General features: G+C 39.3%; 1 protein-coding gene and 2 pseudogenes across 4 annotated transcripts; 1 reads left to right on the plus strand and 2 right to left on the minus strand.

Moving 5' to 3' along the window:
• Positions 1–146,186: 146,186 nt before the first annotated feature.
• On the minus strand, positions 146,187–406,374 carry LOC149205368 (uncharacterized). Of its 4 annotated transcripts, none has more exons than XM_089393456.1 (10): positions 406,082–406,374; positions 289,127–289,212; positions 250,798–250,929; positions 250,571–250,644; positions 250,346–250,451; positions 250,148–250,216; positions 181,972–182,036; positions 181,759–181,857; positions 179,742–179,841; positions 146,187–146,491 (listed from the first exon to the last, which is right to left on the minus strand). In XM_089393456.1, the coding sequence occupies exons 1-10, from the start codon at positions 406,269–406,271 to the stop codon at positions 146,429–146,431; spliced, it is 984 nt and encodes a 327-aa protein (XP_089249582.1). In that variant the 5' UTR covers positions 406,272–406,374; the 3' UTR covers positions 146,187–146,428. The 4 variants fall into 4 exon arrangements, with proteins under 4 accessions (XP_089249582.1, XP_089249581.1, XP_089249580.1 ...); XM_089393455.1 differs by having other exon boundaries at positions 179,742–179,838; positions 289,127–289,230; positions 406,082–406,373; XM_089393454.1 differs by having other exon boundaries at positions 289,127–289,230; positions 406,082–406,373.
• On the plus strand, positions 347,396–380,231 carry LOC149205369 (putative methyltransferase PMT17; annotated as a pseudogene).
• A 65,423-nt stretch (positions 406,375–471,797) lies between the features above and the next one.
• Positions 471,798–472,702, minus strand: LOC149205370 (3-phosphoinositide-dependent protein kinase 2 pseudogene; annotated as a pseudogene).
• Positions 472,703–576,716: the final 104,014 nt, after the last annotated feature.

The raw sequence follows: 576,716 nt of genomic DNA on the forward strand, positions 1-576,716 counted from the left end.
TAAAGAGCACCTTCATAATTATATGTTAGCCATTAATCTTAATAAGGTTTATGAAGAAGATGTTGTTGTTAGATTATTCCCATACACTCTTACAGGATCAGCAAGGTATTGGTACTTTTCATTACCAACAAAATCTATTACTAGTTGGGATATTTTTGAAGAATTATTTTTGACCAAATTTGGTGATGATCGCTCAACCGCATCTCTTGTCAATGACATTTCCAATTTAAAAAGGAATCCAGGGGAAAAGATAAAAGATTTCAATTCCAGATTTAACAAATTGTTAAATAAAATCCCAGCTACTTCTAGACCTAGTGTCAATGTACAAATTGAATGGTATATTTCATCTCTTCCTTCTAACATAGCATTTTTTGTAGATAGAGCTAATAAAAATACCTTGGTAGAAAACATGAAAGAAGTTGTGTCTGTAGAGAAGGGGATAAACACACTAGAAAATAAAAAGGATTAGGAAGATAGAAAATTAAAAATAGTTACATTTAAGGATGAAGCTAAAAAGAAAGCACCTAAAGATCCCTTTGATCTTGAAGGCTTACAACAAGTCCTTGAAACTTTGTCCAACGAGATGGTAGAGATCAAAAAACAAATAGATGAATCTTCTTCCAAAAAACATTTTAAACCATTTAGAATAAATCAACCACCTAATCCACAACCTCCAAACACGATCTCTACTGTATAAATTGATGATGAAGATGAGGAGGAAGCAACATTTTCAAATGATGAATCCCAAGATGAACAAATAGCTAAGTTAAATGGAATGTTGGATTTTATTCTTCCTATTTCTGATAATGAAAATGAATATGAAGCATTACCTATTAGCACAAGAAGTAAAGGTCCAGTTGATCCTATACAACCAATTCAAAAACAGAAACCTTCAGCTTCCACTGCTAAAGATAAAGTTGTTGTTAAAAACTCCACTTCCACTTCCCCCCAAGTAATTCAGTCTTCATCCAATTCTCCATCTTTACCCAGAACCTTAGTAGTTTTGAATACTATTGAGTACAATATAGTTGAGGATATGAAGAAAATAAAAGCAAACATTTCCCTTCATGAACTCACTAAACTCAAACAACAACGGAAATTTTTACTTAAAGAATTGAATGCGGTCCCTACTTCTCCTCTTCCTGTTGTTGTGGTATCCAAAGATTCTAACGAAATGGGTAAATCTCTTGGTCATTCATTATTCGATTCCTATGATGCCATTATGATAGGTCGAAATTCTAACTCACATACCCCTCCTTTTATTTTGACTTTTGAAATATTTAATAAAAATGTACATAATTGCTCGGTAGATTCAGGGGCTTCTTCGAATATCATGTCGTATTCAGTTTGTTTAAAATTGAACATGTCACCCCAGAAAACTACAGTTCACATTGTGCAACTCGATAGGAAAAAAGTCAAAGTCATAGGAGAAATGAATTCAGTTCTTATTAGATTATCTTCAAATCCTAAAGTTTGTCAAATAATTGATATACTTGTTGTTGATATCCCATATTTCTATGGTTTAATTCTTAGTAGAGATTGGTCAGAAAAACTACACAATTATTTTTCCACTAATTAGACTCACTTATAGCTCCCATTTAATGGAAAACCAAATCAAATAAGAATCAACCGAGAAAAACACATGAAAAATTTAGTAACAGATTTCGAAGGTGAAAATGAGGCAGTAGCATTTAATAACAACATTCTTGGAAACTAATCTACTGAATCATTTTTTGAGAATTTTAAAGCACAAACGTCACCATTTCTGAGTAATTCTGTAACTTCTCAAATTGAAAATTTTTCACAAACAAACTTTTCCAGATATGTAAATATGCTAGAAAAACCATTAGTTAATTCTTTATTCTGGACATTGTATTTTGATGGGTCGAAATAAAGTGATGGTGCAAGAGCAGGTTGCATATTGATTAATCCTCAAGGTGGAAAGATGATGTTGACTTCCAGATTGGAATTCGAATGCACAAATAATATTGCAAAATATGAAGCATTGGTCCAAGGTATGTATAAAACAATTAGCCTTGATGTTAAATACCTTCAAGTTTATGGAGACTCAGAAATTGTAGTTAAATAAGTAAGAAACATGATGCATTGTATCTATACACACTTGGAGCATTATCAGTCTTTGGTTCAGTCTCTCACTTCACATTTTTTCGCGTTTAACATTTCTGCTATTCCTAGGATTCAGAATTCTAGCGCTGACCTTCTTGCTAACGTTGCATCAAAATTGATCCCATCCGAAGATTAAAGTCCCAATAGATTTTTTGTATAATTAATATTTGCGCCATCCATTCCTAATAATATCAACAATTGGCAGGTATTCAATGATGAAGAAGAAATTTTAAGCTTCTTAACTTCTAAAAAATCATACGATTACCAAATAATTGATGAAGATGAACACGACAATCAATTAAAATAGAAAATCGAGGATAATCCAATACCCAAATCTGTAGTAAAACTTGAAGATCTCTATGAATTAAAATACAAATTTAAAAGAGTCACTAATTCAAAACTACAAAGTTCAACTTTGAGATTTGAATTAATAAACATTTGGACAGATCTTAAACCTCAAAACATCAATTTAGGACTTGGTCTCTCGTCTGGAGAAAGATTATCCTTCATTCATTTGTTAAAAAAATATAACGATGTATTTACTTGGAGTTACGAAGATCTCAAAACATTTGACACTTCCATCATTCAACATACAATTCCGATGACATCTAATGATAAACTTGTCCAACAAAAATTGAGGAAAATACATCTGAACTTAGAAAATCAAATCAAAACAGAATTGAATAAACTCCTTAAGGATAAAATTATTTTTCTTGTTAGGTATTCAAGATGGGTTTCCAACTTGGTACCTGTTAGGAAGTGTTACACAGTAATTTGTCACTGTCTTCGCTCTAGTCTTCCTACTGTGTCATGTGTCCAAGTCATACATGCTCAAGTTAGGCAAATGCTCTCTAATGTTGCCAAATGACCCACTTTTCCAAAGGTTTCTGCATCATCGCGTCTGTTTGCCAAATAAACGCGCTGATGAGCGCTCCAAAACAGTCCATAAGCGCTGCCATCGCGGAAGTACACGGGATTCCTGCGATGGTCAAATTTCATGTGCCAGCGCAACTGTCTCCTGTATTTTCCCGCGATTACATGACTAGCTACATTATTCAATAGCGATGTCAGCGCGGCAATCCAGTTATGTGCCCGCGATGATCCAGATTGAGCGAATTTGTTCCAACAGTCGGCCTTCTAGATGACTCCGGACCTGGTTGTTGGTCTTGTTTATGTCGCCCTCCTTTCTCTAGCATGGTTGTTCCATCATTTGTGCTACCTTCCTTGGAGATAAGCTCATCCTCCCACCATTCATGGAGACTCCTTCTCCTATTTAAACTTTCACCACTGCTATGAGCTGCTAGTTTTGGAATTCTTAGTCTTTGGAGTGTTGTTAATAATATTGTGAGTTTGCTAGATAGCTGGTGTGAGTGCGACAAGTGTGGATTTGTTGATAGCTTGAGGAAGGTTGTGAAGTGCCTTTGATCTTGTGTAAAACTTGTGAGTGAGAGAGACTTGTGTATTGGGAGATCCATCTTCATAGAGTGAATGCTTGAAGAACATGTTGGCTGGATCCCTCTGAGAAGGCTTGTGACGTCAAGACCTTGGTTGTAAGCTTACTCTATTTCATAATTAATGCAATCAATGATGTTTTCCTATGTCTTGTATGTGATGTACTAGATAGCTCATGACTTCTTGACTTTATGAGTAAATATATCATTGTTGTTCCGGTTACATGCTTTGTTGTATTTCCTTTGCATTGTTTCAGGTTGATTACTCATTAGGAGAAGGAAGCGGAAGCTGGACCAGCGTAACGGAACTCCATCGACCATCGATTGAGGTGGGCCTCCAAATTGAACTATTTAAGGAAAATTGTTGTTGATTTTTCCTTGTTTGTGACTAGACCCACTCTAGGGCTAGAGGGGTTACCTCTGTCCGCAGAGGGAACACTTTCCTACATCACAAATTGGCAACTCCATTGGGGAGTTGGCCTTTGTTCTTTTCTTGTTTACTCTTGCCTTGCTTTTTTTTTTTACTCTCTTTTGGAGTTTGGGAACTAGTTATCTATTTTCTGAGTTTCCTGGCCTGATCTGGGAAATGCCCTTTTTTGCTTAAAGATTGATTGTATTTTATTTGGGAGTTTTTGGCTCGCCTGTTGCTATTTTGAACATCATCGTGTTTTTTAATTTAACAGTCGCGTTGTCATCGCGTCACCCTTTTTGTAATATCCTGTCCATCGCGTTATTACACCTAAAAGTCGCAACGGTTCTGTAAATCGGGCCATCGTGGAAAAGTTGTGTACTTCCGCACTGACGTCACTTTGTTGCTGTGTATTGTTCTTTATCAGCGCTTTATTGACAGTGTATTGCCTGCGCTGATTGTTGTAGAATTGAATTTTTTCAATTCTGCCTCCTGAATCTGTCAGTCTTGCTAGTACCTTACTGTTCTCACTTGTTTGATGACTTGTTTTTCACTGTTTAGAGGTTGAAGCACTCTCTTGTGAGTTTTGTTGAACGAATCTTGTCTTTTTCTTGCTTTGTGACCTAGTTTTATTGTTTCAAGTTCTTTGAATCAGTTTTGCTTGGTTGCTTGTTTGTAAAGAGTCGTTTGCTGCTTGTTGTTGGTTTGATTGAGCCTTCCCCTTTGCTTACTTTTGGTTGATTTTTTAGTGATTGTTATTGGACCAATATCGGCATTGATTCGATTTCTCTTCACTACCCGGACATAGATTACAATTGTTTGGATCAACCGTTTTTCCACATTTTTTTGTTGCTTATTGGTTTCTTTAGATTAGAGGCATCAAATCAAAAATATTGCATTTCATTTGGCATGCGTGAAAGTGAATTTGTATTTCAAGTTGCATATTGAAAAGCGAATGATTAGATCTCATTAGTAGTATCCGTGCACTTTAAGAATTGATGTCTGCTTGCATTGAGTTTGTTGCCTTGGTTTTCTTGTTTTGGGAATGATCTCTCTACCCTCCCATAGGTAGGTGTCCATCAAAGAAAAAGGATATTTCATTCATTTTAGCTGCATCCTAGGTTTTGTTATATACATAAGGTAAGGCCTAAAAACTGAAACATAATCCAAGATCAACTTTAAAATGAACTGAATAAATCTAACAATGCATTGGAACATAACGCACATATTTAGAGGTCTAGGCTAGAGATGTGCTCCAGCGTCGTTAAACCTAGTCACTTTTGTTTCCACTCAAGGTTGGGTGATTCCTCCTTTTGTGACTCAATAGTGGTCTAGCACGGATTTGTGCTCCCACGTACCGTCAAGTATATGTGGAGACCCCACTAGGTTATCATCCTTTATCCATAGGAAGTCGTGTCTGCCGCCTTACAAGCCGTAACGCACCGAACACAGCATTCGGGAAGATTGACTGTCGTACGGAAAGTCCTTGGGTTTCATATGACTGCCAAGGTGTATATGCAGTTTTACGAATTTGTCTGGTAAACCTTTTTGCCTAGTTCTCCAGAGTAGTCACTTTCATTCCTTTTTGAACTCCTTAAAAGAAAAGGTCCATCTGAGCACTTGTCACTTCATGCTCATTAAATATTCAAAGGCGACTAGAGTCATCTTTCGTCCTTTTCTTGACTCTTTAAAGATGAAAAGGTCAAGTTTTTTTCCTGTGTCTTAAAATTTATTCGGCCACAATTCACATTTACCCGATTAGATCTTGTTTGCATTAGCTTGAGTAGGGTCCTTTCTTGTTAGTTTACCTAGGATCTTTTGAAGTTGTCATCGTGGCGGAATCACCGGTCCCATCTCTCGTTCCAAGTGACCAAGGGTCTCCTTCTTCTGTTGCTCCCGAGGTATCAGTTTTGAGTGATACTCTCCATGTTATTCCGAGTATCCAACCGATTAACTCTCGCGCTCCAGAGGACGAGACTTACGAAATTCACTGGAACCCTGTTTGGGAGCCTTCTGAAGAAGATATCCCTCCTACTCCCCCTGGTGTTTCGGTCCCAATGTCTTATTCGGATATGGAAGACACATCCCCCGTCACAAGTGAAGAGTTCGTTGTGACGAGCGGTGAAATTCCCACCTCAATGGAAACTCCACCCTTTCGTATCACCCCTCTTGGTGTTACGTTGCCTTTATGCTATAAGGTGTTAAGGGATGTTATGTCTTCTAGGACTCCCTCTATGAGTTCTATGTGGTCACACACCATCACTCCGACCTCAAAGTCCTTTATTCCTCAGATTCACAATGTGCTTGTCACTTCCATCCCGACTATTCCAACTGTTTGTGTGGCTTCTTCAACCCCCGTTGTTGGTGTTGTTACTGCATCCTCAGTTGTGACCGCTGCTACTAGACCTTCTTCAAGCCCATCGACATCCGTACTCGGAGTTGTTGACCCTACACTAGGTGCCCCACCTTCTTCTGGTTCTATCCCAGCAGGGGGGGCATATGATGAATATTTGCATGCTCTTCAGAATGTGGACCCTCAAAATCCGTTTCATTATTATGATTCTAGAGGAGCTCATATCTATTACTGCAGACCTCTACCACCTGAGCCTGCGATCGAGGTCACGGTACCGTTATCCGTTGCTTGGACCCCCACTCGTTATAGCGATGGCCAAGTATCGCCTACACATCTTCAAGGACCACCTAATTAAGGCCAACCGTCTTACATGCAAACCTCTCAAGGGCAGCAGTATTACGAGCAGTCTTATCCAGGGCAACCTGGAGGCCCACAAGGACAACCCTTTCAGGGACAACCTTCGACCACTGGTGGTTTGTCTTTTACCTATTTTGCGCAACCTTCTGGTAATCCAGGACAACCTTACATGCAACAAGGTCAACCTGGTGTCCAGCAAGGTTATCCTTCTGGGAAAGTTGGTCAACCTTACATTCAGCAAGGCCAACCCACTGTCCAGTATGGTCAAGCATTTGGGCAGGTCGGTCAGCCTCAAATCCAATTAGGTCAACCAACTATCCAGTCCGCTCAGCCATCTGGTTTGTCAGGACAACCCTCAATTGTGCAAGGAAAACCCAACACCCAGCAAGCTCAACCTTCTGGGTAGATGGGCCACTCTGAATCTCAACTGGGTCAACCTTCTGGCCAGACGGCTCAGCCTCAGTTCTCTCAAGGACATCCTTCTAGGCCTGCTCAACCGGGCACTCAAATGATTGTTGCTTCTCAAGCTCAACCCGGTTTTCAGCCCCAAGCTGGGCCCCAGACCCAATCCAGTCTTCAAATGCAGGTTGGATCTCAATCCCAACTGGCCTATCAAATGTAGCCTACCTCTTAGGCTCAGTTTGGAGCCCAACCGCCTTATGGTTTCCAGTAATCCCAAGGGAAAACTCAATTTGCCCCGTATCAAAATTATCAACAACTGCAGGTGAGTCCTTATCAAAGTTACCAGCAACCTTATGTTGCTCCTGCAGGCCAAGTTGGTAATCAATGGAATGCTAGGGGGAAAATCCAAGGCAGCCATCCTACGGACAAAATCCCTATGGACAAAACCCTCCGGGGCCAAATCCGTCTGGACAAAATCAATGGGGGCAACTGCCAGCTGGCTGGAACTCTGGTACCACTCCCTATCCGCAGCCCCAAATGTCCTTTAACCCTCAATTACCCTTTTTAGCGACATTGGAATTACCAGATGTGTCCAAACTGACCAATGATCCCATTCTTCATAATCCGTATTGGCCACCAGTTCCAACTAAGATTCCTGGTGATTGTCCCAAATTCGATGGTAAAGCTGGAGAAGATCCCCAAGCTCACGTCATGACTTATCATCTATGGTGTTCATCGAATTCGTGGCTTGATGATTCAATCCGGATCTGCCTTTTTCAAAGGACTCTCACTGGCTCTGCTGCTAAATGGTATATTGAGTTATCTCACGGATCTTTTCAGGATTTTAACTTGTTGGCTATGGCATTTTTAACTCATTTTCAGTTTCCGATTCGATATGAAACAGGCACACACCTCCTGACATCCTTAAAACAGACAACGGCTACGCATATCTCTGATCATATCCATGAATGGAGACAGCGTCGTTGTTTGATTAAGTTTTGGATTCCCAATCAGCTTCTTACTGACTGGTTCACGACTTCATTCGTTGGTCTGATAGCACGGGACATTGCTATGGGGGCATGTGTAACTGAAGAGAAGGCTATTGCACGCGCTCAGTACCTTGACTTGGTTTACTCCCAGTCTAGTATGTTATATGATTATTTGCTTGATGCCCCGAGACCAGGAACTTCCAAATCCCCGCCAACACCATCTGTTGACGATATCATTGGTTCTGTTAATCTGCCCTCAAAGAAAACTTCCGCGAACCCTGGGAAGCAAAATTCGAATGCTCCGAATGAAAATACTTCTTAGGTTGTATCCAATTTTGGTAATACTTCCAAGGTTAACGCCGTCCAGTCCACCATGGCGGACAAAGCCCCGAAAGGAAAGAAGAAAGGAAAAGGAAAGAATAAAGCGGATCAACCTAAGCAGGATCCCCCTAAACCTCCACCCGAGGAAGGCGCCAAACGCAAACCCAAGTACCCTTTTCTTATCTGTGACGAGGATCACTATACCAAAGACTGCCCAAGGTGGTATGAAGTTAGTCGTTTGTTGAAAGGTGCTCCTGGGACTCCTGCTATGCTCAAAGAACCTTTTCCCTCACAGCAAACGCAAATGGTGGCTGATCCATCTCAACCCTCTTCTTCCTTTGGTTCTCAAGTATTTATGGCTGGGATGATTCCCGTCCACATCAGTACTCGGGCAAAAGAGTATCCGTCGCCTGCCAGGAAAGAGCCTGAGGTCCCCTCTAGCACTCTTCCGTCCAATTCTGGTCCACTCCATATCGAGAGACCTAGCATTGAGATGCCCGTCCGACCCCCTCCGAAAGGTGTACTCTAGAAATCTTCTTACAACCCTACTGCTCATGCTGCCTAGCACTACAACATTGTTGAGGACTTAGCCTAGGCTCCATCAGCTATGTCCGCTTTAGAAGTACTCCAAAGCTGCCCCTCTCAAAGGAAGTCCTTGCTATCGACCATCGGTGGCATAGACCCGGCTGACTCGGATCTGACTACTTTTGACTTGGAAAGCCATACCCTCACCAAATTGCCTTCCTCATACAGGTCATTATCAATTCCAAAACAATTCACCGTACAATCATTGATGAAGGTGCTTCAACTTGCATCATGTCTGTTGCCTGTTGGAAGGCTATTGGTTCCCCGACGTTGAGCCAGTCTCCTACGACCTTGGAAGCCTTTGATGGGAGAGAGTTTCTCCATTATGGTATACTCCAACGTTTTCCCATCACTTTGGAAGGGAAGACGGTCAAAGTGGAAGTTGAAGTTGTTGATGCTAATCTTACCTACAACCTCCTTCTGGGACGTAGCTGGACATACGCCATGCGAGCCGCGGCTTCATCTTTATTTCGTGTCATTCGTTTCCCTCATCAGGGGAAGATTGTCACCGTAGACCAGCTGTCCTTCTTCGCCTCCTCTTCCAAAGGCAACATGCCTTTTTTGGAGCATACCTCTACCCCATATGAGAGTGTGGGAGCTGGACTTTTTAAAGATCCTGCCCTGATGTGTGTGTTTTCACTCCCACCTCCTCACGTCGCTCCTATAAATATGTTTTACGTTCGCTCTGATCCATGGGTTTCCCCCCCCCCCCAATCAGGTAGAATCTTGGGGCGATGAGATGTTACTGAGTCCTACCGAGATCAACTACGTCGAAATTGTTTCCGCATCGGCTCCCCCTTCTGAACCTGCTCCTTCGAGCAGGGCTCCTGACTCATACACTCATTCCCCTTGGCTTGGAGATGACGCTTCTTCAGACCCTTTAAAGGAAATATTTCCTTCTGATGAAGCTATTATCGAGATCATGTCTCTCGAGGAACCTCCTTGGTCTGATCATCACCATCGTTCCTCGTTTCTCCCTGCCCACCGGGAAATGCTTACCTGTCTCGAGCGGTTTTCTCCTTGTCTCCCATCCCAACCCCTTCAGACACCCATTCAAGTTTATCAAGTGTCTTCTAAAGGAAATATGGGAAACATCACGCAGACCCAGCCCATCGACATCTTTGTGAAACCAGGGATTTTCGAGCATATTCATGTCAGAGTCACTTGCACTCTAGAGGAAATTCAGCTTTATACTGATCTTTTTTGCGACTTTCATGATGTCTTTGCTTGGTCCTACGAAGAAATTCCCGGCATTGATCCTAGCATAGTGGTGCATGAGATACCTACGTATCTGGGTGCTAAGCCTGTTCGCCAACATCTACGCCCCGTGCACCCCCGAAAGGCTGCAGCCATTAAAGCAGAAGTTGAAAAGCTTCTTAAAGCTAGTTTTATTTACCCCATCCCACTCACAGATTGGGTCTCCAATATCATCCCTGTGAATAGAAACAGGGTACCATTCGAGTCTGTGCTGATTACCGTGACATTAACCGAGCCTATCCCAAAGATAACTTCCCCACACCCTTCATTGATCAGCTCATTGATGAGTGTGCTGGGAACGAAATGTAATCATTTATGGACGGCTTTTCTGGGTATAACCAGATCAATATTGCGCCTGTGGATCAGCACAAGACTGCCTTTATCTGTTCATGGGGCACTTTCGCCTATAAAAAGCTACCTTTTGATTTGAAGAACACCGGTGCTACCTTTCAATGTGCAATGTCCTATGCATTCCATGACATTCATTACATTGTACAACCATACCTGGATGATCTACCAGCTCATTCAGCAAAACACCAGGACCATCCTGCTCATCTTCGCGAAATCTTTCTCCGTTGTCGACACTACCGCATCAGGCTTAATCCTCATAAGTGTGTCTTCTGCGTTGAGTCAGGCAGACTGCTCGGGTTTATCGTCTCCCGAGAGGGCATCTGTTTGGATCCCCTTAAAGTCGAGGCTATTCTGAATCTTCCTCCCCTTGCCTCTTTGCAGCAATTGCAGAGCTTGTAGGGAAAAGAAAATTTTCTAAGACGATTCATTCCGAACTATGTCGAAGTGGCTAAAGGTTTCACGCGGTTACTAAAGCGAGATACCCCGTTTCATTGGGATGCCACTGCTTAAGAGTCCTTCGAGCATCTCAAGGGCCTCCTTGTTTCCACTCCATTGTTGCGTCCTCCGAATTATCATCGTGACTATACTCTGTATTTGGCTGTTGCCGATACCACTATTGGCATGGTTCTCATTCAAGATGACGATGATGACACTGAGCATGTCATATATTATCTCAACGACAATATTCTAGATATAGAAACTCGATACACTTACGTCGAGAAGTTGGCATTGGCCGCCGTTTGTGCCGTCTAATGTTTCTGCCATTATATCTTGTTGCGTACTACGACCGTGGTTTCTGATTGCAACTCAATTACGTACATTCTGTCACGTCAGTTGCTGGGGGGCAAGTGCTCGAAGTGGATCGTCATCCTCCAAGAGTTCGACTTGGAATTCACCACCGCCAAGTCTAAGAAATCCCTTGTCTTTGCTAAGTTACTTTGCTCTTTGCCATCTCCTACCGCGCCCTCTCGGTCAGAGGACCATATCCCGGATGAAACTCTGTTCCTAATTAGCACCCTTGATCCCCGGTACAGGGATATTATTGTATATCTGCAGACGTCCTCTTTTCATCCCGATGTGTATAAGTATGCTCGGCGACGAATTTGTCATCAGTCTTAGCCCTATCGTATCATTGGGGACACCCTGTACTGTCTCGGCGCTGACTCCATTCTCCGTCGATGCCTAACTTTCGAGGAAGCTGAGTAAGTTTTGAATGACAGCCATTCTGGCGCCTGTGGTGGTCACATGTCCAGATATGCTACTGCTCAAAAGATCCTCCACGCCGGTTATTTATGGCCCTCCATATTTAAGGATTTCATTCTTGTTGTCCACTCCTATCACGAGTGCCAGATATACCAGCGGAAGATGTGTGCACCTCCCGCTCCATTGCACCCTATTGTTACCGTCAGCCCTTTTGCAAAATGGGGCATTGATTATACAACTTGTAACCCTCGCTCGACTAGGGGGCATGGGTATATTATCGTTTCCGTCGATTACTTCACAAAATGGGCCGAGGTGATGCCCACATTTAGCTGAAGACAGTCACACAACGGCGCAATTTTTGTTCAACCATGTTATCTCATGGTTCAGAGTCCCTCAGGCCATCGTCACTGATCACGGGAAGCATTTCCATAATCACATGATGACCGAGCTAACAACCCAACTAGGCTTACGGCATGATAGTTTGACTCCATACTATCCTCAGTCCAATGGCCAAGTTGAAGCCGTCAACAAGGTTCTGGTTACAATGCTTCAACGTACCGTTGGCATGCATAAGTCTAACTGGCACTTGATGTTGTTCTCCACCTTGTGGGCCTACTAAACTTCTGTGAAGGATGCCACCGGTTTCACTCCATTTCAATTAGTTTGCGGACTGGAGGCTACCCTTCCCATCGAGTGCGAGATCCCTTCTTTGAAGTTGGCCGTTGAATTACTTCCCAACACTACTTCGGTAGAAGAACGCCTTCTTTACCTAGAACGGCTGGACGAGACCCATCGGCTAGCCTCTCTAGCTATCGAAGCACAGAAGAAGAGAGTGAAAACTCACTTTAATCGTATTGTCCATCCTCGTTCTTTTTTTGAGGGAGATTTAGTCCTGCTTTACGATCAAGCGAATGATAAGCTGGGGCAGGCACATTCAAGCCCATGTGGCTTGGGCCTTATATTGTAAAGAGAGTTTTGTAGAAAGGGGCCTACGAGCTAATTGATTATGAAGGGAATCCTCTCGATAAGCCCCGAAACGGGTTGTACTTGAAAAATTACTATGCGTGAATTCCATGCACTTTGGTTTGTACATACATGTGTTTTAGCAGGTGTGTTGTGTGTGTGTTTTCATGTTTTTGGCTTGGTGTGAAGGCGTAATTTCCGCTTATTGTGTCTTTTGCTTCTTGTGCAAATGTCAGGTGCACCTTACGTTGGTTTCGCTGATGGTGCCTACCACAACACCCGCAACTTGTCCTCTGTGGCGTGGGTGATCTACGATCCTCACGGTGAGTTGATAGATCTTCAAGGTGTGTGTTTAGGTTGTACCACAAACAATGTTGCTGAATATAGTGTTGTGATTGAGTTACTGGCCAAGGCGATTAATCTCGGTATTCGTACATTGGTTGTGAACCTGGACTCTCAACTTGTCGTCCACCAGCTCAATGGGCGATATTCCGTCAGAGACCATTGCATTTTAAGGTTGTATTTACGTGTTAAATTGTTAGAGAGGAATTTTGATTTCATTACATATCAGCATATTCCACGACGATTGAACACGTTAACTGATGCATTGGCTAATCATGTATTAGACAGACATTTGCGTAACATGTAATCAAAACATCATACAAGAAAGCATATAAAGCACAATAATAGACCATAGGAATATGTATATATATATATATATATATATATATATATATATATATATATATATATATAGATATATATATATATATCGTGTGGCACACCAAGGCGCTCAAAAATAAGTGTACATGTCCAAATAGAGTCTGTGTTCTCTGTACATCTGAGACACGTCTCTCAAAAATCACTAGCAGGAAATAAAAACCTTGTTGTCTATTGTGGTGGGTTGTGATCTCTATAGTACATCGCCACTCATGCCACCCGCCTCAACAGGCGATGCATCCTGGGTTCCACTCCCACTGTGTGGATCTGGGACACTCTGGGGACCTCCTCGTTCCCTGTATAATCTGGAATCCCTGCTAGTAGGTCCTCAAGGTTCTGGATCACTGTCTCCATCGTATCATCCTCCAGAGGAGCCAGGGCTAGTGCTGCAATGCCCTGCGCATCCCTCTGCGCCTCTGGAGCCAGTCCAAGGGGTCTCACTAGTCCTACATCTGCATACCATAGCATTCGTCATTAGAACATGTACATGAAAAAATAAAAAACATCATAAAAATAAAAATCAAAAATGTGATCAAGTGTCTTACCACCATCGTCCCACTACTCTCCAGCAGGCAGCTGCATGTCAGGATCTTCGCGGAAGTCCATGCCGGCATATGGCCAATCCTCCACGAAGATCGTCTATCGCTCTAACCACTCTTGGAAAAATGTCCCCCACGCCACTGGTCATCCACCACCTCCTCGTGGCATGACGTGAGCCCATCGCGTGGCCCTCATCTCACGTGGCCTGGGTAAGTCCAAATCCATGTCTTGCAACTGTAGTGCTGGCACCCTCTCCAACATGAGCGGGACTAAAATGGATCCATAACCAAACTTCTTCACCTCTCCTCGACGGCAGTTGGTGAGTTTCCTCTTTATGTTTGCCGTCACCGTCTCTGCCCAGTTAAACATGGTGGGATTGAGACACTCGAGAGCCAGCCGAAGCTGAGTCTTCGAAGCCTCATGTTGGGCTAGGGAGCCTGCTGCCCGTGTCACCATGAAAAGCATAGCACGAAGGACTACATCGTCCATTGTTGGGATTGCCACCTTCCCACTCCTTGTCTTGCATGCCCGTGGGCACACTTGAGCCATCAGAGTATCTAAGGAATCACCCTCGGGTTGCTGCCCCTCCAGAATGGGCCTCTCACCTCGATGGGACAGCCCGATCAAAAAATATATGTCTATATAGTCAAACTCGATATCCCAGCCTGGGATGATAAATTTCCCATCTGTGTGATTCTAGGCCCTGATCAGTAGCTCCAGCAAGTCAGGTTGTGACCGCAGGTGTGGAGTTAGGAAGAATTTGAGCAATTTGCATGCCTGTAGTGCATTTCGGCATCCCACATCGATGAAAGCTTCTATATCGTTGTTATCATGTGCGAGTTCTTGCCAGACGAATGCCATTACACCCTGCAGGATGAGGAAAATTTGGATTAAGCACTTCTTTTAGAAATTTCGACACGGAATTTGCATAAAATCATAAGTTCGTGGCGTCATCGCATCTGCTTTAAAAATAGACGCAACGACGTGAGGTAGCTAGTTCAAGTTTTTTGCGATCATCGCGGAAGTACATCACTTTTCCTCGATGATCAGAGCACACCTAGTGTAAAAAAAATTCGACCATCGCGAACCCGATAGGGTAAACCTGCGATGACCGAGCGGCAGAACGCAGTTTGAAAACCCGCCTAAACTAACGCTTGGAACCTTCAAAACACATGAAAAAAGCATCAAATTGAAGCGCAGGGCAATGTGTGTCTACCTAGAATGAGTTTCGGGACGAATGATGCACGGACGGGGCCGAATTTTTCTCGCCAACTTCAGTGCTCCAAGTTGCTCCACGGTGAATTGAACAGTGCTATGGTAAAAATGAATGGGTTAATTCCTTTTTTAGTGATTTTTGCAAATTTAAAAGTTACATTTTATAAATGTGGGTTTTTTCTCATATTTTTACCATGTGCAGAGTCAAAATATGCTTTTTAAACTATGTTTTTATGAATATTGTTCATTTTATCTCGAGCGGGTTTACGTGTGACATGTTTTTTGTGCAGAGCTTCAGGGAGCGGAATTACGACAGTTTCATATACACTTGATCCCGGACAGTCGTTTTTAAGCTCTTTTCTGACTTGAAACATGAAAAGATGGTCGAGTTTTCCTCTTGACTCGTTAAACAAAATTAAAGAGGTGGTCGCCTTTAAGCTCTTTTTTCGACCGTTTAAACACAAAAAGATCGTCGGGCTTTTATCGTTTCAGGCTCGTTATTAGTTGTGAAACAACGTGTTTCTGACCGTTTTTTTACTTTTTCGGGTCGAAGTTACTACTTATGAAAAGTACTCCTCGATCGTAATGGTCGGGCGGTCCTTTCGAGTATTGTTTTATACTTTTTCAGTCTCGAGAGACACAACTCTACGAAAAAGGACCCCCCTAGAGTTTTCTTTCTGTGTCTTTTTCAAACTCTCTAAACATGAAAAAGACTCCAAGTTTTACCTATGTCAGACTCGTTAAACCCTGACGACATTGGACTTGTCACCATGACGAGACTCGAACTTCTCCTTCCTAGGGCTCGTTAAAATATTACTAGGTTGGATTCAACAACAGGTTTATCATTGATTCTTTATGGCAGCTAGTCACTCTTGAACATCGACACTTTTGCTTCTTTTCGGGTTGGGACATCCATACGTCATCATTTGGCCTTCCGCAGTTTGGGTTATCATTCTAGCCTCATTCCATTCAATTCATGTCGTCTCCTTCGAGCCTCTGATCCCTTAGTGCCTGAATGCTGCCACCCCCCTCCGGAGTCGTGTCGTCGACATGTTCAAGAATATAATCCTTCTGCTGTTTACACCCTCGCCTTTTCCTCTAATTCTCTGTTTCACCATCTGCCACTTGTTCCTTATCTCATGTCGTTGATGGGGGAAACATTATGGCCCTCCTGCGATGAGTCGTCTCTTGTCGACATCAGCTCATTATCCAGGAGATTGATCTAGAGATCCCCTTCGGTACCTTAGAGCTTGCATGCCTCAATGACAAGTTCTTCGCACCTGACGGTCGACTTTCATCATTGGTCGTCGATTGGGTGATTCCACGAGTGTTCGACTTCAACTCCTTTTTCACACTTCGTGGATTGTGCTGGACAGTACCTTGAGAGCCATTGGCATTATTGGTGGTTTCTTTCGTTCTTGTTAACAGTTTTCATCATTGACCGGTAATCAAGCAATGTTCTATCATGCTCGACCTCAGCACATCTATTCGCATGTTGGAATTTGAATTATCAGAGATATCAGTTGTACTTGCGTGCAGGTTCTTCCAGATGATGTTCCAGTTCAGTCAGTTCGTAAAGCATTTCACCCCTCCCTCTCTCTCGGGCTTCATACTTTAGGGGGCATCTGGTACACAGTAATTTTTCACTGTCTTCGCTCCAGTCTTCCTACTATGTCATGTGTCCAAGTCATACATGCTCAAGTTAGGCAAATGCTCTCTGATGTTGCCAAATGACCCACTTTTCCAAAGGTTTCTGCATCATCGCGTTTGTTTGCCAAAAAAATGCGCTGATGAGCGCTCCAAAACAGTCCAGAAGCGCTGCCATCGCAGAAGTACACGTGATTCCCGCAATGGTCAAATTTCATGTGCCAGCGCAACTATCTCCTGTATTTTCCCGTGATGACATGACTAGCTATGTTATTCAATAGCGATGTCAGCGCGACAGACCAGTTATGTGCCCACGATGATCCAGATTGGGCGAATTTGTTCCAATCGTCGGCCTTCCAAATGACTCCAGACCTGGTTGTTGGTCTTGTTTATGTCGCCCTCCTTTCTCTAGCATGGTTATTCCGTCATTTGTGCTACCTTCCTTGGATATAAGCTCATCCTCCCACCATTCATGGAGACTCCTTCTCCTATTTAAACTCTCACCATTGCTATGAGCTACTAGTTTTGGAATTCTTAGTCTTTGGAGTGTTGCTAATAGTATTGTGAGTTTTCTAGATAGCTGGTGTGAGTGTGACAAGTGTGGATTTGTTGATAGCTTGAGGAAGGTTGTGAAGTGCCTTTGATCTTATGTAAAACTTGTGAGTGAGAGAGACTTGTGTATTGGGAGATCCATCTTCATAGAGTGAATGCTTGAAGAACATGTTGGCTGGATCCCTCTGAGAAGACTTCTGACATCAAGACCTTGGTTTTAAGCTTACTCTATTTCATAATTAATGCAATCAATGATGTTTTCCTATGCCTTGTATGTGATTTACTAGATAGCTCATGACTTCTTGACTTTATGAGTAAATAGATCATTGTTGTTCCGGTTAGGTGCTTTGTTGTATTTTCTTTGCATCGTTTCAGGTTGATTACTCATTAGGAGAAGGAAGCGGAAGCTGGACCAATGCAATGGAACTCCATCGACCACCGGTTGAGGTAGGCCTCCAACTTGAACTATTTAAGGAAAATTGTTGTTGATTTGTCCTTGTTTGTGACTAGACCCACTCTAGGGCTAGAGGGGTTGCCTCTGTCCACAGAGGGGACACTTTCCTGCATCACAGGAAGAAAAATGGTGATATCTACATTTGTATAGATTTTACGAATCTTAATAAAGTCAGTCAAAAGGATAATTTCCCGCTACCCACTATGGAACAAATTTTACGGTCAGTTGTTGGTTCCCAACTTATGTCTTTCATTGATGGTTTCTAAGGATACAATCAAATCATCGTCCACCCAGATGATAGGCTAAAGGCTACTTTCAGAACCAAATGGGGAACTTATGCTTACCAAAAAATGCCATTCAGTTTAATAAACGCAGGGGCCACTTTCCAACGAGCCATGGATATAGCATTTAAAGGTTTGTTAAATAAAACGGTTTTTGTTTATCTGGATGACATTATTGTTTATTCAAAGAACATAAATAGTCATTTGCAAGACTTAAAACAAATTTTTGAACATTGTAGAAAATATGGTATTTCATTAAACCCAAAAAAGTCTTTTTTCGCTCTTAGTGAAGGGAAACTTTTAGGATTCATTGTGTCAAAAAATGGAATTTAATTGACCTTGATAGAATAAAAGAAATTTCTCCACCATATACCAAAAAAAGCATGCAATCATTTTTTGGACATATCAATTTTGTCAAAAGGTTTGTCCTTGATTTCTCACAAATTATATTTCCATTACCGTAAATGATTAAGAAAGACGCGGTTTTTAAATGGGGCCATCATGAAAAGAAATAATTTGATTTAATCAAACAGGAAATTATCAATGCCCCTTCTTTAAATACTCTGAATTTCTCTGATCATTTCATCTTATATACCTTTGCTTCTTCAACATCTTATGTTGTTGTTTTGACACAAATTAATAATGATGGAAGCACCCATCTCTTTTTTCAGTTCAAATTTTTAGGGTGCTGAATTGAATTATTCAGAAGTAGAAAAATAGGCATTTGATGTCTATAAATCTGTAAATCATTTTAGACTTTTTATTTTAAAAACACACATCAAAGTAATAGTCCCATTCCCAGTAGTGAGACAATTACTAATGCAGAAAGAAATAGGAGAAAATAGAGAAAATTGGGTAACAGCTCTGCAGGAATACGATATTGAAATAAAACTAGCCAAAATTGTTAGAGGGCAAAGTTTCTACAAGATGCTTACATGAGAATCCAACATACCAGCCAAAGGGGACATAGGTAACAATGAACACATTTGAGAGGTAAATGTAATTGATGTTGAGTCCCAATACGTTGATTTAATTTTTTATCTGAAAAATGGATATGCTCCTCCTAAACTCAATTATAAAAGAAAAAGAGCTTTATGATTAAAAGCAAGTCATTATGAGATTATTGATAATGTGTTATTTGGGAGAAAGTATGATTCCATATTGTTAATATGACTTGAAAAGTATGAGGCACAAACAGTTTTTCAGGAACTTCACAATGGACCAACAAGTGGACACCTTGGAGAAGATACTGATGCACACAAAATCTTACACGTTGGATACTACTAGCCTACTCTCTTCAAAGATACTCATGCCTACGTAAGAAAATGCAAAACATGCCAAATTGCTTCTGGAAGACAACAGAAACCAACCTTGCCTTTGTATCCAGTCAACGTCAGGGACTGGATATCATAGGTGAGATCATTCCTCACTCTTCTAAACAGCATAGATATATTCTAACTTTTCTATATTACTTCACTAAGTGGGTGGAATAAATTCCGCTAAAGGTATTCAATTTTGAATATGTTATTAAATTTATTTATCAATTTATCATTATAAGATTTGGTTTTCCTTCTGCACTTATATTTGATAATGCATCTTATTTTTTGGGTACCAGTGTGATTGAATTTGCAATTAGGAGAGGTTTTAAACTCAAATATTTTGCTAATTACTATCCCTAGGGAAACGGTTTGGCAGAATCCAATAATAAAAATCTCCTTAGGATAATCAAAAGAACTTGTTGTACTACAAAACAACCCCCCCATTTATAAAGAACAATAGCTAAGGTTAGGGTTATAAATGGGGACCCTTTTAAATTTTTAGGCTTAGGATAATAATACCTAACTCTAAGAAAATACCTAGAAAAACCTTGCAAAACGAACTAAGGATGAAATCCACATCGCAAATCACAAATCACACTTTTCCGCATGACTATGTTAAAACACCTTCGGAAAATTGTGATATGCAATTAAGTCTCCCACTGCGATAACATCAACTTGTCATTTTGCAATCACATTTCGCACTTCGCACAGTTTGCAAGAAACTTAACCATGCCATTAGAACAACCGTTAGCGATTTGTGAAATGCGATATTGCGATATCCACAATAGCATTTTGCTTGATGCATCTGGTAATGCTATACTGTATCCCTTTAAATACCGCGATGCGCGATTAAGAGCGGTAAAACGTGTGGAATAATTACGTTTTAAATACCAAAACAAACGAGTTGACAAGTTAATAAATATTTAGCGTCCCAAGGAAGGATAATCATTTTCCAGGTTATGGGTAGTTATAATCGAGTATCTCATTAAACCTTTCTCATGATCCAAAGTCATTTCAGAGAAGCTTTCAGTCTTAATTACCAGATATCGTCTGTGCTGATATATCTTGTCTATTTCAGGCAAGCAACAAAAGACATGTCACTAAGAAAGGTGATGCAGAAACAAAGAAAACAGACCATTGTTGAATCTGAGCTTACAGATATGGCTCCTATCTTCGTTGATACAGTATGTGATGCTGCCGGAGGCGCAATAGCTTGAGAAGTGATTTACAACAGGTTGGAGGATGAGCATCCTAAAATCATTGTTGCGAGAGCAACAGCTGACTCAACAAGGCCTTCAGAGCTTCAATGCAGAGATGCTTCATGTTCTTTCCATCATAGGATAGGAGCAAGAGATAAAATCCTCCCCTATACAGATATGATCAGGTGGGTGATTGAAAACCTTATCATTGAAGATAGGTAGTTCAAGAATTCAAGGATGGAGATCATAGGGTCATCGGAGCAGAGGACTTGAAGAAGATGTACCACATACCTGACCCGTAGGATATCTATGATAGCACATTTATGGCTAACTTCGCAAAGAAGAACCTAGATTCCTTCAAGCTAATTCAGGGTTGGAGAGTGTTGGACAACAAATTCAAATATGAAAAATCGGGTATGTATGCTATAGCCTCTTTGGAAAACCCCTACAACTATGCAGCAACCATGTTATGTAGATTGTATGGGCTACCCAATAATACTAAGTTTTCAATAGAATCGATTCCTCTGATTGATGGCTGTGTTAATTCCCATATCATGAATTGGCCTTCCATCCTATCTGACAACCTAGCCACCACCATTACCAAATATTGACAGAAGAAAGCCTCCTTTTTAGATAACCTCCCTCCCTTCTATTTTAGTGCCTACATTATGGATGCTATCTGTTTTTGCATGACATTTCCAACCATGGGTTGGAAATGGACCTTATAAGATCCTTACCCAATCCATCTCAGTCATAAACAAATATGGGAATTGCATTGCATACCTCACTTCTATAAGATATTCCATGTTGTTATGTTGCCCCTACATCAAATAATTTTCAATAAGAAAGCCCCTAGGTTTCCATAAGAAGTCGCAACAAACATGCTTACTGTCGGCAAGTATTTCATTGAAGAGTGGTTCACCTACATTAGGGTTTTTAGTAGCACATTTGATCCATACGTCCTTCCTTTATATGTTTTTGATAAGTTATTAGCAAGAGAGATTGCCTACCAGACTGTGGGAAGGGGCCTGACTAAAATTCTCAAATATGGCAAGAAGTCATTATGGCCCACTTTCCCTGTCAAATGTGGTTCTTTTGCTTTAGCCAATTTTTTTCATACTACTAAGGAATCAACACATATGGAAGCCCTCAGGCTTCATACATTGCTTAAGAGGTAATTTGATCCAAAAAAAGTGGCATACAATGTCATTATTGGACTAAAGCTGAAGCCATACAATCATGAAGACAATTATTTTGAGGATTTGTTACAGTCGGTCGTATCCTTCGAACAAGCGTTTGAATGGGAAAAGTCGAATCTAAAACCTAAAGATTTTCAAAGATTTCAGGAATGTAGAGATGAGAGGGTCCAGGTGATCCCAATGCATCTATTAAAGCCCGAGGATAAGTCTACACCAAGTGTCACTGTTGATATTGGAGGTCCTAGCTCTCAAGTAGACTCTCAGGTAAACAATAAGAAGACACTATAAACAGGGAAACCCCAAGAGGTAAAAAAAAAAACTGATTCCAACAGGAAGTCAGCTGAGAAACAAGTGATAAGAACCTCGACTATAGAGATCAGTTCAAAGGCCAAAGGCAGTAGTTTGGAGCAGGGGTGGGATCAACTTAATCAAAAATTGCAAGGCACTCCCAAAGCCTAAAATACCCAAGAAACATAGGAATGTAAAACTCCTATGCATATTCTTAAGGATACAAAGCCCAATTCTATCGGTGAACAGTCCACACCTATGGAGGAACAAGCGACAACGTCCCAGCATACTGAAATTATCCCTGCTCTGACCACATCAGAAATCATTATGAAAATAATGGAAATACCTCCACTTGATGTGTTATATAGCCCTCTCCATAAGGTTGTAGTTAGAAGGTAGAGAAAAAGGAGAAGGGTAGATACACCCGAATTCCCACCTAGAAACGAGCCGATGGACGTTGTTTGGAAGGACATTCCTTTCAATTCGACCGAGAATTTGACCAGATTATCACAGTTCACGGGAGCATACGCATTGGCCACTATGGATAAGGCTATTGAGGTCTCTAATTTACTAAGGGAGAAAGAGGAGAGAATTGTACAACTTGAACAAGAGCTCGAGGCAAAGAAACCAAGCGCAAACAGGCAGGTGGCTGAGCAACTCGCACAATTGTAGCAAGATGTGGAGGTCCTGAAAATAAGCCATGAAGCCGATATATCAGTCAAAAATATGCAACTTGAGGAAATGAAGCAATCCATGGAAAGATACAAGAATGTTCCCACTACTGAGGAGTTCATTAAAGAGGCCCTAGAATTAAATTCCCTTTTGGTGAAACAGCAGGAGTATTTCTACCAGAAAATGTCATACATTACTCCCTATCTGACTACTAGTGACTAGCTAATAGATAAGGCAACTGACCAGAGAACAAAGTTTAATGATTTAAACACCAGAATATTTGAGTTCATTGAATGGCAGGAAACAGAAGATGGAAGGAAAGCCAATCTACCTGAGATTGAGGAAACTCATAAAGACATTCTCTTCACATATTGGGATCCCATAATCAAACAAGCCAAGCTAGTAGTCGCAAGGGTATTCGGAGTATCAAAGAATATCATCAAAGCAGTGAATCGCATCATGTTCACCACCAATCTCATTAAACAAGGCAATACGAAAGAAATGCCTGATTTAACTGCTCTGTATAAAGGTTGGAAAGAAAAGGCGGGGATTCAAAGAGAGACAATTACAAAATTGACCACGACCAGCTGGGAGTCGTATTACCAGTATCTTGTTAAGCCACATAGCCAGATTATGACTCACAACTGTTCCCTTCATACAACTCAAAGGATGTTGCCACCACTCACCGATGCGATCTTCACGAGATAGCTCAAGACTCATTTTGGGGAACCTCCTCAAATTCAACCAATGACCGATAGTTGTGATTTAAAGGACAAGCTGGAAGACATCAAGACATCCTCTTAGTTCTATTTATTTAGCCTTTGTTTATTTTTGGAGTTAGTTACCTAGTTAGGAGGAAGGTTGTTTGAAACCTCCTCAGATTTTGTATAATTTATTTTTGCACATTTAGTTAGAATAGTATTTATACCCTTCTCATGCATTTATAGAAGGGTCCATAATTTTATCAAAAAAAATTGCAAAGAATGCACTATTGTAAGTTTGTGAATGCTTTGGTGAAATTATGGAACATGATCATTTCTTTTAGATATCAGACTACTTTCCTTTGTTGATGCACTTTTGTATACTTGGGAGACAATTTGATTTGAAGAAAGAAGTTGGTATATGTCATTTGTCAAATGAGCAGGACTTCACACATATGGTACTATTATCATGTATGATTGATTCTATCTACATTTAATTAGTGGCAAAACTTTACTTTCATGAATTATATGTGAGATTTATTGTTTCCGTTAAGTGTTAATTGCACTTTTGTATAATGCCTAGCAAAAGTTGTGATTTTCATATATAACTCATCATATATGCAACATATTTTATAAATTCCTTTGACTAACTATTTAGTCAAAGGAATTATATTTTACGTTATCATCTCTATTTAGTTGTGTTCAATCTTTATTATCACATGTTAAACAAATATCTTTGTAGATCGCATACCACACAGGAATACCCGGGTTTATATTAGAATAAGTTAGTTAGAGAAATTTCATTATAGAATAGGTCACTTAGATTATCATTATTCTATTGCAAAGCACTCATGAACCACCCACTCTCATCTTAACCATTATCCCCAGTCGGAGCCACCACTTTAAATGGAAAAGGAGTTGTCTTAAGGTTTGGACCAAGTGGTTATCCCCCATGTTTCGGCAGCAGAATTCTGAGGCTGCAACATTTTGGCGCTAGAAGGAGGGAATTCAACTGTGAATGGCATATAAACCTAAAGATCATTCGAAAAGAATTCATAAGAGTCAAAACCCCTCCACCATTTCTACACCTTCTGAAACTCGTTCAGAATCTCCTGATCGGAAGTCTGAAGTTGTAGAAACATCTCCCTCATCTCCTGAAGTAGTAAGACAACCACCCTCTCTAGATTACACTCCCGAGTCTCCCGAAGTTCATTATTTGATACAGAAATTGGAACAGATATCCATTTCTGCAGAGAAACCAGAGAGACCCGAAGTGTCTGAAGAAAGTGTTACCTCCTTATTACAACAAACTGGTGTATTGACTAGACTGCAAAGTGAAATAATTGGCGTTACCCCTTTCGAGTTCCCCATTCTTCCACGACATAGGAAAGGCACTTCCTCAACATCTAAATTAGATACCAGCGAGATCACATCACCTTTCCATCCATTTACTTCCCCATCCACTTTTATTCAATCCACGACTTCTCAAATATCCACTTCTCCAATTAGTACTACAATTAACAGTACTAATCTAGTAGTAAGTTCTTCACCATCTATACCTACTTCTGGACCGACCTTCCCATTTTCTTAGTTCCCAACTCAAGTTATGGCCAATCAACCTTGGACAAATCTTGGTGCTGTCCTAGTTGCAAATCCAAATGCACTCCCAACAAACCCAGAAAAATGGCTACCTAAGTATAATCCTGACAATGCTCTCCTGGTCGAAGAACATCTAAATAATTTTATGTTAGCCATGAATCTCAATGGGGTTGCACATGAAGATGTTGTAATCAGACTGTTTCCTTATACTTTCCAAGGATCTGTTGGGTCTTGGTATTTTTCCCTCCCAGCAGGTTCAATTAGAGACTGGGATACTTTTCAAGAAGTATTTCTTGCAAAATTTGGTGATTATAGGACCATAGTATCCTTGATTAATGATCTTTCTAATTTGAAAGCTAACCCAGATGAAAAGATCAAAGATTTCAACTCCAGATTTAACAAATTTCTAAACAAAATCCCAGCTACCTCTAAACCTACTGTAGATGTACAAATAGAATGGTATATATCATATCTTCCTTCTAATATTGCAATTTTTGTAGATATAGCCAATAAGGCTACCCTTGTAGAAAACATGAAAGAAGCCTTGTCTGTAGAAAGAAGAATCATAGATTTGGAAAAGAGATCACAAATAGACGAAAGGAAGACCAAAAAAGTAACATTTAAGGATGACTCTAAGAAGAAAGCTTCAAAGAACCCTTTCGATCTTGAAGGCCTTCTGAAAGTCTTAAAAACAATTTCTAAAAAAATGGTAGAAATTAAAAAACAGGTTGCAGAATCCTCTGCTCCCAAGAAACCTTTTCGATCATTCAAAAAGAACCCTTATTCTGCATCACAACCCCCAAACACCATTTCAAATGTTGAATCTGACCAAGAAGCAGAAGAATATTCTCCAAATGAAGAGGAAGTTGAAACGGAAGAAGAAATTGAACTAAACGGGATGTGGGATTTTATCCTCCCAACTGAGGAAATGGCACAAGCAATGCCAGTTACTACAAGAAGTAAAATTTCTCCTTACATGACTATCACAAATCAGAAGCAAAAATTTGCTACTCCTGCAAAGGAGAAAATAGTAGCTAAGAAATCTAAGACTAGCCAAACTGATCCTATCCCTCTAGATTCCCCAAATGCCTCAAAAACATTAGTAATCTCATATACAGTCGAATACAATATAGTGGAAGACATGAAAAAGACTAGAGCTGCCTACAATATGGGAAAACCCCCCTCATCCTCAAACAAACTAGATCCTTCAGATCTAGTTCTGATTGGTGATAGGTCTATTTCTCATGTTCCTCCATTTCTTCTTGCTTATGAAATTTTCAACAGGAACATTCACAATTGCCTTGTTGATTCAGGAGCCTCCTCAAATATAACGCCAAGAGTTATGTGTACCAAATTGAACATTACACCTTAAAAATCTGCAGTGCACATAGTTCAGTTAGATAGGACAAAAGTCGAGGTGCTTGGAGAAATAGCATCAGTTTCAACTAGGCTTTCCTATAATCCAAAAGTTTCACAAATAATTGATATTTTGGTGGCCGATATCCCTAAACTTTATGGTTTAATTCTCAATATGGATTGGTCTTAAAAGTTGCACGGTTAATTCGCAACTGATTGGTCTCACATGTGGTTGCCACACAACGGTAAACCAAACCAAATGAGGGTAGACTGAGAGAAATTCATGAAATATACAGTCACCAAACTCGAGAGAAGCAATGAACCTGTTTCCTTCACTAATAATATCATTGGAAATTACTTAGCCAATTCCTCTTTAGGATCCTTTAATGCTCAGAGGTCTCCCTTTTTAGATAACGCTATAGTTTCTCAAATCAAAAAAATTTCACAAACAAATCCTTCCAAATGTCTAAATTTAGTAGATAAAGTTTCTAATAACTCTCTGTTCCAGATTCTCCATTTTGATAGTTCTAAATTAGAAGACGGTGCAAGTGCAAGATGCATTTTGATCAATCCGCAAGGAGAGAAAACCATGTTGGCCTGCAGACTTGAATTCTAGTGCACTAATAATATCATTGAATATGAAGCACTAATCCAAGGACTGTATAAAGCCATCGGTCTTAATGTCAAATACCTGCAAGTCTATGGTGATTCGGAAATAATTGTGAAACAGGTGAGAAATACAATCCATTGTGTCTCTAGGCACCTTAAACACTATCAATATTTAGCTCAAAAATTAACTTCTCATTTTTCTGCTTTCAACATATCTTCAGTCCCTAGACTATAAAACACAAGTGTTGACTTACTTGCTAATGTGGCATCCAGGCTTATACCCTCAGAAGACTTTAGTCCAAATAGATTTTCAATAGAGTAAATATTTAGGCCATCTATTCCCAACAATGTAACAAATTGGAGAGTATTCAACAACGATGCGGATATAGTTAATTTCCTTACATCAGAGGGATCGTATGAAGAACATATCATAAATGAACATGAGAATGATCTAGAAATCAAGCATAATCATGATAAAAACCCAATCCCAAAGTCTGTGGTTAAGATGGAAGATCTTTATGATTTAAAGGATAGATTCAAGAAAATTGCTAACTCCAAAACTCAAAGTTCTACTCTGAGATTTGTAGTAATAAACCTGGGGTCAAATGAAAAACCTCAAAATGTCAACCTAGGTCTTGGCCTATCTTCTGAAGAAAGAATCTCATTCATTAGGTTATTGAAAACATATAAAGGCGTCGTTGATTGGGATTATGCAGATCTCAAGACTTATAATGCCTCTATAATTCAACATACCATACCCATGACTTCGAATGAAAACCCAGTTTAACAAAAGCTTCACAAAATTCACCCAAACCTTGAAAGTCAAATCAAATTTGAATTGAATAAGCTTCTGAAGGCCAAAATAATCTTCCTTGTTAGACATTCTAAGTGGGTATCGAATATGGTACCAGTAAGGAAAAAGAACGGTGATATTAGGATTTGTATTGATTTTAGAAACCTGAATAAAGCTTGCCAAAAAGATAATTTTCCCTTGCCTACTATGCAATAGATATTGCATTCAGTGGCAGGTTCCAAATTAATGTCCTTTCTAGATGGATTCTCAGAATATAATCAAATTCTTGTCCATCCAGATGACAGGTTAAAAACAACATTCAGGACTAAGTGGGGAACATATTCCTATCAGAAGATGCCTTTCAGACTCATTAATGTTGGTGCCACATTTCAACGTGGTATGGACATTGCCTTCAGAGGTATAATTAATAAATCGATTGTTATTTACTTAGACGGTATCATAGTCTATTCTAAGGATAGGAACAATCATTTGAGTGACCTGAAGCACATTTTTGAAAGATGCAAGAAGTATGGCATTTCCTTAAATCCAAAAAAATCCTATTTTGTTTTACCAGAAAGCAAACTCCTTGGGTTTATAGTATCCAAGAAAGGAATTTACATTGATCCTGATAGAATCCAAGAGATTGAAAAGATTCCCCTCCCACACAACAAAAAAAACATGCAATCATTCCTGGGCCAAATAAATTTGTAAAAAGATTTGTCCCAAATTTTTCACAAATTGTCCTACCCCTTCAAGCAATGATAAGAAAAATGTAGTTTTCAGATGGAACAAGGATGAGAGAGAGTCATTTGAGCTGATTAAAAAAGACATTATTAATTCTTCCTCATTGACAACCCCTGATTTTCTCAAACCTTTTGTATTATATAATTTTTCATCTGATACATCATATGTAGCGGTTTTGACACATCTAAATGATAAAAATGTCAAGGCACCCATCTCATTTTTCAGTTCTAACTTGAAAGGCACTGAATTAAATTATTCAGTTGTAGAGAAACAAGCATTTGTTGTTTTTAAAACTTTGAAACATTTCAGACCTTTTCTTCTTAAACCCATATAAAGATATTTGTACCCTACCCTGCAGTAAGACAACTATTGATCCAAAGAAAAGTAGGGGAGAATAGAGCTAATTGGGTAACTGCACTCCAAGAATATGATGTAGAAATCCAACCAGCTAAAATTGTCAAGGGCCAAGGTTTTTGAAGGATGTTAACAGGAGCTTCCCAGTTACCACCAGAAGAAGATCAAGGTAATGAAGTGCAAATATCAAAGGTAAGCCTCAATGATACGCAATCACAATATGCTGATTTGAAATTTTATCTAAAAACGGATATGCTCCTATGCATCTTAATTATAAAACAAAGAGAGCTTTAAGATTGAAATCAAATCAGTATGAGCTAGTCAATGATGTATTTTTTAGGAAAAATTATGATTCAGTATTGCTAAGATTCCTAGAGAAACTTGAAGCTGAAAAGGTCATGCAAGAATTACATGATGGACCAGCTAGAGGACATTTTGGAGGAAATACCACTGCTCACAAAATCTTACATGCAGGATATTATTGGCCAATGGTATTTAAAGATGCACATGAATATGCAAGGAAGTGCAAAACTTGTCAAACCACAGCTGGAAGAGAAAGAAAGCCAACATTCCCTTTACAACCAGTTAACATCCAACAACCATTCGAACAATGGGGATTAGACATAATTGGTGAGATTGTTCCTAACTCTTCCAAATAGCATAGGTACATCCTTACAGCTATTGATTACTTTACTAAGTGGGTAGAAGTTGTCCCATTAAAGATAGCTAATACAGAAAACATCACAGACTTCATTGATCAATACATAATTACCAGGTTTGGCTTACCCTCAGCTTTAATGTTTGACAATGCATCTTACTTTTCTGGAAATACAATGGTAGAATTTTCTCTTAAGCGAGGTTTCAAGTTGAAATATTCAGCTAATTATTATCCTCAAGGTAATGGATTAGCAGAATCAAAAAACAAAAACCTCATCAGAATTATCAAAAGGACTATTGATCAAAATCACAGGAATTGGCACAAAGCATTAACATTTGCTCTATGGGCAGACATGATTACTCAGAAAGCCTCTATTGGTTCTTCTCCTTTCGCTTTAGTTTATGGAAAAGAAGTTGTTCTTCCCACAAACGTAGCAATCCCATCTCTTGCCCTAGTACAATTCATCGATGAAAACCCTTCATCTTCTCTCCAGGCTAGACAATTTCAAATTCTCAAGCTTGAAGAAGAAAGAGAAAAGGCTAAAGCAACCCACTTCCATCATCAACAATTAATCAAAGCTTATTTTGACACAACTTCTGCCAGTCAAAAAACTCTTGAAGTAAGTGACTTGGTTCTGAAATGGGACAAATAACATGAGGAAAAGGGTAGACATACCAAATTCCAAAGACTATGGCTTGGCCCTTTTCAGATCATTGAAAAAGTTGGACAATCAACATTTATTTTACAAGACTTGTCAAATAAAAAGGATTCTTTGCCTGTTAATGGGAAAATTTTGAAAAAATACTTCTCCTAGGAGATAACCTCTTCCAATTTTGTAACATATTGCTTTCTAGGAAAATAATGGTTAACTAGTATTTATTTTTGGCTTTTCAAAATAAAATCTTTGATAACATTTCTGTTTTTCACTTTTATAAGTAAGAGTTAAAAGGAATAATTAACACATTTGAGTACTAAAGTAAACTTGATTTCTTTGGAAAAACTTGATCTTGCTTAAAACATTTATTTTACGAACAAACTCTTATCTTCATAGAATATGAAGGTTTTGTTATCAGTCAAGAAAAGAATCTTTAACCTAGTAAGGACTTTCTGCAGATCAGTATCTTAAAAAACTCTATCATTATCACCCAAAACTCTCAAAAGAGCCAATGATCCACCCCATCTATTAAAATTTTCCTTTTTCAAAGTGTAATTCTAAAATATATAAACTTAAAGATAAAAAGTCTCATTACAAGCTTGTTTACCATGCTCATAGGGAAGTGATTAAAACTGATATTACCAATGTTGCATATCAAACAAAGTAATAGCTAATGAAATCCTCGGTCAGAAGATGAGGGTTCTCATCAAGAGCCAGCTTGTTCAGCTTAGTTACAACCAGTGAATGGAATTGTCATTAGTAGGTTACCATGCCTAGACAATGTCTTTTAAGAAACCAAAAAAGAAAAAGATTACATTAAAAAGGGAAAAAAGGGACAAAGTCCAAGTGAGATTTGATCCAAGTGAATATCATTTTGAAATTTGAAAATTCATACAGATGGGATAATGAATCATTGTTGGTTAAAAGGTAACCCTGTCGAGGCTATGAGCACTTTCTGGCAATCGAGGCTTTATGTGTGATAAATGAGTAAACACCAAAAAAAAACTAATCTGCAGAAGACACCTGCCATATTACTTTAAACCTTATTATTGGTTGATGCGAACATTTATACTTCTATCATTACAAGGGTAAATTAATTAAGTAAATAAGCTGAGCAAGTAATGATGATTCTAGAGAAATGTTGTTTACCTTATAACTCATGTAATCATTATTCTTATAACTCTAATTATTTTGAAAGTTTTCTTAGAAATTTCATAAAACTACTCAGAGATAATTGGTTCTCCCAAGTGAATTGCCAATTGTTGTACTACGAAACAACCCCCCCATTTATAAAGAACAATAGCTAAGGTTAGGGCTATAAATGGGGACCCTTTTAAATTTTTAGGCTTAGGATAATAATACCTAACTCTAAGAAAATACCTAGAAAAACCTTGCAAAACAAACTAAGGATGAAATCCACATCGCAAATTGCAAATTGCACTTTTCCGCATGACTATGTTAAAATACCTTTGTAAAATTGCAATATGTGATTAAGTCTCTTGCTGCGATAACATCACCTTGTCATTTCGCACTTCACATAGTTCACAGGAAACTTAACCATGCCATTAGAATGACCGTTAGTGATTTGCGAAATGCGATATTGCGATATCCGCAATCGCATTTTTCTTGATGCATCTGATAGCACTATACTGTATCCCCTTAAAGACCGCGATGCACGATTTAGAGTAGTAAAATGTGTGGAATAATTATGCTTTAAATACAAAACAAACGAGTTGACAGGTTAATAAATATTTAGCAGCCCAAGGAAGGATAATCATTTTCCAGGTTATGGGTAGTTATAATCGAGTATCTCATTAAACCTTTCTCACGATCCAAAGTCATTTCAGATAAGCTTTCCGTCGTAATTACCAGATATTGCCTGTGCTAATATATCTTGTCTATTTTAGGCAAGTGACAAAAGACATGTCACTAAGAAAGGTGATGCAGAAACAGAGCAAACAGGCCATTGTTGAATCTGAGCTTACAGATATGGCTCCTATCTTCGTCGATACAACTTTTGATGTTGCCGAAGGCGCAACAGCTTGGGAAGTGATTTACAATAGGCTGGAGGACGAGCATCCTAAAATCACTGTTACGAGAGCAACAACTAACTCAACAAGGCCTTCAGAACTTCAATGCAAAGATGCTTCATGTTCTTTCCTTCATAGGATAGGAGCAAGAGCTAAAATCCTCCCCTATATAGATATGATCAGGTGGGTGATCGAAAACCTTATCATTGAAGATAGGCAGTTCAAGAATTCAAGGATGGAGCTCATAGGGTCGTTCAAAGCAGAGGACTTGAAGAAGATGTACCACATACCTAACCCGCAGGATATCTACGACAACACATTTGTGGCTAACTTTGAAAAGAAGAACCCAGACCCCTTCAAGCTAATTCAGGGTTGGAGAGTGTTGGACAACAAATTCAAATATGAAAATCGGGTATGTATGTTATAGTCTCTTTAACAAACCCTTATAACTATGCAGCAGCCATGTTATGTAGATTGTATGGGCTACCCAATAATACTAAGTTTTCAATAGAATGGATTCCTCTGATTGATGCCTGTGTTAATTCCCATATCATGAATTGGCCTTCCATCCTATCTGACAACCTAGCCACCACCATTACCGAATATCGACAGAAGAAAGCCTCCTTTTCAGATAACCTCCCTCCCTTCTATTTTAGTGCCTACATTATGGATGTTATCTATTTTTGCACGACATTTCCAACCATGGGTTGGAAATGGACCTTACAAGATCCTTACCCAATCCATCTCAGTCATAAACAAATATGGGAATCACATTACATACCTCACTTCTATAAGATATTCCATGTTGTTGTGTTGCCCCTACATCAAATAATTTTCAATAAGAAAGCCCCTAGGTTTTCCCAAGAAGCCACAACAGACCTGCTTACTGTCAGCAAGTATTTCATTGAAGAGTGGTTCACCTACATTAGGGTTTTTGGTAGCACAGCTAATCCACACGTCCTTCCTTTATATGTTTCTGATAAGTTATTAGCAAGAGATATTTCCTACCAGACTGTGGGAAGGGGCCTGACTAAAGTTCTCAAAGATGACAAGAAGTCATTATGGCCCACTTTCCCTGTCAAATGCGGTTCTTTTGCTTTAGCCAATTTTGTTCATGCTACTAAGGAATCAACACATATGGAAGCCCTCAGGGTTCATACATTGCCTAAGAGGCAATTTGATCCAAAACAAATTGGCATATAATGTCACTACTGGACTAAAGCTCAAGCCATACAATCATGAAGACAATTATTTTGAGGATTTGTTACAATCAGATGTATCCTTCGAATAAGCGTTCGAATGGGAAAAGGTGAATCTAAAACCTAAAGATTTTCAAATATTTCAGGAATGCAAAGATGAGAGGCTCCAGGTGATCCCAATGCATCTATTAAAGCTCGAGGATAAGTCTACACCAAGTGTCACTATTGATAGTGGAGGTCTTAGCTCTCAAGTAGACTCTTAGGTAAACAATGAGAAGACACCAGACACAGGGAAACCCCAAGACACAGACAACACAGTTGAGTCCAACAAGAAGTCAGTTGAGAAACAAGTGATAAGCACCCTGACTACAGAGATCGATTCAAATGCCAAAGGTGGCAGTTTGGAGCAGGAGTGGGATCAGTTTAATCAGAAATTGCAAGGCACTCCCAAAGCCTAAAATACCCAAGAAATAGAGGAATGTAAAACTCCTTTGCATATTCATAAGGATACAGAGCCCAAGTTTATCGGTGAACAATCCACACCTATGGAGGAACAAGCGACAACTTCCTAGCATACTGAAATTATCGCTGCTCTACCCACATCAAAAATTGTTCTGAAAGTAACGGAAATACCTCCACTTGATGTGTTCTGTAGCCCTCTCCACAAGGCTATAGTTAGAAGGCATAGAAAAAGGAGAAGGGTAGATACACCCGAATTCCCACCTAGAAAAGAGTCGATGGATGGTTTGGAAGGACATTCCTGTCAATCCAACCGAGAATTTGACCAGATTATCACAGTTCACAGGAGCATACGCATCGACCACTATGGAAAATGCTACTGAGGTCTCTACTTTACTAAGGGAGAAAGAAGAGAGAATTGTGTAGCTCGAACAAGAGCTTGAGGCAGAGAAAGCAAGCACAAAAAGGCAGTTGGCTAAGAAACTCGCACAATTATAGCAAGACATAGAGTTCTTGAAAATAAGCCATGAAGCTGATATATCAGCCAAAAATATGCAACTCCAAGAAATGAAACAATCCATGGAAAGATACAAGGATGTTCCCACTACTGAGGAGTTCATTAAAGAGGCCCTAGAATTAAATTCCCTTCTGGTGAAACAATAGGAGTATTTCTGCCAGAAGATGTCATACATTACTCCCTTTCTGACTACTAGCGACCAGCTGACAGATAAGGAAATCGACCAAAGAACATATTTTAATGATTTAAACACCAGAATCTCTGAGTTCATCAAATGGCAGGAAACAAAATATGGAAGGAAAGGAAATCTACTCGAGATTGAGGAAACTCGTAAAGACATTCTCTTCACAGATTGGGATGCTAGAATCAAACAAGTCGAGCTAGCAGTCGCAAGGGTAGCCGAAGTATCAAAGAATATCATCAAAGTAGTGAATCACATCTTGTTCGCCACCAATCTCATTAAAGAAGGCAATACGAAAGAAATTCCCAATTTAACTGCTCTGTATAAAGGCTGGCAAGAAAATGCGGGGAGTCAAAGAGAGGTAATTACAAAATTGACCACGACTAATTGGGAGTCATATTGGAAATGTCTTATTAAGCCACATAGCTATATTATGACTCTCAACTATTCCCTTCATATGACTCAAAGGATGCTGCCACTGCTCACCGATGTGATCTTCATGGGACAGCTCAGGACTCATTTTGGGGAACCTCCTCAAATTCAACCGATGACCAATATTTGCGATTTAAAGGACAAGCTAGCAGATAGCAAGACATCCTCTTAGTTCTGTTTATTTATCCTTTGTTTAGTTTTGGAGTTAGTTACCTAGTTAGGAGGAAGGTTGTTTGAAACCTCCTCAAATTTTGTATAATCTATTTTTGCACATTTAGTTATAATAGTATTTATACCCTTCTCATGCATTTAGAGAAGGGTCCATAATTTTATCAAAAACATTTGCAAAGAATGCACTATTGTAAGTTTGTGAATGCTTTGGTGAAATTATGGAACATGATCATTTCTTTTAGATATCAGGCTATTTTCCTTTGTTGATGCACTTTTGTATTCTTTGGAGATTATTTGATTTGAAGAAAGAAGTTGGTCTATTTCATTTGTCAAATGAACAGGATTTCACACATATGGTACTATTATCGTGTATGCTTGATTTTGTTTACATTTAATTAGTGGCAAAACTTTACTTTCATGAATTATATGTGAGATTTATTGTTTCCGTTAAGCACTAATTTCACTTTTGTATGATGCCTAGCTGAAGTTGTGATTTTAATATCTAACTCATCATATATGCGATATATTTTATAAATTCCTTTGACTAACTATTTAGTCAAAGGAATTATCTTTTACGTTATCATCTCTGTTTAGTTGTGTTCAATCTTTATTATCACATATTAAACAGATATCTTTGTAGATCGCATACCACACAGGAATACCCAGGTTTATATTAGAATAAGTTAGTTAGAGGAATTTAATTATAGAATAGGTCACTTAGATTATCATTATTCTATTGCAAAGCACTCATGAACCACCCACTCTCATCTTAAAACCCACACTGGGAAACTGGTCCCATTATCCCCAGTCGGAGCCACCACTTTAAATGGAAGAGTTGTCTTAAGGTCCTTCATTAGCCCTAGTTCAATTTATTGAAGAAACACCTTCTTCTTCATTGCAATTAAGAAATTCACAAATCCTAAAACTAGAAGAAGAAAGGGAAAAGTCCAAACTCACACACACCAAAATAGATGGTGAAAGATTATTTTTATGCAAGTTTAGTCACACAAATATCCTTCCAAGTTGGAGATCTAGTTCTCAAGTGGGACAAAGCACATGAAGAAAAAGGGAAACATACCAAATTTCAGAAATTATGGCTTGGTCCATTTCAGATTGTTGAACAAATAAGCCCATCTACATTTATACTGCAAAATTTATCAAGAAAGAGAGATTCTCTTCCTGTAAATGGGCTCATCTTACAGAAATTATTTTCTTAATTTATTTTAAAAATAAATATAAAAAAATAAAATAGTAAAATCTGTAAAAAAATCACTTCCATTGTACATCTCGCTGCAATTTATTTTTCCTTTTACATATTTTTTTAATAAAATGTTAAGTAGTACTTTATTGACTTTTCAAACATCTCTTGAAGTTATTCTTATTTTTTCATTTTGAAGGTAGGAATGTTTAAGAAGTGGTTTCCAAAATTGAAAATTAGATAAACATTATAGAACTCTGAAAATCTTTTCCACTAAGCTGTAAAATCTTTAAAAACCCTCAAAAAATTATATCATTTTACTCTAATTTTAGTCAAAAAAGGTTATCCTTAAAAAGTAAAGACCATCTTATGGCTAAAACAATTTCAACTTGGATTTGTCACCCAAAACTCTTAAGGAGGTAACGATCCTCCCCATCCATTAAAAATGAAAATTTTAGAGTGTAATTATAAAATCTAAAAAATCTAAAAAAAATAAGAGGTCTCATCACGAGCCTGCTTACCATGTTCATAGGGAACCAATTAAACTGACATTACCACACTGAACACCAAATCACGGTAATGGCTTACGAATTTTAATTGTAAAACAAGGGGTCTCATCATGAGCCAACTTGTTCAGTTTGATTGTTACCGGTGAATGGCATTGTCATTATCCGGCCACCAAACCAGGACAATGGATTTTTAGCATAAAAAAATAAAAGAAAAGAAAATTAAAATTTACCTATAATTATTGCACTATTGATGGGATAGTAGATTGTTGTTGGTTAAAAGGAAACCTCGTCGGGGCTATGAACGCTTACTGGTAGCAGTGGCTCTACCTGTGATGAATGAGTACATTATAAGCTAAGTCGTAAAAGGCCCCCTACTTTATTTTCACAACTAATTAATGACTTATACAAGTAAATAGGATTTTTTCATTCACAAAATGTTTTTAAAAGAAATTGCAATTTAATGAGTTTTATAGCCAGAGTAATTTTATTTATCTAGATATTTCAAAAAATAGTTTTCACTTCTTAAATTATTTTTACTGAATTTTTGGAAAATTTCATTATTATCAGATATAACTGGTTCTTCCTGTGAATCACCGATTGTTGTACTATTCAACAACCTCCATTTTAATGTATTGTAAATTTCCTATGAAATTTATTATATTAAAATTGGGACCCTTTAGTTTTAGAAAATCGACAAAAAAATTTGTTAATAAAGAACTATAGCCAAAGTTTAATACTTATGCTTTTTAATTAAAACCCAACTATTAAACCTTGATTATCCAAAAACCCAAATTTTAATAACCCCCAAGACCAAAAATATACTTAGGCTTCAAAAAACCTTAAGTATTAAAAATATGGGTTATTTAATCAAAAAATAAAATGATCGGAGTTTTTAATTCCCAAAGGTTTTATCTTCATAAACTCCAACTCTCCGTCATACCCCGCATCGCATATCCCATAATAAACAAAATTTTAAAGGTAAATACCCCTCCGCTCATTCCCTTTACGGTTGCGATATGATAACGAACTCGACAGTGGAGTTAATGTAGTTCATAAAAACCCGCGTCTATAACTATCACAAGATCTAAAGGCTTAAGGTCAAACCCCACTACACATCGCCGATTTCAATGGCGATATAAGCCTCGAACCCAGTGGGATTATACATCGTAATTCATTAAAATATTGCGTTCGTGGCTATCGCAGTTTCCAAAAGTCCTACCTCCTACCTCCTGCCTTAACCGAATTGTGATTGCGATTAAGCCCAGACCCGTGAAGAGTATTCACTACAATTCATTAAAATATCGCGTCCGCACAATCACAAAGTTCCAAAGAGTCAAGCCTTATTCCAAGTGTGATTTTGATATGAGCTTTCATGCTGATTGCGATATGACATCATCAATGATGTCAGATCCACGTCATCCTCAATGTTAGTAGCCACATCATAGCCACGTCACTCGCCATGTCATCTTCCATATCACCCTCCATGTCACATCATGACATCATTCGTGACATCACAACCATGTCACCCTTCCCATCGCAAATTGCAAGTCTTTCAGGACTTAAAACATATGTCATGTGTACCCCCACTCGCCAATTTCAATATAACCAAAGCCAAACTTATCTACTAAAATGAATGGCCTAGATCTATCTGCGCAGATCAACAACAGATAATGATTTCGGACTCCCTAAGCTCAATTTTAAGTTTCTCACGGGGGGGTCTGAAAAGTGGTTTTCCCATATAAGCCCTATCTCTACATGTCACTCCTTCATTCTATTGGACTCCCCCCTTCACAAACCACTTACCACTTCCAACCCCCTCCGAAAAAACCACTAAGCCTCCCATCTGTTTTGTGATCTGCAATAAGACCCAATACGCCACATCGCCTGCCACATGGATCTGCCACGTCATAGTGATGTCACCATCATGACATCATTCACAATGACACTGCCACATCACTGCAAGACTTCACAATCACAAGTTTTAAAGGGACGCGGTTATAACAAGCCATCCACCTTTTCGATGTTTTGATTGTGGTATGTTTTAAGAAAGCCCCCTTTGGATTTTATTTGAAGTACTCCCGATCTCCAACCGATTGTGATTATTTTGAGTCTAGCCCAGTCTAAAATCAATTTGCAATAAGACTATAAAAGTCCAACTTGTCTTACCACATAACTCACTCCACATTCTCTCCATGATGGTTGTGTTCAGAATTTATTAAAACTCTACGTTTTTCTAATTTCCTGCAAAAGTCATTTGTTTCAAATAAAACTCACTTATCAGTCTCATTAATTTTTACTTATCAATTCTTGTTTTCATGTTCAGGTACATGACAGAAGAAGACAGTTGTGCTGATAAGCGGTAGTTCAATTCAATCAGATAGACAAGCTTCCAGATAATCTGATGGAACAAACAAAGCTAATGAAGACAACAAATCACTTTAAGAACATTGCTTCCAAAAAATTGTTTTTCTTTAAGCATATTGAAGGAATCTGTTTAAATTCCCTCAACACTCTGCACAATAGATTCAGTTGTTTTTTGCTATTTAAGCTTACTTGTTGTATGAATTAAAGGTCCTGAATTTTATGAAAAATGGCTTACGAATGCTCGCACTATTGTACTTTCATATTTTTTCTCAATAGAATGACTGGAACATTGTTTAGGAATCATCTTTTTAGGAAGGAATAAACTGCTTCTATTTCTTTTATGAGTTGAGAAACGTGCATCTAGTATTTCTATTTTTGTGCCTTTATTTTGTTCATAAATAAATAATGAAATTATCTTTTCAGATTTCTTATTACATGGTATTTCTACTCTTCTCTGCAATTCATGAATTCTTGAAGGCACTATTGTATAAAGGATTTAGAGTTGTAGGTTAGAGGAGAAAACTCAAATCTGAAGGATTATTGAGGATTTTTCTTTTGCACTCTGAATTATGTTTTGATGGGCAGAGTTCGTACTATTACAGCTCTAGTTTTAAAATTAGAAATTCAAGCATTGTAAAAGGCTATTGGAGACCAGAGCCAGAGAAATGCATTTAATAAATTGGTATTTTTAATATTATTGTTTTAAATACTAGTTTCATTTTATAATGGCAGGAATGTGTCATTTTATTCATATTTGTGCACTATTGTTAGTATGAGTAATTTGTCTCAATCATATGTTATTATTTATCTCTGCTCTTATGTGTTGAATTATGATTTATGAGTAACTATTTACTCATAAATCTATATTTAAAACCTATTTAACAAATAATGATATGCTATGAACTATTTCCTCATATTCTTATTTAATTATTCGAATTATTGATTTAACAATCAATATCATTTTTTTGAACTACTTCCTAAATGTTATTGGTTGATTATTTCAATTAAAATGTCTTTGAACAGAATATGTTTTGGTATTCATAATGTCAGTTAATTGAACTATTTCGTTAGCTTGATATTCATTATAAGCCAAACATATTTAAATCCCAAATCATTTAAATATCTTGCTCTCGGTTGGGTTAGATCTATATCTGCCTAATTGAGATAGGATTAGGATTTAGTTCCTTTTTCTTGCATTTTAGAATTAGTTTGCATTTAGATTAATTCTACATTTCTAGAAGTCCTCTTTTGAGGAAAAACTTTAGATTGGTTTGGTTGTTCCATAAAAACAACTTAAGGATCATTCTTCTTGCCTGATCAGCTCGAAGAATTGATCTGATGGCCCTAGTTATTAGCAATTAGAGATATATTTAAAGTTGATAACGGTTGGTATAAGGTAATTGGACCTAATTGAACCAGTTGGAGCCACTATCCCAGACAGAAAAGGAGTTATTTAAGGTCCATACTGGGTGGTTATCCCCAATGTTATCGTAGCGATTTGCAAGGCCTCAATAGGCTCCAAGACTAATAACTCAATCCAAGCCGTTATAGGGCTTCCAGATCATTTTTCGAACCAAGGCTCTGGGAATTAATAACTCAAGCCAAGCTAAAGGAAACATGAGAAACAACCAAAAAAATAAATAAATAAACCCACAACACCATGGCCATCCAGGAAATGGTAAGGCTAGGTAAATCCACTATCAATCCACGCAATCCTTCATGCCATTATAGATCATAACCAAGAAACCACATGCATGTTCCATGCATGCCAAAACTAGCAAGGAAATCATACATGCAACTTGATACCTGCAAAGAAATATAGTTGTAGTTGTTGATCCTGATATCCTCTTATGCTTTCTAACTCTTCATTTGCCTTCTTGCTCCAAAATTCCAAGAATTCCACACTTTGCAAGAGTGCTCCAAGAAATCTCTAAAGTGTCCAAGAGTATGAGAGAGGGAGAATAGAGAGAAGGCTCCAAAACTGAAATGACAAAATTCTTAGCAAAAAAACTTGCCAACTGATCCTCATAAGCCTTTTTTATCAATGAGGCCTCTACTTTCTTCATTTTCCATTATTTTCCTTAAATTTCCTCCTCGCATGCAACCTGTGACCTTTCACCTTCCTTTTCTCCTAATTTCCTTTATTTTCATAAATGTAATGCCAATAAATGCCTCATTCCTTTCCAAATTCTTTTCCATTGCATTTGTCAATTTCCTTAGCCATAATAAATCGAATGAACACTCACTAGGATGTTTTTCCCAACATTCAGCTAGAATATGTGTCCCATGACTGTGATCTTGTAATTTTTTACATGGATTTTTAAACAGGGCTATTACAGAACCTTCTCCCTTCGGGGAACACCGTCCTTGGTGTTCAATGACACCTATAACCAGCAAGACTGCTAAAAACAAAACATACTACCCATGGAGCTTTATAACATAGCTCATTGCAGTATTTACAATGACCATCTGCTAAAACATGACAAACATATCATTTACTAGAGCTTTATAACACATCTCATTACGGTATTTACAATAATAACCACATATACACATTTTCTTAACCCAACAAATAATCATACTATCTATGGAGTTGTATAACATAGCTCGTTATAGTATTTACAGTAATACACACATATACACATGCACATTTTCTCAACCAACAAATAAAAGGACACGATGCTTGCATCCACAACAAGGGAATCAAGAGGCACACACCTCCACCCTTAAAGTAATACCAAGATTCACCTCCTTCCCAAGAATTCCAGAATCCACTACAAGGTCAAATCTGCATCCAATGCCCAGCATTATAATCCTGCACCACTTGTCCTCTCAGTGAACGGTTATCGACTCATTGTTCCAATGCACACTCCCAATGTGTATTTGATTCCATCTCACAATGGTAATGACAAAACCACATATATCCCTGACTTTCCCTTCTCTGCTACACAGTCCCTTGGGAAATCCAGTCACCCCCTTCCATGTGGTCAGACACCTTCCAAGTTCCACTGGCACCCCTCGAAAAGGTTTCCTCACATGTCTGAAACCAAGGGATATCCCTGCCTCAAACCATCCAACCAATCATAGCGTGCTCATGGAAATCAATGGATACTATTGGGTACTAGTGTTCCACGATGGCCCTGCTCTTGAAGTGCTTTACCATCATATCGCTGCATGTTCCAATTCCTTTCACTGACGCTGTTAATTCTTGTAGTAAGTTTCAACCATCCAACCAGGCATGTTCATGCATTCCTATACCAAGAACATAATTTCCATTAGATTTAAAGAAAATCGAAATAAATTCACATCATAACTCATTGGTAGCTCATCAATAAGGTACACTTGCAATTTTGTTCGCTTCCTATCACAACAAGTCAATCTATCATCTTTGACCAAATCATCATGTATAAACATATCACTTCAAGTTGGCTCAAAACACAACCATCATAGATCAAAATCATAAATCACATGCAACCATCATAAAGCAGAATCGTAGATCACATCTCATCATCATAGATCATAATCATAAATCATATGCATAATAAAATTGAAATAAAATAATAATGCTTATCCTTTCATTAATCCTTAACTTCTACCTTTATCCTTATTTCGTACACACACCAAATCGGTTTCCACACCCGGCAAACACCCAGTTCCTTCTCTCCGACCATGTACACATACACATAGTGTGCATCACACACATACAACCACACACGACATACAACACCATGAAATACATGCACCTACGCCTGACATACCGCACATACACCTACACCCGATGTACAACACAACACAAATACGTACATAGAGTATAACACAATGAATACATATGTCACGATACCATGACTACATAATGCACATTCATAGTACTTCATGTTTGCAACACATCATGTACGACATGCACATAATACCACATGTACACCAGTACCATATGTACAACATGTGCACAGTACCACTTATACACAACACCACCTGCACGATGTGTTCACAACATCACATGTATAAAGCACCACCTCCACAATGTGTACACAACGCCACATGTACACCCCACCACCTGTACAACGTGTACACAATGCCACATGTACATAGTACCACTTGCATGATGTGTACATGTCACCACATGTACACAACGCCACATGCATGACATGTACACAACACCACTTGCACACAACGCCACTTGTACAACATGTACATAGCACCACATGCACACAACACCACTTGTACAATCATGCACACAATGTCATATGTACATAGCAACACATGCACGCAGCACCACATGTACATAACACTGCATATCCAACATGCACATAGCATCATATGTACACAACACTGCATATCCAACATGTTCACAACGCTATATGCACACAACGCCGCATATCCATCATGCACATAGTACAATATGTACACAAAACTGCATTCAACATGTACATAGCACCATCTATACCCAACACTACATATCCAACATGTACATAGCACCATTTATACCCAACACTGCATATGCAATATTCACACAACACTATATGTACTACCCTGTACATAACAATGAATAAATAACATGTACACACACTATATATATACACAACACCACATGCACACATCATCATAGATGCAACATGTACAACATATACAACATATGCACAAGAGTAGCATTGCACATCCAAAACCAGGTTGTCTCTACCAAGCAACCTTGCTTACAGTGTCTCTCTGCCATCCATGTTTATCTTAGCATGTCGCAAAGCACATTGTTTTCATTCCACTGATGTATCGCTCAGAGTTACCTGTCATAACATAAAAATAGGCATAATAAAATCATACAACATCAATTCATATCCACATGATATTGACCTCCTATATTTGTCACTCCTACTCTCCCCACTTGATTCCCCATAAGACCAAGAACCCTGTAATGCCACTCACCTACATAAGCAATCATTCCTCCACAAGAATGATCCCAAATAGCCTTGCCAGACAATGACATAGACACAAAGACACCTTAGATACATATACATATACATAAACAATAGCATAAAAAAATCATGATCCAATTAGACAACAACATACATACATATATAAACATCAAAAAAATCATGATCTCAACATAATTACCAAATATCATAAGGTCAAGGTTATGAGAACTCCCTTTATCCACACACAACATTGAGAAAAATCGTTCTCAACATATTCCAGGCATTTGATGCCTTAGATCCATTTACTTCACATTTCATGTTACCTTTCTCATGACTATACTACCATTGTCCATTTACACCAATGGATCGAACCACTCCAACCGATTATCATATAGGCTTACCTTCAACTTCACTTACTCATGCACCGAGTTTCATTCAGGTCTTACATCACCTGCTAGACTTCATTCAGTGCTTCCTAAACTCACTAAATTTCCTCTTTCCCAACCAATTCCCTAGGCCCTCAAGACATCAAAGGCAAGAAAAAATGTAAACAAGAAGAAAAACATGAAAACCAATAACAATATGACACCGCGAACAAAGTGGTATGGCCATACACTAGACATAAAAAATATGAAAATCAAGCACAAACAAAGAAAAAATAATCGAAATCACAAGACTCTCAACAAACACCATGACTCAATCCCCATGGTTCCCAGTGCTTCCAAAGAAAAGCTCAACCCGAGCCTTCTTCAATATTTCATGGAAGTCTCTTTTGCCATGCAATCCCCTGCATCATATTGCCATAAACACATAACTGTTAGTGCATAAATAAAAATAACAATACACCAGTTACCTTACCTTGTTGTGCCAAGCATGTTTCTTACAACTGAACACATCCACGCCATCTCTCAAGGGAATCCAATCCTTTGATGAATCTAACCATAACTAAAACCAATTGTTATACCTGTCAAATACATATTTATGACTATGGAACATATCCACATAATCTCAGACAAAATCAAGGTTAAGAAGACTTCTTGTATGCAAAGAACTCATTCATTTGGACTTAGGGTTTCCAAACATAGCCAAAGGAATTTTCACCCAATTCCTTTCTTTTACCTTTTCCTCACTACAATTGAATCTTACTATGCATTTCCATGTCACCCAATTGTTAGTTATATAAACACATCAACTATTACCTTGTCAAGCTAATACCAAGCATGTTTCCCTGCAACTTCTCACACATGTCAGTCACATGTTCCAAATATCAAGACATCATGTATATTAATTTGAAAATATCCTTTACCAATTATAACAACCATGTCATACTTCAACAATCAACTCACATACATCAGTCATGATACATAATGTTACAACTATCACCTACTTACACTCAAGTACATATTAGTTGTCTCAACACATATGTATTAGTACAACCATCTTAAAACAAGATCATTTCAACAAGGAACCTTATAGACACATACTCATATCATTCAAGCAATCAAACATTCATACAACAGATAGACAACATAATAGACACCAAATAAACGACATAAGAAAACCCATACCTTATTGTATCTCAGGGGAGGATATCTTGTCTGCACAATCAATCTATATTAGCACGAGATAAATTCACAACATATCAAATCAAACATAAATAAGGTCATGATATCCATAATAGTAACTAGCTAACATGTTTACATCATAAACTCAAACAATTTTCATTCATGCATAACAATCACATATGTATGATCAGTCTAGATTAATACAAAAAAATTTCACAAATAAGTCGGCTCATACCTGAATGTCATAACCCTAACCATCTTCATAGACCAATCCAAGTTAGCATGATACGTGCAACATCAATATATTGAATGTAATGAACATAATCATCATTCATATGACCATAATGCATACAACAATAGGTTATTATCATTCATGACTATATGACACATGTGCATATGACTACACTAATCAATTAGCATATATCATATGTAACCATAACATCAATAGAATGAAAGTATACCCATAACCATAATGCATAAAGAAATCCTTAATCTACATATTTGCATGCCCAACATACAAACTTGTATGGCGACTTGCTCTTGCCTCGAGCTCCAATGTTGCAACTTCACTTTGATGATCTGCATCTCCTACTCTATCTCAACTAACACAATAGGAACATAACATAACAGCTACATCACGATGACATAACTACATCCAATGACTTGAGAATTCATATCTAACCTATTATGCATGCATAATCATAACCATAACAATGAATGCACAACAACATATAGTCAATGACATGCATAAAAAATGCATATAAACCATACACTCATGGTGACACATTCCACAACAAGACCATAAACATTCACATGGCAACACCACTGCAACCATGATCAATAGCATGCAAATGCAACAAGCACATGGACTACAAGCGTAAGGAACACATATGCAATCGACATGAACGGATGAACAACACCCCTCCCATCCAGTTCGACAAGTCAACCATGCTCTAATACCACTCTGTAGCAACCTCCTCCCACATCTACCCAAGTAACTGACCAATCAGGGTAAACATGTGGCGAGAAGTTACCATGATATGATTCAGCCTTCTAAGTCACTTTAAGGAAGTGGAACCATTGGAAACACGCCATATAGACCTTCCACAACAACAACAATACCCTCATGAACCATCCCAACCTCTCAGGTAACCAACCCCTAAGTCCCACTGAGTTTTTAGACTAATTAACCCTTGGACGCTCCCATGATATGGGCATGCCAACATCCAAAAGGCTCTGGATGCTCCCATAACATGGTATGCCAGCATCTAGGGACTATTTTTCTTAGTTTTGTTCCAACATCCCCGAGATTTGAGCCACTTTTCAGGCCCAGAGCCCAAGTCACTGCCCATAATTCAATGATACCTTCATAATAGAAATATAACAGTGGAATTATGATACAAATGCAATTTCTTAAACAAATCCTTGACTGGACCCCTACTAGCCATGACAACCATTTTGTCAAACATATCACAAAAATGTAATCTACAAGTGTAAACAACAGATCTAAGCATAGGGGTATTGTACTCATCTAAGAATCACTAAGAAGCATTGATGCCTCAACACATTAGTTGCAGTTTCATCCATTAGGCCATAGATACATTGTTTATTCATATACAATTAAAAACATGACGAGAGCCATACATAGCCACTATCATAATACATATTCATAACCATCATAATAACAACAGAAATACCAAGGAAACAACAACCATATAATCCACATATAAACCAGTATAATACTCATGAGATGACAAGGATAAATAATCTCATATTAATGATGCAAAATCCAACCTGGTATGTGACTACCACATTTCACCCGGCTGTAGACATGGTTGAGCCAAATCTCTCTTCAACCAGTCACCCCCATGCCATATTCCAAGCATGAATGTAGGATCTCATAAAACACATCAATCAAAACCATCTAGGGCTTCCAAAGGCCAAACCACCTCAACCCATCAAATAGTGGTTGCACCTCACGATTGTACATCACAAAACCATCACCAGATTGGTCTCTACCCAAGCTATCTAGGGCTCTGGATCACTTGTTCCAACCCAACTTCCAAGACTAGTAACTCAACCCATGGTTGTTTTCGCGCTCCAGAGCATTTGTCTAACTAAGGCTCTAGGACTAGTAACTCAACCCATAATTTTTCTAGGCTTCCAAAGTGTTTTTCCAACCAGGGCTTCCAGTACTAGTAACTCAACCCACCAAGGGCTTACAGAGCGTTTGTCCATACAAGGCTTCTAGGACTATTAACTCAACCCAAGATGTTACAGGGCTTCCATAGTGTTTGTCCAACCAAGGATCCAAGACTAATAACTCAACCCAAGCCCTTACAGGGCTTCCAGAGCATTTGTCTAACCAAGGCTCCAGGGACTAATAACTCAACCCAAGCTAAAGGAAACATGAGAACCAACTAGAAAAATAAAGAAATAAACCCACAACACCATGAATATCCAAGAAATGGCAAGGCTATGAAAATCCACTATCAATCCAAGAAATTCTCCATGCCAATGACAGATCATAACCAAGAAACCACACGCATGCCAAAAATAGCAACGAAATCATACATGCAACTCGATACCGGCAAATAAATCTAGTTGTAGTTGTTGATCCCGATGTTCTCTTGTGCGTTCTGGCTCTTCCTTTTCCTTCTTGCTCCAAAACTCCAAGTATGCCACAGTCTCCAAGAGTGTTGCAAGAAAATTCTAAGTGTCCAAGAGTATGAGAGAGAGAATAAAGAGAGGGCTCCAAAACTGAACTGACAAAATTCTTAGCAAAGAAAATTGCCAATTGGTCCTCATAAGCCTTTTTACCAATGAGGCCTCTACTTTCTTCATTTTCCATTATTTTCCTTCAATTTCCTCCTCACATGCAACCTGTGACCTTTGATATTCCTTTTCTCCTAATTTCCTTTATTTTCATAAATAAAATTCCAATAAATTCCTCATGCATTTCCAAATCCTTTTCCATCGCATTTGCCAATTTCCTTAGCCATAATAAATCGAATTAACACCCACTAGGATGTTTTTCCCAACATTTAGCTTGGAATATGTGTCCCATGACCATGATCTTGTATTTTTTTACATGGATTTTTAACTAGGGTGTTACATTTATGGATTGGCAAAAAAGGATTGATCTCCTTCTTGCAAAGAATGATGTCTTAGGTATTGTGAAAGGCAAGGTCACTAAAACTGAAAAGGATGAAGAAAAACTAAAATTTGAGAAAGATAATATTACAAGAAGAAGGATCATTATAGATTCCGCTAGAGAAAATTTCATTCCATATATTGCAAATCTTGACTCTTCAAATAAAATGTATGATGCGCTAATTGGATTATACACTATCAACAATATTGGTCAAGAAATAAGTTTGAAGAATGAGCTTTGTGATGTTAGAATAGAAATAAATGATACAATAGCCTCATATTTCATGAGGATTTATCAATTGAGATATCAAATCCAAGCACTTGATGAAATCATTCATCAAAAGGAATTAGAGACTTTAGCACCTAATGGTTTACCTGAATCATGGGACTCATTTGCAGCAGGAATATGCGCTAGAAAAGAAACTACAAAGTTTGATGAACTATGGATTGCATGTACTCAAGAAGAATCAAGGCTTGTGTTAAGAGGGAAGGTTCAAATATTCGAAGAAGGTGACTCTCAAGCATATGCAACACGTTTTATGAAGGGTGGAGGAAAAAAGAATTTTGGTTTTCAAAGAAGAAATGAAGGAAGAAGACCTGCTCCTCAAGGAAAGAGAGATATGTCGAAAGTTCAATGCTATCAATGTCACAAATTTGGTCAATATAGATACAATTTTCCAGAAACACTGAATGATTGAAAGAGAAAGGGAAAGTAGCATAGTGCCACCGCAACCGATCTGGAAGAACTTCCTAAGAGACCCAAGAATGAAGAATTCAGTGACAATGATTTCTTTTACTTTTCTACTCTTATAGGTTCTATTACAGATAGTGGTGATTTATGGCTAGTGGATAGTGGTGCCTCAAAGTACATGACGAGAGATCGTTCCAACCTCACAAGCTTAATGAAAAGAAGATTATCTCAAAATGTATAACATGGAGACAACAACAACTATGCAGTTAACGGCATTGGGAAGGCTTCTATTAAGCTGTAATAAAGTGAAAATGTTCATCTAAGCAACATATTATATGTACCAGGTTTGAAAAAGAATTTGGTTTATATTTCATGTTTGGAATATAAGGGAGATAGAGTAGCATTTGTTGATGGCAAAGTTCTTGTATGGCCAAAGGGCTCTAGTATAGATTATGCTAGAGTAATTGGAATTCATGAAGGAAGGTTATATAGACTCTTGAAACAACCTGCTCAAGCATTTGTACATAATGATATTAATCCATGTGAGCTTTGGCATAGAAGATACACTCACCTTCACTATAGAGCTTTGCCTACTTTAAAACAAATTCTTTTAGGTGTTCCAAAATCACGGGTAAGGCATGAAGAAGTTTGTAAAGTCTGGGAACTTGGAAAGAATGTTAAGGAGCCTTTTCCACGAAATGAAAGTAGATCTAAGGAAATTTTGGACCTAGTCCATTCTAATTTATGTGGTCCAATTATTTGTGTGGATCGTATTATTATTCGAAGTAAGAGGAAGTTGGCCTCTAAATTTGATATGAAGGATCTTGGTTTGATTTATTATTGTTTGGGGCTAGAAGTGTTGTAGAATCTTGATGAAATATTTCTTGTTCAAGGAAAATATATCATCAAGATCCTATGGAAGTTGGAATGGACTATAAGTCGATGTCGACACCCATGGTGACAAATCTGAGAAAGTTGAGAGACTCCAATTCTGATTTGGTAGATCCATCCATGTACCAAAAGATTATTGGCTCACTGATGGATTTGGTTAAAACCAGGTCATACATTTTCTTTGCAGTGAACATGTTGAGCCAATTCTAGGTGGAACCAAGACATGATCACTAGATAGCAGTAAATAACATATTGAGATATTTTCATGGTATGATTTACTTTGGTTTGAGATATGTATCAAATGACAACATGAAACTATAGGGATATATAGATGCAGATTGGGCGAGGAGTGTTGAAGAAAAAAGAGTACCTCTGGAGGTTTTTTCAATTTGGGCTTTGATATGATTTCATGGATGAGTGGGAAGCATAATTTTTTCGCACTTAGTATTTATGAGGTAGAATATATTGCAACTAGCTTGGAAAGTTGTGAAGTAGTATAGCTTCGGAAGTTACTCATGGGACTGTTTGATCATGCGCTTGAATCGATAATGATATAGTATGATCATCAAAGCTATATGAAGCTAACATAGAATCTGGTTTTCCATGACAGGTCGAATCACATCAAGATCAAGTACCACTTCATCTGTGACATGGTACAAAAGGGAGTAATGAAGCTCTAGTATGTCTCCACTGGTGAGCAGATTGTTGATATTCTTATCAAGCCTTTATCCCGAGAGAAGTTTGTATACTTTAGAGACAAGCTTGGAGTTGTGGAGAATGCCTCTCTCATTGAGAGAGAGTGTTGATGAGATAACATCATGGATTGGCATTCTCCTTGTGTCAAGTAATATGATCCGCATTAGGGAGATTATCCGCAAAAGGACATTCAGCACCACGTGGCTCTTTCAGGGAAAGCAAGAGACCAAAGAGGTATTATAGATATGAAACTTTAATGACTAATATTATTAATGTTGAACCTTCCACTTATGAAGAAGAAACTAACTAGCAAGTTTGGAAGGATGCAAAGTTAGAATAATATCAATTAACTATGAACAATTATGTATAGGAAATTGTGCCTAGACTTAAAGGCAAACCAATGGTGTCGATAAAATGGGTATACAAGATCAAGCATGCAGTGGATGGCAATATTGAAAAATACAAGGCGAGATTTGTGGCTAGAGGATTCTCCCAAAAAGAGGGAGAAGACTGTGATGAGACTTTTTCTCTGATTACCAAGTACATTACCATAAGATCTATTATTAATGATTGCTTATTCCATGGGTTGGAACTTACATCAAATGGATGTAAATACTATATTTCACTACAACAAAACCAGCGATTAGCGTCCCTTTTTACTTCTTTTTTTGCATCTAGAGCCCATTTTTGGTGCTATTTGCATCCATTTATCAAATATGGTGCAAAACTTGACACAAAATTTGCATCAAGTTTTGCACCAAATCTTACACCAAGTTTAGCACCAGGTATTGCAATAGGTTTTGCACCACATTTTGCACCAAATTTTATGCCAAGTTTTATGTCATCCTTTGCACCAGGTTTTGTTCCAGGTTTTGCATCAATTTTGGCATCTATTTTTGTTTGACATACTTTTGCATCCTCATTTGCATCCACTTTTTGCACCTACACTTGCATCAACTTTTGCATCGACTTTTGCATCCTTTTTTGCATCCTTTTTTAAATAATTTTTTGCATCCATTTTTTCATCCATTTGTGCATCACTTTTGCGCCACGTTTTACATCGAGTTTTGTGTCTAGTTTTGCATAAAAATTTTCATCTACTTTTGTTGCATCCACTTTTCCATCTTGTTTGGCATCCATATTTACATCCTCTTTTGCATCTATTATTGTACCCACTATTGCATCTAATATTTTTGTGCCACAATTGGCGCCTAGTTTGGCACCTCCTTTTGCACCCACTTTTGATTATAATTTTGCATCCACGTTTGCATCCTCATTTGCATCTATGTTTTCATCAACTACTAAATCTATTTTTGCATCCCTTTTTGTATCCAATTTTGGACCAGGATTTGCATCGGGTTTTGTGTCTCGTTTTGCATCTACTTTTGCATCGACTTCTATTGCATCCACTGTTACACCCATTTTAAATTTCACTTTTTGCATCCCTTTTTACATCTTCATTTGCATCATACTTTGATTCTTTTTTTTCATCTATCATTACATCCACTTTTGTTATGCCATAATTTGCACCATGTTTTGCACTCACTATTGTATCCACGTTTGCTTCCAATTTTTCATCCATGTTCACATCCTCTTTTGCATCAAATATTGCATCTATTTTTGCATCCACTTTTGTGTCAGGTTTATGCATTGGGTTTTGCATCTCGTTTTTATCTACTTTTGCATCTACTTCCATTGTATCCATTTTTTTCATCCAATTTTGTTTTGCCTGTTGTATCAATGTTTGCTTCCACTTTTACATCCATTTTTGCATCTTATTTTGCATATTTTTTGTCTATTGTTACATCCACTTTTGTTGCACCATATCTTGCGCCTACCATTGCAACCACATTTGCTTCCACGTTTGCATCCACATTTGCATCCTCTTTTGTGTTCAAGTTTAGATCAGATATTGTGTATGTTTTTGCATCCCCTATTGTATCCACTTTTGTTTCATCCATTTTTGCATCTACTTTTGTGTCCGTTGTTGCATCCACATTTGTTTCACCACAGTTTGTGCCAAGTTTTACACCTACCATTGGACCCATGTTTGCTTCCACTTTTGCCTTCATGTTTGCATCCAAGTTTGCATTGACAACTGCATCTACTTTTGCATCCACTTTTGTGTTAGGTTTTTCATGTTGTTGTGCATCTACTTATGTTGTATCCACTTTTCATCCAATTTTACTTCTATTGTTGCCCCCATTTCTATGTTCGCTTTTGCATCCCTTTTCCAACACTCATCATATTTTCTGCATTGATGATATTCCTTATGGCATTGACAATTATGAACAATTGATGACAATGCCAATAATATTGACAATGATGAAAATGAAGATGATGGCGATGACATGAATTGTGATTATGATGATAAAGACGATAGTGGTTACAATGACATTAATGATGATGATGGCAATGATTATGATGATGACGACGCTAATGACCTTGGCGAATCTTCCCAATTTTAGATGTTGTCATTGTCATAATCATAAGCATTATCTTTGGTGTCATCATCATCATTTTCATCTAGGTCATCATCAAAAACAATAATGGCATGAATGATGATGATGATTACAACAATGTTGATAGAAATTACATTAATGATGATGATGGGGATGATAAAAATGACAATGACGATGATAATGGTGGTGATGATGATGATCATCGATCATCTCTCAAAAATAGAGTTGTTATTTCTCTTACGTATATCAATGTGTCCTAAACAACCCTTTTCTAGCACTGATCACATTTTTTGGGTTGATGATATTTCTTACAACGTCTATAATTATAAACAATTGCAAACAATGTCCATAATGATGATGATGGAGCTGATGATGATGGCATGAATGGTGATTATGATGATAATGTAATGATGGCAATAACGATGACAAGGATGATGGTGATGATGATGACAATGATTATGATAATGAGAATGAACAATTACTAGTTTCACTACCATCTTCTGGATACATATTACTATCATACTTTTTAAATTTTCTCTCTCTTGAGGTATCTTACTATAATGGTGTTGTCAACACTAGAAAGATATCTTGTTGTAATGGTGGTTCTAATGTTAGCACTAGCAAAGTTTTTGTTAAATTTTGGTTAAAAAAAATCGATTTATGCAATTATTTTGACAATCTATGTAAAAAAGTAAATAACATCCAATTATTTTCACTGTAGTCCCATTGATTATCATGAATTCACCAGTCTGAAGACCATCTTCTACATACATATTATTATTAAACTTTTTGCATTATATCCCTCTTATATCTTGTTGTAATGGCAGTATTAGCACTAAAAAAATATCTTGTTGTAATGGTGATGTTAGTATTAGCACTAAAAAAATCACTAAATTTTGGTAAAAAAAAGTTTATCATTTATTTATTTTTAATTTGGGAAATTTTTGTTTTTATTATTTTTGTTTTTAATTCTATTTTTATGCAGTAATATTTTTTTTGGTTGAATTTTGGTAGTAACTAGTTTTTGGTCGAATCATATGTATAAACCATGTTCTTTATGCTACAAGTCTAATTGTTGGGACAAAATTGCTCTTTCAAATAAGTTGCAAAAGCTATTTTACATCCATTGTTGCACCCATGTTTACACCCACTTTTACATCCCTTTCTGCATCCTATTTTTCATCTTCATTTGCTTCTTTTTTTGCATCTATCATTACATCTACTTTTGTTGTGACAAAATTTGTTCCATGTTTTGCACATACTGTTGTACCCACGTTTGCTTCCAATTTTGCATCCATCTTCACATCCTCTTTTGCATAAAATATTTCATCTATTTTTGCATCCACTTTTGTGTTGGGTTTTGCATCTCATTTTGTATCTTCTTTTGCATGTACTTCCATTTCATCCATATTTTGCATCCAATTTTGTTTCTCTTGTTGCACCCGTGTTTGCATCCACTTTTACATCCCTTATAGCATCTTGTCTTGCATCTAAGTTTGCATATTTTTTTGTGTCTATTATTACATCCACCTTTTTTGTGCTATTATTTGTGCCATATCTTATGCCTATCATTGCAACCCACATTTTCTTCCACTATTGCATCCATATTTGCATCCTCTTTTGTGTCCAAGTTTGCATCAAATATTGTTTATGTTTTGCATCCCATTTCGAATTTACTTTTACATCCACTTTTGATTTGTCTAGTTTTGCAACTAATTTTGTGTTCACTATTGCACCCATGTTCGGCCCATGTTTACATCCCTTTTTTCATCCAAGTTTTCCTCCTTTTTTCATTCAAGTTTGTGTCCCTTTTTTTTCACATTCATTGGAGTATCCACATTTGTTTCACCACAATTCATGCTAAGTTTTATGCCTACTATTGTGCCCATGTTTTCTTCCACTTTTTCATCCATGTTTGAGTCCTATTTTGTGTTCAAGTTTGTATGAACTATTGCATCTACTTTTTCATCCACTTTTGTTCAATTTTTCTGTCTTGTTCTGCATCTACTTATGTTTTGTCCACTCTTCATCCAAATTTACGTCTATTTTTACCCCCATTTTTTTGTTTACTTTTGCATCCATTTTCCAACACACATCATATCTTTTGCATTGATTATATTTCTTATGACATTGAAAATTATGAACAACTGATGACAATGTCAATAATTATAACGATGATGATAATGAAGATGATGACGATGACATGAATTGTGATTGTTATGATAATGACAATGATGATAAAGACGATGGGAGTTACAATGACAATGATGATGATGCTAATGACCTTGGCCATTCCTCCCAATTTTTAAATGTTATCATGGTAAAAATCATAATAATTATCTTTGGCGTCATCTTCCAAGTCATCATCATCTGATCATCATTATCATTATTTTCATCTTGGTCCTAATCAAGAACAATAATGGCATGAATGATGATTATGATGTTCATGATGAAGATGACAAAAATTATGATAAAACTTATATTAGTTATGATGATGGGGATGATGACAATTATAATGACGATGATAATGGTAGTGATGTTGATGATCATCAATCATTTCTAAAAAATAAAGTGGTTATTTTTCTTTCATATATCATGTGTCCTAAGGTTGGTGATGTTTCTTATGATACCTATAATTATGAACAATTGACGACAATATACAAAATCATGATGATGATGATGATCATGAAGAAGACATGAATGGTGATTATGATGATAATGAAATGATGACAATAATGATCACATTGATGGTGGTGATGATGGAAATAATGAAGATGATGACCCTCCCTCTAAACTAGCGAGGTACTCATAATGAGACAAAAAAGTACTCTCAAGTTGAAATATTCATATAAGAAGGGATCTAGATTGATAAGCATCAATGATGATTTACATCATCATAGCCAAAATTTTCAAAATAGTAAGGCCTTGACTAACAAGTTTATCTCTCCATTAGATCAGAGCACAATGTTGGGAGGCATAAATTTGGACACCACTGCCTTTCAAGGCACTTACCCCACCAAGATGTTTACCAGGTATGTCCTCACATGATCATTTCCTAATCCACTATCATAATATTTGACACCAGAAAATGTCAATCCTCATGACTATTCTTATCTTGGATTAATGTACTTGACTTATGGCGATTAGTCCTAGTCAATGTCCAAATTCTCAAAGAATATTGGTCCCAGATGTTTATCCAATCCACCATTATCCCTACTAGTGCCTTTACTAGGCTTACGATTGTTAATCCTAGCCATAGTACATGACACATGGATAACATGGTGTCTACCCTCACTCCCTCTCAACCAGGGAGGAAACATCCACAAGCATAAGATTTTCTCAAGAATACCCATCATTTTCGTAGAGAATAACATCATTAATTTGTTTTCATCACATGATGACTTTATGATTAAGCATTCATAGATTTGTGGCAGAATATTTCCCCTTTTGTATTTGTGATGAAATACAATAAAAAAGTGAAAGCCAAAATCATTAAACATACACTATATTGATTTATCTAAGTCTAAACTCTAAGGTTGAAGTGAAAATTCATGTAAATCTTATATCTATGAGTTGTGCCAAACTTATGAAAACCTTATTCCCTAAGTCCTATATATAAGAAAATGAAAAAGAAAGAAAAATAAGGGCCAATAAGTGGTAACTCATGTATTCACTCCCTCTTTGGAAAATATATGAATATATACACTCCTAGTCACACTTGATCACATGTATGTGATGGTTAAATCATGAATTCTTCTTTTCTCCTTGCATTTTCACTTCATCATTTAAGCACCTAATTGAGGATCTAAGGAATGTTTGTTTCCTAAGGCTTTCATGTCTACTCTTGGTTTACTTATGTCACACTACTGTCAATTTATGTGACAGAGTGAAATACATAAGTTTGTGGAGTTATTATAGAGGTGTATTGAGTTCGTAACCACACACACATGTATTACATCTCATTGATCCACATGTGTGGGTTGGAGACTCATTTCTTGACAACTTTAATGGAGACTACTTTGTGGCTTTAATGGTATAGCTTACAAAATATCTTGTTAAACATTTCGATTCATTCTTTCTTTTCCTCGAGACACTTATAATATTGAAGTCACTCCCAACAATCCATGGAGATGGGGAGTATAAATTACTTGTGCTAGAAATAGAATTGAGAAATAGAGGTTTTCCATTTGCGATATTGGAGTCATAGACATTGGATACATGGTAGTAGTCCTCAATGTCAATTAACTAAAATTGTATTGTCATAATGCGAAAAGAGGTAAACATATTGGTAACCTTGATGTCTTAATCATTTCAAATAATAACCATTCCACCCAAGTATCTCTAAGCATCAATCACTACTACTTGGAAATTCCTCCCCCATTTTCTAATTATATGAGGTTGAACCTCACTTAATATTTTTGCTTCTTATATCAACATTATTTATGGGTGCTTTGCATACCATTTTTCTTTTAGGAGTTTGTTTTCGCTTACTATTGACGCCCCTCATGTTCCAAGACTATTTTCATCAAAAATTTACATAGAAAGAAAGTATAAAGTGACTAAAAAGAAACACGTCTCAAGATTTAAGTGCTTGGACAATTCCACTTCATGACTCCTATATTTCCTTAACCTGGGACCAAATGGTGAACTTGATGGCCTTAAGGGAAATTGATCAATGAAAATCTAAAAAAGAGGTGATTTTTGACTTTATCACATACAATTTAATATACTAAAAAATATATCCATAACAATTTCATCAATCAATGAATCATTAAAAAAAATATCCAAAACAATTTCATCAAGCAAAGAATCATTGCATTATAAAATACAATCTATAAACATTTTGGGAAAGTTTTGCTAAAACATGCTTAAAAATCAGCATATTTAATATTAATATTTAACAATAATATGGACAATAACACATTTTGATAAATTAAATAACATATTATCAAGCCTAAAAAATGTCACTAACTGAAAACTACAAAGCATGCAACTAATGGAAGTGACCACTCAAGGCCACCACAAGACAATTAATCTATTAAGACCAAGATTAATGGGGACAAAGATCTATAAAGGACAAAGGAAAACCTATTTTAACTTTATTGTTTTATTAGCCTGGTTCAAGATGAACATTTCAAGATATCATGAAGAACATAATTAGTTTTATTGCATTAAGAAAACCCAAGCACATTCTATAACTTAGCAAGAAAGAGATGTATAACACCCATCTCAGCAACACGACACATGACATTAAGTTACTTTACTATATATAATTTAAACTCCTATCATAAAATCACAAATTTAGCATGAATGGAATGTTTAAAATCCATTTTTATAAAAACAAAATATAATTTTTCTTATAGAAAAATATACCAAAAACTAAATATGTTTTTCTAGAAAAAAAAAATACTAAAACTAAATATATATTTAAAAAAAAACTAAAACATAAGCAAACTAGAATTTGAATTTGACATTCTTGGTCACTTTCGGAAACATATGGTGGAATGTAATCTCTTTATCCTCATCTTTAGCTTTTTCCTAAAAAATAAAAGCATACAAAAGTGGGAAAGAGCCATAAAGCATGGGGAAGCTTTTTCCTAAGCACAAAAGCATCTAAAAAGTGGAAAATTACTTTTTTATATGAGGAAACATTAATCACCCAAAAGATTTTTCCCAAATTGAACTAATGAGGAATTTTGGAAATCTTCATAGCCTCCACTTTCCTATATATTAGAGGCTTGGCCATTGAAAAAATGATGGGAATTTTGTATTGTCACGCTCTTGAGATCTGTCTTGAGAGGGAGAGTTTTGGAGCTATGAGTTGGGGGAGGTGATGTTGCAACTATATCTGATTGTTGTAACTTTCCTCCAACTCCTTTATTCATATAGATCAGTTGTTCTTCCTTCCATATGTTTCTATTCATTCTTTACTTCTTCTATTTAACTAATGTATGCATGGGTTTTTGGTTTATATTTATTTATTCAATAATATTTATATGTTTTTTATAGTTTTGATTATTAAGATATTATGTTGTGAAGGTTGCTTTATTCTCTCTCTTATGTGTAGGACCAAGCTTTGGAGCTAGCTAGGAGCGCTTCTTGGCTATACAAAAAACTCCAAGAAGACCTGCATGCGAGGACTCACAAGAATTCATTCTCTTTTTCTTAATCTATACTCTACATCTTGATATACTAAGAATCCTAAGCCTTAGAACAACCTTTCTCTTAATTGGTTTGTCCTAGGTTTCTGAGATAAACTGAGAGGGTTTTGTTTTCATCTAACCATGCATTAAATCCTACAGCAAAATGATATTTAGAAAATTTAATATATTTCACTATGTAAATTAACTTAGTAAAATGAACCCATAGAGGTGGTCATAAATGGAAATAAAAGTAAAACTCTAAACAAGAAGCCAAAAGTGGATTTAACCATGGATGAAAAATTGGGAGTAGAATTGGATGTTAAACTAGCCATCAAAACAATATGCAAACAATGACACAAAAAGGTTTTTAAAGTAAAATTAAAAAAGGGTGCAACACTAGACACAAAGAAGGGAACAAAATAGGGCATATGAAAGGATACCGAATTGGGTGCAAACAAGGATGCAAAAATGGACACCAAAATGAGGATGCAAAGAATGGTGTAAAATTAGGATGCAAAAAGGATGTAAGAAAAGACACAAAACAAGATACAAAATGGGACTAAAAAATGGTGAAACCAAGGATGTCAAAGATGATGCATAACTAGATGAAAATTCCAACTAAAATCTAGGTGCAAAATGAGATGCAAATGTGGACACAAAATGTGGCGGAAAAAAGGATGCAAATTTGAAAGCCAAAAAGGATGAAAAACTAGATACCAAAAAGGATGAAAAACTAGATACCAAAAAGGATGCAAATTTGGACATACAAAATGGTGCAAAATTGGACACAAAAGAAGAAAAAATGGTGCAAAAATGGGCATAAAAATGGCTCAATTTTGGATGCAAATTAAGATGCAACATTGGATGTAAAATGATGCAACAAATCATTCAAAACTTGGTGCAAAAACAAATGCAAAAGTAGACGAAAAAATGGCTCAAAAGTGAACGTAACAATAGACACAAAATGGGATGCAAAGGTGGATGCAATATATGGTTCAACATAGGATGCAAATTTAGATGCTCAAAAGGATGAAAAATTGGATGCAAGAAATGGTGTTAAAAATGATGCTAAATTGGATGCAACAAATGATGCAAAATTAAATGCAAAATATGGTGCAAAATAGGATGCAAAAAAGGGAGATAAATAAAATGCAAAAGTGGATGCAAAAAATGGTGCAAAAATGCATGCGAAATTTGGCACTAAATCAGATTCAACATATGGTGCAAAATTGGATGGAAAAGATGGTGTAAAAAAAGGCACAAAAATTGGCACAAAAATAGATGTAAAAATAAGTACAAAACTAGAAGAAAAAGATGGCATAAGACCAGATGCAAAAATTGGCACAAATTGGATGTAAAAAAAGGCGCTAAATAAGATGTCAAAGATGGTGTAAAAATCGATGCAAATTATGACACAAAAATAGAAGCAAAGAATTCCACAAAAGAGGAAGCAAAAAATGATGCAAAAATAGATGCAAAAAAAGGCACAAAACTAGAAGCAAAACCTGTTGTAAAACCAAATGAAAATCTTGGTGCAAAATATGATGCAGAAAATGATGGAAAATTTGGCGTAAAAAAGATGCAAAATTTGGTGCAAAAAATGACGCTTTAAAAATTATACAATAGAGCCAGATTTAGCGCCAGGTTGCTCATCCCAATTGAGAAAAAAATGCACTAGAATCTGGTGCTAAATCTGGTGCAAATTGCCTGTTTTTTTGTAGTGTTTCTTAATGGTGTGATTGAGGAAGAAGTGTACATAGAGAAACCTCAAGGTTTTGAGGTCCGTGGTACAGAGTCTCACATTTGTAGGTTGAAGAAAGTCATGTATGGACTTAAGCAACCACCGAGAGCCTAATATACATGAATTGACAGTTATCTAACAAGACATGGTTTCTCCAAAATTGATGTTGATCCAAACTTATACTTCAAGGTCGAAAAGAATGAACCTGTGATTTTGTTATTTTACATTGATGACTTGGTTTTGATAAGTTTGGATCGTATTATTATTCGAAGTAAGAGGAAGTTGGCCTCTAAATTTGATATGAAGGATCTTGGTTTGATTTATTATTGTTTGGGGCTAGAAGTGTGGTAGAATCTTGATGAAATATTTCTTGTTCAAGGAAAATATATCATCAAGATCCTATGGAAGTTGGAATGGACTATAAGTCGATGTCGACACCCATGGTGACAAATCTGAGAAAGTTGAGAGACTCCAATTCTGATTTGGTAGATCCATCCATGTACCAAAAGATTATTGGCTCACTGATGGATTTGGTTAAAACCAGGTCATACATTTTCTTTGCAGTGAACATGTTGAGCCAATTCTAGGTGGAACCAAGACATGATCACTAGATAGCAGTAAATAACATATTGAGATATTTTCATGGTATGATTTACTTTGGTTTGAGATATGTATCAAATGACGACATGCAACTATAGGGATATATAGATGCAGATTGGGTGAGGAGTGTTGAAGAAAAAAGAGTACCTCTGGAGGTTTTTTCAATTTGGGCTTTGATATGATTTCATGGATGAGTGGGAAGCATAATTTTTTCGCACTTAGTATTTATGAGGTAGAATATATTGCAACTAGCTTGGAAAGTTATGAAGTAGTATAGCTTCAGAAGTTACTCATGGGACTGTTTGATCATGTGCTTGAATCGATAATGATATAGTATGATAATCAAAGCTATATGAAGCTAACATAGAATCTGGTTTTCCATGACAGGTCGAATCACATCAAGATCAAGTACCACTTCATCTGTGACATGGTACAAAAGGGAGTAATGAAGCTCTAGTATGTCTCCACTGGTGAGCAGATTGTTGATATCCTTATCAAGCCTTTATCCCGAGAGAAGTTTTTATACTTTAGAGACAAGCTTGGAGTTGTGGAGAATGCCTCTCTCATTGAGAGAGAGTGTTGATGAGATAACATCATGGATTGGCATTCTCCTTGTGTCAAGTAATATGATCCGCATTAGGGAGATTATCCCATTTTCAGGTACATTGACCCAAATCAGGGAGAATGGTCTGGTAAAGGACTAACATTCTTCCTGTGTCATGTATGACTTGAATTAAGAAGAATGGTCCTAGAGCATCATTTTCATTTAGCATCATGTTGTGGATCGTTCTGTTAGATTTTATCCTTTGGTGATTCACCATGTGTCATTGACTCGGATGATGGTGAACCAAGACTAGTTTGGATGTGATGTGTTAGGTACCAACCCAAATTATGACGATTAGTTGTATGCTAAATGATATCCCATGTGTCTGAAGTACTAACTTGAATTAGGGTGAGGACACACCATAGGTTTGAATTACTAACCTGAATGATGGGATTGGTTGATGCAATTCATTTACCATGTGTATCAAGTATTGACTAGAATTATGGTGAGGATATACCATAGGTTTGAAGTGTTGACCCAAATTAAGGTAAATGATTGATGGTATTGGATTACCATGCGTCACCATTGTGACCCGATTATGATCATGATTTTCTATAACCTTTTCTTAGATAAATTTCTTCATAATGGAGAACATCTGTCTAGTTATTATGAATGCCTCCCTAACTAAGCAGAAATATTGAATTTTGTAGCTATGGTTGGTCTTCATGATTTATATTTTATCCCTTGTAATGTAAAAAGAATTATTGTAAGACATGTTCTTCATGTTGAATTTAAAACAGGAAATTTTGAATTTTGAATTTTTAGCTTTAAAATAGTCAAGTCAACCCTTCCTCAAGTTAAGTCATCCCTATTGGAATTGTAACTAGTTTTGGTCTTATTAATTGTTATTGTGCTCATTTCAATATATATCTTATGTAACAAATAAAAGAAGAAAAACAAATTATTATTTTAATGCATGGGTTTCATGTTCATTATTGATGGTCTTCTAGCTAAAAGAATGTTCTTCGTGCTTCTAGGGTTTGTTAGGTCATAGGATTTATTGTCAAGAATCAACATAGTCAACATCATGATTATAAGACCATTCTAGGAAAAATATATCTTGAAAAATAATTTATTTTGAGTATAGAAGGTCTTGGAAACCTCAAAAGCACAAGTCGGCCCTAGCAAAGACAAGTTGGCATAGAGAGGGGTTATTCGACCTCTTGGGAAGGCTATATATAGAGACATCTTTGACCTCATTTGGAAATTAATCATCTCAAGTTTGATCTGAAATAAGAAGGACAAAAAGCAAAAGCGAAGGACAAGAAATTAAGTAGTAAACCCTAACGAGGAAAATAAGTCAAGTTTTTGGTCATTTTCTCTCACACATGCGAGCTTCTAAAATAACCGCACGGGCTGAAATTTCTAAGGTAACTACCGATCGGAAATTATGTTCCAGGTGCAGTCCTGGAAGGGTTTCTCTCTGGTTGACTTGATTTGAATTTGACCTAATCGGAATGTCTCTTTGCAGGGTTGACTTGGTGCGAGAGGAGGAAATGGTCTGGGGTTTTTGGGTCTTAATTGTCTCACTTGAAGCAGATCCTATAAGAAGAGAAGATATTTTTCAGGTTTTCCCCTTGGAGGGTTTTTTCCCTGGCTTGGAGCCTAATTTATGTGTCCACTATATTTACTGTTTTTATTCTTGATAATTGTTTGATGAATAAGATCTAATAAAGAAACATAAGAAGATAAATAAAGTTCTCAAGCAATTATTAAGGTTAAGGAAAATCTAAATTAATAGCTGCCACATTGAATTTCCCAACATGGTATCAAAGCTAAGGTGAACAAGAGAAGGCAGTTGAGAAGATCATCTTATGGACACAAGAAGGATTTGCTTGTCAAGGGGAATCATTTGAAAAATGACACAAGCAAAAAAAATAAGACCTATTGATCTAGAAGAAGGGTTACTACATCAAGCCTTTGTTGAAAAGGACTAAATCAAGATTTCAATAAAGGAGGGCCTAAAGAGGAAAGGTTTCAAGAAGGTTGTTGATCTCTCTTGGAAGGAGATCTATTTGAAGGCATCTCTAAAGGAAGCATCAAAGTAATCTATTGTCATTGCGACAACGACCCTCCAAAACTTTTGCCTATGTCAATTTTGGATCCTACATCAACTTTCGTGTCAAGCCCCTTTATGTCGTCATGTTGTTTGATTGATTATTTGTGTGTTTTCTCCTAGTGTCGCATCCTCCTAAGTCAATGTTTCCTAAGCATCGCCACTTAACCATTAGAAGTAACTGAGTTATTTAGTCCATGGTTGGGTGAACCCATCACTTATCTTGAATTAGAAACTTTTCTTCTCGCCATGCACACACTCAAAAGCACAAAAAAAAAACAAAACAAACAAAAACAAACAAAAAAACAAAACAAAACAAAAACAAAAGCGAGAAAATCACTCAAAAAAGCAAAAGCGCACTCCAAGTTGGTGAATACATGCATTCAACCTTGGAAAACTCCTTCAAGTTGAAGAAGTGTTTCCTCCTTGAGTGCACCCCTTCATTATGAGCAAGTGTGCCCGCCTTGAGTGAACTCCATGTCGAAGACATGCACTCTTCCTGGGCACATGCATGAGCCATCTTGTTGCATGTGGGTGCACTCCAAGAAAATAGGATCCCACTTAACTTCTCTTAACTAACCCTTTCACACGACAACAAGTGGCGATCATGAATGAATCAGTTTTGCATGTAAGCTTCTTTAAATAAACCCAGTTAATCATTATTTTTCATAATCATTCTCATCTGAGTTAAGCACACAACTGGAGATCAAGAAGCTCTTCATCAACCCGCTTCACAAGTAAGTTTTTCATGTAAAATATTTTCATTGACTTTCATGATTTCGCTGTCATTCTTGTTGTTGTTTCTTGGTTTTTCAATTCGATTGTTGGCATTTTTTCTCAATCTTAATACTACAAGTTTTAATCTATTGTCGCATGAAAAAACTTTTCACATTTTTTAACCATCCATATTCCACCAAGAGTGCGACAACTTCTATATAAGCTTTCAAATCCTTCTCCTCATTCTTATCATGAAATCTTGTTGTTAAACTTGTTTATGAACTTCCAACAGGTAGAGCGCACTTCTGGACCTTGAAGCTCAATCAACATTGAAAACTACACCCAGAACAACAAAGTTTTCCTCTTCAGCACACTTCTTCACCATAAAGAAATATGCCCTCCCTTGAGCGCATGAGCACACCACAAAGACTCAAAGCATCTTCCTTCATCCCTTCAGAGTGTGTCTTCCTTTCCTTTGAGTGCATGAGCAGATTGTGAAGGCCTGAAGGCTGGTCAACCCATTCCTCCGACCCTTCGGAGTGTGAGGGTGCACCTTGTTTCTCTCCTTGAGAGCATGAGTGCATTTCAAAGGCATGAAGTCCCAAAAACTCACCCCTTCGACCCTTCGGAGTGTGCCAGGGCACCCTTGATATTTTTCTCCACTTTCTTGAGCGCACTGCAAAGCCATAAACGACCCCTTACAGTCCTTCATGCTTTGGAAGTGCGCCCTCCTAGTCTCCATGCCTATTTTCTCATGCATGCAAGTTATTTTGTTTTGTCGTACATAGATTTTCATGTCCAGTTACATGTGATAGCTCTTTCTACATGATTTACAAGTATTTTTGCATAAGTAGGCCATTTTAAGCTAATCTTTTCATTATGAGTGTGTTAACACAAACAGGTGTTAGTGCTACAAGTATTGTCACCCTATCTTCATCTATTAGAGCCATGTCGCCTCGTAAAGTGGCCTCCAAAGAACTCTCAGAAGCAAGCATTGAGGAACTTGTTGAAGTTACAAAGCCAAACATTCCCATATATGTAGACACATAGTGCTTCATTGATAAAACTACTGAGGTCACATGGGGAAAGATCAAGGAAACATTCATGCAAGACAATCTTTCTGAGAACTTAGAATATGTGCACGCATTAATTAATATCAAGAAGTTCAGGATGCATAGGATCACATGCAGATTTCTGGTCATGCCATTTGCAAAGGTGATTGAGTGGATCATTACACATATGGATGACTCTCACCTTGCACTTCATAGTAAGAGTGGCAGTCAACTCGTCGCCTATTACAGTGAAGACATGCAAACATATTACAAGATTCCCAGACTCATAGAATATGCAAATCATAACTTTTACATGAGATGGGGTGACCTCGACTCAAGTGACACTATCAAATCGTGGTTTTGAGAGCCTACCAATTTTTTTCCATCGCCCATCCCCAGTCTATCCAACAAATATTCTCAGAGATGTACCATTATTTGATAGCCATGTGTTGTTAATTACATGGGCACGAAAACATTGAGGTGTTTGAGGAGAATTGGATATATATGCTCAACATGGTGGAAACCCGCAGAAGAATGTTCAATTTGGCAGATATATTGTCATTTGAGTTGCAGCTCCATGTGGGGCAAGAAAAAGCATCTTTAAGGGTGAACTAGGCACCAGAATTTTACATGTATGCATTTCCTTATATGGAATCTATGCACAGTATGCGTTCCCGGGAATGAAATTGAACTAGACCCCTGAGGAGAATTTCATGGTTTACTTCCACTGTAAAGTGTTATCAGAATCAAGCTTCAAAGGTGTGTATGATAAATTAGTTGAACACTTCTTTGCAGTTATCTTTCAAATGATATTCGAGATCGATCCTCCTTACATGACCGATCAGGTAAAGGATTGACTATGAGATATCGCAGGCTGGTTTGCAACTCCCAAGGGTAGATACATCAGATGTTTTGGTTGTCATATAACCCCTCATCACATGCCGCGAGATGTGACTAATAAGGTGGTAATGCAAGAAGTAGAAAATCATTTGGACAAGGGATTGTTACGAATTCTTCATAGGAGGAAGAATGCCCCTTGGCCCACATTCTCGTTGAGGATCATATTATATGAGTTGAAGAGTCACAAAGCAATAACAGCAAAGATACAAGAGCTAGACCGCTTTCACTTCGCAACCAAAGACTTCCATGGATATGACCCCAAGAGAGTGTGCAGGCAACATTTTGAAAGGATTGGTCATAATATGGGGTACTCATCGATGTCCACAATAGAAGATGAGAAGATAAAGAACTGATACAACGCAAACATGAAGGCACATCCAAGGATGGAAACCAGTTCACCTCAAGATCCACCATCTCAAGACTTGTAGGTGTAGGAAGAAAACGACATAACCCCTCAAGTAAGGAAAGTATCTCCTAAGAAAAGGATTAGGTACGACTCGACAACCAAAAGAAGCAAGAAATTAAAGTTGATCCTTTAAACACGGGATCTATTCAAGCATAGCATGAGAGGAGAGAAGCAAAAGAAGAAGAGGAGAAGAGAAAGCAGTATGAGTTTCTCCAAAAGCAACAAGAATAATAAGAATAGAGGAGAAGAATAGAGGAAGAATAACATAGGTAGTCCCAAGAGGAAGAAGCAGCACAGGGACTGGAAGAAGAACAACTAACTCAGGAGATTGAGGAAGAAGAGTTGGAGGAAGAAGATACATCCAACCCATGGATTATGCACCAGACACTCCAGAGGAATCTCCCCTTATAATTTGACAACTTCCATTTAGGGAAATGGTAATTACACCTCCACCAGCTGAAACAGTCATGGATATATGTAGTGTAACATTTGATCGACTTAAGAAGAGGATCATGCAGCAGAGGCATAGATACTTCCCCGATGATCCTCAAAATCCAATCTCAGTTTCTACCGAGAAGGTGATAACCTCCAACACTAGAAGGAATCCTAGAGCTAGTATTTTTAGAAAATCAGAAAGACAAAAAGATTTTCCTTATATAGATAATTACTTCTGACTTTGCTATCTTTGTGTTCTTCTTTTATCTTTTATTTCATCAAGAAATTACCAAAAAAATAGCACAAATATCATAGACACCAGATATAGGCGGACATCCATGGAAAAACCCCTATCTAAGGGAAAACCTAGTCAACAACTCTTCCTTAATAACTTCATGAGCTAATCCAAGACTCTTGACCTAGACACAAATGTCCTCCACACCAAGTCAACCTTTTCTGCACATGATAACCCTTTCAACAATAACTTTGACCTAGTAGAAACAACTTGTAGCAACAACAGGACTTCGATCAAGCAACAAGTTAGCCTAGCAACAACTTCGACCCAACAGTTAGCCAAGCAACAACTTCAACCCAGTAGTTAGCGTTTGATCCAAAAACTGCACTTTGACCCTCTAGTAGTAGACCAAAAAATCCACATGTGTGAGAGAGAGATGACTCAAAAACTTCGATCTGTTAATTTTTTTCATAGGGCTACATTGCCATTTTCTTTGATAATTGCATTTCTTCATTAATGCATTAAGTTCACCCCATATCATCATTACATTATTCATATCTACATCATTATTCATCAGCATATGCAATTATATAGAAAGAACAACATCATCATCATCAATGCAGCAAAACATAAAGGAACAATAGAAGAAAAACATGCACACATAGAGACACCAGGATTGGTCTGAGACCAGGGAAAAACCCACTATGGGGAAAACCCTTGCAAATATTCTTCTTCTTAGATCGTCATCAAATGATTCAGAAAAAGAGAGTACAATGATCCATAACTTTATCTATGCAACAAAACAACTATGATATCCATGAAACAGATCTAATCATGCTTATAATCAAAACCCTCATTCTGATGGTTGTAATGTGTTGTCACTGATTGTAGTCAACTGTTGGATACTGTTGAACACTACTGTCACTGAGAGGAATCTTTGGAATACAAAAATATCATCTTTGAGTCCCAGACATAGGGAGGAGGAGCTGTGCATCCGTCCATAGCAGTCCTAGACACTCTCTATAGAATTGGAAGATTGCGTCCAGAACAAATATGGACGCTCCTCAGTGATATGGATGAGAGTACCCGGGATCAAACATACCTAGATCTGCCTCAAACCCTGGATGCTCTCATAAGGCTTCTGTGTGAGCATCTATGGCAGCCCAAGCGCTCTCAGGACCATACTGTGTGTGTGTTCGAGGACCGAACTGAGCAGCAGAAACCCTAGCCTCCCGGACACTCCCATAAACACTTTGTGCCAGCGTCTAGGGATTTCTATACGATGTCTAGACCATTGTGTGCCAATGTTTAGGGACTAAAATGCCTAGTTTTTGCCAGCGGCCTGGAATAACAAAACCCTATATCAGTGTGAGCTTCACCCCTGAGATTTCAAACCCTTGCGCGAACTTTCCTCTAACAAACTTGTTCGAACCAAGATAATAAGAGAAGAGAAGATGGCTTGATCATTGTGTCCAAATGAGATTGAGGTCTATTATATTTATAGGATTCCATGAGGGTCCACTTCGGGTTGAGGCCGACCTGTCCAATTTAACACGTGCTTAGGGCCAACCTAACCCAATATACATGAGTGAATAAATAAATTCAAAAATAAACATTTGCTTGTCCAAATAAGGTGATATTTAGGTTGATTTTGATCCTCTCGAAAAGAGGAATCTAATGAAATCATCATCTTAGTCATCTCAGTTGTCCAAGGTGGAATTTGACTGCAGTTGCAAAAATTAACACTCCCTCTCAACTAAGGATAATTCCACCTGCCAATATACGTCCATTGATCAATCTATTATTCTTGTGTCTTCAAGTGTCATCACATATGATTCCTGATCATATCTGTCATGTAGTCATCATGCCATGACCACCTCAAGTATCTCATCATCACAAATCATAAATGTACACCTACCTATCTCTTGATTGTTCCTATTCGTATGTTAAACATTCTCGAATCTAGAAGAATAAGAATTTGTTACCAGAGGGGAGCTTAAGCTACCAACCTCTATCCATCAAGCTGCTACTTGGAGTCTCTTCCAATGGGATACTACCCAGAATATCATCATCAATCGTCATCAGAGAGCATATCATCAAGTAGCCATCTCAACCTGGAACCAGATCAGGGAACACATCTCAACCCAAAATTTCATAGGGTTATCTCAACCCATCCTATTGTCTACTAATCTTCCCATCGATGGCGTTGAATAGTCATGTGGTAAAACACCTACATCATAATCAACATGGGTTGTACACCCCAATTATACTCTCAACTCATTGGACAAATGGGGAGCGGTATTCCCAACAAGCCCAGCTTGTGGGTATGATTCCAACCAGGGTATACTCTGGAAAGACCAAAATTGGGAGCAACATTCTCTGACCCTATGAAGATATGGGAGAAGTATCTTCAACCCTATGGGTAATAGATAGGGGTCATACCCTATTTTCTAGATTTCCCTCAACCCCAGGAACCCTCTATCTCAATTCCTCGCACTAGGATCTTAGACAAGGAGGAAGAGTTGGATCAATGTCCTCGATCAGCGCTACTCTCATCATACTCAAATCAGGTATTAGCTTATCTCAATAGAAATTGTTTCCTGTTCCTACAAGACATCAAATAAAATATCATGTCATAATATAAATAATCATATAAATCACAAAAGGATTCCATAATCCTCCTCCCTCTCAAGGAGGTTCCAACCACAAGCCTGAGCTTGTTTTGAATATCTGCATTGTCTCAATATATGAGAGTATCTCAATCCCAACTAAAAATATGGGACTTTCTTCCAATCAGATCTCACTCTATGTCATCAAAATTTATCCATGTCATATCCAAATCATGCTCAGACAACTCTCTAAGGAGCTTCTTCATCCTACCTCACAACTAGCCATGCTAGCAACACCGTACTCATCCTCAATCATACTATGGACCTCTCATCCAAGATATCATGGAAGATATCATACTAAAGAAACATCCAAATGTGCTTAACAATAATCTTTATCAACAATAGTACATCCATGCAGTCACATATCATAGGAGAAATATCTCAGCCTCAAAAATAGAATATCTCATGTAGATATTTCGAAGGATGCTCGGTGGCAAATCTATGTTAATGAAGCAGCTCACTCATGAATTTATTCAGGTTCTATGCACATAATATATATATATATATATGTATGTATGTATGTATGTATGTATGTATGTATGTATGTATGTATGTATGTATGTATGTATGTATATATATATATATATATATATATAGATATATATATATATATATATATATATATATATACATATGGATGTTCAAAATGGAACGTGAATGCTTCAATCAATAGTCGGATGTCATCTCATGTTCAACAACATCTTTCAACTTCTAATCGAAGTAAAGGATTTTCATTTTCATTATTTAAAAACATTTTTCAATAGCTTTTCAATATAGAATTTTTTTTCCAAAATCCATAAATCGATCCATCATGCCATGATACATAATTACGAGCTTTAGAAGCTATATCCCTTTGATTTAGATCATCAGAGGCTCATCATGAGTCAATGGTATACCATCAGGATATAAAACCAAAACCATAATCAAAATCAAAGCCATACCTTGGAACTCATCATCCTGACTTCATCAGATAACTATCAAATATAGACATATATGGATCAGGGAACTTTCTTCATGCAATGCTCTAAGCATAATGCCTTGCTAAGCCATCATAATCATCCTTACATAGATTAATGTTGTACCATCACATCAGCAAAGTCATGTCATCAAAGTTTAGAACCCAGATCATAAACATTATCAAAGTGATTATTATCACAGTATCAATACTTTCAACTGGGTGATAGGGAGAGCTCATATCAAGTCGTGACTCCATTTATTAGTATGCCAACAATATATCATCAACCATGCATTATCAATGTGAACTTTATCAATTCATTCTCATAATAATAATACAAGTCATTTTTGTAACAAGGTGCAAATGCATACTCCACAGATGAGCCATGCAAGTTCCATGTTCATGTTGAATCACATCTATCAATACCTCAACCATTGTGCTAGGAATAAGGAGGCTAATTTCTGAATACCCACATAAGTCATTATGCCCACATAGCATTGACATCAGGGCAAATCAACAATCATTAGATCAAATCATTAGACATCAGGTCAAGTCCAAATTTTCTATTGTAGAGAGATCTATAGTCAAATAATATCTCAATCATCAATTCAAAGTTATTTTCAAGCATCATGACAAAACATTGTTCATCTATATCAATCAGCCAAATCATGCCAACCTCTTGTAGCACAAACATAGTGACATATCTATATGTATGTCTTGGTCACCTACAAACACAAGTTCAATCTGCATGTTCATGTTATGGAAAACATTCAAGCTTTTCCTACTTCTATATCTTGTTATTTGCAACATATATGTGGAACTGACATCTTCCAGGTGACCATTCGATTTCATGCACAATACTTCATTTTTATGTGATCATTTTTATGGGATCCGCAATTCAATAACTTCATAAATCATATTATAGTGTAAGAATATGTTAGATACACCTTAATTCAGATTTCAAACAGCTTCAAAAAGCTTCATGTGATGGTCAACTATATTCAAACCCCTAGACACTCCCTTCAGGTTAGCATGGAAACATCTTTATTTTCCTGGACACTACCTGGGCCTTTGCATGCGTGCGTCCAGGGATGAGATTTCCTAGTTCAATCCCTCCATCTAGAGCATGAACCCTAAGTTATGTACAAGCTTCAAATATGAGACTTTGTTGCAGATCAATTATGTCAGATGCACATAAATGATACTTCAACAGTAAAAAAATGAAAATAGTAATAAGAGTAAGAATATTGAGAAGAGATTCTCCCTCTAATTGGGAATCTATGTCATCAACCTGTCTCTATTAGATTCAAGCAAAAATAGATCTGTTAGATCATAGATATATATATATATATATATATATATATATATATATATATATATATATATCATGGGTATCAATCGCATGACATCAATCTTTCATCAAAGGTTGGACTCAAAGAAACGGATAGATGCAACATCATATCTCAAAGATTATGAACACAATAACATTTTCAATCAAGTCACTTCATCAAGTTAGGACATTCAGTTTTACCATATACCATCAAGACATGACACGGGCAGTAAGAGATCTAGAATATCAATCTCATAGTTTTACCTCTATCCTCAAGGTTACCATGCTTATCATGATCAATGAGATCAAGTTAGGTCATTCAATAAAGCTGTACCAAAACAACAAGAGTTTCAATCTCTCTTTCCATGTTATTTCATCATGCTTATCATGAGAATTACTAGTAGTATCATGTATGAGAGTCAATGAGCTATCTATATGAAATCCATCAAGACAAGTATCGAGAGTATCATTTACTAAAGTCAAGGTGCTAGCCTTCTTTATAGGATCAAGATTTCCAATGGATGGATGTTAGCCAATCATCAAGTGTATCAATGTATCAACATTAGATAACCTCATAGAATTTAAGAAGATAAAAATTTTCAACACCAAGTGCATCATTTCATCACAGGAAACATAGATCCAAGTCACTTTCATATGCATGTATGAGCCATCAAAGAAAGAGAAATTATCATCATATCTTAGGGATTATTGAGCCATCCAATGTTACAACTGAAATACAACATACCATGCATACCTTGTGGTATTCAAATACCTGTGCACCTTTTCATCAAGTACCTCTTTCCATAACTAGGTTTTCTTTCTTGCATCTCAAATGATCCTCAGGAAGGATCTATTCATCACATCTCATCAAGGTGGTTAGAAATATCCATATACTCAAATACATATGCAAGAAGTATAAGCAATAAACATAATCATCAAATCCATAGGTCTAAAAAAAAGTAAGAGACATCATAAGACAAGAAATACTTATCTTCAATGAGAGTTGATTCTCTCCCTCTTGAACCAATCTTCACATTGACCAAATAGGTTCCATATCTCATATTGTTTCCACAAACCATGGTTTTCTCTCCAACCCTAACCTCGTAGAATCCATCAAACCCTAATAATCAAGTTGCCTAAGGTTTTCTGAAAACCCTAGAATTATTTTAGGTATCAACCATCCTCTTCTTGCTTCCATCAAAGGAGTCATCGGGGTGATCTCCATGACTTTTCTTCAGCCCAACTCTGATACCAGGTTAATTTTTTTCAAAGGGCTACATTTTTATTTGCTTTGATAATTGCATTTCTTCATTATTACGTTAAGTTCACCCCATATCTTCATTACATTATTTAGATCTACATTAGTATTATTCATCAAATTCAATTATATAGAAATAACAACAACATCATCACCAATGCAACATAACATAAAGGAACAATAGAAGAAAATCATCCACACATAGAGACACTAGGATTGGTCCGAGATTAGGGAAAAACCCATTATGGGGAAAACCGTTGCAAATATTATTCTTTTTAGATTTTCATCAAATGATTCAGCAAAAGAGATTCCAATGATCGATAACTTTATATATGTAACAAAACAACAATGATATCCATGAAACAGATCTAATCATGATTATAATCAAAACCCTCATTCTGATGGTTGTAATGTGTTGCCACTGACTATAGTCAACTGTTGGATATTGTTGAACATTGTTATCACTAATCAGAATCTTCATAATACAAAAATATCATCTTTGAGTCTTGAACACGGGGAGGAGGAGCTTTGCAAGCATTTATAGAAGTCTTGGACTCTCTCTGCAAAATTGGAAGATTGCGTCCAGAATAGATCTGGATGCTCCCAGGTGAACTGGATGAGGGCGTCTGGTGTCAAACATACCTGGATCTGCCTCAAACCCTAGATTCTCTCATAATGATTCTGTGCAAGCGTCTATGGTAGCCCGGACACTCTTAGGACCATATTGTGCATGTGAACGGGGACCAAATTGAGCAGCGAAAACCTAGCCCCCCGGACGCTCCCATAAATACTTTTTGCCAATGTCTAGGTCTTTCTAGACATCATCTAGACCACTATGTGCCAACGTCTAGGGAATAAAATGCCCAGCTCTGTGCCAACGTCCAAGGAATAAAATTCCTAGTTCTATGCCAGTGTCCAAGAATCAGAAAACCCTAGATCTGTGTTAGCTTCACCCCTGAGATTTCAGACCCTTGTGCGAACTTTCCTCCGACAAACCTGTGCAAACCAAGAAAATAAGAGAAGAGAATATGGATTGATCAATGTGTCAAAATGAGCTTGAGGTCTCTTCTATTTATAGGCTTTCATGAAGTTCCACTTGGGGTTGAGGCCGACCTATCCAATTTAACATGTGCTTAGGGTCGACCTAACCCAATATACATGAGTGAATAAATAAATTCAAAAATCAACTTTTGCTTGTCCAAATAAGGTGATATTTAGGTCAATTTTGGTCCTCTCGAAAAGAGGAATCTAATGCAATCATCATATCGATCATTTGATTTGTCCAAGTTGGAATTGGACCGCAGTTTCAAAAATTAACACTCCCTCTTAACTAGGGATAATTCCACCTGCCAATATTTGTCCATCAATCAGTATGCCATTCTTGTGCCTCCAAGTGTCATCACGTATCATTCTTTATCATCTCTATCATGTAGTAATCATGCCATGACCACCTCAAGTATCTCATCATCACAAATAATAAATGTACACTTCCTTATCTCTTGATTTTTCCTACTCATATGTTGAACATTCTTGAATCTAGAAGAAGAAGAATTTGTTATCAGTGTTGGAAATACTAATAGGGTGGGTGAATTAGTATTTATTTTCAATTGTTATTTTTTCTAATCAAAGCATTTATATTCAGAACACAAGATGAACAACAACAATAAATGATTTTATTGATATAATATTTGTAATAAAATAGATATAATATATATATATAGATATATATATATATATATATATATATATATAGATATAGATATATATATATATATATATATATATATATATATATATATATATATATATATATATATATATATATATATATATATATATATATATATATGATTCCAATCTGTTTCCAAGCACCAACTTGGACTTTTGTGAGGCTCCAACCTCCAAAGCACCAACTCTGTTTTGTCAAGGCACCAACCTTGGACTTAGGAGCACCAACTCCCAGGACACCAATCCTTCCAATTCTGAGGCACCAACCTCAAGGGCTCCAACCCTCTACTGTCAAGGCACCAACCTTGGATATAGGAGCACCAACTCCAAAGACACAAATCCTTCCAACTTCTGAGGTACCAACCTCAAGGGCTCCAACCCTTTGCTATCAAGGCATGTTTTGATAGTAATGTTCTGCTCCCAAAACTCTTCTTTACTGAATTCTATCTATTTACAGCTTCACTATAGTCTCCATGCTACAGCATCAATGGCAACCAGTCTTCATATGAAGAAGTCTTTACAACTCTTCATATTGTCCACACAGAGTCTGCAAAAGTTATCTCATGATGATATCAAATAGCCATCATAATCTCTGATAATGTCTCCACACAGCTTTAGTGAGTCTACTATTAGCTGCACTAAGCTCTGATTAATTCATCACAGGTCTGAGTCTTTCACAGGGTAACATGATCAACAGGGTTGCTCGTCCTTCGACTGCCTCCTGTCCGGCTGGACCTTTGTCTTCCTTTTGTCCTGTTGGACCTTCGGCCTCTTTCTATCTTGTTGGACCGTCAGCTTCCTTCTTTTTTTTTAGTTCACCAACAACAACTGCATAAAGACAATTCTCTGTTTTCTTATCTTGATACACCTAACCTTTGGCTTCCCTTTCACTCGCTTGAGCTTCGGCTTCCTCAACGCTCACTCGACCTTCTAGCTTCCCTCCTCCGGTCACTTTAGCTTCCTTTGCGCTCGCTCGACCATCTATGCTCGCTTGGCACTTCAGCGTCGTGATCCATGGCTTCCTTTGTCTATCGAGTGTTCCAATACTCACAGGGCACGTTCAGGAGGAAGAGAGGCTGGAATACAAAGAAATGTTGCTTATTAAAAAATATCAGAGAGATCCTTTTTCCTTTAATAATATTCATACGTTAGGCTTCATTATTTATGGAGGATTTCATTGGAGAGACTGTACCAACAGGGAGGTCCCACATGCCACTTCACAATCGTAATCGTAATCGGAGGTTTGACATCCCTTAGAGACTAGCAATACAGCGGATGCGATATTACATTTAGTCATGTTAAATGGTGCATTTGGGTCCGTAATATATATCGCAATTGGCAGTCCGACGGTGTCAATTCTTTTGAATATTACGATTCAACGAATGTGATATTTCAATAGGTCGTATTATAATGTTGTAGCGGGTCCGCATACATATCGCAATCGGTGGTTCGGGGGTGACAGCCTTTTATAACTTGCGCTATGAGAGTTCCGATAGGCGGATGCGATATAACAATAGGGCAATTTATAATGGTGCAGCGGGTCCGCATATATATCGCATTTATATATTATATATTCTTTGCTCTTTGCTATAACCTGTTCGGGTCTGTGTATTATCATAATCGGCACTTTCAATGTGGCAAGGCTTTAAAGAGTCTTGCGATATGGAGGATGTGATAATATATTAAATCATATTGCAATGGTGTATTTGGGTCCGCATACATAATGCTATCGCAGTTTTAATGTGACAAGGCTTTAAACGTTGTGATACATAACTCCCAATATGGTGGACGTGATATACCATTAGAGCGCGATATAATAGGACCATCAGGTCCGCAACTGTATATCATAGTTGGGGGTTTCAATGTGGTACTTAATAGAACCTACCGATGTGATTTCTCCGATATATATATAACATTTCCACTCTATAACATTGGTTATATAGAATTTAACCACATGAAATCCTTATATTTGCGCTATTTCTATTATAATGTTTATATAATATAATACACAATAATCATGTGTAACTTACCTTTTCCACCTTTTTACAGCCTTTGCACATTTTCCGATGTTTTCCTTTTTTGAATCAATCCTCCACCGTAGATCTTACCATCCCATCCGATGGTTGATATTACACTCGACCAACAAAGTTGCTCGGTGATCCTGCACCGTAGATCAAAACCGCATTTGATCCAACGCTTGACAATGATATCGGGTGAGCTACATGCATGAGGATTACCCGCCCGATAAAGCGGTTTCCTCTCTCCTTCGACGTGCGACGTGTCAATTTCTTAATGGAATCGGGTGACTCCCTCCTATTACCACTTACCGCTTATTCTCAACCCGATAAACCATTTCCGCTTATAAACCTGCCTTTCTCTTTGACTAACGCCCGAGCTATTTAGCGCCTGATGACCATAGATATTCTACCATCGACGACTCCTCCGACTACACCATTGCAATAGGTTTTCCTTTGGCTTTGCAATGTCTTTCAATGAACTTCTCTGATACCTTCATACCTTGATGGCTTCTGATATCTTTTCCGATATGCCTCTCTTGCTCTGATATTCTGCAATACTCCTCTGATGTGTTAACTCCTCTGATACTCTGCAATACTCTTAAGCATAAGCGATAGCTTTGATATGCCTCCTTTGTTAACTCCTTCATTAACAGACTCTTACTCATGGCTTAGCTTTCCTGATGGCCTTTCTCCTTGGCTTCTTGCTCCTATTTCTTCATGGATCTACTCTGCTTCTCCTTGGCTTCATATCATCATTTAGTATCCTAGAATATTTCCATATTGACATACTCATGTTGCTTCATGGATCTGCTCTACTTGGCTTCACATCATTGTTTACTGTCTAGAATATTTCCATATTGACATCAATGACAACCTAGATTAACAATCTCCCCCTTTGTTATTGACGACAATATTCTTCTTCTCTTCCCCTTTGACATCAATGGAAAAGGAGTGCACAAGGACTCCCCTGTCGAACTGCTACTCTTCTTCATGAATAGTAGATCTTCATGGGTCTGTTACTCCCCCTGTCATAGTGCTCTTCTTTTTACTCAAGATAGAAGGATTGCTGCAACTAGCACATTATCCCATCTTCATGTCTTAGAACTACTTTATCATGGCTTCAACAATGCTTAGAGATTCTTCACTTCAATGCTTCTACAATAATGATCAAGAATCACAGGCTCCCCCTGATTGTATGCATCATCTCTTTTGGCAGAGTCTTCCCATCAAATGCTAAGATTGTCGAACATCAGGTCAACAACATGTGTTGTTGGCTGGAGAGTTCAAGGGACTTTCGGATTGTATTTGCTTCCTTCTCCATACTTGTGTAACTTTCTTCTTTTGCATGGTTCTAGCTTGTGTAAGAGCCCAAGTTAAGTTACAATCACGTGCCATATGACCAATGTTATGACACTTGAAGCATTCTACATTGTTCATGAATAAGAATTCATGATTTCTTCTTGAAAAAATGTTCCTTGGAGATTGTTGGGGACCATAATATCTATCTTTATGATATGGTTGGGGACCATAACATCTATCTTTATGATATGCTTTACAATCTTTTGCCATGTGACCAAAGTTTGTACAAGAATAACAATAACCAAGAAATAAACTTTGGTACCTGGGAGATGGAGATTTCCTTGATGTACTTCTGAAGTCTTTCTGTCTTGAGATCCTTTGATGATAACCATTGCTTCTAGCATCCTTGACATTATCTACATTTCTTCTTGGAGTAGGATTTCTTCCATTGTTGCCTTGATTTTTCTCCTTGCCTTTGCTAGAACTGGAAGATTCACCATTTCTTTCTGGCTTATTCACATCCCTTTTGTTTGAAGCATTATCATTCTTGTTGAGGATTCTCCTGCATACCTGAGGCCTGATTTATCAAATGGACATGTTTGATGGTTGAGCATGTCATCCAAGGCTTGAGAGCTCTTCAAGGTTTTGTTCATACCTTCAACCTTTTTCTTGAGGAAGACAATCTCTTCTTCCAATCTTTCACACACATTATTCTTCTTAGCAAGTTGTTTCCTAGTTTCTTCCTTAATATGAGCAGCTTCATTTGCTTCTATTTTAAGGGAGATGATATCCGACTTCATTTTGAAGATTTCTTTATTTTCTTTTGCTTGACTACTCTCCATTTCTTCCTTGATCCTTGTAGCTTTACATGTTTCAGCCTTGAGAAATTTGATGTTAGATTTTAATTTGAAAATTTCTTCATCCTTTGCTTTTAGTTGACATATCATGGTGTTTCTCTCCTTTTCTACTTCATCAACCTGTTCTTCTATGATTGCCAATGCTTCCATTGTCTTCTCAACTCCTTGTGCTAACTTTCTTGCTTCTTATAGTTGACTTGACAAGTTATCTTCCAGTTTCTTTGCTTTATCCAATTGATTTGTCATGGATATGACTTCTTCATGATGTTTTCTTTTGTTTTGATGAAATTCCTTTCTAAGCTTGGCAAGCTCTTCATCCCTTTCTTGTACTTGAAGCTTGACAAGGTCAACGTTCTTCCTTGTTTGGTCTTGGTCACCAGCTAGTGCTTTCTTCTTAATTTCCTCGTTTTCCTTTTCCAAATTGATAATCTCTTCCATGGCAGCCATAAGTTGAGCGAGGAGACCTTCTACAAAATCTTTTTCATTCTCTTCATCTTCTAGATCATCTTTAGCCTTGATATCCTCATTCTCATTTTCAGCTTCTGTGATGGGTTCTAGATTTCCTTCTTGATATCCATCATCTTCTTGACTGATGGTCATGGTCAATGCTCCTTTTGAGTGAATTTCAAGAAGTTTGTCCCATATACCCTTTTCTGACGAAAATTTTCCTAAATTGTTCTTTATAGAAATAGGTAGCCCATTCAAGATTGCCTTCATTGCTTTTGCATTGTACTCCTTGGATTATCCATTCATCATGCTATCAACAATTACTAATTTCCAAATTTCAATGCCTTGAGTGTTTAATAAATTCCTCATTCTTTCTTCCCATATATTAAAGTTTCCATTGAACCATGGAGCCTTCTCAAATTGATTTTCTTCTATTTCAGTGGTTGAGGGTGACACACCTTCAGGAGGATTGGAGACTTTCTTCCTTGGCTTCGCCATTTGTGTTCTAAAGATCAACCTTCAAGTTGTTAGGCTCTGATTGAAGGTACTAGCTCTGATACCAATTGTTGGAAATACTGAGAGGGGGGTGAATCAGTATTTCTTTTCAATTGTTATTTTTTCCAGTCAAAACATTTATATTCAGAACACAAGATGAACAACAAGAACAAATGCTTTTATTAATATAATCTTTGCAATAAAATAGATACAATATATATATATATATATATATATATATATATATATATATATATATATATATATATATATATATATATGGTTCCAATCTGTTGCCAAGCACCAACTTGGACTTTTGTGAGGCTCCAACCTCCAAAGCACCAACTTTGTTTTTTCAAGGCACCAACCTTGGACTTAGGAGCACCAACTCCCAGGACACCAATCCTTCCAGTTCTGAGGCACCAACCTCAAGGGCTCCAACCCTCTACTGTCAAGGCACCAACCTTGGATATAGGAGCACCAAATCTAAGGACACCAATCCTTCCAACTTCTGAGGCACCAACCCCAAGGGCTCTAACCCTCTGCTATCAAGGCATGTTTTGATAGTAATGTTCTGCTCCCAAAACTCTTCTTTAATTAATTCTATCTATTTATAGCTTCATTGTAGTCTCCATGCTACAGCATCAATGGCAACCTGTCTTCATATGAAAAAGTCTTTACAACTCTTCATATTGTCCACACAGAGTCTGCAAAAGTTATCTCATGATGATATCAAATAGCCATCATAATCTCTGATAATGTCTCTACACAGCTTTAGTGAGTCTACTATTAGCTACATTAAGCTCTGATTAATTCATCATAGGTCTGAGTCTTTCACAGGGTAACACAATCAACAGGGTTGCTTGTTCTTCGACTACCTCCTGTCCAACTGGACCTTCGTCTTCCTTCTGTCCTACTGGACCTTCGGCCTCTTTCTATCCTGCTAGATTGTCGACTTCCTTCTTTTTTCAATTTGCCAACAACAACTACATAAAGATAATTCTCTATTTTCTTATCTTGATACGCCTGACCTTTGGCTTCCCTTTCGCTCACTTGAGCTTTGGCTTCCTCAACGCTCGCTCGACCTTCTGGCTTCCCTCCTCCAGTCGCTTTAGCTTCCTCTGCGCTCGCTCGACCATCTATGCTCGCTTGACACTTCGGCTTCCCGATCCATGGCTTCCTCTATCTATTCGAGTGTTCCAATACTCACAGGACACGTTCAGGAGGAAGAGAGGCTGAAATACAAAGAAATGTTGCTTATTAAAAAATATCAGAGAGGTCCTTTTTCCTTTAATAATATTCATACATTAGACTTCATTATTTATGGAGGATTTCATTAGAGAGACTGTACCAACAAGGAGGTCCCACATGCCACGTCACAATCGCAATGGCAATTGGCAGTTTGACATCCCTTAGAGACTAGCGATACATCAGATGCGATATTACATTTAGTCATGTTAAATGGTGCATTCGGGTCTGTAATATATATCGCAATTGGCAGTCCGGTGGTGTCAATTCTTTTGAACATTGCGATTCAATGGATGCGATATTTCAATAGGTCGTATTATAATGTTGCAGTGGGTCCGCATACATATCGCAATCAGTGGTTCGAGGGTGACAGCCCTTTATAACTTGCACTATGAGAGTTTCGATAGGTAGATGTGATATAACAATAGGGAAGTTTATAATGGTGCAGTGGGTCCGCATATATATCGCATTTATATATTATATACTCTCCTGCTCTTTGCTATAACTTGTTCGGGTCCGTGTATTATAGCAATTGGCACTTTCAATGTGGCAAGGATTTATAAGAGTCTTGTGATATGGTGGATGTGATAATATATTAAATCATATTGCAATGGTGTAGTCAGGTCCGCATACATATTACTATTGCATTTTTAACATGACAAGGCTTTAAACGGTGCGTTACATAACTCCCGATATGGCAGACGTGATATACCATTAGGGCGCGATATAATAGGACCATCGGGTCCGCAACTGTATATCGCAGTCGGGGGTTTCAATGTGGTACTTAATAGAACCCGCCAATGTGATTTCTCTTATATATATATAACCTTTCCACTCTATAACATTTGTTATATAGAATTTAACCACATGAAATCCTTATATCCGCATTATTTCTATTATAATGTTTATATAATAGAAATACGCAATAATCATGCGTAACATACATTTTCCGCCTTTTTACAGCCTTTGCACATTTTCCGACATTTGCCATTTTTGGATCAATCCTCCACCATAGATCTTGTCATCCCATCCGACGGTTGATATTACACCCAACCAACAAAGCTGCTCAGTCATCCTGCACTGTAGATCAAAACCGCATTTGATCCAACGCTCAACAACGATATCGGGTGAGCTACATGCACGAGGATTACCTGCCTGATAAAGTGATTTCCTCTCTCCTCCGACGTGAAACATGTCAATTTCTTAATGGAATCAAGTGACTCCCTCCTATTACCACTTACTGCTTATTCTCAATTTGATGAATCATTTTCGCTTATAAACCCACCTTTCTCTTTGACTAACACCCAAGGTATTTAGTGCCCGATGACCATATATCTTCTACCATCAATGGTTGTGACGGCTCCTCTAATTTCCTCATCTACTAATACTTAAATTAATCTCTATAGTTCATTTCTTTGACTTTACGCTATGCAACTTAATCCTGGCCACTCATTACAAACAATCTCATCTGTTGATCTCCAAGATCCAACAGTTCCTGTGTGTTCAATCTTCATCTTTAAAGACCCATTATGATTCCTCTGTCTCTTCTTCTCCTCTCTGTTCTTCTTGGGCATATAATACATATGATACTCCCGATATGGCTCCTCTTGCTCCAGTAGGTCTTCCTTTGGCTTTGTAATGTCTTTCAATGAACTTCTCTGATACCTTCATACCTTGATGGCTTCTGATATCTTTTATGATATGCCTCTCTTGCTCTGATATTCTACAATACTCCTCTGATGTGTTAACTCCTCTGATACTCTACAATACTCTTAAGCATAAGCAATAGCTTTGATATGTCTCCTTTGTTAACTCCTCCGTTAACTGACTCTTACTCATGGCTTAGCTTTCCTGATGGCGTTGCTCCTTGGCTTCTTGCTCCTGTTTCTTCATGGCTCTACTCTACTTCCCGTTGGCTTCATATCATCATTTAGTATCCTAGAATATTGTCATATTGACATACTCTTGTTGCTTCAGGATCTGCTCTACTTTGCTTCAGATCATTGTTTACTGTCCAGAATATTTCCATATTGACATCAATGACAACCTAGATTAACAATCGGAGGGGAGCTTAAGCTACCACCCTTTATCCATTAGGCTTCTACCTGGAATCTCTAGTAGCATGCTACTACCTAAAATATCATCATCAATCGTCATGAGAGAGCATATGATCAAGGAGCACATCTCAACCTGGAACCACATTGGGGAACACATCTCGACCCAAATTCTCATGGGGGCAGCATAGATACTTCCCAAAGGATCCTCAAAATCCAGTCTCAGTTTCGAACAAGAAGGTGATAACCTCCAACACCAGAAGGAATCCCATAGTTATTATTGTTAGAAAATTAGAAAGGAAGAAATATTTTCCTTATATAGATAATTACTTGTGACTTTATTATCTTTATGTTCTTTTTTTATCTTTTAGTTCATCAAGAAATTACCAAAAAAATAGCACAAAGATCACAGATGCCAGAAATAAGCGAACATCCTGGGAAAACCCCTATCTAGGGGAAAACCCAATAAACAACTCTTCGTTAATAACTTCACGAGATAATCCAAGACTCTTGAGCTAGACACAGACTTCCTCCACACCAAGTCAGCATTTTCTTCCTTTTGTAGATGATAACCCTTTCAACAATAACTTTGACTTAGTAGCAGCAACTTGTAGCAGAAATAGAACTTATATTCTGCAAAACGTTAGCCCAGTAACAACTTCGACCCAACAGTTATCCCAGCAATAACTTCGACCTAGTAGTTAGCCTTTGTTCTATTAGCAGCACTTCGACCCTCCAGTAGTAGACCAAAAAATCCATAAGTGTGAGAGAGAGATGACTCAAAAACTTTGATCTTGATCTTTCCAACACTTCTCCTTCTCTTCTTGGAATTTCACACTTTTTCTACCTCTTTCTCTTGGATATCAAACTTGTGAGGTAGATATGTCCAAATGAATTCGAACCGCTTCAATATATAACCTTTTGGTGAGTTTGAATTACCCTGTTTGAGGCTGACTTGATATCCTTGAGGCCAACTTGGTGTGGAGGTCATAAATACTTTATTTGACTCAATAATAAATATTTATACATGATTCAAAAGCCCAAGAATGGTATCTTTAAATGGACAATGGCTCTTAAAATAAATCCTAGAATTCCTCAATGGGGACTTTGACCTAAAACATGATGATGATAATAATAATAATAATAATAATTGTTTCTTTTTCATTCTTTTGATAAATACATTTCATTGAGACTCAAAGACAATTTATGAAGATCGAACCTAGTTACATTCTTCAACGCTCCCTCTTCACTAGGGAGGTATTCACAAGTACATGGAAGATATCAAAAACACATGAACAATGAATAATTTAGGAACTTACAGTGCCATGGACTAGATTCCTAACCGGGGAAATCTATCCAGGTGGGACTAATATGGAATAAATCTTTCAACCTCTCTAGGTACCATTAGGATTAGTTACTAACCATCAACCCGGGTAACTGGATACATAATGCAAGGTCAGAGCTCTATGACCAATACCACCCTCCCTACTACTTCGGGATCTATACATCAACACATATGTCATCTAGGTGTCCTCCCAGGAATTTTACACACTCAATTCCTCAATAGATATCTCTAACCTCAAGAATGATTTTCAAAAACTTTGAGAGATTTACTTGAACAGTCGCAACCCCAATCAGTACCAACCTTTCAAATACTCATGAGTAAACACAAACCTTTGGGTCTTCTGACTTCTTGATGCTACCTCAAAATTCATCATAGTAAGGCTTCGAAGCTTCTCAAACAAATCTAGACAAATTTTTCCTCAATCATTTAGCTTCCTTTCCTACTTCTCATGCAACAACTTACAACATGTTTTCCTTATTTCACTAGCACCTCAATATCCATTCAACAATTTCTTCAATGTATCCATCATGACTAGAATATTCCCTCCATCTCAACTCGAGAGATATACTCTTTTCTTTATCCAGGCTCCCTCTTAACTTAGGAAGATCAACTTATTTTTTATGATATCGACGAGGTTTTTTTGGCTTCCATCCTTTTTTATCATCATCATTTATACAAATTCCTTTATCATGCTTTATCAACCAAATCAACTTTACTTATGAATATCTTCAGCACATTGAAAATTATGTACCTGCACAACTTAGATAACAAGTACAACCAAATTCATATATAAAATCATGCACTTAACTATATCATACTCGTACAATAATGGATGCATTAGACTTTAGACATAAAATAACAAAACTTAGTTATGTTCATAATCAACAAGATACACATACTTTTATAATTCAACTTCTTAGATCACATTAATAACTCAATCAAGATATCAGTCTCATTATATCTAGGGTCTCAATATTTCTTCTAGGGATATGACATACCCTACTACAATATATTGCAAACCATAGAAGCAATTCAAACAAGTATAGTTCTATAATGCATCCAACAACTTTAGAATTCATATGTTATACTTCTACTAGGACTCAATACAAACTCTAGATTTCATAAATGAGACACTAAGCCTTAGATGACAACAGTAAAAAACAATCACAACACAATCTAAGGTTTCAACAATATGATCAACTTATATTGGGGCTTGTAGTGAACCCCAGATTTTATCATAAAGGAAACACTATCACCATATCCTAGAATATCAAAGTTTGACTAGGGCTTAGATATAAACCCTAGAATTTACACACTATCAACATTTAGGTTAGCACATATCTCTAGGATTTTAAATCATGCACAAGCATATCATATCCATTAGGTAAACCCAAGACACACATATTTAAAGTCAGACATATAACGATCTTGATCAAGCTAGGGTTTTGATCATATAGACAAACAAGCATACACCTAGGGTTTCATTCCTAGGAGCTTACTCTTGATACATAAGGGTTTTACTCATGAACCTTGATTTAAAAAAAGCTCAAGTTCTATGAACACATTACCATCCAACCCTAAAGGACTAGGGTTTCTATAATAATACTAAACCTCCAAACATGACATCACCATCAAAACCCCAAATATCAAAAGAATAGTGTTTTTTATATTTTATCAGTAACCCTAAGTAGACTAAGCTTTTTCACATTAGCATGCCCTTAGGTTAGGGTTTTATAGAGAACCTTTTAGGGTTCAACAAACACAATGATTGTAATGAGGGTAGATTCAATCTAATGATTAATTTCCCAAACAAGAATCTTTATGATTCACGAGTCCTAGACATAACACTTGTTAGTAACGTACAACATAATTATTAGAGTTAATGAATATACCTTTATCATGAAGAGAAACAAAACTTATAGTCTAAGATATACCTTTGAGTTTATACAAACCTTATAGGGCATCAATTCCAATAGAACTTATATGCTTTGTCTTGTGAGGTCTTCTTCATAGCCCTTTGAGCATATCAACAAGCTTTTCCTAAACAAGGAAACAATAAAAGAAATGTGATTAGCATTTAGTGAAAACACATCTAGATAAGAAAAGGAAAACCAAATATACATGGATTAATATACTTGTCTTTAGAAAATGGTGAGGGATCCCTCTTAATCCAATCTCGAGGGATACCTAAAAATTTAACAAAACAATTCAACAATGTTTTTCCAAAGAATGTTAAACTTATAAGTTCTAGAAATCAAAATACAAAACAAATCAAAAACTTGGAGTAGAAAGACTTAGTAGTATAAGTCATTTATTTCTGATTCTTCAGTCTTGTGCTTATTTGGAGATCCTTCTTCAACAACATTTGCATGATGTCTATTTGTTTTTCTATTTCTCGGATTTTAAGGACAATCACTTTTGTAGTGACCCATCTTGTGACAGTTGTAGCATTCGATTTTAGATATGTCTATCTTCCTTCCAGGACCTTTAGTCCTTTTGAATGATTCTTTTTTCTTGTGATGAGTAGAGTAGAAATTTGAAACTTTCTCTTCTTCATTTTCTTTGTTTCTTACTAGAGAAATCTTGACTGCAAGCATTCCATAGTTCTTCAAATGTAGGAGTCTCCTTCTAGATGTTGAGACCCGATGAGAAGGCACTCCATGATGTTGGTAAACCTAGAAGTGTATTTATTACAGGTTCCTTCTTCTATACTATCTCATCAATTTCCTATAGTTCATCTCTTAATTTGGCTATTCTCACAAAGAAGGATGCCACATTGTCTTCCTTTGTCATCTTTATAGTTCTTAGTTCATTTTTAAGGCTTGCTATTTGACCAAGATTCTTGAGAGTGAATCATTTTGATAATGCCTCATGCATCTCTTGAGTAGAGTCTATGTTGGATATATAGGGGATGAGATTATCTTTTATTCCATCAACCATTAGTGTCATGGCCAATATGTATGTTTCCCTAAATTTTTCCTTTTCTGCATCATTTGACTCATTTGTAGGCTTCTTCACCTTTCCCTTGACTAGATTCAAAAATTTATTCTTCTCGAGGATGATGCATATCCTCTTCTTCCATGCCCTGTAGTTAGATGCACCTTCTAGCGTGTTTTCTCCCTTCATTGAGTTAGACATTGTCCTTGAAGATGATAGACTTTGACTTCTTATATGTTCCTTTTGATGACCCTTATTCAAAGCTTCTTAGAACTCCTTATTCTCCTTTCAATAGATCTTTGAGCTACCTCTTTCCCTTTTTCACATTAGCTCTAATACCATGTTAGAAAATCAGAAAGGTAGAAATATTTTCCGTATATAGATAATTATTTGCGACTTTCTTATCTTTATGTTCTTTTATCTTTTAGTTCATCAAGCAATTACCAAAACAATAGCACAAATATCATAGACACCAAATATAGGCGGATAGCGAGGAAAAAACCCCTAACTAGGGGGAAACCCAGTCAAAAACTCTTCCTTAATAAATTCACAAGATAATCCAAGACTCTTGACCTAGACACAAACTTCCTCCATACCAAGAAAGCCTTTTCTTCATTCTGTAAATGATAACCCTTTCAACAATAACATCAACCTAGTAGCAGCAATAGAACCTTAATCCAAAAACAAGTTAGCCCATAAACAACTTCGACCTAGCAATTATCCCAACAAAAACTTTGACCCAACAACTAGCCTAGCAACAACTTCAACCCAGTAGTTAGCTTTTGATCCAGCATCAACACTTCAACCCTCCAATAGTAGACCAAAAAATCCACACGTATGAGAGAGATATGACTCAAAAACTTCGATCTTGATATTTCTAGCACTTCTACTTCTTGAAATTTCTCACTTTTTCTGCCTCTTTCTCTCGAATATCAAACTCGTGAAAAATATGTTTCCAAATGAATTCAAACTGCTTCAATATATAAGCTTTTGGTGAGGTCGAATTACCCATTTTGAGGCCAACTTGATCTCCTTGATGTCGACTTGGTTTGGAGGTGAAAAATACTTTATTTGACTCAATAATAAATATTTTTACATGATTCAAAAGCCTAAGAAGGGTCTCTTTAAATGGACAATGACTCTCAGAATAAATCCTATAAGTCCTCAATGGGGACTTTGACCTAAAACATGATGACCCAAGCATGAAATTGATGCTTTAATAAGTCATAATAATAATAATAATAATTTATTTTTCATTCTTTTGATAAACATATTTCGTTGTGACTCAAATACAATTTATGAATATTGAACCTAGTTACATTCTTCAACGATTATGGTAACAAATGTTGTGTTTGCTAAAGTGGCACAGGATAATTTTGAGTACTTGTTGAATGAGAATGCCTAGTTGAGAAGAGAACATGTTGCGATGAAGAAACAAGAGGAACATCATGCAGCGGAGAATCAATGGTTGTCATCACAAGGCTTCAGCATCGCGGAATGGAAATTGGCCATGCAGGAAGAATTGGGGCCAATGGAGGACACCATGGCACAATTATATGATTATATGACTCTTCTACAGCAAGTGGTGGCTCCTCTTGTTGGCATATAGAAGAAGGCACAGGAAGTGGCAAAACTCTTGAAGCTAGAAAATAGATTATTCGATCATATCCAGGAGTGGATTTCCAAGTATCCATATGCTTCACAACATTTCGAGAAGAAAGATAGGATCATTGCAGAGATGGATAGAGTTCAGTTGAGACTCCACCACTAGAACTACATGTTTCTTCAAGAACAGTTGATTAGTACTATAAATGTATATAATAGACTGCACAATGGTTTTGAGTCTCTGACACAAAATCATGGGATTCCTTTGATAGGTACACTTGAAGCAATCAGAGGCAGGTAGATCATCATCCTTGAGATCAGACAATACATTGAGTAGATCAATTAGGAAACAGAACGGGTAGGCTTGGAGGTAACCAAAGACACTATTCTGCAATATGCCATTGCACCAGTTAAAGCTCACATGAAACTTTCATGGTTGTGGAATAATGTATAGACAAACTGCAATAACATATTGACTGAGGCACTGGAAGTAAAGACGTCCTACATTGGGGACTTTCCAAATCAGGTTAAAGCCATCTCCATGGAGTTCAGAGCTTGGCACACTTATATTACAAATGAGCTCCTTGAGGAAGCAAATGACTTATCAATTTGAAGAGTCTTTGTCTCATTATCAATTTTGTCTTATATACTCATCATCTCATTTGTAATTTATCTTATGTAATAAATGATATGCAATGAAGTCCAAGGGACACATGTGGAATGTGAATAGCCACACATTGGAATGTAATGAATCATGTATAGAATATGAACAGTAATAGAAGTCAAGAGTCGTGAGGAAGCTCAAAGGTCATTGTTACTTGTTATAAATATCTCCTCATAACTCAAACACAGGGGCTTGGATCCTAGAGGTTTTGCCTTGGCTTCTCTTGTAATACATAGGAGATAGATCATTCTTTGGAGAAGCAAGTTGTGGCTTCGTGTTCCACTATTGGATATAATGTTTCATCTATGTAACAATGTACTTGGGATCTTGCACTCTTAATTAGAATCTCAATGATTCGACACTTCTTCGTACATGTATCGTAGATATAGTTGAACTATTTTGGTTATGTTTATTGTATATGTTTCTTTAACTACATACAAAGCTAATGAACTAATATGTTGCTTAGCTATGGCTATTTGTAGTGTCCCTTCTTGGTTAGTTAGTTTTGGTAACACCTGGAGGGTGATTTTGATGGAGTGTATAAATATTATATATGTCATACTTATGTATATGCTTGTACACTATAGACTTGGTTTGGGTCACATGGTTTTTGCATGCTTATGATAATATCTATGGTTGTGTATTTCGGTTAAGTACATATTATCGATGTTTCTCTTTTGGCATCTTATTTTGACTTTGGTGCATGACATGAATGATGGTCTATGATTGTGACTCGTGAACAAAAGCTACTATGTCGAGTAGTTAACAGACCATAATCTTGTTGATGATCTATGAATTACATTATTATGTATGCTTAACCATGTCTTTAGCAGGAATTGGAAGGGACCTTAGTTACTTGTCGAGAAGGATGCTCAGATAATAAATGATCATGGAGTTCCTCTATACATTTATTCTCAATGCTCAGATAATAAATGATCATGGAGGTCATGTATACATTTATGCTCAGGTAACAAATGACCGTGGAGGTCATGTATACATTTATGCTCAGATAATAAATGACAGTGGAGGTCATGTATACAATTGGTTAAAATGTGATTGAATTAATTCATTATGAATTTTAGTTGTTGTGTTTAATAAACAAGGTTATGATGCATGCAGGTATGGGGAAACAAGACCTTGCCAACAGATCATCATATGCATATGAGATCACAACCACTGCCTTGAGGAAAAGCATGGAGATTCAAAGAAGCATAGATGAGAATCCATGGAAAAGATTAGGGTGTGAAGTCCTAACTTTCTTAAATATCAAGGCGTGGAGTATTGGATCTTTGCAATAAATCAAGGCATGGAGTCTTGATTCTACTACGACGCAGAGTCCTAGATACAAGGCAAGGGCATTGAGTCCTAACAAGTCGAGACAGGTGCACAATAGGGGTGTGGAATCCCTATTCTCAGACTGAAAATAAACACCACCACTTAAGGGATTACATCGACCAGGTGAATTAATCTAAGTTACGCTTTCACTTGAATTAATTCCAATTTACCCTCTTTAGAGGGTCATTTGAATAAAAAATATTTTAGACTATTAATTACCTATATTTGAAAACTCAATAATAATAAAATTTCTAGAAAAGACACATGGGGGGATGAATATTAGATAGTTAAAGTAATTATATAATTAAGAAAAAAATGAGAGGTTGCCACCTCAGGGAGGGTGGTGAATAATATGAATTATAATAAATTAAAAATAAGTTAATTTTCGCATGAAGGTGGTGAGGTGTCACTCCACTCAATGCTTATAAATATTGAAATCTTTCCCCATGGAGGGGGATACAGGGAAGAGTAGAGAGATGTTGCCGAAATGACTAATAAATTCCTAAATTAAAAATCCCAATAAATTTGCCTGGTTAATGGAAATTGAGTGGTGTGAGAGGAATATAAGATAACTTCTTGAGTTTTCCCAATGTCTCTCACTATTGTTGAATTTGGTACTATTTGGGAGCTCATAAGGCTCGGGGTTTCTAGGGAAAAATGTTTCCCTTTGATATGGTTGGGTGGTAAAACTGACTGGTCTATTGGAGTTAGCAAGCGGAACTGATGAACAAAGACGATCAAGTAAATATTTGGCTTTAAGTAACCTTTATTGGATGATAATCATTGTTTTTGTTCTAACTAATGGGTGAATAGTGGCTACAATAAGTAATTCTTTCATTTAAATGGGTTGTGAGCCGACAACATGGTAGTGTTAATTGTAGTCCCTATGTCTTCTATCCATTACAAGTGTAGTGTTCTTATTTTCACTTAGTAGCTCTCTGCTTTACTATACATTTTTGCTTATGAAAGCATATATTGAAGATGAGTTATTATTTTGTTAATTTTTGTTGAGAAAGAAAGAAGGATTACGATTTAAGATTGTAGTTTACCGGTCCGAGTAAAAAAAAAGGTAGGAGAAAAAAACAAACCATGTCATGTAAATTATAATTGGAAGAGATTGTGTTCATCCTCCTTCGGTTAGTTGGTTTCCTTAAAGGTTATATGTTTATCTTTTATCTAATAATAGTGTTCCACACAAGTCTTATTTCATAGTTTAGAAGTCATTATTTTGAAGGCACCATGCACATTGTTTCTGCTTGTTTTATTTGAAATACAACACTTATTCTTTTTGTAGAAAAGAAGGTATTCTTAATGCTTATTCATTTTATAGAAAAGAAAAACATATATCTCTGCTTAATTTTTTTTTTTACCAATATCAATGTGCTAATTTAGAGCGTTGTATCATTAAATGCAATGGTGGATATTGTTTTTAGTTTGATGGGTGTATATATTGGTGTGTTACATTTACCTTGGTTAATGTGTGATATACCTACCAGTTTGCGAGATAAATTAGTTCGGTAAACTTTGTAAGTTTTACTAGAAAACATAAATTAGTGTGGTAATCTTTGTAACTTTCACTAGAAAATGTTATGAGATAAATTAGTGTCGTAATCATAACTTTTACTATAAAAATTTTATGATTCCTCCCTTTGCAATATATAGTTTGAAGTTTTCATTATTGCCAAAAGTATTGGTTTCTGAAAGAGGTTAACCTTGGTAATATTTTATAGTATTGGTAATATTTTATAACCTTGGTAATATTTATATGCATTCTTGGCAAATGATACTTTATGATTTATCCATTTGCATTGTGTAGTTTAAAGTTTTATTTTTGTCAAAAATATTAGACTGCCATAATTTTTGAAAGAAGATAAGCTTTGTAATATTTTATAATGTTTACTATTAAATGTTTTATACACTGGGATCTTTGGTTATTTTACCAATAGTTGATTTTGGAATGGGTTTTAAATCATTTATTATTATTTTAATGTTTCACTTTACATTACACCAAATCTTAGTACGTGAGCTTCCACACAAAGTAATTTTGTTTGGACAATGTGAAAGAAAACGTGTTTTGTAATTTTGTTGTTTTGTTTGTTTTGACTCTAGTTGAAAAAATACTTTGAGTCTTTCTATAAGTTAGCGAGATATACTTTGATTTTGTTTCATGCAACATGCAATTGTAATAATAAGAATCTTTAGTTCAAATAGTATAGATTTTGGTAATTATGACCAATCACTTATGGACACCATACTCAGGTATCCTTCCCTGACAGGGATGTGGATGTTATTCGAATATTATATTGGATTTATTTTACTAAGATTGAGATTCAATGACATCCTCTTTTGTTTCATGCTTTTAAAGTAATATAAATATTACCATATTATTAAGTAATTGAAATTGTGGGAAATTTTATGGGAGATTGAAAATACGTTTGTTTTGATAATTGTATTTGTGATTATAAATTTGAAAATATAACTAGGGGAGGGAGCTCTGCAACTTGAGCTAGGGTTGAAGTTGGCGGTAGGGTTTTGACTTTGGGTACCATGGCGGGACATGTAGGGGGGAGTGTTGCTCCCTCCTACAGTCAGGTAGTTACAGATAGAAGTAAGGACGCGGGAAAGCAACATTTTAAAAAACCTCTGGAGAAGGTATCAGAGGCAAGAAGCAAAGGAACATTGGGAAGAAATGGACTTCAGGAACATGAAGGGGATCAGCCGAAAACAAATAAGGAGAAGGAGAATGGAGGTAGCAGTGGAAAACATAATTCCATAAGGATAACTGGGGTCTGCAAACCCAAGTCGAGCATTATTCCCCGAGTCATATTGAGCGATCCAACGCTTCAAGCGCATAGGGATCATATGACGGAACATGCAATCATATGCAAATTTATGGGGTTATGGCCAATGGAGAGGGCATTACACGTCTGGATAAGGAGCCATTGGAAGCCAAAGGGGGAAATACACCTACATTTGGGTTCTAAGGGTTTCTTCACAGTGGTGTTCACGAGCCTAGATGATAAAGATAGAGTATTTGAGGGAGGACCATATTTCTACGTTGTTGCAAGACTCTATATGCGGCCATGGATGATGAACTTTGTCCCGGAACGTGAAACATTCACATCGGTATTGGTATGGATTAGACTATACTCCCTTCCTCTGGATTATTGGCTACCAGAATCTCTGAAAACAATAGGCAACAAGCTGGGGCATTTTCTAAAGATCTCAGAGGCGACTCTGAAAGGAAAATATACCTCCTTCGCCCGAATATGTGTGGAAATGGACTTATCTGGAGCCCTTCCGAAAGCGATAATTTTAGAAGTTTATGATGAAGAATGGGTGCAGACTGTGGACTATGAGCACATCCCATTTAGGTGCCGCAAATGCCATGAACATGGGCATTTATTCAGAGACTACACAGCAAACAATATGGAAGGAAACGCGAAAAGTGTTGAGGATAAAAATCACAAGGGTTTCACCAAGGTTGGGAGCAAAGGGAAAGGTAGTAAACATCCACAAAATAATATGAATGAGGATAGACATTCAAGACACAATCATTTCAAGATCCTAGAGGAAGAAGAGGGGAACAAGGAAACAGTCCAGGATATGGAGAACATAATCAATGAGAAGGAAAAGGAAGCTGACATGGAGGATATCACAGTGAACAACCAGCAAAAGGACGATCTACCAAGCTGTATGGAGATAAGTAGGGACCATGAGATGACTCCAAGTGAAGCGGGAATGGAGGACCATGAACTACAAGAGATTCTAGATAGGGAAAATCTAGATCTAGAAAAATTTCTGGAACAAGGGACGATCACAGGAGTGGACTCCCTACCAAAAGAGGATTATGATAGGGTGCAACAACTCTTTCTATGGAGATCACAATAGAAGGGAACTGGAGTCAAAAGAAATCATGAAAGCCAGGAGCACAGTGGGGTCAAAATGATGGAGAATGTACAGGCACGATCTCCAAAGAACTCAAGTAAGAAAAGAGGAATAAAAAGATAGAACGAGCTGCTGAACGAATGTGGAAAACAACTTATTAACTTAGGTAAGATGAAAGATCTTACCAGTTATTCCTTTACTAACCTTTCTTAATGAAGCTCACAACCTGTGATATTAGAGGCATAGGAAATAGAAGGAAACAAAGGAATCTAAATAATAGAATTAAAGAAGAAAAACCAGATATGGTTTTTATTCAGGAGACAAAATGTTCGATGGATAAGATTAGAGAAATTCATAATAAGTGGATAATCAAGTATGAGTATCTAGAGGTTAAAGCAAGAAACTCGGAGGGGGGATTCTCACGCTATGGGATCCACAGAAATTTGGAATCCTGGATGCTTTACTATCTTTCTTTGGTATGTCAACCTGTAGGTGATAAGGAAATATACATGATCACAAATGTTTATGGACCTTAAAAGCTAGTAGACAAACTCAAGCTTCTCATCTCCCTTGAGGATCTAAGAGCAAGACACCCCAATATGCCCTAGATCGTTGCAGGAGATTTCAATATGATAAGATCTCTCTCAGAGAAAAAAGGTGGTATTAGATAGCTAGGAAGAGACTCCATGGCCTTCCAGAACTTCATAATGAACATGGGGCTAGTGGACACTGAAACAATAAATGGAACCTTCACCTGGAACAACAAGAGGGGAGGGGTTTCTCAAGTTGCCTTCAAACTTGATAGATTTATTATTTCAGAGGACCTCCTTCTCACAGGCCCTGCCATGATAGCTTCTATTCTGCCCTTTAGAGGATCGGATCATTGGCCTGTACAGCTAGAAGCAACCTTTATGGGCACACCAAGAAACAGACCTTTCAGGTTTGAAAATGTCTCTCTCTCACCCTAAATTCACCAGTAATATTGACAAATGGTGGAGAGAGGATTTTAACATTCAAGGCACTAGAATGTTCATGCTCCAACAGAAACTCAAACACATCAAATCCAAACTTAAAGATTGGAACAAAAAGGAATTTGGTGATATCTTCAAAGCCAAAAGAGAAGCTGAGCAGAAGCTCCAGGAGATCAATCAGATCAGCATCACAGATGGCTTTACCGAGGAGTGGCAAAAGCTAACTGACTCTTTGCAGGAAGAATGGGAAGAGCGATGCTTGCAAGAGGAAATTTTCTGGAGACAGAAATCAAGGATACAGTGGATTAGAGAGGGAGAAAGGAATACAAAATTCTTTCATAAATCCACCATGGCTCACAGGGCACACAACAGAATCACAAAGCTCAAATATTCTCAAGGGATAGAGCTTGTCTCTCACAACGATATGGAATCGGTCCTTGTACAACACTTCCTCAGTATAGCAGAGGAACCTCTGGAGGATAGATCCAGGTTCATTAACCAATTCACTCAGTATATCCCTCAGCTGGTCACCAGAGAGGACAACCACAATCTTAACAGGCCAGTGTCGGAAGAGGAGGTTAATGGAGTGATTAATGAAATGCAAAATGGAAAAGCCCCAGGCCTGGATGGGTTCAATGTAGACTTCTTCAAAGCTTGCTAGGAAACAGTCAAACAAGATATCCTTGAGGTTGTGGAAGACTCAAGAAAATCCAAAAAGGTTCTGAAGGCTCTTAATGCTTCCTTCATAGCTTTGATCCCAAAACAGGAAAATTCCATGACTCTGGATGGTTTCAGACCCATAGCCTTATGTAATGTGGTGTACAAAATTATTTCCAAAGTGATAGCCAATAGACTCAAGCCCCTTCTACCATCTCTCATCTCGGAGGAGCAAACGGGCTATGTGGAAGGAAGACAAATCCTCAACAACATCATCCAAGCTCATGAGGTGGTACACTCTCTCAAAAGAAACAAACAAGCTAGTATGATCATTCAGTTGGACCTAGCGAAAGCCTATGACAAGCTAAGTTGGTCTTATATAAGAGCAGTTCTAAGAGCCTATGGCTTCGACCAAAATTGGATAAGATGGGTTATGGCACTTGTCACCACGACCAGTTTTTCCATACTGCTTAATGGAGCTCCATCAAGAACCTTCACACCCTCTAGAGGTCTCAGATAGGGAGATCCGCTCTCACCTTTCCTCTTCATTCTCATGATGGAAGGGCTAGGCAAAGCGATCAAAATGGAAAATGCTGAAGGACGAATCCAGGGTATCAAACTCACCTTAGATGGAGCGGCAAACACTCATCAACAATTTGTGGATGACACTATGCTGCAGGGCATACCCACAGTCAGGGAAGCCAAAGAGATCAAACGCATCTTAAATGAATTTTCTATGGCAACAGGCATAGAGGTAAGCCTCAACAAATCAAAAGTTTTTTTCTTTAACACTAACATTGCTATTCAAAGAAATATTACCAGAATTCTTGGGTTTCAAAGGGAACAGCTACCTTCCAAGTATCTAGGCATACCCCTTACTGATAAACCTCTAAGCAAGAAAGTGTGGGAGCCAATAATAAACAAACTTCAGGACAAGGTCAGAAAATGGACATGCAGGTCACTAAATTTGGCAGGGCGCCTTGTGCTCACATAGGCAGTCTTGCAGGCAATTCCCATTTTCATGTTCTCAGCTCTTCCTGCTCCTAAAGGTATTAAGTAACAGATCAGGAGCATACAAAGGGATTTTTTGTGGGGTAGAGGAGAAGAGAAAAATAAGTGGGCTTTAGTTGCATGGGATAAGATATGCAAGCCCAAAATCCATGGTGGCTTGGGGCTGCATGACCCTATAACCCTCAGTAGAGTTTCGGGAGCCAAACTTTGGTGGAGATGGATTAAGGAGTCGACAGCTCCCTAGGCTAAGCTTTGGAAACAAAAATATGCCAAGTGTTGGCAGGAGAAGGATCACATTAGAATGTTAGGGAAAATCAGGGGCTCCCATATTTGGAACCTTGCCTGGGAAAATAAAAGTATTGTTCAACAACATAGCTTCTGGGAAATTCGAGCAGGGAACCTAACACGATTTTGGGAGGATAACTGGCAACAGGAACCCAACCTATATAAGGATGAATTAGCAGCTCTCAAAAGCGACACAGATAACAAAGGTCTTCTTATGGTCAAAGACTTCTGGGACCAGGAAAGGAATAATGGAAAATGGAGGAATTGGAAGGATCTAGGACACAGTGATGAGAGTCCTCTGAAGCCCGGGCAAAAGCTCTCACTCAAGATCTAGAGCATAAAAGGATTCTAGTATCCTCCTTACCTGACCAATTAAGATGGGGAAAGAACATCGAAGGTAACTTTAACCTCAAAGAAGCTAAACAGGAAGTAACAGATTTAACTATCTGAATCTTGATCAAGTCTGGAAGAAACTATGGCAGAGCCCCCACTGGATGAAAATAAAGTTATTCATCTGGCTAGTGCATCAAAGGAAAATCTTAACTTGGGAGAATCTCCTAAAAAAGGCTTTATTGGCCCTTCCAAATGTTACCTCTATGGCTCACAAGAGGAGACGATGGATCACCTTCTCAACCTCTGTCCCTTCACATCCAACGTGTGGGACTGGGTAGCCTCAATATTTAGACATTCAGATAGGGATAGTCTTAGCATATCCAATACTTTGAAGAATTGGAGGAACAACTTCTCAGGGAATGAAATTATTAATAAAGCCTAGATTTCAGTTCCATGCTTTGTTATCTGGAATGTTTGGAAAGAGCGCAACAATCGGATCTTCAAAAACAAAGAAAGAAAGCCACAACACATAATTGACCAAATTTTAAGGAAACTCAAAGATACAGTACGAAGCTTGTTGAGGACACTTCCTAAGGATCCTCCTCTGCCCCAAGAGGCAAGTATCATACTTCATTTGGGTCTCTAGTCCATAAGCCCACAGGGCATAATCAAGGGAGTAAGTCAAATAAATGCAGATAGTGACATTTGGCAGCCTCTTCCTTATGGTTTCCTAAAGGTTAATATAGATGGAGCATCTAAGGGCAATCCAGGGTTAGTTGGCTTTGGGGGCGCTATAAGAGATGAACAGGGTCAAATAAAGAATATCTTCCATGGCCACTTGGGTAAGGCCACTAATAACATGGCGGAGCTCATGGCACTGGAGCAACGCTTAGAAATCCTGTTGGATTCAAATTCGCTTAATGTTATCATTGAAGCAGACTCGGAATTGATCATTAGAGCGGACAAGAAAATTTGTAATGGCACTTCTCCAAATAAAGTATCGAAGCATTGGAGGCTTTTGCAGGTCTTTCACCATATCCACTCCCATCTGCAAACCTTAAAAACTGTTAGCTTTGTCCATGTGAAAAGAAAAGCTAACATGTTAGCGGACCGTTTGGCGAATGAAGGAGTCACCAATATGGATAGGGATTCTCGGTATGCTTGGGATTTGTTACCACCAGGAAAACTGTTGGAGGATTGTCTCTGTCAGGCGGACAAAGATATGGAGCTATGGTTTCACAAGAAGGATCGAAGTGGTTCAAGAGGCAGGCGAGAGGACAGGGAACACTAAACTGTTTGCCCTTTTTGGGTATTGGCCACAATCCAAAGCTTAGTATTCCATCGGATGTGTGGCAAGAGGATCGACTCTGGAAGTACCACAGGTTTGGTCATCCATTAACCAAAATTTTATGTGGAAATTTTGATGGTGTTTGGGGTTTGGCTGAGAATCTGGGAGGAAGGCACAAGAATCGTTCGATGTTCTTGATTAAAGGCTATCACTTGGTGAAAGAGTGCGCAAGCTATTCCACGAGGCGATCGATTCTAAAACCACAAGTGGTTTATCGGGCAGGGTCCAAGTGGTATCTGGTTTTTCTAAGGAAGGCCCCGATTCCACTCTTCGTGTGACATGTAGCAGCGAGAGGTGAGAGAATACCGCTTTCATCAGGTGGTTATCTCTCGCACTACTTGTCCACCTGATATCTGCATAGACCGTTGGATCCTCGTCGGGTGATCAACGGTGTAGGTTTGATCGTGCATGTTGTTTGGCGTTTCGGACCCGAAAGAGTTTAGAGAGTTGGCCTAAAGTTTTCGTCGGGTCTGTAAGACAGGTTTATATGTGGGTTTGTAGTGGGCCCGTATTCAGAGCGTATACGTTGATCCTGGTAGGTCGGATCATACGGTCTGCAGCTCTACAAGCTTACTGTTGTTTCTAGCTGGTCTTTGGTGGCAGTCTTGTGGACCCTCAGTAGGTCACTTGTGGCATTTTTGTGGGCCCCGGTTTTGTGGACCCGTCTTCCAAGGCGTTCAGGGTTTCTTTTGGTGCTCAACAGTATGACCAAAGGGTCTACTTCTTGGTTTTGTCCAGAGTGTCTAGAGGTAAATCACCAGTTTTCTTGTTCCGGCTTCTCATGTTTTTGAGTGCATGGTTCGGAACTTTGCTTGCCCAGCTGCCTGTTGAACTCTCATAGAGCTGGTGCGGTTTCTTGTAAATTATTTATTATTGGCTAGATTAATAGAAGGTCCTACTCTTAATTGATCAAAAAAAAAAGTAATTGAAATTGTATGTGATTTATTAAGTATTGGAAATTATATCTTGCTTTTTAAACATTATGTTAGATTTTTCCTTTTTATATATATATATATATATATATATATATATATATATATATATATATATATATATATATATATATATATATATATTCCCTTGTAATATTTTTCATGTAAAGCTATGGTATTGATGAAAGATTCTTAGAGTACATAAAGAGATTAATTTTAGTTGTTTGGGGTAAATATGAAAACTAATTTGGAAGTAAGATAAATGGATTTGAAATTAGAAAGATTATTCAAGTTATAATACTCTAACAATTTCCATCACAACTAAAAATCTTGAACAATGATGTTAGTAAGTAATTTATTGAGAAGAGGAAATGGAAATGAATCCCCATGCCATGATCATTTAATGGTTTCATAATGGTATCAAATATTTCTAAAATGGCAGAATTTTATATTTAAAATATAGGGTATTTAAAAGATTCTTCAAATGAGTGGATCAAATGTTAATATCTAAGCTTTATGTTACATGGAATGAATGTTTTTGGATATGATGAGTTCTTCATTTTTGGAAGACTTATAATTTATCTAAGGATTAATGTTTTTAGTTTTCATGTATTATGGAAGGCCAAAAGCATGATACAAAGTCTATATAGAGTATTGTTAACATATAGACATAATATGAATCTATTTTCAATGTTTGTATGAAACATGGATGGATTTTATGTGTGAAGTCATATTTTATGATTTAAAATTAACATTTAATAGTATAGTTGGATTTGAGACAATTTAATTATATCTTCAAACATTTCTTAAAAGTTTATATGATTTAATTGAAAACTTACATATATATATATATATATATATATATATATATATATATATATATATATAGATATATATCTGGTGCACTTATGAATATATATATACAAATTAATTGTAAAAGAGAAAAAAAATCAACTATTTTGGGTAACTTAAGTTACATATATAGTTAGCACTCGAGGGATCTTACACTATTATTGAATGGGCTTTGTTATGCTTTAATGTTTGTTTTTATTATGTGGACTAATCTGCAGGTGCCCAACAAGCCTTTCTCTTTCTTCCTAGGTCCCCCTTTAGGATAGTACTATTACTTTTTAAACTGGTGGCTCGTTTTCCCTACCAATTTTGGAAGTCTCCCGCATACACCTTACATTGGGTGTCTCACAAAGCTCGCATTCTTGCTACCCTAAAGAGGTGTTGTGTTCTCTTATGTTTGACCGTGCCTAAGGAATATCTTTAAAACCTTTCCAACATTTGTCAGACTGTATGATTGGATGGGACTCCTACACCAAATGGTGTGAGGTCTAACTGGGATTTCACATCGGGGAGATCCCCTTACAATGTTGGTCGCATCCAACACTGTCAACATTTTTGGCACTAGAAGGAGGGTCATATGATAAGCTGAGCCTGTGAAGTCTGTTTTAATCTCTTTCCTTTAATGGCTTCATCCTAGATCATAATCTCTAGGTGTTTTTCTGAAGTTTTAGATCTTTCAATCCCTGCAATTTTTTTACATAACTTGTCACATTTTAAATTCAATGGAAGGGGTATAGTAACCATCTTTGATTACGTAACTGAGTTTGTTAAATTATGTTTTTCAAATGGTGTTTACTCTGAAGAAATCCTCACGTGGTTGTTTACCCTCACATTGGATGGTCGTGCAAGGCAATGGTGCTATTATGTACCCACTGCTTCTATTTCATATTTTAAGTATTTGGTTAGCGAGCTTCATTGCGTCTTTGAAAAATATGAGTATCAAGATGTTATTGATGAAAAATACCAACTTAGAATGGAATTTAATGAATTCCTTGAACATTTTGTTGATCGATTCCTTCATCTTTGTTATTAGTTTCCAGATGAGGATGTGGAATGGCAATTCTTGGATGAGAATTTGTGTTTCTTAGTCAAGATGTCAAGGAAATATTTTGAGTCAGATTCTTCATGTCCTCTTGATCAAAAAGAATTTTAGCATCTTGAGGAAGAATCAGACCTACCTTTTGTTCCATGTTCTCCTCCTTTTGATGCTTCATGTTTCGAACCTCAATTGATCACTAAACCAAAAGATCAATTCACTGATGAAGAATTGATTTTCATCTCACATTTTTCCCCTGATGGTGATTCATTTGACCTTATCAATCAACCATTTTCCAATCTTGATATTCCACTAATCGACCTTTCACCCATTGATCAAATTGAACCCTTGGATGATCATGACCCTGATGATTTCCTTTGCTCTGAATTATACGGTGATGATTTTTCAAGTAATATGGATGAATATTTGTTCTTACATGAAGATTTGGATTTGCAATAATTTCAAATGGAGTCTAATGCGATTATCAAATATTTTCTTTCAAGTATATCTCCTTTTGATAAGGAAAATGACATACTTATCATTGAATATTTTTGTAGTAACCTTGAAAATATATATTGTGTTGAATCTCATTATTTAAACAATGAATCTTGTTTTGATAAGCAGCTGACCATGTTTTCTCAAAATTCAAAGTTGAGTCAGGTGAGTAGGACACTCAGCCTATGCTGATGGTTATGTCAGGCTTCTGTCACCATGACGGTATTTGTGATTTCGGTCAATTCATGTTTCTTTTACACGATTTCATCATTAATGTCACCACATGGGATGTTGAATCTCTCCTGAGGGATGCTTATTTTCTTCACATAAAATTCTTCAAACCCTAGGGGAGGAAATTTAGTTTGACTATTGAACTTCCACTGCTACATCCCATCTTAAGAAAATCTCTAATCTATAATGTAGAAACAGAGAAGAATCTTAATGAACCTTCTACATCATCCATCAAAGAATCTCATGCACACAACAACATGGTATGTGGTCAACCTGACAACATTTCTTATGAAATGGATCTGCCTTTGTTCATTATTTCCTATCTATTTTTACCTAAATGTTGTTTCTATGATCCTATTGCGGACTCATTAGAATATTATTTTTAGTTTGGACCCATGTCTCGTGGCCTTCACTTGCATGCACTTTGTCAAGTATTGTATGGTCACAAGCCTGGTAGTTTTTGTTGTTGTGGAGTTTTTCATTTGGTAGATCAATTGAGTGTAATACACCATTATGGTTGCACTTCCTATTTTCATTGGTCAGTGCAAATGCTTGTACGACTTCTCTTATTCACTGCACTGCTTTTTGTTTTGGTTCTACATGATCACATCTTTTGGTCCAAAGGTCGGGAGAAACTTCTATGGTTGCATTAGAAATTCCACTTTACATGACTCGACCTTGTATTGTTTAGGTTAGGATAGGATAGGTTGCATGTAGTTAGATGCACTACATTCTCGTTCTCTATTTTATCTTTCACGTTTGGTTTCTTTTGATTTTATTTGTCTTTGAATAAAGTGGGTTTTAAGCTTCGAGAAGATGATGTGTCTGATATTTTGTGAATGGAAAGTTGTAGCACCATACAACCTTTGGCTTATCTATTACCCTCTTCTTTTTTTTGGTTTACATCACTTTCGATTCAATGATTTTCCGATGGAAAATACGATCCTTTAGCTAGAAAGCTATACACAAACCATGATGCCTGTATATTTTTAGGATTCTCTTTCTTATGCACGGTCCTATTTATGAATAATGTGTTCTTTCTTATCTATCTGTGTAGCTTAAAATAAGGGGAAAACTTTTAGCTAACAAAGCATCATGGGTCTAAAACTTGTCTCTGAAGGAGGAACCTCCTCTGCTCTTAATAAGTCAGGATCTCTCTTCTGCCCGTTGAAAAATAATAACTTCCTATGCATAGTCCTATGAAAAGACAAGAAAAATATAAAGGGTGAAAGAAGAGAAACACTTCATGTGCAAGGAGGTGAAGGAAACGACTTCATCGGGGTACTATCTAGGCTCGCTGACAGCAAAGTAACATTTGGGTTCTTGAAGCGACTCTATCGGGTACTGTCTAGGCCCGATGGCAACAAAGCAACGCCAAACATGTAAAACTCATACTTTGATTGTTTTTGATTTTCCATGTTATATTACCCTTACTTACATCGACAATAAAATGATATGGCTTGTTATATGTTGTGTTACGTTGAGTAATGGAACAAGGAAGACTATATCTCTAACCGAGTAAGAATGGGGAGCTGAGTTAACCCATTGACTGAATCAATACTTCCTGGAGAAATGAGACTTCTCGCTTAAATGAAACAATTTCAAGAAAAATTGGGTTCTCCAAGTATGTCGCCAAGTGTTGTCGTTGCAACAATGACCCTCCAAATATTTTTCCTATGTCAATTTTGGAGCCTACATCAACTTTCATTTCAAGCCCTCTTGTGTTGTCATGTTGTTTGATTTTCTATTTGTGTGTTTCCTCCTAGTGTCGCATCCTCCTAAGTCAATGTTTCCTAAGCGTTGTCACTTAACCATTAGAAGTGCTTGAGCTAGGTAGTCCTCGCTTGGGTGAACTCATCACTTATCTTGACTTAGAAACTTTCCTTCTCGCCGTGCACACACTCAAAAGCACAGAAAAAGAAAACAAAAGTAAAAAATTCACTCAGAAAAGAAAAAGTGCACTCCAAGTTAGTGAAGACATGTGCTCAACTTGAGCGCACTTCGGGCTGAAGAAGTGTGTCCTACTTGAGCGCACTCCATGTTGAGAAAGTGCGCCCACCTTGAGTGCACTCCTTCACATTGAAGACATACAATCTTTCTGGGCACATGCATGAGCCATCTTGTTGCTTGGGAGCGCACTCCTAGAAAATAGGAGCCCACTTAACTTCTCTTAACTAACCCTTTCACGCGATGACAAGTGGTGATCATGCACGAATAATTTTTTCATGTAAACTTGTTTAAATCAACCTAGTTAATAATTCTTTTGCATAATCATGCTCATCTGAGTTAAGCGCATAGCTAGATATCAAGAAGCTCTTCATAAACCCGCTTCACAAGTAAATTTTTCATGTCAAATATTTTCATCGACTTTCATGATTTCACTATCGTTCTTTCTTTTCTTGATGTCGTTTCTTGGTTTTTCATTTTGATTGTTGGCATTTATGTTCAATTTTCATGTTGCAAGTGTTAATCTACGGTCTTCACATTCTTCAACTGTCCATATTCCACCAAGAGTGTTATAACTTCTATATAAGCTTGCAGATCCTTATTCTCCTCATTTTGATCATGAAATCTTTTTTTTAACTTGTTTCTGAGCTACCAACAAGTAGAGTGCACTTCTGGACCTTGAAGCTTGATCAGCCTTGAAAATTGTGCCAAGAACAACCAAGTTTTCCACTTGAGTGCACTTCTTCACCACAAAGAGTTGCGCCCTCCCTTGAGCGCATGAGCGCACCACGAAGACTCAAATCATCTTCCTTCGTCCCTTTGGAGTGCGACCTCTTTCTCTCCTTGAGCACATGAGCACATTGTGAAGGCATGAAGGCCCAACAACTCACCCCTTCGACCCTCTGGAGTACGTCAGTGTGCCCTTGATAGTTTTCTCCACTTTCTTGAGAGCATGAGAGCACTACAAAGCCATGAATGACCCCTTACACTCCTTCGTGCTTTGGAAGTGCGCCCTCCTAGTTTGCATGCCTATTTTCTCATGCATTCAAGTTATTTTGTGTTGTCGTTCATAGATTTTCATGTCTAGTTAGATGTGATATCTCTTTGTACATGATTTACAAGTATTGTTGCATAAGTAGGTCGTTTTAAGCTAATATTTTCACTATGAGTGTGTTTCCTCAAATAGGTGTTCATGTTACAAGCATTGTCACCATGTCTTCATTTGTTGGAGCCATGCTACCTTGTAAAGTGGACTCCGAAGAACTATCAGAAGCAAGCACTGGGGAACCTGTTGAAGTTACAAAGCCATGCATCCCCATATATGCAGACACATAGTGCTTCATCAATAAAAATACTAAGATCACATGGGGCAAGATCAAGGACACATTCATGCATAACAAGTTTGTCGAGAACTTAGAAGATGTGCACGCATACATTAATATCAATAAGTTCGGGATGCTTAGGATCACATGTAGATTCCCAATCATGCCATGTGCGGAGGTGATTGAGTGGATCATTACACATATGGATGACTCTCAACTTATGCTTCACAATAAGAGTGGTGGCCAGCTCGCCACCTATTATGGTGAAGACATGCAGACATATTACAAGATGCTTAGGCCCAAAGAATATGCAAATGATAATTTTTCCATGAGATGGGTTGACCTCAATACAAGTGACTTCATGAAATCATGGTGTCAAGAGCCTTCTAAGCTTCACCATCACTTATCTGCAATCTATCTGACACAGATTCTCAGAGATGTATATCATTATTTGATAACCATGTGTTGTCGGTTGCATGGGCACAAGAATGTCGAGGTGTTTGAGGAGAATTGGATATATATGTTCAACATGGTGGTAACCCATGACATAATTTTAAATTAGGCAGGTATATTTTCATTTGAGTTGCAGCGTCATGTGGGGCAGGAAAAAGAATCTTTGAGGGCGAACTAGGCACCATAATTCTACATGTTTACATTTCTCTTAGATGGAATCTGTGCATAGTATGTGTTCCCGGGAATGAACTGGAACTGGACCCTTAAGGAGAAGTTCTCGATTTACTTCCACTGCAGAGTATTATCAAAACAAAGCTTCAAAGGTGTATATGACAAATTAGTTGAGCACTTCTTTGAAGTTATCTTTCATGTGATATTCGAGACCAATCCTCCTTGCATGACCGATGAGGTGAAGGAGCCACTTTGAGATATCGCGGACTAGTTTGCAACTCCCAAGGGTACATACATAAAAAATAAAAATAAAAAAAAATAAATAAAAAATAAATAAAAAATTGGTTGTTGAATCCCTCATCTCATGCCACGATAGGTGACCAATAAGGTGGCCATGAAAGAAGTAGCAAATCAGCGAGACAAGGGATTGTCAGGAATTCTTCATAAGAGGAAGAAATCTCATTGGCCCACATTCCTGTTGAGGATCGGATGATATGAGTTGAAGAGCCACAAAACAAAAACAATAGAGATACAGGAGTTGGACCGCTTGCACTACTCCACCAAAGAATTCCATGGATATGACCCCAGGAGAATTTACAGGAAAAATTGTGAAGGGATCAGTCACAATACATGGTACTCATCGGTGTCCACAATAGAAGATGAGAAGATAAAGAACCGGTACAACGCAAACACGAGGGCACATCCAGGGATGGAAACCAGTTCACCCCAAGATCCACCAGCTCAAGCCTTGTAGGTGTAGGAGGCAGGAAAGATAACCCCTCAAGCAAGGAAAATAGCTCCTAAGAAAAGGATCAGGTACGACTCAACAAGCAAAAGAAGCAAGAAATGGAAGGCCAATCCTTTACACACACAAGTTATTCAAGCAGCGCAATAAAGGAGAGAAGCAGAAGAAGAAGAGGAGAAGAGGAAGTAGGATGAGCTGCTCCAAAAGCAAGAAGAAGAAGAATATTAGAGAGGAATAAAGGAAGAACAACAGAGGCAGTCCCAGGAGGAAGAAGTAGCACAAAGACTCGAAGAAGAAGAGATGACTCAGGAGATTGAAGAAGAAGAGTTGGAGGAATAAGATACCATCCAACCCATGGATGATGAACCAGGCACTCCAGAGGAACCTCCCCTTATAGGTGGTCATCTTCCATTCAGGGAAATGGGAATCACACCTCCACCAGCCGACAAAGTCATGGATATATGCAGTGTAACATTTGATCAGCTTAAGAAGAGGATCGTACAACAGAGGCATAGATACTTACCTAAGGATCCTCAAAATCCAGCCTCAGTTTCTACCGAGAAGGTGATAACCTCCAACACCAGAACTTAATCCAAGATCTATTATGGTAGAAAATGTTGTGTTTGTTACAGTGGCATAGGATAATTATGAGTACTTGCTGAATGAGAATGCCAAGATGAGAAGAGAACTTGTTATAGTGAAACAACAAGCAGAACTGTATCTTGTGGCGAAGAATCAACAATTGTCATCACAAGGCTTCATCACTACCGAATGGAAGATAGCCATGCAGGAATAATTGGGGCCAATGGAGGACACCATGGCATGATTATATGACGATATGATTCTTCTACAACACGTAGTGTCTCCTCTTGTTGGCATATAGCAGAAGGCACGTGAAGTGGTGAAACTCCTGAAGCTAGAAAAAAGAGCAATCAATCATCTCCAGGAGTGGGTTGCCAAGTATCTAGATGCTCCGCAACATTTGGAGAATAAAGACAGGATCGATGCAGATATGGATAGAGTTCAGTTGAGACTCCACCACCAGAACTACATACGCCTTAGAGAACAGTCGATTAGTATTATTGTTGTATATAATTGATTGCAAAATGGTTTTGAGTCTCTAACACATAAGAATGGGATGCCTTCGATAGGTACACTTGAAGAAATCATAGGCAGGGAGATCATCTTCCCAAAGATCAGGAAATACATTGAGCAGATCAAGCAGGCAATGGAACAGGAAGGCTTGGAGGTAACCAAAGACATTATTATGCAATACGCCAATGCACCAGTCAAAGCTCATATGAAACTTTCATGGTTGTGGAATAATGTATAGTCAAACTCCAAGAACATATTGACTGAGGCACTAAAGGTAAAGATGTGCTGCATTAGTGAGTTTCTAGTTAGGGTCAAAGCCATCTCCACAAAGTTCATAGCTTGGCACACTTACATTACAACTGAGCTCCATGAGGAAGCAAATGACGTATCAATTTCAAGAGTCTTTGTCCCATTATCAATTTTGTCTTATATAGTCATCGTCTAGTTTGTAATTTGTCTTATGTAATAAATGATATGTAATGAAGTCCAAGGGACACATGTGGAATGTGAATAGCCATGTTACTACTCAAACTAGCAGGGGTCCTAGGAGGGGATCCTAAAAGGGAAATTGCTAGATCACGGGCAACAATTGAGCGATAGCACATTGTCACCTCAGCTAAGGCTCCCTGGTCTTTACGAAATTTCATTGATGGTAGGAGACTCGTTATAAATGGAATCACTATATGAATGAGTCAATGAAAAGACGAGGAGTGATTCCTAAGGCCTATTCACGAGAGAGACTCAATTGTATGGTGTGTTTGCGTGGGAAGCAAAGTATAAAGCTCCTAGGAAGGGCCAAGGGGATTTCAAGGACTAGGTTTTGAGAATAAGACTTGTAAGGAAGATACCTAGTCCTAGAAATTCTTGTGAAGGCTTGGTTTCCAATTGATCTTTGTAAAATTAACTTCAATAGGTTGTGGGATCACAGGGGACCAAGTGGACCAAAAATTAGGTCAAGTAAGTGGAATTGGTCACTCAATGAGGCACTTAACCTAATTATGGAAGAGAAGTGTATCAATGGGAAAATATTCTTGGAATAGAATGCAATGATCCAAATGAGGTCACTAGCCAAGGGAAACCTAGGGCAAGAAATAGTGTTTGAGCTAGGGCTTGGTATATCTAAAGATCCCACCATCAGATTTGTTTCAAATTTGGACGGACTCTAGAGAAAAATTCAACACAGTCGTGGACCAAAAATAGAAGTGTTTGGATGGCTATATTGTGAGATAATTGATGCCCTAGGTGACCTATGTAGGCTAGGCCTAGGAAAGAGGAATGTGAGAAGAATCATTGTTGAAAATGACCACCAATGGAGGATTGGTGCCTTGTCCTTTGGGACAGATGGAGTCAAGGAGAATTTGTAATTTGGAATAGATTCACTTGTTTAGGGAGGCCTTAAAAACAACTTCGCATGGAATTAGGGCATGATAGAAGCAGCTTGAAGGTATTTACACTTTGATTTGAAATATTTGATGACTTATCAAGATACATTTTGACACAAATTATCTCTAGGAACATTCACTCATTCATACATGGCCCATGACATGATGCAACACTATAAAAGATCAAATTCCCACAATTTTTCATAAGAAAAGTAGTAAATTTCAGCCCATTATAGCGAAAATCCCATCAACGTGCATGTGACAAAAGTAACTAACAAAAATAGCATTAAAAGAGCACTTACATGTAAGAAAGAGTATATCAAATCATTAAGATATGCCAATAGAGAAGGCCCAAGACAAAATGAAAGATATTCAAACATCAAAATTCATCCATTCATCAAACTCGTTCTCCAAGAAGGATAGTCAAATTCTCATAAGAGGATATAACCCAATGCAAGTGATGATGATCAAAATGATTCATCGCAATTGTATTTATACACTTCCTAATGAATTTGATTTAGCTAATTAGGCCTAATTTAGCGCCTCAAATAAAATAATGTGCATAATAGCAAAACTTTTGGTAACAAGCCCACTAAATAGCTCAATAATGTAAAGATAAGCCTCTCAAGAGGGTCGAATGATCAAAAAACTGAGTCGTTGGGACTTTGAGGAGTCTTGATGAAGTCCAAGGGTGCCATAATGAAGAAATGGACTCCAAACATAGCGGAAAAGGGGTTGGCCCCTTGTTATCCAATCAAGAACCTATGGTGCTCCTAAGTGGGTGTGGGGGCACAAGGACATCCTCAGGGATCTCCAAATGGATCAAATATGCATGTATACCATCTATAAGGGTTGGAGTAGTGATATAATCCCTCCTTCTACAGCAGGAAGTATCCTAGAACATCTGCCAAGTGTATGGTGCAACTATGGAGCTGATTGGGCATGGTGGACCAGGTGCACCATCCTCATTCAAAAGGTGGAACACGACCAATCAATGAATTTTGTTAGGGATCCATGAAGTAATATATGTTATGGTGGAGGTCCATGGCTATCAACATTCACCCTACGAGTGCCAATATGGCCCTCTGGAGGGCTAGGACCTCGTATAGGGAGGCCAAGCCCTAAATGAAGACCCACCTGCAATCCTACATAAGATCCAATGCATCCCTTTAACCTCTAATACAATAAACCATTAGAATAATCAAGTAATAATGCTTACAAATCATGGGATCAATGGGGCACTTCATGGTGGCATTCCCTTCCATAGTGGGCTTTGGCATGTACAAGAGTCTCCAAGCTCGATAAGTGGTTAACCAAGGACCCTATTAGGATGTTTCAACCTATAAAGGGGGTATCATGTCCATAATACATCCTTTAAGAGGTAGGTTGAAAGTGATATAATAGTGGAATGGAGTGGGGGGTCAGGGGAATCATCCAAATCACGTGTCAAGGTGCATGGGTAGCTATAATAAGGGAAGCCCACACCTTGGTATATGAGTGTAGGAGGGATCAAATCGTGGTACATGAGTTACCCCAACCTTTGCTTTTCGACCCTTATTCGTATGCCTTTTGCCTTTTAGTGATTTTTGTTCATAACTGCTCAAGGCTCCAAAGGATGGAGAGCATGATGTGTGACATATAATAGTGGATACCCCCTTGAGGTGGGGCAATTCATTAGCCACCAAGGGTTGGGACAATAATGGGTTCTTTAATGATGGAGGGGGCTCATCTAAGGCCCATAGGAACCAAGGTGATGACTATCAATAAGGGGTGCAGCTCATGTTTTACTTTTTCCCATGTGCTAAATTTGTATGTACCGACCATCTTTTGCATTTTGTGGTAAATTTCATGTTGAGAGTGGGAAAATTATGCTTTTTTTCTTTTATTTTTAACTGCATCAACCTCCAGGGCATAGTTCCAAGCCCGACCCAAGGTGTGGACAAGGGGAAGGGGGGGCTAACCCTACATGGACCCAGTGGACACATGTGGACCCAGATGGTAAAATAGATGAATGGGGCTAAAATGAGTGGAAGGGGAGTGATGTAGGTGGTATCGCGAAGCGAGGCCACACAACCAAAATCGAGATTTCCCATGTAGTTCCAACCCTAAATCCAGTGGTCAGTAAATGAGATCCCACTCTTTCCGTCAAATCCCCCATGAATCCATTCCCAATAGTGCCCATGACAAGTAAGGAAAATTATTCAACTATACCAATGAAAAGCCATACCTTTGGGGTTGGGAGGCCCACCTTCAAACATACATTCATGACAACTGATTGAGGGATCACATGTCTAGTTCAGGTGACAGAGAAAATGGCACATAGAGTTATTTGGGGGATGTAAGGGGTTGCTGGTTGTTGGCTGAGGACCATCTAAGAGAAAAAAAAAAAAAAATTCCTATATGCACTAAGCACACGTGGTGGGTAACAACTAGCTCCAACTGGGACATGGCCTCTCAGAAAGGTGCATTAGAGGAAATTTCATCCTAAAAGTGGCCTCCTAAGGAAAAATAATAAAATAATAGTTAAAATAATAAAATAAGAGTTATGGATTTTGGAGGGAAAATAGGAAAACTAGTTTTTTTTTTACTTGTATTTTTGGCTTGTCTCCTTATAGGCTTACTCAAATTTCAAGTGTATACACTCATTGGATGCGGAAATAAATTCCACATCCAATGAGTACCCATTATGCATACTTCTGAGAAGACCTACATTAATAAAAATTGAAGATACATTAAAAATTGAAGACCCATTTTTTTAATGTATCTTCAATTTTTATCAATGTGGGTCTTCTCAAAAGTATTTATAATGATTACTCGTTGGATGTGGAATTTAATTCACCGTCCAACGAGTATCTACACTTGAAATTTGAGTAAGCCTATAAGGAGGAAAGCCAAAAATACAATTAAAAAAAGTAGTTTATCTTCTTTTCCCTCCAAAATATTTACATGTACCTCTTTTTAAATTTAAAGGCTTTTGATTGGTTTACATATTATGACATGGAAATTACGTGAAAATTTCATGGGAATTTTTAGGCTAAAATTTTCTCTAATGCACAAAGCTACTAGAACGGGAGGTCATGAGAACACCAGCAATCTCTTAGTATTATAGACCTATTACCTAGACATATCAAATACCAAGCACACGAGGCAACATGTTTTTGTGGTGTCTTATGATCACCCATGCTTAATATTAGGCCATTCAAATCAACAAGAATGTAAAATCATTTTCCATGCAAATTTAATCTAAATGCAACTAGTTTCTCATGATAATATCATATGATGTTAGTTCTAATGAGAAAATCAGTATGCAATACATCCTATCCTAACATGCATATCACATTATGCAAGTGCTAAGTATAATCATATATCCAACGCAACCAATGTGTCAATTGATCAATACAAGGATACATGCTTTTCTGCTTATGTTTGCAATGGATCCAAAAACATAAATGGGAACAATAATATGAGGGGTTACGAGGGCGGTAGGTGGGAAAAAAAGAGACCCATATACCATAGAAAGGAACCCTGGAAGAAGAGAAAGACACCAACCGAGAGGATTGAATTTGATCGTCTAACCAGGAGATTTAAATGTCAACGATAAAGTATATGAATCTTTTATAAAGAACCATCTCGAGCCTATCATCCTCCAGGTAAGAAGGAGTGATTGACTCACATACATTTAGATGATATTATTTTTGTCATTAGGAAAACAAGTGGGATCATCATCATATTTGGGGAAAAACCATGATTTTTGGCTTTTCATAGGGGAAATTGGTTCTTCTTCAAAACTAGCGGAATGAACTTCATCACAAACATCCATTTCTAGGATAGGGACATAACAAGGGGAGGAATGCTCAAACATAAAGAAAAACCCTTTGCCAATGGTATGGCTAAAGGAAGCATTTTCCTCAATCTCTTTTACATTAGGATCATCAGAATTACCCACAATTTTGGAAGACTCTTCTTTGATTGGATCATCTTTGAACATAAAGAAAAGACCCTTCCAATCACTAGGAGGGGCTTCATAAGGGCTAACATTTTCATTCATAATGGGTGGAGCATTTTCTTCTTCCTTAGGCTCATTTTTTGGGTTTGGGATAGCATGGGGTCTTCATTTTTACAATAATACATAATTCCCCAATCAACAACCCAAAAATCACTCATAGATTCTTAATTCATTTGATGATCATGATTTCCCTCATAATCCTCTTGTTCTTCATTATATATTTGATGTTGTCTAAGCTGCAATTCATTTTCTTCTTTGTTAGGTAGGGAGGACTTTTCCTCCCTCATTCTGTCTCGAAGAATGCTATCTAAGGTCTTTACTACATGATTTTGATAGAATATATTCACATTGTTATGGAGCCTTTCTAATTGCTCACAATAGTGGGATAAAATACCTTTGGAGCTATATGAAGCCATCAATTTCTTGCCAGACTCTTCATATTCCATCATCCTATCTTGCAACACCTGAAGGCTTTCAAGATCCAAATCTTCTTCATCATCCTTGGAGGACATGCCTTTCGATTCATGGGTCTTTTTCTTAGCACAATCCTCAATGTATGCATCAATCACTTGATCTTAATGATTGGAGAATGATCAGGATACTCATCCTCGAGCATAAAACCATATTCAATAACTTCCTCCTCTCGAAGGGTCGCGTCCAACATTTGGCATATGTCTTCATGAGATTGGAAACTCGGCACTTCATGCAACAAGAAGTGCACAACCAACATTGAAAGAGAAGGAATGATTTTAGGTTCAAATGACTCAATCCAATCGGTATTGGGGGAAATGGATAGGACTAACAATTCCATTTGGTCACAAGGTTGATTTATATTTTGCTTTGAAAGATACCTCATGAACCTTACCACATGATTGGATGTCGAATGTGGATACCCATCGAACATTTGCATATTCTTCATGGATTCCAATGAGGGATATCTCAGGATCCCTGTCATATCTATGGCGGGAATATATGTGGTAAACATGTTGTTGGGTCCTTAATGACCTGGGAGTTTCCAGGGTGAATGAAATTTCCTTGACAAGTGCTTGCTTCACCTTACAAGCATTGACCTTAGAGATCAGTGAAGAACTAGGGCTTCGTTCTTCCAATGAAGCCACCAAGAATGATATCAATTTTCGTATGGAGAATAAGATACACATCTCATGTCCCTAGCAACAACACCAAAACGTTACCGCTCAAACTAGCAGGGGTCCTAGGAGGGGATCCTAAAAGTGCAGTTGTTAGGTCAAGGGAAAAAATGGAACGATAGCCCACTGTCACCTCAGCTAAGGCTCCCTGCTCTTTACATATCTGCATTGATGGGAGGAGACCAGATATAAATGGAATCACTATATGAATGAGTCAATGAAAGGATGAGGAGTGATTCCTAAGGCCTATAAGAGAAACTCAATTGTGTGGTTTGCTTGCTTTGGAAGCAAGGTATAAGGCTCCCTATGAAGGGCCAAGGGGATTTCAAGAGCCATTGTTTGAGGATAAGACTTGTAAGGAAGATACTTAGTCATAGAAATCCTTGTGAAAACTTGGTTTCCAAGTGGTCTTCGTGAAATTAACTTCAATAGGTTGTGGAACCACATAGGACCAAGTGGACCTAAAATTATGTCAACTGGAATTAGTCACTCAAGGAGGGGCTTGACCTAATTGTGGAAGAGAAGTGGATAAATGTGAAAACCTTCTTGGAATAGAATGCAATGATCCAAATGAGATCACTAGCCAAGGGAAACCTAGGGCAAGAAATGGTCCTTGAGTTAGGGCTTTCTATATCTTGAGATCCCACCATCGAACTTGCTTCAAATTTGGAGGCCCTCTAAAGCAAACTTCAGCGCAGTTGTGGACCAAAAATCGAAGTGCTTGGATGGATAGATTATGAGATAATTGATTCCCTAGATGACCTATGTATGCTAGGCCTAGAAAAAGAGGAAGGTGAGAAGAATAAGCATTGAAAATGATCACAAACGGAGGATTCATGCCTTGTCCTTTGCGAGAGATGGATTCAAGGAGAATTTGTATTTTGTAATAGATTCACTTGGTCAAGGAGGTCTTGAAAACAACTTCGCATGGCATTAGGGCGTGAGAGAAGCAACTTCAAGGTCTTTACACTTCGATTTGCAATATTTGATGGCTTATCAAGATGAATTTTGACACCAATTATCTCTAAGAACATTCACTCATTCATAGATGGCCCGTGACATGATGCAACACTATAAAAGATCAAATTCCCACAAATTTGCAGAAGAAAAGCAGTCAATTTCAACCCATTATAGCAAAAATCCTAGCAACATACATGTCACAAAATTAAATAACAAGAGTAACATTAAAAGTGCACTTACATGTAAGAAAGAGTATATCCAATCATCAAGATATGCCAATATAGAAGCTCCAATAGAAAACGAAGGATATCCAAACATCAAAATTCATCCATTCATCGAAACTCGTCCTCCAAGAAGGATAGTGAAATTCTCACAAGGGAAGATAACCCAATCCAAGTGATGATGATGAAAAGATTCATCACAGTTGTATTTATACACTTCCTAATAAATTTGATTTAGCTAATTAGGCATAATTTAGCCCCTCCAATAAAATAATGTGCATAAAAACAAAACTTTTGGTGACAAGCCCAACAAATAGCTCAATAATGTAAAGATAAGCCTCTCAAGAGGGTCGAATGATCAACAAAGTGAGTCATTGAGCATTTAAGGAGGCCTGATGAAGTCCAAGGGGTGCCATAATGAAGAAATGGACTCCAAATATAGCGGATAAGGGGTTGGCCCCTTGTTATCCAATTAAGAACCTGTGGTGCTCCCGTGTGGGGGCACAAGGGCATCCTCATGGGTCTCCAAATGGATCAAATATGCCTATAGACCATCTGTAAGGGCTAGAGTAATGACATAAGCCCTCCTTTTGTAGCGGGAGCCATCTTGGAACATCTGCCAAGTATATGGTGCAACCGTGGAGGTGGTTGGGCATGGTGAACCAGGTGCATCATCCTCATCCAAAAGGTGGAACACGAGCAATTAATGAACGTTGTTAGGGATCCATGAAGTAATATATACTATGGTGGAGGCCCATGGCTCTCAACGCTCATCGTACAAGTGCCAATGTGGCCCTTTGGAGGGCTAAGACCTTGTATAGGGAGACCAAGCCTTAAATGAGGACCCAGCTGGAATCCTGCATAATATCCAATGCATCCCCATGCCCTCCAATAAAACAAATCATTATAATAATCAATTAATAATGCTTATAAATAATGGTATCAATGGGGCACTTCATGGTGGCATGACCTTGCATAGTGGTCTTTGGCATGTACAAATGTCTCCAAGCTTAATAACAGGTTAACCAAGGACCCGTTTAGGTGGTTTCAACCTTTAAAGGGGGTGGCATGTCCATAATACATCCTTTAAGAGGTAGGTGGTAAGTGATATGATAATGGAATGGAGTGGGTGATTAGGGGAATCATCCATACCACATGTGAAGGTGCATGGGTAGCTATAATAATGGAAGCCCACACCTGGGTATATGAGTGTAGGAAGGAGAAAATTGTGGTACATGAGTTACCCTGGCCTTTTTTTTCCACCCTTCTTCATATGCCTTTTTCCTTTTATTTATTTTTCTTCATGACTGCTCAAGGCTCCAAGGGATGGATATCATGATGTGTAATATATAGCAGTGGATACCCCCTTGAGGTGGGGAAGTTCATTGCCCACTAGGTGTTGGGACAATCATGGGTCCCTTAATGATGGAGGGGAGTCATCTAGGGCCCATAGGAACCAAGGTGATGGCTATGAATAAGGGGTAGAGCTCATGTTTGGCTTTTCCCATGTGCAAATTTATATGTCCCAACCATCTTTGCATTTTGTGGTATATTTCCTATTGAAAGTAGCCAAATTATGTTTTTTTTCTTTTACTTTTAGCTGCATCAACATCTGGGGCATCGTTCCAAGCCCAGCCCAAGGTGTGGACAAGGGGAGGAGGAGGCTAATTCTACGTGGACCCATTAGACACATGTGAACCCGGATGGGAAAATAGATTAATGGGGCTAAAATGAGTGGAAGGGGAGTGATGTAGGTGGTATCGATAAGTGGGGCCACACAACCAAAATCGAGATTTCACATGTAGTTCTAACCCTAAAGCCAATGGTTATTAAAGGAGATCCCACGAGACTAGGATACAAGGGTAACCACAAAATTGGGTAGTGGAGACAAGAATACAAGTCTAACTCACTCTTTCTTTTGAATTCCCCCACCAATCCATGCCCAAATGTGCCCATGACAAGTAAGAAAAATTACTCAACTATACCAATGAAAATCCATACCTTCGGGGTCGAGAGGCCCACCTTCAAACATACATTCATGACAAGTGGTCGAGGGACCACGTGGCTGGCTCAGGTGGCGAAGAAAATGGTACATTGAGCTATCTGGGGGATGCAAGGAGCTACTAGCTTCTAGCTGAGGAACATCTAGGAGAAAATATTTTTCCTATATGCACTCAATGAGTCGACACTTCTTCATACATGTGTCGTAGAGATAGTTGGACTATTCTGGTTATGTTTATGGTATATGTTGCTTTAATTACATACTAAGCTAATGAACTAATTGGTTGCTTAGCTATGGCTATTATTGAATGCTTTGTTATGCTTTAACGATTATTATTTATTATGTGGACTAATCTATAGGTATCCAACAAGCCTTTATCTTTTTTTTGGGGTCCCCCTTTAGGATAGTACCATAACTTTTCTAACCGGTGGATCATTTTCCCTATTAGTTGTGGAAGTCTCCCTCGTACATCTTACATTGGGTGTCTCACAAAGCTCACTTTCTTTGTGCCCCAATGAGGTGTTGTGTTCTCTTGTGTTTGATCGTGACCAAAGAATATCTTTAAAACCTTTCCAATGTTGGTCGGGTCATTTGACTAGATGGGACTCCTCCACCAAACGATGTGGGACTCCTACCCTTACAATGCTGGCAGCATCTAGCACCGTCAATACAATCTTGGTATCAATCATCACCCCTTGAATTTGTTAGGACATCATTGAAATATCTTTGAAGATCTTGAAAGCATCAAGATAGTTGGAGACATCATCAAAGAAGGAAAGACTCTTGGTGGACAAGTATCGTATTACTCTATGTCTAAATATAGAGCTCATATAGGTTGCTTCTACAAGGAAGAAATAAGCTCATGGGATAAGCAAATTTCCTAGCATGGAAGAAAATGATTGATCTTGGCACTTATAGAGCATGAAGTAATGGAATATGTTCCTTGCAAAATTATTGAACCTAGAAAAGACAATACTCAAGAACTAGCAAAATATAAGAAGGGGGAAGTAAGGGTACAAAGGATCATTGTTGAGTCCATTAAGGATCAACGTGTTCCATTTGTTGCTAATTTGAAGACTTCTAAGGCTATGTATGACAAGCTAGTGAATTTATACTCTATAAGTGCATCAGGGTAAAAGGTCTTTGAGAAATAAACTATACAAAATGAAGAAATTAAAGGATGAGGACATTGCATCCTTTCTAATAAAGATGAGATTAGTTGCAAGGACTTTGGGAGACAATTCTAATTCTGAAATGAAATTTTGTGTATTTAATGCATTGCCACCAGAATGGAGTAGTTTTTCGACAAGCATCTACTCTAAGAAAGAGTCAACTCCTTTTGATGAGTTGAGGGCTCAATGCGTTTTGGAAGAAACCAGGATCAAGGCAAACGATGACATTTAATCACATGAACAATCTCAAGCCTTCACTGCTAGAATAGAGAAGCTAAAGAAGGGAAAGTTTTGAAAATCCAGGAAAAGCCTGGTATGTCCAAAGTTCAATGCTTTAGATGCAATGAATATGGACACTATAAAATGGATTGTCTAAACAAGAAAAACAACAAAATAAAGCAAAGAAGCAAAGTTCACATAGCCGAAGAAATGGGAGAACCTAAGAAGAAGCCAGAGAAAGAAGATGTCAAATATTTTTACTATTAAGGAAGGCATCCTCTCTATCGGGTTTTTTGTCAAGCTAGTATTTCTTTTAGGATATAATGCATTGGTGTTTACTTTAGAAGTGTTTTTATTTATGGTATCATAGATAAAAGCATATGATAGTAGCTCTGAGTTGTTTTATACTAATCATCTAGTCTTTCAAAAATTGAGAAGACTGGACCATTTTTGCATATTATTCATCGAAGTATTATCTAACATAATGTTAGAGGTAGTCATTTTGTTGAAGTGGATCATCATGATCCTATTAGAACCATCATCTTGGAAGGTTATTCAAAAAAGCATTATGACAAGGTTAGTAGACATTCCATATAGTATGGAAGCAATACTCTTAAAGGGTGGAGGAATGTAATTGGTCAAGTTGCAAGCTCATTGTAGGACATATAGCTAGATGATTTAATAAGAGTAGAGGAATGAATATTGAAAGTAAATCTTGTCTAAGATTCATATGTACAAGATCTTGGACTATGCTTAGTATGATTATGTGATCTTTAAAAAGAAGAATTTGACTTACTCAAGGATGAATAAAAAATTAAGACTTTCTCTAGATTATGTGGAATAATGATTAACATCCAGTGTAATCTCCATAAGGAAGTTCTAACTTGGTAATCAAGTTCGATCCATGGCGACTCTAATGCATGAAGGAAGATCTGAGTGGAGATGGACCACAAGGATGTTGATGCTTGGATAAGAAGGTCATCATGGTGATGTAAGTCTAATTTTAATTGTTATTGGTTATCTAGTTAACATATTGTTTTGCTACTAGGCATAATATTGCAGGAATATATGAAGGGTGTTGAGACAAGATCAACATATGATACCTGGAAATTATGAAGTCAAGAAGTCTCCATCTTGGGATTGATAGGTAGCAATGCGAGAAGATAACTTGAAGGGAAAGTTCGTACAACAAGGAGATCACTTTCATGAGGAAGCTATGATCAACTTGAGGTTTGAAAAAGGCTCAATATAATTCCTTCATTGATGATGACAAGATGAAAGTGATGTGCAAGATTGAAGAATTGGATCCTGTCACAAAATTGAGGAAGAAGATGGCTCCATGATACCAAGGAAGGAAGGAAGCTTGATACAATGAGATGCGAAGGAAAGAGGGATACATGCATCTATTAGTTGATACTCTTATGAAGACAAGCTATAAGGTTTGTGGTGTTGACTTCCCAAATTGAAAGGAAGTCTAGAATATCCTCTGGACTTGAGAGGGAGTAAAAGGGTCTCCTTAAAAAGGAGCAAGGATCTATTCTTTAATTAAAAGGAGAATAGGGATATCTTCTCTAGTTGAGAGGGAGTGAGCTTGGACATCACTTTTTCATTCTCTTCTTCGTGTTTCATGTACTTGACTAGGACTAACAGTCCCAAGTCTAAGTGAAGGCCTTGGAGAGAGAATGGTGGAGGATTGGATAAGCATATGTGGTTTCCTTGAGGATCTTAAAATTATGCAACTGCGGTAAAATTCCACTTTGGACAGCTCATATGATGAAGATAATAATTGAAATAGATTCCTCTTTTCGAGAGGACCAAAATCGACCTAAAGATTACCTCATTTAGACTACAAAATGTTGGTTTTTGAATTTATTTTATCCACTCATGTATATTGGAATAGGTCGGCCCTAAGCACATGTACAATTGGACAGGTCGGCCTCAACATCAAGTGGACCCTCATGGAATCCTATAAATAGAAGATACCTCAAGCTCATTTGGACGTATTTGATCAAGCCATGTTCCCTTCTCTTCTATTGTCTTGGTTCGCACAAGTCTGACAGAAAAAGTTTGCACAAGGGTCCAAAATTATAGGGTTTAATCTCGCACGGATCTAGGATTTTTATATCCTGGATGCACGCATGTAATTGAGTATTTTCGACCCCAGACGCATGCACAGTGGTCAAGGGTGCGTCTGGGAAGTCTCAGACGCTCGCAAATAAACCTGAAGGGGGCATCTGGGGTTTCTGGAACAGAGCGGGCAATTTGGTCCCCATACGCATGCACAAAGTGGTCAAGGGTGTGTCTGGGAAGTCTCAAATGCTTGCACATAAGCCTGAAGGGAGCGTCTAGGGTTTCTGGAGCAAATTGGGCAGTTTGATCTCCAGACGCACGCATACAGTTCACCAGGGAGTGTCCAGGACTGCCTTAGTCGCTTGCACAACTCTTCCTCTGTGTGTCCGAGACTAAAAGATGAAATTTCAATATTTCGAAGACTCCGCTTAGTGACAGCAATGTTCAGCAGTTGACTACAGACAGTGACAGTACATTACAGTCCTCAGAATCAGGGTTTTGAGTATCAACATGATTAGGTTCATTTCATGGATGTCATAGTTGTTTTACTGGTTAGTTGCATAGACGAAGATTTGGATCATTATACTCTCTTTTGCTAAATCATTTGATGACAATCTAAGAAGAATAATTTGCAAGTGCTTTCCCCATATTGGGTTTTTCCCTAGCCTCGGACCAATCCTGGTGTCTCTATGTGTGCATGCTTTTCTTCTATTGTTCCTTTATGTTTCGCTGCATTGATGATAATGATGTTGTTCTTTCTATATAGTTGCATATGTTGATGAATAATGATGTAAATCTAAATAATGTAATGATGATATGGGGTGAACTTAATGTGTTAATGAAGAAATGCAATTATCTAAGCAAAGAACAATATAGCCCTACGAAAAATTAACATGGAATCAGAGTTGGGTTGAAGAAAAGTAGTGGAGATCACCTTGATGATGACACCTTTGATTGAAGCAAGAAGAATTCTAGGGTTTAAAGAACACCTTAGGCAACTTGGTTATTAGTGTTAGCGTTTGAGATAAACACTGGTTTATGGAAAAATATGAGATATGAAACCTAGTATGGTCAATGTGAAGATACTCAAGAACTTGTGAAAGATTTGATGAAGCCCTAGATGGGATAATCCCTAGTAGGCATGGTTGGTTGATTGAAGGCAACATTGGTATGTGGACAATGGACATTAATGGCTCTTGAAGGTTGGTTCAAGAGGGAGAGGATCACCTCTCATTGAAGATAAGTATCTCTTGACTTATTATGCTTCTTACTTTTGTTTAGACTTATGGATCTGATTGTTATGTTTATTGTTTATACTTCCTGCATATGTATTTGAGTATATGGATGTTTCTAACCTCCTTGATGAGATATGATGAGTGGATCCTTCTTGAGGACCATTTGAAATGCAGGAAGGATGGCTAGAACTGGAAAAGGTAAAGAGGCACTATATGAACAAGTGACACAAGTTTCCTATGTCTAATGAGAAGGTGCACATGTATTTGAACACTATAAGGTATTGTTTCAATGTTATGTTTGAACTATTAAGCCCTAAGGTATGATGAGAATGTCTCTTTCTTTAATGGCTCATACATGCATATGAAAGTGATGAAATGGTGCACCTGATGTTGAACATTTTGATCTTATTGAAGTCTATGAGGCTACCTAATGCTGATACATTGATATACTTGATATTTGGCTAACATTTATCTGTTGGATATCTCAATCCTATAAAGAAGGCTAGCACCTTGACTCTAGTAGATGATACTCTTGATACTTGTCATGCGTAAGTCATGATAGATTTCACATAGAAGGATAGCTCATTAACTCTTATACATGATGCTATTGATAATGCTTGTGATAAGAATTATGAAAGCGTGTGGAAAGAGAGATTGACACTCTTGTTGTTTTGGTAAAAGCTTTATTGAATGACCTTAATTGATCCTATGGATAATGAAAAGCATGATGATAGAGGTATAACTATGAGATTGATATTCTAAAGGCTCATACTACATGTGATCATGTCTTGATGACATATGGTAAAACTGAATGCCCTAACTTGATAGAAAGTGTTATTGTGTTCATAATCTTCAAGATATGATGTTACATCTGTCTGTTGATTTGAGTCTAACCCTTGATGAAGATTGATGTCATGATGTTGATGACCATGAATGGATATATATTTGATTTTATGATCTAATAGATCTATTTTTGCATGACATTAGTATAGACAGGATGATGACATGAATGAAGAGGAATGAAGTGGATTCCATTCAGAGGGAGAATCTCTCCTCTAGATGATTACTCATATTACTATTTTCATTATATATTTTGTACTATTGAAGTATGATTGGTATGCATTTGACATTTTGAACTGCAACAAAGTTCTGATCTGAGATAAGATGAGTTTTCTCTGACTCAAAGCCTCAGTCACATGGAAGAAAGGTTATAGGTGTGACTATAGCCTCCCAGTGGCACAAATACAAGCTCAAGGGTGCGACCAAGGCCTTGAGATAAGTTTTGGGCTGATTTGACCACAGTCGCTCGAATAATATCTTGAAGAGTGCAACTGTGGGTCCCAATCGCATAGAGGAACGCCTATGTGTGTGTTTGTGCCTGCAAAACACAGAAAAATGAAGTCTTGTGCATGAAATCAAATGTTCACCTGAAGGATGTCAGTACTACAGTTATGTAGCAGACAACAGAAATATCTGAGAGCAGGAAAAGTTTGAATGTTTTCTATAATATGAATATGTAGACTAAACTTGCGTTTGCAGGTGACCGGGATATAGATATGTCATTATGTTTATAGTTTGTGTTACAAGAGTTTGATTAAATTTGTTTGACTGATATAGATGAGCAATTTTTGGAGTTCTGACATGATGCTTAACAATGACTTAGAACTTGGACTTGATGATTAAGATATTTTTGGACTACAAATATCTCTATGATAACAAATTTGGTTTTGATTTGATGATTAATTATTTGACTTGAACATTGATGATTCTCCTTATATGAGCATAATGACTTCCAATGACTTATATAGGTATTCAAAAATGGTTTGGTATTGGCCTCCTTGTTCCTTGCACAATTGACAGTTATGATTCAGTATGAAGATGGAACTTGCATATCTAGTGACAGAAATGACTTGTATTATGATTATGAGAATGACTTGATGAAGTTTGGATTGGTATTGCATGATAGATGAAAAATTTGTTGGCATGATAATAAATGAAGTCAAGACCTTATATGAGCTCTACGTATCACTTGGTTGAAATAATTGATATTGTAGTTTTGATCTGGCTTCTAAACTTTGAGGAGCTGACCTTGTTGATGTGATGGTACAACATTGATTTATGTACGTTTGACTATGTTGGCTTAGTAAGGAATTATGTCTGCAAAGATAATTGCATGCAGCAAGCTCCCCAATGCAGATATGTCCATATTTGACAGTTATTTGATGAAGTCAAGATCATGAATTCCAAGCTATCGCTTTGATTTTGATTATGGTTTTGGTTTTATATACTGATGGTCTACTCTTGATAGATGATGATACTCTAATGATCTAAGTAAGGGAGATGGCTTCTTAAGCTAGAAATGATGTATCATGGCATGATGAATTGATTTATGGAATTTGGGAAAGAAATTATATATTGCAAAGCTATTGAAAAATGTTTTTGAATAATGGAAATGAAAATCCTTGGACACTTTGATTTGAAGTTCAATATGTTGTTGGACTTGACATGGCATACAAAAGTTGATTGAAGCATTGATGTTCCATTTTTGAACACCCGTCCATATATATGATGTTCATAGCCCCTGAATGAGTTCATGATTGAGCTGCTTCATTCACATTGAGTTTCCACCGAGCATCCTTTGAGATATCCGCATAAGATGATCAATTCTTGATCTAAGATATTTTTTTTATGAAGTGTGACTGCATGGATGTATTTTTGACATTTTATATTATTGTTGATGAACACATTTGGATATTGCTTTAGTATGAGATCCGACATGATATCTTGGATGAGAGGTCCATAGCACGACCGATATTGAGTATGATGTTGCTAACATGGCTAGCTGCGAGGCAGAATGTAGAAGCTCCTTATAAATCCATTTGATCAGGAACTGAATATGACATGGACACATTGTGATGACAGAGAATCCCATATATATAGTTTGGACTGAGATACTTTCATATATTGAGTCAGTGCAACTGTCAGAGACAAGCTTAGGCTTGTGATTGACACCTCCTTGAGAGGAAGGATGATTATGGTATCCTTTTGTGATTTATATGATTATTTATGATATAACATAATATTTGATTTGATGTCATGTATGAATAGGAAAAAACTGTTATTGAGACAAGCAGATAACAGTAGTGTTGATTGAGGACACTAAGCCAACTCTTCCTCCCTGTTTGAGCAACTAGGGAGAGGAATTGAGATAGAGGACTCATGGGGTTGAGGGAACTCTAGAAAATATGGTATGATCCATATATGTTACCCATATGGTTGAAGATGCTTCTCCCCTATCTTCATAGGGTCAGAGAATTTTGCTCCCATGTCTGGTCTTTGTAGAGTATACCCTAGTTGGAATCATACCCACAAGCAGGGCTTGTTGGAAATACCGCTCCCCATTTGGCCAACGAGTTGAGAGTGTACTTGGAGTGTACAACCCAAGTCGATTATGATGCAAGTGTTCTACCACATGACTATGCAGGGTCATCGATGGGAAGATCAATAGGCAATAGGATGGGTTGAGATAACTCTATGTGGTTCCAGGTTGAGATTGATCTCCCCGATGTGATCCCAAGGTTGAGATGTGTTCCCCCATGTGTTTAGATATCCTATTGCTCAACATGGGGTGAGAGTGTCCTGTAGGACCTTCCCCACTGTCATGGACACGAGGTGAGAGTGTCCAATAGGACCTTCCTCATTGTCATTGGTTTGTAGGTGGAGACGTGCTTCCTAATGATATGCTCTCGGATGATAATTGATGATGAGATTCCTAGTATCCCACTGACAAATTTTTTGGACCATCGTCCGATGACAACTTCTTCTTTTAGATTCGAGAATGTTCAGCATATGAGTATAAACAATCAAGAGATAAAAATGAATAAGCAAGGGATAGGTTGAGATGTACATTTATGTTTTGTGATGATGAGATACTTGAGATGGTCATGGCACGATGACTACATGTCAGAGATGATCAATGACGATACGTGATGACACTAGAATGGCATATTGATCGATGAATAGATATCGACAGGTGGAATTATCCCAAGTTGAGAGGGAGGGTTAAATTTATGCAACTGTGGTCAAATTCCACTTTGGAAATCTCATATGATGAACATAATAATTGCAACAAATTCCTCTTTTCGAGAGGACTAAAATCGACCTAAATATCACCACATTTGAACAAGCAAAAGTTGGTTTTTGAATTTATTTTATCCACTCATGTATATTGGAATAGGTCGGCCCTAAGCACATGTACAATTGGACAGGTTGGCCTCAACATTAAGTGGACCCTCATGGAAGCCTATAAATAGAAGAGACCTCAAGCTCATTTGGACACATTTGATCAAGCCATCTTCTCTTCTCTTCTATTGTCTTGGTTTGAACTACAGGGTTGAAGCTCGCACGGATCTAGGGTTTTTGTTTCTCGGACGCATGCACATAACTAAGCATTTTCGACCCCAGACGCATGCACAGAGTGGTCAAGGGTGTGTTTGGGAAGTCTCATATGCTCGCACATAAGCCTAAAGGGAGTGGTTGGGTTTTTGGAGCAGATCCGAAATTTTGGTCCCTAAACGCACGCACAGAGTGGTAAAGGGTGCGTCTGGGAAGTCTCAGACGCTCAAACCTAAGCCTGAAGGGAGCATCTAGGGTTTCTGGAGCAGATCGGGTAGTTTGGTCCCTAGACACACTCATACAGTTCACCAGGGAGCGTCTAAGACTACCATAGTCGCTCGCACAACTCCTCCTCTGTGCATCCGGGACTAAAAAATGAAATTTTAGTATTATGAAGACTCTGCTCAGTGACAGCAGTGTTCAACAATTGACTACAGACAGTGACAGTACATTACACTCCTCAAAATCAGGGTTTGAGTATCATCATGATTAGGTTCATTTCATGGTGTCATAGTTGTTTTACTAGTTAGTTGCATATACGAAGATTTGGATCATTGTACTCTTTTTTGATGACGATCTAAGAAGAATTTTCAAGGGTTTTCCCCATAGTGGGTTTTTCCCTAGCCTCGGACCAATTATGGTGTCTCTATGTGTGCATTATTTACTTCTATTATTCCTTTATGTTTCGTTGCATTGATGATAATGATGTTGTTTTTTCTAAATAGTTTCATATGTTGATGAATAATGATAAAATTCTGAATAATGTAATGATGATATTGGGTGAGATTAATGTGTTAATGAATAAATGCAATTATCTAAGCAAAGAACAATATAGCCCTACGAAAAATTAACAGAGGGTAAAGCATCTAAGAAATGAAAGGGACAAACGCTCTTTGAGGCAGGTGTCCAAGATAAGAGTAGTCAAAGAGGACTAATATTCTTTGAGGATTTAGGTTTGGAAATCCATGATAAGGATACATTAGGGGAATTTTGAGGTCTAAAATGGGTCTCCTAAGAAAAATTCACAACCAAAATAAACTTTATAAGAACCAATAGGATTCAAGATGGTGATGTCAACCATGGGGGATGATTCACCATTTTTGGAGTAAAAAAGTACAAAGATTAAGAAATAATAAAACTACTTTTTCAACTCATATTTTCAACTTATCTACCTAAGTTTTTACTCAAATTTTGAGTGGCAGTACTCGTTGGATGAAAATTTTAATTCTTCATCCAAGGAGTGCCCATATTGCATACTTTCGATGGACCCTACTATACGAAAATGAGAAATACATGAAAAAAGGTGACCATCGAAAGTATGCAACATGGGTATTCCTTGGATGAGGAATCAAATTTTGTATCCAATGAGTGTTTCCGCTCGAAATTTGAGTACACCCATAGGGAGATAAGTTGAAAATACAATTTGAAAAAATTGTTGTCTTTTTCCCCTCTAAAATTTGATGATTTAATCTAATCTTATTTTATTATTTCCACTATTATTTTATAATTTCCTTAGGAGGCCCATTTTAGACCTCAAAATTCCCTTAATGGTCCTAAAAGAACATACCTTGTGAAAATATGGATGGGGTATGTGCCTAAAATACAATATCACATGTAAAGCTTCCCAACATAATTCTCTTGAATGAAGATGAGCTTATCTAGTTAGGCCTCAAAGACAGTGTTGATCATAATGTTGATGCTTACAGTTGGCTTATCAATCTAACTCTTTTCATGAGAACTCTTCAGTCTGAGAATGTTGTTGTTCCAATTATATAATTATGAATACCTCCCTAGTTAAGAGGGAGTGTTGGAAATGTAACTAATTTTGGTCTTCATAATTGTTATTATACTCATTTCAATATGTATCTTATGTAACAAACAAAAGAAGAAAAAGAAAAAGTTATCATTTTAAAGAATGGGTTTCATGCTTATTATTGATGGTCTTCTAGGTAAAAGCATGTTCTTCGTGCTTCTAGGGATTTTTAGATCATAGGATTTATTGTCATGAGTCAAGAGATTCAACATCATGATTATAAGACCCTTCAGGGGAAAATGCATCTTGAAAAATAATTTATTTTGAGTTTAGAAGGTCCTCGAAACCTCAAAAGCATAAGTCGGCCCTGGAAGAGACAAGTCGACCTAAAGAGGGGCTATTCGACCTCTTAGAAAGGCTATATATAGAGACATCTTCAAACTCATTTGGAACTTCATCATCTCAAGTTCGATTTGCAATAAGGAGGACGAAAAGGAAGAGCGAAGGACAAGAAATCAAGGAGTAAACCCTAGCAAGGAAAATAAGTCAATTTTTTGGGCATTTTCTCTCACACGTGCAAGTTTCTAGAGTAGCTACAGGGGCCGGAATTTCTGAAGTAACTGCAGGTCCAAAATTCTATTATAGGGGGGGTTAATATTTTGTTGCAGGTGCAGTTCTAGAAGGGTTTGTTTATGATCGACTTGATTTGACTTTGACCTAATCGGAAATTCTCTTTGGAGGGCTGACTTGGTGTTAGAGGAGGACTTGGTCTAGGGTTTTTTGGTCTTAATTGTCTCATTTGAAGCAGACACTATAAAAAGAGAAGAGATTTTCTAGGTTTTCCCTTTAGAGAGGTTTTGCCCTGGATTGTAGCCTAATTTATGTGTCCACTATCTTTATTATTTTTGTTCTTGATAATTGTTTGATGAAGAAGGTATAATAAGGAAACATAAGAAGATAAATAAAGTTCACATGCAATTATTAAGGTTAATGACAATTTGAATTAATGACAACCACATTGAATTTTCCAACCGGTCCCAATGAAGAGACACCCATTCGTGAAGGCATAACACTAATGGAATTCAACCTCCTTCACAAAGGTACCATTCAACCTCACACAAGAAAGAAGATTTTGGGAATCCAAGTGAAGGACAAGCAGGATGAAGATCCCTCTCTCTCTTTAGCTCGTGTTTCTTTCTCTAGGCCTCGCACATGTGAATTTTGGGTAGTAATTTCTAGGCAAACAGAGTTGCAAGGCCGAAATTGCAAGGTCGAATTGCAGGTTGAGTTGCAAGGCCGAAGTTGCAGGTTCGAGTTACAAGGCCACGTTGCAAGGCAATTTAATAGCTTGACTTGAGGGTTGTGGACCCAATTTGACCATAAGCTTTATTGGTCAGTTTGACCTCATAATTGACTAGCTACATTAGATGTATCTCTTGTTGAACTAAAAAATTTCTCTAAAAAGAAAGTTGTTGGGTTTTCCCGAGGTAATCTCGTGTTCTCTTTGTAAATTGTGATCTCTACTATCTTTATGGTATTTGCTTGAATTTTTGAAGTGTAATTGCTTAATCATAAACTGGAATTGTTAAAAGAAGATATATATCATTGGAAGTAGTTACTAGTATCTCAGAAATATTGTGCTTGTATCTATTGCACTTGAAAATTAAACACAAAAATTTACCTTCCATCCCTACAATTCTTCCAAATCTCAACAGGCCAACCCCTCTCCTCTATGCGGAAATAAATTATTATGCTAGAGGGAAAAAGGAAGAAAGATAAGAAGAAATTCACCTCTCACCAGCTATTAGTCAAATGGCAGTTCAATAAACATGAGTTTAGTGATAAATACTTTGAAATAGGTGAATTGGTGCTAAAGTGAGACAAAGCCAATGAAGCCAAAGATAAATACTCAAAATTTCAAAACCTATGGCTTGGTCCCTACCATAGAGCTTAGCAAATTGGGGCTAGCACATATCCATTACAAAGCCTGGAAGATGAACTAGCCCTCAAAAGATATTTCACCTCATTGCTTCAAATAAATAGCCTTGTACCATAAAACTTTTGCCTTTTCATTCTTGTCGTTATCCATTGTTGTATTTTTAGTTCTTTCTTTTAGGTTCTACACTTGTTTTCTTTTTCTTTTGAATTATTTGTTAATGTTGAGATTTCCAAATTTAGCTATTACAGAAATTGATCTTCCCATATTTGTTCAATGATGAAAGTGAGGTGGGTATCTTCATACAATATTTGAGGTCAAAAGATATACATAGTTCCTTATATGTAAGATTTAAGAACAATTGTTTGTATTATCTATGAAGGTGAAGTCTCAAGAAGGGATTATTGAATGAGAGTGTATGACATTTCTAACTAAAAGAAGGCCAATAAGTGACATGTGCTATCTTAAGGACTTGGTGAAACTTCAAAACATAGGCATATGCTAACCATTTCAATAACATATATCATCCTTAGGGTTGCAACATATGATCCACTTACTATTATTTCGAAGAAAAAAAATAGTGAGAAAGGAGAAATACATGTTATTAATCAGAAAATATAGATATCTTCATTGGGGCTATGGATGCTTGCTAGTAGCGAAACAAGGTCTATGATGTCAGGGTAACTCCATCAAGGCTATATATGCTTGTTGGCAACATGGAAACGCTAAAAAGGTCATTAATATAGCTAAAGGTTACAAATAAATACCACCTTATCTAGAGTAAGTTTCTATGAGGTCTATCTTTGGTGATATTAGTTCTATGTAAAATGATTCCAAGGTTGGATAGTTGCAGCATACCCCATGCTAAGGTAGTTAGTTACTTTGAGTAATACATATTTGGACTGATGAATAAATCATGAGCTTGGATCCCACACCAAGATACTTCACCTAAAATAAAGATAAGTATTTTCAAGATACAATCAAAGATGTTGGTTTTATCAAGTGAACCGCCATTTGTTGAGTAATCAAGACATCATATTTTTCAAATTCTAGGGTGCCACCATCTTTTGTCAAATTTTTAACATCGCCGTACTTCTTTTCTCTAGGAAGCATATTCTTTTCTTTTAGTAGTTTTTTGGGATTCACTTATGTTTCTTGGATTTTGAACTTCAAAAATCTTAGAAAACCCAAGAGGATCACACCTCGCTTGAGAAAAAGAAAAAGGAAAAAAACCAAAAACAATCAAGGAAGAAAATTCCAAAACTTAAAGAACTGATGAAGTTAATGACCAAATCCATAAAGATTCCATTGAAGGCAAATGAAGCCATCAACATTTGGCAAAATATTTTGGATGAAATAATCAAAACCCCAAAGATTCCACTAATCACCAAAGAAGCTATGAGCGTTTGGGGAAACCCTTTAGGTGCTACAATGAAAAACTTCAAGGATTCTATCAATTTTCAATGAACATTCTACCAAAGTGCTGACAGGACATCCTAGCCATCCATGCTATAAAAAAAGATTAAACCTCATCCATCAATGCCACCACATAGACTTTCTTACATCATATTTCTATATAGTCTACATCATCAACCACAAAAATTTTCTCATCATTTTTTGCAAATGGAATTATCTACATCATCGTTTTTTACACTTGATTTCGTCATCTATTTGTCCAAAATATTTTCAATCCCAAGCTTTCTATTAAACATCAATGGTTGGCAATCGATGAAATTGTCCATTTTTTTCATAACTCAACCCACAAAATTGACTAAAGTTTGATGAACTGTATAAATTGTCCCAAGCCTTCACAAGAATATTACCCAAAGTATATTGTGATGCATTCACCCAAACGTGCCAAAAAAGTGAAAACGCCTACCTTTCCCCCAAACACTAATGGGCATATTAAAGTGCACCAAAGAAATATTTTCAAAATGGTTAAGGCAAAGTTCCATTTACTCCCTGATATTAGGTCAACCATTAATGGAAAATAGATGTGTGAGTTTACATGTAAGCTGCACAAAATCACAAAGAGGATTGTTATGATCAAGATTTGATAACAGTCTGCTTCCATATGTCTCCCTCTCATCTTAAATTCACACCCAAATGACAAAGTAATCCACATTGTTAGACATTTGAATGACAATTTGTTAATTTTAGGTATGCTCTATGCTTAGAGCAATTTATTTCAATTTTCATAGTTAGCTCAATATATTTTCCAGATTAGCAATCACATCAGCATTAAAGTAAACTACAGATAGAACATAAACATAAATCACAGAAGACAAGCCAAGACAAAAGAACACAAGATGTGGCGCTAACCAGGGACAAACCCCAATGTGGGGAAACCATTGATCAATTCTTCTTATATGTTCTTCAATATTTCAACAGAGAGAGAGATAGTACGTTTACAACAGAAGTAAACACTTTGACTTATCTAGATAAGAGCATAGATCATCTCTAAAAAGATGATACATGAGATCAGTTGAAGACATGCTGCTTCAACTAATTCTCCAAGGTGACTCCTTCACCTATCGTTGTGCTACATTTCATCATCATGCTACACCTCACCGCGTTGCACCATGTTGCACGCATCATCACTATGTTGCATCTCATCACGCTTCATTAATCATAACTGTACCCATCATTGTACTGCATTATCTGCCATTGCTGCACCATGTTGCCATCTTGACCTATGTGTTGGTTGCACCTTGCTTGCTTGTTGCCCCTAGCATGCTTGTTGTCCTTAGCATGCTTGTTGTTGCATGCTAGTTGTCCCTTGCATGCTAGCTATAACATTGCATGCTTGGTGTATTTGCTGCTAAGTACCATACAACTGTCCCAATGTTAGTTAGTTGTCCCTTGCATGCTGCTTCAGTTGTTCTGGCAGTGCTAGCAGTTCCGGCTGTTCCCGGCAATTCCGGTAGTTCCGGCTGTTCTTGGCAGTTCCGGCAGTCCCGGCAGTTCCGGCGGTCCCAGCAGTTCCGGCTTTTCCGACTTTTCCGGCAATTTCAGCTTTTCCGGCAGTTTCGGCATTTCCGACTTTCCTGGCTTTTCCAGCTTTTCTGGCAGTTCCGGCTTTTCCGGCAGTTCCGGCTTTTCCGGCAGTTCCGGCTTTTCCGGCTTTTCCGACAGTTCCGACTTTTTCAGCTTTTCCGGCAGTTCCGGCTTTTCCGGTAGTTCTGACTTTTTGGCAATTCTGGCTTTCTGCACTCTGAATCAGGGCAACGTTATTCCTTAGGATCTCTCCTCCTACTAAAACCCAAAGACAAGTAGAGAGAGGAAGAGATTCCAAGTGTGTTGAAATGACTTGAAGGCCACCTCTATTTATAATAAACATTGAGCACAAGTGGGGTTTATTTGGTTGTTGGCCGACCTTGATGAATTATCTTATAACACAAATAAATTCATAACTCCATGAATGCTTATTGGAATTGGATGATCTTTAGATCAATCCTACACCTCTCGATGAGAGGCATCCAAGAAAAATATCAACTGCCATAAATAAGATGACCCACCTGGAGTTTTGCCCTAGTTGCCAATTTTAACACTCCCTCTCAACTAGGGAGAACTCCATCCGTTGATCCATATGTCCGATTGTACTATCTCTGCCATCAATGCCCTGCACTGCTCTGCTCTGCTCTGATCTGCTGAGCTCTGCTCTGCTAAACCATGAAGAATAAGAATTGATCGAGAATGTCTCATACCATTCTCTACTGACACGAAGTCAGTTTCATCTGAAGAGAGTGTGTCACATCACTCTTACTGACCGAAGTCAGTGTTATTGATCCCAGATCAATATCACAAGAGATGTCTCAAACCACTCATACTGATCCCAGATCAATGGAGGTCATCCTAGCATAGGGAGTACGATAGATACAGCGATGCATCCATCGATAGTACTACTATGGTCCCTATCCTCATTTCCCTGCTCATTGATCAGATGAGAGGTACTTCCCATGAGTCCTAGACTGCATGGGTAGGATGCCTCAACAGGAGAACTAATCATCCTGTCCACAGGAGAACGAATCATCTTGTTAGTGGATGCCACGTAGAACTAATCATCCTGGCCCACAGGAGAACTAATCATCCTGTTCCACAGTCGCCATGGAGAATAAATCATCCTGGCCCACAGGAGAACTCATCATCCTGTTCCACAGTTTCCACGGAGAACAAATCATCCTGGCCCACAGGGGAACTAATCATCCTGTTCCACAGTTGCCACGGGAGAACTAGTCATCCCGGCCCACAGGAGAACTAAGCATCCAGTTCCACAGTTGCCACAAGAGAAATAATTATCCCGGCCCACAGGAGAACTAATCATCATGTTCCATAGTTGCCACGGGAGAACTAATCATCCTGGTCCATGGAAGAACTAATCATCCTGTTCATAGCGCACCACCAGGGGAGGGTGAGTCGCCCTGTGGTTGTATGTTTCTCCAATGAGTACCCCAAGCCCCCCAGAGCTCCCAGAGCTCAATGCATGCAACATGCAGGACCCTTATAAGAAGGTCTCTCAATGACTCCAAGTCGTTCGAGAAAGTCACAGATTTGACCTTTCCTCGGGGCTTTGACAAAATGTCTACGACCTGTACATCAGTCTCAATGTGATGGAGCCTCCTCGCTCATCGACTTACCATATCGCAGATAAAGCAGTATCTGATGTCTATCTGCTGGAGCAATCATCAAATACGGGATTCCTCAATAATCGAATCCCCCCTTTAGTTGTCACAAAGAATCACAGTGGTATTGATCATGTGTACAAATAGCTCACTTAAGAGCTTCTGCAACCATGCAGCTTCACACGAGATCATACTCGTAGCTATGTATTCAGTCTCGGCGGTGCTTATAGCAACCAACTTCTGCTTCCTGCGCATCCATGATATCGAAGCAAAATCTAAAGAGAACCAGCACTGAGAAGTGCTCTAGTGATCCTCCACATTGTTTGCCTAGTCAACATTCGAATAATCATGTAGTTTCATATTTCCGACAATGTATCTCAATCCATGAGAGATTGTGCCCCAAAGATATCTCAGAAAATTCTTGGCACCAATCCAGTGAGGCTCAACCAAATATGAGCTCACCATGCTAACTGCAAAACATATGTCCGAACGGAAGTTCACCAAGAACATCAACGCGAATGAGTTTATGAAACTCAGAGGCATTTCCCAAATCTAGTCCGACATCACTACCATATAACTTCTTAAAGTTAAGATCCTCGAGGTAGTCAAGGGCTTGCAGTTTACCATTCCACATCTAGAATCCAACTCCCTCTTACTTCTGCAAGTGAGAGGGTCTACACCTGTTTGAAATAGGTTGTCCTCAAAAGGCGCTGGTATGAGAGGTCTATCATCCACAACCTTCAAAAAATGGTTTGGATCAGCTTCACTCTTAGTGAATCTTAGCTTCATCTTACAGCGATCAATACTCTCATACTACGTCTGGGGAATTTTTCTTCAACCCATAGAGGGCTTTCTTCCACCTGCATATGTGAGATTCCTGATCATGAATCTCAAACCCCTCGGGTTGTTCCAAACCTCTGGACCTGCTACATGAGGGGAATGGTCCCCTTGTAAGATTTTCCTTAGGTACATCTCAGACATGTACTTTCATGCTCTTTTTGAATTTAGGAATCCCTATCACCATCTAACTCACATCGGGTAGGGCCCACGTAGGTAGACCTCCAGTGTTATAGATGCGACATGTCAATTGACATGATCCCCAATGGACCATCCTGCAACTTGATACGAACCGTAAACCCATGAGAAAAAGTATCTTTGAAAATTCTATTTTTTAACACGTACCTTTCCATCGATGAGTGCCACCCTGTAACCTTTGACTTCCATTGCCGAAATGGACACTAGGTTCTTCTTGCGATCAGGTACATAAAAGAGATTCTATAAATGAATCGAGTTACCCTCATTCAATTGAGGGGTAACATTCCCTACATCCTTTCCAAGATAAGTGGCATCGGCTCCAAGTATAATGCCACGATTGTTTCCATCTCTACCAAATTAGAGAGTGCACCCTTCTATCCGATGAAGTGCCTTGAAGCACTACAATCAATAAGCCAGATTCCCAAAGAATCTAAAGGAGAGGGCCAATATAAGATAACGCTTCTTTATCTTGTCAAAAACAACATTTGATTCTTCATACCTAGGGTTCCTTGCTTTCTTTGAAGAGTTGGCCATTTCCTTGATGACCTGCATTACCTATCATTCCTTTGATCATTGAAGATGTCCCTGGAATGATTGTTATCTTCATCAAGAGATGTGTCTCTGCCATTCAAACACTCCTTCGCATAATGGTCGAACTTATTGCAACCAAGGCATCTGCCTTCCCTTCCACCCTTAGATCTGGACTTCCAATGAAGTGATCTTTAGGTAGGCCATCAGAAACTTCTGTTGTGTCATTCTGATAATATTCTCTGCTTCGACTTCACCCTCAGTGAATTTGAAGAGGGATGAGGAATCCACTGATCCTTTTGTCCTTTCCCAACTGTCTTCGGTGATTTCTCTTTCACTCTTGCTTGGGCATTGTCTTCACCTCAGCGTTGATACCATGTTAACTTTAGGTATGTTCTATGCTTAGAGCAATTTATTTCAATTTTCACAGTTAGCTCAATACCTTTTCTAGATTAGCAATCACATCAGCATTAAAGTAAACTGCAGATAGAACATAAACATAAATCACAGAAGACAAGCCAAGACAAGAGGACACAAGATGTGGCACTAGCCAGGGACAAACCCCAATGTGGGGAAACCATTGATCAATTCTTCTTATATGTTCTTCAATAGTTCAACAGAGAGAGAGATAGTACATTTACAACAGAAGTCAACACTTTGACTTATCTAGATAAGAGCATAGATCATCTCTAAGAAGATGATACATGAGATTAGTTGAAGACATGCTGCTTCAACTAATTCTCCAAGGCGACTCCTTCACCTATCATTGTGCTGCATTTCATCATCATGCTACACCTCACCGCGTTGCACCACGCTGCACCCATCATCACTATGCTACGTCTCATCAAGCTTCATTATTCATAACTGTACCCATCAATGTATGCATTATGTGCCATTGCTGCACCATGTTGCCATCCTGACCTATGTGTTGGTTGCACCTTGCTTGCTTGTTGTCCCTTGCTTGCTTGTTGTCCCTAGCATGCTTGTTGTTGCATGCTAGTTGTCCCTTGCATGCTAGATGTAACATTGCATGCTTGGTGTATTTGCTGCTAAGTACCATACAATTGTCCCAATGTTAGTTAGTTGTCCCTTGCATGTTGCTCTCCTTTGGAGACAAATGCTCCGGCTCTTTCGGCATTTCCCGGCAATTTTGGCAGTTCCGATTATTCCCGGCAGTTCCAGTAGTCCGGGCAGTTCCAGTTTTCTGGCTTTTCCAACAATTCTGGCTTTTCCGACATTTCTGGCTTTTTCGGCTTTTTCTAGCAGTTCCGGCTTCTTGCCCTCTAGATCAAGGCAATGTTATTCCTTAGGATCTCTCATCCTACTAAAATCCAAAGACAAGTAGAGAGAGGAAGAGACCCCAAGTGTGTTGAAATGACTTGAAGGCCACCTCTATTTATACTAAAACGTTGAGCACAAGTGGGGTTTATTTGTTTGCTCGCCGACCTTGACGAATTGTCATATAACGCAAATAAATTCATAACTCCATGAATACTTATCAGAATCGGATGATATTTAGATCAATCCTACACCTCTCGATGAGAGGGATCCAAGAAAAATATCAGCTGCCATAAATAAGATGACCCACATGGAGTTTTGCTCTAGTTGCCAATTTTAACACAATTTTACTCCCTTGCATGTAAAAGTGTTATGCAATTAGGGTATCCACTGTACCAGATGAATTGCATCTTGCTTTCTCATTCTATTTCCGACAAGCATCCTTAATCTCAACCGTAGTAACATCAAATAAACTCATTTTTTGGTAAAATTCACAATTTCCACATTTTCTTTGGTTAAATTACATTCTTACTAGCAGCTACCACTTAATTATCTTAAAATTCAATGGTTGTGGGTAAATTGCCTCCTAGGAAAACTCAACTCCAAATATTTCCAAAGAAATAGATAATGACGGACAACAAACTAATGGAAACATCTAGCCTAGTGTAAGTATAGAAGGAAGAATCACAATGAATAAAGGGTCCTGAAACAATCATTTTGCTACCCTTGAGAAAGTTATCTACGCAAATACCTCTATATGGAGATATCAATCCCAACACTAGTAAACCAGTACAAATACCAAGGTGAAATGAATTTTCACCAAGTTCAAGAATTAAGAATAACTTGAGTTAACACCTCATAGTGACCCTGACCCCAAGTGGTAGACAACCACATTTTTTGGTTCATCAAAAATTCTAGATTACACTTGGCCACAATGAAAGTATCGAAGTTTCCCTACATCAAGGTGATAAAGAGGATTATTAAACACACTACTTGTGAAAATTATGTGGTCTTAATTAAAAGGGAGAATGCATTGTGAATTTCCTTCCATATGAGAGGACTAGCTATTATAAATTCCATGATGCTAAGGAGTTGTCGAAAAAAGAGTCTTTGGTTGCCTTCTGCTAGAAATATGATAGTAGAAAAATTTTGGCCAAGTGGTGGAAGGAAGACAAAAGATTCTTCAACAAGTCTAGTGGATGATACACTGCAACAAACTTAAGAGAGCTCTACATGTACCTCATAATTCTATTGTGTATATCATATGGAGAAAAAGATTGTTCCCGGTTCTTAGAAACATTGATACCATTGGTCTGCACTATAGCCATGCAAGGAAAGATGTTCAATTGGGGACCAAGCAACTCAGCATTAGGAGTAAACAAGAACATACCATTGAACAAGGTGCAATGTCTACTTTTCACATGGCTTCCTACTTATGTGATATACAAAGAATGCTTTTATTGGAATGTCGCTGAGCGGGAAGGTCTCAGACCTCCCATGTCCATGTTTTCTTCAACTTCTTGTGGGAAAACCAATCTAAGAGATCATATTCTTTACTTTGTTTTTCATTATAGTGCCTTTATATAATCTTATTTTTAGACAAGAATTCCCTAGGTTAAACAAGCACAGAAAATTCTTGGACAAATACATAATACTTATCTTGAGCAACCAACCCACCCTGCCTCTTACCTAACTACATCACGAGTAGATTGGTGATTGGTGAGATATGTTGTCAAATCATTATTCAAGGGTTCAACAACACATTGACAAAAGACAAAAAATGATATTAATGCCACGTAACTTTCACATCATATATTATTTTGTCAAGGACATCAAACAAGCCAAACATGAAGGAAAACTACATTTAGAGTATAGATTCATAAACGAGAGGTTTGGGAGGCATGATCCCAAAGGGTTAGTTCCCAAACATGTTGAACATGTGTCACTTAATTGGCCTTACTCCCATCAAAAATGGCATGAAGATATTTTCCCAAAAAATGTGCAAGACTAGCAAGAGGTTGCAATAAGGAAAGCCAACGCAAACGTTATTGTTCTTGGGTCTTATCACTAATGATCAAATTGAACTAATAAACTAGGGGACTACTTCTAGCAAGGATAAAGAAGTTATACACATAGGGGAAGCATGCCTAAGAAAATAAGCTAAACAAAAGGCTATTCAAGATACATTGGATGAGATCCTTTAGGAGCTAGAGTTACGACACAAGGAAACGAAAGAATTAAGGAAGAAGAAAGAGGAAGAGATTGCTTAGGAACTACCCAACAAGCAAAGGCTAGAAGCAACAACACAACAGAGAAAAAGGGAGGTGCTAGAGTGAAGAAGTAAGGAGAATGAAGTAAAGATTAAGCAAGATTTAGAGGGCGAGATAAAGCTAGCAAAGGTGTTTGTTAGCAACAAAATAAGGCATCGGAAAAGAAAACTCAGAAAGAACAATTAAAAAAGTTGAAAAGACAAGAAGAAGAAAAAGGTTAGAACAAGAAATGTCTCAAATATATGCCAAGCCCATCAATATGCAAGATGTTATTGACCTAACTCAAGAAGAAGACACAATAAATAACAACACTCTTAAAGAAAATGAAAGCCCCAGTGACTATGACATTTTGGCTCAAGGATCAATTGAGGCCAAGGTTCTAGTGGGGACTGCAAAAGATACTACAAAGAAAAACTCTGATCCAAAAGGGGATAACGTAAAACCCATTGATGAAAAGGTAGAGGATGTTACTCAAGCCCCTACTAATGATATCATCAAATTGTAAGACACTCAGGAGGTCCATGGCCTCAAAACACTCAAAAAGCAACACAAGATCAAAAGAATGTAGAAGAGAAGGCCTCCACATGAGAACAAGTTTCCACTTAGGAATAAACCTCTCAAGAAACTTGAGAAACTAATAAAACTCAAGAGACAGTGATAGAACATGTTCACACTCCTAGTAATTTGTAGAATGTCTTGTCTTGGGGAGAACAATCGATTCACTAATCAGTTGATGAGGTTGCAGATTTGGAATATATTGGTTATGACCAAAAAAGATAAATAATCATTTGATGAACAAAGAGGAAACGAAAGATAGTGGCATGCTTTACACATCATAAGAGATCATATTCAAATGCAAAGAAGGCCCATATGAATGAATTAGTATCAATTGATATTTCCTTATCTCATGCCTCATTAGATAAAAGTAAAGGAAGAGGAGAAGGAATTAGAAAACATAAGAAAGCAATTAGCATCACTCCAACATCAAGTCCAGTACTATAAGGGAGTTGGAGGCACTAACAATTTTGTTGGAGATTTGTTGGAAGGGCACCACAAGTGCCAAGAACTTCAAGACACATTTTTGTTGCAAATAGTGGATTTCCAAGAAGAAATCCTCTAGCTACTTGAGGCACTCAAAGAGGTACTCTAATGGAAAGAGAAGGGTGCAAGAGTTTTGAGCCATACTAAATTTATCAAAGAAATCCACCATGGCATCAATATCTTAACAAATGACAACTTGAACAAGATTCAAGTAGCCACACAATACTAGGTAGACCTTGTTGAAGAACCAACAATGCAAATGGATGAAGAATGGTCTATTTGTCACAAGACATGGGAGAAAGTCAACAAAGCGATGGTTGAACTCCACTTTCATGTGTTTCGGACATTTGATGACTTTTGACTAGTTGAGGAGGTAGCAGTGGGATTCAATAACATTATCTACAATTGCCAAGAAGACATCAACCAAATAAATTCGATTGAACTAGAATACATCTAGAAATTCATGGTCAATGAAATCAAAGTGGCTAATAGACCAGAGCAATGGATGCCAAAGATAATAATAAAAAAATTACAATCATGCTACAAATAGAGTAAAGAGAACTTGAGTGTATTGATGGATCAACACAAGCTCCCCTACAATCAAAAGTGTGAGGACCTATTCATTCAATGGGTTACCTTGGATTGTAGACAAGTGAAGCCAGAAACACACAAATCACCCAAATCATCTTGACTCAAACAATTGTTAGCATTTTCTTAGTTTTTGTATGTATGCTAAATATACTATTTTTAATTAATGTAATGATAATAACTACTAGTCATTCTCTAAGAAAGGGCTTTGGATGATACATAAAATTTCTAAAATGTAACTAGAGAATCACTTCAAACGTTAATTCAAAAGCTCTACAAGAGCTAAGAGTTTGTTGAATCTCTCTGTGGATTGGATGTTGTTATGGATTATTCTATGCACAAGTTAATATGTTTGACACTTTTAGTTAAAAAAAAATATATGAGACCTATATTATCCTTCCATTGCATGAATGAATTATTTCAAAATTTCTCTAAATATTTATGATTTAATGGATGGTATATCACCATTTTTTTTTGTATATCAGGCATGATTCTTTCATTTCAGTGTTAGATGTTAATGTGATTCATCAAGTTAGTTTACTTCTAACTAAACTATTTCTAAGATTCATTTACCATTATTTCAATTAAATTTCATTTATTATATGTAGTTGTAGTGGGTTATCCTAGAATACAGTATTCTATTAGAGTAGATTGTTCTCTCTCCTTTTTGTATGTAAATAAACAAAATCTAGGAAAATAACTAAACCGCCCAAAAAAAATCATGAATCCCATTGTATAGGTTGTCAAATCTTAACTCATAGGATTATTCCAAACCAAACAAGGAAGAGTCTAATTGGACTTCTTCTTTGGGTTTGATCCTTGTGTTTTTGGAACCCAATCCCTTCAAAAAAAAACATTAAATGTAATTAATAATGCAATTAGGAATGAATACTTTTGTGGTTCCTCCATAAATGTGCACACGATGTCAATCATGAATTTATACTTCAGTTTAAAACTATAAATATCACAATATTAAAATCACTAATATTAATGTGGTTATTAATATTAGGGTCATGTTTCAAACATTTTCGTGGAAGAAATGGGAATTATTTAAGCATGGATGGGGGAGATAAATACTCAATCTTCCCCCCCATTGCCTGCGGATTAAAAAAAATAAAATATTTGCCAAAAAAATGTCAAAATTGTTCAAAATTTCGTAGTCAAGATCATAATTTCATAGCATTTCATGATTTTATTTCATAAGTGTTGATAATATGGTGATATTTGAAAATATCGCGATATTTTCGGCGAAACAATATATCGGCAAGTAAATATCACGATATTTTCCATTTTGAAACTATTGCAATATTTTCAAAATATCGCGTATTTTCAAAATATCGCACCATATTTTCAAAATATCGCACCATATTTTGAAAATATTGGCTAAATATCATCATATTTTGAAAATATCAATTATGTTTAAAAATCTGGAAAAAAAATAATTTTTTATGTTTGACGATATTTTCTGATATTTTGCCGATATTTTTGCTGATATTGCCAATAAGATGTTTTCAAGGCCCTCGCCGATATTTTGCCGATACCTATATGTTCAACACTGCTTCATATTAAAACCTAGTATAAGTATTAAAGACCTTAATAAGTGTTTTAATTTTTGATAAAAAGTAAATTGGAAATCATGCTTCTAGACATTATATAGAATCCGTTACATTGATTTGCAGTAAAAAATTTAGCAAAGCCAGCCCTCCAATTTATCCATTGTAACAGTCCCTTGAAAAACAAAACTTACTCAACTTTTGTTAACATGAGCATGAAACATTTGTAAGATTTTCAGATTGTTTGTTTTGCAATATTCCTTTTGAGCTTCAATTGCTCTAAGTGAAAATATCGTATGCATTAACTTCTAATGCCAAAGTTATTATCAGATATTTTATTCTATTATTTAATTCAAAAACTTCATATATACCGAATAAGATCCACTGCAAACTTGCCTTTCCTTGTGGTTCTTATTTCTCCCACCTGCATCAACAAATAAGAATACACTTCACAGGTCGTAAATTACGTGGTATAAATTTGTGTAAAGAAGTTGGATTTCATTTATGTAACAAATACAACCAATGTTGGACTTCCTGGAGGATAACTTTACCTACAAAACTATTGATATACTCCAAAACGTGAGCCAGAACTTTAATCGAGAAAAAAACATGTATATGGCTATTTATAACTTCCAACTTTGGATTTGAATTTTCAATTACAGCTCCTGGCCAATATGAATTACACAATAAACCTAGCTACTGTGCTCAAGGAAAAGCATTAACTGTGGCCGTTCATGGCATTCGATTTTCAACTCATTGTGAAACAAACAGGCAGCAAACCTAGCTATACTAACTTAACTCTAATTTTTCCAAGAGAAAGCATTCATCAATGGTAAATAAAGCATGCATGAAGTAATCATTATGTCCAGATTCTTATATTAAGGTATCAAATTTGCAATGCAAAAAAAGATCTCAAGGCCTTTATATCGAGTTAGTTCTTGTAGACTCTTCATGAGATTGGGACCTGGTAGTTCTTGGAGATACTAATCACATAAGATCATTTTCAACGAGGTCATTTTAATTTGTGATTATATAGATATAAAAATCATACATGTTAGACATGTTACCACAAAATCTAGCACCTTAGTGCAAAGCATCAGTAGTTTCCTAGATCAAGAGCAACAATGGAATCAACCACCATTGTCACATTAGTAACTATTCCCATTTTGTTCTGTGGATGGATATTATCCCTAAAAGAGAGATTTCCTTGACAGATTTCGAATATTAAGTAACCCAAAAAATTTCAAGCTAAATACCTTCCAAGGATTCTACTAAATAGACACCCCATAATAATATTCAATAAGATAGAACCCTGAGTGAGATGAGGTAGTGAGTTCAAAGAACCTATGGCTAAATTGAGAGGGTTATTTTGGTTTTGGAGATGCTCGAATAGATTCCAACCATATGCTATGATGTTATAACTTAAGGCTTAGAATAAAAACAATTTACAGCATGCAAAATCTATGACTTAGACAATAAGGTAGGGCCTTGGGGAGATGACGTAGCGAGTTCAAAGAACCTATGGCTAAGTCTAAAGGGCTGTTTTAGTCCTGCAGATGCTCAAATAGATTCCAAACACATGCTACCTTAAATTTAATTATTGCTATTATAAATTAGGGTTTAGAATAAGGACAATTTACAGCAAGTAAAATTTATGACATCAATAGCAAAAAAGCCTATAATTAATGATAAACAATAAATAATCAAAGGCTATTTAATGAGAAAACAAAGGAAAACATTACAAATAAATTTTCAATGGCAAAATGCACAAAATCAATGTTAAACCCTAGATGTCCGCCCTAAATGGGTGGCTGAAAAATGCATTCAAAAAGAAATATTTCTTTTTTAAATTTAGGAGATGCAAATCCTAACCCTAAGACTCTGATGTGTAAGGTATTTTATGCTATTTAATAAAGATTTTGTTGTAAGCTAACCCTATTTTACTCTATAAAACATTAAAAGAAGAAATATTTTATTTCTAAAAGATTGACACACAAAATACTGTTGTCTTTATCAATCTTGGTTATATGGAATCAAAAAGAGCAAGGTCAAGGGTGGAAGACCTTGATTAGAGCAAGTGAGAAAGAGAAATGTGAAAATTCCTTGAACTACAACAACGGGATATTATTCTCCTAACTTTAACAGTTTATTTGTCTTCTATAATAATTATTACGACAAATAGCGAATAATTCACACTGTAATTCTTCACAATAAAATTACACTATGGAAATAATATACAGAACTAAGAAATAGATGCACACACACAAAATAATGACACCATTATTTTTGGACAATTGTCCTTGGAAAAACTCTGAAGGGAAATCCGGTGCAACAGATGAGGATTTTATTATTATGTAGCAAATATAGAGAATTACAACTGGATGCCCAACTGGCAATCCTCCGGCAATTTATCTCCACTGAAAAGCACTAGGAAAATTATTTTCCCTCACAGCGACTCGATTTGGCCCTCTTGTTGAAAAGTGTAACTAGGTTCAATCTTCATAATGACATGTGTAATTATGATTTTATGTAATTGATGTAAAGAAGAAAAAATAAAAGACAAAAATTTGTAATACTTGAATCATGGGTTTCATGATCAAGAATTTTATTTTAGTCAAGGTTCCCATTGTGAGCCTTTAGGATGAGTCATCAGGTCATAAAAGTCTATTCAATCAATGTCATGTATGGAAGACCCTTTTTGGGCATTTTACATATGTAAATGAGTCATTAAGAAACCGTCCAAGACCAAGCTCAAGCACCTTCTTCAAGTCGGCCTAAAGATATCTCTAGAAAGGCATGTCGGCCTTGGCTCTAAGAGATGTCGGCTTAATTGATGGGCAGATCACTATAAATAAGGCAATTTGGCTTTCATTTGGATAACAAATTTTCAATCAAGGCAATCTGAGTGAGAAAAGGTGTGAAGATCACAAAAGGAGAAGTCTTATCATCAAGCGAATACATAGCAAGATAACCGCGTTCATTTGGATCTGTTTTAGGGCTAAACTCTTCTACATGTTGAGAAATTTAGGGCATTCAATAAATAACAATTTCTCTTCTTGATAATTGCTTGTGATTCTCTTTTCTTCTTAATCTTATAATCAATTCTTCATTAGCTTATTAATGTGTTCTTTCATCAAGACAATTACCAATATGCAATAACAAAAGAGACAAGTGACACAGTATATAGGCTTCTCCAGCCAAGGCCAAAACCTCTCACCTCTTGAGAGGAAAACCCAATCAAAATTCTTCTTCTAGATCTTCAATTGATAAGTACCAAGACCATTACATAGACCCTTGACTCTAGTATCCTTCCAAGAACCTTGTCACCAACCTTGATACTCTGCCTCTTCCTTCGTTCTGCCTTTCTCACACTGCTTTCCTCAGCTTCTTCTAGAGAAACTTGGTCTCTATCCTTCTTACTGCTTCTCCTCGGCTTCCCTAGAGAATCTCAGTCTCTAGGTATTTACTTCGACCTCCCAGAAGGGTCTTTCTCTAGCTTCCCTAACTTCGCACTTCCTAGAAGATTTTGCTGCCCAGACTTCGCACTGCCCCAAAAGATTCTGCTGCCCAAAAGAAATTTCGTTGTCCCAAAAGATTCTGCTGCCCAGAAGAAACTTCGTTGTCCCAGAAGAAACCCTTCTTGTCTTCGTATAGCCCAAAAGAAACTTCGCTTTTCTTTCTTTCGTACTCCTCTTTCAGCTCCTTCTTCGCTCTTCCTTTTTACCCTATCTTCGCACTTCTTCTTATCTCAAGTAAGTCGAGTTTCTTGTCTTCAAATGGAGGATGAGTTAGGCTATATATACACCTCCTTCGTTGCCCTTTAGGCCGACTTGATAGCTGGAGTTAGGCCAACTTGATCTAGCAGCTTCCTTATCGTTTGTAGGCCAACTTGAAGAGGTTTGGTGACAAGTTCTTGGAGGATACTTTACATAGATAATATTGACCTTTTACAAAGTGTAACATGACTTCATTTACATGACAATGACTCTTACATTTTATGACTAGATGACAAATAAATCCTAAAGACTCTCAATTGGAGTCTTGACTCAAAAACAAAAACCCTTGCTCATGAAACCCATGAAGCAAGTCAATAAAATAATTTCATTTTTCTTTATTTACATCTTATTTCATAAAATCATATTTACATGTCATTATGAAGACCGAACCTAGTTACAATTTTCAACACTACACATGCGAGATTACAGGTTACCTACTGCAGGAAGGACCGAGATACCACAGTCATAGTGAGAGGGCAGTTTTGGGAGAGAAACAAAGTGATTCTCAAGCCAAGTTGAAGGAGAGAAGGTCTCCCTCTAGAGCAAATGGAATCAAGGTGTTTCTCTCTCATATACCTCAACTAGGGTTTCTGAAATAGGGTCGAGAATTGCAATGTTGAACCAAGGAACTGAAATAAAAAGGATAGCCGAGAAAGATGAAGCAGTTAACAGTTTAACTATCATTGACTCAAGGAAGAGGAGGAAACTTTCTGTCTTGGTCTTGGAGTGGCAAATAGGTCAAGGGTCTTGGTCTTGGTATTCGTCATTTGAAGTCTCTATAAGAAGAAGAATTTGTTTGGGTTTTCCTCTCAAGTTGGAGAGGTTTTGGCCTTGGCTAGGCACCTACATTCTATGTCTCTTGTCTCTTTATTGTTTATGCATTGGTAGTTGTTTGATGAAAAAGAACATAATAATAACCTAAGTAAAGAGAAGATCCTAATCTTAAGAAGTAAAAAGCATTCAGAAGTTGTTATCAAAAGAAGAGAAATCACCTAATCTTGATGCCCTAGATTTCTCAACATGATTTCAGAGCTATGGTATCAAATTCAAGGAAGGGCATCTTATCAAGGAACACTCAAGGATCAAATCTGGAGAAAGACATCAAAGCAAATCTAAGATCATCTTGGAGTCAAGATCTACAAAGAAGTATCAAAACCCTAGAATGAAGAAGGGATCCTCAAGTCATAAAAAGGACCACAAAGACCCTACGAAAGATCAAGGATGTTGTCATCATCTTCAGAAGTTCTAAGGCAATTTCCTCTCATTGAAGCAAGGACCTTACCATTGTAGAAGATCACATCCAAGAAGCATCAAGAAGTCATCATTGATCATCATCAACAAGGATGTCACCATCAAAGGATCTAAAGTGATCTCCCTCTTTGTAGGGTCAAGAATCATTCTTGAAGAGAATTATCTTCATCAAGGAGAAGCTCTCTATTAACTATATCATCATCAAAATTAAAGGAGGCAACAAGTGGAACAAGCATATTCACAAGTAAGTATATTTATGTCTAAATCTATCAAAATGTCTTTTTGCAAGGAAAGCAACAAATTGGTTGGGGCTTCAAACTATCTTGCATGGAAGAAGAGGCCCCATCTAAATCTCATTGAAAATGAGGTGATGGATCATGTAAAAGGCTCTATCACCAAACAAGCGAAAGAAGATGCTCAAGCACTTGCAAAGTTTATGAAAGGGGAAGTGAGGGCTCAAACAATTCTCATAGAATCCATCAAGGATCCCCTCATTCCATATGTATCTAAACTCGACACCTCAAAAGAAATATATGACAAATTGGTAGAGTTGTTTTCTATAAGCACTACAGGAGAAGTTATTTCTCTAAGGCAAGAACTCTACAAGCTAAGGATATTAAAAGAAGAAGGGATAGCCTCATACTTTGTGAGGATATCTGAAATAAGGGATCAACTTCAAGATCTGGGAGAAATGATGCATAACAAGGAGATGACCATTGTAGTACAAAATGCACTACCAAAGGAATGGGGTAACTTTACTTCAAGCATTTATGGGAAGAAAGAAGCTACTCCATTTCAAGATCTATGGTCTTTATGAAAAATCGAAGAAACTGGACAAAAGGCAAAAACTGATGTGGATCCAGTGAGCAAAATCAAGCATATGCTACTATTGCAAAGAGAAGAGGAAAGACTAAGAAATTTGGTCCTCAAAAAAAGAAGACCCGGGCTAAGGTTCAATCATATGGATGTCAGAGTATGGGCATTACAAAAGAGACTGTCCTAAGCTCAAGAAGGATAATAACAAAAGAGGTAGAGAAGAAGCCCATATCACCGAAGAAGTGGAGGAAGTTGAAAAGAAGTCCAAGAAATAGGAAGTAAGAGATCCCTACTATGATTGAGATAGTCTTCCTCACCTAGTTCATTTCAAGTTCCTGTTTTCAAATTTTTATGTTGTAAGATATGGCTATCATGATTCACTAAGGAAGATGATAGGATGCATCATGGCATCATAGAAGCATTAAAGCAAGAGCTTGTGACATCATCATAGAGAAGCATGAAAGATGGCTGAAATAGAAGTATATGGAAATCACCTATGGAAGGGTAGAGCTCTTGGTAATCTCATTAGGAGCATAAGTGGCGCTTATGGGAAAAGGAAGAAAAAAGTCTAGCACAAAGCTCATCATAAATCAGTCAAAAGGAAACATCTGCTAGACGAGGATACTCAAGATCCTCTATTGGAATCTTCATCGAAAGGTTCACCAATCAAAAGAAAGCAAGGGTTTCATCAAGAATTCCATCTTGAGGGAATTCATGTGATAATGATATGATGACAAAGGAGGTGAGGCAAATCAAGGGATTGAAATTCTTTCAATCAAGGAAGTTGTTGAAGTCTAAACTGACCTAAAGGAAAAATGAGGTATGTATGCTTATATTCAATATTGTAGAGCCATGTCATATGGTTGCAGGTAACATGGATAAATGCTCTATCTCGAGAGCATGATCAAAAGAAAGGATCTCCTCCTTTGAAAGGATGCAAGAAGGCATGGGTCACACATTGTCTAGATGAAATCAACATAATATGTCCTCATATGAAATATGAGGTGGTTGAAAAAATTGGAGGAACTATGACTAAAAGTTCCTAGAAGGAAATGTGTGAAGAAAGAAAGGAAGAGATCATGAAATATGCAACTATGGAAAAGGAAATCAACATCCGAGGACTGAGATATTTGACTAGGATATCTCCATGAAAGATATGAAGACTTTGATGAAGTCTGAAAAAGAAAGAGACCCTTGACAGTATATATCTTTTGGAGATGTGTCAATGTGTATGCAGGATGTTGATGCGAACTAGAAGATGTCATGATGAAAGACCATCACAAAGGTAATTTTGATTTAATGTTCATTCCTTATTTTTGAATGATATCTGGATGGGCTTATGCAGGGCTGCCAAGGGAAGAGCTATGGATATCTTCCACCACTGATGTCCATGTAGTAGGATGAAAGATCCTTAAGAAAACATGGCATGAAGGCCAGATATGAACTGATGGATCATCTTTCGATGAAAGGAATGATGACATGACTGACTCATGGATGAAAGTGATGGATGGTCTGTGCCCTACGAAGAAGTCCCAAAACATGAAGACTCCTGAATAAAGAAAAGAAGTTCATGACATCGTGAGGAGGAGTTCTTCAAGCAGTTGGTTGTCCCATCATCTCCACCTAAAGAGTTGTTGTAGGTCCCTAATTAAGAGGGAGCCTGGAAACAAGTTTCTAACTTGGTAGAAACTTGGAAGCAAATTCCTAAGCCAAGAGGGAGCTTAGGTACATTCCTTCATTGGAATAGGTATATCCTCCCTAATTAAGAGGGAGAGATAGACACATCATTCTTGTCTTCACTTGGGAAGACAGAATGGAGGATTGGGTAAACATCTGGCATCTGATGCTCTTTAAGGATGAGTTAGGGAATCCAAGATAAGAGTAATCGTAGAGGACTGATATTCTTTGAGGACTAAGAATCCAAGATAAGAATAGTTCTAATGAAACATACTCTAAGAGAACCCGGGTGGGGTATGTTCCGAGCAAGACAATGATGAGGGTACATACATCATTGGTCTGGCCAGCATTGTGCTCTGATCTTGATGAGAGATAGAGTTGTTAGTCAAGGCCTTGCTATATGACAATGCTGGTTGATATGATGTTATACAGATGGGTTACCAATTCGACTCTTCTTATGAGAATTCTTCAGATTGAGAATGTCCAAGTACCTTGTATGGATTATGAATACCTCCCTAGTTAAGAGGGAGTGTTGAAAAGTGTAACTAGGTTCGGTCTTCATAATGACATGTGTAATTATGATTTTATGTAATTGGTGTAAAGAAGAAAAAATAAAAAATAAAAATTGTAATACTTGAATCATGGGTTTCATGATCAAGAATTTTATTTTAGTTAAGTCTCCCATTGTGAGCCTTTAGGATGAGTCATTAGATCATTAAAGTCTATTGAGTCAATGTCATGTATGGAAGACCCTTATTCGGCATGTTACATATGTAAATGAGTGATTAAGAAACCCTCCAAGACCAAGCTCAAGCACCCTCTTCAAGTCGGCCTAAAGATATCTCTAGAAAGGCATGTCAACCTTGGCTCTAAGAGATGTCGGCTTAATCGATGGGAAGATCACTATAAATAAGGCAGTTCAGCTTTCATTTGGATAACACATTTTCAGTCAAGGAAATATGAGTGAGAAAAGGTGTGAAGATCACAAAAGCAGAAGTCTTATCATCAAGCGAAGGAGGAAGACAACCGAGTTCATTTGGATATTGTTAAAATTGGCAACTAGGGCCAAACTCCATGTGGGTCATCTTATTAATGGAAGCTGATATTTTTCTTGGATCCCTCTCATCGAGAGGTGTAGGAATGATCTAAATATCATCCGATTCCGATAAATATTAATGGAGAAATGAATTTATTTGTGTTATGGGACAATTCGTCAAGGTCGGCCAGCAACCAAATAAACCCCACTTGTGCTCAACGTTTTAGTATAAATAGAGGTGGCCTTCAAGTCATTTCAACACACTTGGGATCTCTTCCTCTCTACTTGTTTTAGTAAGAGGAGAGATCCTAAGGGATAATGCTGCCCTAATCCAGAGGGCAGAAGCCAGAACTGTTGGGAATTGTTGGGAAAGCTGATGCAAAGGGCAAAAGTCGGAACTACCAGGAACTACCGAGAACAATCGAAATTGCCGGGAATTGTCGGAACTGTCGGAACTGCCGGGAACAACAAGAATTGCTGGGAACTATCGGAACTGCAAGAACTGCCGGAACTACCAGGAAAGCTGACGCAGAGGAGGGAAGTCGGAACTACCGAGAACAACCGGAATTGCCGGGAACTGTCGGAACTGCTGAAACTGCCAGGAAAGCTGACGCAGAGGGCAGACACCAGAACTGCTAGGAATAGCCGAAGCTGTCGGGAACTGCCGAGAAAGCTGACGTAGAGGGCAGAAGCCGGAATTGCTGGAACAGCTGGGAAAGCTGACACAAAGGGCAGAAGCCGGAACTGCTGGAACAGACGGGAAAGCTGACACAGAGGGCAGAAGCCGGAACTGCTAGAAGTGAATGGAACAGCCGGGAAAGCTGACACAGAGGATAGAAGTCGAAACTGCTGGGAACTGCCGAAAACTGTCATAATTGCCGGGAACAGCCAGAACTGCCGGAACTGCCGGGAACTGCCGGAACAGCCAGAGCATCTATCTCCGAAGGAGAGCAGCATGCAAGGGACAACTAACTAACATTGGGACAGTTGTATGGTACTTAGCAGCAAATACACCAAGCATGCTATGTTACAACTAGCATGCAAGGGATAGCTAGCATGCAACAGCAGGCATGCTAAGGACAACAAGCAAGCAAGGGACAACAAGCAAGCAAGGTGCAGCCAACACATAGGTCAGTATGGCAACATGGTGCAGAAATGGCACATAATGCAATATAGTGATGGGTACAGTCATGATTAATGAAGAGCGATGAGATGCAACATAGTGATGATGGGTGCAGCATGGTGCAGCGCGATGAGGTGCAACATGATGACGAAATGCAGCACAACGATAGGTGGAGTCACCTTGGAGAATCAGTTGAAGCAGCATGTCTTCAACTGATCTCATGTATCATCTTCTTAGAGATGATCTATGCTCTTATCTAGATAAGTCAAAGTGCTAACTTCTGTTGTAAACGTACTATCTCTCTCTCTCTGTGCTGAACTATTGAAGAACATATAAGAAGAATTGATCAAGGGTTTCCACACATTGCGGTTTGTCCTTGGCTAGCGCCACATCTTGTGTCCTCTTGTCTTGGCTTGTCTTCTACGATTTATGTTTATGTTCTATCTGCAGTTTACTTTAATGCTGATGTGATTGCTAATTTGGAAAAGCTATTGAGCTAACTGTGAAAATTGAAATAAATTGCTCTAAGCATAGAACATACCTAAAATTAACATGGTATCAGAGCTAAGGTCAAGGCAATGCCCAAGCAAGAGTGAAAGAGCAATCACCGAAGACAATTGGGAAAGGAAAAAAGGATCAATGGATTCCTCATCCCTCTTCAAATTCACCAAGGGTGAAGTTGAAGCAGAGAATATTATTAGAATGGCACAGCAGAAGTTCCTGATGGCCTACCTAAAGATCACTTCAATGGGAAATCTGGATATAAGGATGGAAGGAAAGGCAGATGCCTTGCTTGTAATAAGTTTGGCCACTATGCGAAGGAGTTTCTAAGGTAGGGACACATCACTTGATGATGATAACAATCATTCCAGCGACATCTTCAATGATCAGAGGAATGACAGGTAATGCAGGTCATCAAGGAAATGGCCGACTCTTCAGAGAAAGCAAGGAACCCCAGGTATGAAGAATCAAATGTTATTTCTGATAAGATAAAGAAGCGTTATCTTGTATTGCCCTCTCCTTCAGATTCTTTGGGAATCTAGCTTATTGATCGTAGTGCTTCAAGGCACCTCATCAAATAGAAGGGTGCTCTCTCGAATTTGGTAGAGATGGAAACAACTGTGGGATTATACTTGGAGTCGATGCCACCTATCCCGGAAAGGGTGTAGGGAATGTTACCCCTCAATTGAATGAGGGTAACTCTATTCATTTACAAGAATCTCTTTTATGTACCTAATCGCAAGAAGAACCTAGTGTCCATCTCGGAAATGGAAGTCAAAGATTTTAGGGTGGCATTCATCGATGGAAAGGTACGTGTTAAAAAATAGAATTTTCAAAGATGCTTTTTCTCATGGGTTCAAGGTTGGCAATTTGTATCAAGTTGCAGGATGGTCCATTGGGGATCATGTCAATTGACATATCACATCTATAACACTGGAGGTCTACCTATGGGGCCCTACCCGATGTGAGTCAGATGGTGATAGGGATGCCTGAATTCAAGAAGAGCATGAAGGTACATGTCTGAGATGTACTAAAGGAAAATCTTATAAGGGGACCATTCCCCTCATGCAGCAGGTCCACAGGTTTGGAACAACCCGAGGAGTTTGAGATTCATGATCGAGAATCTCATGTATACAGGTGGAATAAATCCCTCTATGGCTTGAAGCAAAACACCCCGAGCATAGTATGAGAGGATTGATAGCTGTCTAATGAAGTTGAGATTCACTAGGAGTGAAACCGATCCAAACCATTACCCGAAGGTTGTGGATGATAGACCTCTCATACCGGCACCTTATGAGGACGACCTATTTCTGACAGGTGCAGACCCTCTCATTTGTAGAAATAAGATGGATTTGGATTCTGAATGTGGAATGATAAACTGCAAGCCTGTGACTACCTCAAGGATCTTAACTTTCAGAAGTTATATGGTAGTGATATCCAACCAGATTTGGGAAATGCCTCTGAGTTTCATAAACTCATTCGTGTTGATGTTCTTGGTGAACTTCCGTCCAGACATATGTTTTGCAATTAGCATGGTGAGCTCATATTTGGTTGAGCCTCACTGGATTGGTGCCAAGAATCTTCTGAGATATCTTCAGGGCACAATCTCTCATGGATTGAGATACACTGCCAGAAATATGAAACTACATGATTATTTGAATGCTGACTGGGCAGGCAGTGTGGAGGATCACTAGAGCACTTCTCAATGCTGGTTCTCTTTGGATTCTGCTTCGATATCATGGATGAGAAGGAAGTAGAAGTCGGTTGCTATAAGCATCGTCGAGACTGAATACATAGCTACGAGTATGATCTCATGTGAAGCTACATGGTTGCAAAAGCTCTTAAGTGAGTTGTTTGTACACATGATGAATACCACTGTGATTCTCTGTGACAACCAGACGGGGGATTCGATTATTGAGGAATCCCGTATTCGATGATTGCTCCAGCAAATAGACATCAGATACTGCCTTATCTGGGATATGGTAAGTCGCTGAGCGAGGAGGCTTCATTGAATTGAGACTGATGTACAAGTACAGACATTTTGTCAAAGCTCCGAGGAAAGGTCAAATTTGTGACTTTCCCAAACGACTTGGAGTCGTTGAGAGACCTTCTTATAAGGGTCCTGCATGTTGCATGCATTGAGTTCTGGGAGCTCTGGGGGGCTTTGGGTACTTACTGGAGCAACATATGACCACAGGGCGACTCACCCTCCCCTGGTGGTGCGCTATGTACAGGATGACAGGTTCAACCTTCTCCTGTGATACCCCGTGGCGACTGTGGAACAGGATGATTAGTTCTCCCATGGTAATTGTGGAATAGGATGATTAGTTCTCTTGTGGGGCGGGATGATTAGTCTCCCGTGGCAACTGTGAATCGGGAGGATTAGTTCTCTTGTGGGCCGGGATGATTAGTTCTCTTGTGGCGACTGTGGAGCAGGATGATTCGTTCTCCTGTGGACAGAATGATTAGTTCTCCTGTTGAGGCATCCTACCCATGTAGTGTGGGACTCATGGGAAGTACCTCTCATCTGATCAATGAACAGGGAAATGGGGTTAGGGACCATAGTAGTACTATCGGTGGACGCATCGATATATCTACCGTACTCCCTATGTTAGGATGACCTCCATTGATCTAGGATCAATGAAATTGATCTGGGATCAGTATGAGTGGTTTGAGACACTCTCTTGTGATATTGATCTTGGGATCAATAAAACTGACTTCGGGCCAGTAAGAGTGATGTGACACACTCTCTTCAGATGAAATTGACTTCAGGTCAATAGAGAATGGTATGAGACATTCTCGATCAATTCTTCTTCTTCATGGTTTAGCAAAGCAGAGCAGTGCAGGGCACTGATGGCATAGATAGTATAGTCGGACATATGGATTAGCGGATGGAGTTCTCCCTAGTTGAGAGGGAGTGTTAAAATTGGCAACTAGGGCCAAAATCCATGTGGGTCATCTTATTAACGGAAGCTGATATTTTTTTTGGATCCCTCTCATCGAGAGGTGTAGGATTGATCTAAAGATCATCCGATTCCGATAAGTATTAATGGAGATATGAATTTATTTGTGTTATGGGACAATTCGTCATGGTCGGCCAGCAACCAAATAAACCCCACTTGTGCTCAACGTTTCAGTATAAATAGAGGTGGCTTTCAAGTCATTTCAACACACTTGGGATCTCTTCCTCTCTACTTGTTTTAGTAAGAGGAGAGATCCTAAGGGATAACACTGCCCTAATCCAGAGGGCAGAAGCCGGAACTGCCGGGAATTATCGGGAAAGCTGACGCAGAGGGCAGAAGTCGGAACTGCCTGGAACTGCTGGGAACAACCGGAACTGTCGGGAACTGTCGAAACTGTCAGAACTGTCGGGAACAACCGGAATTGCCAGGAACTTTCCGAACTGCCAGGAACAACCGGAATTGTCGGGAACTTTCGGAACTGCCGGGAACAACCAGAATTGCCGAGAACTGTCGGAACTGTTGGAACTACAGGGAAAGTTGACGCAAAGGGCAGAAGCCGGAACTGCTGGGAACAACCAGAATTACCAGGAACTATCAGAACTGTCGGAACTGCTGAGAAAGCTGACACAGAGGGCAGAAGCCGGAACTGCCGAGAACTGTCGGAACAGTCGGGAAAGCTGACGTAGAGGGCAGAAGCCAAAATAGCAGGAACTACCGGGAACTGTCGAAACAGCCGGGAAAGCTGAGATAGAAGGCAGAACCTGAAACTGCCGGGAACTGCTGGAACAGCCGGGAAAGCTGACGCAGAGGGCAGAAGCCGGAACTGCTGGGAATTGCCGGAACTGCCAGGAGCTGTCGAAACTACCGGAACTGCCAAGTACAGCCAGAGCATCTGTCTCCGAAGGAGAGCAGCATGCAAGGGACAACTAACTAACATTGGGACAGTTATATGGTACTTAGCAGCAAATGCACCAAGCATGCTATGTTACAGCTAGCATGCAAGGGACAACTAGCATGCAACAGCAAGCATGCTAAGGACAACAAGCATGCTAGGAACAACAAGCAAGCAAGGTGCAGCCAACACATGGCTCAGTATGGCAACATGGTGCAGCAATGGCACATAATGCAATACAGTGATGGGTACAGTCATGATTAATGAAGCGTGATGAGATGCAGCATAGTGATGATGGGTGCAGCATGGTGCAGCGCAGTGAGGTGTAGCATGGTGCAGCGCAGTGAGGTGCAGCACAACGATAGGTGAAGGAGTCACCTTGGAGAATCAATTGAAGCAGCATGTCTTCAACTGATCTCATGTATCATCTTCTTAGAGATGATCTATGCTCTCATCTAGATAAGTCAAAGTGTTGACTTTTGTTGTAAACGTACAATCTCTCTCTCTCTCCGTTGAACTATTGAAAAACATATAAGAAGAATTGATCAAGGGTTTCCCCACATTGGGGTTTGTCCCTGGCTAGCACCACATCTTGTGTCCTCTTGTCTTGGCTTATCTTCTGCGATTTATGTTTATGTTCTATCTACAGTTTACTTTAAAGCTGATGTGATTGCTAATCTGGAAAAGATATTGAGCTAACTGTGAAAACTGAAATAAATTGCTCTAAGCATAGAACATACCTAAAATTAACAGATATGTTTTAGGGCTAAACTCTTCCACACGTGCGAGATTACAGGTTGTCTACTGCAGGAAGGACCGAGATACCACAGTCATAGTGAAAGGGCATTTTTGGGAGAGAAACAAGTTGATTCTGAAGCCGAGTTGAAGGAGAGAAGGTCTCCATCTAGAACGAAGGGAATCAAGGAGTTTCTCTCTCACATATACCTTAGCTAGGGTTTCTGAAATAGGGTCGAGAATTGTAGTGCTGAACCAAGGAACTGAAATCAAAAGGATAGTCGAGAAAGAGGAAGCAATTAGCAGTTTGACTATCGTTGACTCAAGGAAGAGGAGGAAACTTTGCGTCTTGGTCTTGGAGTGGTATATAGGTCAAGGGTCTTGGTCTTGGTATTCGTCATTTGAAGTCTCTATAAGAAGAAGAATTTATTTGGGTTTTCCTCTCAAGTTGGAGAGGTTTTGGCCTTGGCTGATCGCCTACATTTTGTGTCTCTTGTCTCTTTATTGTTCATGCATTGGTAGTTGTTTGATGAAGAAGAACATAATAATAATGTAAGTAAAGAGAAGATCTTAATCTTAAGAAGTAAAAAGCATTCACAAGTTGTTATCAAAATAAGAGAAATCACCTAATCTTGATGCCCTAGATTTCTCAATACCTCTCTGACAACCTCACACTTCCCAGCTAATTTGCATTGTTGGACTGGAAATGCACATTGCCTGCTCAAATTAATTTGTTCTGCCTCCAAAACATCTCCAGATGAGTCATCCTGCTATAGTGGCTTGAATTCACAAGTGGTAATCCACAAATAGTGATGAATTCATCACTGCCCTATGCAAATCCTCCAATATACGACACCCAATAAGGGTGAAACTAGAGTTATCAGAGTTTGATAGAAATGAAAAGCAAAGTGTGGCTTGGTTTAACAAAGCCGAAGAATACTTCGAAATACATCACAGTGAAAACAATGACAAAAAAATTTCAAGCACAACTTGCAGTTTGAGAACAAGGCATACAATTGGTACATGTGGTGAAAGAAATCATCCTATTCTAGAATATATTCAAAAATTATTTCTTGAAGAGATTCCAAGTTATCTTAGGAAACTCCTTTTTGCAAAGCTTACTAGACTATGACAAAAAGGTGATGTATACAAATACAAGCATGAATGAGAAGCATCAACAACATAAGTACTTGAGTTCTCGAGAGACCAATTAATCCAATCTTTTGTACACAAAATAAAGCCACAAATACAGAATTAGATACAAATGCATAATACTACAACCATGGAAAAGGTTAGGCTCAAGGAAAAAGTTGCAAAAATTAAATTAGGTAGGAATAAGTCATCCCAAAAATTCAACAAAGTTTATTCAAGATGATAGCCTCACCAAAACACTAACATTTGAAATTCAACATATATTTTACTACATCTAAGAGGAAGAAATACAGTTTGGGAGCAAGTTCCCTAAAGACCACCTAATCCAATCTTATCTACATAGACTAAAGCCACACAGAAATAATGAGATACAAATGCATAATATTACAACCATGGAAAAGGCCCTGTTCAATGAAAAAGTTGCATAAGTTAAATTAAATAGATCGTCCAAAAAATTCAACAAAGTTTATTCGAGATGATAGCTTCACAAAAACAAAGACATTGAAAATTCAAAATATATTTCATTACATCTAAGAGCAGAGAATAAATACTATTTGGAAGCCCAATGATGAAGGGAGGGAAAATTTGGATATTGTAGAGATAGGTGATCATCAAGGGACAGATGCAACAATAAAAAGTTATGTATGTGTGAAGCTAAAAGAGAATCGAACACCTCCATTAGTGACTCCAATAGAGAGGGAAAAAATGAGGAAAGCAACTACAAAAGAAGTGGTAATAATTAGGCTCCAGGTGACATATATCTAAACAATCCCTTGTATCATTGAAAAATTATGGATGGGAAGCTAGAGCTTGTCCTTAAAGAAGACATGTTAGAATCTGACAAGGATGAAAAATCGCCAAAGGTGTCATTACCAACAATTACATGTGTTGGCTATAAATGTTAGTCACAATCCCAATTTATTATAAATTGAACTTATCATACATGAAACACATTTAGTAGTTAAAATAAAATCATAGATATATCATCTAACTCGTAGTTAGAATTTACTAAATCATAAGAGAATGCATCTCAATCAATAACAACATAGTTTACAACAGGGAAACCAAAAACCCCTTCAACGCCACATAGATCATTATTTTGATCATATCAAATAGACATAATGACTTTAAATCCATCTTATAGTTTAGTTAAACAAAAAGCGTACCATCCACAACAACAATAACAACTCTCTCTCTCTCTCTCTCTCTCTCTCTCTCTCTCTCTCTTTGCACGCACATGAGTGTATCAATGTTGATGACATTGGCATCAGGATAAAATCAACAAGGGTTCAGAGAAGCAAAAAATCACAAAAATTGGGAAAATATTGGTAAAATCACAACAAACATTAACAAAAAAAATACAAAAGTATTGATCTTTTTTCAATTTTTTTAACATCTAAAGCAACAAGAACATCAAATAAATGCATTGCCTTCTAAATATGAAAACAAAACTAATATATAAGATGTCTAGTGCTACATCACACATCAACCCCAAATCATGTCCCAAATCGTGAGTCCTGAGTCAAACTCAAAATATCAAAAAAAATTAATATATGTATCTCATCATCATGAAACATCTATAATGAAATCCGATACATAAACTAGTGATTTCCTCTACCCCTTTTATGGGAAAAGGTAATGGATTTTCCTCTAGAGGAAGAAGGCCCTGGGGCTGACATTGGACTTTGATGTCCTCTAGAAGAAGTAGGAGGTAGATTCTGACATCCTCTACTGGTGCCAATGCAACTACTAAGTCCAACTCACTCTATCAAAGTCCCTAAAGGTGGTGATGTCACCTCCTCCTCCTCTACCTATCTCTCCCCTGCTACCTCCTCTGATGCCTCCTCCTCTATCTCTCTCTCTCTTGCCACCTCCTCTTGTACCACCTCATTTAACCAATAATGTATTGATTCCATGATAGGCCTCTTGATCTCCACCTTGCATACAACAGTGGTGTCAATCTCATCCAATGATATGGCATGTACATCAGGTGTTTTCTAAAGTTGCCTCACCCTTGATCAGAGATTGTAGTAGACATAGACCATATCATTTCAGGTGTTGGGACTCCAACCTATATGAGGGTCATAAATTATAAGTTAATAATTACAATACATATTATAATTAGTGGGTGACGGGGTAGAAAAGATAAATTATAATTTATAATGAATTCAAAATTTAATTTCAATTTTTTTAAGCTATTATACTTCTTCATGTGTATGATATCAAATACGATCCAGTGGCACTCACATCTAGAAGAGCTACATGTTTGGTTGAGGACTGAAATGGCAAGCTTTTGGATATTGGGTACTTTTGCACCATAGCTTTTCCACCAAGCATCTATAACAAATAAGAGAACAAAAATTGAAAGTTGAAACAAAATATGAAGAGTATGAAATTTGAAACAAAAGATTACCTAGCATTTTGTTCTTCCTATCCTTGATAGCCATGTCAAAGCCAAATGTTCCAGCTACCATCCTATATATCTCCATTTCTTTAGAAATCTACACATGCTCTTGCAAAAATGGCACCATCCTATGAACGCAAGTGAGGAATCCATCTATCACTTCACCATCAAATCGAAAAGCAAAAGCATAAGAAAATGTGGAGTTGAGGTAGATCCCTACAGCATGAATGGTGCAATGGAGCGTATTGTGCCATTGCTCATCAAGCACTCTCCATATTAGTAGTCATTTCTGAAACCCATTCCCTTTATCCTCATAATAGGTACAAATGGCTTCTTTGTCCCTATCCATGGCCTCATTGAAATAGTCCATTATGGATTGTCTCCATCAACCAACCAAGGAACATTTTGTTGTTGGGAGTCGGGACGATAGCTGCCAACTTACAAAGGTGTGTGTATTGGCCAATAATGCAAGATGTAGCTTGGTATTTTAGATGATACATACTTTGTTGTACCAACAAGCCCAGTAATAAAAAGCAAGGTTTATATCATCTGTTACTTGTACCCACTGAACCCTAGGAAAGCATTTTCATGGATTTTGTAGGTGGTTTTACAATAATTGTGAAGGGACATAACTATTTTCTTATGGTAGTTGCTAGGTTCAGTAAGATGCACATTCTTATGCCTTGAAGAAAGACCATCAAAGGACAAAAAGTAGCAAGCATGTTCTTTGAACAATTCTAGGTGCACTTTGGGACACCAAGGAATGTCATCTCAAATAGGGATACCAAATTTCTCATGACTTTGGGATTACACTTTAAAAAAATATGAAAAAGAAGTTAAAAGAGATCTATAGAATTCCATCTAGAAATAAATGTGGAGATAAAAGTTTCCAACAAGATATTGATTCAAACTCATAAGGGATTACAAATAGAAGCATCCAAAGACCTAGGATGGAAGTTTCATCTATTTCAACAATCTTATAGCAGCGCAGTCCATAGACCCATCAATAAGTCCATTTTCAAAACTTGCTTTGAGTGTTTTCCACCTTTTCCCTTGGATGTTGTATATGGAAAGGAAGGAGAGAGGCGACATGTCAAAGAAGAAGCTTTGGAAGTGGAGGACTTTGTTGAAAAGATTAGGAAGATCCATTTGCAAGTACAAGATACATTGAAGAAATCACAGGAAAAGTAAAATACCTAACATGATCAACACAAAACCAAGATATCATTCAAGTGGGAGACAAAGTTTGGTTACAACTAAACAAGGAGAGACTATATGATCCTGGTAAAAAGATCAAAGTTCTGTAATTGGTCCTTTTCAACTATTGGAAAAGGTGGGTGATAAGGGCTACAGACTCTACTTCCATATATGTGCATTTACTTAGTAGCGAATATCGAGAAATTGAAACTTTATGAGCCTTCCCCATTGGCTCAAAAAACTAAGGAGCAAGTCCTACCTTCCATAGATGACTTAGCACCAAAAGTTTAGGCAGAGTTGGCAGAAGATACAATTTCGCAGAGGAAGAGTCCAAAACTACAAGATAAGGGCAGCATGACCTCTAGCAAATAAGAATGAAAGGACAACTACCACGAAAATAAAAATGGTACCCTAGAGAGAAGGTAGAGGATGCATTTCCTCACCTGATTCAATAAGAGCATTTGGGGACTAAAAGCCTACTTAAATGGGGAGATATGATCTGGAATGAATCATTATATAATTTGTCGTTCTATCTCGACAGTTTCTAGGTGGAAAAAATGGAGGAATTAGCTTGCAAAGAAAAATTTAGTGTTAGGTCCCAGTTTGGAGATTTGTGTTCTAGAACCTTCAAGAGCCATTTTGAGGAATCAAATGACACTTTTTTGGGGTCAAAACTCTACAAGCGAATCTTCAAACCCTTCATCATTGTTATACACAATGAGAGTTTTCCAATACTGTAAAAATCGCCTCAATTAGAGCTAGTATATGGAAGTTATCCCTCCTACAAGTTGACCTACCTTGTTGACCACCATGATACCAACTTCCAAGTGGACGCCATGTCAACCACCATAACTCACATGTGAGGCTAGCCACGTGGAATTTCAAGAAGATTCTAAAAGGTTTGAAACCTTATCACTAATTGAGTGTTGAGGATGCAAAAACCCTAACCCTAGATGGCTATCAGGGTATGTTAAATAATGGACCACTAAGAAGAGGGGGTGAGTTTCCATTCATTAGTATTGTAATTGTTTCATAGTTGAGAAAAGCACCTAGGAGTAGGATTTGAGAGCATAATAGAGGAGGAAGTGGATTCTATAGTAGCCATTCAGGCCACAGTGTCATGGGAAACTCCATAGTGAGTGCCCTTTTCTTTGTATTTAAATCTCATAACTGAAGAAAAGAGCAAAGCATAAGCCTCATGTTCTAGCTAGGTTTTCTCTCATTTTGGGTTTCTCGAGATACAACTTGTATTCATTTATGTGGATGATGTGTTTATTTGCTTGTTCTTTCGTTTTCAAAATTTAATTTATTTTCTTAAATTTGAGCAATAAAAAACTTCAAAAAATTACAAAATCTAATGTCATGAACCGTTCCAGTGGAATATCCATGACAATTTAGAAATTACTTTTCAAGAATGTTACAATTATTGATATAAGTCTAACAAAATGACACATTTATTATTCTTCTTGTATTTTCCCTTCTCAATCAACCAATAAAATGTTGGAAAAGTACTTCAAAGCTTTCTTTGGGGAAAGAAAAGGAGGGAAAAAGGGATACTTCTATGATCTTGGGATATTTGTACATTACCAAGCGATCAAGGGGGATCGAAGTTCTTTGGAATTTTTTATTTCGTCATAAAATTCAACACCCTCAACACATTTAGTGTATTAGATGCCACATTCAATTGTGATATAAATGACAACACTAAAGCCTTTACACTTCAATTTTAGCTCTACCTTGAAGAGTTTGGAATGTTTAATAGACAATATCAAGCTTTCTCACATGGAAATCTAAGTGGCCACAAGATGCATGGGATCTTGCATCAACACATACTTGGCCATTTCAATGTTCATGAGGTCAGCTTGGTCTCTTGACTATGTTATCAGGTAAAAGAATGGCCAAAGAAGGTTTGTTCTATCAGAAGGATTTGTAGAATAGAGTGCATCACCAATGGCACACTTGGTAGGATGTAAGATTCACCCTTGGTGAATATTATAATTCCCCACCAAATTTATGAGTTATATATGAGTTTTCAGTGAGTAATTTCATCAAACAGTTTAAGGACACATGGTTGGGCAATACTCAGCAACACAAATGCTAAATGACAGACCTCTTTAGCAGCACCCAGGAGATAATATTTGCTACAATCACACCCTTACTTCTTTTGTGAGCAAACTCAATCTCAGGAAGAGTGATACCAATTAATTCAACAATAGAACTAAGCATAAACATCCTTTTTGTAACTGGATATAACAATACACCATGACTGAAAGGTACAGAGGAACCTGTTGTGAATGTATGCAAAGTGACCGCTAGATATTAGTACAATTTCTGAGTGCATACAGCAGCTCCAGGGTGAGGTAATTGTTGAAAAGTGTAACTAGGTTCGGTCTTCATAATGACATGTGTAATTGTGATTTTATGTATTTAATGTAAAGAAGAAAAATAAAATTATTATTGTAATGTTTGTCTCATGGGTTTCATGAGCAAGGAATTTTATTTTTAGTTATGGCTCCCATTGTGAGCCCTTAGGATTGGTCATAAAGTCAAATTGAGTAAATGTCATGTATGATGGACCCTTCTTGGGCATGTTGCAAATATATGTGAGTCATTGAAAGAGTCAAAGAGACCCTCCAAGACCAAGCTCAAGCATCTCCATCAAGTCAGCCTTAAATGAAATAATGATGCCACTCCAAATGACATGTCGGCCTAGAAAACTAGCAAGTCAGCTTATTTCTCATGGGAAAACCACTATAAATAGGCAATTCGGCCTCCATTAGAAGATAAGCAATTCGGCCTCCATTTGAAGATAAGAAATTCGGTCAAGCAATCTGAAGTAGGGAAAGGTGCGAAGATCACAAGAAGAGCCTCCATCCAAGCGTTGAAGAAAGAACAAGAAGCCGAGTCATTCTTTGGATCTGTTTTAGGGCTAATCTATCCACGTGCGAGATTGTGGGACTGTCTACTACAGGAAAAAGGACCGAGGCATTTCAGTCATCTTGGGTAACTGAATTGGGAGAAGGTCAAGTCAAAAGGGAAGTCGAGTCAAGCAAGAAGGAGTCTCTATCCTAAGCGAAGGAGTCAAGGGCACTATTTAGAAAGTAACACTTTCCAAGTGTTGCAACTAGGGTTTCTAAATTAGGGCCGAAAAGTTGCAGGTCTGAAGCAGAGAAAATGAAGTCAAGATTTGAAGGGTAGCCGAGGCAGAAGGAAGAAGCAGGCAGTTGACTATTAAGAAATAGAGATCAAAATAAGAAGCTTGGTGTCTTCGTCTTGGAGAGGTCAAATAGGTCAAGGGTCTTGGTCTTGGTATTCATCAATTGAAGTCTCTATAAGAAGAAGAATTCATTTGGGTTTTCCTCTCAAGTGGGAGAGGTTTTGGCCCTGGTTGATCGCCTATATTTTGTGTCTCTTGTCTCTTTATTTTTTATGCTTTGGTAGTTTTTTGATGAAGAAGAACACTATAATAATCTAACTAAAGAGAAGATCCTAATCTATTGAAGTAAAAATCATTCACAAGCAGTTATCATTAATAGAGAAATCACCTAATCTTGATGTCCTAGATTTCTCAACATGGTATCAAAGGTAAGGTGACAAAGTCAAGGAAGGGCATCTTATCAAGGGACACTCAAGAATCAAATCTCGAGGAAGGCATCAAAGTGAATCTAAAAGATCATCTTGAAGTCAAGATCTAGAAAAGAAGTATCAAAACCCTAGATCAAAGAAGAAGTCCACACCAACAAAATGTCTTGGAATCTTCAAGTCATCTCAAGAGACCTCAAAGACCCTACTCAAGTTGAAGAACTTATACATCAAGTTTCTTACTAGAGAAGCAAGATCAAGGAGATTGTCATCATCTCCAGAAATTCTAAGGCAATCTATCTTCATCAAGGAGATCTATCTTCATCAAGGAGAAGTTCTCTATCATCTATATTATCATCAAATTCAAGGAGGCAACAAGTGGAAGAAACATCTTCACAAGTATATTTATGTTTGAATCTGTCAAAATGTCTTTTTGCAAGGAAAGCAACAAATTGGTTGGGGCTTCAAACTATCTTGCATGGAAGAAGAGGACAGATCTGAATCTCATTGAAAATGAGGTTATGGATCATGTCAAAGGATCTATCACCAAACCAGCAAAAAAAGATGCTCAAGCACTTTCAAAGTTTATGAAAGGGGAAGTGAGGGCTCAAAGAATTCTCATAGAATCCATCAAGGATCCCCTCATTCCATATGTATCTAAACTCGACACCTCAAAAGAAACATATGAAAAAATAGTAGAGTTGTTTTCTGTAAGCACTAGAGGAGAAGTTATCTCTCGAAGGCAAGAACTCTACAAGCTAAGGATATCAAAAGAAGAAGGGATAACCTCATACTTTACCAGGATATCCAAAATAAGCGTTCAACTTCAAGATCTGGGAGAAATAATGTTTGACATGGAGATGACCACTGTAGTACTAAATGCACAACCAGAGGAATGGGATAATTTTACTTCAAGCATTTATGGGAAGAAAGAAGCTACTCCATTCCAAGATCTATGGTCATTATGCAAGATTGAAGAAACCAGGTTGAAGGCTAAAACTAATGTGGGATCAAGTGATCAAAATCAAGCATATGCTGCTATGACAAGGAGAAGAGGAAAATTTGGGAAATTTGGTCCTTAGAAAAAGAAAAGGAACATGGCTAAGATTCAATGTTATGGATGTCAAGAATATGGGCATTACAAAAGAGATTGTCCCAAGCTCAAGAAGGACAATAACAAAAGAGGTAGAGAAGAAGCCCATATCACCGAAGAAGTGGAGGAAGCTGAAAAGAAGAAGTCCAAGAAAGAGGAAGTAAGAGATCTCTACTATGATTGAGATAGTCTTCCTCACCTAGTTCTTTTCAAGTTCTTATTTTCAAGTTTTTATGTTGTAAGATATGGCTATCATGATTCACTAAGGAAGATAATAGGATGCATCATGGCATCATAGAAGCATTAGAAGCAAGAGCTTGTGACATCATCATAGAGAAGCATGAAAGATAGTTGAAGTCTATGGCAGTCACCCATGGAAAGATATAACTCTTGGAAACCTCATTAGTAACATAAGTGGTACTTATGGGAAAAGAAAGAAAAAGTCATCTAGTACAAAGATCATCATACATCAGTCAAAAGGAAACATTTTCTAGATGAGGATACTCAAGATCCTCTATTGGAATCTTCATCAAAAGATTCACCAATCAAAAGGGAAGCAAGGGTTTCATCAAAGAATTCCAACTTGTGGAATTCATGGGATGATGGTATAATGACAAAAGAAGTAAAGAAGATCAAGGGATTAAAGTTATTTCAATCAAGGAAGCTACTGAAGGAAGTCTAGATGACCTAAAGGAAAATGAGGTATGTATGCTTGTATTCAATATTGTAGAGTCATGTCATATGGTCGTAGATAACATGGATAAATGCTCTACTTCGAGAGCATTATCAAAAGGAAAGGATCTCCTCCATTGAAAAGATGCAGGAAGGCATGGGTCACACATTGACTAGATGAAATCAACATAATATGTCCTCATATATATGAGGTGGTTGACAAAATTGGAGGAACTATGACTGGAAGTTCCTAGAAGGAAATGTGTGAAGAAAGAAAGAAAGAGATCATGAAATATGCAACTATGGAAAAGGCAATCAACATACTAGGACTGAGAGATTTGACTAGGATATCTCCAAGAAAGATATGAAGGCTTTGATGAAGTCTGAAAAAGAAAGATACCCTTGACAGTATATATCTTTTGGAGATGTGTCAATATGTATGCAATATGCTGATGCGAACTAGAAGATGTCATGATGAAAGACCATCACAAAGGTAATTTTGATTTAATGTTCATTCCTTTATTTTTTAATGATATATGGATGGGCTTATGCAAGACTGCCAAGGGAAGATCTATGGATATCTTCCACCCCTGATGACCATGTAGTAGGATGAAAGATCCTTAAGGAAACATGGCATGAAGAAGGCAGCATGGCATGAAGGAAGGCTAGATAGGAACTAATGGATCACTTTCCAATGAAAGGAATAATGACATGACTGACTCATGGATGAAAGTGATGGATGGTTTGTGCCCTACAAAGAAGTCCCAAAACATGAAGACTCCTGAATAAAGAAAAGAAGTTCATGACATCATGAGGAGGATTTCTTCAAGCAGTTGGTTGTCCCATCATATCCACCTTAGGAGCTTCTATAGGTCCCTAGCTAAGAGGGAGCCTGAAAAACAAGTTTCAAACTTGGTAGAAATTTGGAAACAAATTCCTAAGCCAAGAGGGAATTTGGGTACATACCTTCCGTAGGAAAGAGTACATTCCTTTATTGGAATATGTATATCCTCCCTAATTAAGAGGAAGAGATAGACACATTATTCTTGTCTTCACTTGGGAAGACAAAATGGAGTATTGGGTGAACATCTGGCATCTGATACTCTTTGAGGATGAGTTAGGGCATCCAAGATAAGAGCATTCGTAGAGGACCAATATTCTTTGAGGACGCCAAGATAAGAATAGTCCTGGTGGAACACACTCTGAGAACCCGAGTGGAGTATATTCCAAGAGAAACAATGAGGAGTGTGTCTATACATCATTGGTCTCGCTAGCATTGTGTTGAAGAATGGAGGGAAATGGTGTTTATTAATATTCTTCACACTTGATATGCAATTTGTGAAGCACTTTGACAATTTATCTTCTTCTTATTAGTGTGTGTGTTTCATCAAACTGCTACCAAAACAAAATAAAAAGAACATAAAGTTTGGCTCTCTACCAGGATCAAAAACTCTCCACTCTTGAGAGGAAAACCCTTAGTAAGTTTTATCTTATTGAAGCTTCTTATTTGAAAAACTGCCAAACCCTAGACCCTTGACTAGGATTTCCTCCAAGCCTAAGTCAAATCCTTCCTCTTTCTGCACTATAACTTCTGGCACATGGACCTCTTTCTTCCAGCACTTTGCTCCTCAACACTTCGTCCTTCTTCTGCTGCTTGTCTAAGTTAGACTCTCTTCTTCTTAGGAGAAACCCTAGAAAATTAGGGCTTCTTTACTTCGCTTTAGAGAGAACCTTCTTCGCTTTCCTTAGGAGACCTTGTAGACCTAGTTACACATCCGAATGAGGCTTCTAAATGTGTTGCCTTCAACTGCTGTCAAATCTGCAAAAAGTACACTGCTGAAATCTTCGCATGTGTGGACAGAAACCCTAAAACAGTCCCCTTATCTTCATTGTCTTTTCCTTGATCCTTCGCTTGAGAGAGTGGTCTTGTAGGCTTGGTTTGAACCCTAAACAATGAGATATGGTGAGCTGTTAGTGACTACTGTCATAACCATAGGCAACCTTCCTTATCCTCGCACGTGTGGCTGTAGCTGCCCTAGAAATGGTCTCCTTAACTTCAGTTGTATACCCTTCTTCCTCGCTATCCTTGGAGACCCTATAAACTTCCCTTTAACTTCCTTTCTCAGCTTATCTCCTCGCTGATTTCAGAGCTTGAATGAATGCGTTGTATGAGGAGTGGACAGCCTCTATAAATAGAGGTATGTCCCTCCTTTTCAAGCCAACTTGACTGTTTCATCACAATTCATTTTTTATTCATTATTTGGCTACTTGGAGACTTCGTTGAAGCTAGGAGAGGATTTGACTTGACTTGGAGGTGTTCCCATGACCTTGTACATTGACATACATGATGTAACATGCCCTCAAAGGGTCTCATCATAATTACATTTTGACTTTGACTCTCTAGAAGCACTTTAAAATGTGCTTGACCTATTTTCAATGAGCAAGAAACTCATTGACAAATAATATAAAAATAATTTTCTCTTTTCTTGAATAAATACAAATATCAAATTACATTTATGAAGACCTAGCCTAGTTACATCTTCTTCAACACATTCTGCTCTGATCTTGTGGACAGATAGAGCTATTAGTCAATGCCTTGCTATGTGACAATGTTAGTTGATATGATGCAAAAACATTGGTTACAAATCCAACTCTTCTTATGAGAATTCTTCAAATTGAGAATGACCAACTACCAATATGAATACCTCCCTATTAAGAGGGAGCGTTGAAAAGTGTAACTAGGTTCGGTCTTCATAATGACATGTGTAATTATTATTTTATGTATTTAATGTAAAGAAGAAAACTAAAATTATTATTGTAATGCTTGTCTCTTGGGTTTCATGAGCAAGGAATTTTATTTTTAGTTATGGCTCCCATTGTGAGCCCTTAGGATTGGTCATAAAGTCAAATTGAGTCAATGTCATGTATGAAGGACCCTTCTTGGGCATGTTACAAATATATGTGAGTCATTGAAAGAGTCAAAGAGACCCTCCAAGACCAAGCTCAAGCATCTCCATCAAGTCAGCCTTAAATGAAATAATGATGCCACTCCAAATGACATGTCGGCCTAGAAAACTAGCAAGTTGGCTTATTTCTCATGGGAAAACCACTATAAATAGGCAACTCGGCCTCCATTTGAAGATAAGCAATTCGGTGAAGCAATCTGAAGTAGGGAAAGGTGTGAAGATCACAAGAAGAGCCTCCATCCAAGCATTGAAGAAAGAACAAGAAGCCGAGTTATTCTTTGAATCTGTTTTGGGGCTAATCTCTCCACGTGCGAGATTGCAGGACTGTCTACTACAGGAAAAAGGACCGAGGCATTTCAGTCATCTTGGGTAACTGAATTGGGAGAAAATTAAGTCAAAAGGGAGGTCGAGTCAAGCAAAAAGGAGTTTATATCCTAAGCAAAGGAGTCAAGGGCACTATTTAGAAAGTAACACTTTCCAGGCAGTTGACTATTAAGAAATAGAGATCAAAATAAGAAGCTTGGTGTCTTGGTCTTAGAGAGGTCAAATAGGTCTTGGTATTCATCAATTCAAGTCTCTATAAGAAGAAGAATTTGTTTGGGTTTTCCTCTCAAGTGGGAGAGGTTTTGGCCCTGGCTGATTGCCTATATTCTGTGTCTCTTATCTCTTTATTGTTTATGCTTTGGTAGTTGTTTGATGAAGAAGAACAATATAATAATCTAACTAAAGAGAAGATCCTAATCTATTGAAGTAAAAAGCATTCACAAGTAGTTATCATTAATAGAGAAATCACCCAACCTTGATGCCCTAGATTTCTCAATAGTAATGAGTCAGAAAACAACCCGGAAAGGTAGCTCGAACCCAACCTCTTTAACAGTCCAACAAACTAGCAACATATGTGCCACGACCTTCATGAATCTAGGCAGAACTTGGACTATTGAAGATTGATATAATAATGACTAATCTCAGTGCTCTTCTCAGTGGATGTTCAGCCAACAAACAAGGAGGAATTCAACCCACTTGAATGATAATATTTAGCCAGCAAGACTGCCCACACAAAGCACTGGGAACTAGAGAAATTCAATCCCTTTCTACAATTATAACTCGGCCTCATAAGACACAATAAACTTAACAACTGTATATTCAACTTCTGACCAGGAAATTGCATCCCACAAACACAACAAGCTCTACCTACATGAAGTACCCAACTCATCCAGTTAGAAGAAGAGGAACTCGTGTGAATATTTCACTATTGAAATTCTATTGCAGCAACTGGAATTAATTCTTCTAAATGTAAATTAATTTAACAGTTTATTGTTGCCACAACAACAAATCAATCACACTGCAATCTTCACAAATAAAAATACTACGGAAGATAAACTGGAAACTGAGAAAATATCGGCACACACACAACAATATAACACCGTTGTTTTTGGACAAATGTCCCCGGAAAAACCCAATGCGGAAAAATTGGTGTAGCAGCGGAGGGTTTTTATTATTAAGCTGTAGTGAGAAAATTTTAAGTATAATAAATGTTGCCAAACTAGAGAATATATCCAAGAGAAATACTGACAAAATTTTACTAAGGGATTTTACCCTCTCTCTGAGCAATCCCGACACTGTCTGACCTCTGAAAAGCTAGTTGTCCAAGTGGTATGTGCAGGCTCTGCGTCACCCTAATGCTACCAGCCACATGCACTGCCCGAAACAACTACCAATCTAGTCGTCCTGCCTGCTGCTGACTGGAAAAATACTTCTCCGACCCTCTGGAAAATATTCCCAACCTCTGAAACTGAAAATGTCTTCCTCTTCATCCAAATCGAGATGCTCACTTGAGGCTCTGCTTTGCCTCTACGCAGCCTCCTAGAGAAAATTTTCAGCCTCATCTTTTTGACTCTCTAGAACTGGAAAACTTCCTCCGGACTCACTGTCTCTGCCCCTCTATCTCTGCATCCCCTCTCTAGCTCGAACTCTTCTGACAAAATGTTGTTGCTCACTGGAAAGTCAAACTGCCCAAGGAAATTGATCTCAAGTATGTTCCTCCATCTACCCATCGACTTCGTATAATCTCATTGTGGGACTCCAATAGCCAAGATTAAAACTTAATCAACGGCTAAGATTATTTCTTAGTTGATCCGTGAGAAATATCACCTTCCTCAATTAATTACTATTAATTAATCATTTTCCCTAAGTTAGACTTAGGAAAAATTTAATTATTGATTAATTAGCTTAATTAAGGCATCTCTAGGTGGATTTTTCTTAAACCTTTTCTGGGTTATCGAGTTCAAGTGTTTCTTAGCCTCCCTAAAAATTGTCGAGACTAGAACACCATCTAATGCTACAAAAACTAACAACTTGGTCCAAATAGAGATACCACTCTGCCCTCTTTGGGTGACTGATTTGACGCTTTCCAGCAGCTTTTGAAGGATAGACTCAACCCTATGGCCAACAAAATTCGAACCCTCTTTTATTGATTTGAACATTGTTATTTGATGAACTTGGCCCCAAAACTAAGCTTGGATGGGTATTCTCAGCCTACATAGATTTCAACAAAATCCAATATTAGAAGATAAAATCAATTGATAAAATTGTTACCTCCATTATATTTTGTAAATCTTCTTCTTTAGTGAAGCACAATAGCGAAACTTGAGTGATCTCACTCCCTAAAATTGCTAGGATGTATGGTTTCAACATTGAAACTAGCAACCAGACTTAGATTTTCCAAAACCCTAGACTCTTCTCCAAGAGCTCTCCAAAAATCCTTTTTCGCAAATGGCAAAAATGCTAAATGAGAGACCCCCTCATTTCCCTTTTTATAACTCATTTGCCATTTTTACCACTATTTTACCTTTTTCCTCCAACTAAATAATAGAAGAACTTTTCCCTTCTTTATTTAATAAAGTGATTTTTATTAACTAATTAAAGTCACTTTTAACCCTTAATTTGCCCCTTTTCATCATATTGCCTTGTCCCAATTCCAACAAGCTATTACACTAAGGTATTCCTCCAAGTAATCAACCCCAAATAGCACCTTAAGTGTAAATAATTAAAAGATGCATGATAATAACCCCATTTTATGGGAATCATCAGAATGCAACAGAACCAAGTGCAAACCATGCGAAATTGATCTTGATGATGAAATATGGCAAGTGATCCCACTCGAACCCCATAAAACTCCTCCAAACTCTTCGGGCCCGCCAATGATGTAATCCTACTTCTAATGATCTAGTTGACACAAGATCTAGAGATCTCCCCTAACCATATTACAAGGAAATCCAAAAATTGGGGCCATTACATGGGATCTTTCCTTTCTCGAAAAAATTGTGGGATGTTAACCAGGATCAAAATTTGAATCATTCGAACAAATCTCTTTATGAGGACTTTTAAAATTTCCTTGAACCTAACAAGCTAGCTATTTAATTCCTAACATATTACAAATCTACTAAATAAAAGCACAATTGGGATCTTTACATAAACACTCAGTAGAAGCAAAATGATAACCAATCTCAAACATACATTACATACAAATATTCTTCCCAATCAGTTCTTCTTCATTAATCTAATATCAAAACCTACTTTGGCTCCCTTCTCAGGAAAAAGGCCCTCTAAGGAATTTAAAAATACTGCATACCTTGGATCTGATCCAGCTAGTCAAAGCCTAGATCAATCCCTCTGTTGGGTTGTGTCATATTCTTTCCACGACTAGCCTCAGTAGTGAAGCCAGGGGGTTAAAGGGGAGGTGGCCAGCTCCCCTTCGTTGCTTCGGGCGCAGCAGGGGGGTCACAGGGGGGGGCAGCAGCCCCCCTAGTCGAGGGGTTTGAGGGGAGCAATAGCCCCCCTCTACGGGGTCCGGGGCAATGCCCTGGGAAAAATTCCATGGACCCTATATTAGGTGGCCAGACCTACCTATGGTTTTGTGCATGGATCCAGGGGAAATCTCTGTGTATATTTGTTTTATGAGTTATGCTCTCGCCATTGTTTATTTTCTGTTTTTAGAATTCGTATGCAGGTAATTTTTGTACAATGTTAAAACCTACACCCTCAATCTACTTGGTTGATCTGGATCTCCCTTGCTACACCCTTGCACCTTCCTTGGACCTGACACACTTGGATAAAACTCCTCCTCCACCCAATCACTGAGATCTCTCAAGTCTTGTGCTTACTCACTGTTGTGTGTGTTTTCTTCTCTCCTTATCCTTGCTTTTATAATTTCTCATTGGGTTAAATCCCTAACCCTAATATTCAAAGTGATGGATGGCTAATATTATTTCCTAAGACACTTGAGATCAAGGGTTGAGATTAAAACAAATTCACTAAATTAAATAATTTAGTTTTCTTTAGTTTTCTTAGCTCAATGGCCAACATAATTAATTATGTATTTTTCCTAAGTTAGACTTAGCCTAAATCACAAAAGCAACTTATTCAAAAACTGAGCAAGTATCCTAAAGAAAATTTGGACGACTTTTGACGCCTAGACACTTAGCCTTGTACAAAAGAACCCATGCAAGCTACAAACGTCAACGAGGACATATTTAGAATGATTCCTAAAACTTGTGTTTTTAAAATGCAACTTCAAGGGTTGTCTTTTCTATGGGGATTGGAGGTGGATAAGCGGAAAACCCTTCTGCATCTATTGGAAAGGGACCTTTATGGTTGTACATGTCATACTTTTGATGTTGTCTCACACTTGAACAAAAGGTGGGGGTTGAAGGATCTAGAAGCACATTGGTTGAGTAGGTGTTGATCTATTTCAAAATCTATTTCTTCTTTCAAGCACAAAATATGGGCATGGTTGGTGCTCCACCAAGGTTTGGCTGTCAAGACCAAGCTTCATAAATTTGGTGTTACAACTATAACATGCATACTTTAGGGCAAGGATGAAATGATTAAGCATGTATTTGGAGATGCCCATTTTCCAAGACTTTTTGGGTATAGTTTTAGGTTGAACTTGATTTTTTTTATGGCTCCATTTCTGTGGTAAGGTTCACACATGGGAGATACTTGGCTGATTAGGGACAACTGCAAATCCTTATGGAACACAACTTGGTTGTTCGCTATTGGCTTAAATGAAACACCAATGTTTTCCAACTTATCATTAGGAACCATCCCCACTTAGCCTAGGGGAATTGAAGCTTTTTAAGCAGGAATTGACTTTCTTGTTAAAGTCAACCTTAGTTTTTTCATAAAGATGTTGACTTTGTTCTTATTAAGGCACAAACTCATATGCTATATTTTGGCTTTTTAGGAAGGGATTTTGCCCCTAAACCTATTGTTATATTATTATAACTCTTTTTGTTCCAGGACATAATATATACAGACCCAAGGGATAGCTCGAGTGGTTCCACCATTTCCACTAAACTCAAGGAGATCATGGGATGCAATCCCACCAAGTCTCATGAGGTTACCAACGAGTATTTCAACTACAGATTAACATCATCCTCCATCTAGAAAATCAGGGAAGAGGGGAGTCCATGGCACACTAGCAAGGTACCAACTTCCTCGCTTGAAATGCTTAACAAGTGGGCATGTGAAGGGAACTTATTTCTCTAAAAAAGAATATATAAATATATATACATTCTTCAAAAGAATTCCCTTCTAGTTTAATTCATAACCAACATATATCATTACATCAATGACAAGATGTCGATATCATAGGTGTCTTTGAGAACCTTTGAATGGTCAATGGTCATGTTACTAACAGCATTTTATCATGATAAAAGATTGAAAATGAATGTTGTTCTCAATGTACTTGTATGCAAATGTATGACACTTAAAGCACCAAACAAGAGGGGAACAGGGTATAAACATTTACATCAGTAAAAAAAACTAAATCCATACCTGTACCCTTCCTTTTCCTTTGATAGAGATTATGTCTCCAGCCTTCAGCAAAGTTCCATTCTTTGTTACTTCACTCCAATTGACTCGAACATCCCCACTACTACAACAAGAGAATAAAAAAATTATTTTAAACAGCTAATCAGTAAAAAGAAATTCCATAATAACCATGCTTCCTGCTTTACTACTCTGACACTTCATCCTATAATAGCCCCTGGCTTGGGCTATCCAAGAGGTGTTTGATCTTCCCTAAACCCAGGAAACCAATCTCAGCCCCTGCCACAGTTTGAGTAGAGTTTATATTGACTGGGTTGGAGCTTCCATTTCCCTGCATGAGCACTATGCTTTTGTAATTGAACCGGTTCTTTGAGTGGTCTGGGACCCCCCAATGGTGGACCTTCACCAGTTTCCTAAAGGGTTTTTCTTGTCTTATCTAATTTTCAGGAATTTAAAAACATCCTTAAAGAACAAACTGTTTCAGTCTGGTTTGAAACATAGAACAAGGTTAGGATCTGCTAGAGATCACAAACAAATAACATGCAAAGTTATAGGATTAACGGCATACATATATGGCCGCATGAGCTCTTATGGATATATATGGATGTAATTGTATATTTTCATATGGCATGGAGAAACTCTATGAAAGAAAGTTGTGTGGACACTAGGATTTGTTAGAGTAGGAATTTCAAGTTGCTTCCAAAACACGCTAGGGACTAGTAAAGCTGAAATGATCCTAAATAGGATTGCCTAATAATACAAGACCAGAAACATTTAACAGTGACAAGTCAACTCTGAAAGCAGACTAATATTTGTTAAAAGTTAAAACTGATGGCTTACATCAAGCGACATGTCATTGGGTCTATAGAAATCTACCATTTACTGTTTTGAGTTCTAATTCACACATCATCTCAATGAAGAGAAGCTAAACGGAAGAAAGTTTGAATGTTACAATTCCATTCATCTGTAATTTTATTGAACAAACTAATGCGCTCTGCTGTGTTATCAATTTTAAGCACTGATCATAAAGGATAACCAGCCCTAGTCCATGTAGAGAATGGTGATTTTGTGAACATCTTAACAAAGAACAAATGAGATTTAACAGCAAAATTATATAACAAGAGAATCTAGAGACAACAAAATAGAGTGATAAATTATCCCAAGCAAGAAGCATTTATTGAGTCAAATTCACAGAAAATGATTGTTTACAACTTTTGTGACATTCAAGCTTAGAAATACACAAAGGAAAAGCAACATTGTCAAGTTATAGAGAGGCTCTAAAGGGATGACAACTATAGCAAGGTTCAACTGAATGCTAGAAATTTTCCCAAGTGGGCCAGCCTAGATATCTGACCTAGTTTGCTCCTACTTACAAATTGGAAGTTAAATATAAAAATGAGAATAAATCAGTAAATATTTATTGTGCATTTAAAACCATTTATTTATGATCGATTGCTAAAAATTTAGTTCCAAAAGAAAAGGAAAAAAAATGTCTTATATAGTATTTTCCAAGATGCTACAAAATCATTAAAAAGTCCCATTAGACTCATTGAATTTATGGTAAAATCTACCTACAGTGCTGGATGTCACATGTACTAGTAACAAAATAGACTCTACTGGTCAAAAAGTTTCTCTACTAATTGTATTCCTCATTTAATATAATAAAAAAACTAAACATCCAAAGCTTAAACTAAGTCACTCCTTTAATTTTGATATCATAGATGTATGATATCGTGAGCCCAAATCCTCTAGAATCCAATAAAACATTTCACAAATTGGAGGAAATGCTCATGCCATATAAACAAATGGATCAAAATAATGATATATTTCCTGTCTATATGTCAATCTAGATGGATACATGTTTGTTAGAGATACATTTTGTGAAGGAAATTCTCACACCATATTTAAATTGAAGGAAACTCTCACATTTTTTAAATAATTGACGCTGTTTAACCTTTCTCACATAAATGGTATGGTTTTGTATAATATCCTTGCTCCCCAAAAGGTGTGCAATGGTAGGTACCTGATCAAGTTAACAAGCTTGGAACGAGACATTTGAAAACCTGCACTAGCTATGGCATCAACTCTTAAGGATGCTTCAACGGACTTAAGTACCTTTGTCCTACATCAAAAGTCCAATTGATTGTAAGTTCTCTTTTCCATATCTATATTTTTGATAGATTAAATTAATTGAATACGTTGTACTTTCTATGAAACATAACATAACAATTATGACCTTGGTGGTTGAAATTCCAAGGCAAGTAATGGTATAGGTGAACAAGATACGGGAACATTGCAAACCTGCATATCATATATAGATAAGCATAAGGAAATCAAAATACATATAAAAGGCATGACCTATTTCATGTTTTAACATATACATATGTATGCCTCTGCACATATAGGCACTGATAAGAACATCCCATATTTGACATCTATTGTGCATTTTCAGGATTAACTGCACTTACTACTATTTGTTACCTTTTTTATGTCTTAGCCCTTGCTTTTACAGTTTACTCAAAGCATAATTTGTTCAAAAGAGTAATAAAAGGCCTAATCATAAAAAAAGGAATAATAAGCAAGCTCAGAGGGTTAACTCAACCAGATGTTGCTAATGTTGCTGGGCATTTGGCTAGTTCCATACTGACAGGGACCTGGTTCAAACTTCAAATTCACCTTGGCCAGGGCCACTACTCTACACTGACAGGCTTACTAGGGATGTCATCCATCAATGTGAGGAAGCACTGTTTGGGTTTTCCAGCAAGGTTTTCCTTGGAACTAAAAAGATCAATAACTAAAAAGTCATCCAGTAACAATGACTTGCACTGGAAAAGCTCTAAGTCAGTGTGAACTAATTCAAAGTTGAAACTTGAAATGCATTCCAATGTCCAACATGAATTTGAAACAAGCTTTCAATACCAATTACAGAAGCTGACCATACATCTAGAAAGTACTTTCAATCCCACCTACAGGACCTGACCATACACCTACCATTCTTCCCTGTAAATGCAAAAGATTTTTAAATGCACAGATATAAGAGTAAGACCAAGCAAGAAAGCATATAAAAAGTTGCATGACATGATAAATTGTTAAAACATGAAGAGTGCCAAGCAGGGAAGATTTTAAGAATCCATAGTTCTGTTAAAATGTAGAAACCTTGGCAAATATTACTAATCTTTGAAATGCCAACTATAAAATATCTGGCAATAATTTTGTAAAAGTATTCATCTTTTAAGGATTTTATTTAGTTTCTAGAAAAAAAATTGTCAGATTTTTAGAGCAAAATAATTTTATCCTATATAATTTTGACAAATTATTTTTAGAAAAATTGAAAATTGGCAAATATTTGTTTTTGAGAACACACAGGAAATTGGCCTTAGCCCATAAATTTTTCCCTAGTCCCACGTTGGCAACAAAACAGAATAAAATTCCAAAAACTTCAACAAGCAACTTGTTCTTTATGAGAGTATTTACTTTACAGATTTTTGTTCTCCAACCCTCTTACATTTCAATCACCAACAGTTTCAGAAAGTTCATTTGCCAGATGAAAAAACCATAATAGAACCTATTTACAGCTTTCTTATTCATCATAGCATACGTAACAAAATATCAAGAAAATTGTACATTACATTGTACTTGGATTGAAAGAGTGCTGAGGATTACTGGAATCAAACGCCTTGGGAAGAAACTCAGGTGAATGTGTCATCCAGTTGTTGAAGTGAATGTGGTATGGACGTCCATGAATGCATGTACACAAGCAAATATATACATTGAAATTTGGGCTGATAGCACTCCAAGATAAAACTTGTGTATAGTGTCTAATTAACTAGAATGACAGGATCAATGCCTAGGTATGGTGTGATTTCCAAAGCCCATTTAGAGGAGAGGCTCAAATAATCGCTTGATAGCTTCAAAAGCAAGATAAGGGCTCTCTAAGAAAGACTTATGAGGAGGAGGCCTAGACCTAGGAGGAAAGGGATACTCAATGCAAGGGATATACATAGATCAAGGCTTCCTAAGGGGATAAGAGGACCTCTCTTAGGGTTTTGTGAGATAGTGATCATACAAAGAATGGGACCACAAGAGAGAGACCTAGGGGATCCAAGCAAGGCCTAGGGTTTGTAAAATCAAAGGGGAATAAGATACCCTAGGTCAAGCAAGGATAACTTAGGTCAAGGAATGATTAACTCCCAACGAGTTTTAAAGAGTAATTGACCTATGGAAAGCCGCTAACCAAAGAGGGAAGCCCACAAGTCCATGGTAAATCCGTCTGATGGCAAGTGTCATGTGAAATAATGGTGGAACAGAGTGGGGTAGCAGGAAGGCTCCAAGCCACATGCCATGGTACAAGGGTAGGTATAATGAGGGAAGCCCACACATGGGTGTATACATGTAAGAGGGAGCAATCATAGTACATGAGTTACCCTGGCTTTTGTCTTTCCACCCTTCTTCATATGCCTTTTGCCTTTTATTGATTTTTATTTCTTTTAACTGCTCGGAGCTCCAGGTAATGAGAGCATGATGCGTATGATAAAGCAATGAATTCCCCCTTTAAAGTTGGGCAATTCATCGCCCACCAGGGGTTGTAACAATCATGGGTTCCTTAATGATGCAGAGGGCACACATAGGGGCCCTAGGAACTAGGGTGATGGCCATAATGATAACGGGTAGAGCTCATGTTTGGCTTTTGGCCACGCGCTAAATTTTTATGTCCCGGCCACATGCCATGGTACAAGGGTAGGTATAATGAGGGAAGCCCACACATGGGTGTATACATGTAAGAGGGAGCAATCATAGTACATGAGTTACCTTGGCTTTTGTCTTTCCACCCTTCTTCATATGCCTTTTGCCTTTTATTGATTTTATTTCTTTTAACTGCTCAGAGCTCCAGGGAATGAGAGCATGATGCGTATGATAAAGCAATGAATTCCCCCTTTAAAGTTGGGCAATTCATCGCCCACCAGGGGTTGGAACAATTATGGGTTCCTTAATGATGCAGGGGGCACACATAGGGGCCCTATGAACTAGGGTGATGGCCATAATGATAAGAGTTAGAGCTCATGTTTGGCTTTTGCCCACGCGCTAAATTTTTATGTCTCGGCCATCTTTTGCATTTTATTATAATAGCCCATCTCACATCACAGGCAGCATATGAATATTAGCATGCATATGATAGCTACATATGCATGCATCGCATGCACTGCGCTAGTATACATTTTAACTTATCATAAAAATTGCCAAGTAAAGAATAAATGAATTAATTATTGAAAGTTCTAAGTGAATACCTAACTCACAAAAATATTAAATATATAGAGTCAAGTACTTAATGTATATACTATATACCACCATCATAATATATATAAATATACAAAATAAAGGGGAAAGACAGCGTAATATACAAAATAAAAAGGGAATATAATATAAATGGTGCAAAAATAAATTGAACATAATTCATATTATACAAAATAGCAAGGGCAATACAATATATAATATACAAAGGAATTATAATATAAATTAATTGTTATATAAACTAAAAGAAGAAATTATAATATACAAACTATGAAACCGGATTCGCTAGAAATCCCTTGTGTGTCTGAATCCCACGAATCGGACACGATTCGTTGGGGATTCGAATCCCAGAATGGGACATGTCGTGTCCTAACGGGACACGTACGAATCCCGTACGTGTCCCGTTAGGACACAACGTGTCCCGATTTTGGGATTCGAATCCCAAAAAAGTGAAACCACGGGCATAAAAAGGTGTTGTTCTTTCAGTCATTTACCATTTCTCTCTTTCAATTTTGCATACATTGAGTTGTGGACAAGGAGTTAAGGGTTTGGAGCAAGGAGCTAAGGGTGTGGAGCGTTCGGCAAGGAGATTCAAGCACCAAGTAAGTGCATTTCATCTCTATTTTTTTGCATTTCTATTACAGCAGTTTGTATATGAATTTTTTTTACAAATTTGTGCATGTTTTGTTTATTTTTTTACAGTATTCATGGCTCAATCAAAGGCAGCAGTTAGGGGAAAAAGGAAGGGGAAGAATGTCTCCATTGGAGATGCCCCTCCTCCCCCAATATCATCAGAGTCTGCTGCAAGTAATGTTGAGGGAAGAGGAGGACCTAAAGACAACATTGAGAAATATCCCTTGTGGAAATATGTCACAAGAGAGGATGGGACAAGCACCAAGGGGAAGGGAGGAGGCAATGTGCAATGGAGATGCAACTTTTGCCACATTCCTTTCAAAAGCACATATTACTGTGTGAAAGCCCATTTGTTGGCTTTACCAGGTTGTGGAATTGGAGCGTGCAAAGTTGTTCCTTTACAAAAGAGGAAAGAAATGGAAAAGGAGTTCATTGTTGGTATGGAAAATGTGGCTGCAAAATCAAGAAAAACCAAGAATAAAGACCCCCTTCCATTTTTTAGGAAAGGCACCACGAAATTTCCATTTGAGAGTTTTATTGGGGGACAAGTAGCAAAAAAAAGAGTAATTACACTTGGTCCAATGGACAAGATTTTTCAAAAAGAGAAACAGAAAGAGCTTGATCTCACCATTGCCTTCTTTTTCTATCAAAACTTCATATCATTTAATGTTGCATGCTCACCTCTATTTATTGAGATGTGTCGAGCTCTAACTCATGGGTCTCCATCATGGTATTTGCCTCTTGGTTTAGAGAAGCTTAGAACCACATTGTTGACGAAGGCAAAAAAAGAAGTGCAAAAAATGCTTGAGCCTATTAAAGCATCATGGCCAACATCTGGGGTTAGCATTGTTTCTGATGGATGGACAGATCTAGCACGACACCCAATCATCAACTTCATGGTGTCTTCCTTGAATGGTCCAGTTTTCTTGAAATCAGTGTATACACTTGGAGAATACAAGAATACACAATTTATGGATGAGTTATTTATTAAAGTCATTGAAGACGTAGGTGTTGATTCTTATGTGCAAATCATTACAGATAATGCACCTGTTTGCAAGGTTGTTGGCATGATTGTGGAAGCTAAATATCCACAAGTGTTTTGGACACCTTGCATTGTCCATTCATTGAACTTAACACTGAAATCCATTGCTTCTGATGTGCTTTAAGTTGGTAACATTATTGAGGATGCACGACATATCCGTAACTTTGTGCAAAATCATACAAATGCCCTCACTATCTACAAGGAATACAACAATCTATCATTGTTGAAGATTGTTGATACATGGTTTGCCTCTTCATTCATGGTTGAAGAGGTTGAGGGAGGTCAAGACCGCTCTTGGGGCCATGGTTATTTCTGAGTATTGGTATTATTGGAGAAATAAAGATCAAGTAGCCTCTAAAAGAGTGAAGGACACAGTGCTAGATGATGCTTGGTGGGAGAGGGTAGATCTAATTATTCAGATCATGGACCCTATCATTTCTTTGCTTCGATTTGCAGATACAGACAAACCCATCCTAGGAGAGGTTTATGAGGGATGGGATTCCATGATTGAGTTTGTGAGGAGCATTATTCTACAGAGTGAGTGCCCTGAGTATGAGACATCACCAGAGGCCTTCTGTGGTACTATACAGGATATTCTTGTCAGCAGAAGCGACAAGAATTGCACACCTTTACATTGTTTGGCTCACTCATTAAACCCAAAATACTACAGCCATGAGTGGTTGAATGGTGGACCTTCCCGCAGATTCCCTCCTCACATGGATGGTGAAATCTCACAGGGGAGGAAAGATGCATTCAGGCGGGGTTTCCAGGATAGAGCATCCCTTGATGAGGTGGAGGATGCCTTTGCAAAGTTTTCCACTGGCACTGGTCGATTTGCAGGATATGATGTGATTAGAGACAGGGGGGCTAAGAAGCCCTATTCTTGGTGGGAAAATCATGGGGCAACAAGCCCTCCTCTTCAGCAGTTAGCCATGAGGCTCCTCTCTCAGGTGACTTCATCCTCTTGTTGCGAGAGGAATTGGAGCAGATATGGGAATTTGTATAGTGTGAAGAAGAGCATGCTTGAGCAGTCCAGGGCAGAGACAATGGTGTATGTGCACACCAACCTTCGTCTTATTTACAGGCAGAGGGAAGAGTGGTTGAGGGGAAAGAAAAAGATGTGGGATGTCTTTCCTGATGGTATGGGTTTGGACAGTAGTGTTGAGTTGGCATTGGCCAACATGGATCTCAATGATCCAGTGCTAGAGCCTTTTAGATTTGATGATGGTGATATTTTCGAGGGGTCATTCTTCACACTAGCAGATTCAGAGGCGACTATGGATACAGGGGAGGAGGAGGATTTAGAGGAGAGAAATGGCGACCATGATGATGAGGATATTGATGCTGATTCTGATGATGACTACGAGGATTGTTGACTCATGAGTCATGGGCTACCTATTTCCTTGAGGCTTGTATACCTGTAGTTGTTTTATATTTTCTATTTCTATTTGCCATTGTGGCATTGCCATTGCACTACCTATGTAACACATTTTGATTTGATGACTTAATGAGAAAACTATAGTTGTCAGTGTCTTTATCTTACTATCTTGTAACTGTAAGTTGTCTTTCATTTATGAATCATGATTTATCATTTTATGTGACATGTATTTGAATTTTGTATGTACTATGCATGCTAATTGCTATAATGTTACTAACTTACTTTGTAAACAGTAAAACTAACATCTAGATGATCTATGTTTGAAATCAATGAATTTGTATCATTAATGAGAATTTGTGTAAGAAATATCTAATTTTTAATATATATATATCTATATATATATATCTATATATATATATATATATATATATATATAGCAAAGTTGCACGAAACGGGGAAACGGGTACGAGTTTCCGAAATGGGAAGCGATACGAAACGCGACCTCCCCAAATTTTGGAAACGAGGAAATGCGAATATATATATATGTGTGTGTGTGTGTGTGTTTGTGTGTGCAATCATAAAGCATAAATGATACATTATAATTTATTACACTTAAACATTAAGATTTAATTTACATCACATTTACTCATGAATGATCACATAATGAAAATAAAAATATCGGAATATCCAAAAGCAACCTTTATTATATATCCAAATCTCAAAATCAGCCTTTATTTATATTAATATATGAGGCTGCAAGTACAATAAAGACTATAAGGCTGCAAGAGAGAGATCCAAATCAGGGTTTTCTGCATCCACATCCCATTCTTTAGAAAGACCACTATTGTATTAGGAGTCTCCTCCTACATAGTCGAACGACCTTAGTGCTCTTGATTAAATACACGTTTCATACCCTAGTACCCTACATGATCTTGATTATTTGGAGTTTCCCCTGCATAGAGGGCTTGGTTCTCTTGATTAAATACAAGTTCCATACCCTAGTACATGATAAAATCCAATGGAAACATTGCAATCCCTCCAATCCTGAAATCCTGAAAAACAAATAAGTCTGTTGGATTTTGAGTGAGATCTAAAATTCTACTTTCTCCATATGAAATCCAATGAGGGCGAAACCACTCTCAAACATCCTGAGTCATTTCATGGTAATGTTAAAAATTTAAGTAGAAGGATGAAAATGAAAAATAAAGGAGAATATCACTTTTACTTTAAGAATTTAACATTACCATGAACTGCATATCCCTCAAACTCCTTGATGAACTGCATATCAACACTAGGGAAAAACTTCACTTTTATAACTTTAGACACGCATCTAGAAGCAACAAGAAGTCACTAACATACCCTAAAAGTAAATTAAAAAAAAAATTGAACAAAAAAAAAAACACAAGTTAATGAGGAAACGTGGGTCGTTCGGCCCTGAAATGCGTTTCCGGCCGTACTAGCCACGTTTCCGTTTCGGGAAACGTGGCAGTATGGCCGGAAACGCGTTTCACGGCCGTACCAAACGCGTTTCCACGTTTCGTACCCGTTTCCGTACAGAAACGGACCTCTATACCACGTTTCCTGCAACATAGATATATAGTAAACTAATATATAATGAATCCTACGTTCCTGTTCCGGGGGGTCAACATGTTTGAATCCGACTCTCGAATCCCCATATCCTACGAATCTCGAATCCCCGTGTCAGGTGACTTAGTATACAAACTATACAAACTTAAAAGAATCCATAATATATATATATATATATATGATGCAATCAAAAGAGATCATAATATAAAATCACAAGGAGTTATAACGAAGGCAATGAATACAATAAGATGTATATTTTCTATTAAAAGGGGTTTGTTGTCAACCATTAACGCAGGTGGTGGTTCCCTGCACAAACTTCCGCTAAATCTTATCACCTTATCCCTTCGCTGGAGGAACCTCGGACAATGGGTCACCGTTTGGAGGCAAAACAAGATTCTGTATGAGGGGGAAAGGATGAATACGGGGGGGCAAACATGGGAAGGAAAGTTGTTAAATCTGAGGAATGAGCCTGAGTTTTGAGAAATTTGTAAAATTAAGCCTATGTTCTTGGAGTTTTGGGCACGAAGGCCAAAAGACTTTGATATCGAAGTCCTCTGGATCTGGGAACCAGATAGGTTGATCTTAGATAGGCTGGGAAGAAACGGTCGATTTGGTAGTTGGAGCGGGAGCAACAACATACCAGAAACACCTTCAAATAGATATCCAGGTATTTTCTGCATTTAAATTGTTAAATTCTGGTTAAATTAAATGTCCGAGTAAATTGCAAAGTCTAGGTATATTTTTTTTGGAATTGTCTAATTTAAATGTAATTTAGGGCATTAAATTTATGGTACATTTCCTGTTGTAAGTGGTCAAATTATGCTTTTAACTTTCCTTTTAGTTGCATAAACCTCTGGGGCATCGTTCCACACCCAACCCAAAGTCTAGACAAGGGCATGGGGGAGGCTAACTCATTGTGGACCCAATGGACAAATGTGTACCTGGTTGGGAAAAGCGTGAAAAGGGGTTATAATGAGCGGAGGAGAGTGATGTATATGGTGTCGGGAAGCGAGACCACGCAACCAAAATCGAGACTTCCAATGTATTGCCACTCCTAAAGCTAGTAGCAAATAGAGGAGATCCCATGGGACTAGGATACAACATTAATCACCGAGTTGGGACAAGGGAACAAGAGTATAGACAAAGCCCATTCTTTCTACTAAATCCCCCCAATAATCCATGTCCAAATGTGTCCAAGATAAGCAAGCACAAACACCCAATTGCATAATGAAAATCCATACCCTCAGGGTTGGAAGGCCCACCTTCTAACATACGATCATAATAGATGGACGAGGGCACATAATGGTTGGCTCAGGTGGCGGAGAATGGTGGCACATCGAGCTATCTAGTGGTTGTAAGGGATTGATGATTGTTGGCTGAAGTCAAATCTAGGAGAAAAGCTCTCTTATGGGTGTCACCCACTGGTGATGGGTAACAAGACCAGTGGCCATAGGCTAGCCCTACCTCCATTAGTGAAAACTCATGATGTTTTCCATGTTTCTTTGCTTAAAAGATATGTACAAGATGCTAATCATGTCATTGATTGGTCTGTGCTACAGGTGGAATCAGAGGGAGAATTCCAGCCAGAATCACTTTGCATTCTAGACAGGAGGAGCTTCATGCTCCAGAATCGAGCAATAGAGCAAGTTAAAGTGTAATAGAAGCACTTTGGGCCCGAAGAAGCAACTTGGGAAATGGGTGACTCACTAAGGGCAGCATATCCTTCTTTCTTTGTTGGTTGAAGCAAATGTATATAATTGTAAATACTATAGAGATTTGTGTTTATAAAGCTCCATAAACAGTATGTGTGTGTTTGCTTTAAAGCATGTTTTGGCATTGCATATTGAATAAGAACACCAATAACGGTGTTCCCCCAAGGGGGGAGGGTTTTTTACAACCCCAAATTAACATATATTAAGTATGTAAACATTATGATTAAAAGGATAAATGGGCTGAATAATGGGACACAGATTCTAGAGGGATGGGGTGATTATTTGCTGGAAATAATATTAATGTACATAAAATTCAAATTAGGAATTTGAAAAGTCAAGAAGAGGAAAATCAAATTGTTGGAAAAGACAGGAACAACAAGAGAAAAAGGAAAAGAAAAAAGAAAAAAAGAAGAGAGAAGAACATAGAGGCAGCGACACAAGGGGACAGAAATTTGAATACCATGAGAGACTGAACAGCAGAAAGGTATGAAGTTTTTGTTTGGAAAAGGAGCTAGAAGAAATCACCAGGTGAGGAAATGATTGCCTCTTGAGTCCTCGATGGCCTGGAGGGTGGAGATGGTATTTCTCAAGATATCCCAAAGGACTGGAGTGGAAGAATTGATCCTAGAAAATTCTTGGAGGAATTTTGGATGTTTCCCTGTTGTATGTTGAATTTACTGTGGGTTTTGGAATCCTTGCATTGGGTGGAACCACAGTGTTGTGTTTTGAAGGGTGGAGATGTTAATTTTAGTTAACAATGGTATGTTCTATGCTTAGCACGATTTACTTCAATGTTCCTTAGCAGCGCAATAACAATTTCCAATTTCCAATAGCAATCATAATAATCACATTGATAGTAAAAGCAAATAGGACAAGAAACAAAATGAAAAAGACAAGACAAGACAAGAGGACACCAGATTTAGTGGACGCCAGGGAAAAACCCTAATGTGGGGAAAACCCTTTGATCGAATCTTCTTATTATTATATCAAATGTTCAACAGAGAGAGAGTACAAAAGTCAAATTGACTTGCCCAATTCAAAGTCAAAACAACCCTATTAATTTCTGCAATCAATTGCATTCAAACTTTAGCTCAAACCAGAGAGTCAATGTTGTTCAAAACATAAATAAATTATCCTTTAAACAGCTTGGTCAAAGGATAGAAAATTGTTGTAATTTTCTGCGCTCAAACTGCAATCAACCCTAAAGACAGCGTTGATCAAACTGCCCAAATTCCCTCAATTCTGTGCCCAAAAATGTGGCTTGCCCAAATAGATAATCACCCAAAAGATCGAAGTCAAATTCTCCTTGGAATGTCAAAGTCAACATTGGTCAAACTGCAAAATTTCCAGTGATTTTCAACCTTGTAATTCAATCTGAAATTTTATCCTCCTTGATCCACACATGTGAGAGAGAAGAGTGCCCAATGTTGTATGAACCAATGAGAGGAGAGAGAATGTGTGAGTGATGAAGATGCCAAATGAGGCGGACGGACACTTGTATTTATACAAGTCGATGAGGGTGAAGAGTCATGTCTATTGGAATTCATGAGCCTACATGATGATGTGGCCGACCTGAACAAATTGTACATGAGTGGGCATAAATTCAAAATCATACTTCTGCTTGTCCAAAATGAGATGATCTTTATATCAATCTTAGTCCTCTCGAAAAGAGGAAGCTAATGCAATCACCATCTCCATCAAAAGAGTTGTCCCTGTTGAACACTGGAGTGGCACCTGATGATTATATGAAAGACTTCATGCCCAAGGATGATCCAGAGGACACTTGTACCATCAGATATCATTAGTCAACAGAGTTTTTTAAACCCTACTTCTATTTTCTCATCATCTTTCTTGTACCTAGATTCCACACCCTGCGGGGAATTGTAATAAGTGATACTAGTAATGATGATTTTTGAGTCTATAACAAACTTAGCATGTTGGGACTCGATCAGCGAATCAGTACACCTTGGAGTGTTTTTTTAATTCGGTTAATTATCCCTTCTTTTTTAGAGGCGGATAATTTTTTGGGTTTTTTCACTCACTTTTTACCCCAAAGCCAGTGTGACGATTTGAAGGTTGAGCCCCTAACACATCTTACTGTCTAGAGTCGATATATATTACCATACTAGATCACACAAAAAATGTCGTGGAATTTGGTTAGGTCTAGGTAGTCATTTTTTAAATTTTTAGATTTTCCGCACTACGGAAATTGCAATAAAAATTGCATTGTAATGTAATAAGTGGTGTCTAGAGAAGTTGTATGGAGTATGAGTAATGCAATTTGCACTTCTCACCCTCAACTTTTTACAATGACACACTTTGAGAGGTTAAAAATGTGTTTTGAACCCTCAAAACTCACTTTTCCTAAGTTTAGTAAGAAATCTGGCAATTAATTAAACCAAAAATTAAATAAATGGAGAAAAATAAATATCCACACATGCTAAATGTTGTGGAAATGAGGTCAAAAATTATGGGCGAGTTAAAGTGAAGCCCCAAGGTGATGTGGCCTCCTAAAATCAAGGAAATGACATGCGCTCAAATAAATTGAATTTCTGGCATTAAATGAGAAAGTTGCTTACTTGGAAATTCGAATTTGTGAAGTTAATGCACATTTGGGAGGATTTGGGAGAATATTTGGTGGAGATTTTTGTGGGAAATTGTCCCCACATGGGTTACCACCCATATACACTTGTCATTCCATCATAAAATTCGAATTTGGCACATAAGGGAAAAAAAATGATATCCACTTGCCAAAATTCGATTTTTACACTTGGCATTGGAGCTCCATTCAACAAATTCGAATTTCTCTTTGGGATTGTCACCTCATGCCACTTGTTTAATCACTTCTACATTGGGATTGGCTCCCATAGTTCTATATAATAGAGCCTTGAGCTCTCATTTGGATCATATTGTTACTAGCTATCATGCTTGTGGAAGCGTTGGTGCCCTGTACACTTTCAAAAATATCAATAAAGACTTTGGGGTTTCATTCATGAGGTGTTCCTCCTTTGGGAGAGATGAATTGTTGATCATTGGTATAATTCATTTTACTCATTCTTTGATCTATTTTGTTTCCATATGCTCTTGTAGATTTGTTAATATAGAGTTATCTTGCATTGACATTTGATTTAGAAATCTGCTCTAGGTATAGAATGCTCTAGTTGGTTTTAAATAAATCTCTAGAGTTTCTTATCATTGTTTATTGCTAAATCTATATGAAACTAATTCTTGATTGAAGTTTTGTAGAGGGAACATCTTGTTGGGATCACAGAATCAAGTGTGAGAGGAAGTCTTTGGAGAGACCAACCCACTCTTGATACATTCTTAAATGAGCTCTCATTTGTTCTTTGAGCCTTCATAGTCTTATCTTACAAAGTGGTTTTGCAGGGGTCTTGGCACATAGCTTGTACACAAGCCGAGCACTTCTAAATTTAAACCTATTTTAAAAAAACATTATGCTTCATTCCTTTCATTTGATATCTAAGAAATTGAAGATGGCTAAGCAAAGACAAGAGATTACTCTCACTCTTTAGCTTAGCCTTTTGAAAATTATAATTGTACTTATACATTTTATCTTGTTGATTTTTTCACTAATACTTAACTTATTTTGCAGTCATTGTTTGGATTAATTGATAACTCTTGTGTGATGAATCTTGAAAAGCAACCTCCCACAACATCTAACAAGTGTTTGCAAGACTTTTGGCAAGTGTTTGCAAGACCTTTGGCAAATGTTGGGCGTTCGATTTCCAAGGATGTCGTGAGCCCTTTTGAGGCTTATTTTGGCCAAGTCGGGTTCACTAGAGGGCTGCCTATTTTCCTCTCTAAGCCGTGGCCATTTGGAGGAAACTCACACCTTGTTTCCCTTGCATAAGTTTTGTGAGATCTTGTCATTACTTCCTCAAGAAAGGAGGTTTAGTGTCCAAGTTTCAAGCAATTATTGTGAGGACTCTCCTTGAAGTTTAGTTGAGGACTTTGAAGGGCCCTCTTCTCATTGTAACATTAATAAAAGATTTAATTTGCTTGTAGGAGCTTGGGATTTCTCCCATGGTATCCTATCTGCCCATTTAGAGGGAGATTTCTCTTGGGTGGATTGACATTTAGATGGTTTAAACTTTCATACTTCATTCACTTACATGCATGCTTTAATTGGGAATTAACACAACCTCACTATCACATTTCATTTTTAAGTTAAAGTTTGTTACAATTTCATTTGAGCTTTGCATTTCCTATCTCATTGTTGCTTGGAACTACAAGCTTACACTTACTTTCGGCAATTCATCCTTTACATGCAAGCATTTTATATTCTTAACAAACTTTGATTCATTATCATTTACCTTGGTAAATTGTTTCATGAGCACTTGAATACATGCTTCATTTTTATGCTACATTGTTATCTTGAATATTGGAGAAATTTATTGTATTGTCTATTTGAAACAAATTTTACTTTCAAACAAATTACTTGTATCAATTTAATTCATTGATGGGACAATGCAACACTTGTAAGTTGATTTTATTCCTCCAATTGAGATTATAATTGCAACTTATGTTGAACACTATTTCATTTTCAAGCATTGCAAATCAACCTCTCTTTTGTGGAAAACACTTACATGCATTTCATCTAGGCATTTTAGTATAGGAAGGCCTCAAGCCTCATTAAAATTTTACCTTCAACGTAAGTTGGTTGAAGTAGACATCTTAGGGACCCTCTACTCCTCTATTGACTCCTCACTGTGAGATCCATAACTTTGGGCGAAGGTGAGGTCTGAGGATTGAAGAGTTAAATTGTCATATTGTTGTAGAGATAATTAATAAAATTAACCAAGAGCACTTTCCATTACATTTACTTTACTTGTCTCTTGATGGTTTGAGTTTTCATATGCAAAGTCTATTCCAAAAGCAAGTATTGTAATCCTTTCAAACAAGTGTTTTCTTTTCATGCTTCAAGTCTAATTGCATATTGATGTCTTGGTTTAGCACTCTTTTTCTTTTACATTTCCAAGTTAATTACTAATTTTTGGGTTTGGCAAGATATGTTTCACATGTTATGATTTATAGAGAGTATTATCTCAAAAACATATAACAATTTTTGTTTACATTTTAGGGTTACTTTGTTTTCTCTTTTGAGAGCATTGCATTTTACTTTGAGCAAATATATCTTTAAATTGTTGAGCAAATTCCTTATAAGGCATTGGTTTTATGGTTTTTGTCATATTAATGATTCACATTGTTATTTCAAGTTGCTCACTTCATATTTGCTCATAAATCCTTAAAAGTAATCCATTTTCACTATAACACTTTCCTAGAAACTCACATCTTTTAACTTAATTTTTCATTAGTGACCACCCCACTTAGCTAAGCTAGGAGATAGCTCAAACGGAGAGAGTCGGGATTAGTGTGACAGCGCCTTCTCTGAGTTCCCTGCCACCAACCATACCTTGTGGGGTTGAAGGTTTTTCTCACTAACTTGTAGGTAGGTGTAGGTAGCAGGGTCAACATCTTTGGCATTGTTGTCGAGGACAAGTCTTCTTCTACCCAAGAAATACGACTAACTTTTGGTTTTTGCATGTTGGATTTTAGAGTTAGATTCATGTTCAAGTGGCGACTCCACTTATTTCATTTTCCTCAAGGATTTCTACTTGAAGCTTGTTTCTTGTAGATTTCTTGCTAATCTTAGACAGGAGCCTCTCTCTAGTATCCATTTGCTCTTTTCAGGGTCAAGTGAGCATGACATCATGAATGATTTGTTTGCCCCTTGTGATTTTACTAACTTTTCAAGCTATTTCAATTTCATTCCGAATGAAGCCATTAAGGCTATTGAAGAGTTGCCTAGTTTTCTAGGTAACAATGTCATCAGTACTGAAACTCACCTTAGGAATTTCCACCTTTATGTGAGAAAATGGTGCCATGATATTAACCATGAGGACGTTAAAATGAGACTTTTCATCTTTTCATTAGATGGTGATGCTATGGATTGGTTCATAGACTTACCTTCTAACAATTTCGATTCTCTAGAATCAATCATTGATGCCTTTGAAGAAAAATATGGAGATGAAAGAAAGATCAAAGCGAAAGCTGATGAGAATGATAAGGATCTCATCAAGGAGTTGACTCGAATGATTAAGGATATGCAACTCAACCAAGCTCAACTCATTAAGACCATGGAGGTAAATCATGCACAAGCAATAAAGGCCATGGAAGTCAATCATTTTAATCAAATGGCCACTCTTCAAAATAGGTTGCTCGCCATGGAAGAAAAACAAGTGCAATTAATCAACACCATGGAAACAAATCATGCCAAGGAAATAAGTGTTATGAAGGCTAATCAGATCACTTTTCAGAATAGGCTGGAGGAAATGGAAAGGTTACAAGTACAAAAATTTCAGCTTAGGTCAGATGACGAATGGGAAAAGAACAAAGAAACAAATCATAAACCTCCTGATCCACTGAAGCAATCTTCATCTCATTATGAGGAGGTCATTTATTCCATTGAAAAATGGCTAATTGATGGAGACTTGGATAGCAAGGAAACCAAGGGGAATCACGTTTATACTTATGAGATTGATCCATCACCCATGTCAGAGCATAAGCGGAATGGACAAAGGCAGGTCAAAGAAGTCTTGGATACTTCAAATTTTCCATCTGAGCATCTTCAAGATTGGGTAGAAAGGTCTATTTTGATCACATCAACATCAACATCACAATCTGTTAAGAAGAAAAGAAAAAAGCAGAAAGGATTTGGTAAATCTGATGACCATGTACAACACAGTGTTGGGACAGATCAAAGTCCTAAGCTATTCAGAATTGGACAGGGCACATCAGAAAAACCACCCATGGATCTGCGTGAAAGTAAGCAGGTTCTCAGCACGAACTTCATTGAGGACATCTGATGCCATGGGACATCTTTTTGTATCATATTTCTAACCTTATCCCTTGTCATTTTTTTTAATTAGTTTTATTTCAGGAATAAATTGTCATTAGCAATCACATCAGCATAAAGTAAACTGCAGATAGAACATAAATATAAATCACAAAATACAAGCCAAGACAAGAGGACACAAGATGTGGCACTAGCCAAGGAAAAACCCCAATGTGGGGAAACCCTTGATCAATTCTTCTTTTATGTTCTTCAAAGTTCAGCAGAGAAAGTGAGAGAGATAGTACATTTACAATAGAAGTCAATCACTTTGACTTTTGATATCGGCATGAGATTAGTTGAAGACATATTGCTTCAACTGATTCTCTAAGGTGACTCGTTCACCTATCATAGTGCTGCATCTTGTCTATTTGCTGCACATTACCATGTGACACCTTGCTGTACTATCACATGTGTTGAACCTTGATGACTGAGTTGCTTTCATCTTCATGCTGCTCATCATGCTGCATCTTCCATGGTCTTATTCATCATCAAGCTGCCCATGCTCATGATCTCCTTCATCATTATGCTGCCCATGCTCATATCATCATGCATCATCATGCTACCCATGCTCATATCATCATGTTGCTTATTATGCTGCCCATGATCTCATACATCATGCTGCCTTCCTTCGGAGACAGATGCTCCGACTATTTCGGTAGTTCCCGATAGTTCCGGCTTTTCCGGCAGTTTCGGCTTTTCCAGCAGTTCTAACAGTTTTGGCATTTCCAACTTTTCCAGCTTTTCCAGCTTTTCTGGCTTTTTCGGTATTTCCGACTTTTCTGGCGTTTCCAGCTTTTCAGGCAGTTCCGGCTTTTCCGGCTTTTCCGGTATTTCCGGCTTTTCCAGCGTTTCCGACTTTTCCGACAGTTGCGAATTTTCCGGCTTTTCCGACAGTTCCGGCTTTTCCGGCTTTTCCGACAGTTTTAGCTTTTCTGGCTTTTTCGGCTATTCCAACAGTTCCGGTTTTTCCGGCTTTTCTGGCTTTTCCTTAAGATCTCTCCTCCTACTAAAACCCAAAGACAAGTAGAGAGAGGAAGAGATCCAAGTGTGTGTAGAAATGACTTGAAGTCCTCTTCTATTTATACTAAAACATAGAGGTTGAATAGACATGACTGTTGGGATTTTGAGCCTACATAAGTTGTTGGCCGACTTACCAATTTGTCCATAACATAAATAAATTCATAACTTCATAAATACTTATTGAAATCGGATGATCTTTAGATCAATCCTACACCTCTCAATGAGAGGGATCCAATAAAAATATCAGCTGCCATAAATAATATGACCCACATGGAGTTTGGCCCTAGTTGCCAATTTTAACACTCCCTCTCAACTAGGGAGAACTCCATCCGCTAATCCATATGTCCAACTGTACTATCTCTGCTATCAGTGTCGGGCGCTGCTCTACTCAGCACTGCTCTGCTAGCTTTGCTGGCTCTGCTCAGCCCTACTCAGCTCTACTGGCTCTACTCTGCTCTGCTTAGCTCTACTCAGCTCTACTGGCTCTGCTCTACTCAACTTAGCTCTGCTGAACCATGAAGAAGAAGAATTGATCGAGAATGTGTCATACCATTCTCCACTGACCCGAAGTCAGTCTCAGAGTGTGTACCACTGGTCCCAGACCAGTCCTCAACCGACCCGAAGTCAATGTCATAGTAGGTACAACTCCTACCACTGGTCCCAGACCAATACTCTACTAACTCAAAGTCAGTCTCAGAGTATGTACCACTGGTCCAACACCAATCATCAACCGACCCGAAGTCAGTGTCATAGTGGGTACAACTCCTACCACTGGTCCCAGACCAGTACTCTACTGACTCGAAGTCAGTCTCAGAGTATGTACCACTGGTCCCAGACCAATCCTCAACCGACCCGAAGTCAGTGTCATAGTGGGTACAACTCCTACCACTGGTCCCAGACCAGTATCATTGATCCCAAATCAATGAAGGTCATCCTAGCATAGGGAGTACGGTAGATACAGCGATGCATCCATCGGTACTACTATGGTCCCTATTCTCATTTCCCTGCTCATTGATCAGATGAGAGGTACTTCCCATAAGTCCCAAACTGCATGGGTAGGATGCCTCGACAGGAGAACTTAATCAATCTTGTCCCCATAGGAGAACTAATCATCCTACTACACAATCGCCATGGAGAACACATCATCCAGGCCTCACAGAAGAACTAATCATCCTGCTACACAATCGCCATGGAGAACACATCATCTAGGCCTCACAAGAGAACTAATCGTCCTGCTACACAATCGTCATGGAGAACACATCATCCAGACCTCACAGGAGAACTAATCATCCAGACCTCACAGGAGAACTAATCATCCTGCTACACAATCGTCATGGAGAACACATCATCCAGACCTCACAGGAGAATTAATCATCCTGCTACACAATCGTCATGGAGAACACATCATCCAGACCTCACAGGAGAATTAATCATCCTGCTACACAGGAGAGTGAATCATCCTGTCCCACAAGAGAGCGAATCATCTTGTCCCACAAGAGAGCGAATCATCTTGTCCACAGGAGAGCAAATCATCCTATCCCAGTGCGCACCACCAGGGGAGGGTGAGTCACCCTATGGTTGTATATTGCTCCAGTAAGAACCACAAGCCCCCAGAGCTCCCAGAGCTCAATGTTTACAACATGCAGGACCCTTGTACAAGGGTCTCTTGACGATTCCAAGTCGTTCGGGAAAATCACAAATTTGATCTTTCCCCCGGGGCTTGGACAAAGTGTAGCGACCTGTACATCATCTCATAGCGATGGAGCTTCCTTGCTCATAGGCTTACCATATCCCAGATAAGGTAGTATCTGATGTTTATCTGGTGGAGCAATTGTCGAATACGGGATTCCTCAATAATCGAATCACACCTCTGGTTGTCACAGAGAATCATAGTGGTACAAACAGCTCACTTGAAGAGCTTCCCCAACCAGACAGCTTCATACGAGATCATACTCATAGATATGTATCCGGTCTCAATGGTGCTTATAATAACCGACTTCTGCTTCCTGCTCATCCATGATATCAAAGCAGAATCCAAAGAGAAACAGCACTAAGAAGTGCTCTAGTGATCCTCCACACTGCCTGCCAATCAGCATTCGAATAATCATGCAATTTCATATTTCTAGCAGTGTATCTCAATCCATGAGAGATTGTGCCCCAAAGACATCTCAGAAGATTCTTGGCACCAATCCAGTGAGGTTCAACCAAGTATGAGCTCACCATGCTAACTGCAAAACATATGTCCGGACAGAAGTTCACCGAGAACATCAACGCGAAAGAGTTTATGAGACTCAGAGGCATTTCCCAAATCTGGTCCGACATCACTACCATATAACTTCTGAAAGTTAATATCCTCGAGGTAGTCACAGGCTTGCAGTTCACCATTCCACATCTGGAATCCAACTCCCTCTTACTTCTGCAAATGAGAGGGTCTGCACCTGTTAGAAGTAGGTCGTCCTCATAAGGTGCTGGTATGAGAGGTCTATCATCCACAACCTTCAAATGGTTTGGATCCGTTTCACTCCTAGTGAATCTCAGCTTTATTAGACAGCTATCGATCCTCTCATACTATGCCCGAGGTGTTTTGCTTCAAGCCATAGAGGGTTTTTTTCGACCTACATATGCGAGATTCCTGATTATCAATCTCAGACCCCTTGGGTTGTTCCAAACCTGTGGACCTGCTACATGAGGGGAATGGTCCCCTTGTAAGATTTTCCTTCAGTACATCGCAGACATGTACGTTCATGCTCCTTTTGAATTCAGGTATCCCTGTCAGCATCTGACTCACAGACCTTCGGTGCTACGTGACAATGGACATGGTCCCTAGTGGACTTCCTGCAATTTGATACAACCCTAAACTCAAAAACATCTTTGAAAATTCTATTTCCAAACACGTACCTTTCCATCGATGAGTACCACCCTGAAACCTTTGACTTCCATTTCCGAGATGGACACCATGTTCTTCTTGCGATCAGGTACATAAAAGTGATTCGGGGTTCCTTGCTTTCTTTGAAGAGTCGACCATTTCCTTGATGACCTGCATTACCTTCGAACACTCCTTCACATAATGGCCGAACTTATTGCAACCAAGGCATCCGCCTTTCCTTCCACCCTTAGATCCGAACTTCCCAATGAAGTGATCTTTAGATGGGCCATCAAAAACTTCCGCTATGCCATTCTAATAATATGTTCTGCTTCGACTTCACCCTTTGTGAACTTAGAAGAGAGATGTGGAACCCATTGATCCTTTTGTCTTGTCCCTATTGTCTTTGGTGATTGCTCTTTCACTCTTGCTTGGGCATTGTCTTCACCTCAGCTCTGATTCCATGTTAATTTTAGGTATGTTCTATGCTAGAGAAATTTATTTCAATTTCTTTTCCACATTAACAATCACATCAGCATAAAGTAAACTACAGATAGAACATAAATATAAATCACAGAAGACAAGACAAGACAAGAGGACACAAGATGTGGCGCTAGCCAGGGACAAACCCCAATGTGGGGAAACCCTTGATCAATTCTTCTTTTATGTTCTTCAAAGTTCAACAGAGAAAGTGAGAGAGATAGTACATTTACAATAGAAGTCAATCACTTTGACTTTTGATATCGACATGAGATCATTTAGAGACATATTGCTTCAACTGATTCTCTAAGGTGACTCGTTCACCTATCATAGTGTTGCATCTCATCTATTTACTGCACATTACCGTGTGACACCTTGTTGTACTATCACATGTGTTGAACCTTGATCACTGAGTTGCTCTCATCTTCAAGCTGCTCATCATGCTGCATCTTCCATGGTCTTGTTCATCATCAAGTTGCCCATGCTCATGATCTCATTCATCATTATGCTGCCCATGCTCATATCATCATGCATCATTATGCTACCCATGCTCATATCATCATGTTGCTTATTATGCTGCCCATGATCTCATACATCATGCTGCCTTCCTTCGGAGATAGATGCTCCAGCTGTTTCGGCAGTTCCCGGTAGTTCCGCCTTTTCCGGCTTTTCCGGCAATTCCCGCTTTTCCGACAGTTCTGGCTTTTCCAGCTTTTCCAGTATTTCCGGCTTTTCCGGCATTTCCGACTTTTCCGACAGTTCTGGCTTTTCCAGCAGTTCCGGCTTTTCTGATAGTTCCGGCTTTTCCGGCTTTTCCGTCTTTTCTAGCTTTTTTGGCAATACCAGCTTTTCTGGCTTTTCTGGCTATTCCAGCAGTTCCGGCTTTTCTAGCAATTCCAGCTTTTCCGGCTTTTCCTTAGGATCTCTCCTCCTACTAAAACCCAAAGACATGTAGAGAGAGGAAGAGATCCAAGTGTGTGTAAAAATGACTTGAAGTCCTCTTATATTTATACCATTGTTGTTAAAATCGCGATTTTATCGTTTTAGCGCGATTTTTTCCCAAAAACGAAAATATCGAGAGTAGTACTGGCGTTTTTTTCGAAAAAATCGCGATTTCTTCCCTATTTATTGTTGGATGTTGGGGCAACGCGGTTTTATAAGCCAAAAAACGATTTTTTTTCATTTCATTTGCATCGCTGAACGCGCGGAGGGCAGTGGAGTGTTGGAGAGGCTTGGAGCTAAATCAACTGCGTGGAGAAGAAAATCAAAGAGTGTGCTAAGGAGGAGACCAATTATCTCCATAAAAACGGTATGGGCACCAATTTTTTTTTTGTTTTCATTGTTTTGAAACTTTGTTTTTGTTTTTTTCATTGTTTTTGGTTGGGTTTGGAATGGGGTTTTTGACATTTGTCCAATGTAATTTTTTTTTAGTTTTTTTGGTTGGGTTTGGAATGGGGTTTTTGACATTTTTCCAATGTATTGTTTTTTTAGTTTTTTTGGTTGGGTTTGGAATGGGGTTTCTTAAAATGTATGTAATTTTTTTTTAGTTTTTGTACAATGTAAAAATTAAAATACTAAATTGTAAGTTTGTAACTTGTAAATACTAAATTGTAATCCTTATTTTCCCATAGGTTCACAACTTCACCGAAACACCATTCAAGTTTTCAACTTCAAAATTCAAAAACAAACATGCCAAGGAAATTGGACCCTTTCTGGGAATTTGGTGAACCTGATGCTCCGAATGATAGACTAAACTTGACTTGCAAGTTGTGTGGGTTCCATATGTCCGGAGGGTGTACAGATTGAAGTATCACCTTGCAAAAAAACCTGGATTTGATGTAGGGCCTTGCACAAAAACAAATCCTGAACTCATTCGAAGAGCCATGAAAGCATTGGAAGTTTTAGACCATAATAGAGAGGCCAAAGAAGAAGTGAAGAGGCAACTAAAAAAGTCAGTTGAAGCAAGTGGCACTAGTTCTACTGCAGCATCAACCAATCCGGTAGCTGCCACATCATTTTTTGTTCCTCGAACCACACCTGGTTCACAGCCATCTATCAGTTCAATGCTAAAAAGAACAAGCTAACAAGTTGCTGGCAAAATTTCTCCTTTGGAGTGATATTCCTTTCAGCATTGTAAGGAATAATCCATTTTTCCAACCTGCTATTGATGCTATTGCAACTGTTGGCCCAGGGTACAAAATCCCTTCTTATCATGATTTCAGAGGCCGGATTCTTCAAAATGAAAAGCTTGACTGCACCCAAAGATTGGAGGATTTTAGGGCATCATGGGCACAAACAGGATGCACTATTATGTCAGATGGTTGGACTGACCAAAAGGGGAGAACCCCTATAAACTTCTTGGTTAGTTGTCCCAAAGGGATTATGTTTATCAAATCTGTTGATGCATCTGCACAAATTAAAGATGCAAGAACTTTATGTGATTTGCTAGATGTGTTTATTTTGGAGGTGGGTGCGGAAAATGTTGTCCAAGTCATAACAGACAATGTTGCAAATTATGTTGCTGCTAGCAGGATGCTTATGGACAGGCATCCTACTTAATTTTGGACACCTTGTACTGCACATTGTATTGATTTGATGTTGGAGGACATAGGGAAAATTCCCTTTGTCAAAGATATTGTTGAGTCATTCAAAAGCATTACAAAATTTATATATAACCATACATCTGTGCTTAGCTTGATGAGAAGATTCACCAACAACAAAGAGTTAGTGTGCCCCGCCATTACACGATTTGCCACCAATGTCATATCTCTTCAATCCCTCTTGAATTATATGTGGGATGTGAAGAGAATGTTTCTTTCAGAGGAGTGGTGTGCTTTGCCAATGAGCCACAAACCAGAGGGAGAGGCCGTATGCAGACTAGTTTCATACCAGGAAACTTCTGGGCGAAAGTGCAGGAGGTGTGCGCCGTCATTGAACCTTTAGTAAAGGTTCTTAGGTTAGTTGATGGTGAGAAGCCCGCAATGGGCTATTTGTATGAGGTCATGGACAGGGCCAAAGAATCCATTCGGGCCTACTATGATGATAACAGAGATGATGGGTTTCAGAGACAACTCCTCCTATGGGGAGTGATTGATGAGCGATGGAACAACACACTCCATCGTCCCATTCATGCTGCTGGGCTTTTCCTGAACCCCACATTTTCTTACGCATGTGGGTTTGTATTCGACGCTGAGGTCATAGATGGATTCTTATCCTGTGTCCAGAAGATGGTGCGATCTCCAGTAGAACGTATAGAGATCTCTAAAGAAATTGAGACATATAGGATGGCAGGTGGCACATTTGGCTTTGAGATGGTTGTCACTGATAGGACGATTAAAATGCCAGGTATTTTTTAGTTTGTAACTTTGTTTCAAATTTCATTCTCTTCAAATTCCATTTTTTTCTTATGTTTATTTAAAATTTTATTTGTAATTTTGTTGTAGATGCATGGTGGAGAATGTATGGTGGCAGGGTACCCCTTCTGCAAAAGCTTGCCATTCGCATCCTCAGCCAAACATGTAGCTCCTCAGGATGTGAGCGCAACTGGAGTGTATTTGAAAAAATACACAACAAGAAGCGCAACAGGTTAACACTTAAACATTTAAAATATTGCAAATTTCCAAATAAATTTTTGAATTCATTAAACAATATTTTCTTTATAATTATTAATTATTATTTCATGATCTTTGTACAGGTTGGAGTCCCAGCGACTTAATGACATGGTCTACGTCTACTACAATCTTCGATTGTGGGTGAGGCAACTTGAGAGGACACCTGATGTGGAGGCCATCTCATTGGATAGGATTGACACCACTGCTGCATGGAGGGTTGAGGCCGAGAGGCCTCTCATGGAGTCTGTTGATGATTGGTTAGTGCAGGATGTAATGGAGGGGATGGAGGAGCAGGAGCAGGAGGAGAAGGAGTTGACACCACCTGCCCGGGCTACCCCTGCCACCAGTAGAGGACGTGGTCTATCTCCTATAGCTCATACTTCTAGTTCTTCAGCTTCTAGAGCACAGCAGACTCCACTGCCAACTCCACCAGCACCAGCATCTACATCTAGAGGGAAAGGGAACGCTGTGGCATTTTCTCGCAAGAGGAGCAGAGGAAATCAATAGTATTAGACTTTAGTTATTTTCTTCATTTTATTGTATATGACATTATGACTCATGAGATACATTATTATATTTTTTGTTGATATTTTGAGGCTGAGTTGAGACTCAGGAGTCGGGACGTACTATTCAGGACATGATTCACTGTTATGTGTGATTTTAGCACTAGAAAAGATATTAAACATCTTATATATTAGTTCTTTTATCATATTTATGTGTCAATGTATTTATTTTATGTTGTAGATAGTTTAGATATTAAAAAAATTGAAAAAAAAAATGAATATTTTTGTACCAAACGATTTTTTCCAATTTTTTCCCGATAATTACCATTTTTTTCGATTTTTTCCTCGCGTCGATATTATCCTAATAACGATTAATGTAACATTGATTTATACTAAAACATAGAGGTTGAATAAATGTGACTGTTGGGCTTCTGAGCCTACATAAGTCGCTAGCCGACTTAACAATTTGTCCATAACATAAATAGATTCATAACTTCATAAATACTTATCAGAATCGAATGATCTTTAGATCAATCCTACACCTCTCAATGAGAGGGATCCAATAAAAATATCAACTGCCATAAATAATATGACCCACATGGAGTTTGGCCCTAGCTGCCGATTTTAACATCCATGGATGCAGATTCCAGGTTCTTGCACACTATCACGTTGTATCTAGCATGCATCCCCATATGGAGCCAAATGTTGACCAATGGAGTAGCACCTGATGATTATATGAAAGACTCCATGCCCAAGGATGATCCAGAGGACACTTGTACCATCAGATATCATTAGTCAACAGAGTTTTTTAAACTCTACTTCTATTTTCTCATCATCATTCTTATACCCAGATTCCACACCCTGCGGGAAATTGTAATAAGTGATACTAGTAATGATGAGTTTTGAGTCTATAACAGGACTAGGATGTTGGGACTCGATCAGCAAATGAGTACACCTTGAAATGTTTTTTTATCTAGTTCATTATCCCTTCTTTTTTAGAGGCGAATAATTTTCTGGGTTTTTTCACTCACTTTTTACCCCAAAGCCGGGGTGACGGTTTGAAGGTTGAGCCCCGTTGACCACTGTGTGTCAACGACCCATAGCAGTACACCCCATTTTTTCGCAAAAGAGATAGCGCCTGATCAATGTGTTTGTGCCGTACAACTATCATCATCAATTTCACTTCCAAGATATTATGTAAACCATTTTTGCATGTGTAATGTAAATAATCTCAGCTGATCCATGTCGTGTATGTAATTGCCTAGGTAAACCTACTTTTCTAGTGTCGATCTACAATCCGGAAGATTTTTTGTCTCACCGATCCATTCTTGGATGGTCGGCAGAGGTTTCCTTCAGTCTTATCCCAAAGCCGGAATGGATTTTGTCGCTGGGATCTTAGGCGAGGCCTAGTGTTCTACATCGAGTCTATGTAAAAGTGATTTGGGAATAATCCTAACTATTTGGTTATGTTATTTTATTACAAATTGCTTGGTCTGCTGGATTATATTTGTGTCGCGGAAATGGATAGTCTGTGAGGGTCTATTACAGATCGGTTTTCCCCCTTGTGATGTAAAAAATATGAAAATCATGATGTAAAGTGTCTTGAGGGTTGGAAAAATAATTTATCTCTTCATAGGTTAATTAATTAAATTTTCTGGTCAAAAATTAATTAAAATCCTAAGCCAAAAATTTAATCAATTCTAGGTCTTAAGTAAATTTAAATTCTCCAAAGGCAAAATTCATCGATTATTAAAAATTAAATTTTAAGAGGTCCAGGGACTAAGGTAAATTAGTTATTTTGATAAATTTTAAGCCTTTGATCCCTGAGATTAAATCAAAGTCAAAATTTTGAGGAAATTAATTCAAAAATTTAATTTTTGAATTAATTAAAATGCATTTAATTGAAAATTTTGAATTTCCTCAAGAATTTAAAATTTCGATAGATGAGATTAAAAAAAATTTGATCCTCATCAACGGTCGAGCTTGTTTTGACGAGGATCACTCGAACTACCATAGGAGGATTTATCTTTAAATAGGAGGTCATTTATCAGTTGATCTATCTGACCTTTGAGTCATGTGTTAAGCGAAAAGCTCTTGTGCAATCTTTTTCTGAATAAGAAAGAAAGACTTTGGGGTTAATTTTCGTCAGTGTTACTCTTCATGAAAACACTGTAAGATGTGTCGATTTCATGCGTAAATTTTTTTAGCCATTGATGATAGCTTCTGAAGAGTGATTTGAGTACAGGTATCTTGCTCAATCGTTGGGTTTTAAGTGATAATTTAAATTTTGAATGTAATAGCGGGTATCTCCATTTATTTGAATTTTATTGTTATTTTATCGCTCTATTTTGATGGTTGAATTGAGTTTTGCAGGAAAGTCTTGATTTTTAGATCCTCGGTCATTAGGGAAAGTTTTCAATTGGACCAGTCAACTCCTAATCGGTGTTTTCTGAAGAGCCAAGCTTAATTTGATCCCGGGCTTATCATAAGATTTTTATTGGTGATGCATGAAGGGTTTTGAGCTAAGCACCTCCTTTAAAATTTAAAAATTTATTTTTTTATGTGCGAAATTGATGAATCTGGTTGTTGAGAGCCTTAGATTATCAGATCTGGAAGCGGAGTTGGACTCATACTCCTCAGATCTGATAGATCTACCATTCTTGTACATATATTTGTAAATTATTTTTGGTTTTCTGACTTGGGTTTCTGGGATTTTATTTATTTTTTTGTATATCTGGGTTCTGGGTGTTTTTGTTTTCAGGTACAGGTTGCAGATCTGAAGGTGAAGTTTGATTTGAAGCCAGATCTAGGCCCTGGAGGGTAAAATCTGACCTCAAAATCATTTTTGCAGGAATATCATCCAGCCTTTTGCAGTCCAAGAGTTTGAAATTTTTTAAATCTGGAAAAAAATTTAAGGGTTTCATTGATAAATCTACAGCAGAAGTATAACATCTCAATTAGAAATTTCTAGGAAATTTTTAAGGGTTTTATTGGGCTACCGTTTTATTTTCTGTCTGCTGCATTTTTCCCCTCCAGACATTTTCGAAAAATTTTCTTTTACTATCTGTATTTTGGGGTTTCTCTGAAAATTTTCGGATTTCTTTATCCTTTGTCCAAGCCCTCCTCTCTGCTACCTTTCCCGCTGCTCTCTGCCTTATTTTCTCTAACCAGCCGCAGTTCCCATAGCTCCTTTTGACTTTCTCTCCATCGCTGCTGTCCTAATCTCCCTTTTCTCTGCAATTTCCTCACCAAATCATCAGCTCCTCCTTTATCATCTGGCCGCAGCTCTCACTTATCACAAATGCTACTACTTCCCTACAAACAGAGTTGCAAACCCTCTCCTCTATTCGCTACTCCAAATCCACCATCCCAGCAACAAATCCGCGAACCCTGCTTCTTGCACTCCATGTGATCTGTTGCTCCCTCCTAGCCCACAGCTACAGCTCCCGTAATCCCTTTGCGGCTGCCTTATCTGACTCTCTAAAAGACGAATCCCACTCTGGTTGTCGCAATAGATCAACGTGGTATCCAGCACGTGCTCAAAACTCACTGAAGAGCTTCCTTAACCAAATAGCTTCACAACAGGCCATACTAGTCGCAATGTATTCGGCCTCACCGGTGCTTAGAGTAACAGATTTCTATTTCTTGATCATCCAAGAAATCGAAGCAGACCCCAATGAGAAGCAACATCCAGATGTGCTCTTTCTATCCACCACATTGCCAACCTATTCAGCATCAGAATATCCATGTAGCTTCAAATTCTCGACAGTGTATCTCAGCCCATAGTTGATCGTGCCATGGAGATATCTCAAGAGATTCTTAGCAACAATCCAATATATGTGATGAGGCTCAACCATAAATTGACTCGAAATATATATAGCAAAGCATATGTCCGGACGGGAGTTTACCAAGAACATCAGGCCCCCCACAAGTTGTCGATACTCGTAAGGGTTTGCCACACCGAGCCCAGCAACACTTCCACATAGCTTCTTGAAGTTGAGTTCCATCAGAGTAGACACAAACTTGCAATCCACCATGTAATATCCCTAAATAAACTCGGTGTAAAACTACACAGTTGAGTAAATAGTAATTATTTTAAAGATTACGAATTAGTTTAAAAAACTAATTCTTGTTGTTGATAAAAGTAATTGAGGAGAATATTTTGGCTAATGTGCGTGGAGCCCATTGGTCCTCTACGCGGTAATAACTAATTCTTGATATTGGAAACCAGATGAGAACGTATGGTTCCAGGTTCTTCTCCTCACGGTTATTAGCCATGATGATTGTTACACCTTCATTCTTTCAACGGAAGACAAGTGTGTTCTTATGGTAACCACCGATGATTAGTTAGGAAGATTCGTTGTCCTCACTTCTGATCTTTTGCCATCATTCTCATACTTTCGGGATCGCTCTGAAATAAAGGGGATCAATATACAGTCACCGGGATGATATTGGAGCTTTTGATGGGTGGCGAGGTCGAAACCATATTTATCGCTGATAAAAGAGGCGCGACTTAATAGCAGTTGAATAGCAGAGGGTAGTTATGTGATATTAGATTTTAATGGCATTTTCAAGATGAGATGGGGCAACTGAGGTTGTAACCTTATCGGTCCGAGACCGGAATAGCGTGGGGAAACCTTCTGAATTCGTAGCAGAGTTCTAGAATACAAATCAGAACGTGTATGTATCGCAGAATCCTTAGCAGAGGTGGATCGCTGCACATGGTGTAAGTGAATATTTATTTCTCTGCGTATTATGTGTTTAAATCCATTTGAATATTCGTTGGTTGCGGTGGAAGTTTGAATGGCATAACAAGGGCCATAAAGAAAAACTGTTATATTTGTGCAACTTATTAACCATAACGAATATAGCTGTATAACGTCGGTGCAGAAGGTTGAGCCATTACGGCTATATATATATATGCACCGACAGAAACATACAGGCAGCGGCGTTATTAGATCAGGTATATATATATTGGATGCGCATTAACGGTTCGTTCTTTGTATATTTAATTACCAAGGATAACCGATGTTATGCCGGTGTTAAGTCATAACCGTGACAGTTAATTATATATATACATATATGCCTGCGGTTTCATATGGGGTGGGGAATTATTGAATGTAGCGAATACATTTCGGATACCTGTGGATGTTTATTAAATTGACCGTAAGTCCATTAAAATGAAGAGCGTTGGGAGTAAATTCAAGCATGGTTGCTTTCTTTGTCATGAGATCACAATGGATGTGAAGAGATCAACGCCCAGATCTAAAGATAAGTAACTGCATTCTTATAGAGAGAATTTTAGTACATGCATTAGAAGAATGATTGATTTTATATGTTCTCTTTGTAAGAGAATAGGTTAATGCATGTGGTAATGTATATGGTAAAAGATTGAATAATTTATCTCTTTTCTTGGTTAAAGAAGTACTTAATGAGCCATGCTTGTATCATTAAAAGACTATGTCCACTGCATATACTAAAGAAGGGATATTAGGATAAGCTAATGGCTCAAAGAACAGTCATCGTGTTAGGGAGATGTGTTCTTTGTATGTTAGCAAAACTATGATAAATCTTGACCATTGTGTTATATGTTTTAGAAAGAAACATGGACTTGTAAACTAATGGTTAGAACTCTTAAAGAGAGTTATGCATTAGTAAACATTGTGGAGGTCAAACAGTATTATTTGGGTATATATATATATGCTAGTTAGCTAGTATGTTATGCGTGCTCATGCATATGAGTAGATGTTAAAAGATCTCTTTAGATGTTGATTATTGTTTGAATAATAATGTAACTAATCTTGTTGCCAAGATTGTTAATGACTGCATTGACAGGGAACGATGGCAGATGGTGCCAAGGAAAGTGATGTTTAACATTATGGCAGGAAAAAGGATTATTCGTCCATGCAGATGAAGTCAAGCTGCAGTATTGTCCATTGCTAGAACAATTGTGCCACAAGGAGTGTTGCATGTGGCGGTATGTAAATAAAAGATTACATGTAAATTGTATTAGCTTTTTAGCTAGTTGTGTGACAGCTTAACGATAATTCATTGTAAAAATTTTAATAACAATGGTTAAGGGATGGAATCCCTTATAAGCCATTGAGTGAGGGGTGAAAACCCTCACGAGCGTTTAATAATAAGATTAAACGTTTGCTGGTTTTCACCCTACGGGGTTTCCAGGGTATATCAGTGTTCCATGGTGTGATTGATGTGATTGCCTTTTGTGTCAGTTGGTTGACGTTGAATCCTTGTTGTTGATGGCTCTTTATTTGATGGCATGATTATAATGTTCAAGCATGAGATTAATTAATATGGTTGTGGAAATCATGAAACAGATTAACTAATATGGTTATGGAAATCATGAAATAGATGCAAGGATTCATGAGATAGATTATATTATTACACTACCACAGTGGTGGTTAAGGGTTATGTAACCTACCATCTGTTATTGCAATTTACTTGATGCATTAATGAACTCTATGTCTAATGGTTAACGATGATTGTGGAGTTATGAATTTGATAAATTACTAGTGGGTAATTTGTATGTGATGTTAAAAATAAATTCTAATTTCCTACTTTTACCTGCGAGGTTACCGGGGTATGTGACAAGTGGTATCAGAGCTAAAGGTTGCAGTACTGGCGCCTTTGGGAATTGGTAAGCGGAAAGGATATTGAGGTACGCCATCAGTAGGCATTAACTCAGGTACGAGTTTAATCATTCACATATTCATTTATGTAGTACACTACTTTTGGCATGATAGGTGTGATTCATGTTTATAACTGTTTTAAGTAGTAAATAATAAGTTGTTGCATAACTACGTTCATAACGTTAAATTTCTGATGAGGATAAAAGACAATGAAACTTTTGTCACACCTAAGAACAATATTGAGTACTCATTACATTCATGAACAATAGTGAACACTCGTTGAGGGAAGTGACAATCAACTACCAAGTTTGATTTGCAAATATGGCAATAACAATGATGCATTTAATGAACAAAATTGAAGTTACAATGAACAAAACTTAATGAGCCAATGCATGAATATAAATTAGGGGAACATCCTTGAATAGGATGAAAAATTGTTTTAAAAAGGACATTAGAAGAACCCCTTTAGATATTGAAAACATGCAATGAGTCAAGCAACGAGACTTGATTGTCATAACTAACTTTTGATTCAGTCTTGTCATGGATGCATGAAGACGATTGGTAGTTGAGATTGGTTAGTGTTGTATGACTAACCCATAGAACTTATATGCATTAATTGAATTGGACTAAGATTGCTACAATTCGTAAACAAGTGAAGTTGATTGATGTCACATGCATGGAATGTGTGTATGAAGATTTTTACTCTCTCTGTGCTATAGTCCAGTTGTTCATGAGAAGAGTTCTTAATTTTATTCACCATGAGAATGCATGATGAATAGTATATGCTTATGTCTTAATAGATTTAATGATGATTACCCTCTAATTAATTGAAATCCATTAGCATGGTATGTGCTTATGTTAATCATTACTTGTTGGGAGATAAAAACCATTGGAGCCTCGATTTAATGATGGTTGAATTTATCTCTACTATGGGAATGATGGATTTCTTATGCATTTTGCATTCCAGTGTGAAGTTAATTGTAGAGGCATGTGCAGTGAGTAACATTTCTAGGACCCATTCATGGTATAATTACATGTGATAATTATACATAAATAGACTATCTGTGTTAATACAGTTGTCAGTAAACTCTAACTACCTTCCCCAACTATAGATGCTTCCAAAGGAAATGGAAGCAAGAAGAAGGAAGAAGACCGTGCTGTAGGGACAGACGGAGATAGGAAAAAGAAATCGCTAAGTCTGGTGGTGACCAGATAGCGCAAGCTTTGAGTGTCAGAATCTTGCAAAAGACGCTAAGTCGGGGATTGACTAGATAGCGCTCGATGTGCATATGAGTATTCCTTTGACCATGCTTAAGGAGTTGGAAAATGTGTGTTGATGTTAATGATTTTCGTAATGTCTCCTTGAACTCATTATTCTGAAATGGTCACATAGTAGAGTTATGATAGTTGTTGCATCTAGCATCAAGTGGTAACTCTGGTGCATGTGTGACACTTAGGAGATTATGCTTCTAAATGCATAAGTAGAGTAATTGCTCCTGGTAAGGGTGGGTTAATTTGTTAGTTATGCATGTTGATCCAAGGATAAGATAAGTATCTTGCTCACTTTCTTGAAGAACACATATGAATGTTTTATATGATTTCTTAGTAGAGAAAGTATTTGAATGCATGCAGTAAAAGAATGGTTCTTTTATAGATTTTCTTAGTAAAGAAAATGCGTTAATGCATGCAATTCAAGATTGATTATTTTGTATGTTTTCTTGGTAAAGAAAATAGGTAGTTCCTATTAGGAAGACTCCGCGTGAGTCTTGTGTGTGAAAAGCTTGTCTCTTGTCTACAAAATCCTTGCTAAATATAGCCAAAGTATCTTCTTGAGAAAAGAGGATGAGGTACATAAATGTCCTGAGGACATAGCATGGAAGGTGGCCAAGTTTTCTTGAATTAAAATATGTACCTTTATTTGATAAAAGCTTCTTGGAAAATATATACATATATATATATATATATATATGCTAATTGCATTATGATTCTAGTTAGTTTCTAAGTTCTAGTGAAACGATTATGCATTACATGCATGATAAAGATAGCTAAAGATGTGCTTCTAGGCACATAGATATTCACATCTATCTTTCTTGAAGAAAGAGTGTATTATATATATACTTAAATATAGTCTCATTCTAGAAGAGTGTGCATACTTCATGTATGAAGATGAAGGATTCTATGAGAGTTTTCTTGAAAATAAAAATAGAGGTTCTTCCCTTAAAGACACATTAGAATAGTGTTCATACAAGAACCAAAACCCTTATTTGTTTCATGAAAAGAACTATGTGCATTGAAGTAAAGTAATTGTGTTAGGAGAACACATGTTGCATATTGGTAGCTATTGTGACTTTGGAATTATAAGTCTGTGTGTACTTAAAGAAAGTGGTCATGTTAGCTTCCTTGAAAAATAATAATCTCTTGGAGAGATTGTCTTGTTGGATGAGCTGTGTTGATTGCTTGATTTTGATGCATAAACGATAAGTAAACCTTGTTTTTGCATCTTGATTTTTATGCCTAAAGATAGATATCTTTAATCATTTCTTGAAAGGGAATCTTGAGAAACCCTCACATCGGAAGATAGAGGAATGAGGATTAAAATGACTTCCTTTAAGGAAGAGGTATGTGGTTTGTTGTATGAAATGATGGTAGTCTTCTAGTGAAGGGAATAAGTGTTGCATACATTAAAGAAGGGCTTATATGATAAGCAATGGTATGCACAAGGATTAGTCATTGTGACATAAGAGTTATGTTCTTGTATGTTAGAGAAATTATGTTTAATTACACTAACGATGCATGACTAAAGCCAGCCATAGTAAACGTAAGATAATACTCCAGTAATGATGATTTGGATTAAGACAACAGACTATGGCAAAAATTGGAAATGCTGAGAGTATTAACTCAACTGTTGTTGACATTTATACATTAATGAGTATTTGCATATGCTTTTATACATGACAATATTGTATGCATGAACATTCTTGGAAATGGAATACGTGGTAACTGATGCATATTTATAACTAACGTTGCTGATGGGATTAAGTAGTGGTAGCTTAATGGCAACAAGAAAACTCATCACGTAAATTGCTGCAATGAGAATTGCAATCATAAATGAGAAAGAATGATGTTATATGATATGCATGAATTATGTTATTTGGGAAATTTGCATGCATACAACATGTATGATATTACAATCATAAATGAGAAAGAATGATGTTATATGATATGCATGAATTATGTTATTTGGAAAATTTGCATGCATACAACGTGTATGATGGATATGTTTTCCATCAATCTTGATGTTGTGGACCCATGTTGGGGGGTTAAATGTAAATGCATGGTATACATGCATGTTTGTTGTGCTAATGATAATGTTCATATGGTTCATTGTGTAAATTACTTTGAGAAAGAGTAATAAAAGAGAAATTTAACATGCCAGACAGTTGCGGATAGTTGGGTTGATGACAGTTACCTGCCCGGAGGGGTTGATGGTACTTGTTTGCCCGGATTGTGAAAGGCTTGAATGCCTTGGGTTGATGACAGTTACCTACCCGGAGGGGTTGATGGTACTTGTCTGCCCGGATTGTAAAAGGCTTGAATGCCTTGGGTTGATGGCAGTTACCTGCCCGGAGGGGTTGATGGTACTTGTCTGCCCAGATTTACTCTCCCTGGAATTCTTGAGCTGGTTGGCCAGTGGAATTCCATGTTAGACCTGGTAAGGTCTCTATCAAAGAAACTGTCTGGATGTGAAAATGACTCGGTCTGGTTGTGGAAACTAGTTCCCATGGGTTGGGAATTCTTTAGCTTATTATGGTACTCATAGCTAAAGAAATTAATGAATCAACTATATGATATGTTAAAGATGAATTCTATATATATAGTTGTGTGAAATGTGTTATGCACATTTAACAGGAAATGAATTTAATGTTCAATAAGGAGTTATTGGAAATTTTAATTCCTTATCATTTTATTAATCTTGTGAAAGTCTTAGTAGGGGCTAAGACCATTTTCAAATGATGCAGTGATTGACTGTTTTGATGATTAGAGAGCTAGGTGCTCTTTTGGTACATCTAGAAGCACCTTGCGGATGTCTTTAGTGAGAATTCGTTCAGTGTGCACGTGAGCAGTGATTTATCATTTGATGATGAGTGTTAGTGCTCTTTAAGTATTTGTAAAAGCATTGTGATTTAGAAATCATCTAGCATTGCACAATTGATTGATAGTCAAAAGTATTTCATTTGACTCAAAATATAGTGACTAATGTGATTGAATTTATTAGTCATATATTACAGGAATTACTTACCATGGAGGGTTGAAGGATTGTCCAACCACTATTAAAAGGCTTACATGAAAGTATTCATGATTTCCAAGAATAGCTGGTAAGTAATGGTAAGTTGACATAGAGAATTGTTTATTATGAATGAAAAGGGGCCAAGTGGTGGTGATTAGAAGTTGCATATTTTTGCAATTACGAACGCTTATGACTATTGATGCTTATAACTAATGATATTTCTTATGACTATATCATTACTATTTTGTTTGTTGTCATTTCCTGGAATGACAACTTTGATTATAAAGAAGAAGGATCACATTTTGTGTGGTTTAGATGATTATACCATGGAAGACGAACACCGAGGACGGTGTTCCTGTTAAGGGGGGGAGTATGTAATATCCCTAAATAAACTCGGTGTAAAACTACACAGTTGAGTAAATAGTAATTATTTTAAAGATTACGAATTAGTTTAAAAAACTAATTCTTGTTGTTGATAAAAGTAATTGAGGAGAATATTTTGGCTAATGTGCGTGGAGCCCATTGGTCCTCTACGCGGTAATAACTAATTCTTGATATTGGAAACCAGATGAGAACGTATGGTTCCAGGTTCTTCTCCTCACGGTTATTAGCCATGATGACTGTTACACCTTCATTCTTTCAACGGAAGACAAGTGTGTTCTTATGGTAACCACCGATGATTAGTTAGGAAGATTCGTTGTCCTCACTTCTGATCTTTTACCATCATTCTCATACTTTCGGGATCGCTCTGAAATAAAGGGGATCAATATACAGTCACCGGGATGATATTGGAGCTTTTGATGGGTGGCGAGGTCGAAACCATATTTATCGCTGATAAAAGAGGCGCAACTTAATAGCAGTTGAATAGCAGAGGGTAGTTATGTGATATTAGATTTTAATGGCATTTTCAAGATGAGATGGGGCAACTGAGGTTGTAACCTTATCGGTCCGAGACCGGAATAGCGTGGGGAAACCTTCTGAATTGGTAGCAGAGTTCTAGAATACAAATCAGAACGTGTATGTATCGCAGAATCCTTAGCAGAGGTGGATCGCTGCACATGGTGTAAGTGAATATTTATTTCTCTGTGTATTATGTGTTTAAATCCATTTGAATATTCGTTGGTTGCGGTGGAAGTTTGAATGGCATAACAAGGGCCATAAAGAAAAACTGTTATATTTGTGCAACTTATTAACCATAACGAATATAGCTGTATAACGTCGGTGCAGAAGGTTGAGCCATTACGGCTATATATATATATACACCGACAGAAACATACAGGCAGCGGCGTTATTAGATTAGGTATATATATATTGGATGCGCATTAACGGTTCGTTCTTTGTATATTTAATTACCAAGGATAACCGATGTTATGCCGGTGTTAAGTCATAACCGTGACAGTTAATTATATATATACATATACGCCTGCGGTTTCATATGGGGTGGGGAATTATTGAATGTAGCCAATACATTTCGGATACCTGTGGCTGTTTATTAAATTGACCGTAAGTCCATTAAAATGAAAAGCGCTGGGAGTAAATTCAAGCATGGTTGCTTTCTTTGTCATGAGATCACAATGGATGTGAAGAGATCAACGCCCAGATCTAAAGATAAGTAACTGCATTCTTATAGAGAGAATTTTAGTACATGCATTAGAAGAATGATTGATTTTATATGTTCTCTTTGTAAGAGAATAGGTTAATGCATGTGGTAATGTATATGGTAAAAGATTGAATAATTTATCTCTTTTCTTGGTTAAAGAAGTACTTAATGAGCCATGCTTGTATCATTAAAAGACTATGTCCACTGCATATACTAAAGAAGGGATATTAGGATAAGCTAATGGCTCAAAGAACAATCATCGTGTTAGGGAGATGTGTTCTTTGTATGTTAGCAAAACTATGATAAATCTTGACCATTGTGTTATATGTTTTAGAAAGAAACATGGACTTGTAAACTAATGGTTAGAACTCTTAAAGAGAGTTATGCATTAGTAAACATTGTGGAGGTCAAACAGTATTATTTGGGTATATATATATATATGCTAGTTAGCTAGTATGTTATGCGTGCTCATGCATATGAGTAGATGTTAAAAGATCTCTTTAGATGTTGATTATTGTTTGAATAATAATGTAACTAATCTTGTTGCCAAGATTGTTAATGACTGCATTGACAGGAAACGATGGCAGATGGTGCCAAGGAAAGTGATGTTTAACATTATGGCAGGAAAAAGGATTATTCGTCCATGCAGATGAAGTCAAGCTGCAGTATTGTCCATTGCTAGAACAATTGTGCCACAAGGAGTGTTGCATGTGGCGGTATGTAAATAAAAGATTACATGTAAATTGTATTAGTTTTTTAGCTAGTTGTGTGACAGCTTAACGATAATTCATTGTAAAGATTTTAATAACAATGGTTAAGGGATGGAATCCCTTATAAGCCATTGAGTGAGGGGTGAAAACCCTCACGAGCGTTTAATAATAAGATTAAACGTTTGCTGGTTTTCACCCTACGGGGTTTCCAGGGTATATCAGTGTTCCATGGTGTGATTGATGTGATTGCCTTTTGTGTCAGTTGGTTGACGTTGAATCCTTGTTGTTGATGGCTCTTTATTTGATGGCATGATTATAATGTTCAAGCATGAGATTAATTAATATGGTTGTGGTAATCATGAAACAGATTAACTAATATGGTTATGGAAATCATGAAATAGATGCAAGGATTCATGAGATAGATTATATTATTACACTACCACAGTGGTGGTTAAGGGTTATGTAACCTACCGTCTGTTATTGCAATTTACTTGATGCATTAATGAACTCTATGTCTAATGGTTAACGATGATTGTGGAGTTATGAATTTGATAAATTACTAGTGGGTAATTTGTATGTGATGTTAAAAATAAATTCTAATTTCCTACTCTTACCTGCGAGGTTACCGGGGTATGTGACACACCATCTCACATCTCTCTAGCAGCTTCACAATGTATTTTCCTTGAGAAAAGAAAATCTCGCCTAACTTTTGTCAGACCTCTAGGCCTAGGAAGTAGTGCATTAAACCTAGGTCCTTCATCTCGAATTCGGAAGCCAACTCCCTCTTACATTGATAAATGAGAGGGTCTACACTTGTCAGAAAGAGATCATCTACATAAAGGACCAGAATGAGAGGCATGTCATTTTCAACCTTAAAATATAGGTTCCTTGTAAATCCCAGCTTCATAAGATAGTTATCATTCCTCTCATACCAAGCGCTGGGGGCTTGCTTCAACCCATAGAGGGATTTCTTCAACCTGCACACGTGTGTCCTTCGATCTTGTACTTCAAACCCCTGAGGTTGTTCCAAGTAGACTTCCTCCTTAAGCGAGCCATGCAAGAAAGCAGTCTTAACATCCATTTGGTGTAGGCTCCATCCTTGAGAGGCAACAAGAGAAATAATTGAACGAATAGTGGTATATCGGGCAACTGGTGCAAATATCTCATCATAGTCCACTCCTTCCTTTTGAGAGAAGCCTCAAGCAACGAACCTAGCCTTGTATTTTTCAGCACTCCCATCAGCTCCATGTTTGATTTTGTAAAGCCATTTAGAAGTGACCACAGACTTGTCCTTGGGTCTAGGAACCACATCCCAAACATCATTCTTCATGATTGATTTGTACTCCTCATTCATCGCATCCTTCCATACTTGGTGTTTCACGACTTCTTCGAACGTACATGGCTCAGATTGAACAATAGTACTCATAGCAGCAAGGTACCCTTGATACCTGTTTGGCTTCTTACTTTCACGAAATGTCCCTCTTGGAGCAATATGCTTTTCAGCATCTTCGAGAGTGTCTTTGAGCCACAAAGGTCTTTTTCTTGAGGTAGAGGGATCACCAAGAGGTGGATCAATGGGATCCATCGGGCCTTCAACATCGGGCATAGGCTCATCGGACAAAGGTTCATCCTGCTTTTTTGTAGCATCATCATTCTCTTTTCCTGGAATGGGGAGATCTCTGGCTTTCCCAAGGGCAGTGTCTTCATCAAATGTAACATCATGGCTTACTTCCACATCTCGTTGACCAGGCACATAGATTCTATATGCCTTTGAATTTTCACTATAGCCCACAAATGTTCCTTTCTTCCCGCATGCTCCCAACTTGTTTCTCTTCTCTTTAGGCACATGAAAATACACGGGACAACCAAATATTCTAAAATGAGAAACATCAGGTTTCTTACCAGTGAAAACTTCTTCGGGTGTCTTAAAATCTTGTGGACACCTATTTTGAACATACACAGCAGTATTGGTAGCTTCTCCCCATAAGAACTTTGGTAGACCTAGATCATGGAGCATGGCACGGGTGGCTTCCATGATCATTCGATTCTTCCTTTCAGCAACTCCATTTTTCTCAGGAGTGTATGCAACGGTTGTCTCCCTCTTAATGCCAACCTCTCTGCAAAAGTCATTGAATTCATTTGATTCATATTCAGTTCCATTGTCGGTCCTCAATATTTTGATCTTCTTCCCTGTTTGATTCTCCACCAAGGCTTTGAAAGAACGGAACCATTTGAACACTTCATCCTTCTTCTTCAAGAAATAGATCCATGTTTTGCGAGAGAAGTCATCCACAAAAATAGCATAATATAAGTATCCTCCCAATGATGTTACAAGCAACATACCAGATAGGTCAGAATGGACCAATTGAAGAATATCAGAAGTTTGACTTTCACTTGAAGGGAATGGTCCCCTTGTAAGTTTCCCAGCTGCACAACCCTAAAAAATTCCTTCATGATTCATGTTGAATTCGGGCATACCTGTGACCATCTTCCTTACCCTAGGTAAGGCTTTGTAATGAAGGTGGGAAAATCTCTAATGCCATAATTCGGATTGAAGAGAAGTATCGCAAGACATGGCTCCCAAAGGACTTCCTCCAACTTGATAAAGACCATCAACCCTAAATCCAAGTGTAAATGCATCTTTAGGGTTTCTTTGCCAAATACGTACCTTTCCATCAATGAATGCTACCTTGAAGCCTTTATCTTCCATCGCAGAAATAGATACCAGGTTCTTCTTCAAATCGGGCACATACAATACTTCTTGTAGATGAATGGGTTGACCTTGATTCAAGTGAAGAGTGACATTAACTATGCCTTTTATGGGATAGGTGGCATTATCTCCAAGTATGATTTCCAAATTAGTCTTATTTTCAATCAAATTTGAGAAGGCCTCTTTATACCTAGTGAAGTGCCTTGAGGCTCCACTATCAATCAACCAATGATCCAATGTATCCGAAGGAGAGGCAATAGATAAAGCAGAAATAAGATAAAATTTGTTTTGTTTTTCTACAACACTACTTTCCTCATACCTGGAATTTCTTGATCTTTTGGGAGGTCGACCATTTCCATATCGAGCAACGAGAGCATTCCTCTTTCCTTTATTGTTGAACTTCTTGTTCATTTGATTGCCATTGCCTTTGTAATTGTTCTGGTTGTTGATGTCATCATCCCTTGGAGTATCCTTCTTGTGAGGACATTCTCCAACATAGTGGCCAAACCTGTTGCAATTGTAGCATCTTCTGTTTCTTCCTTCTTTGAATCCCTACTTAAATCCTTGACCTTGTTTCCTTGGACCAACATCGTTCTTCCTCTTAGCATGAGTGGAGAAAGCAGTAGGATTATTTCCATTTGAAGGCTTATCCCTCTCCATCATCCTTGTCTCTCCTTGAGTGCATCTAGCCAATAATTCATCGAAACCAGGGATCTTGTCATTGTTGAGGATGGTGGTGTTAAACACCCCATGCTCTTGTAAGACCTCCAAATGCAATGAGAGTGAGCTCCCTGTTAGAAACAACTTCTCCAATAGATAGAAGGTCATTTTTTATTTGTGTGATCCTCATGAAGTAGGATTGGATAGACTCCCCTTTGTCCATTTTGATGTCCTTCAACTTGTTCTTGAGAAACAGGATTTGATTTGCATTGTTCATTTCGAACATCCCAACCAGCTTGTCATACATCTCCTTAGATGTTTCCAAATCAGAAATATAAGCAACCAAATGCTTTTGAATGGTCTGTGATAATTTTCTTAGCTTTGACCTCGCCTTTCTTGTACTTTGTTTTTGCAGTTGCAGGTGCATTTGAAGGAGGCTCCACCATTCTTCCCTTTACATAGTCCATTGCATCATGCTCTTCCAAAGTCAAGTCCAAAGTCATCTTCCATGCATGGTAGACAGATTTGTCCTTGAGCTTATCCTCAGATTTGAAGTAGGATGTAGAAGCCATTGAAGCTAAACCAACATTCTTGTCTAACAACTTTCCTTAGTGATTGCTTTTCTCACTCTTGCTTGGGCTTTGTCTTCCCCTGGACTCTGATACCATGTTAATTTTAGTTAACAATGGTATGTCCTATGCTTAGCACAATTTACTTCAATGTTCCTTAGCAGCCCAATAACAATTTTCAATAGGAATCACAATAATCACATTGACAGTAAAAGCAGAAGGACATGAAACAAAATGCAGAAGACAAGCCAAGACAAGAGGACACCAGATTTGGCGAATGCCAGGGAAAACCCCAACGTGGGGAAAACCCTTTGATAAAATCTTATTATTATATCAAATGTTCAGCAAAGAGAGAGTACAAAAGTCAAATTGACTTTCCCAATTCAAAGTCAAAACAACCCTGTAAATTTCTGCAGTGAAACTTCAGCGCTAACCAGAAAGTCAACGTTGGTCAAAACAGCAATAAATTATCGTTAAAACAGCTCGGTCTTTCCAATCAAACTTGGCCTAATCAGAAGGTCAAAGTCAGCCCAAAATAGTCAAGTCAAAGGAGAGAAAGCTATTGTAATTTTTTGCGGTCAAACTGCAATCAATCTTGAAGTCAGCACTAGTCAAACTGCCCAAATTCCCTCGATTTCTATGCCCAGAAATGTGGCCCACCCAAACAGATAATCACCCAAAAGATCAAAGTCAAATTCTCCTTGAAAGGTCAAAGTCAACACTAGTCAAACTGCAGAATTTCTTGTGATTTTCGACCCTGTAATTCAGTCTGAAATTTCATCCTCCATGATTCACACATGTGAAAGAGAAGAGTGCCCAATGTTGTACGAACCAACGAGAGGAGAGAGTGTGTGAGTGATGAAGATTCCAAATGAGGTGGAGGGACACTTGTATTTATACAAGTTGATGAGGGTGAAGAGTCATGTATATCGGGCTTCATGAGCCTACATGATGATGTGGCCGACCTGAACAAATTGTACATGAGTGCGCATAAATTCAAAATCATACTTCTTCTTGTCCAAATGAGATGATCTTTATATCAATCTTGGTCTTCTCGAAAAGAGGAATCTAATGCAATCATCATCTCCATCAAAAGAGTTGTCCCAAGGTGGAATTTGGCCCTAGTTACCAATTTTAACAAGAGACCGCTAGTCTCTAGAATTCCTATGTGTTTTATTAGTTTTAATTCCGCTGGTGGGTGGAGGTGGTTGAATCTCTAGAGTCCTTGTTTCAGCGGATGGATGTGTTTTAATCCCTAAAGCAAAAGATCCTTCAACCTCTGGAATTCGGCTCAGAGGTGGTAGCTACAAGTGATACTTGGTTGTAGTTGTCTATGGTTGGGTGGAGAGTCATTGTCCCTGACTCAGTTGTCCATTAGTTTTGAGATAAGTATCTCTCATGTTCTCAAGAAAACAAGAATGAATATATATATATATATATATATATATATATATATATATATATATATTGTGGCAGCTACAAGTGATACTTGGTTGTAGTTGTCTATGGTTGGGTGGAGAGTCATAGTCCCAGACTCAGTTGTCCATTAGTTTTGAGATATCTCTCATGTTCTCAAGAAAACAAGAATATATATGTGTGTGTGTGTGTGTGTGTGTGTGTGTGTTTTCATTGCTGATTTGAAAATTATGTTTATTGATGGCATTATTCATGACTTATTTAACTTTATGAATTGACCAATGTGTTGTTGTTATTGTGTAAAAGGTTTTGGAATAACATGCGGCAGAATTGATTTAATCCTTCCAGTAACTAGCATGTAATCTTCTTTATTACAGTGATATGAATTTGTTTAAATTACAAGATTGTGCATGTTTAATGTGGAATTTCAAGCTACATGAAGATGTGAAATGCATAAAATGCATGGTTTACACTAACATTTTGGATGTAGGGGTTACCTCACTATGATGATGTGGGTTGCATTGGTAAAAAGGAGTTCCCAATAGTATTACTGGATAGTGTGGAAAGATTTGAAATCTCGTGTTTGTTGCATGCTTAAATTGTTGTGTATGCAATGGCAGATTTGTTGCATGTTAATGGATACATTCTTGAATGAAGTGAGGGAGGCCTTACTTCCATCCCTTGTAGTCTCTGAGACTTGATCATTTATTTGCTCTATTGACAAGGCAGTTGAGCCAAGAAAATCAATGTTCTGCTAAGTGAGTGAGTTGTTACAACTCTTTGTATTTTTGGAAGAAAGGCACTTGAAAATGTTGTTAAATTGATATCATGCATATGATAGATTGTTTCTTAAGTTTAGCCTTAAATTCCTTATGAATTTATTTGCCTTTAAGTTTTGGAAGTAGTGCTAGAAAGGTTGGAAAAGTTTGGAAAGTTCCAGCTCTGTTTAAGTGTTTGAAATTGCAAATCTAAATTGCAGGTCAGCCAAGTCAAAGGTTGAGAGTTTGGCTTGAAAGTTCCGACCTCTATCGGGCTTCGTCGCCGGACCTCCAGCAGGTCGACCTAGCTCTCCGCGCCTGCAGGTCGGGAGGTCAGGAGGTCACAAGGGTTGAGATAGTCGGGGGTCAGGCCGCCCCTACCTTTTGCATTTCATCGTCGGGTGAAACCGGGCCGACCCCGACCTAGGTCAGGGGTCGGGGTTCAGGCCCAACCTTTTGTTAACTAATGCGTTGTCAATGGGGAGGCCAACCCTGACCTCCTCAAGGTTCGTGCCTGCCATGTGGGTGCAGCAAGTGCCACATGGGTGACATGATGACGTGGCGAGGTGTAATTGGCCAATCTTTAGAGGGAGATAACTTTTGATCTATAAGTCAAATTTAGGCGAAACACAATGATGTTGTTTATTTGAAGTTCTGGAAAAGTCGAAAATTTTAGCTCTCATTCCCATTACTATACGTTGAGGGTTGGCTCAGCAGAGTAACCACCTTCTTCTAACTCTGGTTGGGTTTGGGGTTAGGAGAGGTGTGTTTACATTAATCAACATGTGTGAGTAAGAGAGAGAGAGAGAGAGAATTTTTGACATCATCATCATGAGGGTTAAGATAATCCTAAAAGTCATGTCTCTAAGCAAAAGGTCATGCCTCCCCATCCAATAGGCATGAAGTAGCCCTCAAGAATCCTCCAAATGATGATATAAGCCCCCAAATGTGTGAGAGAAGCTTCCACATGTGAAGCGCTAGGCCTAGGAGTGACTTCATCTCTCCAATGCCTAAAGTTCAGCATCCTAAATGTGCGATAGGCCCTCCAAAGGACTATGCTAGCATCTCCAAGGTCAAACATCATCAAGCAAAACCCAATGCCCAAGGTGAGGTGCATGATGTCATAAGTGTAAATGTTGCATCATCGGGGATGTGATGAATGTTCTAAGGAATTTACACAGCGTCTTGGGTCCAGGGGAGTGAAGGAGGTGAATGGATCATCAATATGACATCAACATGGTCTGCGTCACCCTATAAGCCCTTTGATTTAAGCTGAGTGTATCTAAAGCAATCTCCTAAAACTTATATACCTGGACCAAAAGTCCCTAAATTCTTCTAGCAAATGTCAACGTCATTAATACAAGGGTCCATAGAAATATATGAAATCGACCATACGTAATGCCTAAGACAAGAATAAGTACTTCACTTTAGGTCTAAACCTCTTATCTCACACTAGCTTACAATATTATATAATTTGCTATGTTTTTATGATGAGTCATCATATACTTCAATAGGGTGTTGCCATCCCAAGGGGAGTAACAATTCCTAGGCCGACCCATCAATCAGTAGGCGCAAGTAATCAATGACATGTCGTGGGATCTACTTCGGAGGATGCCATTGTCTTGTATCGGGCTATGAAACTCACAACATCCTTGATCATTATGATGTGACGAGGGAGCAATCATAGGGGCTTGAGTTACCCCTTTCCTCAGCTTATTTTACCACCCCTCATGTGCACCTTTTTCATTGTTAATCTACATATATATCTTGGATTACAAGCTTTCATTGATTCATGATAATCATGATTGACCCCTTAAAGATGAAGCAATTCTTTGTTCATCGGGGTTAGGATACTCTAAGATCCTTTCATTTAGATATATCATGATTTAGCTAGGAACAAGGTAAGGACTAATGAGGGGAGTAGAGCTTAGGCTAGGCTTTTGCCCATGCACATTCTTTAATCCCTACCACATTTTTGCATTTTAATATTTGGCTCGTGATTTTTCTTTTCTTTCAACTGCATCGACGTCTCAGGGCAAGGTTGTCAATCCCCTATGCAGAAGATGAGGAAATCAAGGAACCAATACAAGTAATAAATAAAAATCAACCGAAAGATGGGATGTGGATACATGGGGAAAATGCAAGGTGTTAAGTATGGATTACCATGGATGAGGCCTTTAAAATGGATGACAGCATGCTATTTTAGGGCTCCAAATGCTCCATCAATGCAAAGGAAAGCCTACAAAGGTCTCCAAGCATCATGATCAACCTCAATTTGAGGGAAGGTCCTCAAATCAAGCCTCAAAGCATCTCCATGTGTCCAAAATCCAGCCATGGATGCCCTACGTCATCTCCGTGGGTACCAAGTAGATAATGTGATGCTCTCTCTCTCCAACGTTGGGGATCCATCAGGTGCAACAAACCCTCCTCTATCATCCTAGGGGTGACCATCCTCATTTGGGCTCTAGATTAAAGCATGCCCATCAAGTAGTGTCAAGGCTAGCCTGGGGACACATTGGATCCACTGGCACATCATCAAGAATCCTCCATGCAAAGCAAGAGAAGCCAAAGGTTTTAGCATCTGAGGGTGCTCTAGGGTATCCATCAACTGCTCAAGTCATCAAAGTGCCCAACACTTTACTATAAAGGGGCAACATTGCATCTACTAGATCAACATGCTCTATGAGAATATAATGTGGTCTGGGCATCATGTGGAATAGGGTTTCGTCAAGGCCTCTACTACTCTAGACCACCTGGCCAAACCATCTCAAACTCAAGTGAAAGCAACCATTCATTAGAGATTAAGATCATAAAATGCATCTAAGTGGACCGTACTTAAAGTGTTAAGGGCATATTCATACTTCAAATCGGGATCACCTTCAAATACCTAACTAGATCAAGTCTTGTAAAAGTGTTCCCTACCTCTGTAGGGGTGGCTAAGCAGTCAACCCTATTAGGCTCTTCCAACACCCAAGGGGAGATGGCATTTCCAAGGTCAACCCTTCAATCCATAGGTGTTAATCGAAATAGGTGGCAATGGAGGGAAAGGGACTTCATGGCCAAGTGTTATGGTCAGGGGACCAGCTAATTAGAGCCCGCATCCTGAGTGTGGAGATGTAATGGAGGGAGGAATCGTGAAGGCATGAGTTACCCCTCTTGGTTTGCTTTTTCCACCCCTCTAGTGTGTCTTTTACTTCTTTTTGATAATGCCTTTTATTTTGGTGCATAGCTCAAGGATCAAATCTTGCTATTTATAATATAGCATTTGTTTTCCCCCTTAAGATGAGACGGTTTCTTACTCATCATGTTTGGGACATGGAAGGGTTCCTTTAATTGAGATGGAGCATCAAGTGCTCAGGAACCGGGTGACGGCTAATGAGGGAAGTAGAGCTCATGCCATGCTTTTTCGCACGCGCTAACTTTTGTCCTAACCATCTTTTGCATTTTAGCTTTTGTTTTTCTTTCATTGTGGCCATCTTATGTTTTTCATTCTTTTAGCTACACCAACGTCTAGGGAAATGTTTTCCAGCTTGACTCGATGATGTGGATAAGAGAGTGCCAAATCCCAATGAACCAATGACAGTTAACCCAAATAATGGAGATGATATGAAAGGAGATAATGTGACATGGAAAATGTTACGTATGGAAAAGGAGAATGGATACGCTACTTTAATCCAAGTTTTCCAAGTTGTGCCCCTCTTATAACCCTAAGCCCTTAGGGGAGGTCCCACTGAATTAGGGCTAAAGATTAACCCCCCCGGTTTGAGAGAACAAGTTTACAGTCAAGATCAGACAAACATCCAGATCACTCCTTTATCCATACTAAATGCCCAAAACATTAATTAAAAGCACTCAATTGCAAAATGATCAAAGGAATTGTTGAGTGGTGGCCCACCTTCATCCAAGAGGAATGTTAAATGGTGAGAGGTATATGATTGGTGCAGATGGCAGAGGAAACTAGCATCATCAATGAGCAAATGTGCAGGGTTCCTAGCTGGTTGGCAATCCAAGATAGGAGAAAAAGTTCTCCTATAGGGTTACCCATTTTGGTGAGTAACATATAGCTACAACTCAGGGACATGTGCTCACCGTAGAGGGCATGATTCATAGGCTCGAACAAGGACTTCATGAGAACCTCAACAATCTTTAGGCTCGCAGACCTGTTACCCGCACACTCAAATCAACTTGTTTAGAAGCATGTGCACAGGATGTTGATTGTCACCCTTGTTTTTGTAAGATATAATAAAATTTGTATAGAAAAGAAAAAACTAACTAAATGTTATCTAATCTAAGAGGCAACACAATAGCATGATAAATGCAACAAGTATGATGCTCATACAAGATGCAACACAATAGCAGGATAAATGCAACAAGTAGGATGCTCACACAAATGCAATGCAACTATTTATCTATAATACATCAAGTCCCATTGAACAAAAGTAAGGTGATTCCCTCCTCCCAATGAAGGCAAGAGTTCACAATCAATCTTAGCAATGTAAAAGTACCCAACTCGCACTTTGCCATGGATACCATCAACAAGGACTAGATCACCTACTTAAAACTCTTTGTCTTGCCTTTGAACCCATTGCTTCTTTTTATTTTAAAACACTGACCTCTTAGTTTTGTTCACCTGTGTGCTCTCAACTTGGCAAACATTTCCCGAAGGTTCAACTTCTTTAAGCTTTTCATCTCCTTTTGGCTCAAAATGTTTTTGCTTGATATGCAAGTCTTTTGGAGGTATGCTACCTTTGAATTTTCCAACAAGCTTGGGGAATGGAGAAGGTTCCATAACTTCCACATGCTCATGCATATGTGGTTCCCTATAAAGGATGAATGGTGCTCCATCAACCGTGGGTATAGTGGCATATGACAAGTCCGCTTGTAAGTGTCCCCCAATTGAGGCACACCACTTCCTAGACAAGAGCATCCCCCAAGCATCTAGCACATCTATGACTACAATATCCATCAACACATAAATGTCCTTATTAGTAGCCACAGATGCCTTGACATCCAAAATAAGATCATAGACAAGTATAGACTTTGAGTCAAACCCACACACATTCTTATAAGGCCTAGTGATTTCCATCTCCAATTGGTTCATGACTCTTAAAGGCATTACATTAGCAGAGGCACCGAAGTCAAGCATACAATTGTGTAAAATTAGATTGTTTATCACTAGAGACAATAAAAAGGGTGCATGCCCTCCATTTCTTTTATCATTCTACATGTTTTGAAGCATAATCAAAGGGTGCTCAAGCTCTTTCTCAAGGTTGAAAGCCTTCTTAACTTGCCCTCTTTAGGGCTCAAGTTTGGCCAACTCCAAAAGAGGCACCTGCACATTCATTTTAGCTAACACATTTCCTAAGTCAACACCCAAAGACACACTAGGATTCTAGGTAGCATGCTTGGGGACATTCTTAGGCAGTGGAGGTGGCCTATCCTTCTTTTGCAGGGTAGTGCTAGAACTAGTGCTTCCTTGGTTTTGGTCAATATTCCTTCTTGAATAATGTAATCCCTTAAACCTTCCTCCTTCAATAACCATTACTGGCTCATCTTGATCACTCTTCTTCATTATCTTCTTCATGTTGTTGTTGGAAGAAGGATTCTCCTAGCAAGATGTTAAAAGGAACATTGTCATGTACAATTTTAGATGCTTTGGGCTTCCTCCTCTTCCACTGGATTATCAAGACACTCCTCAAGGGAATGGAACTCATTGCAACTTTGACACCAAGGGTTCCCTTCTTGGTCGACCATGTTGATTGGAGCAAAATTGATTTGAAAAAAAATTGTGAAACATTTCCACTAGCAAGGGATTATTCTTGAGGGGTCTCTCTTTATTGAATTGTGGCTTAGTAGGAAAACTTTGATGAACTCCCTTTTACCTTTCCAACATTGACAACTTGTTCATCATGGCCATCTACCCTTACCTCACCTTGGAATACGTGACTGCCTCATGAGACTCACAAAAAGATGGGTCCTGGATCAGTTGGTTAGAAAGACTATGATCTGTTGAAAGTTCTGGATTAGGCTACAACTTTTGTAATTTTTTCATTTCTTTCAACCTCCTCTGCATGGAACTCATTTCCTTGGCATGTCTTACTATTAATTTTGCTTGATTGATTTTTGTCTTCACGAATCTGTCTTGAAGAGTGAAATGCTTAGCTTCCAAGGCTTTCATTTCCTGTGTGTGATTGTGCTCCATGGTCTTTATCTTCTCAAAGTAGTTAACCTCCATGGCACTAATTACCTGTAATTGTCTTTCTTCCATTGTTCTTATTTGTTGTGCGTGATCATCCTTCATGGTCTCTATCGTGTTCTGAAAATTGATCCTTTGATTATACTGAGTAACCTCTGTAGCCTGTAACCTATTCTCCATGGAACTCATTTCTCTGGTGTGATCTACTATTAATCTTGCTTGACTAGATTGCATGTCTTTGATCATTTGAGTTAATTCCTTAACAAGATGCTTATCATGATCTTCTATAGGCAAGCAATGTGATTCTTCAATAACATTGTTAATTTGGCCACTTGTCCCTACAATGCCACTACCCAAGATTCCTCTTGCAATAGCACAAGTAGATTCATCATGAAAACTTTCACAAGGACTGCAATATGGCCAAGATTGATCATTATTATTATGCAGCTCATTCTCTTGAGATTCCTCCATATTAATTAGGCGATTATGCATGACAGTGACTTGATTTTTATGCTCAACTTGCATACTTTTAATGATTTGAGCTAATTCTTTAACATGATCACTTTCCTTTTCTTTAGTTTCTTCCTCTTTAAAATCTGGAATCCCAAACTTCCCAGATGCTTTCTTGTCCTTTTCTAATTCCTTAGCTAAAGTCTGAGCAGCCCTTACATTAGTGGGTTTCCCGCGCATCAACTCATAAGAAGTGTCAGTGTCAAATGCATCAATGTAATGGTCTAACAAAAGCTTGTCAGGAGGTTTGTAATCTTGAGATAAATCTCTTACAATGCCATTGAACCTCCTATTAAATTCTTTAACAGTCTCATCTTCATTCTTTTTCATACTATAAATGGTGCGAAGTAAATCCTTTTCATTCTTCTTATCTCCATATTCATTAATAAAGGCATTGATTATAGCTTGTAGAGAATCAAAAGAATCATTAGGAAAATCATGAAACCAATCCATAGCATTATCTTCCAAGGAAAAGACAAAGAGTCGCATCTCAATGTCTTCATGATTATGGTTAGCATTACTGCACCACTTAGCCACACAAAGATTAAATTTCTTGAGATGGTCATTAGCATTAATTGCACCATTGCCTTGAAAAGAAGGCAAATTATCAATGGCTTTCTCTGGAATATCATGGGGATAACCCTGAATGTTAGTAAAACTACAAGGAGCAAGCAAGTCATTCATGATGACTTGCTCACTTGAGAGCAAATGGATATCAATGAGAGGTCCATGTTCAAGATAAGCAAGAAGTCTACAAGAAGAGGGCTTCTAGCAGAAATTCTTGCAGAAAATGGAAGAAGTGGAGTCGCCACTTGAACATGAATCTAACTCTAAAATCCAAAATGCAGAAAACCAAAAGTTAGTCAAAAAGAAGCAAACGGATATCAGGGAGGGCTTCCTGTATTAGAAAGATTAAATGCTCTCTAGAATGTAATTTGTTTAACCGAGCTCTTAAATCCTTTTCAGGATCGGGAGCGGGGTTAACCAAACTACTAGGATTTCTTCTAGAGTAAGCTCTTGTGAATGAATGAATAAGTGGAGTCGCCACCCAAACAGGAAACCAACTAATATGTCCAGGTGCTAAAGGTGCAGATAAAGAAGATGCAAAGATGAAGAGATCCCAACGGTGCCAAGAACGTTGTGGAGTTGTCGACTAAATGAAACGATCAAAGATAAATGATGAAGATGAAAGATTGAAAGAATGATTGAAGCACCAGAAACAAGAAAGTCCTCGGCAACGGCTCCAAAAAATGTTGTCGCTCAGATTGTACATGCACAGTGCGACAATGACTCAAGGCGGGGGTTGTCACTCTGATCCCCGCCCACTCCGTTCTAGTTGTCTCCCAACAACAGGCTATGGGGGGTAGTCCCTATGGAAGATAGAAATGAAAGACAAGTTGGCAACCAACGAGTCTAGGAGACACGATTGAATGGCCTAGCCACTTGGTTGATTTAGCAAGCTTTTAGAGATTAGATTTAATTATCAATGAGACCAATGCCTTATGGAGTCAACTTACTTGCTTTATATCAATTAAGGACCAAATGACTGGATGAACAACCGTTGCTTGAATGCTTAACTAACCTATATGCTATGCAAATCCTAAGACTTAGGTGAAATGCAAGAATCTTGGTTACTTTTAATTATATGCCTGTTCTAGATGGTTCCTTCCTCTTAACTATTTTGGAACTAGTCTCTAGAGTAGGTTGTGGGATAGAAGCCAACAGGAAGCAAGCAGAGGCTTGATTAACGATACATCCCCTTGTGTTCTAACCACCCGATGCCTCTGGCGCTGCAGAGATTGTGGCTCTAACAACTGCAAGGTCACCGTGTTAACCACTAAAGAGGTGCTAGGCTCCTCAAGCTAGGTGAGAAAGGTTGTCCTAAATGTCTATCAACCAAGCTTATGCTTGGAGGTAAATTATTAGATGCAAGAATATTCCTAGAATGATATAAAAGGATTATGAGTGAGTCTTGAGTTAAGATTGTTTATGTGATTCAAGTACTTGATGTTGATTATCTTATAACAAGAGTACTTAACAATATATTGAAAGACAATCTTAAACAAGACCAAGTGCTCAATGATACAAGTGCCAACAACCAACAAGAGATCTTCTTACAATAATTCCACAAAGATATTGACCAACAAGTGATAACAATGATAGCAATTTAGGAAACTTAGAGAACTTATCTAATTAGCCAATGATTTCCAATACAAGATGCCAATGACTAAAATTTAGCCCAAATCACTTCAACCATGAATGATTATGAATTGTAAAATTTCCTTACCCAATTTTAGAGACTTATATGTGATTTATTATCGCTGCAACCTTGTATTCAGAGGTCTGCAATTTTATATCAGCAGTCAAGAAGTGATGCAAGATGCCAAAGATAAGCTAGAAAATCAATGCATTTAAATTTCAATGATATTCGCTTGATTATAGCACTGTTTAGAGTCTAGACACTATAGATCAGATTTATTATGCTCAGATCAGACCTCAAAATGATGTATATCAGATCTGTAATAAGTTAATAACTCAAAAAATCAGTGATTCAGTCCTTAATAAACTAATAAGGTGCCTAAATATTAATGTCAAATAAGCTCCAATGATTAGCTAATCAATTTGAGTGATTTTTAGATGATCTTTAGTCAATTTTTATGATTCTTATTTAGTTTATATGACTACATAAATGGCTGTAGAAAACATATCAGATCTGGAAATTGCCCATCAGTCCTCAAAAAATAACTTATATGCAATCAATTTAACCACGAGATTAATGTTCAATGACTTAGGTGACTTGTTAACGAATTTAGGATTATTTTATGTGTTTATTCCCTGAATACACCGCAGTAACAATCACATCAGACCTGAAACTTTCTAATTAGACCTTGAAAATTATATGACAACCAACATAAAACAATAAAATTGATAGATCAAACCCTCGTAATTTATTCTTGATGCCTTGTATGAGTTATTAGCTTAATGTGTGGATTATTTAGACTTGTATTATGATGATTATGCGACTGTTATATCACTATACCAGATCTGATATAAATTATGCAGTCAATTAAAATGGGAGATGAAGGCAATAGAAACAAACCCCAAGGCCTAATGGTCGATGCCAAGTTTGGAGATGTCAGAGAAATCGTCTGCACTCGCAAAATGTTAACTCAAAACCCAATGATCATAACTTTATGACTGCTGCAAGTGTTTTTAGGTGGCTGTAGCAAACATATCAGATCTAAAAATTACCCAACAGTCCACAAAAAAATCACTTCTATGCTCTCAATTTCAACTTTAGGTTAATTATAAATGCCTTAAGTGATTTATTGATGAACTTAGGCTTATAAAAAGTGTGTTTAGGCCTTTAATTATACTGTTGTCATAAATTACTTCATAATTCAATTTTAAGATAGAGGTGAAGTAAGAAGGTTAGAGAGCAAACCAAGAGGTTTTGGGGCCTTATAGATGGCTAGGAAGACTTCCAACGAAGGTGACCCGCTGAAAACACAATGTTAACCCCAAAATCGTTGCAAAACAAATTGTTAGAGATAAAATGCCAATCCATTGAAGAAACCCTTGTTTGCAATGGGATCTAGCGCTTGTAGGGCTTATGGTCTTCTTAATGCTTGCAAAATTGGTTTCAAACGCTAGCCTTTTAGGTTGGGTAAGAGCTAGGGCTTTCAAAAAATGGGTTTATTCCCCAATTTGAAAATAAGCAACCTGCAAAAATGGGTTCAAAAACCCTAGACGTCTAGGGTTTTTAAGCATTGGAAACCTCAAAACTTTACTCCTTTCTTTGATCCCTTGAGAGATTTCAACTGTACAAATAAAAAGAAATTTTCCCAAAAATACCCAATATATACAAAAACAAAATAAAAACCCCAAGAAATTATATATAAGAAAAAATAAAACACAAAGGTTAGTGATATTATTTGCATAATAGAAAATAAAAGATGAAAGGTTATTATATATAGATACAAATTAGAGAAACTATTTTCAAATTTTGAATGTGGAATAAAAACTTTACAACTAAAATTTGAATTTCAAATTAAAAGTTAAATCTAATTAAAAAATTAAAGCTTAAATCAAATAAATATTTACAATGTTGAAATCTAAAAATTATTTACAAAATAAAATAAATCTAAAGAATATTTACAAGTATGCTAAAAACCCAAAAACATAAAATTTAAAATAAAACCCCAAACCCAAATCGCTGCAAAACAAGGGTTAGAAAAAATTATTTACAAAAGTTATTCTACAAAAATAATTTACAAGTTATATACAAATATACAATGCTTGGAAATAAATAGTTTTGTAAATGATGAATAATGACCATAGATAATATGTGTTTCGAAAGTTATGGTATTGCCCACAGCCTTAGCGAAGTAAGAAAACCAAATAAAATTCTCAAAGCCCAAACAAGGTCAGCTCTCCTCCAAAGTCTGTGAACTTGGAGCCCAAGGGTCGGGGAACCTGCAAACTCTATATATTTTCTTCAAGAAAACTTGTTAGACATATGGCGAATCAGATCACCTAAGATAGACCCAAAATCTACCAATAGAATGTTCTTATCACCATCTAATGAATAAACAAACTTTAAAATTTTAGGCATAATATAGGAAAGCACAAAACCAGAGTTACAAAATTACATAGACTAGAGTTAGAGCTTTCATCATGACTTGAGAAGCAAAATGGCCTCTAATTTATAGATAAATCCTCCAAGTGGAAAATAATGGCTAGTTGGTTTGATCCCCGTCAAAATAATCTCGACCGTTGATAAATATTTGATCATCTTTTAATCTCTACCATCAAAAATAATTATTTTTGAAGAATTTTTCGAATTTCTCATAAAACCCATTTTTTATTAGTCCAAAAATAATTATTTTGAACTAATTCCCACAAAATTTCACTTTGACTTAACCACCAAGGTCCAAGGGTCCATTTTTTCTTGAAATTTCCAATGTTCCCTTGGTGGGGGACCTCCAAAAATTAACTTCTTTTAGACCCACGAATTTTTCCACTTGGAAAAATTAATTTCTCTAACATTTTAATTTTGACTCTAAATTAATTAATTTTCTGGCTTAGAATTTTAATTTATTTTTGCCAGAAAAATTAATTAATTGACACTTGAGGGGATTAATAATTTTTTCACCCTCTAATATTTTAGCCATGGTGTCTAAGTATGAAGGACCATGCACTAAAATATTTTTTACATAAGATTTTACATAATTCAACTCTCAAAGGGGGAATACCCGTTCACTATAGACCCTCAAAATACATACCCAATTATGCGACACGATATGATCTAGTAGACCAAGTGACTCGTAATAAATAATTTAGCTAATTAGCTTAAATTATTCCCGAACCACTTTTTCAGAAGACTCGACTAAAACACTAGGATTCACCTAAGACTTCAACAATAAATTCCACCCTAGCTTTGGGGTGAGGCTGGAGGTAAAAACTTTGTTGATCATCCGTGTTTAGAAACACAAATGAATCAGTTAGACGAAAAACCTCCTAGGATGAAATTCATCACAAAAATAATAGGCTTACCTAGGTTGTTACATACATACACAGTCTTACTAGCATCATTTACATTAAAAAAATTGCAAAATGGGTTTACAATGACTTAAAATGTTGATGGTTGATGATCTTGATCCTTTGAAAACTTTAATACATCTGCTTCCTTGGAACTTTGACAAAATGTGTGCAACAAGGACTACCCCCCATAGCTTGTTGTAGGGAGACAACTAGAATGGAGAGGGTGGGGATCAGAGTGACAACCCCTTCCCTAAGTCGTTGTCACATTTACCTATACAATTTGGGCGACAACATTTTTGGCGTCATTGTCAAGGACTAATCTTTTGGTCCTTGGTGTTCATGACATCTTTTAATTTCATCTTCACCCTTTCCCTTAGTCTGACATCATCACAGCATTTTTGGCCCTGATTCTTGACTAACTTTTCGGTTTTTTGCCTTTTGGATTTTAGAGTTAGATTCATGTTCAAGTGGTGACTCCACTTCTTTCATTTTTTGCAAGAATTTCTACTAGAAGCTCGCTTCTTGTAGACTTCTTGTTTTTCTTGAACAAGGATCTCTCTTTAACATCCATTAGCCTTTGAGCAAGTCATCATGAATGACTCGTTTGCGCGATGTCATTTTACTAACATTCAAGGCTATCCTCATGATATTCCAGAGAAGGCCATTGATAATTTGCCTTCTTTTCAAGGTAATAATGCAATTACTGCTAATGATCATCTCAAGAAATTTAATATTTGTGGCTAAGTGGTGCAACACTGCTAACTATAATCATGAAGACATCAAGATGCGTCTCTTTGTCCTCTCTCTGGAACATGATGCTATGGATTGGTTTCAGGATTTTCCAGATAAGTATTTTGATTCTCTGCAAGTTATAATAAATGCCTTTAGGAATGAATATGAAAATCAAAAGAACCAAAATGATTTACTTCACGCTATTTACGATTTGGAGAAAAGAGAGAATGAAACTGTTAAAGAACTTAATAAGAGGTTTAATGATATTGTGTGAGATTTATCTCAAGATTACAAGCCTTCTGACAAATCTTTGTCACTCCATTACATTGATAAATTTGGCACTGACACTTCTTATGAGATGAGGCATGAGAACCCGCTAATGTAAGGGTTGCTCAGACTTTAGCAAAGGAATTAGAAAAAGAGGGGAAAGTGTCTTTGAAGTCTGAGATTCCGGATTTTAAAGAGGAAGAGATTAAAGAAAATGAAAGTGATCATGTTAAAGAACTAACTCAACTCGTTAAGAACATGCAAGTTGATCATAGGAATCAAATCACAGCTCTTCGAAATCAGCTAAATGATCTAGAAAAGTTTCAGGAGAATGAGTTGCATCAATCTTTGTGTACCTTTTGAAAATTTTCATGATGAATCCACTTGTAAGGTTGCAAGAAAAATAGTGGAAAGGCAGGGACAAGTGATCAAATTAATATTGTTGATAAGAAACACTTGTCTATAGAAGACCATCTTAATGATGAGAAAGAAAATGATAGACACCTTATCAAGGAATTAACTCAAATGATTAAGGATAGGCAATTCAATCAAGCATATTTAATGAAAACTATGGAGCTCAATCAGGCAAGTCATGCTAAGGAAATGAATGCCATGGAAAATAGGTTAATGGCCATGGAGGTTACTCATTATAATAAGATGATCACCTTTCAGAACATGATAGATACCATAGAATCAAATCATGGAAGAGAAATCATTGTTATGAAGGTTGAGCATTCTAACCAGATGACTTCTATTCAGTATAGGCTTGGACAAAATGGAAAGATCACAGGTGCAGGAATTTCAAGATAGACCAGATAATGAACATAAAAGGAAGATAGAACTTACGGCAAATCATAAGCCTCCCAGTTTGTTGAAGAAAACTTCATCTTATTATGATGAGGTCATTGATTCCAGTGAGAAATGGCTAAACGAAGATAACCTGGGCAGAAAAGAAGCTGGCAAGAATCAGATTGATACTTGTAAGATTGATCCATCATCTTTGACAGAGTAGGTTCGTGAAAAAGAGCATGTCACAGAAGTCTTGGATGCTCCAACTTTTCCATATGAGCATTTTCTAGATCAAGTAGAAAGTTGTATACCGATTGCGTCATCATCAACATCACAACCTGCCAGAAACAAAAGTAAAAAACAGAAAGAAAAAAGAAGAAATTTGATGCATATGATGGTCGGGAACAACATGATCTTCTGATAAGTCAAAGTCCTAACATCTTCAGAATCCAGCACATCACATCAGAGAAGCAACCTATGGATCTGCCTAAGAGTCGGCAGATGCTTAGCATGCACTTTATTGAAGACATCTGATGCCATAAGGCATCTTTGTATAGTATCTCTAACCCTACTCTCTTAGATAGGATTTCATTTATGTCATTAGTTAGTTTTCATTTCATGCATTTATATTTTACGTTTTATGTTTCATTGTTAGAATAAGATTTCTATTCCAATAGATGATCTATATATTTAATGATGTATACATGATGATTTTGATTTTAAGCAGATATCTATTTGATGTTACTTTATTGTCCTGGATACAGGATTTTGCATTCTCACATTCCTTCAAGCGAAGCAATGTGTCCCCAAGTAGAGCCAGTTGTTGACCACACTTTGTCAGCAGACAAATTATTTCAAGGATCAATGTCATCATTCAACTTCTAGTTTTATCATTGTAAACCCAATTTCTACAAATTATTGTAAATGATGCTAGTATGACTATTGAGTCATGTAATTTCACCTAGGTAAGCCTATGATTTTTGTCGAAGGATTTCATCCTAAGAAGTTTTTTAACCTCCCCGAATTATGTGTGTTTGTAAACACAGATAATCGGCAGAGCTTTTCTTCCAGTTATAACCTCAAAGCTAGGGTGGAATTTGTTGACAAAGTCTTAGGTGAGTCCTAGTGTTTATTGAGTCTATGTAAAAGTTTGTTTAGGAATATTTTAATGCATGGTTACTCAGTTAGACACCATAGCTAAATTATTTTATTATACACACACTTGGTCTCATACTAGATCGTATTGTAGTATTGAGGGGGTTTTTGCAGTGCATTATATTAAATATCATTTTTTGGGATTCAAATGTGTTAAGTCATTCATCTATGACCATTTCCATATTGTTTCACAGAATTGGGTAGTGTCTTGAGGGTCTATGTCTAAATGTGTATTTCCCCTTCTAAGGGTTGAATTAAATTGTAATATCTTGATGTAAAAATATTTTAGTGCATGGTTACTCATAGTTAAACACCATGGCTACAATATTTGAGGGTGGAAAAAATAATTAATCCCCTATAAAGTCAATTAATTAATTTTTCTAGCAAAATTAAATAAGAGTCCTATGCCAAAAAATTAATTAATTTTGAGTCGAAAATAATTAGAGATGAATTAAATTCTCTCCAAATGGAAAATAATCAAAAATTCGTGGGTCAAAAAGAAATCAATTTTGAAAGGTCCTCCACTAAGGGAAAAATGGATATTTTAAGAAAATTTGACCCCTTGGACCTTGGTGGTTAAGTCAAAGTCAAATTTTTGAGGAAATTAATCTGAAATATTAATTTTTGGATTACTAAAAAATGATTTTTAAGAGAAATTCAAACTTTTCCACAAAAATAAAAGTTCAACGGGGGATATTAAAAAAAGATCAAGATATTTTCGAAGGATGAGATTATTTTGACGAGGATCAAGCAAACTAGCCGTTATTTCCACTTGGAGGGGTTTATTTCTCTCTCATTATCTATATAAGGAAGCTATTGAGCTCCTATTTCTCATCTTATGATGATCTTTAGATAAAGTAATTTTGTAATGCATCACTAAGCTTTGCTCTATTGAAATCATTTTTCGCATAATAGAAAGACTTTGGGGTTTCAGTTCATGGTGTTCTTCTATCTGTTGATTTGTGGTATGTGCTCGTATTTTATTCTTTCATGCTCTATATCGTGCTAAAATTCATAATTGTTATTTTAGTGGTCGGTGATAAAAACATTCTATTGGTACGGTTATATTTACCTTACATGATCTGATTCACCCCATGATCTAACAATTATTTTCAAGATTAAATAGAGATCTACAGGTACACTAGCCCTTGGACTCCAAGTTCACAGACTATGGGGAAGGATCGACCTTGTTTGAGCTCTGGGATTTCATTTTGACGAATGATTTTGTAGGAGGGTTTTGGCCAGTAATTTTTCGAAATTATTCATCCATATTATCTACTCTAAAATCTCAAAATTTTATTTATTTTGTGCTATAAAGATTTAATCAGCTAAGAAGAGGCAGATATTTAAATTTTGTAAATATAGTGAATATTTGTAAATAAATCTAACCCTTGTTTTATTTTGAAGTTTGTAAATAACTATTGGGGTTTTGGGATTTATTTCAATTTTTGTATATATTGGGCTCTGGGGTTTTCTTATTTTCATTTGTGCAAGTGATAGCTCAAGGGTTTGAAGCAGCAATTATTTTATGGGTTGTTCATCCAAGCAAGGAAGGTTGATCTAGGCCCTTGAGGGTAAGATCTAGCTTCCCTAGCTTCCAAAAACTCAACGTGCAAATAAAGAGGCAAGTTGTCCAGCCCTTTTGAGCCTTTCTAAAGTAGTTTTGCAATAGAATTTTTGGGTTTTGGGGAGGGGGCGAGTACAATTTTTGCCTCCTAGCCTTATTCACCTAGCAGTAGCCCCTTTTTGGGCTTATTCCCCAAGCGGTAGCTATTTTGGGCCACGGCCACAAGCTCTAAGGTCCTTTCCCATCTAGTCGCAGCTCATTTAGGGCTTGCGACAAGCCTTAGAGGTCTCACTTAGCCACAAGCCTAGTTAGGCTAGCAGCAGCCCTTATAGGGCTTTTTCTCCCTCATCGTAGGCCTTAGAGGCCATTTTGCCATGGTCGCAAGCCTAGTTGAGCAATTCCCTTCCATCATTGGGAATTTTTGGCATTATTGTGGGACTTTGGCATCAAAATTTGACATTTTCTTGTGATTGTAGAGCTATGGTAAGGCTTTACATTGTGTTTCAAACAAACAGTTTGTTTTGCAGGTGTTTCAAGTGATTTTGGAGTTAACATTTGTGGTTGCAGGTTGATAGATTCATTGAAAGAGTCCTAGAAGCCCAACTAGTCACCAACAAAGGCCATAAGGCCTAGTGGTTTGCCTCCTCAACCTTTCCTCTCTCATCACTGTTTCATTACAACCTTAAGACATATCATAATAGTGGCATAAAAAAAAATTAACAGTCATCTTATCTCATTGGAAAATGTAACAACCCATCTCAAATCCCGAACAACATAGCAATATTAGCATGCATGTGAGGCATGCATATGATAGCTACATATGCATGCATCATATACGTTGCACTAGTATAAATATATATATATATATACATCGACGATATATCGACTATTCATGGAGAATGTCTAAAATATAAGATAAATGAATTAATTATCAAAGGTGTAACTAAATACCTAATTCTCGTAAACAGAAGAAATATATCCACTCACTAAGAAATATAGTTGAGTTTATTCATATGGTTACATATATATAACCCAAACGGTGTACTAATAAAACTAAACCCATAAAACCTTATGATTAGACTTGATATTTTATAATACATAAAATAATATGAATATTTAAATCATCATGGTTTTATACTATTTAAATTAAAGTACCATCTGCCTTAAATAAAAGTGACACCATCCGATGTGTGAAGATCTGATTCTATTGAAGGCAAATATCTTGACAAAGCGGTCACCGCCTAACAAAATCTTATCCTTTCATAAAGGCGGTGAGCTGGTGCGTAGAGAGGGAGGAACCTCTGCTATAAAAACGGGGGGGTGCTTAATGTTTGAAAGAGGAGGTGGTATGGACTGTGAGGGGAAAAACTGAACCGAGGGCTGTTGAATGGAGAAGGAGAGTGCTGTTGAAGGAAGAAGGAGAGGAATTTATCCATACTGTTTATAATTCGGAACTAGAGCCTTACTTGTTTTGAAGTCTCTGGGCACGGGGGAACGGTATGCTTCGGTTGAGAGGCATACTGGATTGAGTATCCAGGTATACTCGGTTCGGCTGGGTGGTTTGGTCATTCGGTAACGAGAGAAGTTCTGCAGCATCCTCATCGCAACAGCCGTAGCAGATCAGGTAAGTACTCCATCAAATCAATTAAATACAGTTTCACAGTTTCAATAATCTTTACAGTTTCGGTAAGGACTCTTTAACTTCTTTAACTTAGGACAGTCATTACAGAAAATCATTTGCATTTTTGGGCATTCACTCTTAGCATCCCTTGCATCTTTGGTTGCGGTCTTTGTTGATTTGGGGTAGCATCGGATGTGCTCTAGACACGAAATTTGGTGGAAAGGTTAGGGCACATGAGATCTCCAACACCCAGAAAGGGTTTGGGCAGATTCTAAACAGTTAGGGAGATATTTAAATAATTAATATTTTTAATGAAGTCCCTAAGTCTAAACTTATGGAAATTAAAATATTAATGTGAATTAATATTAAGTTGTGTTAGAATGGTCCAAAAGACATGGATCAAGCCAGATCTAATCTTCACCGTCGATTAGGGACTTAATCTCGGCAATTGATATGTCAACGAAAAAAGTATAAGAGAAGGCTTGAGGGTCACTTGGAGAACACACCAGAGTGATCAGTCATTCTATTCTCTAGAGCGGGGTTTGCTAAGAGAGATAGAATTAGTGATCAGTTGCAGCGAGGGGCAATGAGTACGAGGCAGAGAGGTAGGGACAGTGCCGAGAGACCAACGCAAAAGCAGAGAGAGGCAGACGCAGAGCTAGAGGGAGCCACGCAGAGGCAGCAGAGACTGTGCAAAGCCAGAAGGGCCTGCGTCATCCACGCAGAGGTTGTAGGAGTGACGCAGAGAGCCAGAGAGGCTGCGCAGAGCCTCAGTAGGCTGACGCAGAGGGTTTCAGGTTGACACAGAGGCCAACAGGGCTGACACTGAGCTTCAAATTGTGCTGGAGAGGGATTTCGTGGAGCAGGCTTTCCGAATACCTATTTCCGAAGAGAGGTATTGCTGCCAGATTTTTTATCTCTGTCGGGTTAGCCAGTTTGGCACCCAGTGTACTCAAAAAAGAACTGCTTAATAATAAAACCCTCAAATAGTTGCACCGGTTTTCCCGCATTGGGTTTTTCCGAGGACATTAGTCCAAAAATAACGGTGTCATTTGTGTGCTTGTTTCTGTTTCCTTCAGTTGATGATCTATAATGTGTTGAGCATGCACTTGTATTTATTTTCAGTATTTACATGGTAAATAACTTGTTAATTAACAGAACAAGTAGGTAGGAATAAATCAGTAAAGTGCATGAAGGGTTTCTAACGTGTCAGACTTAGAAATTCGAACGGTCTTGTTGTTGGCAAAGTAATTTAATTGGGTTGCCTCTCTTACTGCTGTAGATTTCTTTGTTGCCTCATATCATTCCTACATTTCATTGTTAGTTCTTGCATCCATCTATTGCACTCTTGTATTCATAAGTAGTTCACTGTTAGCAATCTCATCTATTAACAAGTTATATGTGCACACATTAACGCTCTAAAAGATAATTGGTATACTTGGACTAAATTGGCATTTCTTACATAAGATAAGCTTGCTTCTCTCATAAGTTTTCTCTTGCTCTTTTAATGTCATTAACATCAACTAAAGAGTAACATTTTTTGCATGTCATTGGTTATCAAATTAGTGAATGTTATGCTCTCTTCCTTTCATTGACATTGAAAAGCATTAGTACATTGTGTTGTCTAAAGGATTGCTAGCATTTTGTGACATTGGTTTTAAAGGAATACTTTTACTTGTCATTGTTGAAGAAAGTGTAACTAGGTTTGGTATTTATAATGACACATGATGTAAATTTGTATCTAGCAAATTATTTTGTAAAATTTGAGTCATGGGTTTCATGCTCAAAATTGTTTTAGTAGCTCCCATTGTGAGCTCTAGGCTAGGTGATAGGATTGTGTCATTATTGTAATTGTTACACTTGTAAATAATATGTCAAAATGAGAAGTTGTGTCTCCAAGATCAAGGGCAATAACCATGTAAAATTCCTCCTCCAAAAGCAAGGCAAAAGAGCCATTAATTTGGCACAAAGAAGGCTTACACATGCATTGATAGAAGACGGCTTCAAGGCAGATTTCAAGTCGGCTTAGGGACAGTCATCAAGTCGGCCTAATGAGGCATCACAAGAAGACTATAAAAGGACCCCTCTCACCTCATTCAAGGACATCAATTCGGTCACTCTCTCATACTCAAGAACTCGGTCAAAATCAGAGATAAAGGTGCGAGGAAAAGGTCAAGACAAGGAGCCGCAGGTCAGCGAGAAAAAGGAGTCTGTTCTGCCATCCGAAATAGCAAGAAGTCTGTCCACATGTGCGGCAACAGATTGAGACTAGGGCATCATCTTGTGTGCTCGTTTTGGCAAGGAAAGGGTTCGTTTTTGGGACAGTTTGAAGGGCAGAAATAAGTGGAAGTATCCTACTAGAAGAGCGAAGGTTTAGGAGGGCTAGAAGAGCCCTAAACCTCTCCCACATGTGAACTTGAATTGCAGACCTGTTCTTCTCTGATTTAGGGCTGCTAGGACAGTCATCCACAAGGTCTCCAAAAGGTTCGTTCTAAGGTCAAGGGTAAGGATCTTGATACACAAGACTAATCCTTAAGGCAAGCGAAGATATAGGAGGGCTAGGAGAGCCACTCCTTGACATCTAGTGAAGTCATTCACAGTGAAATTGCAGACTTACAGGGCTGACTGAAATTGCAAGAGGAAGATCAAGTTGTTGGGTAAAAACTTGATTTGTAATCACCCTTGAAACAAGTACAATTTGAGGAAAGGTACAAGGAAGGTAGAAGCTGCTCCTAGCTCATCTAGAAGCTGATCCAGTTCACTGTACAGCAGTTAGAGGACAGTAGCAGTAAGAGGACAACAGCAGTCAAAGGTACTTGCCTTGATCTTGGAGACACATCAGTCAAAGGGTCTTTGTCTAGGTCTTGGAAATTTTGTCAAGTGAAGATTCTATAGGAATATTCTCCGTGGGTTTTCAATTTTTCCTCTCAAGGTCTTGGAGAGGTTTTTCCCTGGCTGCTGCCTATATCTTGTGTTATTGTTCTTTTGTTTATTGTTCATGGTCGCTGGTTGATGAAGTTAATGAACACACTCATAAAGAAGAAATTGTTTGTATAAATAAAAAGTTAAAAATGACTTCACAAGTAGTTACCTAGATCGAGAAATCATTAACATATCAAAGCCCAAGATTTCTCAACAGTCATTGCTATCATGTCCTAAAGAAAATTGGTTATTGGAGAAGTGGTTACATTCCTTTTCATCAATATAGTGGAATAAGCGTTCTTGAGAATAAGTGCACTAACATATTGTTTTGCAAGTGAGCATCACATCTAAGAATCATAATCTTGCAATATTGAAGTTAACTCACTCTTAAAGCACTTGATTGATCTCCATATTGTGATAAGAGTAATCTTGAAGTCATCTAACTAATCTCAAGAATTGCTAATTGTGTTGATATCTTTTTGAAGGATTGGTATTGTGTAATTGGCCCATTAACATTGTTAAGAGGAACACTGAACTTGTGCACTTTATATTTATTGTCATTTGAGAAGTAATTGTCCATTGTGAGATTGTTAACCTTGAATTGCTTTACACTCTTTACTTGTCATTGGATAATCTAATTCAAGAGTTCATTAAGCACTGCTTTTGGTGAAGATTGTCTTTGCAATTGTTAAGTACTTTCCTTTATTGCTCTAAATTGAATATTGTCTCAAAGTACTTGCAACATTTTAACAATATCAACTAAAGCTAATCGCTCATATCTGCATTGCATTTTAGGACTAGTAGTGCATTGTTAAAATTTACCTCCAAGCATAAGCTTGGTTGAAAGACAATAGGACCACCTTTCTCACCCAGCTTGCAAAGTTTAGACCCTCACTTGTGGTTAACACGGTGACCTTGCAGTCGTCAGAGCCACAGTCTCTGTAGCGCCAGAGGCATTCGGGTGGTTAGAACTCCAAGGGAGGTATCATTAATATAGTCATTGCTATCTTCCCCTGGGTTTCTCTCCACAACCTACACTTGAGACTAACTTCAAAACAGTTGAGAGAAAGGACTCACTTAGATAGGCATCTAATCTAAAATTAACCAAGAGTTTGCATTTCACTTAGTTCTAGGTGTCACATCTCATATAGGATAGTGTGCATCCTAAGCAGCAACTGTTCATCCAGTAACTTGGTAACTAATTTATATTATGCAAGTGATTTGACTCCATAAGGCACTAGTCTCTCAAATAATCTAATTAAATCGTGCTAATAATTAAACTTGTTAATCATCATTAACCAAGTTTCTAGGCCATTCAGTTGTGTCTCCCGAACTTGTCGATTCCCGACAAGTCTTTCATCCTCACATTTCATAGGGACTACCCCCCATAGCCTGTTGTAGGGAGACAACTAGAACGAAGAGGGCAGGGATCAAAGTGACAGCCCCTACCCTGAGTTGTTGTCGCATTTACCTGTACAATTTGGGCGACAACAGGGCCCACTGGACTACGATGAAAGATTAACGTGAAGGAACAAGATGACAGTCAAAACCCATCTTCCTTCCAGGTTATCCCATAATCCATCCAAATGCCCAAAATACAAACAAGCATAAGCACCCGACTGCAAAATGAATAAACTACCTTTTCATTGGAATCCCACCTTCCAACGTACGCTCTTTCCAATTGGGGGAGGAAACATATGACTGATGCAAGTGGTGGAGAAATGAATGGTACATCGTCATCAGCTACTAGTGGCTGTCAAGGACTGCTGGCTGCGGGCTGGAAGAGATGATGGGAGAAAAAATTCTCCTATGGGGTCACCCACTTTTGGTGGGTAACACACCCATCCAGATCCTGAGGCTTTTGCTTGCTCTTCCTCCTCTGCATCTATTTCTACTTCTATTGTGACTATGGATTATGCCATTGTTACATTGTACTGATGGATATAGTCATTTAATTTTACTTTTAGTGTTTCTAACATGTATTTTCTTTCCTTGCTCTTTTAGTTTTTAAATTTCTAGCTTTAGGAGTCGCTTTTGCACTTCCACTGATCAACAATGCTAATGTCCTTTCGTGTCCCATTGACCTACTTTTTTGATCATCTGTAGGCATTAATAAAGTTATCTTATCATATGTACACCAACTTCAAATGGTAATTTTCTCAATGAAATTGCAGAACCTGCAAAAGAAATGTACAATCCTCATGCAACCTCTTTAATTGGAACATCTAACATTGTAAGAGATGCTTAACAATGACTATTGTTTTCCAATCTCCTGCCTATGGTATCAAAATAACTCATGGCTTGCATGATTCAACCTTTTGCACCTGTATATTGTGGAAGAAGGTAATCAAAACAAATGCCTCAACTTGTCAAGACACATATTAAATTACAAGAACAAGTCAGAAATAAAAAATATAAACAAGATGGAAATAGTTTTTGGCATGGCAGTTGTTGCAGAGACCAAAAAGATGAAATGAAATTTATATTTATGTCCACTAAAGACCAAACAGATAAATGGGACAAGAGATCACATCAGTCATGAGAAGCCCATAGAAAAACAGGAGGGGGTCCTGATGCTGCCGCACCCCCTGCCCCCCGAGATGAGAAATAAAATAACTTTAGGGAAATGAAAAACTAGTAACCAACAACAGTAAATGAACAACAAATGAGAACTTACTGTTTCGTCTTTACAGAAATTCGATAAGAAAAACTACCTGTGTGAGTGATGACACTAGGTAATCGACAAGCTCTGGAACAACTATGATTTGAGCCCCTTTCTCACCCTGTACTGACAAGGAACCTCAACCTATAAAGTTAGTCACTTTATGTGAAAAGTAGGTGCTGACTGAAGTCTGCCCGATAAATATCACTCAAAATGCTTCTTGTACCGACTTGCCCACTAGGTTGCATACCTGCAAGAGAATATCACCAATTTTTTCCCTTCTAATGCCTGTAGCCAGAACAGCTCCAAGAAAATCACCATGTAATGCAGGATCAAAAGTAAAGTTTCCTGAGATGCTGAGTAGATAAATATTTTAACTTGTTGAACAAAGCTGACATATAATTGCTCACATTAACAATTAGTTCAAATTACTTCATTCAGGTAGCTCATTTCAGATGAATCAAACACATAAAACCTTAATGCAGCAACTGCATCTGAAGCAGAAGAGAGAACATCAGGATGTCCAATTGATAGGCGACAGCGTTCAGCCTGTCCAGCCAGTAAAATAAGTTTTAAGCAAATATGATGTGAATTGCATGTCAAGTATCTGACTACCTGACAGAAAATTATTAAAAAAAAAAAATTATAAAATGATAAATTGCAGCCAGATCCAGAATAGTCTAACTCCATCTAATGCCTTACCTGTGGATAGCCACCTTGAACCAAGGTCTCCACATCTGATAGCTTCTTTATTGCCAATAGCGCATCCTCTAGAACAGGAGGCGTTAAAAAATCTGAATGGAAGATTTCCCGTCCAGTGGCTGCTTTTTGTGCCTAGCAAGATGCGAATGCCAATACAGATCAAGAGCAAATGATAATATATATTAAGAGTTTCTAAGCTCCTCTACAGCTAAAAAAATTGTCTTAGTGACATTGACTCCATTGTTGCTCTGCACTACAGAGGAATTTGACACTATAATAGAGTTGTTTCCTTGTATGTTCTTTGGAATATCAGACGTGGGGCTGCTTTTAAGTGGTTTCTTGTTATCTATCTCTTCACTTAGAGAACATATTTCAGTGAATTGGCTGTACAGTTCCAGGCTGGAAGCACTATCATTGGAATTTAGAAGAGATGCTCAAAGATGTGATCCTGGAGCTCAATCTGACCTGTGAACCCTCATATCCCATTTGGATGAGGATTGAACCAGTTTGAAGACCCCGGCCCTGCAAGTTGCAAGGATTTTGGTTTTGGTTGGTGCTTTGATACATAGTCGTTTATGGATTATCACCTCGGTAGCATCATCATTACATGTGTTAGAGGCCTGCATGTTTGATCATGATGGCTCAACTTCACCTTATTCATCAGTAAGTGGTTTTACTCCTCACATAGCATGAGGAATGTCCCTATTTGAAGGACCTGCTCAAGCAGGCTGTGTTTGGAAGACTTTTGGCTTTGGAGCCAAGGTGTTGGCTTAGTCTGAGTCACCTAGTTCATGTTTGTGTTCGAGTTCAGCAACCATGAGCCTCGAAAAAATTCAGCAGTGCAAAACTATGTGATAAAATTAGGAATTAAATTCAGTATAAGTTTGAGAAACTATAAAATTCAAATTTTTAAAATATATAAAATAAAATTCCATGCCCTCACTAACACTATATTATAAAAATGAAACTTGCATGCCAACATTAAACATATATTTTGAAAAGACATCTTATTAAAAAATTAGGGGTTTAGGTTAGGTTTTATGAATGAGGGATTTCACTTTTTTCCTTTTAAAATTTGATTTCAAATAAATTTGATAAAGTTCAAATAAATTTGGCTTGAAGTTGACTCAAGTTTGGTTTCAAGTTCAGTCAAAATTTGACTTTAAGTTCAGCAAATTTTGAATTTCAATCTCGAAATATGTTGAATGTCATGGCTGTTGCCTCAAAATCTAGTAGGTCTTTTCAGAGGTCTCACAAGACGAGAACCAAACCAAGATACAACAATAGGGTGGAGGCCACTGTCACCTCAACACTCCACCTCCTGCTTTTTAGGGGAATTTCACCACACAAGAGGCTTCCTAGTATAAGTCACCTAAAGGTGTTGAAGAATGTAACTAAGTTCGATCTTCGTAATTTGTACCATTATGTATTTTATGTTAAAAGCAAAAGAAAAGAAAAGAAAAAAAATATTATTATTATTTTTCCAAACAAACATGTTCTTCATGCTTCTAGGTTTTTGAGTCAAAGAGTCAAAGTCCTATTTGGACCTATTGTAAAAGAAAAAGAGAAAGAATGTCCAAATATGTAATTTTGGGTCAAAAACCCCTCCAGGTGCCAAATCGGCCTACATATCAAGTCGGCATTGCCCCAAATGGATGTCTATTCGCACCCCTCTGAACTATATATATAGAGGGAAGATGGAGCTCATTTGGACACACACACACTTGGATGATTTTGGTCTGAAATATCGCAGAAAGGATAGAGATGATGAGGAGGGCCAAAGTATGAGAGATATCTTGTTGCTAATCTCTTGTTGATGGATTTGCTGGAAAGAAGGAAGGTTTGGCTTGGCATCTAGAAGTGGAAGTTTTATGTGGTCATTGATCTTGGATGTTATGAATAAAATATATATAAATAATGATGATAATTGTATAATGATTAGTAAATTAGTAATTAGTACTAAAGAGGCATGTCTACATGGTACATGACCTTCCATGAAGAGGCACCTGCCTAGGGTATATAATCAGGCCCTCACTCTCATTTGTATGATTCTCATTCATACATTTTAATATATATTATTGTCTCTTCAATGGAGATCTTCATATTCCAAGTCTTCTGGAGTATTTAACTTAAGTACGAACTTTGTTCGTTCCATTTGGTATCAGAGTTGTTCAATCCTCTGGCCGCTCAACCGCTGCAAAGAGTTGTGTTCTTCGATCCAAGTCTTTAACAGTCAGATTCGTCAACATTGTTGTTGTTGAAGCGTTTTGCTACAAGAATTTGGAGTTTCTCCATATCGCCATTTAGGCCTTTGGCCATTTCAAAAAAAAAAAAGAAAAAGAGAATTTAATAAATAAATAAATAAAATATATATATATATATATATATATATATTTAATATATATATATATTAAAAAAAAATTATATATATATATATATATATATATATTAAAAAAATATATATATCAAATATTTAAAAAAAATAAAAAATAAAATGAGGCAAAAAAAGAAAGTCTAAAAACGTTTATAAAAATATATATATATAATAAAATAAAGGAAAAAAAATATTTAAAAAAAAAGTATATATATATACACACACATTAGAAAGAAAAGAAAAAGAGTATATATTTTTACAAAAAAATAGAAAAGGGAAAAAAAAGGAACATAGTCGCTGGGTAGCACAACTTCCCTCTCTGTCGTTGATGCCCAATAGCACCGTCACCTGACCATCCGCCTGGAGCTGCCTGTCGAACGCCACTCAAAACGTTTATAAATATATATATATAATAAAATAAAGGAAAAAATATTAAAAAAAAGTATATATATATATAGAAATATACACACACACATTAGAAAGAAAAGAAAAAAAGTATATATTTTTACAAAAAAATAGAAAAGGGAAAAAAAGGAACATAGTCGTCAGGTCGCACAACTTCCCTCTCTGTCGTTAACGCCCAATAGCACCGTCGCCTGACCATCCGCCTGGCAGCTACCATATCTGTCAAACGCCACTCAACCCTGTATGACGATAGCTCGTAGATCTCAGCACTAACGTCGTCACTGTCGTCCCAACCGCAACGGCCTCCTCTGCTTGCCAATTTTGCCATCAACCGCAGCATTCACCAGCCACCGCTCCCACAACAACAGCCACGTCCCACTTGCAACATTATCCAAACAACCAACCACCACTGCGACAACACGTTGACTCTTCCACGCCAACCCCGCCTTATTCGCTGAGTTCGGGTAACCATAGCGTCCAAACGCTGCCGCTCTACCTCCCCCATCTTCCAGTTGTGTTCCATCATGCACACTCAGCCCCTGCATTTCTTGTCGCCCACCCTGCTCCATTGCAGTCGTTCAACAGCAGGCCGCACACATAGTGACAAGCCGCAGTCATTTGTTCGTCGTCTTTCAGCCTTCCAGCCGCCATTACTTTTGCCTTGAGCCTTTCGTTGTTGCTGCCAGCAATCCAAAACGACATCGTGCATTTGCCATCATGTTTACACATTTTGTCGTTGTCTCTCCTCTGTTCATGCAACAGATATTGACCGCCTATTCAAATCATTCCATGAGAAGAAAAGGGTCGTGACTCTTTTTGTGACCTTTTATGCTACTAAAAAGGTCAAAAGTATATATATATATATATAAAGGGACAAAAAAATAAAAATAAAAGGGGCCTTTTTTGAAATATGAGGAAAGGTTCCACTAAAAGAGATAAGAGTATTGAGCTTATTTATAAAGGCTTTGAGTAATTTAATATTAGGAAATAAAAGGGCAAGTATTATTAAAAATAAAAGGTGAAAAGTAAATTGAAGCTTTTTAAAGGAGAAGGAATTATTACAAATTTATTATTAAAGTTTTGAAGGGTTATTATTAGGGTGACTAAAAATTCATGTGGCCAAATATTCACTAAAAGACAAAAGTGAAGAAAAAACAAAAAGATGGTGTCCACAAGAAGCAGTGGTTTTTTTTCAAAATGTTTGTTTTGTTCAGAGGGATATTCTAATTGTCAAGAGTCATTCCAAAATCAAAATGTGGTTTGCAGAAAATGTTACAAAACTTTTACCTTAGTCGAATCTCTAAGTGATGCACAAAAACAATCAATCGCAAGAAATATAGAACAATTAATGGCAATATTTAAGCGACAACATGAAAATTTTAATAAGAAAACAAAGAAAATGGAATCCAAATTGCGAGTGGAACATTCATCATCACTCCTACAAAACGATGTAATCCAGTGTACCGAGAAAGTGCAGTTGGAAGATCAAGAGAAAGACAAAATAACCAAACTTCGGCAAAACAAGAAAGCATTACAACAAGAATATGAAGATCTTGTGGATATGCATTACAAAGAAGTAATGGAAAAGGACGAAGAAATTTCTCGCCTCAAGGACCATGTTGAAAAATTAATTGCACAAGTCAAGAAGACTAAGGTCACAAAGAAGGAACTCAAGAAGCACCTATCCGAACAAGAAAAGGAAAATTTACGTTTAAAGAACCTTAATAAAAATTTATTAGAACAAATCAAAAGTTTAAAAGATGAAGAGAAGGATATTAAGGCTAAAGTCAACAATTCAGAAAATGAAGAACTTTCACGTCTAAGGAATCATAATCAAAACCTTCTTATGCAAATAAAGAAGCTTAAAAGTGACAAAAAGTCGCTAAAAGACAAGTTAGAAGAAATTATCACAGAAGAAGTGTCTAAGTCGTCAGTCCAAGTGGAAGAAAGAGGAATAAATATCGATCCAATCAATATCACAGCTCAAGAAGAAGACAAGCCAGTTGAAGAAAAGACACTTAGATGTTGCAATCCAGACGATGAACATCCCAAGTGAAGGTTTTGTAACTAACTCAACAACACCATCACCTGAAGTAAATCATAATATTACCACATACATGATAAAGGGAAATCAAACCACAAGAACTCCCTATCGACATCTGAATCACAAGAGTAGACAACTCAATCAAATTGCATATCTGTATCACTTAGATCAAAAACAACAAACTTTTGTTCCGAAAACAAGTCGGCCTTAAATGAAATAATGGAACTACTCCAAACGACATGTTGACTCACCCACAACTCAAGTCGGCTTATTTGATGGACAAAACACTATAAATAGGCAGCTCAACTCTCATTTGAAAAAAGAAGAATTTGGTCAAGCAAGTCTATAATAAGGAGCGCGAAAAACACTTGGAAAGTTGCCTCATGACCAACAAAGAGAAGGGAAGGAAGAGCAAAGTCTTGGTATTACTTTGGATCTGTTTTAGGGCTATTTCTTGTCACACATGCGAAGAAGAGAGGCATCATCTGCTGCAGGAAAGGCCGAAAGTATTACTGTCTGCTGCAAGGAAGGGCAGAGGTTGGTAAGTTCACTCTAGAAGCTGAGTCAAGAAGAAGACATTGCAACCATCAAGCCGAAGTGTAGAAGGAAGTCTCCCCATTCAAGCGAAGTGGTAACAAGGTGTTGCAACTAGGGTTTCTGAAATAAGGCCGAGAATTGCAGTGCTAAAGCAGGGAACCGAAACACTTCAAGATAGTCGTAAAGGAGGAAGAAACAAGGAGTTTGACTATCGTTGACTCAAGGAAGAAGAGGAAGCTTTGTGTCTTGGTCTTAGAGAGGCAAATTGGTCAAGGGTTTTGGTCTTGGTATTTGTCAATTGAAGTCTCTATAAGAAGAAGAATTCGTCTGGGTTTTCCTCTCAAGTGGGAGAGGTTTTGGCCCTGGTTGATTGCCTACATTCTGTGTGTCTTGTCTCGTTATTGTTTATGCATTGGTAACTGTTTGATGAAGAAGAACACAATAATAATCTAAGTAAAGAAAATATCCTAATCTAAGAAGTAAAAAGCATTCACAAACAATTATCTCTAGAAGATAAATCTCCTATTTGCTATGCCCTAGATTTCTCAACATCCCCTTGGAGGGTTTTTGTCTTGGCTTGGAGCCTATATCTTGTGTTCTTTTGTTTTTGTGATCTTCGTATTCATGTTATGGTGATTGTTTGATGAAAGAATCAGAATAAAATTAATAAGAAGCCATCTAAATTCACAGACAATTACTATTGAAAAGGGAAATCTAAATTAATCTGCAAAGCCTCCCAATTTCTAACAAAAGGATATTCTAAATCAATAGCTCAAAGGTGATAGTTGCAATAGGCTCAGATGGGGTACTAAGACTCAGAACAAGGCTCAATTCTATGTAAATAGGAAAACCATACCCTTAAAGTACTTATAAAGGAGAGTTTATAGCCTAGGGTTTGAATGATATGATGCAAAAATAGCACAATTTGGCATATAAGACAAAGAAAAGGTTTGCTAGAAAGATATGATCAACAAAAGGGAGCAGCAACCTTCAATTAGCCCTAAGTTGAAGCTTCAATGCAAAATTAGGTTTATCCAGCCTAGAATTACCTAGGGTTTGCGACATTAGCCCTAAGGAGGCTATACGAACCATGCAAAATGCAAGACTTAGGTGAGATAAGGTCCAACAAGCAGTAACAACCTCAAAATAGCCCAACACTTCAACCCTAGTTGAATTTGTCCTCAATCCCTAGCCCTACCAGCTTGCCTTAAAGGGCCAAATTAGGTGAGGAGAGAGAAAAAAATAAAGTTTTTGTAGTTTTGACCACCTATGTGGGTGTTGTTGACCCCTACTGGTCAACTGCCCATGCAGTACACCTCCTTTCTGTTGGCAGAGAGGGATAGCTCCTGAGCGACATGTCCGTGCCGGCGTACAGTCATCGACAGCTTGATCATTTTTGTTGTAAACCCAGTCTGCATGTATAAGTTGTAAATAATCTAAGCAGATCAGAGTCAAGTATGTAAAGTTGCCTAGGTGGACCTAACTTTCTAATGATGATCTGCGTCCCGGGAGGTTTTTCGTCTCACCGATCCACGATCGGCAGAGTTTTCCTTCAAACCTGACCCCAAAGCCGGGATGGATTTCGTCATCAGAACTTTAGGAGAGTCTTATGTGTTAATCTGCTAGATTATAGTTGTGTCGCAGAACTGGGTGTTCTATGAGGGTATGTGTTAAGTGGGTTCATCCCTTAAGATGTAATTTTGTAAAAGTCATGATGTAATATGTCCTGAGGGTCGAGAAATGTTTTAAATCCCCTCATGAGTCCTAAGTCCTAGGTCTTAGGTGATGTTTCCGAAGGCTTAGTTCAGTGATCCATTTTAAAATGAAATAAAAAAATTAAAAAATGAAGCAAAAAACCTAACTAATAAAATAATAATATTTTAAGTTAATAAATCGACGGATGAGATCAAGAGATGTCTTGATCCTCATCAACGGTCGAGATCGTTTCTACATGGATCACTTGAACTAGCCGTTAGGATCATTTCCTTTATATAGGGTCTTAGGGGGTCATTTCAAGGCATTCGATCTGTGAGTCAAAGACTGAAGAAGCTCTCTTGTAAATTTGTTTCTGGTTAATAAAGAAGACTTTGGGGTCCATATCTTGCTGGTGTTACTCTCTTGAAATGCTGTGAGATTGTTTTAATTTCCTGCATATGTTATTTTCAGTTGTTAATAATAGCTTTTGTAGAGTATTGTGGGTACAGGTATCTTGCTCACTTGCTAGGGTTTGGGTGCTGTTAGGGTTTCTGAAGTAATGGCAGGTATCTCCATTACTTCTTGAGATCTAGCAGCATTCTTGCCCTCTTTACTGATGGTTGTTTCTGAGCTGTGCAGAAAAACCCTTGCTGAAGAAGTTTTGGTGGGCGTTAGGGGAAGTTCTCGGCTGAACCAGCCAACTCCCACAAGCATTTTCTGCTGAGCCCAGTGGATTTGATCCTGGGTCTATCATTCGGTTTTATTTTTCTGATCTGCATGAGAGAATTTCTGAAGTTTTTTCACAGTGACAATCTGAAATTTCTTTTCTTTAAAGTATTCCTGTGCTTACTGCTGAAATCTGGCTGTTAAGGGGCCAAATCTGTACATTAATTTTCTGATCTAGGGTTTCATTTTTTTTGCTTAGGTCAGGTTTATTTAGGGTTTTGATTTTATGATTTTTGGGTGATTTCAGGTGGCAGAAGCAAACACATGTCAAATAATGATCTGAGGGCCACGCAGCAGAGTATTTACCGCCATTGAATCCAGCGACAGTGAAAGGCACGAGATAGGAGCTCTACTCAGATCACAGCATTTGCAAATCGTTAGAAAAGGGGCGTGTTTTGGAGCAGCCTCTCACGTGATCCTATCAGGCTTAAATCGATTTTCTAACTGCTGCCGTTTCCAACCTGCGTCAAGTTATGACCTGCAAACACCAAATAAAATTCAATCTTGGGTTTTGATATATGATTCGGTAACTGGAGGTTTCAAAACGGTGGCTCAACGCATGAAAACGTCAAACTAGCAAACGCAGGATTGCTCAGGGTTTCGATTGTGTTCTAATGACTGCGTTTTCAATTGCGGGCCAAACAATTTATCAAACTGAACCAAAGCAAAGACGTGCTATCAAAATCGATCTGCTAAGCCATTAACACGTCGTCATTTGAGGATCTTTCCGGCCTGCGAGGAATCGTATGTCGTTGCTATTCAGCTGCGGTTGTGGTTGACATTCGAATGGTTTCGGCCTCACCTCAGATGCATACGCAGAGAAATAATAACCCCCAACCTCCGTCTGCGTTTCAAGCAAATATCCACGCGGATTTTTCACGGGTTCTGGCGTGAGCTCAGTTGCATTTCGATTCAGGTAACGTTTCATCATTTTCGAATAGCTGCGTTTGGGGTTTATTGTGATATGTATAGACTCGCCGCAGGTAAAATCGATTCACCACACAGGTAATTTTTACTGTTTTGGTTTATGTTTGGATTAATACGTAGGTTTTTTTTTTTTTTAAATCAAATTTTGATCCGTAGATTTAACGTATGCATTTTTTGTTTTAAGTTTTAGTTTTAGCTTTAGGATATACATAGATTTTTAGTTAGGTTTTACATAGTTTCTTTTTATAGTTTTTTATGTTAGTTTTTATTTAGTTTTGTTTTAATTAAAATGTTAGCGTTAGTTTTATGCTATAGTTAGTTTTTTTAGATTTTGATTTATGTTTTGTTATAAAAAATATAAAAAAATAAAAATGTTTTCGTTAGATTTTTTTTTTAAATTTAATTAAATTTTTTGTTTAGTTTAGTTTTAAAATTTTCCTTAGTTTAGATTTTTTGTTTTAATTAAAAATCATTTAAAAAAAATATATATATTTTTTTAGTTTTATTTTTAATGGTTAGAATTTAGTTTTAGATTTTTTCCTTTTTGATATTAAAAAATAAAAAATAAAAATTTAAAATTTAAAAAAAATTTAAAAAATAAAAATTTTGTGGGAAATTATTTTTGCAAGTCTCAGGAGCTTTCGCGTTATATGTTTTATGCTGAGATGCTAAAATTTTCAAGTCGAGATGCGAAGTTGATATCTGGTTAATGGTTCATGACTCTTGTGGTGGTTTTAAAGCATTCATCTTTTCTAAATTTTCAGTTGCTGGATATCGTTCTAAGAGCATTGTAATTTAACTGATATCTGCTGATGACAAATGATTGTTGTTCGCGGTTTATGTTTCTATAATCATCTGACAAGTAATCGTTTTAATATCAATCTCTTAAGGCACTGGTCTGCTCAATTAATCAAATCATTTTAGTGCTTATCTTATTTGTGTCTCATGTCTCCCAACCAACTGGTCGACAGTTGGTCTCATCATCTCACAGGGTCTACCCCCCTTAGCCGCGGGAGACAGGCTTAAACGGAGGGATCGGGGATCAGAGTGACAGCCCCCGGTCTGAGCGTTGTCGTGTCAATCTGCGCAACATTTTTTGGCGCCGTTGCCGGGGACACTTTTTCTCGGTGTTTCAACGACTTTTCATGCATCTTCTCATCTTCTCATCTCTCATTTGAGCTGGCAGATTCAATATTTTGCATCTTTTCATCACGTATCAGCAGTACCTCTTGGGTTTGTTTCCTGTTTGGGTGGCGACTCCATTTTTCTTATTTTTTCCAGACAAGAAGCCTACCGCATATCTGTTTGTTGATTGCTTCTCGGATCTTAGAATCAGACTTGTTGTTCAAGTGGCGACTCCACTTCTTTCATCTTTTGATTTTCTTGAGCAAAGATCTAGTTCTATCATCCCTTATTGTTCATCATGGATTATTCATTTAAACCATGTCGTTTTACTCACCGTCTCCATGATTTTCCGGAGGAGGCCCTTCCTGAATTGCCTATTTTTTCAGATGGTGATCCAATCGCTGCTAAAAGGCATATTGACTTGTTTATTCGCTTCATGATCATATATTGCAGACCCCCTCAGTTTCATCATGGTGATATCAAAATGCGTCTATTTGTCCTTTCTTTAGAAGATGATGCTTTGAATTGGTTTAACAATTTTCCTAAGGATTCTTTCTCTTCTTTGGCTGATATTATCAATGCTTTTGAAGATAGATATGGTTATCCAAACAGCTTGCCTTCTTCCTCCAAAATTGTGCAACAGAATGTAAGTAACTTGATAGGAGGTCCAGCTGAAAGATCCCAGGACGATTCTTCATGTCAAAATGTGTCATCCACCGAAAATATTGCAGATCAAGTTCATGATAGTGAAAAACCAGGGACAAATAACAGTGAAAGGGAAGAACAAAAGCAAATTATACAAGATCTAATGATGCTGGTAAGAAACATGGAAAGCAATCAAACTAGTCTTATCAATGATGTTAAAACTTTAGGCACCCACCTGGAAAAACGTAATAGGGAGTTGGAGGTTACACAAAATCAGCATGCTAAGGAAATTGAGGCCATGAAAATTAAATATGAAACAGAAATTAGAAGCATGCAAAGCAAGATGTCAGTCTTAGAGGAGAATATGGTGACCATGAAAGCTGATCATGATAGGGAAATTGACTCTATGACATTCAATCATAACAATCAGTTGGCTGACATGCAAGCGAATCATAAAGAAGAAATAAATTTCATGCAACATTGCTTGATGGACATAGAGGAAAAGAATGATAAAGTAATAAAACACATGCAAGAACACCATGCCATGCAAATCAGTGCTATAAGGGATGAATGCTCTAGTCAGATGGATGCCATTAGAATACAAGTTCAAAAGATTCAACAATGGTCAGATGATAAAAGAAACCAGGAGCCTTCTCATTTGCCGCAGCAAGTTCCATCTTACTATGAGGAGGTCATTAGGTGGATAACTGAAGGTGATCCAGATAAGCTTAAAAACGATAAAAATCAGATGCAAGACACAAAAAGACTTAGCATGCATATCTTACACACTTCATCTGATAGTTTCGAAACAAAAAGTTCCAGGTCATCAGTAATTCGACCTGCCAGAAAGAAAAAGCGCAAGAGGAAGAAAATGAGAAGAAGATTTGACGCATCAGACGGCCGTGAGCTGCTTGATTTTCGGATAGGAAAGAGTCCTACCATATGCAAAATGGGACATGGCACATCCGACAAGCAGCCGACAGATTTGCTTGAAAGCAGGCAAATGCTCAGTATGCACTATATTGAAAACATCTGATGCCGTAGGGCATCCTTTGTATCGTATTTCTAACCCTACTCCTTGTTTTTTCCGCATTTTCGTTTCTGTTTTAGATAGTTAATAAATGAAGAGCTTTTTGTGCTTAACATGGACGCTACTTATTTTTGTGTTGTATGGATGCAGATTCTGGATTCTCACATTCCTGCAAGCAGCAACGTGTCCCCAAGTAGAGCCAGATGTTGACCCCTACTGGTCAACTGCCCATGCAGTACACCTCCTTTCTGTTGGCAGAGAGGGATAGCTCCTGAGCGACATGTCCGTGCCAGCCTACAGTCATCGACAGCTTGATCATTTTTGTTGTAAACCCAGTCTGCATGTATAAGTTGTAAATAATCTAAGCAGATCAGAGTCAAGTATGTAAAGTTGCCTAGGTGGACCTAACTTTCTAATGATGATCTGCGTCCCGGGAGGTTTTTCATCTCACCGATCCACGATCGGCAGAGTTTTCCTTCAAACCTGACCCCAAAGCCGGGATGGATTTCGTCATCAGAACTTTAGGAGAGTCTTATGTGTTAATCTGCTAGATTATAGTTGTGTCGCAGAACTGGGTGTTCTATGAGGGTCTGTGTTAAGTGGGTTCATCCCTTAAGATGTAATTTTGTAAAAGTCATGATGTAATATGTCCTGAGGGTCGAGAAATGTTTTAAATCCCCTCATGAGTCCTAAGTCTTAGGTCTTAGGTGATGTTTCCGAAGGCTTAGTTCAGTGATCCATTTTAAAATGAAATAAAAAAATTAAAAAATGAAGCAAAAAACCTAACTAATAAAATAATAATATTTTAAGTTAATAAATCGACGGATGAGATCAAGAGATGTCTTGATCCTCATCAACGGTCGAGATCGTTTCTACATGGATCACTTGAACTAGCCGTTAGGATCATTTCCTTTATATAGGGTCTTAGGGGGTCATTTCAAGGCATTCGATCTGTGAGTCAAAGACTGAAGAAGCTCTCTTGTAAATTTGTTTCTGGTTAATAAAGAAGACTTTGGGGTCCATATCTTGCTGGTGTTACTCTCTTGAAATGCTGTGAGATTGTTTTAATTTTCTGCATATGTTATTTTCAGCTGTTAATAATAGCTTTTGTAGAGTATTGTGGGTACAGGTATCTTGCTCACTTGCTAGGGTTTGGGTGCTGTTAGGGTTTCTGAAGTAATGGCAGGTATCTCCATTACTTCCTGAGATCTAGCAGCATTCTTGCCCTCTTTACTGATGGTTGTTTTTGAGCTGTGCAGAAAAACCCTTGCTGAAGAAGTTTTGGTGGGCGTTAGGGGAAGTTCTCGGCTGAACCAGCCAACTCCCACAAGCATTTTCTGCTGAGCCCAGTGGATTTGATCCTGGGTCTATCATTCGGTTTTATTTTTCTGATCTGCATGAGAGAATTTCTGAAGTTTTTTCACAGTGACAATCTGAAATTTCTTTTCTTTAAAGTATTCCTGTGCTTACTGCTGAAATCTGGCTGTTAAGGGGCCAAATCTGTACATTAATTTTCTGATCTAGGGTTTCATTTTTTTTGCTTAGGTCAGGTTTATTTAGGGTTTTGATTTTATGATTTTTGGGTGATTTCAGGTGGCAGAAGCAAACACATGTCAAATAATGATCTGAGGGCCACGCAGCAGAGTATTTACCGCCATTGAATCCAGCGACAGTGAAAGGCACGAGATAGGAGCTCTACTCAGATCACAGCATTTGCAAATCGTTAGAAAAGGGGCGTATTTTGGAGCAGCCTCTCACGTGATCCTATCAGGCTTAAATCGATTTTCTAACTGCTGCCGTTTCCAACCTGCGTCAAGTTATGACCTGCAAACACCAAATAAAATTCAATCTTGGGTTTTGATATATGATTCGGTAACTGGAGGTTTCATAACGGTGGCTCAACGCATGAAAACGTCAAACTAGCAAACGCCGGATTGCTCAGGGTTTCGATTGTGTTTTAATGACTGCGTTTTCAATTGCGGGCCAAACAATTTATCAAACTGAACCAAAGCAAAGACGTGCTATCAAAATCGATCTGCTAAGCCATTAACACGTCGTCATTTGAGGATCTTTCCGGCCTGCGAGGAATTGTATGTCGTTGCTATTCAGCCGCGGTTGTGGTTGACATTCGAATGGTTTCGGCCTCACCTCAGATGCATACGCAGAGAAATAATAACCCCCAACCTCCGTCTGCGTTTCAAGCAAATATCCACGCGGATTTTTCACGGGTTCTGGCATGAGCTCAGTTGCATTTCGATTCAGGTAACGTTTCATCATTTTCGAATAGCTGCGTTTGGGGTTTATTGTGATATGTATAGACTCGCCGCAGGGAAAATCGATTCACCGCACAGGTAATTTTTACTGTTTTGGTTTATGTTTGGATTAATACGTAGGTTTTTTTTTTTTTAAATCAAATTTTGATCCGTAGATTTAACGTATGCATTTTTTGTTTTAAGTTTTAGTTTTAGCTTTAGGATATACATAGATTTTTAGTTAGGTTTTACATAGTTTCTTTTTATAGTTTTTTATGTTAGTTTTTATTTAGTTTTGTTTTAATTAAAATGTTAGCGTTAGTTTTATGCTATAGTTAGTTTTTTTTAGATTTTGATTTATGTTTTGTTATAAAAAATATAAAAAATAAAAATGTTTTCGTTAGATTTTTTTTAAAATTTTAATTAAATTTTTTGTTTAGTTTAGTTTTAAAATTTTCCTTAGTTTAGATTTTTTGTTTTAATTAAAAATCATTTAAAAAAAATATATATATTTTTTTAGTTTTATTTTTAATGGTTAGAATTTAGTTTTAGATTTTTTCCTTTTTGATATTAAAAAAAAAAAAAAAAAAATTTAAAATTTAAAAAAAATTTAAAAAATAAAAATTTTGTGGGAAATTATTTTTGCAAGTCTCAGGAGCTTTCGCGTTATATGTTTTATGCTGAGATGCTAAAATTTTCAAGTCGAGATGCGAAGTTGATATCTGGTTAATGGTTCATGACTCTTGTGGTGGTTTTAAAGCATTCATCTTTTCTAAATTTTCAGTTGCTGGATATCGTTCTAAGAGCATTGTAATTTAACTGATATCTGCTGATGACAAATGATTGTTGTTCGCGGTTTATGTTTCTATAATCATCTGACAAGTAATCGTTTTAATATCAATCTCTTAAGGCACTGGTCTGCTCAATTAATCAAATCATTTTAGTGCTTATCTTATTTGTGTCTCATGTCTCCCAACCAACTGGTCGACAGTTGGTCTCATCATCTCACAGGGTCTACCCCCCTTAGCCGCGGGAGACAGGCTTAAACGGAGGGATCGGGGATCAGAGTGACAGCCCCCGGTCTGAGCGTTGTCGTGTCAATCTGCGCGACAACAGGTGTCAATGCCCTCTAACTACTTGGGTGATGGAGTTTAAGAAAAAATTGCTATGGAAATATAAAACCCTAGAAGGGAGTAAGGGGGAAAACCCTAGCTTTTCACTTTAAAACCCTAGCTATCATTCAATACAAGGGTAAAAATAATGGCAAATCTCTCTAGGAGGTTCTCAACGGATGTTCAAGATTCTTAATTATGTTAGGGTGGACCTAGTAAACTTGACTCAATCAAGTTACCCGTGGTTTTGGGCTCCAGGGTTATGGGCATCCATGGTTTTTCCCATGGTATTCATCTCTGATGTTGCCTATTTAAAGGCTGGATAAATCAATGTTAAATCGTCTCAGTGGCCGTTGGGAACAAAACAACAGTGTCTTTAGACATCACCACTTCTCTCGAAGCTCTGTGATCCTAACAAATTAAAGCATGCAATATTTTTACCAAATATTTCATATAAAGATAAGCATTTAGGCATGGAATATAGCAATCATAGCAAGATACATTACATACAATATCCATAAAAGATATTCAATAAGAAAAGTACTCACAAGATATCAATGAACAATGCTTCTTTATCCAAAAATGACACCTCCACAACAAGGACTATTCTCCAATAACAAAAATCCACAAAGATCACATCTCCACAAGAGTAGCAAGGTACAAGAGCTAGGTCGAAACTCTAGAAGAGACCGAAATAATCCACACGTGATGATGCTTATGAGAAATGCAGTAATTCTCTATAAGTATGAGGTCTATCACTCCATTTAACCTCCAAAAGCCACTAAACAAGTTTGATAATGAGTAAGCATAAACTAAACCTTGGGTTACAAGCCAACCCACTAGCTTAAACAAGAAATAATGCCAAAATAGACCCACGCGTGTGAGTCGTAAGCCTCTAATATGGTGATGTCATGCCCTTTTTGGGCTCCAAATGCTGAGTCATGGTGAAAGGAAGGTTGGAAAGGTCTCCGACCATCATAATCACCCTTCCTTTGAGGAGCAATCCTCAAATCATACCTCAAAGCAACTCCAAAGGTCTATCACTCCATGTAACCTCCAAAAGCCCCTAAACAAGTTTGATAATGAGTAAACATAAAGTAAACCTTGGGTTACAAGCCAACCCACTAGCTCAAACATGAAATAATGCCAAAATAGACCCACACATGTGAGTCGTAAGCCTCTAATATGATGACATCATGCCCTTTTTGGGCTCCAAATGCTAAGTCATAGTGAAAGGAAGGTTGAAAGTGTCTCCAAGCATCATGATCACCCTTCATTTGAGGAGAAATCCTCAAATCATACCTCAAAGTTGTTGAAGAATCAAGGGCAATTATGTATAGTAGGATTCTTCTAGACTTTATAACAATTTGAGAAGCACTTTTACAGTTTATCTTTGTTAGCTTGATCTTCTTCTCTTATTATTAGTGTGTGTTTACTTCATCAAACTGCTACCAAAACATTAGAATAAGTACACAAGATGTTGGCTCGAAGCCAAGGAAAAACCTCTCCTCTTGAGAGTAAAACCCTTGAACATCTTCTTATAGATATTTAGATGATGAATACCAGGACCCTTAACAAAATAGATTCAAAGTTACCTTCAAGATGTTTGTCACTATCTTTGGCACTAATTGGTCTATGATTCATTGTCTTGACATCACTGTACTCCTTCTCCTTATGTTTTCATTGTCCTGTCACTGTCTTCGACATCTTCCCTTCTTGACTTGCCATAGTTCTTTGATTCCTCGTCAGTTATACCAGAGATAAGTTATGCCACCAGTTAACGTTGCATTGAGCACTTGTTACTGTGTGAGTATATGCACAATCCTTTTATTAATCCTAGGATATATACATTACAGTGGATGATTTTCGCACTTCTGAAGGATGTCACCAAGGATCCCTTTCAATATATATATATATATATATATATATATATATATATATCCGAGTATGATTGAGAGGTTTATGAGATATCCTTACAGGCTTCCGGGAAACATACCGAGCTTCACATATAGACTGTGAGAGATATACCGAGGTCCGAGACATTGAGATATATACCAAGACTCTGAGAGAAATACCGAGACACTGAGAGATACACTGAGACTCTGCCTTCGAGATATGTCAGAGCTTTAATTACAAACCTTGAGAGATATATATTGAGCTTCTGAGAGATATATCGAGACTCTGTCCTTCGAGATATGTCCACTGTGTATTTGATGACTGTAATGTGTGTTCCTAAGACTTGTTCTTCATTGATTCTATGTTACCCTTATATGTATATAGGTCAACGATAATGCCTCAAGCCGACAAGAGACCCTTTGAATCTAAGTCGACATGTCAAGGAGATATATTGTAGTTTGTAGAGCAAATTTGCATGAAGATATTGACACTTACCTTGGAGCATACCCTTTGATCTTTGACCTTATGACTTTCATAATATTTATGATGAAACATAAAAATCCTAAAGACATCAACAAGAAGTCTTTGAACTATGGTAAACACACCTTGCTCATGAACCCATGATGCAAGGAATAACAATTTTATTCATAAAATTATCGTTACGAGTCATGATGAAAACCGAACCTAGTTACTTTTCCTTCAACGCTCCCTCTTAACTAGGGAGGTATTCATTAAATGGTACATGGCTATTCAACACTAAAGAGATGTCATAAAAAGAGTCGGACTAGTAATCCATCTGTATAGCATCATTATAACCAACATTGTCACATAGCAAGGCCTTGACTAACAGCTCTATCTCTCAATAGATCAAAGCACAATGTTTGCGAGACCAATGATGATAGACACCTACATCATTGTCTCTCAAGGTACATACCCACCCGGGTGTTCACTAAATATGACCTTCTAGGACTATTCTTATCTTGGGTTCCCAGCCCTCAAATAATATCGGGGTCCTCTTGCCTACTCTTGTCTCGGATGCCCTACACATCCTCAAAGAGTATCGGGTGCCAAATGATTACCCAATCCTCCCATTCTTTCTTCCTAAGTGAAGACAAGAATGCTGTGTCTATCTCTTCCTCTTAATTGAGGAAGACATGCCCAAGTTTCCTCTGACAAGGAACTCGTCCAAGCTCCTTTGTAATTGGGAACTTGTTATAAATCCCTCTTAGCTAGGGACTTGTCCATTCATCAACAACTTCTTCTTTGTGGGTCCTTTAGTTGCTTGATCTCCTTCCTTCCTTTGGTGTCATAAAGTTTTTGTTTGAACTTCTTCTTGGTAGGGCACTGGCCATCGATCACTTTCCTTCTTGGGTTCCCATGTCATTGCTCCTTCGTGGAAAGTGGCCTTATTAATGTAGGTCAAGTACTTTTGTCATTTGGCTACTCCTTTGTTATTTGTCTATGCTTTAGAAAACTTATCACGTAGATGCTTAGTTGTACTTGCTTGTTCCCATTCTTCGATTTAGTAGCCCTTCATGACTTTTATCCTGACATTGCTCCAATATTAAATAGTTCTTTTGTTGGATGGCTTCTCCATCATGACATCTTTGTACGATTGAATCAGTTATCTGCACCTTAATATCTCCAAGGCCTCCATAGGTGTCAAGGGTCCTTTAATCTTTTTCTTCCTTTGTAAGAGTTGTCATGCCTTCTTTCGGGAGATGTCTTTAATGGATCTTATCAGATAGTGATTCTTTATGACCATGGTGTTCTTCACATGCTCGATCTCTTTCTTCATTTGCTTCTTCTTGAATGGTTTAGATAACAACCTTATACTTCCTCATGAGAGCACCTTCTTCTTTACCTGCTTCTTGGACTAGTCAGCATTTCTTCTTTAACTTGCTTCGTAGTCAGCAATTTTATACTCCTTAAGAGAGTATTTCTTCTTCACTTGCTTCTTGGACTAGTCAACCTTGTACTCCTTATGGGAGCAGTTCTTTATGTTGACCTTTATTGTAGTACATGCCTTCGAGCAAGTCATTGGTGAAAGAGATTCCTTTTTATACTTGATCATGCTATAGAACTGTTCCCATGACCCAATAATATATATGAATTTAACATTTGATGCATACATACCTCATCTTGATTCTGCTTTGATCATCTTGGCTTCATTTGGTGGTCCTTCTTGATTGATGTAGCCTTTCTTGCTTCATCTATTCTTGCCTGCATATCATCCTTCCTTGTATTCCATGAATGGAATTCTTGTTGATACATCTGCTCTTATTTATGAACCTTCTTTTGAAGATTCTTGTCATAGGATCTTGAAGATCCTCATCCTGCAAATGTTTCTTCCTTTTGATGATGGAGGCCTTCTAGGATTTACAATCATGATCAATTATTCTTTTATCATGGATGAGGTCCTATAATAGGTATGCTCCTTCTACATGAATATTTTGAGCTATATGTACACCATGCTCCTATATTCTAGAAGATATTTCTAACCATGCATTTTGTTCTATTTCTACATGCTCCTTCCATCCTATCTAGTGACATGAATTTTCTTATAATGTTCATGATTCCTCTACTAGCTTTCCTAATGTCTACCTTCATGAACTCAAAAGAGACCTTATTCAATGACTTCATTCATCTATGAGGACCATAACTATCATCCTTATTTCATGCAAGGATCTTGTCATAAGCATTATGACTATCCTCTAAGAGTCTAACATTTCCATTCCCTTGCAAACCGAAGTCATTAAATCAAAAATTGATTAAACATGAGAGATACTTACTTGGCATGTGAAGAGGAGATCTTCACCTTGATGCTTGCTTGGGCTGCCCATCATGAACCACTAGTATCCTTTTACCAAAACTTCTTTGGAGACCTAGCATTATGACTTTTGTGATCGTGACATCACCGAAACTGCTTTATGATCTTGAGATCATCTTGACTCTTAATCATCTTCAAGGTACTTTTGACTCCTTTTATGCTAGAGATATTGCTATCTCACAAGTGGACTTTATCACACTCAATGTTCCCAGGAGTGTATGAGCATCATTCAAACTATGATTGTGATATTGAGAGATTCATATTCTGATCCGAGCACCATGCTATTGAGATCATGTTCAAATCTGAGATTGTGACAAGTATATCAATATGACACTGTAACGAGACAATGATGTCTACTATACGAGTTGTGTAGAGAAGCACAGTGTTTGTGAGCCCGAACTTGTCACCGAATGACTACTGCTCCATTGCTATAGCTTCACTCAAAGCTTCCTCATATTGATGTATGTATATAGCCATGGATGTTGTACTGAGATTCTGCCTTCGTTGTGACTCAGTTTACTCAATTACTCGAGTGTCAAGACAGAGAGTATTAGAGGATCACTGAGATCCTTATCATCATAATTATGCTGAGACGATATGATCCTTTACGTATGTTGAGACCATGAGTGCTTCAGCATGATCCATTTATGTGAGACTGTAATTATAGTTATATCGAAACAGGGATTAGTGTATATGTGAAGACACTGTGTGTGTCACTGTTAAGTTTTCGATTTACATATACCGAAATCAAGACTGTATGTCGAGATTCGAATATCATGCCGAGATTGTATCATAATGACTGTGACCGTGATGTCGAGTATATTCTCTTCTTCACCGAGAGTATTATGATTGTATGCTGAGATATCATGTTGGGCTAAACGAGATTGATAGAGGAGTTTGAATATACCATTAAACTTCATCACCGAGATTTTGTACCTGTCTGTACCATTTGAATATTCATAGTGATCCGACTTTTGAGCACGAGTATTGGGACTTCACTTTCACTGAGATTGATCTTGACTTGTCTTGCTGTTGTATACTGCTTGTGTCTCTTCCTTCGTTAACGGTTAAATTGCAACCATAGCTCTGATACCATGTTGAAGAATCAAGGGCAATTATGTATAGTAGGATTCTTCTAGACTTTATAACAATTTGTGAAGCACTTTTACAATTTATCTTTGTTAGCTTGATCTTCTTCTCTTATTATTAGTGTGTGTGTTTACTTCATCAAACTGCTAACAAAACATTAGAATAAGTACACAAGATGTGGGCTCCAAACCAGGGCAAAACCTCTCCTCTTGAGAGTAAAAGCCTTGAATCTCTTCTTATAGATATTTAGATGATGAAAACCAGGAACCTTAACAAAATAGATTCAAAGTTACCTTCAAGATTTTTGTCACTATCTTCTGCATTGTTTGATCTATGATTCACTGTCTTGACATCACTGTACTCCTTCTCCTTATGTTTTCATTGTCTTGTCACTGTCTTCGACATCTTCTCTTCTTGACTTGCCATGGTTCTTTGATTCCTCGTCGATTATACCAGAGATAAGTTATGCCACCAGTTAACGTTGCATTGAGCACTTGTTACTGTGTGAGTATATGCACAGTCCTTTTATTAGTCCTGAGATATATACATTACAGTGGATGATTTTCGCACTTCTGAAGGATGTCACCGAGGATCCCTTTCAAGCTTTCGAGATATATATATATATATGTATATCTGAGTATGATTGAAAGGTTTCCGAGATATCCTTACAGGCTTACAGGAAACATACCGAGCTTCACATATAGACTGTGAGAGATATACTGAGACTTTGAGATATATACCAAGACTCTGAGAGAAGTACGGAGACTCTGAGAGATACACCGAGACTCTGCCTTCAAGATATGTCTGAGCTTTAATTACAGACCTTGAGAGATATATATTGAGCTTCTGAGAGATATACCGAGACTTTGTCCTTCAAGATATGTCCACTGTGTATTTTATGGCTATAATATGTGTTCTGAAGACTTGTTCTTCATTGATTCTACATTACCCTTATATGTATATTGGTCAACGATAATGCCTCAAGCCGACAGGCAACCCTTTGAATCTAAGCCAACATGTCAAGGAGATATATTGCAGTTTGTAGAGCGAATTTGCATGATGATAGTGACACTTATCTTGGAGTGTACCCTTTGATCTTTGACCTTATGACTTTCATAATATTTATGATGAAACATAAAAATCCTAAAGACATCAAGAAGAAGTCTTTGACCTATGGTAAACACATCTTGCTCATGAAACCCATGATGCAAGGAATAACAATTTTCTTCATAAAATTATCATTACAAGTCATAATGAAAACGGAACCTAGTTACTTTTCCTTCAACAAAAGCAACTCCAAAGGTCCAAAATCAAGATAGGGTTCCCCGACATCATCTCCATGGGTCTTCAATTGTTAATGTAGTGCCTTCTTTCTCCAATGTTAGGGATACTTCAGGCACAATAAGCCCTCCTCAATCATCCTATGGAAGACCATCCTCATCTAGGCTCTGAATCATGGCTTTCCCATCAAGTAGTGTCAAGGCCAGACTGGGGGCATGTTGGGTCCAGTGGTGCAATCATCAAGAATCCTCTGTGCTAGGCAAAAGAAGATCAATGTCTTAGGTCCTAGAGATACTCTGGGATGTATATCAGTTATTCAAGTCACCATACTTCCCAACGCTCTACTAGAAGTGGGCAACGTTGCATCTGCTAAGTCATCAATCTCTTTGTAGGGTCTAGGCACATGTGGGGTACGTGCTCTCAAGGCCTATATTGTTGTGGGCCACCTAGCAATACCAACTTAAACTCAAGTGAAAGCAACCATTCATTAGAGACTAAGATCAGAAAAGCATCTAAGTGGAACAGTCTCTTAAGGACATACTAATACTTCAAGCTAGGATCACCTTCCAATACCTAACTAGATCAAGTCCCATAAAGGTGTTCCCTACCTTGGTAGGGGTGGCCAATAGTCAATCCTATTAGGTGCTTCCAGCCCCCAAGTGGAGGTGGCATTTCCAAAGTCAACCCTTCAATCAATAGGTGTTAGTGTAAGTGGTTCGCAATAGAGGGGAAAGGCTTCATGGCTAAGTGCCATGGTTAGGAGACTAGCTAATGGGAATCCACATCTTGAGTGTACAGATGCAATGGAGGGAGCAATCGTGGATGCATGAGTTACCCTGCTTGACATGTTTTTTGCACCCCTCTAGTGTGCCTCTTACGATGCATAGCTCAAGGATCAAAGCTTGCTCTTTATGATATGCATTTAATTTACCCCTTAAGAAGAGGTGGTTTATTGCTCATCAGGGTTGAGACCTGCAAGGGTTCCTTTTAATAGGGAGGAGCATCAAGTGTTCAAGAAACAGGTGATGGCTAATGAGGAAGGTAGAGCTCACGTTATGCTTTTGCCCACGTGCTAACTTATGTCCCAACCATCTTCTACATTTTGACTTTCCTTTTCTTTCATTGTGGCCATATTATGCTTTTCCATTCTTTTAGATACATCAACTTCTAGGAAAATGTTTTTTGTCCCTACTCAACGATGTGGATAAGATAGTGCCAAATAGCAATGAACGAATGACAAGTTAGACCCCTACTCAACGATGTGGATAAGATAGTGCCAAATAGCAATGAACGAATGACAAGTTAGACCCGAAGAATGGAGATGGTATCAAGGGCTTATAATGTGACATGAAAGTGTTAAGTATGGTGAAGGGAAAATGAACACACTATTTCAATCCAGGTCTTCCAAGTACTGCCCCTCCTATAACCCTAAGTCCTTAAGGGAGGCCCCACTGGACTAGGGCCTAAGTTTAACCCCCTTGTAAGGTGAGAGAACAAATTTACAGTCAAGATCGATCAATTATCTAGATCACCCCTTTATCCATATTAAATGCCCAAAACATTAAGTAAAAGCACCCAACTGCAAAATGATCAAAGTATCTGTTGAGTGGCAACCCACCTTCATCCAAGAGGCATGCCAAATGACGAGATGGGTAATCACTAGTGCAGATTTGTTAATTTTTCTTAGGGTAGTATTGCTCCTTGTTTTATAGAATTGCATTAAAAAACTTTTCACCATTTACATTGCATTCACGCCATATCATCATAACAGCAGTGGCAATTATGTAGAAAGAACAGTAACATCAACCATGCAGCGGAATAATAGAAAGAACATCAGAAGAAAAGCATGCACAAATAGAGACACCGTGATTTGCTCGGAGACCAGGGAAAAACCCCACAAGAGGGAAAACCCTTTCAAATTCTTCTTCTTATTAGATTGTCATAAAGAGGATACGCTGCCCTAGAGGATGCCCTAGATCCTAACGCTATCATGGAGGAGAATTTAACACAGTAAAGGAAGCCTACATAACACGGCAAGGAGAGATCTAATTGCTAGTCTAAAAGAGAGCCCTACGCTGCCCTATACACAGCTCTATTGGAGAGCCCTACGTTGCCCTATACACAGCTCTATGGAGATCCCTACGCTGCCCTATACGTGGCTCTATGGAGAGCCCTACGCTGCCCAATACACAGCCTTATGGAGAAGCTCTATGCTGCCCTATCCGAAATAAAGGAAGACTATTCAAGCATGCCCTAGTGACAGCCATGGAGGAAGGAAGGTCTAAAAGCAGCTTGTATAACATGGAGAAGAGTGCTGAAGGGTATACGTTGAAGTCTGTCCAGCAAGGCAGCATATGTTAGGACTGTGTTCATAATAATACAGTCACTTGGATGGAGAAAACAGTGATGATACATTGAAGCAGCATGATGTTGCAAGCAGCAGATATATTGTAGCAGCATGTTGATGAATGTTGCAGCATGATGGGTACAGCGATGAAGTGTATCATAGCATAATGAGGGGCAGCACAATGGTGAGGTACAGCAGTATGATATAGCAAGTTCATAGTGTTGCTAGTATAACACATTGGGACAGCAGCATGATACTTAGTGCAGCAAGTACAGCTAGCATGCAAGGGACAGCAAGCATGCTAGGGACAACAAGCATGCTCGGGACAACAAGCAAGCAAGGGACAGCAAGCTAGCTAGGTGCAGCAAACACATAGGTCAGTATGGCAACATGGTGCAACAATGGCAAATAATGCAGTACAGTGATGTGTACCGTCATGATTGATGAAGCATTGTGATGATGGGTGCAGCATGGTGCAACATGGTGAGGCGTAGCGTGATGACGAGATGCAGCACGATGATAGGTGAAGGAGTCACTTTGGAGAATCAGTTGACGCAGCATGTCTTCAACTGATCTCATGTATCATCTTCTTAGAGATGATCTATGCTCTCATCTAGAAAAGTCGAAGTGTTGACTTCTGTTGTAAATGTAGTATCTCTCAGTGTTGATAATATCGCCGAGATATTGGCGATATTCGGAAATATCGCGATATTTTCGGTGAGCCGATATATCGCCGACAAAATATCGTGATATTTTCGACTTTTAAAAATATCGCGCGATTTCTAAAATATCGCCGATATTTCGGAAAATATTGCGCGACGATCGAAAATATCGCCTGGTGACTGTAAATTTTTTTGCATGGCCTATAAAAATCTGATTTTGGTTTTTTTTCATATCATTTTCATTTCTGGTTGCTGGAGAAGGAAGGGGAGAGCTATGTGGTTGCTGCCAAGGAGGGTTTGAGCGTTCTAGGCCCGAGTATTGATATGCTATTCATGGTAATGTTAAATTCTTAAAGTAAAAGTGATATTCTCCTTAATCTTCATTTTCATCCTTTTACTTAAATTTTTAACATTACCATGAAATGACTCAGGATGTTTGAGTCGTTCCGGCCTCATTGGATTTCATATGGAGAAAGTAGAATTTTATATTTCATTCAAAATGCATCAGACTTATCAATTTTTTAGGATTTCAGGATTGGGAGATTGTAATGTTTCCAGGTGACACCACCTGCCCGGGCTGCCCCTGCCACCAGTAGAGGGCGTGGCCTACCTCCTATAGCTCCTACTTCTAGTTCTTCAGCTTCTAGAGCATAGCAAACTCCACTGCCAACTCCACCAGCACCAGCATCTACATCTAGAGGGAAAGGGAAAGCTGTGGCATTTTCTCGCAAGAGGGGCAGAGGATATCAATAGGATTAGACTTTAGTTATTTTCTTATGTGCTTGTAAGTTGTACATGAACAATGAACATTGAATATTCAAGAATCAAGACCAAGCATATCACATTCTAATTTCTAAATAGTAAATTTTGATTCTATTTATTTTTTTAAAGTGAACTATGAACTTTGAGAAGTAATTATATTTTAATTTGATTAGATAAGCTGCAACCTGCAACACTGCGGGAGCATCAGCATCAACACCATCTGCTATAGATATAGGAGAGCATAGCCCCATACCTAGCACTCATTATTTGACATTAGGTGCAGAGGCAGGGTCAGGGCCTCCTACTACTAGGGGTAGGCCTGGCAAACAGCCCATCATGTTTTCCCGTAAAAGGGGAAGAGGGCAGTGATTTCAGATAGATAGCTGCTAGTTTTATTTGTTATGCTACATATAACTCATAATGATGAGATACTTTTATATATGTGATGTTATTTTGTATTCGTTCTCCACATTTGAGTCCTTGAATGGACAATTATCAGGGATCAGCAGGCTTTGGTATCGCCTTTGATGTATCATTTCTATTTGACATCATATATATCAGTGTTTTCTTCATATTTATGTGCCAATGTGTTTATTTCATGTTGTTATTGCTTTATATGTTTAAAAATCTTTAAAAAATGAATATATTATGCATTTTTTATGCTTGCCGATATTTGCCGATATTTTCTCCGATATTGCCGATAAGATATTTTTTGGACCCTCGCTGATATTTTCCCGATACCGATATTATCAACACTGGTATCTCTCTCTCTCTCTCCGCTGAACTATTGAAGAACATATAAGAAGAATTGATCAAGGATTTCCCCACATTAGGGTTTGTCCCTGGCTAGCGCCACATCTTGTGTCCTCTTGTCTTGGCTTGTCTTCTGCGATTTATGTTTATGTTCTCTCTATAGTTTATTTAATGCTGATGTGATTGCTAATCTGGAAAAGATATTGAGCTAACTATGAAAATTGAAATAAATTGCTCTAAGCATAGAACACACCTAAACTTAACATGGTATCAGAGTTGAGGTGAAGACAAAGCCCAAGCAAGAGTGAAAGAGCAATCATCGAAGACAGTTGGAAAAGGATCAGTGGATTCCTTATCCCTCTTCAAATTCACCAAGGGTGAAATCGAAACAGAGAATATTATCAGAATTAGCGGAACGGAAGCTTCTGATGGCCTACCTAAAGATCACTTCATTGGGAAGTTCGACTCTAAGGGTGGAAGGAAAGACAGATGCATTGGTTGCAATAAGTTCGGCCATTATGCGAAGAAGTGTCCGAATGGCAGGGACACATCACTTGATGATGATAACAATCATTCCAGGGACATCTTCAATGATCAGAGGAATGACAGGTAACGCAGGTCATCAAGGAAACGGCCGACTCTTCAGAGAAAGCAAGGAGCCCCAGGTATGAAGAATCAAATGTTGTTTCTGATAAGATAAAGAAGCGTTATCTTGTATTGGCCCTCTCCTTCAGATTCTTCAGGAGCGTTATCTTGTATTGGCCCTTTCCTTCAGATTCTTCGGGAATCTGGCTTATTGATTGTAGTGCTTCAAGGCACCTCATCAGATACAAGGGTGCTCTCTCGAATTTGGTAGAGATGGTAACAATCGTGGGATTACTTGGAGTTGATGCCACCTATCCTGGAAAGGGTGTCGGGAATGTTACCCCTCAATTGAATGTGGGTAACTCGATTCATTTACAAGAATCTCTTTTATGTACCTGATCGCAAGAAGAACCTGGTGTCCATTTCGGCAATGGAAGTCAAAAGGTTTCAAGGTGGCATTCATCGATGGAAAGGTACGTGTTTGGAAATAGAATTTTCAAAGATGCTTTTATCTTTGAGTTCAGGGTTGGCAGGAAGTCCATTGGGGACCATGTCAGTTGACACATAGCACCAGAGGTCTGTAAGTCAAATGATGACAGGGATGCCTGAATTCAAAAGGAGCATGAAGGTACATGTCTGAGATGTACCGAAGGGAAAATCTTACAAGGGGACCATTCCCCTCATGTAGCAGGTCCACAGGTTTGGAACAACCCGAGGGGTTTGAGATTCATGATCGGGAATCTCATGTGTGTCGGTGGAAGAAAGCCCTCTATGGCTTGAAGCAGATCACCCCGGGTTTGATATGAGAGGATTGATAGCTGTCAGATGAAGTTGAGATTCACTAAGAGTGAAGTCGATCTAAACCACTGTTTGAAGTTTGTGGATGATAGACCTATCATACCGGCACCTTCTGAGGATGACCTATTTCACACAGATGCAGACCCTCTCACTCGCAGAAGTAAGAGGGAGTTGGATTCCAGATGTGGAATGGTAAATTGCAAGCCCGTGACTACCTCGAGGATCTTAACTTTCAGAAGTTATATGGTGATGATGCCGAACCAAATTTGGGAAATGCCTCTGAGTTTCATAAACTCATTTGCATTGATGTTCTTGGTGAACTTCCGTCCGGACATGTGTTTTGCAATTAGCATGGTGAGCTCATATTTGGTTGAGCCTCACTGGTTTGGTACTAAGAATCTTCTGAGATATCTTCGGGGCACAATCTCTCATGGATTGAGATACACTGTCGGAAATATGAAGCTGCATGATTATTCGAATGTTGACTGGCAGGCAGTGTGGAGGATCACTAGAGCACTTCTCAGTGCCAGCTCTCTTTGGGTTCTGCTTCAATATCATGGTTGAGCAAGAAGCAGAAGTCGATTGCTATAAGCACCGCCAAGACCGAATACATAGCTACGAGTATGATCTCGTATGAAGTTGCCTGGTTGTGGAAGCTCTTCAATGAGTTGTTTGTACATATGATGAATACCATCACGATCCTCTGTGACAACCAGGGGGGATTCGATTGTTGAGGAATCCCGTATTCGATGATTGCTATAGCAGATACACATCAGATACTACCTTATCTGGGATATAGTAAGTCGATGAGCGAGGAGGCTCCATCACATTGAGACTGATGTACAGGTCGCAGACATTTTGTCACAGCCCTGGGGAAAGGTCAAATCTGTGACTTTCCCAAACGACTTGGAGTGGTTGAGAAACCTTCTTATAAGGGTCCTACATGTTGCATGCATTGAGCTCTGGGAGCTCTAGGGGGCTTGGGGTACTTACTAGAGCGACATACAACCACATGGCGACTCACCCTCCCCTAGTGGTGCGCTATGTACAGGGTGAAAGGTTGAACCTGTTGATTTGGGGTAGCATCAGATGTGCTCTAGCCACGAAATTTGGTGGAGAGGTTGGGGCACATGAGATCTCGAATACCCAGAAAGCGTTTCGGCATATTCTAAACAGATCAGGAGATATTAAAATAATTAATATTTTTAATGGAGTCACTAAGTCTAAACTTAGGGAGAATAAAATATTAATGTGTATTAATATGAATCTGTGTTAGAATGGTCCAAAAGACATGGATCAAGCCAGATCTAATCTTAGCCATTGATTAGGGACTTAATCTCGGTCGTTGAGATGTCAACAGGAAAAATATAAGAGGAGGCTTGAGGGTCACTTGGAGAACACACCAGAGTGATCAGTCATTCTATTCTCTAGAGCGAGGTTTGCTAAGAGAGATAGAATTAGTGAACGAAGAGCAGCTGAGGGGGCATTGAGTACAGAGAGACAGAGAGGCAGAGATAGTGGCAGGAGAGCAGCAGAGCAGCCAGAGAAAGTGACGCAGGAGCACCCAGTGCTCACGCAGGGCCACGCATAGGTAGCTAAGTGTTGCGCAAAGCACCAGAGAGGACAGCGTAGCTAACGCAAAGGATCAGAGAGCTGATGCAGGGCCTCCTAGGGCTGACGCAGGCCAAGATAGGCTGACGCATGGCCAACGCTGGGCTAGGAGAGGCTGAAGCAGTCCAGATTTGGCAGACGCTGGGGTTTCTGGGATAGATTGGCGCTGAGTAACTGCCGGAAGGATTATCCGGGGTTTCAACCAGTAGATTTGTCAGAAACTAAGAGGTATTACTACCAAGGAAATTCTCTGTTGGATACGCCAGTTTCGGCACCCAGATTGTTCTTTGATATTGCTTAATAAGAAAACCCTCAAATAGCTACATCAGTTTTCTCACATTGGGTTTTTCTGACGACATTAGTCCAAAAATAATGGTGTCATATGGTGTGTTTGTTTTTGTTTCTTTTAGTTACTGATCTATAGTATGTTGAGCATGCACTTGTATTTATTTTCAGTATTTACATTGTAAATAACTTGTTAAGGAAAATAACAAGTAGGTAGGAATAAATCAGATAAAGTGCATGGTGGGTTTCTAACCAAGTAAACTTAGAAACTTCAACATGGTATTAGAGCGTGATTGCAGATCACCGGAGGACTAAAAGACATCAGCTGAGTGGAGCAATAGTAGCAAAAAACAGTTGTCCCGAGGTGACAGAAGCTGTTTCTAGCAGCGCAGAAACCAAGGAATGTGACGCAGAGCCAGCCAGGGCTAGGCAGAGGAAGCTGGGAGCTGAGCAGAGCCTCAGAGAGGCCAGCGTTGCTGACGCAAAGGGCCAAAGGGCTAACGCTGGGCATCCCAGGGCTAACGCAGACCCATCCGGGGTGATGCAGGGCCAACGTGAGGCATAGAGGGGCTGACGCAGTTCGCAGAGAGGCAATTGCTAGGGTCTATAAGGTTGCAAGAATATTGCAAAGTGAAGTTGGTGAGGTACTGTAGTCAGAACAGTACCTGACAGAGCAGGGCCAGAGGAGTTGTTACCGAGGGTTTCTAGCCGAGGAACCCGGATTGGTAGTGCAGTTGCACAAGACGATCAGAGTAGGGGGCATCTCAACAAGCGGCAGAAGGATTTCCAGGAGGAAAATCAAGACTCAGAGGGAGTCCAGAGGAGAACTTCCAGACGGGAAGTAGAGACACAGAGGAGTCGAATAGAGAACTTCCAGGAGGGAAGTAGAGGAGCATCATGGCACTACACCGAGTAAGAGACCAAGATAGACTGGACAAAGCATCGAACTTCGCAGTCTAGAAGGCTAGAATCTTATCTGTGATTGACAGGAATCGTGTCAAGAACTTCGCCTTGAAGGTAATAGCTGTCCCAGTCGACCCCAGTGATAATGACAGGTACGAGGAAGCGATGGCGAGGGCCAAGTGCATTATCCTTGACGAGGTCAAGGATCATGTGGTACCACATATAGCCGAGAAGGAAACGACATTTGAGATGTGGGAGGCTCTCAAGAAGCTGTACCAGCATACTTCTGTGTAGAGAAGAATGATGCTTGAGAATCATTTGAGGTCATATCAGATGAAGAAGGGACAATTGATTGACACCTTCCTTGGAGGACTGAATGAAATCTGAGACCAGTTGACTGTTATAGGAGCGACACTGTATCAGGAGCTAATGATGAGGACAGCCCTGAATGCTGTCTCAGAAGACTGGGAAGTATTTGTCTAGCGTATACTGGGCAGAGGGACACTTCCACCTTGGGACGAGATGTGGGCAACTCTTCACCAGGAAGAGATCAGACGGCAGTCGAAGATAGGTAGCAGCAGCAAGGGGATCAAAGTCAAGCAGGAGGAGGAAGACGTGGACCTAGCATCTGAGGGAAAGCAAGAGAAGCGAAAGAAGAAAGATCTCTCCAGAATCAAGTGCTTCCACTGTGGGGAGCTAGGTCATTATGCGACCCAGTGTCCAAGGAAGAAAAGTAAGGGAGAGTCTTCCAAGATTAAGGCAGCACTAGCACGGGCAGAGAAGGAACTGGAGACAGACGATCACTGTACCATGAGTGCACACGCACCACTTGAGTGGAAGTGGGGAGACATCGAGTTGTAGTTAGGAGGACTACAGGCGATGAGGGGCAGGATCCTCGAGGTACCCAGCCTCTTGGATTAGACCTTGCTACGGGAGCCCCGTCGAGGAGTAGCAAGACTGGCTGAGTCGGGTAGAGACGGATGCGGATGGAGCGGCAAAGAGAGCTACAGTGCAGAAGTCCCAAGACAGTGCGAGGCTAGCAGGCTGCAACAGTGCGAGAGGCACAGAAGTGTTGCACTAGTGCAGGATGGCACAGAGAGGTGTGCAACGGTGTAAGATGCAGGGAGTTGTTGCAGCAGCGTAGAGGTCAGAGAGGGAGCACTTGTCAGCGGCAGAGGGAGCTTCAGCATCAGTGGGTGTCTCTAGCCCAACAGGGAGGTCAGATTGGGAGATCAGTTACTTACTTCTCAGTAACTGAGTTGCAGTGCAGCAGTGGGCAGCACGATGCAGCATGATGAGAGGAGGTGTAGTGCGGATGCAATGTTGGGAGAAAGGACCAGCAGCAGCACAGATGCAGAGAGCGCTGTCATACAGATGCAGCAGTCACAGTGGCAGAACCATGGGTAGCAGTATAGGAGGTAGCAGTGCAGAGGATGTTGGGCAACAAGGCCTAGCATCAGCACAGGTACCGATGTCAGATGATCAGAGTAATACTCGGTGAGGAGTATTGCTAAAGCATAGTCCTCGCTAAGAGGGAGTGTTGATTTGGGGTAGCATCGGATGTGCTCTAGCCACGAAATTTCGTGTAGAGGTTGGGGCACATGAGATCTCCAATACCCAGAAAGGGTTTGGGCATATTCTAAACAGATCAAGAGATATTAAAATTATTAATATTTTTAATGGAGTCCCTAAGTCTAAACTTAGGGAAAATAAAATATTAATGTGTATTAATATGAATCTGTGTTAGAATGGTCCAAAAGACATGGATCAAGCCAGATCTAATCTTAGTTATTGATTAGGGACTTAATCTCGACCGTTGAGATGTCAATAGGAAAAGTATAAGAGGAGGCTTGAGGGTCACTTGGAGAACACACCAGAGTGATCAGTCATTCTATTCTCTAGAGCGAGGTTTGCTAAGAGAGATAGAATTAGTGATCGGAGAGCAGCTGAGAGGCATTAGGTACAGAGATACAGAGAGGCAAAGATAGTGCCGAGAGAGCAACAGAGCAGCCAAAGAGAGTGACGCAAGAGCACCCAGTGCTCATGCAGGGCCACGCAGAGGTAGCTAAGTGTTGCGCAGAGCACCAGAGAGGCTAGCGTAGCTGACGCAGAGGGTCAGCAAGCTGGCGCAGGGCCTCCTGGGGTTGACGCGGGCCAAGATAGGCTGACGTAGGGCCAGCGTTGGGCTAGGAGAGGCTGACGCAGTCTAGATTGGGCAGACGCTAGGGTTTCTGGGGCAGATTGGTGCTGAGTAATTGCCGGAAGGATTATCCGAGGTTTTAGCCAGTAGATTTGTCAGAAACTGAGAGGTATTACTGCCAAGGAAATTCTCTGTTGGGTAGGCCAGTTCTGGCACCCAGATTGTACTCTGATATTTCTTAATAAGAAAACCCTCAGATCGCTGCACCAGTTTTCCCACATTGGGTTTTTCCGGGGACATTAGTCCAAAAATAATGGCGTCATATGGTGTGTTTGTTCTTGTTTCTTTTAGTCATTGATCTGTAATATGTTGAGCATGCACTGGTGTTTATTTTCAGTGTTTACATTGTAAATAACTTGTTAAGGAAAATAACAAGTAGGTAGGAATAAATCAAATAAAGTGCATGAAGGGTTTCTAACTAAGTAAACTTAGAAACTTCAACACAACCTTCCCCTGTGATACCCCATGACAACTTTGGGATAGGATGATTAGTTCTCATGTGGGCCAAGATGATTAGTTCTCCTGTGGCGACTGTTGGACAGGATGATTCGTTCTCCTGTGGGACGGGATGATTAGTTCTGCTGTCAAGGCATCCTACCCATGCAGTCTGGGACTCATGGGAAGTAGCTCTCATCTGATCAATGAGCAGGGAAATGGGGTTAGGGACCGTAGTAGTGCTAACGATGGAAGCATCGTTGTATCTACCGTACTCCCTATGCTAGGATGACCTCCATTGATCTGGGATCAGTATGAGTGGTTTGAGACACTCTCTTGTGATATTGATCTAGGATCAATAAAACTGACTTCGGGTCAGTAAGAGTGATCTAACACACTCTTCAGATGAAACTAACTTCGGGTCAATAGTGAATGGTATGAGACATTCTCGATCAATTCTTCTTCTTCATGGTTCAGCAGTGCAGGGCACTGATGGCAGAGATAGTACAGTCGGACATATGGATCAGGGGATAGAGTTCTCCCTAGTTGAGAGGGAGTGTTAAAATTGGCAACTAGGGCCAAACTCCATGTGGGTCATCTTATTAATGGTCGTTGATATTTTTGTTAGATCTCTCTCATCGAGAGGTGTAGGATTGATTTAAAGATCATCCGATTTCGATAAGTATTCATGGAGGTATGAATTTATTTGTGTTATGGGGCAATTCATCAAGGTCGACCAGCAACCAAATAAACCCCACTTGTGCTCAACATTTTAGTATAAATAGAGGTGCCTTGAAAGTCATTTGTACACACATCCTCTTGGTGATCTCTTCCTCTCCACTTGTCTTTGGGTTTTGGTGGGAGGAGAGATCTAAAGAGGATACGTTGCCCTAGAGGATGCCCTAGATCCTAACGCTATCATGGAGGAGATTTTAACGCAGTAAAGGAAGCCTACATAACGCAGCAAGGAGAGATCTAATTGTTGGTCTAAAAGAGAGCCCTACGCTGCCCTATACACAGCTCTATTGGAGAGCCCTACGTTGCCCTATACACAGCTCTATTGGAGAGCCCTATGCTGCCCTATACACAACTCTATGGAGAGCCCTACACTGCCCTATACGCAGCTCTATGGAGAGCCCTACGCTGCCCTATACACAGCCCTATGGAGAAGCTCTATGCTGCCCTAACCGCAGTCCTCCAGGTGATATAAAGGAAGACTATTCAAGCATGCCCCAGTCACAGCCATGGAGGAAGGAAGGTCTGAAAGCGGCTTGTATGACATGGAGAAGAGTGTTGAAGGGTATACATTGAAGTCTGTCCAGCAAGGCAGCATATGTTAGGACTGTGTTGATAATAGTACAGTCACTTGGATGGAGAAAACAGTGATGATACATTGAAGCAGCATGATGTTGCAAGCAGCAGATATATTGCAGCAGCATGTTGATGAATGTTGCAGCATAATGAGGGGCAACACAATGGTGAGGTACAACAATATGATATAGCAAGTTCATAGTGCTGCTAGTATAACACATTGGGACAGCAGCATGATACTTAGTGCAGCAAGTACAGCTAGCATGCAAGGGACAGCAAGCATGCTAGGGACAACAAGCATGCTCGAGACAACAAGCAAGCAAGGGACAGCAAGCTAGCTAGGTGCAGCAAACACATAGGTCAGTATGGCAACATGGTGCAGCAATGGCACATGATGCAGTACAGTGATGGGTACCATCATGATTGATGAAGCATGATGAGATGCAGCATTGTGATGATGGGTGCAGCATGGTGCAACACGGTGAGGCGCAGCATGAAGACGAGATGCAGCACAATGATAGGTGGAGTCACCTTGGAGAATCAGTTGAAGCAGCGTGTCTTCAACTGATCTCATGTATCGTCTTCTTAGAGATGATCTATGCTCTCATCTAGATAAGTCAAAGTGTTGACTTCAGTTGTAAATGTACTATCTCTCTCTGCTGAACTATTGAAGAACATATAAGAAGAATTGATCAAGGGTTTCCCCACATTGGGGTTTGTCCCTGGCTAGCGCCACATCTTGTGTCCTCTTGTCTTGGCTTGTCTTCTGTGATTTATGTTTATGTTCTATCTGCAGTATACTTTAATGCTGATGTGATTGCTAATCTGGAAAAGGTATTGAGCTAACTATGAAAATTGAAATAAATTGCTCCAAGCATAGAACATACATAAACTTAACAATATTCTACACCCTTTGGAACTCTTTTCTATGGCACTTACCTTAGGATGTGCACTAGTGTAATTGAAGGGTTGAGATATGCTTTGGAGGAGTGCCTTATCCTAGAAACCTCCAATATTCACATTAGTCAACCATATTAAAGTGGATATTTGCTTGAGAGCTCCACTCTAGAGTGCTTGCCTTGGGATTTGTTATGGTGTGTTGGAGATAGTTGGATACTTTCTTAGGGAGTGCTCCACTTGTGCATTGTAATAAACATAAATATATAAATAAATATCAATAAATAATAATAATAAATAATGACAAGAAGTGAATATGCCACAAAGTGGCTAGTTCATGCCAAATATAAACACTAAAAAGGTAAATAATATTTCAATTAAGTATAGTAATTGAGAAAGTAGATAAGAAATCACAGAAATATTAAAAGAATTTATGGAATTCATCAAATCAATAAATAATTGTCCTCATAAAAATATGAAATAAAAGTATATAAGATTGGTCACATCAAAATCAATGCATCACATAAAAAGTGACAACCACTTTTTTTTGTCTTTTAGGAAACAAAAGTCAACAATAATAAGTCAAAGTTACCACAACAATTTTAGAAAAATTCCATATTAAATGTCTTTAAATTTATTTTCTTACCTCCCCTTTGATTCTTCTCAATTTGCTATTGAGAGTATAATAACCCTTGACTCTTGCTCGCCCAGTCACCCACTCACAGAGTAGACCTTTTCCTCACAATTTGCGACCACCTACTCCAACTCGTAGTTTGCAACCTCTAGCTCCAACTTGAAATTAACTCCATGAACCCTCGGTTATTGCTCAAACCGTCACTCACCCGTGCATCTGCTCCAGCAACTGTTAGTTTTTGTAGCATCGGATGGTGTTTTGGTCACAATACTTTGTAGAGAGGCTAAAACACATGAGTTTTCCAAAACCCATAAATCGTTTCTGGAAATTCCACCTAGGGATGGCTTAATTAAATTAATTGACCATAATTAAAAAAATTCTTAAGTCTAACTTACGAAAAATGGTTAATTAATAGTAATTAACTGAGAGAGGTGAGAATTCTCTAGAAACTCACACAGATCGACTTGGAGATGATCTCAACCATCGATTAAGTTTTAATTGTAGTCATTGGAGTCCCAACTGGAGATTATAAGAAGAGGTCGATTGGTAGATGGAGAACGCACTAGTGTAAATACCCAGTTGCCTAGGCAATTTGAATTTCTAGTAGCAGGAGTGATTCAGCAGTGGAGATCAAGCCAATGGGCGAGTAACAGGTGGCAAAGGGGCAGCATAGCAATATTCCGAACAAGTTTCCAATTCCAGAGAGTCAGAAAGAGGAGGCCGAAATTTATCTCCGGGAGGTTGCACAGGGGTTGCACAGAGCATCACAATAGGCAGTTCAATTTGACTGAAGGGAAGGTCATTTTCAGTTCCAGAGGCCGGGAGGATTTTCTAGAGTGCCGGAGAGACATTTTCCCAATCAGCGGTAGGTAGGATGGCTTGATTAGCATCAGTTCTACGCTGAACGTGAGAGGCTCTGCGCAGGGCCTGCGGGGTTTGGGCGGCTTGCTTTTCAGAGGTAGTCAGATGTCGAGATTGCTTGGAGAGAGGGTAAAATCCCTCAGTATATTTTTGCCAATATTTCTCTCAGATAGAATCGTCAGTTTGGCGACAGTTTATTGTACTCATAAATTCTGGTCCAAGAACGTCTTTGCGAAAAAAAATTGGCGAAGAAAAGCTAGGAAGCGGATTTTTTTTTGCGGGAGTGCACTCCCAAACAGTTGTGAATCGGGAGTGGGAACCAGGGGGAAGCACGGGGGGGAGCGCTCCACCGCAGCACTGAACAAGGCCAAAAATAATGATGTTGCCTCCAGTTAGTGTGGATCTTTCATATCAGATTATCCCCTTATAGTGTATCTGTCAAGGATAGACAGAGACCTCACAAGGCAAGATAACAAGTGGTTGTCCCCACTTGCCCGCTCGAAGTTGTCGAGGCTCACATGACTGACATTTGTCTTTTGGTCTGCATGCCAGCAGCCATATTATGTACCAAGATTCCCAGATGAGCAAATGTTGGTAATTTGTTCCTAGAACCTGATTATTACTAGATACTTGATGTAAAAACTATAAATAAAGCCCAAGCCTCCTCATATGGAGCATTCAAAAGTGAATTCTTGAGAGTCCACGTCTAGGATGAAATTTTAGAGTTGAGTACAACGCAGCACACATTTGGTGTCATGCCATTGGTGATCATAATGTCTGCAAATATTCATCAGCGTTAGAGTCAATTGTCTTCTAAGCACCCTTTTGTCTGTGCTCTATCTTTCTAGTCTTCGAATTCTATATCAATGATTGTGCATGGAATATTGTGACCATTCCAATTCTGATTAAATGACTAACGTAGTCCAATCCCCAATTTGTTACTTGCTGGTTGCAACAGCTCTTAGAATGAGTGTTCTGTAATTATATTTTCCTATCAATAAAATCATTTTTCCATCTTGTTGAGCTTTATCTTAGATCTATAAAAAAAATCAAAGTATCTTCGACCTAGATCATTTTATCTTGCTAATATTCAAGGCATGGCCAATCCGAGCAGAAGTTCCTTCTAGTTCTACAGTGCAGATGTGAAGCCATGAATCCATTGAAGACAATTGGAGATGTTTGACGTCTACCTTTTCAGGTGCCCCATAAAGAATTTTCCTTGGCTTTGGCTTTTCCTGGCTGTATGATAATTTGCAATGGAAGTAATTTAAAATCAAAAATCAAAACCTGGATATCTGGCAATATAGTCAGGAATACCTGTACAAGAACCAATTTGACAAGAGGTTCAACACTGCCTTTGCTTAGTCCTTTAAGGTGATCTTCTTTATCATACTTTAAAGCAGCTGTCGCATCACAAAACCCTGTCAATTTATTATATGTCAACCACCATATCAGGCATTTGTTAATGAACAAGTGACATAATATACACGATTCCAAATGAAAGCCCCTTGTTCTAATGTGGTTTATTTTTCAGGTGTTTTGGATATTAGATATGCAAAATATTTATGAATTCCACATATCATTAGGGGATATTTGAGGTCTAAGATGAGCCTCATAAGGAAACTAATAAAATAATAGTTAAAATAATAAAATAAAAGTTGTGAATTTTAAAAGGGAGAAGAAAATTATGATTTGAAATCATATTTTTGACTTAACTCTTTATAGGTTACTCAAGCGTAGGCAGTGAATGGATGTGGAGTTAAATTTTGCATCCAATGAGTACTCACTATGCATATTTTTGATAGACCCACACTGAGGGCCTATCAAAACTATGCATAGTGGGTACTCATTGGATGCAATTCTGCATCCAACTACCACCTACACTTGAAATTTGACTAAATCTATAAATAGAAAGGTCAAAAATATGATTTATAAAGGTAGTTTTCTTCCTTCCCCTCCAAAGATATTTAACCTTATGGTTGACATCATCATCTTGAATACTGTTGATTATTTTAAAGTTGATTATTGATAACAAGTTTTTTTCTTTTGAGGGCCAATTTTGACCTCGGAATTCCCTAATGATTTGCAGTTGACAATTCAGTGTTGCCATTGAGAGAATAGAATTTTGTTAAAGATCATCTGCTGTTAAAACTAGTGAACTTATCAAAGGTTGTTTGCTATGTATGAAACGGGTCTTCTATGTTTATTACAGAGAATCATAGAATCTCCAAAACATCTAAAGATGCAAGTTCCAGCTAAACAAACCATTTCCACAAAGAAAAATATGATTTGGGTACTCAGTCATTGCCAACTTTGAGACTCATATCACAAGCACAGAAGTACAAGAAATAAACCTGTGAGTTTGAACATTCATTGTTGATTGGTTTTACTAAAGTTTGAAACAGAACATGAAGGAAAAGGAGGCTTAACAATAATGAATAGGAATAAATGACACATAAGCTAATTCACATGACACAGGCATACGAGATATGCATATTGGATACGCAGTATGTAGACCTCCCAAAACAGGATATGCAGGATACATAAAAAACTATATAATTTGAAAAAAATAGAATGAAATATAGACACACATAAGTAACCTTTTTGAACATTTAGAAAATAGTACTACATCAAATGGTGAAATGTCGAATGATTTATTGGCTTAAACACATCTTTATAACAAATTTGAAACCATAAATATTTGTTTTGGTGCATTGTTTTAACTTTTAACACTCTGAAACCCTAAAATTTTGTTTCAAGGCATTGCTTAGCCCCCTACATGTTGAGCGCATGGGTACATGTAAGTTTTGCAAGTCCAACACCATGGGATATGTGTCTTGCACAAGACACATATCCCATGCATGTCAAACATGTGGGGCCCACATACTATGTGTATCCACATGTCAAATGTGGATACAAGATACATTTGAATATTGAACAGGATAGTAGCACCGTATGATTAAGGTCTAATAACAAAGTGGTTGATGCTCATTAAACAATGCTAAACTCGTTTGACAGATTTGTGCCCTCTGGGAGATCATTCAGAAAGAAAATCCAGCCTCCATAAAGAAGGAATGAAATTCAAAGACACCAAAGAACTAGATTCAATAATCAATTTAATAAACAATATACTAGCAAATAAGTCAAAGTTTACATGAAGTTTTGGTGAGTGTTGGAATCATTAGTGTAATTTGTATATATGGTTGGGGCTCATGTATCATTATTACTTGCAACAATCAATCTATTGAACAATATACAAACAAACAAGTCTTACAAGAAGTTTTGGTGAGTGTTGGAATTATTAATGTAATTTGTACATGAAGCCATGGCTCATGTATCATTAAAACTTGTAATGATGGGTAAGGACATATTCTTTTTTCTTTTATTGTATTACTAGGTATGGTTAAGGGTGAGCTAGTCAAACTAGATATGTAGGTTTAATTGTTAGTTTATGTAGCTCAAACAAGTGTTCTAGTCTCAGATTGTGTCTATGAGGCTAAGGAACACAGTGGATTAATTTTCTCCAATACCCAGAAAAAGTTTCTAAGGAAAATTACCTTAATTAGAATTAATTAGCCAGTTTATTAATTTTCCTAAGTCTAACTTAGGGAAATGGATTAATTAATCGGGATTAATTGAGGTAAATCGATTTCCCTCTAGTGACTTCTAGAAAAATCATTTGATAGGATCAAGATGATCTTAGCCATCGATTGAGATTAGATTGTGGTTGTTGATTGCTCAACGAGAGATTATAAGAGGAAATCTATGGGCACTTAGAGAACAACCAGATAGATCAGAGACACAGATTTGTAGTGATAGCAAGGGCGCAATGGTAGCATGAGGGCACTAGAAGATGTAGAAATTTTGAATAATATAACACTTATTCACAGAGATTATCCTGATTATACACTATTTGCGGAATGCATGCATAATACATAACCTCCTCTACGTTGATCATCAATTTGTGGAATTAAAACAATCGCATGCGCACATTGAAACATCAATCACACATATCAACACAATATGTAATGGGGAAAGCATACAACTGAAAACCCCCAACTATCTGTATATTATAATGATAGAGAACATATAACAATACATAGTACAATACTCCTCACAAGTACTTAGTACTATCTCCACCTGCTACACACAAACTAGCTCAGATCTGAACAAGTCACGGGTTCAAATCTCCTCCACTGTTTGCCTGCCTCTACTACGCAATCCAAGTTGAGAATAGATCAGATCCAAGTTCGAATTCCCTTTGCTTGTACTGCGCAATCCTCATTGGCAATCTCAATCAATGATTGTGCAAATCTCATGCACAGCTATAGTCACAACTGATAGTAGTCTCACCCTTTCACCCACCTCTAACACTTGTCTCCACCGAACTGTCCATGCACTGAGTTAACTGATGTATTCTTTAGTTGATTTATGAGTTAATAATTAGTGAACTAATTAATAATTAATTCACATCACTCATCACTAGTGTATTTGGCAGTTAGACTAAATACAACTAGTTCAACTAAGTCAAACTGAACACAACTCCATCAACTCCTCAATCAACTCCACCAAACTCAATCACTTGAGTTCTAACTGAAGTCCATCATGCAATAGCTCAACTAACCCATAGGAAAAGCGTATTTTCTTCTGGCAGTTGCATGTGCCACATCCGTAGCTCGAACGGAAGTGCTTTAGAGGATAAGATAATGTTTATAGTCCAAATATTATTAAGAGCTAATAATATTCGACTGTTCTATTTTTACACTGGCAGTCTAAAAATAGACTCCACCCATATGTCTAAACATAAAGGTCCATCTATTTTTACCAACATGACCAATCATCCATAAATAGCATCCTGCAACTCATAGACCATGATCCATATGTCTAAAAATAGACATGGTCTAAAAATAGACTTTGCGCCAAAAATAGCCAGCGGGCCCACTTAGTGAAGGCGACTTCTTTTCACTAAGCTCCATCATCTTGTTGCATTTTCAACACTCCCTCTCAACAAGATATGGATTATCTGCAACCCCTATCTTGCCTCTGTGGTATTCGAATTTGCTCCTAGTGAGCGCCTTCGTCAAGATATCAGCATCCTGATCCTCCGTGGGAATGTATAAAAGTAACATGATTCTCCGCTGCACACAATCTCTGATATGATGGTACCGAATGTCGATGTGCTTGGATCTATCATGAAATACTGGATTAGCCAAGAGTTTAATCAACTCTGGGTATCACAATAAATCACAGTAGGCTCCAAGTGTAACCCGAACAACCCGACCAGGATCTTCCTCATCCATATAGCCTCGCATGCAGCCAAACTTGCTGCCATATACTCGGCCTCTGTTGAACTGAGTGCCACGGATCTCTGCTTCCTGTTGTACCAAGAAACTGTTGTCGACCCGATACTGAAGATCCCTCCAGATGTGCTCTTTCTATCCGTTGGGCTCCCTGCCCAATCTACATCCGTGAAGCCACATAGCTTCACCTCATCCTCCTGTCTGTACCACAATCCATATCCCGATGTGCCTCTGAGATAACGCAATACATGCTTGCCTGCCTTCCATAAGAGCTTGGTTGGCTTAACCATAGCTTGTGAAAGCTGGTTAACAGCATAGCATATATCGGGTCGTGTATTGACCAGATACATAAGCGACCCCACCAACTGTCGATAAACAGTGGCATCCACTACCTCCGCTGAAGTAGCATCCTCCTTCCTCCAACCTCCAGGAAGAGGAGTATCAACAGGCTTGCAGCCATGCATGTTGAACTTCTCCAGTATCTCCCGGGCATACTTACCCTGAGAAACAAATAGTTCATCACTGCGCTGCCAAATTTCCAATCCCAGGAAATAATGAAGGAGGCCCAAGTCCTTCATCTCAAACTCTCTAGCAAGATCCTCCTTGCATGAAAGTATCAACAGCTCATCTCCCGTCAAAATCAAATCATCTACATAAAGTACAACGATCAGCAACTTACCCTCCACCACAATCTGGTATAGGTTAGCATCCACCTCACTCTTGGAGAATCCAAGTCCGGTGAAATAATTGTCTATCCGTGTGTACCAAGCACGAGATGCTAGTTTCAACCCATACAGCGCTCTCTTGAGCCTGCACACATGCGACTCGCTGCTGAAGATCTCGGAACCTTCGGGCTGCTCTATGTACACCTCCTCCTCAATGACTCCGTTGAAGAACGCAGTCTTCACATCCATCTAATGAATGTGCCACCCCATCTGCGCTGAGAGAGCAAGAATCGTCCGTATGGAAGAATACCTTGCGACAGGTGCAAAGGTCTCCTCATAATCTATCCCCTCTATCTGTGAGAAGCCTCGGGCAACAAATCTTGCCTTGTACTTCTCCACACTCCCGTCAGCTGCCTGCTTCACTTTGTAGATCCATCTCGAACCCATCACTGATTTCCCCTCCAGTCTTGGGACAATCTCCCATGCACTGTTTCTGACAATCCAATCATACCCTTCCACCATGGCATCTACCCATGCGGGATCCTCCACAGCTTCCTCAAAAGAGGATGGCTCAGTCACGACACATTTGCTCACAAGAGCCATGTATCCAGTGTACCGATCAGGTGACTGTCTCTGTCTGTGCTGTGCTGTAGGTGGTCCTACAACCTTCTTTGCATCTTGAGCCAGTCACTCAGCTTCTGTAGTGCACTTTCGCCCTCTGATGGTTGGTGCTGCATGAGTGGTCTCTTCCACTCCATGAACTTCATCTTGTCGCTGATCCACGTCCTGAAGCTCATCCTTATGAACTAATAGCTCCTCATCTGCATGGAAGTGTGGCTCCCTCTCAAGCGAACACTTCATGGCTTTCTCCTCCTGAAATTTGATATCCCGTCGCACAACAGTCTTGTGACTGTCTGGCAAATACACACGATAGTTGTGGGGCGGATCAGTGTACCCCACAAATATCCCAACCTCTGCGGTCAGCTCCAGTTGCTTCCTGGCATCCTTCGTCACATGCATGTAAACAGGAGAACCAAAAATCCTCAAATGGGAAATATCAGGCCTCTTACCAGAATAAGCCTCCTCGGGTGTACTCATGCCAAGTATCTTGTGAGGACAACGGTTCTGCAAATATACTACAGTATTGCATGCCTCCGCCCACAAGTGAAGGGGTAGGCCCTGATCATGCAACATCGCCCGTGCAGCACCCACGATCATTCTGTTCTTCCACTCAGCGACCCCATTCTGCTGTGGGTTATGGGGAGCTATGAGCTCTCTTCGAATCCCTTCTGCGCTGCATAAGTCCTTGAACTCGCCAGAGATGAATTCACCACCATTGTCGCTCCTAAGAGCCTTCACCTTCTTCCCCAATTCCTTCTCGACCAGTGCTTTGAACTCACAGAACTTTGAGTATGTCTCACTCTTCTTCTGCATGAAGAATATCCAGCACTTTCGAGAGAAATCATCAACAAAGGTCACATAGTACTTGTGCTTTGCTGTCAAAGCTACTGAGAAAAGTCCACACGTCTGTGTGAATTCTCTCAAGGATCGTCGTGGCGCGACTATCCTTCTCGTGAAAGGTGGCTTTCACAAATTTTCCCAAAGTACACCCCTTGCACTGATCTGACTGCGCAAGAGTGCCTTTAGGAAGCCCAGTAGAAATCTGCTACAGTATCTTCAAGGCTCCATGGTGAAGGTGGCCCAATCTCCGGTGCCACAGCTCGCCATCATCCCGACTCACCAATCCTTCTACCTTGCATGCCATTGCTGCGCAGCCATCTACATGCAATTGATAAAGGTTCTTGACTCGAACCCCTATCTTCCGGGTTTCTCCAGTTGTCTTACTGTGCAGGAAAGCCTTTCCCTCGCTGAAGACAACATCATATCCCTTGTCTTCTAACATCGCCACAGAGATAAGATTCTTCTTCAATCCTGGAACATGCATCACTTCCTTCAATACGAAGGGTTTACCAGACTCCCTCTCAAAGGAAATGGTACCGATATCGGTCGCACTGTATCTACCATCATCGCCCATCTCAATGTGCACTCCAAGATCTTTCTCATCCAGATCAGAAAACAAATCTTGATCTCCTGTCATGTGAAAAGACGCACCACTGTCCAAGAACCATACCGATCCCATCACACTTGATACCAAGCATGCAATCAGCAAAAAATCCAGCTCAAATTGCGAGGCTAAGGCCTCTCCTGCTGCAGATCCAGCAGCTTGCTTATTTTTCTTCTTCTGCAGACAATTTGTGGCATAATGTCCGTGCTGGTGACAGTGAAAGCACTTCACCTTGGACATGTCTTGCTTCTTGCCTTTCGCACCGGAATGAGAAGCTTTCTTGTTCTTCCCCTTCTTTGCTTTGGCAGCCAAAGCACAATTTTCTTCATCAGATGCCTTTGATGAAGATCCATCCCTGGTATTCCGCCTGATCTCCTCTTGCACAAGATCAGACCAAAGTCTCTCCCATCCTGGCAATTTCTCCCGACCATTGACAGAGTCCTGATAGGAATGCCAACTCTTCGGAAGACCAAGGAGAGCCAAGCTCACCAAGTCCTCATCATCGACAGTCACCCCCACACTTCCCAGCTGATCCCGGCATTGGGTGAACTTCGTGAGATACTTGGGCATACTGTCTCCTTTCTCACACTTAATGTTTCTGAGTTTATCCTTGAACGACAACTTCCTCTAGTCGCTCTTGCTTTGGAATAAATCTGTCAACGCTTTCCACATCAAGTATGGAGAAGCCTTTCCATGCAGGTTGGATACAATGTGATCCTTCACGCCCTCCAACAGAATCCTTCGACACTTTGTTGTCTTCTTTTGCCAAGCATCAACATGAGCAGCATCAGTAGGCTTTGAGACCTCAGCATCTATGAGCTCCTTCAACCCATTGTCATCTAACACCACCTCCATCATGTCTTTCCATGCAATATAATTCGAGCTGCCTTCAAGGGCATACTCCAATCACAATCCGTTGAAAGACATTTCAACTTCGACACCAAGAAAACACTGCTGCAAATTCGAATTCCACCAGCTCAAAACTCAACCGCTTCTGATCTAAAATTCGTGAGAACAAAGTATTTCTCGTACAGAGATTGACTGTATGGGCATTTACCGGATATCTCACCTTCCAAAAGAAGGATGAATCCAGAGGCTACCTAGCCCGATTACAGACTCTGCCTGAAGAAATAAAATGTAATCACTTTCTAAATAATAGATCTGATGATCAACTTCGCTCCGATACCATGTAGAAATTTTGAATAATATAACACTTATTCACAGAGATTATCCTGATTATACACTATTTGCAGAATGCATGCATAATACATAACCTCCTCTACGTTGATCATCAATTTGCGGAATTAAAACAATCGCATGCGCAAATTGAAACATCAATCACACATATCAACACAGTATGTAATGGGGAAAGCATACAGCTGAAAACCCCCAATTATCTGTATATTATAATGATAGAGAACTTGTAACAATACATAGTACAATACTCCTCACAGGTACTCAGTACTATCTCCACCTGCTACACACAAACTAGCTCAGACCTGAACAAGTCACGGGTTCAAATCTCCTCCACTGTTTGCCTGCCTCTACTACGCGATCCAAGTTGAGAATAGATCATATCCAAGTTCGAATTCCCTTTGCTTGTACTGCGCAATCCTCATTGGCAATCTCAATCAATGATTGTGCAAATCTCATGCACAGCTATAGTCACAACTGATAGTAGCTCACCCTTTCACCCACCTCTAACACTTGTCTCCACTGAACTGTCCATGCACTGAGTTAACTGATGTATTCTTTAGTTGATTTATGAGTTAATAATTAGTGAATTAATTAATAATTAATTCACATCACTCATCACTAGTGTATTTGGCAGTTAGACTAAATACAACTAGTTCAACTAAGTCAAACTGAACACAACTCCATCAACTCCTCAATCAACTCCACCAAACTCAATCACTTGAGTTCTAACTGAAGTCCATCATGCAATAGCTCAACTAACCCATAGGAAAAGCGTATTTTCTTCTGGCAGTTGCATGTGCCACATCCGTAGCTCGAACTGAAGTGCTGCAAGAGGATAAGATAATGTTTATAGTCCAAATATTATTAAGAGCTAATAATATTCCACTGTTCTATTTTTACACTGGCAGTCTAAAACTAGACTCCGCCCATATGTCTAAAAATAGAGGTCCATCTATTTTTACCAACATGACCAATCATCCATAAATAGCATCCTGCAACTCATAGACCATGATCCATATGTCTAAAAATAGACTTTGCGCCAAAAATAGCCTGCAGGCCCACTTAGTGAAGGCGACTTCTTTTCACTAAGCTCCATCATCTTGTTGCATTTTCAACAAAAGATATCAGCAGTGATTGAATACAGGGTTGTCGAAGGAAATTACTCACAGTGATTTCCAGAGTTTATAGGAGATTGGTTTTATCTGCAAAGAGGCCAAGTTTCCCAGTGGTGCGAGTTGCTTCAAAGAGGTTGAGTTGTCGGAGCAAATGTGAAAATTCGATGACCATGATTCCTATTGCAGCAACTAATAATGTTTCTTCTATTTGTTAAATTAATCAATCAATATTATTTGCAGTTTCCTACGGCAAATATCGAAACATACACATTGTGTTGTCGCATAGAATGTCTAGGCAGCGCGACAATGCTCAGAGTAAGGGTTGTCACTCTAATCCTTACTCACTCCGTTTAGACTCCCTTCTAGACAAGTCAAGGGGGGTAGTCCCTTAGGTAATTAGATAAGGATAGCCTGTGAAACACAGGCTCTAGGAGATTTTAATGATGAACAACTTGATGAATCTAAAGCGAGTCTCGGTCAATTGAGATAGATAGATTAGAATAAGACACGATCACAAGATAAAAACGACTATAGACCAGTGTGACGAACATTGACAATCAAGTATGATCAATATAAATGCCCAAAACTTTAACATGCAAGAGATTCCAGATTTCAAATGATTTTCTCTAGGAATTCAAATCTAGAACATTCAACTTTCTCCTATAGCCAATACGATTTTAAACATTTATCGCACTTGACAATAGAGAAATATCAAAAACGCATTTAATCACCAAATAACACTAAGGAACTTCAAGTTTAAATTTTAATTATTCCTTAGGCAATAACTTTAATGATAACTGAAGAATAAATCAAAGGGTCAATGAATCGAAGTTTTAATGGGCCATAGGCCACATTAAAAATTTATAATGTTTAAGCGCAATTCCTTTAATTTAATTTAGTTTATTTCGTTTTTTGAATTTTTATGATTTTAGAAATTTTTAAATGTTTTTTTAGATTTTTTTTAAAGATTTTTATATTTTTTTAATTTTGATAAAAAAATCAAAATAAAAAAAGCAAATGGAAAATAAAAGGAAAACCCAAAAATCAAAATCAGAGACAAAGCAAAAAGAAATAAATCAAAAAACGTAAATAAAACAAAGTCACAAATAAATATCAAAAGATTAAAACAAAAATTAAATCAAAGGCCAAAAGACAAAAAGGGAATTGAACTATGCCAAATAATCGATCGAAAATGTAACCTGACCCACATACATGACAAATGAAACTAAAATTGAAATGTGTTGAGTTTTGTTGTGCGTATTGTGTGCAGGTCCGACGGCGGAAAGGAAAACTCGATGGCAGACAACAAGGAGGGCGAGAAGGGTTTGCAGCCGCGGGGAGAGGAGAAAAGGTCAACGGAAAGAGAGACATGAGGAGCATAGAGCTGTGATGGAGCCGTGGAAGAAGACTGCAAGTTGCAGTTTGAATAGATAGTGGACAGCGATTTAAGCCAGCGTTTTGCAGGTTAAGGCAGCTCTTGGAGGTGTAGCAGAGATGGACAGCGACGGGAGCAGCGTAGGCAGCTACAGGGCAGCGGGATGAAGGGAAGAAGCTATGCAGATGGGAGGAAGGGTTTGCTTGCAGGTATGCGGAAGCGGGAATGGAAGTTTGCGGAAAGGTATGAGGGGCTGCATGTTTATCGATGAAGGGAAATCAAGTTTAGAAGGATGTTGCGAGTTAGGGAGCCACGGGGAGTATGGCTGAGGAATGGCAACGATTTTTGCAAGGTTTGAAGTCGTGGACAAAGCAAGGTATGGCAACGTGAATGCATGGAGGATCCGAGGATATACGATGGAGCAATGAGAGTGAATGCTACAGAGAGGAATAGGCCAATGGACTGAGGAATAATGCAGATCTGGTATATGGCAGCAAGGGCTTAAAAAAAATTTCGAAATTGCACAGCGAACCCAAAAACTCAGGCAACAAACTAATCAGCGAAAATGGTGGCCCAGAACCTCTTTAAATCCACCAGAACTTCTTTAATAATTTTCCAAAAATCTTAATTTAAAATTTTGAATCAACTTGCTTCAGATTTAACGCTGAAACACTCACGAAATTTCCAAATCTGAATTTAAATTTAAACCCCTGGACTGCAAAATGTCTGAATAATATCCCTGGAAAATGATTTTAATGAACCCCAGAGATTCAGATCTTACCCTCCAGGGCCTAGATCTGGACTCTATGTAGATTTCTTCCTTAGATCTGTAGCTGCAAGACAACAATAAAACACCCAAACGATATATACAAAAACCCAGAAAAACCCAAGTCAGAAAACCAAAAATAATTACAGATCTATGTACATGAATGACAAATCTATCAGATCTAGGGAGTGTGAGTCCCACTCTACTCCCAGATCTGATAATCTGAGGCTCTCAACAGCCAGATCTATCAATTTGGCACAGAAAAAATTTAAATTTTTTGAATTTTAAAGGAGGTGCTAAGCTCAAAAGCCTTCATGCAGCACCCATAAAAAATATCTTATGATAAGCCCAGAATCAAATTAATCTAGGCCCTTCAGAAAACACGGATCGAAAGTTCGCTGGTCCAACTGAAAACTTCCCTGAACGCCCGATGATCTAAAAATCAAGATTTTCCTGCAAAACTCAATCAAGCCATCAAAATAGAGTGAGAAAATGATAATAAAATTCAGATAAATAGAGATACCTACTATTATATTCAAAATTTAAATTATCGTTTAAACCCCAGCGACTGAGCAAGATACCTGTAATCAAATCACTCTTCAGAAGCTATTATCAATGGCCAAAAAAATTTACACGTGAAAAACGACACATCTTACAGTATTTCCACGAAGAATAACACCAGCGAAGATTAACCCCAAAGTCTTTCTTTATGATCCGAATGAAAATTTACACGAGAGCTTTTCGCTTAGCACACGACTCAATGGCTTAGGATTTTAATTAATTTGGCCAAAAAAATTAATTAATTAACCTATGAGGGGATAAATTATTTTTCCAACCCTCAAGACACTTTACATCATGATTTTTACATTTTTTACATCTCAAGGGGAAAACCCATTTGCAAAAGACCCTCACAGACTACCCAATTCTGCAACACAAATATAATCCAGCAGACCAAGCAATTTGTAATAAAATAACCTAACCAAATAGTTAGGATTATTCCCAAATCACTTTTACATAGACTCGATCTAGAACACTAGAACTCCCCTAAAATCCCAGTGACAAAATCCATTCTGGCTTTGGGGTAAGGCTGAAGGAAAACTCTGCCGACCATTCGAGAATGGATCGGTGAGACAAAAAACCTCCCGGAATGTAGATCGTCACCAGAAAAGTAGGTTTACCTAGGTAATTACATACACGACACGGATCTGCTGAGATTATTTACATTATACACATGCAGAATGGGTTTACATTATAAGATGATGATCAAGCTGATGATGATAGCTGGACAGCACGAACACATCAATCAGGCATTATCCCTTTTGCGAAAAAAGGGGGTGTACTGCTATGGGTCATTGACACGTAGTGGTCAACATCTGGCTCTACTTGGCGACACGTTGTTGCACTGGAAGAATGTGAGAATCTAGAATCTGCATCCACGCAACACACAATATAACATAAGTAGCGTCCATCCAAAAAATCATCATATAACGTTAAGCACAGGAAAGATATAACCTCTTCATTTATTAACTACAAAATGAAATATTGAAATAACAGGGCATAAGGTTAGAAATACAATACAAAGATGTCCCGTCACAACAGATGCGTTCAATATAGTGCATACTGAGCATTTGCCTGCTTTCAGGCAAACCTGTCAGTTGTTTCTCAGATGTGCCATGTTCAATCCTGCACACAGTAGGATTTTTTCCTATTTGAAAATCAAGCTGCTCGCGGCCATCTAATGCGTTAAATCGCTTTCTCATTCTCTTTCTCTTGTGTTTTCTCTTTGTGGCAGGCTGTATCAAAGATGAAGTGGAACATTCTGCTTCACAACTCTCGGATGAAGTATGTAGGGTATGCATGACATGTCTTTCTTCATTTTGCATCTGATTCTTATCAATTGTTGTTTTATCTGAGTCACCTTCAATTAGCCACTTTTCAATGGAACAAATGATCTCCTCATAATAAGATGGAGCTTGCTGCAGCAGATAGGGAAGCTTATGATCTATTGACGTTTCCTTGTTTCTTTCATCCTTTGATCGATGTTGAAGTTTCTGTACCTGTATGGTTATGGCATCCATCTGGGTAGAGTGTTCATCCTTCATAGCACTGACTTCTTTGGCGTGGTTTTCCTCCATGGTCAATAACTTATTCTAAAGACATGTCTGACTAGCTTCCATATTTTTTATTACTTTGTCATTTTTTAATTAGTCACCGGAGAATCCACAGTAAGAACTTTTTTCTGCCAACGTTTCGAATCCCAACCGGGATCCATCATCAGGACAACTAGAATGCTTGATAGAAGAAGAGCAGATTTTAGGGTTTAAATAGAAAGGAGGGAAGGTCGGCTCTCATTTTTGAGAAGTCGGCTGCCTCTGATTTAATTAATTAATTAATTATTATTATTATTATTTTTATTTATTTATTTATTTTTATTTTTTTTTATTTTTTTTTTAATAATTGAAATGGTTATTATTACTTTAATCCTTATTAATATAATAATTAGTAATAAGTAATATTAATTAATATATATTATTAATGAAATGATTATAATTATTTTTATTATCAATTATTATTATTAAAACAATAATTAGTAATTAGAACTATTAATTATCAAAATTAATGATTATTATTATTTTAATTATTGTTATTAATATAATAATTAGTAGTTAGTAATATTAATTATAATATATATTAATACTAAAATTAACTGAAATGATTATAATTATTTAATTATTATTAATATAATTATTCGTAATAAATATAATGATTATTATTATTATTTATTTATTTATTTATTTTTTATTTTTTAATCTAATAATAATAAAGAGAAATAATTATTAATAGAAATATTATGTTATTAATAATAATTATTAATTCATTTAATAAAAATAATAATAAGAATTAATAATATTAAATAATGCTTAAATAAAAATTATTAATCCTGGCATATAGAAATTAGAATTTGATATTTAATATTTATTATAATATATTATTTATTTTATTTTTATTTTTTATTTATATTATTTTTTAGTACAATGATAATTATATTCTTAATTAGAATAATTATAAAATTAAAAATGGTTAAATTTTATAATTATTTTGAAAGAATAAATATTTAATGTTAATTATTATTATATTAAAATAGATAAAATTAATAAGGGTGATTAAATTAAAAACTTAATTAATTAATATTGTAAATGTTTAATTGAGAGTTATTATTATTATTATTATAATACTGTTATTGGGTTAATTTTTCTGATTAGGGGAAACCAGCTTCCACTAATCTCCATACCATTGTCTCTGTTGAGATTATGCGGGTGTTTGATAATTTCAAGAGCTTCTCTGATCTTTCGCTTATGGTGTTGCTCTTCCTTAGCGATAATGGAGGCATTTTCCAAGAGGACATGGTGCTTAGTTTTTGATGAATGTTCTACGAGGGCGGAAGAACGAGACCTTTCATTTTTAATATCAGCTCCATGTTCCTTGAGCCTGGTCTGTAGGGAGCGCCTTGTTTCACCAATGTAGCTTTTCCCACATGAGCAATCAATTTTATAGACCCCTTTAAGTTGTTGTTTATCAATATTATCCTTAACTGATCTCATACTTTGCCTAATTGTTCCAGGGGCTGAGAATTGCGTGCTTATGTTATTCCTTCTTAGGACTTTCGCAATCTTATCTGTAACTCCATGAATGTAAGGGAGAAAAACCCTACCACCCTCAGGTTGATCTCGGGTTTTAGGTTCATGAGATAACATCCTTTTCTCGGCTTTCTGAATTGCTCTTTTAATCTCATTTTCTTTGTAGCCTAAACCTTTAAAGGTTGAGACTAAATGCTTCTTTTCTTCCTCCAGATGATCAGCGTCAGAAATTCGAAGGGCCCTGATGGCAAGAGTGTTTAGAACACCAAGTTTCTGGGCTGGATGATGGTGGGAGTCAGCGTGGAGGTAGTTCTCTGTATGGGTAGACTTTCTGAAGACTTTGTGCCCTATGGAGCCATCATCTTTTCTCATGATGAGGATGTCTAAAAAAGGGATGCTCATGTTTTCTTCAAGTTCCATAGTGAATTTTATTTCTGGGGAGATGGAATTTAGGTGAATAAAGAACTTGTCAAGCTCTGCTTTACCATGAGTCCATTTTATATTAGTATCATCGACGAATCTCTTCCACCATGCTGGTTTCAAAGGGTAAGAATCTAGGGCCTTCTTTTCAAAATATTCCATGTATAGGTTGGCCACGATCGGTGAAAGGGGGGATCCCATTGCCACACCGGATGTTTGCTCATAATATGTTCCTTGGAAGGTGAACACTGTTGATCGCAAGCAGATTTCGGCCAATCTTGCAGTCCCTGGATCAGTAACCTCTTTTATAACTTGAATGGCTTCTTCAAGAGGAATCTTGGTGAATAGGGACACTACGTCAAAGCTAACAAGGAGGTCCTCACGCTCTAGTTTCTCATTCTTAATGAGATTCACAAAGTCATGGGAGTCCTTGATGAAAGAATCAGTGTTTCCGACAAGGGGCCTGAGGATTCTTGCAACGTATTTAGCGAGCTCATAGGTTGGGGAACCAATTGTATTGACAATTGGTCTGAGAGGGACTCCTTCTTTATGGATCTTGGGTAGCCCATAAATCCTAGGGATGCATTCACTAGAGGGAATTAATCTCTTTTGTCATTATCTGCTTTTATGGGCATCAAGCAATGTTGCATAGAGTTTATCTTTTTCTCATGATTTGCTTGTATGATAGCTAACTGATTATTATAATCGAATCTCGTGATGGTCATTTCTTTGTCCATAGTTGACAATCTGTTCTAAATCGAACTTATTTCTTCTTGATAACTTGTTTCCATGGCAGTCACGTGATTTGAATGATTAAATTCCATGATCGTCATATTTTCCTCTAGGGCTAATAACTTGCTTTGCATAGAATTAATTTCCCTGTTATGATTAGCTTTCATGGTTTCCATTTCCTTAGCGTGCTAACTCTACATGTCGGTCCTCATATCCTCCATATTCTGAGCACACTTTTCTACTACAGTGGTTACGTGATCGGAGTGTTTAATTTTCATGATTTCCATCTCCTCATCACGTTTTTCCAGTTGAGTGTACAAAGTTCTCATATCCTTGACATAATCAGTTATAAATTTTTTTATTAAGCCCCATATTTTTTACCAGTTGTGTTTGACTAAACTGCATGTCTATAACCAATTGCTTTAGTTCTATAAGATGCTTATCATTCTCCCTTTCATTGTCGACACTGATTTGATAACTTGTTCCTGCTTTTCCACTATGATGGATTCGTCCTACAACGGTACAAGTGGATGGCACATTCTGATATGGAGAATTGTCTTGAAATCTTTCATTAACAGTTGGATCCTTTACAAGATCACTCTCATTCTAATGCATAATTTTAGGGGCACAAGGCAAGCTACCTCGATTACCATATCTATCTGTAAAAGCATTGATGATGTCTTGTAAAGAAGCGAAAGAATCTTCAGGACAATTATTAAACCAATTCAAAGCATCACCCTCTAAAGAAAAGGCAAATAGACGCATTTTGACATCTTCATGTTTATATTGGGGAGAACTACAATATTTGATGAGTAAACCTGCATAGATGGTTTCTAACAGCGACTAAATCATCACTCGAGAACAAAGGCAATTTATGAATGGCCTCTTCCGACATATCATGGAGAAAATCAGTAAAATGACACGGGGTAAACAAATCATCCATGATGACTTGCTTGAAGGGATAAGGAGGGACCAAATGGATGCTAGAGAGAGACCCCTGCTCAAGAAAATCAAGAGATCCACAAGAAGTGAGTTTCTAGTAGAAATTCTTGTAAGAAATGAAAGAAGTGGAATTGCCACTTGAACATGAATCTAGCTCTAAGATCCAAAAGGCAAAAACAACTGGATATAAGGGAGGGCTTCTTGTCTGAGAAATAATAAATGAAAGAAGTGGAGTAGCCACCCAAACAGGAAACGAACTGAAATGTCCAAGTGCTAAAAGTGTAGATGAAACGATTAATGAGATGACCAAAGATAAGGCGATGAAAAGATCAAATGACGCCAGGAAATGTTGTGTCGCTGAATAAAATGAATGATAGAAAGATGAAAGATGAATGATGTAAAGCCAAGGCCCAATAAATCGGTCCCCAGTGGCAACGCCAAGAAGTGTTGGCTTTGTCGGCTTGAATGAGAGACGAGAAATGAGAAGAATGATGAGGAAATGTCGTAGAGCCAAGGCCCAATAAATCGGTCCCCGGCAACAGCGCTAAAAAATGTTGTCGCACAAAATGTCTAAGCAACGCAACAACGCTCAGAATAAGGGTTGTCACTCTAATCCTTACTCACTCCGTTTAGACTCTCTCCTAGACAAGTCAAGGGGGGTAGTCCCTTAGGTAAATGGATGAGGATAACCTGTGAAACACAGGCTCTAGGAGATTTTAATGATGAACAACTTGATGAATCTAAAGCGAGTCTCGGTCAATTGAGATAGATAGATTAGAATAAGACACAATCACAAGATAAAAACGACTACAGACCAGTGCCTTTAATTTGAATTAACCGTAGATTAAGCAAGAAAACAAGTTTTCAGAGCAATTTTTGAATGTGTGACTAACATTGACAATCAGGTATGATCAATATAAACGCCCAAAACTTTAACATGCAAGAGATTCCAAATTTAAAATGATTTTTGCTAGGAATTCGGATCTAGAACATTCAACTTTCTCCTATAGCGAATATGATTTAGCACATTTATCGCAATTGACAATAGAGAAATATCAAAAACGCATTTAATCACCAAATAACACTAAGGAACTTCAAATTTGAATTTTAATTATTCCTTAGGAAATAACTTTAATGATAACTGATGAATAAATCAAAGGGTCAATGAATCGAAATTTTAATGGGCCATAGGCCACATTAAAAATTTAATGTTTAAGCGCAATTCCTTTAATTTACTTTAGTTTATTTCATTTTTAGAATTTTATGATTTTAGAGATTTTTAAATGTTTTTTTTAATTTTTATATTTTCTGAATTTTGATTTAAAAAAATCAAAAAAAAAAAAAAGCAAATGGAAAATAAAAGGGAAACCCAAAATCGAAATTAGAGACAAAGTAAAAATAAATAAATAAAAGAAATAAATCAAAAAACGTAAATAAAACAAAGTCACAAATAAATATCAAAAGATTAAAACAAAATTTAAATGAAAGACCAAAAGACAAAAAGGGAATCGAACTATGCTAAATAATCAATCGAAAATGTAACCTAACCCGCATACATGACAAATGAAACTCAAATTGAAATGCGTTGAGTTTTGTTGTGCGTATTGTGTGCAGGTCCGACGGCAGAAAGGAAAACTCAATAGGCAGACAAAGGAGGGCGAGAAGGGGAGGGCAAGAAGGGTTCGCAGCTACAACGAGAGGAGAACAGGTCAACGGAAAGAGAGACGTGAGGAGCATAAAGCTGCAATGGAGCTGTGGAAGAAGACTGCAGGTTGCAGTTTGGATAGATAATGGACAGCGATTTAAGCTAGCGTTTTGCAGGTTAAGGCAGCTCTTGGAGGTGTAGCAGAGATGGACAACGACGAGAGCAGCGTAGGCAGCTACAGGGCAGCAGGACGTAGGGAAGAAGCTACGAAGACGGGAGGAAGGGTTTGCTTGCAAGTATGCGGAAGCAGGAATGGAAGTCTGCGGAAAGGGAAATCGAGTTTAGAAGGATACTACGGGTTAGGGAGCCACGGGGAAATATGGCTGAGGAATGGCAGCGATTTTTGCAGGGTTTTAAGTAGTGGACAAAGCGAGGTATGGCAGCGTGAATGCGTGGAGGTTCCGAGGATATACGACGAAGCAATGAGAGAGGGAAGGCTGCAGAGAGGAATAGGCCAGCGGACTGAGGAATAACGCAGATCTGATATACGGCAGCAAGGGCTAAAAAAAAATTCAAAATTGCACAGTGAACCCAAAAACCCAAGCAGCGAACCAATCAGCGAAAATGGTGGCCCAGAACCTCTTTAAATCCACCAGAACTTCTTTAAGAATTTTCCAGAAATCTTAATTTAAAATTTTGAATCAACTTGCTTTAGATTTAACCCTGAAACCCTCACGAAATTTCCAGATCTGAATTTAAATTTAAACCCTTGGACTGCAAAATGTCTGAATAATATCCCTAAAAAACGATTTTAATGAACCCCAGAGATCCAGATCTTACCCTCTAGGGCCTAGATCTGGACTCTATGCAAATTTCTTCCTCAGATCTGTAGCTGCAAGACAACAATAAAACACCCCAACGATATATACAAAAACCCAGAAAATCCCAAGTCAGAAAACCAAAAATAATTACAGATCTATGTACATGAATGACAGATTTATCAGATCTAGGGAGTGTGAGTCCCACTCTGCTCCCAGATCTGATAATCTAAGGCTCTCAACAACTAGATCTATCGATTTGGCACACAAAAAAAATTGAATTTTAAAGGAAGTGCTGAGCTCAAAACCCTTCATGCATCACCCATAAAAAAAAATTACATATGATAAGCTCGGGATCAAATTAAGCTAGGCTCTTCAAAAAACATGGATCGGGAGTTGGCTAGTCCAACTAAAAACTTTCCCGAATGCTCGATGATCTAAAAATCAAGATTTTCCTCCGAAACTCAATCTAGCCATCAAAATAGAGTGAGAAAATGATAATAAAATTCAGATAAATAGAGATACCTACTATTACATTCAAAATTTAAATTATCACTTAAACCCCAGCGATTGAGCAAGATACCTGTACTCAAATCACTCTTCAGAAGCTATTATCAATGGCTAAAAAAATTTACACATGAAAAACGACACATCTTACAGTATTTCCACGAAGAGTAACACCAGCGAAGATTAACCCCAAAGTCTTTCTTTATTATCCGAATAAAAATTTACACGAGCTTTTCGCTTAGCACACGACTCAAAGGTCGGATGAATTGACTGACAAATGACTTCCTATTTAAAGATAAATCCTCCAACGGCTAGTTCGAGTGATCCTTGTCAAAGCAATCTCGACCGTTGATGAGGATCAAAATTTCTTTTAATCTCATCCGTTGAAATTTTAAATTCTTGAGGAAATTCGAATTTTTCAATTAAATGCATTTTTATTAATTCAAAAATTACATTTTTGAATTAATTTCCTCAAAATTTTGACTTTAACTTAACCCTAGGGACCAAAGGCTTAAAATTTAGCAAAATAATTAATTTACCTTAGTCCCGGGTCCTTTCAAATTTTGATTTTTAAAGACCAACGAATTTTGCCTTCAAAGAATTTAAAACCTAGGACCTAGAATTAATTAAATTTCAGGCTTAGGATTTTAATTAATTTCGGCCGGAAAATTTAATTAATTAACCTATGAGGAGATAAATTATTTTTCCAACCCTCAAGATACTTTACATCAAGATTTTTACATTTTTTACATCTCAAGGGGGAAAACTGATTTGCAAAAGACCCTCACAGACTACTCAATTCTGCGACACAAATTTAATCCAGCAGACCAAGCAATTTGTAAGAAAATAACCTAACCAAATAGTTAGGATTATTCCCAAATCACTTTTACATAGACTCGATCTAGAACACTAGGACTCCCCTAAGATCCCAGTGACAAAATCCATTCCGACTTTGGGGTAAGGCTGAAGGAAAACTCTGCCGACCATCCGAGAATGGATTGGTAAGACAAAAAAACCTTCCGGGATGTAGATCGTCACCAGAAAAGTGTGTTGACACGTAGTGGTCAACACAATGCAGCCTTCACAAAATATATACTGCGAAAGAAATAAAAACACTGGAAGAATAGATGCACACACACAATAAACACCATTATTTTTGGACCAATGTCCCCGGAAAAAACCAACTTGGGAAAATCGGTGCAGCAACTGAGGATTTATTATTATGCAGTAGTAAATCTGAGTACAAATCTATGGAAGATTAAATCTAGCTTTCCGTACAGAGAAAATGACTGACAGAAGTCTAGTGAGAAAAATCTCACTTCCACCGATGATCCAACACTGACCTTAGCTCAAGATGAGCTACCCCTTACTGCCTCTACGCTACCTCTGCGTCAGCCTACACAGATTTGTGTCAGCCTGCTGGGTCTAGCGTCTCTCTCTTTATTGATCAGCTACTGCTCTGGAAACTCGATCTTCTGGCCTCCAGGCTCCCACTCCAGCTCCTGCCTTTGAATCTTGACTTCTCCTCAACAAATACGGATCTCCCTCTGAAGCTCTGTGTTGCCTCTCTGCATTGTGTCAGTCTCTCTGTGGAGTACACTCTCTCTCTGTTATGCACTCACTCTCTCTCTGCTATGCACTCACAGGACTAGAAAAACTTCCTTCCGGCCTTACTATTCCCGCCCCTCTCTTACTACTTCGAAACTACTGAATCACCTCCGACAACACACAGCTACTACTATGGAGTTTGATTTCCCAGCAATATCAAATTCCTTGCTCCTCAAGTGTGTTCTCCAACCCCCATCGAATTTCTTCTTATAATCTCTCATTGAGGCTTCAACAGCCAAGATTAAAACATAATTGATGGTTAAGATTAACTAGAAATCGATCCATGTCTTCTAGAAGATTCTCACCGTGACTTATTTAATACCCTTTAATTAACCAGATTTCCTAAGTTTAGACTTAGGAACCACTAAAAAAAAGTTAATAATTTTAATTAAGTCGTCTCTAGGTGGAATTTCCGTAGACGATTTCTAGGTTTTGGAGAATACATGTATTCTAGCCTCTTCACAAAATTTCGTGGCTAAAACACATTCAATGCTACAAAAATCAACACTCTCTCTTAGCGAGGAATGTGTTCTAGTGCTGCAACCAACTGAAGCAACAACTCTTTGTACCACCTCCTGTTACGCTATTGACATCTGGCTGTTGCTGCCCATAAACTACTGCATAACTCTGATAAACACTACATCTGTGCTGCTGCTGGCCCTACTCAACTGTTGCCAACACTGCATCTGCACTGCAACTCCTCCATTTGTTGTTGCTGCAACTGCAACAACTGCAACGGAAAAGCATCCAAAATATTCAACCAACTATGGTCAATATGATGCATCTGTCACCTAAGTCCTGACTGCTACTAGACTCTCTGTTGTCACTGAAGCCTCTACGTTGTTGCTGACTCTGCTTTGTGCCAACTGCACTGCGGCCAACTCGGCATTGCGCTGCCCAGTATCTGATCTACTGCTAGCTACTGCATCTGTCACTCTAGCACCTGACTGCACCAACTACCACTGATCCATCCTGCTACTGCATGTTTTGGGCTCCCATAGCCAAGTATTGATTCATGAGGTGGACCTCCTCAAGAATCCTTCCCATCCTGTAGCTCTCTGGGGCTACAAAACCAAATCACCCCTGCTCACTCCTAGAGGTATCTCGGTGATCATGGAAAACACTTCCTCCAATTTGGAAGACAGCCTGTCGATCTTTGCGGATGCAGCCTGCTGATCTTGCTTCTCCTCCTCGTCCTTCTTCCTGAGATGACATTGAGTGTTGTAGTGGCCAAGCTCACCACATCTGAAGCATTTCACTTCGGAAATGTCCTTCTTCCTCCTAAGCTGCTCCTGTTGCCCCTTTAATGCGAGGACCACATCTTCCTCTTCCTTTACTTGCTTTGACCCATTGTTGTTGGTGTTGCCAGTGATGGTGGTCTTCACCAAATCTCGCCTTATCTCTTCCTAATGCAGATCAGCCCACATTCGATCCCAGTCTGGCAACTTTTCTCTGCCCAGAATACTCTGGACGAAGACTTGCCACTCTTCGAAAACGTTGTTGAGGGCAAACCGCACCAACTCTGTAGGCTGAGGCGCTGACCCTACTGCAGACAGTTGATCTCGGATATCCTGAAGTCTAGTAAGGAAGGGGTCTATACGCTCCCCTTTCTGCATCCTCGTGCATCTCAGCTTCTCCTCAAGATACATCTTTCGTTGCTCGAAAGATCCTTCATACAACATAGCAAGTGCCTCCCACATTTATCGGGCAATATCTTTGCCAGCTATGTGAGATACCATGTGATCTCAAACCCCATCGAGGATCAGCCTCTTTGCTTTCGCCATCTCCTTCCTGTACTTCTTAAGCGGATCTGCATCTGCGGATATAGCTACCACACTATTGATGTAAGTCTTGCGATCATGTTCATCTAGAAGGCAGGAAATTCTAGCCTTCTAGATCACATAATTGCAGGCTCCCTCCAACCGATTTTGATCTCACAACCCTATTGATACCATCTCTCTAAAATTGTCGAACTCCTCCTATTCTACTCTGCGCAGCTGTTGCCCAACTATTCGCACTCCCTTCTGGAGTGAGAAACTCTACACACAACTATTGTTGCTCTACTAAGAAAGATCGAACTTTTGTGCTAGAAGTCCCCTGAGGAAAGAATTCTCTCGGTGTGTGCTCTTTCTTACACCTGACGCTATTTGCACTAGCAAACTGCTGCAAAATCTGCATCCCAACTAAAGATCTGCTCTGCAAGGAAAATATTGTTGCTCCCTTCCACCTCTGGTAAGCTTTGATCTGGAAAATCTAATTATCTGTCAACTCACTCAGAGAAATGGATCTTTCCTCAAAACTTGACCCTCTTGGCCCAAGGACCGCGCTGCCTCTGGGGTTACGAATTGTTGCCTACGTGGAAATTCGAACATCCTTCTCTGCTTCTGCCACTAAGCTCTCCGGGTTACGATCTGTGCTCTGATACCATGTGAAAATTCGGTGACCCCGAATCCTACTGCAGCAACTGATAATGTTTCTTCTATTTGTTAAATTAATCAAACAAATTATTTGCAGTTTCCTACGACAAATATCAAAACATATACATCACAGCCATCACAAAATAAATACTGCGAAAGAAATAAAAACACTAGAAGAATAGATGCACACACACAATAAACACCGTTATTTTTGGACCAATGTCCTTGGAAAAACCCAACTTGGGAAAACTGATGAAGTAGCTGAGGGTTTTATTATTATGCAGCAGTAAATCTGAGTACAAATCTATGGAAGCCTAAATCTAGCTTTCCATACAGAGAAAATGACTGACAGAAGTCTAGTGAGAAAAATCTCACTTCCACCAGTGATCTGACACTAACCTTAGCTCAAGATGAGTTGCCTCTACATCAGCCTACTGGGATCAACGTCTCTCTCACTTTGTTGATCAGTTGCTGCTCTCGAAACTCTATCTTTTGGCCTCCGAGCTCCCACTCAGGCTCCTACCTCTGAATCTCGGCTTCTCCTCAGCAAATATGGATCTCCCTCTAAAGCTTTGTGTTGCCTCTCTACACTGCGCCAACCTCTCTGTGGAGTACGCTGTCTCTCTGCTATGCATTCACTAAACTGGAAAAACTTCCTTCCGACCCTACTATCCCTGCCCCTCTCTCACTGCTTCGAAACTACTGAATCACCTCTAGCAACACACAACTACTACTCTGGAGTTCGATTTCCCAACAATATTGAATTCCTTGCTCCTCAAGTGTGTTCTCCAACCCCCATCGAATTTCTTCTTATAATCTCTTGTTGAGGCTTCAACGGCCAAGATTAAAACATAATCGATGGCTAAGATTAACTAGAAATCGATCCATGTCTTCTTCTAGAAGATTCTCACCATGACTTAATTAATACCCTTTAATTAACCAGATTTCCTAAGTTTAGACTTAGGAACCATTAAAAAAAAGTTAATTATTTTAATTAAGTCGTCTCTAGGTGGAATTTCCATAAACAATTTCTAGGTTTTGGAGAATACATGTATTCCACCTTCTCCACAAAATTTTGTGGCTAGAACACATCCGATGCTGCAAAAATCAACAGCAAAGAGATATTTGTTGGAGTGAATAATTTGCACAAGAGAAGCCGAGTTTGCCAGAAGAAGTTGAATTCCAGTGGAGGCCCAAATTATTTTCCAGCAATGTGAGTTTTCCATAGAGGGTTGAGTTGTCAAGGCCGCATGTGTGGTTCGATTCAGTGAGCCAGAGGGAGGCCGAATTGAATCAGGTGGTTTGAGTTGCCTCCAAAAAGCCAAATCAACTTGCAGAAGTGACACATAATTTTTTTGAGGTTTGTTAATTTACGACAAACGGTTGTAATTTTTCAATTACAGGATTTTGCTGAAGAATAATAAAAATACCAGTGTTGTAATATCGTTCTCGTCAGAATATCAGCGAGGGTCCTGAAAACATAGTTTCGGCAATACCAACAAAAATATCGGCAAAATATAGGAAAATATCAGCAAACCTAAAAAATCATTTTTTTCAGATTTTTAAACATATAAAGCAATAATGGTATTTAACTGAGATTTTCAAAATATTGCGATATTTTCAAATCTGAAAATATCACGATATTTACCTGCCGAAATATCGTTTGCCTGAAAATCATGCGATATTTAAGATATTTCATGAAATATCGTCGATATTATCAACACTGAAAAATACTCATCTGCAGAACTGGTTTTCCCCACACTGGGATTTTTCCATGGACATTTGTCTAAAAATATTAGTGTTCATTATTTGTGTGTGTGTGTGCAATATTTTCAAAGTTCCTGTGGTTCATTTATTTTCAGTGAAGTTGCAGTAGCGTTTTATTCAATATTTGTCGCAAAGAAATTGCAAAAGACAAATAATCAATTGTTGAAGTGTAGTGAAGAAGGTCTTCTTCTTGACTTGTGCCTTAGTCAAGAAAGACCACAAACAGTGTTCCTTTAGCATGCATGAGTTCCTAAGAAATAGGAAGAGCTAATGGTGACAATTTGACTCATGCGCAGAATTGGAGAGGTAGTTGAGTCGATCTCCAAGTGCAAGTTCAAGTTTGGAAGTAGACGAGTTAGTGAGCTTCAGTTTCTAATTGAGGTAGGACAAGTTAGAAGAGTCAGTTTGACTCAGTTAACAAATCAGTCACAAGTTCGAGTTCTACATTTAAACTTGCCAGTTATACCTGAGTCGAAAATCTTAAAAGGAGGACGAAGGCACCTTTGTAATTCATTCTTGTATGCACGAGGTTGTGTGTGTGAGCACATCTTGTTGAGACTGTGTACTTTGGAGCAACCAATACACTATGATAGAGAGACTTTTGCTACCAGATTTGCACTAGGATTTAGGAGGCTTTATCCTAAATAATAGGGGCCAAGACTGCACTAGGAAATAGATCTCCTGCTCAAGGGAAAAGGTTCAAGCAGACCAAAAGCAAATAGGAGCAAATGCTGATAGGTTGCAGGGTGTGTCCAACTAGTAAAGCAAAGAACAAGTGTGTTCTCAAGGTCTCACTATTTGCCTTGTAAAAATCTGATTGCTCAGAACTCTATCAATAAAATTATATAGCAAAAATAGGGTTTTCCTAGTTGGGTTTCCTTAGAAAATCATAGTCTCTCTTGTGTGACTGTGTTTTTATCTCTGTGATTATTCTGCTGCTTATATGTGTTGAGAAATTATGTGTCTTGGTGAAAAGAATTTTTGGTTTCAGTTTGTAGTTGCCATTATTTTGAGATTGTTCATTCAAGCAGTTGCAAAACTTCATGGAAATTCAACATGGTATCAGAGGACGGATTCATATAAAGACCAACACATTCACAAGAGCATTCGTATAAAGACCAGCACATTCACAATGAACTAACGAAGGACGTTCCTAAATGTGTTTATGATTCTACTCTATCTGGTAATTGTTATTCAATTAGATAATATCTTGTTGATGAATTGACTATTCTAAGTTCTCCTTTGTCTTCTTACTTTCGCTTGCTTCCATAAATGTTCTTTTATACTGGCATACAATTAAAAGTCCTTTAAAAAAACTTACCTAAAAACTCTATAATTGACAATATTATATATTGAAAGGAAAAGACCAAATTGTGCATTTCATGTGAAACCAATGATTATGAGTTCTAGTCTACTACAAGTAGATCATCTAGTGGAGTTGCCATATGTTGACACATATACCCCTATGATTTTTTAAGACTTGCAAAGCATTGCAAAGTGCTATTATTGTGTGAAAAAATAAGAACTTAAGTACGTGGTGTCCCATAGAAAAAAAATCAACTAAGGGATGACAACTATTTTCATGGTATGTGATGACTTGATAGCTTCATTTGGGTATTACATGTGTTATTTTCTGCTCATGATGAAAATTAGTCTTATAAGCATCAATGTGAATAAAACAACAAAGTACACAAATATGATTACAATGCTTTAACCAAGATTATATTAGATCTCTTCTACAACGCATATATATTTTATATGTATTTGTAACAAACTTAATTAAGACATTATATTTGATCATGATATACCCACATCATATACAAAGAGGAGGTTTATCCTTTGCATGCTATAATGATCCTAAATAGGAATACAAGTGATAACAAGCAAATAATTTGTGCAACAATTTATAAAAACGAAATACACATTAAGCATCCACAGAAAAACTGTAAATAGGGAACTGTTGAGCCATTTTATTAAGTTTCTGAAGGCAAAATACAATAGATAACAAGATGGTGCACTTGGGCTTGTCTCAATGGACAAGCATGACCAAACCCAGGTGGGAAAATGGCTGAGCTGAAGGTTGCCCAACTGCTGCACCAATCTGCACTGCGCTGCCCAGAAAACTGCCTCTCTGCTGAAGTTCAAATGGCTGGAAAGTGCACTTATACTTCCCAGAAAATTATGTGCGTTTAACCCCGGACTCCTTGGCCTAAACCCAGAAAAACCGAGAAGGGATTTTGGTTGGTTTAGACTTCTGAAATTCGACCCCATTAGAGCCCCATCTCAACTTCAGCGGCAAAACTCGTCCTGTTGGAAACTGCATGTCAGTCCTCCTGAAAATACCCCCAAAGTGTTGGATTCACCCTTATTATCCAATCCCTGGCTTCTTGGATGAGCTCTTGGCCAAAATCACCTGCTCCCAAGCTCCACGAAAAACTGTTGAGTGGCCTCTGCGTTGTCCCTCAGCCCAGCAATTCGAACTGCTGGAATGCTGGCTCAGCTGGCTGTAAAACCCAGCAAGAATGTTGGTCTATTGCTGCTACCTCAGCTCTCTAACTCCCCGGCAAACAATTTGATCTCTGTTGGCCTCTATCTCCCTCTGCGTATTCTCTGGCTACCCAGAAATACGCACTCCCTGCTCTGCGCTGGTTAATGGTGCTATGTCACTGCCCCGGAACTCCTGAAATCCTTGTGGAACTGCCTCCCTAGGGCGGGCATGGATGGTCCCCCGAAGTAGAGGTTGAATCTCTCGCTTGAGAGACTCGTGGCTAAACAGCCAATTGACTTAGCTAAACAACAGAGTGAACAGTAGACTAGTTTGTTTGCAAATGTCAAAGATGAAACCTAAATGAGAGTTACTCCCTCCTTATAACTCCTTGGTCCTCCTTAACCTCATGTGGGCCCCTCCATCCACCCATTCAACTTTCCCTCCAAGCTATTCTAATGGGCTAATTTGAACTCCCATGTGGGTGGCCCCCACATTCCACTAGCAGCCAAATAAAGTTGATTTTCCTCCTAAGTCCCTAAGTCGAAAGTGTGGGGTCCTCTTCCTTAGTCAAAACTGTGCAAAATTGTGTAGCAGCACCCTGTTACAAATGTGTTTGAGAAGGGACATGATAGTCCTCCCCTCCCAAATGTTGTTTGCCCTCAAGCAACCTCAAAGCTGGGTGCTCCAATATGTGCTCACCCTCCCAGGTGGCATCCTCATCCAATAAGTTCTTCCAACGCACCAAGAACTCCCTAATGGTCCTGCTCCTCAGTTTCCTTTCCCTGCTCTCCAAAATGGCCTCCGGTTCCAACACCAAGTGGCCCTCATCATCTAGTGGGGGTAGATCAGTTGTTGTTGTCACCTGTTGTCCCAACACCCTTTTAAGGCATGAGACATGAAAAACGTTGTGGATCCTGCTCCCCTGAGGCAGCTCTAGCTCATAGGCCACCTCCCCAACTCGTCTAATCACCTGGTAGGACCCATAGAAGCGTGGTTGTAGCTTCTCGGCCCCTTTCTGTTTCAACGTGGGCTACCTGTAAGGCTACAGCCGGAGGTATACCAAGTGTCGGTCTACGTATACTTTCTGTTGATTTTGGGCTGTCACCAGATTATCCTTGAGAGCCTTGAGGATATCTTGGCTCTCTTGGACCCAGTCTTTGGCCTTTAGGGCTCGGCTATCTCCAAAAACAATATCAGCAAAAGCCAATGCATCATATGCATATAAAGCACGGAAAGGACTCATACTGATGGACATGTGGTGCGTGGTGTTGTAGCAGTACTCGCCCAGAAGCAACCATCGAATCCAAGTCCTCTGTTAACCGGTCACGTAGTTCCTCAGGTACCCCTCCAGCCACTGATTAACTCTCTCAGTCTAGCCATCTGTCTGAGGGTGATAGTTGGGCTAGGAATGAGCTCAGTCCCAACCAGTATGAAGAGCTCCTGCCAAAAGCCTCCCATGAATTTGTTGTCCCTGTCACTCACTATGTTCTTGGGGAGCCGATGCAATCTAAAAATCTCCCGGAAGAACAGTTCTGCAACCTGTGCAACTGTGTACCTAGTGGGGATGGCGAAAAAGTGGGCAAATTTGGTCAACCTGTCGACCACTACATAGATGCAGTCCTTCCCCTGCATTGTGAGCAGCCCTGCGATGAAATCCATCGAAATACTTCACATTTCCCCTAAGGGATGGGAAGTGGTTGTAGCAATCTTGCGAGGTGAGTCAGTTCCCCCTTGTTACTCTGACAAGCCTCACACTCCCATACGTGCTGCAACACGTCCCCCTTAAGGCCCTTCCACATGAATCTCTCCCTGACAGCCATATAAGTCTTCCGGAACCCCTGGTGCCCAGATAGTGGTGAATCATGTATTGCTTGGAGCACCCTCCCTCAACTGCGAATTGGGGACTAAGAAAATGCGCCCCGTGTAATAGATGACCTCATCCATCACTCCGTAATGCTCATCTGCATGGGTACCCTCCAATACCTCGCATGCCCTCCTATCTTTGGAGTAATCCACCAACAACTAAGCCTTTCAATCATGGCAGATGCTCAACAACTGGTCTTCGAGCTAGAGCATCAACCACCACATTGTGCTTTCCCCACACATACTCTATATCGAAGTCATAGGCCTGCACCTTGCTGACCCATCTCTGCTGCCTGCCATTGAGGTCCTACTGCGGCACTGCCCCATGAAATGTCGAAGACTGTTGTGATCAGCCTTCACTCGAAACTTGTTGATTTGGGGTAGCATCGGATGTGCTCTAGCCATGAAAATTAGTGGAGAGGCTAAAGCACATGAGATCTCCAAGACCCATAAATGGTTTGGACAGATTGTACCCAGTTTGGGAGATATTAAAATAATTAATATTTTTAATGGCGTTCCTAAGTCCAAAATTAGGAAAAATAAAATATTAATGGGCATTAATATAAAATTGGGTTAGAAAGTTCCAAAAGTCATGGATCAAGCCAAATCTAATCTTAGTCGTTGATTAGAGATATAATCTCGGCCGTTGAAGGACCAACAAGAAAAGTATAAGAAGAGGCTTGACGGTCAGTTGGAAAATATACCAGAGTGATCAGTGATTCATTTTGCTAAAGCGGGGTTGCCAAGCAAAGTTGAATCAGTGATCAGCAACGAGGGGCAGTGAGTACTGGGTAAAGAGGCAGAGACAGTATTGAGAGACCAGCGCAGAAGCAGGGAGAGCGAGAGCAGCAACTAGTTCAGGTCACGCAGAGCCCAGCAAAGACAGCGGAGAGGCCAAAGGGACTGTGTCATCCACGCAAAGGCTGCTGGAGTGACACAAAGGGTCCCAGAGGCTGCTCAGTGCCTCAAGAGGGCTAACACAGAGGGTCTTGGGGCTAACGCAAGTCAGTAGGAGGCTGACGCAGAGGCCAGAAGGGCCAGCGCTGAGCTTCAGTTGTGCCAAAGAGGGTTTCGTGGGACAGGTTTTCTGAATACTTGTTTCCGAATATAGAGGTATTGTTGCCGTGTATTTTTCTTTGTCGGATGAGCCGGTTAGGCACCCAGTGGTACTCAAGTAAATATTGCATAATAATAAACCCTCTAAATAGTTGCACCGGTTTTCCCACATTGGGTTTTTCCGGGGACATTTGTACAAAAATAACGGTGCCACTTGTGTGCTTGTTTTCTTTCAATTGATGATCTGCAGATGTTGTGATTGTATTGTGTTTATTTCGATATTTAAATGTTTTAAATAACTTGTTCAGAATTTACAAGTAGAAGAAATAAACCTGCAAAATACAGATTAATTTTCTAATGGATAGACTTAGAAAATTCAACATGGTATCAGAGAGTGGTTGAAGATCACATGAGAGCTGAAGGCATCAACTGAGCAGAGCATTTGTAGCAGAATCAGTTGTCCCGAGTGACAGTAGCTGATCCTTGCAAAAGCGACAGAGGAAGGGTTGACGCAGAGGGACTGCGTCATCAATCTGGGCCAGAGAGAGGCCAGCGCAGAGGCTAAGGAGGGTAGAGAGAGGCTCACGCAGAGCCACGCAGAGGCCAAGAGGGCTGACGCAGTTGGCTGAGGGAGTTGTTTTGCCGGTGCCGGGATTGCACAGAGCCAAGAGGCTCAATCCTTCAGTTGCTGGGGCAAAGGAAGTTGTGGGCAGTTTGCGGGAGCGAAGCTAGTGGGGTACTGTGGTTAGAACAATACCTAACAGGGCAAGACCAAGGTAGAGGAAGTTGTTGCCGAGGCGGATTTCTAGCCAAGGAATCTGGATCAATGTTGCAGTTGCACAGACGATTGGAGAGGGGAAACTTGACAGTTGGCAGAAGGATTTCCAGGAGGGAAATCGGGACTCAAAGGGAGTCCAGAAGAGAACTTCCAGACGGGAAGTAGAGAGACTCAGCAGGAGTCGAACCGAGAACTTCCAGATGGGAAGTAGAGAGACTCAGCAGGAGTCGAACCGAGAACTTCCAGGCGGGAAGTAGAGAGACTCGAAGGAGTCGACAGAAGAGCAGCGAGATGGTCGTGAATGGGCTGAGAGATCAGGACAGGCTGGACGGAGCGTCCAACTTTGTGGTCTGGAAGGCCAGGATCTTGTCCATTCTAGACAAACATCATATCAAGGGCTTCGCCTTGAGAGTGATGGCTATCCCAGTTGACCCGGTAGCTAATGAAAGGTACGAGGAGGCAATGGCTAAGGCAAAGTGTATCATCCTTGATGGGGTCAAGGATCATGTGGTCCCACATATTGCCGAGAAGGAAACGGCAAAGGAGATGTGGGACACTTTGAAGACATTGTACCAACATACTTCCATGCAGAGGAAGATGCTCCTGGAGAATCAACTAAGGTCATACCAAATGCAGAAGGGAGAGCAGATAAATGTCTTCCTCGGTCGGTTGAAGGAGATCCGTGACCAACTGACTTCCATAGGGGCCACGCTAGATCAAGAGTTGATGGTAAGGACCGCACTTAACGCAGTCTCCAAGGATTGGGAGAAATTTGTCCAGAGCATACTGGGCAGGGCAAGTCTTCTGGATTAGGAAGAACTGTGGGCGGCTCTTCATCAAGAAGAGATCAGTCGGCTGACCAGGACGGGAGTAGTAGCAAAGGGGTCAGGATCAAGAAGGAAGAGGAAGAGGATGCGGCTCTAGCATCTGCAGGAAAGCAGGAGAAGAGGAAGAAGAAGGACCTCTCCAAGGTCAAGTGCTTCCATTGTGGGGAACTGGGTCACTATGTGAACCAGTGTCCGAGGAAGAAGAGTAAGGGAGAGGCTTCTAACTCGAAGGCAACGCCAGCGAAGGCAGAGAAAGAAGTCGAGGAGGATGATGATTGTGCCATGAGTGCTCATGTGCCACTTGAGAAGAAGTGGGGAGACATCGAGCTGTAGTCAGGAGGACTACAGGCGATGAGGGCAGGATCCTTGAGGTACCCAACCTCTTGGATTATACCTTGCTACGGGAGCCTCGAAGAATAGCAGGACTGGCAGATGTAGGCTAGCAGGCTGCAACAGTGCGAGAGGGGTGCAGGATGGCACAGAGAGGTTTGTAACAGTGTGAGATGCAGGGAGTTGTTGCAGCAACGCAGAGGTCAGTAGAGGGAGCACTTGTTAGCGACAAAGGGAGCTTCAGCATTGGGAGTATTTCTAGCCTAACAGAGATGTCATAAGTTGGGTGGATCAATTACTTACTTCTCATTAACTGAGTTGCAGTGCAGTAGCATGATGCAGCGTGATGAGGGGATTTGCAGTACAGATACAATGTTGGGAGGATGGACCAGCAGCAGCACAGATGCAAAGGGAGCTGTCGTACGGATGCAGCAGTGGCAGTGGCAGAGCCATGGGCAGCAGTACAAGATGCAGCAGTGCAGAGGATGTTGGGCGGGGAGGCCTAGCATCAGCACAGGTACTAGTGTCGGATAATTAGGGTGATGCTCAGTGTGGAGTATTACTAGAGCACAGTCCTCGCTAAGAGGGAGTGTTGATTTGGGATAGCATCGAATGTGCTCTAGCCATGAAAATTGGTGGAGAGGCTAAAGCACATGAGATCTCCAAGACCCAGAAATGGTTTGGACAAATTGTACCTGGTTTGGGAGATATTAAAATAATTAATATTTTTAATGGAATTCCTAAGTCTAAACTTAGGAAAAATAAAATATTAATGGGTATTAATATAAAACTGGGTTAGAAGGTTCCAAAAGTCATGGATCAAGCCAAATCTAATCTTAGCCGTTGATTAGAGATTTAATCTCGGTCGTTGAAGGACCAACGAGAAAAGTATAAGAAGAGGCTTGAGGGTCAGTTGGAAAATACACCAAAGTGATCAGTCATTCATTTGTCAGAGTGGGGTTACTAACCAAAGTTGAATCGGTGATCAGCAGCGAGGGGCATTGAGTACTAGGCAGAGAGGCAGAGATAGCACTGAGAGACCAGCGCAGAAGCAGGGAGAGCGAGAGCAGCAACCAGTTCAGGCCATGCAGAGCCCAGCAGAGACAGCGCAGAGGCCAGAGGGATTGCGTCATCCACGCAGACGCTGCTGGAGTGACGCAGAGGGTCCCAGAGGTTGTGCAGTGCCTCAGAGGACTAACACAGAGGGTCCTGGGGCTGACGCAGGTCAGCAAGACGCTGACGCAGAGGCCAAAAGGGCCAACGATGAGCTTCAGTTGTGCCAGAGAGGGTTTCGTGAGACAAGATTTTTTAATACCTGTTTCCGAATATAGAGGTATTGTTGTCGTGTATTTTTCCCTATCGGGTGACCCAGTTAGGCACCCATTTGTACTCAAGGAAATACTGCATAATAATAAACCCTCTGAATAGCTGCACCGGTTTTCCTGCATTGGGTTTTTCCAGGGACATTTGTCCAAAAATAACAGTGTCACTTGTGTGCTTGTTTTCTTTCAGTTGATGATCTGTAGATGCTGTGATTGTATTGTGTTTATTTCGGTATTTAAATTTTAAATGTTTTAAATAACTTGTTCAAAATTTACAAGTAGAAGAAATAAACCAACATAATACAAATTAATTTTCTAACGGATAGACTCAAAAAATTCAACAATACTGACGGAACTTGGCCAATGCATGCTTAATGGCCAACATCTCCTTGTCATATATGGAATATGACAGCTCATGCGGTAGGAGCTTCCGACTCTCGAAAGCAATGGGATGCCCCTCCTGTGACAATACTGCTCCAACTCCTACCCTGGATGCATCACACTCCACCGTGAATCACTGGGAAAAGTCCGGAAGTGCCAAGACCGGGCAACTGCCCATCACCTCCTTGAGGCAGTCGAAGGCAACTTGTGCCCCATCAGTCCATGCGAAAGCCCCTCTCTTGGTCAAGTCGGTCAAGGGCGCTGCCATCTGTGAGAACCCTTTGACAAACTTGTCGTAGTAGGTGTAAATGCCTAAGAAGCCCCTCAGCGTAGTCACATCTCGGGGCACTGGCCAATCCTTGATGGCCCTAATCTTCTCCTCATGGACCTTCATCCCATCAGCACCAACAATATGCCCTAGGTAGAGCATCTTTGTCAACCCAAACTAGCACTTGGAGAGCTTAGCATAAAATTGTTGCTCCTCCAGAATGCGCAGTACCTCCTCCAAGTGTTGGAGGTGCTCCTCCCATGTCTAGTTGTAAATCAAAATGTCATCAAAGAAAACTAGCACGAACCTCCTCAACTGTCCCCGGAAGACATGGTTCATGCATGACTGGAAGGTGGTCGAAGCGTTGGTCAGCGCAAATAACATGACCAACAACTCAAACTGCCCATAGTGGCACCGGAAAGCTATCTTAGGGATATCCTGATCCCTCACCCTAATCTAGTGGTACCCTGAACGCAAATCAATCTTAGAGAAGTACTTGGCTCCTCTAAGCTCATCCATCAGCTCATCTATGAGGGGAATAGGGTATTGATTCTTCAGTGTCTTCCGGTTGAGGGCCCGATAGTCAATGCACATCCGAAGGGTTCCATCCTTCTTCTTCACCAGTACCACTGAAGAGGCCAAGGGACTGGAACTTGGCCTGATATGGCCCAATGCTAGCAGCTCCTGGATGGCCTTCTCTATTTTGACCTTATAGGCCTTGGGGTGCCTATAAGGGGTGGTGATCACTGTCTGCACACCTGACTCCAACTCAATAGTGTGCTCAAATCCCCTGTATGGTGGTTTCCCTGGTGGAATGTCCCCAAATACCACTGCATATCTGTCCACTAATGCCTATATGTCTACTAGTGGTGGCTGAGTCTGTCCCCCAGCCTTTGAGATCCTCAGCTCGACTGCCCATGCAATATCCCCATGTCGTAGGTATGCCTCTATCCTGTGGGTCAAAACCGTCTGAGGTGGAGAAGACTGCATGCCCCTCAAAACTACCAGTTTGCCATCCGGCCCAATGAACTCCATCTCTAGCTTCCTCCAATCTGTCGTGACTCGCCCAAGGTAATACAGCCACTGGACACCCATCACCACGTTGGTGTCTAGCACATCGACCACAAAGAAATGGTCTATCATCAAGTAGTTCCCCATAACTACTATCAAGGAAGGCACATATCTCGTGCACTGTGGTACGGTCCAGTGTTTTACAAGCCGGCCGTTTCGAATCCGACTCGGCCGTTTCGAACCGGTTCATTACCTGCAGGAGTGACTCGGCCAAGTAACCGGCCCGGTGGACCGAGTCACACATGACTTGGCCGAGTCATCCAATGACTCGGCCGAGTCATGTGTGACTCGGTCAACCCGGCCGGGTCTGATATGACTCGGCCGAGTCACAAGGGGACGGCTACAGGGTCTTGGTCTAGGAATTTTTAGCTTTGTTCCAGGGTATAATCAGGTTCCATTGCTCCTATACCTCACTGTTTCGCTGTGTTTCCTTGCTGAAGTGTTCTTCCAAGTGAAATTTTCCTTTTGTATTCACTGAGTACTCATATTTTAAGACTCTTCTGATCATACTTTTGTCATTTACTAGCAATAACTAAATTTTCTGGGTTTGATATGAGATGTATGAGTCTGTTTGAGAAATCTATTCATATATGTGGAACATTTTATAAACTGTCCTGAGAACAGAATTCATAAAAATCACCTACAGCCTACAGGACATTGTCTTCTAATTGTTTGCTTAAATCTCCCAAAGGAAGCATACCAGAGATATTCTACTTGGGAATCTTACAGTGGTATTCAGAAGCCTTCCTTTAAATCACTGTGTTATATATCTGAAGCATTTTGATGGTTGCTCCTTTGGTTCTAAGGGAATTTTTGGGCTACGTGTATAGGTCTATTTGCTATTACAGGACCACATTCAAATACAGTCTATGAGGCCGATTTTATATGTAGTCTTTGGGATGGAAATTCTCCCCATATGCATCGCCATACCTCAGATCAGCTGCTTCAGGAAAGGCTGCAACTCTGCACTTGTATAGATAAAGGAGCCAAATAGCCTATCTTGGATCCAGATCAGCCCTGTGCAGTGTGGAGTCTGGACCAGAGAAGGGCAGTTTCTTATATGCCTGGGTTAGCCGCAGTGGAATGGAGGTGTTTTAGGTTGGAATCTGGATGAGTGAGACAATAACAAATAGTATGCAGCCCTAAACAGACTGTGGGTATCTTCTGTTGACAATGTGCTGAGCCACTTTCATGTCTAAGGTTGGACTTTCAATGTCACAGAGATGCTCGCACATGAAATTGTGATCAATATACTTCAAAATTCAAATAATGCTCAGAGAAGGAGGCTTCAATTTTTAAGAAGCTCGAACCAAACTAAAAGACTTAGGTCTTCAATAGTATTAACTTATTAAGCCTTTCAAACTCAAAGGAACTTGGACAGGCCTACACACTTAATTTAACTGGTATTGTAGCATAATACTGTCTCGGCCTCAATTATTTTTCTATGATACCTTCCACCACAGAGGCATGTGAGCTCCTTACACAATTAAGACTCAGAAGTAAGCAAGGGATTAAAGTGTTATTGTCACAGTCATGTTTTTGAGATTCAAAATTGGAGTTTAGGCTTGCAATTCCTATGCCAACTGTGTTAGGAGAGTATTAATGTAGAGTGAATCCCATCAATGGATATGCTGTCATAGCATGATAGCTGCAGATATCACATAGATAGGAATGGGACATCACATAGATAGGATATCACATAGATAGGAATGGTTTTCTTTAAAATTATGTTTAAAATCTTTAAAATTATGTTTTTTTATAAAAAAAATAAATATTTAATGTATTTTTTACAACGACCGAGTCATTGAAATCGAGCCGGCCGAGTCATTACCGTTTCGGAGTCGGAGTCGGAGTCTTAAAACATTGGTACGGTCACCTAGTACTAGGACTGAAAAGCCCTCGAACTCAGCTGTGGTGAGGCCCCTCCTCAAGACCAACTAGGCATCTATGAAATTGTGGGTAGCCCCACTGTCAACTAGAATTGACACCCTCTACCCCTGTATAGTGACACTGATCCTCAGTGTCAAAAATTTGGGAATCCTGCATAAGGAAGCAAGGACTCCCCAGGATGGGGCAAGAGATGCCCCACCCTATGGAGGTGGTGGTGGTGGCCCTCTGTCTGTCGGACTCTCGCCATCTGCCCCACCACAATCCTACTCCACCTCGTCCTCCTGGTCACTGTCAGAGAAAACCTCAATGTAGTGTGCTCTACTGGTAGTGCACCGATGGCCTGGTGCCCAGGGTTCCCTGCATGTGAAGCACAACTTCCTCCTCCGGAGGTCCTTTCGTGTCTCCTCATCTAACTGCCCCCTCCCCTGTGTGGTCCTCTGAGGTGGAGGTCTAGCCTCATGCCCCTTTGTGGGAAAGGGGTCCGTACAGGAAAAGGTGCTCTAGTCTTGGCGATGACCCCCTGTATGGTGCACAAGACTGCTTCCTACAGCGTGGAGGGTTTGCGTGACTTCACCAGTCCACACAGGGGCTCAAGCAATCCCTCAATGAAGGTATACACTCTCCTTGCCTTGAATAGATCCGGGACAGTCACTGACACCGGCAGAAAATTTGAGATGTACTGCTCCAGGTTCCTTGTTTGGCGCAGTTGGGTTAGCTCTCTGAAATCAGCCTCTAAATCTCTCTGATCAAAACGCTCCACCACCCTCCTGGTGAAGTCCTCATAAGAAGCCACGTGAACATGCCCTAGGGTTGTCAAGCCATGAAACCACCAATCATGGGCTTTCCCCTCCATGTGCAGTGTGGCCATCTTAATGGCTTCCTGCTCTGTCATCTAGTTGAGTTGGAAGTAGGAGTCCATCTTCTCAACCCAAGCCCTGGATGTGCACTTGGCCATGCCATCGAAAGTAGGGAAATACATCCTCCCTATGGTCCTCTGTAGCTCATAGTTCTAGGTCCCTTGTTCTCCATACCCCTTGTTCTTCTCACTCTGCTTGAGCTTGCAGTAATCTCTAAAGGAGAGGGCTTCTTTAAAGTCTTCATCCATATACTGGCACTCTCTGAAGTAATCTCCCATCTGAGGGGGGTCTTTCTCCCTTGCAGGCTCGATTTGTGCTACTGGCACGAAAGAACGTAGTGTAGCACAAGTTGGCACGCTGGCTAAAGGGCGTTGCGCTGCTAGTGAGGGATGATCGAATGGCTAAGAGGCCCCAGAAGTTTCCCCAAACAGAAACCCTCTAGGAGTGGTCCTCTCTTTGTTCTGCGACTTGATCTCTTCCAGCATAACTTTCTAACGCTTCGCTAAGTCATTCAGGGCCCTCAGGAGGCTATTGAAAGCCATCTCTTCCCTTCTCTTGGGCTCTACCATTTCCTCCTCTTTTGTTATTGCTTTCCCTATGTCCTCCATATCTGGAGTAATCTCCAACTCCCTTTCTCTACTCATGTACCTCTGTCTTCGGTAGGTGATGTTTTGTTGGTCCCCTTCTCTCATAGGAAACAAACCCTACAGCTAAACCAAGAACTAGGCTCTGATACTACTGTAATGATCCTAAATAGGAATACAAGTGATAACAAGCAAATAATCTATGCAGCAATTTGCTAAAATTGGCAACTAGGGCCAAACTCAATGTATCTTATTCATGGCTGATAATATTTTTCCTAGATTCCTCTCGTCGAGAGGTGTAGGATTGATCTAAAGATCATCCGATTCCGATAAGTATTTATGGAGATATGAATTTATTTTGATTATGGAATAACTATCAAGCCGACCAGCAACTCATGTAGGCTCAGAAGCCCAACGGACGCATCTATTCATCATCAACATTTGTATATAAATACAAGAGGTCTTTTCCTCATTTGGACACACTGATCATCACATCTCTCCCTCTCTTTGGTCCACGGCGAAAACTTGCACTGGTGCACGGCAAAATCTTGCACTGGTGCGCGGAGAAATCTTGCACTGGTGCACGGTGAACGACTCACCGGTGGAAACTTGACAAGTTCAATCTAGAGTCTACTGCCCTAGTTTAACGCTGATCTGGGGTTTGTCGCTGCTGATATAAATCAGATCTTTGTACTATTTCTCTCTGCTGAATTATTGAAGATAAAGGAAGATTTGATCAAAGGGTTTCCCCATATTGGGGCTTGTCCCTGGCTAGCCGCCACATCTTGTGTCTCTTGTCTTAGCTTGTTTTCTGTCGATCATTTAATGTTTTATCTGCACTTTACTTAATGTACATGTGATTGCTAATCTGTGGATAATAATAAGAAAGAGGTAAACTACTCTAAGCATAGAACATACCATAATTTAACATGGTATCAGAGCTGAGGTGAAGACAAAGCCCGAGCAAGAGCAAGAGCAATCACCGAAGAGAAGATTGGCAGGCTATCCAAAAAGAATTCATGGGGTCCTCAACACACTTCCCTGCTGAAGACAAGCTCCGTGAGAAGTCTGACTACCACGGATGGAAGATGTCTCTCGATCTAACATTAGAAGAACAGGAAGTGTTGGACCATGTGAAAGGCGGAATTGCTGAGCCTCCATCAAATGTTGCTAGGAACAAATGGACCTAAGGGTGGAAGAAAAGGATGATGTTACATTTGCGATAAAGCAGGTCACTGTGCAAGGGAGTGCCTTGATAGAAGGGACTCACACCGAAACGATGATTAAAATCCCTCTCATGGCAATCAAAGGAATGGAAAATCTAATAGCAAAGGAAAAAGGAGTGCTGGAAATCGAGGAAGAGGACAACCATTCAAGAAGGCTAGAAATTCCAAGTATGAATCCAACATTGTTCAAAATAAGTAGGATGAATATTCTCTACCAGCTGCTCTATCTACCTCTACTCCTTCGGACTCAATGGGAATTTGGCTCATTGATAGTGGTGCCTCAAGGCACTTCATTGGTTACAAGGAAGTTCTCCACAATCTAGAGAAAGAAACTAACCTGGAAATTGTCCTTGGAGATACTATGAAATATCTCGTGAAAGGTGTAGCAAATGTCTCTCTTAAATTGAATCAAGGTAATACGATCCACTTACAGGATGTATTATAAGTACCTGACCTCAAAATGAACCTAGTGTCCATCTCGGCAATGGAAGACAAAGGTTACAAGGTGACCTTAAGCGATAGCAAAGTACGTATATGAAAAAATAATGTTAAAAATGCCTTCATTCTTGGGTTTTGAGTTGATTCATTATATCAGGTCGGTGGAAGTCCACTAGGTGTCATGTCTTCTGACACATCTCTTCAGTCCGAACTTTAGCATCGGAGGTTTGCCCACCTTTATTATAAAGCTCTACCCGATGTAAGACAGATGGTAACAGGGATGCCCGAATTCTAAGTAGAGAAAGAAGGTGTATGTCCAGGATGTGCCGGAGGAAAGCTAAAAAGGGGACCATTCCCCTCAAGCCAAAGCAAGACCTCCGATATATTACAACTGGTTCACTCAGACATATCTGGTATGATGCCTGTGAACTCCTTGGGAGGATATTTATATTACCTTACTTTTACAGATGACTATTCTCGAAAGACTTGGATATATTTCTTGAAAAAGAAGGGTGAAGTGTTCTCTTGGTTTCGACACTTCAAAGCCTTGATTGAGAATCAAACCAAAAAGAAGATCAAGATCTTAAGGACTGATAATGGAACTAAATATGAATCTAACGAGTTTCATGACTTTTGTAAAGAGGCTAGCATCAAGAGGGAGACTACTACACCATATACTCCTCAACAGAATGGTGTGGCGGAAAGGAAGAACCGTACGATTGTAGAAGCTAACCGTGCCAAGCTCCATGATCAAAGACTTCCAAAGTTTCTTTGGGCCGGAGCTGCAAGCATCGCCGTATATGTACAAAATTGATGCCCTCATCAAGCAATGGGTTCCAAGACTCCTGAAGAAATGTTCACCGGTAAGAAACCTGACATATCTCATTTTAGAATTTTTGGAAGCCCTGTTATTTTCATGTGCCGAAAGAGAAAAGGAATAAATTGAGTGCATCTGGAAAGAAAGGAATCTTCGTGGGCTATGGTGAAAATACTAGGGGCCACAGAATCTATGTAGCCGATCAAAGGGAAGTCGTGATTAGTCATGATGTCACCTTTGACGAAGATATGGCTCTCAGTGAGGTGAACAATCTTCCTACAGTGAGGAGTTGTCAAGAAGCTGACACCAAGGAACCGAAAGAAAAAGAGTATGACGAGATATTTGCACCTGTTACCAGATAGACCACCATCCGCTCGATCATAGCCCTTGTGGCTTTCACAAGGACGGAACCTACATCAGATGGATGTCAAGACCGCGTTCTTGCATGGTTCAATCAAAGAAGAGGTCTATGTGAAGCAACCCAAAGGATTTGAGATTTATGATCAAAAATCTCATGTATGCAGGTTGAAGAAGCCTCTCTATGGGCTGAAGCAAGCACCCCGAGCATGGTATGAGAGGATCGACAGCTACTTGATGAAGCTGGGATTCACTAGGAGCGAAGCCGACCCTAACCTCTACTTTAAGGTTGAAGATGACAAACCTCTCATACTGGTGTTGTATGTGGATGACCTCTTCCTAACAGCTGCAGAACCTCTCATTCAGAAATGTAAGAGGGAGTTGGCTTCTGAATTTGAAATGAAGGACCTAAGACTGATGCACTATTTCCTAGGACTTGAAGTCTAGCAGAAGCCAAGGGAAATTTTCTTATCTCAAGGAAAATATGTGGTGAAGATATTGGAAAGATTCGGTATGGTGGACTGCAAGCCTGTTACTACCCCAATGGAGCTTGACTTCAAGAAGTTAAGCGGTAGTGCTGCTGGACTTGTTTTACGAAATGCTACCGAGTATCAGCAACTCGTCGGAGCATTAATGTTCTTAGTGAACTCCCATCCAGATATATGCTTTACAGTCAACACATTAAGTCAACATATGGTTGAACCTCATCACATACATTGGATTGGTGCCAAGAATCTGTTAAGATATCTCCGTGGCATAATTACATATGGGCTAAGATACACTACCGAAGATGTGAGAGACAGTGAGACTACTTGGATACACAGATTATGATTGGGTAGGCAGTGTGATGGATCGTAAGAGCACTTCTCGGTGTTGTTTCTCCTTGGGATCTGCTTCGATATCCTGGATGAGCAGGAAGCAGAAGTCGATGGCTTTGAGCACCACCGAGACAGAGTATATTGTTGCTAGCATGGCCTCCTGTGAGGCAATCTGGTTGCGAAAGCTCTTCAGTGAGTTGTTTGGATTTACACTGGATACCACCGTGATCCTATGTGACAACCAGAGTGGGATTCGTTTGTCAGAGAATCCCATATTTCATGATCGCTCCAAGCATATCGATATCAGGTACCACTATATTCGAGATATGGTGCAGAGAGGAGCAATAAGGCTCCAACATATCGGTACAGATGAACAAGTCGCCGACATTCTGACAAAGCCCCTAGGGAAAGTCAAATTCCTGACTTTCCGAGAACAACTTGGTGTTGTTCAAAGACCCTCTGATGAGGGTCCTGTATGATGCATTGAGCTCTGGGAGCTCCGGGGGGTGCAGGGTACTTCTTGGAGCGACATATGACCACAGGGTGATTCACCATCCCCTGGTGGTATACATGTACACCCCGTGGCGACTATGTAGCAGGATGATTGGTTCTCCTGTGAGGTCTGGATGATGTTACCCATGACGACTATATAGCAGGATGATTGGTTCCCCTGTGAGGTCTGGATGATGTGTTCTCCATGACGACTATGTAGTAGGATGATTAGTTCTCCTGTGAGGCCTAGATGATGTGTTCTCCATGGCGTTTATGTAGCAGGATGATTAGTTCTCCTGTGAGGATAGGATTGATTATGTTCTCCTATCAAGGCATCCTACCCATGCAGTCTGGGAGTCATGGAAAGTACCTCTCATCTGATCAATGAGTAGGGAAATGAGGATAGGGACCATAGTAGTACTGATGGACGCATCGATGTATCTACCGTACCCCCTATGCTAGGATGACCTTCATTGATCTAGGATCAATTACACTAGTCTGGGACTAGTGGTAGTTGTACCCACTATGATGCTGACTTCGGGTCAGTTGACACTGGTCTGGGACCAGTGGTACACACTCTGAGACTGACTTTGAGTCAGTGAAGGATGGTATGATACATCCTCGTTCATTGATCTGGGATCAATGATACTGGTCTCGGACCAGTGGTAAGAGTTGTACCCAATATGACGCTGACTTCGGGTCGGTTGAGACTAGTCTAGGACCAGTGGTACACACTCTGAGACTGACTTTGAGTCAGTGGAGGATGATACTGGTCTGGGACTAGTAATAGGAGTTGTACCCACTATGAAGCTGACTTCGAGTCAGTTGAGACTGGTCTGGGACCAGTGGTACACACTCTGAGATTGACTTTGAGTCAGTGTGATACATCCTCGATCATTTCTTCCTCTTCATAATTCGGACAAAGCAGAGCAGAGCAGAGCAGGGGTCAAGCTGTACAGGGCAGTGCATTTGATGGATGAATAGTAGCGACTGACAAACATATTGGAGATGGAGTTCTCCCTAGTTGAGAGGGAGTGTTAAAATTGGCAACTAGGGCCAAACTCCATGTGGGTCATCTTATTCATGGTTAATAATATTTTTCCTAGATTCCTCTCATTGAGAGGTGTAGGATTGATCTAAAAATCATCCGATTCCGATAAGTATTTATGGAGATATGAATTTATTTTGATTATGGAATAATTATCAAGCTGACCAGCAACTCATGTAGGCTCAGAAGCCCAACAGATACATCTATTCATCATCAACATTTGTATAAAAATACAGGGGTTCTTTTCCTCATTTGGACACACTGATCATCACATCTCTCTCTTTGGTGCGCAGTGAAAACTTGCACTGGTGTACGGCAAAATCTTGCACTGGTGCGCGGTGAATGACTCACCGGTGGAAACTTGACAAGTTCGATCTAGGGTCTACTGCCCTAGTTTAGGGCTGATCTAGGGTTCGTTGCTGCTGATATAAATCAGATCTTTGTACTATTTCTCTCTGCTGAATTATTGAAGATAAAGGAAGATTTGATCAAAGGGTTTCCCCATATTGGGGTTTGTCCCTGGCTAGCCGCCACATCTTGTGTCTCGTCTTGGCTTGTTTTCTGTCGATGTTTGATGTTCTATCTACACTTTACTTAATGTACATGTGATTGCTAATCTGTGGATAATAATAAGAAAAAGAAGTAAACTGCTCTAAGCATAGAACATACCATAATTTAACACAATTTATAAAAACGAAATACACATTAAGCATCCACAGAAAAGTTGTAAATAGGGAATTGTTGAGCCATTTTATTAAGTTTTAGAAGGCAAAATACAATAGATAACAAGATGGTGCACTTGGGCTTGTCTCAAAGGACAAGCATGACCAAACCCGGGTGGGAAAATGGCTGAGCTGAAGGCCACCCAACTACTGCACCAATCTGCACTGCACTGCCCATAAAACTGCCTCTCTGCCAATGTTTTACGACTCCGACTCCGACTCCGACTCGGCCAAGGATCGACTCCGACTCCGACTCCGACTCGATAATGACTCGGCCGGATCGATTTCAATGACTCGGTCGTTGTAAAAAATACATTAAATATTTATTTTTTTTATAAAAAAACATTATTTTAAATATTTTAAACATAATTTTAAAGATTTTCATTCATGTTTCCAAACACACAGCATTATAATATAGATGGAAGACAACATATGATCAAAGTAGGCTCATGAACCAATCCATTATATCAAAATGGTACCCAATGGCAATACATAGTCAACTGTCATACATGATCAAAGACTCAAAACAAAATACAAATAACCAAGGAGGCTAGAAATGGCCTCTACAACAAAAGTAAATTGTGATGGTGACCAGACTCCAATACTAGTACTACTGGCTAGTAGCTACTGCCAGAGGAGCCAAGATCATCTCGAGTCTCGACCAATCTCTGGATCATCATCATCAGAGTCAGAGTCGACAGACAAGGGGCCCCATGGCTCCTCCTCATCATCATCGTCTCCAACTGCAACTGTAGAAGTGGTGCCAGTACCACTAGCAGGCTGTGCAACAGATGCAAGCTGAGATAGAGTAGATATGCGGCTGCGCTTCTGTCGTGGCTGAGCAGAGGAAGCACCTACAACTGGAGTCCTACTCCTTGCTGGCTGTGAGACTGAGGCTGGTGGATTGGGATCTGCATTCAACTGAACAGGCTGAAGTGGATGTTCCAGTTCAAGTTCATCAAGATCCTCATCAGGATCAAACTCTGGTTGACGACTCTCCACTACCCAATCTGATGTTGGATCAATGTCTTCCAACACAATGGGATCTGAATCAGGTCCTTTGTTCAGCAATTGGTTCCGTCTGAGCCGAAGGTTGTATTGGACAAAAACTAGATCATTCAACCGTTTTTGCTCCAAACGGTTTCTCTTCTTTGTGTGAATCCTCTCAAAGACAGACCAATTGCGCTCACACCCAGATGCACTGCAAGTTTGACTCAAAATACGAATTGCAAACTTTTGCAATTGAGGGCACTGGCCACCAAAGGCCTCCCACCATTGTGCTGCAAAAAACATAGGAGTGTAATGAATTATGAGTTAGATGAAGGCTGAAGCTCAACAAAATTACAAATTATATCTAACTTTCAAATTATAAATGATTTAACAAACTTTAGTCTTTAATAAAAAAAGTAAAACTGTAAAACCATTAAGAAATTGAAAATTGAAATTTTTGTTTACCTGGCTCATCTGCTTCTCTTGCAATCTTTGCTAGGTTCTTCCCAAAGGTACCTGTTGCATTGCTGAAGGATGTGACCTGTTGATGTATCTCCAGCTGATCAGACTCCGATGGGATCATGCGTTCAATGCAATCAACCAGTCCATCTCTGACCTCCCCCCTCAAAGCTCCTGACTCCTTAGCTTTATAATGATACCGTGGGTTCAAAAAATACCCAGCTGCATGTATAGGGCGATGGAGTTGATTGTTCCATCTTTCATCAATGATTGCCCAAATGGGCCCATACTTTGCCACTCTATCCTTGTATACCGTCTTTATTTGCTCCTTTGCTTGATCCATAGCCTCATAAATGAAGCCCATAGCCAACCTTTCCCCATCCACCAACCGCAACACCTTAACTAGTGGCTCAGCAAGCTTCACAATCTTTGCTGCCTTTCTCCAAAAAGTTTCATCATGGACTTTCCTTTTCAATTCTTTGCCTTCTGGTTTGTTAGACCAATTGCTTTGATTCCATTCATCACTGGAAAACATCTTTTGCAAGTTTCTATGTTGGGAAAGCATAGATTGCAATGTCAAAAAATGTGTAGCAAATCTAGTGATGGCAGGCCTAATAATATCCTTGCCTCCAGTGTGTTTCCTCATGAGACTCAAAACCAGTGTATGATTGTAGATAAATTTTGTTATGCTTTTGGCATTATCTACAGTGTTTCTGACCCAATCTAATTTTCCAATATCCTCAAGCATGAGGTCTATGCAATGTGCAGCGCATGGGATCCAAAAGATGGTCTTGTGTTTTTCCTCTAACAGTTTACCAGCAAGAACATAGTTAGAGGCATTGTCTGTGATGATTTGAACAACATTAGCCACCCCCACATCCTCAATAACCTCATCCAATAGCTGAAACAACAAGTGGCCATCTTTTACCTTATCAGATGCATCAACTGATTTTAAAAACATGGTTCCCTGTGGGCAGAAGACAAGAAAGTTTATGATGGTACGGTTTCTTTGATCAGTCCATCCATCTGACATGATGGTACACCCTGTTCTTGCCCATGAGTCCCTGAACTCTTGCAAATACTCATTAATGGATTGAATTTCTTTCTGCAAACGAAACCCCCTTAGCTCTTGCATAGTAGGGCCTTTGAAGCCTTTTCCAGCAGCATGTATGGCATCAAACATAGGCTCATAATATGGTGAACGAGCAGCATTAAAGGGGATATCAGCATCATACCACCATCTAGCTATGTAGTTACAAGCAGTCTCCCTCAATTCTTTCTTCCAATGGTCATCTAAAGTGGGCTGAATTTGACCTTTACTAACTTCAGGACCATGTGCATCTGATGGAGAGGAGGGAGTGAAATAACTTTTAATAGTCACATCACCCTTCATTCTACCCTTTCCCTTATCTTGAACAGAACCAAAAGAGGGAGGAACATAACGGAAAGGGTTGGATGCCTCAGTTTGAGGGATAGAGGAAGAACCTTCAAAATCATAGTGGGGGTTGGTAGCCATCATTCTTTGTATCTCCCTCTTCCTCCCAATTTCAACCTGTATCTCTTTTTGCCTAGCCTTATCTTCTTTAAATTTCTCAAAGCTGGCCAACAAATTCTTTCTAATCTCATCAATTTCATCAGAGGTACATGCGGTAATTTGGCCTCTAATCCCTGCCAAGTGTTGTTTCAGCCTATTAATCCCCCCAGGACCTTCCTTAATTTTCCTATGGCAAAACTTGCAATGCATCTGATTATCAACCATTTCAACATATGCCCAAGCAGGATCTTTTGCTCTAGGTGCCATTTTTTGACTAGGAAAACAATCTGAAAATGAAAAAAAAAATAAAAATTGATTCAATGTTCATTTATTTGACAAAAAACACTCTCTAAGCTTTCTTGATATGCACCTAAGATTTACTAAGCAAAAACAGATTTATAGAGGTGGAAAAAAATACCTCCAGGCACAAACTGCCTCCTCAAGCTTGCTCCAAGATCAGCTCCTCAATGCTGCTCCAAATGGCTGCCCAAGAAGCTCCTCACTCCAGCTACAATGCTCCTCCAAGACTCCTCACTGCTGCTCCAAAACAAGCTCAAGAACTGCTCACTAACTCTCAAAGAAGACTCTCACTCAAATGCATAAGACTGCTGTGAGTGAATGAGAGCATTTGGGTGTCTTAAATAGGGTTTGGGAGGGGGAAATGGACCCCAAAAGCATTAAACAAATTACTATTACCCTTTGGAATCCATCAACTGCATTTAACTTTCTCAAAAATTACAAAAAAAGTGAATTTTTTTCAACTTTTACGCTGCCCAGCCGTAGACACATTGACTCGGCCGAGTCATAACGGACCCGGCCGGGTTGACCGAGTCACATATGACTCGGCCGAGTCATAACGGACCCGGCCAGGTTGACCGAGTCACATATGACTCGGCCGAGTCATATGTGACTTGGTCAACCGAGCCGGGTAGCTGGCCGGGTCAATGTTCAGGGTAATGACTCGGTTCGACTCGGCCGAGTCGGAGTCGAAACGGGCGGGTTGTAAAACAGTGCTCTCTGCTGAAGTTCGAATGGCTGGAAAGTGCACTTATACTTGTTGAAGAAAGTGTAACTAGGTTCGGTCTTCATAATGACACATTCCAATGTAAATGATGTAAATTGTATCTAGCAAAATATTTTTGTAAATTTGAGTCATGGGTTTCATGCTCAAAATTTGTTTTAGTAGCTACCACTGAGAGCTCTAGGCTAGGTGATAGGTTTGTGTCATTAATGTAAAAAATTACACTTGTAAATTATATAGTTTGTGTCTCCAAGATCAAGGGCAGAACCATGTGGAATGTCTCATCCAAGTTGTTGTGTGTGGAGCATGATTGTTCAAAGGTCTTTGTTTCAGCCGAATGTATACCCCAGGAAGTCTTGTACACCCCTCCACGCGGGGGGGGTGCGGGGGGGACTTGTCCCCCCCACGGGCGTTCGGGGGGGTCGATCCCCCCGGCTAGGGGGTCCGAAGGCCAGCGGTCCCCCGGCGGGGGCTCGGGGGCAGCGCCCCCGAAGCTAAAAACAAATGTAAAATTGCCTTGTAAAAGTATAGTAATTTCTAGTCAATCTGGGCCATTCATTAGACGGATGATCTGACGGTAGAACTTATGTTTAGTTTAGGGTTTTTTGCCCTAGAAGGCAACCCCTCTCTTTGTATGAGAGTATTGTATTTGAGGCTGTGATATAGATGTGTATTCGGTGAGCGAGAAATAGTGAGGTGGGACTGTGAGAGAAAACAGAGGATATTACAGCGGATTTGTTGTAGGTTGTGTCTCTTCATTTTGCTGGATAATAGAAATGAAGGACTGGCTGTTCGGGGTGGACGTAGCCCAAACTGGGTGAACCACGTATATCTGTGTCTCTCTTGTTTTGTGTGTTTTCTGTGTTTATATTTCTGCAATATTTTATGTGTTCCATTGCTTCGTAATATATAATTTTCTAACAACTGGTATCAGAGCCGAAGGTCTATTTGGCTGATAAACTCGCAGGAAAGAAGGGTTCCTGGTTCGAGTGGGAGCAATGGCGGAAGATGGTAAGTTTAGGGTCGAGAAATTTAACGGCCAAAACTTCTCGCTGTGGAAGATGCAGATGGAAGATTATCTGTATCAGAAAGATCTATACCTACCATTGGGCGGAAAAACAAAGATGCCGACGGGTATGAAAGACGAAGAATGGAACCTTCTCGATAGAAAGGCACTCGGAACAATACGGTTGTGCCTTGCTGCGTCAGTCGCCTTCAACATTTCGAAGGAAACCACGACAGAGGGTTTGATGCAGACGTTGTCGAAACTATATGAAAAACCCTCGGCCTCAAACAAGGTATTTCTTATGAAACGGTTATTTAATATGAATATGTCGGAAGGTGGATCTGTTGCAAACCATTTAAATGATTTTAATACAGTTACAAGTCAGTTAAGTTCTGTAGGGGTAAATTTTGATGATGAAGTTAGAGCTCTGTTATTCTTGTGCTCATTACCAGAAAGTTGGAATGGTTTGGTAATGGCCATTAGTAACTCTGTTTCTGGATCTAGTACTTTAACGTTTGATGATGTTGTCGGTGCTATCCTTAGCGAGGAAATGCAACGGAAAAGCTCCGGTGAAACATCGGGAAATGCTTTGAGTGCAGAGTCTAGAGGAAGAAAAATGGAAAGAGGAAAGAGCTCAAGATATCGTAGTAAATCAAGGAAAGGCAGATCCAAGTCCAGATCGGGGATAGTGTGCTGGAAATGTGGAAAGAAAGGACACCTAAATAAAGACTGTAGATCTCGGAAGGGAAAAGAAGGAGATGCACAGCAAGAAAACAATCATGAAGAAAATGTGACAGGTGAGGTGTTACAAGATGCTTTGATTCTTTCTTTCGAAAATATTACTGATTCCTGCGTGGTAGATCCAGGGGCTTCATTCCATGCCACACCTGATAAGAAATACTTTCATGACTATGTTCAAGGAGATTTTGGACAAGTTCGTCTGGGTGATGATAAACCCTGTAAAATCGTTGGAATGGGTAAGGTTCTTGTAAAACAGCAGAATGGAAACCAATGGCTATTAAAGGAGGTAAGGCATGTTCTAGATCTAAAGAAAAATCTGATTTCAACAGGGCAGTTAGGCGGTGAAGGTTGTGTGACAACTTTCACAGATAAAGCTTGGAAGGTCACCAAAGGAGCCCTGGTAATAGCAAAAGGCGAAAAGGTTGGTACATTGTATTTATGCAATGGTAATTCTAACTCTGTTAATGCTTTAACTTCCAAAGGAGCAGATGCAGCATTATGGCATCATAGGCTCGGACACATGAGTGAAAAGGGGATGAAGATTCTTCACTCAAGGAATTTGTTGTCGGGTTTGAAGAATGTTGATTTGGACTTCTGTGAGAATTGCATTTATGGAAAACAGAAGAGAGTCAGATTTCTCAGAGTTGGGAAAGAAAAGAAGAATGAAAAATTAGAGCTTGTGCATACAGATGTATGGGGACCTGCTCAGATATCATCTCTCGGTGGCTCTCGTTATTATGTTACTTTTATTGATGATGCAACTAGAAAAACTTGGATTTATTGTATTAAGAATAAATCTGATGTATTTGATACTTTCAAGAAATGGAAAGCTTTGGTTGAGATTGAGACAGGAAAGAAATTGAAGTGTCTTAGATCAGACAATGGAGGTGAATACTGCAGCAAAGAGTTTGATAGGTATTGTTCAGAGCATGGAATTCGCAGAGAGAAGACAGTTCCAAGAACACCACAAGAAAATGGTGTGTCAGAAAGGATGAACATAACAATCATGGAGCGTGCAAGGTGCATGAGATTGCATGCAGGATTGCCTTTACAGTTTTGGGCAGATGCTGTAGATACTGCTGTTTATCTAATAAACAGAGGGCCTTCAAGTTCCTTGGATGGTGGTGTTCCAGAGGAAGCATGGACAGGTAAAAAGGTAAACTACTCTTTTTTAAAGCCTTTTGGTTGTGAGGCCTTTGTCCATATTGATAAAGAAAATAGAACAAAGCTTAAGGCAAAGTCAAAGAAATGTACCTTTATTGGATATGGTGTTAATGATTTTGGTTATCGCTTATATGATTACGAAAATCACAAAATCATTAGGAGCAGAGATGTAATATTCAATGAAAAGGTCTTGTATAAAAATCAGTTGCAGGAAAAGAAACAGGAAAAAGAAAACAAGGAATACGCAGTTCTTGATGAAATCAGTGAAAAGGTAAAGGTGCCTGAAAATAATAATAATCAACAACAGCAACCACCACAACAGCAACAGGCACCCCAAACACCTGAAAGTGGTGTTAGAAGATCTACCAAGATAAGTAGACCCCCTGAACGATACTCTCCTTCATTATATTATTTATTGTTGACTGATTCCAGTGAACCCGAATGTTAAGAAGAAGCAATGCAGGTTGAAAGCAAGAAGAAGTGGGAGGTAGCCATGGAAGAAGAGATGGACTCCTTAATGCATAACCAAACTTGGGATTTAGTCAGGTTGCCTGTAGGAAAAACTACATTGAAGAATAAATGGGTTTACAGGCTGAAGGAAGAAGATGGAGGAAAACAGAGGTATAAAGCTAGACTTGTAGTGAAGGGGTTTGCACAGAAGAAAGGTATTGATTTTGATGAAATATTTTCTCCTGTTGTTAAAATGACTTCAATCAGAACTATTTTAAGTCTTGTAGCAGCTGAAGATTTGCATCTTGAGCAGTTAGATGTAAAGACAGCCTTTCTCCATGGGGATTTGGAGGAAGAGATATATATGCAGCAGCCACAAGGATATAAGGTGAAAGGGAAGGAGAAACTAGTGTGCAGGTTGAAGAAGAGCTTGTATGGCTTAAAACAGGCTCCAAGGCAGTGGTATCTAAAATTTGACAAGTTTATGTCTGAACAAGGTTATACTAGATGTCACTCTGATCATTGTGTTTATTTGAAAAAACAAAATGATGGCAGCTATATTATATTGTTATTGTATGTAGATGACATGCTTGTTGCAGGATCTAACATGCAGGAAATAAATGTGCTCAAAAGAAAATTGGCAAATTCATTTGCAATGAAGGATTTGGGAGCTGCAAAACAAATCCTTGGTATGAGAATAACTAGAAACAGGAAAAATCGTAAATTAACATTGTCTCAGAATGAGTACATACAAAAGGTGTTGAAAAGATTTAACATGCACAATGCAAAACCAGTTAGTACACCTTTTGCTAGCCATTTCAAACTTAGCAAGAAAATGTGCCCAAAGACCCAAGAAGACATGGATTATATGTCTAAAGTTCCATATGCATCAGCAGTTGGAAGCTTAATGTATGCAATGGTCTGCACAAGGCCTGATATTGCACATGCAGTGGGAGTTGTAAGCAGGTACATGAACAGTCCAGGAAAGGAACATTGGATGGCAGTGAAATGGATTCTCAGATATTTGAAAGGTACCACAAATAAAGCATTATGCTTTGGTGGTTCAAACATCTCCCTACAAGGATATGTTGATGCAGATATGGCAGGTGACAGAGATAACAGGAGGAGCACTACAGGATATGTATTTATTGTTGGAGGAACAGCTGTCAATTGGGTTTCAAAAATCCAAAGTGTTGTTGCACTTTCAACAACAGAAGCAGAGTATGTTGCTGCTACAGAGGCTAGTAAAGAAATGATTTGGTTACAAAGGTTTATGGGTGAATTGGGTAAGGAGCATGATATGGGCACGTTATACAGTGATAGTCAAAGTGCCATTCATCTTGCAAAGAACTCAGCATTTCATTTCAGGACTAAACACATACAGCTCAAGTACCATTTCATACGATCAGTGTTGGAAGATGGAGAGTTGAAGCTAGAAAAGATACACACTAGCAAGAATCCTGCAGATATGCTAACAAAAGTTGTAACCAGGGAGAAACTGAGAACATGCTCAGTTTCAATTGGTCTTCAAGGATGACGATGAGGATGAAAAACAGCCAGGTCCAAAGAGGAGTCTTTGTCCAGCAAATGAAGCAGCAGTGGAGTTGCTACAATCATTCTCCAAGTGGGAGATTGTTGTGTGTGGAGCATGATTGTTCAAAGGTCTTTGTTTCAGCCGGATGTATACCCCAGGAAGTCTTGTACACCCCTCCACGCGGGGGGGTGCGGGGGGGACTTGTCCCCCTCGCGGGGGTCCGAGGGGGGCGATCCCCCCCGGCTGGGGGGTCTGGGGGCCAGCGGTCCCCTGGCGGGGGTTCGGGGGCAGCGCCCCCGAAGCTAAAAACAAATGTAAAATTGCCTTATAAAAGTATAGTAATTTCTAGTCAATCTGGGCCGTTCATTAGGCGGATGATCTGATGGTAGAACTTATGTTTAGTTTAGGGTTTTTTGCCCTATAAGGCAACCCCTCTCTTTGTATGAGGGTATTGTATTTGAGGCTGTGATATAGATGTGTATTCGGTGAGCGAGAAATAGTGAGGTGAGACTGTGAGAGAAAACAGAGGATATTACAGCGGATTTGTTGTAGGTTGTGTCTCTTCATTTTGCTAGATAATAGAAAGGAAGGACTGGCTGTTCGGGGTGGACGTAGCCCAAACTGGGTGAACCACGTATATCTGTGTCTCTCTTGTTTTGTGTGTTTTCTGTGTTTTCTGTGTTTATATTTCTGCAATATTTTATGTGTTCCATTGCTCCGTAATATATAATTTTCTAACACAAGTTCAAGTACAAATGGCTAGTAAAAGCCTCCTCCAAACGAAGATAAAAAGGCATTGCAATTTTGGCAAAAATTTATTATATTCATGTCAACTAAATCAATTATGTAAGTTAGCCTAAAGACAAGTCATGTCGGCCAAATGAGCAGCCTTGAGAGGACTATAAATAAGGGCCTCTCCTCCCTCATTCGAACACACTCATCACATCAATTCGGTCTCTCTCCTATGCGAAGAATTCTCTCTAAGGGTGCGAAGAAAGGGTCAAGTCAAGGAGCCGTTGGTCAACAAAAAGGAAGTATATTCTTCCATCTATAACCGCAGGAAATTTGTCCACACATGCGAGGCTAGGGCATCATCTTATATGCCCTCATTAGCAAGGAAAGATTTCGATCTTGGGGCTATTGGAAGGGCAGATTTACTTGAAGAGAAGACACAAGGAGAGAGAAGGTTTAGGAAGGCTAGAAGAGCCCTAAACCTCTCACACGTGCGAAAGAACAGGTCACAATTAGGGTTGCATTACAGTTCTAGATCATCTTCATGAAAAGGATTGATTTGAGGCCTAAAGAGTTCAGTTATTTATCTAGAAGGAAGCTCCAAGTATAGCGAGGCAAGGAAGAGGCTACAAGAACAAGTAGCTCTCTCACACGTGTTGATTTGGGGTAGCATCGGATGTGCTCTAGCCATAAAAATTGGTGGAGAGGCTAAAGGACATGAGATCTCCAAGACCCAGAAATGGTTTGGACAGATTGTACCCGGTTTGGGAGATATTAAAATAATTAATATTTTTAATGGAGTTCCTAAGTCTAAACTTAGGAAAATAATGGGTATTAATATAAAACTAGGTTAGAAGGTTCCAAAAGTCATGGATCAAGCCAAATCTAATCTTAGCCATTCATTATAGATGTAATCTCGGTCGTTGAAGGACCAACAGGAAAAGTATAAGAGGAGGCTTGAGGGTCAGTTGGAGAACACACCAAAGTGATCAGTCATTCATTTTGCTAGAGCGGGGTTGCTAAGCAAAATTGAATCAGTGATCACCAGCCAGGGGCAGTGAGTACGAGGCAGAGAGGCAGGGAGAATACTGGGAGACCAGCACAGAAGCAGAGAGAGCGAGAGCAGTAGTCAATCCAGGCTACACAGAGCTTAGCACAGGCAGCGCAGAGCCCAGAGAGACTACGTCATCCACGCAGAGGGTAGAGGGAGTGATGCAAAAGCTCCCAGAGGCTACGTACTGCCTCAGAGGGCTGACAAAGAAGGTCCTGGGGCTGACGCAAGTTAGCAAGAGGCTGACGCAGAGGCCAGAAGGGCCAGCGCTGAGCTTCAATTGTGCCAGAGAGGGATCGTGGGACAGGTTTTCTGAATATAGAGGTATTGTTGCCGTGTATTTCTCTCTATCGAGTGAGCCGGTTAGGCACCCAGTTGTACTCAGATAGACTGCATAATAATAAAACCCTCATAATAGTTCCACCGGTTTTCCCGAATTGGGTTTTTTCGAGGACATTCGTCCAAAAAAAAATGGTGTCACTTGTGTGCTTGTTTTCTTTCAATTGATGATCTGTAGATGTTGTGACTGTATTGTGTTTATTTCGGTATTTAAATGTATTAAATAACTTGTTCGAATTTAAACAAGTAGAAGAAATAAACCAGCAGAATACAGATTAATTTTCTAACGGATAGACTTAGAAAATTCAACATGGTATCAGAGCGTGGTTGCAGATCACAGGAAAACTAAAGGCATCAGCCGAGCAGAGCATTTGCAGCAGATTCAGTTGTCCCGAGTGACAGAGTTGATCCTTGCAGAAGGCGACAGAGGAAGGAGTGACGCAGAGGGACTGCGTCATCAGTCTGGGCTAAAGAGAGGCCAGCGCAGAGGCTGAGGGAGGCAAAATCAGGCTCACGCAGAACCACGCATAGGCCAGGAGGGCTGACACCGTTGGCTGAGGGAGTTGATTTGCCGATACCGGAATTGCGCAAAGCCAAGTGGATCAATCCTTCAGTTGTTGGGGCATAGGAGGTTGTGGGTAGTTTTCGGAGCGAAGCTGGTAGGGTATTGTGGTCAGAACAATACCTAACAGGGCAAGACCAAGGTGGAAGGAGTTGTTGCCGAAGCAGATTTCTAGCCAAGGAATCTGGATCAGTGTTGTAGTTGCACGGACAATCAGAGGGGCAACTTGAGGTTGGTAGAAGGATTTCCAGGAGGGAAATCAGGACTCAGAGGGAGTCCAGAAGCGAACTTCCAGACCGGAAGTAGAGAAACTCGGAGGAGTCGAACTGAGAACTTCCAGACGAGAAGTAAAGAGACTCAGCAGGAGTCAAACCGAGAACTTCCAAGCGAGAAGTAGAGAGACTCGGAGGAGTCGACGGAAGAGCAACGAGATGGTCATGAATGGGCTGAGAGATCAGGACACGCTGGACGGAGCATCCAACTTTGTCGTCTGGAAGGCCATGATTTTGTCCATTCTAGACAGACATCGTATCAAGGGCTTCACCTTGAGAGTGATGGCTATCCCAGTTGACCCGATAGCTAATGAAAGGTATGAGGAGGCAATGGCTAAGGCAAAGTGCATCATCCTTGATGGGGTCAAGGATCATGTGGTACCACATATTGCCGAGAAGGAAACGGCAGAGGAGATATGGGACACTTTGAAGATATTGTACCAGCATACTTCCGTGCATAGGAAGATGCTCCTGGAGAATCTGCTAAGATCAGACTAGATGCAGAAGGGAGAGCAAATAGATGTCTTCCTCGGTCAGTTGAAGGAGATCCATGACCAACTGACTTCCGTAGGGGCAGGAGTTGATGGTAAGGACCTCACTTAACGCAGTCTCCGAGGATTGGGAGACATTTTTCCAGAGCATACTGGGCAGGACGAGTCTTCCGAATTGGGAAGAACTGTGGGCGACTCTTCGTTAAGAAGAGATCAGACGGCTAACCAAGGTGGGGAGTAGCGGCAAAGGGGTCAGGATCAAGAAGGAAGAGGAAGAGGATGCAACTCTAGCATCTGCAAGAAAGCAGGAGAAGAGGAAGAAGAAGGACCTCTCCAAGGTCAAGTGCTTCCATTGTGGGGAACTGGGTCATTTTTCGAACCAGTGTCTGAGGAAGAAGAGTAAGGGAGAGATTTCTGACTCGAAGGCAACGCCAGCAAAGGCGAAGAAAGAAGTCGAGGAGGATGATGATTGTGCCATGAGTGCTCATGTGCCACTTGAGAAGAAGTGGGGAGACATTGAGCTGTAGTCAAGAGGACTACAGGCGATGAGGGGCAGGATCCTCGAGGTACCCAAACTCTTGGATTACACCTTGCTACGGGAGCCCCGAAGAGGAGTAGCAGGACTAGCGAATGTCGTTAGAGACAGATGCGGATGAAGCGACAGAGAGTGCTACAATGCAAGAGTCCTCGGGGCAGCGCGAAGCTAGCAGGCTGCAACAGTGCGAGAGGCACGGGAATGTTGCACCAGTACAGGATGGCACAGAGGTATGCAACGATGCGAGATGTAGGGAGTTGTTGCAGAAGCGTAGAGGTTAGTAGAGAGAGCACTTGTTAGCAGCAGAAGGAACTTCGGCATCGGGAGTGTTTCTAGCCTGACAAGGATGTCAAAAGTTGGGTGGATCAGTTACTTACTTCTCAATAACTAAGTTGCAGTGCAGTAGCACAATGCAGCATGATGATAGGGGATGTAGTGCAAATGTAATGCTGGGAAGATGGACCAACCGCAGCACGGATGCAGAGGGAGCTGCCATACGGATGCAGCAGTGGCAGTGGCAAGGCCATGGGCAGCAGTACAGGGTGCAGCAGTGCAGAGGATGTTGGGCAGGGAGGCCTAGCATCAACGCAGGTATCGATGTCGGATAATCAAGGTGATGCTCAGTGTGGAGTATTACTAAAGCACAGTCCTGGCTAAAAGGGAGTGTTGATTTGGGGTAGCATCGGATGTGCTCTAGCCATGAAAATTGTTGGAGAGGCTAAAGCACATGAGATCTCCAAGACCCAGAAATGGTTTGGACAGATTGTACCCAGTTTGGGAGATATTAAAATAATTAATATTTTTAATGGAGTTCCCAAGTCTAAACTTAGGAAAAATAAAAATATTAATGGGTATTAATATAAAACTAGGTTAGAAGGTTCCAAAAGTCATGGATCAAGCCAAATCTAATCTTAGCCGTTGATTAGAGATGTAATCTCGACCGTTGAAGGACCAACAGTAAAAGTATAAGAGAAGGCTTGAGGGTCCGTTGGAGAACACACCAGAGTGATCAGTCATTCATTTTGCTAGAGCGAGGTTGCTAAGCAAAGCTGAATCAGTGACCACCAGTGAGGGGCAGTGATTATGACACAGAGAGGCAGGGACAATACTAGGAGACCAGCACAAAAGCAGAGAGAGCGAGAGCAGCAGTCACTCCAAGCTACGCAGAGCCTAGCAAAGGCAGCGCAGAGCCCAGAGAGACTATGTCATCCATGCAGAGGGTAGAGGGAGTGATGCAGAGGCTCCCAGAGGCTGCGCAATGCCTCAGAGGGCTGACGCAGGCCAACAAGAGGCTGACACAGAGGCCAGAAGGGCCAGCGTTGAGTTTTAGTTGTGCCAGAGAGGGTTTCGTGGGACAAGTTTTCTGAATACATGTTTCCACGTATAGAGGTATTGTTGCCGTGTATTTTTCTCTGTCGGGTGATCTGGTTAGCCACCCAATTGTACTCAGATATGCTACATAGTAATAAAACCCTCAGAATAGTTGCACTGGTTTTCACGCATTGGGTTTTTCCGGGGACATTCGTCCAAAAATAATGGTGTCACTTGTGTGCTTGTTTTCTTCCAGTTGATGATCTATAGATGTTGTGATTGTATTGTGTTTATTTCGGTATTTAAATGTATTAAATAACTTGTTCAAATTTAAACAAATAGAAGAAATAAACCAGCAGAATACAGATTAATTTTCTAACATATAGACTTAGAAAATTCAACAACATGTGCGAAAACAGTGACATCTTCAGGTCTGTTGCTAGGGTTGTTGAACAGTTCAAGTCAAGGAAGTAGATCATCTTGTCTAAAGACAAGCTTTGAGGACAACAGCTTGACAAGTGAACTATTTTGGATGAGTGAGGCTTCGAGGAAGAAAGAAGGGAGAGGGAAGTTGATCCTTCCATCTATAGTTGCAGATCTGATCTATGGTACAACAGGTCAGAGGATAGCAGTAGCAGAAGGTACTAGCCTTGATCTTGGAGACACATTGGTCAAAGGGTCTTTGTCTAGGTCTTGGAAATTTTGTCAAGTGAAGATTTTATAGGAAGAATTACCGTGGGTTTTCCTCTCAGGTTGGAGAGGTTTTGCCCTCGATGCTGCCTATATCTTTTGTTATTGTTCTTTTGTTTATTAAGCATGATAGTTGATTGATGTAGTTAATAAAGACATACATATGAAAAGATCTTGTTTGAATAAGTAAAAGGATAAAAAATACTTCACAAGCAGTTATCTAAGATCGAGAAATCATTCAAATATCAAAGCCCATAGATTTCTCAAAATGGTATTAGAGTGATGGTAGTACATCAAGGAAGGGCTGATAAAGAACATTAAAGAAGAGGCAAGGCAGTTGAAGTTGAAGCCAAAGCTAGATTCAAATCCACATTCTGAAACTCCAAGATCTATCAAAGAGAAGACAAGATCTACTATTTAGGTAGATCTATAAGAGGAAGGTAACAAGTATCCTCTCACTTCCATTGAAGAGCAAATCCTCAAGGATAAAATATCAGGTTCCCTCACATTCAAGGATAGACAAGCTTCCTCAAGCTCATACAAGGTAGCCATCCAAAGTCAAGCTTCAAGGATCGTCACATCAAGTAAGTATCTTATTTATTTGAGCAAAACGAATCTTGAAAAGGATGTCTTCTTGCAAGGAAAGCAATAAGTTAGTTGGAGTTGCCAACTTCCTTGCTTGGAAGAAGAGAACTGACATCAATTTGAAAGAACAACAAGTTATTGATCATTTACAAAATAAAATTGTTGTTCCTACTGATAGTCAAGAATTGGCTAAGTACAACAAGAACGAAATAAGAGCTCAAAAGATTATCATAGAATCTATCAAGGACTCTTTAATTCCTTATGTAGCCAATCTTGAAATAGCCAAGGAAATCTATGACAAATTGATAGACCTATTCTCCGTCAGCACTGCAGGAGAAGGGATCTCTTTAATTTATGAGTTATACAAGATAACAATCAATAAAAAAGAAGGTATAGCTCCATACTTCATAAGGGTTTCTAAAATAAGAGGTCAGTTACAGGATCGAGGAGAAATCATGTCTGATCAAGAGATGACTACTATAGTGTTGAATGCACTACCTGAGGACTAGGGAAACTTTACAGCCAGCATATGGGCTAAAATGGAGGCATCCTCACTCAATGATTTGTGGGCGATATGCAAAGTGGAAGAAGCTAGATTAAAGGCCAAGGAAGATATTGCAATTGGATCAAAGGAGCAAGCATTTGCTGCCAAGTTCAAGAGAAAAGGGAATTCGGGAAGTTTGAGAGATCTGGTCACTAGCAACACCCCAAGAAAGACATGTCGAAGATTCAATGCTTTGAATGTCATGAATATGGACACTACTGAAGATATTGTCCCAAGCGAAAGAATAATATCAAGAGGAAACATGAAACAGCTCATGTCGCCCAGGAAATACAAGACAATGAAAAGAAGCCAAAGAAGGAGGAGCCACAGGATCTTTACTATGATTAAAAGATCACCTCATGTTTTCTTTCATAGGTCTTAGTTGCATAGCAGATTGCATAGAATTTTGTGACATGTTGTGATTCATGAACATTCTTGTGTGTTGTTTAAGTAACTTTTTAAAGGATGTACTGATTATGTATTCCGTACCATCCATGGATGAACAATTGATGTATGAGGATATGTTGAATCCTCTGGAAATACTGTTAATGGTTATGATTAAAGTATGTTGTATTTCTTTATGTAAGGATTCTAGGAAGGAATAAAATTGCTATGTGTAGGAAACCCTAAGCTTAGAACACTTTGGTTCTCCGAATCTTTGGAGAGTTTTTATAGGCAAATATCTCTGTGAAGAATCTAGATTCATATAAATCAGAATGGTGGTGCTAAGAGAACCTTTAAGAATCAAGTCAACTCCGTTGCAGGTCAAAGATCCCTGTTAAGTTTAGGTATGTTCTATGCTAGAGCAATTTATTTAAATTTTCACAGTTAGCAATCACATCAACATTACAATAAACTGCAGATAGAACATAGATATAAAATCGCAGAAGACAAGCCAAGACAAGAGGACACAAGATGTGGCGCAAGCCAGGGACAAACCCCACAATGTGTGGGGAAACCCTTTGATCAAATCTTCTTTTATCTTCAAAGTTCAGCAGAGAAAGAGAGAGAGAGAGAGAGAGATAATACATTTACAACAGAAGTCAACACTTTGACTTATCCGGATCTGAGCATAGATCATTTCCTATTATGATGAGATCAGTTGAAGACATATTGCTTCAACTGATTCTCTAAGGTGACTCCTTCACCTATCATAGAGTTATATTTCGTCCATTAACTGCCGCTTACCGTGCAGCACCATGTTGTACCATCACAGTGTTGGACCTTGATGACTGAGCTGCTCTCATCATCATGCTGCCCATTATGTTGCATCTTAATCGCTACTGTAATACCATAATCTTCATCACGGTTGCAACATATTCCTGCTACACCATAGAGGCCTTTACCATAGTATCACTAGGATCACTTGCTGCACTGAGTTCCTCTGAGACTATGAGATCACATCTATGTATGATCATTACAGTCATGATCAAGACTATGATCATAATCACTCTTCTGAGACTGCCTCATGCTGTGATGATATAGTCTCCTTCTATGTGTCAGAGGATCTCTTCATCAAACCCTTGTTTCATTATCAGGTCATGGCAAGACTGTAATATATATGTATGGAAGAGACAACGTATAACATTATCTTCATCGAGCTGATAGAGTAAATCTATCATTGTTGTCCAATGACTATTCAGAGTCTGCTACAGGAGTGCCATTTAATGTCAAGACTAATCCTTGTTATACCGAGATTGTCCAGACTTCATGCTACCTTATCTCTCTGCTATATTAACTGAGATTATGCCGAGCGGCGAGAATATACCTTTATCTGAGATCTTTGTTGTGTCCTTATTTATGCTGAGGCTACAGAGATGCGTGGGCTTTATCATGACATATGAGATCTGGTCTGTCCGCATGAACAGGTCTCCTTTGCCTGCGTGAACAGATCTTCCTTTGCTGCGTGAACAGGTCTTCCTTATGTTATCACTGCAGCTCTTTTATTTACTGCGGCTGCATTTATATGAGACTGCGTGAACCCAGCGTTAACATCCACACGTTGACAACGTTTATCATTGACAACGTATCACCTGCGTTTACCATGACTGCGTATGACCTGCGTTCACCATGACTGCGTATCACCTGCGTTCACCATGACTGCGTATGACACGTAAGTCTCCAGCGTTGACTGCGTATATATTTCTGAGTGCCCAGCGTGTATATATATAATGCCCACCGTAAAACCATGACTGCGTTTAACACGTAAGTCTCCAGCGTTGACTGCGTATATATTTCTGAGTGCCCAGCATGTATATATATAATACCCACCGTATATATATAATGCCCAAACCATGACTGCGTTTAACACGTAAGTCTCCAGCGTTGACTGCGTATATATTTCTGAGTGCCCAGCGTGTATATATATAATTCCCACCGTATATATATAATGCCCAAACCATGACTGCGTTTAACACGCTTTGATCCTTACCTTGCTGTGGCTTCATAACTGCAAATAGATCAATAACTTTAGGGCTTGAACTTTGTGTATAGAAGCTCCTTGACTGGACAGCGTATTGTGTTTAGGGCTTGAGCTCTGCGTATAGAACCTTCTTGTCTTGACAGTGTTGAGACTTCCTCAATTAGCTGCGTTTTATGTGTCTCCATGATCTGCATGATAGGTTTTCATGACTGCATTGGTAGGGCATCATCTTAGGGCCAATGTGTGTTTCTCTTGGTGTCTCACTCCTTCTCCAAAAACCCGAGATGTGGAGAGGAGGAGATCACTCAAGAATTGTGTCTCAATGACATCAAATCCTCTTATATTTATACTAATGTGTAGATGATGAATAGACATGATGTTTGGGCTTCTAGAGCCTACATAAGAGTTGGTCGGCTTGATAATAATTATATAGACAAAATAAATTCATATCTCCATAAATACTTATTGGAATCAGATGATCTTTGGATCAATCCTACACCTCTCAACGAGAGGGATCCAATAAAAATATCAGCTGCCATAAATAAGCCGACCTACATGGAGTTTGGCCCTAGTTGCCAATTTAACACTCCCTCTCAACTAGGGGGAACTCCATTCGTTGATCCATAAGTCCGACTGTTCTATCTCTGCCATTAGTGCCTTGCACTACTCTGCCTAGCTCTGTTGGCTTTGCTCTGCTCTGCTGGCTCGGCTCTGCTCTGCTCAGCGCTGCTGGCTCTGCTAGCTCTGCTCTGCTCAGCTCTGCTGGCTCGGCTTTGCTAAGCTCAGCACTGCTGGCTCTGCTCAGCACTGCTGGCTCTGCTCTGCTCAGCTCTACTGGCTCTGCTCTGCTCAGCTCAGCTCTGCTAGCTTTGCTCTGCTGGCTCTGCTCTGCTCAGCTCTACTGGCTCTGCTCTGCTCAGCTCAGCTCTGCTAGCTTTGCTCTGCTGGCTCTGCTCTGCTCTGCTCATCTCCGCTGAACTATGAAGAAGAATTGATCGAGAATGAGTCATATCATTCTCCACTGACCTGAAGTCAGTCTCAGAGTGCATACCACTAGTCCCAGACCAGTCTCAACTGACCCGAAGTCAGCTTCATAGTAAGTACCACTCCTACCATTGGTCCCAGACCAGTATCGCAGTCTCAGAGAGTGTACCACTGGTCCCAGACCAGTCTCAACCGACCCGAAGTCAGCGTCATAGTATGTACCACTCTCACTGGTCCCAGACCAGTATTGCACTGACACGAAGTCAGTCTCGGAGTATGTACCACTGGTCCCAGACCAGTCTCAGCCGACCCGAAGTCAGCGTCATAGCATGTACAACTCCTACCACTGGTCCCAGATCAATGGAGGACATCCTAGCGTAGGGAGTACAGTAGATACAACGATGCATCCATCGGTACTACTATGGTCCCTAACTTCATTTCCCTACTCATTGATCAGATGAGAGGTACTTCCCATGAGTCCCAGACTGCATGGGTAGGATGCCTCAACAGGAGAACTTAATCAATCCTGTCCTCACAGGAGAACACATCAATCCTGCTACAATCGCCATGGAGAACACATCAATCCAGGCTGCCATGGAGAACACACCAATCCAGGCCTCACAGGAGAACACATCAATCCTGCTACAATCGCCATGGAGAACACATCAATCCAGACCTCACAGGAGAACACATCAATCCTGCTACAATCGCCATGGAGAACACATCAATCCAGGCCTCACAGGAGAACTAATCATCCTACTACACAAGAGAGCGAATCATCTTGTCCCACAAGAGAGCGAATCATCTTGTTCCAACGCGGACCACCAGGGGAGGGTGAGTCACCCTATGGTCGTATGTTGCTCCAGTAGAACTGCAAGCCCCCTAGAGCTCCCAGAGCTCAATGTATGCAACATGCATGACCCTTTTACAAAGGTCTCTCGATGACTCCAAGTCGTTCGGGAAAATCACAAATTTGATCTTTCCTCGGGGCTCTGTCCTGTACATCATCTCAGTTCGATGGAGCCTCCTTGATCATCGACTTACCATATCCCAGATAAGGCAGTAATTGATGTCTATCTGCTGGAGCAATTGTCAAATACGAGATTCCTCAATAATCGAATCCCATCTCTGGTTGTCACAGAGATTCACAGTGGTATTCATCATGTGTACAAACAGCTCACTGAAGAGCTTCAGCAACCAGACTACCTCACAGAAGTCCATACTATCAGCAATGTACTCTGCCTTGGTGGTGCTCAGAGTCACCGACTTCTGCTTCTTGCTCATCCAGGATATCGAGGCAAATTGCAAAAAGAAACAGCACTGAGAAGTGCTCTAGTGATCCTCCATACTGCCTGCCCACTCATCATTCGAATAATCATGTGGTTTCATATTTCCGGCAGTGTATCTCAATTCATGAGAGATTGTGCCCTGAAGATATCTTAGAAGATTCTTGGCACCAATCTAGTGAGGCTCAACCAAATATGAGCTCACCATGCTAACTGCAACAAATATGTCCGGACGGAGGTTCTCCAAGAACATCAACGCAAATGAGTTTATGAAACTCAGAGGCATTTCCCAAATCAGGTCCGACATCACTACCATATAACTTCTTGTTAAGATCCTCGAGGTAGTCACAGGCTCCACATTCAGAATCCAACTCCCTCTGTCTCCTATAAATGAGAGGGTCTGCACCTGTCAAACATAGGTGCCGGTACGAGAGGTTTATCATCCACAACCTTTGAGTAATGGTTTGGATCGGTTCACTCCTAGTGAATCTCAGCTGCATTAGACAGCTATCAATCCTCTCATACTATGCCCGAGGTGTTTTGCTTCAAGCCATAAAGGGCTTTCTTTCACCTGTATACATGAGATTCCTGATCATGAGTCTCAAACTCCTTGGGTTGTTCCAAGCCTGTGGACCTGCTGTAAGAGGGGAATGGTCCCCTTATAATATTTTCCTTCGGTACATTTCAGACATGTACCTTCATGCTTCTTTTTGAATTCAGGCATCCTAGTCACCATCTGACTCACATACCTCTGGAGTTGAGTCAATGGACATGGTCCCCAGTGGACTTCCTGCAACTTGATACAACCCTGAACTCAAAAACATCTTTAAAAGATCTATTTTCAAACACGTACCTTTCCATCGATAAGTGCCACCCTGTAACCTTTGACTTCCATTTCCGAGATAGACACCAGGTTCGATCAGGTACATAAAAGAGATTTTGGGGTTCCTTGCTTTCGTGGAAGAGTCGACCATTTCCTGGATGACCAACATCTCTGCTATTCGCATAAGGGCCGAACTCATAACCAAGAAATCTACCTTTCCTTCCACCCTTAGATCCGAACTTCCCAATGAAGTGATCTTTAGAGGTTCTGTTGTGCCATTCTGATAATATGCTTTGCTTCGACTTCACCCTAAGTGAATTGTGAAGAACCCATTGATCTTTTTGTCTTGTCCCAACTGTCTTTGGTGATTGCTCTTTCACTCTTGCTTGGGCATTGTCTTCACCTCAGCTCTGATACCATGTTAAGTTTAGGTATGTTCTATGCTAGAGCAATTTATTTAAATTTTCACAGTTAGCAATCACATCAACATTACAATAAACTGCAGATAGAACATAAATATAAAATCGCAGAAGACAAGCCAAGACAAGAGGACACAAGATGTGGCGCAAGCCAGGGACAAACCCCACAATGTGTGGGGAAACCCTTTGATCAAATCTTCTTTTATCTTCAAAGTTCAGCAGAGAAAGAGAGAGAGAGAGAGAGATAATACATTTACAACAGAAGTCAACACTTTGACTTATCCGGATCTGAGCATAGATCATTTCCTATTATGATGAGATCAGTTGAAGACATATTGCTTCAACTGATTCTCTAAGGTGACTCCTTCACCTATCATAGAGTTATATTTCGTCCATTAACTGCCGCTTACCATGCAGCACCATGCTGTACCATCACAGTGCTGGACCTTGATGACTGAGCTGCTCTCATCATCATGCTGCCCATTATGTTGCATCTTAATCGCTACTGTAATACCATAATCTTCATCACGGTTGCAACATATTCCTGCTACACCATAGAGGCCTTTACCGTAGTATCACTAGGATCACTTGCTGCACTGAGTTCCTCTGAGACTATGAGATCACATCTATGTATGATCATTACAGTCATGATCAAGACTATGATCATAATCACTCTTCTGAGACTGCCTCATGATGTGATGATATAGTCTCCTTCTATGTGTCAGAGGATCTCTTCATCAAACCCCTGTTTCATTATCAGGTCATGGCAAGACTGTAATATATATGTATGGAAGAGACAGCGTATAACATTATCTTCATCGAGCTGATAGAGTAAATCTATCATTGTTGTTCAATGACTATTCAGAGTCTGCTACAGGAGTGCCATTTAATGTCAAGACTAATCCTTGTTATACCGAGATTGTCCAGACTTCATGCTACCTTATCTCTCTGCTATATTAATTGAGATTATGCCGAGCGGCGAGAATATACCTTTATCTGAGATCTTTGTTGTGTCCTTATTTATGCTGAGGCTACAGAGATGCGTGGGCTTTATCATGACATATGAGATCTGGTCTGTCCGCATGAACAGGTCTCCTTTGCCTGCGTGAACAGATCTTCCTTTGCTGCGTGAACAGGTCTTCCTTATGTTATCACTGCAGCTCTTTTATTTACTGCGGCTGCATTTATATGAGACTGCATGAACCCAGCGTTAACATCCACACGTTGACAATGTTTATCATTGACAACGTATCACTTGCGTTCACCATGACTGCGTATCACCTGCGTTCACCATGACTGCGTATGACACGTAAGTCTCCAGCGTTGACTGCGTATATATTTCTGAGTGCCCAGCGTGTATATATATAATGCCCACCGTAAAACCATGACTGCGTTTAACACGTAAGTCTCCAGCGTTGACTGCGTATATATTTCTGAGTGCCCAGCGTGTATATATATAATACCCACCGTATATATATAATGCCCAAACCATGACTGCGTTTAACACGTAAGTCTCCAGCGTTGACTGCGTATATATTTCTGAGTGCCCAGCGTGTATATATATAATGCCCACCGTATATATATAATGCCCAAACCATGACTGCGTTTAACACGCTTTGATCCTTACCTTGCTGTGGCTTCATAACTGCGAATAGATCAATAACTTTAGGGCTTGAACTCTGTGTATAGAAGCTCCTTGACTGGACAGCGTACTGTGTTTAGGGCTTGAGCTCTGCGTATAGAACCTTCTTGTCTGGACAGTGTTGAGACTTCCTCAATTAGCTGTGTTTTATGTGTCTCCATGATCTGCGTGATAGGTTTTCATGACTGCATTGGTAGGGCATCATCTTAGGGCCAATGCGTGTTTCTCTTGGTGTCTCACTCCTTCTCCAAAAACCCGAGACGTGGAGAGGAGGAGATCACTCAAGAATTGTGTCTCAATGACATCAAATCCTCTTATATTTATACTAATGTGTAGATGATGAATAGACATGACGTTTGGGCTTCTAGAGCCTACATAAGAGCTGGTCGGCTTGATAATAATTATATAAACAAAATAAATTCATATCTCCATAAATACTTATCGGAATCGGATGATCTTTGGATCAATCCTACACCTCTCGACGAGAGGGATCCAATAAAAATATCAGCTGCCATAAATAAGCCGACCCACATGGAGTTTGGCCCTAGTTGCCAATTTAACAATCCCTCAGGAAGTTTGCTGCAAGAATCATGGTATGATTCAAGACAAATGAGGTATGTATACTTGTGTTTAATATTATAATGTCATGTCATATGGTTACAGGTAAGATGGATCAAGCATGATCAAGAGAAAAAGGATCTCCTCCTCTGAAAGGATGCAGGAAGGCTTAAGTCACACTAGATGAAATCAACATAATATGTCCTCATATCGAGTATGAGCTAGCTAACTACAATTAAGAAACTCTGATTGAAAGCTCCTGGGAATGGAAGGTGTGAGGAGGGAAGAAATCGTGAAATATGCAACCATGATGAAGGCAATCAACATCCAGAGGATCAGGAAAATTTGACTAGGAAATCCCCCGAAAAGATATGAAGACTCTGATGGAAGTCTGAAAAGACGAAGACCCTTGACAATAGATATCTTTGGGAGATGAGTCAACATGTATGCAAGGTGTTGATACCTACAAGAAGATGTCACTGGAAAAGGCCATCACCAAAAAGGTAATATGTGATTTGTTTTTCGGTTTCTAACCTCTTGGAGAAAGTCTGGGTATGTGTGCAGGTCCAAGGTAAGGAGAGTTGTGAAGGATGTCACAACTATGTACCTTGTGATCTAGAGCAATCACTGTTGAAGAAAAAGTGAAGATAGATGGCCCTACGAAGGAAGACCCAGATCTAAAGCCAAGGAGGATACTTTCCGGGAAAGAAGGAATGACATGATGGAGGAAAGTGATGGATGGATGAACCCTACATATGAAGAAATTGATGACATTGAGGTCTTGGATCATCAGTCAACTAGAATACCCTATAAAGTACTAATGATAGAGTACCTATTTAAGAGGGAGCTCTAGAAGGTTCCTATGAGTAAAGGAACATGAGTAAGTTTCTAAGTAAAGAGAAACTTGGAACTCATCTTTGGTTAAGTGGGAGAGTTACACACGATATTCTTGTCTTCAGTTTGGAAGAAAGAATGGAGGATTGTGTAATCATCTGGCATCCGACACTCTTTGAGGATGTGGTAGGGCATCCAAGACAAGAGTGGGCAAGAGGACCGATATTCTTGAGGGCTGGGAACCCAAGATGAGAATAGTAGGGCATACTAGGACTATCCCCTACTAGGACTATGAGAGACAATGATGATGTGTGTCTGTCAGTGATTGGTCTCGCCAACATTCTGCTCTGCTCTAAGTGAGAGATAGCGCTGTTAGTCAAGGCCTTGCTATATGAAAACCATGTTGGTTGAAATGATGTTATAACAGATGGATTGCAAATCCGATCTTCTTATGAGAATTCTTCTGTGAACTTGAAAAATTGTCCAAGTACCATGTATGTATGAATACCTCCCTAGTTAAGAGGGAGTGTTGAAGAAAGTGTAACTAGGTTTGGTCTTCATAATTACACATTCCAATGTAAATGATGTAAATTGTATCTAGTAAAATATTTTTGTAATTTTGAGTCATGGGTTTCATGCTCAAAGTTTGTTTTAGTAGCTCCCACTTAGAGCTCTAGGCTAGGTGATAGGTTTGTGTCATTGATGTAAACAATTACACTTGTAAATTATATAGTTTGTGTCTCCAAGATCAAGGGCAGAACCATGTGGAATGTCTCCTCCAAGTCCAAGTACAAATGGCTAGTAAAAGTCTCCTCCAAATGAAGATAAAAAGGCATTGTAATTTTGGAAAAAATATATTATATTCATGTCGGCTAAATCAATTATGTAATTCGGCCTAAAGACAAGTCATGTCGACCTAATGAGCAGCCTTGAGAGGACTATAAATAAGGGCCTCTCCTCCCTCATTCGAACACACTCTCATCACATCAATTTGGTCTCTCTCCTATGCGAAGAATTCTGTCTAAGGGTGCGAAGAAAGGGTCAAGTCAAGGAGCCGCAGGTCAACAAGAAGGAAGTCTATTCTACCATCTATAACCGTAGAAAATCTGTCCACACGTGTGAGGCTAGGGCATCCCCTTATATGCTCTCATTAGCAAGGAAAGAGTTCGATCTTGGGGCTATTTGAAGGGCAGATTTACTTGAAGAGAAGACACAAGAAGAGAGAACGTTTAGGAGGGCTAGAAGAGCCCTAAACCTCTCACACGTGCGAAATAACAGGTCACAATTAGGGCTGCATTACAGTCCTAGGTCATCTTCATGAAAGGGATTGATTTGAGGCCTAAAGAGTTCAGTGGTTTATCTAGAAGGAAGCTCTAAGTATAGCGAGGCAAGGAGGAGGCTACAAGAACAAGTAGCTCTCTCACACGTGCGAAAACAATGGCACCTTCAGGTCTACTGCTAAGATTGCTGAACAATTCAAGTCAAGGAAGCAGATCATCTTGTCTAAAGACAAGCTTTGAGGACAACAGCTTGACAAATGAACTATTTTGGACAAGTGAGGCTTGGAGGAAGAAAGAAGGGAGCAGAATGTTGATCCTTCCATCTATAGTTGCAGATCTGATCTATGGTACAGCAAGTCAGAGGACAGCAGTAGCAGAAGGTACTAGCCTTGATCTTGAAGACACATTGGTCAAAGGGTCTTTGTCTAGGTCTTGGAAATTTTGTCAAGTGAAGATTCTATAAGAAGAATTACCATGGGTTTTACTCTCAAGTTGGAGAGATTTTGCCCTCGCTGCTGCCTATATCTTGTGTTATTGTTCTTTTGTTTATTATGCATGATAGCTGGTTGATGAAGTTAATAAACACACACATATGAAAAGATGTTGTTTGAATAAGTGAAAGGATAAAAATACTTCACAAGCAGTTATCTAAGATCAAGAAATCATTCAAATATCAAAGCCCATATAGATTTCTCAACAATACTGCCTAGAAATTTATGTGCTTTTAACCCCGGACTCCTTGGCCTAAACCCAAAAAAACCCAGAAGGGATTTTGGTTGGTTTAGACTTCTGAAATTTGACCCCCTTGGAGCCCCACTTCAGCTTTAGCTGCAAAACTCATCCTGCTGGAAACTGCCTGTCAATCCTCCCGAAAATACCCCCAAAGTGCTAGGTTGTGCTGGGTTCACCCTTGCTATCCAATCCTTGGCTTCCCGGATGAGCTCTTGGCCAAAATCACTTGCTCCCAAGCTCCACGAAAAACTGTTGAGTGGCCTCTGCATTGTCCCTCAGCCCAGCAATTCGAACTGCTGGAATGTTGGCTCAGCTGGCTGTAAAACCCAGTAAGAATGTTGGTCTATTGTTGCTACCTCAACTCTCTAGCTCCCCGGCAAACAATATGATCTCTCTGTTGGCCTCTATCTCCCTCTGCGTATTCTCTGGCTGCCCAGAAATACGCACTCCTTGTTCTGCGTTGGTTAATGGTGCTATGTCACTGCCCTGGAACTCCTGAAATCCTTATGGAACTGTCTCCCTAGGGCGGGCACGGATGTTCCCCCAAAGTAGAGGTTGAATCTCCCGCTTGAGAGACTCGTGGCTAAACAGTCGGTTGACTCAGCTAAACAGCAGAGTGAACAGTTGAGTAGTTTGTTTGCAAATGTCAAAGATGAAACCAAAATGAGAGTTGCTCCCTCCTTATAACTCCTTGGGCCTCCTTAGCCTCATGTGGGCCCCTCCATCCACCCATTCGACTTTCCCTCCAAGCTATTCGAATGGGCTAATTCGAACTCCCATGTGGGTGGCCCCCACATTCCACTAGCAGCCAAATAAAGTCGATTTGCCTCCTAAGTCCCTAAGTCGAAAGTGTGGGGTCCTCTTCCTTAGTCAAAACTGTGCAAAATTGTGTAGCAACACCCTATTACAAATGTGTTTGAGAAGGGACATGACACATGCTAAACAAATATGAATGCATATACAGATATTTTGCAAGTATTGATGAAAGGCTTTATTAAGTGACCATGAGAAAACAAAGTTTAATGTATAAGTTATTCATTAGGAGGTTAACATTGTGCTCACATCTATGGTTGATGGTTCATATTGCAAATGTTAACAAGGGTGGTAATACATATTGAAGTTTTTAAACATAAGGTGTATGTTCTGCCCACCACCCTATACACAAATATTTCATTGAATAGAAATGACATGTTATGCTTCCGAGGTGATACTAGGGAGATATGGGATATGGTTGATACAAGTTTGATGGGTGAAATCAACAATAATGTGATCTGATTGGCCACTATGCATGCCTGTGCATTAATGTTTGATGGAAAGTGGCCTTGCTGCATCGGCTTTGCAACTAACTTGCATTGAAGTTGGTTACGTGCCTTATGAATCAAACTCCATAGTTCATTCTCCATTCCTTGGCTTTGGTAGTCACACTATGCTTTGGATGAAATTGGAGTTCATTGCTCAATTGTTCACTCAGGAGGTATAAAGCTTGGCTCATCCAACCTGACAAAGGCTAGTACTAAATGTGGTTTACTATAGTTGCTTTTCTATTGATAAATGCTAAAGATGGAGATAGACAAAATATGTATTCTAAGTTGGTTTTCACCCTCTCTCTATTTTTCAATGAATTTGGTGATGAATGAGTTTTGGATTGTTGTGTTTAGTTGTTGTTATTGTAAAAATGTTGCACAACATTCAATTGATCCCTCATACTTGTGTTTTTTGAAAAAACTCTTTCCCTTATAGGCTCACTCTGTTTTCAGTGGTTGAATTATTTTGCATGGAAATAAGTTGATATAACTCATATTAACACTGGGTTGGAGTTTTTACTATGTAAAAACTAGTAAATGATAGTTAAAAATGGTGTTTATAAATGTTGTACAATGCGTTTTATTGGTTAATGACTATGCTATGTATTTAAGTCATGGTTGGAAAATGTTTATGTTAATAAGTTCAAAGAATTATGAGACAAGTGTTTCGGCGTAAATCACATGAAAGAGCATTTGTCGACGTGTTTCAAACCAACCAGTGTGGTTCATCGTCAGGACAAGTTGAAGAATCAGATCAAGCTCTGCATATTAAATAGCCAGAGCAGAACATCCAACGGCTAAATTTCTTGACCAGGAAACGGCTAGATTTGACCGGGAAACGGTTAGTTGGACCAGATTAAGGGCAGGGCCTTTATTTTAATAAAGTTAATTCAATTGATTATTAAAATTGATAGTTAGTTATATTCTTATTAAAATAAAAGTTAAAGGGACTATTTTATAAACTTATAATTATAAATATATAAATAAATTATAAAATAAATATAAATTAATAGTTAGTTAGTTGTTAATTCTAACTATTAATTTATATTTATTTTATAATTTAGTTATATATTTATAATCATAAGTTTATAAAATAGTCCCTTTAACTTTTATTTTGATAAGAATATAACTAACTATCAATTTTAATAATCAATAGAATTAACTTTATTAGAATAAAGGCCCTGCCCTTAATCCAGTCCAACTAACTGTTTCCCTGTCAAATCTAGCCGTTAGTCAATATTAATGTTTTAAAACTCCGAAACGGTAATGACTCGGCCAGCTCGATTTCAATGACTCGGTCGTTGTAAAAAATACATTAAATATTTTTTTTAATAAAAAAACATAATTTTAAAGATGTCCATTCATGTTTCCAAACACACAGCATTATAATATAGATGGAAGACAACATATGATCAAAGTAGGCTCATGAACCAATCCATTATATCAAAATGGCACCCAGTGCACTGTCCAATGGCAATACATACTCATAGTCAACTGTCATACATGATCAAAGACTCAAAACGAAAAACACAACCAAGGAGGCTAGAAATGGCCTCTACAACAAAAGTAAACTGTGACCAGACTCCAATACTAGTACTACTAGCTAGTAGCTACTGCCAGAGGAGCCAAGATCATGTCGATCAATCTCTAGATTGTCATCAGAGTCAGACAGGGGGCCCCATGGCTCATCCTCATCATCATCATCTCCAACTGCAACTGTAGAAGTGGTACCACTAGCAGGTTGTGCAACTGCAGCAAATGCAAGCTGAGATAGAGTAGATATGCGGCTACGCTTCTGTCGTGGCTGAGCAGAGGAAGCACCTACAATTGGAGTCCTTGTTGGCTGTGAGACTGAGGCTGGTGGATCGAGATCTGCATTCAACTGAACAGCATGTTCAAGTTCAACTGATGTCTCGATATCTAAATCTAAATCAAGATCCTCATCAGGATCAAACTCTGGTAGACGACTCTCCACTACCCAATCTGATGTTGGATCAATGTCTTCCAACACAATGGGATCTGAATCAGGTCTTTTGTTCAGCAATTGGTTTCTTCTGAGCCGGAGGTTGTATTGGACATAAACTAAATCATTTAACCATTTTTTATCCAAACGGTTTCTCCTCTTTGTGTGAATCCTCTCAAAGACAGACCAATTGCGCTCACACCCAGTTGCAAGTTTGACTCAAAATACGAATTGCAAACCTTTGCAATTCAGGACAATGGCCACCAAAGGCCTCCCACCATTGTGCTACAAAAAACATAGGAGTGTAATGAGTTAGCTCAACAAAATTACAAATTATATCTAACTTTCAAATTATAAACGATTTAACAAACTTTAAAAAAAAAGTAAAACTATTAAGAATTTGAAAATTGAAATTTTTGTTTACCTGGCTCATCTGCTTCTCTTGCAATCTTTGCTAGGTTCTTCCCAAAGGTACCCGAGGCATTGGTGAAGGTTGTGACCTGTCGGTGTATCTCCAGCTGATCAGACTCCAATGGGATCATGCGATCAATGCAATCAATCAGTCCATCTCTGACCTCCCCCCTCAAAGCTCCTGACTCCTTAGCTTTATAATGATACCGTGGGTTCAAAAAATACCCAGCTACATGTATAGGGCGATGGAGTTGATTGTTCCATCTTTCATCAATGATTGCCCAAATGGGCCCATACTTTGCCACTCTATCCTTGTATACCGTCTTTATTTGCTCCTTTGCTTGATCCATAGCCTCATAAATGAAGCCCATAGCCAACCTTTCCCCATCCACCAACCGCAACACCTTAACTAGTGGCTCAGCAAGCTTCACAATCTCTGCTGCCTTTCTCCAAAAAGTTTCTTCATAGACTTTCTTTTTCAATTCTTTGCCTTCCGGTTTGTTAGACCAATTGCTTTGATTCCATTCATCACTGGAAAACATCTTTTGAAAGTTTCTATGTTGGGAAAGCATAGATTGCAATGTCAAAAAATGAGTAGCAAATCTAGTGATGGCAGGCCTAATAATATCCTTGCCCCCAGTGTGTTTCCTCATGAGACTCAAAATCAATGTACGATTGTAGATCAATTTGGTTATGCTTTTGGCATGATCTATAGTGTTTTTGACCCAATCTATTTTTCCAGTATCTTCAAGCATGAGGTCTATGCAATGTGCAGCACATGGGGTCCAAAAGATGGTCTTGCATTTTTCCTCTAACAGATTACCAGCAAGAACATAGTTAGAGGCATTATCTGTGATGACTTGAACAACATTAACCACCCCCACCTCCTCAACAACCTGATCCAATAGCTGAAACAACAAGTGGCCATCTTTTACCTTATCAGATGCATCAACTGATTTTAAAAACATGGTTCCCCGTGGGCAGAAGACAAGAAAGTTTATGATGGTACGATTTCTTTGATCAGTCCATCCATCTGACATGATGGTACATCCTGTTCTTGCCCATGAGTCCTTGAACTCTTTCAAATACTCATTAGGATTGAATTTCTTTCTGCAAACGATACCCCCTTAGCTCATGCATAGTAGGGCCTTTGAAGCCTTTTCCAGCAGCATGTATCGCATCAAACATAGGCTCATAATATGGCGAATGAGCAACATTAAAGGGGATATCGGCATCATACCACCATCTAGCTATGTACTCACAACTTACAAGCAGTCTCCCTCAATTCTTTCTTCCAATGGTCATCTAAAGTGGGCTGCATTTGACTTTTACTAACTTGAGGACCATGTGCATCTGATGGAGAGGAGGGAGTGAAATAACTTTTGATAGTCACATCACCCTTCTTCATTCTACCCTTTCCCTTATCTTGAACAGAACCAAAAGAGGGAGGAACATATCGGAAAGGGTTGGATGTATCAGTTTGAGGGATAGAGGAAGAACCCTCAAAATCATAATTAGGGTTGGTAGCCATCATTTTTTGTATCTCCCTCTTCCTCCCAATTTCAGCCTGTATGTCTCTTTGCCTAGCCTTATCTTCTTTGAATTTCTCAGAGCTGGCCAACAATTGCTTCCTAATCTCCCCAATTTTTGGTGAGGTACATGTAGTAATTTGGCCTCTAATCCCTGCCAAGTGTTGTTTCAGCCTATTAATGCCCCCAGGACCTTCCTTAATTTTCCTATGGCAAAATTTGCATTGCATTTGACTATCAACCATTTCAACATATGCCCAAGCAGGATCTCTCGCTCTAGGTGCCATTTTTTGACTAGGAAATGAAAGCAAACAATCTGAAAATGAAAAAAAAAAAAACATTGATTCAATGTTCATTTCTTTGACAAAAAACACTCTCTAGGCTTTCTAGATATGCACCTAAAATTTAATAAGCAAAAACAGATTTATAGAGGTGAAAAAAATACCTCCAGGCACAAACTGCCTCCTCAAGCTTGCTCCAAGAATCAGCTCCTCAATGCTGCTCCAAATGACTACCCAAGAAGCTCCTCACTCCAGCTACAATGCTTGCCCAAGACTCCTCACTGCTGCTCCAAATGACTACCCAAGAAGCTCCTCACTCCAGCTACAATGCTTGCCCAAGACTCCTCACTACTGCTCCAAAAACAAGCTCAAGAATTGCTCACTAACTCTCAAAGAAGTTCTCACTCAAATGCATGAGATGGTTGTGAGAGAATGAGAGCATTTGAGTGTGTTAAATAGGGTTTGGGAGGGGGAATGGACCCCAAATAACATTTAACTCATTCATAAAACACATTGGAGTCCAAACCAATCAGCAAACACCTTAAAATTTCATTAAAAAAATGTTAAATCGTTGTTTTGATGGGTTTACGGGCCGTTGTTTGTGACTCGGCCGAGTCAATACGGAAAAGGCCGAGTTGGCCGAGTCATGGGTTCATGGCTGACTCCGCCAACTAAACCGTTTCTTCAACCGAGTCATAAATTTGGGCAATGAAATGGATCAACTCGGCCGTTTCCGTTTCGAATCCGCCGAATTTTAAAACTATGGTCAATATAGTCGTTTCCTGGTCAAGAAATTTAGCCGTTGGATGTTCTGCTTTGGCTATTTAATATGCAAAGCTTGATCTGATTCTTCAACTTGTCCTGACGATGAACCACACTAGTTGGTTTGAAACGCATTGACAAATGCTCTTTCATGTGATTTACGCAGAAACACTTGTCTCATAATACAAGTTCAAAGAACTCAAACGTTAAATTTCTTGGGTTTAAACCAACTACAGTGCCAAGGTTTTAATTGAAACTCTATGATTCACACAAAGTATTTGCAGTAATGCATATTCGACTTCACAGTAAAAAAAAAAAAAAATATAAGTAAAATCCTAACCATCTTTACATGAAGTGAAGACGTGGTAAATCATTTCACCCAAAAATTTAAATATGGTTTTAAAAAAAAGAACAAATGTATCCTAGCATTCACGAAGGTTAGCATGGTGTTTTGAGTTGTTTGATTTAGATAAAAACGCTAACTCCGTAACTAAAAAGAGTTATAGACTATAGTTTGAAAAGTTGTCCTAAAGACAATAAGAAACTCAAGTTATTTGTGTGTGTGATGTATATATATTCTCATAAATCTTGTAACTGATAAAAGTTGAGAGTTAAGGATTTTGATATACTATAGGCTGCCTTGTGAAGAAATATACAGGTTTAGACCATAAATTGGGCATTCAATTTAATTGTTTCCTTTTTCAGATGATTTCATGCCTACAGTAGAAGCAACTTTCTTTTTGCCAATTTGCATTTACCTCATTCACTTTTTCACTTTTCATATATAGTATGTACGCATCATATTAAATTTTAATAATCATTTCCCAAATTAACGTTATGCCTCATACATATATTTCACTTTTCATGATAAAAGTTACATATATAAGCAGAGATAATAATTCATTATAGAATACATACATGAGAACGTGGAGACTTATTTGTGAAGGCAATAGGAAGGGATGAATGTATTTTTCTATTGATGATGTTGAGTGGAGAAACAAGGAGTTTTGTAGTTGGCTAGATTGATTCATAATGATTTACTTTCTTCATGTTATTTATATCTTATTCCTTTTAATGCTTGAGTATTTATATTGTGATCTGGGCCATGTTTAATGTATTTACAGAATTAGCAATGTGTTTACTACATTTAGTATGATACTTTCTATTATTAATTCTTTGTATGGATGTTTATGTGAGTTTCTTCAGTGGGAATAATAGAGGAAACAAAAGGGGAAGAGGTAAAAGGACAAATGTTATTTGGCAGGGTGGATGAAACAAAAGAATTAGATTTTCTATACATTTTGATGCAAATTCTGTGAGTTCAATCATATTTTGCAAATTGTTTAGATTAACCTTGATGGCCAATTTGTCTTGCCTCATCCACTAGCCCAGACCGATAATTTTCTATAGCCTCACCCTAGCATTGTTGATATTCCTAAGTCTCCTCGACATCCTACTACTGATGAATGGAACATCAATCCTGTGCAACCTCCCTTCGGTGTTATACATTGGCATTCTATGCCTGCAAACATTCTAGTTATGTCTGCTCTTGATTACATAATTCCTTATAACACCTCTTTTGCTCATTCTCTTGCCAGATAATCCATTCCCATCTTCCATGAAGGCAAAGAGAAAATACTTCTAAACAAGCCCAGCTCTGATTCTTCTGAGTCTACCTCTGCTCAATGGAAGTCACATTTAGTCAAGGTTGAGGAAGAAGGCAAACGAGAGGTTCCATTTTGAGATATGCATCCAGAGATCATGTGAACCTTGTGTTATTATTAAAATTGGCAACTAGGGCCAAACTCCATGTGGGCCATCTTAATTATGGCAGCTGATATTTTTCTTGGATCCCTCTCATCAAGAGGTGTAGGATTGATCTAAAGATCATCCGATTCCGATAAGTATTCATGGAGTTATGAATTTATTTGTGTTATGGGACAATTCGTCAAGGTCGGCCAGCAACCAAATAACCCCCACATGTGCTCAATGTTTTAGTATAAAAGTAGATGACTTGAGAGTCATTTTCCACACACTTCTCTCTTGATTTCTCCCCACTTGTCTTGGGTTTTAGTGTGAGAGAAATCTAGGAGGAAGAAGTCGTAGACGTTGGAGGAAAGGAGGCTGCCCTCTATGGAGGAGGCCTTAACAAGCCCTAGCCACAGTTCTAAAGCAACCCTAATGCTGTCCTAAATTTGCCCTAACCGCAAGTCTGCCCAGCCCTAACAGCAAGTTTGTTCAAGCCCTAGACGCGGGTTTATTGAAGTGTCTTGGGTGCAAGAAGGGCAACGTATGATGCTACAAGAAGAGGCCAAGGCAGCAAGGGAGTTAAGGTCTGGTTCAAGGCTAACCGAGCTGCTGTTAGAGAACCGAGGAGCTGAGCTTGTAGGCCGAGTTGAAGAAGGGTGAACGCAGGACTGTTTGGGGCAGCGAAAAGGTAAGGGAAGTCTGTTTTGAGTGGGTTGTAGGTGACAGCGTGGGACCACTTCAAAACAGGGACAGCGTGAAGAGGTTTTGGGTCATATTTGTGCCCAGAACAACAGCATGTATGTGGAGGACTCTTCCTTAGTAGGGCCGCAGAGATTAAGAGCCATTTTGGTGGATAGTTAAGGGCTGTTGCAGCATGACCAGATGCGCTAACCAATCACAGTATAAACATCAGTGAAAGCATACAATGGGGACAGCAGTTATGGCATGGCACAATTGATGGGACAGCAACAATACAATTGGGACAGCAGTTGTGTCATGGCACAATTGGATAGCAGCTGTGATGGGACAGCAGCAATAGCCAATTGGGACAGCAGTACGGTAAGCAAGATGCATGGGCAGCATGTTACAATGACAGCATGATAGCAGCAATGTTACAATGATGGCATGGGACAACAATGTAACAATGGGACAGCAGCAAAGGCATGCTTACAATGAAACAGCAGTATGGTAAGTTGGGTGCAGTAAGCACATGGTGGCAAGCATGGTGCAGCAAGCACATGGGACAGTATGGCAAACATGGTGCAGCAATGGCACATGATGGTACATGATATAGTACAGTGATGGGTACAGTAATGATTGATGAAGCATGATGAGATGCAGCATAGTGATGATGGGTGCAGCATGATGCAGCACGGTGAGGTGCAGCATGATGACGAGGTGTAGCACAATGATAGGTGAAAGAGTCACCTTGGAGAATCAGTTGACGCAGCATGTCTTCAACTAAGTTCAGTTATCTCATGTATCATCTTCTTAGAGATGATCTATGATCTTATTTGAATAAGTCAAAGTGTTGACTTCTGTTGTAAATGTATTATCTCTCTCTCTCTGCTGAACTATTGAAGAACATATAAGAAGAATTGATCAAGGGTTTCCCACATTGGGGTTTGTCTCTGGCTAGCGCCACATCTTGTGTCCTCTGTCTTGGCTTGTCTCCTGTGATCTATGTTTATGTTCTATCTGCAATTTACTTTAAATGTTGATGTGATTGCTAATCTGGAAAAGATATTGAGCTAACTATGAAAATTGAAATAAATTGCTCTAAGCATAGAACATACCTAAAATTAACATGGTATCAAAGTTGAGGTGAATACAAAGCCCAAGCAAGAGTGAAAGAGCAATCACCAAAGACAGTTGGGAAAGGACAAAAAGCTCACTGGGTTCCTCATCCCTCTTCAAATTCACCAAAGGTGAAGTCGAAGCAGAGAATATTATCAGAATGGCGCAGCAGAAGCTTCTGATGGCCTACAGATTACTTCAATAAGAAGTCTGGATCTAAGGGTGTAAGGAAAGACAGATGCCTTACTTACAATAAGTTTGGCCATTATGCGAAGCAGTGTCCAAATAGCAGGGACACATCACTTGATGAAGATGACAATCATTCCAGGGACATCTTCAATGATCGAAGGAATGACAAGTAATGAAAGTCATCAAGGAAATAGTCGACTCTTCAAAGAAAGCAAGGAACCCCAGTTATGAAGAATCAAATATTGTTTCTGATAAGATGAAGAAGCGTTATCTTGTATTAGCCCTCTCCATTAGACTCTTTGGGAATCTGGCTTATTGATTGTAGTGCTTCAAGGCACTTCATCGGATAGAAGGGTGCTCTCTCTAATTTGGTAGAGATGGAAACAATCGTGGGATTATACTTGGAGTTGATGCCACCTATCCCGGAAAGGGTGTAGGGAATGTTACCCCTCAATTGAATGAGGGTAACTCGATTCATTTACAAGAATCTCTTTATGTACCTGATCGCAAGAAGAACTTGGTGTCCATTTCGGCAATGGAAGTCAAAGGTTTCAAGGTGGCATTCATCGATGGAAAGGTACATGTTTGAAAGTAGAATTTTCAAAGATGCTTTTACTCATGGGTTCAGGGTTGGCAATTTGTATCAAGTTGTAGGAAGTCCATTGGGGACCATGTCAGTTGACACATCTCATCTATAGCACCGAAGATCTACTTTATGGGGCCCTACCCGATGTGAGTCAGATGGTGACAGGGATGCCTGAATTCAAAAAGAGCATGAAGGTACATGTCTGAGATGTACCAAAGGAAAATCTTACAAGGGGACCATTCCCCTCATGTAGCAAGTTCACAGGTTTGGAACAACCTGAGGGGTTTGAGAATCATGATCAGGAATCTCATGTATGCAGGTGGAAGAAAACCCTCTATGGCTTGAAGCAAAACACCCCAGGCATAGTATGAGAGGATTGATAGTTATCTGATGAAGCTGAGATTCACTAGGAGTGAAGCCGATCCAAACCATTGCTTGAAGGTTGTGGATAATAGACCTCTCATACCGGCACCTTCTGAGGACGACCTCTTTCTGACAAGTGCAGACCCTTTCAGTTACCAAAGTAAGAGGGAGTTGGATTCCGGATTTAGAATGATGAACTGCAAGCCCGTGACTACCTCGATGGAGCTTAATTTTCAGAAGTTATGTGGTATCGATACTGGACCTGATTTGGGAAATGCCTCTGAGTTTCACAAACTCATACTAACATTGATGTTCTTGGTGAACTACCGTCTGGATATATGTTTTTCAGTTAGCATGGTGAGCTCATAAATGGTTGAGCCTCACTAGATTGGTGCCAAGAATCTTCTCAGATATCTCCGGGGCATAATCTCTCATGGATTGAGATACACTGCCGGAAATACGACGCTGCATGATTATTCGAACGCTGACTGGGCAGACAATGTGGAGGATCTCAAGAGTACTTCTAAGTGTTGATTCTCTTTGCGTTCTACCTGATATCCGGGATGAGCAGGAAGCGGAAGACGGTTGCTTTGAGCACCACTGAGACCGAATACATAGCTACGAGTATGACCTCGTGTGAAGTTGCCTGGTTGCGGAAGCTCTTCAGTGAGTTGTTTGTACACATGATGGATACCACCGTAATCTTCTGTGTCAACCAAGGGGGATTCGATTGTTGAGGAATCTCGTATTCTATGATTGCTCCAGCATATAGACATCAAATACTACCTTATCTAGGATATGGTACATCGACGAGCAAGGAGGCTCCATCGCATTGAAACTGATGTACAGGTCGCAGACATTCTGTTGAAGCCCCGGGGAGAGGTCAAATTTGTGACTTTCCTGAACGACTTGGAGTCATTGAGAGACCCTCTTATGAGGGTCCTGCATGATGCATGCACTGGGAGCTTCGGGGGGCTTGGGGTACTTCTTGGAGCAACAAACAACCATAGGGCGACTCACCCTCCCCTGATGGTGCGTTGTGTACAAGGTGAATGGCTCAGCCTTCCCCTGTGATACCCCGTGGCGACTTAGGGACAGGATGAGTGGTTCTCCTGTCGAGGCATCCTACCCAAGCAGTCTAGGACTCATGGGAAGTACCTCTCATCTGGCCAATGAGCAGGGAAATGGGGTTAGGGACCTTCGTAGTACTATCAATGCACGCATCGTTGTATCTACCATACTCCCTATGCTAGGATGACCTCCATTGATCTGGAATCAATGAAACTGATATGGGATCAGTATGAGTGGTTTGAGACACTCTCTTTTGATATTGATTTGAGATCGACTGGAACTGACTTCGGGTCAGTAAGAGTGATATGACTCACTCTCTTGGAACTAATCTGGGATCAGTAAGAGTGGTATGACACACTCTCTTAATATGGAACTGACTTCGGGTCAATAGAGAATGGTATGAGACATTCTCGATCAATTCTTCTTCTTCATGGTTCAGCATAGCAAAGCAGAGCAGTGCAGGGCACTGATGGAAGAGATAGTACAGTCTGGCAGATGGATCAGCGGATGGAGTTCTCCCTAGTTGAGAGGAAGTGTTAAAATTGGCAACTAGGGCCAAACTCCATGTGGGCCATCTTATTTATGGCAGATGATATTTTTCTTGGATCCCTCTCATCGAGAGGTGTAGGATTGATCTAAATATCATCCGATTCCGATAAGTATTCATGGAGTTATGAATTTATTTGTGTTATGGAACAATTCGTCAAGGTTGGCCAGCAACCAAATAACCTCCACACGTGCTCAACGTTTTAGTATAAAAGGAGATGACTTGAGAGTCATTTTACACACACTTCTCTCTTGATTTCTCTCCACTTGTCTTGGGTTTTAGTGTGAGAGAAATCTAGGAGGAAGAAGCCCTAGACGTTGGAGGAAAGGAGGTTGCCCTAGCCACAACAAAGAAGACAGGCCAGCGAAGCTATGGAAGGGATCTACGTTGACCTAAAGGAGCTCATGGAAGAAGTTTAACGCAGCTATGGAGGAGGCCTTAACAAGCCCTAGCCGCAGTTCTAAAGCAGCCCTAACGCTGTCCTAAATTTGCCCTAACCGCAGGTCTGTTGAAGCCATAGACGCGGGTCTATTGAAGTGTCTTGGGTGCAAGAAAGGGCAGCGTATGATGCTACAAGAAGAGGCCAAGGCAGCGAGGGAGTTAAGGTCTGGTTCAAGGCTAACCGAGCTGCTGTTAGAGGACCAAGGAGCTGAGCTTGGAGGCCGAGTTGAAGAAGGGTGAACGCAGGACTGTTTGGGGCAGCGAAAAGGTAAGGGAAGTCTGTTTTGAGTGGGTTGTAGGTGACAGCGTGGGACCACTTCAAAACAGGGACAGCGTGAAGAGGTTTTGGGTCAGATTTGTGCCCAGAACAGCAGCACGTATGTGGAGGACTCTTCCTTAGTAGGGCCGCAGAGATTAAGAGCCGTTTTGGTGGATGGTTAAGGGCTGTTGCAGCATGACCAGATGCCCTAACCAGTCACAGTATAAACAGCAGTGAAAGCATACAATTGGGACAGCAGTTATGGCATGGCACAATTGATGGGACAGCAGCTGTGTCATGGCACAATTGGATAGCAGTTGTGATGGGACAGCAGCAATAGCCAATTGGGACAGCAGTATGGTAAGCAAGATGCATGGGCAGCATGTTACAATGACAGCATGATAGCAGCAATGTTACAATGATGGCATGGGACAGCAATGTAACAATGGGACAGCAGCAAAGGCATGCTTACAATGAAACAGCAGTATGGTAAGCCAGGTGCAGTAAGCACATGGTGGCAAGCATGGTGCAGCAAGCACATGGGACAATATGGCAAACATGGTGCAGCAATGGCACATGATGGTACATGATGCAGTATAGCGATGGGTACAGTAATGATTGATGAAGCATGATGAGATGCAGCATAGTGATGATGGGTGCAGCATGGTGCAGCATGGTGAGGTGCAACATGATGACAAGGTGCAGCACAATGATAGGTGAAGGAGTCACCTTGGAGAATCAGTTGAAGCAGCATGTCTTTAACTGAGTTCAGTTATCTCATGTATCATCTTCTTAGAGATGATCTATGCTCTTATTTGGATAAGTCAAAGATTTGACTTCTGTTGTAAATGTACTATCTCTCCCTCTCTGCTGAACTATTGAAGAACATATAAGAAGAATCGATCAAGGGTTTCCCCACATTGGGGTTTGTCCCTGGCTAGCGCCACATCTTGTGTCCTCTTGTCTTGGCTTGTCTTTTGTGATCTATGTTTATGTTCTATCTGCAATTTACTTTAAATGCTGATGTGATTGCTAATCTGGAAAAGATATTGAGCTAACTATGAAAATTGAAATAAATTGCTCTAAGCATAGAACATACCTAAAATTAACAGTTATGTTGTTATCTTTTTTACATTTGGCACATTACATTTTGACACAATGGGGCAAATGTGATATAATTTTGATGAATTGGATATCATACATGATGATCTTTTATTCGGGAGGCATAAGTAGCATGTAATTACGCCAATAAGCATTCTTATGGTGAGGTTCTTCATATGGACACTGTACAGATTCGTCGTCCGCCACTGTGCAGATTCAAATGACGTCATGCGGGTCGAATTCCTCCTGGGTTTGGCGTGTTTAGCAAGATTGAGGTACTGCATTTGCCCTTTAATTTGCTCCACGGTATGATTCCTGCGTTCCTTAGGAATTTGACGAATCTAGTAAGATTGAATTTGAAGAAAAACCTGTTTGCTCATGGTGAGATACCGGAGGGATTGGGTAAATCAGGGAGGCTATGGGTATTGGTTTTAATGGCATGCAATCTGGTTGGGAAAATTCTGTCAACGCTTGGTAATTTATCTGAGATGGGCTATATGGATCTTGGCAGTAACCGGCTCGCAGGAATATTCCTGAAATTTTGATGGCTCTGCCGAAAATGTGGCAATTATTGCTCACGTGTAACAAACTTTCTGGACAAATTCCGTCCAATGTTGGAAAGCTTAAGAGCATGCAGATTCTGGATCTGTCACAGAATTTGCTCAGTGGTAGAATTCCAAAGAGGATTGGGAATTTGAATTATTTGAAGAAATTGTTGCTCTTTAGAAATCAGCTTTCTGGACCCATTCCTCTGTAGTTTGACTGGCTTTGATATCTGAACTTGCAGATTTTTAAAAATAAGCCCACTGGACTGTTGTTGTGGAATCTTGGATTGAATTCGAAGCTCATCAGGGTAGATGTTTCATTCAACAAATTATGGGAACCTATACCACAGAATCTCTGCAAGGGTGGAATGCATGCAGCTTTGTGTGTTTCGTCCAATAATTTGAGTGGAACCCTTCACCTGTCTTCAGCCTCTTGCATGATATTAGTGGCACTGGGTATTGATGAGAACCGGTTGAGCAGGAAAGTGCCTCTAGGCTTGTGGAGTTCTCCAAATCTACAACTGTTGCCTTTATCTTTGGTCAGTTTACAACCTGAGTTTTTTTTAAAGGTTATGGTACGCCATGTTTTTATGTGTAGCTTACTTATGACCAGGCTTTGATCGTTTTTGCTCACGACAGAGGCCTTTAGCCATGCCGTGAATAGAACTACAGGTAGAACCCTCTTAATAGGGTTCTCACTTGTTCAAGGGTTTTACCTTGTTAATTTTTCTTCCAGAATTTTCCATGGATACTTTTTCACAGGTATACCAGGACACCCTGTCATGGCCTCTGCACCTTTGTTTGCACTTTGTTCTAGACATTGCAAGTCCCCTGACCCTTTTCGGCTCTTTCACTTACAGGTTGGACGTCTCTTGCACTCTCTAATCTGCTTGTGTAGATGAAGGCGGAATACCAGTCTTGGTAGAGATAATAAAGATTGGATCTCAGAGGGATAGAGAATTTGCCACAACACTTTTGCATCTCTATGAAGATAGTTATCTGTTTTGGACACTGGTTTCGCAAGAGGAGACTATACCACACCTTGTGGCATTGTCGCAGTCAGGCACTTCTTGAGCAAAACATAACGTACGATATTCTTCATATCATGCCTCAAATTGTATGTTTTGGTGTTGAATTTTGCTTTCTTCATTTCTAAAAAAATTTAATTGCCAATAGCAGAGATTATGCCTGGTTTGCGAATGTTCCCCACAAGGAGCTCACAATAGAGAAGGTTGTGCAGAACTAGATCCAAGTTGAAGATGGCAAGTTCCAGTTTCCAGTTGCTCACAATAGAGAAGGATGTGCAGAACTGGATCCAAGTTGAAGATGGCAAGTTCCAGTTTCCAGGAGGGGGAACCATGTTCACTCGTGGTGCAGATGCTTATATTGATGATATTAATAAGTTGATTCCTCTGACAGATGGATCTGTCAGGACTGCCATTGATATAGGGTGTGGAGTGAGTATTTTACTTGTTCTTTTTCTTTCAGTTCATTGTTATCTGCATTGCACCTTGTGATTTTTTTCTCTTCTTCTGATATCTAGCTAATCTATGTTCTGCCATCTAGACAATCGTCACTTATTGATTGTGTCAACCAAAGACCTGTAAGTCTACATTGGAAATTCTCTAGCTTAGGATCATGGTTGAGAAACATGGCCTAAAAGGTCTGAGTTGTTCTCAAATACACTTACAGATATCTTCTGAGTTGTTCTGATTTATGTCTATATTATAAACCAATAGATATGCTTGAAATGGAAAGACTAGCAGCCATTTTCTTCATCTGAAAATGTTGAATACTATGCCCAAAGGGCCTATTTAGCTATATACTTTACATGTGAATTCCTTCATTGATAGAATGTGAATCTCTCTGCCACTTGATATCATGAAAAAGAGGATGTAAGAGTGTGCCTCTACTTGCATTATCATCAATGAAGGATTTATAGCCAATAAGAGTGTACCTCTACTTGGATTATCATCTATGTTGAATTTATAGCCAGATGTGTTTTGTTCTTATATATATTTTCAACTAAGCATCTATTATTCTATGTGCTAATATGCTTCTATTATCCCAACTTCCCTTTAGTTGCCTACAACTTCTACTATAGTGATTCTAAGAAGAGAGAGGTGAAAGTTGTATTCGTATCTCTCATGTTTAGGGTCATTTTGTCCCGGAGGTTCTAAAGTATATCTCACAATGTCATGATTTCTACTTTAGTTAACATTGAGCATCCTTGAAGACCCCTCTGTAAGGAGGATGCATTGATCAGAAAGTAGGCCTTGGTGATCTATCAAATAATCCTCATTTAAAGAAACCCTCTCATGGATGTATCAAGATTCAAAGCTCTTGCTAGATCACTAATTGTCTAGATGAAAATGATCATGTTTGAGTTAAGATTGCCCTGTAGTTAATCACTTGCATTAGGCAAACAAATCGTAAGTGACCACACTGATCCTCTGAAACAACTGCAGGTTGATAGTCGGGGAGCTTATCTGCTAAAGAGGAATATCTTAAGTTTTAACCATGTCCTTTGCACCAAGGGACACACATGAAGCACAAGTGCATTTTTCTCTCGAACAAGGCGTTCTAGCAATGATGGGGATCATGTCGTCTGAAACGATTCCATATCCAGCAAGAGCCTTTGACATGGCTCATTGTTCTCGATGTCTTATTCCATGGAAAGATTTTGGTAATTGCTCAACATAGCAAATCCTCCTATAAGAGCTACTTTAATCCTACGCAAAGTTCATGATGCCTAGTTCCATATTTATATCCTTGTGTGGATGCATTTGAACATTTTTATTACTTATGGCTGCAATTGTTCAGTAGAATATTTGATCAGGTAGCCTTCATGCCCAGGATTTTAATTTTAGTAGATTGGGAATGAGATCTCCGTGAACCTTGAGTAGTTTTGCCACACTGTTTGACATTTCAAAAGCGTTCTTTTCAATATGTTTTTGATCGAATCCACGCTTTCTGTTGCCAGATGGCATCTATTTGATTGAAGTGACAGGGTATTGAGGCCTGGTGGTTACTAGATTTTATCTGGCCCCCCAATAAATTGGAAAAAATATCATATAGAGGATGGGAAAGAACTCCTGAAGACATAAAACATGAGCAAGATGCTATTGAAGATGTTGGAAAATGTTTGTGTTGGAAGAAGGTTGTTGAAAAGGGTGGTCTTGCTATATGGCGAAAACCCATGAATCACATTGAATGTGTGGAGAACATAAATATTTACAAGGTTCCTCATATTTGTAAAAATGATAACCCTGATTATGCTTGGTATGTACTAACACCCATTTCTATCATTTATGCTCGCTTGATTTTGGTCCTGAAAACTTGGTAATGTATTCATCATGGCATGATAGTTTCCAGTTTGGAACCATTGTAATATTTTGGGATTGAAAAATCACGGTATCCTCCATGGAAATTCTAGGAATGAAATGTGTGAGAATGTGTTTTGTTATTTGACTTTTGTTATTTTTGTTACTAAGTGCACTACCTGACTGTTTGATTTTTGTGTCTGAAATTTTGAATGAAAGGTATAGAAAGATGGAAACCTGCATAACAACACTTACAGAGGTTGATGATATGAATGCAATTGCAGGAGAAGCCTTAGAAATGTGGCTGAAGAGTGCAACAGTTGTTCCCAAATAAGTAGTGTTGGAATTACTACTAAAAAATTCAATGAAGATTCTCAACTATGGAATGGCAGGGTAGGAAACTACAAGAGGCTTATAGGACAACTAGGCCAAGGAAGATACTGGAATATCATGGACATGAATGCTAGTTTAAGAGGCTTTGTTGTTGCCTTGGTCAATGATCCTGTGTGGGTCATGAACGTTGTGCCATTAGTTTCCAAACATAACACTCTTCGAGTCAGCTTTGAGCGAGGATTAATTGGAAGTTATCAAGACTGGTAAGCCATATTTTGGTGCACATTTCTGTTGCAGAGATTTCATCTAGGGACAGTGACTCGCTTTGATATAATCTTTTGTTTGCTGAGTTCTCACATACCCTGCGATCAGAACATTGTAGTCTTTCAAATATGTTTAAAGTTACTTGATTGTCTCTTTTTCTTCTTTTAGTTTTTACCAAGGAAAACCTCTTCAGGATCTCCTTTTTCCCTGGAATTTCAGGATCTCCCTTGTCCCTAGAATTTGCTGATGGAGAGTGGCTCAACTACTAGCCACAAGAGTGACTGGTAACCCTGAGGGACTCAACTGGATTTGAACCTGTAACTTGTGGTCTCCCTGTCGGCAACATGCCTTGCGCAGATGAACCGTCTGCACTAACCATTGGGGCTAGCTACTTGATTGTGTCAATTTGCAACTATTGTTAACTGAAATATTGGAGTTCAATGTCATTGTACTTGCACTGAAGATTATGATTTTCATATTTGGGTTTTGAGCTAGTGAGAAACATAGATATCTCCATGGCTTGGGGAATGCTATATGCAGGGACATGCTCCACATTGATCCCTCTATGAGCAGGCAAACCTTAAAAGTAAAATTAGTTTATCTGTCTATGCCGTGAAGAGAGGGCAGTCGCACCCTGATTAGGTGTCAGATTTGGAAGGTTGGCACTCATTATCAGAATCCAGTCTTTGAAATTTGAAACAACTTTGTTGTCCAGACAAATGGACTTTATGAAGTTTTACTGTGACAGCACAATTACTGTTAATGTAGAAAAATATAATGTATTCATAGTAATTAACTCTAGAACTCTCTAGCGTCTTTGGTGTTCAACATATAACAGCAAGCTCCTCAATGCTAATATTTGGGGAATCTCATTGATTGAGGACAACTCCAACTTGAAATTACTGAATTTCACATAGGAGGCCAAACTGCCTTCGATCTGCTTGGAGATGCATGCAAATTGAAACTATAAGAACCTCTTAGTAAGTTTATATTCTTCAGTTTATTTGGTTTTGCTTATTTTCCGAGGGTTTGAAAATGGCCTCAGCAGGTTTGAGAGATCAAGACAAATTGGATGGAGCCTCAAATTTTGGCGTCTAGAAAGCCAAAATTTCTCTGTTGTTGGAAGAGAATGGTCTCAAGGACTATGTGACCAATGTGATAGCCATTCCTATAGATCCACAATAGCTTTCAACATACCAGAAGGAAGATGCCAAAACACGGAGGATAATCCTTGATGGAGTCAAGGACCATATAGTTCCACATATTGTTGAGTTGGATACAGCAAAGAAGATGTGGGACGCTATTTTGAAATTATTCCAGGATGCGACCACTAACAGGAAGCTACTTCTCAGAGAAAAGTTGAGGAATACGAAGATGCAGAAGGGAGAAGATGTTACCAATTACCTCACCAGACTTAGATTGGTAAAGGACAAGTTAGCTACAATGGGAGACAAACCAGATGATGACGAGATGGTGTGTATAGCCTTGAATGGCTTTACGAAGCAGTGGGATGTATTTGTCCAAGTGATCAATGGACGAGAACAGTTGCCAGGTTGGGATCGATTATGGAGTGATTTCACCCAAGAGGAGTTGAGACTCAGTCTTGTCAGTGGCAACAGCAATAGAACTCAAAAGAGTGAGGAGCAGCAAGAGAATGTGGCCCTAGTCAACAAATAAAAAGTGAAGAAGATTCCCGCAGAGACCAAACCCAAAGGGTGAGAAGAAGAAGAAGGACTTTTCCAAGGTCAAAGGCTATGACTATCACAAGTTCGACCACCATCTCAGCAATTGCCCGCAATAGAAGAAGAACGAGAAGAAGGGCAAGAAGCAAACAACAGCTTCAGCGAGTGCAGATGAGCTCTCTAGCAAGTTGAATCATGAATTCACATTAATCGCTTACCTATCTAGCTCAACTTCACAGGGTGTCTGGTATATAGATAGTGGGGTGTCATTTCATATAAGAGGAGTTAGAGAGTACTTCTCCAGCTATAAGGAAGAGGGCATCAGATTTCAGATCCAGATGGAGAATAAGTCCAAGTGCAACCTAGTTGCACGAGGGTTGTTCTATTTCAAAGGGAGAATGGCAAGCCAATTCTGATTCATCATGTGTTGCATGTGCCAAGCTTGGGGATGACCTTTATCTTCGTATCTATCCTTCAGGATAAATGGTACAATGTTCCCTTTAGAGTGACGCGGGTGCTATTGAAGCACAAGGATTGGAAATGTCCTATAGCGATTGGAGTTAGGAGTGGTCGGTTGTACAGGTTGCAGATGGACACTCCTAAGGCCCTAGTTAGCAGCAGCAATCCGAGAGATCAGAGAGAGCTATGGCGTAGGAGGATGGGCCATATACATCATGAAGCAATTAGATTGCTTTGTGAGACATCGACAAGTGTTCCAAACGTGAGCATGGAGCATGATGATGTTTGTAGAGGATGTGTGTTGGGGAAGTTTGAGAAAGAAGCTTTTCCAAGGAGTGACACAAGATCACCAGGGATACTAGACTGAGTGCATTCAGATATATGTGGGCCAATTCCTATGAAGTCTCTCAAGGGATATGAGTACTTCGCTACTTTTATAGATGATTTCTCCAAGGAAACCCGAATATACTTCCCAAAGACCAAGGATGAGGTCTTTAGTTGCTTCCACGAGTTCAAGGCTCTAGTGGAGAATGCGACAAGCAAGAAGATCAAGGTTCTTCGGCCAAATAATGGAGGTGAGTACACCAGTAAGGAGTTCCAGGAGTTTTGTACCAGGGCAGGAATCAAGAGAGAGTGGACGGTTCCTTACAACCCACAGCAAAATGGGGTTGTTGAGAGGAAGAATCGCTCTATTTTGGAGGCAATGAGAGTGAGGCTAAATAACCAGGATCTGCCATGCTATTTATGAGTAGAGGCATGCAGTACAACAATTTACATATAGAACAGGGTCCCACATAGAACACTAAGCAAGATGATGCCAAAGGAGGCATTCACAGGGAAGAGGCTAGATGTTAGTCACTTCAGAATATTAGGCAACCTAGCGAATTGTCATATTCCAAGAGACACACATTCGAAGCTAGATCAGACTGCAAAGAGGGGATACTTCGTTGGGTACAACGAAACCTTTGAGGCATATCGGATATTCATTCTAGGGGTCAGGAGGATTATAGTCAAACAAGATGTCAAGTTCCTAGAGGACAAGGCATACAAGAGGTCTAGAGATTTGCCAGCAATTGATGATCAGAGTGAGCGGCCAGCAGAAGCTCCTAGAGTTAAGAAGCAGGATCAGAGGAAGCAGAGTACGAGTATAGTGACTAGTACGAGCACTAGCTCAGGTGTAAGTGTTCCTAAAAGTTCGTTGAGTAGGGACCAACAAATGCAGTAGATCAGGGAGATGCATCAAGAGGATATAGAGGTGGATATTTCTAACTCCATTGTTGGCAAGAGAAATAGTGAGGTTCAGAGACACTAAGGGATGCTCAGGAGTTTGTGGGGACTCCTAGGACGGGCAAGGGAGAGTAGAGACAAACAGAGAGATACACTTGCTACATGGCATTAGTCAGTTTGCTAGTTGATAGCGAGCCTTCCAGCTATCAGGAGGCCGCACAGCAACAGGTGTGGTAGGATGCGATGGTTGAGGAGTATACTATGAAAATTTCTGAATCTAACACATCAGAAACCCCTACTGCAATGTCTGCTTTACTATCTCTTACTTGTTCTTTAATTTAACAAGTTATTTAAATGCATAAATATCGAAGTAAACGCAAATGCAACCTTCACAGATATACAAATCATGCACTAAAGTAAACAGAAACAATAACAGAAGGGACACCGTTATTTTTGGACAATCGTCCCCGAAAAAACCCAATTCGGGAAAATCGGTGCAGCATATATGAGGGTTTTATTATTAAGTAGATTTCTAAATACTAGGGTGCCAAAAAAGGCTCACCCTTCAAAGAATATCCTTGGCAGTAGTACCTCTATCCGGAGACAGATATTCCGGAAAATTAGCAACCAGATGAACAATCCCACAGTGGCTCTGGTTGTTCCTTGTGCTGGATAGCGAAAGCTGCTCCAAGCACTCCTCTAGAACTGCGTCACCCTTCCTCGGCTCTACGTCAGCTGATCAGCTCCCAGTCTGCCCCACAGATACTCCCAGCGCTGCCTTTGAAGCCCTCTTCGGCTTCTGTGTCAGCCTCTACGGCTTTTGTGTCAGCCTCTACAGCTTCTGCGTCAGCCTCTACAGCCCTCTACATCCTCTATGCTAGCCTCCCTAGCCTCTGCGTCAACCCTCCTAGGCTTTATGCTACCTATTCCGGCACTTTACTGCCTCTCTGATATGTATTCTTCAGCCTTGGATCGAAATCCCTTGTTGAACTGCCCCTCACTGCAACTGATTTCTAACTTGGTTTCCTCAGCAAACCCAGCCCCAAAAAATCGAATTCTTGATCTCTCTTGGTGTATCTCCAACTGACCCTCAAGCCTGCTCTTATACTTTTCTTGTTGACGAATCAACGGCCGAGATTAAGTCCCTAATCAATGGCTAAGATTAGAATTGGCTTGATCCTCATCACTTAGAACTTTCTCGCCCATTTTATATTAATACACATTAATATTTTTATTTTCCTAAGTTTAAACTTAAAGACCCATTAAAAATATTAATTATTTTAATATCTCTTCATCTGGGTGGAATTTCTCCAAACTATTTATGGGTCTTGGAGATCTCATGTGCCTTAGCCTCTCCACCAAATTTCATGGCTACAGCACATCCGATGCTACCAAAAATCAGCATATACCTCGATCATGGAGAATGATGTGTGGGAGGTTGTACCAAGATCGACATACAGGGCAGTGGTTGGATGACATTGGATCTTCTATTTCAAGCATGATGCAAATAGCAGCATCGAAAAATACAAGGCAAGGTTCATGGCCAAGGGGTTTTCTCAGAAGGACGGAATAGATTACGAGGAGACATTCGCTCCTACGACCAAGTATTCTTCTATCAGGGACGTAATCTCATTAGCAACACAAATGGGATGGTAGATTCATCAGATGGATGTCAAGACAACGTTCCTAATTGGTGAGTTGAAAGAGGAAGTATACATTGAACAACAGGAGGGCTTTGTCGCACACAGTAGAGAAACCCACGTGTGCAAATTGAAGAGAGCTTTGTACAGGCTCAAGCAAGCTCCTAGGGCGTGGTATGAGCACATTAACATGTACTTGCAAGGCATGGGCTTCATGAAGAGTGAGGCGAACGCGAACTTCTACTACTTGGTGGTGGGGGGTGAGGTTCTCATTCTTGTCTTGAATGTGGATGACTTATTTCTAACAAGTTCACTGCGGCTCATAGAGGAGTGAAAATGGGATCTTGCAGCTAAGTTTGAGACAAAAGACTTGGGTCTTATGCATTGTTTTCTAGGCATGAAGGTGTGACAGACAGATAAGGAGATTTTCCTTGGGCAAGGGAAATATTGCATCAAGATCTTGAGGAGATTCAAGAGGGAGGACTGCACAGCCATGTCTACACCCATGATCACAAATTGGAGGAAGACAAACCCATCCAAGGAAAAAGATGTAGACCCACCTTGTACAGGCAGTTGGTAGGCTCTCTCATGTATTTGGTCAACACCAGGCCAGATATCCTATGTAGTAAACTCTCTCAGTCAGTTCATGGTGGAACCAAAGAGCATGATTGCACAACAACTAAACAGGTGTTGAGATATTTGTACGGCACTATTGAGTATGGGATCGGGTATGCTCGAGGTGATGGTGTCAGGTTGGTTAGATATATTGATGCAGATTGGGTAGGTAACACAGTGGATCGAAAAAGCACTTCAAGGTGTTGCTTCAGCATTGGATTAGGAGTTGTTTCTTGGTACAACAAGAAGCAGAGATCCGTGGCACTGAGTTCTACAGAGGCAAAGTACATAGCAACGAGCATGGCTACGTGCGAGGCTATACGGCTTCAAAAGTTGCTAGTAGCCTTAATTGGTCAAAGGGTTGAGATGACAATGATACACTGCGACAATCAGAGTTTAATATAGTCGTTTAATATAGTCGTTACTTAATAATATTTGTTTTTAATATATTAATAATTAACATCATAATTTAAATATTATTGTTCAAATATAGTCGTTACTTGAAATTATGGTCCCTACATTGCTCTCTATTTAAGCCTTTACCATGGTCTGCCTCTTCATCTGGTCCTGATGATGAACCACACTGGTTGGTTCGAAACACGTCGGCCAAAAATTTCTCTTATGTGATTTCTATCGAAAGACTTTTCTTAATTCATTATGGATCACAGAAGCCTGAATTTAGAAATTTCATTAGGTTGTCAGAGAATCAGGTGTTTCACGACAGGTCCAAGCATATAGACATCAGATACCACTTCATTAGAGATTGTGTGCAAGGCAGGATTGTTCAGCTACAGTATATACCCACAAATGAGGAGTTAGCAGATATACTAGCAAAGGCAATGGGGAAGGCGAGATTCATTTTCTCTAGAGACGAGATGAATGTTATGCAAAACACCTTCCTTGCTAAGGGGAATATTAATTATGTATCTCGGACAGGTGTTCTAGTCTCAGATTGTGTCTATGAGGCTAAGGAACACAATGGATTAATTTTCTCCAATGCCCAGAAAAAGTTTATAAGGAAATTACCTTAATTAGAATTAATTAGTCAGTTTACTAATTTTCCTTAAGTCTAACTTAGGGAAATGGCTTAATTAATCGAGATTAATTGAGGTAAATCGATTTTCCTCTAGTGACTTCTAGAAAAGTCATTTGATGGGGTCAAGATGATCTTAGCCATTGATTGAGATTAGATCATGGTCATTGATTGCTCAACGAAAGATTATAAGAGGAAATAGATGGGCACTTGGAGAACACATAAGATAGATCAGAGACATGGATTTGCAGTGATAGCAAGGGCGCGGTGATAGCGTGAGGGCACCAGCAGATCAAGATTAGCAATGATTGAAGACGGGATCATTGGAGGAAATTCTTCATAGCGATTTCAAGAGTTTGTAGGAGATTGATTTTATGTCAAATCGACTTGCAGAATTGACAGAAATAATTTTCCGAAGGTTTGTTAATTTACGGCAACTAGTTGTAATTTTTCAATCACAGAATTTTGCTGAAGAATAATAAAAATACTCATCTGCAGAACTAGTTTTCTCCACACTAGGGTTTTTCCAGGGACATTTATCTAAAAATATTGGTGTTCATTATTTGTGTGTGTGCAATATTTTTCTCAGTTACTGTGGTTTATTTATTTTCTGTGAAGATGTAGTAGAGTTTCATTCAGTGTTTGGCGCAAAGAAATCGCAGAAGACAAATAATCAATTGATAGGAGAATAATAACATGTGAACTGCAACAGTATTAATATTTCACATTGATAAAACACATCCTTATGCGATGGCACGGAGAGCAGCTGAGGATCGCGCGCAGCCCTAGCTGCTACTGCAGCTCCTAGCGCAAAGCAACATTCGTTGCGCCTCAGTGGCCCTTGCTGCTGAGGTCAGAACAGCAAGAAGAGGAAGGCGAGATCGCAGCTGCAACATTCGGCAGGCAGCTACTGCCCCAGATCGTATTGGCCCTCAGTGGCCTTCTGTTGCTGAGGTTTGAGCAATATGGATCCAACGGAAGATGAAGATCATCATCACACAGATCACCAGCAAGAATCAGAAGTAACAGAAAAAGCTTTTGCTTCCCTCATCTCTGCAATGGGTCCAACAAAGAACAGACCATCAGTTTCAAAGTTTGTTAAAAGAATGGAAGAAATACCAGAAATATCTCTCCCTCCAGCACTCCCAAGAAAAGCAGCACTCTCCCTGGCAGAACGAGGATTAGTAGGGCAGTTTACTGGGTTGTGGCCATCACCCAAGACTGTGCAAAAGTGGGTAGAAAGAAACTAGGTTGCATCAATATCTGGGAAGATCTCAATCAGATTCTGTGGTAGAGGTTACTACACCTTCCACTTCGAAACCAAAGAGGACCGCGATCTGATATTCAGGAACGGTCCATATTTTATGGATACAAGGGGACTGTATCTGAACAGATGGACACCGGACTTTGATCCAGAAATGGATGTCCCAAATGTTGTTCCAGTATGGGTAAGATTGCCGCATCTTCCCCTCCACTGTTGGGGAGATGATTCAGTTAAAGCTATAGGAAACGCAGTCGGGAAATACATAGATAGATGTGAGCCTAAAGAAAACATGCATGCATGCGCCCGAATCTGTGTGGAAGTGGATCTAGGTAAAGGTCTCCCAGAAGCTATCAAAATAAAGTGGATCAGTGGATGCACATACAACAACTGGACTATGAGCAAATCCCCTTCAAATGCAAGGTATGTCATGAATACAGTCATTTTGCAAATAGATGTACAAAAAATAAAGAAAATGAAAGTGAAAAGATTGAGGATCCGGAAAATAAATGGGAACAGGTCAAACGAAAGAAGATAGCCAACAAACAACCAGTCCAGCACTCCTCTCAGCCCACACAATCTGCTGAAGCTCACTCCCTCTCGCCAAAAGTAAACTTAGCTAGCCATAACCCCTTTGATCCACTGCTCCCATCAGATCCCCCATCCCCTGGAGCCAAATCTAGATCTAGATCTAGATCTAGAACCCCGCGCTCCCCAATCCCCCAGCGGTCCCCCCTCTCCCCCAGAGATTCAATTCACCTCTCTCCCCCTCCCTCAGTAGACAGGATATTAACCAGAAAACAAGCTAAAGAAGCATTCCCAAATGCAGAAAACCAAAAAAAAGTTGGAAGAAAGACAAATAAAGAAATAAGGGATGAAGCAGCAGCAAAAGAAATGGCCCTAGGAACACAACAACCCATGGATACTTATCTAGGGAAAAGTACAGGAAATATGGAGAAAAGCCAGCATAAGGGGAAAGGAGCCATGCACCACCCAACAAGTAAATAATGATAATAGTCTCTTGGAACTGCAGAGGAATGGGCACACCTTTTAAGGAAAATGCAACAAGAGACATTTTGACAAAAGAGAACCCAGATATCCTTATGATCCAGGAGACAAAAGTAAACAACCAAGAATTGGAAAATCTTAAAAAAAAGTTCAAGCAATATGAAGGGGAAGCAATCCAGGCAACTAGAGCATCAGGAGGCATATGCACAATCTGGAAAAAAGGAAGGTGGGAATTAATGGGGAAAAAACAGGGCAGCACTGGATTTTAACGGATCTTAGGAGGATCAACACAAAAGAGAAATACAAGGTGATAAATATATATGCCCCCAACCACTATAAGGAGAAAGAACAGTGTTGGGCAACAATTAAGGAAGTATTACAAGAAACACAAGCTGGAAAAATAATTTTAGGAGGAGATTTAAATCTGGTTAGAAGCATAGAGGAAAAGTTTGGAGGAAACTATCAAGCGGATCCATCCAGGAACTCTTTAGAAGAAATAATGGAACAGTATAGCCTTTTGGATATTCCTCCAAATAATGGAAAATATACCTGGAATAACAAGAGAGTGGGTAAAAGTAACATAAAAGAAAGATTGGACAGAATTCTGATCCAAGAAAACATAGCAGCAATGTACAGCTCTATCAAATCCAAAATCATTCACACCACAGCTTCTGATCATAAGCCGATTGTAATAGCAATGGGCAAAATGGAAAACCAAGGCCCACTTCTGATCATAAGCCAATTGTAATAGCAATGGGCAAAATGGAAAACCAAGGCCCACTCCCATTCAGGTACAGCTCAATCTGGGACAGCAGCACAGAAATCAGCGAATTAGTTAAAGCAGCATGGGCACCAAGAATATCAGGCTCACCACAGTACATATGGGAGACAAAATTAAAAAATGTAAGAACCAAGCTAAAGGAATGGGCAAGGTTAAATGAAATTTGAAAAAAAAAAAAAAAAGAGCTACAACAGAAAATGGACAGCATGCAGGCTGAAAAAGAATGTAAAGAAGAAAGCAAGCAAGACTACCTAAAAGAGAAAGAAATATTTTGGGAGATATATAGGGAAAACAGGAAAGAGGAGGAAGAGGCAACACTGAAATCTAGAAGCCTCTGGCTCAAGGCAGGGGACAAGAATACGTCTTTTTTTCACAACAGTATGAAAATCAGAAGAGCTAGAAACCAAATAGAAAAAATACAAGTGGAAAATCAAGAAATCAAAGGAGCAGAAGAAATAAAAAAAAGCAACCCACAAGCACTTCAAAAACTTATTGTCAGCAACGGAGGAAACAGCGGAATATGAAGAAATTTTGCAGCATACAAAGAAGAAAATCAAAAAAGAACAAAACAAAGACATGTGCAAGGACCTCACAGAAGAAGAAATTGTGGAGGCCATTTGGAGCCTGCATCCGGACAAAGCGCCCAGGCCAAACGGATTCACAATAGCCTTCTACAGAAATCATTGGCATACAATCAGAAAGGATTTCTTAAGAATGGCAAAGAATGTTTTAAAAAAAAAATGGGAAGCCACACAAGATCTTCCTATCTTGCTTTGGTTCCAAAGGAAGCAAACCCCTCCACCTTCAATAGGTTCCGGCCCATTTCTCTGTGCAATTCCTCCTACAAGATAATAACAAAAATAGTGGCAAATAGAATAAAGAAAGTGCTGCACTTAATTATCTCAGAAAACCAAGGAGGGTTTGTCCCAAACAGACAAATCATTGACAATGTCATAATAGTTCAGGAAGTTGTCCACTCCAGTATCTTAAAGCAAGAAAAAGGTATGATAATCAAAATAGATATGGCAAACACTTTCGATAGAACCAACCACCCATATCTAATGGTTGTACTTCAGAAACTGGGCTTCTCAAAAGAAATAATAGAAGTGATACAAGAATGCATATCCACTCCCTGGATCGCCCCCCTCATCAATGGAAGACCCAGTGAATTTTTTCAAAGCACAAGAGGCCTCAGGCAAGGCTGCCCTCTATCACCATTTCTCTATATAATAATGGCAGAAACTCTTAGTAGAGCATTGGAAACTCAGAGGAAAGAAAGAACTATCACAGGACTGAGAATAGCAAAAGGAATAAAAACCATAAATCATTCCTTGTTTGCAGATGATACATTGTTGATGGGAGGAGCATCAACAATAATAGCAAGAAGATTCAAAAAAATAATGGATGCATTTCTACAGGTGTCAGGTGGACTTTTGAATAATACAAAATGCAGGATCTATGGGTGGAACATTCCACCGAGAACTATGCAAAGAATTTCCCAAATCATGGAAATCCCAGCACAGGAAAATTGGAATCACTTCCTCTATCTGGGATTACCAATATCAAAAGAGAGCATGAAGGCAGAAATATGGACAAAACAAATTGGGAAAATGCAAGACAGGATAAAGAATTGGGGAATGATGTGGTTAAATATGGCTGGAAGGGTGATATTAATTAAGGCTCTCCTTGCTGCATTACCAATATATCAATATGCTCTAATCATGGCACCAGCAAGTGCCCACAAGCAGATGGAATTAATTCTAAGAAGTTTTCTCTGGCAGGGTGGGAAGCAGGAAAAAAAAAGTTCAGTTTGGTGAGGTGGGAACAAGTAGTGCTACCATATGAACAAGGAGGCTTGTCCATTCGGTTGCCTGGGCTCATGAATGCAACCCTGGGAATGAAAATTGTTTGGAGACTCATAACAGGTAACGAGAGCTGGTGGAAAAAAGCCCTCATAAATAAATATCTGAATGGTTCCAAGGAGAAACTGCTGAATGGAAACATCCCAATAAGACAAAGCACCCAAGTATGGAAGCTAGTCAAAAGAGTCATTCCAATAATGAGAAGTCACATTTCCAAAACTCCAGGGAATGGACAAAAAATATCGATTTGGGAAGACAGAATCATGGGAAAAGACCCATTACAGGATCACCCGGAAATGGATGGCATTCAAGAGTGGATGAGAGGGAAAGGCTTTAATACCTTACATTCAATCTCCCTGTGGAATCAGAAGGAATGGAAGGAATGGAAAAGGCCAGCAATCCCAGCAAACATGGAAGGACAATGGAACAAAATCAAGCAGCATCTAAAGGGGGCAACACCAATTCATCGTGATGAGGAAGACAATTACCTTTGGGACCCAAGTAATGGGCAATATACAGTCAAAACTGGATATAAAATTCTCCAAGATCAAACCAATCAGCAAGATTGGGAACCATGGAAAATAGCATGGAAATCTGAAAGTTTGCCTAAGATAAAAAATTTCATTTGGACGCTATTAAAAGGAAAGATCCTGACTGGCAAAAACCTTAAAAAAAGAGGATTCCAAGGGCCATCAAGATGCCCATTATGCCAGCAGGCAGAAGAAACCATTCAACACTTATTTCAAGACTGTAAATTCTCAAGAGAATGCTAGGAGCAGCTCTTGAGCCCGCTGGAAGTAAATATAGACTATGGTAAACCATTGCCGAAATTTCTCAAAATTCTAGAGAAAGCCTACCCATATGCAACAAAGAAGAAAGTCACAATTATAAGAATCTGGAAATGCATTCCAACAGTCCTATGCTGGCAAATTTGGCTGACTCGGAACAAGTGCATCTTTAAAAACCAAAATCCTAGAATTGGAAAAACATTATCAAAAACATGGGGATTAACTTCAGAAATATTCAATGAAAAAGGAACTGCTCCAACGGATTATAGTATCCTTCAACAAGAAGAAAGAGAATGGCTCAGCAAAGCCATAATAGACAACAATGGTAAAAAGGGACAGAGAAAAGAAAGCTCAGGGAAAAACTGGAAACTGAGAATGACTGAAGAAGAAATTGAAAGTTGGAAAAGACTACAAAATAGATATTGTTTGCAATTTGATGGAGCCTCCAAGAATAATCCTGGAAAGGCAGGAGCAGGTGGGATAATTTTTTATCCAAGTGGGAAAAAAATTGTCACATATGAATGGGGATTGGGACAAATTTCAAATAATAAGGCCGAAGCTTATAGCTTGTTCATGGGGACAAAAATAATTAAAAAAAGAGGAATCCAAAATCCAGTAATCCTAGGAGATTCAGCCATCATAATTGAGGCAATGATCCGAACCAAAAGTCCAAGCAACGAGTTTATGAGTAGAATTATCAAAAGAATAAGAAGGAATTTAGAAGACTCTGGTAGTGTAACTTTCAAACATATACTGAGGCTTCACAATCAGCAGGCGGATCTCCATGCAAATCAAGCAGTGGAGATGAATGAAGGAAGAGTCCGGGAGAACAATGAAGAATACCATCACTCTGTGCCATAAGATCAAAATGAATTTGAAAAGATTAAAGTACTGGGAAAAAGGGACAAAGCAAGATAAATCATGGAGAAAATAAAATAAAATAAAAAATAAAAAAACACAGAAAATCAAAAAACACACAGCCCAAAGAAATCTCAGAAAATCATGGATAGGCAGAGGAAAAAGCAAGGAAAAAAGGATATGCAAATGATCATTGTCAGAAAATGCAATCTAAGTCACAAGGTTCATGAGCAAGCAAAGCACAGCTCAGAAGAAAATCGAGCCAGAGAAGGAAAAAGCACGCAAGTGACAGCTCTCAAGTTCAACGCATGGGGGGATCGTTTCAACTATAAGTTTGGAGGCAAGCCTGCAGCGCATAAGCATCACAGTTCTAAAAGAGAGCGGATAGGAGAGCGAATTGCAATCTGCTGTGAAGTTATTATTTGCCTGAGGCCAGTGACTGGCCCTCGACTCTCCATAGCGCTTCCAGCCCAGCACTCTCGAAGCTCAGTCACTCTTTGGTCAGCAAGAGCAGCTGCTCTCTGCGCAATTCATATCCCCTTCCTCACGCAGGCTTCCACGTGGTCTATATGGCGCGCTCAGCTACCATTCCTCCCTCTAACCTGCTTAACTCCGCCCTCTGTACCTCGTCCACCTGCAATCGCACATCAACTAGCAGCCTTTTTATCTCCCAGCCCTCTGTTTTTGTTTGACAAGCCTCTGCCCATAATTTCGTGGCTCATCCGCTCCTTGCTCCTCTTTGATCAGCCTTTGCCTTCCCTCATCCAGCTCTCATCGCAGAGTTTCAATATCCGCTGCATTTTACCTTCCCCTCTCCATAATCACAGGCCCTCTTTCATATTATCTACCTCAGCGGCAATATCCACAGCTGCACAAAAAGTTCAAAACAGAGGCCATCAAATCAGAGCAACGAAGGATCAAGGGAGCGCAGGCAACTACAGCAAAGCAAGGGGAAACAACAGTCAGATGGAGTTTAACCCCATTAAGAAGGCAACCAGGAACGACTCATGCCCAGCATGCAAAGGAAACAAGGTCATGATACATTGGCTGCAGCAGTCTCTCAAAGATCTAAGAAGTGAAATGAGAATGGAGTATAGCTTTCAGAAGCAAAATATGGCAGCGCAACAACATGAGATAAAGGATTTGAAAACCAAGTGCAAGCATCTGGAGGAAGCAGTAGAATACTACAAGAGCAACACTATGAACAGTGAAGGAGAAAACTCAGTCAACAACAACAACATGACTGAAGCAGCCCAAGAATACTCAGTCAACAAGCCATAAACCCAATGAGAATTTATGTTATGTAAATTTGTTTTCTTAGTAGGTCAATACATCCAGCAGTATCCTAGAATAGTTAAAAGAATCTATGAAGTTTGGAAATTAAGCACAGGAGAAGGGACTGCGCTCTCGTCTCATTGCTTAGTCTACTATCACAATATAGCTGAATGTAATAGGAGCTTGCTCTACACCCTTTTTTGGTAATATATCATCTAACCGATCTTGTTAAAAAAAATAAAAAATAAATAAAAATAAAAATAAAAAAAATTCACATTGATAACCTATTGGAGTGTGCACGCTTTGTCCTATGTGCCCATAACGCCCCCTTCAAAGGGTTTGCTCACTTATTGCAGAGACACCTCACTTGAGTTGTGCATAAATACACAACTCAAACTCTCATTTGTATCATCTCCTCTTGGGATATTTTGTGTTAATTTGGCAGCTCAAGGACAAATACCCTCATTTGGATATCCTTCCTCATCAAAAAAGGCTCCTCCTAGCCCTTGGAAGAATTTAATTTGGTCAAGGAAAAATATATTTTTTGATGTGAAAACCCACAAGTGCACAAAAGTACAGGTTGGCTTTAAAGACAAATTGGGTCTCCTCAAACACCTATAAATACAGAGCATTAGCACCTCATTTGGACACACATCTCACACATTCATTTCTTCTTCTCTTGGAGGTTCATACATCTAAAAAATTGCAGGTCTCTTTCACACGTGCGAGGAGGAGAGAGGAGATTTTGATTGGGCCAAAAATCTGTCTTTGACCAGCACTTTGACCAGCGTTGACTTTTTTAGATTGGGCATAGTTTGACTTGGCATTTTGGACTGTTTTTGGAGGCCGAATTCTTTGGCACAAAGATCAAAGTTTTCTAGGCAGTTTGACTGGAGTTGACCATAGGTTTGACTGCAGACTTTGACCACATACTTTCTCTCTCCGTTGACCGAGTTTGACCGTGGATTTTGGGATTGTTTTGACTGATCTTTGACCAGCTTGGAAGGCCGCATAGACTGGAAGTTTGACCAAGCCTTCTAGAGGACTATTGACCATTGACTTGTGACTGGTTAGGGCATCTTCGACTGCTGTTGACTTTGACCAGATTTGACTTTTGGGCTCATCTCTTGGATTTTTGGATATTGGTTGTTGGAAAGTCAAAGTTGTTGACCTTTGACTCTTGATTGGTGAATTGGATCATTGTATTCTCTTTGCTGAACATTTTATGACAATCTAATAAGAAGAAGAATTTGAAAGGGTTTTCCCCCTTGTGGGATTTTTCCCTGGTCTTTGACCAAATTTGGTGTCTCTTGTTATTGCTCTTGATTGTCTTCTACTGTTCATTGCATTTACTATTCTATCTACAATTGCTATTGATCATTAGAAGATTAAATTGTTTTGAAAGATTGCTAATTGAAGAATAGAATTGGGCTAAAGATTGTAACAGCATAGAAGAGTGGAAAATTAAAATTTTGGATCTCTCTTACAAAGTGTTTTAACTTTTATGCCAAAGGGTGCCTATGTTTTTAACATTTAGTATTCTCTTGTGCTTGGCATTTCTTTCTTCTATGTGTACTTGTATATTTCTTGTGTAGCACACATGTACTTGGGCATTGTTATCACGTGAAAAGGTCCAGTTCCAAGGTAACTAGAAATACTACGCTGTCACCAGATATTACACTTCAGGTTAGTGCTTGCTAACAATAGGGGTTGTCCCTAAATAATTTTGGGAATCAAATTATGATGCAATAAACAGTCAATAACCCTCCAATCAATCATATAGCTCACTGCCCTAAACAAGTTTGTGCACGAAACTGAAAAAACAGTGAGTAAACGATTTAAAGACTGTAAAAATGCATCGAAAATAATGCAATATCTATCGACAATTGAAAGGACTAAATTTAATATAATTATTCTATGAAAAATATGCCAATAAGCAATCAAACGGCTGTAAACTCTGTTTAGATGCAGAAAATGGCATAGTAACTAATACAGAAAATTAATATGGTGCTGGGCATGCAACCCAATGCATTTATATGACAAAACACACTTATGTAAGTGCCAAAAAAAAATTACAGCGGAAAATTTATGGCTGCTTAATGAATATTTTTTATAATTTTTATGAATGTTTATGCACAGAACCAAGAACATAAAGTTTTTCTCTGTTTATGCAACCAAATGAAATTAAAAGAAGCTAATCTTTCAGTAATTTATGTAAAACAGAATGAAAATGACCTAGATGCCTACTTGAATATACCCGGAATGCATGTTATTCAATGTTTGATGTAAAAGTTCGTTGTCGATGAAAAACTAAGAGCATAAAATCCAGTAAACCAATGCCTTTTAATGGAGTCCAAGGGATAGTAAGAAGAGAAAATGAATAGGGTAGAAGATAATTCAAAGCCTATCACTCAAACCCTAGTAAAATCAATATTAAAAAAGAGTCAAAACCTAAGAAAATAAGGGCTCCACACATAAAGAACATGTAGTAAGTCACCAATAAAAATCTCCCTTTATGATCAAAAGTTGTGGACTAAACAAAAACATGACAAGTTTGGATGTAAAAGTGTTGTAGTCTTCCTTTCTGTGTAAAAGTATTGCTCATGTTGTAAAGGTTGTCATACCTATTTGAAAGCACACTTTCTTATGCCCTAGCATGGGCCCCCATCTTATCACACTTTGGCCATGTCACCCCTTATGTCAGCAAGGTACATAAAAATTTTCACCTACATTTATCACCATTGTAAACCCAAGGTCATATGTCAAAAGCTTTGTAACAACAATGTGAGTTAGTGTATTAGGTGTCTTAGACCTTGTGATGGCCAGCCATGACTTGTCCTCTTGGGTTGTGTCCTTGGTCTCTTTGTCCTGTATAGGACTAGGGGATTCTAGATGGATATTGGGGGGACTCATGGTCTTAGAAAAGCCTTGCTTATGTACGAGTGATCACCAATGTATGGGTCAATCCAACCCATGTTAGGGTGCACCTATGTCTTGCCGCATGATTATGAACCATAGAGTCTATATGTGGCCTTGACCTTGGTGCAGTATTCCTCAAACAATTCTCAACATGGCAATCTCATAAAATCAATAGTTTCATGTTTCTTGAGGCGTTCACATTCCCCAATGCAAGTGGTTGCAGAAGTCAAAAAGTCAACCCCATCCCAAAATGCTCAGCTTGATGAGAAGATACCATGCCATGTTGAAATTTTTCCAAACATTGAAGGCATGATGCAGTTACAGGTGGTAAAAGTTGGTCAAATGGTGTGTGGGGCTTCCAACTAGTAAAACAAGGGCGGGACTTGTCAGTTTTCAACATGCATTATGTCGAATTTGGTCTACAGAAAAAGAGGAACAAGACCCATGTCTTAGTTTTCCCATGTTCCTTAGCGCATTAGAGATCTACCAATTGGGCATGATGATGTGGCATAGACAACGATGATGTGGCAACATAGGGCATTATTTGGACAAATGGGGCTAGACCCAGGTGAAATCAAGGAAAATATTAGCAAACCCAGGTGGCAAAAGTGCAAAATTCATCAAGACGTTGGAGAACCAAGCAAAGGAGCACCAAGTTGAGTTGTATTAGCCATTATAACCACTTCTACTAGTCGTTTGAGCTCATTGACTCGTAGTTGGAGCGTCAAAGTGGAATGTTGGAGGCCTTGTGGACCAAAAATTAGCAAAAGGACAAATTTCTAGTTGTTGGAAAGCTAAAAGGTTCCTTCATCAACCAAATGGAGGTCTTCCTCAAATAAATGGGTGGTACTATGGACCAAGTTAAGCCTCATCCAACCATTAGAGTGAGATGTTGAGCATCCAAGGGGGTCGTTGGAATTTTTGGGACATATCTCTTCACTCATTTAGGGTCAAATGCAAGTAAAACCATAGTTTTAAAAATAGGAACCGGGTTTTGAACCAGGCCACCTATCAAGCCGAGGTTCGAACTAAAATTGGAAAAAATCCATAAAAATAATTATTTTTAATGGGGAAAAAATAAATAAAAATAATTTTAAGATTTCAAACCATGATTCCAAGCCATTAGAGACAAAATAGGAGAAGTTTGTTCGTTTGTACACCATGTAAGGGTGCATATATCAAAATGGCACTTAGTGCAATACATATCATCAACAAAATACATAATCAGTGAGCCTCTAAATGGCCTCTAATGTCCAAAAACAATGCTACAAATGAAGGTACTAGGCCATTGGCTTGCTACAAATCACTGATCAACATGATCACTCATCAAACTTCTGCTTGTAATTTATGCTTGTATATCCTTTTCCCTATTGGAGAATGTATCTAGTTTCGGTCTTCATAATTGTCATTTGACTCATGTATGATGTAACTCTTATGTATCTATCAAAAGAAGAAAGAAAATGATAAAGTAAATTTATTTGTGAAGCATGGGTTTCATGCTTAACTCATTTTATCATTAGGTCAAGCCTCCATTGTAGGCTCCTAGGGCTTACATAAGTCAAAGAGTCGTGGTCACATCGTAAGAGACCCTTTTGGGCACTTGTATTGAAGCAAGAAATGATATTTCGTATTTTAGAAGTGTCTAGATGCTCCAATAAATCAAGTCAGCCAGCAAGTTAAAAGTCGGCCTTTATGAGGGCTTGAAAGCCACATGTAAAGGCTATATAAAGACCTCCATTGAAAAGAGGCAAGAAACTCGTATAAGTCTAAGTTTGGGTCTGAGGCTGGGAGGAGGAGCAAAGGTGGAAAGAAGGTTTTCTAGGCCAATGAACGAGGATAGTTCTGTGTAGTACCTAGGGTTACCTCAAATATGAGGTTAAGGAGGTACTATAGTTCATCTCTTGAAGAGTCTTAATTTCGTTGTCCTTGGAGAATTAGTGGAGGAAATTTGGTTGATTGATGGGTGGAAGCAAAGGTCTAAGGTTTGGTCTTGGAAGTCTCCTTTGGTTTGATTCTACAAGAAGAAGTTTTCGTGGGTTTTCTCCTTTTGGAGGGGTTTTCCGGTTCCCTTGGCTTGGAGCCTATTTTTGGTGTCTCTCTCTTATGGTTGTGATCTGTATTGTTTTGGCATTTATTTGATGATGAACATATGCATAATACACAAAGAAGAAGAACTAAATATCACAGATAAATGTGATGTATGGAAAAATGGAATAATAAGTTGCCCTAATCTTTAATTTTCCAAGATGGTATCAGAGCTAAGGACAATGAATCAAGGCAGCTCGAAGATCACAATTTGAATGGCAAAGGGACTGTTTATTCTAGTCTTAAAGGCCAAGCTCCTACAAAGAAATCCAAGCTACAAAAAGAACATGTTTCTGGGCACATTCATAAGTCTACATCTATGCAACTAGGTCGCAGACCTGAACCGAAATTCTTAGAGGAGCAGAGAAGCCTTATTTTGGAGATCTGAAAGGCTAGATCACTAGCCTAGACAAGGTCGAGTTCCTTGTGCTAGAAATCAAAGTTCTGGGCATAAAAGTTTAAGGTCTGAAATAATCTCAAAGATCACAAACCTGTGGAGTTTAGGCCGCACATCTGAAGTGGTTGATTGGAGGGCTAAAAAAGCCTAAACAAAGTGTTGTAGGTACCTATCGAAACAGTGTATAGGATAAGAGGCTAAAGGAGGAAGGCCGCAGCATTTTGGAGAGTTGTTGTAGTAGTTGTGGAAATTTGTAACAAAAATTGGATGCTCTAACCAGTGAGTAAAGCTACAACTAGTCTACTCCGGAAAAGGAAGTCACCTTAAAGAGGATTCTAGACCTCAAATTGCAGATTGATGGCACAAACAAAGACAACAAAATATCTTTCAGATCTCTGTGGTAGAAATACTCATCACCTGGTGGAGGAAACTAGGCCGACTTCTGTGGAAGGCTTTTACGCCTGTTCTAAAAGTTTATTCAATAAGGTGTAAAGCCCTAGTTTGAGATATCTACTCCAGGAAGCAGTCAATATGAAAAGGATATAAGTCCACTGAATGAAAAGACATTTGTCTCAAGAAATATTAGTGTTTGTGCCATAGGGAGCAAGGTTGGAGAAGCATATATTGGCGTTGAAACCAAGATCTGAAGCAATAAGTAACAGATAATCACCTTATGGTGAGCATCTTGTTTTGGAGTTGTTCTTAGGAAGGTCATGACTTCAACGAAAAGAGCAATTGTACCTTTGAAGGCAAACATTGGCTTCGACATCCTTGGAGTTTTTCACTCTTGAAAACAGTAGAATCTAGAAGAAGGATAAGGATGAATTGGAAGGAGTCAAGGACTATATTAGCATCCTCAAGGAGCAGCAAATTTGGCGAGGATCTTGAAGGTAGTCTTGAGAACTCTTGATATCAAGATCTTGTAAAAGGTCCTGCAACAACGTCCAAGTAATCATAGAAGACAAAGGTATGTACTACAAGGTATGTATGATTGTTTAATGAATAAAGGGTCTATATGCATTGGGGTTTTGTTGCATAAGATCTAGGGTTTGTGAATTTTCAAAAGGATTTGGTATCTAGGAATTGGAAACCCTAGATGGGATAGAAAACCATAGCAAGAAGCCCTAACCCTAATCTAGTTTGTTCTCTCATAGAAACTCTAACTTTGTCATCTAGGGTTTGTAAGAAGTATCTAGGTCATAGTAAACCATTGTGAGGAATGAATTGGACAACTCCTAGGAAGTGACATCAAAAACCCTAGAGTTGACCTTTCAATGAAAAATTCAAGGTATTTAGGGTTTGTGTCTAAGAACCCTAGGAATGTATCCTCTAAGGAGACTATGGAAACCCTAGGTTGACTAAATTGTCATCATGCTCTTGTATTTGTATTTTGCTTGGTTGTACTTGTCAGGAAATGTTGGAAGTACATAATGAAAGAAGCAAAATAAGAAGGATGGATAAGCAAGGTAGTCCTTATGCTTGGTAATGATAACCATGATGAAAGGAGGGAACTGAAAGGACCCTGAGAAGACCAATGCTATCAAGGTCATTGAAGGAGTAAGTATACATCATTGTGAGTATGGCATCATAAATAGAAGCATGTGATAGTAGCATATTTTAAGTCTACTTGTTTTGCTTGAAAACATCTAGTCCTAAACATCTAGTCCTTTAAGAATATAAAGCTTGGGAACCATTTTGCATAAGTGTTCATCTATACATTGTCTAACAATATGTTAAAAGAGGTCATTTTGCTAAGGTGGGTCATCATGATCCTATAAGAGTCAAGACTCTTGGAATAAGCATTATGACAAGATCAATATAAAAAGGGATGAAGGAATTGCAAGCCCATTGAAAAATGCATATAGCTAGATGATTGTGTGAAAGATTAAGGAGGCATATTTAAAAGTAACCTTCGGGTAGGATTCATATAATCCTAGAAGAAAGGTTGGTCACATGCATAATGAATCTTTCATTTGATGAAATGATGTCTAAAGTAGACGGAATTGACTTACTCGGGCATGGTTAAGAGTGTTATGACTTTCTCTCTAGAATGTGTATATATTAATGATCAACATCTGGCATAATCTCCAGAAGAAGAATGATAACTTGGTAATCAAGTTGGATCCTTGGACATTATGATATTTGAAGGAAGACTTATGTGGAGATGGACAATGAGGATATTGATGATGAGAGAGTCGTCATGATGTAAGTCTTGTATTTCTGTTTTTGGTTATTTGGTTATTTGATTAACATGTTGTTTTGGTACCTGAAAGGATGTAGCAGGTGCACAGGATGACAGTTGAGGCAAGTTCAACTAAGTGAATCGATTGTTGAGGAAAAGTCAACATTTGGTACTTGGCAACTGTAAAGTCAAGAGGCAATCATCTTGGGATTGATAGGTAGCAGCATGAGAAGATAATCTGAAGGTCAAAAGTTCGAGGATCATTCAAGGAAACTCTGATGAACTTGAAGTCTGGAAAGGCTTGACAGAATGCCTTCATGAATAAAGACAAGATGAAAGTGATGGATGATCTGAAAACTATCATGAGAAGATGGCTTTGTGACCTGTAATACCAGAAAGGGAGCAACTCGGAATAATGAGATGCGGAGGAAACAGGAAGCCATGCAAACTTTGAGGAACTGATAGCTGAATAAAAGACAAGGGAGAAAAACTTGTGGTCGGGAACCTCCTCTAGATTTGAGAGCGAGTAAAAGGAGTTTCCTTGCATAGGAGAAGGATATCCTCCCTGTTTGAGAGGGAGTGATGGCGGATAGTTCTTATCCTTATGAATTAAGCACTAGACCAGGACTAACAATCGTAAGTCTTATGAAGGCCATAAGAAAAGAATGGTGTCTGGAGGATTGAGTAAGCATCTTTGGTTTCCTTAAGGATTGATCATCCAAGAAAGGAAAGGGATCGATACTCCTTGAGGATTTGGAATCCAAGATAGGTAGTAAGTCCCATAGACCGACACTCTTTGAGGATAGGACATGTGTCCAAGACAAGAGTGGGTGAAAAGGACCGATGTTCTTTGAGGATGCAGGGTTGGGAACCCAAGATAAGAATAGTCCTAAAAGGACATACCTCGTGAACAACCGGATGTGGTATGAGCCTTGAGAGGTAGTGCACTATCACACGTAAAGCCTCCCAACATTATGTCTAGCTAGGCCTCAGAGACAATGTTGGTTGATCCTAGTGTTGATGCTTACAAGATGGCTTATCAATCCAACTCTTCTTATGAGAACTTTTCAAATTGAGTATTGTCCTTGTACCGGTTGGTAAATTATGAATACCTCCCTAGTTAAGAGGGAGTGTTGGAGAATGTAACTAGTTTCGGTCTTCATAATTGTCATTTGACTCATGTATGATGTAACTCTTACGTATCTATCAAAAGAAGAAAGAAAATGATAAAAGAAATATATTTGTGAAGCATGGGTTTCATGCTTAAGTCATTTTATCATTAGGCCAAGCCTCCATTGTAGGCTCCTAGGTTTTACAAAAGTCAAAGAGTCATGGTCACATTGTAAGAGACCTTTTTGGGCACTTGTATTAAAGAAAGAAATGTTATTTTGTATTTTAGAAGTGTCTAGGTGCTACAATAAATCAAATCGGCTAGCAAGTTAAAAGTCGGCCTTATGAAGGCTTGAAAACCACATGTAAAGGCTATATAAAGACACCACTTCGACCTCCATTGAAAAGAGACAAGAAACTCGTGTAAGTTTGAATTTGGGTCTACGGCTAGGAGGAGGAGCAAAGGTGGAAAGAAGGTTTTCTAGGCCAACGGAGGAGGATAGTTTCGTGTAGTACCTAGAATTACCTCAGATCTGAGGTTAAGGAGGTACTACGGTTCATCTCTTGAAGAGTCCTAATTTCGTTGTTCTTGGAGAACTAATGGAGGAAATCAGGCTGATTGATGGGTGGAAGCAAAGGTCTAGGGTTTGGTCTTGGAAGTCTTCTTTGATTTGATTCTATAAGAAGTTCTCGTGGGTTTTCCCCTTTTAGAGGGGTTTTGCCCTGGCTTGGAGCCTATTTCTGGTGTCTCTCTCTTATGGTTGTGATTTGTATTGTTTTGGCATTCATTTGTTGATGAACATAAGCATAATAAACAAAGGAGAAGAAGAACTAAATATCACATATAAATGTCATGTATGGAAAATGGAATAATAAGCTACCCTAATCTTTAATTTTCCAACATTCCCTAACCTTCGCCTCCTCAAACTTTTCAAGGTATTATGTCCTAATAGGCCCTATCACACCATTTGGTGCATCACATGGGGTTACTAGGCCTCTTATACCAAGTGTTGTTTCAGCCCATGGATGCCCCACCCCCCCGCATTGGGCATTTGCAATATTTGCACAACATTTTTCCCTCAATAACTTCACAATGAATCCATGTAGCATCTTTGGCTTTGGGGGCCATGGTGGATGGTGAAATTTCAGATTTGAAAGGAAGGAGACCTGCAAATAGAAAAAAAATGCAGCTAATCAAAATGCAAAACCTATGATAAATTTGAAAACAAAAAATAGGCAGAGTTAGTCTATAAAGCCTCCTCCCAAAGATGCCAACTCCACTAGACAACTCCAAACCAGCTCCAAGATGACAAAGAACCTCCAAACTTATTGTTGTTGCGGAACTCTCCAAGCTCCTTTATGCTCACAAAAACTTGAAATGAGAAGTGTGAGGCGAATAGGAGGCCAAGCCTGTTTTTCTAAGTTTAAGAAGCCAAAAATTGCAAGGAAACTGCCAATGGTTTCCTTAGAAACCACCCAAAACCCCAATCTGTGGGCCTATACCACTTTCTGTCTACATTTTAGCTAATCGGGCCGGTTTACAATGGAACCGGCTGGTTTGGAGTCTGGACCAGTTGATACCAATACCAGCTGGTTCATTGGGCCAGTTTGACCACCCTCACGTCACACGTGCTGACCAGCCGGTTTGACTGGTTTTCGGTTCAGACCAGCCAAGTTTTAAAACTATGCCAGTAGTACGATTTGGCCTAAGTCATGACAACACTTATCTAAAGAAAATTATATCCCCCATAGTACAAGAAACAACATCATAAAATCTTTGTTCTTATGATGTGTTATTAGGTCATATCCAAAGTTTATTACTTTCATGACTAGTCAAGAAACCATCACACCACATATAAGCAAGACATATAGACACGAATCGTAATACATCAACTAAAAATATTATGCACAAAGTATCATCTACGAGTGCCCATAACATCGCATCCAAGGTGTAAGGCATAGGAACTAATATCCCATCATAGAGTTAACTAATAGAACTTGTGGATGATGTAAGGCTGGATGAGCATATATCTGATGGAAGAACTGGATTAACAAGTTTGAATAAGCAGATATGAGCAGGATGGTAAAGAGGGGATGGTAATATTCCGCCCACCTGGGTCCAATTCCCCTCGCTATATGTTAGCCCCTCGTGGGCCATCGTGGCTGCACAAACTGGCCAGATGTGGTGATGGAAAAAGTTCCTAGCCTGAGAAACAAGGGCTTTCCGCCTGGACAGCACTCATAGTCCAAGGAAGCATATTCTGAAAAAACAAATTCACACACATTTTTGCTGACAGTAACAATGAAAGGAATGAGCATGGAGCAGAACAATCCGTACGGAATTCAAAACAGAGTCACTCAGATACATAATTGAGTTTAGGATGAATTCACTTGATTGGCTTAGGACAATTGATCAACTCGGAGTCACTCAGATATGCTATTTTCAATGGCGGGCATTACTTCATTAACCAAACCATTGATTTGTTTTCCCAGAACTGGGACTTGACACTACATTTCGTGACCGCACTTATGTAATGTAAGGAAACACAGTATGTTCTGAAAATGAAAGTCACAAGCCACAGACACTTCACCTAGATTCTTATGTCATACAATATTTGCATTATGAAATAATCTCTGAGATTTATGTTTAGGACACAATAATAATTCTTACCTGCTGCATTTTTCGGAGCTGCTCCTGTCAACAGTGAAGTTGTGTGTGTGAGTATAGCCAAGTGATGGTGATGTAGAGGTAGAATAGGCAATGGCCTGCGTACCCGCATGCTAGTGGTGCATCTGCTTCTGGCTAAAAGATGATATGCCACTGTGGTACAGAGAGAATACATGCCCAAACCCATTGCCATAGGCAAGGTCAATATCGATGTAGTATACGCTAGCTAACTAGATGTTTCGCGCAACGGTGATTTTTAATCCAATTCATGCATTGCACTAAGTTGTTAAGGGGAGAACCTATACTTTATTTTGTGAGATATAATTTTATTTTTTTAATTTAGTTATTTAGAAGTTGGACTAAATATAGTCTTAAAGTTTATAGGAAATAAAATTCACCGAGTTGAATTTTTTTTATTTTGGGAAAAATTAGTAATTATGGTATTAAGTCTGCACTCGGTAGTAGTAAAATATTTCGGAAATTTTTAAATTTGGTTTCAAGATGCAAGATTGTTTAAAGAGATCATGAGGGGATTAGTACATTTAACCTGCTACCACGATCATATATAATGCAATAATTGTTATAGTTGTAAGCTCTACAACACTGACCATGTAGCAAAATACTTTTGCAGTATGCAAATATAGTTCAAGAGGAGGATCAATTGACATCTTATCTGAAGGCCCACCAAGAGCGTTGTTGGTTGTGCTTCGGTTTTCATCAGCATTTCTCTAACATTGCAAGTCTACAAGTTGACAATGAATCCCATCAAGCTCATCTTCATGTTGATTCACCTTGGTCTAGAGATTTTGCAATTCTTCGATCAAGAAGAGGATATTAGCGGACTATTGGCAAAGTTGTTGTCGAAGCTCATTAATCTCATTATGATTGTCGACACGAGGGTGAGGGAAAAGGTTACAATGGCTAGAGTAACCAAAGGAAGAGCAAGGGAAGTCTTTGTCTCCATAAGAAGCAAGAGCCCAGAGTTGCAAAGAGCCAAACACGATTGGTAGGGGAGGAGAGGATTGGGTAGGGGAGGCACCTCGCACTAGAAGGCTTGTGGGTACGACACCAGAAAAGAGACCCACAGATAGCGAGAGAGGGGCTAGTCATACTTAGACGACAATTTATAACAGAGATGAAGGCACTAATGAAGAAATACCTATGGTGAGCTTGCAATTTCAGGGGAGCTAAGAACAGAACCGGTAGAGAATTCCTTTTCATATGACCACCTCTGGCCATTGGGAAGGTTTCTTTAAACACACGGGATGGCAAAGAGGCCCCAGGCTCAAAAGTGGAAACAACAACACCTACAATCAAAACTTCTAATTGGACATCCAATGAAATGTGAGTCACCTGTGATGTGCCTGAAGGGAAATTATTCCATCAACTTGCGGAATTGGAGGAGGGAACAAAGCCAGAAGAGGACAAGATAATTATATCCTTGTGCGTCTAAACAAAGTTGAGCCAAAAAACCTTCCAACCACCGAGTAGGAGGCCCCCTAGCTTAGAAGAGCTTTGAGCCTCAAAGGAAATAAAGGAGTGATAAACCCACCAATATAGGTTACCTTGACGCTCAATGGCACCTTCTCAAATCAGCGCTTACTTCCTTAACATGATTTCACCCACCATGAATGCAGCTCGAAGTCCTACTAATCCCCACACTCCAGGAAGCAAATATGTCATGGGATACATAAATTCTACACAGACATTATCCCTCAAGATTGGTGTGAAGGAGGAGGAGGAAATGCAAGGTAGTTCGAACTCGTTTGACTACACACGCTGAGTAAATAGGTGCATGGCCTTCCTCCCCATAAGTTGCCACCTCAAACATTGTGACGAGATCCTGTCGCCATATGTGAGACACAAATTTGTTTATGAAGGAGGGAGGCATCGAGGGAGTTGAAGGGGGCTATTTACACTTCTTCTTAGAACGATAATCGTGGTGCTTTATTCCAACTATCCAGATGAGGAGGCAGGAGCTTATAATAATGTTTAACGTTTTCATGGAATAACTTTCCACCCTAGCAGACCATTGACTTCACACTAACCTGCTTCTAGACGACAAGCTTGATTAGCCTAAGAGTCTACTTCTTTGTTTTGGTTTTATAAGATGTGGGAATAAGCCTTTTGTGAGAAATATTTGAGGATGTTTTTTGTTCTACAAAGGAGAAGGGATAGGTGGTCGTTCTTTGGAAGAGAGTCTATACGAAGGTGTTGAATAATGATAAGGGATTCCCCCATGATTACTATCGAAGAAACATCATGATCTGTTGGGCATGGAATCCCCCCAAGGCATGTTTTGGGGCTCAAAGCCCAAGTTTTGACCGAATCTTGTTGTAAAGCTCCAGGAATTACAGGCGTGGGGCATTAAAGTATGATAGAGTCACAGGGTTGTCCGCCCTAGTTTTGTAATGTCAGCTGGATAGACCTACCCATGGTCCGCAGACCATGGGATTGTATAAATAGAGCGAGGCTCTAAGTAGAGAATGAGGGGGAAGGAGGAACAAGTCTAAGTGATTGAGTCACAAGTTGAAGTGTGTCTCTGGGTCATAGAGTAGGAGAAGGCTTTGCAGCTGAGTGTGCAAAGGCCTAGTAGTCCGCAACTAAGTGCGCAGGGCGAGTCGAGTCTATAACCAACGAAGGAATTAATAAAGAGAAGTTTTGTCATAATTCTGTGTATCTGTTCTTGGGTTAATGCATGTTTGTTATGATTTGCAAATATACTGTTTATTTACTGTGCACACCTGTATGAATTATTTATGTTGTTAAGTATAACTTAAAGCACGTAAGTAGGCCAAGATAATTAACTAACATTGGAATACCAGTAAGGTCTTGGGTAATAACGTAGGGCGCGGCATTCAGCCCCTGGAGAGGGCTACGCGAAGGCAGTATATCAAGTTGTGAGGTACGGGAAAGTGCGTGTAGGGTCAAACTACGGACCATCTGAACTCCTCAGACATCTCCAAGGTGCAGAAACCTGTTTCTAGCACCCTCCTATACTACTTCGGGTGAGACCTCAGTCCGCGCTCCGCAAACTGTTGCCGAAAGGGCCAGTAGTACCAGGATTTGTTTGGCTAACTTAACTCTGAACTTGGGTCAGGCCCCATTAAGCCAACAAATGGTTCTGTTTTCGGGACCAGGATCTGCATAGAGATGTCTGATGTCGTATCACTAGAATCCGACAAAGAAAGGAATTGAAGAGTGGTTGGACAGAAAGATTCACGAGTTCGCGACACAGGAAAACAGGAATCCGCAATTATCAAAGGAAGAGTGGTTAGATTGCTACTTATATATGGAAATCCATGAAATTTTCTTTGCATCCTTCCCCTCTGAGTTGTACAAGTGGATCGTGAAGCTAGCAAACAGTCAAGGAAGGTGCAAGCTCGACAAACCTATTGTGTGGACTCTAGAATTGGTGCGCAAACTGGAAGCATCGGAAGATAAGATCGCGCGCGCTGTGGATCACTGGCTCAATTGAATTATAGGAGGATTTATCACCGAGTTCGCAGTAGATACTTCAGTCAGCTATAGCGAGGCAGAACAATGCTTCCTCAAAGGACCGCGAGGTAAGTACATTAAATCTTTGAACACTTGGATTAAAATGCTATTGTGTGAAAAGCGGGTTATGCGAATAAATTGATGTTTGGGGCTACACGAAGTGGGAGGATCTACAGAAACGAAGGTAGCGCAGAACTAGAAACTAGCCCCTTGATTTCACCTCCGCGAGAAAGTGAGGAAGAGCTCGCGAAGGTTTCACCAAGAAGTGCGATCAGTTTGATAAAGCAATGAATTCCGCGCATACCACTTCCACCTACACCACCGCTAGTTTCACCATCTTCACCCCCGTCTTCGCCCACACCACCTCCGCCACCACCACAGTTCAATATGGCAAGCGCGATAAAGTTGTCGGTGTTCAAAGGAGTAGGGAATGAAGATCCGAACCAGTTTTGGTTCATGGTAAGGGTTGTATGGGAAGCGCAGGGAGTCACAGATGACAATATAAAGAAAGCAACGCTGGTCAGCACTTTGCAGGATCGCGCACTGACTTGGTATATTAAGCATTCTAATGAAAATCCGAACGTAGGGATCGCGGATATTCAAGCGGCGCTAAACAAAGAATTTAGCAGGCCAAAATCAGAGACACAGTTGATCATTGGATTTAAGGAAATCGCGATGCTTCTAGGCGAGACCCCCTGGGAGTCGGATCAGAGATTGGAGTGTACAATTCGTGAAGCTAATATGACCTTGATGGATGGACAACACTGCGCATGGTTTGTAGCATCGCTAACACCACATCTAAGGAACGCATTGTCACAACAGAAGCTAACCACTTAGGCCGAGGCCTTAGAGATTGCAATGAGTCTGCACGAGACCCTGATACAAGATCCTAACCTGGGATTTCAATAGATCCATGCGCAGTTGAAAAACTTGTGCCTTGAGATGCAGAGTTTGAAACAAGACAGGACGGCTCGCCCAGAAGCGCGCGAGGAGGTATGGTGCGTAAAGTGCAAAGGCCAGGGACATGACAAGGACCATTGTCCAGTCTTCGCGAACTACCTGGCGGGAGGAGGACCAATTCCATTGAGACCAGAGGCACAAGCAGGACCGAGTGCGGCGCCTGCATTATGGTGCACGATTTGTCAGATAGGAGGGAAGCATGCTACAGATAACTGCCATCTATTACAGAAGTATACGCAGAATTCCCAGCAGTTGTTCTGTAATTTCTGCAAGTCAATAGGCCACGATGAGTGCACCTGTAGAAGTTATGAACTGATGATGGATCGGACTCCTACCTATAGAGTTCAAACCGAAACACGGGCCCTCGATCAAAATGCAGGGATGGCGCGCATTGGATTTCAAGGGCGCGACAAGGTTGAGGTGGAATGGGACCAAGAAGAGGTCGCAGACAACTGATATGTTACAATTGTGGAGGACCAGGGCATTATGCTCGCGATTGTACAAATCCAACGAGACCATCATGCTTATATTGTACCCAGTTTGATCATGAGACGGAGGATTGTCCCACGCTGATAGCGAGGTTGCGCGATAAAGGAGCACTCCAACCTCCCCTGACTCAGAACTTGCAAATGATGAGGTCTGAGCTGCACAAGGAAGACCCGAATGTAAATATCATGCTCCGAAGCGGTATTACGACGAGGGATGACAAGGGCAAGCAGCCCAAAGAAAGTACCTGGGTTCGCAAGGCTCCAACGAAGGAACCTGAATTTGATCTGGAGCGCGCTAAAGAGACATTCATGGAAGCTAAGAGGAGCTTTGCGGATGCCTCTACTTCAGGAAGTAAAGACAGACTGGAACCAGAAATGGACCCATCGATGCTCACTACATTCTTAGAGACATGCATGAAGCTGATGTGTGATAGTAAGGCTGTGAAGGGGTTGTAAGAACTCATAACTAGATGTGCTGGGATTGCACCAGGAGAACTACGTTTAGTTCGGAAGCTCGGGAATCACACAACGCGAACATGAAGAGAGATGATATTGACCGCGTAGTTCGGGAAATATGAAATGGATCAAGTGATTTTGGATCTAGGATCAGATGCGAACATCCTGCCAAAGCAGACATGGGAGCGCATGGACAGGCCTGTGTTGCAATGGTCTCCTATTCAATTGCGAATGGCGAACCAGCAAAAGATCCTACCTATGGGAAGATTGCAAGGAATAACGATAGATATCGAAGGTGCGAGCGTGCTTGCAGATTTTGAAGTGATAGAGATTGTTGATTAATCAATCCATATCCCACACTACTGGGAATAGCTTAGGCCACTGACATGAATGGATTGATAAATCTAAAGAAGTGCAAGATGATTTTTGAGAAAAAGTCACTTCACGTAGTGGTACCCTTAGACCCTGCGGAAGGATTGCGCTACACAGAGCCAGTGCGTGACTATGATAGCAACGATGATCTAGACTGTATATACAAAATAACCGCATGGGAGCAGGACTGGGTGAATCCAACAGTGGTGGCAGACTCTCATGGGAGCGCGAAAGTTCCCGCACCTCAGATTCAGACGAGGAAATAGAACAATGGCAGAATCGATTACATGAGGTAACCACGCTCAACTGTAACATGATGGCAAGGTTGTTGCGCTGCGTGGCAATAGAGGTAAGAGATCTGCCTATATATGACGGGTTGAGCAAGGTGGATGATTTCCTAAACAAATTTGAAAGAGAAGTACCAGAATAGCAGCGTTTCGACACTCTGAAATGGGTATTGCGCGCTATGCTCGCAAGATGGTGGGGTACGCATCAAAGAAGTTTTGAGGATTGGCGTGAATGCAAAAGGATGATGCGCATGTGGTTTGGGATGCCTCAGATGTGGCTAATAGACAAGTATGACGGACGAGATGATCCACGTGCACACCTCGCAAAATGGACCAAGGTCTATGGGGAAGAGCCACAACCTGAGTGGGTGCACCTATTCTGTCATACCCTGGATATCATACCCATGAATTGGTATACTGAGACGGAGCTCCACCATGGCACGAGCAAATGGGATATCTTGTGCGAAGGATTCCTGTTAACCTTCACGTTTGAGGATCGTTGGTGGGATATTGTTGATGATGCGCTACAAGCAGTAAAAGCAGTTATCTTCAGAATACCTCAGGAGCCAATGGAAGTGATTTAGCTAGAATGGGCGACCCAGCGGAGCTGCGTGCTGGAGTGTTACAATGTAAACATTGAGGAGGATGATGAAGATCCACGAAAAGTTAACATTCCAGAAACTGAAGGTTATCGCGAGGTATAAGGACCATTGATTGAAGATCCTGACATCACCGCGCTGGTAAAAATGAAGCAGGTAAAAATTGGGATGGAGTCCGAACCGGAGTATGCAACACTTGGTGACTATAGGGATGATGCCACGGTGGATAAGGTCACTGAGTTACTCAAAAATTTGAATGACGCCTGTGTACACGACCCATTCCCAACCCCGTTCACACATGAAGTATTAGAAAATGTCGGCGGGCAAGAAGCATATTCTTTCATCGATGGGTTCTCAGGGTACCACCAGATCAAAATTGCGCCGAAAGACAAGAGTAAGACCACCTTCGCCACTAAATGGGGCTGTTTTCAATACACCGTCATGTCGTTTGGGTTAAAAAATGCGCCAACCATCTTTTCACGCATAGTTGTTGCCGCCTTCAAAGAATATATCCACAGATTCCTGGAGGTCTATTTGGATGATTGGACTGTCTTTGGATTAGTTAAGCACCACGTAGAAAGCTTATGCTTGATGCTGGATACTTGCTGATGACACAAAATTACGTTGAACCTTAAGAAGTGTATGTTCCTCATTCCCTTTGGGAACCTACTGGGACATGTGGTCTGCAAAGAAAGACTAATGGTAGACCCTGCGAAGATTGCAGTAATTCTGAATTTGGAAGCACTGTGAAGTGTTAAACAGTTGCGCACTACGTTGGGACACACAGGGTACTACAGGAAGTTCATCAAAAGCTATGCCCAGATCACCGCGCCGATGGAGAAACTATTGAAAAAGGATGTCACATTCTACTGGAATGATGATTGCATGAAGAGCCTAGATGTCGTAAAGGGGAAATTAGCCTTCGCTCCAATTCTGGTCTTCCAAAAATGGGATGTGGAGTTTCATGTCCACGTTGATGCATCATGTATAGCGCTGAGAGCGGTGCTCACACAAGAGGGCGAAGAGGTCTTGGATCACCCTATCGCGTTTGTAAGTCATAGATTGTCCAAAGCTGAAAATAACTATTCCGCAACTGAGCGTGAGGGATTGGCTATGGTGTACGCACTCCAAAAATACCAGCGCTATTTGCTAGCAGGACACTTCAAGATGTATACAGACCATTCCATGCTAAAGTACTTGGTTAATAAGCCTGTGTTGGGGGGGCGCATATGTAGGTGGCTCTTATTGTTCCAAGAATATGACTTTGAGGTCGTGGTAAAACCTGGGCACTTAAACGCAAGACCAGATCACTTGTCGCGTATTAAGACGGGCGAGGAACCTACTAGTTTGGAGGAAGGATTACATGACGCACAACTCTTTGCTGTGCGCATCGCGGACGAACACTTTGAAGATATAATCCACATTCTGACAACAGGGACTACGTCGAATGAATACTCTGTCCAACAGAAGAAGGAATTGATGGTGTGCACGACGGATTTTTCTGTCATCGCGGGGCACCTATACAAAATGGGAAATGATGAGATATTGTGAAGGTACGTACCTGAATTTGAACGAAGTCAAATCCTCGCAGAAGCACATGGGGGCGTTGCAGGAGGACACTATGCAAGACGAGCAACCACACAAAAGATTCTTCGCGCAGGGTTGTGGTGGCCAACCCTTCATTAGGATTCAATAACACACTGTAAGGCCTGCAATATATGTCAAAGGATCTGTAAACCATCGCTAAGGGACGAGATGCCTTTGAATCTGCAAATGACATTGCAACCCTTCCAAAAGTGGGCAATCGACTTTGTGGGACTTATGAGCCCCAAATTTGTTGACTTGTTGGGCTCATTTGGCCTAATTATCCTTGTTCAATCCTTCATTTTTCATAGCTTATGCATTATTTTTCAGTATGTTTATGTCATTTGTACGAATAAGGGTAGTCACTCTTCCTAGGTGGCTAACACGTGCTCATTTCAAGTTTTTTGACACATGTTGGAGCAAAACCGAGCAATCATGGGCTAGAAGACAGCCAAGCTTGGGGTGAGGATTCGTAGGGGGGTTGTCTATGGCATTAAATAGCCTTCCTCAGGATCTTCACCCCCAACTCCGAGCTCCAAAGGCCACCAAAACCAGATCTAGAAGGCAGCCAAGCAAATTTTGGAAGGAGCTGTCTACTCACAGTTTGGGCAGCCAAGTCCCATAGATTTAGGAGGCCAGCTAGGGCACTCGTGGTGTATAAATGTTAAGGCCTCAGCCTTCGTGAGGGATTTTTTGAAACCATTGCATATTTTGCACTACAGTGCTGTTAGCTCTACTTTGTTCTCTTGTAGCCATTTTGGGCATAACTCTTGACTTGTGACTATTTTTTGATAATGAGAAGCAGTCCGATTTTATATCAACTCTGAGTTTTCTATAGGAGCCATAGCTCTCAGGGTTGGGCCCAACCTGAGAGCCTAGGGCTTCCTTTTTGTACTGTTACCTTTCCTTTATGCATCGTTGCTCTCCTTTCATGCATTTGAAACGTATTTCTGTTGGGCAGATTTAGTTGTGTTGGTTAAATAGGTCACTGTTTATGAATATAATTACTTCAGATGTTTAAACTGGATTGGTAGGATAATAACAGGAAGAAGCTCCAAAAAAAGGGTCAACAACACTCTCTGCTTCGCCTCATCCTTATTGGATCAGGGGCTGGAACTGAAGAAACAATGCTGCCCCAACAAAAACACTAGTTTGCTTGACCATGCAATCCTTAGTGTACTGTTTTCATTTGCAGAAGTTAGTTATGGGTTCACATCTCTGAAATGTTTCTTTGCATGATTGATGTACATGGTTTTATTTCCAAATAAAGTTGTTGTTCATTCGTTTTATTGACAACTAGATTAGATTAGGTAGGACTTTGATTATTTGTAAGACGTTGTTGATTCGGTTAAATGTACATTGTGCAGGGCATCTCTACCACTCTCTAATCCGCCTAAGCTTCATCAGAGCCAGCTGTTCCATCTCCTAGCTAGGTTCCTCGTCTCACATCTGTCCTCTTGCCCACGTAACCCTACCTTTTTTTGTAATCATTATTTCAGCCTTCTTTGAGCCAATTTAGCCACCTACACCTTCTGACCACTCCATCCACCAGTCCATTGGCCACTTCAGACCCCTATCCTACCTCCATATCCATTCATGCATCTTCCCTCACTCACCCATCCTCCAAAATCCAATTTCTTAAACATCTTGTAGAAATTTCTGAACATCCTGTAGAAATTCCTGAACATCCTATAGAACCCCTGCAAACTTCCTGTAGAAGCTCACAAATGAGGTTTCTTGATAGCCAAACTTTGTGAAACTCTCTGGAAGGGTGTTAGGGACTCCTTAGACCCTCTCTGAACCTTCCCGGCCTCTTCCAAGCATTTCTCCTCCTTGATCCACCCCTGCACAGTCAAAGAACAGTGAAAGCATATGCATGATGAAACTGACGACTTAATAAAAAATACAAAAAGATGTTTTCTTCAAATAGAGGTAGTCTAGACACATGTATTTTACCTTCATAGAAGTAATGGCATCTCTTCCAGTAGTTTGCATTCTCTCCTTTGCATCAGTAGGACTAGCTGGTAGAATTAGGGTTTGCGTTACTTTTTGGCTTTCAGTTCTTTCCGCAAGTAGATTAGCTTCCTTTGAGTTAGCTTTCATCCATCAGTTAAAAAGCTTCTTCTAAGAGCTCATAGAAGTTGGCTTAAGCCCCTAGCGGACTTGTGCCAGCTGACCAAGTGACAGCTGCGGCAAGAGCTAATACTTGTGCATACAACACCGTCGCTTCCAAGTTTGTTACGAACTACCACATTGTTAAAAGTAAAGAAGGGAGTCCCAGGAGTTGCAGCATTATTGCTGCAATACTGGAGCTCACCAGGGACCTATCAAACCCCAAGGAAAAATGGGCGCGTGATACACCATTACCGTGACGGAGTACCTGACGCGCTGGGCGGAAGCGCAGCCGCTACGGCTGCGAAGTTTTTGTTTGAACACGTGATGACCCGATTTGGCTGTCCGAAAATCTTAATGAGTGATTTCGGTACACATTTCCTAAACAAAACCATCAACGCGCTCACAAAAGAGTTCCAGGTGTATCATCAAAAAAGCACACCGTATCACCCACAAGCCAATGGGACAGTAGAAGCCTCCAAAAAAATACTAGAGACTGCACTAACCAAAGTGTGAAACGCGCAGCGAAGCAATTGGGACCTACATGTACCTGTAGTATTATGGGCTTATAGGACAATGTGCAAGAAATTGACGGGATAAACACCTTTCCGGTTAGTTTATGGTGTGGAAGCTGTCATGCCGATGGAGTATATTGTACCTAGTTTGCACATAGCAGCGCTCATAGGTATGACGGACTACGAAGCGCTGGAACCAAGGCTCGCACAATTGGAAGAACTTGAGGAGGAATGGTTCTTGGCTGGTTTTCATCAGTAGGTACAAAAGCAGCATGAAAAGGCCTGGCACGATCACCATATCAAGTTGCACACCTTCAAGGTAAATGACTTAGTGCTGATGTATGGCAATAAGTTTGAAAAATTCGCGGGAAAGTTCAGAATGCATTGGTTGCGACCATACGTGGTTAAGGAGATCACAGACGGAGGCATGGTCCAGCTAGTCAAACTAAATGGAGAACCTTTCCCAGGAAAAGTGAATGGCATCTGCTTGAAGCCCTACATGGGTGGGGCGGCTATCTGACTAGCCAACAAAAGCGCAGTCTTCTCGCTCCAAGGATCCGGAAAAAGGTGCGGGACTATAAACATATGCAGCAGGTACCGGTATAGATGTAGAGAAGCAGTTTGGACACAGAAATCTTGGAACAACGTATGCAACAGATCCAGCAAGCAGCAGCTCAATGCGCTGCTGACCTCCCGCACAGTTGGAGGGACTCCGCGCAAAGATCGTCGCGCCGATAGAGTGACTCGAGGGTGAGTCACGATGTTTGTGTTGGGGGCCTGTTAGGCATGGAACCCCCCCAGGCATGTTTTGGGGCTCCAAGCCCAAGTTTTGACCGAATCTTGTTATAAAGCTCCGCGAATTACGGGCGCGGGGCACGAAAGTATGATAGAGTCACAGGGTTGTCCACCCTAGTTTTGTAATGTCGGCTGGATAGACCTACCCATGGTCCACGGACCATGGGATTATATAAATAGAGCAAGGCTTTAAGTAGAGAAGGAGAGGGAAGGAGGAACAAGTGTAAGTGATTGAGTCACAAGTTGAAGTGTGTCTCTAGGTCGTAGAGTAGGAGAAGGCTCTGGAGCTGAGTGCGCAGAGGCCTAGTAGTCCGCAGCTGAGTGCGTGGACCCCTGTAGCTGAGTGCACAGGGTGAGTCGAGTCTGTAAACGAGGAAGGAATTAATAAAGAGAAGTTTTGTCATAATTCTGTGTATCTGTTTTTGGGTTAATGCATGTTTGTTATGATTTGCAAATATACTATTTATTTACATACTGTTTATTTATTGTGCGCACCTGTATGAATGATTTATGTTGTTAAGTATAACTTAAAGCATGCAAGTAGGCTAAGATAATTAACTAACATTGGAATACCAGTAAGGTCTTGGGTAATAACGCAGAGCGCGACGTTCAGCCCTTGGATAGGGCTGCGCGAAGGCAGTATATCAGGCTGCGAGGTACAGGAAAGTGCACGAAGCAACCTGCGCGCAGGGTCAAACCACGGACCAGTTGAACTCCTCAGACATCTCTAGGGTGCGGAAACCTGGTTCTAGCACCCTCCCATACTACTTCAGGTGAGACCTCAGTCCGCGCTCCGCGGATTGTTGCCGAAAGGGCTAGTAGTACCGGGATTTGTTTGGATAACTTAACCCTAAACCTGGGTCAGGACCCATTAATCCAACACGATCTTTAGCCAATTGAACACTAAGATGAAGCCCATATATTTTAGCAAGATTATTCAATTTTTGTCCAAGCCCCCATGCATACTCTACTTCTCGCATTCCATCGAGATTTAAGAAAATCCCTCCCCTTCCTGCCACACCTGGATTCGTTTTTGAAGCTCCGTCAAAGAAGAGTATCCATTTCTTTTGTAGAATTTTCCAATCTGAAAGTCGAAGCTTCCAATTCCCTCTAACTAGAGGGTGTGTAGGAGCAGAGGAGGGAAGGTTTCCCATGGGATCAACAAGTAGATCCATCCATTGTCTCTGTTGAAAATCCAAAGAAGGATCGTGGTCCTTTAATTTTGCTCTATAGAATTCCACACATGGGGAGAGGGATTTAATAGCAGTTAATTTGGGAGAGATAAAGATGTTTTTTAAGATAGTGTTGTTTCTCGATAACCAGATTTGCCAACATAGATATTTCGAGAGAGAGATCCATATCTATTTGAAGCAAGACTTACCAGCTAAAGAACTTGAGTATTGTTTGTGCCAGCTAATGATGAGGACATAGAGGTCATAAGGCATATTCAAACAGGGGACCCAAGGCAAGGCCCAAACCTTAGAAGTGTAAGAATGGGATAAAAAAGGGTGAGGGATAGATTCTTCTTGTTTATTGTAAAGGGGGTAGTGTGATGGACCACAAATCCCTCTTTTTTTTTAGATTTTCAAAGTTCGAGATTTTCTTATGGATGAGGATCCAACATATTGTATTAACTTTGGGAATGGCATTATTCAACCAGGGTTTCTTCCAGATGGAGGATTTAGGAGGGATTAATGCAAAGAAAAATAATTCTTCGTACCAAACTTTGACTGTATAAGCGTGAGACTTCCAACCAAGCTTATCTATTGCATGACAATTTAAGGGGTCATAGCCTGCCAAACTATCTTTGAGCATATCAGCAAGGCGGGAAAGATTGATGGGGATATTATCAAGTTGTCACCCTGACCAAATACATGCACTATTCCATTGAGAAATGTGAGTTAACAAAGAGATCCCTTGACTGGATAAATAATGTTGGAGCGACCTAAGTACTTCAAAGTCTTGGAGAGGTGGGTGGTTCATGATAGAATTAGACCAAAGACAAATATTTGAGTCATTTCCTGAAGTCCAACTAGGATGATTGTTTATTGTAACAACCATGGTGAATATTCCATGTAATAAAAGTTAAAACCAATAACCACGGTTGATGGGACACTTATTCCAAGTTGAATGTTGGGCAAGACATCCTAGGGGGTGTTCATTTGGTTTCTTTATGGCTAAGGAAATTGGAAAAGGCAATGGCTAAGGCTTTGAAAAGAAAAAATGGTATTTTTGGCACAATTATTTATGAAAATAACGGAAATTAGGAGAAAAATGAGGTGTAAGGTTACGAGTTGCATGTGCGGAGGAAAATGAAGGAAAATAATGGAAAACGAAGAAAATAGAGGCCTCAATCATAAAAAGGATTCTGAGGATCAGTTGGTAACCTATTGTCAGTTGAGTCTTGGAGCTCTCTCATTATTCTCTCTCTCTCTATCTCTCTTGGACACAAAGTTTCTTGGAGCACTTTGGCATTGGATCAAGAAACGAAAAGAAGGCAAGAGGAAGCAAAGATCAAGCAGGGAAAGCCAGGATCAGGCAGCTACAACAGGCTTCGTTGCAGGTATCAACTTGCATGTGTATTTTCCTTGCTAGATTTGGCATGCATGGGATTGCATGTGTTTCTTTTCTACCATGGAATGGGTTTTGTTAGGTGTGACAATATTTTCAGCCTAGCCTTTCCATTTCCCGATAGCTTTGATGAGATGGGTTCTCTCATTCGGTTTATGTGGGATGGTCAGATTGGATTCAAAGTTGAGTGGGGTGGATCTCCGAATTGACAAACACATGGTCTGAGTGGTCCCTGAACCGGACTGAGGATCACGAAGCCACTGGCCTAGTAACCCCTGAACCAGACTGTGGGCTGTAGTTGTAACAACCTCCGGGGTAAATGTGTATATTAAAAAAAAAAGGAACAAAAATACAATAAACATATCAGCCATCAAAATCCATATATACATCAATACATTTGCACATGAAAATCAAGGGAATGAAATTTTTTTCATTAATAAATGTAATGAACCAACCAGAGATGGAACTACCACGTTCCACCCGACCATAGATTGGCTGAGCCAAATCTCTCTTTAGCCAATCACCCCCGTGCCATATTCCAAGCATGATTGTGGGATCTCATAGGACACGTCAATCAAAACTCATCCAGGGCTTCTAGAGGCCACCCACCTCAACCCATCAAACAATGATTCCACCTCACGGTCGGACATCACCAAAAACCATCACCAGATTGGCCTCCATCCAAGCCTTGTAGGGCTTCCAGAGTTTTTGTCTAACCAAGGCTTCCAGAACTAGTAATTCAACCCACAGCTTATATAGGGCTTTAAGAGCATTTGTCCAACCAAGGCTTCCAGGACTAGTAACTCAACCCACCAAGGGCTTCCAGAGAGTTTTCCAACCAGGGATTCCAGGACTAGTAACTCAACCCAAGTTGTTACAGGGCTTCCAGAGTGTTTGTTCAACCAACGCTTCCAGGACTAGTAACTCAACCCAAGCTATGGAAACATGAGAACCAACAAAAACAAAGCAATGAAAGTAAACCCATAATCACCATGGCTATTCAAGAAATGGCAAGGCTAGGCAATCCACTGCCAATCCAGGAAATCCTCCACGCCAATGATAGATCACAACCAAGAAACCACATGCATGTGCCATGCATGTCAAAACTAGTGAATAAATCATACATGCAACTCGATACCTGCAAGAAAATCTGATGTAGTTATTGATGCTGATGCCTTCTTGCGCTTTCATATTCTTGCTTTGCCTTCTTGCTCCAAGAATCCAAGTATGCCACACCCTCCAAGAGTGCTCCAAGAAAAATCTAAGTATCCAAGAGTATGAGAGAGAGAGAGAGGGAATAATGAGAGAGCTCCAAAGCTAAATTCACAAAGTCTTCCCACTAAACCTCATAAGCCTTTTTATTAATGAGACCTTTATTTTCTTCATTTTACATTATTTTCCTTCAATTTCCTCCTCACATGCAACCTGTGACCTTTCACCTTCCTTTTCTCCTAATTTCCATTATTTTCATAAATAAATGTGCCAAAATACCTTTTTTTCCTCCTTAATGCCTTCGCCATTGACTTTGCCAATTTCCTTATCCATAAACAACCAAATGAACACCCCCTAGGATGTATTTCCCACCATTCAGCTTGGAATATGTGTCCCATCATCCATGGTATTTATATATTTTTACATGGAATTTTCACCAGCGTTGTTACAGAATCCTCCTCCTTGGGGGAACACTATCCTTGGTGTTCAATGACACCTATAACCAACAAGACTGCTGAAAACAAAACATACTGTCCATGGAGCTTTATAACATAGCTCGTTGGAATATTTACAATGAAATTCCTACTCAAAATCAAAACCTCATGACAACATGATAACATAACGCATACTGGAGTGTTATAACATAGCTCATTATGGTATTTCCAATAACCACATATACACATAAACATGCACATTTTCTCAACCAGCAAATAAAATAATACAATGCATGTATCCATAATAAGGTAATCCAAAGGCTCAAACCTCCACCCTCAAAGTAATACCAGGATCCACCTCCTTCCCAGGAAGTCTAGAATCCACTGCAAAGTCAAATCTGCATCCAATGTCCAACATTATAATCCCGCGCCACTTGTCCTCTCAACGAACAGTTACCGACTCATTGTTCCAGGGTGCACTCTCAATGTGCATTTGATTCCTTATGGAAATGCTAATGACCAAAACAAATCCATATGTGACCTTCCCTTCTCTGCTACACAAGCCCTCGGGAATCTGGTCACCCCTTCCGTGCAATCACTCACCTTCCAAGTTCCACTAGCACCCCCATCCTGGGCAGTCCATCCCTTGGCAAGGATTCCTCACATCGGAATATACAAAAACCAAGGCATATACCTGCCTCAACACATCATACCAGTCATGGCATGCTCATGGAAATCAATGGACACTATTGGGTACCCGTGTCCCACAATCACCCTACTCCTGAAGTGCTTTACCAACATACTACTGCATGTTTCAATTCCTTTGTTGCTGCTACTAATTCTTGTAGTCGATCTCAACCACCCAATCAAGCATTTCCGTGCTTCCTGTACCAAGCACATAACTTCTATTAGATTCAAAATAAATTCAAATCATACCCCATTGGTAGCTCGTCAATAAGGTACATTTGTAATCATATTCGCTTCCTGTCACAACAAGTCAAACTAGCATACTTGACCGAATCAACATATATAAAAATATCACATCGGGTTAGCTCAAACAGAACCATCATTGATCAAAATCATAAATCACATGTAACTGTCATAAACCTGAATCATAGATCATAAATCAGAATCATAGATCATAAACCGATTCATAATTCACATGTAATCATCGTATACCAGAATCATAAGTCACATGCATAATAAAACTAAAATACAATACCGATACCTATCCTTCATCAATCCTTACTTCTGCCTTTATTCTTTTGTATAGGCATCGGATCGGTTGCTACACCTGAAAAACACCCAGTGCCTTGTCCTCTACCAGGTGCACATGCGCATAGTGTGTGTTAGTGTCGGTCTTGAAGCCCTCCATCAGCGATCAAAACTCTTTGCATTTGCATAGGTAGGTGTCTCATCAGTGTCAAGTTTTGCATCCCGTTAGGCATGCCATAACCCTGATGGAGGAGCTAGTGTATTTATACCCCTCTTGGCTTTGCTGGATCAGTCATATCAGTCATTAAGCTCTTTCAAGCTTGTCTTGTTTTGTCTTGAGGTCAAAGTCTTAGGTCTAGGGTTTTGGTCATTTATCTCTGCAAGGTCATGTCTTTGAAAGTCCATGAGTGCTCAGCAAGCCAGAGGGAGGATTGTAAACATGTTGCTTCGATATTTTTATCTTGTACAGTGAATTTTCACCTTGGATTTAAAAACTTTGTTTTTTAAAGCCAAGGTCATTTTTTTGAATTTTTGTAAAAAGTGATGAAATTTTCAAAAGACTGCAACAGACATCATGAAACCCTGGTCCCCTTGCCAAGATCCCTCAGATGATCTACCTGCAAAAAGAATCAAGAAAAAGCACTAAAAGAGTCAATTTCAGGACAAAGGAAGCCAAAAAGTCAGTTTTATAAAGTGTCAAAGATAAACTTTAGAAAGTGGGTTTGAGCATGAAATTTTTTCAAATGGAGGTTACAAAAGCTCAATTTCCCTCCTATTATTCTTATTATGCATCCAAGGCATCGTTGAGAGAGAGTGAGCAAGCATCAAGAGTGTAAGGCGAAAACTGGTCGAATTTCGGGCTCAGCACAGGCGCGCGACCCGTCAGAGGCTATCCAGCAGTTCAGTTTTTGAACGGGCGCGACCCGTCAAGCGCGCGCGACCCGTTGGGCGTGGCGCGCGACTCGTCAAGGTTTCCCCTACAAACTCGAAATAAAATCGCTCAAACTCCCTCAAATCTTCAAGATTGTTCGAGGTAGGCCCTCTACACTTCAGTTTGGTGGTTGGTTATGATTGATGACCCTCATGCTTGTGTTTAAAAGTTAAATTGTGCAAGTGGATGAAATTTCAAATGACTGTAATGTTAATGTTTAAAGGTGCTAGGGTTTGTGTTGTTTCAAGATATTTCCCTTGGTAAATTGTTTCCCTCCTTCCCTTTGTACTCATATTTGCATTCATATCTATTTTCCCCATGCTATGTTGTAAATAATTGCAAACCCTCCCCTCTCCCTAATCACCAAAAATACAAACCCTACCCCCCTTCCAAAACATCAAAACTCAAACCCTACTCTTGCTTCACCATATGCATGCTATAAATATAAAAATTTCTTGGTGAATATGTGAAAGGTTTTGTAAATAAGTCTCCAAATGTTCCCTTGTTACATACATGTATTCCCTTATGTTCACTGTTTATACATGTATTCCTATATGCAGTGATTTTGTAAATGATTCCCTATATCCTTGTTATGTACATGTATGCCTGTATATATGCAAATATTTGTTTGCAATATATTCCCAAAATTCATTGTTATTCATATATTCCCAATTCCTTGTGCAAGAGGTCCCTCCCCTAACATTTCCCTCATGTCATTGTCCCCTTGAAACAGCATAGAATTCAACACTTTTAAAGGCAGAAACAGCAGTACATTTTGTCCATTTTGCTCCTCAAACATGTCAGACACTGAAACATATGAGCAGAGTGATGACCATTCATCATCTCCAGAGATTGAGGTACAGAGGAGGCCACATAGGGGTGGAAAAGGTGGCCATCACAGGAGAGAGGAACCTACTTCTTTGGCAGGTCTACAAGCTTGTCCTATGGCAGTTTCTTGCTTTCAGTACATGTCCTGTTATGAGTTTTGTGAGAGGATCTCTCGGATTCAGCATCACCGAGAATTGGCCCGCCTCTTTGTCTTGCACTTGCATGAGGGTCATGTTAACCTTGCTGGGGTGGATTTCATTTTGACACCCGAGACCATTGCACAGGCTACAGGGATTCCAAATGTCGGGGAGATTTGGAATAAACGCAAGGTATTGGATACAGTTCACTTTGAGCCTTTTGTCCGGCCACCATTCATGAGACATTTGGCCGGTGTGTTTCCTTTCAGGTTCCTCCGGAGTCAGTATACCCCCATGATGAGACTCATTATGCTTTATTTCACCTGTGAGGGCAGATTTTCCCAGGTATACTCATATCACATTCGCCTCTTGATGCACTTCACTCGAGTGCGGATAATGAACATCCCAGTCTTCTTTTATCAGAACATTGAGAAGATGGTGTCCATGATGCAGAGGAAGAGCCTGGCACAGCAGTACAGGAGCCTTTATCATTATGGTTTGATTCAGCTAGTGGTATTGCATCAGTTGACTCAGCAGGGCATCTCTTGGGATGAGTTCATCTCTCGATATTTTTTCACAGCACCACCTTCACCATATCATGGGGTTATTCACGAGGAGGGAGGACCATCACAGCAGCATGACGTCCCCGTCACTAGACATGTCAGCTCCTCACCTCTGGTTACATATCAGAAAGGCCCGAGGGCCTTATTTGCAGCAGCTAGGCGAGTACTATCTCCACAGCAGGTGGAAGGGGTCTCGCCTTCATCATCGGCTCAACGAGTGTTATCTCCACATCAGGTGGAAGGGGCCTCGCTTTCTTCACCAGCACAGGTACCAGAGAGGGGCAAACAGCCCATGATTGATGAGGGTCCATCCGGAGTTCCAGATATTGAGCTTGTTGATCTAGAGGCTAGTTCTCCGAGCCAAGAAGCAAAGGAGACCATTCAGCATCTCAGAGCTGAAAATGATGCCTTGCAGAGGAGATTAGAGGGGGCACAATGGACCATCACTTACCTTGAGCAGCGCAACAAACAGTTAGAAGATGAGCAGGCACTTGATGAGTTATGGAGGATTCGTAGTGACCGAGTCTTGAACCGAAGAAGACCCGGTGATCCATTGCCCGCTGACCGAGAGTCCATGCTCATCCAGGAGAACGCACACTTGGAGAGGCTGTTGGCTAAGGCCAACCAAGAGAAGAAATTGCTGAGGAACATGAAAAACCATTACTGGGCGAGAATGCATGTGTGCAAGGCCAAGATGAAAATGTTTCAAAGGCGGTTGTCCGAGGCCCTAAAACGGAAAAAGAAGACCAATCCACTCCGTATCTTGGCTGAGGCTTCCCTCAAAGATCAAGGCACTAATTAGCTCAGCCACAGCACAAATCCCAAAATTTTTTGAGAATTTTGGGTGAATTTTGGCAATTTTTAGCAATTTGCAGGTTTTTCCCATTAACGGGTCTCACCCCGCGCGCGACCCTACATCATGGCAACTCAGTTTGGTAAAAACTCAGCATTTCTAGATTTTTCATGCAAAGTTACATATGCCCATGGATGGACTTGAGATTTTGTGCAGTTTTGGTCCCCCAAAAGGTCAAAAAACTACCAAAAAATGACTTTCTGGCCCTTTTTTGAGTTGTAGAAACCAGTCTTGGGAGAATTAAGTTTTGACAGGGCAAATGACCTCCAAATTCAAAACTTCCAGTTGGGTTGGAAAGTAGACTCACAGACCTTTCCAACAAGCCCACTTTTTCTCAATTTGGACACCTGCAAGTGCTTCAAACATCGCTCCAAAGGCGCACGACCCGTCAGGCAGGGGTGCGCGACCCGTCAGGCAGTTTTTGCCAGATTGCATTGTACAACCCAGAAAACGCAGTTTTGACCCAGTTTGACTTTTTGGGGTGGAAGATGATTATCTTTGATGTAATTATTGTAACTCTAAGACACTTTTACTCTTGTTTAACACTTCTAGAAGATTCATTCATGTAAAGGGTAAATATTTAATGAATGGATTGGTTTCCTAGCTTATAGAGGCAAGTTGTTTTGACTGCCTAGTTTGTAGTGCTTAGTTTAGAAGTGGTTGAAACAGCTCCTAGGATAATGAGCTCGACCCCTAGAGGCAAATAAGGGTGTTAGCTTGCCTATATTATGTATTTTCTTAGTCATTTTCAGAGGTTGGAAGGTTGGACTCTTGAGGGATAAGCTATCATTGTATTATTCATTGTATCTCTGCAATTTTTGGCTAAGGAAGACCAGGGTTTTGCAGTCCTCTTTGGGATTCTTGTGGACTCATGTGTTGATGGTGTGCTTCTCAATGTACTTGTAAGCTTGTTATGTGATTCATTTCCTTTCTTTTACTTCTGCACATTAAACAAATGAAGTATTAAAGTAAGAATTCATGCCTGCCATGCTCTACTTTTAAGTTTGTTTAATTTCAATGTTTTCTACTGTCTAAAGAGAATTCAAAGTGATTGTTTGCTCTCTTTAGCTCCTCACCTTTCATTCCTGACCATCCACCTCAGTTAAAGGCATCAACACTGTCTCCTACCTCGCCCCAAGGAACCCCCTGCAGAAACTGTGTCCAATCCCCGCACCCAAAATTGCCCTCTCCTCAATTTGCCACCAAAAACCCAAAAAACCCCAAATCAACCTTTTTTATCAGTTTACTAGCCTAATATCAGTGTTACCTTGTTGGTCATCTCATCCCATTGAAGATTTCACGAGATAGACCGGAGAGAGCCTTCTCCTGCCCCGTAGGGCTAGCTACGAGGCTAAATGGTTTGATGTTGCCTTGAGGTTTACCTTTCTCAGCCCGAGGTGAAATTTCAAGCGCTAACAGTGTGCATCACACACATACAACCACACCTGACACACAAGACCATGCACCTACACTTGACGTACAACTCATACACCTACGACCAGTGTACAACACAGTGCATCCATCTATCCCTGATGTGCAATACCACCCAATACATGTACCTACACAGAGTACAACACAATGAGTACACACGCCGCAATACCACGACTACATGATGCACATACATAATACCACATGCCCTCAACACAACATGTATGACATGCACACAATACCACATGTGCACTAGTACCATATGTACAACATGTACATAGTACCACTGGTACACGCACCACCTACACAACGTGTGCACAACATCACATGTACATGGCACCACTTACACAATGTGTACACAACGCCACATGTACACTACACCACTATACAATGCGTACACAATACCACATGTACATAGTACCACACGCATGACATGTACGCGACACCACATGTACACAACGCCATATGCACGACATGTACATAGCACCACATGCACACAACGCCACTTGTACAATATGTACACAACACCACATGCACACGGCACCACTTGTATAATCATGCACACCACACCATATGTATATAGTACCAATGTACCACATGCACGCAACAACACTTGTACGTAGCACTGCATATCCCACACGTACATAGCATCATTTGTACACAACACTGCATATGTAATATTCGCACAACCCTATTTGTACCATCATGTACATAACATTGCATAAATAACATGTACACATGCTATGTATACACAACACCACAAGTTCACACATCATAGATGCAACATGTACAACATATACAACATATGCATAACAGTAGTACCACACATCCAAAACCATATTGTCGTTACCAAAAACCTTGCTTCCGGTATCTCAACCATGCTTATCCTAGCATGTCGCAGACCACACTGCTTTCACTTTGTTGATGTATCCTTCAACATTACTTGTTATAACATAGACATAGGCATAATACAAGTATACAATATCAAATCATATCCACATGATATTGACCTCGTATATTTGTCGTGACTATTCTTCCCAATTGATTCCTCGTAAGACCAAGAACCTCTTCATGTTTTTCTCCTGCATAAGCAATCATTCCTCCACAAGAATGATCCCTAACAACCCTATTAGATAGTAACATAGATACATGGATACATACATACATATATAAATGTTAGCATAAAACAATCATGATCCTGTCAGACAATGACATACATACATACATGTATACATATATATAAACTTCAACATAATCATGATCATAAAATAATTACCAGATAACATAAGGTCTAGGTTAAGAGAACTTCCTTATTTATGCACAAGCATTGAGAGAAATAGTTCCCAACATATCCAAAGCATATGACACTGCTGATCCATTTACTTTACCTTTTTTGGTTACATTTCTTGTGTTTGCATTGCTACTGTCCATTTAGCACAATGGACCCAACCAGTCCAACCAATTGTCATAGTCTTACCTTTCGCTGCGCTCTCTCCTGCACAGAGTTTCATCTGGGTCTTATATCATCGGTTGGGTACCACAAATCTCTCCCAATTTCCATCAACTTTCCTCTTTCCCAACCAATTCCCAAGACTCAAAACATAAAAGAGGCAAGACAAGAAACAAACAAGAAGAAGACCATAAAAACCAATAACAACATGACTCTGCAAACAAAGTGGTATGGCCATAACTAGACATACACAAAGCCACAAATCAAGCTCAATAATTCCTAAAAGACCAAAAGCACAAGACTAAAAACAAACACCATGACTCAATCCCCATGGTTCCCAAGGAAATCTCAACCCGAGCCTTCTTCAAGATTTCATGGCAATCTCTCTTGCCATGTAACTCCCTGCATCATGCTCACACATGTCAACCACATGTTCTGAATATCAAGACAATCATATCTATCCATTTGAAATCAGATATTACAAACAATCATGTCATAATCCATAATTAACTCATAGTCATTAGACATAATGCTACAACTATCACCTACTAAACTCAAGTACATGTCAACTGTCTCAACACATAAGTGTTAGCATAATTATCTTAATACAATATCAATCCTTCATGCCACCCTATAGACTCATACTCATATCATGAGATAAATCAATCATTCAATAACTATAAATATACCATGTTGGATAATTCAACTAGGCGACATAATAGGCACCAATCACCCAAACACTAAATAGACGTCATAATCAAACAACCAAGCACCAAATATATGACATAAGAAAACTCATACCTTAATGTATATCAGGGGAGGCTATCTTGTCTACACAATAAAGCTAGGTTAGCATGATACAATTTCACAACATATCAACTAAAACATAAATCATGATATCCCTAACAATAACTAACTAACATGTTCTCATCATAAGCTCATAAGCATTTGTCGTTCATGCATAACAATCACATATGTATGATCAATCTAGATTAGTACGACACCAAATCACAAATATGTCGGCTCATACATGAATATTGCAACCATAACCATCTGCATAGGCCAAACCAGGTTAGCACAATACATATAACATCACTATCTTCAATGCAATGAACATAACCATCACTCATATGACCAATCCAAATTACGACATCAATATTTCAATGAAATAACTCTAATCATCAAGTTAATAGCACATAACAACAACAAGTTAGTCTATCATTCTCATCAACGACATATAACACAACAATAGCAATGCATACAACTATAGGATACTATCATTCTTGACTATCTGACACATGTGCATATAGCTACACTAGTCAACTAAGATCTATCATGAATGTAACCATGACATAAAAATACATGTACGTAAACCTAATGTATATAACCCTAATGCATATAATAATCCTTAATCTACATACCTGCATGCCAAACATACAATACCTGTATGATGATCTGCTCTTATCCCAAAGTCCAATGCCGCAACCTCATTATAATGATCTGCATCTCCTGCTCTATCTCAGCCAACATATTAGCATCATAACATCCAATAGCACTATGGTGACCTAAATTGCATACAATGACTTCACCAAGCATATTTGACCTACTATGCATGCATAATCATAACCAAGACCATACATGCATAACAACTGCATATAGACACATAAAAAATGAGTACCAAACCATATACACATCATTCTATCTAGAGTCCAGTCATCAATGCATGACCATATCAAGTACACAAACCATGACCTCATGCATTACAACAACCATTACTCCATTGTATGTATTGCCACATGCAACCAACAATATACATAAGCAATGCCAAATCAACTACACCTACGCATAAACGCATGTAGTCGAACATAAGCGATCCATTATCGTAATCAACCTACAAGACTGATACATGTAATCAAAATATTAAAAAATGTAACCTAACATACAAGGATGTCAGTAGGTATCATGAAATCAACATGTAAGCGACATATAATTCATACACAGTCAGTCACATGTTCCAAAAATCAATACATCGTGTCTATTAATTTGAAATCAATATTCACCAATGCTAACAACCTATAAGCATACCCCCTTACTATCCATGATCCACACTAAAGTAGAAGGAGGAAGCTAATATAATGGTCTGATCTCCAATGTCCAATTATGGAAATGGGATCTCCAAATCTCTATTAAATTTAACCATACTTGAAAAGAATTTGTTTTTTATTTCTCATACATTTGTATGAGACTAAGTCAGAAAACATGTCACTTTTCCATTTCCTTACATGCAACTTTTCAAATTCCTTGCATGCAACCTTTCAAATTCCCTACATGCAACTCTTCAAATTATTTGCATGCAAATAGGCATAGATCAACTACATCCATATTACCATACTATAACACTATCCCATCTAAAAAATAAAAATAAAATAACATTTCCTTCAAACAATTACCATACTTCTTCAAACAACTATTATACTATTACATTTGCATGTAAGCATTTCTTCAAACACTTTACATGCAAACTAATATAGCAAACTATTTGCATACAAGTAAGCATTTATCAACTACATCAATACTATCCTCAACCACAAACAACATACTCATTGGGGCATTTTATCAAACAATTTGTATGCAATTAATCATTGAACCATTTAAGCATTTCATCAAACACTTTGCATGCAAACTAATATAGTGAATGATTCAATGCATATATCCTAAAATGTAGTAGTAAAAGTTATGGAAACTGAACCATATGATCAGTGCAATTATTCTTGACTATGGTTCGAGTTTCAGCTTCTGAGATTTCATAGATGAAAAGTTATAACAAAAATACCAACACAATCCTATTTGGTGCACAATTCCAGGAGTATCCAGAAAGCTCGACTTCCACTGGTCATATATCCTAAAATATAGTGAATAAATGTCTGAAATTTTTATCACAATATCAGTGGATTTCCCCTCATTCTGGAAAACATTTCAGCTCCTGAGAGCACCCAGAATAAAAGTTAAAGCAAAAATGTCAGCGTGACCTGTTTGAGACCTGATTTTAGGAGCATTCAGAAGGCTCGACTCCCTCTGCTCATATCTCCTAAAATATTGCGACCCAATATCTAAAATTTCTACCACATAATCATTGGTATTTCCCCTCAATGTGGACGATTTTTCAACTTCTGAAAGCCTACAGAAGAAAAGTTATTGCAGAAATTCCAACGTGACCTGTTTAAAGGTGCATTCAGGAAGGTCATCTTCCTTATATCATAATTCCTAAAGTATTGTGAACCAATATCTGAAATTTTTACCACATTATCAGTGGGATTTACCTTTAGTATGGAAAAAATTTCGACTTCTAATATTCCATAGAAGAAAAGTTATAACAAATATGACAGAAAGGTCTAAAATTTAACCTTTGTTCTTCATTTTACCTATGATAGAGCCCATCCAGTCCAAGTGTTTGAACCAAACTCTAATACCACTCTGTAACAACCTCCACGGTAAATGTGCATATAAGAAAAAAAACATAATAGGAATAGAAATACAATAAACATATCTGCCATCAAAATCCATATATACATCAATACATTTGCACATGAAAATCAAGGGAATGAATTTTTTTCATTAATAAATGCAATGAACCAATCGGAGATGGGACTACCACGTTCCACCCGACCATAGATTGGCTAAGCCAAGTCCCTCTTAAGCCAATGACCCCCGTGCCATATTCCAAGCATGAATGTGGGATCTCATAGAACACATCAATCAAAACTCATCCATGGCTTCCAAAGGCCACCCACCTCAACCCATCAAACAGTGATTCCACCTCACGGTCGGACATCACCAAAAACCATCATCAGATTGGTCTCTATCCAAGCCTTCTAGGGCTTCCAGAGTGTTTGTCCAACCAAGGCTTCCAGAACTAGTAACTCAACCCACAGCTTATACAAGGCTTCCAGAGCGTTTGTCCAACCAGGGCTTCCAGGACTAGTAACTCAACCCACCAAGGGCTTCCAGAGTGTTTGTCCAACCAGGGCTTCCAGGACTAGTAACTCAACCCAAGCTGTTACAGGGCTTCTAGAGCGTTTGTTCAACCAAGGCTTCCAGGACTAGTAACTCAACCCAAGCTGTTACAGGGCTTCTAGAGCGTTTGTTCAACCAAGGTTTCTAGGGCTAGTAACTCAACCCAAGCTATGGAAACATGAGAACCAACAAAAACAAAGCAATGAAAGTAAACCCACAATCACCATGGCTATCCAGGAAATGACAAGGCTAGGAAATCCACTGTCGATCTAGGAAATCCTCCATGCCAATGATAGATCACAACCAAGAAACCACATGCATGTGCCATGCATGTCAAAACTAGTGAATAAATCATACATGCAACTTGATACCTGCAAGCAAATTTGATGTAGCTATTGATGCTGATGCCTTCTTGCACTTTCATGTTCTTGCTTTGCCTTCTTGCTCCAAGAATCCAAGTATGCCACACCCTCCAAGAGTGCTCCAAGAAAAATCTAAGTATCCAAGAGTATGAGAGAGAGAGAGAATAATGAGAGAGCTCCAAAGCTAAATTGACAAAGTCTTGCCCATTGATCCTCATAAGCCTTTTTATTAATGAGGCCTTTATTTTCTTCATTTTCCATTATTTTCCTTCAATTTCCTCCTCACATGCAACCTGTGACCTTTCACCTTCCTTTTCTCCTAATTTCCATTATTTTCATAAATAAATGTGCCAAAATACTTTTTTTTCCTCTTTAATGCCTTAGCCATTGCCTTTGCCAATTTCCTTAGCCATAAACAACCAAATGAACACCCCCAGGATGTCTTTCCCACCATTCGGCTTGGAATACGTGTCCCATCATCCGTGGTATTTATATATTTTTACATGGATTTTTCACCAGGGTTGTTACAGCGGTAAAGCCAGATTGTGTGCTCGGTGGACTTAGGAATCCTTTCCGGTGAATGGTGGGATATAGAGTAAATCAAAGAGGTGGATTTTCTCTCCGTTGGGCCTAGTGGTCCCAGGATGGGATGCAGGGTAAATCCAGGAGAGTATGTCTCGGTGTAGGGCCTAGTGATCCTTGGAGTGAATTGTGGATGCATGATAAAGCCTGAGAGACTAGGAGGCACTCAAATTCCTCATGGTGTATGCGGAGAACTCCGGTGACATCCATGTTGATTGGTGTTTTTCTTGGTGTGTTCTATGAGCCCCACATTCATGCTTGGAATATGGCATGGGGATGATTGGCTGAAGAGAGACTTGGCTCGGCCAATCTATGGTAGGGTGGAACGTGGTAGTCCCATCTTCGATTAGTTCATTGCATTCATTAATGAGAAATTCATTCCCTTAATTTTCATGTGTAAATGTATTGATGTATATGTGGATTTTGATGGTTGATATGTTTATGGTATTTATGTTCTTATTATGTTGGTTATATGTATATTTTATGACAACAACTATATATGGCTCTCAGCACGTTTTTACTTGTACATGAATAGATAAAGTGTCTATAACCTAATAGATGATAGTGCAACAATTGACATGAGGGAACAATGGTTCATAGTGATTCTTAGATAAGTATGAGATCCCTACACTTAATTATGTTGTTTACACCTGTAGGTTACATGTTGATGATGTGTTTGACGAAATGCATGTCATGGCTAGTAGGGGTATGGTTATGGTCTTGTTCAATTTATTGTTTTTGCATCATTGTTTCCCTATATTTTTACTGATTCTAAGCTATCATTCCATTATGGGTAGTGGCCTGGGCTCTGGGCTTGAAAAAGTGGCTTAAATCCCAGGGTTGCTAGCACAAAACTGGTAATTTTAGTTCTTAGTCGTTGGCTGGCAAGCTTGTGAGAGTGAATTTGGGTTATTGTTCGCTCCTTTGCCCATAGAATGAGAGTGACTATGGCATAAGAGATCCAGAACAATAGTGGGACCCAGGGACAGATTGTCTGAGTGTATGACTTGTCTTCTAAGGGTTTTGTTGATGATGTTGGATGATTGTGTGTGATGTTCCATTGATTCCACTTCCTTAAGGTCACATAGGAGGTCAAATCTGATCATAGTAGCCTCTCGTCTCATGTTTACCCCAGTTGGCATGGTTACTTGGGTGGATGTGGGAGGAGGGTGTTATAGAGTGGTATCAGAGCATGGTTCAACTCTCAGACTAGATGAGCGGTGTGTGTTGGTCATGCATGCATGTTAGTTGCATGTGTGTCTCTTACACTTGCATTTCATGTGCTTGTTGCATTTGCTTGATGATTGATTATGGTTGTAGTATGGTTGTTATGGAGAATTTGATATTGATTTTGTGAAATGTATTTGTCATGAGTATGTGACTAGTTGCATATGAATTATATGTCACTTACATGTTGATTTTATGTCGCTTACTTACCTCCTTGTATGCTAGGTTACAATCTTGTATGTTTTGATTACATGTACCAGTCTTGTAGGTTGATTACAAGAATTGATCGCTTATGCTCGACTACATATGTTTATGTGTATGTGTAGTTGACTAGGCATTTCTTATGCATATTGTTGGTTGTATGTGGCAATGTGTATAATGGAGTAATGGTTGTTGTCATGCATGACGTCATAGCATGCATTGTTGATATGGCCTTGCATCGATCACTGGACCCTAACTAGAGTGATGTTTATGTGTCGATACATTTATTTGCGTATGTTTATATCTTGTTATGATTATGTTATACATGTATCACATTGATTTGGTGATCTTGTAGACAAGGTATCCTTCCCAGGCTATAATAAGGTACGTCGATTTATTGTGATTTGATTTATCTGTCTTATTATGCATTGCAGGAAGAAATATCAAATGGCTAGCAAGATGGTTGACTACAAAGACTCTCCCTATGAATCTGAAGAACAATATGGTGTTGGAAATCCTTCCGCTTTGGCAGTTAAACTGAGGAGCTTAAAGGAAGAGATAAGGAGTTGTACGATAGATAATGACCAGATCATACAAGCACAAGAGAAGTAAGCAAAGGTCAATGTTATACTTCTTCAGAGTTTTTTGGAATTGCAATGACAAGGGCCGCTTCGGATTAGCCATGGACATGAGGATGGAACTAATGGGGCATATGGCAATAGGTCTCCTAGTAGGCACAGGTTAGATAAAACTGATACATTGAGAGATGGCAGGTTGTTGGATACTCTAGATAGGAGGGGCGATGAGTACAGGTACTATTCTAGTTCTAGTTCTGATAGACATCATGATCGTCATCGCTATCATCCTTACAGGAGGAATGATAGGGGATACTTGTCAGATGAATTCAAGAAAGCAAAACCACCTAATTTTGATGGAGATGTGAAGAAGCCGAAAGATGTAGAGGCTTGGATACTTGGGATGAACAAATTCTTTGAGTTGCATGAGAAAATAGATAACATGAAGGCCAGAATAGCGATCTTTAGCTTGAAAGTTAAAGCAAACATCTAGTGGGAAGAGGTTAAGCGGGTCAGAGATATCAGGATGAATGACTTGAGTTGGCGGGAGTTCAAGAGAATTTTCAGGAAGAAATACTTGTCAGAGAGTTACTACGACAGTAACGCTAAAGAATTCTATGAGCTAAAGATGGGATCAATGACAGATGAAGAGTACACGACCAAGTTTCTGGATCTATTGAGGTATGTACCATATATTACTGATGAGAAGGCTAAAGTTTAGAGATTTGTCAGTGGTTTTCCATTAGAATTTAGAGATTGGATTGAGTATAGTGAGCCTCGGTCACTTGAGGAAGTTATTGCGAATTGAAGCATTTTTATGAACAATCAAAGTGTAAGAATGAATCTCAGCATGGATGGAAGGGAAAAGACAAAGGTGGAGGTAAATGGAAACCTAAGAGAATAAGGCCTTAGAATGTAGATGGGAAAGAAAATATGGCACCGCAAAAGAAGTTTAATGCAGCTAGACAGGACATGGGTCACAATAGCAGCCACATAGAGGTGAGGGCATTGGTCGTTTGGAGTGTTGGACATGTGGTGAGGAACACCTTCGGAGAGATTTTCTGCAGCATCAGGGTGGTAGGCCTAAGATATATAGTGCATAGGAGGCGCAGACAGTTGGGGATGTCAGTCAGAGTATTCCACGTATCTATGTAACAGTGGACAACATGAAGGCAAACACCAGGCATCTATCATTGAGATGGATGGTAAGCTTTGTGATCAAGTTATTTCTATTTTGATTGACCCTGGATCTAATTATAGCTATGTTAGTCCTGACTTGGTGGATAAGTGTGGTTTGAGTAAGGAATTGCATGCAAAGTCTTGGTTAGTGTAGTTGGCTATAGGTACAAAGAAGCGAGTTCACCATTGGGTAAGAACTTGCACATTTGATTTGAATGGTATGCCTAAAACAACACATTTGAATGTATTACCGTTGGGATCATACAATATGTTGTTGGGCATGTATTGGTTGTATCTTCATAGAACCAAGGTAGACTGTTATGACAAAGCTATCAAGTGTGTTGATGACAATGGGGAACCAAGAGTCTTGCAGGGTAAGAAGAAAGCCACATCAGTTAGGATGGTGACAACTATGCAAGCAAAGCGTAGCCACAAGAAAGGGTGTATGTTATTTTTAGTACATGTTTCTAGTGATAAGGGTAAGGATGTTGAGGATACAAATGTGTTGAGAAGGTACCCAATTTTGCAGCAGTTCAAGGGTGTATTTCCTGAAGACATTATAGAGCTGCCACCTCATAGGGAGGTATAATTTTCTATTGAGTTAGTGCTAGGGGCATCTCCAACATCAAAAGCACCTTATAGGATGAGCACACCTGAGTTGGTTGAGCTGAAGTTGCAGCTGAAGGAAATGTTGGACAAGGGACACATTAGGCCAAGTGTATCACCTTGGGACGCACTGGTATTGTTCATGAAGAAGAAAGATGGTACTCTCAGATTATGAATTGACTACATGAAGTTGAACAAAGGGACTATCAAGAACAGGTACCCTTTTTCGAGGATTTATGACTTGTTAGATCAGCTGAAGGGAGCAACAATGTTCTCAAAGATTGATCTGAGATCTGGATACCATCTGGTATACATCAAAGAGGAGGACATTTACAAGACTGCGTTTAGGACCAGGTATGGAATTATGAGTTTGTTGTTGTTCCATTTGGGTTAACTAATGCTCTAGCTACATTTATGTGCCTGATGAATAGTGTGTTGCGTCTGTATTTGGATAAGTTTGTTATTGTGTTCATTGATGATATACTGGTATATTCTAAAAATGAGGAAGAGTATGTCAAGCATTTAGCAACAATATTGAGATTGTTGAGGGAGCATCAATTGTATGCTAAGCTTAGCAAGTGTAGTTTCTTTCAGACCAAGGTACATTACTTGGGGCATGTTGTCTCCAAGGAGGGAATTGCAATAGATTCAAAGAAGATAAGGGCCATCATGGAGTGGGTAGCTCTTAAGAGTGTGGATGAGGTGAGATCTTTCATGGGTCTGGCAAGCTATTATAGGAGGTTCATCAGGAACTTCTTGCAGATTTCTTATCCCATCACATCATTGCAAAGGAAAGGTAAGAAGTTCGAATGGACAAAGGAGTGCGAGGCTAGCTTTGAACAACTTAAGCAGTTGTTCACACATGCACCAATGCTACAGATTGCAAATCCAGACAAAGAGTTTGCAGTATGCACGGATGCTTGCAAGAGAGGATTTGGTGGAGTCCTTATGCAGGATGGATAGGTGGTATGTTATGAGTCCCGGAAATTAAACGAGCACAAGCAGAAATACCTGACACATGATATTGAGTTAGCAACGATTATATATGCATTGAAGATGTGGAGACACTATCTTCTTGGAAGGAGGTTTGTAATTATGAGTGATCACATTGGGTTGAGGTATTTGTTTGACCAGTTGAATCTAAACGTCAGGTAGGCTAGATGGTTGGCCACCATCAACAAGTTTGATTTCGAGATCATGTACATCAAAGATAAAGAGAATAGGGTGCCAGATGCTCTTAGCAGACAGGTACAGGTACATTACTTGGCAACTATGAGCTCCTACGGGACGGACTTACAAGATAGGATATTGCAAGCAGGTTAGTAGGATGTCAAGTATATGGAGATTGTGCATAGGTTGCAACAAGATGTTGGTACAGGTGAAGGTATAAGTACTAGTATAGGTGGCAGTACAGGTACAAGAATAGGTATAGGTACAGGTTATAGTACAAGTGTAGGTAGTGGTACAGGTACATCTGGTAGTACATGCACAAGTACATGTACTGGTACAGGTGCAGGTGCACAGGGTATGGATTATTGTCTTATAGCGGATGGATTGGTTAGGCTCCGAGACATGATATATGTATTGGATAACAGTGAGCTCAAGAAGGTGATCTCAAGGGAGTTTCATCCGAAACCTTATTCAGGTCACCCAAGTTATCAAAAGACACTGATAGCAGTGAAGAGATATCATTATTGGTCGAATTTGAAGAGGGATGTCTCAGAGTTTGTGGCGAGGTATTTCGACTGTTAGCAAGTGAAAGTAGAGTGTAAACATCTAGGTGGACTGCTACAGCCGATTGCAATACCAGAGTGGAAATGGGAGATCATTTCCATGGATTTCATCACAAGGTTGCCGAAGACAATGAAACATCATGATTCCATTATGGTCATTGTGGACAGATTAACAAAGGTTGCACACTTCATTCCAGTGAAGTTTACATTCTCAACTAGTGATGTGGCATAAGTATTCATTAGAGATGTGGTTAGACTGCATGGTGTTCTGAAGAATATTGTGTCAGACAGGGATGTGAAGTTCACTTCCAAGGTTTGGAAGGAGTTATTTGCAGGTTTGGGCACAGAGTTGGCCTTCAGTACAAATTATCATCCATAGACAAAGAGGGTCAACGGGATATTGGAGGACATGTTGAGGATGTATGTGATGCATTAGTAGAGGAAGTGGGAAGAGTACCTCCCTTTGGTAGAGTTCGCATACAACAACAATTGTCAGGAGTCATTGAGGATGAGTCATTTTGGGGCATTGTATGGGCGGAGTTGTAACACTCCATTAAGCTAGAGTGATCCGGTTAGCAGGGTATTGATTGGACCAGATATGTTGGTAGACATGGAATAAGAGATGTAGGTGATCAAGAAGAATCTAAAGGTAGCACAGGATAGGAAAAAGAGTTAAGCGGATAGGAATAGGTTGTCCAAGGAGTTCCAGGTTAGGGAACACGTGTATACATATCAAACCGAAGAAGAGCTCCGTGCGGATTGGATGATGTGTTAACCTGGCACCACAGTTTTGTGGACCCTTCAGTATTATTGAGAGGATTGGGCTAGTAGCCTATCAACTTGCACTGCCTCCGACAGTGAAAGTCCATGATTTTTTCCATGTATCATTGCTTAAGAAGTATGTTAAGGATGTTGATCATGTGATTGACTGGTATGTATTGCAGGTGGAACCAGATGGAGAATTCCAGCCAAAGCCTCAATGTATATTTCAGAAAAAGGTGCTCATGCTCCGGAACTGAGAAATCAAGCAAGTTAAAGTGCAATGGAAGCACTTTGGGCCCAATGAAGCTACATGGGAGATGGCAGATCAAATGCGAGCTATGTATCCTTCCTTGTTTTCCGGTTGAGGCAAAGCAACTTCGATATGGTGGTTTGGTATATGCTATATGATGTTTTGATATATGCTTAGATATGTTGTTTAGTATATGTTTTGATATATGCTTTGGTATAAGATTGCTATATGTTTTTGGTAATGGTTCTATATGTACACATGTATATGGATGTAAATACTGTAATGAGTTGTGTTATAAAGCTCCATGAGTAGTATGTCTTCTTTCAACAGGACTCTGAGGTATATGTGTGATTGAACACTGAGGACGATGTGCCCCAAGGGGGAGGGTTATGTAACAACCCTGGTAAAAATTCCACATAATAAAAGTTAAAAACAATAACCATGGTTGATGGGACACTTATTCCAAGTTGAATGTTGGGCAAGGCATCCTAGGGGTTGTTCATTTGGTTGTTTACAACTAAGGAAATTGGCAAAGGTAATGCCTAAGGCTTTGGAAAGACAAAATGGCATTTTTGGCACAATTATTTATGAGAATAACAGAAATTAGGAGAAAAAGGAGGTGATAGGTCACAGGTTGCATGTGAGGACGAAAATGAAGGAAAATAAAGGAAAATGAAGAAAATAGAGGCCTCATTCATAAAAAGGCTTCTGAGGATCAATTGGTAACCTTTTGTCAATTTAGTTTTGGAGCTCTCTCATTATTCTCTCTCTCTCTCTCTCTCTCTCTCTCTCTCACTCACTCTTGGACACTTAGGGTTTCTTGGAGCACTTTGGGATTGGAGTAAGAAAGTCAAAGAATGCAAGAGGAAGCAAAGATCAAGTAGGGAAAGGCAGGATCAAGCAGCTACATCAGGCTTCATTGCAGGTATCGACTTGCATGTGTATTTTCCTTGCTAGATTTGGCATGCATGGGATTGCATGTGTTTCTTTTCTACCATGGCATGGGTTTTTCCAGGCGTGACAGTATTTTCAGCCTAGCCTTGCCATTTCTTGATAGCTTTGATGAGATGGGTTCTCTCATTCGGTTTATGTGGGATGGCTGATTGGATTCGAAGCTCAGTGGGGTGGATCTCCGAATTAACAACCACATGGTTTGAGTGGTCCCTGAACTAGATGGTGGGTTGCAGTAAAGCCAGATTGTGTGCCTCAGTGGGCATAGGAATCCTTATCAGTGAATGGCGGGATATATCGTTAAGGCAAGAGGTGGATTTTCTCTCCGTTGGACCTAGTGGTCCCGGGATGGGATGCAATAAATCCAGGAGAGTATGTCTCAGTGTAGGGCCTAGTGATCCCTGGATCAGACTATGGATGCACGGTAAATCCTGAGAGACTAGGAGGCACTCAAATTCCACATGGTGTAGGCAGAGAACTCTAGTGGCATCCATGCTGATTGGTGTATTTTTTGGTGTGTTCTATGAGTCCCACATTCATGTTTGGAATATGGCACATGGGTGATTGGTTGAAGAGAGACTTGGCTCAACCAATCTATGGTCAAGTGGAACGTGATAGTCCCATCTCTAGTTGGTTCCTTGCATTCATTAATGAGGAATTCATTCCCTTGATTTTCATGTGTAAATGTATTGATGTATATGTGGATTTTGATGGTTGATATGTTTATGGTATTTTTGTTCCTATTATGATGGTTATATGTGTATTTTATGACAACATCTATTTATGTCTCTCATCATGTTTTTACTTGTACACTAATAGATAATGTGTCTATGACCTAATAGATGATAATGCAACAATTGACATGAGGGAACAATGGTTCATAGCGATTCTCCGATAAGTATGAGATCCCTACACTTAATTCTATTGTTTACACTTGTAGGTTACATGTTGATGATGTGTTTGACAAAATGTTTGTCATGTCTAGTAGGGGTTTGGTTATGGTCTTGTTTAGTTTATTGCTTTTGCATCATTGTTTCCCTGTATTTTCACTTATTCTAAGCTATCACTCCATTTTGGGCTCTGGGCCTGAAAAAGTGGCTTAAATCTCGGGGTTGCTAGCACAAAACTGGAAATTTTGGTCCCTGGTCACTGGCAAGAAAGCCTATGAGAGCGACTTTGGGTTGTTGGTCGCTCCCTTGCCCATAGCATGAGAGTGACTATGGCCTAAGAGATCCAGAACAATAGTGGGACCCAGGGACAGGTTGTTTGAGTGGCTGACTTGTCTTTTGAGGGTTCTGTTGATGATGTTGGATGACTGTGTGTGATGTTCCATCGATTCCACTTCCTTAATGTCACATAGGAGGTTGAATCTGATCATAGTAGCCTCTCGTCTCATGTTTACCCTGGTTGGCATGGTTACTTGGGTGGATGTGGGAGGAGGGTGTTACATTTATCAGACTAAACAATACAAAAATAAGTATCTAAGCAGGTGAACAACGTCTCAAAGATGAGGGGTGTTTGATCCTAGATCCACACCCAGACCTCATAAATGTATTAGTGAGAACTTGGACCCACTAGGCTTCTGTGTTGGTTCTCATTTTCTAGGCTAATTTTGCTACCATGGCCTGATTCACGAGGGTAGGGTCCTTCATCCCCAAACATTCATGGTCTCTAGGTGCACGGATTGTGGCCCAATTGATCAAGTGGAATTTATTGGAAGAGACCTTGTTTCCTTCCTAAAGAAACTTATGAATAACCTCCCCAAGAGATTGCAAGATATATCGTGGAGCTAGCAAAGCAAAAAACTGATACAAAGCCATGGCCTACAGGAAAAATTTAATGAGGACGATGTGGCCAACTAATGTGAGCCATCAGGCTCCCCAAGGCTCTAACTTGATTTTCATCTTCGAAAGAACAAAATGCCATGCATAAGGAGAGAGAGTTTTAAGATAAATATGAATACCTAGGTATTTGAATTCTTTGCAACCATCAATAGTGCTAAAGCCAAATATCACCCCAATTTGAAGCCTCTTAACCACCGTAATGTTCCAAGTGAATATCTAGGACACAGTTGAGTTGGCTAAACCCCATGAAGCAACTAGGAAATTGTCAAGGACCAATTTGAATTGTCTGGAAATAACCACAAAGGCGCTCCCAAGCAAAATGGTATCATTAGCGAATTGAGAATGATTGACACTTTTAATAGTTGGAGTGAATCAGAAACCAGGAAGACGACCATTGTTGCTTTCATATTTGAGCCACTCACTCATTGTATCAACTACTGGAATGTAAAGGAAGGGAGACAATGGGCACCCTTAACACAAACCGCGAGAGGTGTGGAAGAATCTAGACACCTTGCCATTTACAAGAGGGGCAATCCATGGAGATCCAATACAAAGAGAGATCCATTGAATGGAGGTGTTATCAAATCCCAATTTGCTCAAAATTTTACAAAGAAATTTGTGCCTAACTTTGTAAAAAGCATTGGCTACGTCTGATTTGATGGTCATCCCCTTATCCCCTCTTGCTTTGTTGGAGAATATAGCTTCTTGAACCATAATTAAGTTATCAACGATTTGTCTCCCTGGAACAAAGCCTCCTTAGTTCTTTGATATAACAACAAGGAGAATCACTTTTAGTCTTTTAGCAAGGATTTTAGATATAACTTTGTAGGAGACATTATGTAACGAGATGGGCCAGAATCTATGAAAGGGGGAGGGATATTTTCTTGATCCCACCACCCATTCAACAATTATTTAGGGAATAACCAATCATTCTACAAAAATATCGCTTGATTAACTCCTAGAAATGTTGATAAAAATGTGCAGAGAAACCATTCGGGCCTGGGGCTTTGTCCAGGTGAAAGGAGAGAACAAATTTGTAAATATCCTCTTCAGTAGGGAGGAAACTTAGTTATCTATTCATGCCTTTTGTGATAATTTGTGGAGTATGCTCCAACATATAAATTTCATATTCCTCATAGGGAGGTTCTTGTTGGGAATAAATGTTACTAAATAAAGTCATCACTTCTTCCTTAATTTTTTGAAAATCTCCCATTCGGGCCTGGGGCTTTGTCCAGGTGAAAAGAGAAAACAAATTTGTAAATCTCCTCTTCAGTAGGGAGGAAACTTAGTTATCTATTCATGCCTTTTGTGATAATTTGTGGAGTATGCTCCAACATATAAATTTCATATTCCTCATAGGGAGGTTCTTGTTGGGAATAAATGTTACTAAATAAAGTCATCACTTCTTCCTTAATTTGTTGAAAATCTCCCACCTTGGTACCATTCACCACAATTTCTTGATTAGGTTTTTTTTTTTTTTTTGTCTCCTTATTTTTGGCTTGTTTTTGAAAGAATTTAGTGTTTCTATCTCCTCCCTCGAGCTACACACTTCAAGGCTTAAATCTCCAATACTCCTCCTCTTCTTTCAACAACGAATGGCCCCGATCAAACAAGAATTTATCTTGTCTTAACATTTCCTCATATTCCAGCTCCTTGTCCATGGTGGAATGGAGATCATTGATTGATTGTTCCATTTCTTGAATAGCTACATGTTTGGCCGATTATGTGGATCTAGCCCAAGCTTTAATGCAACTCTTCAATCTTTTTATCTTTCTTTCCCATATCTGTATTGGACTACCTTCCACGCAAGGGCACCATGACTAAGCAACCACCTCATGGAAATTAGGGTGATGAATCCAAATAGGGTTGAATCGGAAAGGGATAGGGCCAAAATAGACAAGGAGGAGAGGTCCAATATGATAAGACAATGGTCAGACCCATTCCAAGGGAGAATAGAGTATTTTATGGAGACATTGCAAAGCAGAAAATCATCAGAGATTAGAAAATGATCTAATCTAACAACTATATGATTTGGGCCCGCTCTCTTGTTATTCTAGGTATATTTGAGACCAACAGGTTTAATATTAATCAATTTGGCCTCAAAAATCAAATCTTCCATTTCCTCTTCGAAGGGATCTATGACTAGTGACCCCCCTTTCTTTCCCAGTTATTTAAAGTGGTATTGAAATCACCCCCAAATATATAAAAAGCCCCAAACTCGGAATCTATAAGGTAGTGGATTGAAGCTCAACATCCGTGATTTTCTCTAAAGTGAACAAGCATGTAAACATTGACAACAAATCTATTGATCACTGAAGTGGCACCTGATGATTATTTGAAGACTCCATGCCCAAGGATGTACAAAAGAACACTTGTACCGTCATATATCATCATATCACGAGAGTTTTTAAACTCTACTTCTTCTTATCATTTTCTTCTTTAGTCCTCAGATTCCGCAACCCTATGAGGATATTGTATAAATTTCACTAGCATGATTAATAAAGCCATGTAGTAGGCCTAAGGTCTTGGGACTTGATCAACAAGCAAGTACACCATGGAGTGTTTTTTTACTTGGTTAATTATTCCTTCTTTTTAGCGGCGAATAATTTTCTAGGTTTTTTCACTCACTGCATTACCCCAAAGTCAGGGTGACGGCTTAAAGGTTGAGCCCCTAATGCATATTTGTGTCTAGAGTCAATGTATTGCCATGCTAGGTTATCTCTGAAATTTCACGAAATTTGAATAGGTCTAAGTAGGATTTTTTAGTAATTAAAAAATTTCCCGCAAAAAGAGATTTTTTAATTAATTTCTATGTAATGATGTAAATAAGTGGTATTCGGAAATGTCTAGGGTGTGTGACTACTCGAAATTCATCCTCGAAGGCCCAATATTATCCTAGGACCCACATTGAAGGTCAAAAAACAACTTGTAGTCCCTCAAAAGCCGATTTTTCTATTGTCAACGGCGAAAATGAGCAAAAAGTTAAAAAAAATAAAAATAAATAAATAAATAAATAAAATAAATGGAAAATTTTATAAAATTTTCCAAAGTCAAAATAAGTCAAACAAGTGACAAGGCAAATTGAGGGGAAGTCAAAGGTGATGTGGTAGTTTCATGGGGACCACCAAAAAAGGGCTAGCTCAATTACAACCCAAGTCAAAGTCAAAGGGGCCCACATTGTGCTCATGAGAAGTACATATGGCCAAAGTTTCAACTTTTCATTTAATCGAATGTTATGGAATATATGTGCAAAGGTATAGTTAGTGAATGGGAGTGGACCCCACTCATTTTCCATGGTATATAAGAAAATTAAAGTGCACATGCAAAAATAAATAAATAAAAACGCTACGTACAACCAACAAAGGATAATACGCACATGTAAAACTAAGTGATGCTCACGCTGGCCCGGTCAGAACTCCATGCACCGAAGGAAAATCGACACTTGCTTTTAAATTTATTTGATGAGCCTTGATTTGAGGGAATTGTGGAGTATGTCTCCACCAATCTACGCTTCACCATCCACCTATACGTTGTTATCTACCTCAACCATACACACAACAATAGTTTTACGCGGGAGTTTGGAGGCAGTTCTACATGTAAGTTAGCAACAGTCTTATGTGGGAGTTAAATCCTCTTATCTCAGCTCCTCTAAACACATGTTCTTATTCCAATACATAGTAAATGCATGGACAAATTTACACATGTTTGGAGGATTGTGGGTACATGGGACAACACTGATCTAATGGTAGTTCATAGTAGTTATATAATTTCTTATGTGGCAGTCTTCAATAGAAATTCGTGAGATATGTTTCCCTTCTTTCCCACATAGTTGCACACTTGTGCCACTTAAACTCATATGCTGTCATCCAAAGAAGACTACACAGGCCATCGACAGGTATGTTCCAGCAGTTTGATTGCCATTAAAGAGCTCATCATCAAAGGGATCTTAGTCATGGTGCCACTTGGAAACTCAGTTTTCCATTGGGATTATCTCCATTCCACACTTTTCACTTGCACTCACATTGGGATTGGCTCCCATAGTTCTATATAATAGAGCCTTGAGCTCTCATTTGTATAATGTAATACGAGTTTTTTGGCTTGAGGACATGTTGCTGGATTGTACACGTATTTTTCAATACAATACAACAGACTTTGGGGTTACTTGTGATGGTGTTCGTCTCCTTGCATATGGTAAATTCTAGACATTTTGTTATTGTGTTTCTACATACTTCTTCATGCTATTTTTCTTTCATGCTTGTTTTAAGTTATGTTGATATGCAATTATCTGATATTAACATAGGAATCATTTAATTGCTTTAGGAAAAGAAACATTCTAGTTGATGTCAAATATATCTCTAGGAGTTCTTTCCATTGCATTTATTTAATTTCATGTGGATTTAATGTGTTGTGGTGAAGTTTTGTAAAAGAATCTGTCTTTGGTCAAGCTTTCAAGCGTGAGGGGAAGTTCTCAGAGGAACCAACCCATTCTTGAAAATATTCAAGGAGAACCCACATGCGTTAAATTTTAAAGTCTCATCTATTTCAATTTGTCTTTCAGGCATTTTTTTAAGTTTTAGGTTGTTATTTACTACATCAGAATCACATTAAAAACTTCATCTTTCATGTATTGCACTTCATTTATTAATATATGGCTATTTCAAAGAGCCAAGTCATCGCTAGTCAAAGGGAATAATTTAATTATACTATTTGGCCTAGCCTCTTGTGGATTATTTTGTAACATATTTTGTAGTTTCTTGAGCTAATATTTGTTGTTTTGTTATAGCCATTTCTAACTTGTCCTCTTGTAGCTATGTTGGCTTGATGGGCCCTGACCCAGGTTCAATGTTCGTTAGCCAAACAAATCCCTACACTGCTGGCCCTTTCAATATTAGCTCGCGGAGTGTGGATCAAAGTCTCACTCGAAGCAATATGGGGGGATGCTGGAACTAAGTTTCCACACCCTGAGATGGTCGTGATGTCGGTTTATACCCCATGTTCCTACTTTCACACAGGCCATTAAGTTCTAGGGCTCTGTCAGTCTAGCCCTTTACTCCGCCCTTCAGTACCTCCGCAAAGGAGTGCGATTGACCTTCGCGTAGCTCTAACCTGCGGTCCAGGTACTTTCACGCTGCTGTGAAAACATATTGTACAGGTTCCCAAGTTATCTTAAGTGTTTTATTTTTCTTACTAAATAATCATAGTTAGCACCGCGTAAATATATATTCTTACTTACGTTCGATTAGCTAATACAATCACATACATTCGCGCATCATATGAACATTGTAAATTAAACCCAAAACACAATATAACCAGATGCATTAACAGGAAATAAAGACATAGAATTTGTAGAATACTTCTCTTTATTGATATCTTCAGATTATTATAGACTCTATCCACCCTGCGCACACAGCTGCAGGGGTCCACGCACTCATCTGCGGACTTCTACCCTAGGCCTCTATGCACTCAGATGTAGAGCCTCTACCTACACTAGGACCCGAAACTTAGACTTCTCTACCAATACTCCAAGCCTTGTCTTCTACTCTCAAAAACTTAAGACTACTTAGAGCTTACTTACTTAGCTCTTTTTATACAATCCCATGGTCTGCAGACCATGGGTAGATCTTTACAGTTGACTTTACACTTTACAAAATAAGGGCGGACAACCCTTCATGACTCATGACACCTTCGGACTTCGCAACCACAAAATGCGGAGACTTTACAACTTTATTACAAAACTTGTCCCAAAACATGGGCTTTTAGCCCCAAAACTGTCCTTGGAGGATCTCGTTCCCAACAACCCCCCAGCACAAACATTGTGACTCGCCCTCGAGTCACTTTGCAGGTGCGGAGATCTTGGCACGAAGACCTCCGAGCTCAACCTGTATGACCACAACCTCGACAGTGCAGTGTGCGGTCGCCTGCTTTGCTTCTTCAACCATTTGCTTGGTCATTGATCCTGAACTGTCAGCCTGAAGCTTCTACTAAGTTGCTTGCAGAGTAGCAAGCTTCCCTTCAATAGAGGTTGTAACCGCATAAGCCTCATCCAACTAGGGCTTGAATCGCACCTTCAACATTGCCTCCTTGTGCTGCACTGCATCTACATGTTCTTTCAACTTCTTGGCCTCTTGTAGCTTTGCCAATCTCTCCGTGAGCGTGATAGTTCAGGCTGTGCCTTTTAACTCGTCATAGTGCTTCTGCAGTTCTCGTGCTTCTGTCTCTAGCCGTTGTACATTAGGGTCCTCCTGCAGGCTTGTCAGGACCTCGAACGACTGTTCAAAAAGTTGTGTGCAGTCTGCTACTGCAGTGTCGACCACCGCTATTGCCTTTGTGACAGCAGTTGCATGCTGCTCCTTTACTTCTAGTGGAGTTGAAGGCTAGGCCTTCAATTGTAATTCTATAATCTATAGGTTCAGCTCCAGCTGAATCCTAGCCATCTCTGTGCGAGCGTTGCGCACCCCTATAGCAAGCTTGCAGACGCGCACCTCGACCGATTCTTCCTCACGAATGGCCAACTCTGGGACCATTCGGCATGCCTCCTCCACAATCTGAATTATGTGATTGTTTTGGTCGGTCACCTCGGTCACAACGATGATGACAGAGTCTTGCTGTAGGGCCATCTGCTCATTGTTAATCCGTTGCTCGTTGATCACCTATACAGTGCGATGTTTGCGGGACCTCAGCTCCGTGATCACTCCATCGTGTAATAGGTGGAGAGCCTCGCTAGGGAGCACTGCCAGATTCAACCCTACTCCCTTGAGGGCACTGACAGTGGGCCTATCAGCTTCATTCTCCATGGTCAGTGCTCCATCGGGCAGAACTATTGCGCTAGAGACCTTTGCACACAGAATTTCGGGAAATTCTGAAGTACCGACTGTGAGGCTGGTGGACACCATGCCAGCCTATAATGCGTGGGTCTGCAGCTCCTACGGACCTATCTGGATGGCCCCCAATATTAGTTGTTCATGTTGCTCAAACTGTTGTAGACCCTCCACGGTGACATCTCGCACCATGTCTCCAATGTCGTACAAATCGCCCTCTGTGAGGGTGGTTGGGTCCAACGACATCTTAGTGGCCTTGGATTTCTTCCTCGATCCTCCATTCTCTTCGTCTCGTGGACGATTGATGTGAGCGGACGTCGCCTGTGGGTCCGCGCCATGCTACTCTATTTGCTTGTTCATCTCTTCCTCTGTCTCGGGCGAAGGTGACCTTGCGCCTTTGTTAGATCCCCGCTCTGTTCCACCTGTTTGCTTCTCTGTCTGTTGAGCGGAATCACGCTCTGCCTAGGCCTTGTCAGCGACCTCCTTCTTCCTCTTCTCGGCCAGCTGCACCATCTTGATCTTGGCCTCCTCCTTCTTGCGCTACGCGATAGACTTGCTCACCCCCACCGCCAAGTCTGATGTAGTGCACCACTTTGCTGGCCAACGATCAAGCACTGCATCAATTGCGTCGTTCGTTGCAAAGTAAGGCAAGTCATACCATGTTTGCGCAGGGTCCTTTCGCACCTTGATCGACACATGGTGAAAATATGCCTTGAACTCAGCGTATCCCTACAGGTTGGCAAACATAGTAGGCGATAACCATGGTTTGCGATTGATAGCCATGTGGATGTTCATCTCTATCAAGATCCAAAAGATCTAGTTATCTTTGATGTGTTGTGCATCCTTGGTCACCCACAGTGAAGCGTATTTTGCGGCTTCTGGTAGGTCCGACACGATCGAAGGGAATTGACTGTCTTCTGACAGCTCCCATGCTACCAGCACAATAAACAGTAAGAGCCACACGCAATGGAAAGTCTTGCTGAGCTCCTGTGCCTCGTGATAATTCGCAAGGAACTCACCGCAGAGATAGTGCGCCCAATTAAACTTGACTCCTTTAGCGCATTGGGCTGCTAGCGCGACGACAGGTACAGGAACCTCGTCTACGCGACACTTCCTCATCACCTTTCCAGCCAAAATCTACGTGGCCACCTTAACTGCATGGTCACTAATACTTGAGATGGCATAGCCTGGCGGCTTCTTCACAAGCTTAAAATTTTCCTTCATGGCCTTTGCGAGGGCTTGCTCGCCACCTTTTCTGCCAAATATCATGGCCAGATTTTCTCCTGTGTAGGGCAGCTGCGTGATCCTATGGATCAATCTGTCGGTGATGGGTATTGGCTCCTCCAGCCATAGACACCCATCATGCACCAAGCATAGCAGCTTCTTGATGACCAAGACTGTAATCAAGGTGCGGTTATAGTGTGACACCCATGGAAGGTTGAGCAGACCTGCATTGTCTACTTCCCTGAGCCACTTTTGCCGTTCCAATGCGGTCATCTCGGTGGTTGTGTCAATAATGCAGTGCATTAGCTACTTGGTCACCAAGTGCGGGAACTTCTCAGGGTCAGCTAATTCCCAGTCTTTGAGTTTTAACAGAGGAACCCACCCCAAGTGCGGTCCTTCAAAAACAAGCTCGTTCGATAGTAGAGGGGTTTGAAAGGGGACCTTGCTTTCGTCGATATCTTTTGGCACCTTGGTCTTGCCCTTGTGCGGAGGGACGTACTCAAGCAACCGAGTGATAGGGTCAGCACCCTGGACTTCAACTTCCTCCATGTCTATCCCCAAGTCCTCATAATCAATCGGGATGCCTTTTATTTCTTCCTCCTTCAGCTCCAGATTGATGGCTTTGCCCTTTTCCTGTGCGGTGGGCTTGTTCTTCAGTGGGTTTCCCTTCTTATCCTTTGTACTCTCCTTGGTTTGGGTCGGCTTCGGTCTAGGTGTCAGTGGTGATTTGGGAACTTCCACTAATACCTTGGCAACCTCTAGAGCAACTTCCTTTGCCTCCCTAATGTCTTCTGGCACAACCTCCTCGGCTGTCACTGCTTCGGTGTCCATAGCTTCTGTGGGTGTCAACATGATGTTATGCAATAACTCCCGTGTCGCCTTCGGCAATGTCTTAAATACTGAACTGGCTATCAAAGCTTCGAATTTCTCACAGTTCATGTGCGCGTGAGAGCTCAACAACTCAATTCTCAAAATGCCAAGTGTTTTTCGCTGGGTAACCATTTGTAATTTATAGGGAATTTTGAATTCAAATATGATTGTTCCCCCCAAATTCGCTTCATTAATGCCGGATTGGTGACAAATTTTCAAGGATTTGACCCATAAATTTTGTCTTAAATGCCAGCCGCTTACTCCATTTGGCTGCATTTCTACCGTCAAATCATGAACAATGACTTTAACGGTCACTTTCCGACTGACTTGCGTGATGGCTCTATGAGTAGTGCAGCTCCCTTCGCGTTGTCGCGAACCTTGTGACACTTCCTTGCTTCGCATACTCCTCCAATCGTGCAACTCCCCAACCGGGGCAGTTTAGTTTATAGTCCCGTGCCTTCGTTCAGCTGCCTGGAGCGCTAAGATTGTGCTACCTTCATATAGTCACATGGCCGGACCGCCGGCGTATGGCTTCAATCAGCCGCCATTCACCTTTACTGGGAAGGGATCTCCATTCAATTTAACCAACTGGACTGCTCCACTGTCGGTAATCTCCTTAATGACATAGGGCCCTAAACAGTGCATTTTGAACTTCCTTGGAAACTTATCAAACTTACTATCATATAAGAAACACATATCATTTACCTTAAAGGTGCGCAACTTAATGTACTGATCATGCCATTCTTTATCGCGTTGCTTTTGGACTTGTTGGTGAAATCCAGCTAGAAATCTCTCTTCCTCAAGCTCAGCCAGCTACGCGAGCCTCTCTTCCAGGTCTCCGCGATCCATCATACCTGTTAGTGCCGCTATGCACAGACTAGGCACAATGTATTCCATGGGCATCATTTCTTCAACACCGTATACAAGCCTAAATTGTGTTTGTCCAGTCAACTTCTTGCATGTCGTCTGATAGGTCCATAGTACTGCGGGTATGCATAGGTCCCAATCACTTCGCTGAGCATTGCAAACCTTGGTCAGTGCATTTTCCAACACCTTATTGAATGCTTCCACCATCCTGTTAACCTGTGGGTGATAAGGCGTGCTCTTCTGGTGATATACCTAAAATTCCTTCGTCAGCGCGCTGATCGTTTCATTTAGAAAGTGCGTACCGCGATCACTCATAAAAATCTTTGGACACCCAAATCGCGTCAGTACATACTCAAAGAGGAACTTCGCAGTAATCGCACCTGTGCAATCCTTCATAGGCTGTGCCTCCACCCATCGAGTCAAATACTCAGTCACGGTGATAATGTATCACGCTCCTGTCTTCTTCCCTTGGGGCTGAATGGGTCCCACAAAATCTATCGCCCATTTCTCAAAGGGTTGTAACGTCATCTGTGGATTCAGAGGCAGCTCATCCCTCCACGATGGCCTGCCCATCCTTTGACACACATCACACACCTTACAGTAAGATTTTGAATCCTGATGGAGGGTTGGCCACCACAACCCTGCACATAGAATCTTCTGCACGATCACTCTCCTTGCATAATGACCTCCCGCAGTGCCCCCATGAGCATCCGCGAGGATACTTCTCCTTTCAAACTTTGGTACATATTGTCGCAATATTTCATCAAACCCCATTTTGTATAGATGCCCAACAATGACAGAAAAGTATGCCATGTGCACCACTAACTCCTTCTGTTAGACGGTGTAACCTTCCGAGGCAGTTCCTGTCGTTAGGAAGTGTATGATATCTTCAAAATGACCATCTGCGACGCACAGTGCAAATAGCTATGCGTTAGGTAATCCCTACTCCAAATTAGTGGACTCTTCCCCTGTTTTGATGTGCAACAGATGGTCTGGTCTCGCGTTTAGTTGTCTAGGCTTCACAATAACTTCAAAATAGTACTCCTGGAACAATAACAACCACCTGCAGATTCTCTCCCCCAAAATAGGATTATTGACTAGGTATTTCAATGTGGAATGATCCGTATACATCTTAAAATGGCCACCCAGCGAATAATGTCTAAACTTATGGAGCGTGTATACCCTGGCTAACCCTTCGCACTCGGTGGTGGAATAGTTCTTCTCAGCCTTGGATAACCTTCTGCTTGCGAATGCTATGGGATGGTCCAATTCTCCTCCGCCAGCCTATGTCAGTATTGCTCCCAGTGCTATACATGATGCATCGACATGTACATGAAACTCCTTCTTCCAATCTGGGAAGACTAAAATCGGTGCGGTGACCATCTTTTCTTTCAATACATCCAAGATTTTCCTACAGTCCTTGTTCCAACATAATTGACATCCTTTTTCAACAAGTTCTCCATAGGCGCGGTGATCTGGGCATAACCCTTGATAAACTTCTTGTAATACACAGTATGTCCTGAGGTTGCGCACAACTGCTTCACACTCCTCGACGCCTCCAAATTAAGTATCACCACAATCTTCGCAGGATCTACGATTTGTCCCTATGTACAAACCATATGACCCAACAGAGTCCCAAAATGAAGACAAAACAAACACTTCTTTAGATTGAGCGTGATTTGGTACTTTTGACAGGTATCTAACATTAGGCGCAAACTTTCCACATGATGTTTCAGTAGCCCAAACACAGTCCAATCATCAAAGTACACTTCGAGGAACTTATGAATAAATTCCTTGAACGCAACAATGACTACGCGCGAAAAAATCACAGGCACATTCTTCAATCCGAAAGGCATTACAGTGTACTGAAAACATCCCCACTCTGTCGTGAAGGTCGTCTTGCTTCTATCCTTTGGCGTGATTTTGATTTGATGGTACCCCGAGAAACCATTAGTGAAGGAGTACGCTTCCTGGCCACCTACATTATCCAATACCTCATCAGTGAATGGAGTCGGGAAAGGATCATGTACGCAAGCATCATTCCACTTCCAAAGATCTACGCATATCCTTGTTTCATCCTTCTGCTTCTTTTCTTGTACCACCATTGGGCTTACCCAATCAGATTCTTCCACGGGCTCAATGATGCCTTCCATGAGCATCTTATCTATCTCTAAGCGGATCTTCTCCTTATACTTCAGATTGAGATGGTAAGGTCTTTGCTTAACCGGCTTCACGTTGGGTTTTAACATGATCTTCATAACACTCAAGTCTCCTATTATCCCCTTTAGCTCCGTAAACTTGGTAGGGAACAAATCCTGGTATTCACGAAGCAATTTAGGACCTTATCCATAGTCGTGTCATCCCAGTAATCTCCAATCTTTGCAAATTTGGGCTCTGCCTCCGTACCAATATTTACTTGTTTGGTTTTCAGTGGTGTAGTTATATCAGGATTCTCAGTCTGTGGTCCCTCAACCTCGTGGTGACTCTCTATTTCAGGGATGTTAATCTTTCACAGATCCTCATCTTCTTCTTCAGCAGTCACATTATAACATTCCAGCACGTGGCTCAGTTGAGTAGTCCAATCGGGTTGAATCAGATCCAAATGATCATGCGGTAACCTAAAGATTGCTGCTTTCACTTCTTGTAGCGCTTCGTCAATACAATCAAACCCGTCTTCAAAGCTGAATGTCATTATAAATGCTTCGCACAAAATATCCCATTCACCTATACCATGGTGGAGCTCTGTTTCCAAGTACTAGTTCGTCAGGATGACATCCAAGGTATGACAGAACAAGTGCACCGTTTTCGGTTGGGGCTTCGATCTATAAGCTTGAGCCCATTTGGCCAAGTGTGTGCACGGATCATCCTTCCCATCATATTTGTCTTTCATTCATACCTTCGGTTTCCCAAAGCATGTTCTCATCATCCTCCTACACTCGCACCAATCATCAAAGCTACCTTTGTGCGTACCCCACCATATCACGGGTGTAGCGTGCAGTGCCCAGTCCAAAGCCTGGAAGAATTGCTTCTCTAGTACTTCCCTCTCAAATGCATCCAGAAATACATCTACATAATTCAGGCCATCATAAGTGGGCAGAATTCTTACTTCTGATGATACACAACGTAGGGACCGGGTCATCATGTTACAGCTTAGAGTGGTTACTTCATGTAGCTGATCTATCAGCGCTCTAATTCTTCATCAGAGTCTGAGGTGCAGGAACTCTCGCGATCCCATGTAATTCGTCCGTCCGCTGTTGAATTCACCCAATATTGGTCTTGCGCTATTATGTTATATATGCAGTCTAGATCGTCATCGCTCTCGTTATCGCACATTGGTTCAATATAGCGCGATCCTTCAATAGGATCTAGGGGTACTATTACGCGGAGTGATTTCTTCTAAAATATCATGTTTTGCTTCTTTAGGTTGATCACCCCGTTCATATCAGTAGCCTAATCATTGCCAAGGAGCGTAGGGTAGGGGATGCTTTCATCCACAATTTCTATTATTTCAAAGTCAGCCAACGCGCTCGTGCCTTCAATATCTACGGTCACTCCTTGCAGCTGTCCCATGGGGATGATCTTTTGCTGATTTTCCATCCTTAACTAAATCGGAGACCACTGCAGTGCGGGTCTTCCCATCTATTCCCAAGTCTACTTTGGTAGAACATTCGCGTATGACCCCAGATCCAAAATAACCTGATCAATTTCATATTTTCCTATCTGCGCGGTTAGTCTCATCTCACGTCATGTCCTTGATTTATGCTTACCAATATTTCGTAGCACGCGCGGTTCACCCGGAGTGTTTCCAGTGCATCTATTTATATGCTCTTGTAATCCCTTCACAACCTTGCTATCACGCAACAACTTCATGCAGGTCTCTAGAAAGGTCATAAGCATAGAAGGGTCTATTTCTTGATCAGGCTTATCCTTACTCCCTGAGGTAGAGGCCTCAATGAAGCTCTTCTTTGCTTCCATGAACGTTTTATGTGCACGCTTCAAATCAAATTTAGCCTCCTTCGTCGGAGCTTTGCGAACCCATGCGCTGTCTTTGGGATGTTTTCCCTTATCATCCCCTGTTACAATTCCACTTCGGAGCACTATATTCACATTCAGATCCTCTTCGTGAGGCTCAGACCTCATCATCTGCAGGTTTTGAGTCGGCTGAGGTGGTAGTTCCCCTTTGTCGCGTATCCTTTATATCAGCATCGGACAATCCTCCATTTCATGATCAAACAGAGTGGAATATTTGCACGACGGTCACGTAGGGTTAGTGAATTTGCAGGCATAGTGTCCTAGTCCTCCGAAATTGTAGCAGATTAGCTGTCCTTGACCTCTGCCAGTTCCTCCTCCGCCTCGGCCTCGTCCGAGTCCCTGAAAACCTGTTCGCACCATCCCTGCACTTTGGTCAGGGGGCCGTGTTTCTGCTTGAACCCTATAGGTGGGAGTTCTGTCCGTCATGAATTCATAACTTCTGCAGTTGCGCTCATCATGCCCTACCAACCTACAAAAGTTGCAGAATAGTTGTTGCAGTGTTTGTACAAACTTTTGCAACAATTAACAGTTATCCGTCGTATGTTTTCCTGCTACCTGACATATAGCGCACCACAATGTAGGCCCCGCGCTTGGTCCTGCTTGAGCTTTCGGCCTCAAAGGCATCGATCCCCCTCCTACAATATAGTTTGCAAAGACCGGGCAATGGTCTTTGTCATGCCCCTGACCTTTACATTTCAGGCACCATACCTCTTCGCGCACCTCTGGTCGAACTGTTCTGTCCTACTTCAAAATTTGCATTTCAAGGCAAAGATTTTGCAACTGCACATGGATTTGTTGAACTCCCAGGTTCGGATCTTGCGTCGGTGTTTCATGCAGTCTCATTGCAATCTCCATGGCCTCTACTTGAGTCGTAATCTTCTGTTGTGATAGCGCAACCCTTAGGTGTGGCAGGAGTGAAGCCACGAACCATTCACGGTGGTGTCCATTTGTGAAGTTCATATTGGCTTCGCGGATTTTACACTTCAACCTTAGATCCAATTCCCAAGGTGTCTTGCCTGGTTTCATCATGATTTCCTTGAACCCAACAATTGATTGTGCCTCAAATTTTGGCCTATTGAACTCTTTATTCAGCGCGGTCTGGATGTCCTCCACCCCAGCGTTTGGGTTATCATTAGAGTACTTGATGTACCACGTTAGTGTGCGATCTTGCAAAGCACTATCCAATGTTGACTTCTTCGTGTGATCATCTGTAACACTCTGAGATTCCCATACAGCTTTCATGACAAACCAAAACTGGTTCGGGTCCTGATTTCCCAAGCCTTTAAACAAAGGCATCTTCACTAAATTTTCCATGCTGAACTCCGGTGGAGGTGGTGGTGGTATGGGTGAAGTCGCAGGTGACGATGGTGAAGTTGGAGGTGGTGTGGGTGGAGGTGGAAGTCGCGGGAATCCTTGTATTATTAACTGAATTTCACTTCGCAGAGAAGCCTGCGCTACTCCCTCTTCGTCACCCAATGGAGGTGAAATCAATGGACTATATTCAAGACCCTTTCTTCCTTTGTTCCTGTAAGTCTTTCCACTTCGCATAGCTCTGAACATCAAGGTAGCTGCATAACCCGTTTTTCGCACAATAACATCTTAATCCAGGTATTCAAAGACTTCAAGTACTTACCTCGCAGACCTTTGAAAAAGCGTCACTCTGCCTCGCTGTAGCTAACTGAGGTATCAACTGCGAATTCAGTCACAAATCCTCCTATGATGCGATCGAGCCAATGATTGACAACACGGGCGATCTTATCCTTAGAGGCTTCTAGTCTCTATACTAACTCCGGGGTCTAGACAATAGGACCATCAAGTCTCCACCTTCCTTGGCTATCCGCTAGCTTCGCGATCCACTCGTATAGCTCAACCGGAAAGGAACAAAAAAATATCTCATGAATTTTTGTATACAGGTACCTGTCCAACCACTATTCCTTTGTCAACCATGAATTTCTGTTCTCCTGCACTCCGAATTCGTGGATCTTCCTGTCCAACCAATCTTTGATTCCTTTCTTAGTTGGATTTAAGTGATACGACATCACACATCTCTTATGCAGATTCTAGTCCCGACAATGGAACCATTTGTTGGCTTGATGGGGCATGACCCAGGTTCAACGTTAGTTAGCCAAACAAATCCCTACACTACTAGCCCTTTCAGCATCAGCCCGTGAAGCGTGACCAAACTCTCACCCGAAGCAGTATGGGGGGAATGCTGGAACCAAGTTTCTGCACCCTGAGATGGTCGTAATGTCAGTTTATACCCCCTATTCCCTCTTTCACGCAAGTCGTTAAGTTCTAGGGCTCCGCGAGTCTAGCCCTTCACTCCGCCCTTCAGTACCTCCACGAAGGAGTGCGATTGAACTTTGCGCAGCCCTAACCTGCGGTCTAGGTACTTTCACGCTACTATGCCAATGTATTGTACACGTTCCCAAGTTATCTTAAGTTTTTTACTTATCTTACTAAACAATCACAATTAGCGCCGCGTAAACAGATATTCTTACTTGCATTCGATTAGCTAATACAGTGGCATACATTCGCGCATCATATAACATTGTAAATTAAACCCAAAACACAATATAACTAGATGCATTAACATAAAATAAAGACACAGAATTTGTAGAATACTTTTCTTTGTTGATATCTTCAGATTATTACAAACTCTATCCACCCTGTGCACACAGTTGTAGGGGTCCGTGCACTCAGCAACAGACTTATACCCTAGGCCTCTTCGCACTTAGCTGCAGAGCCTCTACCTATGCTAAGACCTGAATCTTAGACTTCTCTACTAAGACTCCAAGCCTTGTCTTCTACTCTAGAAAACTTAAGACTACTTATAGATATTTACAACCGACTTTACACTTTACAAAATAGGGGCGGACAACCCCTCATGACTCATGAAACCTTTGCACTCCGCGACCACAAAATGTGGAGACTTTACAACTTTATTACAAAACTTGTCCCAAAACATGGGCTTTTAGCTCCAAAACTATCCTTGGGGGATCCCGTTCCTAACAAGCTACTTCCGAAATTCATCTTCAAAAAACTACTTACAAGTTTGCATGCAGGACCTTGGGGTTCGAATTTAGAGATTACTTCCACCTTTAGGTTGAGTTATTCTTGGACAGGGCCATGTTCTTCTTGAGGGAGGCCAAGTTCTTTTGGCCATCCCTTTTTCTCTCTTGCTTATGTCCATAGAGGAGGTGTATCCTCTCTTCTCCTTCTTCAAAATCTAAATTTTGTTGAGCCTATTCGAGCCTCAAATTGCAAAAAATTTCAGCTTGGAAAGGTCTATGGTTTGAAGCCAAATTGTTAAGACTTTTCTTCGATTTTAGAGAAGACTTCATTGTATTTTCCTTCTTGTAACAACTAATAAACTTTCTGATTTTAGGAGTGTGTGTTTTACCCATTGGTATCCGTATCTCTCAACCTTTTGGAGAGACTTGGTGGTTTGATCTTTGACCTATTTGATTTGCATGATCTCATTTAATTGGAGAATTAACACAATCATGCATTACACTCATTCCACGTCCTTTTTAGTTTGATTTACTACATGTTTCAAGTCCATAACAAGTTCATATTTTTGCATGCAAGCACTTTTTACTTGATCTTCTTTGGCTTGAACATAGTTCCAAATCTACTTATGCTTCACCATTAAACACATCTTACATGCATAAAGTATTTGGGCAAATTTTCTCCATAAAGTAACATTCTATTTCATGTCAAGAAAGTACATTTCAAGTTGAAGTTAATTTTCATTGTTTGGTTAATTTACTTACATGCCCCAAGCCTCACTAAAACTTATCTCCAACTTAAGTTGGTTGAATAAACTTTTAGAGATCCTCTACCTCTATTAACTCCTCACTGTTAGATCCAAATCTTTGGGTGAAGGTGAGGTCTGAGGATTAGAGTTCAATTGCAATGTTGTTTTTAGAGTCTAACCAATAAAATTAACCAAAGCACTTTCAATTACAATTACTTTACTTGTCTCTTCATGTTTTGAGTTGTTATATTGCAAAGTTTATTTTCAAGAAACATTTCAAAGCAAGTGATTCTTCAGATTGGTAATAAGTGCTTTCATTTCAAGCACAAGTCTAATTCCATATTGACATCTTGATTTAACTTTTAATATATCCTATTTTTACTTATTATTTTTTTAAATAATTTTTCTAATTGTTGAGTTTTGGCAAGATATGTTTTGATCCATGAATTGATTTTATATCTTACAAATGTCTTGTGCTAACATATTTTGTTTTAATTTCATGGTTATTTTGCTTTCATTATTGGAAGCATTCCATCTTTACTTTGAGAAAATGTATCTTTTATTTTGTCGAGCAAATTCTTATAAGGCATTGGTTTTATGGTTTCCTCATGTTAATGATTTTCATGGTCATTGCTCATATCATATTTTTCTCATATATCTTTAAAAATAATCGATTTTCACTATAACACTCTCCTAGAACCTCATATCACTTTTAACTTAACTTGTTATTAGGGACCACCCTCCTTAGCTAACCTAGGAGATAACTTAGATGGAGAGAGTCGGGAACAGTGTGACAACCCCTCCTCTAAGTTCCCTTCCACCAACCACACCTTGTGGGGTTGAAGGATTTTCTCACTAACATGTAGGTATGTGTAGGTGGAAAGACTAACATTTTTTGCGTCGTTGCCGAGGACAAGTCTTCTTGTACGTAGGAAATCAACTAACTTTTGGTTTTTGCATGTTGGATTTTAGAGTTATATTCCTGTTCAAGTGGCGAATCCACTTACTTCATTTTCTACGAGGATTTTTGTTTGAAGCCTTCTTCTCATAGAATTCTTGCTAATCTTGGATAAGATCATCTCTCTAGTATCCATTTGCTATTTCAGGGTCAAGTGAGCATGCCACCATGAATGATTTGTTCGCCCCTTGTTATTTTACTAACATTCCAGGCTATCCGGATTTTATTCTGGATGAAGCCATTGTAGCTATTGAAGAGTTGCCTAGTTTTCTAGGTAATAATGCCATTCATACTAAAACTCACCTTAGGAGTTTCCACCTTTTTGTGTGCAAATGGTGCCATGATATTAACAACGAGGATGCTAAAATGAGACTTTTCATTAGATCGCGATGTTATGGATTGGTTCATAGACTTACCTGCTAACCGTTTCGATCCATTAGAATCGATCATTGATGCCTTTGAAGAAAAATATGGAGATAAAATAAAGATCAAAACGAAAGCTGGTGAGAATGATAAGGATCTCATCAAGGAGTTGACTCGAATGATTAAGTATATTCAACTCAACCACGCTCAAATCATTAAGACCGTGGAGGTAAATCATCCACAAGCAGTGAGGCCATGGAGGTCAATCATTCTAATGAGATGACCTCTATTCAAAATAGGTTGTTCGCCATGGAAGAAAAACAAGTGCAATTAGTCAACGCCATGGAAACAAATCATGCCAAGGAAATAAGTGTTATGAAGGCTAATAAGATCACTTTTCATAATAGGTTGGAGGAAGTGGAAAAATCATAGGTATAAAAAGTCCAACTTAGGTCAGATAACGAATGAGAAAAGAACAAAGAAACAAATCATAAGCCTCCCAATCCATTGAAGCAAGCTTCATATTATTATGAGGAGCTCATTTATTCCATTGAAAAATGGTTGATTGAAGGTGACATGGATAAAAATGAAACTCAGAGAAATAATACTTATGAGATTGATCCATCACCCATATTAGATTAGATGCAAAATGGAGAAAGGCAGGTCAAAGAAGTCTTGGATACTTAAAATTTTCCATCTAAGCATCTTCAAGATTGAGCATAAAGGTCTACTTTGATCGCATCAACATACGCATCACAATTTATTAAGAAGAAAAACAAAAAGCAGAAAGGATTTGATAAATATGATGACCATGTACAACACAATGTTGGGATAGATCAAAGTCCTAAGATATTTAGAATTGGATAGGGCACATCAGAAAAACAACCCATGGATTTGCCTGAAAGTAAGCAGGTTCTCAGCATGAACTTCATTGAGGACTTTTGATGCCATGGGACATCTTTTTGTATCATACTTCTAACCTTATCCGTTATCATTTTTGTTTAATTAGTTTTATTTCATGAATAAATTATAATTTATGCTCTTAGAATAAATTTCCATTTCTTCTTTTCTGTACTTGATTTCATTTGATGATATTTCGAATGGATACTGCTAATATACGTCTTTTGTTGGTGGATGCAAATTCCAAGATCTTGCACACTATTAGTACATATCTAGCATGAATCCCCATATGGAGCCAAATTTTTATCACTGGAGTGCCACCTGATGATTATCTGAAGACTCCATGCCCAAGGATGTACCAAAAGGCACTTGTACTATCAAATATCATCATATTACGAGAGTTTTTAAACTCTATTTCTTCTTATCATTTTCTTCTCCAGTCCTCAATTTACACAGTCCTACGGAGATATTGTATAAATGTCACTAGCATGATGAATAAAGCCATGTAACAGGCCTAAGGTCTTGGGACTCGATCAACAAGCGGTTACACCTTTGAGTGTTTTTTTACTTGGTTAACTATTCCTACTTTTTAGCGGTGAATAATTTTCTAGGTTTTTTCACTCACTACATTACCCCAAAGTCGGGGTGGCGGCTTGAAGGTTGATCCCATAATGCATATTAGTGTCTAGAGTCAATGTATATTACCATGCTAGGTCATCTCAGAAATTTCACAGAATTTAACTAGGTCTAAGTAGGATTTTTTAATAATTAAAAAAATTCCCCCAAAATGAGTTTTTTTGATTAATTTCTATGTAATGATGTAAATAAGTGGTCTTCGTAAATGTCTAGGGCGTGTGATTACTCGAAGTTCATCCTCAAAGGTCCAAAATTGTCTTAGGACCCACATTGAGGGTCAAAAAATGACTTATAGTCCCTCAAATGACGATTTTTCTAATGGGAGTGGCATAAATGAGCAAAAAATAAAAATAAAAATAAAAATTTATAAAATTTTCCAAAGTCAAAATAAGTCAAAAAAGTGACAAGACAAATTGAGGGGAAGTCAAAGGTGATGTGGAAGTTACATGGGGCCCACCAAAAAGAGGCTAGCTCAATTACAACTCAAGTAAAATTCAAAGGGGCCCACATTGAGCTCATGCGATGTACGTGTGGCCAAGTTTCAAATTTTCATTTAATCAAATGTTATGGAATAAATGTGCAAAGGTAAAGTTAGTGAATGGTAGTGGACCCCGCTCACTTTCCATGGTATATAAGAAAATTAAAGTGCACATGCCAAAATAAATAAATAAATAAAAACTCTACGTACAACGAGCAAAGGATAATACACACATGAAAAACTAAGTGATGTCCACGTTGGCCCAGTGAGAACTCCACGCAACAAAGGAAAATAAACACTTGGTTTTAAATTTATTTGATGAGATTTGAATTGAGGGAATCGTGGAGTATGTCTCCACCAATCTACACTTCACCATCCACATGTACATTGTTATCTATCTCAACCATACGCACAACAATAGTTTTACCTGGGAGTTGGGAGGCAGTTTTACGTGGTAAGTTAGAAAGAGTCTTATATGGGAGCTAACTCCCCTTATCTCAACTCCTCTAAACACATGTTCATATTCCAACACACAGTCAACGCATGGACAAATTTACACATGCTTGGAGTATTGTGGGTACATGGGACAACGCTAATCTAATGGTAGTTCATAGTAATATAATTTCTTATGTGGTAGTCTTCAACAGAAAATTGTGGAATATGTTTCCCTTCTTTCCCACATAGCTGCACACTTGTGCCACTTAAACTCATACGTTTCCATCCAAGGAAGACTACGTAGGCCATCTACATGTATGCTCCAACATTTTGATTTTCCATTGGAGGGCTCATCTTCATTGGGATCTCCATCATGTGCCACTTGGAAACTCATTTTGCCATTGAGATTATCTCCATTCCACACTTGTCACTTGCACTCACATTGGGATTGGCTCCCATAGTTCTATATAATAGAGCCTTGAGCTATCATTTGTATCATGTAATACGAACGATTGGGCTTGAAGACACGTTTTTGGATTGTACACACATTTTGCAATATAATACAACAGACTTTGGGGTTACTTGTGATGGTGTTCTTCTCCTTGCATATGGTAAATTCTTGACATGTTGTTATTGTGTTTCTACATACTTCTTCATGCTATTTTTCTTTCATGCTTGTTTCAAGTTATGTTGATATGCAATCTTCTCATATTAGCATAGGAATTGTTTAATTGCTCTAGGAAAAGAAACATTCTAGTTGATGTCAAATATATCTCTAGGAGTTCTTTCCATTGCATTTATTTAATTTCATGTGGATTTAATGTGTTGTGGTGAAGTTTTGTATAAGAATCCGTCTTTGGTCATGCTTTCAATCATGATGGGAAGTTCTCGGAGGAACCAACCCACTCTTGAAAATATTCAAGGAGAACCTGCATGCGATAAATTTTAAAGTCTCATCTATTTCAATTTGTCTTGCACGTGTTCTTTCAAGTTTTAGGCTATTATTTACTGCATCAAAATCACATTAAAACTTTGTCTTTCAAGTATTGCACTTCATTTATTAATATTTGGCTAATTCAAAGAGCCAAGTCATGGCCAGTCAAAGAGAAGAGTTTACTCATACTCTTTGGCCTAGCCTCTTGTAGATTATTTTGTAACATATTTTGTAGTTCCTTGAGATAATATTTGTTGTTTTATTGTAGCCATTTCTAACTTGTCCTCTTGCAGCTATTTGTGGGATTCATCTTCAAAAAACAACTTACAAGTTTTCATGCAGGACCTTGGGGCTGGAATTTAGAGATTACTTCCACCTTTAGGTTGATTTCTTCTTAGATAGGGTTGTGTTCTTCTTAAGGGAGATCGAGTTCCTTTGGCCATCCATTTCTCTCTCTTGGCCATGGCCATAAAAGAGGCATATTCTCTCTTCTCCTTCTTCAAAATCTGAATTTTGTTGAGCCTATTTGAGTCTCAAATTGAAGAAATTTTCAGCTGGAAAAGTCTATGGTTTGAAGCCAAATTGTTAAGACTTTCCTTGGATTTTATAGAAGACTTCATTGCCTTTTCCTTCTTATAACAACTAATAATTTTTTATTTTTTATTTTGGGAGTGTGGGTTTTACCCATTGGTATCCCTATCTCTCCACCTTTTGGAGAGGCTTGGTGGCTTGATCTTTGATCTATTTCATTTGCATGCATCTCATTTAATTGGGGAATTAACACAATCATGCATTGCACTCATTCCACATCATTTTTAGTTTGATTTACTACATGTTTCAAGTCCATAACAAGTTCATATTTTTGCATGCAAACACTTTTTACTTGATCTTTTTCCGAGGAAAAAGGCGTAAGTTTATTAATGAAAACAAAATTGCATGTTGAACTAGCTAAAAAGCCGCATCATCAAGTGAAATACCAAATGATAAACAGAAACAAGCAGAAAAATAGAAGATAATATGCATGATGGGAAAAAGCTAAGCTTTTCTCCCCTTCTTTTTCTCAACCCTTCGCCATTCCCCTTGGGATGGCACCGAAGAGATAAGTGCAAGTTAATTCCCTACATCCATTTTGGCATTGTCCTTGTCTGAGTCTGAATTGTCGGACGAGTGAATACACTTATTCCCACTGATGTCCCCATCGTCAGGAATCAAGTCTGCTTGCACCCGGTGATTCCAAGATTCCTTTTTTTTTTTTACTTGATCTTATTTGGCTTGAACATAGTTCCAAGTTTACTTATGATTCACCATTAAACACATCTTATATGGATAAAGTATTTGAGAAAATTTTATCCATAAAGTAACATTCTATTTCATGTCAAGCAAGTACATTTCAAGTTGAAGTTAATTTTCATTGTTTGGTTATTTTACTTACATGTCTCAAGCATGACTAAAACTTACCTCCAACTTAATTTGGTTGAATAGACTTTTAGGGACTCTCTACCATTATTGACTCCTCATAGTAATATCCAAATCTTTGGGCGAGGGTGAGGTTTGAGGATTATAATACAATTGCAATCTTTCTTTTAGAGTCTAACCAATAAGATTAACCAAGAGAGTTTTCCATCACATTTACTTTACTTGTCTCTTGATGTTTTGAGTTGTTATATTGCAAATTTTATTTTCAAGAAACATTTCAAAGCAAGTATAGTGATTTTTCAAATTGGTAATAAGTGCTTTCATTTCATGCTCAAGTCTAATTCCATATTGACATCTTGATTTAACATTTAGTATCTCCCATTTTATTTTATTTTTAAAGTAAATTTTCTAATTGTTGAGTTTTGGCAATATATGTTTTGATCCATGAATTTATTTTATATCTTACAAATATCTTGTGCTAACATCTTTTGTTTGCATTTCAGGGTTACTTTGTTTTCATTATTGAAAGAATTTCATTTTTACTTTGACCAAATGTATCTTTTATTTTGCTGAGAAAATTCTTTGCAAGGCACTGGTTTTGTGGTTTCCTCATGTTAATGATTTTTATTGTTATTGCTCATATCATAGTTTGCCCATAGATTATTAAAAGTAATCCATTTTCACCATAACACTCCTAGAACCTCATATCACTTTTAACTTAACTTGTCATTAGGGACCACCCCCTTAGCTAAACTAGGAGATCTTAGATGGAGAGAGGAGGGAACAATGCGAAAACCCCTTCTCTGAGTTCCCTACCACCAACCACAACTTCTGGGGTTGAAGGCTTTTCTCACTAACTTATAGGTAAGTGTAGGCAGTTGGAGTAACATGACCATACTTAGTTTGAAAATAGGTCAAGAAAGGAGGTTGCGAGCAAGTGAACATTTTTATGGGAATTGAGGAGCTAGACCCAAGATGGATCTTAGAGAGTATAGAAGCCCCCGAATGCACCTCTGGCACTGACTTAAGAGATGAAACTACCATTCCACATCTGAAACTGTTGGGATAGTTTTATTGTTCCTCAAGTTTAGTCTCCTGAAGTAGAGTAATCGAGGGCCTTTCTTTCCTGATTAAGGATTTCACATCCGATCTCCTTTTTTCGGACCCTAATTCTCGACAATTCTAGGAGAGAACTATAATTATTTACTTTTGGAGTGGGGGCCCCATTTGGGTGGGGTTATGCTAGAGCTTCTCTTATTTCCTTTGCTTCCTCTGTCTCTCATTTGAATATTTTTAAGAGTGGGCTAATGGCCCGACTCTTTCTTATTTTTTATTTGTTCAGTCCGTACTTCTATGTTGGTTTTCCTTTCAGAGCGATGGGTTTGATGATATTTCTCTATGGCATTTTCTACTTCCAACTTCTCATCTACTAAACTAGTAAAAGGAGCTCCACCCATACGGTCCCTTAGCGAGAGGAAGTTTGCTTCTTCTTCTGAGGAATCGTCTTGTATAGGTTTTGGGTCTTCATTAGATCTTGACACAATAGTATATTCTGAAATACTTTGAGAAACCACTGGATTAAAGGGTGGATCTAAGTTTGGGTGTTCTTGATGATGATTCTCCCCTTATTATTCTTGGTTGGCAAGAGATTCATACCTATTTCCTGAATCTCCAAGATTGATTGATTTGCTCATTCCTTCCCCATTCATAGTAGCTTTATTCTTAGGAGAGGATGGCCTAGATTTATCAGTGGGGGCTTGCATCTGCTACTAATTTGGGGGGGATTTTGATTTTGAGGCCCTTTTTTCCTTTTAACTTATTTCCATTCATCTCTTGGTTCACTTTTTTTTTCTTCAAAATCTTCTAGTTTCTTAGGGCAGTTTCTAGGAAATTCCCATAGTCATGACAAATTTTGCATTTGAACAGGAGTTGATTGTAGTCCACTTCTTGAATGTGGTGTCCATCTATCCAAGTTAATATTGATTGTGGAAGGGAGACTCTTTTCTAGATCCACCCCTACACGTATTTTGATACATTAGAATAGTCCATCACGAAGCTCAGTGCAATCAACATATTTCCCCAAGGCATTTCCAATCTTCCTAAAGGTGTTATCATTCCAGTAGTGAAGGGGGAGAAAAGGCAACTTCACCCATATTGTGACAACGAAATGAACATCATAATCTAGATTGAATTTGGGACTCTAGCGATCCAATTAAATCCCTTGAGCCCCCATGAAGTACAAACCACTATGGAAGATTTGATCTCGATCACATTTTCTCTCAAAGAAGAAGGTGAAGAAACCCTTGACACAGAAGGAAGAGGTGACTTCATTGTTTATCAAGAGTTTCTAGTTGTTGATAACCCATTGGCGACTAATTATGGGGGAGGGCCACAAACCCATAAATGATCCCACTAGGCCTCGATCTGTCAACTGAAGAACACAAAGTCTTTGCCTGAGGGGTGGAGAAATCGACCTTAGGAATATCACCAAGATTTTTGATGAAACAAGATGATGAAGCTTTCTGGAACTTGGGGCCATTCAATACCAAGGAGTTAAATGCTACAATCTCCTGGTCCAGCTAGGAGAGGGAGGCCGGATTGGCCATGATTGACTACCCGGCCAAGTTGAGGTCCAACATGCTAGAGAGATGGAGGGAAGGAAAGGCAAGGAAAGGATAAGTAAAAAGAGAATCAAAGGGAAACAAAGTGAAGGGAAAGGGAGGCACATCGATAGACAGGGTCATAGGGTTGCTGAGCACAACAAAGTAGGTGGGGTGAATCTTGGGATCTTAGGGCCGTAGAGCCATCTCTACGTCGTGCACACAGGAAAGGTTGTAGGGCCACTGCACACAGTGAAGCAGGCGGGGCAAATCAGGGGAGCTCAATTTTGTAAAGCCGCAAAGAAGAAAAAAGTTACAATGTTATTTGTTATCACAAAATCACTACTGAGGGCTGCAACCAAGCAAGATTTCATGTAACTGTTTCAGACCAGACTTTAGATTAGGAATTAGCCTTCCTAATCAGAGAGGGCTCTCTCACAGGCTTTTTGATAGAGAATTAATCACAACAACAGAGGGCTAACTCTTCACACACTTATGAAAATATAGCTGGTTGGACACACATCAAATTGGTCTTCATTGGGCTATGGAGTCTCTCACATTTAATAAACAAAATCACAGTCATCTCATGGAAGTCAAGGCTCTTTGCATCAGATATTCAAACCTATTTTACCTAAACCAAAGCCTGCTAAACATACAGGAAGTCAGAGCATTAAAAATGAATTCTGAGTGATGTTCAAACAGGCTTCACCAAAACCCACAGCTAGTCAAACACACAGGAAGTCAGAGCATACAATATGAATTCTGAGTGATTGTGCTATAACAAGGCTGCAAAAAAGAACATTAAGAAACTAAAACACTATTACACTTGAACAACATAATCCATTGAGAATCTTGAGAAGAAACGACCTGTTTTATCATTACTGTAACAGTCTTTACATAGGCTCAAAAAACTCTGTTTTTGTATATAGTATCCAACCCTTTTTACATTCTAATCTGATCCCTATATAGGCAAGCAAACTCACCCACCTCGAGCTTCCTCCTCCAGCATGAGGGGAGCCTCGAAGGTGGCTATTAACTACTCCTACATGCTATTTAACTAATGCATTAATTACAAAAGTGCTAAGCTATGATTACATAAAGTCCTAATCAAACTAAAACACTAATTCATTTCTCCTCGTAATATGATTCTTCTTGGATGCTGGACAGCTGTATGATTTCCATTATGGCTAAGATATGTTAAGGGAGCATTCACCGAGCAAGCTGGTCTCGGATGCTAGCTGTAAGACAGCTTATTAATTGATAAAATTAATCACCCTATATCCACGGTCCCCTGTCTTCCATTCCTCTTCATCATTTAAAAACCACACTCCAAGTTCTTTGAACCTTTAATTAACAACGCATAACCACCATATGTTATATGATCTGGATGCTTCAAGGACCAAACAGGTGTATCAACCGAACATTCTGGTAACCCCACCAATACCCTAGTAGCTCGATCATAAATTGCCTTTGAGAAAACTTTATGAAAATAAACAAAATATTTTATTTTCTCTTCAAGACCTACACCTGTCACTGTTTGAGCTGTTAGGAAATCCATGTATGATCTCTCTGCCTGTGTTTGAGACCTTCTTTTTACCGTTAGCTGACCTCATCATCAAAATTCATTGTTTTTCCACAAAACAGCATTCTACAGCAGTTTCGTAGCGCGCTACGAAACTGCTTTAGATGTCAAAACAGAACCTATGTATCTTTGAAGCGTTTTCTGCTTAGATTCATGATCTCTTCAGACATTTGTACAGCAATTAGGAACCTAAATAGTTTTAAGAAGATGAAGCTTGCTTCTGTCATTACATATCACAGCCAACTTGATTAGCATCAAACCAATAAAAAGCTTCATAAATCCCAACTGGAACATAAAGTCACTGTAGTATTCCTTGCTGTCTTCAAATCTTCAAATGAGGTGGTCTTTTTCAAAGTACAGATCTTAAAGTTGGAAGAATTCAACACTTGGACATTAAGCTCCTTAGGATTATCAAACCAAACTATCTCAACCTACTGTACCAATTTAACTGGGTCTACATATATCAACTTCGGCTTGTCTGTCAGAATCAGCTGCATCTTTTTGTTGTAAAGTTTCCGAATTTTCTTAACCAATGAAACCATCACAATGAACTCCCCTGGATCTAGAAATTTCTCCCATTTAGAGTCACAGTTAATGGTGGGGCTAACTTTGGAGCCAGCATACTCCTAACATTATCCCAGTCAACTCCCTTGAAGAAAGGATGACTCTAGAGAGAAGCATACCCTTCAGGGCCAGAAGCCAATCTTTTAGATGGGTCCATATCCAGCAAACAATCAATAAGGTGCCATGCTTCAGAAGAAAAATATTCAGGAAATTTGAAATCTCTATCCATGATCCTTTGGAATGTGAGCCACTCACTGCCATCTTTAAAAGGTAATATGTCAGACAGCATCTGATACAACGCGCAACCCAGTGCCCATAGATCGTTTCCAATTGTTGGAGGTGCATGCTTAAGGACCTTTGGCGGAACGCAGGCAGCTGTACCAACAAATGTGCAGGTCTTCTCGTTTGAAGTAGTCGGAATAATTGAAATTGAGGTGTTTTCCATTGGTTTGAAGAAGTATATTCTCTTTACATCTTGGTGTATCAGTCCTACTTTGTGAAGGTATTCAAGGACATCCACAATCTCTGCAATATAGAAACGTGCTTCATCCTCTGAAAAACGAGATTTCTTAACAGCACGATTTGAATCCCATCCCAGGATAGAAAGCAACATTCCATGACAGTACTATGAAGATTGCAAACATGTTACAGATGGCAGATTGGTTAGCAAACAAATTTGTGAAGATGACACCCTCTCAATTAAGGAATAAGAAAGATGAAAGTTCTAAATCATATCTTAGCACGGTGACCTTCCATTCCATAAGTTAAAGTTATTCCTTTATAAATGTTGTACCTTCCCAACTTATTCCCAAGCATACCAGTGAATATGGCAGCTCAATGCAGAAATAGGGGAATGATACAACGGCAATGGATTTCCCCGAGACCTGTCATTCCAATTAAATGTGGCTTCATGGCTTCAACAATTTAACCATGCAAACTCTAGCCTTCTGTTCCCTTGGGAGCGTTTGGGTTCCTGCTTACTGACCAACGATCCAAATCTTTATTGTAAATATCAGAAACATTTCCACTGCAAACCCACCATGTGGTAGCCAATCTACAAGATCAAAATTCACAACTTCTGCACGATTCAATCCACAATTGAAACCCCCAAAAACGAGCTTTATTTTACCATATCTGAAAGAACTCTAATCATATGTGTTTCACAAGATCGAAGGATCTTAACAAAAATCCTCTGATCTGATTATCTTCCACAGAATGAAATGTATAGCGCGCACCTGAGCAACACTACGACAGCAGCGATTTTATGATACTCTTTTATCTATCAAATATTCATCAATATTAACAGTTTGCCCGAAAGACGGATTCTAGAAAACCCAGAACTAATCCTTGCAAATTATAAAAGCGCCATTCTATCTCTCCTCCAAATCCAACCTTCCTTCTGTGTTTATTCAATGCGCACTCGTCTTTTAACGACATCAATCAATATCATTCCAGCTTTTGCGCCACATCTCTATCCCAGTGTCACTAACCATGGCGGCCTTATGGCAATCAAATTCTTTATAAAGCTACTTGACACTTGGCATTAATCGCTGCATTTCATAAGAGCACTTTCATGCCTTCAATATATTCATTAATAATGAAACAACGTGCTTAATAACATTCACGCCATTTTCATTTATATCAGTTATTTTAAAAACCCGTGTGCCTTGAAGAAACGGCTGCAATGCATTTCGCATAAGCCATGAAAGAGGATTTGCTTGATTTTTTAGGTAGCAGGGTGTGACTTAAATCACAGATAAATCCCTTTTCTAGCAAAAGCTTGGCTCGCAAATTCTCAAACGATACCATTCGTCCTTCAAGAATTCATTTACTAAACTCTTCTTCTACATTGCTACCATTCGGACCATTGTGATGACAAATACAGGGGCTATGGTTGTTGAGAAAAGTTCTGGCCTCATACCACGTTACCAATGCACAATAATTATAAAATCAACACCAGAAGAGTTCGGCCTCTAATATCGCGTTTTCTGGCTGAAAAGTTCATGTTTCATAGAATGCATAGATGAACTTTAATATATGTTACTCAATGGCTGGGAAGAAACAAATCTCTTACACCGATTCCAAACAGAATTCTCGGTGTCCCTTTTTTCTTCTGCCAGCAATAAACACAATGCTGCCTATCTGTAACACTGGCACAAACTTGCTGAGCCCACACTTCGATAATGGTGGAGGGATAATTTGAAAGTTCCACATCAACTCCAGGAAATGCGCTCCTTATCATTCCCTTTAACTGGAATCAATAGGCTGACCCTTCCATCGTACATTTCTAAAATCTTGACAAAACTCACATGAATGATTTCCAACCCTTTAAAGTAGCTTTTTCATTCCTCCACCAGCAGAACTTGGGTAGTAAATCATAACACTGTGATCATATCCATGAACTGTTTTTTTCACAAAAGGCTTCATAATTCACTTTTCATGGACTTGAACAAAATCCCTTGCTCCACAAAATAGTCCAACTCTTGATAGAGGTAATCCCCGTTTACAAGTGCATACTTGGAGTGGGAATGCCAAAATTTTGAAGGCGCTCATATACCTTTCGATTATCATGGAGAGGATGTTAAGATCTAAGCTCATTCAGAAGGAAAGGCTTTCAAAGAGTAGCATAAGCTTCAACTTTCTCAAAAGGATAGCTGGTTTAATAAAAACAATCACAAATTGACCACTTCATCGTTGCTTCTTCAAGAATGATGATGTCTCCAAATATTATGATCTCAAATTCACCAAATTCCCTCAGCCAATCCAGGATGTACTTCTTGGCAGCAGAAGGAACCTTCTTTTCCATTACGCATACTCCAACTATGATTATGGAGGAGAAATCACCGACATTCATCTCCATATTTCTCAATTCCAAAGATTTGAAACAACAACTTGATTCCTATGTTGTTTATGTAGCTGGTATGAAGGAATGTTACTGTGCGATGCTCTTTGGCCACCGTGAGGAACTACACCATCAAATGCCTTGAGAGAATCGACAATCAACCCTAATAGCTCTTCAGATTGCTCTGGCCATTTTGCAAAATCCATAGATCAGAGTATCATATGCAACAACACCAGAGTTATATTCTTTAGTCAACCTTAGACCTTTAAGCACATCAACCTCATCCACAGCAGTTGCAGTCAGTGTACAATAGACATGCTATGATTCAGGCCTCCACTGAAAACTCAATCAAATCCCCAGTTTCGTAGCACGCTACGAAACCACTCAAACAGGTAGCGCTGCGAAACTGCTAAAAAGAATCCTGGCGCTGCGAAACTGCTAAACAGAATTCAGGCGCTGCGAAAACACCCTGACTTTAAGCTAGACTAAAAATTTTTGACAACAGCATTTTCAGTGATAACATTATTTAATCTATAACCTTAAGCCTAAGTTGAAAACAATTTTAGTGAGAATTTATTTATTTTTTATTATGATGCAGACATTTCAATTTTTTTCGATGAAATAATTTAGAGAATATAGTTTCTTTATTTAACGTATTCTGATAAATTTGGTTTTTTTTTTCATTAAAACAAATAAAATTTAAGTGAATAAATATAATATTTTGGAATCCAAGGTGAATGGGTGCATTATTAAGACACTTGTTAAAATAGGTCACTCAACAAATTCCTCATTTCTCCATAGAATAGAGGTATATATATATATATGGAAAAAAAATAATTTTCTATTAAAAAATATAAAAGTTACATATAGTAGATGCCATAAAGTGCATTCTACAACTGTCATGTGGACCAAAAAGCATGATTTGGGCTAAAAGGGGAGTAGCCCAACCATAAAAGAAATATAACAATCCATATAGTTTTTACATATCAATGTCAAAAAATAACATGAGTCCATCATATGAGTGCTCAAAATATAAAATTAGATAATATATATGTGTCTACTGATGAATGTCCCAATCATAAAAAAACAATAAAAATAAAATTGTTGTTGTAAAAGTATGCAAAGTGACCCATATCTAGTGTTGTTATGTTCCATAATTTAATCTACAATAAAACACTGATGTTGATATTCATGTATACTCCCGTCCATATGTTATAGAACCTACCAGATGCCCCAATGTTGTCGAGATCCCTCCTTAGACAAGACATTTGCTTTAAAATTTATTTCCTTGTAGATGTGGTAGCAAGATATATATAAAAAATATGTTATATCAAATCTACCCTATGTACTAATTTTGTGAAAGTTTTTCATGTAAGAAACTCTTAGTTGCACCAAGAGGCGCTCTACAAACCAGTGTGGGGGAGATGTGTAAGTGTTAGATGTAATGTAAGAAAGATTGTATGTCAACATTTTTTAAATATTTTATTTTAATTTAATTTTATAACATTTTTAAAATTTAATCTAAAAGCAAAAAGATATAGGGGAGATGTATTGGTGTAAAATAATGATGTAACCATATTTAAATTTAATTAATAAGCACATAAAAACTTAATACTTACAATAAACTTATAATATAACAAGATTCATAACCATGGATATTCATCCCATTTTACCATGGATATTATTAGCTTATAAATAGGTTCTGTTACAATACCATGGGCCAATACCATGGCTTGTCATGAATACTAGATGCCCAAAAGCCATAACTCATTTCAAAATCAAAATATTTTATTTTAATTTTTTTAATAACATCTTTTAAATCAAATCTAAAAGGAAAAATGTATGGATTTATTTAATAAGCCATAAAAACTTAATGCTTACAATAAACTTACAATATAACAAGATTAATAACCATGGATATTCAACCCAAGCCATAAAAACTTAATGCTTACAAATTACAATAAACTTGCAATATCACAAGATCCATAACCATGGATATTCAACCCTTTTTTCCATGGATATTATTAACTTATAAATAGGTTTTGTAAATAGGCATTGTTACGACATGATGGGCCAATACCATGGCTTATCATCAATACCAGATGCCAAAAAACTATAACTCATTTCAAAATGAAAATATTTTATAAATATTTTGTTTTAATTGGGCCAAAAGACACTCCCATTATGCAAGACATGTTGTAACGTCATGTAAACATTTTGACTCGGTCAAAATAAAATAAAATAAAAATAACCCTATGTTAAAATAAAAATTCTACGTTATTGCTTTTTTTTATCAATTTTTGTAGGGTATTTAAGATAAATTTGAAGCAAAAATAAAAATAACCCTATATTAAAATAAAAATTTTAAGTTGTTATTTTTTTAAATTAATTTTTGTTGGGTAGTTAAGGTAAACTTGACTTCAAGTTTCCCATGGTTTTTGGCTCCAGGTTTATGAAAACCCATGGTATTCATGTGGAATATAGCCTATTTAAAGGGGGGAATTAAACCAACCTAGATTCATCTTAACTCTTGGATCTACCAAGCGCATAGAGGAATCAAAATCTCTTGAGATGCAAATATAGTAAGATGCAAAAAGATTGGATCCCTCTCGACACTGGAGTTAAGATGGATCTAGGCTATTAATATTAAAATGGTATCATGCAATTCCAAAAAAGAATCTACAAGTAATAGCAAATTTGCATTATGTAACTCCCAAATAAATGAACACATCTTAAAACCAAGGTTTGCATAGTGACAATCTGTCTTCTGTGTATTGTTATTAGGTCAACTTGTATATTTATTATTTTTTCTACATGTGTAACACCATGGATGCAAGAATATTTGTTGTTTTTTTATAAAATTGTATGCAATAATGAGATCCGCACAATGAAATTTCATGATTCTAGATAAAGGCGTAGGAGCTATGTTAAATCAAGAGAGACTAGTTAAGAAGGCACAAGGAAAATCAAGGCAATTGCAAAGTTGCATGGATTGAAACTTAGGGTAAAATCCCAGCAAGAAAAAAGCAAAATCAAGCAAAAATATTTTCCAATTAGGTGAGGTCAGTCCCCACTCGCAAAAATGTTGCTTCAAGGTTCAATCATGCCTGATTATACTTTATCTATGCTTAACTCATGTGAGATCAATTATGGTTCTCACACTGCAAGCTTTCATAACAAGGCACTTATTACTTGTTTCTTAGGTAAGGTCATCTCATGACAAAGCTACATGGCATCGATCAGTCCTTTATCACACTTAATTTAGGTTATAATTTATACAACATAGAGATTAATCAAGGAAGGTTAGAGAAATTGAAGGTAAGGATGGCCTACAATCCCATAAAATATACTTAACCAATCTTAACTTCGCTTAATCATTATACTTTATACATACTTTGTTTGGATGGGCCACCTTACTATAATTGATACTACAAGCCAATCCTATATCGTTCTTCCTCATTAGACCTATCATGCCTTAAGGTTCATAGATTAAAGAAATTTTTAGAGGTAGATGAAATGTTGAACATATTGAGGCCCTCCCATACCTCATAAATTTGATTACTAGTATTATTAGGTGCATAAAGCACCTGCATAGATAGTGTGTTTCAAACAACCTTTTTATTTATATGTTTCATGTGTTGAAACTCTTCATTTAGAAAGAAAAATAAGAACGACACTTAATCTAACAAGTTGAAATAGAATTGTTAAGGCATGGAAATCTTCCTTTATATGTAAAATCTAAGCATTTTAACCATTAAATATTATTGTTTTAATGTAATGCTAGCTTATGGAAGCTTTTGAGTTATTACCATGCGAAGGAAATAAAGATCGCGATACCAAGTATGTCATGGCAATAGAATTGAAGGCATAGTTTGTCTAATATACATTATATAGTATGTAGGCTATATTACTAACCATTCTTATTTTTAAGGAGGAATTGTTTTCCAAAATGAGACCTTGTAGTTCATATAATTTTTTAGAATCCCAAAAAATATGTATGAGAAAACAATAGCAAAATGTTGAAAATAAAAATAACAATTCAAAACTACCTAATCATAAAGGATTGTAATCTTCTTGTTAATTGAATGTAGTTTGTCCAACGACTCTCAATGCACACCCTTAATGCTTCTACTTGTGATGTGTCATAATAATTTACATCTCATTCACATGGAAAAAATTTAAATAGTTCATGTATAAAGCAAAAAAAATGCAGATATTTATCTCGAAGAAAACCCACTACTTTACTACTTTTCGTGTAGTCCCACTATTATGTGATATGAATTTAAAACCATCCTATGCCTTCATGGTTATGTTGCTTAACAATTTGTTATTTGGAGTTTGGCATGTTCTAAATTCTTACTAGGAAAACTACATTGCGTTAAAATGGATGGTATGAATATAACTATGCCAAATTCAGTGTTAGATCATGGCCATCCACTATAAGATATGGAAGGTGAAAATACAATAGAGAATCCTTGTCATTGCATTGGCATTAATGCAATTGGTTATTACACTATGCCAATGAGGTGCACACCCATGTTGCACAAGGTTTTGGCCTTGATATATAGAGAGGTTTTTAAAAGGGATTTCACTCACTAAGTCTACACTAACTTGCTGTGATATGGTGTTGCCTCTTACCTTGGATGGATAAGACCTAAGTAATAGGCCTATGATCCTCCTTCCTTTTTAAAACACCCCTTAGTTTATTATTTTATTTGGGGATGGGTGTGGGGGGCTTTGGGGCACAAGGAGTTGCACCCCTTCCTAAGAACACTACCTTTGTCAATTTGCGAGCATACCTTCAAACAACCCTAATTCCTTATCTACTTCAAGAAACTTGTTGTATTGTTTAATGATTAGATATCCTTGTCTACTAAGTTAGGACCTTGGAAAAGATTAAAAACAACAACAACAACATCTGTTAAGACATTTCTTAGATAACTTGGTTCAAGCTAAAAATATCAAACTAGAGATATTTTGTTACTAGAATAGTTTGTTTCTCCCTTGTGAAAGGGCTTATACTTCATGACAATTGAAAGAGCATACTCATTGGAGTTGTAGATTTTTACTGTAGATTCAACAACTTATGTGATTCACTAAAACACAAGACAAGAATCTACTCTACTCTTCAACAAAAACTAAAATTAATCGATGAAAACAATAACCAGAAAAGGAAGAGTATCAATCGCACATAACACAATATTTCTCTGGGGAAAGCAACTACTAAAAACCCTGACTATCTATATTGCATTAACCAGAAGATCTGAGAAGAAAATACAATGCTTGTTCAACCCGAACAATTCCTTCAGAAGTACAATCTATCTCTTTTCTTCACAAACCAGCTTAAGCCAACACTTGACCAATTCTGCTGCCTTCCAAGCGCCTACTTCCTTGCACAATCCCTAGAGGAATTAACCCATATTTAATTGGGAAATCTACTCTCCATAACTGAGTAATCCAAACATAGGTCATCAACTGATTGCATGCACCATTTGTACAACTCAAAAAATTATACAACTGATAGTACACTGTCCTTGAACTCTAATCTCAACTGGGTCTTCATTTGAACTGACATGCATGAGTTATTTATGAGTGAATCTTCTGTTAGCTGGTGTGGTACTAGTGATGCACTACTCCACTACTATACCTCTACTAGTTCCTCCAATAGTTAGAACTAGTTTAACTGATTATAACTCAGTTAGACTAAGTTATCTAATTACAACCCAAAAGAAGTCAACCCAGGCCCCTAAAATTTATGGATCACAATACATGACTCTAGATATACTTCCAACTCGAATTTCCTAAGCCAATTAAGTCAATTTAACTTAATTAACTATTACAAGTTGCTATGATAATAGAATTACAATTTAATTTAAGGACAAATTAAATTGGAATTCTTGTTGCTATTTTTAACACTCCCTCTCAACAAGAAAGGGATTATCAGAAACCCCGATCCTGTCTCTGTGAAAATCGGTTTGCATCTTGACAATGCCTTTGTCAAAATATCTGCATCATGCTCCTCTGTGGGAATGCACTCCAACAACATAATTCTCCTCTACGCACAATCTTGAAGATGTTGATACTAGATATCAATATGCTTGAACCGATCATGAAAAAATTCATTTTCAAAGAGTTTGATACAACTATGATTGTCACAGTAAATCACAGTTGGATCTATCTGCTAACCAAACAAACCAACCATAATCTTCCTCATCCATATAGCCTCACAAGCTGCTTGACTAGCAACCATGTGATCTGCCTCTACTGAACTGAGTTCAACTGATCTTTGTTTCTTGTTGTACTAAGAAATAACTTCTGACCTAATACTAAAGATCCCTCCTAATGTGCTCTTATTTTTGGATGGACTCCCTACCCAATCTGCATTGGTGAAGCCTTGAAGCTTCACTCCCTCTGTCTGTTTGTACCATAAACCATACTAAGTAGTGCCTCTGAGTTATCTGAGCACATGCTTGGTTGCCTTCCAATACAGCTTGGTCATCTTAACCATCGCTTGACTAAGTTGGTTAACTGCATAACACATGTCTGGCCAAATACATGAGTGAACCCACAAGCTGCCTATAAATAGTAGCTTCCACTACTTCACCAGAAGTAACATCCTTCTTCCTCTAGTTACCTGCTAGAGGAGTCTCCATGGGTTTACTACTCTCCATGTGGAACATTTTGAGTATCTCGTTGGTATACTTTCCCTAAGAGACAAAAAGTTCCTCATCACCTTGTGATACTTCCATGCCCAAAAAGTAGTGCATGAGCCCTAAGTCCTTCATTTCAAACTCTCTTGCAATGTCCTCTTTGCAAGACTTGATCAACTTATCATCACCTATTAGAATCAAATTGTCGACGTATAAAACAATAATCAACAATTTACCTTCAACCACAATCTGGTAAAGGTTTGCATCTGCTTCACTTTTGGTGAAGCCCAAACCGGTGAAGTAGTTATTGATCCTGGTGTACCAAGGTCGGGGTGCTTGTTTCAGCCCATACAATGCTCACTTGAATCGGCACACACGTGAATCTATGTTCAGGGTCTCAAAACCTTTAGGCTACTCAATATACACCTCTTCCTCCATCATGCCATTAAGGAAGGTTGTCTTTACATCCATCTGATGTATCTTCCATCCCATCTGCGCCAGTGCCAAAATAGATCTGATTGATGAGTACCTTGCAACAGGAGAAAATGTCTCATCGTAATCAATCCCATCCACCTGAGAAAATCCTCGGGCCACAAACTTAGCCTTGTGTTTGTCCACACTACCATCCGCTGCTTTCTTTACCTTGTAAACCCATTGGGAACTCACCACTGAATTGTCTGACAGTATTGGGACCACATCCCAAACATTGTTCCTGACAATGGAATCATACTCATTAACCATGGCATCAACCTAAACCTGTTGTTGCACTGCTTCCTCAAAAGAGGATGGCCCAGTCTTAACACATCCTCTCATAAGAGCCATGTATCCAACGTACCTCTCTAGTGACCTCCTCTGCATGCATTGTGATGTGGGTGCTCCCACATTCTCTCTTGCATCATGCAATAACCTATTAGCCTCTCTGGGGCACTTTCTTCCATCTTTGGAAGACTCTGAATGAGTGGGTGTCTCCACTTCTTGATCCTCTACATGTGGCTGCTCCACATCAATATAAGGTTCCTCCTTAGGCAGTAAAATCTCCTCGACTGCATGCAGTTGAAGCTCCCTCTCTAGGGAACATCTCATGGCCTTCACTTCATCGAATTTTACATCTTGATGAACCATTGTCATCTTGATGGTCGATAGGTACACCCGATAATTGTGAGGTGTATCAATGTACCCCACAAATATCCCCAACTATGTTGTTGGCTCAAGCTTCTTCTGTGCATCTTTAGTTACATTGCGGTAGACTGATGAACCAGAAATCCTGAAGTGACCCTGTTAAATTGGAAACTAGGGCCAAACTCCATGTGGGTCGGCTTATTTATGGCAACTGATATTTTTATTGGATCCCTCTCGTCGAGAGGTGTAGGATTAATCCAAAGGTCATCCGATTCCGATAAGTATTTATGGAGATATGAATTTATTTTGTTTATGTAATTATAGTCAAGTCGACCAGCTCTTATGTAGGCTCTAGAAGCACAACCGACATGTCTATTCATCATCCTTGTTTTGGTATAAATAGATGAGGATTTGATATCATTTGCACACATCTCTTGTGATCTCTCTCCACGTGTTTGGGTTTTGTGGACAGAGAGATCTAAAGGAGAATACGTTTCTCTAAAGGCTGATCTAGCCTTACCCTAGCTGCAGTCAAGAAGGCATACCTCGCAGTCATATAATACCACACATTCTTGAGTAGTCTCCTCCTCTCCATGTCTGGGTTTTTGTGAAGGAGAGAGACACCATGAGTGATACGCTGGTCATCAAAGTAATGCCTTAGCTGCTGTACATTGCCCTAGCCGCAGAGATCTGGCCGCAGTGAAGGAGGCCTCATACGCAGTCACATACATGGAACGCAGTCATGTATTGAAGACTGTACATATGAACGCAGTCAAGGTAATGATGGCTGTACATATGAGCGCAGTCAGGCACTCAGTAATGAAGACTATACATATGAACGCAGGACAACAATATATATATATATATATATATATATATATATATATATATATATATATATATATATACACATATATATATATATATATATATATATACACACATATATATATATATATATATATATATATATATATATATATATATATATATATATATATGTATATAGATATATATACGCAGGACAACAATAGATATATAAACACAGGCCCTAGATCTGGCAGCGTGGTCACACTCAATATACATAGATATATAAACGCAGGCCCTAGATCTGGCAGCGTGGTCACGAGGAGGTGAAGCCGCAACTAAGGCGTGGAGCTGTAGTCACAAAAGGGAACAAAGATCAGCCGCAGACAATAGGGATTAAGGAGCCATAGATATGTGGGCCGAAAAGAGCCAAGGCATATGAAGCCAAGCTGTAGTCAGGTATATGGAACCGCTGAAGAAGAACCGAAGTTACATGCAGTCAGTGAAGGTCACATATACACTATATATATACGCTATACAAGTATGGGAATTCTATGTGAAGTCAGGAATAGGTATGGCCATTATACATATATATGATATATACGGAAATTATAACCGTGATAGTCGTAGTCAAGTGATAATGACGAAGCCGCTGGAAATGAAGAAGCTACAGTCATGTATATGAAGACGCAGGGTAGCCGCAGTAATAAGGAAGAGCTGCAGGGAACTATAGGTCACCGCAGTAAGGTAATGAGGCCGCTGGAACGAAGCCGCAATCAATCAATGTAAAACTCGGTGGTGTCCCTGTGATAGTTTAGAAGCAATGAAAAACATAACTCAGGTTGCACAATGAAAATTACGTTGGGTATCATCTGAGTCTCACAGATGTATGTGTTACTGTCATAACCATAATGATGAAGTAGGTTTTATATTGATCAAGAGCTTCTCAGCATACATGTAAAAGGAGACATACAGTGGAAATAGTCGTCACAGTATTCAGATCTAGTATTCTTGATATGAACAGGTATCTCAGAGGTGCAGCAAGGATGATAATCCCAACGTCATCATGATGAATGAGATCATGGACATAAAGGGCAGCATGATGATGGATAAGATCATGGACATGGGCAGCATGATGATGGATAAGATCATGGACATGGGCAGCATGATGATAATCATGATTAGTGCAGCATGGTGCTGCATGCAGTAGTACAACAGAGAACCAAATGCAGCACGATGATAGGGGAAGGAGCCACCTTGGAGAATCAGTTGAAGCAGAATGTCTTCAACTGATATCATTGTTATACGAGATGATCTATGCCTAGATCCAGACAAGTCAAAGTGTTGACTTCTGTTGTAATTGTACTATCTCTCTCTCTCTCTTTCTCTGCTGAACTTTGAAGATAAAAGAAGATTTGATCAAAGGGTTTCCCCACACATTGTGGGGTTTGTCCCTGGCTCACGCCATATCTTGTGTCCTCTTGTCTTGGCTTGTCTTCTACATATTATATTTATGTTCTATCTGCAGTTTATCGTAATGCTGATGTGATTGCTAACTGTGAAAATTTAAATAAATTGCTCTAGCATAGAACATACCTAAACTTAACATGGTATCAGAGCTGAGGTGAAGACAATGCCCAAGCAAGAGTGAAAGAGCAATCACCGAAGACAGTTGGGACAAGACAGAAGGATCAATGGGTTCCTCATAATTCACCTAGAGTGAAGTTGAAGCAGAGAATGTTATCAGAATGACGCAGCGGAAGTTTATGATGGCATACCTAAAGATCACTTCATTGGGAAGCTCGGATCTAAGGGTGGATGGAAAGGTAGATGTCTTGGTTATGAGTTCAGCCCTTATGCGAAGGAGTGTCCAAATGACAGAGATGCAGGTCATCAAAGACACGGCCAACTCTTCAAGGAAGCAAGGAACCCCAGGTAAGAAGAATCAAATATTGTTTTTGATAAAGAAGTGTTATCTTGTATTGGCCCTCTCCTTCAGATTCTTTGGGAATCTAGCATATTGATTGTAGTGCTTCAAGGCACTTCATCGGATAGAAGGGTGCACTCTCTAATTTGGTAGAGATAGAAACAATCATGGGATTACACTTGGAACTGATGCCACCTATCCTGAAAAGGGAATGGAAGTCAAAGGTTTTATGGTGGCATTCGTCAATGGAAAGGTACGTGTTTGAAAATTGAATTTTCAAAGATGTTTTTGAGTTCAGGGTTGTATCAAGTTGCAGGAAGTCCACTAGGGACCATGACCATTGACTCAGCTCTAGAGGTCTGTGAGTCAAATGGTGACTAGGATGCCTGAATTCAAAAAGAAGCATGAAGTTACATGTCTGAGATGTACCAAAGGAAAATCTTTCAAGGGAACCATTCCCCCTCAGGTAGCAGGTCCACAGGTTTGGAACAACCCGAGGGGTTTGAGATTGATGATCAGGAATCTCATGTATGCTGGTGGAAGAAAGCTCTCTATGGCTTGAAGCAAAGCACCCCGGGCGTAATATGAGAGGATTGATAGCTGTCAGATGAAGCTGAGATTCACTAGGAGTGAAACCGATCCAAACCATTACTCGAAGGTTGTGGATGATAAACCTCTCATACCAGCACCTATGTCTGACAGGTGCAGACCCTCTCATTTATAGGAGACAGAGGGAGTTGGATTCGGAATGTGGGAAGATAAGATGCAAGCTTGTGACTGCCTCGAGGATCTTAACTTTCAGAAGTTATATGTTAATGATGTCGGACCAGATTTGGGAAATGCCTCTGAGTTTCATAAACTCATTCGCGTTGATGTTCTTGGAGAACCTCCGTCCGGAAATTTGTGTTGCAGTTAGCATGGCGAGCTCATATTTGGTTGAGCCTCACTAGATTGGTGCCAAGAATCTTCTAAGATATCTTCAGGGCACAATCTCTCATGAATTGAGATACACTGCCGGAAATATGAAACCACATGATTATTCGAATGATGATTGGGCAGGAAGTATGGAGGATCACTAGAGCACTTCTCATTGCTGTTTGGAATCTTCCTTGATATCTTGGACGAGTAGGAAGCAGAAGTCGGTGACTCTGAGCACCACCAAGGCAGAATACATTGCTGATAGTATGGCCTTCTGTGAGGCAGTCTGGTTGCTGAAGCTCTTCAGTGAGCTGTTTGTACACATGATGAATACCACTGTGAATCTCTGTGACAACCAGAGATGGGATTCGATTATTGAGGAATCCTGTATTCGACAATTGCTCCAGCGGACAGACATCAGATACTGCCTTATCTGGGATATGGAAAGTCGATGAGCAAGGAGGCTCCATCGCACTGAGATGATATACAGGTCGCTAAAGCCCCGGGGGAAAGATCAAATTTGTGATTTTCCCGAATGACTTGGAGTCATCAAAAGACCTTTGTAAAAGGATCCTGCATGTTGCATACATTGAGCTCTGGGAGCTCTGTGGGGCTTACATAATCTACTGGAGCAACATACGACCACAGGGTGACTCACCCTCCCCTGGTGGTGCGCACTGAAACAAGATGATTTTCTCTCTTGTGGGACAAGATGATTCACTCTCTTGTGTAGCAGGATGATTAGTTCTCCTGTGAGGCCTGGATTGATGTGTTCTCCATGGCGATTGTAGCAGGATTGATGTGTTCTCCTGTGAGGCCTGGATTGATGTGTTCTCCTGTGAGGCCTGGATTGATGTGTTCTCCATGGCGATTGTAGCAGGATTGATGTGTTCTCCTGTGAGGCTTGGATTGATGTGTTCTCCATGGCGATTGTAGCAGGATTGATGTGTTCTCCTGTGAGGCCTGGATTGATGTGTTCTCCATGGCGGCCTGGATTGATGTGTTCTCCATGGCGATTGTAGCAGGATTGATGTGTTCTCCTGTGAGGACATGATTGATTAAGTTCTCCTGTCGAGGCATCCTACCCATGCAGTCTGGGACTCATGGGAAGTTCCTCTCATCTGATCAATGAGCAGGAAATGAAGTTAGGGACCATAGTAGTACCGATGGACGCATCATTGTATCTACCGTACTCCCTACGCTAGGATGTCCTCCATTGATCTGGGATCAATGATACTGGTCTGGGACCAGTGGTAGGAGTTGTACATGCTATGACACTGACATCGGGTCGGCTAAGACTGGTCTGGGACCAATGGTACATACTCCGAGACTGACTTCGTGTCAGTGTAGTACTGGTCTGGGACCAGTGAGAGTGGTACATACTATGACGCTGACTTTGGGTCTGGGACCAGTGGTACACTCTCTGAGACTGCGATACTGGTCTGGGACCAGTGGTAGGAGTGGTACTTACTATGAAGCTGACTTCGGGTCAGTTGAGACTGGTCTGGGACTAGTGGTACGCACTCTGAGTCTGACTTCGGGTCAGTGGAGAATGGTATGAGACATTCTCGATCAATTCTTCTTCTTCATAGTTCAGCAGAGCTGAGCAGAGTTGAGCAGAGCAGAGCAGAGCCAACAGAGCTGAGCAGAGCAGAGCAGAGCCAGCAGAGCTGAGCAAGAGCAGAGCAGAGCCAGCAGAGCAGAGCCAGCAGAGCTGAGCAGAGCAGAGTAGAGCCAGCAGAGCTGAGCAGAGTAGAGCAGAGCAGAGTTGGGCAGAACAGTGCAGGGCATTGATGGCAGAGATAGTACGGTTGGACTTATGGATCAATGGATGGAGTTCTCCCTAGTTGAGAGGGAGTGTTAAATTGGCAACTAGGGCCAAACTCCATGTGGGTCGGCTTATTTATGGCAGCTGATATTTTTATTGGATCCCTCTCGTCGAGAGGTGTAGGATTGATCCAAAGATCATCCGATTCCAATAAGTATTTATGGAGATATGAATTTATTTTGTTTATGTAATTATAGTCAAGCCGACCAGCTCTTATGTAGGCTCTAGAAGCCCAACCGACGTGTCTATTCATCATCCTTGTTTTGGTATAAATAGATGAGGATTTGATATCATTTGCACACATCTCTTGTGATCTCTCTCCACGTGTTTGGGTTTTGTGGACAGAGAGATCTAAAGGAGAATACGTTTCTCTAAAGGCTGATCTAGCCTTACCCTAGCTGCAGTCAAGAAGGCATACCTCGCAGTCATATAATACCACACATTCTTGAGTAGTCTCCTCCTCTCCATGTCTGGGTTTTTGTGAAGGAGAGAGACACCATGAGTGATACGCTGGTCATCAAAGTAATGCCTTAGCTGCTGTACATTGCCCTAGCCGCAGTGAAGGAGGCCTCATACGCAGTCACATACATGGAACACAGTCATGTATTGAAGACTGTACATATGAACGCAGTCAAGGTAATGATGGCTGTACATATGAGCGCAGTCAGGCACTCAGTAATGAAGACTATACATATGAACGCAGGACAACAATAGATATATAAACGCAGGCCCTAGATCTGGCAGCGTGGTCACACTCAATATACATAGATATATAAACGCAGGCCGTAGATTTGGCAGCGTGGTCACGAGGAGGTGAAGCCGCAACTAAGGCGTGGAGCTGTAGTCACAAAAGGGAACAAAGATCAGCCGCAGACAATAGGGATTAAGGAGCCATAGATATGTGGGCCGAAAAGAGCCAAGGCATATGAAGCCAAGCTGTAGTCAGGTATATGGAACCGCTGAAGAAGAACCGAAGTTACATGCAGTCAGTGAAGGTCACATATACACTATATATATACGCTATACAAGTATGGGAATTCTATGTGAAGTCGGGAATAGGTATGGCCATTATACATATATATGCTATATACGGAAATTATAACCGTGACAGCCGCAGTCAAGTGATAATGACGAAGCCGCTGGAAATGAAGAAGCTACAGTCATGTATATGAAGACGCAGGGTAGCCGCAGTAATAAGGAAGAGCTGCAGGGAACTATAGGTCACCGCAGTAAGGTAATGAGGCCGCTGGAACGAAGCCGCAATCAATCAATGTAAAACTCGGTGGTGTCCCAGATGTATGTGTTACTGTCATAACCATAATGATGAAGTAGGTTTTATATTGATCAAGAGCTTCTCAGCATACATGTAAAAGGAGACATACAGTGGAAATAGTCGTCACAGTATTCAGATCTAGTATTCTTGATATGAACAGGTATCTCAGAGGTGCAGCAAGGATGATAATCCCAACAACATGATGATGAATGAGATCATGGACATAAAGGGCAGCATGATGATGGATAAGATCATGGACATGGGCAGCATGATGATGGATAAGATCATGGACATGGGCAGCATGATGATAATCATGATTAGTGCAGCATGGTGCTGCATGCAGTAGTACAACAGAGAACCAAATGCAGCACGATGACAGGGGAAGGAGCCACCTTGGAGAATCAGTTGAAGCAGAATGTCTTCAACTGATATCATTGTTATACGAGATGATCTATGCTTAGATCCAGACAAGTCAAAGTGTTGACTTCTGTTGTAATTGTACTATCTCTCTCTCTCTCTTTCTTTGCTGAACTTTGAAGATAAAAGAAGATTTGATCAAAGGGTTTCCCCACACATTGTGGGGTTTGCCCCTGGCTCGTGCCATATCTTGTGTCCTTTTGTCTTGGCTTGTCTTCTGCATATTATATTTATGTTCTATCTGCAGTTTATCGTAATGCTGATGTGATTGCTAACTGTGAAAATTTAAATAAATTGCTCTAGCCTAGAACATACCTAAACTTAACAGACCCACATCTGGTCTCTTCCCTGAAAAAGCCTCTTCTAGTGTACTCATCACAAGAATTCAATGAGGGCTTATGTTATTCAAATAGATAGTTGTGTTGCATGCCTTGGCCCACAAGTGTAGTGGTAGGCCCTGATCATGTAACATCGCCTATGCTACCCCTACTATGCTTCTATTATTCCTTTCAACCACCCTATTCTGTTGTGGGTTATCAGGTGTTGTCAACTCTCATCGAATGCCTTCTTCGACACAAAAGTTTTTAAACTCATTCGACACATACTATCCAACATTATCACTCCTCAGAGATTTAACCTTCCCGCCAATATCTTTCTCGACCAATGCTTTAAATTCACAAAACTTTTCAAAAGTTTGATCTTTCTTTTGCATGAAGAAGATCCATCATTTACGAGAAAAATCATCAACAAATATAACATAATACTTGTGCTTGGCCATGGATGCTATCGAGAATGGTCCACACACATTTGAGTGGACTCGATCGAGGATCACCTGTGCTCGAATGTCTTTGTCTTGAAAGGAATATTTGGTGTATTTTCCCAAAGTACACCCTTTGCATGTGTCAACCTGTTCTAGTGTACCTTTGGGAAGACCGATAGAAATTTGCTGCATGATTTTCAAAGCACCATGATGCAAGTGACCCAATCGCCTGTGCCACAACTCAGGATGTCTTGGCTCTGCACCTTCTCTGCTTTCATGCTCAAGGTAACACAATCTTCTACCTCTAACTTGTAGAGATTATTCACTCAAACCCTTATCCTCTTCACCTGTCTTGTGGCTATGTGACGAAGGAACGCCTTTCCCTTACTAAAGATCACATCATATCCTCTATCCTCCAACATGGCAACAGATACCAAGTTCTTCTTCAAACTCGAAACATACATAACATCTCACAAAGTGAGGGGAGAACCCGACTCCCTCTGAAAGGTAACTGTACCAAGCCCCGTAGTACTATACTTCCCATCGTCACCCATCTCGATATGCATCTGGAGATCCTTCTCCTCCAAGTTACTAAAGAGCTCTTTGTTACCAGTCATGTGGAAAGAATCTCCACTGTCCAGGTACAACAATGTAAACTTTGAAACGGGAACTATAAACTCAAAACGGGAACTCTGGCCAAAAAACCCCAAAAAAACATCAAAAACAGTGCTAAAAACGAAAAGTGTGTATACTGGAACGATGTTTTTTTTTTTTAGGTGTCAATTTTGAACGTGTTTTAAAAATGGCAGTGACTACGAAATTTACTACGAAATTTTCGTGCAAAATATAGCTTCAAAACGAAAGTGTTGATACTGGAATAATGATTTTTTTTTTAGGGTCAATTTTCGAACTTTTTGAAAATGCTAATAAAACCAATTTTTTATGTCTCAAACAAAGTTAAATTTTAAGGAAAAAACACATTAATGTTTCTGGTAGAATATCATTTTTCTTTCCTAAGTATAAATTTAACATGTTTTCAACCACAACATGCTAGATACAAAAGAAATTGAAATTTTTTCAACTATAAAACTAAAAAAACATGACATTATGAACAAATTATATCACTGAATGAATTCAAAAGTCTTTATTTGTATACTAAATAAAACAGACATTAAATCTCTAATTTGATATTGCATTGTAGATATTTAAACAATAAAATTTATCATACTTAAGACATAATCCAACAACATAAAAATGCTTCATAACTTCTCATTTAACAAAATATGGAAAACATTAATTTTATTTGAAGATACGATGCATACATCAGTTATATAAACTGTCTTAAACAATTATTCAAACTCAATCACCCAATAACCGTGGGTAGGCCGTCGTCGTGCCCCCTTCCCCCAACCCATTACCGATCTTTCCCATTCACCCATGCCCTCTTCTCCCTTCTGCCCTACCCATGCGCCAACCCTTGCTACCCCCAACTCGCCCACCCATGCACCATTTCCCCAACTCTTCCTTCCCTACCCCACAACTCTCCTCCCCATAAGCCCACCCCCTAACTCCCATTCCCCTCCAATCTCAACTCCTCCCCCCCTTCCTTAACGCCGGCCCCATGGGCCTCGCGCCCTACCCCCCTCCACCCTACCCTTACCCCTGCCCCCTACCTTCCCCCACCCCCCGCCACCCCCCTACCCTTACCCCCTACCCCCCCCCCCCCCCCAACCCCTACCCCCCACTACCCCCCTGCCCCCCCGGCCGCCCTCCCTTGCCCCCCTCCCACCCCCTACCCTTACCCCCCCCTACCCCCCCTGCCCCCTACCCTTACCCCCCCTGCCACCCCCTACCCTACCCCCCCCCCCCAACCCCCTACCCTACCCTCTCCCCCCCCACCCCCCCTGCACCCCACTTACCCCCCCGCCCTACCCCTACCCCTACACCCCCCCCCCCCCCCACCCCCCCTACCCCCTACCCCCCTACCCCTACACCCCCCTCCCCCCCCCACCCCTCCATAGCCCCCCTACCCCCCACCCCCTTACCCTCCCCCCCCCTACCCCCTACCCCTACCCCCTGCATTCCCCCCCCGCCCCCTCCCCACCCTGCCCATCCTCGGCCCCCTCCCCTGCCCCGGCCCACCCCACCCCGCCCACCCCCTCCCCCTCCCCCTCCCCCTCCCTGCCCCCCCCTCCACCGCCACCCCCCCCCGCCCACCCCTCCACCGCCACCGCCCCCTCCCCGCCCACCCCTCCACCGCCACCGCTCCCTCCCCGCCCACCCCTCCCCCGCCACCGCCCCCTCCCCGGCCCCCCCGCCCACCCCTCCACCCACACCGCCGCCTCCCCGCCCACCGCCACCGCCCCCTGCCCGCCCACCCATCCCCCGCCACCAACCCCTCCCCGGCCCCCCCGCCCACCCCGCCCACCCATCCCCCGCCACCGCCCCCTCCCGGCCCCCCCGCCCACCCCTCCACTGCCACCGCCCCCTCCCCGCCCACCCCTCCCCCTCCCCCTCCCCCGCCCCCTCCGCGGCAGCGCCACCCCCGGGCCACCCCGCCCCGCCCGACCGGCGGGGGTGGGGGTGTAGGGGGTTTGGGGGGATTGGGGGGGGGGGCGGGGGTTTGGGTGGATGGAGGGGGGCGGGGGCGGGGGCGAGGGGGGAATGGGGCGCGGGAGTGTGGGGGGACGGTAGGGGGTAGGGTGAGGGATGGGGAGGGGGGTCGCGGAGGGGGGGAAGCTTAGGAAGCTTCGTTCAAACAGAAAATTCAGCTGAAAACAAACATCTAGCGTGGCATGCAAAGGATGGACCACGAAGAAATACAGAGTTGTCGAGCGAAACAAAGAGAAAACACAGATTTGATGGATGCAGGGAGTACAATAACTTGGTAATCATATCGAGGGATTTGTCATCATCATCATTTTTGGAGATTGGATCAGGCGTGTTACTTTAATTATTAATGTGTAGTGAATCCAGACAAGAGATCTCTCGTGAGAGGAATAAGTTAATGGGGCCGGGGCTTCAATGTAGTCGTCACGGGGTTGTGGGGGGCGCATGGGTAGGGGCTCGCCCATACTTTCCTAATTGTGCACTTAGCCTCATTATCCCTCACCTGACCTCCCGCTCGCCCATCGACCCGCCTGCCCGTTAGAGGTGGCTGGGCAATTCTGATTATACAAATAAAAAATTTATGGTATATTTTTGTTGTTAATTTAAGTTAATATGTTTTTTTATTTACTAATTTATGTGTTTTTTTTAAGGAAAATGGCATCAAGGAAAATTTCTGTGAATCTTTCTGGACCAAAGAGTCTTAAAGGTGTATCTTCAAAAAACATTGGTGAACGAACTCCACCTGAGCTCATGCCTACAAATATTTCAAGTGCTTTAAGTGATAAGAAGCTAATCTTAGATTGGAAAAGTTCAAAAGAGGTGAAATTTCCATCAAGAGTTTGGTATGTGAAAGAAAGAGAGAGCACAACTGTGATTTTCACATTGATTTTTAAGTTAATTATTATTTTTTGAAAAAAAAAGTTGTTATTATTATTTTTTTGACATGAAATTCATAAAAAAAACTATTATTTGACCATTTTTAGTTAATATTTTTGTATAAAAATTGTGATTTTGACATGTTAATTCTAGCAAAAAATTATCAAAACGTTTAGTTTTTTTGTTATATTTATGTTAAAAATGGTTATTTTTATGTCCATTGCTAAAAAATGTTGTTTTTTAGAAACAATTATTTCATGTGGATTGAAAAATTAATTAAGGATGTATAAATATGTAGATTATCTAAAATTCAAACTATCGACTTTCTAATTTAAAAACGCAAAACAATAAAAACCCCACTAAAAAAAATAAAAATAAGATAGAGAACAAGAAAATATGAATAAAATGACGACTTCAAAAACTATCAAATTTAGAAAATAATTTTTCACATTTCACACACTAGAAAATTAAAAGTCAAAAAATAGGTCTTTTAATAAAAGGGTGTGATGCAGAATACTCACTTTTTAAAATCAGCATGAAAATCACTACCATTCTAAAACTTGATTTCATCCTTGAACATGAAAAAAAATAAAGTTCCAAAAACCATGTTCTAAAAAAAACATGTGTATTCTGCATCACCACTTTTGAAAATCGGGTCATTTTTTGCTACCTCTACGAAACGGGTAACAGTATCAGTTCCCGTTTCAAAGTTTACATTGTTGTACCATACATTACCCATCATCGATGACATCATACATGCGATGAGGGTAAAGTCTAGTTTGAATTGTGAGGAAAGAGCCTCACCTCGCGCTCCTCCTGAGGGCTTCTTACCGACCTTCTTGAGCAGACACTTTGTGGCAAAAAATGTCCCAGCTCGCGACAGTGAATGTAATTTACTTTCGACATGTCCTTCTTCTTTCCGGAATGACAAGAATTTGATTTGGAATGGGATGCCTTCCTTTCCCCTTTCTTTGCCTTACGCTCTAAGGCACAATTTTCATCATCATTAGTATTTGATGAGGATTCGTCTTTGGTTTTCCTCCTAACTCTTCTTGTACCAAATCCGATCACAACCCTTCCCAATTTGGTAGCTTCATCATCCCATTGACAGAGTCCCAATAACTGTGCCAACTCTTGGGAAGTCCTAGAAGAGCTAAGCTCACCATATCGTCCTCAACAATAGTAATCCTAACACTTCCAAGCTCATCCTGACAATGGGTGAACTTGGTCAAGTACTTCAGAATTGAGTCACCCTTCTCCATCTTGATATTTCTAAGTTTGTCCTTCAGTGCCAACTTCCTATGGTCATTGATATTTTGAAATAGGTTCGTCAATGCCTTCCACATTGAGTATGGATTATCCTTGCCTGGGAGACTCAAAACAATGTGGTCTCGAACTAATTCAAGGATAATTCTTCTCTCTTTTGCCACACACTTTCTCTATTCAGCCAGATCTTTAGCATTCGATGCTGAAGGCTTAGGAATGTCATGATCTATGAATTCCTTGAGGCCATTTTCTTCCAACACTGCCTCCATCTTGTCCTTCCAAGCTATGAAATTCAAGCTTCCCTCCAAGGCATACTTAAGTCGCAAACCGTAAAACGACATATTGTTGCTCTGAAGTATGAACTTGCAAATTCGTTTTTCACCTACACAACAAACTTGAATTCTCATCTTCTATACTGTCTTAAGCTCTGATACCATGTAGATTTTTACTGTAGATTCAACAACTCATGTGATTTTCTAAAATACAAGACATGAATCTACTCTACCCTTCAGCGGAAACCAAAATTGATCGATGAAAACAATAAACAGAAAATGAAGAATATCAATCACACATAACACAATATTTCTCTGTGGAAAGAAATTGCTAAAAACCCCGACTTTCTATATTGCATTAACTAGAAGATCTGAGAAGAAAATACAATGCTTGTTCAACCTGAATAATTCCTGCACAAGTACAATCTATCTCTCTTCTTCACAAACCATCTCAAGCCAACACTAAGCCAATTCTGTTGCCTGCCAAGCCCCTACTTCCTTGCACAATTCCTAGAGGAATTAACCCATATTTAATTGGGAAATCCACTCTCCATAACTGCACAATCCAAACATAGGTCCTCAACTGATTGCATGCACCATCTGTACAACTCATACAATCATACAACTGATAGTACACTGTCCCTGAACTCTAATCTCAACTGGGTCTTCATCTGAACTAACATGCATGAGTTATTTGTGAGTGAATATTCAGTTAACTGGTGTGGTACTGGTGATGCACTGGTGCACTACTCCACTACTAGACCTCTACTAGTTTCTCCAACAGTTAGAACTGGTTTAATTGACTATAACTCAGTTGGAATGAGTTACCTAATTACAACTCAAAAGAACTCAACCCGGGCCCCTAAAAATTTGGTATCACTCTACGTGACTCTAGATAGACTTCCAACTCGAATTTCCTAAGTCAATTAAGTTAATTTAACTTAATTAACTATTACAAGTTGCTATGATAATATAATTACAATTTAATTCAAGGACAAATTAAATTGGAATTTCTTGTTGCTATTTTAACAAGAGTTATTCTTCATTATGTACTAGTTGTATAGGTCCGTTATCATAATATGGGATTTTCTTCTGGAGTTATCCTTGTTAATCACAACGGGAAACATAAATTACAAAACTAATGTGAGTAGCTCCTAGATCATGAGCATGCAAAAAATTCTCATGGTTTTGCTTGAGGAGGTGGGAGTAATAAAACATTGAAAGCTCTTGCATGTTGAAGGAAAAAGTTAATGGAAGGAATCAAACTAGGGAAGATGTACAATTCCTGCATTTAATGTGGAAAAGGGAATGGAAGGAATGAAACATGTGCTATTTGTTGACACATAGACCCCTGTGATTTTTCAAAGATTTGAAAAGCATTGCAAAGTCCCACTATTGTGTTAAAAAATATATAGCTAAGTAGGTGCCCCCTTAGAAAAACATCGACTAAGGCATGAAAATTATTGTCATGGTATATAATGAAACGATAACTTTATTTGTGCATCGAATTTGTTATTTTCTACTCATGATGAAAATTGGTCTATATGCATCAACCTAAATGTGATAACAGAGCAAGCAAGGATGATTACATTACTCTGACCCAGATTATATTATATTAGGTATCTTCTACCATTCATGCATATTTTATATGTATTTGTGACACACTTAATTATGACATTATATTTCATCATGGTATAACAACATCATATACAAAGAAGAGGTTTATCCTTTGTATTTTGAACAAATGTGAATACATATACAAATATTTGCAATTATTGATTGAATGCTTTATGAAAGTGACCATGAAAAATAAAAGTTTTGCATATAACTTATTGATTAGGAGGTTAGTGTCATGCTCACATGTATGGTTGATGGTTCATGTTGCAAACATTAAAATAGGTGGTAATGAGTATTGAAGTTTTTAAAAATAAGGGGTTTTCTCTACATATCACCCTATACAGACATATTGCATTGAATAGAAATGACATGTTACAATTTCGAGGTGATAGCGAATGGATATGGTATATGGTTAATATAAGATTGATGGTGAAATCGATAATAGTGTGATCTAATGTGCCGACTTCACATGCCCATCCATTAACGTTTGATGGAAAGTGGCCTTTGTTATGTTAGCTTTGCGGTTAGCTTTCATTGAGATTGGTCATTTGCCTTATGAATCATATTCCATTCTTCATTCCATATCTCTAGTAGTTATGCTTTACTCTAGCAAAATTGAAACTGCTCTACAAGTTGGTTGCTCAACTATTCACTCAGGAAGTATAAAGTTTGTTTCACCCAAATTGACAAAGGTCAGTACTAAATGTGGTATGTTGTACTTCCTTTATTATTGATAAACATTAAATAGAGTATTAGATAGAGTATGTATGTGAAGTTCCTTTTCACCCTTTCTTTGGTTTTTAGAAGAATATGGGGATGAATGAGTTTTCAGTCATTGTGTTTAGTTGTTGTAAAAAAGTTGCACAATGTTCATTTGATCTTTGTACTTGAAAAAAAAAAAAAAACTATTTTCCTCATAGGCTCACTACGTTTTTAGTATTTGAAACATTTTGCATGGAAATATGATGATATAACTCATATTAAGACTGGGTTGAAAAATTAGTAAGCTCTAGTAAAAAATGACACTTCTAAATATTGTATGAAGTGTTTTATTGGTTAATAACTATGCTCCATATCCAAGTTGTGGTTGGAAAATGTTTATGATAATAAGTTTATATAATTCAAGTGTTAAATTTCGTGGGTTTAAACCAACTATAGTGAATATAGTGAAAAAATTAAATGATTTACACAAACTATTTGCAAATAATGTTATTCTACTTCACAACTAAAAGAAAAAAATAATTAAGTAAAACCCTAATTGATTTCACATAAAGTGAAGACGTGGTCAATTGTTTAGCTCCATGGCATATGGTAAATATTGGTTAAACATTGACATTTCAATAATGGATTACATACAATAATTGTATTTCAATAAGAGTTATACAAATGTATTATCATAAGCGAGAGTTTGACTTGTAGCTTCAGACATATATATGTTCAGATAAATCTTGCAACTAATAAATGTTGAGGGATAATGATTTTCACATACTACAGTTTGCCTTGCAAAGAAATATACAATGCTTAGACCATAAATTGGGAATTCAATTTTATTGTTTACTTTTTCATATCATTTCATACTCAGAATAGAGGAAACTTTATTTTTGCTAATTTGCATTCACTTTATCTTTCTTTTTCACTTTCCATATGTACACATCATAAATGAAATTTTAATAATCTTTTCCCAAATTAGCATTATGACTCATTACATTCATATATTTCACTTTTTATGATACAAGCCTAGATCTATCTTAACCTCGGATCTATCAAGCACTTAAGGGATCAAATATTTCGAGGTTCAAACGTCTTTTTTTAGTGAAAAACTTGAGGAAAGGTTTGCACCTTGAGAGATTTGATCCGTCTTGGCGCTTGATTGATCCGAATTGGATCCATGAAAATGATCAAAGTGCCATGACTGTATCAAATCAGGACAGACTTCGAGTTTATAAACAAAGAGTTATCAGGAAGACCTCTAGACAGTGGTAGTTTGCAGCCAGCAAGGAACGACGAGGACCTCTGTCAAAGCGCGCTGACCGAGGCCCATGGAGACCACGCAGGAGGCAAAACTGGCAGTTAGGAAGCATGGATCGGGAAACAGAGGCCATTTCTGATGCGTGATTAGCGCTAATCGCGCATCGCTGGGCAAAACCGCTTGAGAAGGAAAGGCCCCAAGCGCTCGGTCGAATGGGAAGTCGAGAAACCATGGGGAAAGCGCTAAAGCGAATGGCGGGTCCCACGTTCCAAAACCAGCGGTATATTGGAGGCATATTGGGGCGGTAAGTGGATTTGGTAAAAAACAAGCGATTCCATTCATCACATGACGCATGTCCGGGGGATGAGAGAGAAAACCGCCTCTCATCGTGGGCTAATGGTCGAGCAAGTCAACCGTGTGAAATGAGCGAACATCGTCGGATATGGGGGCTCTAGATCTAACGGTGGAGATTGTGCCCGATGGAGAAACTAGATTTGGCGGGGGAACTAAGCCATGGCATATAAAAGTCTGAAGTCCGATTTAACCATTGAGCTGGCGAATGAATCATTACATAGTGCAACTGAAATACCGAACCATTGAGGAAGAGCTGGCGCAGTTCGTGAGAAGATAAGTGGCCACCTCCCTGTGAGACGTTGACAATGACGTAGAGGCAGGGAACTCCAAGCGAACAACAGTAGGCAATCCGAAGGGGCAGAAGAGGAAGCAAACAGTCATGAGACAAATTTTCTTTAAGCCATGAACAGACAGAGAACAGAACAAGGGGAAGAAACAGAGAAGAGAAAGTGAAGAAAGAGGCAGAAAAACAGAGAGTCGAGCTGACCTGCAGCGTAAGGCAGCATCGAGCAGACAGAAGGCTTGAGAGGTTCGAGCCATCCCTGAGAGGATATCTATCAGGAATTGAGTACCACATTGGGCTCCTCCCATTAAAGACCAGAGAGGTCGAGACTTGGTAAGGAAAGAGTTTGTGCACTCTAGTGGCTTGGGAAATCTAAGAACCACCCTACAAAGCATCCTATGTTTCAGGAGACTCAAGTTGAGCTCCTCATTGTAAATATCTGCTTTAAAGACACAATAAAAGAAGGCCACCACTGAAAGCTGGACCGGAGACGTAGCCCTGGAGGATAGGGTGAACTCCTTATTAAATTTGTTGTGTTCTTGTATTTGCTTACTGTGTTTCTCTTACTGTTTTCCATTCCAGTGTCTGTGTATTTTGCAATCTGATCGATCAGTTGCCTAAGATAACATAGACACACACCAGCACATGAGTCTGTAATACCTTCATTCATTAATTGATTAACTGAGGTCACTCAAGAGTGATTTTAAGATCAAGTGGTATCGGAGCTCCGGACTGTTAAGGTTAGACAAGCTTGTGTTGGTTTTAGCTGTTGAAAGATAACTAGATCAAAGCTCAAATTAGGATAAGGAGAGTTGGTCGAAACTAATCTTGAAATTGGGAGAGTCTACCCTCAGAAGACAATGTTAGAAGAAGGTTCTATGGGGCCAGACCCTCAATCCATAGATAGTTCCTAGCCATAAAGTCCATGGTAGAGGAAATGTATAGGGACTTTAGAAAACACAAGGATGAAGATTCATCAGGCTCCAAACAAGACAAAGGAGAAGATGAGTCTCACTTCCATGACCACTCAAAAGGCAAAGGGAAAGAAGAAAGCTTTCTCACACCTCCTAATAACCCTGAACATAAAAAGAAAGCATCTTTGATCAAACTAGATGTTAAATTTGATTTACCTATATATGATGGAGAGTTGAATGTAGAAAAGCTGGACAATTGGATTAGACAAATTGATGTTTATTACAGAGTGCAGAATATCGATTCAGACAAGAGCAAGATTCAGTTGGCAAGCCTATGCCTTGGAGGCACTACCTTAGTTTGGTGGGAAGGCAGGACCCAAGTTGACCTGAAGAGACATGGTAAGACTATCTTCGTCTGGAGTGAATTTGTTTATGCAATCAAAAAGCAGTTCTATCCATTGGCCTACATGCAACAAGCCATGATGATCTGGCAAACTCTTCGACAGTTGAAAGGGCATAGTGTACAAGGATACACTCAAGAATTTAGAAAGAGAGCATTGATTCTAGGAATCTCATTAGACTCATCTGAGACTCTGTTGAAGTACATCGGTGGTCTACACAGCTACATGAGGCACACTATCCTCATGTTTAATACCACTAGTATATATGAGGTATTTGTACAAGCTACTTATCTAGAAGCTAGAGGAAAGAATGGAAGTCCAGAAGTTGGGGGATCATCCCAACCCACTGCAAGCGAGAATAAGGATAAAATAAAGCAGAAGTGGAAAGCAAGGAAGGCTAACATTGCACAGAAAAGCAAGGCTTCATGCACTCACTATAAAAAGGATGGACATGATGATGAGCATTGTTGGATTTTGCATCCGGAGCTGAGACCTAAGAAGTTCAAGGGAAAGAAGAAAAAGACTGCTGCAACTATTATGAAAGATTTGGTGTTAGACTTAGGAGATGAAACAACTATTGCAGCCACATGTATAAAAGGTAAGAATTCTGAAGCTTCTACTAGTAATTCTGCACAAACTACTATTGATGAATAAAATGAGAGAAAAAGACGTGAGATTTTCCATATTCGAGTTATTTCCAAACATCAAAAGATCGATACTTTGTTTGATAGTGGCTCACAAGTAAATTTAATATCTGAAGCAATTGTAAAGAAATTGGGATTAATGACTACACCTCACAAGAAACCATACCCATTAGGATTGTTAAATGATCAAGCACAACTACAAGTGACTAGACAGTGCAAACTCAAGTTTTCTTTTGGGTCAGCATTTGTAGATGAGGTTGAGTTAGACATAATTCCTTTGGATATATGTGGAATTGTTTTAGGAAGTCCTTACTTGTATGACAGAAAAGCTATCCTCTATAGAGCCGAGAACAAGTATCTACTTGTTAAAGATGGAATCAAATATTTTGTAAGAGCTCATAAGCTCAAGAATAATTATACTCTCATAAAGTCAGGATAGATGAAACGAATGATAAACTCATGCAAAAAATTCTTACTGATGGTTGTAAAGGAAAAGAAACCTGATAGAACCAATGTATTTGAGGGCTGTAATGCTAAACAACAAGTTGATTTAGAAAAGGTTGTTTTAGAGTATGATATCTTCTTTCAAGAACCTAAAGGTCTGCCACCCAAAAAGGAAATAGTTCATGATATTATAATGCAACAAGATGCTCCATTGCCTAACATTGGAATGTACAGGTTGTCCGCTTTAGAGAATGCTAAAATCAAGAAGCAGGTGCAGGAGTTGCTCGAGAAAGGGTTCATCAGACCTAGCACATCACCATGTGGGTCACCAATCGTTTTGGTGAGAAAGAAAGATGGCTCGTGGAGAATGTGCATTGATTACCGAGCACTGAATAAGATAACAATCAAAAACTGTTACCCCCTTCCTTGCATAGATGATCTTTTAGATCAATTGAAAGAAGCTGTTTATTTTTCCAAGCTAGACTTGCACAGTGGATACCATTAGGTCAGAGTTGCAGAACAAGATGCATGGAAGACTGCTTTCAAAACAAAGCAGGGATTGTATGAGTGGCTGGTTATGCCTTTTGGCTTAACTAATGCTCCTGCTACTTTCATGAGATTAATGAATGATGTACTTAGACCTTTTCTTGATGATTTTGTTATTGTGTATCTGGATGACATTCTGATATTTAGCAAAACATGGGAAGAAAACTTAAAGCATGTTAAGCAGACATTAGATGTTTTGAAAAGAGAAAAACTTTATGTTAAACTCTCAAAATGTGAATTTGGCAAAACATCTCTGAATTATTTGGGTCATATAGTAGGGGGTGGTGAATTGAAGATAGATCCCTCTAAGGTGGCAGTCATTGTAAACTGGCCTAAACCCAAATCTGCTACAGAAGTTAGGAGCTTCTTAGGAGCAACACAATATTGGAGAAAGTTCATTTCTATCTTTTCCTACATTGCAGCTCCCTTACATGCTTTAACAGGATTGAACAAGGTGTTTCAGTGGGGAGGCAAACAGCAGAAAGCCTTCGACACCTTGAAAGAAAAGATTAGTACAACACTTGTACTAGCACTACCTGATCTTCAAAAACCATTTGAGATCCAAACTGATGCCAGTGACTATGCCATGGGAGCAGTGTTGACACAACACAATAAACCCATATGTTATCATTATGAGAGATTTAATTATGCAGTAGTTAACTATCCTACATATGATAAAGAATTGTATGCATTAGTACAGAGTGTGAAAAAGTGGAAACAATACTTAATGGGCAAAGAGACAATAATACATACTGATCATCAACCACTTCAATATCTACACTCCCAAACTAAGTTGCAGTAATCAAGACACTATAGATGGATGGGTTTTCTACAACAGTTTCATTTAGTCATCAGATATAAAAAGGGCATACACAATAAAGTTGCAAACATGTTATCTAGACCCATTATAAATGAATCTACTATACTTAAGCATAATTCTATGTTACATGAGAGTTACATTGAACAATATGCTCAAGATATAGATTTCAAAGATGTATATGCAACTTTAAGTCAAGGCAAACGAGTAGAAGAATTGGATTATCATGTAAAGGACTGACTCCTATATCATTGTGGGAAGCTATGCATTCCACAAACTGAAAGGGTAAATATAATTCGAGAAGCACACACTTCTCTCATATCAGGTCATTTTGGGGTAAGTAAAACAGTTGCATAACTGCAAAGATTTTGTTATTGGCCAAAAATGAATGAGACAGTTTCTAGATATGTAATAGGGTGTACTATGTGTGCTAAAAGCAAGCCCAGCAATAGAAAACTAGGCTTGTACACTCCATTACCAATTCCTTCTCACCCTTGGGAAAGTGTTTCCATGGATTTTGTTGGAGGGATGCCTAAATCTAGGAAAGGTCATGATTATCTGTATGTTGTTGTGGATAGGTTCAGCAAAATGTGTATTTTGATACCTTGTAATAAACAAATTACAACTGAACAAACTGCAAAACTGTTCTTTGAACATGTATGGGTTCATTTTGGATTACCCACTTCCATTGTATCTGATCGAGACACCCGATTTATGGGAAAGTTTTGGTCAAGTCTGTGGGAAGTGATGGACACCAAACTGAAGAAAAGCACAGCTTTTCATCTGCAAACTACTGGCCAGACAGAAGTAGTCTATAGGACGGTGATCCAGTTGCTCAAGGGATATTGCAGCAAACATCCTAAGCTTTGGGATGAACATTTGTGTTATGTGCAGCATGCTTACAACAGAGCAAAACATTCTTCTACACAGAGATCTCCTTTTGAGACCTGTTTTGGTTTCACACCAAGGTCTCCTTTGGATTTTGTCTTTGGTAAAGACACCATGGTTGAGGGACACAGTGATGTGGACAGGGAAACTAGGTTCATTGAACATATCCAAGAGATCCACCAGGTAGTACAGGAACAGATGGAAAAGAGCCAAGCCAAATACAAGGCAAGGCATGACAAGCATTGGATGGAGCATAGTTTCCAAGTTGGTGACCAATTCTGGCTGTATATCAGCAAAGACAGGATGCAAGGTGAAGGCAAAAAGCTAAAGCCTATTAGGTATGGACCTTTCAAGATACTTGAGAAGATTGGTGAGAATGCTTTTCGCCTTGATATACCAGCTTACATGCACATCTACTCAGTCGTAAATGCAGATTTCTTGAGTTGTTTGAACCTTCACTAATTGAGGATCCCGAAGAGCAGTGTCAATTGCCTTCTATTGATGACCTGCTACCTGAATATCTTAATGAATTGCAGGAAGACATAGTTCTGGACAGGAAGGTGAGGACAACGTGCAGGGGAGACGTTGAGTACCTTAGAATTGGGCTCAAGGGTTCAAAGTTGAGCAGTGCAAAGTGGATTGAAATTGGACAAGTGAGACAATTGTACCCTCACTTAGTCAATGTTTGAAAACCAACTTTTGGTGATCCAAAAGCTTTTTCAGTGGGAAGGCCGTGATCCAAATTGGATCCATGAAAATTATCAAAGTGCCATGACTGTATCAAATCAGGACAGACTTCAAGTTTATAAACAAAGAGTTATCAGGAAGACCTCTGGACAGTGGCAGTTTGCAGCCAACAAGGAATGACGAGGACCTCGGTCAAAGCGCGTTGACTGAGACCCATGGAGACCACGCAGGAGGCAAAACTAGCAGTTAGGAAGCCCGAATCAGGAAACAGAGGCCATTTCTGATGCGCGATTAGCGCTAATTATGCATCGCTGGGAAAAACCCCTCGAGAAGGAAGGACCCTGAGTGCTCGGTCGCATGGGAAGCCGAGAAACTGTGGGGAAAGCGCTAAAGCGAATGGCGGGTCTCGCGCTCCAAAACTGGCGGTATATCGAAGGCATATTGGGGCGGTAGGCAGATTTGGAAGAAAACGACCAATTCCATTCATCGCATGACGCGTGTCTGGTGGATGAGAGAGAAAACTGCCTCTCATCGCGGGCTAACGGTCGAGCAAGTCAACCGCGCGAAATAAGCGAACATCGTCGGATCTGGGGGCTCCAGATCTAACGGTGGAGATTGCGCCTGATGGAGAAACCAGATTTGACGGGGGGAATTAAGCCACAACATATAAAAGTTTGAAGTTTGATTTGACAGCTGAGCTGGCAGATGAATCATTACATAGTATAATTGAAATACCGAACCGTTGAGGAAGAGCTGACGCAGTTCGTGAGAAGACAAGTGGCCACCTCCCTGTGAGACGTCGGTGATGACGTAGAGGTAAGGAACTCCAAGCAAACAGCAACAGGCGATCCGAAGGGGCGGAAGAGGAAGAGAGTAGTCATGAGACAAATTGGCTTTAAGCCATGAATAGATAGAGAAAAGAACAGGGGGAAGAAACAGAGAAGAGACAGTGAAGTAAGAGGCAGAAAAACAGAGAGCCGAGTTGACCTGCAACGTAAGGCAACATTGAGCAGACAGAAGGCTTGAGAGGTTCATGCCATCCCTGAGAGGACATCTGTCGGGAATTGAGTACCACTTTGGGCTCCTCCCATTAAAGACCAGAGAGGTCAAGACTTGGTAAGGAAAGAGTCTGTGCACTCTAGTGGCTTGGGAAATCCAAGAACCACCCTACTAAGCATCCTCTGTTTCAGGAGACTCAAGTTGAGCTCCTCATTGTAAATCTCTGCTTTAAAGACACAATAAAAGAAGGCCACCACTGAAAGCTGGACCGGAGACATAGCCCTGGAGGATAGGGTGAAATCCTTATTAAATTTGTTGTGTTCTTGTATTTGCTTACTGTGTCTCTTACTATTTTCCATTCCAGTGTCTGTGTATTTTGCAATCTGATTGATCAGTTGCCTAAGATAACATAGACACACACCAGCACATGAGTTTGTAATACCTTCATTCATTAATTAATTAACTGAGGTCACTCAAGAGTGATTTTCAGATCATTGATAGCTCCACGGTTAAGATGGATCTAGGTTGGTTTTAGTCATGCACGATCATAGAAAATTTGTTGAACATATAATTATTTTGATCATTTTAAATATGCTAAACATGTCTAATCTTAATCTGGTCTTTTAATTTTAAATTTGCTCAGTTACCTCAATTTGTTGAGATGATAGAAACTACTAATAACTTGAATGGTGAAAAATGGTGAAATACTAATTTTGAATGCAAAGTGACAATGTAATAGTGTTGAATGATAGAAAATGTGGATAATAAGAATGTAGTCAATTACAATAATTTTTCATTGTGATCAGTCTCAAACTATTTTTTTCTACTATTCTTATTGTCACACTTGTTAGTTTTTCCATCTTTTCATATCAATCATATGAAAAGGGCAGTTGAAATTGTAGACCATTCAAATCTTTAACTTGAGAAATTGTAGTAAAAATCATACCTTGTCTCTCTTTCCTTCCAATATTAATAGTAGTTTTCTCCAAAGTCAATCATTGTGACTTATGGAGTGTTAAACCCCAAGTAAGTGTCAATGGTAGTTGTTTCTATTACTTCATTTGAATGCAAAGTAACTAACAATGTTGAATGATGGAAAATGGGAATAATAAGAATGTAGACAATTAGAAATAGTCTATAATTTCAAGAAGCAAACATTTTTGTAAAGCTTCCCCCCGCATTTACCCAATTTCACAAGCCTACCAGGGTAAATATGAGACGAGTGTTACTATGACCTAGCCTGATCTCCTAGTTCTAGCTAAGGAAATGGGGCCTACAAACTAACCACATACTACCATCCTACAGGGTCTACAGAACACTCAGAGCCTGAACAACCACCCCTGGTGACCAAACCCTAATTTGGAACCTTTTTTCTCTGCCCTGGGCCCATAACTACACCCAAAACAAGGCAAGCATGTAGTTATGAGGCTATAACCATACACATAAGCCTAGATGCTAGCGATTATGACCTAAAATCTTCAGTTATGAGCATGTTGTCCCGATATCTGTGCCACCTTTTCAAGCCAGCCTCTAAACCACTGCACATAATTGCCTAAGACTTTCCAGAATCATAATTAACATGACAACAAAACTAAACATTCAATCTCAATTCAGAAACTTGACCTACACTGCCTAGAACACACTACACATTTCGTCAAACACATGGAAAAAATGTAAGCTACAGGTCATGAATGCATATATAATCATATTAGTTTGAGATTCATCTAAGAATCACCAAGAAGGCTCTATAGCCTCTACACATAGCTGCAACAACACTTATTAATCCATATATTCATAAACCAATCAATAGCTAAAAAATTCATGACAAAAGCCACAAATGGTACACGTCATATAACCAACATATAACTAGAAAATAACCAACATAAAAACCATGGCAACTCAACCATAATATCACCGACATAATCACTACAAATTATTATAGATCACAATAGGAAAATGTCTCATATTAAAATATGAAAATGCCAACCAAGTTAGGAACTTCCACGTACCACCCAACCATAGATTAGGATTAACTAAAACTCTCTTTCAACTAATCACCCCCGCGCCATATTCCAAGCATGAATGTGGGATCTCATGGAATAAACCAGGACAAAACCAACAAGGGCTTCCAGAGGCAAAACCACCTCAACCCTCAACCACAGTGATTTCACCTCTATTGTTAGACATCACTAACACCAACCATATCAGCCTATACCCAAGTTGTTTAGGGCTCTAGGAACTAGTAACTCAACCCACATCCTTCCAAGGCTCCAGAGCTATTGTCCCAACCTAGGCTCTAGAACTAGTAACTCAACCTAAGTTGTTCTAGGGATTCCAGAGCATTTGTTCCAATCCACAACCATAAGGAACATTAGCACCAATGAAAATAAAAACAAGTGGAAAAAACTCACAACACCATGGCTATCTAGGAAATGGTAAGGCAAGAATAAAACCACTGTCAATAAACACAAATATCCATGCCAATGACAACACATGACCATAAAATCTCATGCATATACCATGCATCCAAAAATCACACATGAAACCTATTACTTGAAAAGCAATCCAACTGTAGCTATTGATCCAACTGTTCCCTTGCGCTTTCCTTCTTTCCTTTGCCTTCTTTCTCCAAATCCAAATGAATAGTAGAGTGCTCTAAGCATGTTCCAAGAATTCTCTAAGTGTGCAAGAGCATGAGAGAATGAAATGAGAGCTCAACCCAGAAACTGTCAAAAAGCTATTAATTAACTGTAAAAAAGCTTCAATTCCCCTCTCATGCAAATTTGTGTCTCTTCACCTTCCTTTTCTCCTATTTTTCTAAATAAAATTCCAATTACATCACTTTGCCTTTGCGAATTTCCATAGTCATAAATTAAGCACAAGTGATACCAATTACTATTTTTTTCCCAACATTTAGCTTTGAATACGTGGCCATGACCTTGGTCTTATTTTATTTACATGGAAAATCACCCAGGGGATGTTACGATTTTAGGTAAGTAGATATTTTATTTAAGATGAAAATTCATGTATTTTATTTATGGTTGAATTACTGTAACACAAAAATCAATGCATGTCATTAATATTTTTTTGTGCTTAAATTGAAATCAATGCACACTATTAATCTAATTACTTTGAAATTAATGTGCATCATACATCTAGTTACATCAAATCAGAAATCAACATCTACACTGAAATCAATGCATCTAGTGCAAGCAATCAAATAGGATTATAAATCAACATCTACACTAAAATCAATGCATTTAGTGCAAGCAATCAAATAGGATTGGACATCAACAACTGCACTGAACTCAATGCATCAAATGCAATCAATCAAATAGGATTAGGAATCAAGGTCTACACTAAAATCAATGCATTTATTTCATTGAAAAACTAAAATATTCATGGCTTTCTAAATCCAACTTATTTTACCTTTTGTAAAAGCCACAAATTCCTCTTCCTTCATGGTTAATAATATTAAATGTTATATAATACTAAATAATATATGTATTTTCCTTTGTGTATATATTTCTTATTCCCTCTTCCTCCCTCCCTCCCTCTCTTTGCCTCTCTCTTCTTCCTTTGCTCCTCCCTCCATCTATATCTCTATCTCCCTCTATCTCTCCTTATTTGTCTCTCTATCTCACCCCCCAAACATACACACTCTCTCTCCATATCTATATATATATATATATATATCTCTTCCCCTTATCTCCCCCCTCTCTCTTTCTCTTTCTCTTGCCTCTCACTCTCCTCCCTCCCTTACTCTCTCCGTCTCTCCCTTGTCACTCCTTCTCTCTCTCCACCTTTCTCTCTCTATTCCTTTATTATCCCCTCCCTCTCTCTCCTCGTTCAACTCCCTCTCTATCTCCCTCCCTCTCTCTTTCTCTCTACCAAGTCCTCTCTCTCCCTTTCTCCCCCACCTCCCTTTGTCTCTCCCTCCCATCTTTCTGTCACTATCTCCCTCCCTCTCTCCTTCTCCCCCCCCTTCTCTCTCTCTTCCCCTTCTCTCCCTCTCCCTCTCCTCTCCCTTTTCCCTCCTCCTCTCCCCTCTCCCACACACTCTCTCTCCATCTCTCCCTTGTCGCTCTCTCTCCCTTTCTCCACCTCTATCTCTCTATGTATTTGTTCTTCCCTCCCTCTCTCTCCCCCTACAACTCCATCTCTATCTACCTCCCTCTCTCCTTATCTATCTCTTCCTTACTATCTCCCCCTTCCTCTCCCACCTCCCTCTGCCTTTCTGCCCCATCTCTCTCTCTCTCTCTGTGTCTGTGCCCTCCAACTTTGTCACTATATCCATCCCTCTCTCCTTCTCTCCCTCCCTCTCTCCCCCTTCATCTCTCTCTCTCTCTCTGTACCCTCCAACTCTGTCACTATCTCCCTTCCTTACTCCTTATCTCTCCCCCACCCTCCATATATGTGTCTCCCCCTCCCCCTCTCCTCCCCTTCTCTCCCTCTCCGTCTCTCCTCTCCTTCTCTTGCTTACCTCCTCTCCTCTCTCCCTCATCACTCCCTCTCTCCTTCTCTATCCCCCCTCCTCTCTCTCTTTCTTCCTATCTCCCCCTCTCTTTGCCACGTCTCTCTCTTTCTCTCTCTCTCTCCAACTCTGTCGCTATCTCCCTCCCTCTCTCCTTCTCTCTCCACCCTCCATCTCTCTCTCCCTCTCTCTCTTTGCCTCTCCCCCCTGTATCCCCTCCATCCATATGATCGAGAATCGTCACTCTTATGTACGTTCTACTATAACAATACTTATAATGGAGACGATTATTCTGATAACATATTGGAACAATAAAAATCAATATCATTGATTATTATACCAATAATAATACATAAATAAATAACTTCTTAAAGAAACTATAATATGTTAACTTTACATTATAGAGAGACTAATTTCTTCAGATAAAATTTGTAGCTCGGTGCCTTACATTTTACAGTATATTTTACATTTGAATTTTTATACCTGCCTAATGCAGGTTATATTGCAATTGATTGCATGTCAAACTAAGTTGAATTCAACTAGTTATTAAATTTTTGAAAAGAATGTTAAAGTTTATTAAAGTAGTTTAAAATTTAAATATTAAATTGAATATTTTGGAAATTAAAAAATGTTTTGTAACATTTTAGAATTAAAATTTCTATTTTTTGATTAAGGGATGTACAAGAAATGACTATTTTTATGTGGTTTTAAATAGAATTGTCAAAAGTTAAAATTATTAAAAAAAACTATTATCACCAAGTTTCCTAACTATTAATTATGTGTACTATCAAATATTTATATAGGACAAGCTAATATAATTTGAATTCAAGGTAAGGGTCCTAACCATTAATTATATGTACCATGCATCCATGTCATATCTTACGCAAACTCCTCACATTAATTAATATTAAGATGGGAGCACATGTATACTTATGTCGGTGTTAGGGTTTAGCTGATGACTGCTTTGAATCTTTAGCTTCGACAGTAATAGTCGGGGTTGGCTCAACGTTCTGCGTTGTTGACATCGACTTGTCATCACCAACTTTCTCCTTCTTTAGATCGAGGTTTACTATGGTAGACAAGGAGCCATTTCCAAAAATTTCCAGATCGAATTCTTGGATCTCCTCATCCTCGTTACTAATTAGATGTGCGGAACTTCAGCACCTGAAGCTTCACATAGACGCAACCACAACTACTTGGGGATAAAGTGCATACACTAAAGCGAACCACGTATCCATAAAAACAATATATCATTTATGATGGCTCATAAATCCTAAATGCTTGGTGGTAGTTGTCCATGAGCTTATCTATCAGAGTCACACGGGATGATCTTTGCCAATATATTTTTGTACATTATATCTTTGTATTTTTTTATTTTTAGAGGATTTGATATGCTTGTGTTCATTTTTGAGCCATAATGTAAAGCACACATGCGAATTGTAATTTTCTCTCTCATATATATATATATATATATATGTGCTTGTGTATTGTTGAACATGACTAATTATTCATTCATATTTTTTATTAATTAAATTTCGTTTTTTTTTTTTTTTAATTAAAAATATATAATTATTTTATTTATAATATTTTTATAATTATTTAATTTTCCAAAACATTAAAACAAAAATTTGAAAATCTAATAATTTTTTAAAAATCAATTAAAAATATTGCTAGAAAGTATAGATTTGAGGAACACTAATAATATATAAAAGATAATATATACTAACCATCACACCTTATTAAATAAATAGAATATATAGTAACAATCACCCCTTATTTCATTTCTTTAATAGTAAGAACGACTTTTTAATGGAACTATGTATTTATCAAAAAAAGTATCATTTTTATTTAAGAAAATAAATTATTAATTTTTATTTTAATATATATATATATATATATTTTTTCTAAGTAAGGTTAATCTATTAATATGATACAAAAAGTAGTTACAGAGTTTCTTGGCCAAAAAGGGATCCGGCCTCAATCAACACGCAGCCATGAAAGTTGTCTGAGACTGCCCCAACAAAGGGGAAACCAGTCCAAAAGAAAATAAGTCCAAAAAACAGCCAAATTTAACCCACAGTTTTCCTGACGAGACCAACCGATCAAAACCAACATCAAAAACCACCCTAAAAACAATAGTTTATCCTGACTGAACCAACCAACCAACAGATTATCCTGAGGACACATAAGACTAGACAAAACTAGACCAAGAACTAAAAGAAATGCCACCTAGCAGATGTGACACGTGTCGCAAAGTCTTCCGGAGCAGGTTCCTCCACAATTGGACATGCCCAGTCATCCGGGTTGTCCGACTCGCCACGTCCCACCGCCTGATGGCCTTCCTCCCTGCTTCCTGCCTCAACCTGCGGGCCCGACGTGTCATCTAGACGGCTCTCCACGGCCTGCGTGTCACTTTGAACGCCCATCTCATCATGCGAGCTGCCAGCAATGGCTTTACCATGCCTTCTATTTTGACCTCCATCACCTTCCTGCTCGTCATTGTTGCCCCTGTTCCTGCTTGGGCCAGCTCTGTGCGTCTCCTCCGTGGAAATGGTCATGGGAATGTGCTGCTCAGTCTCTTCTGTAATGGAGATGGAGACAGTGGCAACAATAACTGGGCAATTCAAAGAGCTACGGAACTGAAACTGCATTGTGTGAGGAACCGGATGCTGAGGCAGAGGAAAGGTTGCAGTGCGAACAACCGCCTCTTTGTGTCTTGAGCTGTTGAGGTCGGCTCTGCCTTTGCCACTCCTGGTATTCGAATACTGACTTGCTGGACTGTACTAGTGGGGATTTCAGCACAGGAGGCAGGGGAAGCAGAGTTATGGCTATGCAAAGCAGGGGAGCGAGAATTTCTGCCTCGCATGCCACTGTGTCGGCTACGCATTCGGTGGCGGACCATGGTGGAAATGGGAATAGGTAAAGAGTCAGGAAGAGCAGAAGAGGAATTGATAGAAGAGCTTTGCGCGGAAGTCACAGGGTGCTGGAGGACGTAAGCCGAATTGCAGAGGTTTGTATGGGAATGGTGGAAGCCATTACCCAAATCAATACAACTCACAATCCAGCATCTTCGCCCAGTGTTGGTTTGTTCAGTCGACTCTCTCGCCTGCGGAGGGCATGCACAGTGAAACAATGGCAGAATGACATGAATGTTCTCCGGCTCCATGGTTATGCAGGTAATGGCTTTGCCTCGACTTGAGCAGGCATTAAATGCCGCCTGCGAGGTGCCATGAATGTCATCCATGTTGACCTTGGGATGGTTGCCGAGGGCCATGTGGCCACCCCGCTCGCCGTCGCCCCGTCTCATCATTTTAATAACCTTAACTAACACCCGCATCCGGGGTTATTTTAAAAAATATTAACAAGTATGTGATTTGAATATTATATTATGAATATGAAAAAATCACAATCACAATGGAATTGAATACTTACAAACGATCACATTAACTTTAAATAAAGTGTGTTACCAGAAAAATGATTAAATTTCATCCATGAAATATAAAGGATTACATATCTATGCTCTTCCACCCTTATTTTAATATAGATGTTTAATAATGGAAATCACAACATAACAAGGAGCAGAGTGGATTAAAGTATAATTATAAGTGTGAATGCCATTATAGCACGTTGTACTAACCAATGGATTTCGTCCAAGTTTTTTCATTTAGTCCTCATTTCATGAAATATCACACTCTATCTTTCTTGTATTTCGATGTCATTATAACACATTGTACTAATCGATGGATTTCACATAGGGTGTTTTAACATGTTATTTACGAAACAACTTCATCCAACACTATAACGATAATTTTGTGCATGGGATTAATACAAAACTTGATGTGCTTCTAATTCCATTTAACAAAGCAGGTATAAAAGTAACTTTGCTACTCAACATAATAATATGCCTAGAAAAGTCCGCATGGTGTAGCTCAAGTGGCTATGGCCCTGGAATGAAGTCTCACCGAACCGAAGATCTTGGGTTCGAATCTTGTGCTACCCTCCCCCGTAGTGGGGTGAATAATGGACATGTAAACTCAAAAATTGGAGAGTCCTACCAAGCTTAAAAAAAAAAAAATCTACCTAGAAAAGTATGTTAAAAAATTGCTATAAGCATAAGCAATTTTTTACATAGTGGTAGTATTCTTTGTATCTTAGTTACAATAACTTCTACTATCGATTATGCAAAATCACTATAAACAAAGACAATTTTTTAGATAGTAGTAGTATTCTTTTTATCTTTGACTACTGATTACTTTTTGCATAAGAAAATTGCACGTTACACTTGTTTATTGTGAAATGGGTGATGGTTTTTGGGCATGTGGTATTGATAAGCCATGATATTGGTCCATGGTATTGTAACAAAACCTATTTACGAGTTAATAATATCCATGGTTTAGCAAGGGTGAATATCCATGGTTAAGAATGTTGATGTATTGTAAGTTTATTGCAAGTTTATTGTTACAAAATCATTATTATTCCTTCCCAAGGTAGGACTCTAACAATCGATTTTTCTGTTTATCTCTAATGTGATTTTTACCGAAAGATGTTGTTATAATTATTATGGATCACAGAAGTCTAAATTCAAAAATTTCAATCGATTTGTCTGTTGATCACTATTAGTTTAGCATTAACTAATGCAAATTATAATGTTTCACTTTGAAAAATAAATATTTTTCAATATTATTAAAAAAACTAATTTTCAAAAATTTGATTGAACCATAACTTGAAGGCCTTATTGCAACCTCTGCACAATATAATGCCACATGGATAAGTGTCTTGCATATTTTATGTCATAAATTATGGACATGGTTGCAATATTCATGCATGGTTTTTACATATTTGTGTAGTGATTTTTTATTCTTAAGATTTGCACAAAAACTATCAAAAAATAAAATCCTTGAAAATACTTCATACTTAGGTAAATAAATTATTTACCATCAGTTACTTCCCAACATAATTAAAGCAAGAGAGACTAGATTCATAGTGCAGAAACCCTAACATGGTGCAGAAACCCTAATGGTGCATATACATTACAAGCATTAAGACCCATTTTAATGGCACTCGAAGATCCCAAGGTGACAATCATTGATCAGACTAGGTGGTTAGCTCTCGATTTATTCTGTTGCTTTTCAAGGAAGTCTTTGAACCTTGAGTCGGGAAAGGTGGGAATGCTCTGTTTTCTTATTTTCTCCACTCCATTCGGTGATTTCTGGTTGTCGGCTTCATCTTCATTGTTTTGATATGCTTTTATATCCTATTATCTAGTTGTTTGTGGTTTGTTAACTCAACGGTCATTATTAAAACTCGGGTTTCTTGTCGGTAGCCCTTTGATGGTCAAACATGTCAGAAACCATATAAAATCTTGACTACAGGTTTTTCGGTGAACCTAACGACGCAACCCCCATTTTCCATCGTTCGTTAGGAATCCGTCAGAATGCATCCAATATCTTTCCAACTCATTTCTCCCAGTCTTCTTTATTTATGTCCATTTCAAACTCTTCTCCTATTGTTTCGACGTCTTTCATTTCTCCTTGTTTTCAAAACCTCCCTCCTACTTAGATCTTTAGTCCACCTCCTTCTGCAACAAAGATAGTGGTAATAAGAGGCTTCAACATTCCCTTTAATCCCTCAGCCTCAAAGGAGCTTTATTATGGTTCTGAAGCTCATGAGGGGGAAATATTATTTCCCCTAAATCCCTCCCCCGAAGTTCTTGTTGTTAAAGAGTTGTAGGAGGATAAGGCCCCTCCTAGAAATTAATATTCTTTAGGCTGGAAATCTCATTCGGGGTGGAGGGGAGAGGCTTCCAAGGAGTGTTGAACCTAGAAGGTTAGGAAATTGGAGCATTTCAAGCCATCCCTAACTCTGAGAGTGGATGTTATTATTTCAATAATTTCAAGTTTAGTTCAGAGGACCTTCGTAGGTAAAATGTTGTACATATAATTCACCAGGGAGAGCATACATAATTGGGTTCATTCAACTTGGAAACCTATCCTTGGTTATGTGCCAAAAATTAGTCTCTTGGAAAATGATTTGCTTGCTTTTCACTTTCTCAGTGAAAAATACTTGCTCAAAATTTGTACAAATTCATGGGACTTCGACAAGCATTTTCTCTGGATACAAAGGTGACACGTAATTTTTAAACCTGCCATTGAGAAGCCCTACCTAAAATATTTTTAGGTTAAATTACCAGGGCTCCTCCTCGAACTCTGGTCAAGAGAAATATTGGTCAACATTGCTAATACACTAGGGAAGTTTATTTATTTTGATAACAAGTCCCTGGTGGAGATCGAAAAACGTGTTGCCTGGGTTTTTGTGGAGTTAGATTTAGAGGCCAACCTCCATGAAGAAATACTAATCTTATGTGATGATAGATCTTACATCAAAATCTTGGATTACTAGAAAACGTCTTTCAAGTGTCTCGGTGTTGTTAAGGAAAATCCCCTCTACGGACATAGGTGATCCCTCTAGCCCAATGAGTGGGTCTAGCAACAAACTAAACAAACTAACATACACTTTCCTAGCTTATGTTTGAAAAATGAAAGAGGAAGGATAAACCTACCTCATTCTGATGCTAATCGCTCGATCCTTAAGGGTGGCTTTGAATCTTTCACTCCAGGTCTCACTCCTTAGTTGTTCTTCACGCCTAGGTACTTGTAAGGAAGATCAAAGTACTATGCAAGATACGAGAGAATATATGGCATACATCAAGCATAAACTACTTAACAGATCAAGGAACATTAAGCTAATAGCATAAACATTTACACAATTATGGAAAGTGAACATCAGATGTATATATTAAGAAACTAAAAAGGGAAGCATACAACCTATGCCTTGATGTTGGATCCCTCCTTTTGGTGGATGTCCAAGTCCAAGAAAATAATCTTCAAGCACTCCTTCTCCAAGCTAGAATGGGTAGCATGTAAGCATAATCTTAGCATAGGGATGTAGCAATCAATGACCAACCATTTGGGGATGGAAGGGAGTGAATTTATAGGAAGGGAGAGGGAGTTAGGGATCCACAAAAGAGGGAGGAAGGTCCACATCTCAAGGGGAAATCCCATGATGATAAGATCAAGAGGCCCAAATGAGAGAGATCGGCCATATCAACAGCAACAACCAATATCCAGCTCGTTGTTCCCAAAGGTTCTAGTGAATGAAGCTTCTCCTCCAGTTTGGGAAAACCTGCCATAAGAGGTTCAACGTGGGTTTTCCTATGAAAATTCGTGCTGGTAGCGTAAGTGTATAATTGAGAAACCTGCTATCAGCACGGGCAGACAGTGGAAAAAAATGCCCTGTTGCCAAAAATTAGGTTTTTAGGCAACCTTCTCCTGAATGGATTCAGGGCAGTTTTCTTTTGATTCTTCAGGGAGATTTTGGTCTGTATATCATGATGGATATGTTGCACAATAGTCAATGTGTTGTCACTTTGGGATATGGTATGGGAAGTGAACAAGAGATATGACAAAAATGATGTGTAACAGATGCTCCCTAAAGCATGAAAGCAGAACATGGATTGATGACTGAGATGCTTTACAAGTCAGTGCAAGGACAAGGACAACACTGTTAGGAGACTTGCAAATCAAACATATACATATACATATACATATTTGACATCTTTGATGGCCATGCCTAATAATATAGGAATAGGCATTTAATAATACATGAATCTGCAGTATGGACGCAACCATCCGTAAAAAGGGGATCATGTGCAAAGATCCTCAGTATGGTTGCAGCCATCTAAATAGAAAGGATCATGAATATGGACCGACGGTATGGCCGCAGGCATCCATTCAGAGGAAACATGTGTAAAATCATGAATGAATCATAACTCCATGCAACCTGGATTTTATTAGACAAAATCCAGGGTCTTGTGCTCTGTCTCGACCTGACCAATGTACAAATTCTAACATGTGAATAGATGTGTGGAAGTCGAACATGATAGAAAACCACTTGATTACCAGTCAATGATGTAAACCATTAACATGCACGAGAGAAACCACCAATGATGACAATGGCTCTCAAGGTACAATCAACACAATCCACGACTGTGAATAGTGAAAATGAAGTCGAACACCCGTGGAATCATCCGATCAAAGGTCAATGATGGAAACCTGTCATCAAATGCGAAGAACTTGCCATTGAGGCATGCAAGATCTAAGGTACTGGAAGGGAGTTTCTAAATCATCTTTCCAGATAATGAGCTGAAGTCGACAGGAAGTGATTTGTCGAAGGAGGGACATAATGCATCCCACACGATATGAAACAAAAGGATGTAGTAGAGTAGATAAGTGTGATCCATGACTATAGCATAAAGTAAGACAATGTATAGGTGGTAAAGAATCGCAGATAGGACTTCTCTTGAACATATCGGCGACACAAATCTGAAGTTTGGTAACATTTGAATCAACATAGGACCAGAGGTCATGATGATAGAATAGTATGATCAGATAAGAGGAAAAATGGATTCCCCAAACCCACAAAGGCAAGTGACCAAGTGAGGATGTCCCAAACCGGACTCAAGTAACAAATAAGTGTCATGTTCAAGAGCGACATGCTGCCTTTACAGGATACAAGAGATGAACACTTTCACTTTTCCCCCACCATTTCTGGCGAGTACCCCATATAATTTCACCCTTTGGATGAATCTATCCTAGTAAGTTTTGCGAGCCCTAGGAAGGAGAAACTCGACCTTGTCATGGTGACAAGTCCTACGTTGTTTAAGTTTTACGGGTCCGAAGAAGGTGAAACTCAACATATTTTTCATGTTTAGAAAGTTTGAAAAAGAAGCGAAAAAGAAAACTCCAAAGTTCCCTTTCATAAATCGTCTCTTGAACCCGAAAAGGTAGAAAATAATATCCAAGAGAACCTCTTAGCCATGTTCAACTAAGGTATTCCTTTTTCGTACAATAGTCTATCTCAGTTCGAAAAAGGGTTAAACTTATACTGAGTAGACGTCATTTCATTTACTTTTACGAGTTCGAAACGACAAGTACTCGACGATCTTTTCATTTTTCAAGAGTCAGAAAAGAGCTTAAAGATGACTTCACCTGGAAGAATGAGTGTTATAAAAAGATAACAACTCATTCTGGTGATGATGAAACTGCTCAAAACATGTAAAGGTCAAGAGGCTGGCTAATAAGACCACTCATTGCAAATGTTCCCCAGCTAAGGGTAAAACAACCAAGTGAAAGCGTATGATCAGCCAAAGAGATGGTGACGATGGAATAAAAAAAACAAGGTTCATCTAGCAAAATAGGCTGATAAAGATGGAAATCACGAGATGTAAAGTGGGAATGGTTTCATTTTTACACAATCTTGAAACATGGGAAACTATGCTTGAGTATACTTGAATATGGTTCCATTTTTTGACAAGCTTGAAACATGAGAAAAATCTATGCTTTGATTTGGTTTCATTTTTACACAACCTTGAAACGGAAACAAACTATGCTTGGGAATGGTTTCATTTTTTGACAATCTTGACACAGGAAAACAACCATGCTCATGACATCTTGTTTCATTTTTTACTGAGGTTGAAACAAGTAAAGGAACCATGCTCATAGGGACTTATTTCATTTTTTAACGAGGTTGACATAGTAAAAGAACTATCCTCATGGGACCTATTTCATTTTTTAATGAGGTTGACATGGTAAAAGAATTATCCTCATGGTCCTTGTTTCATTTTTTAACGAGCTTGACACAAGACAAGGAACTTTGCTCCGTGGGAACTTATTTCATTTTTTAATGAGGTTGACATAATAAAAGAACTATCCTCGTAGCACCTATTTCATTTTTTAATGAGGTTGACATAGTAAAATAATTATCCTCATGACCTTGATCATGGACTATAAGAGACCATGGCTTCCATGAGTTTATCATCAGATGGGAGAACAACACTCTGGAAGGGATACATGTCCAGGGATCCAAATGAAAAATTGAGCTCCAATGCCCCTAGTACATGATGCACTAAATCACCTACTAGATCATTAGTAGATGTGGGCATGGAACAGGTGGCCACATAATTAACCTGTGCCAAGGGTGATACCGCTTGCATATAAGAACCATTTAGGGATGATGGTTGAGTGGGAGTTGATTTAGGACTAATGAATGTAAGATGATCAATGATCACAATGCTTCCGTCATGCGAGAAACACATCACTCGAAAGAGGGAAGAGACAAGAGCTCCCATGACATAAACATAGTCACAACCAAGGAGTAGATTAAAATCTAAAGGGCCTTGGACAACCATCGCATCTATATAGACAATTTTTCTTCCCAAAGTAATAGGTAACTTAGGAAGGGTCCCTAACAGTTGACTGGTTCCTTTGTTAAAAGCTAAGATATTCTAAGTGACGGGGACAAGTTGCAAAGAACCTAAAGCTTGCAAAGCAGCTGAGGACATATTACTAACAGATGTACCCTTGTCTACAATTATGATCGGTATAACCATATTATAAGCCTGTACTGTAATCTGGAAAGGCACATATGACAGAAGACGATATCCTTCTAGTCGACTCCAATCAAATGAAGTGACTAAAATACTCTGAGGGGGTGTCGTAGGAATGTGAGAGCTGCCCTCTTGTGCTATGGGAATAGGCAATTTCTCTCATGCACCTCGGGAACATGAGGATTTTCCTCCAATTCATTCGAAACTGAAGAAACTAGAAGAACCTGTGCAGTACGAGGTTCACTCTCTACCAGAAAGGTACGGTTAACTAAAGGTGGAGCCAAGACTACCATTTCCTCAATCAATGGTTGGTCGAGAATGGACTCACGAGACTCACTTTCAGAGAGAGTGGGGTTGACCAAAGATGGCTTTTAATCAATCACTTGATCAACTAGCAAAGGATCAGGGGAAAGCTTTCGATAACCAATCAAAAAACAAGGCTGGGAAGCAGTACGGTTTTTCAACTCTTTGGAAGCTTCATCCATAAGAGGATAAAGGTGAATGGGATGATTTCCTTCAGAAAACTTACAAAGAAATTTGAATTTTCCTTTTTTTCCCATTAACCTTATTATTACTAGTTGAAGGTTTATCACCAGCATGATCGCCTGATGCCGATGACAAAGGTTGATGTGAACCTGTGGACCACACTCCTACGACTTTGGGAATACCAAGACAATTTCTAAGAAGGTGGTCACCCTTACATAACATGCAAGGGAATTTTACTTTCCATGGCTGGTTGGAATATTTTTCTACATCAATTGCATCCATAGTAATGGTTGTTTGGTTGTCCCCTTGCTTATTTTTCTTCTTCTTCTTAGCTTCCTTGCTACTAGAATCCAAACTTTCACTAGGCGAAGAGGAAGAACGGGGTGAAGAAATAGGTGAAGAAGGCGAGGGGTCAACTTTAGGATCAACATGAGGTTGATGTTGTTCAGGTGGAGGAGAACTTGGTTGAAAAGAAGTTTGGACACTTGGAATCACCGAGGTCGACAATAACCAAACTAGCAGACCAATGTTCAATCTAGGAAGGGACAACGTTGCCATATAGGGAGCACCAGTGTTTCCAAAAGAAGGAAAAGAACTAGGATTCTGTTATATCTCTGATACCACTTGTTATAGCTCTGATATGAAAATACAAATATACCCAAGAAATAATAAGATAGAAACAGATAGAAATGTTTCGTTATTAATCAAACCCTTAAGGTAGGGCAACACCATACATTTACTCCTTAAGGAAGGAGAACACTCCACAAGCCATATGCCTGTTCATACAATAATCCTTGAAATCTCTCAATGGGGAGTCTCTAGCCTCTATATAGGCCTCATACATACAATACCATGGGTCATTACCATGGTTCCCTCAATACCATATATCTAATACCATGGGATTATTACATTATTGCTAACTACTTGTGGTCCCTTACATGATACGGGTTAACCACCTTATTTATTACTATGGTCCATCCCATTATTACATTATTCCCTTGGGTACCTCCCTCTATACCCCATAATATCCCCCCTAGGTATACTACATTCCACCCCCCTTAACATGTTTCGTCCACGAAACATACGAAGAACACAAATAATAAGATCTACTCAAAAGAGTAGTCCACTGGTACCATGCACATGCATCTAGCCATCCAAGAGAAAGGTGAACCCTCGATCCAGTTGGTGCCTCGCTCGCTTGAGATGGAAGTTGACCCTGGCGGCTCTTCTGTGTTGATGTGTAGTAGGTGGATCGTTGCTCCTCTCTATCTGTCATGCGGGGGTTGATCATCGCTCCTTGTGGCTAATTCATTACCATCTTGTTGGTTGTTTTCTTGTGGGGTGATGTGGGTGGTGATATGTTGAAGTGTTAACCAACGATGTATCTTTCTTTAATTCATCACCTAATGGAGGCTAATTGATATCTAGTACATGTTGTGGTGCCTGCTATTGTTACTTATCCTCCAATATTACTTCAACCACTGAGTCCTCATTTGATGTATCCGTACCTGTAACTTTTTCTGCTTCAGCCTCCTTGGACACTACTTGTTTTTCTGGTACCTGGTTTGATGTTTGTGTTTGATTGTCGGCCATCAAAGGCTCATTATCTGATGTGTAAGTGTCATTAGAGCTTTGTGCTTCTGCCTCCATGGTCTTTGCTTGGGTCTTAATGGAAATATCCTGCAATGTAATTTTTCTTCTTTTTATACTAGAGCTTTAGGAATTTCTTCTACACATTAATATTGACAGTACCCACAGATTCCATCTAAGGATATCCCAAAACAACATCCATGTTATCCATATCTGAAGTATAAAACTCACAATGCAACACATACTTATCCATAGAAAGCTTCAAATCTTTATAAACTTGAACATCCTCATTATCAACCTGTGTGTTTTCAATGTGTTTTGCTGGAACTTGCAATTTTTTTGCCAAATTAACATTGATAAAATTATGCTTGCAACTAGGATTTATAGACACAATGATATTCTCCTTCTGAATCAATCCATGAACCTGTACTAAGGAGATACCAGTAGGAAATAACCCCACATGTTTCTCATTATCTTGTTTTCTGGCATGAGACCATCTTTCTAAAAGGAATTTTTCAAATTCTTCATCGGGCAGATTGGAACACTTCTTTTGGTTAAGTAATTCCCACCATGTGGCCACCTCATCTTTAAATTTAGCCACTACCCAAAATCTCCAATGTTTTGCCCATAACGACTTTTGTGTTTTTATGTGTTCTTCAATAGTAGGACCATTACTTTTCCTATAAAATTTGGAATTGCCATGAAGAGTGTTTTGAAAAAATTCACTTACTTGGCGAAAATTTGAAATGGCCACAATTTAGTCAATGTTGCTTAGAATCCCTATTATGACCTATTTTTTGAAATGGAACAACCCTTTTGCTTCTTCCCATGTGATAGAAATCTCGATCTAGGCATTGGAATTTCAGATTCGCGCTGCACTTGTCCCGCCATCACAAAAATTTATGAAAAAGAGTTGTTTTTAAATCAGCGATATCTCCCTCATCCAGACTCCGATTCGATTGATTTTTTTTTTTGAAATTGGGTATTTTTTTGCCAAAAACTCATATCTGCAATTAAATTCTCTATATTTTGCACCAGAATGTATAGATCTGATCTGCAAACTCGCCGCCTTGAAAAATGTCTGAAACACAACTAATTTTTAAATCAGCGATATCTCCCTCATCTGGACTCCGATTCGGCCGATTTTTTTTTTCAAATTGGGTATTTTTTCACAAAAAACACAAATATGCAATTAGATCATGCAAATGTTGTCCCAAAACGTACATATCTGATCTGCAAACTCGCCGCCCCAAAAAATGTCTGCAACACAGTTGATTTTTATAGCTCTGATACCACTTGTTATAGCTCTGATATGAAAATACAAATATACCCAATAAATAATAAGATAGAAATAGATAGAAATGTTTCTTTATTAATCAAACCCTTAGGGTAGGGCAACACCATATATTCACTCCTTAAGGAAGGAGAACACTCCACAAGCCATATGCCTTTCATACAACAATCCTTGACATATCTTAATGGGGAGTCTCTAGCCTCTATATAGGCCTCATACATACAATACCATGGGTCATTACCATGGTCCCCTCAATACCATCTATCTAATACCATGGGATTATTACATTATTGCTAACTACTTGTGGTCCCTTACATGATACAGGTTAACCACCTTATTTATTACTATGACCCATCCCGTTATTACATTATTCCCTTGGGTACCTCTCTCTGTACCCCATATTATCCCCCATAGGTATACTACATGAAGAAGGCGAAGAAGGCGAGGGGTCAACTTTAGGATCAACACGAGGTTGATGTTGTTAAGGTGGAGGAGAACTCGGTTGAAAAGAAGTTTGGACACTCGGAATCACCGAGGTCGACACTAACCAAACTGGTAGTTCAATGTTCAATCTAGGAAGGGACAACGTTGCCATATAGGGAGCACCAGTATTTCCAAAAGAAGGAAAAGAACTAGGATTCTCGTTAGAAGGGTTTCCTTGACTGGTAAACTCATGAAATGTTACCATCAATATCAACCTAAGATCTACTAAGGAGTATTTCCACAGGAAGTATGTTGTTCCGCGGTCAATTAATTGATTTTAGAAATTAACAAAACAAATAAAAGAGGGATAAGCTAGGAAAGAGGGTTTACCAAGTATCCGTGAACCGCTATATACACCTTAGCTGAAACCAAGGACTTAACATATGACGACCGATATCCTCGAATGATGTGTTTGGTGTATCATGTCTACAAGGCGGCTAACTCGGTTACCTGTGGCTAAAGAATAGAAACCTAATGGTGTCTCCTAATATATGCTTAACGGTACGGGGAGCACAAGTCCGTGTTAACGCTGTCTAATGCATAACCGTTTGGTGAGAGCGTTCTGATATACTTACCATACTATAGTACCTCTGATATACCCTAGAGTACTGGAGAACCTCTTATATACTTTCCTACTAGAATGAGATTTCACCCCTGGGCAATGCAGGCAGTTAAAGACAACTGCTATGTTTATAGATACTGGAACATGTCTCTAGCCTATACCTCTAAATGTTTGCGTTAAGTTCCAAATTCTCCTTATGTTAATTCAGTATTTTAATGTTTTTCTTGAATTAAGTTTCAATTTTAGGCTCAAACGATGTCACCTGAATCATAAAATGAAAATACATTAGAAAATTATTCTTTTCAAATTCTATGAAAGCTAAACTAGTAAGGGGAGAGATTTCAAACAATGATGCAATAAGCAGTAATGCAACAAACAAAGTGCCCTTAACTAGTTTTTTACTTTGCACTTCCCAAATTCAACTTTTCAAAAGTAAAATGATTTTCACCTTTACTAAGATGCACTTATATGAATTACGCTTTTCTTTTCGTTTTGAACGATTTAATGCACCTAATACAATCTTTAGATTTCAATAACTGAAAAAATGTGATCTATTTTCAATGATAAATCTCAAAAAATAACTTTTCAATGCAACTAATCTAATGCATTTTCATGAAAAGTAAATTTTGAAAGGCAGGCTAAAACAAATGCAAAATGATGTTTTCAATGATTTCCACAGAAAACAACACTCAATAAATCAACAATACCAACATCTCAATGACACCAACAAGTAGCAAGTGATGACCAATTGACTAGAAACCTTAGAACTCAATTATATTTCACTTCAAAGCCAATGAGACAAATTTTGCAAATTAATCAAGACAATCAATCAAAAACACTGACAAATCTAAGCATACAGGAAAAAACAAGATCTCAGGGGCTCAGACACACTAGGGTTTGATAGATAAACCCTATATTTTTCCAATCTCAGGGATCAATGTCACTGTTAAGGCCAAACTAGCGCTGAACAAGGGATCAACGCGACTATTTTAATAAAAAATGCGCTGGTAGCGCGATTTTCAGATCGAAAAGCACGCTGGGCGAGGAATGAGGCAAAAAATAAAAAGAATTTCACAAACACATCCAGACTGAGAACTCTATGATAGAAACCAGTGATTGTGTAGACTTATATCAACCCAAACTAACTGAGAACATGATGGTCGATCAAACTGATCAAGAGATCAGTTGAGAAAGGAGGATGAACAGGCTATAGCTTCCCTAGTGGAGTTGCCATTTTGTTGTGAAGGCAAATCCCCTCTGCGAACAAAGGTGATCCCTCTAGCCCAATGAGTGGGTCTAGAAATAAACTAAACAAACTAACATACAATTTCCTAGCTTATGTTTGACAAATGCAAGAGGAAGAAGAAACCTAGCTCGTTTTGATGCTATTCGCTCAATCCTTAAGGGTGGCTTTGAATCTTTCGCTCCAGGTCCTGCTCCTTATTTGTTCTTCATGTCCAGGTACCTACAAGGAAGATCAAAGTACTATGCAAGATACGAAAGCATATATGGCATACATCAAACATAAACTACTTAACAGATCAAGGAACATTAAGCTAATAGCATAAACATTTACACAATTATGGAAAGTGAACATCAGATGTATATATTAAGAAACTAAAAAGGGAAGCATAAAACCTATGCCTTGATGTTGGAGCCCTCCTTTTGGTGGATGTCCAAGTCCAAGAAAAGACCCATCAAACACTCCTTCTCCAACCTATAATGGGTAGCATGTAAGCATAATCTCAGCATAGGGATGCAACAATCAATGACCAACCATTTGGGGATGGAAGGGAGTGAATTTATAGGAAGGGAGAGGGAGTTAGGGATGCAAAAAAGGAGAGGGAGTTAGGGATCCAAAAAAGAGGGAGGAAGGTCAACATATCAAGGGTAAATCCCATGATGATAAGATAAAGAGGCCCAAATGAGAGAGCTCAACCATATCAACAACAACCAATATCCAGCTCGTTGTTCCCGAAGGTTCTAGAGAGCGAAGCTTCTCCTCCAGTTTGGGAAAACCTGGCAGAAGAGGTTCAATGCAGGGTTTCCTATGAAAACCCATGCTGGTAGCGCAAGTTTATAATTGAGAAACCTGCCATTAGCGTGGGAAGGCAATGGAGCAAAATGCATTGATGCCAAAAATTAGGTTTTTAGGCAACGTTCTCCCTAGTCACAGTTTGCATAAAGAAAAAGGATAATAAGAAATCCCAAGCCAAAGAGGCTAATTCTCATGGCGGCCTCAACATTACTTCTACCCGGGCCCTTGCAGAAATGATGCCCATAATTAATTCTTTGAAATGAAAATTCTTTCTCTAAACATTAGAGGTCTCAGAGGAGCCTCCAAATTCCTCTCTTTAAAATGTTTTCTAGAAGCTCATTGCCCTGCGATTATGCTCATCTAGGAAACTATGTCTACTGGAGCAAAGGCTCTGGATTTATTTTCGAAATTTTTCCCTGGCTGGTGTGTTTGTGCTTCAGAGGCATATGGCCATTCATGCATCTTGCTATTGTATGGGACCCTTCCTATGCATATTTCTCATTTTTTTAATCCAAAGTTGGCATTATTCTTGAAGGTAATCTAAGGGGTATTTCAAGAGCGGTGACATTGGTTAACTGTTATACCCCATATTCAGACAAGAAGACTTTCTGTGAGCATTTTAATAAAAATGTGATCCTAAATGTTACACAGTAATTTGTCACTGTCCTCATCTCAGTCCCTCTGCTGTGTCATGTGTCAAATAAACATGTTCATATCTTCCCACTCATGTAAGAAGATTAAGCAAATGCTCTCTGATTCTGAAGATTGACCCTTTTTGACTAAGCTCCTGTATCGTCCCTAGTAAACCCTTAAAATCCACGATGGTTCTCTATCATGCACTGTATCGTTGCGACGTCATCGCTAGTCCCCAGTTCATGACCCGCGACGATCCAGATTTGGCGAATTAGTTCAAACAATCGGCCTTTTGGATGTTTTTGGAGCTAGTTGTTGGGTCAGTTTGGGTCGCCTTTCCGCCTCTGGGATGGTGGTTCCGCTTCTTGTGCAACCTCCCTTGAGGATAAGCTCCCTCTCCCTCGTTTCATTGAGGCTCCTTCTCCTATAAAATCACTCACCATTGCTATGATCTGCTAGTTGCTAGTTTTTAGTTCTTTTGGTTGTATAGTGTTGCTGCTTTTGAGTTTGATAGATAGTTTTTGGTATGAGTGTGACAAGTGTGGGATTGATACATAGTTTGAAAGAAGGTGTGGAGTGCCCTTAACCTTGTGTTAAAGCTTGTGAATGAGAGAGAGAGAGATATATATTGTTGTTTAGGAGACCCATCTTTGAGAGTGAATTCTTGAAGAAACATACTGGTTGGACCCTCCGAGAAGGCTTGCGACGTCAAGACTTGGTTGTAAGCTTTGCTCTTGATTTATCATTAATACAATCAATGATTATTTCCTATGTCTTGTATGTAATTTACTTGATAGCTCATGACTTCTTGACTTTATGAGTAAATATATCATTGTTGTTTCTCGGTTACGTGCTCTATTGTTTCTTTGTGGTGTTTTAGGTTGATTGCTCAGTAAGGAGAAGGAAACGGAAGCTAGAGCAGCGCAACAGAACTTCATCAACCACCGGTTTGAGGTAGGTCTCCAACAAAGACTATTTAAGGGAATTAATTGTTGTTTTTTCCTTGCTGTGACTAGACCCACTCTAGGGCTAGAGGGGTTGCCTCTGTCCGCAGAGGGAACACTTTCCTGCTTCACAAGTTGGCAATTCCGCTGGGGAGTCCTTTGCATGTTTCTTCTCTTGTTTGCTCTTGTTTTGGTTTTGATTTGGTGTCTCTTGAATTTTGGGGTAAACTATCTGTTTTTTGGGTCAGCTGGGTCAACCTGGGAAATTCCTTTATTATCTGTGGAATAGGCTGGTCTTTGTTTGGGAGTTTTTGGTTTATCTTTCATTGTTTTTAAGATCGTCGTTGAAAAAAGTTTAACAATAGTGCCGATGTCACTTTGTCTCTGTTGTAAAGTTCTGTGCGTTGTTGAATCCTGTTGTACAGTCACGACAATTCCTGAAATCGGCCCATCGCGGAAGAGACGTGTACTCTCGCGACGACGTCGCTTTGTTGCTACAGCTAGTGGCTAATCGTCCCTAGTTGCTGGTGTTATGCACATGATGATTCCCGTAGAGTTTTTTTTTTTCAATTCTACCTCATGAATTCACCAGTCCTGTTGATCCCCTGTTTTCTTTCTCTTGCCCATTAGCTTGTTTTTGATTGCTTATGGTTAAGGTGCTCTCTCTTTGGTTTTATTGAATGGATCTTGCATTTTTGGCTTTGTGACCTAGTTTTTTCAAATTCTTGAATTACTTGACTTGGTTGCTAGTTTTCGCAAGGTTCATCTGCAACCTTCTTGTGAATTTGTTTGAGCCTTCTTCATTGCTTGTTTCTTTCTGGTTGATTTTTAGTGACAATTATTTAACCAATCTTTGGTATTGATTCGATTCCTTTTCACTACCGAACATAGATCACAATTGTTTGGATCAACCAGTTTTACAGTTGCTTGTTTGTTTCTTTTAAATTCAAAACAATCAAAATCAAAAGACTACATTCATTTAGTATACGGAAGTGAAAGTGTGTTTGCATTTCGAGCTTGCATATTGGAAAGTAAATGATAAAATCTACATCAGTAGTATCCATGCACTGTAGGGTTGATGTGTTTATGCATTGTGTCTCTTAGCTTATCTTCGTTTTTCTTGGTTTGGGAATGATCTCTCTATCCTCCTGTAGGTAGGTGTTCATTGAAGTAAAAGATGCTTTACTCATTCTAGCTGCATCCTCTGTCTTTTTTGTTATACATACGGTAAGGCCTAGAAACTGAAACATAATTCAAGATCAACTCTAAAATGAACTGAATGAATTTAACAACGCATTGGAACATAACACACATTATTCAGAGGTCTAGGCTAGAGACGTGCTCCGACGTCGTTAAACCTAGTCACTATTGTTTTCACTTAAGGTTGGGTGATTCCTCCTTCAATGACTCAATAGTGGTCTAGTACGGAATTGTGCTCCCAGTACTGTCGAGTATATGTTGGGATACCCCACTAGGTTATCATCCTGTATCCTTAGGAAGCCGTGTTTGCCACCTTGCAAACCGTAACGCACCGAACACAACATTGGGAAGATTGATTGCCGTACGGAAAGTCCTTGGTTTTCATATGATTGCCAAGGTGTATATGTAGTTTTACGGGTTGTTTGGTAAACCTTTTGCCTAGTTTCTCCAGAGCAGTCACTTTCGTTCCTTTTCGAACTCCTTAAAAGAAAAGGTCCATCTGAGCACTTGTCCTTTCAGGCTCATTAAACCTCGAAAGAGATAGAGTCACCTTTTTCGTCCTTTTCTCGACTCTTGAAACATGAAAAGGTCAAGTTTTGTTCCTGTGTCATAAAATTTACTGCCCACGAAATATTCCTGGTAACAGTTCAAGTTCTTAGTTGTGATAAGAGTGTTTCTCAGGCTCGTTCTCGATGGCAATAGTCCCCGAGTCTACCAGTCAAGGTCTTCCCCCAGATGGAAATCCTGGTCCATTTCCTCCTTTTGGAAATACCGGTGCTCCGTATATGGCAACACTGTCCTTGCTTGGGTTAAAAATCGGTTTGCCCGTTTGGTTGTTTTCAACCTCGGTGTTTCCGAGCGTCATGACTCCTATTCCATCTTCTCCTTCGTCCGAACCACGACACGATGATTCCAAGGTTGAGCCTATGCCTTCTTCCCCTATTTCTTCCTCCTCCTCTCTTCCTTCGCTTGGTGAAAGTTCCACATCTAGTAACTAGGAGACTAAGAAGAAGAAGAAGAAGAAGAAGAAGAAGAAGAAGATGTCTGATAAACGCGAGGCCACCTATGCAGCTATTGCTCCGAGTACATCTTAGGTCGGACCACCTTCTGCTCCTCTGCAGAAGGTTAAGTTTCCTTGTAAATTGTGCAAGGGTGACCATCTTCTTCATGATTGTCCTGGTATTCCTAGGATCTTAGAAGTATGGTCTCACGATCTAGCTCGTCCCTCGTCATCCTCTAAAGCTTATGGCGATGCTACCCTATCAATTGGCAACATTAAGAAGAAATGGAAGATTCGATTCCCCTGTAGGCTATGTGAAGGAAACCATCCCCTTGACCTTTTTCCGCTCATGGATAAAGCTTCCGCCATTTTGAAAAGTCTTACAGCTTCTTCACCCCAACTTCCCGTTGGTTATCAGAGGCTCTCTCCAGACCCTTTCCTTGTCAACAAAGAGATTGACTTAGATTATTCTCTTGTCCGTCCTCCTCCTTCCGAGCCTGGCTGTGCTCCACCTGTTCCTGACCAATCACTGGTTGGAAAGAGTGTCGACTTGGATTCACCACCCGTTGATCACTCCGTTCCGGAAGAGCATCATGATTACACTACTTATGTTCTTCTTGTCTCGTCAAATTCTCCTGAGTCCAAAAACGACCCTCCTATCCATGTTGATCAAGAGAGTCCTTCTTCGGTTCCTGTAGAGCATGGGGGCAATCATATGATACCCCCACCAAGTAGTTCGGTCATTTCCTTCGACTGAGTCACTTGATTGCTTTCCGCCTTCCATCCTATGTGCCTTTGCAGATTATAGTACATGCCTATGATAAGGCAGTACCTGGCACTGTCTTGGATGAGGGTGTGTCTATCAGTCTTATGCCTTCCACTACTTGGCAAGCTTTGGGCTCCCACAGCTTGTGCCAGTCACATAGAATCTTTTGGCGTTCGACAGAGGAACCAGTCAACCTTTAGGGATCCTCCCAAAGTTTCCTGTTACTTTGGGGGGCAAAACCGTCTATATAGATGTCATGGTTGTCCAAGGTGCTTTATATTTCAGTCTTCTCCTTGGCCGTGACTATGTTTATGCCACGGGAGCTCTTGTTTCTTCACTTTTCCATGTGGTTTGTTTTCCGCACGATGGAAGAATGGTGACTATTGATCAATTGTCATTCTTTAGTCACCCGGTGCCTTTTGTAACACCATCATCCCCCATTGGTTCTCATCTGCAAGCAGTACCTTCCTTGCCATAGGTCAATTATGTGGCTACCCGTTCTGTCTCTACCTCTGCTGATGATCATGCAAATGGTCTCGTACATCATGTACTGGGGGCATTGGAACCTGATTTGTCATTTGTGCCTCATGACATGTGTTCCTCCTAGAGTACATTTCTTCCATCTAGTGAAGACCTCTTGGGAGCCATGTTCTCGTATGGCCCATGATCAAGGGGTTACGAGAATAGTTTGTTCTTGTGTCAACCTCGTTAAAAAATGAAACAAGGGGTGTGGAGCATAGTTCCTTGTCTTGTGTCGAGCTCATTAAAAAATGAAACAAGGAGTCTGAGGACGGTTCTTGATCTTATGTCAACCTCGTTAAAAAATGAAACAAGTGTTATGAGGATAGTTATTTTCCCATGTAAACCTCATTAAAAAATTAAACAAATCCCTTTCCAAATTGAGTCTTTGCTTAAGATCGCGTAAAATCCAAATCGAGTCTTTCTAAGATCTCGAAAGTGAACCTTCATTCCATCCACTCTGTTGGATGCAATGAAGCTTGGGGGGCATGTACCTCGATTTGCATCATTATGCTGGGGGTATGCGAACTTATAAAAAGCATAGTTTTTTCGTTTCAAGCTTGTGTAAACATGAAACCGAATCCAAGAAGAGTTCTCCATGGTTCAAGCTTGTGTAAAAATGAACCCATACTTGATTTACATCTCGTGATTGCCATTTTTTCCACTAAATTCTGCTAGATGAGCCTTGGTTTTTTCATTCCATTGCCACCATCTCTTTGGCCGATCATATGCTTTCACTTGGTTGTTTTTCCTTTCCTGAGGGACCACAACAATGAGTGGTTTTATTAGCCAGCCTCTTGACCATTACATGTTTTGAGCAGTTCCACCATTGCCGGAACCAGTTGCTACCCTTTATACCACTCGTTCCTCTAGGACGAGTCACTTTTAAGCTCTTTTTTGACTCGTAAAATATGAAAAGATTGCCGAGTTTTTCCTTTTAGCTCATTAAACGGAATAAAAGGCGGTCCACTTTTAGCTCTTTTCTAACCGTATAAATGTGAAAAGATCACCGGAATTTTGTTGTTTCAGGTTTGATACTGGTTACAAAACGACGTGTCTTCGATCTCTTTTCTACTTTTTCGGATCGAGGCCACTAATTATGAAAAGTACTCCTTGATAGTAATGGTCAAGCGGTTCTCTCGAGTATTATTTTATACTTTTTCGGGCTCGAGAGACACAAATGTACGAAAAAGGACCCCCCTGGAGTTTTCTTTTCCGTGTCTTTTTCAAACTCTCTAAACATGAAAAAGACTCCAAGTTTTACCTGTGTCGGACTCGTTAAACCTTGACGACATTGGAATCGTCACCATGACGAGACTCGAGCTTCTCCTCCCTAGGGCTCGTTAAACTATCACTAGGTTGGATTCGTCCAAAGGTCGAACTTATATTACAAGCATATGATATCCCCTTCAAGCTTGTTTCCAAAAATAATTGGGGTACTCGCCAGCAATGGTGGGGGAAAATTTGGAAGTCATCATTGGTTATCTACGACAGCTAGTCACTCTTGAACATCGACACTTTTGCTTCTTGTCGGGTTGGGATATCCATACATCATCATTTGGCCTTCCGGGGTTTTGGGTTGCCATTTTGCCTCATTCCATCTGATCCATGTTGTCTCCATCGAGCCTCCGATCCCTTGGTACCAAAATGCTGCCACATTCCAGAGTCATGTCGCCAATATGTTCAAGAGTATAATCCTTCTGTAGTTCATACCCTTACCTCCTCCTCTGATACTCTGTTTCATCATCTACCACTTATTCCTTATCTCGTGTCGTTGATGGGGGAAACATTATGGCCCTCCTACAACAGATCGTCTCCTGTCGACATCAGCTCATTATCCAGGAGATTGGTTTGGAGATCCCCTTCGGTACCTTGGAGCTTGCATGCCTCAATGGCAAGTTCTTCGCTCTTGACGATAGACTTTCATCATTGGTATTCGATTGGGTGATTCCACGAGTGTTCGACTTCAGCTCATTTTTCACACTTAGTGGATTTTACTAGACAGTACCTTGAGAGCCATTGGCATTATTGGTGGTTTCTCTCGCGCTTGTTAACGGTTTTCATCATTGACCGGTAATCAAGTGACTTTCTATCATGCTCGACCTCAACACATCTGTTTGCATGCTAGAATTTGTACTATGATCGGTTGGGTTTCAAGACCCTGGACTAAGATTACATATGTTCGAGCTGCGTGGATTGGTTCGTGATTACATATGACTCTTTGATGGATGGCTGCGACCATACTTGAGTCTTCATGGATGGCTGCGACCATACCTTTGTCATTATATATGGTCTTATCAACTGGGTGGTTGCGTCCATATCACAGACCAAGTTTTATATGTCTTTTGGATGGCTGCACCCATGCCTAGACTACATGTATTTCAGTATCAGAGATATTAGTTGTACTTGTGCTTGCAGGTTTTTCCAGGTGGTGTTCGAGTTCAGACAGTTTGTAAAGCATTTCACCCCTCCCACTCTCTCAGGCTTCATTCTTTAGGGGGCATCTGTTACACAGTAATTTGTCACTGTCCTCATCTCAATCCCTCTGCTGTGTCATGTGTCAAATAAACATGTTCATATCTTTCCACTCATGTAAGAATATTAAGCAAATGCCCTCTGATGCTAAAGATTGACCCTTTTTAACTAAGTTCCTGCATCATCGCTAGTAAACCCTTAAAATATGCGACGGTTCTCTGTCATGCACTGTATCGTTGCGACGTCGTCACTAGTCCCTAGTTCATGGCCCGTGATGATCCAAATTTGGTGAATTAGTTCAAACAATCGGCCTTCTGGATATTTCTGGAACTAGTTGTTGGGTCAGTTTGGGTCACCTTTCCGCCTCTGGGATGGTGGTTCCGCTTCTTGTGCAACCTCCCTTGAGGTTAAGCTCCCTCTCCCTCATTTCATGGAGGCTCCTTCTCCTATAAAATCACTCACCATTGCTATGATCTGCTAGTTGCTAGTTTTTAGTTCTTTTGGTTTTACAGTGCTACTGCTTTTGAGTTTGATAGATAGTTTTTGGTGTGAGTGTGACAAGTGTGTGATTGCTACATAGTTTGCAAGAAGGTGTGGAGTGCCCTTAACCTTGTGTTAAAACTTGTGAATGAGAGAGAGAGATATATATTGTTGTTTGGGAGACCCATCTTTGAGAGTGAATGCTTGAAGAAACATACTGGTTGGACCCTCCGAGAAGGCTTGCGACGTCAAGACTTGGTTGTAAGCTTTGCTCTTGATTTATCATTAATACAATCAATGATGATTTCCTATGTCTTGTATGTAATTTACTTGATAGCTCATGACTTCTTGACTTTATGAGTAAATAGATCATTGTTGTTTCTCGGTTATGTGCTCTGTTGTTTCTTTGTGGTGTTTCAGGTTGATTGCTCATTAAGGAGAAGGAAACGGAAGCTGGAGCAGCGCAACGGAACTTCATCAACCATCGGTTTGAGGTAGGCCTCCAACGATGACTATTTAAGGGAATTAATTGTTGTTTTGTCCTTGCTGTGACTAGACCCACTCTAGGGCTAGAGGGGTTGCCTCTGTCCGCAGAGGGAACACTTTCCTGCATCACACTAAATTGTAGTAATTTTATCCTAAGAGGGGAACTTAACCTCACTCTCTCTGCAAACGAAGTATGGGGTGATAAGGCAAAGGTAGACCCTCTTAGGTCGTACTTCAACTCCCTGTTTCAAGAGGTAAGATTGGTAGATGTATGTCCAGTTCCAATGCTCCCCTACTTGGAGAAATGGAAGGGTAAATTGTGATGGTATCTCGAAAAGGTTGGATTAGTTCCTATTGGTGGATAACCTTATCTTAGACATTGGTAGATTTCGATCATGGATAGATGCCAACTGTATTTAAGACCACTAAACTAGTTATTTGGAGTTTGAGGAGAAGTACTCTTTTAAGCCTTCGCCCTTCAAGTTTAACAATATTTGGCTTGAGGAAAAATCTTTCAATGAATTGGTTAGAAAATAATGGGTATCCTTGAAGAATATTCCTATTGAACCATCTATGGAATTATTTTGTTATAAGTTAAACCGATTGAAAAGTTTGGTTGGTAATTGGGAAAGGGGAAAAATAAGAGAATTGAGAATCAATTTGGAGATGGTGGAACACAAACTTGCAAATATGATCATTTCATTTTTTAACAATAATTTCCCCTCAGATACCAAAGAACACATGAGTATTTTGCAGGCCAGGAAGTTACACATTTTAAAGCTCAGGGAAGAAGAATGGAGAATTAAAAGTAGGGCCAACTAGATTTCCAAAGGTGAAGAAAACAACAAGTTTTTCCATAAATATGCCACCTTTAGGAAAATCAACAACTCCATTTGGGAATTAAAAGAATCGAACGGCTTACCAATTTCTGATCCTGATAGTATAAAAAATTCAGCGTCCTCCTACTTCTCTTAGCTATATAGGCAGTCAAAGGTGAACAATTTTCTAGAACAACTGCAGGTGATTAATCTCTTTACTCAATTCTATTTTGATTAGGAGGTAGATGCAATCGGGAGACCTATCTTATTAGAAGAATTAGAAGGAGTTTTGAAGTCGTGCATAAAGGAGAAAAGTCTTGGGCCTGATAGTTGGTCCGCATAATTTTTCCTACATTTCTTTGACTTATTAGGGCAGGATCTGTAAAGATTTGTTGAAGAGTCCAGAGTTAATGCCTCAATATAAAAGTTAGTGAATGCCACCTTCTTGTCCTTAATACCTAAATCCTCTAATATTTCTTCCTTTGACCAGTTCATCCTATTTCCTTGTGTAACTTGATTTATAAAGTCATTGCCAAAACAATTGTTATTCGCCTCAAGGATAAGTTGGCCTCTGCAATCTCCAAAGAACAATTTGGATTCCTCCCTGGACGCCAAATTCATGAAGCAATTGGAACCACCCAAGAGTGCCTTCATTCCATAAAGAACAAGAAATTAAAATCTCTTATCTTCAAACTTGATCTCAAAAAATCCTATGACAAAGTCAATTAGGAATTTTTCATAATGTTATTAGTTCAAATTGGCTTGGGTCCTCTTGTCGCCAATTGGATAATGGCATGCATTTCCTTAGTCTCCTTTGCGGTTTTAATTAATGTCTCCCCCACCTCTTTCTTTTCATATTTTAGAGGGATTCATCAGGGGTGCCCTTTATCCCGTCTCCTCTTCTTGTTGGTGATTGAAGGGCTCAATAGACTAATTTTAAAGGAAAGAAGGGAGGGAAATTTGAGAGGTATCAAGATATTTGTTGACACTATTATCTCCCATCTACTCTTCATAAATGATGTGTTGATATTTATGGAATGTTCAGTGAACGAATGGATTGTTTATAAATAAGTCATCTCTATCTTCTGCTTAGCTTCAGGAATGGAGGTCAATTTCGACAAGTCTTGCTTTCTCATTTATGGGATTGAGGACTCAATCATGTCGAGTGTTCTGGACATTTGGCCATGCAACAAGGATAATTTGGAGGTTGGATTTAAATATTTAGGCTTTTGGATTAAACCCAACAATTACAGGAATGAAGATTGGTTATGGTTAGTCAAGAAGGTGGAGAAAAAATTAGTTGTTGGTGCTATAGGTGGCTTTCGCTCAGTCGTCACTTTGTCTTGATTAAAGTAGTGATTGAGAGTATTCCAGTCTTTTGGATGAGTCTGATCAAAATCCCCTCCTATGTAATTAAGATGATTAGGCAAAGAATGTTCCAATTACTGTGGTCGGGCAAAGCTCAAAAAGACAAAATTCATTTGGCAAGTTGGGAATCTATTTCGAAGCCTAAGGACATGGGGGGATGGGGTCTCAATTTTTTTTATTGGTTTGGTAAATATCTCATAGCCAAGAGTCTCTAGGGTGCTTTAGAAGGAGAAGGAATTTGGAGCACGGTCCTCAAAGTCAAGTACCTTAAAAGGCAACATGTTCAAGAATGGATTCGAAAAGTGGCTGCGATTATTTCTTCCTCAATTTTTGGCTCATCTATGTGGAAAATTCTCATGGCATCCTTCCCATGGACCTTCAATTGACCATCATGGAAAATAGGCAATGGATGTCAAATTCGATTAGGCAAAGATCCTTTATTTGGTGGTTGTTAAAATATAAACTGCAGTCAAATTCTACTTTTTGAGAGGACCAAAATTGACCTAAAGATCACTCAAAATGGATAAGGGAAAGTGTACTTATGAAGAAAAGAACACATGTGCATATTTGATAAGGTCAGCCCTAAAGAAAAGTGGACACCCTTGGAAGGCTATAAATACAAGTGACCTCTACCTCATTTTAAATCATCATGATACACTCTTCTATCTTGGTTTTTGGCTCACATAGGTCTGAGGCTCATCCGCAGAGGAACAAGTTCACTTGAAGATTAAATTCGAAGGTCTGAAGCTCACATTTCTATTTTAGGGTTTTGGGCCTCATTCTTAGGCATAGAACAAAGATATCTAAACTACAGTCGCTCGCTACCAGGCTCATCCGTGCGATTGAAGCATCCCAGTTGCATGCACAACTCGTCCTCCATGTGACTGACATCTAGGGTTTCATAATCTCAGTTGCAGACTACAGTTGCTCGTTTATAGGATTCAGAGAGCGATTGGAAGCTTCCTAGTCGTACACAAGACTCCTCCTCCATGCGAATGGGACCTATATGATGGAATTTCAGTTGTTCGAATATTTCTCTCAATGATTGTAGTGTCCGATAGTTGACCGCAAACAATGAGAGTTCATTACAGGCTTCAGAATCAGGATTTTGAGTATAAGCATCCTTGGGTTCATTTCATGGAAGTTGTATTTTATTTTGATGAATAGTTGTATGAATGAAGATATGGATCATTGTACTCTTTCTTTTGAAATCACTTGATCACAATCTAATAAGAAGAAGAATTTGAAAGTATTTTCCCCATAGTGGGTTTTTCCTTGGTCTTTGACCAATCCTGGTGTCTCTATGTGTGAGTGCTTTTCTTCTATTGTTCCTTTATGTTTCGTTGCATTGATGATGATGGTATTGTTCTTTCTATATAATTGCATATGTTTTTTAATAATGATATGATGTTATGGGGTGAATGTAATGTGTTAATAAAGAAATGCAATTATCAAAGCAAAGAACAATATAGCCCTAAGAAAACTTAACATGGAATCAGAGTTGGATTGAAGAAAAGTCATGGAGATAACCCCTATGATGACACCATTGATGGAAGCAAGAGACGAGGGAGAAGACATAAAATAATTATAGGGTTTGAAGGAAACCCTAGGCAATTTGTGTATTAGGGTTTGACAGATATTAGAAGGGTTTGAGAGAAACCCTGGTTTATGGCAAATATTTGAGATATGAAATCTAGAAACCCTAGCATGGTCAATGTGAATATGCTCAAGGACTTGTGACAGATTTGATGAAGCCCTAGATGGGATAGTTTCTATTAAGCTTGATTTCTAATGAAGCTGATGAATATATATTGAAGGCATCAAGTGGACTATGGATAGTGGTGGATCTTGAAGGCTGGTTCAAAATGGAGATGATCACCTCTCAATGAAGATAAGTAGTTTTCAATTTATTGTACTCCTTTATGTCTTTGCTTTTGTTTAGAATTGTGGATCTAATTATTGTTTTGATTATTACATATGCTTCCTACATGTATATTTGAGTATTTGGATGCTTCTAACTCTATTAATGCTTTAACTTCCAAAGGAGTAGATGTAGCATTATGGCATCATAGGCTCAGACACATGAGTGAAAAGGGGATGAAGATTATCCACTCAAGGAATTTGTTGCCGGGTTTGAAGAATGTTGATTTGGACTTCTGTGAGAATTACATTTATGGAAAACAGAGGAAAGTCAGATTTCTTAGATTTGGGAAAGAAAAGAAGAGCGAAAAATTAGAGCTTTTGCATACAGATGTATGGGGACTTGCTTAGGTATCATCTCTCGGTGGCTCTCGTTATTATGTTACTTTTATTGATGATGCAACTAGAAAAACTTGGATTTATTGTATTAAGAATAAATCTGATGTATTTGATACTTTCAAGAAATGGAAAGATTTGGTTGAGACTGAGACATGAAAGAAATTAAAGTGTCTCAGATCAGAAAATGGAGGTGAATATTGTAGCAAAGAGTTTGATAGGTACTGTTCAGAGCATGGAATTCGCAGAGAGAAGACAGTTCCAAGAACACCACAAGAAAATGGTGTGTTAGAAAGGATGAACAGAACAATCATGGAGCGTGGAAGGTGCATGAGATTGCATGCAGGATTGCCTTTACAATTTTGGGCAGATGCTGTAGATACTACTATTTATCTAATAAAAAGAGGGCCTTCAAGTTCCTTGGATGGTGGTGTTCCAGAGGAAGCATGGATAGGTAAAAAGGTAAACTACTCTTTTTTAAAGCCTTTTGGTTGTGATGCCTTTGTCCATATTAATAAAGAAAATAGAACAAAGCTTGAGGCAAAGTCAAAGAAATGTACCTTTATTGGATATGATGTTAATGATTTTGGTTATCGCTTATATGATTACAAAAATCTCAAAATCATTAGGAGTAGAGATGTAATATTCAATGAAAAGGTGTTGTATAAGAATCAGTTGTAGGAAAAGAAACAGGAAAAAGAAAACAAGGAATATGCAGTTCTTGATGAAATCACTGACAAATTAAAGGTGCCTAATAATAATAATAATCAACAACCACAACAACAACAACCACCATAATAGCAACAAGCACCCCAAACACCTGAAAGTGGTGTTAGAAGATCTACCAGGATAAGTAGACCCCCTGAACGATACTCTCCTTCATTATATTATTTATTTTTGACTAATTCTGGTGAACCCGAATGTTATGAAGAAGCAATGCAGGTTGAAAGTAGGAAGAAGTGGGAGGTAGCCATGGAAGAAGAGATGGACTCCTTAATGCACAACCAAACTTGGGACTTAGTCAGGTTGCCTGCAGGAAAAACTACATTGAAGAATAAATGGGTTTACAGGCTGAAGGAAGAAGATGGAGGAAAACAGAGGTACAAAGCAAGACTTGTGGTGAAGGGGTTTGCACAGAAGAAAGGTATTGATTTTCATGAAATATTTTCTCCTGTTGTTAAAATGACTTCAATTACAACTATTTTAAGTCTAGTAGCAGTTGAAGATTTTCATCTTGAGCAGTTAGATGTAAATACAACCTTTCTCCATGGGGATTTGGAGGAAGAGATATATATGCAGTAGCCACAAGGATATGAAGTGAAAGGGAAGGAGAAATTAGTGTGCAGGTTTAAGAAGAGCTTATATGGCTTAAAATAGGCTCCAAGGCAGTGGTATCTAAAATTTGACAAGTTTATGTCTGAACAAATACCATTGCATTTACCAGGGCTCCTTTGGTAACCTTCCAAGCTTTATTTGTGAAAGTTGTCACACAACCTTCACCACCTAACTGCCCTATTGAAATCAGATTTTTCTTTAGATCTAGAACATGCCTTGCTCCTTTAGTAGCCATTGGTTTCCATTCTACTGTTTTACAAGAAGCTTACCCAATCCAACAATTTTACAGGGCTTATCATCACCCAAACGAACTTGTCCAAAATCTCCTTGAACATAGTCATGAAAGTATTTCTTATCAAGTGTGGCATGGAATGAGGCCCCTGAATCTACCACCCAGGAATCAGTAATATTTTCGAAAGAAAGAATCAAAGCATCTTGTAACACCTCACCTGTCACATTTGCTTCATGATTGTTTTCTTGTTGTGCATCTCCTTCTTTTCCCTTCTGAGATCTACAGTCTTTCTTTAGGTGTCCTTTCTTTTCGCATTTCCAGCACACTATGCCTGATCTAGAATTGGATTTGCCTTTCCTTGATTTACTGCGATATCCTGAGCTCTTTCCTCTTTCCATTTTTCTCCCCCTAAACTCTGCACTCAAAGCATTACCCGATGTCTCACTGGAGCTTTTTTGTCGCATTTCCTCGCTAAGGATAGCACCGACAACATCATCAAACTTTAAAGTACTAGTGTTGTGGGGAAAAATGCCTATGCAGGACGATCCTATCCACCTAAGGTGTGACAGTACCTTAGCAACAAACGAATACAGCTACACTGGTTTCTTCCTTTATGAAATATGAAAGAGAGGAGATCGATAGACTTACCGTTGTCTTCCGTTTGTCCCTCGATCTAGATCCTCTTCTCTTTGGATGTTCACGGCTACTTGCCTCCTCGCTTGCTCAAGAGAACAGCTACTTGATTCCACGAGATCACAAGAGAACAGCTACCTGTGACAAGAGAACAGCTACTTGCGACAAGAGAAGAACATAACACAAAGGCATATATTCATATTCATAAATGATTCAGGATTAGAAGTAAATCAAATACACTAATGCAATCATACAAATACACCAGTATATAGGAGCAAACCAAGATAGCTTTATTGATAAGTAACAGGGTTCAGGAAGAGATACAACCCATAGGGCTCCAATCCAGCATCTCCTTCCCAGCAGAATGGAATTCCTTCTTCAGCTCCCTTCAAAGCATTAAGCACCCAATGATCCAGTCTCAAACCAACAACAATTCTTTGCAATAACAAAATTCCAGCCTCTAGATCCCATGGAGGAGAGATCTATATATAGTTATTTTGGAGAGAGGATGAGTCAGCTTGAGATCTGACTAGTGTCCTCTCCCTCTCTCAGTTCTTGAGTCCACTTGGAGGTTCTTGCTTCCACTTGGAGATTTGGAACCTCTTACTCATCACCAGTCGAATTCCTTGATGCAAGTGTCATTTTGGAAGCTTCCTGGGCATTGACACATTGAGGAATGAGCCTGCCACTTGTCCAATTACGCTCAGCGCAGGTAGCCTTTGTTGGAGTTGACATTCAACGCAGGTAGACAGTGGAGCAATTGACATTCAGCGTAGATGCTCAGTGGAGCAGTTGACATGATCCAGAATTGGCTTGTTTTTGAGTGTTTTCAGGTGGAGAACTTCTGTGAATTGCTGTGGTTAGTTAGCCTTGTTCCTCTAGGGGTAGGAACAACATGTTTAGGGACTTTGGATCCCTTAGATTATGGACATTTCATGCTCAATGCTGTAAGGCACAAAAATGTCTATAACAGTTGCCCCCTAAAGTATGAGGCCGTTTATCGGGTGAAATGCTTTATCCAGGAGGGTCTGAAGTTCATCCATCTGCTGGGAGGAGACCTGTAATAAGATACAATACAATACATTATGATTCATACTGCTTTCATGATCTAGCTGAGCCGGGCATTCCCATGCTCAGCTTTATAAATTCATTTTTGTACATAGAACAGATGATCGTCTGATGGTAGACTGATAATTTTGGCGAAATTATCATCCTTTGAGTAGGATGATCATTTGCTGCAATGATGTACATGTCAAATGTCTTTATCTTTCCTGAATATATATCGCAGCCCGGATGGATGAAACTAGATCCGGGGTCTTCAAACTCGTTCGATCTTGACTCTAAGTACAAGTCGATCCATGTGAGAATTGCGCTGAAGTCGAACATGGAAAGACATCGCTTGATTACCGGTCAATGATGTAAACCGTTAACAAATGCGAGAGGGATCACCGATAATGATAATGACCCTCAAGGTACTGCAGTACAATTCACGTGGTGTGAATAAAGGACTTGGCGTCAAACACCACGCAAAATCTTCTGGTCGAAGGTCATTGATGTATACCTGTCGCCGGAAGTGAGAAACTTGCCATTGAGGCATGCAAGCTTCAAAGTACTGAAAGGGTTGTTCCTAGATCAACTTCTTGGATAATGAGCTGATGTCGACAAGAAGCGATCCGTCAAAGGAGGGCCTTGATGAATCCCACATCAGTGACGTGGAACGGAGCTAATGATTTTAATGGAGGTGAAAACGATCTGTGACATATGATTCAGGGTGGCGGTCATGAATGGATGAAGGATAATGTATGGCAGTGGATGGGACCCGGTTGACTCTTTATGAACGACTTCTCTTGAACATATGGCGACACTGATGCGATGGATTGGTAGCATTACCCCAAATATGGATGGTATGGCGAGACCATGGTGACGTGACCGGTGAATGAGACAACCCAACCCGATTGTGGTACGGAGGAAAAGTGTCATGTTCAAGAGCGACCTGCTACCATCAAAGTTTTCTTTAGTTTTCTCCCAATTTTTCCCCAGTCATTGCTGACCAGTACCTCTTTATTTTTGTCAAGCTTGAGGAGGATAACATATGCTTGTTCTATAACCTACCCTTCGGGCAAGCCTGTCGCTATGTTTTAACGAGCCTAGCGATAGTGAAACTCGTTCTCGTCTAAAGACAAGTTTATCGCTATTTAATAATTTTAACGAGTCTAACGACAAGGATAACTCGGTCCTTTTCATTTTTAGAGAGTCTGAAAAGGTACATAAAGTCAACTCCAAAATTCCTTTTTCGTCATCTAATCCCTTAAGTCCGAAAAAGTATAAAACAATACAGAAGGGATGAATTTTCGATAATTTTAACGAGCCGAATAAAACAAGCGCTCGACCTTTTTGTGCAATAATCCCTCAGGTCCAAAAAGATTAAAATCTAGAGGAGGGATAGCTCTTCCTGTCCTTTAACGAGCTGGAAGGCCAAAACTCGACAATCTTTTCATATTTTACGAGTCAATTGAAAAGAGCTTAAAGAAGACTCGTCTTTTGAGGAACGAGTGATGAACAGGGATAGCAGCAGATTCCAGGTACAAGTTGGAATTTTCCAATCACAGCAGTGTCACAAGGATGGCTAGGTGAAATCACTCTTCGCAGCCGTTCCTCAAAATGGGTAAACAATCATATGGAGGTGAACGATCGGCCAAATGAAAAGTGGAGGTGGCAGGTGCAAACACGACCAAGGCTTTTATGGCTGATAAATTTACGATCACAGTGGTTATTTACCGGGATAGGTTCATTTTTTATTTTAAAATGAGCTTAAACACTAGAGGAAACTCTTGCTCACTGCTTATATTTATTTTTTAACGAGCATGAAGACCGCGTTAAAACTGCTCGGATCTTGCGTTTATTTTTTAACGAGCATGAACTTTATGCTAAAACTGCTCGATAACCCAGTCATAAGATAAGAGTGTCTCATCAAGATTCTATTTTTTATGGAGCTTCATCTCACTAAGCTTTGCTCCCCATCCTCTCTTTATGCAAGTTTGGAAACGACTAATCCTACGAGTTTAAAGGGTTAGAGGTCCTAAAAATTTAAAAAATAAATAGTTGCCCCTTGCTTGCACTCCGAAAGGTTTGCATGCCCCCAGGTATAAAACAGAGTTTCAAGGTTACCTCTACTTCCCTTCCGCCAAAACATTTGTTTTAATCGAGAGAGGCTTACCTCTTTCAGGTTACCCAAAGATTGTCTCGTTACTCTTTCAAACAAAACACTTCCTCGGCAATGTCTACCGAAATAGACAAGGGTGAATGACTCTGGCGCCAAACACGTAACTTTGACAAAAGAATTCTATTCTAGAACAACCCCTCTTCCATCCACGGACGGGGTACGGACTAGTCATATTCTCCCGCGGAAACCTACCCTATACCCAAAGTTTTCCTGCCGAAGCAGACCAGGACGCATGCCCCCTGGGTTCCAGTCATATCCTCCCGGATTACTCGCGCTCATCAGGAGGACGGACCGTGGGTTGAGACACTTCTTGCATGAATAGACCATTTAGGGATGGCACATGACTATTTGCGATGCGTGATCCGGGAAACGAAAGTTGGTCTACGAGCTTGACCATTCTTCCTTCATGCGAAAAACACATTACTCTAAAGAGTGAGGAGACTACAGCTCCCATGCAATATATATAGTCTCGTCCAAGGAGTAGGTTATAATCCAAGGGTCCTTGAACGACCATCACGTTCATTTGAACGGTCTTCCCTTTCAATGTTATAGGCACATTGGGGAGGATCCCTAAAGGTCGACTGGTTCCTTTATCAAAACCTGATAGATTTCTCATCTCAGGTAAAAGCGCTGGCGAACCAAGCGCTTTCCAAGAAATAGAGGAAAGGATACTCATAGATGCCCCCTCATCAATGATAGTGCCAATGATTACCATTCTGTATATTTGACAAATAATTCTGAATGGTATACTGGCTGGCAACCGGGGTCTGCCTAGTTGGTTCCAGTCAAAGGACACAACTAGGTTGCTTGGTGGTGGGACCGAATATATGGCCGGATAGCGCTCTGATGAACTTCCTTCCTGCGATAAAGGAATGGTGGCATTTCCCCCTTGATCGTCAGAGTCAGCGCTGATGAAGAGAATTCAGACGGTGTCATCTTTATTCTCCTCTGTGATGGTGTCATTCGAAGATGGAGCCTCTGAAGGCAAAATCGGGTCAACTGCCGTATCAACCTTTTGACTTTCGTCAGGCATGGATCCAGACGGTTCATCTTCAATGACAGGTGCTTCGGCTGTCCACCTGGGCGGGTCAGCCGGGTTCTCAACTAGTGAGGGACTTGGCAGGAGTCTTTGATATCCAGGAGGAAGTTGCGCTCGTAAAATCGGGCGATCTTCCAGGACCCTTTTTGCCTCGTCTAAGAAGGGACAATGGTGGATGGCGTGATCGCCTTCACACAGTCTGCAGGGAAATTTAGCTTTCCCGCTCTGTCCTGGAGCTTCACTCCCACTAGTTGACGGTGAGTAGTCGACATGGCTATCAGAGGTCGATGCTACCGAATTGTGCAAACGGGGGGACCAGTCCCTTAGTATCCGGGGGATACAGGGACAATCTCTATGGAAGTGGTCTCCCTTGCATATGACGCATGGCGATTTAGGCCTTATGAGTGTCGTGTGTTGATTTTTGTTAGATGACATCTGTTTGCCCCCAGTCGCCTTAGGCTCCTTCTTCTTCTTTTCTTTCTTCTTCTTCTCCTTCTTCTCCTTAGGAACCCGGTTTTTTGTTCGACTAGTTCCGTCAAGCGAAGAGGAAGGAGGGGAGGAAGATGAAGTGGAAGGTTGGGAGGTAACTCTTGTCTGATCTAACTGTTGACTCGACTGTTCAGGAATGGTGGTATTCTGAACGACATTGGTTGAAAAGAGCCAAACTGGTAGGCCAATTGTCAGTCCTGGAAGCGACAATGTGGCCATGTGGGGCGCACCAACATCTCCCCAAGAGGAGAAGGGACTAGGATTTCCACCAAGAGGAATTCCTTGGTTGGTGTGCTCCATCTTTTCAACCTAAAGATCAACGCAGGAATTAAAGGGTGATTGTTCCGTTTAAAATAAATTGTTAACGACGCTTTAGACACAACTTTCTTTTTCAGTTTAAAGAGTCGAGAAAAAGCTAAAGATGACTCTAGTCTCCTTCGATGTTTTAACGAGCCCGAAGTGACAAATTCTCAGATGGACTTTTTCTGTTATAGAGTCTGAAAAAGGCCAAAAGAAACTGCTCTGGAGATCTAGGCAGAGGGTGTGCCAAACTTTTCGCAAAACCGCAGAATACTTTTTAGGGTACGGGCGGTCGATCTTTGTGAATGCTGTGTTCACTGCATTGCGATCAGTATGGCGGCCGACACGGCTTCCTAAGGATAAAAGATATATGCCTATAGGGGTCTCCCAATATATACGCGACGGTATGTGGGAGCACAAATCCGTACTAGCGCTATCGTCCCTCAGGAGGAATCACCCACCTTCCCCGAGATCGACAGTCACTAGGCTTAACGACGCCGAAACACGTCTCTAGCCTAGACCTCTATGTTGTGCGTTATGTTACAAAGAGTTGTTAGGTTCATTCAGTTTATTTTAGGTTGATATTTTTAAATTTTGCCTTTCAAGGTTCACCACGAGATGTATGATACAAATTCCTAAATGCAGTCTAAGATGATAAGCAAGCTTTATTATCTTTTCAACTTTGAAAATCCTGGCTACTAAGGGAAAAGAAAGAGACTATCTTTTCTCAAAGAGCAATCGGCACATTCTAATGCACTTTCCCTAAATCCAACATGCAAACTATCAAATGCAAAATGCACAATGCAGGTGTTTGTTTTCCACTTTCTTAGTATAAATGCCTACAAAGAAAGCTTTTTGCACAACTTTGAATTTGCTTTTAAAATGATCAATACAAACAAGTTCACTTTTTCCGAAATCAGAGAAGATAGAAGAGATTACAACACTTAACGATTTTCGAAATAAAGACTTGTTTTGACACTTCAAAAGAGACAAATTCAAACCAATAAGCAAAAGTAAACCTATAATCAATCTGCAAACAGCCAATGAACTCTCTTCTAAGATCACAATCAATCAGATCTGAATCAAAGGCTACAAGATGACTACTTTACTCATGCAAAGGAAAACTGTAAATGACGCCACAAACACATAAAAACATTCACAGTCCTTTTGTACAAAAGGAGGTGGAATCTAAGCAAGGAAAAGAAGTTATCTGACTGGTACCTATGCTGGTTAAAGGCTGCAAAAAACAGAGATCAAAACAGGGCAAAAGACAGCAGAGAACCCCAGCTGCACAAGGCTAAACTGGTTCAGCGCAAGTCCAACACTGTGGAGTTGACATTCAGCGCAGGTAGCCTTCACGGGACCTGCGTTGAAATGCAGACTGCCTTCACAGTGCCTGCGCTGAAGGAGAAACTCTCGTTTCCCTTGGGTTCTGGGTCATAAAATGCTAAAAAATCAACTGTTTCAGGCCAAATCAGAAACACAAGCAAGGTATAAACAGAGGGATGCTTTGAGAGGGTACTAAAGACTATCACAAGGATCATCAAATCATTTGGGGATCTATTGTTTAGACCATAGACAAGTCCAGCAACTGGATCAAAGCAGCAACTTTCTACTTTGCATTCGGGAAAGATGCAGTTCGATTGTTGCTGTCAAGTCTATGAAGTAAACAAAAATGACGGAAACACAAATGAAATGAATAAACAAATGCTTCCCCAGCGGAGTCGCCAATTTTTTGTGGGGAAAAATGCCTATGCAGGACGATCCTATCCACCTAAGGTGTGACAGTACCTTAGCAACAAACGAATACAGCTACACTGGTTTCTTCCTTTATGAAATATGAAAGAGAGGAGATCGATAGACTTACCATTGTCTTCCGCTTGTCCCTCGATCTAGATCCTCTTCTCTTTGGATGTTCACGGCTACTTGCCTCCTCGCTTGCTCAAGAGAACAGCTACTTGATTCCACGAGATCACAAGAGAACAGCTACCTGTGACAAGAGAACAGCTACTTGCGACAAGAGAAGAACATAACGCAAAGGCATATATTCATATTCATAAATGATTCAGGATTAGAAGTAAATCAAATACACTAATGCAATCATACAAATACACCAGTATATAGGAGCAAACCAAGATAGCTTTATTGATAAGTAACAGGGTTCAGGAAGAGATACAACCCATAGGGCTCCAATCCAGCATCTCCTTCCCAGCAGAATGGAATTCCTTCTTCAGCTCCCTTCAAAGCATTAAGCACCCAATGATCCAGTTTCAAACCAACAACAATTCTTTGCAATAACAAAATTCTAGCCTCTAGATCCCATGGAGGAGAGATCTATATATAGTTATTTTGGAGAGAGGATGAGTCAGCTTGAGATCTGACTAGTGTCCTCTCCCTCTCTCAGTTCTTGAGTCCACTTGGAGGTTCTTGCTTCCACTTGGAGATTTGGAACCTCTTACTCATCACCAGTCGAATTCCTTGATGCAAGTGTCATTTTGGAAGCTTCCTGGGCATTGACACATTGAGGAATGAGCCTGCCACTTGTCCAATTACGCTCAGCGCAGGTAGCCTTTGTTGGAGTTGACATTCAACGCAGGTAGACAGTGGATCAGTTGACATTCAGCGCAGATGCTCAGTGGAGCAGTTGACATGATCCAGAATTGGCTTGTTTTTGAGTGTTTTCAGGTGGAGAACTTCTGTGAATTGCTGTGGTTAGTTAGCCTTGTTCCTCTAGGGGTAGGAACAACATGTTTAGGGACTTTGGATCCCTTAGATTATGGAAATTTCATGCTCAATGCTGTAAGGCACAAAAATGTCTATAACAACTAGATCCAAAAACAGAGTTACTAATGGCCATTACTAAACCATTCCAACTTTCTGGTAATGAGCACAAGAATAATAGAGCTCTAACTTCATCATCAAAGTTTACCCCTACAGAACATAACTGACTTGTAACAGTATTAAAATCATTTAAATGGTCTGCAACAGATCCACCTTCCGACATCTTCATATTAAATAACCGTTTCATAAGAAATACCTTGTTTGAGGCCGAGGGTTTTTCATATAGTTTCTCCAACGCCTTAATCAAACCCTTTGTCATTGTTTCCTTCGAAATGTTGAAGGTGACCGATGCTGCGAGGCACAACCGTACTGTTCCGAGTGCCTTTCTATCGAGAAGGTTCCATTCTTCATCTGTCATTCCCGTCGACATCTTTGTTTTTCTGCCTAATGGTAGGTACAGATCTTTCTGATACAGATATTCTTCCATTTGCATCTTCCACAGCAAGAAGTTTTGGCCGTTAAATTTCTTGACCCTAAACTTACCATCTTTTGCCATTACTCCCACTCGAATGAGGAACCCTTCTTTCCTGCAAGTTTATCATCCAAACCAGTAAATATCGCAAATGCACTGCTATCCCTGGCAGTTACGGCACTATCTTCCACACATTCTCCTCGAGGTTCTTCCGCGTACGATTGTTCCACCATTATTTTCAGACCCAGATCTATAAAAATGCTGCATTGATCTCATCAGGCACTATAAACCCCTGGCATCAAAGAATCTCTTTGAAGCCAATATTTGGCTCTGATACCAGTTGTTAAGAAATTTACTTCATAACATAAATAATTACTGAGAGGAATATATATAAGAAAATAACCAGCAACAACCATAAACACATAAACACAAATGTTTATCTGGGAAAACCCCAAATCCGAGGAAAAACCCAACTTAATAAGATCTCATTAGCATTGGCCAAAACCCTAGCCAATCCCACCAAGTGAGCCTTCACCGCTCACCTCCAGGTCTTGCATTACAATGAAGTCCTTTCAACCTTTTATAAGCTCCATTACATATAATACCACAGGCAGAATACTATGGGTGCACAATACCATGTGCCCCAAAACCATCACTGTTTAACCTGGTCAACTTTGACTCTATCCTGAGTCAAGTTTACGTTAAAATTCCCCCCTTAAACTTGACTTGGGGTTCCTTGACTAACTCCAGCCAAACCTGCTAAGTGAGACAATCCCGCTCACTCTAGCTCTTACCCCCCTCAGAGTTTTTACCCGAGGTATTGTTATCCCGACATCCCCCCCTATCACCTAGGTCTAACCCAGACTTTACCGGTGATCATCGAGGGGTACACATGCCTTACCAGGTCTTACAGTAGTATGCCCATTTACATGCAATAATTTTGACTTCATTAATTTTTTTTTTTTGTTTATTGCTGTTGCGATTCTGATCCATCTACTCTCAATTTGATTTGCTCAAAAACTTCTATCAAACCGCTCCAACTGCAAGCCCGACGAGAACCTCGTAGATTCTAGCACCAGTGGCCTCATGTAGCAGAAAAAGAACAATTTTCGAAGCCGCATGAACAATTTTCTTCTTCTGACCAAAGGTATTTCTCAACCTTCTTTAAATAGCCGCATGAATCTCGAACAATTCATCAGCATGTTCCAAACCGGTAAATATCGCAAATGCACTGCGATCCCTGGCAGTTACAACACTATCTTTCGCATATTCTCCTCAAGGTTCTTTCGCGTACGATTGTTCCACCATTATTTTCAGACCCAGATCTGTAAAAAGGCTACATTGATCTCATCAGGCACTATAAACCCCTAGCATCAAAGAATCCCTTTGAAGCCAATATCTGGCTCTGATACCAGTTGTTAAGAAATTTACTGCATAACATAAATAATTACTGAGAGGAATAAATATAAAAATAACCAGCAACAACCATAAACACATAAACACAAATGTTTATCCGGGAAAACCCCAAATCTAGGGAAAAACCCAACCTAATAAGATCTCATTAGCATTGGCCAAAACCCTGGCCAATCCGACCAAGTGAGCCTTCATCGCTCACCTCCAGGTCTTGCATTACAATGAAGTCCTTCCAGCCTTTTATAAGCTCCATTACATATAATACCACGGGCAGAATACTATGGGTGCACAATACCATGTGCCCCAAAACCATCACTGTTTAACCTGGTCAACTTTGACTCTATCCTGAGTCAAGTTTACCTAACACTGCCTATGTAAAATAAGAAGGTGCACAGGTATTTTAATACTACAAGGTATGCATGGTATATTGTTTCTTGAATGGCAAGGTAAGCCATAAGGTATGATGAGAATGTCTCCTTCACAAATGGCTCATGCATATGAAAATGATTTGGATTCATGATTCTTATGATGAAATAGTGCACTTGGTATTGAACAAGTATCTTACTTCTTAAATATGATGAATTTCTTGATTCTATGAAGCTACTTAAGATTGATCTTTGATATATTTGATGTTTGGATAACACCTATCATTTTGGATATCTTGATTCCATAAATAAGGTTAGCACCTTGATTCTAGTAGATGGTACTATTGATAATGTTTATGAAAAGCATGGTAGCCATGATGATAGAAGTATAACAATGAGATTGATATTCAAGATCTTTTGTTATGTTTTGATGTGTTTAGTAATTATGGCATATGGTAAAATTGAATGCCTTGACTTGATTGAGTTATGTGAAAAATAAATAATGTTGTGATCATGATTCTTGAAGTATACTCCTATTATCTATTTGACTCTAACCCTTGATAAAATATTGATGTCATGATGTGATGGTGAAGTAGTTGATGCTAACATGTTATGACCATGATGGATATATGTCTGACTTTATGATCTAACAGATCTGCTAATGCATGAAAGTATTATAGACAGGTTGATGACTTGAAAAAACATGACTAAAGTGGATTCCCATTCAGAGGGAGAATCTCTCCATAAGGTCCCTAATCCTATTATCATTTTAATTATATGTGTTGTGGTTGGAATCAACCTCCTAAAGTCAGTCCTCAGGTTGGAGGAAAGACTAGTGCCTAGGATATCCTAGATGAGTGCTTTCATTGCTAGAGATTTCACACACATTCGATATTTAATACGTCACAGAATAGAGGTGATTCAGAATCCTCCTCCAAAGGAAACATGTAACAATTATATGAAAAATTTACTCACATAAACGTCAATGCAGATCTACAGTGACCTTCATCACCTGGGTCTATAGCTTAATAATTCATTGTAGTATATGGGATAGAAGAGTTAAACAAGAAGGAAATTCAATACACATGGCTTATCTTTAAGAATCCTATGTAGCGAAAATCAGAGTGAAGCAAATTAAGCAGAGATGGAGGATGAGATGCAAAGATACATAGTGTGCACTTTAAGGATTTAATTTCCATGTCCATACAGGCGTTATACATCAATATTTGACTTCAACGAATCCATACATTCATGAGAAAAACATCCAACAACTAATGATGATATATTATGAGAGGAAAATGGAAAAAGCATATGAAAGTAACATAGCAAGAATACATACTACAAAATCATGTGAGCGGAAATCACCAAAAACTTGTATTAATCTTCAACAGAGCAATAATACATCAACAATACACAATACTTCTCTATTGGAAAGTAAATATTCACAAAAGTTCTGAACCTTCTTAAAATATCATTTCACTATCTTTATAGGGCCTTTGAAGGAGAACCCATTACAAAAATATTCTTTCTTGATTTTATTACAGAGATTCATCATGTCAAAATTAAGTGTGCTCCGTGGCATAATTGTTTGTAACAGAAAATGTAACTGACTGAGAAATAAAATAGTTACATAGAAGTAAAATTAATAGTTTCACGATCGACACAATCTACAATATATTCAATTTTTCATGGAGGGGGGTGGAGGCTGCAACTTGGGGTTGATGATTTGGAGTACGGCCAGATCAATGAATTGCCAACATCTCTGCCACAACACCGGATTTGGGTTAGGAGACTGAAAGGAAAATTGATGTTAGATTTTCAAATTTTTTAACTCTGAATAGCCAAGCCTAGCCCTAAATAGCATTTTTTACCAACCCAAGCAACTAGAAGTCCTTCTTGAGATAATTTACCACTGTTCTGCCCTTTAGAGTGGCAGTCTTCTCTTTGGAGGAGTCTGCTTTTCTCTTGGCCTCTACCAGTCGCTGTTTGTATTGATCCCAAGGGTTTAGCTCACCCAATTCCCAACAATTAGGAAATCATGCCCTTATCAGTGATTCAAATTCTTCATTGAAAGAATCTACCTTTCTTGCCACTACCCCCAAACATTCTTCAGCTTTGACTCTGGCTTCCTCCTTTCGAATCATCTTAGTGATCTCCATGATGGCCCCCACTCTGTCTACCACATCAATAGGCCTCAGTTCACTGAGTGGCCTCTCATTTACAAACCTGATGAAATTTTGAGCAATCTAGGAATTCTTTACTCCGTCCTCCTTAGCTGATAAGATGGAGTACTCAAATTCTTTGACCACCACTTTCTGCTCATGCATCATGGTTATAAATTCCTAGTTCCTCCCTATTTATTCAATGATTTCATCCCACACCAACTGTTTAGCCTGAAACAATGACATGTTCCCTTTCAACTTACTCTTTATCTCCGAGATATGTTGTTTAGCTTCATGTAGGTCCTTGCTGAGGATCTCAGCATTAGTCTTGTTGACCTCTACTTGTTTCTCCTTCTAGGCTAATTTTTTCGGGCAACCTCTAGATCTCTTTGTACCTTTTTCAGTTCCCCTTCTAAAAGCTAAAGTTCAGTAAGGGTCTTGGTAAGTTGTTCAATAGGGTTTTGGGGATCCTCAGGAATGATGACTGCACATATATGTGAGTCAATCTTTTGCTGCAACTCAACTATCTGTTTCTTGAGGGTTACAACCTCATTGTTCCTGTCAATGATCTCATTACCTAGGATCTATTTTTCTGCTTTAACCTACACTAATTCCTCATATTAGAAATTTCCTGACATCTTTAGCTTATGCCTTACCTCCTAAATCTTTTCTTGAGAAATCTTGAGCAGAGCCTCAATAGTTGACCTATCCTTAGGATTCACCCCAAGCTTTACCACCAACTCCTTGAAGCTTTCATTTTGTATGTGAAGGGCTCGGGAGTTGGCTTTCTCTTGCTTTAGCCTATTTGTAGCTTTCTCCAGTAGTGTTTCTGCCTTGATGATGGTCAAGGCATTCCTATTTAGCTCATTATACAACATTTCCCCAACCTGTCTATGGAAATTGATTTTTTCTGGGAGGGGAACACTTTCCAAATCCAAAGACACATCCAAGGTTTTGAATTGTGAACCTGAAGGCAAAGACTGGGCTCGAGGATGCTGCAAGGAGAATTTCATTTGGTTCCTCTCCAAATCCATTGCAGTCAACAACCTAGTGTGATATGGGGCTAAATGAGATGCCATTTTCTGTTGCATCTCCTCCCTCACTTTCTTATTGCTTTCTTCAATGGCCTTTCCAGCAGGCTAGCTTGATCCTGTGACCGATGTACTAGCTGTTATACCTAAAACAACTATTTATGAAGAAGATGAGGTAGTGGACTGTGACAGATCTTCCAATGAGACATGAAAACCTAGTTGGTATGGGCCTGTCTCCACTAGCCTAGTTTCCAATTCTTCTTCCTCTGTTTCCTGAGTCTTATCCTTTTTAGATGAGGGTGTATCTACCATATCGGTATCTTCAATCTAGCCCACAGGCCTCTTTTATGCTTTGTCTTTAGGTGTCGGAGTCTCAATCTCCATCTATGTATCAAGAGGCCATGATTCAATGTTAACTTTCCATTCCACCTCAGGTTTAGACTCATGTAAATAAGTCGAAGCCTTTATCTTTTCTCTCCTTTGGGAAATGACACCATGAGGGTCATAGTGCCAAATATCTCCTAAGCATCTCTTCAAGCAAGGACTTGGTTGCCTTGAAATCTTGCATGACATTGACAACAAAAGGCCCCACAGGAATTCCCAATTTGAACACATGTCCCTTCTTTGTAGGGAAAAATGAAGTTGATATGTATATAGAATCTTCCTAATGAATTCTAAATCAAATATCCTCATAGGCATGAAAATAGGTAAGTGGTAGGGGGGAATCTCAAACCCATAAATTCTAATCTCTGTGTGGTTTTCAAACAAATACCAATCCCCTACCTTGGTGTCTTTCCTGAGTTGGAGGAGTTCTTTCTATTGGGGGAGAACCTTGGGAGGAGACACACCATGAATGATCCTATATGAAATGGCCATATAGGTGGAGATGAACTGTGAATAGTTCTTAGAGTCTGGTCTTTTTCTAACAGCAACATCCCAATCAAAGACTGAGTTTCTTCTTCTGTCCTCAGAGACCAAGTTCAGGCCCAAACATTCAAATTCTTCAACATGAGAGTACACAAAAAGATAAAACAACAAGGAGTAGTATCTGAAGTATGAAGTGGTGGAGAAGTGGTGCATTTGGAATCTGATGGCTTCAGACAAGTAAGTTGGGATGTTAAGTACACAGCCAAGTTGTAGCATTTGCTTAAGGAAGCCCAAGGTGGATTTATTGGCTATGTTGGCATCCTCTTCTCCTAGCAGGTGAGTAATGATGGACAAGATAGGTTGGATGGGATTTGCATAGAGGGTGATGGGGAAGTTGTTAGCAACAGGCAAGGCTTCTAGCCCAGGAGATAGGATCATTTGCAAGAAGGGTTGTTGCTCAGTGGCTGGGAGAGTAGAAAAATAATACATCAGGGTGGTGTTAGTGAACTGCAGAAATTCAGGGGGAGAAGGGTAGGGAAAATTTTAGGGGCTAATATTCGTAGATGAACTAATTTTCCATTCTTTTCCCAAACAAAATATTCTATAATTCCCATTTTTTCCTAAAAGTTATTCGCCTAAATTGTATAAGGAAAAATTATTTTACCTTAAAAATCGCTAAAATTTTTTAGAGACTATATAAAATCTTTAGATGTTTGAATATTTTCACTAAAATATAACCAAGCATTTTAGAGTTTACATATTATGGATCAATAAGATTCACCAAGGTTTATAATCTTTAAGATAAATTTCCATCCTTAAAATTTTCCCTATAGAAGGGTACACCAATCCTTTCTGAATCAACTCTGGGGTGATTTCTAGGATTTTGACCCCCTGGGAGGAAACATAATAGTTCTTCTTGCCAATATAGGCTGCTGCCAGCCAGGAGATAAACTCATGGAAGTAATGCACAAAGGGTACAATCTGGTAGTACAACCTTGAGTCTACCACTCGGAAAGGGTCCCCCCTTGACATAATTTCCAAATAGGTCAACTCGAAGGTCGCCCAGGAATTTGCACTTCTAGGTCCATGAGGGGGTCAAGGCTTGATGAAGGCTTGGGATTATAGGTTTTTGGAGCCCTAGGGGCTTTTAAGGACTTTGAGGCTGTCATTTTCTAATTTAAACTGCTAAACTGCAAAAATTACGGAGTATAGGGGAGAAGGTTACTTGGTCACCATAGAGGAGGCCAAAAATGATACTGGGATGAGATGACAGGGTGTGAAAACGACGTTCTTCACAGGCTATAGGTAAGAGGAGCATCAGGAAGCAGCGTTAAAATTTTAAAAATTTGAGCGGAGGAAGCCTTTTATAAACAGTGGGGGTCAACGGTCAGGTGACATCGTGCTGACGTCCCGGAGGATGGACACATGTCATGATGAGATTCAACGATGGCAAGTGGAATGGTGGACGAGAGTGGGGGAGGTAAGAACATACCTTACCATTTGAAAATTTGAAATAGCGTCGACGACTGAAATCTGCCCAGTAGTGTGGTCCCCACCCTATTCCGGAAGTCGAACAATGAGAGGACAAACGTACGCTCTTCCCCCCCCAGAATTAATCTTTGCCGTTGGATCGAATGTTGAATAGTCAACTCTAGAGGGGCAGAGAAGATTATCGTCCGAGAAAGTAGCCCCTCCGGACTGCTTCCAGAAGGCGGCAAGGCAGAGATGAATGACAATCCACCTAGAGGATGTACGATTTTTAACTTTAACTTTATTCCGAGGTCCCGAGGTCCGATATGAGATTTTGGAGCCTCTCATTTGCAGCGATGTATCACAGGGGGAAGAGAGAGAGAAGAATGAATTTTGGGCCTCTGAAAGCTTCTCATTTTCCTTTGATTTGAAGTTTGCTCCCTTGCATTCTGGTACTTAAGCTCTTCTTAGGTTCCCCCTTTTCAAAAACGAAATATACTACCTTGCCTCGTGAAAAATAGGGCCTCTCAAGAATGAATGCAAAGAGGGTTAGAGTAGGTGATAAAAATATGTATAGAAGATTATTTACTGTTGAAATATGACTTATGGGCATGAACAGATAAATATCTGATATTGTTGGTTTGCAACAAGTTTTGATCTGAGAGAAAGAGTTCTCCATTACTCCAAGTCTTAGTTGCATGGAATCAGGCTTACAAGAGCGACTGTAGTCCCTCAACCTCACAGAAGTAAGCTCAAGGGCACGACTATAGTCTCCCAACCACACAGAAGAAGGCCCATGGATGCGGTTATGCCTGCAAGACATAAAAATGAAGTTTTGTGCATGAAATGAGATATTCGCTTGAAGGATGTCAGTCCTAAAGATATGAAGCAGAAAACAAAAAGTTATATGAGCAAGGAAGTTTGAATGTTTACTATAATATGAATATGTAGATTGAGCTTGTGTTTGTAGGTGACCGATTTAACCATTGAAGTTTGTGCTGCAAGAGTTTGACTAGATTTGGCTGATTGATATATATGAGCAGTGTTTGGAGTTTTGACATGATAATGAATTAGAAATTTGACTTGATGATTGAGATATGTTATGGACTATAGATGTCACTATGATAGTAAATTTTGGATTTGACCTGATGCCTAATTATTTTACTTGACCACTGATGATTTGCCTTGATAACAATGTTATATGGGCAGAGTGACTTTCAGTGACTAATATTGGTATTCGATAATGGTTTTTTATTGGCCTCCTTGTTCTTAGCACAATGGTTGAGGTATTGACAAGTTGTGATTCGGTGTGAAGTAATCTCACAATAAAAGGATGGAACCTATTTGACTTATATTATGATCATGAGTATGACTTGATGAAGCTTGGTCTGATAATTAAATGACAACTTGTTGGCATGATAATAGATGAAGTCATGACTTGATGAGAGCCCTACCCATCACCTGGTCTAAAGAATTTGATATTGTGATATTGATGATTTTGATATTAGTTCTTATCTGAAATCTAAACTTTTATAAGTTGATTTAATTGTACAATATTGATTTATGTAAGACTAAACATATTGGCTTGGTAAAGTGTTATGTTTGCAAAGAGCATTATATGAAGCAAGCTCCTCAATGTTGATGTGTCTGCATTAACATTTATCTGGTGAAGCCAGGATTATGTGTTGATCCAAACCTCTACTTCGGAAGTGTTCCAAGGTATTATTTTAATTTCGGTTTTGGTTTTATATGTTGACAGTCTACTATTGACAGGTAATGAGCCTATGATGATCTAAGTAAGAGGGAGATGGCTTCTAAAGATTGAAATAATGAATCATGGCATGATGAATTGATTTATGAAGTTGGGAAAATAAAATCTATATTGCGGAGCTATTGAAAAAGTGTTTGAAAGTGGAAATGAAAATCCTTGGACACTCCGATTGAACTTCAAGAAGTCGTGAAGAGATATTGTTGAACTCAACTCAGAAACTGACAATTGATTGAAGCATTGTTGTTTCATTTTAACATCCATCCACATATGTTGAACCTAAGTGAATTCATGATTAAGCCGCTTCATACACATTGAGTTTCCTCCAAGTAACCTTTGATATATTTGCATGAAATGAATGATTTTTGGACTAAGACATTCTTCCTCTGACATGTGACTGCGTGGATGTATTGATGATGTTTAGGATTATCATTGATGAGAGCATCTGGATGCTGCCTTAGTATGATATCTACCATGATATGATAGGTTCATAGCTTTAAGCACAACCTAGGCTGAGTACAAGGTTGCTAGCATGGCTAGCTATGAGGCGGGATGAAGAAGCTTTTTGGAGAGATGTTTGAGAAAGTTCTGGATATGACATGGATACATTACGATGACAAAGAGTGGGATCCGATTGGTAGAGAATCATGCATAAATATGGGACTCAAACACCTTCATTAAGACAGTGTTATTGTACGACACAAGCTTAGACTTGTGGTTGGAACCTCCTTTAGAGGGAGGATAACTATGGTATCCTTTTCGTGATATATAGATTTTTGTTCTATATGATATTTAATTTGATGTCCTGTATGAACAGGAGACAACTGCTATTGAGACATGATGATTACTATATATGAGCACGATGATATGTTGTTGATCTACAAAGAGCATCACTGATCGAGAACACTGAGCCAACACTTCCTCCCTATTCGAGCTCTGAGGGTGAGGAATTGAGATAGAGAGCTCCCAGGGTTGAGGGATCTCAGACAATAGGGTCGTAGATGTTGCTTCTCTTTATATTACCCATAGGGTTGGAGTAGTATCTCAACCTATCTTTTTCTTTGAAGTGTATACCCCAGTTGGCATCATACCCACAAACTGGGATTGATGGGATTACTGCTCCTTGTCTGGTCAACGTGTTGAGAGTGTACTTGGGGTGTACAACCCAAGATGATTATGATGCAGGTGTCCTACCATATGACTATTGAGGGTAATTTTTGGGAATATTGGTAGGCAATAGGATGGATTGAGTAGTAGTTCCCCTATATCACCTATTGCTCGATATAGGGTCGTAGATGTTTAGCTCCCCCATGAGATTCTATGTTGAGATATACTCCCAAATGTGGTTCTAGGTTGAGATGTGCTCCCTAATGATATGCTCTCTGATGATGATGCGGGTCATAGATTTAGCTCCTCACTAATGTTTCCCGGGTGGTAGCATTGGGCTCCCTGCCCGACAGAGATTTCGGGTGGTAGGAGTGGCTCCTTGATGGACAGAGGATGGTAGATTGTGCTCCCCTATAATGTCAAAATTCGTCTTCTTTTAGACTCAAGAATATTCAACATATAAATCAAGGGATGAGTAGGAATAAGAAAGAGATGAATCGATATGAACAGTGACAATACGTGATGATGAGATACTTGTGATTGGATATGATTTGATGACATGATACACATGACATGATGCAGGTGGAATTATCCCTAGTCGAGAAGGAGTGTTAAAATATGCAACTGCAGTCAAATTCCAATTTGGACATCTCATTTTATGGATATAATTATTTCATTGAATTCCTCTTTTTGAGAGGACCAAAATAGACCTAAAATCCCTTAAAAATGATAAATGGAAAGTGTACTTATGAAGAAAAGCCACATGCGCATTTTTGATAAGGTCAACCCTAAAGCTAAGTGGACACCCTTGGAAGGCTATAAATACAAGTGACCTCTACCTCATTTGACATCATCATGAGACACTCTTCGATCTTGTTTTTGGCTCACGAAGGTCTGAGGCTTGTCCGCAAAGGAACGAGTTCACTCAAAGACGAAATTGCAGGGTTTGAAGCTCACATTTCTATTTTAGGGTTTTGAGCCTCAGTCACAGGCACAAGACAAAGATATATTGACTGCAGTCGCTTGCTACTAGGCTCATCTATGCGACCAAAGCATCCCAGTCACACACATAACTCGTCCTTTGTGCGACCGACATCTAGGGTTTCAGAATATTTGTTGCCAACTATAGTCGTTCGCTTGTAGGCTCCAGAGAGCGACTGGAAGATTCCTAGTCAGATGCTTATTACCTCCTCTGTTTGAACAAGATCTAGATGATGGAATTTCAGTTTTCCAAAGATTTCGCTCAGTGACCATAATGTTTGGCAGTTGACCGCAGACAGTGACAGTTCATTACAGGCTTCATAATCAACATTTCGAGTATAAGCATTGTTGGGTTCATTTCATGGATGTTGTAGTTTCTTTTGATGAATATGAATGAAGATATGGATCCTTGTACTCTCTTTTGATGAATCATTCGATGAAAATCTAATAAGAAGAAGAATTTGAAAGGGTTTTCCACATAGTGGGTTTTGCCCTAGTCTTTGATCAATCTTGGTGTCTCTATGTGTGAATGATTTTCTTATATTGTTCCTTTATGTTCTGCTACATTGATGATGATGATATTGTTCTTTCTATATAATTGCATATGTTTCTGAATAATGATGTTGTGATGTTATGGGGTAAATGTAATGTGTTAATGAATAAATTCAATTATCAAAGCAAAGAACAATATATCCCTAAGAAAACTTAACAGTGGTAGTAACTTTTGTTTTCTATTTGATTCTTTGGTCACCTCACTAAACTCCAAAGTTGTATTGATTATAACATGGGCCATTCCCTCTCATTTGAAAAACTTAGTCTTCAAGGTGACCTTGCATCTTAATGGAATGGTTTTTTTCACAACCTATCCCTAAACGGTATTTCCATTACAAATGAAAATGACAACCTAGTATGGACTTGGGGGAATTCCTCTGAAGAAGCCATGACCCACTCAATTTATTCCGTTGTAGAAAATTTCCACTGTCAAGAGAATGACAGTTAGTGGTACTCATCTATATGGAAATGGAACCTTCCTATGAAAATAAATACCTTTGTATGGTTGGTAATGAAAAACAAAATCTTAACGTGGGACAAACTACAGAAAAGGGGCGCTCAAGGACCAAATTTATGTGCTCTCTGCAAGAAACACGAGGAAAATATTGATCACCTTTTTATTGTATGTGTAGTGGCTAAACAAGTTTTCCAATTTATTGGAATCATACCAGTGGATCACTCATCTTCATTCTCAGACAACCTCTAATTTTGGAATTAAAACATTAGTAATTTCAACTCTCCAGGTGATTATTGCATGGAAAATCTGGGGAATGAGAAACAAATTGATATTTGAGAATTCTAGTCCGGATGTGATATCAACTACTACTAAATTTTATGCTCTATGGAAGGAATATCCCTCTAAACCTAAAGATAAAGGCAGGTACATTCCTTCCATCCTGACAATAAACTTGAACTACCTAGTTTTTTTCTTCGATGGTGCTACCCAACAGGGTAAATGTGCAGGTGGTTTCAAGATCCTCCTTAACAATAATCATAATAGTAAAGCGAGTATGAGTTTTGGAATAGGCATAAACACGAGAGCTAAGATCACGAATGCTTGGGATACTATGGTAATTTCCAAATCTTTATCATTATTTGTAACACCCTCCTCCCACATCTACCTAAGTAACTGACCAACCAGGGTAAACATGTGACGAGAGGCTACTATGAGCTGATTCAACCTCGTAGGTCACCTTAAGGAAGTGGATCCGAAAAAACACAACCAAACTAACCATCCACACATCTTATAGAACCTCCAGGAACTACCCCACCTTTGCAAGTGACCAACCCCTAAGGCAACTCAACAATTCAAGGACATAGAGCCCCAGTTGCTCCCTTTCCAAGCCTTCCAAGTGACTGAGGGTGCCATTCGCTCTCGTGAGCCTGCCTGAGTGCGACTGTATCCTTTTTCTTCCAGTTTTATTCCAACGATTGCGATATTTAAGGCTAAATTCTAGGGCTAATACCCAGTCACTGCCCACAACTTCATGGATTTCACAGAAATGAAAATAAACATAGATACAATGATCCCAATGCAAATTATTAAACAAAGACTTGACTGGACCCCTACTAGCCATGACAGACATTTTTTCAAACATGTCACAAATATGCATTCTACAGGTTTAAACAACATATATGAGCATAGGGGTCTTATAATTATCTGAGAATTTCTAAGAAGCATTGATGCCTTATCACATTAGTTTCATTATCATCTATTAGGTCATAGATTCATTGCTCAATCATTTACAAATCAAAACATGATGAGAACCATACATTTTCACTATCATGAAACATATTCATAACTAACATATAAACAACAGAAATAATGAGGATACAACAGCCATAAGTGCCACATATGAACCAGTGCATTTTCTCATAAAATACCAATGAAAGGAACTTTTATTAATGAATGCAAACACCAACTCAGTATGGGACTACCACGTTCCACCCAACCATAGTTTGGTTGAGCCAAGTCTCTCTTCAACCAATCACCCCCGTGCCATATTCCAAGCATGAATGTAGGACTCAAACCAAAATAACTAACCAAGGCTTCCTGAGACTAAACCACCTCACCCTCATCAATAGAATCATGCTTTACCACAATCCTCACCAGATCACTAGGCCATAAACAAGCATGGATACCACTAGATTTATCCACCTACACCGTGAGGAATTTTCCTGTCTCCTAGTCTTTAAACTTTACCGCAACCCACAGCCCGATTACTAGGGCTGATAAAGGGAAAACACATGTAGGCTTTACTGTATATCCCACCATTCATCGATTGAGGATTCCTAGGCCTACCGAGGCACACAATACCTAGATTTACCACAACCCATAATCTGGTTCAGGTGTCACTAGGCAAGTGGCTTTACCACAATCCACAGTTTGGTTCAGGGATCACTAGGCGATGTGTTATTTCATTCAGAGATCCACCTTACTCAGCTTCGTATCCATCTCGAAATCCAGTACTACCAAAACATGAGAACCCCATCTCACCGTGGCTATCCAGAAATGGCAAGGCATGGCTGAAGAACACTATCACACCTAGAAAAAACCATGCCCATGACAATAAGAGAACCAAGAACACACAAGCATAACTTGTTCCCCAACCTGAAACTCCTTAAACAACCTATTCCTATCTGCTATATTTTCTGCCTGTCATGTGTTGCCTTTAGATTCTTCTTGATTACATGCATTTCCTATTCAATTTCTGCTAACATGTCTGGTCCAATCAATACCTTGTTCACTGGGTCACTCCAAGTGATGGGAGTGTTACAACTCTGCCCATACAATGCCTCAAATAGACTCATCCTCAGTGATTCCTAGTAACCATTATTGTAAGCGAACTAAACAAATGAAAGATACTCATCCCATCTCCTCTGATGATGCATCACCTACATCCTCAACATGTCCTCCAATATCTTATTGAACCTCTTTGTATGTCCATATGTCTAAGGATGATAAATTGTATTGAAGGCCAACTCTTACCTAAATCTGCAAACAACTCCTTCCAAAACTTGGAAGTGAACTTTGCATCCCTGTTTGACACAATTTTTTTTGGAACACCATGCAATCTGACCACATCTCTCATGAACACCTGTTCCACATCACTAGATGAATACATAGTCTTTACAAGGACGAAGTGTGTTACCTTAGTCAACCTGTCCATTGCAACCATGATGGAATAATGGTTTCTAGATGTCTTCGACAAACCTGTAATGAAATCCATGAAAATGACCTCCCATTTCCATTTTGGAATTGGAATTGGCTGTAGTAGTCCACCTAGATCCCTACACTCCGCCTTTACCTACTGACAGTCCAAACATCTATCCACAAACTCTCCCACATCCTTCTTCAAATTCGGCCAATAATAAAACTTCTTTACTGCTCTCAATGTATTTTGGTAGCCTGGGTGACATGAATATGGTTTTGAATGAAACTCCCTCAAGATAACCTTTTTGAGCTTAATGTTGTTTGACACATATATCATATCCATAAATATGATCAAGCCATCTGCTGAGAGATTATAGTCCTCATCATGTGCATCTGTACCTGTACCTGTACCTATATCACTACATGTGCTTAAGCTCTCTATCCCTACCATCCTGCTGACCTGCCTGTAAAATCTGATCCTCCAAATCTGTCCCATAGGAGCTCATAGCTTCTATATGATTCACCTATATCTGCATGCTACGAGCATCTGCAACCCTATTCTCTTTACACTTGACGTCCAAGTCAAACTCACTAATTGTGGCCAACCATCCTGCTGGCCTGGAATTTAGATTCGGTCGGTCAAATAAGTATCTCAACTACTGTGAACACTCATACATATAAACATCCTTCCAATAAGATAGTGCCAACACATATTCAACACATGAATGATCACTGCCAACTCTAGATCAAGTGTCAGATAGTTCTGCTCTTGTTCATTTATTTTCTATGATTCATAACATACCACCTGTTCTTCCTGCATAAGGACTCCACCAAGTCCTCTCTTTCCAGCATATGTAAACACTACAAACTCTTTGTTTGGATCTGCAATCTTTGACACTAGAGCAATTTTCAACAACTGCTTTAACTGCTCAAAACTTGGTTCACATTCCTATGTCCATTCAAATTTCTTACCTTTCCTCTGCAATGACGTAATAGGATATGAAATTTGAGAGAAGTTCCTGATAAACCTCCTATAGCAACCTTCTAGCCCCATGAATGATGTTACCTCATCCACATTTCTAGGAGCTTCCTACTCCATGGTAGCTCTTATCTTCTCTGGATCTACTGCTATGCCTTCCTTGGAGACCACATGCCCTAAGTAATGTACCTTTGTCTGAAAGAAACTACATTTAGTAAGATTAGCATACAACTAATGCTCTCTCAACAGTCTCAACACATCTACTAAATGTTCGACATGTTCTTCCTCATCCTTAGAATATATCAAGATGTCATTAATGAATACAATAACAAACTTGTCCATATACGAATGCAACACACTATTCATGAAGCACATAAAGGTACCAGGAGCATTAGTCAAACCAAATGGAACTACAACAAACTCATAATTCCCATACCTGGTCTTAAAATTTGTCTTGTAAATGTCCTCTTCCTTGATGCATACTTAATGATATCCTGATCTCAGATCAATCTTTGAGAACACTGTTGCTCCCTTTAACTAATCAAATAAGTCATCGATCCTCAGCAACATGTACTTGTTCTTGATGGTCACCTTGTTCAACTGCCTGTAATCAATGCACAATCAGAGAGTACCATCTTTCTTCTTCACAAATAAAACTGGTGCAACCCATGGTGATACACTTGACCTAATGTATCCCTTGTCAAGAATTTCCTTCAACTGTAACTTCAACTATACTAACTGTGGAGTGCTCATCCTGTACAGTGCCTTTGATATTGGTGCTTCCTCTGGTACCAACTCAATAGAAAAGTCTACTTCCCTATGAAGCGACAACTCTGGAATCTTTGCTGGAAACACATCCTGCAACTATTGTAAGATTGACTACCTACTCAATTTCTGTGCATCCTCATCCTCCCTACCTTTATCACTAGAAATGTGTACTGCAAATAACACACCCTTTTTCTGCGACTACGTTTTGCCTGCATAAATGTCACCATCCTAACTGATGTTGCCTTTTTATTACCCTGTAAGATTCTTTGCTCCCCATTGTCATCCAAGCACTCAATGGATTTGTCATAACAATCCACTTTAGTCCTATGAAGATATAGCTAGTCCATACCCAAAATCATACTATATGACCCCAACGGTAATACGTTCAAATGTGCTGAAGTAGGCATGCCATTCAACTCAAATGTACAAGATCTTATCCAATGATGAACTCTCTTCTTTGTACATGTAGCCAACTACACTAACCAAGATTCAGTATGCACTTCTTTATTCAAACCACACTTATGCACCAAGTCAGGGTTAACATAACTATAATTGGATCTAGGGGCAATCAAAATAGGAAAAACCTGATCACAAAGCTTACCGCCCATCTCAATGATATATGCCTAATGATCTTCCTGCCTATTATTCAGCACTACATAGATACGAGGAATGCTCTGCCCAACATCCCCAATAATCTGTGCCTCCTGTGCACTATAGATCTGAGGCCTACCACCCTAATTCTACGGACAATCCCTCTTAATATGCTCCCTACCACTTGTCCAAAGCTCAAACCATCCTGTACCATCACCTTTATTCTGTTGTTGTGTCCCATGTCCCTGTCTAGCTACATTGAACTTCTTATGTGGTGCAACATTCTCTTTTTCTTCTACATTCTGAGGCCTTGTTCTTTTCGACTTCCATTTACCTTTACTTTTATCTTTCCCTTTCCATCCTTGCTGAGATTTTGTCTTACGCTTTGACTGTTCATAACAATGCTTTAGTTTCCCAATAACTTCCTTAAGTGACCAAGGTTCATCATACTGTTGATGCCCCGAAAATCGTTGCATCAACATCGAGGGATAACCACCCGGTCCGGACCTTAATACAGCTCCTTTTCCATTTGGGATGGTGGCTCCGACTGGATATAATGGGACCAGTTTCCCAGTAATGAATAAAAAGGGGATGGATGAGTGATTGGTTTTCTTATAAATGATAATGAATGGATGACTTAATCTAAAAAGCGAAAATACAAATGACTATTCTATCCCGGGAAGCTTCTATTCTTAAGTGCAACGCTTGATGATCTCTGTTCATCAATAGGCATATAGATGACTCTATTCAATAAACATAGATATTCATTCACATAATAATTGCTTTGTTCAAATAGTTGAACAAAGTAATTAATAAAACATTGTTACACTTATCTTTTTATATTACTGATACATGTACGATTAGAAGAAAAGCATGCTGTAAACATCCAATAGTGGAAAGTATAAAGAATGCTGTTAAAACACATGCATATATTCAATAATAGCAAGAGTGATCAAATAACAATTCACATAGAAAGAATGAATTCAGACATAGATAGTAGTACCATATGAGCTGCAAATCATTCCCAACATCAATCGCAATTCGAATTCCTTCTTCCGACTCAGAAATACTTTTAAATAAAGGCAGTAGTGCACATCCACATAAAAGCTTCGTTATCAAAATTGGAATAATTGGCCCAGTCTTTATAAAAAAAATATACCTGAAGTACAATAGTGCAACTTCAGGTTTAAGTCATACAAAAACTTACGACCCTTTCCAATGCATTGAAAGGGTCTATAAATACTTGATTAAAACTAACAAACTACAAAATTAAAATGCTACTTAATTGGTACAACTTGATCTTGATTATCTTCCCCATAGCAATCTGGCAGTCGGCAGCATGATTCATCACTCTGGCTGTTTGCCTTTCGACCCAAGTTGGCATATCACTAGCATTGGTTCCACTTCTTGAGGGCAGCTGAGACGAGAATTGAGTTGAGCAGCATAGGTGGCATCTTGTATATCGGGAATGATACACCCGATTGCATCTGTTAGGCACTTGAGGGCAGCTCTCTGGCTGTATGGTTTTACTAGGAACAACCAATAAGTGTCCCAAGTTAAACTGTTAATACCTGCAATCAATCTCCCATTCTTTTCCAGCTCTTGATAACATGATTGCTCCAATGTTTTAGCCGATAGTAATTTACCTAGTGTACATTGAGAGATCATATTAGATAAATAGAGAGTATCATTAATTAATTCAACCAAATTACTTGTGGTTAATTTGCATCTAGAAACTGATCAATCTGCCTTCATTAACTGGGACTGCCATTACATAAATAGGATTTCTTTATGGGATTCTAAGATTTTTGGCAAATTAGCTGCCTGTCCCTCATCAGTGTCCTGCCAATCAAGAAAATTTGTCAAGGTCTCATCGGCTTGCTCTAAGTCTATTCTAGCATCGACTGATTTATCGATTATTGATGTTGTTATGTCACACAGGGGTTCCACTTGAGCAATTTTCTGACATAATAATCTTATTTGTGTTACCAATGCCTTATTAATCTGTAGTGCTTCTGCTCTGAACTCGGCAGGCTATGGAAGATTCTTGAACTTCTCTATTTGACCTGATAATTGAGCAATTTGCTCATCTTTTGTCTTTACCATCTGTTCATTCATTGCTTTCAATTTTGCTAATGCTTCCGACAGCTCTTTCTGCTTTTGAATTGCACTCGAATCGATCCTTTGTTTCTCTTCATGCAACTTCTTATTCAATTGATTATTTATCTGTTGCTGCGTGGACAATTGCTGTTCTAATTGTTCTGCTTTCTGTTGTGCCTCCGATAGCTGTGCTTGTAGCGAAGTGATTGCCTGGTCCTTTTCTTTTAATAAATTACTCACTTCTGATGCCTTGTCCATGGTGGCCGCCGAATAGGCTCCAGCATATTGGGACAATTTTGTTAGGTCATCAGAAGGATCAAACTCCTCCTTCCAAACCACGTTGGCTGTCACTGTTTGTTCAGGGAACAGGGAAGGTTGATCAATCCTTCTCCTTTTCCACTGTCGCTTTACTACGGCCCTGTGCTTTGGGCTGTAAAAGACATCCAATGGAGGTATATCCTCCACTTGCAAAATGATTTGATCTGAAGGATCTTTTGGAATTATTTCTATGTCTGTAGTAGGGGGTAGGCCGCTGGTTCCACTTGGAACCTCTTTTGATGCTGTATCCTGTGTATCAGCCGCTTTGGATGTATCGGCTTCTTTTGAGCTTTCTAGATTGCTTATGATTGAATCGAATTGCTGCCATTCCTGGAGCAACTTTGGGTCAATCTGGGCATCGACATTCACGTCCGTTCTGCTCTGCTTCTACTCTCTCCTCCGCGCTTCTTCACATATCCTCTCTTGTTCTTTCCTCTGCGCTTCTTCCTGTTCTTTCCTCTGGAGTTCCTCCTGCTCTCTTGTTTGGACTTCTCCAGCAATTTCTGATGTAGTAGGAGGTTCGTTGGTAAGTCGCTGTTCAGGCTCGCTTGACTGTGTCATCGGGGCCGTTGCTAACAAATCTAGAGGCAGAGTTTGCAACCTCTGCTCTCTAAGTCTGTTAAATTCGACTAACCCGTTGTCGTGATATCTCATTCTAGCTAGCGTTTTAACCTGAAATAATGACTCGGCCGAGGAGAATAGGTCATCAAACTCATCTTCTTTATGTTTAAATTTAGTGAGTTTTGCCTGTTCGAGTGCATTATAGGCGACTTTGTTTGGATCAAATCGTCTGTTAGGAAGAGTGGCGAGGTTCAGTGTATTTATCTTTTCTGCTTCTTTCTCTGCATGTTTGTAGTCATGCAGAGCATAAACGCCACAACTTAGAAGAAAAGGAGGCCAGACCTTCTTCTTTTTATTTCTTAGAGTCTGTGTAACTCCTTCGGATGTAAGCTGATATGCTATCTCTCGAGCCAATAGTTTGTTGGGTATATACAAGGGGAGGACATGAGGCCTGGCATGACTGTCGAAAACTCTTACATATGTAAATTTTTCTTCTCCGAACCAGTTTCCTAAGGCTGTCAAGTCAACCTGTGCTTGTGAGGAAATCTTAGGAGCAGGTTTGTCAAAAATTGCACAGTAAATGGGTAACATAAATCCGTTGCAAACTTGATATAGGTGGTGTTTATAGTGGGCTTTCCACAACTTCTGGTGGTAGATATGAATGGGCATGGAGTCCTATGGAGTCCATCTCCACCCCAGCACAGGAAATTCAGAGTTAAAACAGAGAGTATCTAAGATGTAGGCACTAAAGTAAAATGGAGGAATGAACCTTTCAGTAACGCGCGATTTGTTTCTGAATTCAAGAAACGCTGTTGCTAATTTATCAGATAATATATTCCCCCAATCCATTATTTCACTATTACATGCTGCTTCCATTAAAGGTACTGTTAGCGCTTGAGATTTCACCCTAGGCTGAGGAAGGTAAACCTTCAAGGCAACATCAAACCATTTCACCTCGTAGCTAGCCCTACGGGGTATGAGAAGGCTCTCTCCGGTCAAACTCGGTAGATCTTTCAATAGGATGAGCTGACCCAATTAGGAACACTGATATTAGGCTAGTAAACTGATAAGGAGGGTTGATTTAAAGTTTTTGGGGTTTTTGGTGGCAATTGGAGGGAGTGCAATTCAGGGTGTGGGGATTGAGCTCAGTTTTTGCAGGTGGGTCTTTGGGGCAAGGAAGGAGTTTGTGCTGATGCCTTAAGCTGAGATGGATGATCAAGGAAGAAAGAGAGGGAGCTAAAGAGGGCAAACAATGACTTTGAATCCTCTTTAGACAGTGGAAAACATAAATATTAAACAAAATTGAAAGCTGAGCATGGCATGCATGAATTCAAACTTTATCACTTCTTTTGTTTAATTAGCAGCAATAGAATAAGAGATGGAACACATAAACACACTTACAATGACAAGTAGGAAACACACCATCAACACAATAATCCACAAGAATCCACAATGATGTCTGCAAAACCCTGGCCTTCCTTTTCCTCAAATTGCAGAGATACAAGTAAAATATACAATAGAGCTTCTCCCTCAAGAGTCCAACCTCTCCAACCATGAAAATGATTGAGAAAATACATAATATAGGCAAGCCAACCTCTTTCCCCACCTCTAGGGGTTGAGCTCAGCTTCCTAGGAGCAGTTTGAACTAATTCTAAACTAAGCACTAGATAATAGGCAGTCAAAACAACTTGCCTCTAAAACTTAGGTAACCCATCCATGCATTTAATATTCACTATTTACATCAAGGAAACTTCTAGAAGGGTTAAAGGAGAGTAAATGTATCCATGTGCCATGAAAATTATCCAAAAATCCATCATTTACAAGCATTAAGAGTCAACCATAGTAAAAACTGAGTTTTGTAGGCCTAAATGGTCAAACTGGAAAAATTTCCCTGAGTAGTCGCGCCCCTTTGCAGCTCTGGTTGAAGGCCTTCCCGATGTCCAAATCAGGTGCAAGATAGCTCGTTGGAAAGGTCTGGGAGTCTACTTTCCAACCCAACTTGAATTTCTGGATTTGGAGTTGATTTGACCCCTCAAAAAGTATTTATCCCAAGGCATCTTTCTGCAACTCAAAAAAGGGGCAGAAAGTCAAAATTTGCATGTATTTTGAGCTTTTGGAGGCCCAAATCTCCATAAAATTTGAAACCCATTCATATCCAAGTGTATTTTGTCATGAAAAATCCAAATATGTAGAGTTTTCCTCAATCTGAGCTGTCCCCATGAGTGGTCGCGCGGGGGGTGAGACCACTCAAATGACCAAAACCTGTAAAATGCCAAAAAAATGCCAAAAATGCCTCAAAATCCTCAAAATTTCTTGTGTTTTCTGTTGGGAGGATACTAATGAGTATCATGGTGAGTGAGTGATGCCTCAGCCAAGATACGGAGTGGGTTGGCCTTCTTCTTCCTCGAAAGAGCCTCGTTCAACCGCCGTTGAAGGATCTTCATCCTTGCTTTGCAAACATGCATTCTTGCCCAATAATGATTTTTCATGTTTCGTAGCAGCCTTTTGTCCTGGTTGGCTTTCTCTAACAGCCTCTGCAAGTGTGCATTCACACGGATAAGCATGGATTCCCTCTCCTTGGGCAGCAAGTCACCGGGCCTCCTACGGTTGATGACTCGGTCGGTTCGAATCTTCCATAGCTCATCAAGCTCTTTGTCATCCTCTGTACCTCAACCTCTGTAGAAGATGAATGGTCATCACTTTGCTCAGAGGTTTCGGTGTCTGACATGGTTTAGGAGCAAAGTGGACAAAGTGAACTGCTGTCTCTGCCTGCAAAAATACTGAGTTGTATGTTGTTTTCAAGGGGAACAAAATCATGAAGGAAATGCTAGGGGAGGGGATTTTTCATTAGGAAAGGGAAACATATAAAAACAGGGATTTAAAGGACTGATTCACAAAATATCAAACATGTTCCTCATCTCTTATCATTTGGAAATCATTTGCAAATAAATACTTTATTAGGGAAAATATGTGTAATGATCACCAAGGGAAAGGACAATATTTTTTTTTTTAACATGGGGTAAAGGACAACATGATCATAGGGTTATGGGGTAGCATCAATCATTAGCATCAACAGGCTGCTCCTTTAATTTGTCTTTGACTGTACTTTATAAGCATACTCTGTTTTTTCAAGTTTATGTGCTTTTGATGCTAAGGGGAAACAAAGCATTAGTTTCCATTTGTCATGAGGGAAAAAGGGGCTTTAGTTACATGTTGACAAAAGGGAAGAGGGATTTCAATTGCACTGGGATTTTTAGGGAAGGAATAGAGCAATTGAACTGGGATTTTAATGAAGGGAAAAGTAGGGAAAAGAGAGTTTAAAACTGGGGAGATGCAACAATTGTTCCTGCGCAAACCCTATCACAACAAACTGTCCATTTTGAGCATCATGTACAGCTGTATATTGTTGATTTTGGCATGAATGTTTACACAACATCCTTGCCTCTGATTTTTACACAACAATATGTCTTTTTGCTCTTGTAGTGGCTAGGCTATGGCATGGTAATACTTGACTCTGTTTTTGTGGCGAACATGCACATGCATTTGCCATATATATATACTCTTTTATTTTTCATAACATTTCTTTTTATCTTTGCTGTGTTTTTATATATCTTTTGTTTTATTAACTGCTGTGTGATAATGCTTTAGGGTTTGAGTAGGGTATATAGGCATTAGGGTTTGGGAAGGATAGATAGGCATTAGGGTTTTGAGGAGGGGTTAGGGTTTTAGGAACTTTGGGATGGGATTTTTAGTATAGTTTGCAAATGAGATAAAAGAGAGAGACACACTGACATTTGTGAACCAAAATGGGAAACCAAGGAGGGAAAAAGGAATTATAAACCTTGAAAAACAAACATAACCCTAGCATAATGCCTACAACACAAACAATCATTCCTATCCTTTCTCCATGCATTTTTTCTGTGATAACATACATATCAAGCCCATGAATTCATATCTCTAGCTTTCAAATGTATAAAGAGACCCTACCTCGACCGATTGAGTGAATGAGAGAGAGTTTGGGTCGATTTTGGAGGTTCTTGGGAAAATCGGCCTGAGTGGTCGCGCCCCCGTGTTGAGTGGTCGCGCCCCTGCTGAGTGGTCGCGCCCCCGTGCTGAGTGGTCGCGCCCCTGCTGAGTGGTCGCGCCCTTGTAAATTTACACAGCAAAAATTGCGCTGAGTGGTCGCGCCCCACCCAAGTGGTCGCGCACCCTGCCTGAGTGGTCGGGCACCAGGCAAATACCCAATTTTGCTGCAAATCGCCTTCTTCGAGCTCTCAAGTGTGTTTGCTTGCTCTCAAATGCATAATGAGGCTCCTTAGAGGGAAATTTGGCCTTTATATGCCCAAATTTGAAAAAATTAACTTACCAAACCCACTTTGTAATGTTTTTGCTTTGGCATTCATTTTAACACTGTTTTTGAGTTCATTTTGTCCTGATTTTGGCCTTTTGAATGTTTTAACTCCATTCTTTTTGCAGGTTAGCCATCTGAGGGATGCTAGTGAGGAGACCAGGGTTATTGCCGGCATTTTGAAGAATTTTGAAAATTTTCTTTATTTTTGCAAATTTCACATGACCTTGGGTTTAAAAACAGAGTTTTTAAAACCAAGGTATAAATGAGTTGTAGCTGATGAGAAATATCAATGGAACATATGTACATACCTCCTTCTGGCTTGCTGGGCACTCATGGACCTTTGACTCATGATCTTGCAGTGATTTTTGACTTAAAACCCTAGACCTAAGACTTGGGATCTCAAGATCAAAATAAACAAGTATAACACAAGCTCATTAAATGACATGACCTGCTCCAGCAAAACCAAGAAGGGAACAAAAGACCAGCTCCTCCATCAGTGTTATGGCATGCCTAATGGGATGCAAGACTGACACTGATGAGACACCTACTTATGCAAAATGCAAAGAGCTTTTGATCACCGATGGAGGGCTCAAGACCGACACTAACAGGTACCATCTCTATAGTGAAGTTTGAGGAATCATGCAATCCCCAAATCCTACACACCATTACTCCGGCATAACAATAAGGAGAACACAAGGAATCGACAAAGTACTTACCTGAGGACTCATGGTTGTGTTTTGCTGGGTTTTGTCTCCAATCCCGTATAGGTGCTGATTCAATGTCATTTTCATCTCTGAACTTCTCCAGAAACGCTTTGTTATACTTCTTCTCTGGTGCGGGCAAATGGTACATTTGTCTCAAATCATCGGGTTGAAACGAGCCGAACACTCTGCCGTCGATAGTGCAAAATGTTCTGTTTGTAATTGGGATTTCCTCAATTTCCCATCTTACCACATCTGTGTATGGAAGAATTTTCTCTCGAGCCACTATCCGGTGTAGGTAAGAATCAGCCAAATCCTTTAGGGTTGCATCGGACTTCCGGGTCGGGTCTGCTGTGGCTTGTACTGATGTTACCTGAGGCTCTTCGGCCTCAACCAGATTATAGATGCTCTGTTAAGTAGTTTTACTGAGACCAAGACAT

This window comes from Pinus tabuliformis, chromosome 1_2 (genome assembly GCF_031772625.1).
Source record: "Pinus tabuliformis cultivar Carrire ecotype Pingquan chromosome 1_2, CPIR1, whole genome shotgun sequence".
NCBI lineage: Eukaryota > Viridiplantae > Streptophyta > Pinopsida > Pinales > Pinaceae > Pinus > Pinus tabuliformis.

Coding starts and splice junctions, on each gene's coding strand:
- LOC149205368 (XM_089393454.1), bottom strand. CDS start 406,271: ATGGCAATGGGTTTGGGCATGTATTCTCTCTGTACCACAGTGGCATAT. Junction 250,217..250,345: donor TTGGTGATATTCTCTTGCAG/GTATGCAACCTA, acceptor TTGTCAGTACAG/GGTGAGAAAGGGGCTCAAAT. Junction 146,492..179,741: donor AAGGAAAAGGAAGGGTACAG/GTATGGATTTAG, acceptor TTGTTGATGCAG/GTGGGAGAAATAAGAACCAC.